Source organism: Schistocerca nitens, chromosome 5 (assembly GCF_023898315.1).
Source record: "Schistocerca nitens isolate TAMUIC-IGC-003100 chromosome 5, iqSchNite1.1, whole genome shotgun sequence".
Classification (NCBI taxonomy): domain Eukaryota; kingdom Metazoa; phylum Arthropoda; class Insecta; order Orthoptera; family Acrididae; genus Schistocerca; species Schistocerca nitens.
In genome coordinates, this window is record NC_064618.1 from 735,449,927 (window position 1) to 735,897,813 (window position 447,887).

Consider the following 447,887-nt stretch of genomic DNA (forward strand, 5'->3'; position numbering starts at 1 on the left):
GTAAGTACACTCTTCATGCAGTGACCTCATTGTTGAGGCCTAGCACCCTACATTGTTGGAGACACAGTAAGAGGCAACAATTTGCTCTTGGTGCCACAGACCCCAAGATGGTGCAGCTCCACATTAGACTTAGTTGTCTGACACGTGTGTTTATCCTTTAGCGAGACAACCTATCTATATGCAGGGCAGGTGATGTAACAGTAACTCTATTTTGTACTTTATTTGCTGACTGTAGGGCAACACTGGAGTTACGTTAGACTTACCTTCCAGTTTAGATTATTGGATCTGGGCTATCCCCTAAATGATCAGGGCATAGATTTTAACTACCATCAGAGCGGCTGGCTTTTTTGTTATGTGTGTGTATGTGGCATAGATTTTAACACGTAAATTGACAGAAATGCAGTTACTGTGGAGGATTCTATCAGAAAATCTTCTAATTTTTTTTATATAAAAAGCTACTGGTGTGCTGAATATATATTTTCATACCTTGTTGTTGTTGTTCATTACAATTCTTGGAAGTCTACTTTGTGGAAATTTGAATTTTTTTAAACAATGTGTAATTTAAAACGCCTGGATAACTAAAAAACAGCAAAATTTATAGTATATTTTTATTTTGTGTGTTACAAAAATATTGTGAGAAATTGTCTGCGAATTCAGCTTTGAGTTTACTACTCACTGTTGCACTCCCTGAGTCTTTGAAGGGAGAAACTTCACCACATTTTGATTTAAAAAAGAAACATGTACAAACTATTTATGTATTCGTATGAGGCTCTTAATCGTATTTTAATCACTTTAGACCTGCATGAATTTCATTCAGACCTTACTAGTACACTCCAAACAAATCGGAACACCACACTGTTGACACGGATTGCGCTGTTTTGCTCTTCAGATGCGAAAGGCAAACAGCAAATGTTTTTCATTTTTCAAAACTGTTCATTTTGTGTTTGAGGCTCATCTTGTATGTGAAACATTCTTCTGGTAATGTCACTCAACCCTCATGGCAAGTGTATGATAGAAAGCCTACAGTTCATATGAGACTCAACTAGGCCTCTTGCTAGTGTCTACAGGACGATCAATCTCATCATTACTTCTGCCTTTGGATAAGCTTGATGTACGACATAAGAATTCACATCACAAGCAGCATCCTCTAATATGAAGAAAATTACCATAGCCCATATTCTTGTCCATCAACTTGATGAATAAGTTGCACACTCGTTTGAGACAGTTCACACCAACTTTTGTTTTGTATAAAACATGATGATCTCGGGATGTCCTGAATCATGATCGTTGTTTATTGAATGATGCATGGAAGAGTCTAGTATTGCAGCAGTGGACTTTTTGGGCACAAAGGAAGTTTTATGCCTTGAACAGAACCATAAACAGCTGTCTCCGTACCTCAAGCTTTATTAGGTAGACATTGCTGTGAAATCTCCTTTTTATTTATTTTCAGTGTACTGATGCATGTGAGATCTTTTTTTGAAAGTTCATTGACTAATTCTACTGATGAGTACCAGATATCACCTTTAGTATGTCTCCAATGTTTTCAGTAGGTTTCACCAATTGAAAAACAGCCGGTGTGGGAACACTGACCTTTCTCATGGTTTGAAAGGGTGAGACTGTCACTGCATTTTCAGGAATAAATGTGCACATTATACAAGTAATTTATATGAACATCAGTCAAGCACTGAACTTTGAAACCTTGTTTTGCTATAGTCTGTTTGGCTTATTCATTCTGAAAGTACATCTTCTACTGAACGGTACAAGCATTTCGTCGACACACACTGTTGCGCCTACAAAGTTGAGAAGTTGACTGCTTTTGATGAAATGCAGAAAGATTTGTGAATTTGCTGTTGATTTGTCTACTTTCTTTCTTTCCTCCTGATCATCTGGGTTGTCAAATAATAATGCAGATAACAAAAACATAAAGCTTTCTTTACTAACAGTGCATCTAAAAATATTTCTGCTTGTTCCATTCATTGCAAACAAGCTGTAAATCGATTCATTCCCTGACTTGAAAATGGTTGAATACACCAATTAGTGCCTCCAGTTCAATGACATCAACACCTTGTAAAGATCATAAGCAGTCATTAGCACACTGTGCTCTAAGCTTAGATATTTTCAGATTTTCCTGAATTATTTCATTTAGACTATCTTGGGTAAAGAACAGATTCCATACCTCCAGAACTGCATGATTTTCTGAGTTGTTGTTGTTGTTTTTTTCCCCCTCCAGCATCTGTCACAGTCCAGGAAGCTGCAAGACAATGTTGTGTTTTCAGCTAGTGACTACAGTTTTCTCCATCAAAAACGTCTGTTCCTACCAAAGAAGTAAGCTGTTTCATTGTCACCAGCTGTCGTCACATTTTCATCACTTACCTTTCCTGCTCCAAATTAGTGTCACAATCACTAAATATCTCAAAGTGAGGGTCATTATTGCTATTATCAAAGTCTGCATCTGAAAATTTTCTGATGTGCTCTTGAACATCCACATCTGTCTCGCATAAAACACCTTAAAAAGAAGGTCCAGCTATCTCTGCCATGGAGAAATGGTAATATTGAATAAAAAGACAACATGCAAACACTGGAAATGCTGGAAAAGCTTCTAGTGCTATTGCCAGGCTGCTTTTCATTTTTGCTGCCTCCAGCTGTTTTTAAATTATTTTTCTGTCTCACTTGTAATTGGTGACAGTGCATCTGGGATGGAAGAATAAAGAAATAATAAGGTTGAATACAGGCGTAGCTCCTTTACCTACACAATACTGATATTCCACAATTTATATAATTGAGGTCAAGTTCCCAAACAGTATCAGCAGCTGAAATGAAGATAAACCTGTACCTCTTGCTCAGTTTAACTGAAATAAAACTTTTGCACACTGTTGACCATTAAAAATGAAATGCTGTGAAGGCTGCATGCAACAAATGAAAGATTTACTCTACATGCTTGGACATGCAAATGACTTAACATTTCAGCACAACCACAGAGAGGAGATTCGACTAACACCATCTACTTTCTGTGTATAAGGTAAGATTATGCAATAAATTTGAGCTGTTTCAGGTTGGCTTGGGCTGCCTCGTGGTTTGTTATACTTCACCTCAAGCACCAAACTTAAATAAGTTTCCACATGAACACTATTTTATACACAATGAATGTTGCGTACTGAATATTTAGTCGTTAAGTATTATTAATCGGGGTCCAGCTAGTCTGTGCCATGAATCCGTGTGCCTTCTTCCTCCAACTTGGCACAGACTTCACTTCATTACTGGCTGCAGATAAAGCTGCTGAAAATTAACTTCTCATTATCATTTGCCCCACCATATAAATAATAAATGAGATTCACCATAGAGCGGAGGTGCTGAGTCGCAGATAGGCACAACAAAAAGACACAATTATAGCTTCTGGCCATTAAGGCCTTCATCAACAATAGACACCCTCGTGCGCAAACTGTTTCAGTTGTCTGAGACTGCAGGGGTGTGGGTGTGGGTGGGTGCGTGCCTACCTGCGACTCAACATCTCTGCTATATGGTGAGTAGCAACTCTCCTCATAATATTTTTAAATTCCGTCCTGGATTTTCCATTGTTTGAGAAATTAGATTCAATTCATCTTCTCATATTGTCTTCAAAATTACAACTTAACACCTGATTTATGAAGACAACTTTCAAATCGTCTACTGCCTCTCTGTACTATGTACGTTACAGATCTAACATTCAACTTGATAATTAACAATTACAAAACATTTATTGTCTTTGACATTTTGCGTTCTTCGTTTTATGGAGCGCTTTCTTCTACACCTCCCGCTCAATGGAACGCCTATCTCCACCTCAGCAGGTAGGGTTGTTTGACTGCTACACACTTCCACACTGTCACTGGATTTGTTAGCTCTGATGTCAGCATATATGATTTTAAACACCTCCCAGCAGTGGGGTGCCTAAACCTTATTGACTGTCCTCAGTCATGAACATCTTTTCTCAGACAAATGTATTTAAGAAATCTGATGTATCCCTACAGGCTTATTTTTAATAAAAGTATAATTAAAAATAATGTAAGTATATTTCATCAAAATATTGGGAGTTTAAAGAATAAATTAGATGAGCTTCTGGTTTGTTTAGAAGATTTAGAAGCTGAGAATGAAATAGATACACTATGCCTGTCTGAGCATCACATTGTTACTGATATGGATAAGGTAAATGTAAGTGGATATAAGCTCTCTGCACATGTAATGAGAGAAAATATGGAGAAAGGAGGAATTGCCATATATGTCAAAAGTTATCGTTGTGCAAAAAGTATAGAAACAAAAACGTTTTGTGTAGAGAAACATATAGAAGCATGTGCCTGTGAGCTTAAATTAAATAAAGGCACATTTATAATTGTAACTGTATATAGGTCCCCATCAGGAAATTTTCATCTATTTCTGAAAAATTTGGACTCCTTGTTGTGCTATCTGTCAGACAGGGGGAAGCATATCATTATTTGTGGGGACTTCAATGTAGATTCTCTGAAAGAGGGTAATAGAAAAAATGACCTTGAAGTATTACTCGGTTCTTTCAATTTGACACCCGTTATTGATTTTCCTACTTGGGTGGTAAAGGATAGCAGCTCACTGATAGATAACTTCTTTATAGACCAAGATAAGTTTAACCAGATAAATGCTCAGCCTGTTGAGAATGGTCTTTCTGATCATGGTGCACAGCTAGTTACAATATATGACATAGCTCCATTCAGCAATACTAAACAGTCCTCCAAAGTAGTACGTTCAGTCAACGATTTAACAATTGCAAATTTCAGGGAAAGCCTACAGCAGTTAGACTGGGATGAGGTGTACTGTGAACCTGATGCCAATTTAAAATATAATTTATTTCATGACATTTTTGTAAATGCATTTGAAAACTGCATCCCCAAGAAAATAGTTAAATATACTCGTAAGAAACCTTGTAACAAACCATGGCTTACTAAGGGTATAAAAATATCTTGTAACCGGAAAAGGGAAATGTATCTGACAGCAAGAAAGAGTAGTGACCCAGAAACTATCAAAAATTATAAAAAAACTACTGTGTTATATTAAGAAAAGTTATTAAAAAATCCAGGAGTATGTGTATCATGTCTGAAATCAGCAACTCTGATAATAAAATTAAAACAATCTGGAATATTATTAAAAGAGAAACAGGTCAACCAAGAGCAGAGGAAGACAGTATTACCATCAAATTGAATGAAAACTTTACGAACAAAAAGTCAGAAGTTGAAAATATTTTTAATAATCATTTTCTAAATGATGTGGATATAGTAGGATCCAGGTGTTCATTAGAAGATGCTAGGCTGTTAATGGAAGAGGCCATACCTATGCAATTTGATACAATTGAAATCTCACCCACTTCTCCCTCTGAAATTAGGAAAATAATAAACTTGCTTAAAAGCAAAAACTCACATGGAATTGGTGGCATTTCCAGCAAAATACTAAAAGCTTGTTCTCAACAGATAAGTAAGATTCTCAGCCACCTGTGTAATAGCTCTCTGGAACAGGGCATTTTCCCTGATAGACTGAAATATGCTATTGTTATACCTTTGCATAAAAAGGGGGATAGATCTGATGTCAACAATTACCGTCCAATCTCCCTTCTAACAGCTTTATCCAAAATTTTTGAGAAAGTAATGTATTCAAGAGTAGCTTCACATATCTGTAAAAATGAAGTACTAACAAAATGTCAGTTTGGTTTCCAGAAAGGTTTTTCAACAGAAAATGCCATATATGCTTTCACCAGTCAAATTTTGAATGATCTGAATAACCGAACACCACCCATTGGGATTTTTTGTGATCTCTCAAAGGCTTTTGATTGTGTAAATCATGAAATTCTGCTAGATGAGATTGTGGCATGAGTGGGACAGTGCACGAATGGTTTAATTCGTACCTAACTGGAAGAGTGCAGAAAGCAGAAATAAGTAGTTCTCGTAACATGCAAAGATCAGCACATTCCTCAAACTGGGGAACTATCAAGAATGGGGTTCCACAAGGGTCAGTCTTGGGTCCTTTGTTGTTCTTATTATATATTAATGACTTGCCATTCTATATTCATGAAGAGGCAAAGTTAGTTCTCTTTGCTGATGACACAAGTATAGTAATCACACCTGACAAACAAGAATTAACTGATGAAATTGTCAATACTGTCTTTCAGAAAATTACTAAGTGGTTCCTTGTAAACGGACTCTCACTGAATTTTGATAAGACACTGTACATACAGTTCCGTACAGTGAATGGTATGACGCCATTAATAAATATAGACCTTAATCAGAAGCATATAGCTAAGGTAGAATATTGCAAATTTTTAGGTGTGTCCATTGATGAGAGATTAAATTGGAAGAAACACATTGATGATCTGCTGAAACGTTTGAGTTCAGCTACTTATGCAATAAGGGTCATTGCAAATTTTGGTGATAAACATCTTAGTAAATTAGCTTACTACGCCTATTTTCACTCATTGCTTTCATATGGCATCATATTTTGGGGTAATTCATCACTGAGGAATAAAGTATTTATTGCACAAAAGCGTGTAATCAGAATAATAGCTGGAGTCCATCCAAGATCATCCTGCAGACATTTATTTAAGGATCTAGGGATATTCACAGTAGCTTCTCAGTATATATACTCTCTTATGAAATTTGTTATTAACAACCAAACCCAATTCAAAAGTAACAGCAGTGTGCATAACTACAATACTAGGAGAAAGGATGATCTTCACTATTCAAGATTAAATCTAACTTTGGCACAGAAAGGGGTGAATTATACTGGCACTAAAGTCTTTGGTCACTTACCAAATAGTATCAAAAGTCTGACAGATAACCAACAAGTATTTAAGAAGAAATTAAAAGAATTTCTGAATGACAACTCCTTCTACTCCATAGAGGAATTTTTAGATATAAATTAAGAAAAAAAAATTAAAAAAAATAAAGAAAAACAAAAAAAACACAATAAAATAAAGTTGTTATATTAACTTAAGTATGTTGTTAAATTAACGTAATTATGTCATGTATTGGAAAATTCGACTCGTTCCACATCATTACGAAATATCGTATTCATGATCCATGGAACTAGTATTAATCTAATCTAATCTAATCTAATCTCATTTGGAAATCAAATTTGAATGTTGGTTGGTTGTTTGAAGGTAGTGTTATGACTTGTGCAAAAATGAGAAATGTCTACCAGCGTGCATCAGAATTTGACAGTGGTGGGATCAAGGGCTTTTGAGACTGTTGTGGATTGCAACATTGCTGCGAACATTGTCTGAGATCCTACCACTGTCATGTGAATACGAAATGGATGGGTTCAGAAGACCATAATCAATGCCATGCAGGATCTCATTGGCCATACGTCAGCAACACTGGAGAGAACAGACATACTGTTAGCTCGGCCATGTGGGATCGTATAATCCTGTCAGAGATCTTGAGTCAGGATGTGGGCTTGTTTCCAGCAAGGCAAGTATCCACACAGACAGTGAGACAGCATCTGGAGTACCAAGGACTGTGAGCAAGTTGGTGATGCAGTGGCTTCCTCTGACACTGCATCAGAGGGTGGCAGTGGTATGTCCAGTGATGACAGTGGACACAGAAATGGCACACCACCTTCCTTCCAGATGAGTCTTGATTCTGTGTACAGCATCATTATCCACATGTGGAGATTCATGATAGCCATACAGCCCAAACACCTGGCATAGTGGTATGGAGTGCCATTGGCTGTGCAACACAGTTACCAGTGGTTTGCATAACCAGTAATTTTTATGTCAGACATTGCTTTTCTGATGTCAGATCTTCAAGGTCTCTGATGTTATCTTTCGTCAAGTTGTCACAAGACATCAGTCACCAACCCTACAATTGACAATTGAATTAAACTGACAGATGACTTTGATCTGGTTAAGGGGAATACATGCACCTAAGAGCTGTCAATGTGTGTGGTCACCATTCTGGGATAACTATGGTAATGTAAATGATTGCAAGAAATATTTATGTCTAAAGTGAGAATTTATTATGAATGCAGTACAATATTTTAATGGGTATCTTGTCACAACTGTCTTGTCATTTCCTTACACCAGTTGTACAACTGTATACCATTACTGTCATTGTTTTTACTTAAATGTGGTTGTGCGTACCAGACTGGATGTGGAGAATTCAATATTTGTTATGCAATGTAGTTTCTTTGTTGCTGCAGGCTCTTCCAGTTGCGTGGTTGCGGCTAGGAACTAAAAAGTTTTGTGGATTAAGAGTATACAACCTGGAAATGTTCACCAACTAAGACAGTCAGTTACAAAATCCTTACTTGTATAATGCACTTTCTCTATCCAAATTTCAGTCTTGTGTGTGATTTTTTTCCCTCTGACTCTTGTCACCACTCTAACCATTCTTTGCTTATTACATCTAAAACCTGTTATAACCGAATAATTATTACTGATATTATTTCATCATCGTCATCATCATCATCATCATCATGTTCCCCACTTCACACAAAATTACATAGTGTATTCATTTTATGCAGACAAGCAAATAAATTTGTTATTTCTGCAAGTGTAAAAAAATTAAAAAATGTATTCACTTGTTTTACAGATTATCTGATATCCAGATTTGCAGACTGGAATGCCTTGTTAGCAATGTGATTAGTGAAAATGGGCATTGTATCACTTTTACACAAAAGAAACAATACTGCATATGTTGCTAGGTAACTATTTATTGTGGCATAATGGAGTGTAAATGTTTTTTATGATAAGTTTTATCAACATGCATCAACTCATTAGTAGTAGATGAGCAATTTGCTATAGATGTTTTATGGAGCTGTAGCAGAAGGCAAGGACGACAAAGCTCCTGTCCAGCCTTACAGAAAACAACATGTGTGTTTGAATATTGAAAGAAACAAATGCAGATGTTGAAGGCAACCACTAATTACTGAACATATCTGGTAAATGCATCAATTTACTGTGTCAGTTTTCTTTCTTTTGTATGATAACTTACATCTACACATATTTTTTAAACTGCTTATCCAGTACCACTAAATTAATCTATTTTGATGAAATTTGTCACAGTGTAAGACACAATGAAAGGCTAAAACTCTGTTGAGTGCTAATACACTATGAGAAACAGTTCCAATGTAATGTTAGCAGTCGTGTTTATGTGGTTTCCAGATACTGCACATATACTTCCAGCTATAGATAACATATTCTGTGACAATTTTTGTGAACTAATGTAAATTCTGTGCAAGCAAAAATAGGTATAGGGCCATCTTACTGCTGAGTACAACTTCAAAAGCAGCAAGTTCTCAAAAATAGTTGTTTTTGTACTATTTGTATTATTCACATTAATAGCTTTTTTTAAAGCACAGTCATTCATCGCACACTTTATGCCTCCAAATGAATGAGCAGGTGCCAAAACCTCATTTCTTACACAGTGTAATGTATCCAGAATGAATTTTTATGCAACTTCCTAGCAGATTAAAACTGTATGCGAAACTGGGGCTCAAACATGGGATATTTGTGTATGATTCTACTGCTGTCTAACCACCTTGCTCTGGATGGTAGTCAAATTAAAATAAATCAAAATAAAGGTCATGAATGTTTGTTTTGAGAATTGCAGATGAAATAAAATTTTTGAAGTTGGATGGGAATAACTGATATTGCCAAAAAAAAATTGTTGGCAAGAACTTAACTCCTTTTTATTTCTCTGCTGTGGACGATTCTTGTAAATTTCTTAAGTGATGACAAACCAGAGAACACAATGATTCTCTAATAATGTGAAAAGTAAAAGAAAATTTCAGGTGTGCACAAATTTTTTTCACATTACCTCACACAGTTCAGCTCAATATCTCACATTGTACTGGCTCTTTTGCACAATTTCTCACAAGTCTTATATACTCTTGCAAACAATTCAAATATTGTTGCATATAGTAATTTCATTAATTACGATCACAGAAGTTCTTCAAGATGACAGGAAATGTTATACTTTGGAGGTTGCAATTGAAATACAGGAAATAGGGTACAAAGTCAAGTACATTATTGTCATTTTTGTGGAAAAATAAGTGAGGTGATTCAAATAAACAATGTTGATTACATTCGTGTTAACTGTACTGAAACTACAGTATCCCAAGTACTCCTACCAAGTTTTTTGTTTCAAATATGAGTACATTAATTTTTAGTGAAGACAGAATTTCAATATATAATCCAGTAGCCTAAGTAAACACTTTGTTTACATTGTATGTTACTTTAGTATTGTGAAATACATCTACTTGTACATCTATACACTGCAAACCACCGTGAAGTCATGGCAAAGGGTATGTCCTATTGTACCTGTTATTAGGGTTTCTTTCCATTCCATTCAGGTATGGAGCTCGAGAAGAATGATTGATTGAAAGCTTCTGCGTGTGCCATAATTATTCTAATCTTATCCTCATGGCACCTAAGTGAGCAATACATAGGGGATTATAATATACTCCTAGAGTCTTCATTTAAAACCGGTTCCTGAAACTTTGTTAGCAGACTTTCTCAGGATAGTTTATGTCTATCTTCAGGAGTCTGCCAGTTCAGTTTCTTTCCCCCTGTGGGTTCTTGGGTAAGAATAGGCCCGCGGTATTCCTGCCTGTCGTAAGAGGTGACTAAAAGGAGTCTCAAATGTTTCAGTCCTTATGTGATTGTCCCCTCTTGGGTTTGACCACCGTATTTCAATATTATTCTGAAGAGCGAGCCAATTGGGGAAGGGCGACTTACTTGGCGCATTGTGTCCATCGTGCATTGAGACCTTTAACCAGCTTATTCATCATTGCATTGCAGCCCCGCTCGCTCTCCATCTCTTGGGCGAGGCTACATTCCTGGGTGCGATTTCCGTCATTCACTCTGCAGTGTCGCTTTCTGCGCTGACGACAACCATGGACCACCTGCCACCTAATATCTAGCACGGTAGCAAGTCCGTTGTGGTGGGCCCGCCATGTACCCTGTTGGTCGTAGCCCCCTGACAACACAGGGATCGCTCTACTGATGCCTGCGCCATTACCTCCCCACACATGCCAAGGAGTAGATGCTATCTCCCTGGGGCATCAAGACCCCCGGCAATGGCCATCCTGCCAGGTGGCCCTTGCTGTGGCTGGGTGGCGCCTGTGGGGAGGGCCCTTGGTCGGAGTAGGTGGCATTGGGGTGGATGACATGCAATGAAGTGTGGCACATCTTCTCTTGCTGGTGGCCAACCATCAGCAGTCTCTAAGTGTTCAAGGGCTCACTTTAATGCAAACATGTATGACCCCAAATCATTCCCCTCCCTGGCCACACCATGGGAGGAACGAAAGGTTATGAATGACAGCGAGACATATTCACCCGGTATCTAGTCTTTACGAGAGCTGATGAGGAATCCTTTGTGTCCATGAAGCCTCAGTTCTTCGTAGAGCATTTAGAGGACAAGTTTGGGGAAGTGGAGGGCTTGTCAAAAATGCAGTCCGGGTCAGTCTTGATGAAAACAGCATCCTCTGCCCATTCATGGGGATTACTCGCTTGTAAGAAGTGGGGGGGGGGGGGGGGGGGGGAGGGGGGGATGTTTCTGTTACTATCACAGCCCATAAAAGCTTAAATGTGGTCCAGGGCATTATCTTCCACAGGGACATTCTTTTACAATCCAATGACGAGCTGTGCGCCACTTAGAGCGACGAGGCGTCCATTTTGTCCGGCGTGTCCACCAGGGTCCGAGGGATAATCAGGTTGCCACCAGTGCCTTCATCTTGGCCTTTGAGGGTGATGTCAAGCCATATATCCCTCCCCCGATGCAGTGCTTCAACTGTTGGAAGTTTGGCCATATGTCTTCCCGCTGTGCTTCCAGCCTCATATGTCACGATTGTGATTGTCCATACCATCCCGATACTCCATGTGCCCCGCCTCCCAACTGTGTCAACTGCGGAGAGCACCATCCCCCTTGCTCGCCAGACTGTAAGACTCTACAGAAGGAACGGAAAATAATGGAATACAAAACCCTGGACTGACTGACCTACACTGAGGCTAAGCCGAAATTTGAACGGCTTCATCCCATGCGCATGATGTCATCTTATGCCGCCACTGTCACTCCCCTTACAGCTCCATCCATTGCACCACATCCAGTCAGCTCTCAGAGCCGAAGGACCACACCTGCCCCCTTTATGGTGGGGGGCACTTCCCTCCCTGTTGCTCCCGCACCTCCTACCTTGGGAGCACCCCCCCAACCATCTGGGACACCAGTCCCAACTTCTAAGCTGGAGAAGCGCAAGTCTTCTTCGGCTTCTCTCGCTCTCGCTAGGAAGGGATCCCTTGAGTTACTCCCTTCCCAGGTTCCTACCAGTGGCAAACCAGACACCCTACAGGGGCTGAAGAAGCCCCAGGTAGCTGGTTGTAGGGCTTCGCGGTCCTCTTCAGTCCCGGAGACTGAATAAAATAAACCCTCCCAGCAAGGGCAACCAAAGGAACAGCGTGAGAAATCAAAATTCAAGATCCCTAAGACCAAGGAAATTGTGGTGGCATCCACTCCACCACTACCTACAAGCTTTGCATCTGAGGATGCGGTGGAGATTCTGACGTCCACTGAGGACCTAGATCTCGCCGGTCCCTCAGACATGATGGATGTCACTCCCGTCGGTACTCAACTGGTGGCAGAAGGTGACCCAGCGGCGTAATCTGCCTCCTCAGTCCCTTCACGCCTTTCTCGGCCATAGACAATGTCATCCTCCAGTGGAACTGCATCGGTTTTTTCCACCATCTTGCTGAGCTCCGACAACTTTCCAGCCTTCAACCTTTCCTCTGCATCGGTCTTCAGGAAACTTGGTTTCCGGTGATGCGAACCCCCACTCTCCGTGGCTATCGGGGTTATTATAAGAACCGGGCAGCCTATGAAAAGGTATCTGGTGGCGTCTGCATCTACGTCCTTCACTCTCTTTACAGCGAGTCTGTCCCTCTACAAACACCTTTAGAGGCTGTTGCTGTTCGGGTGTGGACGTCTCAGGCTGTTACTGTCTGCAGTCTCTATCTTCCACCGGATGGTTATGTCCCGCAGCATGTCCTGGCTGCGCTGTTAGCCCAATTGCCGCCACCTTTTCTGTTACTGGGTGACTTCAATGCCCATAACCCTCTGTGAGGTGGATCAGTGGCAACAAGCCAAGGCAGCATCATTGAGCAAGTATTGGCACAGCTTGACCTTTCTCTTTTTAAATACTGGTGCCTTCACACATTTCAGTGTGGCGCATGGCACGTGCTCAGCCATCGACCTTTCAATCTGCAGCCCCAGGCTATTACCATCTGTCCAACAGAGTGTGCATGACGACTTGTGCGGCAGTGACCACTTTCTGATCTTTCTGTCACTGCCACAGCGTCACTCTTCTGGGCGCCCCTGCAGATGGGCTATGAATAAGGCTGACTGGGACTTATTCACCTCCATTGCCACTATTGAGCCTCTTGGTCACCACCGGCACCATTACTGCCGCAGAATCTGCCATTCCCTGTTCTTCTGTGTCCTCTCGGCGGAGGACTGTGCCTTGGTGGCCACCGGAGAACGCTGAGGCAATTAAAGATCGCAGGCGGGCACTCCAGCGTCACAAGTGGCATCCCTCATTGGCTCACTTCATCACCTTTAAACGGCTCCATGGACGAGCACGTCGTCTCATTTGACAACACAAGCAGGAGTGCTGGGAAAGGTATGTCTCCACCATTGGTCTCCGTATCTCTCCATCGCTGGTTTGGGCCAAGATTAGGCATCTCTATGGCTATCGGACCCCCATCAGCGTACCTACACTTCCACTGAATGGAGCAGTCTGTACTGACTCCGACACAATTGCAAACTGCTTAGCAGAGCATTTTGCTCAGAGTTCCGCTTCTGCGAATTACCCACTGGCCTTACATTTCACTGAATTGTACAATGCTCCATTCATTGAGTGTGAATTCTGAAGTGCCCTAGCCACTTGCCCTGATACAGCTCCCGGGCCAGATCGCATCCACTGTCAGATGCTCAAATACCTCTCGGTGGACTGCCAGCGACACTTCCTAGACCTTTTCAACCGTATCTGGGTTGAGGGTGAGTTTCCGTCACAATGGCAGGAAAGCATCGTAATCCCCGTGTCGAATCCTGGCAAGAACCCCCTGGAGGTGGACAGCTACCGCCCCATTATCCTCACCAACGTTCTTTGCAAGTTGCTCGAACGCATGGTGAGTCGGAAGTTGAGTTGGCTACTTGAGTCTCGGGGCCTTCTGGCTCCATCTCAGGGTGGGTTCCATAAGGGCCGCTCTGCTGCCGATAATCTGGTGTGCCTGGAGTCTGCCATCCGTATGGCCTTTGTCCACCGTCAGCATATGATCGCCATCTTTTTTGACATGTGGAAGGCATATGATACGACATAGCGACATCACATCCTCTCTACACTTCATGGTTGGGGTCTTCGGGGTCTGCTCCCGACTTTCATACAAAATTTTCTGTCGCTTTATTCCTTCCACATGCAAGTTGCGGCCTCCCATAGTTCCTCCCGAGTTCAGGAGAATGGGGTACTGCAACGATCTGTCTTAAGTGTCTGCCTCTTCGTAATTGCAATTAATGGGCTTGCTGCAGCAGTGGGAACGTCTCTCTCAGCTTCCTTGTAAGCTGACGACTTCTGCCTATTCTTTAGCTCCACTGGCATTGCAGCTGCTGAACGGTGGCTGCAGGGCGCTATCCGTAAGTCACAGTCTTGGGCTGTAGCGCATGGCTTCTAGTTTTCGGCTGCCAGGACCTGCGTTATGCATTTCTGCCGGCGACGCACTGTTCACCTGGAGCCACGGCTTTATCTTGACGGCTAACCTCTTGTTGTGGTGGAGACGCACCAGTTTTTGAGATTGGTTTTTGATACCCAGTTGACTTGGCTCCCTCATATTCGGCAGTTTAAACAGACGTGCTGGTGGCATCTTAACGTCTTCGTTACTTGAGTCACACCAGCTGGGGTGCCAATCGGTCTACCCTTCTACAGCTGTACCAGGCGTTAATTCATTCCCATCTAGATTATGGGAGCCTAGCTTACGGTTCAGCATCGCCTTCCGCATTGCAGTTGCTGGACCCCATCCTTCACAGCGGGATCCGACTCGCCACTGGAGCTTTCCAGACAAGCCCTATCAACAGCATACTTGTGGAGGCAGGTGTCCCTCCATTGCAGTTCCAGCGCCAATGATTACTGGCCGCTTATGCTGCACACATTTGTAGCTTGCCCGGGCATCCCAGTAATCGTCTCCTGTTCCCTCAGTCAGTCATCCATCTTCCGGAATGGTGGCCCCGGTCAGGGTGTACAATCCTGGTTCACATCAGAGCTCTTCTCTCTGGGCTTGAGGTTTTCCCTCATCCACATCTTTTCCAGGCTCCTCCGCGTATACCCCCATGGTGTGTGCCCCGCCCGTGCCTTCGGCTCGATTTGGCACAGGGCCCGAAGGACTCAGTCCCTCCTGAGGCCCTCCGCCACCGCTTTCTTTCAATCCTCGCCGTGTTTCAAGGCTCTGACGTTGTCTATACTGACGGTTTGATGGTTGCTGGTCATATCGGTTATGCTCTTGCTCTAGGGGATCATTATGAACGACATTCATTGCCGGCTGGTGGCAGTGTTTCCACAGCCGAGCTGTTTGCAATCTCTCGCGCCCTAGAGTATATCCGCTCCTGATCAGGTGAGTCCTTCATTATCTGTAGTGACTCCCTGAGTGGTTTATGAGCTATCAACCAGTGTTTCCTGATAGATATCCAGGAGTCCCTCCATACTCTCGCCCGTTGCAGCCGCTCTGTGGTCTTTGTGTGGACCCCGGGTCATGTCGGCATCCCGGGAAATGAACATGTTGATGCGCTGGCCAAACAGGCTGTCGATGCACCAGCCTTGGAGACTGGCCTTTCGGAGAGTGGCCTCAGATCAGTTTTGCAGCAGAAGGTACTTCGCACCTGGGGTGAAGAATGGCGCACCCTTCCTTCACCCAACAAACTTTAGGCCATCAAGGAGGCTACTGGTGCTTGGTGCTCCTCCTTGCGGGTCTCTCACAAGGACCCTGTTGTCCTCAGCCGGCTGCACATTGGCCACACCTGGATAACACACAGCTATTTATTGTGCCATGAGAACCCACCTTTATGTCCCTGCGGGTCAGCTTTGATGGTGGTCCACATCTTGTTGGACTGCTTGCTTTTAACTCCACTCAGGCAGATGTTTGCGCTGCCTGATACACTTCCTTCACTTTTATCAGATGATGTTGCGATGGCAGATTTTAGTTTTGAGTTTTATTCGTGCAGGGGTTTTTTATCGCTTGATCTAAGTGTTTGTCCTTTTTTTGTGTTGAGTCTGGCCTTTGGCCTACGATTTTAGACTGGGGTTTTTGGTGCATTTATTGGTGGTTGGCTTTTCCTTTTTTGTTTCTATGGTCGGCCAACCACTGTCACACTCGGTGTGATTTTAATTCCTTTTTCCTGGTCTCTGTATGTGTCTTCTTGTCCTGTGTCATCTTTTGTCACCTCCATTGTTTGTTCTTATTCTTTGTGGGTGTTTCAAGTTCATGAAAAAAGGGACCGATGGCCCTAGTAGTCTGGTCCCTTCAATCCCACAAACCAATCAACAGTTCAGTTTCATAAGCAACTCTGTGTCACTTCCCCAGAGATCATACAAACATGTGATCATTCATGCTGCCCTTCTCTGTATACGTTCAGTCCCTGTTAGTCTTATTTTGTATGTGTCCCACACACTTGAGAAATAGCCTAGAATGGGCCACAAAAGTGATTTCTATATAATCTCCTTTGCAGACTGATTGCACTTCCCCAGTATTCTAACAGTAAACTGAAGTCTACCACCTGCTTTACCTATGACTGAGCCTATGTCATCATTCCGTTTCATATCCCTACAAAGTGTTACATCCAGGTATTTTTACAAGTAGGCCAATTCCAACAATAACTCATTGATACGATGATGATGATGATGATGATTATGATGATGATGATGATGAGTCTCATACTTCTTTACAGAGCGTAGGGGAGCGACGTGGGAGACCCGCGGCGCCGTACTAGGCAAGATCCTAGTGGAGGTGGTTTGCCATTGCCTTCCTCCGACCGTAATGGGGATGAATGATGATGATGAAGAAGACACAACACCCAGTCATCTCAAGGCAGGAAAAATCGCTGACCCCACGGGCAATTGATATTGTAGTCAGAGGATACTACGTTTTTTTTTTTTTTTTTTTTTTTTTTTGTGAAGTGTGCACTTTTATGTTTTTGAACATTCAAAGCAAGTTTCCAATCTTAGCACCACTTGAAATCTTATCAAGATCTGACTGAAAATTTATACAGCTTCTTTCAGACAGTACTTCATTATAGATAAGTCCATAATCAGAAAAAAGCCTGATATTACTGTTAATATTGTCTGCTACTGCTAGGTCATTAATATACAACATGAATGGCAAGGGTCCCAGCACACTTCCATGGGGTACACCCAAAGTTACTTCTGTATCTGAAGATGACTCTTCCATCCAAGATAACGTGCTGCATCCTTCTTATCAAAAAGTCTGTAATCCAGTCTCAATTTTCACTTGATGACTGTACTTTTGACAATAAGCGTGAGTGTGCTACAGAGTCAAATGCTTGTAGGAAATCAAGAATCAATGCATCTGCCTGCATGACTTGATCCAAAGCTTTCCAAATGTCATGTGAGAAAAGTGTGAGTTGGGTTTCGTATGATTGATGTTTTTGGAGTCCGTGCTGGTTGGCATAGAGGTCATTCTGTTTCAGATACCTCACTGTTTGAGCTCAGAATGTGTTCTAAGATTCAGCAACCAATCGATATCAAGGATATTGGATGGTAGTTTTGTGGATCATTTCTACTACTCTTGTTGTAGACGGGTGTGACCTGTACTTTATGCCAAGGACTTGGCACAATTTTTTGTTTGAGGGATCTTCAATAGATCCTAGTTTGAAGAGGGGCTAATTCAGCCACAAATTCAGTATAAAATCTTATAGGGATTCCATTAGGCACTGGAGCTTTGTTGAATTTTATTGATTTCAGCTGTTTCTCAACACACTGACACTAATACTTATTATGCTCATCTTTTCAATGATGCAAGGATTAAATTGGGATGGTTCTCCTGGCCTTTCCTGTGAAAAGAACATTTGAAAATAGACTTAAGTATTTCAGCTTTTGCTTTGCTGGTCTCAGTTTCAGTTCCTGTCTCGTTTGCTAGGGACAGGACACTAACTTTGGTGCTAATCACATACAACCAGAATTTCCATGGGTTTTGTAAAAGGTCATTTGACAATATTTTGCTACAGGAGTCGAAGGCTTCATGCATGGCTCTCTCTACAACCAAATATGTTTCATTCATCACCTACGTATCTAGCACTATGATTTGTTTTACACCTATTGTTTAGGAGATTCTTTACAGTGACTGTATACCATTGTACCATGGAGAGTCGCACTTATTATGAACTGTTCTAGTGAGTACATATCTATCCAGTGCATGGTCAGTTGTTGTTCTACACATGAGCCATAGTTCCTTTACATGCACCTGCTGAAAGTTTCAAATTCATCATTCACATATGACTCTACTGACTTTCATCTAGTTTACTGAACATGTGTATCTTTTTGCTTGTTTTAGTTGTCCTTTGTGCTTTGGTAACCATTGCTGCCACACCCACATCATGGCCACTGATACAAGTTTTGATGTGCAGATCCTCAAAGAGGGCAGATCTGTTTGTTGCCATTACATCCAATATATTTCCATTGTGATTGGGGTTCCCTACTATCTGTTCCAGGTAGTTTTCAGAGAAGGCATTTAGTAATGTTTCACAAGATATCTTATCATGGCTGCCACTAAAAATACTGTAATTTTCCCAGTTGATTGTTGGATGATTAAAGTCACCACCAATGATTGCAGTACAACTGGGGAACTTACGTACATGTAAACTGAGGCTTTCTCTAAGGTTTTGGTTACATCAGGAGATGAATCTGGTGAATTATAGAAGCATCCAGTTATTATTTTATACCTAACCTTGATACTGAGTCTTGCCCAAACAATCTCATATGTAGCTTCAATTTCTGTTGTAATGTATATGAATATCTTGTCTACTGTGACAAATACACCACCTCAATTTCTTATTTCTCTATCCTTTCAATATACGTGTAAATTTTCCCCAAAAATCTCACTTCTATAAATTTCAGGTTTCAACCAGCTTTCTGTACCTGATATTATATGAGCTTTACTTCCTTTCAGGAATGCTTCAAACTCTGGCACTTTGTTCCGAATGCTTTCATAATTAACCATTAGGATTTTAATACTCCCACTCGTGGGAGGCATTTCTTTTGATCTGACACTGATACTTCTGGGTTTTGTACAGCATCGTTATCTGGATTAGCTGTAGAGTTGCATAATATAAAAAACCCTAGTTTGCACCCCACACGCAGTCAGCCATGTAAATAGTAGCCTCTGATGTGTAGTGCACACCTGACCCATATAGGGGGACATTGCAGTTCTCAACCCTATGGTACAAGTGCAGAAAGTCGCAGCCTAGCTTGTCACAGGTCCTTTGAAGTCTCTGGTTCATTCCTTCCACTCGACTCAAAACCAAAGGGGCACAATCAGCTGTGGGGACAATGCTGCAAATTGTGAGCTTCATTGAAACTCCATGTTTAAGGCTGGTCTCCTCAAACTTCTCTGCCTGTCGCTAGAACAACCCAAGAATGACCTCAGAGTCAAGATGACAGGCGTCATTTGTTCCAACGTGCACCACAGTTTGCAATTGGTTGCACTCTGTTCTCCCAGTGGCTGCCAGAACAGCCTCTTCAACATGTTCAATGAGGCTCCCAGGCATACACACTGAGTGCACCTGGTGTCCATTCCTGTCCCTTGCTGCTGTTTCCCTAAAGTGTACCATCATTCACCATATGTTTGAACTGATGATGATTAATAGACCCCTACTCTTTTGCATTTGCCTCCTCAGACAAAACAGATTTCCCCCAAACAGATGAGTGCTACTAGCTTAGTTTCAGTTTCAGTGGACGACAGCAACTCAAACTTGTTGGTTAGGGGGATTGGTACAACACCCTGAGGCCTCCGTTGCCCCATCCACCCTGTACAGGTCTCATAACTCTACCATTGAAACGCCACTAGCACTCAAGTGGATGAGTAATGACAGGTCCCATATTTTATGTAGAGGTGACATGTTCCACAGGAGCAGATAGTATTTGAGATACCTTTGGTACTGGTGTCACAGGTACATGACTCTCAGGAACTCTTTCACCATGACAACTCGCAGCAGCTGCGATTGACAGTATTCAGGGTCATTTCCAGCTGCTTACAAATATCAGTCAACTCATTCCGTGTTCAAGAATATTATTCACATGGGGCTGCATTTTAGCTGGCGCAGTATATTACAGGACTGTGAACAAATAATTTTAAATGAAGCCCGCTGATTAGCTTTTAATCTGTTGAGCTAAAAAGTTGCTAATTCCCTATAAGCATTGGAACAAATACACTGCTGGAAATGGAAAAAAGAACACATTGACACCGGTGTGTCAGACCCACCATACTTGCTCCGGACACTGCGAGAGGGCTGTACAAGCAATGATCACACGCACGGCACAGCGGACACACCAGGAACCGCGGTGTTGGCCGTCGAATGGCGCTAGCTGCGCAGCATTTGTGCACCGCCGCCGTCAGTGTCAGCCAGTTTGCCGTGGCATACGGAGCTCCATCGCAGTCTTTAACACTGGTAGCATGCCACGACAGCGTGGACGTGAACCGTATGTGCAGTTGACGGACTTTGAGCGAGGGCGTATAGTGGGCATGCGGGAGGCCGGGTGGGCGTACCGCCGAATTGCTCAACACGTGGGGCGTGAGGTCTCCACAGTACATCGATGTTGTCGCCAGTGGTCGGCGGAAGGTGCACGTGCCCGTCGACCTGGGACCGGACCGCAGCGACGCACGGATGCACGCCAAGACCGTAGGATCCTACGCAGTGCCGTAGGGGACCGCACCGCCACTTCCCAGCAAATTAGGGACACTGTTGCTCCTGGGGTATCGGCGAGGACCATTCGCAACCGTCTCCATGAAGCTGGGCTACGGTCCCGCACACCGTTAGGCCGTCTTCCGCTCATGCCCCAACATCATGCAGCCCGCCTCCAGTGGTGTCATGACAGGCGTGAATGGAGGGACGAATGGAGACGTGTCGTCTTCAGCGATGAGAGTCGCTTCTGCCTTGGTGCCAATGATGGTCGTATGCGTGTTTGGCGCCGTTCAGGTCAGCGCCACAATCAGGACTGCATACGACCGAGGCACACAAGGCCAACATGGTGTGGGGAGTGATCTCCTACACTGGCCGTACACCACTGGTGATCGTCGAGGGGACACTGAATAGTGCACGGTACATCCAAACCGTCATCGAACCCATCGTTCTACCATTCCTAGACCGGCAAGGGAACTTGCTGTTCCAACAGGACAATGCACGTCCGCATGTATCCCGTGCCACCCAACGTGCTCTAGAAGGTGTAAGTCAACTACCCTGGCCAGCAAGATCTCCGGATCTGTCCCCCATTGAGCATGTTTGGGACTGGATGAAGCGTCGTCTCACGCGGTCTGCACGTCCAGCACGAACGCTGGTCCAACTGAGGTGCCAGGTGGAAATGGCATGGCAAGCCGTTCCACAGGACTACATCCAGCATCTCTACGATCGTCTCCATGGGAGAATAGCAGCCTGCATTGCTGCGAAAGGTGGATATACACTGTACTAGTGCCGACATTGTGCATGCTCTGTTGCCTGTGTCTATGTGCCTGTGGTTCTGTCAGTGTGATCATGTGATGTATCTGACCCCAGGAATGTGTCAATAAAGTTTCCCCTTCCTGGGACAATGAATTCACGGTGTTCTTATTTCAATTTCCAGGAGTGTACCAAAATGACATTTCTATTAAGGCAACAAAAAAAATCTGTGGTATAAATTACTAGTTTCCTCACTGGACTCACATTCGGGAGGATGAAGGTTCAAACCCCATGTCTGGCCATCCTGATTTAGATTTTCCATGATTTTTCTAAATCATTTCAGGCAAATGCCAGGATGGTTCCTTCGAAAGGGCATGGCCGACTTACTTCCCCAGCCTTCCCTAATCTGATGGAAGTGATGAGCTTGCTGTTTGGTCCCCTCCCCCAAATCAGCCAACCAACCAACTAGTTTCCCAAAAGTTTTTGGAGTTAATTATAGATGATAGAAAACTTGAAACAGAGTTAATTTACAATAAATGTAGATAATATCTAGGGCTACTCTTCTTGAATAGTAAACTAGATGTAACACATCATGTTAGAATATCTGCTACAGTAAATAAATCACAAACGCCAATTTACTATAAATTAGATTATGCACAGAACAATGACAGCTTAAAATTCTCAAAACTGTAAATTTATTTGCATTGATATACAATGAAATTCCTGGGTGATGTGTTCTTTGGCAGTAACTGTAACCACATATGTTGATTTGCTACAAAATAAGTTACTTATCCAAAACACTCGTACTGGTACTTACGAAAATATAGGTTTGTAAGGATCCAAAAATTCTCAGTAATAGCTTATTTTTCACATAATTGTACAATGAAATTAGAGAACGGTTGTTTTGAATGAGGATATCCCTACTGTTCTCAAAAAGTTTAAAAGAGCTCAAATAATTTTAAGCCTACAACTGACAATAACAGTACAAGTTTATCGTGGCACTCACGAATATTCAAAATTTCACAATGTATCACAGTAATTACAAAACAATTAGATGCCATTATGTTAAAAATAGTATAGCAAATTGACAATATGATAAATATAGTTTTACATGTTTCTCACATTATAAAATATAGTTTATTTGGTGAGTCTTTTGTCATCCAATTGTTTATAAATGAAAAGTCCTAACTGCACCTAAAGAAATAGATTATACAGGGTGTTACAAAAAGGTACCGCCAAACTTTCAGGAAACATTCCTCACACACAAAGAAAGAAAATATGTTATGTGGACGTGTCAGGAAACACTTACTTTCCATGTTAGAGCTCATTTTATTACTTCTCTTCAAATCACATTAATCATGGAATGGAGACACACCACAACAGAACGTACCAGCGTGACTTCAAACACTTTGTTACAGGAAATGTTCAAAATGTCCTCCGTTGGCGAGGATACATGCATCCACCCTCCGTCGCATGGAATCCCTGATGCGCTGATGCAGCCCTGGAGAATGGCGTATTGTATCACAGCCATCCACAATACGAGCATGAAGAGTCTCTGCATTTGGTACCGGGGTTGCATAGACAAGAGCTTTCAAATGCCCCCATAAATGAAAGTCAAGAGGGTTGAGGTCAGGAGAGCGTGGAAGCCATGGAATTGGTCCGCCTCTACCAATCCATCGGTCACCGAATCTGTTGTTGGGAAGCATACAAACACTTCGACTGAAATGTGCAGGAGCTCCATCGTGCATGAACCACATGTTGTGCCGTACTTATAAAGGCACATGTTCTAGCAGCACAGGTAGAGTATCCGTATGAAATCATGATAACGTGCTCCATTGAGCATAGGTGGAAGAACATGGGGCCCAATCAAGACATCACCAACAATGCCTGCCCAAACGTTCACAGAAAATCTGTGTTGATGACGTGATTGCACAATTGCTTGCGGATTCTCATCAGCCCACACATGTTGATTGTGAAAACTTACAATTTGATCACATTGGAATGAAGCCTCATCCGTAAAGAGAACATTTCCACTGAAATGAGGATTGACATATTGTTGGATGAACCATTCACAGAAGTGTACCTGTGGAGGCCAATCAGCTACTGATAGTGCCTGCACATGCTGTACATGGTACGGAAACAACTGGTTCTCCCATAGCACTCTCCATACAGTGACATGGTCAACGTTACCTTGTACAGCAGCAACTTCTCTGACACTGACATTAGGGTTATCGTCAACTGCACGAAGAATTGCCTCATCCATTGCAGGTGTCCTCGTCTTTCTAGGTCTTCCCCAGTCGCGAGTCATAGGCTGGAATCTTACGTGCTCCCTAAGACGCCGATCAATTGCTTCGAATGTCTTCCTGTCGGGACACCGTTCTGGAAATCTGTCTCGATACAAATGTACCGTGCCACGGCCTATTGCCCCGTGCTAATCCATACATCAAATGGGCATCTGCCAACTCCGCATTTGTAAACATTGCACTGACTGCAAAACCATGTTCGTGATGAACACTAACTTGTTGGTGCTACGTACTGATGTGCTTGATGCTAGTAGTGTAGAGCAATGAATCGCATGTCAACACAAGCACCGAAGTCAACATTACCTTCCTTCAATTGGGCCAACTGGCGGTGAATCGAGGAAGTACAGTACATACTGACGAAACTAAAATGAGCTCTAACATGGAAATTAAGCGTTTCCGGACACATGTCCACATAACATCTTTTCTTTATTTGTGTGTGAGGAATGTTTCCTGAAAGTTCGGCCATACCTTTTTGTAACACCCTGTATATGTTCTTGCCAATGGAGGGATGCACTATTAGCCAATACTTTGCCATAAAGTTGTTGAAAATCACATTGCAGAGCTCAAAAGGTTAAATTACATGTATGGGTCCTACTTACAGACTTGTCAAATAATTAAGCAATCCAAATTAATGTCAAAATCTTATTAAAAAAGGGTGTTACATTCCAGCCCCCCTTCCCCCTCCTGCCCCACCCCCCACACCCCCCACCCCCACCAAAACGTCTTGTACAACCACAGGTTGGACAAAGTTTTGCAGGTAATCCACAAAACATTAACAAAGTATAACAACTTATACATTCATACATATGACAGTAATTACAATACAAACAATACATCCTCTAGAAGTGATTGGTTGTGCAAAACAGTAATACTATGTATAGAATAAAACTTTTTCAACTTTCCCTCACATAATACAGAATCAGCATTTTACTTTAACATAACTCATTTTCAGCTGTTTCGGAATGAGACAGAAAAATCTAATATATCTGCTAACTTTTGTTTTAAGGCAGGCAATCACAACTCTTATCTCAGTCTCTCATTTCAAACATAACATATAGTGATAGTACCATAGATCTCCCTGTACAGGTTTCCATAATCAATTATCAGTATATCGTTTCTCTCTGTTTACTCTCAGACAATAAATACAATTATCTTCCCATTTGCTATAATCGCATACAATAAGCTATCAATATCGTCCCCTCATAGATCATTTGCATCCAAATACATCTTTCCTTTCCAAACTGAACATATCAGCATATGTTCTCCTCCTTCCTATTACAAGACATTTCAAGTAAAATATCAGTTTTCTCTTTCCAATATGTAGCAAAGCATAAGTAGTGCACATTCCTTGTAGAATTATATCAGTCGTACAGTATGTGTAAGTAAACATGTATCAAATAAAGTTCCCCTCAGTTTATACACCCACTTAAGAAGTCAAATATTAATTTTATATACAAAGTAAGTAACGTAAATGAGTGGTGCTCATACTGGTTGTGCTAGTGTAATTTTTAAACATAAATTATAACTCTGAAATCAACAAATCACATCTTTAAGAACTCCTGTGTATTCAGACAGTACTGTTCACGTATACTTCATGTGCCTGGCAATGAGAAATCATATCATAAAGCCCAACAACAAACTAATACCTCTTTTGGGAATGTTCTCTTCTACTAAATGTGGTGATGCTGACTGCATTCAAATATGTACATTCAGATTGTTAACACCTTGGACCCACACTGATACAGACTCAGATTCATTTATTTTATGATGATTCCTGGTCCTGAGAACCGAAGGCATAGAAGACATGTAATAGGATTTGCCCATATCTCTATTGTAGACTTCTGCGATCTGAAATGTCCGATAAGCAATGATGTCACAGCTGTTGTACGATTCCAGTCCTGGCACTTTATCGACTTTAGGTCCATGCACGAGAGCTACGTTAATCCATCCATTACCGTGCTGATTGGTGTCATTGTTGCAAAGGGTGAAGTTCAAAACTCCACCACAGAAAACTGATGGACCATGCAAGACGACTTGAGCGCCTACGTAGTTCTCGGTCTTAATAGCAATATTGTCTATTGCTTTGTACACCATAGGGCAGGTACGACTTCTTCTATTATAACAAAAGCTAGACTGTGAAATTAAAACCAAAAATAAACTATCCTTCTCACCATTCCTCCAAACACATTTCAGAAAGCATAGCAAGTGAAGAATAAACAGAGTCTACATTTCCTGCCTCAGTGTTTGTGCATTGACAAAGTGCAATATCAAGTACAGAGAGTGAAATGAGATGAGTGGCCAACTTTGTATAGGCGAATGTGTCAATACTACCGTGTTCTACATCTGGCTGTGTATCATACTGTTTTTCTCCTAACATAAAAATTTTGTGCCACAGTATAATCAATACCTCATCTCCTCAATACTATATACAAACAATAATACAGTTTACAAAAGCAAATATGTACATACATGTTTCTGGTAGTAAGTATATCTGTTATCAAAGTTACTAAAGTGCTGAATATGTAATCATAAGAATAATGCCAAAATATCTGTATCAGTTTATGTCTCCCTTTCTCTTGTGATGAAAAGAGCAATGAACATAATATAACTACAATGTAGACACATAAAAAAAAATTTTGCATCACCTTGATTCCGAGAGTTCCAGAAACTGTTCAGAAAATTGGAATAGACATCAACATAAACATCATTTCTGCCCGTTTTATTGCTCATGAAAACCACACGTTGCTTGTTGTACCACGATAGAGTGAGATCTTCAGAGGTGGTGGTCCAGTTTGCTGTACACGCCGGTACCTCTAATACCCAGTAGCACATCCTCTTGCATTGATGCATGCCTGTATTCATTGTGGCATACTATCCACAAGCTCATCAAGGCATTGTTGGTCAAGATTGTCCCACTCCTCAACGGCGATTCGGCATAGATCCCTCAGAGTGGTTGGTGGGTCACGTCGCTTATAAACAGCCCTTTTCAATCTATCGCAGGCATGTTCCATAGGGTTCATGTCTGGAGAACATGCTGGCCACTCTAGTTGAGCGATGTAGTTATCCTGAAGGAAATCATTCACAAGATGTGCGTGATGGAGGCGCGAACTGTCGTCCATGAAGACAAATGCCTCACCAATATGCTGCCGATATGGTTGCACCATCGTTCTGAGGATGGCATACACGTATCGTGCAGCCCTTACCGCCAGTGGTGTACGTCAGCCCACATAATTCCAGGGAACCACCACATCACTGCCCTTGCTGGATAGTGTGTCTAAGGTATTAAGCCTGACCGAGTTGCCTCCAAGCATGTCTCCAATGACTGTCAGGTTGAAGGCATATGCGACACTCATAAGTGAAGAGAATGTGATGCCAATCCTGAGCAGTCCATTCGGCGTGTTGTTGGATCCATCTGTACCGCACTGCATGGTGCCATGGTTGCAGAGGTTGACCTCGCCATGGACATCGGAAATGAAGTTGCGCATCATGCAGCCTATTGCACACAGTTTGAGTCGTAACACGATGTCCTGTGGCTGCATGAAAAGCATTATTCAACATGGTGGGGTTGCTGTCAGGATTCCTTCGAGCCATAATCCGTAGGTAGTTGTCGTCCACTGCAGTAGTAGCCCTTGGGTGGCCTGAGCAAGGCATGACATCGACAGTTCCTGTCTCTCTGTATCTCCTCTGTGTCCAAACAACATCACTTTGGTTCACTCCAAGACTCCTGGATACTTCCCTTGTTGAGAGCCCCCCCTTGTCACAAAATGACAATGCAGACATGATCAAACAGCGGTATTGACCATCTAGGCATGGTTGAACCACAGACAACACGAGCCGTGTACCTCTTTCCTGGTGGAATGACTGGAACTGATCAGCTATCGGACTCCCTCCGTCTAATAGGTGCTTCTCATGCATGGTTGTTTACATCCTTGGGCGGGTTTAGTGACCTCTCTGAACAGTCAAAGGGACTGTGATGGTGATACAATATCCGCAGTCAACATCTATCTTCAGGAGTTCTGGGTACCGGGGTGATGCAAAACTTTTTTTGATGTGTGTATTATCTGTGTTTACTGCATATATTGCAGCTCGCAAAACGGAAGCATGACATTCACTGTGGTTGAATAGAAATCAGGATTAGACTAGGCCAAGTGTTGACATGAGCTGTATTGTATCATTATCATTATCCATTAGGAAGTCAAGTGCTAAGTGATTCCTTCATCTGGTACATTCTGATTTCTCTTCCATATAGCAGCACATATCTCAAAGTGCAGCAGAGTAATTCACAAATCTATTACCATCGTCTCTCCTGTATGTTAATACCATGAACCACAACTCATAATTTCAAGAACAAAATGTCAAGTACTTTCATTACACATCATCATTCTTCATCTGTATATGTATTTATCCGTCGAGTGCCTTGTATGACAATACAAAAAATGAATGCAATAGTTATCTGAACACACACACATAGCAGCATCTCCTCCATCATGTGACAAAAGTGCTATAGTTAACTCTAATAAACAATATCCATAATCATCCGTGTATCCTCTTGCAAATAACAGTAATCTCAAGGGGTTTATCTACAGTAGAATCCACTTCATGTGCATTGAACTTCAAGTAGCTTCAACTGTAAATAATTAATCATCTGAGTATGATTATGTGGTTCAAAATATTTGAAAATACATGGCTTAGGCAATGCAAATGCAGTAAGACTATTTGTGATTGTTGATCCAGTACTATGTAACATTGGGGTAAGAAGTGTTGAAGTCTCAAATAGATGCACCGAGTAGTTTGCAAAGTACATAAACTTTCAATAGACAAAATAGGTGTGTGTGTGTGTGTGTGTGTGTGTGTGTGTGTGTGTGTGTGTATGTGTGAGAGAGAGAGAGAGAATAGTCTAGAAAAATATGTGACATCAGAAATGTGTTACTGTAGAAGCATATGCCACATGGCTGGGGACCTGTGTTTACCACATATGTGTGATGCACAAATGAGTGTTTATCCCCCCAAGGGAATGCAAAATGTAGTACATCATGAAATTTCGAGTAAACAAAATAGTGTATCTCAGTTCAGTTTGTTTTCTAGTATAATTTCAGAGGTGTTACATTCCCAGGCCTGCAGAGTTTCCTAGATTTTGGATAGATAAGTCTGTATATATTTGATATGGATTTTCTAAATTTTCAAATGGCCCAATGTATATGTCAACAAACTTCTTATTCTCACAGTGTATAAAGTTTGACTTGGCACAGCTATTAGTTAACACAAGGTCTTCAATCTCGAATTGTGTTGGTCTCACTGTGTTGCCATGTGCCTGTTTTCTTTTACTATACTATTGTTCTGTGGTCTTCTTAATTATGTCTTCTCTCTCAGCTGCAGAAATACTCTTACATTATGGAAATTCAACTAATTCATTGATAAGGTAGGCAGTTTCTTATTGTATAAAATTTCATATGGAGAAAACGTGTTGTGGTGTGTTGTGAACTGTTTAGTACATCTTCAAAGTAACCAATATGTCAATCCAGTTTGTCTGATTTTTGCTACAGTATGTTCTGCATAGATGGCCTATCTGTCAACTTGATTACAAGATCGTGGATAAACAAAAATAAGTGTGTGTTTTATGTTGTAATCATCAGTAAAATCTGTCCAGGCTTTTGATGTAAGTTGACTCCATGTGAAAATAGTCTTGTGTCATTTTGGTTTTAATTTTTCTAAAAGGTGTACAACTTTGCTTCTGCCGTTTGCCGATAGGTGGCGACAACGGTAAGTAGTGGTCGAAGGAAACAGATCGCAGACATCAGGCATTTAGCTTGGACCTCAGTCAATATAACCTCATTCAAACATTAGTCAAACATTAGCAGGTCTCTGTGGATAATAGCTTCCTGGCTTTGGCATAGGAAATTTTGCAATGGCTTGGATTTTCTCATGATAAGGCAAAACTTCTACTCCATTATTCTGTGGCCAAGAAAGTTAAGTTGTTTAACAGCAAACTTGCATTTCTCTGACTTCAAAGTCACACCTCCCTATCTCAATTTCTCCCCAATTTTCATTAAATTACTCATATGATTTTTCAGGTCTCTGTGGATAATAGAATGTGATCTACATAAATAGTTAATCTGGCTAAAAGTTCCTTCTCCAAATCGAAGTCCAACACTCTAGTAAATGCAGCTACAGAAATGTTCAATCCAGATGGAACCACACAATACTGAAAACATTTGCTATTATATAAAACTGCAGTATATTTTGTATAAAAATATTCTAATTCAGTTTTATGTAAACCAGAAGTTAAATCAAGACTAGTCATGTATTTTACATTCTCAAATTTATTCAGTAGCCCATCTGTGTTTTCCAGGTGATCAATCTCTTGCTCCAAGTAATTGTTCAAATGTCTATAGAGTCCAGAACTAGCATAATCCCACCACATCATTTAGAAACTACCACCAATGGGTTATTACATTGGCTACAACTTCTTTCCACTGTCTTCCCCTTTTGCATTTTCAGTAACTTTTTTTCATCTGATTTTCTCTTACGTATGGGTACACCATAAGGCTTAATGAAAAGTAGGTTATGAATTTCAGCTTTAGTCTACACTGATAATTCTTCACTCTGCCTGGTCTCTTGTCAAAAATATCATTATATTCCCATAAAAAGTTTCTAGTTCTCATTTTTCCTCCTCAGCTTCCCCTATCTCTTTTGCTACACATGCATTGTAGGAATCATTATTTATTTCTCCATCTTCCTCATAGTATCCTCTTTCATCAATTTCCCCATGATATTATTGCTATTACTGTTATTTATTGTCACCATGTCTGTATTCCCAGAAATTCTCCTCTTAGGATCAGTAATTGATAATTTAATCTAATTCCAGTTAACACCAGCTTTAGGCTTGGTAGTCCAGTTCACTCCCAGTAATAAACTGTCATTCAAATCCTCAATCACCAAGCATTCCTGCACAAAAGAAACATGCTTTATTTCAAAAAACGATAGAACTTATCTGGTAATCACTTTACTACTTTTTCCATGGCACTTTTTTATCCAGTTAATTCAGCAAAATTTTCCTCATCTTTTATTTTATCTCTGAGCTTTTTCGACGTTCCACAAATAACACTTCCAGTGTCAACCAGGCAATTACCCATCAAATTACCAGTTTAGAATACAAATACATGGACTCTCTTGTACACCACAGCTATCAATGTTTTCATCTTCATATAACAAATCCTCTTCTATCTCTCTGAAAGACATATCATTCTCTTTCTCTACAGCTTCTGCGCTTTCGACAGGCTGTAAGTTCTCCAGAACTACAATGTAATCTACTGGCTCTTCATTAGGCTCAAAATTCATCCCACATTTTGGATGTGTGACCTGACAAATATCCTTCAAAACATCATGTATTTCAGCACCATTCCCAACAAGCAAAAATAATCTTCAAAATCTCATCACAAATCAGCTCACTTTGTTTACTGACATGAGAACAAGTGTCCACTCTTTCACTGATATTAACTAGTATAAGCAGACTGTCATGTACTTCCCTGTTCTTCACTAAATCATCTTCAAGACCATTAAGTGCACTCTAATCATCATCTTTCGTTGATATTTCCTCATTAAAATCAACATAAATCATCCTATCTGATTCTTCACAAAGCATAACTTCATCATCACTTTCAACATCAGAAATATCATCAACAGCATCATTACCTAAATCATCATCAATAACATCACTGCTCACAGCACAATCATCATCCATATCATCATCATCATCATCATCATCATCATCATATCTACTATCTATCCTCTCTTCTCCCCCCTCAAGTAAATGATGCTCTATCTCAGCACATTCAACCCCAGCACAAACAGGTTCACCACTCTCCTTTATATCTTCATCACTCATTAACCTCACAAGACCAAACTCATCACAATTATCATCACTAGTATCTTTAATCAAAACTCAGCTATAGCTACAAGATTCATCAGATAAGTTTGTCAAGACATCATCATCAAGATCAACTTCAGCCCACTGCTTCCTGCTTTCTTCCTCTTTCATTTCCCTTAATGTATCTGTCAAGAATTCCCTGCTATAATGTAGTGATTCGAGAATTTCTGTGTAAAATCTAGAACCACTCAGCCTTCTACCGTCTTGAACACGCGATATTCTAGACAAGAGTGGGGGATGGTGAAATCCTACCTACTGTGCATCACATGTTTGTGTGTGCAGGTTTAAAATCAGTTATGGGAAGAAAGTAGATGCAGCGGTCGAACGGCACCGACAAGTACCTGTCGGACAATCCATACATGTGTTAGTGAGAGTGTAAGGAAGAACCATGGAATCTATATGCAGCTCTGTGCTTATTGTGTCATTGACTATTGTTACAGGGTGTTTAAAAAATGACCGGTATATTTGAAACGGCAATAAAAACTAAACGAGCAGCGATAGAAATACACCGTTTGTTGCAATATGCTTGGGACAACAGTACATTTTCAGGCGGACAAACTTTCGAAATTACAGTAGTTACAATTTTCAACAACAGATGGCGCTGCAAGTGATGTGAGAGATATAGAAGACAACGCAGTCTGTGGGTGCGCCATTCTGTACGTCGTCTTTCTGCTGTAAGCGTGTGCTGTTCACAACGTGCAAGTGTGCTGTAGACAACATGGTTTATTCCTTAGAACAGAGGATTTTTCTGGTGTTGGAATTCCACCGCCTAGAACACAGTGTTGTTGCAACAAGACGAAGTTTTCAACGGAGGTTTAATGTAACCAAAGGACCGAAAAGCGATACAATAAAGGATCTGTTTGAAAAATTTCAACGGACTGGGAACGTGACGCATAAACGTGCTGGAAAGGTAGGGCGACCGCATACACCAACCACAGAGGGCAACGCGCAGCTAGTGCAGCAGGTGATCCAACAGCGGCCTCGGGTTTCCGTTCACCGTGTTGCAGCTGCGGTCCAAATGATGCCAACGTCCACGTATCGTCTCATGCGCCAGAGTTTACACCTCTATCCATACAAAATTCAAACGCGGCAACCCCTCAGCGCCACTACCATTGCTGCACGAGAGACATTCGCTAACGATATAGTGCACAGGATTGATGACGGCGATATGCATGTGGGCAGCATTTGGTTTACTGATGAAGCTTATTTTTACCTGGACGGTTTCGTCAATAAACAGAACTGGCGCATATGGGGAACCGAAAAGCCCCATGTTGCAGTCCCATCGTCCCTGCATCCTCAAAAAGTACTGGTCTGGGCCGCCATTTCTTCCAAAGGAATCATTGGCCCATTTTTCAGATCCGAAACGATTACTGCATCACACTATCTGGACATTCTTCGTGAATTTGTGGCGGTACAAACTGCCTTAGACGACACTGCGAACACCTCGTGGTTTATGCAAGATGGTGCCCGGCCACATCGCACGGCCGACGTCTTTAATTTCCTGAATGAATATTTCGATGATTGTGTGATTGCTTTGGGCTATCCGAAACATACAGGAGGCGGCGTGGATTGGCCTCCCTATTCGCCAGACATGAACCCCTGTGACTTCTTTCTGTGGGGACACTTGAAAGACCAGGTGTACCGCCAGAATCCAGAAACAATTGAACAGCTGAAGCAGTACATCTCATCTGCATGTGAAGCCATTCCACCAGACACGTCAAAGGTTTCGGGTAACTTCATTCAGAGACTACGCCATATTATTGCTACGCATGGTGGATATGTGGAAAATATCGTACTATAGAGTTTCCCAGACCGCAGCGCCATCTGTTGTTGAAAATTGTAACTACTGTAATTTCGAAAGTTTGTCTGCCTGAAAATGTACTGTTGTCCCAAGCATATTGCAACAAATGGTGTATTTCTATCGCTGCTCGTTTAGTTTTTATTGCCGTTTCAAATATACCGGTCATTTTTGAAACACCCTGTATGTGAAACAGGAACAGTTGAAAAAGTACTCTTGTAGACTCTTGACTCAGCCTTGTGAGAGGGTATCTTTTTCTGAAAGTCATGGTGTCCAAACAGACTTTCTTTTGAATGTAAATCAATTTGTTTCTAACATACGACTGTACGAGAGACTAACTGAAGTTACATATTATGTTGAAAGTGAGAATTTGTATTGTGCTTGAAAGTCAAATACATCGTTGACTGATGAAACATAAAGTTTGTATGGCTACTTATTTCACTAGTAGAAAGAGGCTTGAAAGTTCCTGTACCTAGCATTATTTGACAGAGGAGAAATCAAGAGAGTTTCCAGCAGCTGGCTATCCAGTAGAGAAGAGTGGCTGCAAACCCCAAGTAAGTCATCTCATAAAGAAGTGGAATGTGGTTTGGGAAAATAAATCAGTATAACACAGACCCACACTTACACTTTAAGTCATCAAAATGTTAGAGTACTCTGTCCTGTTTACCTGGAGTGAACTACTGTAATCTTTGCTGTAGAGCCCCCTCTGAATATTACACCTTCCTCTCCTAAAATTATTATTCTTAGTTTGGTACCTATTTCTTTGCCTGGAAATGATTGGTTCCCTATGAGGCATGATCTAGTTTTCCAATCCACTCCTTGTGTTTTCAAAATTCCTGTTATCAAACCTTCTAGCATAACCTTCTCACTGCACTTCTTTGCGATGTCCCCTTTCATCATCCCTGCATCTATCATTCCAATTATTACTTCTCTTGTCATAAAATCTGTGTCTGTCATTCCAGTGGTTGTCCATCCTTTTACTACTATCGTGATAATTGTGCCTGTTATCTCTTCTTCTGTCTCTCTCTCCATGATGACCATTGGGTCACACCCAATCTGGTAAAATCCATATTCCCTTTGCCTATACCTCCGTATCTCGCCTCTTTCCCAAGCCATATCTAGTTTATCATCAAATTTTGAAAATTGTTCAGTAGAGCCATCTGGTCTATATACTAACCCCCACTTTACCTTACATAGAAAAAGCCTCTTGAAGAATTTGTTTTTATTATCTCATCTAATGGTTTATGTAAGAGTACATGAGTTTTAAGTTGCTGTTCACAAACATCTTTCATGTGAATGCTACCTTCTCTGAAACATGGTCCATTCAAGAATTCTGATTTAATCCTAGCTTGTTTGGTTTCAGACCAAAATTTGATCATTAAACATTTTTTGAGTTCTGTGAAAGTCATATCTGTACATATATTCTGATTAGTCCACAGTGGTGCCTCTTCATCTAAATATTTCTTTATGAATTTAATTTTCAAGTTGTGTGACTTACTGTTATTAAAATGATCTCTACACTGGCAAATAAAGTCTACAGGATGGAGTTTGTCTTCCCTGGAAAAGTTGTACATGTTTACACTACTGTTGTTACTACAAAAATTTGTGATTGTAACATTTTCATCCATTTTATCTTTCTCCTAACATTGAAATATTACTAATAAATGAACTAACATCACCTTTTATATCTGACAATTCTTTACCATATAATCTATTTGGTTCACTCAATTTCAAATTAATAGTGTCAGTTTCAGTTTTAGTCATAGAATAAAAGGTTTTTAGGCTCCTGTCATTTCTGTCTCATTGATCAGTTTGTTTTCTACTACCTTCTCAGTTTTATATTGTACAGAACTAATATGAGTTTTGAACTCACTGTGCTATGTGTTCACATGTGTTTTAAAATCATTTAAATCCATTTTCATCCTCCCAGTTTTCTCTACCTGAACTTTGACATCATCTTAATCTTTTCTGATTCATTTTAGTGCTTGACTTTGCCTGTCTAAGTTTTTGTTGAAACGATCTAACTTTTGTCATATTCCTCACTCCGTTTTCAAGTTTTTTTCTCAATCCAGCTGTCTACCTTCTGACTTTGTTCATCTAAATTCTCCCCAATCAGTTTCACAAGCATATTAAAGAGGTTTCTGCTATTGCCTAAAGCATATTAATAAAGTTGCTACTATTGCCAACTATTTCCTCATGACTGAAACCTTGAATCAGTGTACAGATACTGTCTGAATCTTTGATTACTGTTTTCCTTTCTGACTGTATATCGCTAACATTATCTTTAACAGTCTCCTCATTATCTTGTATCAAATTTATCACCTCCTCCACATCTTGATTGTCGGCCGTACTGTTGCCACACATCATGAAAATAAAAATAAAAAAAATAAATACAAAACCCTTGCTAAACAAAATGCCCAACTGAACTGATGACGTTGAAGGAAAGATGAAATAATAGTAGATGATACACCTCAGTTTTTGTGCTGTTTGAACTGATTGTAACCAATGGAACTCAGTTCCACAGCTCAGTTTCCTCCTCCTCAATTTTTTTGGTTCCAGAATGTTTCAGCACCCAGTCAAAAATTTTTCTTTGCAAATAATATTGTCTTTCAGTCTTGATGTTAGAATAATACACCTGAAACTCACAAGTCGGCTTTAGTACTTTGGCCCAAATAAAAACACTATCCAATCTCATTCCACCATATTATAGTGTAACCACCTTGGTGGAGATAATAATTATCAAATTAAAGTAAATCAAAGAAAAAGTCTGTATGAATGTTAATCTTGTAAATCACAGATAAAATAAAAATCTTGAAGTTGGGCAGACTGTTCAAAAATATTGTTACTGAGAACTTAACTCCTTTTTGTTGTTCTGCTGCAGTTCATTCTTCCTGTGAATTTCTTAAGGGATGATGGGCCATAGAACATAATGATCCTCTAATAAAGTGAAAAGTCAAAGAAAATTTCAGGTGTACATAAATATATCTCATGTTATGTCATATAGTCAGGTTAAAATCTCACACTGCAGTGGCTCACTCACACAATTTCTCATGGATTTTATATACTCTTGCATACAATTTGAACATTGTTGCATACATTAATTCTGTTAAATTACAGTCACAGAAGTTGTTCAAAATTATAAAAAATGGTATCATTCATAAGTTACAGTTGAAATATATGAAACAGGATACAAAGTCAAATACATATTTGTCATTTTCAATTAGTGAAAAGATTCAAATAATCAATGCCAGTTAAATTTTTGTTAACTGCACTGAAACTACAGTATATGAAGTATTTCTACCATGTTTCCTGTTTCAAATATGGATCCATTATTTTTTGTGTTGATGGAATTATAGTATATAATCCAGTAGCCTAAATAAACACTTTGTAAACATTGTTAATTAGTTTCATACTGTGAATTAACAGTAGTTACGACATAATTAGATGCTGTTATGTTAGAAAGTAGTATATCAACTTGATAGTATGACAAACAGATCTGTTACAGGTTTCTAACTTTATAAAATACTTATATTTGGTGCTTCTTTTGTTATACAATTGTTTGTAAATGAGCAGTCAAAATTGCAATTAAAGGAATAGACACTACATGTTCCTACATACTATTAGCCAATACTTTGCCATGAAGTTGTTGAAAACCAGACTGTAGGGCTCAAAAGGTTAAATTACATTTATGGGTCACATCTAATGACTTAACAGTTGTTCAAGTGATCCAAATTAGCTTTGAAATCTTATAAAAATGGGCTGTTACATTTTACTATCTTACAAGTTCACAAAAATTCTCCAGTGAAACTTGCGGACTAGAACTCGGAGACATGACTTAGCCACAGCCTGTATAAAGTACAACTATTTAAAGGTGTTACCTGAACGTGGGCTGACTTGAGACGTCATCAGTATATTCCTTCACTTAAATTGTGCATGCTTCATGCAGTATTCACAATAGACTATGAAATACAGACTTGATATGAGACTTACAATAAGGAACAGCATGAATAAGATAAGCTCTGATTTAGAAAAACAGAACTGAACCCTTTGTGTTTTTCAATTTTTATGTTACGGTAAACAATTTTCTTAATTTTTGAGAAAGATATACGACACTGTGACTGTGCCACCTGTTAGAGTAAGTAACATTAGGGTGTTGATTGCATCAAATACCAAATTCAGTGCCAGTCTTTGGTGGCATCTACAATTCAGTTAATATAAACAGAGAAAAACAAATATAGTGTATGTTTTTGCATTGATTGCTACTCATACTCACTATCACTTTGAATGTCAGGCAAACAGTCTTTGCACCAGAAGACCTTTAAATTGCACAAAGTTTAAAAAGAATTTAGAAAGCATTACATATTTTTTATTTATTTATTTGTTAATTACTTTTTAGACAAATTGCTTGGTCTAGGCTCAAGGACAACACTGAGGCAAAATGTTTTACTCAGTTAAAGAACACATGATTTAGGACCGCAAATGCATGTTCAAGTAGCATCAGTTCTGTTGAACATTAGCCTCAGACCCACAGACAAACAGAAATTTCACTACAGGAGATGGCTGCGAAAATCTGTTTCTGGGTTAGTTGTGTAGGATATTGTCTGTCTATAAAGACACTGGCAATGTTATCAGCATATTTAGTGACCTGTGTGAAGTTATTCTAGGAGCGCTCTCAACATACAACCTTGAGCAACTGGTTAGAAAACCAACTCGAGATGGGAACATATTAGATATCTTGGTGACAAACAGATCTGACCTTTTTGAGGAAGTTAATTTAGAAGAAGGTATTAGTGACATAATGTCGTCATGGCTTCTATGTCAGTGGAAGTTGCAAAAAAACGAAAGAAACAGCATGGAGTTTTCTTGTTTGGGAAAACAAATAAAAGTGTCATTAATGAATATCTTCATAGTCAGCTCCAAGCACTAACTGCGGGACACAAAGATATTGAGCATCTTTGGTTGGAATTTAAAGGTAATGTCCACCACGTGCTAGAGAAGTATGTGCCTAGCAAAAATATACATGAGGGAAAGGATCCACCTTGGTACAACAAACATATTAGGATGTTACTGAGAAAGCAGAGAGTTTTGCACAGTCATTTTAAATGTAGTCACAGCCCTGATGACAAACATAAATTATACGAAATGAAAGCAGCTGTCGAAAGGTTAATGAGAGATTCTTTTAACGAATTGAAAGCAATATTTTATCTGCAGATTCTAAAAATAACCCCAAAAAATTTTGGTCGTACATAATATCTATGAATGCTACAAATAATTCAATACCTTCTCTTGCTGACAGTAAGGGTAATGTAACTGATGATGATAAACAAAAGGCCGTAATTCTAATCCTAGCTTTCAAAAACTCGTTTATGGTAGAGGACTGCAGCACCATTCCTCCCTTTCAATTATCGAACAAACACAAGGATGGCTGACATAGTGTTTAGTGTATCTGGGATTGTAAAACAGTTAAAATCCTTAGATGCCAGGGAGGCATCTGGCCCAGACAGTATCCCCATAAGATTATATGTTGGCTATGCTACAAATGTAGCACCATTCTTATACATCATCTATCAGAGATCATTGGAGCAGCGGAAAGTTCCACGGGACTGGAAGCAGACCCAGGTCATATCTATAAAAAGGGTAGAAAATCGGATACACACAATTACCGGCCAATTTCACTGACATCTATCTATTGTAGAACCATGGAAAATATTTTGTGTTCAGACATAATGACCTTTCTAGACTCTGAGAAGCTCATCTGCAGAAACCAACATGGTTTTAGGAAACAGCGGTCATGCGAGACACAGCTGGCCCTCTTTGTGCATGATATACAACAGGCTCTAGACATCGGCTCCATGGTTGATCCCGTATTTCTCGACTTTCGAAAGGTGTTTGACTCGGTTCTGCACTGTCACTTGCTCCAAAAAGTGTGTGCCTATGGTCTATCTGATGACATACGCAGTTGGATAGAAAGTTTTCTAACAGACAGGGAGTAGTATGTCGTCCTGAATGGGGTAACTTCAACAGAAACAAGCATAACTTCAGGTGTGCTGCAGGGCAGCATAATAGGTCCACTGCTTTTTACAATTTAGATAAATGATCTGGTTAATGGTACTGACAGTGGCATTAGACTATTTGCCAATGATGCTGTAGTCTACCGGACAGTAGTATCACACGAAAGTTGTGAACAAATCAATGAGGTTTTGCAGAAAATAAATGTGTGGTGTAATGACTGGCAGTTATCTCCCAATATTAGTAAGTGTAACCTACTGCATATAACAAGGCAAAAATCCCCTTTAACGTACGAGTACAAAATAAATGCCCAGTCTTTGGAAGCGGTAACATCCTTCAAGTATCTGGGTGTGACTATTCGAAATGATCTTAAATGGAATGATCAGATTACACAAGTAATGGGCAAGGCGAACTCTAGGTTTTGATTTATTGATAGAATTCTGAAACAATGCAGTCCTTCAACAAAGGTAATTGCTTACAATACGTTAGTTTGTCCAGTCTTAGAGTATTGTTCATCTGTATGGGACCCTTACCAGTTGGGTCTGATTCAAGGGATTTAGGAGGTCCAAGGAAGAGCGGCAAGATTCATGACTGGTACATTTAGCCATCATGAGAGTGTTACAAATCTCATAGAAAGTTTCAAGTGGGACACACTTGAAGATAGATGACGCGCTAAACGGAAGGGGCTGCTCACTAAATTCCGAACTCCAATCTTTGCCGAGGATGTATAGCGTATATTATTACCACCAACTTTCAAATCACGTAATGATCACCATTCAAAGATATGGGAAATTAGAGCTCGTACTGAGGCCTTCATACAGTCGTTTTTCCCTCGCGTGATCTGTGAGTGGAAAAAAGGGGGGGAATATGACTTTGGCATGAATTGTGCCCTCCGTCACACACCGCTTGGTGGCTAGTGGAGTATATATGTAGATGTAGTGACTTCTTGTTTCCCGCTGCACATCACTGACAGCTGTCAAATAAATAAGATAAAGAAGCTGTCAAAAGGGAGGTAACCTTTCAGGCCACCCACTTCTGTAACACGGGGAGGCATCTCAGCCCCAGACTGAATCCAATTGTGGATTAATGACAGTCAGTGTGCCAGCCAACCTGGATTTGGTTTTTACACAGTTTTCCACATCTTCTTAGATAATTATTGGGCTGGTTCCCATGTCCCGCCTCAGATACATGATGCACAAATACTTTGTAACATGCTGTCACATTTGGTCATGTGAATGCACTAGATGCAGACACAAGATACCGTCCAGGGTCAAAGCTGACAGCAGGTTTAAAAATCCTTTAGGAGTAGTGACCCCATCATAATAATAGTCTATATACAGGTATGGGTGGTTCTCCACAAAATAGGAGAAATATGATAGTAGTTCCTTTCTGGCAGATGGCTGGATGTAGGACTCCAGACAGGAAATAGTTCAACTGTGATCTACCATTCCTTCCATGCAGCCGCCTCCTCGACACTTCCCAATAATTCCTCACTTTCAACCTTCATTCATCTTCCTCCCTAAAATTCCTTTCCAATGAATCAAATATTACATCCATAGAATGAGAATCTAGTCATAATATTAACATCAATATCGGCATTATCATTCTTCCTGTACATAAGGGTTCCACCACAATGATCATGAATCACAGTTATTATGTGGCTAAGGGTGTCCACCAACTTTTCAGTATCACTACTTACAAACTGCACCACTGCAATTCCATTGCAGAAATCAACTATGACTCCAGAAGATCCTCAAAAAATTGAACTCCTTTCCAAAATCTGTCAACTGACTTCACATCCCTCTTCACACTGGTAACTCCTTTTACACCCATGTTTTGCCCACAACACAAGCTCCACAAATGCAACTACACTGGTCTCTCCAATTTTTTGTCCCATTATAACTGGCTACAACACGTCTGCAGAAAAATCCTTTGCCTTTGCTGACTTGCACCTCCAATGAATAGTGTGCAAAATCTGATCCTTAAACCAAGGCAATAATCAACTTCTTCACCACATCTCCATTGTTTCTGTCTTTGAGAACATCAATATCTGCCCCAACTTCTCTTGATTTAAACCTTCTCGGCTCAGCAAATCACAATTATAGATGCTTATTCCACATCTCAGCAGGCTCCATAAAAACCTTTGTTCATATTAAACATACCAACCACAAAGAGTGTGACAACTTCTCAATCTAACAACTTGTGTCTAAAAGGCTACGAGGTGCTGCCCTGAGAGCCCTGGGATGCTGGAGTGTCTATATAGAACCTTGAAAGCAGTGATCAGGTGTCATGAAGATACCTGGAGCAATGCATTGCCTGTGGTCCTACTTGGATTAAAAACAGACATTGACCTGGTTTCAAGTCAGCTAATCTATGGTCAACAAATAGTTTGCCAGCAGATCTTATTGAGAGCCAGAAGATTACAACACCTCCAGCACACATAATGCAAGAGTTTTCACAAATTCTACAGCAGACAATGCAAAAACTCATCCCAGTAGCACCAGTTCATTGTGGTGTCAAGCTAACATTTTGCCACAAGGATCTTCAAAGTTGCTCACATGTTTGGTTATGATTGGGCATGGTCAAACTGCAACTGTCTCCTCCTCCAATGTCAGGTACTGCAGTGAGGCCTACATTCCTTCATTATTTTACACGATGGTAAAACTATCACACTCTCAGTTGAGAGAGTGAAGCACATAAGGAGCCTCCAGATTCACCTCCAGCAGCTTCTTCAGGACAGACCCCTTCAGTGGATTATGCAGCTTCAACAAATCATGACACTAATGATCCCTTCACAACAGTAACTCCTGTGGGCTGCAGCTCATCAGCATTTGAAGACCCAGACCCAAACCCATCAGGCATTATCACTCGGGCAGGTCAGATAGGCAAACATACCGATCAATACATACTGTGTATGCCTCCCTTGTGATGTGGACACATATCTGAAGAATACAACCAGAGGAGCCTTCACAAATGCAGCCTTCCCCACTTACAGTTTCATCATCCTCTACAACTGCCTTCCAAGGTGGTCTTTCATGTAATATATCAGAAATCCACGAAGATGAGTCCTCTCAAGCAGGAGGGAATATACACCCAAAATTCCCCTCAGTTCTCGGCGCCCCTGGTTTTTGTCAGTAGCTTTGTTGATTAAAGGAAACCAGCTCTTGCCCATAACTTGCAAAGGACCGCCCAATAGCTGTCAACCACTCTTCAAAGAAGGAATAGTTCAGCTGCACTCTGCCACTAGAAGCACTGCACAGCTGGCTGCCTGCCATTCCACACTCAGAAGAGGAGCTTGCTGTGGCAAAAGACCACAGAAATTAATATATCAAGAAGTCAACACACAAGCATGAATGCATTGCAAAAACATTAAAAATATTTTATTCTTAGACAGTTAATTTCTCTATGTATGTTATTGCTTGTGAAGGAAATTATAAAATTTTCTAGTTAGTTACAGTTATCCACATCTTTCAATTTGGAATGAAGTTGAGAAGAACTATTCTGACATTTGTCATCTTTCCATTATTATTCCACTTAACAAATACCCCACCTTGCACCCTGACACCCATGCATGCCGCATCTGCTGTGGGAAGTGACAACATTACCAGAGGCTTTGCAGATGCACAGTATCTTACTGACATAGTTCAGAAACAGATTTCATGTGCCATCTGTTGCTGAAGAAGTGAGCACAGCCTGTATGGAGAGGTAAATTCTCATTTATTTCAGACAGTGAAAGCGTGTTGTTATATATTCACTGTGTGTGTGGATGCATGTGGTTTCTTATCCTGCTACATTTACAAAAGGCCTCCCAACACTGTGTCATTCTATTGACTGCTGTGCGGCTAGAGCCTCCCATTGTGTAGACCGTTCACCTGGTGCAAGTCTTTAGAGTTGGTGCCATGTAGGCGACTTGCATATCAAATTCTGTTGACTAATACATCCATACAGTCCACAGATTTCATCGTGGAGAAGAACTAATCAGAATATACAGTAACAAAATGAATCAGCTGTTAGAAACTAATTCATTGCCTTGTATTACGAATAAATTATCTCTAAACTGCTATATTATATACTATTTTTGCTCTTAAAGGCTAAATTCGAGGTATTAAAAGTAGCAGGAAGCCTGCTATGCCTGTTATACTAAGCAGCTGCTGTTTATATAATACCACATCCTTAATATTTACATAACTACAGGGATATGTGTAAAAACAGTAATATACGTACAATGAGAACTGAAGCCTCTTTACAAGAATCTCAAGAGACGAACAGCCAGTGGTTGTTCCATCCTTGAAAAGTGAATGTTATGTGTTGAAGGCTGCACTCAGGCAGCATTCTTGGTTCATGATGTTAAAGAATAATGATCTTTTGCCAACTGTCTTGAGGAGGGCAGTAAATGTTTTAACAGAAGGAGCCTAGAGAACAGTTTTAGTTTGGTGGCTGTGAAGTAGATGTCAAACAGGTCTGAGTAGTAGAATTTCTTTTAGTGTACAAACATCCCGGGAAAATTGAAAGCCATGCATAAAATTAGTCAGTCATAACTATGAGCTCAGCTGATACAGCTATTTTGGAAAGATACTGATGTTCTATTTTTATATACTGCCTGTTGGATACGTTGCTTGTATCCAATAAATTTGGAACTTTTCTCTATAAATGAAATTATTTTCAGTGTACTAATCACCCTGCTACCAATAGTTGTTGGCTGAGCAGATGCTAGAGAAGCCAAAGGTTGAGTTCCTGGTGACATGATCCAGCAAGATGATCTTTGTTGTCAAATATAGTTAGAAATTGTCAACATTATGAGAAATCAGCCAAACCAGATGGAAATCTATCACAGCCAAGAAAGGAGCTGTAGATCAAAGGACATCAGATTGACAGTTAACTTGATTATAGTGATCATTGGCTTACCCTCTGGGCATCTTGGCATGTGGAGAATGGAACAGCTATATCCCTGTCATGCTACATAGGTAGGATCATATAAAGTATCATTTCAAGCACAGGATGAAAGATTGGCTGTAACAATGAATACCAAATAAAATTTCGTACCCATTATGCCTTTCACATAAGCACTTAATTCTTCTGTATCTATTAACATGTCTCAGGGTCTACTTCATTTTATTTCAGCTTATATTATTTTTCTGGTGTGGCTCGTGTTGATTTGACTGAAAGCTAAATTTCACAGGTTCCATAATGGATGGGTATTGAATATTATGCTGCTGTTTTCAAAAACATTCCCATGGTGTGAGACAGTATGTTAGATGAACTGGAATGTTCTGAATTTTCAGGGCAGGAGGAATGAGAACTTTCTGCCTTTGCAGTGACCAATTCCAGAACAACAGTGGATGCAGATCATAAAAGGAGCTGCACTTAGAGACTTCGGCAGATGTCTTGTTTATATGCAACAAGAGCCCACCTCCTATCATGAATTACTAGTTCAATATTGGTCTCTTCAACACAAGAAAGTTAATTTTTAATGAAAAGAGTAAATGAATAATGTGAGTGATGTTTTGTAGTTAAAATGCATAGTTGTAAATACAAAAATTAGTAAAAAATTGAAGAGTCATAACTTTCCATAACTGTACATTGTAGCATTCACTTGACCACAGTCAACTTATAAAGATAATTGCACATGAAAATACACTGAGTTTGAAGACTGACTGAGGATCAATAGCAAAGCATAAAGTAAAGTTTGTCTGGCAAGGGAAAGGAAAATAACCAGATGGCAAAGAAAGTACCTGGTAGTAGTAAAAAGGAGATGCATCATCCATGGAAAACCTCAAAAGGTAAGTCCACAAGTTTGTAGTTGGTAAGCAATGCTGTCTAAAAATCATATCAACAACATAGGAAAGATAGATTGCTACTTACTGTAAAGATGACACATTAAGTAGCAATCCATCTTTTTCTGCATCGTTTATAACTTACTTTTATTCATATGATTTTAGGTTACTTCAGTATTAAGCATTAATAGAGAGTGATTAATTGTGTCAGAAGGATTTAAATGAGATTGTTACCAAGAAACTGTAGGTGGGGAGAGAAAGTAATATCATCATCAATTTTTCTATTCCAGGCAGCTGGTTGTGTTACTGCATGAGCTTTATCCATCCACAGTTGTTGTTCACAGTATTTGCTACCAGCTGGCATCATTTGTTCTGAGGTACTTGAAGATTTGGTTATCTCAGGCATCATGAAGTCTTTCTCTTGGTCTTGCCCCAGGAGAACTGGTTTGCTTTCAGTAACTCCAGCAAGCTTCTTTCCCATCCTGGATGCTGTCAGACATCTTCATGCCCTATTTTATTGGTATTCTTTTTTGTGGATATGAAAGGGTAAACCTCACTTCTGCTATCTTGAGACGACTCTCGGTTAGTCCAGCATTTCTTTGCATATATCAGTGTTGATGCAAGGTACGTTATTTACAAGCTGAGTCCTGGAGCTTATAGAGATCTTTTGTAGCAATGGAGAGCTTTTGTTAACAGATCTCTTAGCACATGGTATTTTCCAAAACAATAACATGAGCTATTGACTAGAAGCTTTCCATGATTTCTCTCTTTTTCTCCAGTTATGAGATAGAGTGCTGGAGATTTTCTACTGAGCACTAAAGCTGCTGTCTTGATTTAGTTGACTGAGTTTGGTTGTTATGAACTGTTCATGCCTTGCCCGAGATATAGTTTATCTTTCACTTCCAGTTGTGCCTCACCCATCCTTGGCAACAACTAAAGCATGATGTATTTTCGTGCTTTTTTAAACTATTTTTAAAATTTCATCAATTTTAAAAGTATATGATATGAGGAATTGATGAGTGATGATGATACAGTGATATGATACAATGAGAAAGAGGGACTCCTTCTTAGAGCCCAATGTTCATTTATAATCAATCTGATCTTCTGTTCTGGACTTGAACACAGCTCTTTCAGTCATTAAATAATCGTTGTCTCAGTAAAATGCTTTCAGACACTTGTTTTGCTCCTCTAACATTCTCAGATGCAATTACATGCAAGCTAGTTTAAGGCCCAAGCAGCCTCTCGGTTCTCTAAACTGAGATGCACACAAGAGGTGCTGACGTGAAAAATCTGTAAACAAGTGTATCATTATTAGTAACAAAAACTGCCACAGGTAAAAGTATAAGATAACAAAAACAAAAATGGTCAGTTACAACCTGATGCAGACATCAGTATCAAATACTCCCCTTGTTAGTCTAAATTTATTTGAAATACACACTATTTGGTAATGTTCCTATTGGGAATGCAGGAGGATGGCACAGGTTATCCTTCAATCAGAAAGATTCCCAACTACTAGTAATAAAATGCTATTTATTAAATATGAGGAAATACCCAATTTAAATGATGTTTCATCTTGTGAAAATTAGACATTTTAAATTATTACAAGTCTTCTAATATATTAAAGTCCTGTCACTGTGCCTCTGAGTGATACCTATGGAGAGCACAGTGTGAGCCTACGATGCCTATAGAGCCTAAGTCTGAGAGACAGTGTATGAACAATGCAGCTTGTAGACTTGGCAATAACTGGAGACTGTACACAACTTGGTGCACTCAAGAGAACAGTCCACTCGGGTCAGTGCTACGGTATTTACTGACACATCGAAGAATTACTATTCACAAATGTGATGCCCACGGGTTGACAGCTGCAGCCCCTGGTGGACCTTGGTATAGTTCATACTGCCAACCCATTTAGATGTGCTACGAGTGTTTCGAGAGCGGCTTATTGATTGTGGTGCGGTACTCTCTCGAGTTGTGAGCACCGTCACCACATCCCTCCCTCTCTGGATCAGTGCATCGTTGTTGGAGAACTATGTGGAGAGTACCGCTTAAAACCGGTGGCAGGCGTCCACTACAATTAGCCATCTCATATTCCAGAATGGTCCACAAAGGTCAATATGAATATGTTCTCACAGAACAGTAGGGTGAGGCCGACTGACATACCGTTGCTGAGGTGCTGCAGAGTTCTCAAAACACACATGACAGTGTGCAGTGATGCATTCAGTCTGCTTATTGAGTCCAAACCAAGTACAATGTCGATGAGGGAGCTGTTTGGTCTTGACCGGACCCCAGTGTCCTACGTAGAGCCGATGTAAAATAGAAGCTTGACACTCGTGAGAATCTAGGACTTGAGTATGTCCATTTGGTGAGTGAACCGGAATAACACCTTGCTGTATTGACAATTCATGACTTTGCAGAAAGTAATGGCAAATGACAGGATCTGTGATCTTCAGTCTGTTAGTCAGCTATCCGTGTTGAATGTGTGGAGCCGATGAGATCGACGCCGGTATCGAATTGAGTATCGTCTTTGAACTAAGCTAAACATTATATTTGTGCAGTTCCACCAACCAGTTCTCTGTAAGCCTTACTTGTGTAAAGAGGTGAATAAATGAACTCCTGATTATAAGGTGTTGTTTGGTGTAACTGACCCGAGCATCCACCTCACTGGTGACGCTGAGTTGTAACGTCTTCCATTTTCGCTGTTTAACTGTGTCCGCAGCCTCCGCGTCAGTTATTTTTGTGTGTATTACATCAAAATAACATTCAAACAATGGCTTCAGCCCAACGCCTAACGCCGGATTTTGTGATAAATGTGCATTGTGTTGTGGGCAATGTATACCCGCCAGGACTGCAACACGATGCCTCTCACTCGATGATTATGCTGATTTCGCTGGACGTTTTTGAGCCTGCAACAATAAGTGAGGTTAGGAGTGTGCATGACTCCGGCTATCAGATGCCTTTGTTCCTACCACATGTGCCCTCCCTCATCGATGGTGCAGTTACCTCTTACGGATCTCCGTGCAGTGCGGGACCAATGCCGATTTCTGCAAATGATTTTTTGGATAACCTACCACCGCTAGGACAACGATTTGCCGCGCCGCAATCCGTGCAGTACCACGCAGATTCCTGCCACGTGGCAGGAACTGCTTTGTTCACAGGTCAACCTCCTCAGCATCCAACCATGCCCGCACCTGCCTCGGTTCAGCATCAGCACATGCCTTCCTGCTTCAATACCTGAGCCTGCAATAGGAACAATAGCTTGTTATCTGTGCCTGACCTCCATCTCTGTCCTACTGCTATGCCTCAGTGTTTTGTGCCACGACATTCACCTTATCTGCACACCGTTTTGAGTGGAGTGACTATGAACAGCGAACATTCACACATTCCGTCCAACATTCGACATCATTTTCCTCACTGTGCTTCTGGACAGACCGCACCTCCGCAGCCTCCCTGCAACACAGGTGGGTCCAGTTCTGATCGTACATCAAGTTTTCCACGGACTGGCACACATTTTGAAACTTAGAACTTTTTCTCACCTGTCGCCCCTGCGCATTTCCAGTCAAGCTTCCGCTACCATTCTCAGCACATCTCGGTGCCTCATCCGCGTCGGTCTTCCACGACACGTCAATCCAAACACACCCGCAACATGCCAAACTTCCGCAACCGCAATCGACACGTTACGGTGTCTCACCCACGTCGCGACGGATCACGCTCAACCACAACACGTCACCTTCACACTGCCACCCGACCAGCCATTGTTGCCACATACCCCGGAGACACACTCCCCTGGAATACTGCAGGAACAGCAGCTCATTTCAGGCAGTGCCTCGACGAATTCAACTCAACCTGTTCTTCCGAACATTCTACAACGCTTACCAATGCTGCCGCCGTTCAATCCCGACAGGGCAACAACCTGGTTCAAAATTGTGGACGAAGTGTTCGACCATTTCAAACTCGACTAATCAACCAGATTTCTGTGCCTTATCACCCACCTGCACCACCAGGAGGACTTGATTGCTGACCTGGTCAATGCCCCGGACTCAGCTACCCGGTACACTCTAGCCAAAGAGACAGTTCTATGTCGGCTTGCGCGCTCAACTGAGACAGCAATATGACAAGTTCACCACGTCGAGCAACTAGGCAATGACAAACCTTCCCAACTCTGGAGACGGCTACGGGCCCTGGTCAGTGCCGATCTACTCTCTGATACAGCTCTCCTCGCCATCTGGTCAGATAAACTACCTTCTCACATCCACTTTGCTCTGGCTCAGAGGTCTCCCAAACCTGTCGAGCAACGAATGACAATTGCTGACAAACTACATGATGCATCACTACTCTGTTTCGAAAGCCACTGCCTACCTGGCAAGTCTCAGGTTCAGGCTCTTCGTCCCGCAGCCGGACGCGGCCAGGGCTGCACTGTACTGACTGTTCCGCTTGCTCCGGGATGCAGTAAACAAGCAGCTGGGACATCACCGGCTCCGCCCACGGTCATGCCCCCTCCTGCAACCGAACCTGCTGCGGCCACCAAACCTCAGCCACCAACTCTGGCAACGAACTTTCTGCAGGAAATGCTACCGCACTACCCATACTGTTACTTCCACACACAGTTTGGTGAGGCGGAACGGAACTGCAGACCACCCTGCTGCTTCCCAAACGCCAATCGCAGGTAGTTCCGGGTGCTGCCTCCTGCACACAACATGACAGGCACCTCCCAGTGTCCAGGAACAATCGGATAATTACGGACGACTTTATATTAAAGACATTTCGTTGGGATAATTTTTCCTAGTGGACACAGGCGACAATGTTTCGCTGCTGCCTACGGCCTTAGTGTCATCGAACATCTGCTCTCATCTTACTTCACTGCAAGCCGTGAATTCAACTAAACTACAATGCTCGAGTTCAACCTCCCATGTTGTCTCACTCTCCACCAACTACAAACTCGAGTGGACTTTTTTAGTGTGCAATATTGAGGAACCTATACTAGGCATTGACTTCTTGCAACGCCACAAACTTTCACCGGACCTAGTGCAAAACAGTGTGTTTCATCACCCATCCAAAACTCACTTCCCATGTGCTTCGTCGAGCAAACCCCTCCGTGACATGTCGGTCCGGGCTCATCTCATCTGTACATGCTCATCTCTGTCGACGACGTTACAAGAAACAACGCACAAGTGCCTTGTCAAACTTGAAAATGTCGCTCGCCTATACAAGGAAAACTTCGAGCTCTCCCTCTGGCTCCACGAAACTCAGCTCCAGCTCTCCGACGCAGCAAAGGAATTACAGACATTGCAGCAAGGACAAAGCAAGGTCAGTAAGTGCGCCGAATCTGCTTGTTGTGCCAGCAATCGAGCCTGCTTGTGCTTACCTTCCGCTACCCCTCGCAACTGTGCTATCAAGTCTACCATAACGTGCACTGACAGTTCCACAGGACCACACCCCCCTAACACAGCAGCATTTGACACTCGGCCGGACACGAGTGCGCATGCGCGACGAGCGTCACGTGTTCCCGAACTGACAGCTCCTACTCCTCCCCTCGCCGAGTGGCCGGAAGGTGGCGGACACTAGTTGGCCACCCCTCCCAAACAAACGAATGAACTCGCCCAGTGCTTTGGACCAAAACTGGTCACTGCACATCGGCCACTGTATCCTCCTCGCACTCTGTTATGCGTTCCAAATGTAAATATTTTTAGCACTGTAATTGTGTAAATGTGGACACTAATCACGAGATATGGATGTATGGTAAATGTATAAAAGTGAACACCAGTGATAACAGGGAAGAAATAATTTCAGTGTTGTTAAAATCTAAATATGACAACTTTTTACACAAAAAATAATGAAGCAAATGTGAAATCCAAGATGAGATGCATATTTGGCACCACCTTAAAAAGGTGAGAAAAATTCTCGTTTCTCTGCAAGTAAATCATGTGAATGGACAAGCTGGTGACGATAGAAAAGTGTATAACACGTCGCTTTCTTCAAAAAGGCAAAAAATAAATAGTTATTTGCGTAGAGGATGTGAAAAACGAGTGATGAAAGGTATTTTGTGTGTCAAGTACAACCACAGTCTAACATAACAGTCGTGAGACTCACTGCTGTAAAAGTTGTTACCGTTTGATAGCTGGAGCGTTGCTAGCGCGAGAAAGGAGAACTTCAGTTGTGTTGTAAGCATAATGTTTGTTTTGCATCCCTTTCCTATGCGATTTACTACATATTTGATTGATTTATTTATTTATGTATTTTTCTTGCCTCCTAGAATTTGTGTAGTATCAGAAGACACAGAAGTTTCAAAAAATTATTCTACAATAAGTGCAAGTCGGGATAAAAGTCATGAATCCACTGGCAAGGTACAACACATTTGTGAAGAAACACTTGTGATGTTGCATAGAACTGCATCTTACCACTTTTATATAAACAGAATATAAATACATAGGTTCACACATAAAAAGCACAGACATGTACCTCCACATGCAAAAGGGACTGACACCCCATTTGACGTTCCTGTGTTTTAGTCACTGTCGCCTATTGCCACAAGAACAACCTTCATCTTTATATTACTCTAATTGGGACAAGCAACTGCCAGATAGTGGGAGAAATATACATGAATGTAAACCCCAAGTCCTCAAAGCCAATAACACTGTCGTATGTTAAATTTGCCATTAGAGACCTTTCATCCAATGACATATGCACTAGTTTACTGGTATCGGAGAAATGCTGTACCTTCTGCTTTAAAAGGTGGAAATATTGTCAGTTATCCCACATTTTATTTCTGTGCCTTCCACATACCTATGTGATGTGAAGGTCACGGTTAAAGCAGGCTCAGACATGGTAATTGGATGTCTCTATAGGGCCCTGGCTCAGCAGCTGTTGTGGCTGAGCACCTGAAGGATAATTTGGAAAATATTTCGAGTAGATTTCCCCACCATGTTATACTTCTGGGTGGAGATTTTAATTTGCTGGATATAGACTGGGAGACTCAAACGTTCATAACGGGTGGCAGGGACAAAGAATCCAGTGAATTTTTTTAAGTGCTTTATCTGAAAACTACCTTGAGCAGTTAAACAGAGAACCGACTCGTGGCGATAACATATTAGACCTTCTGGTGACAAACATACCCAAACTATTTGAAACAGTTAACGCAGAACAGGGAATCAGCGATCATAAAGCGCTTACTGCATCGATGATTTCAGCCGTAAATAGAAATATTAAAAAAGGTAGGAAGATTTTTCTGTTTAGCAAAAGTGACAAAAAGCAGACTACAGAGTACCTGACGGCTCAACACAAAAGTTTTGTCTCAAGCACAGATAGTGTTGAGGATCAGTGGACAAATTTAAAAACCATCGTACAATATGCGTTAGATGAGTATGTGCCAAGCAAGATCGTAAGAGATGCAAAAGAGCCACTGTGGTACAACAACCAAGTAAGAAAACTGCTGCGGAAGCAAAGGGAACTTCACAGCAAACATAAACATAGCCAAAGCCTTGCAGACAAACAAAAATTACGCGAAGCGAAATGTAGTGTTAGGAGGGCTATGCGAGAGGCGTTCAATGAATTCGAAAGTAAAGTTCTACGTACTGACTTGGCAGAAAATCCTAAGAAATTTTGGTCTTGTGTCAAAGCGGTAGGTGGATCAAAACAAAATGTCCAGACACTCTGTGACCAAAATGGTACTGAAACAGAGGATGACAGACTAAAGGCCGAAATACTAAATGTCTTTTTCCAAAGCTGTTTCACAGAGGAAGACTGCACTGTAGTTCCTTCTCTAGATTGTCGCACAGATGACAAAATGGTAGATATCGAAATAGACGACAGAGGGATAGGGAAACAATTGAAATCGCTCAAAAGAGGAAGGCCGCTGGACCTGATAGGATACCAGTTCGACTTTACTCAGAGTACGCGGAGGAACTAGACCCCCTTCTTGCAGCGGTGTACCGTAGGTCTCTAGAAGAACGTAGCGTTCCAGAGGATTGGAAAAGGGCACAGGTCATCCCCGTTTTCAAGAAGGGGCGTCGAACAGATGTGCAGAACTATAGACCTATATCTCTAACGTCGATCAGTTGCAGAGTTTTGGAGCACATATTGTGTTCGAGTATAATGACTTTTCTGGAGACTAGAAATCTACTCTGTAGGAATAAGCATGGGTTTCGAAAAAGACGGTCGTGCGAAACCCAGCTCGCGCTATTCGTCCACAAGACTCAGAGGGCCATAGACATGGGTTCACAGGTAGATGCCGTGTTTCTTGACTTCCGCAAGGTATTCGATACAGTTCCACACAGTCATTTAATGAACAAAGTAAGAGCATATGGACTATCAGACTAATTGTGTGATTGGATTGAAGAGTTCCTAGATAACAGAACGCAGCATGTCATTCTCAATGGAGAGAAGGCTTCCGAAGTAAGAGTGATTTCAGGTGTGCCGCAGGGGAGTGTCATAGGACCGTTGCTATTCACAATATACTTAAATGACCTTGTGGATGACATCAGAACTCCACTGAGGCTTTTTGCAGATGATGCTGTGGTGTATCAAGAGGTTGTAACAATGGAAAATTGTACTGAAATGCAGGAGGATCTGCAGCGAATTGACGCATGGTGCAGGGAATGACAATTGAATCTCAATGTAGACAAGTGTAATGTGCTGCAAATACATAGAAAGATAGTTCCCTTATCATTTAGCTACAAAATAGCAGGTCAGCAACTGGAAGCAGTTAATTCCATAAATTATCTGGGAGTACGCATTAGGAGTGATTTAAAATGGAATGATCATATAAAGTTGATCGTTGGTAAAGCAGATGCCAGACTGAGATTCATTGGAAGAATCCTAAGGAAATGCAATTCGAAAACAAAGGAAGTAGCTTACAGTACACTTGTTCGCCCACTGCTTGAATACTGCTCAGCAGTGTGGGATCCATACCAGATAGGGTTGATAGAAGAGATAGAGAAGATCCAATGGAGAGCAACACGCTTCGTTACAGGATCATTTAGTAATCGCGAAAGCGTTACAGAGATGGTAGATAAACTCCAGTGGAAGACACTGCAAAAGAGACGCTCAGTAGCTCGGTACGGGCTTTTGTTAAAGTTTCGAGAACATACCTTTACCAAAGAGTCAAGCAGTATATTGCTCCCTACTACATATATCTCGCGAAGAGACCATGAGGATAAAATCAGAGAGATTAGAGCCCACACGGAAGCATACCGACAATCCTTCTTTCCACGAACAATACGAGACTGGAATAGAAGGGAGAACCGATAGAGGTACTCGGGTACCCTCCGCCACGCACCGTCAGGTGGCTTGCGGAGTATGGATGTAGATGTAGATGTACGCACTGATGGAAACATAAAACATTCTGACAAAATCTGTATGCCTGAGTGCTGTAATATAATAAATTTAGAGCAAGCAGCATGTTTTTGTCTTTCCACGATGCAGATGGCATGTTAATCTAGCTTAACAGCGAGACAAGGGCACCTTTTATTAAATATTGGGATCCTATAGTCTTCCAAATTAATTTTTCCTTCTTCACTTGATCCTTCTGATACAGTTTCTGTTGCTGTCTGCACTTAAAATGAGAGGCACTTTCCTTGTCCCATAACAGTTTTGCACGAAGTCTAGCGATCTGCAAATTCTGATACTCCACATAGTTTTTCCAGATATGAATAACTGCACTTAATTATACCACTTCGTCGTCAAAGTAGCTCTGTGTTGACGATTCAGATAATCTGGCACTGATATACGAAGAGTTGAACTGGCTGCTTCTGTGCCGTAGGAGTGTTTTACAGCTTTTTGACAGATTGTCGAACCTCTGTGGCAGTCTTCTCTTCATCGTCAGTTGAGGTGGCTTATTTGGAATGTCAGCCATGTTAGTTAACTGCATGCCAAACGACTTTATTATTGTTTGATGTAAAGTGGACAAAGCTTAACATTATTATAAAGGGAAACAGGGTCTTTTTCCATAAGACATTCTCGTCTGCTATTCATATTCATTTTTGTACTCCTAAAACGAAACCTTAGTCACCAGTACACATGTAGTTTGCAAGCGAATCCTGACGATACAGTTTAGTAACATGATAGTATATATCTCTCAGGGTCCTTAGGAAACCTAAAAGAAGACGGATGTGGTATCATCTTGTTGCTGGTGCAATTTACTGCACTAAGCTATGTTCCCATTTGTAGAAACTATCGTAAAAAGCAAAACAAACATCTACAAGTCGATTTCGCTTTCGTGATCGCGCCTAACTCAACAGTTTAACCGGTTTAACTTATTGGCCACTTGGCGCGCTGCTGGCGCAGTAGGCAACAAAATCGAGGCGAAGTGTTATAGTACTACAGGTTACACGAAAAGTGCAGCAAGAAAGTAAACCTAAAGCTCATCACTTATGGTATTCCTTGGACATGCCACGTTTGTTTACTAGTCGAAACGACCGATCCTGTAAGTACAGTGGACTCAAAAATGAAACTGTAAAGTTACTACAAAAGGATATTGAGGCATTACAAACCGTAATATAGACTATAAAGAAAGAAAATGATAAATTAATACGAGGGAAACAGTCCTGTGTGTTAGAAATCCACCAAGCAGAATTAAGTGAAACAGTTTCCCGGGTCTGTGAAAACCCTCATCCAAATACGAAATGAAACTTTAAAAATACAGATGTGCAAATTGTGACAGAAAACATATAGAACTTATCCACTGGAATATTGGTAAACAAATATAAATAGAAAACAGTGAGCAACAAATACGACAAACATGAAAGTATCACAGTGTGGTGATATCGTGCAATTAAGTAGTGTTGTATCACGCATGCCGTGTGCATGTGTTTGGAAACCGCACCAGCAAACATTTTGCATGCCTGCCACCAGAGGCACTGTGTTTTATGTATATGTATTTTGTTTTTGTATCTTCCATGCTAGCAGTTTAGTTCATGCATAGCTACAAGATAATGCTGATGTGTTTGTTCCGTAACAGTTGAGCGACAAATTGGTGACCCTGACGTGATGTACCTGCATTGTACCATTGGATAACCAAGCGTTTACGGAAGAGAAATACAAAATTACTGACGCGAACCTGTCATGACTCGCTGTAAGATTAGATTAGATTAGATTAGATTTACTTTCATTCCAATTGATCCGTAGTGAGGAGGTCCTCCAGGATGTGGAACATGTCAGGAAAAAAATACATGACAAATATTTAAAACTAAAACAAATAAGCTAATGTACCATTCCACAGGTCCCAAGTGGAATGATCGTCATTTTTTAATGAACACTAAGAGTCATTTTACAAATACTAATGCACTGAATTTAAAATAAAAAAGTTTTTTATTTATTTATAAGGTAATAAACATGTAATACAACTACTGTAATACTTATTTACAATGAACACATTACTGCACTGAAATGGTGCAGAAGTTAGATTATACTTACACACACACACACACACACACACACACACACACACACAAATTTTCAATGAACACATTACTGCACTGAAATTGTGCAGAAGTTATGTTGTACTTATATACAAATCAGTTGGTTTTACTAAGAAATTCATCAATGGAGTAGAAGGAGTTGGTCACCAATAAATCCTTTAGGCTTCTCTTAAACTGAATTTCATTGGTTGTTAAGCTTTTTATGGCTGCTGGCAAGTTATTGAAAATGTGTGTTCCTGAATAATGCACACCTTTTTGTACTAGACTAAGTGACTTTAAATCCTTGTGAAGATTATTCTTATTCCTAGTATTGATTCCATGAATTGATCTGTTGGTTTGAAAAAGTGATATATTTTTAATGACAAATTTCATTAAGGAATAAATACATTGGGAAGCAGTAGTTAGTATCCCTAGTTCCCTAAACAGGCTTCTGCAGGATGTTCTTGAGTTCACACCACATATAATTCTTACTGCACGTTTTTGTGCCCGGAAAACTTTAGCTTGGCTTGATGAATTACCCCAAAAAATAATCCCATATGACATTATGGAATGAAAGTAAGCATAGTATGCCAGCTTTTTTCATTTTTATATCCCCTATGTCTGACAAAATTCGCATTGCAAACAGAGATTTGTTAAGACGCTTCAGCAGTTCTGTGGTGTGCTCCTCCCAGTTGAATTTATTATCAAGCTGTAATCCCAAGAATTTAACACTGTCCACTTCTTCTATCTTCTTGTCATCGTATGTTAGACATATACTCTTGGGACACCCCTTGCAAGTTCTGAACTGCATGTAGTGTGTTTTTTCAAAGTTTAGTGACAAAGAATTGGCTAGGAACCAGTGATTAATGTCCACAAATATTTTATTGGCTGATCTTTCTAAGACTACACTTGATTTGCTATTTATTGCAATGTTTGTATCATCAGCAAACAAAACAAACTTGGCATCTGGTAATGTTACTGATGAAAGGTCATTGATATACACAAGAAAAAGTAAGGGCCCCAAAATGGAACCTTGTGGGACCCCACATGTAATTAGTTCCCAGTTGGATGATGCCTGATAGCTTGATACATATCTCTTTCCTAATAACACCCTTTGTTTCCTGCCAGAGATATAAGATTTGAACCATTTTGCAGCGTTTCCTGTTACACTATAATATTCTAGTTTACTTAAAAGGATATTGTGATTTACACAGTCAAATGCCTTTGACAGATCATAAAATATACCAGTTGCCTGCAATTTTTTGTCTAATGAATTAAGCACATTTTCACTGTAAGTGTAGATAGCCTTCTCAATATCAGAACCTTCTAGGAATCCAAACTGTGACTTTGACAGTATGTTATTTGAGATAAGATGGTTATAAAGACGACTGTACATTACTTTTTCGAAAATTTTTGAGAATGCTGGCAACAGTGAAATTGGACGGAAATTTGATGCTATTTCTTTATCTCCCTTCTTAAACAATGGCTTAACTTCAGCATATTTCAGCCATTCAGGAAATATTCCACTAATAAACGACTGGTTACACAGATAGCTTAATATGTTACTTAGCTCAGAATCACATTCTTTAATTAACTTTGTTGATATTTCATCATACCCACTAGATGTTTTTGATTTTAAAGATTTTATGATGGATATTATTTCTGTTGGGGTAGTGAGGGTCAAATTCATATTGAGGAAGTTACTTGAAATGTCTGGTCTAAGGTAATCCATAGCAGCATCTACCGAACCTGATAACCCCATCTTTTCAGTAACAGTTATAGAATGTTTGTTAAAAAGTTCTGCAACACTATACACATCTGTCACCAATGTATCATTTACTCTTAATGCTATTTGTTCCTCTTCATGTCTGGTTCTACCGGTCTCCTCCTTCACTATATCCCACATTGTCTTTATTTTGTTATCTGATATGACTATCTTTTCCTTGTAATATATTTGCTTTGACATCCGTATTACAGTCTTTAATATTTTACAGTATTTCTTATAATGTGCTATAGCATCAACATTGGAAATGTTTCAGATTGACAGATACAGTTTTCTTTTTGTTTTACAAGATACCCCTATTCCTCGAGTAATCCATTTCCTCGAGTAATCCATGGCTTCTTTGTAGACTTTGCTCTAACCTTGGTAAGTTTTGGGGGAAAGCAGTGTTCGAATGAGGTAAGCACTTTATTATCAAAAATGTTATATTTTTCATTCATGCCATGAGCACTGTAAACATCAGTCCAGTGAATGTCTCTGAGGAGTGTCCTAAAATAATCAATTTTTGGCTTACTGATTACCCTCTTGAGCTCAGATTAAACAGATTTTATATCCTGTTCAGTATTAACATTTAACAGAAGGAACTGCATGTCATGGTCTGAGAGGCCTTTGACTGTTGGTTTTGTAATATAATTTTGTTCATTGGACTTTTCTATAAAGATATTATCAATGGCTGTTTGTGAGCAAGTGGCTATCCTAGTGGGGAACTTTACTGTGGGAATTAAGTTGAATGATAGCGTTACTAACTCAAATAAGTTCTTATTGGGAGAGTCTTTAAGGAAATCTACATTGAAATCACCAGCAACCACTATTTCTTTGTTTTTGGTTGTTAAATGGGCCAGTACAGCTTCAAGGTGGTTTACAAACAGATTTAAGTTACCTGCAGGTGCTCGATATACACTTAATATTATGAAGGATTTTTTGTGAAAATCTAATTCTGTTGCACATGCTTCCATATGCTGTTCTAGGCAAAATTTATGAATGTCTATGTTCTTAAATTTATGACAGTTCCTGATGAATGTGGCAACTCCTCCTTTCTCCATTTCTGATCTACAAAAGTGAGATGCTAACCTAAACCCTGTAACACATAAAAGTTCTATACCAGTGGTCACATGATGTTCAGAGAGGCAGATTATGTCAGCTGGGTTTGAAGCCTCTAATTCATCTATGCAGATAGTTAATTCGTTAATTTTATTTCTCAGTCCTCGAATAATTTGATGCAATGAAGATAGCTACCACCCTTCTGGTCACACAATCCAACATTGTGGTTTATGCAGGTGGAGGCCAGTTTTTTTCTATTCTGGAGTTTTAGCAGACACTACCAAGTCTGTGCTAGTGGTAAGCCAATTATATCACCAGTATTGCACAGAAGTGCAAGATATGATCACCTCACTACCAGAGCCGGGTATACAGAAAGACTGTGATCATGATGACCTGTTTCATTCATGGTCGCTCTGATGTCATGGGTCCATTGCCATCATCCGATGGTCAACATTACAAACTTACAATGATAGATCATTACACCAACTGGGTGGTAGCCGCACCAGTGGACAATGTTACAGCAGAAACTCTGGCGTCTGGTTTCGTGTCATATTGAGTGTCATGCTTAGGCTGCCCATTACACACAACTGACAGAGGATGGGAGTTTGGATCATACCTGTTCAGATAACTCACAAAGCCCTGTGGCACAACTCACCACAAAACGATGCACTATCTCCCAGCCAGTAATGGGATGATTGAGCAATGGCATCGCTCACTTAAGGCAGAACTAGTATCCCACATCACTGAGTGGACCAAGGCCCTTACCATGGTACTACTCAGCCTCAGAAACACTTTCAAATAAGATTTAGACACTTCATTGGTGGAATTGGTGTACGGTGAGACATTGAGGTTCCAGGAGAATTTGTGGAAACATACGCTCAGTCACAACCAAGGCATGATCATCCAGATTTCCTACACCAACTGCGAGAACATGTTTCCCGGATCTGCCCACATCGGCCTCACAGACATGGTACAGCTACCACCTTTGTGCATCAAGACTTGAAAACCTGTGCACACGTAATGTTACAAAAGGAAGGCATCAAACAGTTATTGCAGTGGCTGTACTCAGGACCCTACCGTTTAGTCACAAGAGGAGACAAGAAAATTAACATTTCAATTAGTGAAACGGTGACCACTGTTTCTGTAGACAGGTTATTCCGGCGTACGTCTTCCAAGAAGCAGCAAAGCCAGAGCTACCACGCCTACGTTCTCACCCAACAGCCACGGTATCACCACTTTCACAGCAGCCACTGCAGATTACTATAGCAGCAGACCTACAAATACATATCTGAAGATCTGGCCGTTGTGTCCACTTTCCAGCCAGGTATTCAGAATAATGCTCTGCTTCTACCATGGGTACTGATGTGGCGACATTTTGCAGTTACATAGTGTTTTATCACGCATATTGTCTGCAGTTGACTGGAAACCGCACCACCAAACATTTTGCACACCAGCCACCAGAGGCACTACAAATACGCTGTCAGACATTTCACATGCCAGCCACCTGAGGTGCTGTGTTTTATATATGTGTCTTTTGTTTTTGTTTCTTCCATGTTAGCAGTTTAGTTCGTGCATAGTTACAAGATAACGCTGACCTTTTTGTTCGCTACATGTTAAATTATTTTAACTGTGAGCTCAGAACGAGTGAACAGGCTGTGTATTCTTTGCCATCACCTGTTGCTTTGATCAATAAAGATAACGTTAATAGTGTTCGAAGGAATTTTTGTGTAGTGTGGTTCCACCGATGAAGTGCACACATGCTCTAACAGTCGAACGATAGTGTGCCCAGCTTGTGCTGACAAATTGGTGACCCAGACATGATATATCTGCATTATACCACTGGATTAACGAGAGTTTACAGAAGAGAAATACAAACTGACTGACGTGAACCCTGCTGTGTCATGACGGGCTGTAAGACTACCACCTTGCTGGTCACACAATCCAACACTGTCGTTTATGCAGGTGGAGGCCAGTTTTTTTTTTTTATTCTGGAATTTTAGCAGACGCTACCAAGTTTGTGCTGGTAATAAGCCAATTAGATCACCAGTACACCATGGAAGTGCAAGATTTGATTACCTCGCTACCAGAGGCTAACTCCTATTACTGGCTTAAAGCAGAATTGATCTGGATAGTGTCAGCATTGCAGGAAGAACAAATCTGTCAAGTTCTCACAGAGGAAAATATTAGAGACAGAAAAGTTTTGCAGTACTTGCGGCACCTAAGAAGCAAGGCAGACATGGGAACCATTCTGGACAGCTTATTGTGCACAATATGGAGCAATATTTTGCCACCATCTGTCAAATAGTTATAGCATCACAGTCTTACACACCATTGGATGTCGTAACGGAAATGCTGTTAAAATCCAGGACACAATAGCACCAGCTCCTGTCAGTGCAATTACTGTGCAGTGCACTTTCGTGACACCAACTGTTTCTCGCTTAGATTACGACGTCTTGGCGGTCAAGGTAGATCTATTGACACAGCAGATCGGGGAATTGTTATCTCCAAATGACCTGAACAACGACAGAAGCCAGAATCAACGCCTCCGACACTTATACAGCAGGTCATTAACGATCTCTGCCGCAACTGAACATGAGCAGCAAGGTATCTGCTGTTATCACTGGATGTTCGGGGAGCAAGTGCACAGATGCACAACCCCCGGGACTTTGATGCTGATCGGGAAGCCGGCTGGAAATATTTAATAGACACTGGGTCTAATTTGTCTTTTTACCTACGGACTGTTCTGCACAGGAAGTGAACTCCTACATTATTCTCTTTGACTGCTAAAAACAACTCGGTCATAACAAAGTATCGCACCCTGTGCTTGCAACTAGACCTGGGTGTACGACGAGCCTTCGCGTGGGATTTTTACCATTGCAAATGTCGCTGAACTTGTCACTGGAGTGGATTTCCTTACCCATTATAATCTACTGCCGGACATGAAGTATTCAAGCCTAGCTGACTACAACACAGGCTTAACAGCATCCGGATTTTGGGGAATGCAGCCCTTCATATTGACAAAGTAATACAGGTGGCAGACAGCGAGTATGCAGAGCTGCTAAACGGATTTCTGGCTCTGACACAATCCCCTGCAGCTCCTAAAGAGGTAAGGCATGACACTGTCCACTACATAGAGACAACTGACAGTCTTTCCATGTCTTGCAGACCATGACGTTTGTCTCCAGATCGCCTTAAAATTGCGAAAGCAGAGATCGATAATATTACTCATGAAGGTGTAATGTGATCTTCCGACAGCCCCTGGTCCTCACCACTACATTTGGTCCCAAAAAAGGATGGTGCATGGCGGCCTTGTGGTGACTACAGAGCCGTGAATGCCATAACAATACCAGACAGGTGTCCAGTGCCATTGTTATGTGACTATAATTACGCATTGAGTGGTGCAGCTATTTTTAGCGTCCAGGACTGTGCAATCGCGAACACACAGATCCCTGTAGCCAAACGAGACATTCCTGAGACAGCGATCATCACTCCCTGTGGCCTGTGTGAGTAAATTCATGACTTTTGGACCGAGAAACGCTGCACAAACATGGCAATGCTTCATTGATTCTGTGCTACAGGGCCTAACTTTTGCTTTCGCTTACCTGGACGATATTTTAGTCTTCTCGTCATTGGCAGAGCAACAGCAGCAGCATTTAAGAAAAGTGTGTAAATGGTTGAAACACTACGGCGTCGTTCTGAACACTGCCAAATGTCTCTTTGGCCAGCCCCAGGTGGATTTCCTAGAGCACTGGATAACGCAGCAGGATTGCTACCACTGTCAGAGAAGTTGGAAGCCATCTTACGGATTTCACGCCCAAATACAGCCAAGGAATTACGTTGATTCCATAGTATGTTACATTTTTATTGCCATCACTTGCCGCACTCTGCCGAGTTACAAGAGCTGTTAACTGCAGCGCCCATCTGTCCAAAGAACGAGAATAACTCCCCTATAACATGGACAGATAGCATGCTTATGGCATTTGAAGAGGCCAAGAAGAACATTGCAGATGCTGCACTACTAGTGCACCTTGAGCTACTACAACTTTGGCACTAGTGGTCAACAACAGCCAAAATGCGATCAATGCAATGTTATAGCGATGACAAGTGTTTTTCTTGCGCAAACTATTGACCTCACAAAAGCCGTGGAGCGCCTATGACAAAGAAGGTTTGGCTGTTTATGAGTTTGTCGAATACTTCAGAGGTCACCTGAAAGCAGAGATTTTGTTACTTACACCGATCAGAAATCGATAACATTCGGCTTTCGCCAAAACAATATGAACTGCTCACCTAGGCAACACAATCAGCTAATTTTCATCCCACAATTCAGCATGATCGTCCAGCACATCTCTGGCATTGAAAATGTGATAGCCGATTGTTTGCCTCAGCTCGGAAGCATTACTAGCACAATTTATTACGCCAAACGTGCTGCTACTCAAGAGTCAGATCAAGAACTACAAGGACTGTTATCAGCAGAAACATTGGTGTTGGATCTGCAACTTACCGAATTTCCAGGGAGCAATGTCAAGCTGACATGGCCACATCGAAACCACGGCCGTTGGTACAAATTGCCTTCAGAAGGGACATCTGCAATATGCTACACAACTTATGCCACCCAGGTATTCGATCGACAAACTGCCTTGTGACGAATTGTTACGTGTGGCCGTGTATACAGAAAGACTGCCTTGAATGGGAGAGGTGTTGTCTTAAATGCCAATGCAGCAAGATACACCACCACATGCAAGTACTGGTATGGAACTTTCTGATCATAATGGCCTCTATCAGTCATGGTCACACTAACATTTTGGGCCCATTACCGTCGTCCGACGGTCAACATTACATACTTACAAAGATAGACCATTACACCCACTGTCCAGAAGCCACACCAGTGGACAACGTTACAGCAGAAATTCTGGCTTTCACTTTCGTGTTGTATTGGGTGTCATGCTTTGGCTGTTCATTACACACCACGACAGACAGAGGATGGCAATTTGAATCCCACCTGTTCAGACAACTCACGAAGTTCTGCAGCACAACTCACCACAAAATGACGAGCTATCACCCAGACCGTAAAGGGATGATCGAGCGATGACGTCACTCACTTAAGGCAGACTAGTGTGCCACGACACTGAGTGGACCAAGGCCCTTCCCATGGTACAACTCAGCCTCAGACACACTTTCAAACTAGATCTAGATGCTTCTTTGGTGGAACTGGTGTATGTCGAGATGTTGAGGCTTCCAGTAGAATTCATGAAAACATATGCTCTGTCACAGCCAAAGCATAATCAACCAGATTTCCTACACCAAGTGCGAAAACACATTGCCTGAATCTGCCCACACCAGCCTCACAGACATGGTACAGCTACTACCTTCATGCATCAAGACTAAAAAACCTGCCCATACGTCATGTTATGCATGGGAGGCATCAAACCGTCATTGTAGCTGCCACACTCAGGACCATACTGTGTAGTTGCAAGGAGAGACAAGACAATTGACATTTCTATTAATAGAAGGCGACCACTGTTTCTATAGACAAGAAGCAGCAATGCCAGAGCTTCCAAGGCTACGGCCTCACCCAACAGCTGCCACATCATCAACTTCACAGCTGCCAACACAGATTACTATATTAGCCGACCTACAAACACGTACCTTAAGATCTGGTACCTCAAGATCTGGTAACATTGTGGACTTATGTAGTGTTGTATTTGCATGTTTGGAAACCATGCCACCAAAAACTTTGCACATCAGCCACCAGAGGCACAAAAATCACGCCATCAAGCCGCCAGAGGCACTGTGTTTTATATATGTGTGTTCTGTTTTTGTATCTTCCATGCTAGCAGTTAAGTTCATGAATAGTTATGAGATAACGCTGATGTTTGTGTTCTCTACATGTTATTTTCAGCTTGGCATGAGAGAACAAGCCATGTATTCTTTGCTGTCTCCTGTGGCTGTGATCAATAAAGATATGTTAATATTGTTTGAAGAGTTTTTGTGTAGTGTGGTTTCGTTAATGAAGTGCACACATGTTCTATCATCGACAGTCTGCCCAGCTTATGCTGACAGCAGCAAAGCTGATGAAAATAGTAAATTTCTTGCTATCGGTGATTCCATACTAAAAAACATTACAGTTCAAGGATGGAAAAGCAATATTCAACACGAAATCCAATCGCAACACTGTATGTCGTGAGACTAATAAATCACATTTCATCAACACCCAATTTAGTGCCTTAGTGGACAAAATCGGGGAACTAGAAAAAACCAACCAAATGACAAAACAAGACAGTCATTCTGGATATACAGCAAAAAGACCACTTAAGAGTCAGCCTGGGAAAAATTTTATAGCGATCTGAAAGTCATGGTCAAAAAAGTGAATAATCCCCAAATGAATTTGTAAAACCCTAGTAGTGTGCAATGTCTATTACTAAACCTAAAGTATGCCTCAGCTATGTGGTTGAAGGAGTATCCAAACTTACTGGTGGTATTAAATGTGATGAGGTAGTTATCATTCTTGCAAGAACAAATGACTCTCATAATGAAAACAACTTTTTCGCTGATTTAGGGAAAGTGATCCCAAAGCCTGGTCATATATTGGTATGTACCACATATTACTGTTAAGACATACCAGAAGTCAACCAAACTGCACATTAGTTTAATAGATATGCAATGAACATATCATCAAAATTTACTAATGTGAGGGTAACTGGTGTCAATCTATTCTTGCAAAGAAGTGACTATACTAATCATGGGCTATATCTAAACAAAATAGGCTAGTTCAGATTGTGTAAGAACATTACAGGAAGAATAGCAAGCGTATGGAAACAAGATGAAGTAAAGTCAGAAAAGTCTCCCTTTGTGCTGCAGAAGCCACTCCAGACGATGCCATCAAAGACAGAAGGGAATACATTGTACAGCCTTCTTCAACAGCTGTGATCGACAGTGATGTAAATGCATCACAAACACCGTCTGCAGAATCAGTGCTATGTGATGCATCATCCAAAGAGTGTCAAGAGTTTGAAAGTTAAAAATCATTCAACAGCCAAAATCACATATGTCTTTTTTTTTGTTTAAGACAACCTGTTTCAACAGACTATGCTGTCATCTTCACGTCTTAAAATGTTTTGTTGTAAAACATATTCATTTTATGCTGATCTCATGCACATGTCAAGTGGATACGAACTGTGAGCAATATCTATATAGGTATAGTCTGTTTCACAGGGTGTATTATGTTTCTAACTATTTCAGCAATGACAAACCTTTTATAATGCAGTATTTTTATCCACTTGACATGTACATCATGTACATTAATACTTATTCCATAGATTGTGAATACAACATTTTGTAATGATATGGAACATGTCAGTTTAACATAAGTTTTCATTACACTTTTTTTTATTTACAGTTACTACTTCGTATCTGAAAATTCATCTATTGAGTAGGAGATGTTCATCAGGAATTCTTTTAATTTGTTTTTAAATTTTAGTTGCTATCTGTCTGACGTTTAATGCTGTTTTGCAAATGACCATTGTTGCAGCATAATTCACCCCTTTCTGTGCCAAAGTCAGATTTAACCCAGAATAGTGAACATCATCCTGTCTTCCAGTTTTGTAGCTATGTTGTTATTAATAACAAACTTCATAAGTGTGAAGGTACTGTGAATATCCTGAGTTTCTTAAATAAATATCTGCAAGGTGATCTTTGGTGGGCTCCAGCTATTATCCTGATTACACACTTTTGTACAGTGAATACTTTTTCTCTTAATGATGAATTATCCCAAAATATGATGCTGTATGAAAGCAGTGAATGAAAATAGGCATAGCAGGGTAATTTACTGAAATGTTTATCAGCAAATTTTGCAATAACACTAGTAGTATAAGTAGCTGAACCTAACCGTTTCAGCAGATCATTGATGTCTTTCTTCCAATTCAAATTCTCATCAGTGCACACAGACAGAAATTTTGAATATTCTACCTTAGCAGCAAACTTTTGTTCAAAGTCTATATTTATCAATGGCATTATGACAGTTACTATACATATACTGTATTTTCTCAAAATTTAGAGAGCATCCATTTGCAGAGAAATACTTAATTTTCTGAAAGACATTATTTACAATTTCCTCAGCTAATTCTTGTTTGTTGTTTGTCATTACTATAATTGTGTCATCAGCAAAAAGAACTAGCTTTGCATCATGAGTATAATGTGGCAAGTCATTAATATATATTAAGAATAATAAGGTACCCTAAACTGAACCCTGTGGGTCAATATTCTTGATACCTCCCCAGTTAGAGGAGTCTGCTGATTTTTGCAAACTATCTCTACTGTTAATTTCAATCTTTTGCACTCTTCCAGTTAAATACAAATTAAACCATTTGTGCACTTTCCCACTCATACCACAATACTTCAGTTTCTCTAGAAGAATTTCGTGATTCATATAGTAAAATGCGTTTGAGAGGTGAAAAAATATCCCAATAGGTAATGTTTGGTTATTCAGAGCATTTCATAGTTGATCAGTGAAAGCATATATAGCGTTGAAAAGCCTTTCAGAAAACCAAATGGTCATTTTGTTGGTATTTCATTTTTACAAATTCGTGAAGCTAGTCTTGAATACATTACTTTTTCAAGAATTTTGGATGCAGCTGTCATAATTGATGTTGGGTCGTAGTAGTTAGCATGAGACTTATCACCTTTTTTATGAAATGGGTTAAAATGGTTTACCTGAAGATGACAGCATAGTCTGTTGAAACTAGTTGTCTTAAATTTAAAAAAAATAAATATTTTTTGTGATCTTGGCTGTCAACTGGTATTTAACTATTAAACAGTTCACCTGCCTCTCAAAATGAGAAAATTCAATTTTAGAATGAATTTCTGCTGCTTCATGCACAAGTAAAAAATTGCACTACAAGTATCAATGAGAGCAAGATGAGTTATAAAGAGAAGCAGTGATTTTTTGGCTGGCACCATCACAACCACAGCAACATCATCACATGGACAAACCTCCAGCTGCAACATAGGCCATGATATAAACAACCCTGCTGGAATGAAACTGTGAAATATGGCGCGTATGGTAGAACAGGACCAATGTCAGGACAGTGAAGGTAGCTTGAACAGTCTTACTATTTTTCACCAAAATATCAGAGGTAAAAAAATTAATTAGATTTTTTTATCTGTGACTCTAGGTCATATGCATCTTTTAAGTCATGCACATGTTTTATGTCTTACTGAGCACTGTATGACACTTGGTATTCAGGGGCTGCAGCTTGATGGGTATGACTTAGCTACTCACTATTGCAGATCAAATACAGAGTAAGTTGGTGCTGTAATTTACATATATAATACAGTTATTTATAAACCACTAGATTTAAACAAATATTGTACGAATCAACATTTTGAAGTCTGTACTATTGAAATTACGGCAAAGGGCATACTGGTTACAATGCTTACAATTTACAGTGCCCCTGCTGGGAAGTTTAACATCTTTTTGAATAAATCAGAGTCTCTTTTGGATAAACTTTTTTCCAAAACCAGAAATTTAATAACTACGGGAGACTGTAATATTAACTTCTTAACTGATAACAACTGTAAGACCTAACTCAAGCGTTCAATGAATTCTTACAACTTGGTTGCTATGGTTAACTCTCCCAAGAGAGTTACAGAAAATTGCAAAAGTCTTATAGTCAATATGTTTACTGACAAGAATAGAATAAACAGTGCAAGTATAAGCCAAGTCATAAGTGGACTTTCTGATTGTGATGGCCAATTCCTTGAGGTCAACATCAATGTGTGTAACAAAGTTTCTCATGCCCATCAGTCCTTTAGATATACAAACACTGAAACTCTTTCAGCCTTTCTTCACCATCAGGATAGCTCATGTAAATGGCAAATTTAATATTTTCGTAAATGAATTAATCTCTGTATTTGAAATGACTTTTCCAAAAAGAATTGTGAGGAAGAACATTAATATTTCTTTCAGGGAACCATGGATTAATGAAAGAGTTAAAATTTCTTGCAGGACTAAGAATTACCTGTCTCATTCTGCGTACTGTAAAGTTTTAAAAAGGGTGATAAATAAATCCAGAAACTTACATATTAAATCTCAAACTGACAGCTCTAGGAACAAAATAAAATCAATCTGGAATATCATAAAGAGAGAGTGTGTCAAGAACATTAAGAATACAGAGATAAGATATAATGACAAGGTGATGCATAATCCTGTAACAATTTCTGACACATTTAACAGCCATTTCTTAACTACAGTGGAACTATGGCCTGTAAGGGCTCGTTAAATACAGCCGTTAGTTTATTACAATACCACACCTTATATGACCCAATTTGCGTCGCTTCAGTTACTATTAGTGAAGTTAGAAATATAATTCAGGCCTTAAAAGATAAAAACACACAGGTGCTGACAACATTTCATCCAAAATTATAAAGCACTGTAGTTGTTATGTATGTTAGGTCCTGAGTCACATTTTCAATGAATCTTTGCACCAAGGTGCTGTCCGAAAGAGATTCAAGTTTGCTATAGTAAAACCACTTTTTAAGAAGGGTGGCAAAACTAATGTATCCAACACACTTCCTATCTCTGCTACATAGCATCTCGAAAATATTAATGAAACTTATATATAAAAAAATTTTAGACCACCTCAACTCTCACATGTTCGACAAAAATCAACTTGTCTTCAAAAAACAGAGCAACAGGGCAGGCTAGTTTCTCTTTAACCCTGTCGTGGTTTTCCATTTTTTAGAATTTATTAAGGTGCCTCAACTGTTACAGAGTCTTATTTGAGTCAGAATTACAAATATGCCTTTGAATAATTTTTAACTTGAACCATTTACTCAACAACAAAAAAAAGTGGGACGCATACGTCCCATTGATCATTTCTGCAACAATTTTCCTCACAATGCAGTTACTACAAATTAGTGTAAAATTTATTAACAAGGATTATTTGCACCAGTATTTAACATTAATGTATTGGAAATTAAATGTAACTCATTTTTGCCAATATGCGAACATGTGGTATACTTTATTTTTTCCAACAAAAAATACATTTTGCTACTTAGTGAATATTACTTACATTGCGTGAAATTTTGGAAAGCAAGGTGAAATACAAAGTGGCACATTACAGGATAAACAAACATATTTTGTTTGTTTATCAGTGTCTTTTGTGCTGCAAAACCTACACCACCTCCTGGTCTTTTGCTCCTTGGGAATATGAGACCCGACATTCAGAAGCCTTACTTCCTGTGGCACTGCAGTGACACCTCTTTTGCTAGAACAGAAAGCAGGTGATGGGGCGTTCTTTATTCTTGATGAAAATCCATTTATTAACTGCCTTGCTAGTCTCATTTGAAATGACAGCTGGTTTGCGTTTCGTCTTGACAGTGAAGGTTCTCTATTATTTTTTATAGCGAGCAAGTGTGATAACATTCGATACTGCATTTACATTTAGATATGGGTCTGAGCTCCAGCAACTGGCTGCTTCAGGTAATTGATGAATACCCATTGCTATGATCATACCCAGAAAAGCTTTTAGTTCCTGAACTGTGAGTTCCCTCCACTGTGCACTATTATTATGTTTGGCATACAAATTTGTTTGAAAGCAGATCTGTTGCAACATCGAATCGTCAAATAATTTTTCAAAATACACAAGTTCATTGTCTGCCAAAGCAAAGTTTACTGTTGCTTTTGGGTCAAACAATGAGGGTAAATTTAGTTCTTTGAAGTATGTTACATCATCATCCTAGTGAGAATCTGTAAATTCACCAGTTTCATCATCTTGCTCAAAATTCACTCCACTTTCACTCGCAACACTGATGTTTTCATCTATCAACGAATCTAGTTGCTCATCGTTGTTGACAATCTGTTCCATATAGGTAATTGTTTGTCCATGTTTCTAATGGTGTGCTTGGAGTAGACAAATGATCATGAGATGAAAAAACCTCCTCTAGATCATTATCATCAGCTTCAATGTCCGATTAATCTGGATTATCTGGCAGTGAAAAAAAAATCCAGGATCTCGCTGTCTCGCAGCTTCTGCATAAAGTAACAATAATATGTCTTAGTTCCAAACCACATACCGCACTTTTACTAGCACAAAATGTTACAGAAAAAAGCCGTTTCTCTGAAACATAAGTCCTACAAGATCCTAACATAAAGGAACTATAGGGTCACACAATGGTTACTGGGACACATGTGTCCCACTAATTGTAACTACGCTAAAATAATATTTTAGAAGTAAATTACGTTTTAGAAAGTGTAGTTGTCATTTGTAAATATCTAAGAAATTGAAAATAACAAAAATTCTTACTTCGGACATGTTTAGTAGTCAGAGTACGCCGAAAACTGTCTCGAGACACAAGAAATTGAAGTTTTGGCGCAAAAACTCATGCGACAACGCACTGCAACAGTCATAGCCTTATATAGACTGAGAATTTCAGTGCCTCGATTTTTTTCAGAGTTCAGAAGAGCTGCCAACAGATGGCAGGACTGAGCAGAAATATGTAACTCGCTTCCCAGTGTTTCAAATAAGACCCAAAATTAGTGTGACATATGTGTCCCAGCAACCACGAAAGGGTTAACAAATGAAATTCTTGGGTCAACAAATAACAAAAGTCACCTAATGGAGTTTTCTGAGACTTGTCAAAGTCTGTGACAGTACATAACAAAATTCTCTCATGGAAGGCTGAATTTTATTGTTTGAATGGTAGCACCAAGAGGTGGATTGAATCATATCCACACAATAGAAAGCAGAAGGTGACACTTGATGGTACTGATCGCTGTCTGTTTCATCTGACTGGGGCACATTAAAATGTGGAGTGCCACAAGGATCTATTTTGGGACCTTTAGTTTTTCTTGCCTTCATCAACAATGTTCCCCTTTATACAAACAGTGAGATCAAATTGACTCTTGTTGCCAATGACACTACTGTTTTGCTTGAAATCCAAACAACCAATGAACTAGAAAATAAATGTAATACTGAATGTGTAGACCTCTTATGTTGGTTTAAACCCAACATATTAACTCTAAATATTGAAAAAACTCAATACAGGCAATTTCATACATCTCAACAAGAACATGAAGTAATGCACTTCAACTGTGATAACCAAAATATATTACTTGGTGAATCTGTGATGTTCCTAAGTGATGGCAAGTTAAATTGTTCTGGGCACATACTACATACTGTAACTGGCAAAACATATACTATCACAGGGAGAGCCACTTGTGAAATGACATGTCATATACCTGCTGTTATATTAACACTGTATGGCTTTTTTACAACATGACTATCATCAAGTTGCCACTTAGGAAGCATGGACATAGGAAGAGGGTGTGCACTGGCAACATACAACACCCTGTGGCACAGTTGTGACCCCAGTGGCTGTTTCACATGTGCCATATTGATTCTTCCCTAGATACCAGTTTCTCCACAGGTGGGGACTGGCGCTATATGTCCTTGGTTCTAGCTATCATCTGACCTTAATTTACGTTAATTTCTTCTGTCATTGCATTTATTCATAGTAACTACTCCTTTTTCACTCCCTTTCATACTACATCTTTCATTTTCTGACATGTCTATTTTTTACTGTCCCCTTCCCACCTCTATCACATACAGTGCACTTAGCTTTTCACTCTTATCAACTCATGCTATTGTTTTAGCAGTAATTTCTGTCCTGCTTAATACCCTGTCTTCAACTTTAAGATCTCTGGTTTTCAAATCTTGTCTGGTGCTGTCCCCAACAATCAGTCTTTCCTTCTCATCACATCCAGTACACATCCATTGACCCAGATTCTGGGCAACTTTTCCAAACTCTACCCTATTTCCTAAACCTTACCAGTCCTTTTCCTTTACCCTCCTTCCTTCCTCTTGAACCCTTCTGTCAGAAGGAGGAGCCACTTCAAAATAGTGCTAACTGTAATACCTTTCAGATGCGTGTTGTCCTGTTGCCACTTGGTGAGTCGATTTTTTATCTATGTAGTTATAACATGATGTAAGACTGACATAACATGGTTACTACCATTACTCCTAATACACTGTAGATGACAACAACAGTGAAGTCAATTATACATTATTTCAATCAAACTTATTTGAATTTAAAATTAATATTAAGAAGCTTTTACAAAACTTGTTATGGAATTTAGCTTTACATATCATTTTACAGTTACTGGAATAGATATCAAATCAATATATAACAGTTCTCATATCAGAATTGCCTTAAATATACATCCATAACAATATCTTTATTATTTTTGTTAACTGCTTTAAGCTTAGCATAAATCCTGTGTCTTTACAGTTGTCTGTGTTATATTACTATAGTTCAATTCTTTTATCTTGGCGGCTCGTGCATGCCCGCCCAACGCGAGAGATTGCTGCGTTGCCAGTTGCACACGACGCACGTGTCACGAGAAGCAGCACCATAGTACAGCATAGTTCGCAAGCTTACATTTAGGGGGAGTGCGCAGTTCATTAAGTAAAGCCACCACGGCCGCATTAACCCTTTCGCTGCTACAAAGACGTGCTCCCTGCATTCCGCACTGTGCGCGATTTTATTACTGCACTGCGCGCCTGTGCAGACACATGGTATTCCGACTGCTTTGACACTCTTATCATTCGATTCCACAAAAACTATTTGGCCCAAATATTTGATTTTTATACCTGTTCTTGACTGATACCTTCTCCCCATAAATGACATAATTTTGTTTCGATGTTCAACGCAGTTATTATGCAGCATTAAATATAGTTAACCATTGCACGAAATTTTGAAGAGTTTGCAGAAGTAAAAGTCCATAGAGTATACTTCCCATACGGTCGATTTTAGTTGCCACAATGTTGAGAATGAAATGTGGTAAAGATACCTAAATTTCATATAAAATTTACTGTATAGCAATATCTCATTTGATTTAAGTACCACATAGGTTTCGTATGTAATATTGAGAAATATTCCATCTTTCGCGACTGTAACAAACGTTTTATTTACACCTGGCACGTTTGGCTTTATTTTAAAGCACTTCAATCAATCAAAAGGAAGTAGACAAAATACATTAAACAAAACTGTGGACTTACAAAAACATTAGGACTTGAATATACCGTCTATCAGTGAAGTGCTCTGAGCTATGTCAAATATAATTTTTGTGTGTGGCACACACAAACAGCATTTATTTGCTAAAACACTGATCAGCCGACACAAACGTTGAATATTGTGTTACCGCAGCACAAAACTACGAAAGGTGACTTGGCAATGGAGGAGACAAAATACTGTCCACTGAAGATGCTTCAAAAGAGAGAAACGCGTCTGGTATAAATAAGTCGCTTATTACAGATGCAGAAGAGGAATATATTTCAATAACATTGGTAAAACTGCGACTGTGGAACAAAAACAAGAAAGAGAACATGAGTACCATTGTCTATGTGCCATACCTTTCATTGATTGAAGTGCTTTAAAACAAAGCCAAAAGCGCCCAGTGTAAATAAAACTTTTATTACAGTCGCGAAAGACGGAATATTTCTCAATATTACATACGATACCTATGTGGTACATAAATTAAATGAGATATTGTTATACAGTAAATTTTATATGAAATTTAGGCATCTTGTTCACATTTCATTCTCAACATAGTGGCAACTAAAATTGACCACACGGAAATTATATACTATGGACTTTTACCTCTGCAAACTCTTCAAAATTTCGTGCACTGGCTTACTACATTTAATGCTGCACAAAAGCTGCGTTGAACATCGAAACATAATTTAGTCATTTATGGGGGGAAGGTATCAGTCAATAAGATGTGTAAAAATCAAATTTTTGGGCCAAATAGTTTTTGTGAAATCGAATGATAAGTGTGTCAAAGCAGTGGGAACACCATGTGTCTGCCTTCGACCATAGATATTTATGGTCGAAGGTGTCTGCACAGGCGAGCAGTGCAGTGATAACAAAATCGCGCACAGCGCGGAAAGCGGGGAGCACGTGTCTGCAGCAGCGAAAGGATTAATGAAGAGACAAAGCACTAGAAATTTCAAAAAAACTGCATTCAAACGAATAAAATTCGTGAAGTATGACACTTCGATATTGTTTTTAAATAAAGAAAAAATAATGCACTGCACAGGGTTTCAACTCATAACCTTTCGCTTAGTAGCACAACACCTTAACCGTTACACTAATGCAGCTCGTCCAGCGACAAAATATTGACAAACACTATTGGTATGACTATGAATTACACATGCTTCGTCGAAGTACAATAGGAAATAAACAATTACCGCTGTTCTTTATTGCGAAAAAGCGGTTCGTGAGATTGATACACACACCTTTCCTGGCTATCGCCTGAATTAGGAGTCTTATTGCTTGTTTGGTTTAATTAATTAATAGAATATGAAGCAATTGGTATAAAGAATGCTTTTTCCAAACTTTCTATAAAAGAAAGTCTTTTATCAAGACATTGCTTTTGTTCTATTACTTTATTTATGACTGAACGTTTCTAAAACTGGAGACACTCGTCGGTGGTCTGCACTGCAGTCGAGATCTGGCAACGTCGTTCTCTGTTCATTGGCTGACTGTGTTTTGTGACGTCAGATGCGCAGAACGAAACTAAACTCGGCCGCCAACGTAAATGACGCGCACTTCACCATTTTTCAATTACTGATTTCCACAGGTGATAAGTTGGGCTTTTGTGTACATTATTTTTGATATATGTGTTGTTTTTCATGCAATATTTTTATAAATTAATTATGACTCATGTTAACTGATCACAGGTCATTTTAAGTAGACTCATTCTTATCAACACAGCAATCCAACAACGCCACAACAATTGAAGTTCTTGCATTATGTAACTTCACATAAACTTCAATTGGTGGCATCATGTTTTTTTTATACATTCAGAATTGCAGTGTTTGGTAAATGATCTCCTGTTTTGCTACATTTCATACTGCCCTCACTCCCCCCCTCCTGCCCCCACCACCACAAAATATCATGCATTAGAATTAGAGGTGAGACTTTGTCATGGAATGCATGCACGAGAAAGGAAAGGTTCTATACAAAATGCTTGCAGTGTCTGTATCTGTTTGTGAAACAAAATATTGACAAATTCTAAAATTCTATGCTGTGACTCATATTACATTGGTAAGCACATAAAAGTGGGCTTTTTCTGGGCTCATACCTTGGGTTCTATTGGTGATAGAAAAATTGGGTCAAGTGTTTTTTGTTGCCCTTGGGCTAGGGACCATTCGTATGCTCTCTTAAAGCAAAGAGTTAATTTTCGAATATTATACACTTCCTCCAGCTTAGGCAAATGTACCAAATCAGTTGGTTCTTTTTGCAGTGGATGTGGGACATGGTGTGCCTTTAAGTGGCTTATAGAGGCACCATTATTTCATGGGCACTTTCTAATAAAATGGGAAAGGCATTTTTCATCAATATTTTTTCTGTCATTAGCTTATACCTAAATAAATAATCACAGCAAGTTGATCAAATTTTAACAGTATACTCTCTAGGAATTTATCTAGATGTGACATCTTCCCATTTTCAAAATTTTTTTATCGATTTCCGTGTGGAGAAACACCCCAAAAACAAGGTTTTTGGGTGACCAAAGTTGAGATAAGGATTCCAAGACGATTATGCACAGCAAATTAGTGTAATTTTTGTTATGTATTCCTAAGATCCCAATCTTGAACAGCCTTGAAAATTATTTGATATTTTTATACATTTCTGAGACACCGAGGTTCAAAATTACCCTACTCGAACATGTAAAATACACACATAAAATCTGGTGTGAGTTGAAAACATAGTGTATAAAGTGATGTAGAATGGATAAATGTGCTTTAACGTGTCGCCTTTATCATCAGAAGGGTTCTGGGAACCCCATGTTGTAATACTGAAGCACATGCAAAATTTTTGTGCACATAAAATTCGGTCTGAGGTACAAAAATAGTTCTGCACTATTTCAATTTCACATAAGTAAACTATCAAAATTTCACTAACCCACAAAGTTCTTTTAAAATGAGTGACATGTCCTGCTGTGGCAGGGGAAAAAGGGAACCAATAGATAAATGCTGCTATTGGAACACAAGAAAGGTAAATAACTCCTGTTTACAAGGCTCTGATAGAAAAGTGGGGTACCAGCTGCCTCATCCTACCTTTTAAAAATTTTCCAAATAACATTGGTGTATAAACATATTTGCACTTTTTTGTGCTAAGAGAGAGGAAAACAGTGACAATAGCAAAGAGATGGAAAAGTAATAAATACTGGATGACAGTAGGCAGTGGTTGCGGTATACAAAGAGCAAAGGAAACAACAGCAGTGTGAGAGAAGGAGAGGGACACAGTGACAGTGAAAACAGTTGACAGTGAAAGGACAGTGCTAAGAAAAGAGTAAAGGAGACAGTGCCACTGGGAGAGGAATGAAGATAAGCAGAAAATGGAAGTGGACAAGAGCTAGTGATAATGGGAGACAGTGATAATGACAATGACAGTGAGAAAGAGAGGTTTGGTTACAGTGAGAAGAGAGAGCAGCAGCTGGAAGTGGAAGGAATGAACAGTAGAGTAGCAGTAAAATGAAGCAAAAGGGTGAGAGTGACAGTGAGAGGAGACAGTAGACAGTGGTTGTGGTATAGAAAGAGCAAAGGAGACAATAGCAGTGTGAGCAATATCGGTTAGAGAGACATGAGGAGATAATCACAATGAGTTGGACTGAACGAGTGAGTGACAATGGTCTAGTGGGAAAGGATGGATATGAGCGACTTACAGTGAAGGACTAGTGGGTGTGAGTGAGTTACAGTTAGGGGGAGCTTGTGGGAGTAAGAGGTGAGTTCCATGTTAAAAAGTGCATGAACTGTTCACATGCCAACATTTTTGTGAAAATTTTTAAAGGTGCTGAGGAAGGAAAAATGAGGAGCCTGGTACCCACTTTTCAGTCAGAGTCTTTTAAAAAGTAGCACATTCACCTTTTAGTGCTATGATGGGAGCATTTTTCTGCTAGTAGAAATTTTATAACAAAGAGCAGCTTTAAAATATGTACATATCACTACACAGATTATTAACATATATTCCTTTTTATAAACGTCTTCTCAGTTCAGAGATGGCTGATCAGAGGCCGCAAGGGAGGCTCTGCCTCCTCTCTCTTCTGTAATGGAGTAGTAGTAATAGTAGTAGCAGTAGTAGGAGGAGGAGGAAGAGGAAGAGGAGGAGGAGGAGGAGGAGGAGAAGCAATAATTATTTTTACACTAAACCGTTATGCACTTATGTCATAAACCACCAGCACTCGAGAGCATGTCAAAGCCAGATAGCCTAACCATAACCTAAAATAGAAGGAAATGTGAAGCATGCTCCATCCAGTGGGGAGGCCAGACACATGCTAGGAAACCTGTAAACTGCTCGGTTGCCATGGTGACCTTTATATCACTGCTAGAAACAGATGAGAGGTGGCACAGGCTGTCTTAGCTGTGCTGCCATCTCTCTAGGTTTCTCTCATGTTAGTTGTCCCATGTGTTGTGAATATGGATGGATGAAGCCCAACCTTGTACGAGTACTGATGTAACCCTTTTGAGTGAGGATATCATTACTTCCTTGCAGGAGCTTTTGTTTTCAAAGAGATGTGAAACTGAACACCATGATATTTTGAAGAAGGACTCCAGCACCAGCATAGCACCTTCTTCAAAAAGATAAGTTCGGGACATGAGCATTACAGAGTTCATGGTATGAGCAGAACAAGTGGTACGTACAAGTAGTACATAAGTACTAGCCCTATGAAAGGAAATTTATTCTGCTTGTTATGTTGGTTCACCCCCCCCCTCCCCCCCCCAAGAACCATGGACCTTGCCGTTGGTGGGGAGGCTTGCGTGCCTCAGCGATACAGATAGCAGTACCGTAGGTGCAACCACAATGGAGGGGTATCTGTTGAGAGGCCAGACAAACGTGTGGTTCCTGAAGAGGGGCAGCAGCCTTTTCAGTAGTTGCAGGGGCAACAGTCTGGATGATTGACTGATCTGGCCTTGTAACACTAACCAAAACAGCCTTGCTGTGCTGGTACTGCGAACGGCTGAAAGCAAGGGGAAACTACGGCCGTAATTTTTCCCGAGGGCATGCAGCTTTACTGTATGATTAAATGATGATGGCGTCCTCTTGGGTAAAATATTCCGGAGGTAAAATAGTCGCCCATTCGGATCTACGGGCAGGGACTACTCAAGAGGATGTCGTGATCAGGAGAAAGAAAACTGGCATTCTATGGTCGGAGCGTCAAATGTCAGATCCCTTAATCGGGCAGGTAGGTTAGAAAATTTAAAAAGGGAAATGGGTAGGTTAAAGTTAGATATAGTGGGAATTAGTGAAGTTCGGTTGCAGCAGGAACAAGACTTCTGGTCAGGTGAATAAAGGGTTATAAATACAAAATCAAATAGTGGTAATGCAGGACTAGGTTTAATAATGAATAAAAAAAATAGGAGTGCGAGTAAGCCACTACAAACAGCATAGTGAAGGCAGTATTGTGGCCAAGATAGACATGAAGCCCATGCCTACTACAGTAGTACATGTTTGTATGCCAACCAGCTCTGCAGATGATGTGAGAAGAAATGTATGATGAAATAAAAGAAATTATCCAGATAGTGAAGGGAGACAAAAATTTAATAGTCATGGGTGATTGGAATTCGGTAGTAGGAAAAAGGAAAGAAGAAAAAGTAGTAGGTGAATATGGAATGGGACTAAGAAATGAAAGAGGAAGCCGCCTGATAGAATTTTGCACAGAGCACAACTTAATCATAGCTAACATTTGGTTCAAGAATCATAAAAGAAGGTTGTATACATGGAAGAAGCCTGGAGATACTGACAGGTTTCAGATAGATTACGTAATGGTAAGACAGAGATTTAGGAACCAGGTTTTAAATTGTAAGACATTTCCAGGGGCATATGTGGACTCTGATCACAATCTATTGGTTATGAACTGTAGATTAAAACTGAAGAAACTGCAAAAAGTTGGGAATTTAAGGAGATGGGACCTGGATAAACTGAAAGAACCAGAGGTTGTACAGAGTTTCAGGGAGAGCATAAGGGAACAATTGACAGGAATGGGGGAAAGAAGTACAGTAGAAGAAGAATGGGTAGGTTTGAGAGATGACGTAGTGAAAGCAGGAGAGGGCCTAGTAGATAAAAAGACAAGGGCTAGTAGAAATCCTTGGGTAACAGAAGAAATATTGAATTTAATTGATGAAAGGAGAAAATATAAAAATGCAGTAAATGAAGCAGGCAAAAAGGAATACAAACGTCTCAGAAATGAGATCGACAGGAAGTGCAAAATGGCTAAGCAGGGATGGCTAGAGGACAAATATAAGGATGTAGAGGGTTATCTCACTAGGGGTAAGATAGATACTGCCTGCAGAAAAATTAAAGAGACCTTTGGAGAACAGAGAACCACTTGTATGAATATCAAGAGCTCAGATGGAAACCCAGTTCTAAGCAAAGAAGGGAAAGCAGAAAGGTGGAGGGAGTATATAGAGGGCCTATTCAAGAGCAATGTACTTGAGGACAATATTATGGAAATGGAAGAGGATGTAGATGAAGATGACATGGAAGATACAATACTACGTGAAGAGTTTGACAGAGCACTGAAAGATCTGAGTCGAAACAAGGCCCCGGGAGTAGACAACATTCCATTAGAACTACTGACGGCCTTGGGAGAGCCAGTCCTGACAAAACTCTACCATCTGGTGAGCAAGATGTATGAGACAGGCGAAATACCCTCAGACTTCAAGAAGAATATAATAATTCCAATCCCAAAGAAAGCAGGTGCTGACAGATGTGAAAATTACTGAACAATCAGTTTAATAATTCACGGATGCAAAATACTAACTCGTATTCTCTACAGACGAATGGAAAAACTGGTAGAAGCTGACCTTGGGGAAGATCAGTTTGGATTCCGTAGAAATGTTGGAACACTTGAGGCAATACTGACCCTACGACTTATCTTAGAAGCTAGATTAAGGAAAGGCAAACCTACGTTTCTAGCATTTGTAGACTTGGAGAAAGCTTTTGACAAGGTTGACTGGAATACTCTCTTTCAATTTCTGAAGGTGGCAGGGGTAAAATGCAGGGAGCGAAAGGCTATTTACAATTTGTACAGAAACCAGATGGCAGTTATAAGAGTCGAGGGGCACGAAAGGGAAGCAGTGGTTGGGAAGGGAGTGAGACAGGGTTGTAGCCTATCCCCAACATTATTCAATCTGTATATTGAGCAAGCAGTGAAGGAAACAAAAGAAAAATTCAGAGTAGATATTAAAATCCATGGAGAAAAAATAAAAACTTTGAGGTTCGCCGATGACATTGTAATTCTGTCAGAGACAGCAAAGGACTTGGAAGAGCAGTTGAACGGAATGGACAGTGTCATGAAAGGAGGGTATAAGATGAACATCAACAAAAGCAAAACAAGGATAATGGAATGTAGTCGAATTAAGTCGGGTGATGCTGAGGGAATTAGATTAGGAAATGAGACACTTAAAGTAGTAAAGGAGTTTTGCTATTTGGGGAGCAAAATAACTGATGATGGTTGAAGTAGAGAGGATATAAAATGTAGATGGCAATGGCAAGGAAAGTGTTTCTGAAGAAGAGAAATTTGTTAACATCGAGTATTGATTTAAGTGTCAGGAAGTCGTTTCTGAAAGTATTTGTATGGAGTGTAGCCATGTATGGAAGTGGAACATGGATGATAACTAGTTTGGACAAGAAGAGAATAGAAGCTTTCGAAATGTGGTGCTACAGAAGAATGCTGAAGATTATATGGATAGATCATATAACTAATGAGGAGGTATTGAATAGGATTGGGGAGAAGAGATGTTTGTGGCACAACTTGACTAGAAGAAGGGATCGGTTGGTAGGACATGTTCTGAGGCATCAAGGGATCACCAATTTAGTACTGGAGGGCAGCGTTGAGGGTAAAAATCGTAGAGGGAGACCAAGAGACGAATACACTAAACAGATGCAGAAGGATGTAGGTTGCAGTAGGTACTGGGAGATGAAGAAGCTTGCACAGGATAGAGTAGCATGGAGAGCTGCATCAAACCTGTCTCAGGACTGAAGACCGCAACAACAACAACATGTTGGTTCTTCAGAACAAGAAAAACTGCATGGTCTGCTGAGGGTTTCAATGATCCATAGAACCTGTCTAGAGTTTTAGCATGGTATGCTGCTTTTAAAAATCATCTAAGTAATTTTATTTCATTTTAGGAAGTATCCAAATCAGTGTTTCATATTTCAGAGCTACTTAAAGAATATCACAAACTGATGAAAATCAGACAAAATAATGAAGTGAATGCTAACAGAGAGATCACGAAAATACTAATCTGGTGTCACAAGACTTTTGTGTCAGCAGGAGATAGCTCTCAGAAGTCATGAGACAGAAGATGCTCTGATTTTTCTGAGCCATTTTTTAATTTCTGCTAAACAGAAATGAAGATTCAAAAGTACACCAGAAGAAAATGGACTATTCCTGGGGATTTAAAAAAAGTGTGCAGAACAAACTGATTCAATGTATAAATGAGGAGATTTGTGAATATATGAGGGTGTTCAGAAAAATAATGCTTCTGATTTGTTTAATGTAAAAAACTCTTAAAATTTTTAAAATAAAACAAACATTATTAAGATTCTACATATTTATTCTTCATGTTTATATATTTACTTCTCAACATTGATGCCCTGGTGATGAATACATTTCTCCCAATGAGAGACCAATTTCTTGATACCGTATCTGTAGAATGTCTGACTTTGTTGATGGAGTCAGTATCTCACTTTTGCCTGCACCGCTTGCTCATTTTCAAAGTGAAATACTCATATGTTTTCTTTAATTGAATGGGGCCAATGACATGGAAGATGATCAATGACAGTGTGCCCAAGGCATAAGGTTGTTTGCAAATATTTCAGTACTCATGTCTGGTCTAGTATTGTAACATTGAAGAGAGGGTGTTCCATATGTGGATGAACTGTTCAAATTTAAAACTCGATATCAGCAGACTTTTTCTCACATACAGCATAGTTACGTTAAATGGCCTGCAAGCTAAGGTCTATGGTATTGTCACCAAGCTCTTTTTATTCATTCTTTTGCACATAGTTTGAATTTGGTTCTGCAGCAGAGCTGTTCTTGTATAAAACCAGTACGGATATTTTGCTCCACCCTTCAAGGTATTCCTGCTTTCTTCTACCAGTCTTCCAATGCACAGCAATTCTGGACAGTGTTCTTGGTAAATTCATTCCTTCAAACAGTGAAATGAGATGGAATTTAATGCCAGAATAATATCTTCCATTCACAAAAACTATCTAGGACTAATTGATGCTTTAAATGAAATAACTGAAGAGTCCAGATTCTATTTCAAGAACTACAAGAGAAGCCCTTGAGTTCAAAAATAGCCTCTGGGACTTTGACGTTGTTTTTCTTCTTTCTGTTTTTCAAAGCATATTTTTACAGACTGACCTGCTTTTCAATGTTCTTCAGAAAATACCATTGATGCAGAGTTTCACAACAATGCTGCCTTGGAATGCATAGCTCACATGAAAAACTTAAGAGATGAAGTTAAATTGATAAACTTTTTAAATTCCATGAAATGCTTGACTAATTTGCAAACTGAAGATCCCACAAATATAGCTGCAATGGTAGATGGATACACTGGCAATCCCTTGATGTCAGGAAACAAACAGGTGTACTTTGAAGTATTGGACAATATTGTAAAATAACTGGAAACAAGATTTTCACAGTGTGATAAACTGCTCTTTCTTAAATTAGGCAATACTACTCAGTTCAAGAAATATGCTCAGCATTTCCCTGTAGACCACATGGATTCATTATTACTAATGTATGGTGCATCCTTCAGTCACTCACATTTGCTTGTAGAGCTCCAATTTGAATGCTGTTTCCTACATAGTCTATTAATTTGCCTCTTACTGCTTTCGGAGGTGTTGCTTGATGTAATATATACTGGTATAAGTGCTTTATATTTTCTTCTTCTGTAAAACTCTTCCATGATTAAGTAGTAAACTGAGCTCCATTATCAGTAGGTTGGTTGGTTGGTTGGGGAAGGAGACCAGACTTCGCGGTCACCGGTCTCATCGGAGTAGGGAAAGATGGGGAAGGAAGTCGGCCGTGCCCTTTCAGAGGAACCATCCCGGCATTTGCCTGGAGTGATTTAGGGAAATCACGGAAAACCTAAATCAGGATGGCCGGACGCGGGATTGAACCGTCGTCCTCCCGAATGCGAGTCCAGTGTCTAACCACTGCGCCACCTCGCTCGGTATTATCAGTAGGAATAGCTTTCAAGATTCCTACTATTCCAAAGTAATCCTTGTTAACTTTTTGTATTATGATTTTCCCTGTCCGAAAAACTCCACTCCTACCAGTTCTATCTGCTTTTTCAGAATGTAATGTGAGTGGATGGATATAAAATCTACTCACCAAGCAGTGGCGGGAGAATACACATACAAAAGGTATTACAGTCTGCAAGCTTCCAGAGTCAGTGGCTCCTTCTTCTGGCAGAATGGTCGGAGGGGAAGGAAGAAGGGTAAATAAATATAAGTGTTGTGTGACTAGAGCCTCCGGTCGGATAGACCGTTCGCCGGGTGCAAGTCTTTCCTTTTGACGCCACTGCAAGAGACTTGCGCATTGATGAGGATGAAATGATGATGATTAAGATAACACGACACCCAGTCCCTGAGCAGAGAAAATCTCCGACCCAGCAAGGAATCGAACTGGGCCCATGAAGGAAAAGGACTGGTGAGGTTTAGGAAAAGAGGTAAAGTTCACAAAAATCTTCCAGAATCCCAGGTCAGGGGAGACTTACTGGATGGAATCAGAAGAAATCATATTCTGCATATATCCTCTATTTGTTTGGTTACTACCATCGCCATGTTGACAAGTACCTAAATTATTTCTGACTCTTCTGGTTAAGTCATAAAAATATAAATTTTCTTGAATTTTTTGGATACACTTCAAACTTCTACAGTGTGCATAACTTCCATGTACGTACTTTATAAGGATAGCTGTATACTGTTCTGGGCATCACAACTTCCACTTATCACTGTCTGGACTGTTTCATCTAAATACCACACATATGTAAACTTTATAATATTGTTCCACCTTTTCACTACCTCTCCTTCCCAAATAACTATTTACAAGCTTCCAGTTTTTATTGTGATTTTGGTTTCTTCTTATCTTGTTACAAATCCTCCTGGTTTCTCTTTCATTTTTAATTTCTTTCATATACATAATACTGAAATCCCTTTATATTATTGATCTCCCCACATTCACCCTCACTGGTAGTCTAAACAATGCATTTGTAATTACATTTTCCTTTCCTTTTACGTATTTTATTGAGTAATCAATTGTTCCAAGAAAACTGCCCCCCTTGTAATTTTATTGCGGCATACTTAACATTCCTGAAAATTACTCAAAGTCTCACAATCCAGAATATACTGTAGCTTTCTGTCCCCATAAATAATTTCTAAACTTGGTAAATGCCCAACATGCTACCAATAACTCTTTTTCAGTCACAGTGTAATTCTTCACAGGCTTTTGTAACTTTCTGCTTGCAAATACTATAGAATGATGTTCTATTCTGTAATTCACTACTTTCTCTTTGAATAAGTGTGCTCCAACTCCATTATAAGTACTGTCTGTCATAAGGCAAAATGGTAGTGTGAGATCTTATAGCTGTCTCTCCATTTCATCAAAAGTTTGCTGACATTTCTTACTGCATTCCTATAACACATTTTACCTTAAAAATTTCAAAGCCTGAGCCCTTACACATTTTCTATAATAACAAGCTAACCTGAAGAATGATTTTAACTCCTTTTTTTTGACTTAGGGGCAGAAAATTTTGCTGTAAGGCAAAATTATTTCCTCTGTACTTCTGTGACCAAGAAATTTCAGCTGCTTCACAGCAAATTTACACTTTTCCAACTTTAATGACATACCTCCTCCCATTAATTTTCTCCCCACTTCTCTCAATAATTCTAAATGCTCTTCCAACTTTTTCCTGTAACTAAAATGTTATCTACATATATCACCAATCTAGAATCAATTCCTTTCCCAGAACAAAATCTAAGCCTCATATAAATTGTGCAATAGAAATTTTTCATCTAAATACTAAAACACAATACTGATAAGACCTACCATCTCATAGAAAAACAGTGTATTTTCTGAAATTGGTTTCAAGTGGTGTCTGATGAAAACCTGAGATAAGACCAAGTGTAGTCATGTAAGTTACATCTTTAAATTTATGCAATAGTTCATCTATTTTTTAGGATGGTCAGTTTCTCTGTCTCGTATTTTATTTAAATGCCTTAAATCCAATACAAGTCTTATCCCTCCATTTCCTTTACATAAACAATGAGTTGGTTATTGTGTTCATAGTAACTCCTTTCTTTAAGTCCCCAACTTTCTATGTTGTGTAAATCTCTTTCTACAGCCCCTCGTCTAGAGATGGATAGCCTAAGGAATGAAAAATGGTTCATGTGGCCCTAACTTGAGTTTCCACTGGTAATTCTTTACTCTTCCATCTTCCTCAGTAAAACATCACTGGACTTCTGAAAAAATTTCCTTCAATCCTCATCTGACTCTCATTAACTTTCTCTGCACCTTCTACTTTGATTTCAGCCACATTATGATTACATTCTAAATATTCCTTCTCATGTATACTACCTTCCTCTTCTTCAATGTAGTGTCTGTCATCTACACAATTTTCCCCTGCCTCCAATTTGATTACTGCTATTTTTACCATTTACAATGAAAAGTTTTGTTTGAGAAGAAATTACACTTCTTGGTTCTGTCAAGTATAATTCCTTATCTGTCCAACAAAATCCTACTTTAGCTTCCACAACCCAGTTCATGACCTAACTAATTTCCTTACTCAAACCAGGTGCCATAAAGCAACCCCAGATAAATGGAAATTCATTAATTCTAAATGACAGTAATATTTGTTTCTTCACTATTTTACTGTGTCTTCCTGTGGCACCTCTAATCTTAATCCATATAATAGACAACTCAACAAAATCTGGACTGTGTTGCACTCTATCCCTCAATTTTTCAGACACACCACAAACTGGACTACTGTATCTATCAGACAGTAACCATTCCACATATCAGTTTCAGTATTAATGTCTGGACTTTGCTGTCCACTTTATGTCACTATTTCTCTATTTTATTTCATATAAATGATCCTTCTCAGTTTCTTTGAACCTCATATCTTATACTTCTTCTTTCTGGGTGCATTTCTCTGTACTTGGTTGCATCGTACTCAGAGACATATTAGTTTTTTCTAGGTTCTCTAAATTATACCTTGTCTCTTCCCAACATTCTGGATGCAGGCTTCCACATACTTTTCGCAATGTATCTTTTATTCTACTATCACTAGTTTCACTATCGTAATGATCCCAAACTACCTTTAAAATTTCATCATTACATTTTTTCATATTCCTACTGCTTTATGGATATCAACTAGTAAAACCTCACTCTTGTGACCTGCCTGCCACAGTTCAGGCCTCCCCAAGTATGTTCACTGCCATCACCATAACTGCGAGGGTCACTCCAAAATAAATGCACACTATTTTTGTAAAAATACAGTTTTCATTCTGCATGTGTGAAAGTTTTACAGTGTGTAGATATATCCTTTCTGCTTGTTTTCAAACTTAGTTCAATCTGTTCCTGTGAGTGGAGCAGTCACAGCATGTCTTCAAGATGGCTGCTACACTTGACGTTTGTCAGAAGCAACGTGCTGTAATAGAATTCCTGTGCTGTGAAAATGATACAGTGGGAAACATCCACAAGTGGTTGAAAAAGGTGTATGGAGATGCTGCTGTTGATCGCAGTACAGTTAGTCAGTGGGCAAGCAGGTTACGTGATGAAAGCGGGCACGGCAATATTGAGGATTGTCCTCTCAGCGGCAGGCCTCATACTGCACACACTCCAGACAATGTGCAGAGAGTTAACGTATTGGTGACTGCTGACAGACGCATCACAGTGAAAAAATTGTCACGCAATGTTGGGATTGGGGAAGGAAGTGTTTGCAGAATACTGAAAGTGTTGGCATTAAAAAAGGTTTGTGCCAGGTGGGTTCCCAGGATGTTGACAGTGGCTCACAAAGAAACAAGAAAAATGGTTTGCAGCGAACTTTTGGAACAGTACGAGAATGATGGAGATGAATTTCTTGGAAGAATTGTGACAGGTGTTGAAACATGGCTCCATCATTTTTCACCAGAGACGAAGAGGCAATCAGTGGAATGGCATCATGCAAATTCACCCAAGACAAAAAAAAAAAAAAAAACATTCAAAACCACACCTTCTGCTGGAAAAGTTATGGTTACGGTGTTTTTTGATCCCAAAGGACTCTTGCTTGTGGACATTATGCCAAGTGGAACCACCATAAATTCTTATGCATATGTGATGACACTGAAGAAACTTCCAGCTCGACTGAGTCGTGTTCAACCACATTGGCAAAAGCAGGATGTTTTGCTGTTGCACAACAATGCATGGCCACATGTCAGTCAATAAACCACGGAAGCGATCATAAAACTCAGATGGACAACACTGAAACACCCGCCTTACACTCCTGACCTGGCTCCTTGTGACTATCGTCTCTTTGGGAAACTGAAAGACTCTCTTTGTGGAACAAGGTTTGAAGATGATGACTCCCTTGTGCACGCTGCCAAACAGTGGCTCCAACAGGTTGGTCCAGAATTTTACCGTGCGGGTATACAGGCGCTGGTTCCAAGATGGCGTAAGGCAGTTGAGAGGGATGGAAATTATGTGGAGAAATGAAAATATTGTTCCCAGTATCTACACACCGTAAAACTTTCAAACATGTAGAATAAAAGATGGATTTAAAAAAAAATAGTGTGCATTTCTTTTGGAGTGACGCTCGTACCTACCACTACACTTTATTGTTAACTTGCGCATAAATAATGCCATCTAACTCTCTATATAAGTAAGTCTCACTTCATATTTTCTCCTCAGCATCTTTCACAATATCTTCACTATTCTTATTACTATTGACAGTTACATCTTCCTTACTAATATCATTATAATCACCTAAAATACATTTTTCACTCTCCTTACTACTATTCTCTAATGTAATTTCTTCCCTCTTAGGTACATGATTGTCAGGTTCATTTGATTCAACATTGGAAACAGTTAATTATCCTTTTGCATCTGCTACATTCTCAGTCATTAGCTTATGTAAATAAAATTCATCATCCTCTCCCATCTAAACTTCATTACTTGACACATTGTAAGGATTTGGTAATGATTCTGCATCTGGTTTTACTTCTACACTATGAGTAACCTTTTTCTCATTTTCCTCACAAACATTTATATTTATTGCCTCCCAAAATTTCCTTGCAAAATATAATGTTTTTATTCCATACTGATCCATATTTTTATTCTGTTGCCAGTACTGTTCAAAGTTTCTCCTTCTCTTATAATTTTGTTTGTGATAGTTTCTTCTAAACTGACAGACTCCAAATAAGATGATCTTTAATTTGCCAGATTTATTATTTACTATAGTTAAATGGTCTTTTATTTCCTTCCTATGGTCTGTTTCTATCCTCATGAATCCTAATCACACTTCTATTTCAATCCTTCCACTGTGGATCTCTTCTCTCACTCTCCCCTGGTAATTATTTCTGTAATTTCCTCTCTCTCTCTCTTCTTTCATAAATACCTGTGTTATTGCAGTTTTGATTCAACTCTTCATGCTGATTCCCACCATTTAAATTCTAATTTAAAGTATATCTTTCATTTCTCTCTAATGCCCTTTCCAGTTTATGTACATGTTTTAAAAATTGTTCAATAGAATCATCTGCCCCACACACTAAACTTCATTGCACTTTCTCTGGTACTCTTTTCTTTAATGCATCTATTTGTATAAGTTCATCAAATGGTTTATCTAAGTGGATTAATCATCTCAGTTGCTTCTCACAGAAATCTTTCATATGACAGTTCCCTTCTCTATAAAGTGGTCCATTTAAAAATCTACTTTTGATCCTAGTTTGTTGAGATTCTGACCAAAATTTATTCAGAATGCTTTTTTTTTTGAAAATCACCATATTCACGTTTGTATTAACTTAAGACTGTAGTCATACCGCTAATAAGATTATCACAACACTGTTGTAGAAATCAAATGGGTGGAGTTTATTATCTCCTGGAAAACTTTTATTTAGTACTTTGGCCCTAATCCGACTACAGTTCCTATTTAAACTGCAAAGCATATGAGCTTTCAGCTGGACTCTGTCATTTAAGACTGGTTCATTATTAATAACCTCTTCCTGATTTTCCATGTATTATTACTATCAAATATACTTCATATTCATATTAAAAAAAAAAAAAAAAAAAAAAAAAAAAAAAAAAAAAAAAAAAACAGAGAGAGAGAGATCTTTCTTACAGTGCAGAAGGAGGCAAAATTCAAATTACTTATCTTTTTCACTGTTTTCTGTGATGATGATCCATATAACATATAATTAATTTTCATTCATTTAGTTTATGACATTCCTTATCCATCCATTTGTTTCATTTATGGTCAATAATGTTGTCAGCGCCATTCATGTACATAAATATGAATTTTGCTTAAAATTTTGTTTTTGTGATGCCTAGAAACCTGAAACTTAAAAACTATCCTTATGTTTTCGACATATCTTAGCTCCGACCACCATGCTGAAATGTAACCAACATTAATTGCTATATTGAAATCATATTGGTGATAATTTGTGACCTTGAATGAGGTGTGTAACTCAATTTTGTTGCACTTCCTCCACCTGAAATAATATCTGGCCCAATTTCTGTATGTCAGGTGATTTTTGCTGAGTTAATCAAATAATTAAGGTAGCTGAAACTGTCAAAATACTTTTAAAACACTTTTATTGCATCACACAGGTTGTATGCTAATACATGATGTAGGACTGATGTACCATGGGTAATGCCATTGTTCCTTATACAGACACCAACAACTGCAAAGTTACATTGTCCATTGTTTCAATCAAACTTAAATGAATTTAAAATTAAGATTTTGATGCTTTTACAAAACTAGTTATGGAATTTGGCTTTAAAAATATTTGTAATGTTTCTGAAACAGTTGTCATGTCCAAATATTACAGTTCTCATATCAAAATTACGTGAAATATACACCCAAACAATGTAGTACTAATTTTTGTTAACTACTTCACAAATACAATGTGATTTTACTTCCCCAACATAAATCCTGTGTCTTTACAGTTGGCTGCATACTTCCAGAAGTGATAAATTGGGCTTTTGTTTACATTATTTTTGAAATATTTTTAGTCTGTAGTGCAATATCTTTATAAATTAATTGTAATTCCTTTAAACTGATCACAGTTTATCTTAAACTGGCTTATTGTCATCAATATAGTAATCCAACAAAATTAAATTCAAGCTCTTACATTTATGTAATTTCATGTAAACTTCACTTGATAGTATCACATTCTTTGATATATTTGGAATTGTGGTTTTTCACTAAATTTTGTCCTCTTCTGCTACATTACTCATAGTATACAGACTTGAGAACCCCAAGAAAAAAGCCCTATTTCTTGAGTTCTGGCTGAACCGCATGCTGCAGCATTAAAAGTCAGTGTCCCAGTTAGGATAAGTGATGGTATTAGATGGGTTCCCTGGCTGACCATCAAAATCTGAGAGTCTATAGGAACCGCCTGTCTCGTTGACCCACACACGCGGCATGTTATTCTTGGCATATTTCAGGTCCTTGTAAGATGAAGTCTGTGTAAGACAGATTGTGGGGACAAAAGTATGCATTCCACAGTGTTTAGATAATTTTGGAACAAGAAATGCAGTAATACCACATGGAACTATACTCTCCAGCATACAGTAAATATTTAATAATAATTGGAGACAGAAGTCTTTGCCCATAAGGAAAGCATACACAACCACACCACCGCTCAAAAATTGTTTGTGAGAGAAATTATTGCATGTAAACGAGTCTGAACAGAGTGTGTTCTATCCAGTACTGGAAGAATCTGCATGGTTGTTGAGGAGAGTTGTGGAAGAAAGTATTCAGCAGCAGCTTAATTCAGGAATTATACATCCCTCTGTCTGTCCGTGGGCATCATCCATTGTGGCTATTCCCAAGAAATCTATAAGTGGTGATAACACTTACAGCCAAAGTGTGGATATGAAGGCACCACTCCTGATAAGTACACGCTGCTTCATATTGGTGACTGGGGAATTACAGATTCTTCATCACTTAAGATATGACATAAGGATACCATCAGATTCTGATTGCTTTCCAAGATAGACCAAAAACAGCTTTTTTAGTGTGCCCCAGATTCTGATTTCTTAAGAATGCTCCCACCGCATTTCAGCGATTTGCAGACTTGTTGCTACAAAGGATGAAGCTCACGACATACTTCATCTGTTTAGATGACATCACTGTATTCTCCAGAACAACTGAGGAATATGCTGAGCAATTACAAAATGTATTATTACATTTACAAGGCGCCCATTTGAGCCTGATATTGGATAAATGCTCTTTTCAGAGCTCCTGGTTCAGTATCTGGGACATATCATTAGCTATGTTGGAGTAAAGCCAGATCCATGACTAACAAAATCAGATAACTTTCCTGTACCCACTAAGGTAAAAGAGTTGCAAAGTTTTCTAGGACTGGAGAATAATTACCGCCATTTTGTAAAAGACTATGCCACAGTAACTAAGCCCTAACAAAATTTTTGAAGAAAGGAGAAGCCCATGAATGGACTGCAGAGTGAAAAACTGCAATGTAAGAGGTTACAGAAGTGTTAAAAAGTTGCCCTCACTGACATATCCTGATATCAAGAAATCTTTTGGGCCATCCTGTGGTGCCTCCAATTCTGCTGTGTGTTGCATTCTGAGCCAGGAACACAATGCCAAAGAAAAACTGACTGATTGTGTCTCTAGCCAACTCAATAAGGCTGAAGTTAATTATAGCACAACAGAGAAGGAATGTTAGACTTGGTGTTTGGAGTCAATTAGTTACTATAAATGCTATTTGTATTGTCGGAGATTTACAGTAATAACTCATGAAGCTGCCCTTTCGTGGCTCCTAAATCTGAAAAATCCCAGCAATTGGTTAACATGCTGGGTGTTGAAATTGAGTCTAACTATAATGTACACATACACTGGCAAACTTTATCAAAATGCAGAGCTGAAATAAGTGCAAAGAGAGGATGCCAGTTATCAGCAGAATGCCACACAAGATGTCATATCTGAAGATGGTATATTGTATCATACGATTCCTCCTGGGAATCGGTTAGTAATACCAAATGCTCTTCAGCCCATATCCTTGGTCATGTCAAAATAGCATGCTTGCCTGCCACAGAGGCGGATGAGTTACCAGTGCTCCAATTGCTATTTGTTACAGGTGGCAAAATCAACAATGTGAAATAGAGAGTTATATACATGCTTGTCTCCTGTGCACACAAAGAGTACAACATACATAGGCACGGATTCAGTTGCAGACCTTCCCATAAGCATTTATAACATTTGAGGTTGTGGTTCTGGATACTACAGAACCTTTTATCCGGACACAACAGAAGAATAAATACATTCTTTCCATAATTGATCACTTTTCTTGGTACCTGATGTTAGTGCTGCTGTGGAGACTGTGAGAAAAGCCTTTATGAATCACTTAGCATTAGCATTCAGAAGTCCTGATGACATTCTGATGGACCAAGGAACGAATTTCATGCCCACTCTATTTGTGCAAGTGTACAAAGTATTAAAAATTAAGAAGTGGAGGACCACCCCCTTCCATTCCAAAGCTAGTGGCCATGTTGAATGCATCCATAAAACCACTGCCCGAATGCTATCCTCCTATGTGAATAAGACACATAATGATTGTGGTCCTTACTTGTCATATGAACTGTTTGCATGTAACAGCAGAGTTCACAAATCAACAGCACACACTCCCCATAAAGTAGTGTACAGCAACCCTATGGGCTCCCCCTTTAAACTACATAAATTACTTTTGTGTATTGATCTAAGGGAAGCAGAAAATGGTACTACCTGGACATGTTGCGACACCTGTGAGAAAATGCAAGAAGTAAGCAGCCTGAAATGTGGCAAGACAATTCATGGCTTCTGCATCACAATAATGCACCCACACACTCATCCCTGTCGGTGTGTGACTACTGCACAAAAATCAAAATCACTGTGCTGCCTCATTCTCCGTACTCTCCAGGTTGACCCTTACGGAATTTTCTTTATTTCCAAAGTTGAAAACCCCATTTAAAGGATGAAGATTTGCAATAATAGACGAGATAAAAGAAAATTTGCTGATGGCACTTCATGCGATCCAGCAAGAGGCATACCAAGACTGCTTCCAGAAGTGGAAACTGTGGTGGTGGTAAGTTCCTGTGGGACCAGATTGCTGATGTGATCAGTCCCTACGCTTACACACAACTTAATCAAACTTAAACTAACTTATACTAAGGATAACACACACATCCATGCCCGAGGGAGGACTCGAACCTCCAACGGGGGGAGCCGTGCAAACTGTGGCATGGAACCTCAGATGGAGTGGAGTATCAATTGTGGAGGAGAGTATTTCGAAAGAGATGATGCACAATAAGTAAAAGATAATTGTAGAAAAAATTTTGTGGACAAAGTTCTGGAACTTTTTGAACAGACCTTGTATGAGCAGAAAAAAATATTCACTGCTTACTGTTGCTCATTACTGGCATAGCAGCCATCATGGAGTGAGGCAGGGCCTAGGTCCTCTTCAACTCCCCTCTGCAGACCTGTCATCCTGACTGCCACTTGGGGATGCCTTGTGCATGCAGATGCTACCTATCAAGCTTACTCTTGATTTTCCCTCCACAGTTCCTTACATAATCAAGTTCATGTAGCAAATGCTAGAAGCACATCACCATGGTGCAAAAGGGAATGAAAGTGTAAGATGTAGTAACAAATGTCTGCAGGGACTGTTTACTTACTTACGAGCAGAAAGAGTTACCTGCCCAGCACAAGAAATGATGCTGCACCTGATGGTGAGAATGGAGAAATATCTGCATTGGAACTGGCTTTTAGAAATTGTTGGCAGAAAGTCCTTGAAACATCTATTAATCCTGAGTTCATAAATGAAATTCATGTACATGGTACTTTACACATTCACACTGCATGATATTAGTTTTTTATACAGTTCAAGACTAACTTTTCTTTCTGCATGTAAATCTGGCATTAATTCAATACTTGGAGCAAGAGTCCCAGAAAATAAAAGTTCATAAACAATCCCTGTTCTTAAGACAAAATAGAAGTGCATTCCAATGAAAGACAATAATTAACAAGGTTTAGTCTTTACTTTAACACAGCTTGCATTTCAGAATCATCTTCAGTGTGTTTTGAGAGCTTTATCTCTTCCATATCACTTGCAAAAGATAAGGCTAATTATTAGCTGATTCATAGATTGTATGCTGCTTTCTTGGGTACAACTGCAACTATAAGTCTTCACTTACTGGGTTATAAACAAGGGATTTATCTTCAAACATATCCTATAATGACTAGCTTATCAGGGAACTTGTACAACTTCATTATGGCACCAGGTTCTTGCCACAAAATCTTTTAATATATGGCTCAAGGTTGGCCAGTTTATGAATTTATCTTAATATAATGCCAGTAGGTCTGTTGTTCCAGTTCATTTCCTTAACAAAAAGCCAGGTATTACTCAATATTCAAGTAGACCACTAATTTGTAATAAGTGATACACTATAACGAAAAGAGTTAGAATTAACACTGTTGAACGTTCTCACAAACTTATTAAAATGACTGTCAAGATTTTGACAAATGTTTCTATTCATTAGACTGTTTTTTGCAGTAGGGTTATGTCAACAGCTGTTAATGCCCCTACATTGTGATAATATGGCAAAGAAGGCATATCTAGCACGCTAGCCACTATACCCCGCTAGATTGAGCATGCCCTGTTCATATGCGGAGAGAAAGTTCTGATAAAGCCATGGCAGAGTCACTCAGTGGTGCAAACTATCTTTGCAGCATACTCGGCTAGGGTGCACACTAAAGGCGGATGATCAATTGCAGTTACTTTTGTTTGCAAAGAGATAGATCTACAATAATTATTTTCCATTTACTTGAGTGGGGTGAAAGGAGACCTTTTTGACTCTTTTCACTTTGATACATTTTGGGTTACAGGTGGTCTGGTGGACTGGCAAGTCTCTTAGTCACACTTCTCATAAACAGCAGCCCCACTGTCACTCCAAATGCTTTGTTTGGGAAATCAATGGCCAGGATGCATTTTCCCTAAGATTGATTATGTTCAACCTATACTTGGTAAAACTTCACGTTCTCACAGATTCTTTACTCTTATTTTATTAAGCTATTACACCCACTGTACTACACCTACACATATGCCTGCTTACACTGTCCATGTGCTTCTGTAACTGCTTTAGTGAGTTTTCCTCAGTACACACACACACCACACCCACACAACTATCTACAGCAGATGTATTGAAGTGGCAAGACATTCATGTTTTGTAGAGGAGCAAGGAAACATGCATTCCTGCTGCGGCCAACTCGCCAGTATCCACACATACACACATTTCAGCAGGTGACAGTATGTCAAAGCTATCATCAACCTGTTGGCGCCGAGCATTTGTAGGGGTTCCAGTTCCCTTTGGGAAAGATTTCTTATCGTGCTAAATTTATCCCCCAGGCCATACGCATATGCCATCCTCTTAACCAGCTTCACCAAAAGGGCATGAAATTCATGTAGGCTTTGGACTGTGAGTGAGGTTTTCGGTTCCTCAAGTAGTGTTTGTGCTTCGCTCTCTGTTTGGCTTCGTTTATGCTGGGAAACCGTTAACTGATCACTGACCCCAATATGGCATAGGTGCGGTACAGTCACTTAAGAATCTAGATCTGCTGAGCATCCCGTAACTCATGCATTGAAGATGCTTTCAACAGCACAATGTAACAATGAAACAAAGTTCCTATTCATCATTGATCAGTGTTTTCATTATTTGGCACTCCTTATAAGCTACTAGGTAGGACTGCCCACTGACTGCAGAGGTTAGCTCTCTTCATTAGTTACTATTCCTGTGACAATTATCTCTGGTCCACTGCCCAGTACACTAATGCAGATGAACTGTTGCCTTTGACAGTGAGTCCTTATTCGGAGATTGACTGACAGTAGACTATTGTTTCCATGTTGGATAGTACCTTACAGCAGACTTTGATGGATTAGGATTATTCTTTGATGGTGTGGAAAGTCATGGCTGCCACAGCTGCTAACCTGTTTTTCCTGAAAATCGTTTCAGCAGGTCAGACAGGACAGCTGCAGCACCCTCCTTCAGGAGCAGATTTGGCATGACATTTGTTTTTCTTAGTATGTGACTGCCTCAACATTGTCCAGGGGTTCTAATGCTTACCATGGTGGAGTAAAGGTATTGAGTGGTCGTCACTCTGATGGTGTCCTCACATACTCCAGCTGCTGCATGCATCAAACTAGGGTATGTCTCATATGAAGGCTCTGGCATGGGGCTGTGTCTTTTGGCTGGCAATCAGTCACGATATTGAATATCTAGCGTGGGCTTGGGTGGCCTGTGCAAAGAAGTAACGGATACTGCGAGTCCCAGAACTCCATTGGGACAGAGCACACATCAATTTTGTGGCCCTTTCTTGGGAATCGTGTGGTTGATGGTAGTCAGCATTATCAAATTTCCCGTATGCTGCCAAACTGTCTTCCACGATTTACAGGTGGAGCACTTCACAAGAGCATTCGAGACACTAATCAAGAATTCTAGTCTACCTCGTCTCATAACAGGGCAGTGTCTAGTTTTCTACCTAGGTACTGGGTGACGCTAACAGATGCAGATCGGTGGAAAGTTTGCATGTCACCAGAAATCTGGTCTCTCGGATTTGTTGCAATCCAAGTTGCATGCCCCATATCATGTCGCCCACTGAATTTTCCTCGTGGAGCTCCAATTTAGGAAAATTTTTTCAACTGGCAGCAGGGGTGGCTGTCGGGTGTAGTGTTGAGCCACAGAAGTTGGCATTTGTTTGTGTTGTGTGTCAGTCAGGAGCAGCTGATCTATCATGCAAATCAGTTGCGTCTGCAACCTGTTGGAACCATGATGGCTGCTGTTCCTGAGCTACCCTGACATTGAGGGTGATCAAGGCATTTTCCTGATGGGAGACCCAAATTGTGGCAACATGCACGCCACTGCCGCCCCCACTGCACCCTTCTTTTGCCTGTGGAATATGGTGTTGATAACGATTGGTCCTTTGATTCCTGCTGTGGAGCCCATGGACTTGGAACTGGCCCCCTCCTCTCCCCATTTGCCTGTGGATAAGTCCTTGCCCTGCCAATGCAGGCTGGCCAGCTATGATGCCAGCCTCTACAATCTTCCACCATTCTGATGGAGTCAGCTGTGATGGTGTTGCCTTCTTTGGCAGCAGACTCACTGCCAGAGAATCTTGCATCTTCTCCAGTTTTGTGATGGAGGGCTTGGAAGAAACCTGGCCATTTTTGGCCCTATGTGGTCTTTTCATTGGCGGGGTGGGGGGAGGGGGGTAGCCATTTAGTATTCCCTCCAGTGGGCATTGATATGAATGTGCATGAGCTGGTGTGGATCTCACAGCAGAGTGTTATCGTAAGCAGTCTTGTGTGAAGCATTCTGTGGGCAGAACCACTGACCCTGGTGTGTACTTCACAGCAGCGATATGGTTCAAATGGCTCTGAACACTATGCGGCTTAACTTCTGAGGTCATCAGTCACCTAGAACTTAGAGCTAATTAAACCTAACTAACCTAAGGACATCACACACATCCATGCACGAGGCTGGATTCAAACAGCAGCGATAGGTTGGACTTATCAGTTCTTATGCTGACATTGGCCAACTCTGACCTGGCCTTTGCATTGCACTGTATTCTTGATTATGTGTGCTAACTGTTCAGTCATTCACTCTGGTTGTGTTTTGTGCCTTCACCTGTGTTTGTCTGTGTGCAATGTGCAGTGTATCTGCTCCCCTGTAGATTGACCTGCACATCATGTTTGTTTGCCTATTCTAGGGTCCAACTCTTTGTCTCCCATAGTCAAGACACTGCCAGCCAGGGTAGTTACATTTGTGCGAACAAGACGTTTTTGAAGCATTATCACGCCACTGCAGATACAAAATATATATTGGCATTATTGGAATTTTTTGTACTGAAGATACATACAGGCCAACTATTCTGTCTCTTGTAATTTTATAGTTTTTTCAGGTGAATTTCGCTTTTGGTATAATTATCCTCATTAAAACTATCTCTAGCTGCTTTACAAAGCTTAAGATAATTTCTGCCAGTAGCCTGTCAACTATCAGTACTACAGCTTGTGTACTTCTTCAGCTCCTACTGTTGCACAGCATTCAAAGAGCTGTTCAACACAGTACATTCTCTCAAATTCTACAGCTGATGGTTGTGTGATATTGGAAAGTTGTTTTATTGGTCACTTCTGCTACTGTTCTTGTAGGTGAGTATAGCACATGCTTTCTTCCAACCACTGACTCAATTTTTTGTTTGGTGGATCTATGGTATATTACTGTGAAGAGACTATATAAATTATGTACAGAGTCTGACAGGGATTCCATCAGGTCCTGGAGCCTTGGCTAATTTTAGTAATTTTAACAAGTTCTTATTACCACTAACAGTAGTATCTGTACCGCTTATCTTTGCAGAAGTGTAAGATTTAAACTGGAGAAATTCTATTGGATCTTCTTTTGTAATCTTTTTGCTTTTGCTTTGCTATCCTCAGTTTCAGTTCCTCTGTCCTCCATGAGTGGCCGGGCACTGACTTGTCTCACTGACAGTTTTGAAAAAATGACCAGAATATCTTTGGGGTTTGCGAGAGGTCTTTCATTGAGATTATACTAAGACAGTTACTGAAGGCTTTCAAACATTGCTATGTGGAGAGTCAAATGTGTCTCATTTAACAAATAACTTTTCTTTACATCAGTTGTGCAGTAGTTATTGTTTCCTTAAAAGTTTCTTTACAGAGGCTGTATACCGTGGAGGATCCTTCCCATTATGAATTTTCTTGTGAACTGCATCCCTGTCGAGTGCTTGACCAGCTACTCTTCTGAACCTGAGCCACAGTTCGTCTTTGAGATATTGCAGCAGTTAACATCTTTCAACTTCACATTACTGAGACATGAAAATGTACTGGACAAAAACTGTTACCGCTCCTAGTTTAATGCACATAGGTTTGCAATGATCCATTTATTATTTGTATGTGATGCCCCATAACAGACATATCCATGTTACCAAGTGTTTTCTGGCCACGCAATAATTAATTTCCTCTAAAGGAAGAACATCTCGTGTTTGTGAAACGTTGGTACCTTATATTTGAGACAACTGCATTCCATTAGCGTGGAACATCATAGAGAAAGTGTTAAAGTAAAGCAGTAATACAAGCAGGCCAACCAAATTTAATGGCAGTTATTTCGCCTATACTTATAAAAACCCCGGTAATGAAATATGGGGCAGTACGCAAATAATTGGATAAACTAAGTGTAAATACGTCGCTAGGCCTAGAGATACAAATTCCCGAGCATTAATTTACAATCCTAGTTTTCCATAAACGGAAAAAAAATGCGTGGGAAAATAGGTTTTTTCGTTTGTAAAATTGCTTAACAACAGTATTTATCGCACAAATTGCTGTTCATTCTGCGTAATCGGTACGCAAATTACTTGTTGCATACTGCAATCGGTCTGTTACCTTTACAATTGACTGCTTCACTACTGTTAAGATTCGAAAACTTGTGCGATACTACGCCATCAAGTCATTTTTCTTCCTCACTGATGAGTGACGATATGTATTACGGTGCGAACCCGAAAGTATGAAATATTCACCACACTTAAATACAATGCAGGAAGCTACTGAATAGTCTTTTTAGGCGCTTCAATTCAGTGCTATTAGTTATTCTTAACACGAAGGTCAGGCCAGGTTTCATTAAAGCTTTGGTGTCATGGATTTAAATTATAGAGTATCAAGAGGGGGCAAGCGTTGTTATTCCGTCTCATTGGAAACTCTACGAAGTATGACTGACTGCAAGTGTTAGTTCGCACTTCGCAGGTAACAAACTTGGCTGTAAAAACGTCTCTTTTTTTCCCTCTTTCTTCTCTCACGTACTGCTTGCAAGACTTTCTTTGGTAATTCATAAAGAACAAATGGCGCGACAAATACATTGATCTGTGCTGCAATCGTAGAGTATGCCCTTTAGTATGACAAATATTGACAGAACGTACATTTACAGGGCTGTGGCGCAAATATTCTTAAAAGAAATTAGTAGCTTCAGTATGATAGAATCTGCATCGAAGTGTCGCTAAGCCAATCACGTGCCTTCTATCAAAACTTTTTGTTTCAAGATGGCGGGTGAGTGCTGTGTACTCGAATGGAATGATTTCTAACTTTTGTGGTTTACAATGAGGCATTTACCCACTCTGTGCGTTTCAGATGTCTCGTCGTATTTGCAAGATGAAGATGAAGAAAATCCAGATGAAGGTATGATTGATTATTTAAGTTCCCTTTCCTTTTAAATGTAAAGTGTAACAAATTGATGTAAAGAAAGACAGCGCTGTTCTGTAAATGTTGGTGTGTTGTGTGTCATTGTCTAGCCGTGTGTCAGCTAGGTTATGGAAGTTTCAGTGTTTCCAATTTCATAACATGTCATCTGCTACGTAAGAAGTACTATGTAGTATTACACGTGCGGTGTTTGTGTCTTTCAGTTGTAGCAGGGATAATTGGGAGTTTGCTTGCGAATTTTGTTGTACTAAGGCTCGCTGCATAATTGTACATTGAATGATCGCCGTTAAGACGACATTGTATTGGAAATAAGTGTTTGCTTACATGACGATTACTAAATCATTTGCTTTATGTCGTTGTAAATACTTGTTACCTTTAGCAATAATATTCCGTGACAAAACTGACCAGGATCCAGAAAACAAAGTTTTAAATGTGATGAAGATCCGTAAAATTTAGTGTATCCAGCTATGCAGGCTAGAAAAAATACTTTTGACATGGACCATTGCGGCTAGTTTGCGCGCGTAGTTAACATTATCAGAAAAAAAATAGTTATATAAAGCAATGTGATTGAGCTATTAGAAGTGAACAATTCATGATATTGGATAACAGAATTTTGGTTTTTTAGTTCAGTGCTGTAAAAGTACATTTATTCCTTCCACTTTCTTAAGACGCGAAAATTGATGAAGGGCATATTTTAGTTTACAACATTGTGTACAGAGCGGCTGTAAGTCATAAACATTGATGTTAAATGCGATGCCATGTTCACATTTCCTTTTTGGCTATTAACTGCGACAGTATACGTTCACGGGTTGTACTACAAGATGCAGCAAATCATACTTCATACAATGGTTAACAATGGGCCGGAGGTATTTTAAGAATAGTAGAAATGTAAATCACATTCGTACTTAGTGCCATTACTGTGTCTTTGACACATACTTGACGTGTTGGATCAGCGATTTCAAATCAAAATATTTCGTTACTATCCTGTATAATCTATGGTTTTCCCAGTTAGTGTAGAAATTCCTGTTCTTAATGTGGCTTATGATATTTTCAAAATTTCCAAATTATCGAGAGAGAGAATTGAAATTAAAAGTTATCAATAATTGTGTTTTTCTATATTTGATACAAATTTAGAATGTTATTTCTATGTTTTATAGTGATTTACTAGCTTTGATAAAACATTAAAGACCACAGTTTCATTTGTTGTTATTTGGAAGTGTCATCCCTAAATAAAAACGAGGTCAGAATGCACTGTGTGTGTGTCTTGTTTTTGCTTTCTTCAGTAACCTACAAAACTTTGATTGTATCATGCCTATCATCACTTTTAGTTGGGCCTACAGAAGTTAACTATTACATGCTCAAAACCATTACATGTATATAGATTTGTCATTTGGAGACACAAATTAATTTTGTAATATCATTGCTACTTTAAGTAAACAATTTTTTGTCCTGTACTTCGCCATGCCATTTGTTGTTTGTTACATTTACACAAAATAAGAGTAACATTTTGGTTAAAGTACATGTGATATTAAAGAAACTATTTGGAGTTTAAAGAATTAACCTGGTCTGAGCTGTCAGTAGGCTGTATTATTTTCAGATTGTTTTGTTATGCTTTAAAAACATTAATTGCAAAGTTACTGATAATGTGATACAGTTGAAACCAATTTTATGTACACTTTTAATAATATAGGAAAAGTTTTATGCCAGAATTTTTTCAGTTTTCACCACATGCTAAATATATTAGAGCATACTCAGGGGACATTGCGAAATTTGTAGTTCTAGATCAAAGATTCTGCAACCACTGCTTTGGAGAAATGAAAGTGTAGCTCTGTTTCTTTTGGTCTTGGGGGCACTTATTCACAGGTCACTAGGTCATGTATCGAGAGTCAGTTAAGGTATCATTGACATTATGTACAACGTCGGTCGTGCTTCATGTTGCAAGAGTTGGTGCTGTGTTGTGCTGCAAAATGAGATTCAATGATCCCTAATGATTAAAGAGTTTGAGACAATGAATTGAAGCGAGCAGTGTTCTGTGTACTAACCTGGAATAAATGTGTGTCAATATCCAAGATAGTTCATGAAGAGTAAAGCAACCAAAATTTTGTCACAGCTGCTACCGCTTTTCACATGGTGTACAGATCTTCAGAGGCTCACTACACAGCAAATATAATTTGTTTTAGAGGTCATGGTGGTATTTACCGAGCAAGGTGGCGCAGTGGTTAGACATTGGACTCGCATTCGGGAGGACGACGGTTCAATCCCGCGTCCGGCCATCCTGATTTAGGTTTTCCGTGATTTCCCTAAATCGCTCCAGGCAAATGCCGGGATGGTTCCTTTGAAAGGGCACGGCCGACATCCTTCCCTAATCCGATGAGACCGATGACCTCGCTGTCTGGTCTCCTTCCCCAAACATCCCAACCCCCCATGGTGGCATTTCATTTGACCAGATATGTTAGTATCCTGTGTTCAATTATATTTCTAGCATGATTTGACACCAGTCCACAATCTGCGTTATGATATTTACTACTCTCCCACATGAGATCTTGTGGTAACAGAATGATTGTAGTGTAACTCGGGGTCTAGTTGAGTTGACAGTTGGTGGACACAGTAATTATGAATGTGAAATACAGGTTGCCATAATTAACTAATCAGTAGTGTAGAATGATGTTGTATGTTCACATCATATTTAAAACACTTTTTCTATAAAATCGAAGATAAATTCAGAAAGGTGTATTAGGTAAGGGAGATGATTTCAATAATTTTTCTTATAAACATATTTAATTTTTGCAAATCGAATAATAGGGAGTCGTGGTAAAACAATGGATAGAGCAATAGACTCCACCCCCTTGATATTCATAGGAATGGGAATTTTTGCATGATATATACCCTCCAGGATGACCTCAGTTTCACTAGCCTGCTGTCCAAAATGAGTACTGAGGATCTTTCTCTGAGAGTAAAGAGTGGCCGGATTGAGGGATTGGCCATACCACCTGTTCCTTGTGGATAGGTGGGCTGCACTTTAGTCAGTCATGCTGATAGGTAATAGGCTTGTGCCACAGACTTTCTTTAATTAGAATTTTTAATTACTACTGTGTGAGACAACTTTTAAATTTTTCTCACAGTTTCTAGTAATAAACTAAAAGTTAAATTTTGTATTTCAGGCTAAGCTTATTTTTACTGAAATGTACTCTACCATGTGACACTTTTCAATATGGTTTCTTTCAGCACTATTCTATTTTCCCTTGCTCTTATTTGCAAAGAAATGACCAATAGTGGTGAAAGTTTCCTAATCTCTGCCATCAACCATGTGGTGGCTTGCAGTGCATTTACGTACTGTTTGCAATACAATTAAAGGATCACTTTTTTGAAAGCCCCATAATAGTCTTCTGTTGTGATTCAATGGCTTAAAGTTGCCTACAATCTTCCTCTGTATGGTACAAAAGTATGGTGTCATGTAAAGTTGCCATTGGGCTCAGCGATACTTCAAACAGCAAAGTGTTGGCACATGCTGTGCAAGGAAGCCCAGAGCTCAGAAGCTTATGTGACATGTAAGGGGGGGGGGATCATTGATGGAACATTGGCACCAAATTTCACCACAATTCTGACCGCCATTGATGTCACACAATGGGAAGGTCATCATATCCCGTCTTACACACACATCATGCCTGTTTGTGGTGCCTCTGCAGTGGAGATCATAATCACAATGATGCCAAGCATTGAAATCATGTTCTGTTGCAAATGTTACTTAAGCATTTTCAGCCCTACTGTTTCACACCTTACTGTGGGGTGATCATAGGTAACTGCAGCATTGACACACGTGTGAATAAAATGACAAAGGGTCCCTCTAAGATCCCCCAGTTTGACGACACCCTCCATAGCACCAACCCACTACATAGAATTTTAAAAATGTATGTGTACAGAGACAACCTGTGAAATGGTCCTAGATGCTAACAGGCAGGCATCTAGAGTAAGAGGGGTGTAAACAGATTGCCTGTCTGCAGTTCTCTATTATTATTATTATTATTATTATTATTATTATTATTTGTTGTTGTTGTTGTTGTTGTTACTACTATTACTCTACTTTACAGGTTCTGTGTACAGGTATATTTTTAAAATTCCCAATAATGGTGGATGGGTACCACTGATGGTTCCGAAATGAGGAAGGGGGGGGGGTCTTAAAGGACTTCCTTCGCCCATTTATTCATGCGTCAGTGTCGTGAACCCTCCACCTCTGTAATAACACCACAGGAAGGCACGAAACAAAAGAGCTGAAAGTGCTTAAGCATTCTTTGCTGCCTTGGATCACATTCGGATTTTGTTGAATGATTTTGAACTATTTCTAATGTTTCCACTGTACACAAGAGCAAAAATTTCTATTGTCCTGCACTCTGAAGTAGTGTGATCACATTCAGTGGGGATGCAGTTCCACAATGTTCTTAAGAGTTGGGTTGAAATGTTCGGGGGGTATCATTGGTATCATAGGTTGTTAAGATCATCATCCTGTTGCTCATTGCACTGTGAACTGCCATTTTCAACCACAAAATGTGTGGGAGTCAACATCCCAAGAAAAAGGGTGGTTTTTTATGCCATTGTGCCATCCCCTTAGTCCTTACCATGTTGATTTTTGCAGCAGTGTGCCTGAAATGTCTTCCTTGCCACACAAAAAACAGCAAGATTGCAAACACTGAACATAGAGATTCTGAACTCCATTCCAGACTCATTAAAAGAAGGTGTGAAATGTGGGTAAGAGGTGGTATGATTTACCCACCTTACATATCATGGATTTCTGAGCTCTGGCCTTCTTTTCACAATTAAACACTTTGCTGTTTGAAGCATTGCCAAGCCTAAGGCTTAAATTGCATTGCCAAGCCTAAGGCTTAAAATGCAGGGGCCATGCTTTTGCACCATTACAGGAGGAGGTTGTAGGTACTTTTGAGTCAAACTTCAGACTTTGGGTGTTGCAGTGGGAAACAGTTACAGGGTTTTAAAAAAGTGATTTTTCGTGTTGTGCAGTGCAGTCTGTGAATGAACAGTAAAATACAGCTGTTTTCTGTAGAAATGAATTAAGCATATATTTTACTGATGTAGTAGGGTTAACACATCTGTAGGGTTAACATATCTGTGAATACAAAACTTGCAAAATTACTGATAAAAATGTCAATGATTAAATTAGAATTTGTCACAATGACTTATTTAGTTATTTGATCCTCTCCTTTTTCCCCTTGCAAATTCCACAGGTTCAAAACATTTGCTATTCTTAATCCACCACCATTATTAAGTCCATATTTTTAACAATCACTGTAAGAAGATTCATCCAATACAACGTTTTTCAGCCTTGTGTTTTATAATATTTATTTTTCCTGATTTATTTATTTAAACTCACCCTTCCCTTCTCATTTTTTTTTAAATGTCCCCTCCAATTTAACTTTTATTGTGGGGAAGGTATATGTCCTTAAACTGTACTTTATTATTATTATTATTATTATTATTATTATTTACATGTTATGGCCTTCATTGGACCAACTTAATACAAAGAATTTTTGTTTCCTGTCAGCCCAATACTTCTTCATTCTCTCAGATCTAACCCACTCTTCATCGGAAATCACCCTTCCTATTGTCTGTTTGTTGATTCTCATTTGCAATCTGGTTTGTTTGTCTGTGAGTTTCCTGATTTTGTCAGTTTTGTTTCTTAGGTCTTCCAGTGTAATCTGTAGCTCATCCATATCTTCCTTGATTTCTGTAATCCACTTAATGTCGCACTTACTATTCCAAAATTTTTCTATTATCCTCCTGATGATCCTGTTCTCTGTCCCGATTAGATGTCCGTAAAATGAAATACGTTTCTTCCTTGGTTCTATTTCCTTGTAGACTGTTTCATTTGTAGCTAGTCTCCTGTGTCCCACCTTTCTGGTACGATTTGTTGATGCACATTCTGATGGTATGTTATTTCTGGTTGAGTGGCTGTTTTGTAGTGTTTTAATTTTGTTTCTATTGACAGGCTCTTTTTATTGTATGTGTTTTTGGTGATATATTGTGCTCTAGTCAATTTGTTTATTCTCTTATGCAATGTTGGCTTTTTGTTGAAGTTATAGGTTATGATTTCTCCTGGATATTTAAATTTATCTACAGTTTTGATTTCTTGGTTTCCTATGGCAATTTTGTTTGAGTGGTGGGTCAGTTAACATGATGAATGTTTTTTCAAAGGATATGCCAATTTTCTATGCTGTTTCCTGTAGTGAGATAACTTGTTGTTTGGTTTCCTGAATACTACTGTTGGACAAGAGAGCAAGGTCGTCAGCAAATCCTAGACAATTTAAATTTACGTTGTCTTTGGGTCTTCCAAATATATGTTCTTTGGGTTAGTCGTGTACCATTTCCTCATTATGTATTCTAAAGCACAGTTGAACAGCAGGGATGCCAAGGAATATCCTTGTATTAACACCTGTTTATGATAGGCTCAGAGTCCCCCCCCTGAAATTGACTTTTGATACAGTGTTAGTTAAGGTGAGTTCTATAAATTTGATTAATTTTGTATGAAGCCCGAAATTTCTTAAGATTTTTAATGTTTAATGTCTATGGATAGTGATATGCTTTTTTAAAGTCCAGAAAAGTTATTACTGGAGGTTTATTTCATTGTAATATGCTATGGCTAATTTTAAGTGATTTGTTTTGCACAGCTTCTCCAAGGTCTGAAGCCTCCTTGGTCTCACTTAATTTCTCCTCTAGTTGCTCTTTGATCCTCTTGTATAGGATTCTGGAGAAAATCTTGTATGTACAGTCAGAGAGAGAGATACCTCTAATTATCTGGGTTGCTTTTATTTCCTTTTTTGTGGAGTGGGTGGATTATGGCTGTGGTCCAATGTTAGGGAAACTTTTTCTGTTATCCAGATTTTTGTTAGGGCTATGTGTAAGGATTTCGAAGTATATTGCTGGCAAATTTCCACATTTCTGCAAAAATTTGGTCTTCTCCACATGCCTTACAATTTTTCATCTCTCTGAGTACTGTTTCCACCTCTTGGGTTGTTGGAGGATTTATGAGATCATGTGGAGTCCTGATGGGTGTGTCTGTATTAATTGCTAAAAGTTCCTTGGGTTCGTGACAATTCAAAAGTTTGCTAAATGCTTTTGCCATGATTTCGGCATTTTCCTTGTCATTATGTGCCATTTTCCATCTTCCCTTTTCAGCATTAATATGGCAGGGCAAATATTTGTAATTGTCTTCCAAACATTTTGTAAAAGTCTCTGGAATTGGTTTTGTGGTAATTTTCTTCTGTTGATTTGATTACATCTTTCTGTGATTGTCTCTTGGTTTGCCTGATAATTAGTGTGAACTGTTTACTGATATTTTTGAGGTTGGTTTCATTTTCTTCTGTTTTCTGTGTTTGAAATTTTAACCATGCATCATGGCTTTCTTCATGAATTATGTCACATTCTGGGTTCCACCAGCCATGTCTTTCATATGTGTTTAATGGGGCTAAATTTTCTGTTTGTTGCCTGAGAATTTGAACCAGTTCTTCTAAATTGTCAGTCTTTTGTTTTGTATGACTTCTCTACATTTATCATTTCTAATTAATTGGTGGGGATCAAAGTCCCTCTTTCGTTTATTGCACTGTAGTTTCTTTTTTAGTGGTATGAACTTAATTTTGATTTTGACAATGTAATGATCTGAACTCTTAATATTTTAACATTGTAGAGTTCTCTGTGTAAGAATTTGTACATAAATACATGGTCCAGCTGCTATTCTCCTTTTCTACAATCAGGATGTTTCCAAGTTTTAAGTTTGTTTGGCCTACTTTTGAAGTAAGTGGACTTTGAGATCAGTTTGTGTTCCCTACAGAGTTCAACAAGTCTTTGACCATTCGTATTTGTTTATGTGGAGCCCATTTTCCAATGATATCCTGGTATTTCTGTTGTCTTCAGAGTTGGGCATTGAAGTCCACTAACAGGATCTTAACATTGTTAATATTTACTTGGTTTATTGCTTGGTCAAAGAGATCCCAAAACTTTCCCACTTCTTTCCTAGTCTGTTAGAAAATTCTTCTCATTAGTAGGGACATGGGCATTAATGATGTATAAATTTTGTTGGATGCTTTTAAACTCAAAAGTTGCAACTTGAAAATCAATAATTGAATCTACTATTTTCACATTGACTATAAACGCAGTTCAAAAAAGGGTGTTATATACTTTATTAAAATCATTGTTTTTTTCTGTTGTACTTCTAAGATTGCAACTCAAAGTAACTGAATTTTTGATAGTTTAGGCCAAGGTTAGTGGCCTGCTTAAGTGTTCTGTACAGCGATGTTGCAAGTGTTAGACATGAGCTATGATAGAGACAAAAGGGTGTGTGTTAACTGCTGTTTCTACACATCCAGTAAGAGTCCAGTAGACAGATGATGTGTTGAAGCAAGACACTAAGAATAGCATCAAATTTTCCTGTTGGTTTACAGTACTTGAGAAATAACAACACATTCAGAAGAAAATGGCAAATATATTGACAACCAGGTTTATTAATTTCATTTAACCTGTGGTATTAGATTCAAACCTAACTACAGCCTTATAAGTCATGATGTATTTGGAAAGTAATGGACATTAGTGATTCAATTTTCACAAGTGAAACTCACATTTGAACCTAAACTGGACCGTGCCCTAAGTTACAGATCAGTATGTCACCCCCCAATTGTGTGTTAGGTTTCATATTTGCTACAAACAAAATCTGGAATCAACAGTGAACAACAGAATTGTTTAAATGTCAGCACTAGTAATACGTTCTTTTCTTGTCTCTTATTGGCAAGTATCATCCCATTGGCTACGTGAAACTTATGCATTGTCAGTCTGAGCAGCAGAGAAACACTGCCATGACTGCTGCTGGCTCTGTTCTAGCCATTATCTGAATGTTCATTGCTTGCACTTGGTTCACATTCAGTTTTGCTGTCACTTTAGCATTCAAAGAACCAACTGCAACGTCAAGGTTGTATATGCAGCCTTCAGTGAAACCATTTGAGTAAATAGCTTGACGATAATGGATTCATATTTTCAACTTGTAGATATCACCACAACGATTAATTAAATTCGTCAGCTGCAGTGAAAAATTGACTTCGGTACTTAGTGGTGTTAATTTGTTTGTTGGTGTCTGATTACAGTCACTTGTCTTAATATCCATTGCATTACTTTGAGAATGAGAACCTGGTCCAAATAGGCCGTATTATTTTGTTTTATCTAGGTTATTGGCCAATTTTCAAGCACTTCTCTTAAACTTCAATTTTCATTTTACGTTGTAGTATATCGCTAGTACATGTGGACAGGAAACATCTTACTATTGTACAGTGATTGTGTGAATGTGTAATGACACATTACTGCCCACATGTACCAATGATATATTGCAGTGTAGGATGAAGCTGGAAGCTTAAGATATGTGCTTGAAAATGACCAAAGGTTGAAATTGGCCTATCACATAGATAATAAAAAGTAATGCAGTGTTTGTGGACCACATTCTCATAACACATTGAGGCTGTGGACTCCTAGAAATAAAGTTTTAAAATGCACTGCATTACTATTTCTTAGTCAAACAAAGCAGAATTACTGTCACTTGACTTAATATCCATTGCATTATTGTTTCTTAATCTGACAAATATAGCAACTTATCATAGATCTGCAGCAGTTCCAAGAGCTGTGCCATCTCTTACTACTATAATGGCATTTGCAAAAACTTTCTCACTTTTTTTTTTTTTCTTCTCCAAAGTTCACACTACGGTACCTGAGTCTAAAAGAGAATAACTTACTTGCCCCTATTGTTCAATGTAGTAATATATTATTACCAAAATAAATTGTTTAGGTGGGCTGGGGATGTATTTCAACCATGCTGAAACCTCCAACGAAGAGTTTGTTGAAATCTGTTCATCGGCAGACATTAAGGATAAAGCAGTGTTACTACTTTTAGAAATTGTTGAAAGTGAGTTGTGGCATATTTAGATACAGTATCTCTAAATTAGTGAATAGTCAAAATTTTCAAAAGTTGTGACATAATTGTGAATGTAAAACAGTGATCCAGGTACTGTCAAATGTTTTTTATTCCAGTCTTTGATCACAGTACAAAGTCCTTCGATTATGACTGGTTTCAGTCAGTAATGACTATCTGTAGATGTACAATATAAAAAATATACATCTAGTGGGCAGTCTATCTTTCAAAACAATACAGTATTTCCTATCACAATATACTGTGATACAAACTGGGAATGTACAGATAAAATACGGTAAAATGTACCAGTTCTACACCATGTCCTAATGTGAAAAGCCGTCAAGGCATCATCAAAACATTAACACACACTCAGCAAAGCATTGTCACGTAGAGCTAAAATATGGTGTAAAATAGGCCACATCGCCCAGTCATTTTGTAACTGGCGTTTCTTTACAAAACATACTGAAGTGCAGTAGCTATCAGAAATATGTATGTCTGTACACTTCATAGATATTGCTAGTGTGGGCTTAGATGTATTCTTCATTTACATAAGACCCATAATATGATGAAAATACAGTAGGTAAAATACATACAGCAGACTTTTAAATTTTGATAATTGCTATAGAAACAAATTGTAATAAAATAAGACGAATGCAGTAACATTATTTAAAGGAAATGTGTAAAGGTAATAGGTTTTGACACTTTCTCGGTGAATTTACGGTCAAAAATAAAATATACGTAGTACACTGCCTATAGCAACCTATAAATTACCTATGAAAGATAAAACGACAAAATAACTGTATGGAACAAAAGACAGATCAATGATCAGCGTCTTCTGTTGGCTCGGCCACCAGGATGTTACGTAGGCGTGTAGCAGTCATAAGAATTTAACCACTAGAGGGCTTTTTGTACATCGTGATACATCTCCCACAGAAAAAGTTTATACAACGTATTACCAGTCAATAAATAAGATTATATAGTCTAGCCATAAAATCCATGAATAGATAGGGTATAATCAGTTGCAGGACTAGAGGGATGAGTGTATGTAAGGAAGGCAAATGCATACTGTTCTTGACATAAATAAGCATCAAGGCTAGATATAAGTGTGGCATTAAGTAGTTATTGTAATATGTTATCAGATAAAGCAGAGTAGGTCTTAGGCACAAAATCACTCAATCCATTGAGTACCCCTGTGGGCTCATGCTTTCTGCAAAGGGTTGTGCTTTTGTTTTGTTAGAGGAGTTGGAGATTTATAAAGCCAAAAAGCATGAGCCCACTAGAGTACTCGTGGACAGAGCGATTTTGTGCCTAACGCGTACTTTGCTCTATTTGATAACATGTTACTCAATGCCTCACTTATTTATATCTAGCCTTGTTGCTTATTTATGTCAAGAACAGTATGCATTTGCCTTACTTCAATACATTTGTCCCTCTAATCCTGTAACTGATAATATCCTGTCTATTCATGGATTTTATGGTCAGACTATATAACCTTATTTATTGACCGTTAATATGTTGTATAAACTTTTTCTGTGGGAGACCTACCACAATGTACGAAAAGCCCTCTAGCAGTTAAGTTCTTACGACTGCTATGTGCCTACACGACATCTTGGTGGCAGAGCCAACAGAATGCGCTGATCATTGATTTGTCTTTCGTTCCATTCAGTTATTTAGTCATATAGACATTTTATCTTTCATAGGTAATTTAGCGGAGAGATATCTGTTGAGAGGCCAGACAAGCGTGTGGTTCCTGAAGAGGGGCAGCAGCCTTTTCAGTAGTTGCAGGGCAACAGTGTGGATGATTGGCTAATATGGCCTTGGAACATTAGCCAAAATGGCCTAGCTGTGCTGGTACTGCGATCGGCTGAAAGCAAGGGGGAAACTACAGCCGCAGTTTTTCCCGAGGGCATGCAGCTTTACTGTATGGTTAAATGATGATGGCTTCCTCTTGGGTAAAATAGTCCCCCATTCGGATCTCTGGTCGGGGATACTCAGGAGGACATCGTTATCAGTACAAGGACAGCTGGCGTTCTACAGATTGGAGCATGGAAAGCCCGATCCCTTAATTGGGCAGGTAGGTTAGAAAATCTAAAAAGGGAAATGGATAAGTTAAAGTTCGATATAGTGGGAATTAGTGAAGTTCGGTGACAGGAGGAACAAGTCTTCTGGTTAGGTGGAAATCTGGTTTATAAGTACAAAATCAAATAGGGCCAGTGTAGGAGTAGGTTTAATAATGAATAAAAAATAGCAGTGCAGGTAAGCTACTATGGACAGCATAGTGAACACATTATTGTAGCCAAGATAGACACAAAGCCCACACCTACCACAATAGTAAAAGTTTATATGCCAACTACCTCTGCAGAATACGAAGAGATTGAAGAAATGTGTGTTGAGATAAAAGAAATCATTCAGATAGTGAAGAGAGATGAAAATTTAAGTCGTGGGGGACTGGAATTCGATAGAGGAAAAGGAAGAGAAGGAAAAGTAGTAGGTGAATATGGAATAGGGGTAAGGAATGAAAGAGGAAACCGCCTGGTAGAATTTTGTACAGAGCATAACTTAATCATAGCTAACACCTGGTTTAAGAATCATGAAAGACGGTTGTAGATGTGGAAGAGGCCTTGAGACACTGGAAGGTTTCAGATAGATTATATAATGGTAAGGCAGAGATGTAGGAACCAGGTTTTAAATTGTAAGACATTTCCAGGGCAGATAAGGACTCATGACCACAATTTATTGGTTATGAACTGCAGATTAAAACTGAAGAAACTGAAAAAAGGTAGAAATTTAAAGAGATGGGACCTGGATAAATTGAAAGAACCAGAGTTTCAGAGAGAGCATTAGGTAACAGTTAACAATGGGGCAAAGAAATACAGTAAGAGAAGAATGGGTTGAGAGATGAAATAATGAAGGCAGCAGAGGATCAAGCAGGTAAAAAGATGAGGGCTAGTAGAAATCCTTCTGTATCAGAAGAGATATGGAATTTCATTGACGAAAGGAGAAAATAAAAAAAATGTGTTAAATGAAGCAGGCAAAAAGGAATACAAACGTCTCAAAATGAGATCGACAGGAAGTGCAAAATGGCTAAGCAGGGATGGCTAGAGGACAAATGTAAGGATGTAGAGGCTTATCGCGCTAGGGGTAAGATAGATACTGCCTACAGGAAAATTAAAGAGACCTTTGGAGAAAAGAGAACCACTTGTATGAATATCAAGAGCTCAGATGGATACCCAGTTCTGAGCAAAGAAGGGAAAGCAGAAAGGTGGAAGGAGTATATAGAGGGTCTATACAGCGGCAATATACTTGAGGACAATATTATAAAAATATAAGAGAATGTAGATGAAGATGAAATAGGAGCTATGATACTGCATGAAGAGTTTGACAGAGCACTGAAAGATCTAAGTCGAAACAAGGCCCCAAGAGTAGACAACATCCCATTAGAACTAATGATAGCCTTGGGAGAGCCAGGCCTAACGAAACTCTACCATCTAGTGAGCAAGATGTATGAGACAGGCGAAATTCCCTCAGACTTCAAGAGGTATATAATTATTCCAATCCCAAAGAAAGCAGGTGTCGAGAGGTGTGAAAGTTATCAAACTATCAATTTAATAAGTCACGGCTGCAAAATACTGACACGAATTTTGTACGGATGAATGGAAAAACTGTTAGAAGCCGACCTCTGGGGAGTTCAGTTTGGATTCCGTCGAAATGTTAGAACATGCGTGGCAATACTGACCCGACGACTTACATTAGAAGATAGGTTAAGGAAAGGCAAACCTGTGTTTCTAGCATTTGTAGACGTAGAGAAAGCTTTTGACAATGTTCACTGGAATACTTGCTTTCATATTCTGAAGGTGGCAGGGATAAAATACAGGGAGCAAAAGGCTATTTACAATTTGTACAGAAACCGGATAGCAGTTATAAGTCGAGGGGTATGAAAGGGAAGCAGTGGTTTGGGAAGGGGGTGAGGCAGGGTTGTAGTACATCCCCCGATGTTATTCAATGTGTATATTGAGCAAGCAATAAAGGAAACACAAGAAAAATTCAGAGTAGGAATTAAAATCCATGGAGAAGAAATAAAAACTTTGAGGTTTGCCGATGACATTGCAATTGTCAGACAGCAGTGAAGGACCTGGAAGAGCAGTTGAACGGAATGGACATTGTCTTGAAAGGAGGATATGAGATGAACATCAACAAAAGCAAAACGAAGATAATTGAGTGTAGTCAAATTAAATCGGGTGAGGCTGAGACAATTAGATTAGGAAATGAGAGACTTAAAGTAGTAAAGGAGTTTTGCTATTTGGGGAGCAAAATAACTGATGATGGTCGAAGTAGAGAGGATATAAAATGTAGATTGGCAATGGCAAGGAAATTGTTTGTGAAGAATAGAAATTTGTTAGTATCGAGTTTAGATTTGTGTCAGGAAGCCCTTTCTGAAAGTGTGTGGAGTGTAGCCATGTAGGGAAGTGAAACATGGACGATGAATAACTTAGACAAGAAGAAAATAGAAGCTTTTGAAATGTGGTGCTAGAAAAGAATGGTGAAAATTAGATGGGTAGATCACGTAACTAATGAGGAGGTACTGAATAGAATTGCGGAGAGGAGGAATTTGTGGCACAACTTGATTAGAAGGGATTGGTTTATAAGACATGTCCTGAGGTATCAGGGGATGACCAGTTTAATATTGGAGGGCAGCATGGAGGGTAAAAATCATAGAGGATGACAAAGAGATGAATACACTAACCAAATTCAGAAGGAAGTAGGTTTTAGTAGTTACTTGCAGATGAAGCTGCTTGCACAGGTTAGAGTAGTATGGAGAGCTGCATCAAACCTGTCTCTCGACTGAAGACCGCAACAACAGGTAGTTTATAGGTTGCTATAAGCAGTGTATTATGTATATTTCACTTTTTACTCTAAATTCAGCAAAAAAGCGTCAAAACCTATTACCTTTATACATATACTTTAAATAATTTTATGTTATTGTATTAATCTTTTATTTTATTACAATTGGTTTGTATAGTATTATCAAAATTTAATAGTCTGATACATGTATTTTACCTACTGTATTTTCATCATATTACATGTCTTACGTAAATGGAAAAATACGTCTAAGCCCACACTAGCGACTTCTATGAAGCATATAAGCACACACATTTCTGGTAGCTACTGTTCTTTGGTACGTTTTGTACAGTAAGGCCAGTTGCAAAATGACTGTGTGGATGATGTTGGCCTATTTTACACCATATTTTAGTTCTGTGTGACAATGCTTTGCGGAGGGTGTTTTTACGTTTTAACGATGCCATTATGTCATTATCACATTAGGACATGGTGCAGAGCAGGTACGTTTTACCTTTTTATGTATTCCCAATTTGTATCAGAGTATATTGTGATAGGAAATATTGTTGTTTTGAAAAATGTACTGCCCACCAGCTGTATATTTTTTTATATTGTAGATCTGTAGGTGGTCATTACAGACTGAAACCGATCGTCATTGAAGGACTTCATATTGTGATCAAAGACTGGAATAAAAAACATTTGAGTCTAAATTTTGTTTCCCTAAGATAATGCAATTGCGAATGTTCACTTTGCACACAACAAAATAGTATTTAATGTATGGAAATCTTCTTACAGATAATGAGGAATCCATTGCAAGGTGTGTTATTTTGGAAAGGGTGGGAGGACACTGCGTACTGCTTTAACAGTTCCTGTTGCTGTTAATGAGTATGCTACCCAGTAGAAACTTTTCTCACTGGAGCTTAGATTCATAATTGCTTTGAAATTAGCCTTTGTGTACTCTTCTATGTCTAGATATAAAGTTTCTGAAATAATTTCTCTTCTTTTGCCACTGCTATTGTAAGACATACAATGTGTGAATGATGTTGGCTAGTCTTTAGTTTCAAACTAAATAACCCTGTTTGTGACTTGACTTGAAAGGGGACCGTCTCTGCGTGCATGCATATACACGCAGTGTAGAAAAGTAGCTACCTACTCCACCTTTTTATCAATTACTAAAAACTTGGTATAATTGTCACTTTCTGGCAGGCCCTCCTGGAAATTGATTTGTTTAATACTGTGAACTTTTCTTATTGATGCCGCTGAAATGTCACTCCATCTGGGAATGATTCTCCTACTTTTAGATTATTTTGTTAATAGGGGTTTTGTTTCTAACATGACTGGAAGCTTTTGGCGTGGTATTAATAAGCTGTAGCTTGGTGAATTTGTCCATACCAGTGACTTAAATATAGTTTGAGTTTGTAGTTTGTTACCTTGGTTATATTTTGCATGATTGGTAGGAAGGTTGTTAAGGGAGCTGATTGTAATTAGCTGTAAAGGAGTAGCAAAGTAATTGTGAAAAGCTTATGGTTAGTATGTGTTATGGCACAACAAAGTAATTGTATTAATCAGTATACTTCATAATGCGTTAACGGCCAAATTTCTTTGTCTTCAATCTACATTTATTTCTGGGATTCCTGATGGACATAGACTGGGAAAAGGAAATTGATATAACCTTGCAATAAGTGCTACATTTTAGTAAATCCCCAAGGGGGGATCATGGCATATGCCACATTCTTTTTGCAATTTCTTTTATTTCTTGTGGCAGGTGACAAAGAATTCAGTATGGAGACCCACATTGCACACAGAACACTCCTTCCTTGCATTTTACTTTCAAAATCCACATTTTCTTTCTTTCATCAATGTTGTGCATTCAGTCACATGTCTGGCTCGAAGTCCAGAGTTACAGTGGAACATGTCTGATATCACTGGTTTCCCATGATTGAATTTAGGAAATGTTTTGCTTATCAGTGCTCAAGCTGTCAGAAGAGAAAAATTTAAATTTCACGGAATTCTTATTCAGCACGTCAGTTACTGGAAGACTTTTGAACAGGGTATCACATTGTCAGCTGTATTTCTGTTGAGATGTGTGTTGTCATTCGAGACTTCCGTATGTCATGTGGCTCATACATTGTCGTACGCACCTTGTCAGTCCTCATTCTCATTTCAAGATAACCATTCCTGTGGGAGAACATATTATCCAGTGAAGAGCAGAATACCTAAGAACTTTCATATCCATTCATTGGATCAAAGCTGTGATTCTTGTTCTGTGTGGTATATTGGATACTTTCACTGACTCAGCAATTTATCGTAGATCTCTGGAAGAACGTAAAGTACCTAGCGACTGGAAGAAAGCGCAGGTCGTTCCCATTTTCAAGAAGGGTCATAAATCAGATGCGAATAATTATAGGCCTATTTCGCTTACGTCAATCTGTTGTAGAATAATGGAACATGTTTTATGTTCTTGTATTATGACGTTCTTAGATAATACAAATCTCCTTCATCATAACCAACATGGATTCCGCAAACAGAGATCATGTGAAACTCGGCTCGCCCTATTTGTCCAAGAAATTCACAGTGCCGTAGACACTGGCGAGCAGATTGATGCTGTATTCCTGGACTTCAGGAAGGCATTTGATACGGTTCCGCACTTATGTTTAGTGAAAAAAATACGAGCTTACGGAATATTGGACCAGGTTTGTGATTGGATTCAGGATTTCCTAAAAGAAAGAACAGAACATGTCATTCTTAAAGGTTCAAAATCTGCAGATGTAGAGGTAATTTCGGGAGTACCGCAAGGAAGCGTGATAGGACCTTTATTGTTTACAATATACATAAATGACTTAGTTGACAACATCGGTAGCTCCGTGAGGCTATTTGCAGATGACACGGTTGTCTACAAGAAAGTAGCAACATCAGAAGACTCGTACGTACTCCAGGAAGACCTGCAGAGGATTAATGAATGGTGCGACAGCTGGCAGCTTTCCCTAAACGTAGATAAATGTAATATAATGCGCATACATAGGGGCAGAAATCCGTTCCAGTACGATTATGCCATAGGTGGTAAATCATTGGAAGCGGTAACGACCGTAAAATACTTAGGAGTTACTATCCGGAGCGATCTGAAGTGGAATGATCACATAAAACAAATAGTGGGAAAAGCAGGCGCCAGGTTGAGATTCATAGGAAGAATTCTAAGAAAATGTGACTCATCGACGAAAGAAGTAGCTTACAAAACGCTTGTTCGTCCGATTCTTGAGTATTGCTCATCAGTATGGGACCCTTACCAGGTTGGATTAATAGAAGAGATAGACATGATCCAGCGAAAAGCAGCGCGATTCGTCATGGGGAAATTTAGTCAGCGCGAGAGCGTTACGGAGATGCTGAACAAGCTCCAGTGGCGGACACTTCAAGAAAGGCGTTACGCAATACGGAGAGGTTTATTATCGAAATTACGAGAGAGCACATTCCGGGAAGAGATGGGCAACATATTACTACCGCCCACATATATCTCGCGTAATGATCACAACGAAAAGATCCGAGAAATTAGAGCAAATACGGAGACTTACAAGCAGTCGTTCTTCCCACGCACAATTCGTGAATGGAACAGGGAAGGGGGGATCAGATAGTGGTACAATAAGTACCCTCCGCCACACACCGTAAGGTGGCTCGCGGAGTATAGATGTAGATGTAGATTTCAGTACTTGTTCATCAAAAATTCTTCAAAGCAATCAACTGCAGACTTTCCTTTTCCTGCCTCTACCAAATGGTGTTACTGCTGTTTAGTTTCTGCTAGATCAGGTAGGTTGTACTGCGAGTTGCATCTTAAGTTGTGCAACACCGTGGTTATAGTGGGTGGGGCAGGTAACAGTATTGACAGAGATCCTGGGTACAGTATAGAGTGTGACCTGGCGAAGATTGCATCAGCATCGAAGCATGCTAGTGTTGAGTTTGTATCTGTTCTTGGGCGCCATGACCGACCTCATTTGAACTCTTCTGTCAAGAGAGTTAATTTGGAGCTGGAACGGCTGCTCATGTCGGGTGCGGGGGGTCACACATTGGTGTGGTTCATGTTGATTCTCTCAGTAGGTGGGATTATACTAGGCATGGCCTTCACCTCAACAGGAAGGGGAAGGGTAAATTGGCTGGGGAAATAGCAGGAAAGTTAAAGGGGGGAGGCACTGTCATGAGTGGTAAAATACCAGTGGTTATAGGATTCAGAAAAGACCCTTTTTTAGGGTAGGGAGGACAGAAAGAAAGCAAATTTTAAGAGAGGTTAGAACTGAGACAAACCTTCAGTTTGAGAAAGAAATCAAAAAACATAATTCCAGCTTATTACATCAGCATAAACAGCCATTGGTTAAGAATTTTCAACTGTCAGCAGATATTTTAACTCCACCCAGTTTTAACTCAGTCAGTGAGAAATGTCAGCTATCTTTATTGCATCAAAATATTCGAGGACTTGAGAAATAAAATTAATGAGTTACCTATCTGCATAGATGAATTAGAGGCTTCAAACCCAGCTGACATAATCTGCCTCTCTGAACATCATGTGACCACTGGTATAGAACTTTTAAGTGTTACAGGGTTTAGGTTAGCATCTCACTTTTGTAGATCAGAAATGGAGAAAGGAGGAGTTGCCACATTCATCAGGAACTGTCATAAATTTAAGAACATAGACATTCATAAATTTTGCCTAGAACAGCATATGGAAGCATGTGCAACAGAATTAGATTTTCACAAAAAATCCTTCATAATATTAAGTGTATATCGAGCACCTGCAGGTAACTTTAATCTGTTTGTCAACCACCTTGAAGCTGTACTGGCCCATTTAACAACCAAAAACAAAGAAATAGTGGTTGCTGGTGATTTCAATGTAGATTTCCTTAAAGACTCTCCCAATAAGAACTTATTTGAGTTAGTAACACTGTAAAGTTCCCCACTAGGATAGCCACTTGCTCACAAACAGCCATTGATAATATCTTTATAGAAAAGTCCAATGAACAAAATTATATTACAAAACCAATAGTCAATGGCCTCTCAGACCATGACATGCAGTTCCTTCTGTTAAATGTTAATACTGAACAGGATATAAAATCTGTTAAATCTGAGCTCAAGAGGGTAATCAGTAAGCCAAAAATTGATTATTTTAGGACACTCCTCAGAGACATTCACTGGAATGATGTTTACAGTGCTCATGGCATGAATGAAAAATATAACATTTTTGCTAATAAAGTGCTTACCTCATTCGAACACTGCTTTCCCCCAAAACTTACCAAGGTTAGAGCAAAGTCTACAAAGAAGCCATGGATTACTCGAGGAAATGGATTACTCGAGGAATAGGGGTATCTTGTAAAACAAAAAGAAAACTGTATCTGTCAATCTGAAACATTTCCAATGTTGATGCTATAGCACATAAGAAATACTGCAAAATATTAAAGACTGTAATACGGATGTCAAAGCAAATATATTACAAGGAAAATATAGTCATATCAGATAACAAAATAAAGACAATGTGGGATATAGTGAAGGAGGAGACCGGTAGAACCAGACATGAAGAGGAACAAATAGCATTAAGAGTAAATGATACATTGGTGACAGATGTGTATAGTGTTGCAGAACTTTTTAACAAACATTTTATAACTGTTACTGAAAAGATGGGGTTGTCAGGTTCGGTAGATGCTGCTATGGATTACCTTAGACCAGACATTTCAAGTAACTTCCATAACATGAATTTGACCCTCACTACCCCAACAGAAATAATGTCCATCATAAAATCTTTAAAATCAAAAACATCTAGTGGGTATGATGAAATATCAACAAAGTTAATTAAAGAATGTGATTCTGAGCTAAGTAACATATTAAGCTATCTGTGTAACCAGTCGTTTATTAGTGGAATATTTCCTGAATGGCTGAAATATGCTGAAGTTAAGCCACTGTTTAAGAAGGGAGATAAAGAAATAGCATCAAATTTCCGTCCAATTTCACTGTTGCCAGCATTCTCAAAAATTTTCGAAAAAGTAATGTACAGTCGTCTTTATAACCATCTTATCTCAAATAACATACTGTCAAAGTCACAGTTTGGATTCCTAGAAGGTTCTGATATTGAGAAGGCTATCTACCCTTACAGTGAAAATGTGCTTAATTCATTGGATAAAAAACTGCAGGCAACTGGTATATTTTGTGATCTGTCAAAGGCATTTGACTGTGTAAATTAGAATATTATAGTGTAACAGGAAATGCTGCAAAATGGTTCAAACCTTATGTCTATGGCAGGAAACAAAGGGTGTTATTAGGAAAGAGACATGTATCAAGCTATCAGGCATCATCCAACTGGGAACTAATTACATGTGGGGTCCCACAAGGTTCCACTTTGGGGCCCTTACTTTTTCTTGTGTATATCAGTGACCTTTCATCAGTAACATTACCAGATGCCAAGTTTGTTTTGTTTGCCGATGATACAAACATTGCAGTAAATAGCAAATCAAGTGGAGTCTTGGAAAGATCAGCCAATAAAATATTTGTGGACATTAATCACTGGTTCCTAGCCAATTCTTTGTCACTAAACTTTGAAAAAACACACTACATGCAGTTCAGAACTTGCAAGGGGTGTCCCAAGAGTATATGTCTAACATACGATGACAAGAAGATAGAAGAAGTGGACAGTGTTAAATTCTTGGGATTACAGCTTGATAATAAATTCAACTGGGAGGAGCACACCACAGAACTGCTGAAGCGTCTTAACAAATCTCTGTTTGCAATGCGAATTTTGTCACATAGGGGATATAAAAATGAAAAAGCTGGCATACTATGCTTACTTTCATTCCATAATGTCATATGGGATTATTTTTTTGGGGTAATTCATCAAGCCAAGCTAAAGTTTTCCGGGCACAAAAACGTGCAGTGAGAGTTATATGTGGTGTGAACTCAAGAACATCCTGCAGAAGCCTGTTTAGGGAACTAGGGATACTAACTACTGCTTCCCAATACATTTATTCCTTAATGAAATTTGTCATTAAAAATATATCACTTTTTCAAACCAACAGCTCAATTCATGGAATCAATACTAGAAATAAGAATAATCTTCACAAGGATTCAACGTCACTTAGTCTTGTACAAAAAGGTGTGCATTATTCAGGAACACACATTTTCAATAACTTGCCAGCAGCCATAAAAAGCTTAACAACCAATGAAATTCAGTTTAAGAGAAGCCTAAAGGATTTATTGGTGGCCAACTCCTTCTACTCCATTGATGAATTTCTTAGTAAAACCAACTGATTTGTATATAAGTACAACATAACTTCTGCACAATTTCAGTGCAGTAATGTGTTCATTGAAAATTTCTCTCTCTCTCTCTCTCTCTCTCTCTCTCTCTCTCTGTGTGTGTGTGTGTGTGTGTGTGTGTGTGTGTGTGTGTGTGTGTGTTAGTATAATCTAACTTCTGCACCATTTCATTGCAATAATGTGTTCATTGGAAATAAGTATTACAGTAGTTGTATTACCTTATAAATAAATAAACTTTTTTATTTTAAATTCAGTGCATTAGTATTTGTAAAATGACTCTTAGTGTTCATTAAAAAATGACGATCTTTCCACTTGGGACGTGTGGAATGGTACATTAGCTTATTTGTTTCAGTTGTAAATATTTGTCATGTAGTGTTGTTTTTCTGACATGTTCCACATCCTGGAGGACCACCTCACTACGGATCAATTGGAATGAAAGTAAATCTAATTAAAAAAAAATTAGTAGTGCAGAGAGCTCGACAGTGTCAGTGTCTCATTCACGTCACCCTCATCAGAAGCAGCCTTGAAATTGGGTAATTGACAGGATCTTAAATTTCCCTTATAAAGTTCTTTATAGTGACTCCTTGTGTCTAGGGAGAAAAGAAAAGCAATATTTGAAATGGAACATGCTGTGAGCCACAAATGGAAAGCCCTCATGGGAAAATAAAATAAACCTTGAGAAATAAACAGATGGTGAAAAGCTTCAAAAACCATTATAGAGCATGCCAGTACAAAGGTGCTGGAAGTTATTTGCGTAATAACTCTTGGAACTCTGAAAAACTTGGCTTCTTCACACAGTTATTTACAGTTCACTCATTCAACAACTAACAATCAGTGCACAAGTTTGACAAAGTTCTAGACAATAATTGAAAATAGTAATAATTGCTGTCAACATAATTAAAAGTATAAAAGTTTTGTTACAAATACAATCCCCAAACAGGGATCATGACAGATTACATCAAAAGAAATAGCAATATTTGTGACTATTCAGACATTACATTATGAAGTTTTGATACCCGTAATTGTTTCCTGTTCAAGGCACACATTTCATATCTAGAACTGAATCCGGAATAAGGGTGTATTTCTCTTTTCAGTACTGTGGAATATGGTCTTGCAAAAAGGTTTCAACAAATGGAACACCCAAAAAGCTTTCTTGGCTAATAATATTAGAAGACATATAATGACATGCCTATGGTGTGATTGTATAGGGAAATAAAATTTTACCTGCGGTTATTAAGATACATTACTGCTTAGTATACTCATTGTCAACTTGTAACAAAAGTGTACTGAATTCAGTGGATGTCGTTGAAAAAGGTTTTTGTTTCTCAACTTTTGTATGTAATGGAATAGCAAAAACATAAATGTAGTCCCTAATGTTAATCTCTAAGCTTGTTTGTAAGTAGGGAAAACAGACATTCTGAATATTTGTGGAAATTTCAACATAACAAAAGCAGTAATTGTTGGAGGCCTAAAATCATACTTGAAACTGAAAGTTAAATCTATTTATGCGGGGCTCTCAGATGTCCTGCATGTGAGTAGTTGAGGTTGGTACTCACACTGGAAGTACAATGAGTTGTCAATGAAATGAAAATTCACTCAATGTTGAAAATTCACTCAATGTTTTAACTCAACAAATAATTACTTATGGACTGCATTTCAGAGTTATTTGGGAAGGTTACAGTAATGATATAATTGAAGAGGACACAAGTGCTCAATTTTTTAATGTAACATTAAAGTAATTATGTAAAATGCAATGTAGGTTGAAACTATAAATCCTGCAAGCAATTTGAATTAGGTGGAAGTATCTTATTAAAGCTATATCTTAGTCCATAGGCCATTTAGTTCAGTAGTATCGGACATGTCTGAAACAATACAGACACATTGGACGCATGTAAAACTTAAACAAAATAGGATAGGATAAGGGGGGAGATGTAGGTTTCCAACATAAAGTGTATATTACTGTCAAGTGTGCGTGTGCCTTCGTGCGCATGCATGAGACAAGGGGAGGCAAACTTAAGTTAGCCTGAAGAAATTGTTTATTGAGGTATGTATTTAAATATGTTTTCAATGACACACAAAATTTCATGTCTAGGTCAGAGCATTGCAACAATGTTCTGAATAACAAAAGTTTCAGTTACAATAAATTTCTAAGATTGTTTAGTTTCTCCACAGTTAAAATTTAAGTTTTCCAGTTGAAACAGGAAATATTTATGTATTTATCCAGTTTTAATGTACATATTTTTTCACTTGCATGTCATTGCACATATTAAAAATAATTGTCCAACCTAACAAAACATAAGCCCATTTCCGGGATTCCAATAATTGACCCTTTCATGTGTGTGGACCCACTATTTGCACATGATTAGTGTTCCCGTTTTTCATTTGATACGGCAATTTTCCGTGATTTGTAATCCATTTAGCTGCCTGTTTAATGATAGTGCTTACTAACTACCGAGATCATATTGATATGTTAATATAAGTGAAAACTAAAAAATAAATTAATTAATGGAATGAGTTTCAGGAAAATTGTGTTAAGTTCCAATAATATACTAAGAATAGGGGGCTGTAGGAAGCTGTCGGAACAAATTCAAGGTATAATGGTACATGAATTTAATTTATTTGCCTGATTAAGTAGTGGTATTGATTAAAACACTTAAATTAAGTATTGAAAAAATTTCATTCTGAATTAAGAATTGATAGTATCAGGTAGTGGCACTAGGAATCCCTAAAGTCTACTGATATTTTGATGACTGAAATGTTTGTGACCTTCATATGAAGATATATCAAGACAAACAGTGAATGTAATCATGTTATGGTGACAGGCTTTTGTACTTTTGAAGTGAAGTGTAGCAAAATTCAGGTCTTTCCACCATTGCAGCACTTAAGAGCTCAGCAACATGTGTACACCAGAAATCCATGAGGAAGCAAATACGGAGTTGTGTTTTTAATGGAAAGAGCTTCTGCTGTGCTAAGTTTTTGGAGTGCACATGGTTGAACAAAAGGGTAAAGGCTTGTAACATGGGTATTTATATACTTTTTCTTATGTATAGACATAGTATATCTGCAGTTAGGGGTATTTGTGTGTGAAGTTTGTAGATCTGTGTAGTAATGTTTAAAAGTTCTTTGCTTTTCCATAAGTGCCATATTTCTGCTTGTTAACTGTTTGTGGTTTAGGTCTGTATTTTAGCATACTGTTCTAAAAACTACATGGAGCATTTTTTTAATATCTACTACTTTACCTGTTGTCATGAATCCGGTAAATGTTTGTGTGAAAAGATGTGTGAATAATAAAGAGCTGGTTACAGTGTGGGTAACTGATCTGCAATTTGTTATTCTTGATCTGGGTTGATGTCGGATAGTTTAATGCCTGATACTGCTTGCTGTATTTTAAAACTTTGTATCGACATTCTTATTTATGAATAATTTAGCTCAGTATTGGGTAGCAGCAAGTATAACTTTTTAAAATATTTTTTTAAAATTTTATACAAAATTATTTTGTGGCTAGTAGAACATACACTGGGCATTAACTTTTGCAGTGCAGTAGGATAATGTAATCTTTTTACATAACAAGGAAACAATGTTAAAACTTATTTTATTCATAAAAACTGATACACTACAATATTCTCCATTCATAATTGTCACTAATGGTACTGGGGGGAAAATCTGAATGAAGCCCATCACATCATATGAGGTGAGGCTTTAAAATAACAGGACTGATGCTATCACAGAGTAGGTACACATGTACCGAAGACCGAATGACTAAGAGCTGTGAAGCATGAAATCTTCTAAGTTGAATGTGGCGTCTTTGGTGGCTGTAGACAAATCAGTATAGCCATGGCCTTCGTTTGTGTAAGAGCTTTTACCCTTTTTTTCCCATTTTCCCAGAAAAATGGTAAATGTGATGATAGAGCAATGAGTTGTTGTGAAATTTCATGTGAAACTTGGAAAACTGTTACTGAAACATATCTTTTACTGTAGGACATGTATAGTGAAGACTGTTTATCACAGTCAAGTTTTTGAGTGGTTCAAGCATATCAGAGGTGGCTGAGAAGACAAAGGATCACTTCCAGTGGGGATTCTGTCAGGTGTCAAAAACCGATAAAAATATCAAAGTAGGTAACCTGATTCAATCTGACTGTTGGTAGAGTATTAAATCAGTTGCTGAAACTTTAGGAATTGACAAATAATGCACAAAGCAAATTTTGCATAACTAATTTAAATGAGAAAAGTGTGTGCAAAACTGGTGCCAAAAATTGTCGCATTTGAACCAAAAAAGCTACTGAAAATGAAGCGCCAGTCCTTGCTTTGGAAGCTCGAATAGCCAAATCAAGATTCAGAGTGGTGATCGTTAATTTTTCTATATATGTGGAATGGTTTATATCTTCACTGGGTTCTTGCTCAACTTGGTGAGAAAAGAAGAAAAAGACCCGAATTGCGGAAGAACAAGACATGGGTTTGCTTTAAAAGGAAAAAGATTACAGTTAGTTGAAGCAGTGAAAGAAAAGGTGCCATGTTGCATCAAGGAGCTCACAGAGAAAGACATCCAGCACTTTTTCCATCAATGGAAAATTTGCTGGGATGTGTAGGAATAGAGGGGGGGGGGGGAGTACATCAGGAGTGACAATAGGTAGATATGTATGTTTTTGAAATAAAATGTTTTGCAGCCCTGGTCCTGTTATTTTATAGCCACACCTTGCATCAGCAAAATTCTGTATTTTGCACATTACTTGCCTGTGATATTACAAAAACGGGGGCCGGTAAAGTCAACATAACATTTTATGCAACATAATTTTGTGCATTTTACTCAACTTTTACATCTCCTTTGAGTGAGAATTATGCCCACCATTCTCTGCAGATATAGTTCGGTACACCTCTCCTGGATTTTGGTATGGGCCCTCAGGTTTATCCATTTTTGGCGACGCTAGTGGAGATAATACAATATTTTGTCAGATTTCCAACACCTTTCTGTACAGCATCCACATATTGACTAGGCTACTGTCAAGGCAGAATGTAACAAGAGGCCAGTACCATTTCTTGCTGCAGATCGTGGTTCTATACAGACACTGAAATTTGTCAAAAAGATAAACACCTTCCATCCGTTTGTTGTAGAGGTGTGCTATGGTTGGTTGAGGCATGGTTACATGCTTTTGTTCTGTTTTACTTTTTTTTGGCTAAAGTCACTTGCCTGTTGCCATGCCAGGATGAAGTGATAATCTTGGAGAACATAAGAATAAACAAGATTCCTTTTTTAAATCTTTCAGTGGTGCTTTCTCAATCCAGTCTGTCTGGGTAGTGCCAGTGCAGTGTAATTCATGCTTATTGATTCCAAGAGTGGCAGAGAGTTGAAATGGTTGTCAGCAAAGAGAACAGAATGAGGAGGAAGAAAACCTACACAGAATTTGTCTAGAATTGAAGTTCCCAGTGCTTTTCCTTCTTCACCAGTGCATGGACTGAACTTAAACAACATAGCCCTTAGATGTTGCAATGCACCATAACTTGTATCTATAATTAACAGGTTTCGTCTTGTGAACTGTTTCATTCTATTATGTCCTTAGTAGGGCCCCATGGCTTCATCTAAATAGTACGAACATCCTGGTGGCTGAACAAGTCACATAAATGTGTTAAGGTGTTTCAAATGAGAATTAATTTTCCAAGTTTTTTTACTTGGATATGTAGTTGTTACCACTGAAATGCAGGAAATGAGGGACTAGTTCAAACCTGTTTCTACTGAGTGAATTACTTGGCTACTACATTCTTCTAAAAGGGACTGGATCGTAACCAGAAAGAATGACAATTCAGAAATATTTGTGTAACTTACCATCTGAAAGTTGAAATTCTAAATACCCTTTGTTAGCAGATATTTCCTGTCTGTTTACAAGTGTTCTTCATGAATTCTTCATTGCAAAATTCTTATGAGACTGCTTCATTTCATCCACAAGAAAAAGCCCCAATATATTATATGTGAAATCTACTGGACTGGCAATGTTCATGGTATTCAGTTCCTTTGACTTTCACTTTTGTTATATTGTTCCAGATTTCTTTGATTGTTCTGGTGTGTTACCTCCCTTATTGATGTCTTGTCACAGGCTGCACAACAAAATTGTTTCCATCTGAAATTGCCTGTACTTCCATTTGCTGCAAAATAATTCTTTACCAATGCCAGTGAAAGTAGTGTCTTTAATCACATGGTGGAAGAAGCACTAATAGCTGCTCATCTGCTTCACTGTGTCATATCTTCACCACTGAGATTCTGAAGTATTTTTAGAATCTTTCCTGCATCATGGGAATCATCTGGATTATAATAGCATTTATTTGACCTTCTGATAAAATATACAACATAAGAATCTAGCGAAAAGAACTCTGCAAGAAATTGTATCTGTTACTTTACCCTAAAAGTAGAAAAAGGAATGTTAAATGAATTAGGTATAAAAGAAGTGATAGTTTCCCATTGTTTGATAAATCAAACAATAATATTTTATATCACATAAGCCTAGATAAAGATTTTTTCAACCAGAAAAAAAACATAGTACTCTATTGTTATTCTGGGCAAATACTAAACCCATATATTAGGTTGCATATTATTTTGGCATGTCAGAGTAACACTAAGAGGAAGTGGCGTACTGCATTATAATGTTATTTTTGTCGCCAAAAACAACCATTGACGATATTATGAAAAGGGTAGATTGCTACTGACCCTATAGCGGAGATGTTCAGTCGCAGATAGGTGCAGCAAGAAGACTGTCAGACAAGAAAGCTTACACACACACACACACACACACACACACACACACACACACACACACAAAGAAGCTGTATCTGGTTGCCAAAGCCAGTCTGTGAGCAGCTGCACACGATGGAAGCAGCACACTGAGTAGTGGGGGTGAGGAGGAGGCTGGAGTGGGGAGGGGAGGAATAGCAGGGTAGGGGTTGGGAATGGTAAAGTGCTGCTCGTGGGAGCACACAAGGACAAGGTTGGGCAGCTAGGTGCAGTCAGAGGTTAGTAGCTGGAGGGCAAGGGGAGGGAGGGAGTGAAAAAGGAGAGAAGGAAAAACACAGTGGGTGCATTAGTTCGAATAGTCCTGTGTAATGCTGGAGTGGAAACAGGGAAGGGGATAGGTGGGTGAAGGACAACGACAAACATTAGATATATTGCAGGGAGTGTTCACTTCTGCACATTTCAGAAAAGCTAGTGTTGGTAGGAAGGATCTGAATGGCACAAGCTATAAAGCAGTCATTGAAATGAGGATTGTTGGGCAGCGTGCTCAGCAATGGGTTGGCCAGCTGTTTCTTGGCCAGTTTGTCGGTGGCCATTCATGCGGACAGATATCCTGTTGGTTGTCATGTCCGTGTACAATGCAGCACTGTGGTTGCAGCCTAGCTTGGAGATAGCATGGCTGCTTTTCACAGGTAGCCATGCCTTTGAGTGGAAACCTCCCAGGGCCTCAGCATTAGTTAGTTGATAAGGACGTTGTGACACCGGGTTCCTGAGCTTGGGACTTGTAAATGCCACCAGCCCTCTGTAACTGTAAACTCTTATCATGCTTAAGCAACCACCGTGTGGTGTGTTATGTGCTGTTGAATAGGTGATGACTGTTGAGGTAAAACAGTCTCTAGTGGAGGCAACCTCTGGGGCACCTGCTGTCCCCCAGTTGCTCAGGTATGCCAGGCTCCTCCTGGATTGGCATTTCTTTGTCTGGTGTACCGTGGGATCCCTATGGAATGGTTTCGTCATACTACTGCTCCTGACGGGATGGGTGTACCATCGGGTGGTACCTACACTCATCAAAGAGAGCTCCTCCCAGGTAGTAGTCTTAGAATCATAGTAAGAGGTCACTAAGTGTGCCATAACACTTTCATTGTAATCAATAGAAAAAGTGAGAAGGTCTCCCCTTTCTATATACACAAGGCACTGGAGGGTATTGCTGGGTCCATAAAAAGTGTCAAATGGCTTTGAAATGGAACATCTGTAGTTGAAACTGGTAATTAAAACCAAATATTTAAGCTTCTGGTATGTAATGCCTTAGATGACTACCCAATCAAGGCTGCATAACACTTGTAACTTCTGTAAAGGTATGGTTACCTGCGGAGTTAAGTGAAGATTGAAAAAAATTGAACAGCACGGAAGTGCTGAACTATATGAGGAGAGTCAGTGGCATGTTGGAAAAATCTGCCAAATTTATTCAAACATTTAGCACTCCATAGTTACATGAACACATCCTTGCAGACTATATCCACCTTAAAGTTTGTCCATTTGTTCCTCACCCATTGTGATGCTTCAGATGTCAGAGATTTGGCCATACCACTATGACATGTAATGAGAGAACTACATGTGGAAATTGTGGAGGCTCAGCTCACTAAACGGGCAATTCTTGTACACTTCCTCCCAAAATGTATAAACTGCTTGGGGGATCACCCAGTATGGAGCAAAAAGTTTTAGGTTTACAATGAGGAAAGGAAAATTCAGGAGTTGAAAGTCAACAGACACATACCCTATGATGAAGCTAAAAAAAGCTTTCAAAGCTGTGCATCCTCCAGGTTTGGCTACTTCTTTTGGATTGTCCTTAAAGACGCCAGTCACCAAGTGTGATGCCTCAACACACTCAGACCACAGATTCAAGAATGAGCACATGCACTGGCCAGTGTAACTGAGGGGGGGAAATACACTTGAAACAGAAATCATTCGGAAGCTGTTGGTGATGGGCTTACAACCTAAGCCATATATCTGCTGCCCACCATGAAAAGCCTACTAAGCTGTCCCCAAACCGAAGCAACCAACTCCTCCTATTACTGAGGAAAAAATCCTCAAAAAATAGTTCAAAGTCAAAGAAAGTGACAGTTAAACCTTCAGATCAACGAGCTCTCTCTCTCTCTCTCTCTCTCTCTCTGTCTCTCTCTCTCTCTCTCTCTCTCTCTCTCTCTCTCTCTGATTAGGACTTAACTTTTGAGAATATGGATTTCCACTTGGAGGAACCGGAGAACTGGGCACTTGGCTAATGTTCCTCCTGACATCCCGAGTTAATCACCAACTCCGAGAGAGAAAGACAAGACCAACCTTCACTAATAAATGGCTCCCACAGAGACTTCTTGGTTGCAGTGAAATTTAAATGGCTACCGATCACCTTTGGAAGAATTGCAGCTACTGGTTCAGGAGAAACTGTTCCTCATCTGCTTACAAGAAACTTATTTTAAAGTCACTGACACACCTGCACAGGAGGGACGATATGACTGGAGATAGGGCTAAAGGTGGAATGGCTGTTTTCATTGGTGACAGTTTCCACTCTTCTCCTGTCCCTCTTACCACCATGGCCATACAAGCAGCTGCTGTGAAAGTTCAGGATCCTCCAGTCTTAACAACCATCTCAGGCGATGGCCTGTACCTTGGTGAAATGATAACTGTTGTGTGGCAATCACAGCCAGACAAACAGCTCTGCAGAACTTCAAACATCATCAAACTGCTGAAAACCTTCACACCTTCAAATCTGTGAGTGCACATGTGAGGCGAGTGATAAAGGAATGGAAGAGAGAATCCTGGAAGAAATTAGACTTCCATTAATCGGTCCAATTCCACTGCACAAGTTTCAGAATCAAAAAGGCAGATTTCAGGCAAAGGCAGTAAAAGTCCCCTTACAGCCTTGTTGTGAAATTTGGGTCATGGTGGATGCACCTAAAGACATGGCTCAGGTTTTAGCAGAACAATTCTTTTAGTCATTGCATCATCCAGAGATGCTCTTGTGTTTCTGGTGAACTGTAGGACTGCAGAGATGAGGAAGCTCAATTTTTCTCCCGTAATGACATAGTCTAAAACCTTCCATTCCCATGTGGGTACTGGAATCAGCTCTATCCTCAGCCAGGTGCACTGCTCCAGGACCTGATGAGATTCATCTGTGCTCTGAAGAGAAAGGACAACTCCTCTCTTGTTTCAGTCATATCTGTTTTGAAGGACAGTACCCCATGACTTACAAGGAGGAAATACTAATTCCATTGTGCAAACCAGGCAAGGACTGTAGTGCCCTTAAGTTACTGTAGTGTAGCCCTTACCAGTTGTATGGGTAAGGCTGTTGAATGCATGTTCAACTACCGCTTTGTGTGCTGCTCGAATCCCGAGATCACCAGAGCCACTCCCAGTGTGGTTTCAGGGGCTTCTGTCCCACCCTTGACAACTTAATTCTACGGGAGGTGGCAATGCAAGAGGCTTTCTTATACCAAAACCATTTTTTTTTACCTAACCTAAAAAAAGCATACAATAATATTTTGAGGTACAATAGCCTTTGCCAACTTCATGATAGGAACTACTTGGTCATATGCTGCTGCTTATCCAATCCTTCCTCGAGAACCAGTGCTTTCAATATTGCGTTGGTGAAGCCTTGTTTGACTGTTATGTTAGAGATATTGGGGTCCCCCCGGGGCAATGTACTCAACATCACATAGTTTGCCATAGCTATCCGTGGCATTAAATCTGCGATCAGAAGCCCTCTCAAATGCTCTTTTTGTGTGGATGACTTCACAATCTTCTACTCTACCTCCGATCTTACAACGATCATGAGGCAGCTACAGATGACCATAAAGAGGCTGGAAACCTGGGCCAAGACAACTGGTTTTCGGTTCTCACCAGAGATGAGTACTTGACAGTTTTAACCATGCTTGTCGAAGTTTTAGCCAACCAGTGCTGACAATGAGGACAGTACTTTACGTTTACATTTCTTATTTGGCTTTCCACACCTGAAAGATCTATGAACAAAGGGCTTCCATTGAAATGAAATGTCTTGACGGAAAAGCATGGAGAGGTGACATGTCCTGCAGTTTTATAGGGCATTTGTTTGATGACGTTTAGATTATGGGAATGTTGTCTATGAATGAGTCCGTACTTCCTACCTCAAGATGTTGGACGCTGTCCACCATGAGGGCATTCGAATATCACCGGGAGCCTTTCAGACCAGCCCAGTTCAGAGTCTTGTGTGCAGAGCTGGTGAACCACCACTGTGGATTTGGCAACCTATCCTTTTGGCTCGATAGGACTGAAAATCTGGCATCACCCCAGTCATTGGCATTTAGTGAAGTGGTCCAACCTAAATTTGAACAGCTGTTGAGGAATTGGCTCCATGTGACCAAGCCATTTGGGATACATACTACTGACTTGTCGCAAGGATCTGGATCCATCAGACCTCCGAATACACAGCCAGGGGTGGAACGTGATGTTGCCTTGGTGTCTTCAGAGGCCCAGAGTGACTTTAAGCTTGACACGGTACAAGAAAACTTTTACTCGAGATTACATTTTGACATCTTTTTTCTTCCATTTAGGTGTGTACTAGTTTTATCATTGTTTATACAGATGGATCCCAGCAAAATCAGCAAGAGTATGTACTCGGTCATTTCACTGTTTATGTTGATAGGGTTTTCAAAGTGCATTTTCCAGAATAATTTAAAAATTATGATGTGGGTGTCTTCCAGAATAATTCACAAATTACGAGGGCAGTTCAATAAGTAATGCAACACACTTTTTTTCTGAAACAGGGGTTGTTTTATTCAGCATTGAAATACACCAGGTTATTCCCCAATCTTTTAGCTACACAACACTATTTTTCAACGTAATCTCCATTCAATGCTACGGCCTTACGCCACCTTGAAATGAGGGCCTGTATGCCTGCACGGTACCATTCCACTGGTCGATGTCGGAGCCAATGTCGTACTGCATCAATAACTTCTTCATCATCCGCATAGTGCCTCCCACGGATTGCGTCCTTCATTGGGCCAAACATGAAAATCCGACGGTGCGAGATCGGGGCTGTAGGTTGCATGAGGAAGAACAGTCCACTGAAGTTTTGTGAGCTCCTCTCGGGTGCGAAGACTTGTGTGAGGTCTTGCGTTGTCATGAAGAAGGAGAAGTTCGTTCAGATTTTTGTGCCTACGAACACGCTGAAGTCGTTTCTTCAATTTCTGAAGAGTAGCACAATACATTTCAGAGTTGATCGTTTGACCATGGGGAAGGACATCGAACAGAATAACCCCTTCAGCGTCCCAGAAGACTGTGACCATGACTTTACCGGCTGAGGGTATGGCTTTAAACTTTTTCTTGGTAGGGGAGTGGGTGTGGCGCCACTCCATTGATTGCCGTTTTGTTTCAGGTTCGAAGTGATGAACCCATGTTTCATCGCCTGTAACAATCTTTGACAAGAAATTGTCACCCTCAGCCACATGACGAGCAAGCAATTCCACACAGATGATTCTCCTTTGCTCTTTATGGTGTTCGGTTAGACAACGAGGGACCCAGCGGGAACAAACCTTAGAATATCCCAACTGGTGAACAATTGTGACAGCACTACCAACAGAGATGTCAAGTTGAGCACTGAGTTGTTTGATGGTGATCCGTCGATCATCTCGAACGAGTGTGTTCGCACGCTCCGCCATTGCAGGAGTCACAGCTGTGCACGGCCGGCCCGCACGCGGGAGATCAGACAGTCTTGCTTGACCTTGCGGGGATGATGACACACGCTTTGCCCAACGACTCACCATGCTTTTGTCCACTGCCAGATCACCGTAGACATTCTGCAAGCGCCTATGAATATCTGAGATGCCCTGGTTTTCCGCCAAAAGAAACTCGATCACTGCCCATTGTTTGCAACGCACATCCGTTACAGACGCCATTTTAACAGCTCCGTACAGCGCTGCCACCTGTCGGAAGTCAATGAAACTATACGAGACGAAGCGGGAATGTTTGAAAATGTTGTTGTTGTTGTGGTCTTCAGTCCTGAGACTGGTTTGATGCAGCTCTCCATGCTACTCTATCCTGTGCAAGCTTCTTCATCTCCCAGTACCTACTGCAACCTACATCCTTCTGAATCTGCTTAGTGTATTCATCTCTTGGTCTCCCTCTACGATTTTTACCCTCCACGCTGCCCTCCAATGCTAAATTTGTGATCCCTTGATGCCTCAAAACATGTCCTACCAACCGATCCCTTCTTCTAGTCAAGTTGTGCCACAAACTTCTCTTCTCCCCAATCCTATTCAATACCTCCTCATTAGTTACGTGATCTACCCACCTTATCTTCAGCATTCTTCTGTAGCACCACATTTCGAAAGCTTCTATTCTCTTCTTGTCCAAACTAGTTATCGTCCATGTCTCACTTCCATACATGGCTACACTCCATACAAACACTTTCAGAAACGACTTCCTGACACCTAAATCTATACTCGATGTTAATAAATTTCTCTTCTTGAGAAACGCTTTCCTTGCCATTGCCAGTCTACATTTTATATCCTCTCTACTTCAACCATCATCGGTTATTTTACTCCCCAAATAGCAAAACTCCTTTACTACTTTAAGTGTCTCATTTCCTAATCTAATTCCCTCAGCATCACCCGACTTAATTCGACCACATTCCATTATCCTTGTTTTGCTTTTGTTGATGTTCATCTTATATCCTCCTTTCAAGACACTGTCCATTCCGTTCAACTGCTCTTCCAAGTCCTTTGCTGTCTCTGACAGAATTACAATGTCATCGGCGAACCTCAATGTTTTTACTTCTTCTCCATGAATTTTAATACCTACTCCGAATTTTTCTTTTGTTTCCTTTACTGCTTGCTCAATATACAGATTGAATAACATCGGGGAGAGGCTACAACCCTGTTTCACTCCTTTCCCAACCACTGCTTCCCTTTCATGCCCCTCGACTCTTATAACTGCTATCTGGTTTCTGTACAAATTGTAAATAGCCTTTCGCTCCCTGTATTTTACCCCTGCCACCTTCAGAATTTGAAAGAGAGTATTCCAGTCAACATTGTCAAAAGCTTTCTCTATGTCTACAAATGCTAGAAACGTAGGTTTGCCTTTTCTTAATCTTTCTTCCAAGATAAGTCGTAAGGTCAGTATTGCCTCACGTGTTCCAACATTTCTACGGAATCCAAACTGATCTTCCCCTAGGTCGGCTTCTACCAGTTTTTCCATTCGTCTGTAAAGAATTCGCGTTAGTATTTTGCAGCTGTGACTTATTAAACTGATAGTTCGGTAATTTTCACATCTGTCAACACCTGCTTTCTTTGGGATTGGAATTATTATATTCTTCTTGAAGTCTGAGGGTATTTCGCCTGTCTCATACATCGTGCTCACCAGATGGTAGAGTTTTGTCATGACTGGCTCTCCCAAGGCCACCAGTAGTTCTAATGGAATGTTGTCTACTCCCGGGGCCTTGTTTCGACTCAGGTCTTTCAGTGCTCTGTCAAACTCTTCACGCAGTATCTTATCTCCCATTTCGTCTTCATCTACATCCTCTTCCATTTCCATAATATTGTCCTGAAGTACATCGCCCTTGTATAAACCCTCTATATACTCCTTCCACCTTTCTGCCTTCCCTTCTTTGTTTAGAACTGGGTTGCCATCTGAGCTCTTGATATTCATACAAGTGGTTCTCTTCTCTCCAAAGGTCTCTTTAATTTTCCTGTAGGCAGTATCTATCTTATCCCTAGTGAGACAAGCCTCTATATCCTTACATTTGTCCTCTAGCCATCCCTGCTTAGCCATTTTGCACTTCCTGTCGATTTCATTTTTGAGACGTTTGTATTCCTTTTTGCCTGCTTCATTTACTGCATTTTTATATTTTCTCCTTTCATCAATTAAATTCAATATTTCTTCTGTTACCCAAGGATTTCTATTAGCCCTCGTCTTTTTACCTACTTGATCGTCTGCTGCCTTCACCACTTCATCCCTCAGAGCTACCCATTCTTCTTCTACTGTATTCCTTTCCCCCATTCCTGTCAATTGTTCCCTTATGCTCTCCCTGAAACTCTGTACAACCTCTGGTTCTTTCAGTTTATCCAGGTCCCATCTCCTTAAATTCCCACCTTTTTGCAGTTTCTTCAGTTTCAATCTGCAGTTCATAACCAATAGATTGTGGTCAGAATCCACATCTGCCCCTGGAAATGTCTTACAATTTAAAACCTGGTTCCTAAATCTCTGTCTTACCATTATATAATCTATCTGAAACCTGTCAGTATCTCCAGGCTTCTTCCATGTATACAGCCTCCTTTCATGATTCTTGAACCAAGTTTTAGCTATGATTAAGCTATGCTCTGTGCAAAATTCTATCAGGCGGCTTCCTCTTTCATTCCTTCCCCCCAATCCATATTCACCTACTATGTTTCCTTCTCTCCCTTTTCCTACTGATGAATTCCAGTCACCCATGACTATTAAATTTTCGTCTCCCTTCACTACCTGAATAATTTCTTTTATCTCGTCATACATTTCATCTATTTCTTCATCATCTGCAGAGCTAGTTGGCATATAAACTTGTACTACTGTAGTAGGCATGGGCTTTGTGTCTATCTTGACCACAATAATGCGTTCACTATGCTGTTTGTAGTAGCTAACCCGCACTCCTATTTTTTTATTCATTATTAAACCTACTCCTGCATTACCCCTATTTGATTTTGTATTTATAACCCTGTAATCACCTGACCAAAAGTCTTGTTCCTCCTGCCACCGAACTTCACTAATTCCCACTATATCTAACTTTAACCTATCCATTTCCCTTTTCAAATTTTCTAACCTACCTGCCCGATTAAGTGATCTGACATTCCACGCTCCGATCCTTAGAACGCCAGTTTTCTTTCTCCTGATAACGACGTCCTCTTGAGTAGTCCCCGCCCGGAGATCCGAATGGGGGACTATTTTACCTCCGGAATATTTTACCCAAGAGGACGCCATCATCATTTAACCATACAGTAGAGCTGCATGTCCTCGGGAAAAATTACGGCTGTAGTTTCCCCTTGCTTTCAGCCGTTCGCAGTACCAGCACAGCAAGGCCGTTTTGGTTAATGTTACAAGGCCAGATCAGTCAATCATCCAGACTGTTGCCCCTGCAACTACTGAAAAGGCTGCTGCCCCTCTTCAGGAACCACATGTTTGTCTGGCCTCTCAACAGATACCCCTCCGTTGTGGTTGCACCTACGGTATGGCCATCTGTATCGCTGAGGCACGCAAGCCTCCCCACCAACGGCAAGGTCCATGGTTCATGGGAGGGTTTGAAAATATTCCACAAGAAATTTCCGGTTTTTTCAACCAAAATTGGCCGAGAAAAAAAATGTGTTGCATTACTTATTGAACTGCCCTCGTATGATGCGGAGTTATGTGGCATCAAGATGGCACTGGAGAGGATTCACAATCATCATTGTACAAGTTTCTTGTCTGTTCAGACTTGCTTAGTGCACTACAAGCGCTTCACCAAATGTATCCGGTAGACCAGTTAAGATCATCCATGACTTCTTACAGTGGTTACAACACTGTGGCAAGGAGGTGATCTTTTACTGAGCATCTGGCCACATCAGGATACAGGGAAACTACATGGCTGAGGAAGCAAGTCTGGATAGTGCTGTCCATCAGTCTCTCATCCTGTTGCACACCATCATCTTATTTTCTAACTGACGCATCATGTGTCAGTGGGAGAGTGGTTGGTGACAGAAAAGCAACTGCAGTTGCTCAAATCACAGAGTCGTGGTGATCTCATGTTAGCCTCACCACTGGAAGTAAGTTCAGGTTACCAGGCTGCACATTGGACGTAGCCCTTTAACACGATTTCCTCCTGTGGCGGGAGGATCCATCACTTTGTGAGGTTTGTGGTGTGCCCCTTTCAGTTCAGAACATTTTGGCTGTGTATGTTTTTTATATCAGGGCAGGCCTCAGTCTTGATGGAGATCTGCCCACCATCACTGGTACTGATTCCCGTGTTAAAAGTGATGGAATTTTGTGAACCGAAGTCCTCATCCCTAAATTGGTGTGGAAGGGAGGCATACTTTAATACAGTTATAAACTCTCTGCATATGGGGACATTGCATCTGTAGTGACAAGCAGTCCCCCTTGAAATATACCAAAGGTCTCACTGAGGCCCTCCAAACCTTGTACAGAAACAGATATCCCATGTCTTGATCTGTGCAATCACCCCCACCTTCCAAAATCCCGCCGTCCGGCCACAGAGGAGCATTTGCCTTATGATTACATTGTCTAGATTGATACAGACGTCCCAGAAATGTACAGTCCTGTTGCATTCTTGTTGGTTTACCTATTAGCCACAACGTGTAGGTATGGTCGCAGGCTAGATCTGATGCCCCTGCAAGGCAGATCTTTAATTTTGTGTTTCACTCTATTAATTAAATGTTCAAATGACACTACATGTAATCCAGTTGGCAGTCCACTTTTTGTTGTAAAGTAGGTGTATGCATGGTCTAAGCTCAAAGTGACCATTCTAGACATGTTGACAGACTGACAAGCTTCATTGTTCCTTTCATGTTTGAAGATACAGCTCACTCTAGTGAACTGTCAGAGAAACGAAGTTTACTTTTACCTCCAGTACATAGCTGGCCAACATAGCACACTATACATTTTGAGCGGTTCATATAGGGAGGTGGTTAAAAGAAAACAAAAGTAACAGCAAGACATAGTACAGTGGGATGATTTAACTTTGTTATTACCAAATGGTGATAATTACCCCTTGTCAAATTGGTATGCAATGCAGTGGCAGACAACAAATAGTAATCAAACTAGTGAATAGTTGAAAGTGTGATGTGTGAGACATGTTAACATCTGTAGTTTTCCGTATTGTCCAGATATTAACGAAAGAAGAAAGTATTTTCACATGAAAAACATTTTGTAGAAGTGGTGCTACTGCTGTTGTTAATGAATGCAGATGACACTCTAGATAAAAAAAAAGTCTAGACCAGGGGTGGGCACAAATCAGCTCAGTGAGCAGCGCTCCAGCTCAGGCAGGAAAAAGACCAGTGTTTGTGCTGTGGTGGAAGTTAACCTTGTAACTGCTTGCACAGCTTGCCGTAACAAGTGGAGAAGGGATGTGAATCAAATCGAATGTAAACTTGTGACATTGTTATGGTGTCTAATCTCTTGTTCTCTTCAGTTTATTAGATTATGGTGCTAAATAGATATGTTAAATTATATTCCTGATAACTAAATACTCCTGTGACTGTTACCTGTAGTCATTAGAATACAGCAGACCAACATAAAAGTTTATTTGAATACAGCATAACCATTCAACGACAAACTAACTCTAGGCTAAGCACAAAAATAAATAAATAAATGAATAAATAAAAGGATTGGAACTTAAATAGTGGCAACTATTTACTCACAACCGATCAACCGATACAAAAGAGTTACATGTTTGCATCTGTTACTGTCCTTCAAAGTAGTCACCAGTGTTGTGTAGAACCCGTTGCCAGCGATATGGAAGGCGTAGTATACCATTAGCAGAGCCTGTTCTGTTGATGGTGCAAATGGAGCGGTCTACTGTCTGTCGAATCTCTGGAACAGTTCTGAAGCGAATGCCGCGAAGTGAAGTGGTTCCTTCATCATCTGAATCAAATAAGTCACGAGGACTTAAGTAAGGGGAGTATGGTGGGTGGTACAGAACTTCCCAGTCCCGTCGACCAAACAGAGCAGCCACAGCTTGCGCTGTATGCGCCCACGCATTGTTGTGCAAAATGATTGATGGGTTGCGCAGAAAGTGTCTCTGCTTCTTTCGCAAAGCAGGTCGCAGGTGATGCTCCAAAAATGAACAGCAATACTGTGCATTGGCGGTCTGCCATGGAGAAACGTAATGAATTCGGATAACACCATCACAATTGCACACGAGAATCACCATAACTTTAGACAGCTCCATTTGCACCATCAAGAGAACAGGCTGTGCTAACGGTATACTACGCCTTCCACATTGCTGGCAATGGGTTCTACACAATGCTGGTGACAGTAACAGGTTCAAACATGTAACACTTTTGTATCGGTTGTGAATAAATAGTTGCCACTTGTTTAATTCACCATAAACAAAACATAGCCTTATGTGTTCTTATATATCTGAAATGTCATTCAGCTGATGATGTGGAGGTGTGGATCTCTTTTTGTTGAAGACGATGAGTTATATTTGGTGTGATCGGTATCGGACCTTTAGTTCACAGAAATACAGTGAGGTGTGTGTCAGTTAGTGGCTCTTCGTAGAGATTCATTTATCTTCATTAGAGAGAACAGTTTCTCATGCAGATATGTTGAGCCGAACAGTGATAGCAGTTTGGCAGCCATTTTGTGCATATTTGGGAAACCAGTTTGCGAAAAATGTTCATAAAAATGTGATAGCCTTGTTCATGATTCATATTTTACCTTAAATTCACTATCACGTCAAATTCTGAGCAGCTCGCATTGTAGAGCAGATGTTCCATGATCAATTATTATAGTAGTTGAAAAGGGCACAACAAAGACTTTCAGATCCATTGATAAATCATCCAGATCTCCAAATTGGATGGAAAATTCCTTCACAAGACTGAAAATGTCTGTAATTGATGTTGCGTTAATCTAATTTCCGAATTGATAATTTGGGAAAATGGACTAAATCACCTTTCAACGTCTGACACTGCCGAAGTTCCAACATTTGCTTGAAAACAGTAATACTGTCTACAAAATGAGTAAAAAAATATGTAGCTTCCTTGCAACTTAAGATTAAATTTATTCATGTGGGATGTGATGTCAGTGAGAAATTCTAACTCATTAATCCATTTAGGATCAGTGAATTCATTTCCATGAATAAAACTATTTCATCGAACAGATCAAAAAAGCAATTCAACATATTACCTCTACTGAGTCAATGAACTTAACAAAAGTACTCAATACCACCAAATTCACACTCAGTATCCTTCAGTAGAGCTTTAAATTTTCTATGGTTCAGTCCATGATGCTTAATAAAATTAACTGTTCTCAGTACTACGGTCATTATGTTTGCCATTGTGACTTTTTTGTGCACAAGTTTTGTCGATGAATCACAGTGCACAGGTATGAACCTCACTTCGTGTTGCAGTAGTTTGTTTCTCAGACGACCTATACAGCTTGCTCTACATCAGATTATGCAGTTTGCTCCATCAGTAGCAACTGTAACAACCTTTCCCACAGTAGACCACACCTGCTAAGAACATCTTCCACGCACTACAGTATGTCATCACCTGTTGTGGTGTCTTTGAAAGAACATAAATGAAGGATTTTCTCCCTTACTACTAAGTTTGTATAAACACCCCTAACAAATATTGCCAGCTGGGCTGTGTCTGACAAATCGGTACTCTCATCTAATGCAGTACACAACACAGACATTAGAAATGACGTCCATTAAGTGTGCCACAATATCACCTGACAAACATGTGATACGACGAGTTACAGTGGGCTGTGACAGACTCAAACTTGTGAAAGAATATGATAACTGTGGACACAGTTTGTCTCCTAACACTTCTAAACTCTGCTTCACAAATTCACCATCACAAAATGTTTGCGAAGAATGGGCTATCGGCACAGCCATTCAGTATCTAGCAAGAACAGCTGCTTCGGAAGAAGAGGCATCACATTCCTGTGTAAGAAATTAATGAATTTGTCATTTCAAATGAAAATTTGGTTTATTAGGGACCATAATTATGTTAATTGTATGTAGGCACAACATCATAATATATATCTCTACTTTAGTTCCTTCCTCACGTAGATTATTAAGAAGAAAGTCTTATTTCACTGGCTACACTTCTATAATAGTTGAAGTGATGTGTTCTGTAGTGACATTCCAAATTTTACTTTGTCTAATATCTTACCACATAACAAACATTGTGCTCCACCTTTGCTTTTGGGGAACAAGTAACAACACTCCCAACTGGAGCTGAACTACGCAATGCACTGTACCATATCTATATACTACGCCAGGTACATCGCTGTGGCTATGTTTGTGCCTTGAGTGTGCACATCGCCATCTAGGCTTTATAGTAGAGACTATTAGATAGAAATCAGCTGATCTCGGCTCAGCCTGTGCTCATGCAGGTTTCAGGTAAGTATGTGAACAGTGTGCTGATATCTTTTTCAAGGAACCAGACCAACGAAAAAAACTATGGTTGTTTTATGTATGGCAATATGAGATGTTTTTGATATTAGGCTAATGACTGGCCGCCTCGTTCCTCAGATCTAAGTCCATGTGACTTTCTTTCTGTCTGTCTGTCTGTCTGTGTGTGTGTGTGTGTGTGTGTGTGTGTGTGTGTGTGTGTGTGTGTGTGGGGTGGGGGGCTTAAAAGGTATATGTGAACAATCCCCTTACACTAAAACAAAGAAGACTGTACTTGACTTGTGATTTCAAGAGTGCTGGCAGCTGAAATTCGACAATTGTGTTGAGAAGGTGCAAGGCTGGTCTTGTCACAAACGGAAATCATTTTGAGCACCTGCTGAAAATAATGGAAAGCTTAATTTAGTTGTTGCAACTCTGGGAAAATATGTGGAGCTGTTGTATGCTTGCATCATAGCAACTACCACTGGTATACAATGTTATCTTCCTTTGGTTCTGTGAGTTATTGTTAGATATTTGTATAAAACATACTGAATTCAAAGTTCATAAACATCTTTTGGAGTAAGTCCTACATCATCCTTCAACAAAATGAGTAGGTCTTGTATGTATGAGAAAGGGGGAAAGCAAAAAGGTACTTTTTAAAATTATCATCATTGTTGGATAACAAATTGCTGAAATAGAATAAGATGGCATTTTGTTTTTCTTCTGCAGGCCATCTTGTTCTTTCTGCTTCTCCCTATTCGTAGGTCAAAATGAATGTCATATATGTTGTTCTGGGCACCTGTTCTGCCACCAAATTATCTTGAGGTTACAAAGTAAATATCCCATATCTAAAAGGGTTCACTCTCCCTATAAATGTGCATTTAGCATTTTTCTGCAGTGAGAGGAGTGATGTCAGTTTAATGCCTAAAGGTACAGAACTATTAGTGGTCTTCTCTGAGGTGTTTACATTAAAACAAAAATTTGCACAAGTTAATTTTAGGAACGTACAGGAGTGTTTCTGCGTTTGTCATGACATAGCAGAGCGAAAGCTTAGATTTTTGGGTGTATTGCTTTGAGTGCCAAGCCTGCATTATTACATTCTCTTTAATGTGTGTCATGCCCCTAATGTTACATTGTCTTCAAAGTTGGAAAGAATGCCATACCTGTAAATTGCAGTCACAAAATCTTAGTGTTACTAGCATGGGTCTGCTCACTAGGATGTTGTACCTGTAATTGTCCAGGATTCTTTCCATCATTGAATATGACGTAATACTAAGAGCATGGCACTCAGTGTTGAAAACCACAACAGCTGCTGTCTTGTTGCATTATTATTGAAGACAACGCATGACGAAAAACAAAAATATAAGAAAGAAATACTGGGCAAAGAAGCAGGTACAGAGGTATACATATTTAAATTGTAAACACACTATTGAATGAACTAAAATCAGATGTTTTTACTTAGGTTAAAAACTTTGAGTGTGTTGTAAGGGCTCTTACAGTTAAGAGATGGCAGGGTGTTTAGTATGATGGTGAAGCCTCGTTGGCACTCTGTACACTAGCAACACATACATTTATTAGGTTAAGTATTACAGTTGAATCATCTTGTCGACAGCAGCACACAGACCAGAATGCTTAGACATGCATGTTCAGCAATCTCTCGAGGCTGTTGTCTTACATTGTGGTTGTTCACGAAAGTATTTGTAGTGTTGCAAATCATCTACATTTGTCAAAGGATTCAAATCTAAGGCCAATTTAGTGAGATAACTATCTCTATGTATTACTGTCAATTAGTTACTATGCCAGTCCAAGGTGATAAACAGGTTTAAAAATGGAAAGAAAAATGAAAGGTTTTATTAGTGGAAAAATATTTCAGTTAAAATATAAAACTGGTGAGAGAATTTTTTTTTTTTTTTTACAAACATTCTTTAAGTAGATATTGTTCTGTGTTAACATTTGTCTGCAGTTTATGTTTTTCTGTGTTTCGGGGAAGATGTACTCGGGGAGGAAACATTGTAGGTCAGTTCGTTTTCTCCTGGCATGTAATCTAAATAGATTTCCTTTTTGATGATGTCTGTGTTATTGTCTATTTGCATTGAATCAAAGATGATGTCCTCTGTGCTAATGCATAAAAGCCACTTGAAATCACTGCACGTAGCTGAGCATGAGCACTTCATAGATGCTGTCCTGCAGGAACAAGTTTCTTTGCATCCCTTCTTACATGTGCAGGATATATTGTTAAGCAGTTCCTGAGCACTGGTGGTTCGGTGATTGCGTGATTGCAGTGGAGCTCACTGTTTTTTCGTGGTCTTCCAAACACATTTCAGTGGATCTATCTGATTGTTTCTGCAGACCTGAACCTGCAAATGCTGATAAAATGCTGGCGAGCAGTGGGGAAGGCAGGACACAAGATGTATTTGGGAAGAAGTAATGTGTTGTAACTCTTCCCAGATAGTGTTCTCTTGAAATTTCAGTAGCAAAGGTCTCCTGGATGAGCAATGCCTCTCTTGCCAGTAGAGTTAGTTGAATATCCCTGTTATTTTCTTGCATTGACTAAATGACCCTGCGACTAAATGCACTACTCTTTGTTCGATCCTCTCTTTCTTCTATAAGTTCCACCTTGTAAGGATCCCAGATAGATAAACAACACTTAAGAATTGGTTGAACAAGTACCTTTTATACCACTTCCTTCATGGATGAGTCACATTGCTTTAAGATTATTCCAGTGAATCTGTCTGGCAACTGCTTTTCCTGCTATTTGCTTTATGTGATCATCCTAGCTAAGGTCTCTCTGGATAATTACTTGTAGATATTTTATGATACTGTTTCCAACAATTTGTCATCAATAGTGCAGTTGTGGAATAGTGAGTTTCTTTTCCTATATAAGAGCAATATGTTATAGTCAGCCTGCACCTTTCATCAATCCTATGCAAGTCATTCTACAAATTGATACTGTGATATGGCATTGCTACTTTCTTACACACAACCGCATTATCCATGAACAGCCTTAAAGAGCTTCCGACACTTTCTACTACATCATTTACATACATCCTAAGCAGTAACAGTCCTATACACTTCCTTGTGATACTCCGGAAATTACATTTACATCTGTTGATTTTGTTCAGTTAAGAGTGATCGGTTGAGTTCTGTCTGCTAGTAAGCCATGAATCAAGTTGCACATCTGGTCAGATACATGGTAAGCTCATTATTTTTTTCTCATTCTCATAAAACGTCTTGAGTATAAAATACTCTGAAGTGCCAAAGAAACTGGTATGGGCATGCGTACTCAAATACAGAGATATGTAAACAGGCAGAATACAGCACTGCAGTCAACAACGCCTATATAAGCACCAAGTGTCCGGCGCAGTTGTTAAATTGGTTACTGCTGCTACAATGGCAGGTGATAGAGATGTAAGAGAGTTTGAACATGGTGTTACAGTTGGCACAAGAGCGATGGGACACAGCATCTTTGAGGCAGTGATGAAGTAGGGAGTTTACCCGTGCGCCATTTCACGACTGTACCGTGAATATCAAGAATCCGGTATCACATCAGATCTCTGATATTGCTGCAGCTGGAAATAGGTATGCAAGAACAGAACCAATGATGACTGAAAAGAATCGTTCAGTATGACAGAAATGCAACCCTTCTGCAAATTGCTGCAGATTTCATTTCTAGGTCATCAAAAAGTCAGCGTGCAAACCATTCAATGAAACATCGATCAGTGTGAGCTTTTGGAGCCGAAAGACCACTCGTGTACCCTTGATGACTGCGTGACACAAAGCTTTATGCCTCGCATGGGCCCGTCAACACAGACATTGGGCTGTTGAGTGGAAACATGTTGCCTGGTCAGACAAATCTCGTTTCGAATTGTATCAAGTGGATGGACGTGTATGGGTATGAAGATAACCTCTTGAATCCATGGACCGTGCATGTCAGCAGGGGACTGTTAGGTGACATCCTGTCTGATCACCTGCATCCATGCATGTCCATTGTGCATTCTGATGGACTTGGGGAATTCCAGCAGGACAGTGCAACACCCCACATGTCAAGAATTGCTAGAGTGGCTCCAGGAACACTGTTCTGAGTTTAAACACTTCCGCTGGCCATCAAACTCCCCAGATGTAAACATTATTGAGCATATCTTGGATAGCGAGCAACATGCTGTTCAAGAGAGATCCCCCCCACCTCGTGCTCCTAAGGCTTTAACGACAGCCGTACAGGATTCATGGTGTCAATTCCCTCCAGTACTACTTTGGACATTGGTGTAGTCCATGCCATGTCTTGTTGCAGCACTTCAGCATGCTTGCGGGGGCCCTACACGATATTAGGCTAGTGTGTGTGTTTCTTTCTCTCTTCACTGTGTATTCCATAATTCAGCAGACTATTGATGTAAACAGTTTAGTCCTATAATCAAGTGCATCTATCCTAAGACCCTTCTTGAAAGTGGGAGTTACCTGCACTTCTTCCTATTTGCTAGGTACCTTTCACTATTCTAATGATATACGATAAACTGCCACTAGAAGGGGAGCAAGTTCTTTTGCACAATTTTTGTGCAATCTTAACAGGCATCTTATCTGATCCTGATGCCTTAAAGTTGCTAAGCGATTGTAGTTGCTTTCCTATTTCACGATCAGTTATCGCTGACGGCCATTTTGGCGTTCATACGACTTGAGGTGAGGGACTGTGTTACCATCCTCCATGGTGAAAGCATTTCGGAAGACTGAATTCAGTATTTCAGCATGCTCTCTGTTTTTGCTGCCAGTATGCTCACTGAGTGAATGAATAAAGGATTTTGAACTGCTTAGTGATTTTTACATAAGATGAAAACTACTTAGGGCTTTTACTCACATTGGTTGACAGTTTTACTTCCCCCTCTCATTGCTCTCCTTACTCATTTTCACATCATTCAGCTTTTGTTAGTCAACTAGATTATGACTTCTCTTGAATCTGTGATGTAGCTATCCCTGTTTATGTGGTAGTTTTCTAACAAGGCTGTTAAACCACAGTGGGTCTACCCCTGGTCTTGCGCAGATCATACTTGTCAAAGGTATATTGAACAATGTTTTTGAATTTTTCCTGTTTGTACTGTACCTCAGCACTGAAGATTTGATACTGACTCTGCACTTTGTATCCTGTCACTCTTGCTAAACAGAAATATCTTCTCAAATTCTTAGCATTCCTTGTAAAACCTATAGGGATGGTTGCTGCCAGCTATATGATCACTGATGCCTTCCTCTGTGTTAACTTATTCCATAAGTTCATGTTTGTTTGTTGATTGGGCTAAGATGTTACCTTCACGAATTGGTTTTCTGATTATCTGCTCGAAGTAATTTTTGGGCAAAAAATTGAGAATATCATCACACAAATACTTGTATGTGGCACCAATTTTGATAGCATGACTCTGTCTTTCCTTGGCGAGTTGGATTTTGGCAGTCTGTTAATCCCTGGTCCCAAGAGGTGGTTACGCTGATCTAAAAGATCCCCATTTGCCTACCACACATACTCAGCTACCCTTGTACCACTTCGTGCATGTACTGCATGCCTGACCTATTAAGGGGACCCTGCAACTCTCCACCCACTAGTGGACGTCGAGAAATTTGCATCCAATACCATCGCAGTCACCTTCAGCCTCTGATTTAGACCTAGTACTCTGCTGTAAACCTGCTTATCCTGCACACCTTATGCAGTGCCAATAGTCTTCACCAAACTGGTCATTCACCGAAATGAACTGAGGATGGCCACAGAACCCAAGCATCAGTCATCATTTGTGCTGTCATGTGCCACTACTTGCAGCCAGTTGCACAGTGTGCTAAATAGCCACGGGCAGGACCTCTTCCACATCACGGAAGAGACTTCCCAGCAAACACACCATATGCACGCTGGCATTCTTTACCATGCTGCATGCTCTTTCCCAGAGAGACTCAATTACCTGCCAAATGTTGAAGCTCCCAATGACTAGCAAACCTGCCCTCTGTTCTTGTCTGGGATGGGCAGGAAAATAGGCTGCTGGCTGAACAGGGGAGGCAGCCTGCGCTACCTCAAAGTATTATTGAACTTGGTATACCTACATCTATGTGACTGCTCTGCAAATTGCATTTAAGTGCCTGGCAGCAGATTCATCGAACCACCTTCGCAGTAATTCTGTTATTCCACTCTTAAAAAGTGCATGGTAAAAAACACATCTTTCCATGCCAGCTCTGTTTTCCCTTATTTTATTATTATGATAGTTTCTACGTATGTAGATTGGCATCAACAAAATAGTTTCACATTCAGAAGAGAAAATTGGTGATTGAAATTTTGTGAGAATATCCCGCCACAATGAGAAATGCTTTTGCTTTAATGATATCCGCCCCAAACCCTGCATCATTTCTGTGACAATCTCTCTCCTGTCTTGATAATACTAAAAATGCTGCCCTTCTTTGAAGTTTCTCGATGTACTCTGTTAATCCTGTATTGGTAATTATCCCACACCATGCACCAGTATAACAAGAGGATGGATGCTGCATTTTTACATTAATGATATGGGTCTGTAATTTAGTGGATAAATTGTATTGCCCTTCTTGTATATGGGTGTGACTAATGTAACTCTTCAGTCTTTGGGTATGGATCTTGTGTCAAGCAAGCAGTTATATATGATTGTCAGGTATGGGACTATTGCATTAGCATACTCTGAAAATGACCTAATTGGTACAAAGTGTGGACGGGAAGACACTCTTATTAAGTGATTTAAGTTGTCTCAGTACTTTGAGGATATCTACTTCTAAGTTACTCATGATGGCAGCTGTTCTTGATTACAAGTCTGGAATATTTACTTTTCTCGATTGATGAAGGAATTTTTGAAGGCTATGTTTTAGTAACTCTGCTTTAGCAGCACTGTCATCGATAGCACCTCGTACTTGTTGCTAAGACATACGGTGCAAGCCATGCAGCCCGTACCCACTTTCACCTTCCGGCCATGACATGCTATCCCACCCTTGTCTGCCATTTACTCTCAAGCTTAGATGAACTGGGCAGATGTTGTGTATCAAAAGTTGCAGTGGTAACCTGCAGTGGAGTCAAATGGCAGCAGGAGTGTATGAGGTCTTGTGACCATGTCCTGATGTTGCTACTGCCCAGAGCAGTAGCCAGAAGCTTGTTTACTATGGCCAACGCAGCCTCAAAAGAAGAAGAAGAAGAAGAAGAAGAAGAAGAAGAAGAAAATTCGGTAGTATCTCAGAAGAGCATACGAAACAGTGAGGAGACTGCAGACAGACCCTCGCAAAAGAGAGAAGTACCGTGGTGCAGCTGAGGTGGAATGTAGGCAAATTATAAAAAAAAAGAGAACAAACAAAACACTAAAATATGCTGTGTCGAGCTATGACTACATCCTAAGATTGAAAGATCAGCTAGCTCTGAAAGCAGAACTAATTTATCTAGTGACAATGGTGCTATCAACAGTCATATTTTACTACATGCTTACATGAATGCTACGGAAGGAAATAATTATGCTAACTCAGTGCTTTAGATCTACACTATATGCTGCATACTAACAAAAGATTTAAACGGAGTCATGTGACATGGCTCTTCAGACAGTGGATTGCCTCACAGATTTACACAAAAAAATTAAGTTAGTGAACACTAGTCTACGAAGTATAATACACCACTATAATTCACTTCCTCGTGGAGATATGTGAGGAACAGAAATAAAACTAAATTACTTTGTACCAGACAACTGATGCAGCTGCAGGAGTTGTTTCTGTTCCATGACAGTAGCACCCTTCTCTATGTGAGAAGCCCCCATGAAAATGAGTTTTTATAAACAAATAAACTTGACGAAACATTTGTAAGGACATGTGGAAGAGAAATAATGAATAAACCATTGAAAGAAACACCTTTTAATTTCCGCATTTGTTAATCGCATACAATGTTTACATTCCAGGTTACGAACGTTGCTCAAAGTGATGACCATCTGCATACCATCTATACAGGTATCATATCACAATTGTGTGCTGCACTTTCTGAACAGTGTGCCATGGAATGTTCAGCTGTCATGACACAGCTCGTGCACCACTTGAAGATTGCACGTTGCATCTGGCATTGTCAACCATGGCAACAGTAACGTCTTCTACAATATGTGACCCAGGAGCGTTTCAAACATCTGAACCGTGTTCTTCAACCTGGTGGAAAAAAGAGGACCTCTCTTTATCCTTTAATGCATAGATACTCACAAATAGCAGCAGGACTACTGCTGTTCTTTTGATAAAACAGCTTTGATTGAAGCTCTGGTCACCTTGTCCAGACCCAGCTTGACTGTCTGCAGCTGTAATTCACATTGATGCTTGTGTTCCAGCTCTGTCGCCATACTACTACCAGCACCTAATGTCATGTTGTGACAGTAATGCTACTAACAATGCAAATCCTGCAGCACAGTGTCAGAACATCATGCCCATGAAGTTGTGTACCCATACAGTAAATAGTATACTGTCTACACTGGCTCAAGTAGAGAAAGTTTAATTGTAACCACCCTGTGTATTTGGCTAGCTGTAGTGTGAAAGTAAGGTATTGTATCCTTCGTGCTTGATATGTGCAACTCGCAGTCCTTAATTCTCTCAGCTCAGTGAATTGTTTTGGTATTGAACCTGTACAAAAATTTGAATCTGTGGACAGATGTGGATGATTTGCATTCAAAAGTAATTTGACCTCACAGAAAAGTCTCAGCACCACGAATACTTCCATGTTTTTGTTTTTACCTTTGCAAAGGAGTGAGTGAATTATAAAATTTAGGAGCTCTGAAAAAGCAGAATTCGATGCTCTATAACTTCCGTGAAAGACACTTTAGATTTGAAGTAGCCGTTTCTGCGTTACACATTGGAACATCGGTGTAACTCACTTTCTACTGAGTTGGTAGAAATTACCATTCTTTGACAACCTATTGTGACTAAACAGTTGAACCAAATTTAACTTTCAAGTATATGTTCTTTCATTTTGATATTTTCGGAATTTTCTGGAGGGTGTTAAAAGTGAACAACTCAAAGTCCCTCAAAACTTTGGTACAAAGGCCATTCAATGTAAACTGACATTTTGCTGGATCCTAAGGTGATAGTGTCAGAATTTAGTTGTATTTGGTACATGGATACCTACATGTCTAAACAGTAAAACTGCCAAATGGCACTGTCCGAACTCTTAACCATTTTTGATAAATTCCAGTTTGAAGACTGAAGGGTGTGTAACCAATCATGATTCTGGCACCAGTTTCCCCTGTGTTGTTGTGTCCCCCCCCCCCCCCCCCCCCCAGGATACATTTGTATTTCTGTGACAAAAGTTGAAAAACACTCTTTTCCACAGTGTGATTCAAATTTGTGATTTTTCTTAAAAATCATTTTTGCACAGGGAAACAGTACAGACGTCAGCTTGTGTACTAAAACTCTTTAGTCCCAGTATGACATATAGATAATAATGAAAAAAAAATCAAATTTGACAAACTTCAAAGTCTTGTTGGGGGGGGGGGGGGGGCGGCTAGACAGTTGAATCTGAACATTTTTGCTGAAATGTTTACATATCTGGTGGCAGCCTTAGATGTAAAGAAGAAATCCTAACTCACTTTATACATTGGCAAACAATAAAATAAAAATTCCACCTACACATACCACCCACATCACAACTACAGGGAATTGGTTAATAAAAACCATGTTTACTCATTGAAAAATTGTCCTAAAATACTTGTGGTTGACCTGTAAGTCAGAAGTGTGAAAAGGTGTGATTTGAAAATAGTTATCAATCTTTTTCTTAACGTGTGTTTTGTATTTCGCTGTATCTGTCTTTTCATTGTAAAGTATTAAGACAGTTTGGTTGCACAAATGTGGTGATGTATCCTTATTCTTTTACTGTAAGCTAAATTAAAAATACAACTTAGTGAAACAAAAGACTGAAATAGTAATGAGGTACATTAATAAATTTTTGCTTATGTTGTGGTGTATATATAAATACAAAAATTCTGCGAAGAACAGTTTCATAAACAAATTTGGATATTAAGAAGGGAATTATATCCTTAAATCTTCCACTTTGCTTGTAACTTTGTTTCCCTTGAAATCGTGATTCAAAAATGAAATGAGTTTCCTTAAAGCTGAGATTTGTTCCTAGCACTTATTGTCAATTTTTTACACCAGTGCACAGTGACATTGTAATGATGGGATATACACATTACATATAATATTACCTTACATATAGTATTGGAGAAGGGGGATCCAAACAGCATCTTTCATGCTGGGCCATGAAAGGAATTGTGATTAAGCAGGACACAAGTAGTTAATCTCTATCTTTAAATTCATGCAATGCCTAGAAAATGTCATAGTATAACAGTTTCCGTCGTATTTGAAAGCCATGTACTGCCTGACTTGCAGCTGTTCCAACAAAGTATTTTCAAGAGCTTCCATGGGGACAGTGCTTCCCTTGCATCTGTTGAGTCTCTTCATTAGAAAGATGTTAACGGTAGTGACTACACATATATAGTGTGATCATTTTCATGTGTTACAAGATACCTTTGTACAGTTTGATCTGCTATGGAGAAACAAAGAACATTATATAGGTTGACCATTACAGAGAGGACAACAGCAACTAGTCGCTTTTTACAATCCTATTTATATATTTAAATAGAACCTTTACCAGTTTTGAACTGAAAGGTTCATCTTCACACAGCTTGTTCACATTAAGGTACATTTTACATTAGCTTTCACTCTTTGGTTTCCCAAATGAGGAAATTTCCTTGGGGGTGGCAGTGCCATTGAAAAATCTGTGCCATTAGGTCCAGTGCTGACAGCGTGTGATCATGCACCAATGAAGACTGATGATGCACTTTTTTTAAAAAAACATGTTTACACATAATCTAAATCACCCCTCACACATGAAGAAGTTTCACCAGAAAGAACATGTTAAAACATTGTACTTTGTGGTGTATTTTGTGTGCAGCTCTTCCAGATTAACTGAACTGAGTCTTTTCTGCATACGAATCGTCTTGTTGTTTACCATGGCGGAAATTCACAGGAGAGCTTCTGTAAAGTTTGGAAGGTAGGAGATGATGTACTGGCAGAAGTATAGCTGTGAGGACGGGGCACGAGTTGTGCTTGAGTAGCTCAGATGGTAGAGCACTTGCCCACGAAAGGCAATGGTCCCGAGTTCGAGTCTCGGTCCGGCACACAGTTTTAGTCTGCCAGGAACTTTCAGTTTTTCCTTGCTTGCATGAAGTCTTGTCATTTTTGTATAACACTGCTATGTCTTGTTTCACTATTTCAGGAAACACCTTTTGACCATGCTTTCTGGAGAAACAGTTACACCACTACTGTCTGTAACTTTTCTTGCTACTTGTTCCCAGAACCGTTCGCGGTCCTCTGGTTTGGAGCCGAGTGGAAGGCTTAAACCAGAGGCTCGGACGATTCTGCGATTTGGGGTGCAAATTTCTCGACCTCCGCTATTGGGTGGAGGAAATGTAGGGTCCCCCCTGAATAGGTAAGGCGTGCACTACATGCCGGAAGCGGCTACAAGGGTAGCGGAGTACGTGTGGAGTGCACATGGGGGTTTTTTAGGTTAGAGAATACCCTCCCTAGGCCCGACAAGACGCCTCCTGAGACGCAGCAAGGTAGGAGTAGGCAAAATGCAACAGGGAATAAAAATATTAATGTGCTAATAGTAAACTGCAGGAGCATCTATAGAAAGGTCCCAGAACTGCTCTCATTAATAAACGGTCACAACGCCCATATAGTACTAGGGACAGAAAGTTGGCTGAAACCAGACGTAAACAGTGAAGGGGGAGGCGTGTTTATAGTGATATAGTGATAAGAAGTGCAATAGTATCGAAGGAAATTGACGGAGATCCGAAATGTGAAATGATTTGGGTGAAGGTAACGGTTAAAGCAGGCTCAGACATGTTAATTGGATGTCTCCATAGGCCCCCTGGCTCAGCAGCTGTTGTGGCTGAGCACATGAAGGATAATTTGGAAAATATTTAGAGTAGATTTCCCCACCATGTTATGGTTCTGGGCGTAGCATTCCAAAGGATTGGAAAAAGGCACAGGTCATCCCCGTTTTCAAGAAGGGACGTCGAACAGATGTGCAGAACTATAGACCTATATCTCTAACGTCGATCAGTTGTAGAATTTTGGAAGACGTATTATGTTCGAGTATAATGACTTTTATGGAGAGTAGAAATCTACTCTGTAGGAATCAGCATGGGTTTCGAAAAAGACTGTCGTGTGAAACCCAGCTCGCGCTATTCGTCCACGAGACTCAGAGGGCCATAGACATGGGTTCACAGGTAGATGCCGTGTTTCTTGATTTCCGCAAGGCGTTAGGTACAGTTCCCCACAGTCGTTTATTGAACAAAGTAAGAGCATATGGACTATCAGACCAATTGTGTGATTGGATTGAAGAGTTCCTAGATAGCAGAACGCAGCATGTCATTCTTAATGGAGAGAAGTCTTCCGAAGTAAGAGTGATTTCAGGTGTGCCGCAGGGGAGTGTCATAGGACCGTTGCTATTCACAATATACATAAATGACCTGGTGGATGACATCGGAAGTTCACTGAGGCTTTTTGCAGATGATTCCGTGGTGTATCGAGAGGTTGTAACAATGGAAAATTGTACTGAAATGCAGGAGGATTTGCAGCGAATTGACGCATGGTGCAGGGAATGGCAATTGAATCTCAATGTAGACAAGTGTAATGTGCTGCGAATACATAGAAAGATAGATCCCTTATCATTTAGCTACAAAATAGCAGGTCAGCAACTGGAAGCAGTTAATTCCATAAATTATCTGGGAGTATGCATTAGGAGTGATTTAAAATGGAATGATCATATAAAGTTGATCGTCAGTAAAGCAGATGCCAGACTGAGATTCATTGGAAGAATCCTAAGGAAATGCAATCCGAAAACAAAGGAAGTAGGTTACAGTACACTTGTTCGCCCACTGCTTGAATACTGCTCAGCAGTGTGGGATCCGTACCAGATAGGGTTGATAGAAGAGATAGAGAAGATCCAACGGAGAGCAGCGCGCTTCGTTACGGAGATGATAGATAAACTCCAGTGGAAGACTCTGCAGGAGAGACTCTCAGTAGCTCGGTACGGGCTTTTGTTACAGTTTCGACAACATACCTTCACCGAAGAGTCCAGCAGTATATTGCTCCCTCCTACGTATATCTCGCGAAGAGACCATGAGGATAAAGTCAGAGAGATTAGAGCCCACACAGAAGCATACTGACAATCCTTCTTTCCACGAACAATACGAGACTGGAATAGAAGAGAGAACCGATAGAGGTACTCAGGGTACCCTCCGCCACACACCGTCAGGTGGCTTGTGGAGTATGGATGTAGATGTAGATGTGCTCTGTAACACAGACAGCAAGTGCTATGCTGACAATGCTCCATGAAGATGGAGCAAGTGATAAAACTTGAACTTGTCCACTGTGAGGGGAATTCTACATTTCTGAGTGAGGAGCTCTGTTACATCATGAAAATGGTTGAGTGTTCACATGGGCACGTACAAGAATACGCGACATTAATATGTTCTTCGTTTCATCTCAGGTGATAACATCGTAAGAAGCTTTCTTGGGACACAGGTAGGGTAAGAGGACAGTTACAGGAACACTCTCTCACCATTCATTTTAAGTCATGGCTATTAATATCTTTCTAATGAAGAGACTGTCAACAGATGCAAATAAGAGCACTGTTACTATAGATGCCCATGAAAATGTTTCATGGGAACAGGTACAAGTGAAGCAGTCTATGGCTTTCAAATATGGTGAAAACTGGTACATAAACATATTTCCCAGGTATCACACAAATTTAAAGATGTTAATTGCATGTCTCCTGCTGAATCACAATCCCATTCATGGCCCAGCTGTTTGGAACCCCATCTCCAATAATACCTAAGGTGGATATCCCATCATTACAAAGTCACTGTGTACAGTTGAATAAAGTTGAGAATAAATGCTATGAACAAATTGTATCTTACCTTTAAGCCAACTCATTTTGTTTCTGTATCAAGACGTCAAGGAAAAAAGTTACATTCAAGATAGAGTTTGAAAAATTTCGTTCTTCATATTTAGATTTGTTTATGAAACTGTTCTTTACAGAATTTTTTTTAATGTCTACTTTTGTTTCATTAAAGTTCTTGATTGTACTACTAATACAAATAATTTGCTTCAGTTACTGTAAAATTAGTATATAATCACAACTATTTTTAGAATTTTATGCAATTTACAAAACTTTTGTTGCAAAACAGGTACTACAAAATAGTAAAGGTCCTAAAGCAAGGTTTAAGGAATGAAAACAATATTTGCACGTTGTGGTAATGCGGCAAATGCCAATAGATTATTCACTGCTGTAAAAAAACTATTAATTTGCATAAAATAGTGGATTGTCCAATGTGAAAGCAATCATTATACTGACATAAAGAAGGCATTTGTTACTGCATTGAGTGTCTGAAAGAGAATGAACAATTATAATGCAAAGAATTTCAGAAGAATTGCTTTTTGTGGTGCATTCTTACAGGAACACATTTTTATATGTATTAAAGATTTTGATATAATTGTTACATGATCATTTAATTTACAGTAGTTCCGTTAACTTAATTTTTGCCAGGAATCTCCTCTGCAGGCTAAAACTGACTGGATAGAACTTGAACCTGGATTTTAGCTGGCTCTTAGTTTTAGTGTCAGAATTTTTTTCTGTTGTTGCTTATCCTGGGGCGGAGTAACTACTCGTTATACTAAACAAAATGTCTGGCATTGTTGTTACTATTTCTGCAACAAGTGGCAGTATTGGTAAATCTGTCATCAATGAATACGTATTACAACGAAGTCATAATCTGCAACAGTCGCAGGAAATTTACAGATTCCACATGTTCTGCTCCTGTCGCACAATTTTTGCCAACATTATTGTGTGTGATAAGTGTTCCTGTGTGTATTTTATTAGTTACCACCAAATAACAATAATACTGGTTAGTGACTGTGTGATTAAGTGAAAAAATGCCTCATTTGGTAACAAGGCATTTTCACCATTAAACATAACTTGTACATAAGTACTTGAAGTTAAATGTTTGTAAAAGTAGCAGAAAAATTACAGATTCACTGTGGTAGTAGGGACGAGGAACTGTTTTTGTGTTTAGCTCTAAAAGATGTAATGGGGTCAGAAATGTTGCCCTGAGGTAATGATGATTTTTGTCAGTCAGTCTGAAGTGGAAACAATTTCCATTGTGTTTCACCTAAGTATCCATATGTCTCTGACATTGTGAAAGTATCAAAATTGTGGTGGTGGTGGTGGTGGTGGTGGTGGTGGTGGTGGTGGTATTATGTGTAGGTCACACGACAGGTATCAGTACACTTACTCAACTGATTGGATACAAATGTGGTTTTGTCCTGTGAAAAGTATACACCAAGGTAAAATATGAAAGGGAACCCTCAGCCACCCTACTAGAATCACTCTTGTACTCTCAGACCAACAGACATAAGCCTCAAAGCAGCTTGTGATTAAAATATACAGATTGTAACAATACAACATCTAAAATAATATAATGAGGAACTATGCCTGATTCATACGTAGGAAAATAAAAGATGAAGTAATTACCGTGGAAACAAATTAAAATCTTCTGCCTAAGTAACTGCTGAATTGGTCGGACATGACACAGAAACTTAAAACATAAACCACATTAGATTCATTGTCTTTTAAAACAGATGACTGGTAATATGGCACACCCCTTATAGCATGGTATAAAACACTTGCAGTTGAAATGTGGTTGTGCGGATAACTGTAAATCACAAGCATTGCATACGCATGGATCCATGTACTGCAGGAGACACCATTTTTATCCTTAAAGTGTGTTTAAAATAAGTTGCAACTTTAGACAGTTCAGTAGGGAGTGGGTGGAGGGATGGGCAGTTGCCAGCTTATGCTGAGCACACCAGCAGGCACCGATAATGCCACACCTGCTTTAGGTCACGACCATTAGCAAGCCGCCAGGCAAACATTCTTTGGCAGTAAAGAAACAATAATACTGAACAGAGCAGTTAAATTGATGACTCTTCTGTACGTACTCACAATTATGGTGTAAGTGGAGCAACCCCAAGTGGAAAACTGTCACTGTCCTCTTCCTTGAAATTTGTTCTGGCGCAGACTGTTCCTCCTGCAGTCCTTCATAATTTCAAGTCTCCTCAACTTTTGTTTTTTTAAGTTGATAAATAAAGACTAGTCCTGTGGTGTAAATTTTGCCATGTTGTTGTTGTCGTTCTCGTCTTCAGTCCAGAGACTAGTTTTATGCAGCTCTCCATGCTGCTCTATCCTATGCAAGCTTCATCATCTCCCAGTACCTACTGCAACCTACTTTAACCTACATACTTCTGAATCTCTTTAGTGTATTCATCTCTTGGTCTCCCTCTACGATTTTTACCCTCCACACTGCCCTCCGATACTAAATTGGTGATCCCTTGATGCCTCAGAATATGCCCTACCAGCTGATCCCTTATTCTAGTCAAGTTGCGTCACAAATTTATCTTCTCTCCAATTCTATTCAATAGCTCCTCATTAGTTATGTGATCTACCCATCTAATCTTCAGCATTCTTTTGTAGCACCACATTTCGAAAGCTTCTATTCTCTTCTTGTCCAAACTGTTTATCGTCCATGTTTCACTTCCATGCATGGCTACACTCCATACAAATACTTTCAGAAACGACTTCCTCACACTTAAATCTATACTCAATGTTAACAAATTTCTCTTCTTCAGAAACGCTTTCCTTGCCATTGCCAGTCTAATGGAATGTTGTCTACTCCCGGGGCCTTGTTTCGACTTGGGTCTTTCAGTGCTCTGTCAAACTCTTCGCACAGTATCGTATCTACCATTTCATCTTCATCTACATCCTCTTCCATTTCCATAATATTGCCCTCAAGAACATTGCCCCTGTATAGACCCCCTATATACTCCTTCCACCTTTCTGCTTTCCGTTCTTTGCTTAGAACTGGGTTTCCATCTGAGCTCTTAATATTCATGCAAGTGGTTCTCTTTTCTCCAAGGTCTCTTTAATTTTCCTGTAGGTAGTATCTATCTTACCCCTAGTGAGATAAGCCTCTACATCCTTACATTTGTCCTCTAGCCATCCCTGCTTAGCCATTTTGCACTTCCTGTCGATCTCATTTTTGAGACGTTTGTATTCCTTTTTGCCTGCTTCATTTACTGCATTTTTGTATTTTCTCCTTTCATCAATTAAATTAAATATCTCTTCTGTTACCCAAGGATCTCTATTAACCCTTGTCTTTTTACCTACTTGATCCTCTGCTATCTTCACTATTTCATCTCTCAAAGCTACCCATTCTTCTTTTACTGTATTTCTTTCCCCCATTCTTGTCAATTGTTCCCTAATGCTCTCCCTGAAGCTCTCTCCAATCTCTGGTTCTTTCAGTTTATCCAAGTCCCATCTCCTCAAATTCTCACCTTTTTGCAGTTTCTTCAGTTTTAATCTGCAGTTCATAACCAATAGATTGTGGTCAGAGTCCACACCTGTCCCTGGAAATGTCTTACAATTTAAAACCTGTTTCCTACATCTCTGTCTTACCATTATATAATCTGACACATTCCAGTATCTCCACACTTCTTCCATGTGTACAACTTTCTTTCGTGATTCTTGAACCAAGTGTTAGCTATGATTAAGTTATGCTCTGTGCAAAATTCTACCAGGCAGCTTCCTCTTTCATTCCTTACTCCCATTCCATATTCATCTACTATGTTTCCTTCTCTTTCTTTTCCTACTGTTGAGTTCCAGTCGCTCATGACTATTAAATTTTCATCTCCCTTCACTATCTGAATAATTTCTTTTATCTCATCATACATTTCATCAATCTCTTCACCTGTGGAGCTAGTTGGCATATAAACTTGTACTACTGTGGTAGGCATGGGCTTCATATCTATCTTGGCCACAATAATGTGTTCACTATGCTGTTTGTTGTAGCTTACCCGCATTCCTATTTTCCTATTAATTATTAAACCTACTCCTGCATTACCCCTATTTGATTTTGTATTTATAACTCTGTATTCACCTGACCAGAAGTCTTGTTCCTCCTGCCACTGAACTTCACTAATTCCCACTATATCTAACTTTAACCTATCTATTTCCCTTTTGCCATGTGGATCCATACATTCTCATTTGAAGAGTGTGATTTCGACAATGCACTACAAATGCCATTGAGTCCACCGTATTCGTGCCAGGTTCAGCTTTATCCAGCAGAACATTCTTTGCACCCAAAGCAACATTTTCACTTTCCTCCACTGCATTGTCAGAGCTTTTGTATTACAACTGAGTGGTATGGAGCATTGTCCATTACTATTGTCAAATTTGGGGGAATATTTTGCAGCAGAACATCAGAAACTGACTTGATGAAAAGTTTGGCATTCATTTCCTCATGATAGTCTAATTGTGTCCTGAAATGGAACAGCAGTAAATGGTTTGGAATTAAGCCACAAGCAGAGCCAGTGTGGAGGACAGTTATCGTGCTCTCTGGTCTTTCAGTTCTTCTGTCGTTCATTGTGCTGTGCGATTCGTCCACCCATTTATCAATGTGTGATATGCATTAATCCATACCTTATACAGCCACACAGTGTCTGAAATGCTCCTCACTGTACGCAGATATCAGCCTCTCCACACCACTTTGTCATCTCTCTTGATGATAAATATCAGACAAACTTTGTGTGCTGGAAACCAAGCTTGTGAAGACAGTTTTGAAGTGATGACCTACTATCAGTGAACAGACCTGCTACCAGTGAACAACTCAGCGCTGTCTTCAGCGTTCTCTTGACCGTCTTTACTCCTGGAGTGTCGCCAATGGCTTCCGTTTTTCTGCCGAGAAGACGGTCTGTATTAACTTCTGGCGCTACAAAGAGTTTCTCCCACCATCCTTAAGACTCGGTCCCGTTGCTCTCCCATTCGTGGAGACAACAAAATTTTTAGGTCTTACATTTGACAGGAAACTTAGTTGGTCTCCACATGTGTCATATTTGGCTGCCCGTTGTACCCGTTCTCTAAATGTCCTCCGTGTTCTCAGTGGTATGTCGTGGGGAGCGGATCGAACCGTCCTACTTCGCCTATATCGGTCGATCGTCCGCTCCAAGCTGGATTATGGGAGCTTCGTATACTCCTCTGCACGGCCATCCATCTTACGCCGCCTTAACTCCATACAACATCGGGGTTTACGACTTGCGATCGGAGCGTTTTATACTAGTCCCGTCGAGAGTCTTCATGCTGACGCTGGTAAGTTGCCACTCACCTACCGGCGCGATATACTGCTTTGTCGGTATGCCTGTCGGCTACTGGCAATGCCCGACCACCCGTCTTATCGTTCCTTTTTTGATGACTCTCTCGACAGTCAATACGGGTTGTATGTCTCTGCCCTGCTACCCCCTGGAGTTCGCTTTCGTCGCCTCCTTCAACACCTTAATTTTTCACTCCCTGCAACCTTTCGAGTGGGCGAGAGCCACACGCCACCTTGGCTCCAGGCTCAGGTTCGCGTCCACCTTGACCTCTGCTCGCTCCCGAAGGAGGTTACCCCCCGGTTCGGTCTACCACTCCCGTTTTGTCGAACTTCGTTCGAAGTTCATTAATATGACCTTCATTTATACAGATGGCTCTAAGACCAATGACGGGGTCGGGTGTTCTTTTATTGTCGGGGCACAAAGTTTCAAATACCGGCTCCATGGCCATTGTTCGGTCTTCACAGCTGAGCTCTTTGCCCTCTACCAGGCTGTTCTTTACATCTGCCGCCACAGACATTCTGGATATATCATCTGCTCCGATTCCCTGAGCGCTATCCAGAGCCTCAGTGATCCGTACCCGGTTCACCCTTTCGTGCACCGGATCCAACGCTCTCTTCAGCAGCTGGTGGACGTCGGTTCTCCGGTTAGCTTTATGTGGGTTCCTGGCCATGTCGGTATCCCCGGGAACGAAACTGCAGATGCCGCGGCCAAGGCTGCGGTCCTCCAGCCTCGGACAGCTTCTTGTTGTGTCCCTTCGTCAGATTGTAGCAGGGTAATTTGTCGGCGCATTGTCTCGCTGTGGCATGCCGATTGGGCTGCACTTCCAGACAACAAGCTTCGGGCCTTAAAACCTCTTCCCGTGGCTTGGACGTCCTCCTCACGCCCTTCTCGGCGGGAGGAGGTAGTTTTGGCCCGGTTACGAATTGGACACTGCCGGTTCAGCCATCGCCATCTGCTGACGGCTGCGCCGGCGCCGTTCTGCCCATGTGGGCAATTGCTGACGGTCCGCCACATTTTAACGTCCTGTCCGGATTTTAACACCCTGCGTCTTGATCTTGGCCTGCCCTGTACTGTAGAAGCCATTTTAGCGGATGACCCACGAGCAGCTGCTCGCGCTCTTCATTTTATCAATTTGACAACCCTCTCAAAGGACATTTGATTATGCTGTTTTCTTTTTTAATCCTATGCCTGTCAGTCTGTCTCTTATCGTGTTTTCCGTTTCGTTGCTGTTTTAAACTTGTGACTCGCGGTGCATTCCTAACGTAGTCTGGGCGCTAATGACCGTTGAAGTTGTGCGCCCTAAAACCACAAAAAGAAAAAAAAAAGTGAACAACTCCACTTCTTTGAGGCTGAAAAGAAGTTTGTTTAAAGTAGGATACTTCTTCCGCAGATAATAAGCGTACACGTCTGGACATTGCATTCTTCTGGAATGCATCCCTATGGCTTACACACCTGACATAACCACTTTTTTTGCCTGTAGTTTCTAGTAAAAATGGCCTGGTGTTCACTTCATCACTCGCTTATTCTTTTCTTGCCTTCTCCTTCAGAGTTCTCAGAACTGTAGGTCAGTGAATGTTGAGTGCAGCAGTTGTTCTGTCCATCACTCTTGTAACATCTAAAATCGGATTGCCACAATTGCAATAGAGTTCAAAATGATTGTACAGGGAGCACACACATGCGCTGCCTTACTCACGGATCAGAATTCCCCTTCCAATGCTAGATATCTTCACAGCTGGTGAACGTGTTTTTTGCACAACAACTTTTATTCAGAGTCTCATGTTGAGACATGCTGCACTGTTTTTCTTAACACAGTGCCAACACAAAATCAGTCTTTCACAGCCCATGACCACTGCAGAGCATTAAATGAAGAAAAAAAAAAAAGTACTTCAAAAGAGAGCTGATGAACACAGATGCATCTAGTGCACTACACCACATGGTACAGTTATCCACAGCATGGCAATGGGCATTTTACTTACTTAACCACAGGTGGCATGGTAGAGAAAGGTTGTTTGCCATTGGTGCTACCTGGGCAGTGGCATCACATCTCATTTGCTTAGGTAGACATAGTCACAACTAATTTTGAACACACCATACGTTATTGGTAATCCTCCTTTTTCTGTGGCGAGAGAGGAACTGCCTTCCACAGTTTACATTTAGTCTGCTGCATATGCATATTTGGCATCTTAGTAGATGTGCAGTACAAAGGATGAAACTTGTTCCCAGGAAATCTTTTCAGCCTCCATATATTTTTATTTTTTTGTATGTTAGTCTCATGATGTACCTTTAGTAATACTTGCATGGACTGAAAATTCATTAAAGTAGTGACGATGTCAGCAAATAGCGCACCACCACCATCTCTCACTGGCTTCATGCACTCTGTTAATAAGTGTTGAATTTATTAGTTATTTAAGAGGTCTTAGTCACTTCTTAACACAATAAAATGTCAGAAAATCTGTTGAGCAAGTGACTTGTTGGATTCTTAGTGGACTTGATTCTATTTTTCTGATCTGTTGTTAATGAATAGGATAATTCGAGAAAGTAACCTATTGTGACATTCACCTAATCTATTTCTTTGTTGATAGCCCTCAGTGTTGACGTGCTGCATTGTTATTCTGGCTGAAAAAGGGGGGGGGGGTTGAAGTTCAATAATGACTACTGTAAATTATGTAGCTGACAGTTGCACAGTTGTTCCACAGTTCTTCACTTTCACTGTTCATAACCCCCCCCCCCCCCCACCTCCCCCTCCAATATTGCACAGTTAGATGGCCAGTTCACTATTGGTAAATGTTAAGCCTCATTAATAGGTTGCAGGCAGACATTAGCATACTGATACTATAGTTTGCTGTTGAACATCTATGAGCAGTAAATACCCAACAGTTTACAGTTCTTGCAGAATAATAAGGTACGTGTGACACTATTTCTCAAATTGAACAAAAGCTGTCATTGTTTTAACCCACGGCCTCTTTGTGCTAAACTAATTCCAATGTTAGTTGATGCATTGTTGTTACTTGAAACACTATGTGATATCCCTCTGAAAATCGGCCGTGGACTGACTGGCTCGGGACCAAAAATCGGGCCTTTATATATCCTTACAATAATAGGCGCTGAAACTATACATTGTTTGATGTTTAAGTTACAGAAATTACAATTAAAACTAACTCATTCAATTAACTGAATACATGGGAAAATTCCTTCTTTTAACAGTTTCTTCCACCACAAAGGTATGGCCAAATTATTTGTTTAAATTATGAAATTAAGAGATATATCCTAGTTACACAAACAGTGCTTTTGACAAATCTGGTAATTATTTTGTAAGTAAATAATAGCTGCCTTTGCTAACATGTTTTTGAATGGAGCCAAATTAATACTTTAAGAATCCTAGTAATACTTCTTCCAGATGTTTACAATCATTTATATTTGATTATAAGTCAACAATAAAATTTAACTCACAAAAAAACTACTGATTTTACCCTACAACAAAAGATATTAACTAGGAATAGTCCAAATAAATTAGGAAATTACATACACAATACTAAGCACAGAATTAGACCTGGTGCTATATTCTTTAAGGCTGAGGGCCAACCTTTGTCTTTTACGGGAATGCTTATTATACTCATGTATCTTAATGGTAATTAGGCAAAAATGAAAATAAAATGAATTTAAGGAGGCATATGACAAAATGAGAGGAAGTAGAGATATCTCAGCTTGCGTAGATACACTATTATTACCATTGGATCCCAAAAAGTGTGTTCATCTTGAAGACTTCATGTTTATGCACTAGTTATATCAAAAGAAAAATTTGCTTCAGAAGACGAGGTTACAGGGACAGGATGGTTGACCAGTACTTACCTTCACTAGGCATCTATACTTTTACTGCCAATAAATACACAAAGGCAGTATTGTGTATTGGTGGAACTGCAATTTAGACCCCTGAAGGTAAGTACTGGCCAGTCATTCTGTCTGTTTAATTTTGGATGTATTGATTAGTCACTTTTGTGTGTGAGATTTTTCAGTGTGTGACAGAAATAAGTATAAGGGCTAAATGGTAAGTTCAGGGTATTGCAGTTCAGAGAGTTATAACATTAATGGTACACCTTTTTTACACTAATATTTCTGTACAGTGATTTAAGACTTTCCTTTGTAAATTGTTGCACCCCCTTTCCCCTTTACCTTTGAAAGAAAATATCCCCACAGATTTGTTGCACTGTAGAAAATTTACTTGATTGGAATTGTTTAGCTCAGTGTGTTTCCTCCATCCCCTTTTTGTTAATGTTAGCTCATACACTGAAATCTGCAGCAGTCCTATATATAATTTGTGAATTTTTCTCTGGCTTTCTTGAAAGTCTTGGGACAGATGCTGTTGCCCGTCTCTGTCTTTCAGGTCTGAAATGTAGGTATGATTAGTGTGATCCAATACTCCATAAGGGACCTTACCAGCTAACATCTCTTAGTCATTCTCATTCCTGGGAGGATGACATGTTTTACTGATGATACAAACATATTAATCAAGGATCCAAAACCCAATATTACTAAACATTGCTCAGTTGGTAGCTGAACAGCATATAACTGGTTCACAAATAACAGCTCGTCTTAATCTCATAAAGACTCATGTTCCATAATTTCAAATGAACAGAAACTGACCTGTGACTACCATATGAAACAGTTCATACAGTTCCTTAGGATCCTGTTGGACAGCAATTTGGATAACTTAAAATGGATGAAATAAACAGACTAATCAAACTCAGTTCAATGTGTATTTTTACAAGCATCTCTCACTTTGCTCTAAATAACTGTACATTGTGCAGAAGCCTTTTTAAGCATTTTGGAGTTCTTAAACAATCCTCCATTTACTGATTGATGGTTTTTGTTCCTGACAATAAAAATAAATTTAAATTGATTTCCGATCTACACATTCTGAATACTAGGCACACACAATTTTCCTGTACCCCACACCTCCTTGCGGTAGGATTCCTGATAAATGATGTTTCATAACTTTAACAACTCAGGCCTCTTTTTGCCAACTTCTTCCCCACTGTCAGGTTGCTCTGAAATATAGTTTTTGGCAGATATTTTATCATTGGCAAAGTAACAATTGGGTTATTCCATGTCAGTTCAACCAGGGGCTCCAGCTCATAGTCACAGATTTGACTGAAATTCAGTACACTAATTCTACCATGTGTGGAACACTTGTGTACAAAGTATTAGTTTCCCCTGCCAATTAGTTCCACAATTATAACTTGTGAAAGAAGGTGGTGTGACCCAGAAATTGCAACACGCATCTGGCAATCTATCTTCAGACCCAACTTCAGGTCTTAATAACTTTGGAACTATTCCACACAGTCCAGTGAAATTGTTACAATCCAGTAACATCCATTTAGAGAACACAATCCATGAATCAAAACACCAAAACATATTTCTGAGGGAAAATAAAAAATTCCAAAATGTGATTAAAAATGAAATACATTAAAAGGGACATATTGTAGGTGCCCTCTATGCCAAATACAATTAACTCAAAAAGGTTATAAATTTTTTTATGGTAAGCTTAATGTGTCCTAAACACACACACAACTCATCATGCCCATATCAGTCACAAAAACTGAGTTACATGCACACGGAAGTACAAAAATTTGAAAAATTACATGAAAAACATGGATATTTGAAGTGTGGTAGCACAAAAGGGACAAGTGGTATCCAAGTCAAATTTCACACACTACATAAGTAGACCATAATGATATATATCTCAAAATTTCAGAATGTTATTGCAAGACATTTGTGTACAATGGAAGTTGACAGATGTATTTGGTGATGTGGCCATTGTTCCACAACACAATTTTGTAAAAACATATCATAAACTGTTCTGCCTCTTCTTATCCTCTCCCACAACTGTTCAATCACTAAGCAACAACATATAGACAGATTAACACAACCTATCATTAATGTTTATTGCACCTTAACTGTTAAAAACCAGTCGATTGTGCTTCGAGCAGAAGTTCTCCCACACTTTAGCTACTGTACTCTTTACATTGAGTGGCAAATTGTACTGTCTTCCTGACACTGTGGTAGGAACTGGAACTGTCCTAAGAATATGTTCAAAAGGAATCAAACACCTGTCTGCCAAATGCGGCCAATGAAATGATCTTGCTGGTCCTGCTGGTGCCATGAAATTCACAAATAATCACCCTCTGTTTCACAGCACTCTGCAACACATCCTAAGTACCATTTGTCATCATAAACAGCAATAACATAGCAACCTGGTTGTATGTTGCTGCTTTTGCTTCTGAATCCTGAGTCAGACACACTGTGAAGACCATGTTGTGCATGAACCTATAGTTATAACCGGACAGTCTACTCATCTGCACATTGTCAGTCCACTGGAGAGAAGTGATGATGGCTCCTTGTGCCTGCAACAGTTTTAACGTGTTCTAGTCTGCTTTTTAACAACACTGTGACTGATTTCACCTCATCTTTTGGAACATAGAATGATTGTATGCCAGAGATATTTTTCTGTACCCAGATAAATAATTGAAGAGGTGTTAGAATGTGACCTTTTGTAGGGTGCTGCAGACTAGCTCGTGATGCCATGCGCTTAATGGTAGCACCAATACCATCACATACCTTTTGACCATGACTTGTAGCACAAAAAATTCCATTCTGCGTGAATCTGAAAATCATGGTAATGCGTGCATAAATTTTTGAGATTTTTAGTTTTTGTACTGACTAAGTGCCCCATCACTGAAGTATTTCGCAAAATGTATGTGAGGCAGCTTGTTTTTCACGTATGCCGTGACAGTGTGAATGTGGGCATGAACTGCAATGGCATCATGAATTAAACAGTCACTAAAAACGCACAGGTTCATAACACACATCACCTGATTCACATCTGTAGTAAATAGCAAATGGCTGGAGAGTTGGTTGACTGTTGTCCCAATGATATCCTTGGATGGCATCTTGAACTATAAAAGCATAATTTTCAGAAAATTCGAGTAATACTATAATTTCATCTTGTTTCAAATTATCCTTACAAAACTGGAGATAAGCCGATTGTGCTGTTGCTGTGAAGCTGTGTGTGGTGAGTTTGTCCGTTTTTTGACGACACATTTCAAGACTTGTGTGATCCATGTGTTTCCATTGTTTATAAGAAAAAAGTTTGTCATCCATAAGGAGTTCACCATACAGTTTGTTATTCATGTGTTCTGCAAGATTTGCCTTACCGGGACAATTTCCACACCTGTGTATCATGCACTGGTAGGAACTGATGTCACACACTATCAGCTTCATTGCACCTTTCTAATCCAGACCAGAATCCTTTATAGCAGCAAACATCAGCTTAGCATTTTGATGGGTCTCACATACACAAACATTGTGTGTGCCCTTTGCACTTAAGGCACAACCCATTTTGTCTGAAGATGGAAAAAAGATGATAAACCTACTTTGGTATTGGGATAATTTTCCTTGAATTCTACATATAGTTCTGATATGTTGCATAGCAACGGTCCTTTTTTTTTTTTTCATCTGTACATGTACATTTCCCATTTTCACTGTTACATAGTGTCTCTCTCTCTCTCTCTCTCTCTCTCTCTCTCTCTCTCTCTCTTTTTCAGGCGTTATTCGGCTGCAGTCATTATTTTCATAAAACTCCGACACTAGCACCTTTATTTCTGAACTCAATTGCTTACCCTGAGCCTGCTGAATTTGTGGAAGCACTCCTTGGGTTGTTTTTATTTTCTTAGCTTAGCTTAGCTTACCGTATATGTAGAAACATTGAATTCCTGTGCAGTGTAGTCAATAGACCAGTTGGAAGGTGCAAGGGTAAGAACAGCTACTTTTTTCTGGCGTGTGGATATGACGCGTTTTTCTTTCAAATCATTCACAATTTTGTCAAAGTCAGAGCATTTCTGGCATGATTTCTGTTCCTTTGGAGCAGATAGTTCTTCCTCTTCCACCATTAGTGTGTCGGCTATTTTGTGTTTTAATTCCATTTGAGCTTCTTGTAGCTTTTTGTACCATAGCTGGGCCTGTCTCTTTTCCCAACTTAGTGTGTCTTCATGGGAGACAAACCAAGAGCAGTCACTGAAGTATTGAATTGCTCAATCGCTGTGGTTGTAGGTGGCTGATACTCTTCGTCACTGTCATGATCAACAAATCATCTATGGTTTCAATGCTGGCAGCAGGTGAGCAACTGTGCATTCCAGATTCACCTCATAGCTGTACTGTGCAGAATTGACTGCTCATGTTGCAGGCAGGTAGTGGAGATATTGTAGTGCAGGAAGTGTTTACAAGACATGAAATTGGGCTCCTAAAGAGTCTGCCGTTGTCACCTCACCTGCAATTGATAATGTGGTGTCACCGCTAGACACCACACTTGCAAGGTGGTAACTTAAATCGGCCGCGGTCCTGTAGTACATGTCGGACCCGCGTGTCGCCACTGTGTAATCGCAATCCTAGCGCCACCACATGGCAGGTCACAAGACACGGACATGACCTCGCCCCAGTTGTACGGACGACATAGCTTGCGACCAGACCTACCAAGTCTTCCTCTCATTTGCCGAGAGACTGATAGAATAGCCTTCAGCTTATTCCATAGCTACTACCTAGCAAGGCGCCATTTGTATCAGTGCTTATAGCTTACTACTATTCAAGAGATGTATTCCAACAAGAGAATAAAGTTAAGTATATTATTCCAGCTACGTACTTTTCTTCTTATTCATTAATAAGTCTCATGTTCCAGTACTTCACGCCCGTCTGCGTTAGTTTAGCGTGCACTTTCAGCCACTTCGATCTACAAGGTGTTGGCCCAGCTGCCGACACATCAGATAAAGTAACCTACTCTTTGAAAATAGGAATTAATATGTTCCTGTGCAGCACTCTGTGTGTACCCTTTACCTCCAGCTAGCCTGAATGTTTCCAAATTGTCGGAATGATTCGAGTAATATTCAGTGGACGTGAGTGACGAGTGTGGGTTCTATTGAGATATTGTTTGGTTTTGGTCCAAATCCAGCTAATTTCTGTGAGTTGTTGTGTTTAAGTTGTCATGGGCCAGGATGACTCTGCAAATGCTCATGTTGCGTCAGCAGGGCAAATGAAGGTGCTACCTCCAGTTAGTCTGAGTGTGCATTACACAGTAACAAGAAGCCTCAGTATGTATAAGTAGTTGAAGGCAACTTGCTGAGAGGAATGTTAACAGGAAGCTCCAGTTTGTTAACAGGAAGCTCCAGTTGCCTTGAGTGGCATAAATTGATTGTTCAACGTTTTAGTTTTAAGTAACGACGGTTGTTTCGAACACTATAGTGGTGTAGGATGTCAGGTTTGTAGAAGGTAGTATACTTGTGCTTTACTTCAATCCAAGGACAGACACCCTAAATAGTGTTGGGATGTCCTGTACTTAAGTATGGACACCTAAGCACAGTTCAGCTTGGTGATTTTTACTGACATAGTTCATATCAACAATGAAAGTTCTGCTGTTGAAAGAAAGTACTATGTCTGGCTAGCAACTAAGCCTGGAACAAAGCACTTTCTTTTTAATTTAGTGTTTGTCATTGAACCTCAGTGTGTAAATAACTTTCTAATGTTGAAGAATTCATATTGCCATCATAAGCTACTGGTAATTTATTTACACAGCCAGGTTATCGCCTGATCGTCATACACCAAATGAAATAGTACGTAAGTATCATGATAGCCTTAAACTACCACGAATCAGTTAACTAATCTAAATACCACCCCCGCCACACACACCTAATAAAATATCAGGTAATCACAGAGTATTCAGAGCATCATGTTAGGCGAAATATAGAATCATTATAGTCGGAATTGTACATCGAAAGTGAAAGTAGACCATAACACATTGACCTAACTCATTACGAAAATCACATATAATAAAACGTAAATGGTTCACGTTTGGACAGAGTTAGCTGTTACCGTATTGCAATATAAATTGCATCATGAGTCTCAAAAAACTGCAGCAGCAGCTTTGACAACTATTCCACCTGGTACGATAGATACAAGACGAGTAAAAAGCCACAGAGTTTGAGGTAGAACTCAAATTCCGAAGAAGGCAGATAATAGAAACAATTCTAACTCACCATGGTTACCAAATTCTGGCACAAATTATTTCCATCAGAATCGATCAGTTTGTGTTCCACAGATATCAACTGACCTACGGCTTTTCGTACAAGATACCTTAACGAAAGGCATACCTACGTTTATTGCATTTTTAGATTTAGAGGAAGCTTTTGACATTGTTGACTGGAATATAATCGTTAAAATTGTGAAGATGGCGGGGATAACATACAGAGATAGGAAGATTGAATTAGAGGATGCTGAAAGCGAAGGAGTAATTGACAAGGGAGTGACACACATGTATAGTCTTGTTGCTAATGTTATTCAATCTGTACAGTGAACAGTCAGTGAAGGAAACCGTGTAGAAGTTTGACAAGGGGATTAAAACTTCAGGAATAAAAAATAAAAACTTTGTATCAGAAAAAATTTTGTGGTTTGGCTATGAAATTTTAATTCTGTCAGACTTGATCAATTGAAAGGAATGGATGGGCCTGCTGTTTTGAAAGGGAGTTAAGAGACGAACGAAGAAGAAAGAAAAAGAAAATAAGGGTAGTGGAAAGTAGTCGAATTAAATCAGACGGTGCTAAGGAGAGGAAGGGGGGAGGGAGAGAGAACGAGAAACTAAAAGCATGTAGTGGAAGAACTCTGCTGTTTGGGCGCCATTATAGACAGTGGTGGAATAAGAAAGGAAAAGATGTAAATGGAAACAGGAAGGAAAAAAAGAAACTTTCGCAGAAGGAGAAACATCTCAGCGCGCGTTATACGTTATGCAGGAAACTATTCAGATGGTCTTGAGTGTAGCCTCGTGTGGAAGTGAACTGAACGATGCGTAGTTCACCCAAGAAGAAAATAGCTTTTGAAATTTGGCGATAAAAAAGCATGCTGAAAAGTAGATGGTAGGATGGATAACTAAGTAGTAGTAGTAGTAGTAGTAGTAGTACAGAATCGAATCGGAGAGAACTGATCTTACGTCACAACTTCACTGAGGGAAAAATCGTGAGTCATGAAGGAATCGTTAATTTGTTAATGGAGGGAAATGAGTGGGATAAAAATTGTAAATGGAGACGATGACGTGACTACAATAAGCAGATTGAAATGCATATTGGCTCCAGTAGCTGCGCTGCACAGCGATTCAGTCTTGCGCAGGATCGTCTAGCGCGGAGGGCTGCATAAAACTAGCCGTCGAACTGAAGATCAAATAACACAAGAAGAAAGCTGAGAAAAGTAAAAACATTTGGCTGCAGAAAATCATCTCTGCTACCAGACTTCCGAAAACGTGACTAATTTAAAGCCCAGTATTTCTGAAGAGCGAGAGAAAAACAAATTTTGAGTGTGTTTGGACCGGAATTTCAGGTGCATGGTGGAGTGAACTCTTTCTGTATCTAAGATACCACGTTGTAAGAAATAGTAAATCTGTACGTCGACCTGCAAGGAAGTTTGAGAAAGATAGTTTGCAGTGCACGGTGCTATTTACTGATGTTACTGGTCTTCCGACCTGTTACCAATTAACCCAGCCAGGTGGCCTCCAGTAAACACGGAAACCTAACCATGGTGACGTTTGTTTTCGCTAACAACCCCTCCACCCGGGCAATATAGGTCTGCGATAGATAGTGTTTTCTCGCATTAACTGACAGAATAAAAATATAAATACCAGTCGGTTAATGAATCCTGTGCCTTCGGATTTCCAGTCTGACCTTCACTCGCACTGACACACACAGTCATAACAAAAGGACTAAGTATACATTCACTGTTGGTTATTGGGAATATTCGTAATATAAAATGCCATTCCACAAAACGCGCGCTGTATGTCAGTGCGATAGCACGATTGGAATCTATCGCAGCTCGTAGGCAGAGTTAGTGTACGTGGTGGGGCTGGGAGAGGGGGAGTGGTAAGTTACAGGTATGGGTGCAGAGCTACGTTCCTGCTTACTCTTGTTAGCAGCAGGTAGTTCCGCTGGGCAGCCGCGACGCGCGGCTCGCCTGAGCGATCTAGGCTCCTTGCAGTTTTTGCCGCCTTTAGGGTCCTTCCAAAAATTCCTCCTCCTTCCAGGAACAGGTTTTCGTCGGTCCTTCAAGAACGGCCTCGAAATTTGCTCTATACAAATAGCGTTGGTTGTTCGTAGCTTATTGCGAACCATTGACTTCACGTTGAAATGCAGCTAGCTGCAGTCAGTAGCCGGCAATATACAGAAAATTTAATAATTGTTTGTCCTGCAAGTCGGGAGGACTACCAGCTACGAATAAAAGTAGCAGTTCACGATGGAGAGATAAACGTAATATGGATTAGTGAGTTTTTGACTGACTACACTGTCAGTGCCCCAGACGACTCCGTATCCAGTCTAGAAAGATACGACCACTTTATGATACTCAAAATTGTGCTTGAGAAACATTTATCACTTTCGTTAAGAGAGATGTTACATGGAGCCAAATCGAGGGGACGTTGTGGGTGCAAATTGTATCGAATCAGAAATCTTAATAAGGTGCTTCTTTACCTACCTTTTTACCAGATAAGTTTTCATGGTTCTACGGTCGTTGCTTCCCCTAGATTCTTTCAGACCTTACTAACGTGCAGGGCTGTGATCCCTCAGTGCAATTAGTGTGTCTACAATGCGGAAAATTAACTAGTCTTAATTCCCTAGCCAACACCCGTAGCTGTTACACATATTTTTGGACGGGATTTGCCGGGAACGATTATGACTGTCATGTAGACTTTGTCTGGCTAAGTCAGGTTGTGCTGGACTAGGGCTAAACTGGAACAGATCAGAGATTTTCGCAACTACTATTTGAGAAAAACTACCATTACCATGTTATTCGTCGCCCTCATGCACTGTGTGGTGTGCAGTATGGATGCACGCGCTTAGAATATCGCTTCCTTTGAGATGTATTGGTATCTTTAAACAAATTGCCGATTTTCAGTACAAGGGATAATTCTTACAGTGGTTTTCCACGTTCATTAGGCTTTAAGAATGGGAAAATCCCATGACAAGATATACATACTGTGTGTTTGAGACCGCCTATTTTCGACGTCAATGTGCAACAACCACTCAAAGACGGCAGGCGGGAGCACCAACAGTGGAGCGTGCATAAAGCAGTGCAGTCGTTGTAATGCGGAAACTGAGAGATTTATCTGCCGTCAAAAAGCACATGATCATTGGCTTTTGGGGCAAGGGTGGAAGCATTTCCGAAAGGACTAAGCTTGTAAACTGTTCGCGTGCTGCTACCATCTGGTTAAAGTATACCCTGCATGGCAAAACGGCGCTGTACAAACAGGCACCGAGGCAACTCCGGTGCACCGCGCGCAATAGATGACTGGGATGAACGACGCTGCGGAGATGTGTATGGGCGAATAGCTCCTCAACGACCGCTCCGCAGCCGATTCCTGGCTCATGCACTCTTGCTGACTGCTGCTATTCATCGTTAACGAAGGCTGGATGGAATTCACACACCACTACAGCGACTGAACGTCCATAGAGTGGCGACATGTGGCCTCCTCAGATGAATCACGTTTTATGTCCCATCGAACAAATGTCCGTTGGCGTGTACGGCGTGAAACGTCTGAAGCAAACAAGGACGGAGCGCTATGGTATGGGGAATGTTTTCGTGGCACTCTCTGTGTGATATTGTCATTCTGGAAGGCACAGTGAATCAACACGAGTAGGAATCTATCCTCGGGGATCATGTCCACCGCTACATGTAGTTTACCCCGGCACGATGGCATCTACTAGCAGAACACAGCAACGTGTCACACAGCTCGCAGTACACCTGCGTGGTTCGTAGAGCACCAGAATGAGCGTGCTGTACTCTCCTGGCTACCAAACTCTCCGGATTAAACCCGACCGAGAATCTGTGGGACCACCTCGATCGGGCTGTTCACGCCGTGGATCCTCAAGCACTGAAATACAGCGCAGGAGTCTGCACGACTCCGCATCTCCATCGGTACCACCTCGTGGACTCTTGTTGCACGTCTCGCAGCGTTCCGCGCGGCAAAAAGTGGTTGTTCAGGTTTTCGACAAGTGGCGAAATTAATGTGACTAAGACATGGAGTAACTGCAGTAAACAGTAACGAACTGTTACTTTCCATGACAGTCGCAGCAAAAGTAAAAATGTACGGAAACAGTCATTGTTTTTAGATACCTGCAAGCAACACAGAATGCAGCACTGTTGGTACTAACAGTGATAAACACATACTGTTCCAAATCCAGCACGAGATAAGGAAGTTTCACATACTAATCATACGGCAAATTACTTTCTCTTTGTGTACTATCGTTTGTCAAAATCGTGTTTCCATATCTCAGTATATTTCATTGTTTTTTTTTTTTCCGCCGGCGCTCGAGTTTGGGATGCAGCACTGTACATGCAACCCATATCCTCGAGATTGGTGATAGGAACGTCCTTAGAGTTTTAAATAATTCAATGTGTTCGCTACATTTCATACGCAACAACGCGTGTTCCAGATGTAAATTGATAGTGGTCCCTATTTTTCAACGCAAACTCTCCGAAATGCTTGCAGTAGTTTACATAATCGCGAAATATCACGGTAACTCCGAGCAAGAATGAAAAGATAGGCAGTTCGGTATTAACCTGACGAATTGAGTTACGAGGTAGGCGAGAACTTTTTTTTTTCTCGAGTAGTTCCTTTACAGTCGTTCGTTTCTTTACAGTCGTTTGAGAAAGATTATACATCGGGCGGCTTGCGCGCCTTGCCGCTTACGCAGTCAAGAGAGCCTTCCATGTAAGAGGTACTATATAGTCAGATCCAAGAACGATGGCGGATCGCTCATGTCGAGGCACGGACGAGGATTGCGTTGTTGACAGTTCCAAGTGACAATTGCAATGCACGTTTGCGCGTGCTTTCCGCTTGAAGAAAGTGTATATCCTGCAAATTACGTCTGTCTTGCTTATGCGGCATGTATCACTTACCATCAACACAGCGATGACAACTTGCAACAAATGGAATCGAAATTCACTAAACAACTCGCTACACACGTTTAATGCTCGCATTAGCTACGGCATTCAGAGCAGAGCGCTGAGAACACTACTGAACGCTCATTGGCTGTCGGAGAATGCTTGACGTAGGGTTGCAGAGCAAGCCTAAACTCGATGGCCGTCGTTCGTGACTCACAACTATACTAAGCAAACGGGAAATCGTACTCCGTGTGAAACGGATGCAACAGGCTGACAGGTCTTCTGAAATACAGTAATCGTGAAGGCTCCAACGCTAATAAAGAAAATGTGCGCCGCTACCGTGTTCACAGGAGAGAACATAGAGCAGTCGTGGGCATTTACTTCACTTCGTGGGTAAGCGACGATCTATTCCAGGCACTGATGGTGAGAACTGGTACACGTTTCTTGGGACAAAGTAGCCTGAAGAGATATCTGGAGTTAACATTCCTTAGTAGTGAATGTCTTTCTTGGGCGCCACTCACTCACGAGTTGTTTGTGCCGCAACGATGACGATGGCTTGTAAAAGATCTAAGAGGAGAAAGAGTACGTAGGATATTTACGAAACACGAACGTTACGTGTTTTTGTATCTGAGCGTTGTGACTAGTGAACCATTTTTCATAGACGGGGTAACAATGAATAGTTAGATAAGCAAACCATTGTTCTTTACAGAACGTGATAGCTTGTCTCATTAGATAATTCATCGGTGGTCAGCATTATTTCATTCAGGCACGTTCATATAACCGTTGATTGATCCTGTGACGTTTAAGAAACGCAGTAGTTTAGCTTTGTAACAAAATAACCGATCCATATGCATTAGTGGAAAGTATCGAATACGTTAAAAGCCTATAAAGATCATAGGGCGCTGTCACTGCGTACCTGTCATTTACACAAAGATTGTTTGCTTCGTTCTTAGAAATTGTTTCGTGGCCATTACTACGATCATTCAGAGATGTTTTAACTTCATTCACGTTGGATCGTATACAGGGTGGTCAGAAACAGCCTGAGAAACTGGTAAGGAGGTTGTCCTGAGAAACAATTTTTGAGAAAAAATTCTGTACGTTGACATTCGGCGTTATTTAGCATTGAAGTTAGCCAATTAGGTCATCGTGAGAGCAAATTCAAGCAGCCTGTCAGAGGTGTTGTTGCCAAAAGTGTTTTTAGTTCGGTTTCCGTAATCGAACAAACGTAGCGTTTACTCAAGGAGCTTAAATGTATCACTTCTGAAAAAGACATATTTTAACTGGTAATGAGCATTTTAACAAGTAGTGACTCACGGACCCGCAGGTAAGTGCTTGAATTTGCGTGCGCAACGAACTGATTGGCTAACTTCAATGCTAAATAACTCGGAAACGGCGCAAAGTATCGATTTTTTTTCTTTTTTAAAAAGTGATATTTCTCGGCACAAACTTCCCCGAAACATCCTCACGAACTTCTCAAACTGTTTCGTTTAAATTCTAATGTGTGACGAAATGCAACCGCCAGTATGCAGTACTCATTATTCTAAGACTTTACGGAGGATAAGGGCACCAGCACGTCATACGCCACATGCAGTACACTATTCTGTTGAAAGGTAACTATAATTGTTTGCCAACTATAGATTTTCAAGTTAGTGCTCTTTGAAAAAGTGGGACAATCTATTTTAGGAGTCCAAAGAAAGTTAATATTTTATTCGGAGCGTTCAAAAATGAGCGCTCGAGCGACACCTTTATTTTTTTTATGCGCACATTGTTCTCCCGTCCATATACCAATTCCACGCTACAAAAGGAACGGATCGGCAAGCGACAACCGCGTCACCTTTCCAGGTATGTGTATTCTTACTGTCCAGCATTTATGCTCTGGCTGAAAGACTGTACTACTTAACGCGACCAATGTTAATTATGCGTTCTGCACTCTGTCATTGTGTTTTTGTGTCCAGTTTCACTGGCCTTTGTTGCACGAGGAGCAGGGTTTTGGTGAAATATTTAGTCGTACATTGTAATGTTTTCAAGTAACGGGCATGAGAATGGAACGTACGCAAACTGATAGAATGTACATGAAAGTTATGTCATTCAGTGGATTAACGTTAGAAAGAATTAATGGGAAGCAGCTAGCCACGTTAATGAATGAGTACATCTAATTTATAGTTAAGAGTGTAAATAAATGCATTTTATCTCCTAAATTGACTAGTAGCATTTGTTCTCTTTGTTATTGATTAGACGAATCGTGAAGATACATTGCAGGTAAATACCAGCGAACATTATTTTTTCAGGAGCACATGATAGGCCGTAAAATATTCCAGATGGTATATCATGATTAGAAGCTAAACAAGATATTTATTTTCTTTGATTTTATTTAAAATTTATTTCTATTTCCAATGAAAGTGGATCTAACTTTCCTTAATCAAAAGATAAAAGTTGCGATTGACTTCAACTGATGGGTGAACGAAGTTCCTTTAAATAGAAAATTCTTGTAGAAACTTAACAAAATTGACACGAAAAGCCATTCACTTTCATGCGTAAGCTCGATACTGTTGTTTCATTTGCAAGCTCGTGACACGAACGTCGTACGGGAATGGTACTCTATGGGCGTTGAAGCAGTTACACTTGGTTCTGAAATACATCCCTCGGAAATTTGGTACTAAAATTATAAATACTGGTTCTGTTACAAATGCAGAAGGTTCACACTAACAGTTGCAGTAAACTTTAAGACTTCAGAAGTCATATTTGCCTTGCGCGCGCGTTGCCTCTGCGATCACATAGAACATCACATTTATATCAAGTACTTTCACAAACTTAGTGAAAGAATCTATGTACACTGTGCCAACAACAAAACAAATATGATGAAACAGCGCTGTGACAAAAAACCGATCATTTTTGTGACAGTAGCATGTATAGAGGCAAAACACACAAACATTCACTCGTCAGATTCTAGTCTTTCCAGTCCTTTGAAACATCCTTGGGCGGTGTCAGATGGTTTCACAGGCTTCAGGGACACGTTGATGATACATCTCTGCTGCATACGCAAACTGTCTGAGAGAGAGAGAGAGAGAGAGAGAGAGAGAGAGAGAGAGAGAGAGGGGGGGGGGGGGGGATCAATTTACGTATCAGACAGTTGCGGTAGATGTCATCCAATGCGTAACCAGCTATTCGTCAGTGGACTGGAGGACCCATCGTGTCTCACTGGGGCTAATCCCGTAGAAAGTTCGGAAGAGAATTTTGAGCCAAAACGTTAGGCAACACCAGGAAACAGCTGAGAGAATACATGAACCCTGTCAGCGTGTCACCCAGTCCCAAGCTACAAAATGTTAAACTGCTGCTATGTTTAAACTGTACCATGGGAATCTTCGTTTTGCCATAAATGTTGGCTATAACTACATGCTATACCATTTTTTAAATGTTCCCTCGTCTGCAAACAAGACTGGAGATACAAAAAAAGTGATTCTTAGTTTAAGCAACGAATCATCCACAAACCTCATGGATCGGAAGGCCAAATCCTCGGCTCACGTTGCGTTGTAACTGTGCATACTACTACACAGGTTATGAGGTGACCAGAATAACCTGAAATGTACTGTCTCCATAGGAAGACATTCCCGCCTAGAATACAGGGTGTACATAAAGTCCGGAAATACTTTCAATTATTTATTGCACAAGAACTAAACATTGTACAGATGTCATACATATTACATTTTGAAGAGAGACTCCGAAAGTTTTTTTACGAACATTGGATATGCGAACAATCCTCACAGTTGTTGCAACTGCGAACAAAACTCAAAACGCTTGTCTTTGTCGTCGTCATTGAGCTTCTGCACCAGCTCCAATTTGAATGGTTTCATAGACAGCTTCTGTCGCAGGAGTTTCCACACTGTCATTGGAGCCATTTCGAATTCACGGGATGCGCGACGCACCGATTTCTTTGGACTCCTTGTGAATGTCTCTTGTACGCGCTCCACATTCACTTCACTTCACTTCACTTCACTCACACTGGGACGGCGGATTACCTTTGCCGGGCTCATGCAATCCGTCGTAACGAATTTGTGCATGTGGTAAATGGACTTCCTTGTTGGTGGCTTCTTACCGTACTTGGTTCTAAACATCCGTCGAACAGGTGTAACACACATGTTTTTGTCGAACTCAGCAAACAGAAAGCTGGCTCCGCACCTGAACTCGCCATGTTTGCGACTAGCGCTGACTATCGGTAAGTTATCAAACTACACTGTGACGGGAACATGAAAAAATCCAGGGTTTCTCTTCAAAATGACATTATGTATGACATCTGTACAATATTTGGTTCTTGTGCGATAAATAATTGAAAGTTTCCCGGACTTTATGTACACCCTGTAGAATGAGCGCTCGAGCAGCATAACTTCTATCGATAATTACTACATTACCTGACAAAATGAATTCTGACTGTTGCTTGCAAACTTTAAGTTGTTGGATCTTACCTCAGAGCGCATTGAACGTTAATAAGGACTCTAAAAATATGACATGCTTACTTCATATTTTTCTATACTCGTAACGCCAAATTCCTTCGTCAGTAAATTTGCAGATCAGGCTTTCTTCAATAACGCGATGGGCGTAATGTTTCTTTTTGGAATTCCATTTTAGAGTATCTCAACACATTGGAAAGAGTTTTCCTGTCGTAATTCCGATTCCACCTGGCGTTTGGACTGCTACAGAGTATTTTTTAGTTTCAGTTCTAGTATTTCATAGCTCGTTGTGCGTGCTGCGTATGGTGGCGGTGGAACGGGAGAAATAATTTTCTTGTTAGAAATAATTTTGTAAATGTCGTATGTTTAAAAAGCGTCCAGGATCTAGCACCCCAACCACTAATAGTGCGTCCAACACTTTATGTTGCAAGTGATGTTCGCAGCTAAGGTACAGAAAGCTGCTTTGTGTGCCATCTTAATACGACTGAGCTCCGCGTGCAGGCAGTGCGTTGGCCCTTTTTCTCGTGCTCCCACCCCGCGCGCCGCGTCCTCGAGTGTTATCTGGCAGTTAGAGCTGGTGCCGGAAACGATAACACAGCCGGGGCGGGAGCCACCTCTGCGCTCGCCGCTGTTCTGTTGCCGCAGCAGCGGGAAAACTTAATTACTCAAAAATATAATAGCTTTGTTAAAAGGAGGCTTTGCTTTGAAAGTATGCAACGGCATACGAGCGCTCTTTCTCCTTTTTGACCAGCGGGTGTGCGCAACCAACCTGACACGAGTGACGATTTTATCGTGATTCTTCAGTAATAGCTAATCCAACTTGGAGAATGCACTGAAGTAAAGATCCATCCGTTGACGCGCGCTTATAGTGAGTGGGTGCGTATTGCCTGGTTACAAATCCAAAGTTACGGAATTCGAAAAAAGCCCATGGAAGCGGTTTTAGCGCTTAACAAGAAATTCACTTTGGTAGTATCTTAGTGCCAGTCTGTACCGTACTGTGGATTTTATGTCTGCAGACTGTAGGTAACTTTGTAGGTAATTGGATGAGCAGCTGGTCCATTTTCAGAAGGAAGGAAATAGAATATGGGTAATGACTGTTTCCTTGTATTACCTGTGTCTCAGGTTACACGTTATATAAGATTTTTTTTTTTATTTCGGTTTCAATTTTTCCTGATTATGTTAACGTTTGGAGTGTCGACTATCTTAACCCCTGCTTGTATCGTAACCTGTATGTTACAAACTTTTCGTTTCAGGCTAATACTAAAGGTTTTAAAAAACCATATATAATCTCACAAAACAGCATGGACACTGATTAGGTCTCAAGGAAAAACCTTAAAATTTGTGGAAATAGAGATTCTCCAAGAATATCCATTTACCGTCAAAATCTACGATGGTCACTGTTTGTACCTGCAGTCTACCTGTAGTGTTCTAGTCTGTTAATGGCTGCGGTGCATTTAAATCATGTTATCAGAAGGTGGCACAAGACTCATCCAGAGCACGATTCACTTGGTAAAACATCTTGTTAGTCTCAAAGATTTCTTTCCCCATTTGATATACAGACTGTGCAGTTACCCTGCAATCCAACGACTATATTATTGTTTCCCAGTTACTAAATAACTCGTTGTTTCACTTTGGCCGGGTGTAAATGTTAACTGCGTTCACAAGCCTTGGAAGTTTTCCTTGTACATGCGTATGCTTCTGCAGAGAGGGACGGGTGGTCGCGTTTTCTCTAAATACAACCCTTTAGTGAAGCAGTGCCTGTAGGTCCTGCAAAAGATTCAGGGGTGGCCAGCTTATGATGATCGCGCGGTGAACCGGTTCCATTCACGTATGGGGCGCGGAAAAATAACTGCTTAAATGCACCTGCGCGTCGTAATTGCTGTATTCGTGTCTTCACCGTCTCTCCTTCATACCATGTGAAAGTTCAGATTAGAATTAACTAATGTTTTCTGTACAGCAGTCGCATGCTTCTGGGTGTAAACATTGAGTTGTATGCGCTATCTAATAGGCGTTGATAACGGAACTTTCCCTCCTCTCATTGGAAATGTAACAGCGAAAGTAAGACTACGTTGCCACTGTGGTAACACTTTTTGAGAGTGCATAGCTAGAAGTTTGAGTGTGTGTATTTGCGTGTGTCTGCTGTTAAAACTACTGCCACCAACGTTGATAACGGAAGTAAACGGTTTTTTTCTAGTTCTAGGCCTATTTATTATTAAAAAGTTGTATCTTTACGTAGGGACACGTTTAGAGTAACGTTTGAAATTTTATTGGATTATGCATGTACACAACGACAGCTTTGGATGATGATGGTCCGTAGGCAAGAGAGGTAACTACAAGAAAACTGAAAAAACAAGGTGGCACATCGACAAGGAGAGTGATAATTCAGATTGTCATGGCACGGTCCCATAGTTGACGTGCCGTTGAATCGAGAACAATCGAAAGTTGATAGTTGTCGCTCAGATTATGTTTAACCACAGTTATTTGATAACAAGTTGTAAACGATTGCTTTTTCATAGCATAAAGGGTATCCATCCTTTCGGTACTTGAAACTAAAACGAACGCCATTTAGGTCTTTGAAAGGCGTGACAATGAGAGATTTCGATGATGTGCGTGGCAATGACAGATTTCGATGATATGGAGTCCCTGATTCATAGTTACCAGGTTTTAAATCATTTTCGAGGAAATTTCTCAGAAAACAACACTTGAGAGATTGTATCCTAATGGTTTAATTGTAAATTTGTCATAGTGCGAACGATTTTTGTGAACAGAATATCAAATTTCTACTTGGGTGGTAGCGCCGTGTCCTGGTATGATTTAGGTAAGGTTAGTTTTTTCGAGTACTTGTAACAACTGCCCCGACGTGTTAAGCAGCATATTTTCTCAGTTATCATAAAGAAATGTAATTAGGTCACCTTCATGTACAGTTACGTGTTAGCACATTTTGCGTATCCTATTTACCAGTATTTATTATTGTGCAACAGTACGCATTTTTAATGGCGCTGAGAGGAATAATTTATCGTGATCACAGTTTTTGACTCACCGAAGCAACTCTGTCGTTCAGACGATGAGATAGTACGGTATACAAGGGGTGAGCTGCGTCCTGATTTAATGACTCGCACACTGTACAGTACAAGTTTTACTATTTGCTTATAGTACTATATAAATGGTTTGATTGCTTGTAAACAAACAGTTTTGTATTGGAAATCCTAAATGTCTGGATGAGGAGGCACTAGCGCGCGCAAGCCGATAAGCACGTCCCCCAACTTTGTTGAACGGTCTAGTTCGGGTCTCTCAGACATAACGCATGATGCACATAAGTTTTCTCCAACTACTCGCACAGTTCACCCATAGAAAGCCAATCAGGCCTCGCCAGCCGCTTAAGATGAAAGGAGTCGTAACGCCCCACTATGATCACGTTGAGCCTACTTGTTCCTATATATGTTTCGGGAGGGAGAATCGGCCCTTTTTACAAAATTAGAAATAGCGCACTCTCGATTGTAGTGGTACCAGAAGCGGTTTATGATAATAATAAATAAATCATTCGCGTACAAACCTAGTCACTCATTTCAGAGAATATTCGAAAACGCTTAATTATTATTGGTTGCCGTACTTCCTTAATTCTACAGAAAACTTTGATTAGTATGAGTTATAAAACATCTTTACCGGCTTGCAGATCACACACACGTATCCCGTAACGTGAACCTTTCGTACTTCCTTTGGTAAATTCTTTCAATCTTAGTTTTCAAAGACACGGTAGAAATTGTGCAGATACGTGATACAATGAATTTCTTAGGAAAACGCTCATCCGACATATTTACGCATATCTAAAGCACACGCGCTCACTTAACCCCCCTTTTTTTTCTTTTCTGGTAACGCCATCCGCGCTTGTCTTTGGTACGTGTTTTATCCGTTGCTTTAGCAATAATAGCTTGCCCTCCGTAGTTTAGGATATTATTTGTGAAGCTTTCGCCGAATAATACGTTCGGCGGTGCTTGGCTGCGAAGCTTCCAGATTTGCGCGCCAGCAGCCAACAAAATGGCGGCTGCGGCGTGCGGCCGTTCAGAGCGGCCATTGCCATCTCTGTAGCGAAACCCCACTGTGTTGCATCTAGTCGAATGGCCAACAGTCGAAAGTACATGAAGATGACTGCAGGGGAATCTTGGTACACTTGTTACTCATTCAGAATTTATACCGAATTGTGACTGTGGAATACAGATTTTATAATGACCGTAACCAGTCGCTTCTGTGAACCTAATGTGGTCGGCTCTTAGCAAACGGCAGTACTTCGCGACGTCACTGGGGAACAGTTATCCGACCTACATAACGAACTGCAGGATGCGATACTGCTGTTGCAAACACTGCTTTATTGCAAACATTATTCAATAAAATTAACCATTTGCTTGACAGTTTTGAATTCTGGTCTTTGAACTGTGGAGAGCCTCATGTCGGCTCTACAACGCTAGCCTCCACAAAAGCGTAGAACGATAGATGACTAAAGCTGTACGTATTGTCAGCTTCGCTGCAAGATCTTTTATGTGCGGATAATATTTTAGCTTAAAAGAGAACTCCAAAGTAAAGATCAGCGCAGCAAAATTAAATTATTGGAAACACACTATCTCGTAACTGTAAATTTACAGGTAGGTGCCTTTTTTGCAGAGTCCCTCAAAACATTCCGAAAGATAACGAATTTGTCTTTAAAGTGTGTTGCTTAGTATTTTATGTTAACATGTCACTGTTGAAAAATACTGATACGAATTATTTACAGAAATGGAAAAGCTGGTAGAAGCTGACCTCGGGAAAGATGTTTGGATTACGCAGGAATTTTGGAACGCGTGAGGCAATACCGACCCTACGACTAATCTTGCAACAAAAAATGGAAAACATAGCTTTCGTAGACTTAGAGAAAGAATTTGGCAATATTAAGAGGAAAGCACTGATTGAAATTCTGATGGTAGCAGAGCAAAAACACAGGGCACGAAAGGTTTCGTCCAACTTGTACAGAAATCAGGCTGCATTCGAAGGGCGTGAAACGAGAACAGTAGTCGAAAAGGGAGTGAGGCAGAGTTCCAGCGTATGCCCGATATTATTAAATCTGTACGTTGAGTAAGCAGTAAAGGAAACCAAAGACAAATTGCCGATTACATTGTAATTCCATTAGACACAACAAAGGACTTGCAAGAACATTACCATGCAGTGGACAGTGTGTTAAAATGATACAAAGACGAACGTTAACAAAAGCAAAACATAGGTAGTGGAATAGTGTCGAATGAAATCAGACTATACTCATGGAATTAGCTTAGGAAACAAGACCCCAACAGTTGTATCGAGTTTTGCTATCTGGGCAGTAATATTATTGTGGTGGTTGAAAAAAATGGCTCTGAGCACTATGGGACTCAACTGCTGTGGTCATCAGTCCCCTAGAACTTAGAACTACTTAAACCTAACTAACCTAAGGACATCACACACATCCATGCCCGAGGCAGGATTCGAACCTGCGACCGTAGCAGTCGCACGGTTCCGGACTGCGCGCCTGGAACCGCGAGACCAACGCGGCCGGCGTGGTGGTTGAAATAGAGAGGATACAAAATGTAGACCGGCAATGGCAAGAAAAGCGGTTCTGAAGAACAGAAATTCGTTAACATCAAATATGAACTTAGGTGGAGATGTATTTCCCGAAGGTATTTGTCTGAATCGTGGACGTTATACACTTCAGAAGAAAATACAAGAATTTGAAATGTGGTGCTACAGAAGAATACTCAAGATTGACGGGTAGATCACGTAATTAGTGGGGAGACATTGAATAGAATTCGGCAGAAAAGAAATTTATTGCTTAACTTGACTGAAAGAAGGGATTAGTTGATGGAACACATTGAGAACTCTAAGGATCACCAATTCAGTACTGGAAGCTAGTGAGGGGTTGGGGGGGGGGGAGGCGGGGCAACGGTGTGGTAAAACTTGTGGAGGGGAGGGAGGGGGAGGCGGTGGCGGCAGCAGTAGCAGTAGTTTCCCTTCGCTCTGTTTGCGAGTGGAGGGAATGACTAATAGTGGTACGAAGTACCCTGCGCCCTGCACCTCACGGTTCCTTGCGGAGTAATATATATATAATGTGTGTAGACAGCGTGAAAGTGTCGCTGGCGTTCGCAACAAATTGAGGTGAGAGACATAAAATATCTAAGCAACGATTTGTCAAAAAGAAGCAGATATGCTACTTACTCCAACTCACAAATCGCCCTATGACGAGAATGGTAAAATTAAGGAAATTTTCTCTTCGTCAGTAGTCCTCTGCAAATTTTTCCGCGTTTCAACAGTGAAGGGAATAAAATGACTGATTTAAAATGTACCTCCACCACATACAAGGGCGATGTACTTGAGGACAATTTTATGGAAATGGAAGAGGATGTAGATGAAGATGAAATGGGAGATATGATACTGCGTGAAGAGTTTGACAGAGCACTGAAAGACCTGAGTCGAAACAAGGCCCCCGGAGTAGACAACATTCCATTGGAACTACTGACGGCCTTGGGAGAGCCAGTCCTGACAAAACTCTACCATCTGGTGAGGAAGATGTATGAAACAGGCGAAATACCCTCAGACTTCAAGAAGAATATAATAATTCCAATCCCAAAGAAAGCAGGTGTTGACAGATGTGAAAATTACCGAACTATCAGTTTAATAAGTCACAGCTGCAAAATACTAACACGAATTCTTTACAGACGAATGGAAAAACTAGTAGAAGCCAACCTCGGGGAAGATCAGTTTGGATTCCGTAGAAACACTGGAACACGTGAGGCAATACTGACCTTACGACTTATCTTAGAAGAAAGATTAAGAAAAGGCAAACCTACGTTTCTAGCATTTGTAGACTTAGAGAAAGCTTTTGACAACGTTAACTGGAATACTCTCTTTCAAATTCTAAAGGTAGCAGGGGTAAAATACAGGGAGCGAAAGGCTATTTACAATTCGTACAGAAACCAGATGGCAGTTATAAGAGTCGAGGGACATGAAAGGGAAGCAGTGGTTGGGAAGGGAGTAAGACAGGGTTGTAGCCTCTCCCCGATGTTGTTCAATCTGTATATTGAGCAAGCAGTAAAGGAAACAAAAGAAAAATTCGGAGTAGGTATTAAAATTCATGGAGAAGAAATAAAAACTTTGAGGTTCGCCGATGACATTGTAATTCTGTCAGAGACAGCAAAGGACTTGGAAGAGCAGTTGAACGGAATGGACAGTGTCTTGAAAGGAGGATATAAGATGAACATCAACAAAAGCAAAACAAGAATAATGGAATGTAGTCTAAGTCGGGTGATGCTGAGGGAATTAGATTAGGAAATAAGACACTTAAAGTAGTAAAGGAGTTGTGCTATTTGGGGAGCAAAATAACTGATGATGGTCGAAGTAGAGAGGATATAAAATGTAGACTGGCAATGGCAAGGAAAGCGTTTCTGAAGAAGAGAAATTTGTTAACATCGAGTATAGATTTGTCAGGAAGTCATTTCTGAAAGTATTTGTATGGAGTGTAGCCATGTATGGAAGTGAAACATGGACGGTAAATAGTTTGGACAAGAAGAGAATAGAAGCTTTCGAAATGTGGTGCTACAGAAGAACGCTGAAGATTAGATGGGTAGAGCACATAACTAATGAGGAAGTATTGAATAGGATTGGGGAGAAGATAAGTTTGTGGCACAACTTGACCAGAAGAAGGGATCGGTTGGTAGGACATGTTCTGAGGCATCAAGGGATCACCAATTTAGTATTGGAGGGCAGCGTGGAGGATAAAAATCGTAGAGGGAGACCAAGAGATGAATACACTAAGCAGATTGAGAAGGATGTAGGTTGCAGTAGGTACTGGGAGATGAAAAAGCTTGCACAGGATAGAGTAGCATGGAGAGCTGCATCAAACCAGTCTCAGGACTGAAGACCACAGCAACAACAACTCCACCACATACCGTACACACAGTACAATTCATTTGTAGAAATCGTAAAGAAACTACAAATTTAAAGTAAGAAATTGAAATTAATGTACTGTGGATGGTACCTACTGGTACAATTCCTGGAGACGCTGTCAGAGATGCATTAACATACTTCTACTGCTTTCGGAATGGCACTTTAGCGTACTTTTTAAGAGCCATAACTAAAAGGAAATTATGTGGGTACCGTGCACCACACAGTTGCTAGGGAGTTATGAAAGTATGCAGTACATAAAATAGTTTATGCTGACGGATGCATGTGATGCATCCTCGTGAATAAGTTGAGAATAAGTGTCTCTTAGCTCATCTCCTTTACCACATTCGCTGTTCCATGACTTAATGTTCTCTGTGAAGACGGATTTGGCGCACCTACCCACGGGCTCATCCCTTCTTCCTCCCGTCTTCACCGTAACGAATTGGTTTCCTCCTGTCGATGTGCAGTAACTAGTTCGACGGTGCGGACGTTATCAACTATGACAAGGAAGAATGTGTGCCGAATAGTAATGAAACTAATCAGGATTCATTCGTCGCCGAACGGTCTAAGGCGCTGCAGTCATGGACTGTGCGGCTGGTCCCGGCGGAGGTTCGAGTCCTCCCTCGGGAATGGGTGTGTATGTTTGTCCTTAGGATAATTTAGGTAAAGTAGTGTGTAAGCTTAGGGACTGACGACCTTAGCAGTTAAGTCCCATAAGATTTCACACACATTTGCACATTTGATTCACTCGTAAGTTAGCGGCTATGTTAGAACGCTATTTGCAACTTCTGTGACGCTTAGTTGACGCTTAGTTGAATGTTGAGGTACTGTTTGCCCTAAATTTTTGTAATGTCGGTCGTCTGGTAAGTCCACCTACAGCAAGAAGAGGGACATTTGACACTATGAGGAAGATACTTACGTTTCAGGTTACGTGCCATTCGTAAATTACTTCAAAAACTGTCTTCGACAAAGTAGTTTTCCCCTAGCTTGTGAAATGAGTGACGTGTTGAAGATAAATTGTCACATTCTTTTATGGTTTCAGACAAGTTCAGAAATTTGTGATAAAAATTTTCTTGATATGACACGGATGTGAATTATCGCATGGTCTCTTCACGAAGGCTGCAGAAAATTATTTTCACAAGCATGTCGGCCACGAAAGCAACGTCTGCTCACCGTTAATTTGAAGTGACACTCGTTTCTTCGCACGCTAGGGCTGCTATGTATGTAGTGGCTGGCGCTACGCTCTATCACTATGGAGGACATTTCAACGTTACGAAAAACTACTTAGACCTCCGGCAGTCATTTGCTTGTTGAACGTTTCCCAACTTTGATTTGAACTGCTTCCAGTCTTCCTATTGCATCCCGTCACAATGCATAGAAATACTGTTTGCTAGATATGTCGGGTATTTTCGTTAGTTGAAACAGTACAAACGCATTCTTGTAACTATTTTGAACTGTTTACCTGCAGTCTTCAGTACAAAAATGGTTCAAATGGCTCTGAGCACTATGGGACTTAATATCTGAGGTCATCAGTCCCCTATAACTAGAACTACTTAAACTTAACACATCCATGCGCGAGGCAGGATTCGAACCTGCGACCGTAGCGGTCGGGCGGTGCCAGACTGAAGCGCCTAGAACCGCTCGGCCACACCGGCCGGCAGTCCTCAGTACGGCAACGTATAGGAGTGCTGTGAATTTGCAGTAGCGTTTCTGTTAAACGTTAACCTTAGGCATTGTAGAGCATCGGTAAATCGTTTCTTATGTATTCAACCAACTTAGGTTTCCGAATTTTTGCAACTCGACACACTTAATGCTTTCCGTAATTTATGTATTTTAGTTAGGTGTGAAAATACCGTAAGGACACAAGATTTAAAAATAGGATGTGTAACATGTGCCTCAAAGAACTTGGTTTGTCAACAAGCTAGAGTTTCACGTCTATTTATGATATTTGGAAGACTAAAGATTCAATTAGTTTCTTGCAGGGTCGTTCACGTCATGCAATGAATAGTCGCCGTTCTCCCAAACAGAAACTCATCACTGTAGTGCACTTTCACAGAACAGAAAGTTCAGCGGTTCCCTATTCGTAATTTAAATGAATCTTCGAATGTCGTAGACGTTGCAAATCTTTACTTTACTCTGCCTCCCATATATAAATCGAATACGGTATATGGTAACATCGAACTCGGAACCGGATTTGAGCGTTTCACATTAATCATCGCAACAAATACTTCAAAGAAAGTATCAAATACTTCAAAAACAATTCAAATTTCACCAACATCTCCGTGGGTCTTAACAAACAAAATTCCCCATTCCATTCGTTCTCTCGAAGTTTCCAGTTTATTACCGCGGGACTGCCTTAGTAAAGGAAAGGGGAGGAGCCCGTGAGAAATTAAAACACTGGAGATGACCGTGAGTTGTGCTCGAATGATCTAAGTAGTAGCACACTGCTTACGAATGACGAGCTTCCGGATTTGAATCCCACTCTGGAACAGTTTTAACTTGTCTCATGTAATCACTACTGTGTCACATAGGGTACTTCCGTTAGACCATAATTATATTGTTTCTTCCGGCTCCATTCATGGATAGTTTGGAAAAGAGGAGTGCTGTGAAACAGCTATGCGAAATTTTGTGGGTCTTAATTTATCATCGTGAATTTTTCAGAATCTATGAGAAAATGATGAAGGGTATTCGCATCACGCCCCCCCCCCCGCCCCCTTACACACACACACACACACACACACACACACACACACACACACACACACACTCTCTCTCTCTCTCTCTCTCTCTCTCTCTCTCTCTCTCTCTCTCTCTCTTTCCGCCGTTATTTGTCATTTTCTAAGCAGGTTAGAGAGAGAGAGAGAGACTCTGACTAAATGACTATTTTTCATAAATTATACGGCAATACTATCTCGCCAGAAACAGGTCTGTGACCAAACATGTTGCCCTTCTGTATGTAGAAGCGGTGTTAATAAAGTATAACACGGAACTTTACACTAGATCGATATTCTACAGTCGAGAAGGCCCTAGAAGACCCTGACAGTTCACAACGCCGTTGCTAGGTCAGACGCCATATTTGTTTACAGAATATGACAGTGTACATGTGTTGTTACGACAGTGAAAGGAACATGTTGCTACTGGAGACAGTGCCACAAGTTCGTCGAAAAAATCGTAACACAACACACACAAATATCATACTTACAAACGTAAATCCACTTGATGATGGAGGTTTAAGCCTTTGAAACGCGTCGTGGAAATAAACAGTGGCTGGTAACAGTAAACTTTTTGTTTCATTTAATGTCAATAACAGTCCCGGTAAAGCCTAACCCAAAAATGGTTAGCATTTAAAACTGAAACTTTTTCAAAACTGCTTTTAAGTTATTGGTTGAGGTAGGCGTGCAAAGCTGCCGCCCCCAGCCCACAGCAACTGTCGTGGACCACCTTAAACCCGACACAACTACTGCTTGTGGCGTAAACGTATTTTGCACATTATATTACAGTTTCGTATTGTAGAAGCAATAAACCAAAAATATTCCGTTCTTTTTAGGTTTTTAGGAGATCACTTCTAATGCCCCACCGTACCGTTATGTGGAGGCGGCTACCGTTCATCGTTTCAAATTGCATTGGCGCACGTGGATGTAGGAATCGCATAATGCTTAAAGTGGTCAGTCACGGCTGTAGCTATTCATTTGATACGCAACCTGCTTAGAGTGTACATTAGACGCTTGCTTTGATCACATTGCAGTTATCTTGAGATTCACGACACAATAGTATTATGCTCTCTACGGCCTTCACGTATTGTAGGGGAAAATGATGAAGTGCAGATTAGTTACTTATGGAGTTGCGGCAATAACTGAAATTGTTCGCTGGCACTGTTTCACGGAGATATAACAAAGATAGGTCGTGATCACACTTCATAATATTGAAAATAATCTACGCGGTGAGATGCGGATGATAATTGTTCATATTCCGTGTTTTGGAGTTATCTATTTCCATGAGATATAAACTAAATTGTTGATACGGCAAGGACGCACACAGGGTTTTAAAGGCACAAGAAAAAGTAGGTCTGCGAGAAGTTCTTAACCCGAACGTCTTCTGAACATTGCCGTTAAATGTCAAACCTCTTAGTTTAAATTAACAAAAATCTGGGTAGCATTGTTGTTTATTTGATTTGCCGTCACAAAACAATGATGGAAAAGGATCTGTAGCAACTTCTTTTTGACTAATGTAGAAGCATGATATGATGTTAACGAACGGGTTGCTGGAGGTAAGATACCTGAACAAGGAATTTTGTCTGGGTACACTATGTAATGTCCCAGCAAACACAGCATGCGGTACTAAGGACAGCTCTTGGAAATGCGGCGACTGGTATGCAGGAGAAAGTCCACGTGGGTCTGCTTCATCGTCCCTGGCTGCCGATGGAATGAAATACCCCGCTTCAGCTAAATATAGCGTTTGCTGGACGAAACCCAGGTCCTGCGCCGTTCACGTATATGCTATGCTGGTGTCCTGTCAATCAGCGATGTAATGTCAACGAGTCATACCTCGTAATTACCTCGCTGGGGTATATCAACTGAAATAGTAGTAGAGTAACGTCTATTTATTTCATAGTTTTCTGACAGAATGGAATTCCTCTCGTAGAAGTAAATCTTCTACTATGGAGATTCGTTCAGCGGGAGAAAGCAAAAGTTACGTGTAAGAGAGAGAAAAAACTGAGACATTCTCAATAAATGATCAGTAGCTGTTCTGTCATCTATTTATTTAGCAGTAAGCTTCGTATTTTGCGTTTTTGGCTTCCGTGTTTTGTTGAAAACGTAAGGTTTGGAAGAACTGGAGAGGGATCAGTAATATGAATGATCAGAATGACATTTTCACACTACAGAGCGTGTGCTACGAATGTTTCAGATTGGATTGGCTTTGTCCTTAGTTGTGCAGTCTCGAATACCAAATTGCATTCTTTCGTATTTGTGACTTTGTCCCATGATCAAAGTCTTCGTGTTTTTTCTTCCAGGTACACGAATTTGATATGTTGCGTACCCATTGTACATAATCTTTTTCGATAATCATTCAGGATATAGAGCATTGCCCGAACTACCATCCCTGAGATAGGCAACTAATTTACCACGTAGAATTCGTATAGGTACCGCCTCTTTGCGCTTCCTCTGTCTATCCCGTGTAGACCGCTTAGTAACATTTCATGACAAAAGTAAGCTACTGGAAGTAGTCAGTTCTTATGCGGTGGTAAAACCGGAAAGGCGTTGACGATAATTACTGTCTTTGCTAATACGCAAATGGAATACTGTCTAGTGTAAGGAAATGGGAGGGGTTATATGGGGAAGCGAAGATGACACATCCTTTGTTGATCTTACAAACACCAAGGGATGTGGTTAATATAGGGGTAATGAAGGTAAGTCACAGCAGACTAGACAGACAAACGGGTTTTGGGGATGTTTTCAGCTGGATGGGTGCTATGCCGCCGAAGATGACTTGAATTCCAGATGTAGAGAAAGGGAAATCCGTAGAAGGAAACTGCAGGTTCCATTTCCCATAGGTCTTACAGTTGAACCAGGTGCAGTCGTATTTAGGGCCTAACTACCAAGACGAACATGAAAATTCTTGTGAGATGTGAGAGTTTTTGCATGAACTATCAAGCTTGACTCATTTGATAATTAGTGACAGCAAGTAGTCATTATGCCGCACTCAAATCTTTCTAGAGATCTGGGGTATTCGGGAGGAACGGAGCTGAAATCCCAGCCTTCCAGAGAGATTTTCAGTCGATTTCATGAATCACTTCTTCAGTCCGAATGCTAGGATGGCTCTGTCAAGATCAGAGGCGAACAACTTCGACAGATTTATCTTACTGATAGTGCTCGGTATCTTAAGACCATGTCGACAAAGAAACGGTCAACTCTAACCTCCGTACAGAATTCAGTATTTATGGAAATTTTTCTTAAGTAGTGATGACCAACATAAAGAAGACGGAAAAATATTGGGCCAAGTGGTGGTGGCAGCGGCGGGTGGTAGAGTGAGCATGGGTTGTATTGGAAGTATTGTACACTGGGCAAAACAGTTTTGGTAAAGATTATTCGTCAGTTCCTACCTGATGAATAAAATTACTGCAGGCATTCGGTATCAACCAAATTTCCAGTGGCGGATGTTCACTGGACGAGTGTGTGTCGGGCGGCAGTTGGCTACTGAGAAGAGGCTTCTTCTGATGAGTCAGTTATTTTACTTTTCTCATAAGAAAGATGCATCTTCTGTTTCCGTCGTTGCCTTGAAATTGAATCTGCTTGTTAACACGCCACGGAAGACAGCGTTCTTAGGCTTCTGGTGTGATAGAGTAACGTGTAATTGGTTTGCAGCATCGCGGTTAGATGCAAGATCATGTTACACTTCTCTGGAGTGGCGATGACATGTTTAGAGGCAACTAATGTCTCGAGCCTGTCTTATACGGAAATAGCAATCCGTCCCTGGCTTCGCACGGGTTGCGTTAAGTATCTGGGCCGGACGACTAGTTGGGGTAGCGGTTACTTCCGTTTACGGGACGCTGCGTAGTAAATGCGAGAAACTGGCATATTTGGAGTGACATCTCGTGGCAATTGTGGTAGCACATTATGATTTAATTAAAATCTGTTCACTACCAATGTAAATTTTTTATGCGAAAGAGTGGTGTGTGCGTGTGCGTGTGCGGCACTAGACGTACACCTGGGGTGATGGTGTGGGATGCGATGTTGTACGACAGCAGGAGTACACTCATGGTTATTTCTCCTCACATACTGACTGCAGATTTGTACGTCAGTCTGACGATTGGACATATTGTGCTGGCATTCATGAACACATTCCAGGGGATGTAATCCAACAGGATAACGCTCACCCACAGCACCACATACCGCAGTTGTAATCCAACATGCTCCACAGTGTGTTAATATGCAGCCTTGGTCTGCCCAATCACCACATGTCTCCAATCGAGAAAATATGGGACATCATAGGACAACTCAAACGTCCTCCAAAAATAGCTTTAACCATCCGTATGTTGACCGACCAAGTGTAAGAGGCATGGAATGTCACCCACAAACTGACATCCGGCACTTGTACAATACAGTGCATGCCTGCTTGCAGTCAACATTCTGGCGACTACATCGGTTATTAATGTACCAGCCGTTCACATTTGCAATGGCTTATCTCGCGCTTTCATTAACCTGTGATCTTGCATTGTTAGTCACTTAAATACGTTACCTAGACAAATGTATTCCCGGCATTTCATTACTCTATATTAATTATGTTTTGGTGTTGCTATTTTTCCGTCAGTGTCTACGAGAAAAGTAGAGAAGTTCGAACAACGGTGAATAGACTTCCATCAGTAGTGATCACTAGTAGCAACTAGGTATCAGTCCGAATGAATGCGTGGCACTCTTCATCGAACGATGCCTAAAGCTACTTGTACCCCTGATCTCCCCCTGTGAAAGAGGCGGAAGAAGGGCAGAGACAGCACTGAATACGCCGTGTGGCCGCCTTCTGACTACCATTGCCTTTGGTTCCAAAGAGGCCAACCATGTAATTACTTTCCTTTTCGATTTTCTTATGTTTCAGTTATATCGTATAATATCCGAAGACGTTTTTCTACTGAGGCACGGTGGTTTAATATATTATGTGATTCGCTATTGGAAGAAGCGGAATCGAAATTCCCATCGCGCAGTCCAGGTTTAGATGTTCCGCGGTTCTAAATCAGGTTTAGATGTTCCGCGGTTCTAAATCGTTTAGGACGGGTGTTGGGATGGTGCACTCAAAAGTACACGGCCGATATTCTGTCGCATCATTGAACTGGCCGACCTTACCTGCAGGAAGACTGCAACGTATCAAATCCAGTGTTCGTTCGTCCAGTTCCGTATAACGCTGGTGCAGGGTATTCCCAACGTCCATCTCTGTTTTTAAATCTGGTGAGAGTGAACTTTGTAAATAAAATTGTTCAATGACTGCACGAAACATAACTTATTTCAGCGAAACTTGCCTCTCAGCTCTCTTAAAAGATAGCTAACAAAAATAAAATTTGTCGATACTTTGGAGCAATTTGCTCGACGTTTTAATCAATTCCCGAGCATTGGGGGGGGGGGGGAGGGAGAGAGAGAGAGAGAGAGAGAGAGAGAGAGAGAGAGAGAGAGACGGGGGGGGGGATTCATAATATTTATCATCCTAATGCCAGTACTAAACAAGCGAAGTGTTGCATGTGACCACGCCAGTCGATATAAAGCTACATCACTTCATATGTTAAGTTTGTACACTGTCTAGCTAAGTAGGTATGTGTCTGTTCATTACAATAGGTACTGACGTAGTACTGCAATAATGAGTCCGCGGTAGTTGATTTACAGCTTGGCAGTTGGAAATACGCTAGAGCCTCATCATTTGTATCAATACTATTGATTCTTCCTTGCCGGTAACCATGTAAGAACACACTGAACGCATCCCTCATTGCTTACACAATCACGTATTTGTTATCCCCCAAACTCACGATACAGGTTTGCCAATAACCCCGACGAATAAGCTATTTTCCTTCTTTTCTAAGTCGGCAGTAGATGGCTGGCAGGGAAATGCATGTTTGACTTATCTTTCAGATGTTCTGGAAACGGCTACGGAGAGCCAGTGCGATACACAGGTACAAGCTGTCATCACTTTTCTTTCATGTAAGAATTCTTGGACGTTTGAGAGACGTTTCACGAGAGAGGGGATGCAGATTTTTTTGTAAATCCCATTAGCGATCACTGTTAATTCCTTCAGGCGCCGTAGAACATTAACACCAAGTAGTAGTTTCCTCGGAGCCCTGTGAAAACTTGCCATCGGCCTCATACAGTGGCCTGCGTAATATCTTGACAATTACTTGGGTAACAGATGCATAGCACTCATGCAGACTGTTATTTGAGCACGATGACTCACGTTAATACCTATTACCTGCTCAGTAGTTTGAAGTGCGCACTATTTTTGGTACACCTTGTTTAATAATTTATAGCAACGCTGTTTTGAACATTTTGCATTCTGTTGGCCTGGTTTCTCGTCGAGTAAAGCACGCGATTCACGTAAACTACGTCCATTCTTTCATTCAGCTTACTACACGAACATTGTTCGTCGTTAAGTCTTGCGGCTCATATACGAGGTTTGACGATGACTACTGCGGGTGTATCATTTAAAGCGAATGCTGTGTGGTTTCGTACCAAATTGATGACTTCCTCCTGGAATTCCCGTTTCCTCCTGGAATTCCCAAATGTTCGTGGAAAGGGCACGATGTGAAATGAACTTACTGCTTAACATTTATTGCACAGCTTCAGGTTAAAACATTACAGCTACTTAATGGCTGACGTAAATGGTACAAGCACCAGTTTAACTAATTCGCTAGCGCGTGAAATAATATCTATATTTGCAAATGGAATTTTAGATGCTTGTACCTCTAATTTGGTAGAACTAAGAGTCCAACACAAAATTAAAGGTTTTCGAAGGATCTTAGTTGACACATCTTAGTTGCTCTACGGGCCGTGTAATTGTTTGGTATGCAATATCTCTTGCAGAGAAACTGCAGTTTCACAGTGTCCCAGTGAATCGCAGTGTGTCATGTACTTTCCATTGGTCTTTTCGTTTAGTATCTCGACGTATTGTTACGCCCAAATAAATGTATGACGTGACTCACTCTAGTTGTGACTCATTATCCTGTAGTTAAAGGGTGCCGCGTTTTTACGTTTTGTGAATCGCACAACTTTGCGTTTCCCTGCATTAAGAGCTAGTTAACTGCCGACATTTTGTGGACATTGATAGTTGCGGCTACGAAAAGTCTGAGATGGTATCTGCTCGTGTCTTTAAAGTCATATGTCTCTCATGAACAGAAACTGTTCTGTTATACTACACGATGGACACCGGACATTGCTTCAGCTTCTAAAGATTACAGTCCATCCAGCATAACGTGATGCGCCCTGCCGGTCAGGAAATTTAAAACCCAGTCGCATACCTGATAAGCTATCGCAAAGGACGTAATTTCTGTAAGGGGTGTCAATATATACTGAATCAAAAGGCTTTTCGAAAGTCAAGAACCATCGAATCAACTTGCTATCCTCTAGCAACAGCACTGAGGATATCTTGTAATAATGAGGGGAGTTGTGTTTTGCATGATCGATATTTCCTTTCTTGTACGTGGAGGTGACTTGTCATTCCGAATCATGGTGAACGTTTCCCTGTTCAGGGAACCTGCGGCAAATGAAGGTCGGAGCTAACTCACTTTGAAATTCTGCATCAGAACGTGACAGGGTTCTATTGGGACCCGGAGCACTACAGAGTTACGGTGATTTAAAGTGCTTTTCATCACAACTAGTACTAATTATAACATTGTTAACTAATCTTAAGAGCGCTACGTTTATTAATAAATTGCAACACAGCCCTTGATTTTTTTTTCTTCTTTCCTTATTGAAGAAACACTCGAAGATAGAATCCGACACTTTGGCTTTTGTTTTGCTATTTTCTATTTCTATTATTTCTATTCCTGCATTCCTGAAACTGATCCTTCGATATGCTGTGCCGTTCCTGATAGTCGAGCGCGGTATCCTCCTTTCTGCGATGTCTTTTCTAAGGAGGATTCCTGCAGTCTTCAAATATTCTGGTATATAACAGGCGCGAAAGTGGAACGGGAGATTTTTAAACCGCCACCAGACGTACAAATACATTCCAAGCAATGTAAAAGAAATACAACATGAATTTACAATGCTTTAATTTTAAAATGCCGTTCACTTGAAAAATACGTCACGTAAGTAGCCGCCATTTTCTTTCACACACATTTCAACTGTTTTACGGAGGGTAGACATCACATCTTGCAGGATTGGCAATGGGATTCGATTAAGTTCCCCCAAAAGTGATCTTTCAGTTCCTGTTTCGTATGTGTTGGTTCACAATGGAAGGTCTGAAATTTCAAATGACCTCAGTGGAAGAAATCACACGCTTGAAAGATCAGGGGGAATTGGGGGCCAAGAAATGTCATCCCGTTCTTTGGGATGGAATGACCAGGAATCATGTTCTGTAGCGCGTTAATAAAATGCAGTGAGGAATTATGTTCTTTATCGCGTTAATGGAATGCCGCGAGGTACAGCATGTTGCCACGTCTTGTTGGAAGAACGTTTTTGCGGTTATAAGATGATCAGCAAGCTGTCGCACTAGGAAATGGTTCAGCATGTGAACGTAATTTTCTGTATTCACAGTAACAATACTGCCACCATCGTCTTCCAAAAACATGGCCCTGCGGTTCCTAACGATGACACGCTGCACAGCACTTCCACTTTGTGGCTGTGAAATGAAGTTTAATGAAGCATTTCATGATTTTCACATAACCAGTATCTAAAGTTTTACTTGTTAACAAGGCCTGGCAAATAAACATTGTCCTCATCACACGCGTTCAGATTGTCGCACAGGCCTGGGTTGTAGCTCATGAGTTCAAACAATTCCCGACAACGGCGTAGCCTCTTTGGGAGGTCGTAGGCATTCAATTCTTGAACTATCAGAATTTTGTATGGGTGATATTGCAATTTCTTGTGCAATATTTTCCGTACACTGCGATCCGACTTGTACAGTTGCTGCAGCGCATTCTTGCAAGCAGAAAACCTGGGACTTCGGCTGAAGGCTTCTTACACTCTTGGAACATTCTCTGGTATGCATATACATTTTGCATTTCCATCCCTCTTTCACACCGTATCACCCGTTTCCTCAAAGTTCTGCACCCACGCTTCTGTAACATTTGCCGAAACGATTGGGCATGACGTGCGAGTTGTAATGAGCACGAAATACACACTGCACGTCCACGTAACTGTCGTTTCTTGTAAAACGCCTCCGCGCCAACGCCTCATTGTTCACCAGTCCAACACGCCATCTCGACTGAACATGGATATCACGACCAGTGGCAAAAATTTGTTGTGGAGGCGGCACCACTCCCATCTCCTGGTTCCTAACGTAGTGTATTGTATCCGAGGTTGCCAAACCTCCATTTCCACAGCCGCATCTGTGAGAAGTTTTTGAAAGTTAGGACTGGGTTGTTTGAACTTCACCTGAATTTCCTCTACGTGCTCGGATTTAATAGATGAGAAATAGCAATAAGTTCACAGCTACGTTCAGTGCTTCTACATTACTGGTTGCTTGGTTTTGTGAAGAAACGACTACTGAAACAAATGCAGGTAGTATCAGTAGGCTTACTAAACTCTTTCCACAATGGCGAGTAATGCGGAATTATTAAAACAAAATGGCTGCGTATTACATACTGCATTTCCGTGTTACTGTTACGTCGGCTTCGAGCGCATGAAGCAAACGCTTTGAGATCTCGGTATGGAAATGGCGACTGCGAGGCCATACAGCCTATGCAGCTTCAGAGCACCAAATAGGCGGCGTGCGAAGCCGAGCAGTGCAGCGCCAGCCGCCATCTTTGGTATGGCGCCGGCGGCCGCGTCGCGTCGCGAATTCTGGCGGCAGCGGCAAATGGCGAATGGCTGGGCGCTCCCCAGGTCGGGATGCGTTTATCTCAGACGTTTGCTTTTGTCGGTTTACTTTCACAACCGCAGTTTAAACGGAAATTTTCAACAAAATCAATGATGACCATTGCTATTCTTCCAGAATAGAGCGGAAAACATTAGCTCTAGTTTAACAACATTATCGCAAGGTATCATTCGTCCTATTAAAATTCTAATAATAGTCTCCTCCAAACCCCTTAGACATTGTCCAAATACTGTTTCGCCCGTGTAGTTAATTTCTCGGGTGGGCATTGTTTAACGTGATCTGGAAAGTCTTGTAACTGCGCTTCGTAGTCAGAGCCATTTGTTAATCACTCCTCTGCAGTTAACACATTGCATGGAGGTACTTTGTAGTAAAATAGTCTGGCTGTTGATGGGACGTTGAGAAAGTTCACTGAGTGAGTTCTCAGCATATCTGGACATTGCAGATGTTAAATTCTTGCAATCGGGAGTGTCAAGTTCGTATATTTACTGAAGATGATGTTTTAGCTTCCATAAAACAGATGCAACGCAAATTCTTGTCAGCTCCCATACATTTTGGACGAGTTAATCTTAGTAAACGTGGACGCAAACTGTACGCTGGATTTACTTTAACACGCTTGCTGACTTGTTGTCATAGTTGTAGTTCCTCGACTGTGCACTCTGCGATTATTTATTTATTTGAAGGTGCTGATTATTGATTTAATACTCAAAATTTTACAGGATGATTTGTTGATTCGTAGTAGTGTATTCTCAAATGCCTTGTGCCCTTATGTTACTGTTATCGGTTGATAGTTCTCACTTTCGTAGTGTGGAGTTGGAATCCTGCATTACTAATACTTACAATATAGAAGTAATGAGTTACTAATGTAAATGCGTTGGTAACATACTTCCACTCCTTGCGAAGCGCAAGTTTCATATCTTCCTGTGAAAGGTAATGCAGATATTCAAAGTTCGTCAAGATAAAATAGAAATACGCCAAAATATTTTTGTCTGTGACTGCTGGAGATTTGTTGGAATTTGAGTGAAAACTACCTCAGTGGGGAAAGTCGTCTATTTTTTAACTGTCGTAGGTAATTTCAGATACGCACTAAAACATGAAAAGCACGAACTAATAATGTAGTTAGCGTGTGACTTCTACACTTTCGCCATATAAATAACCAATAAGAAAGGACATTTTGGTCTTCGAAATGAACTTGGGTAACGTAATGAAACTGTTGTAGCGTACACGTCAATTTTTGACACTCCTAATGCTTTTGTTCAGTGGGTCTCCCACGTTGTAGCCATAGAAATGTTTAGATTCTCCGGAACCCGGCAAAATTGCTATGCTTGGTCTCATTAGAGAGCCAAAATTTACTGCTGTGTGTGGGGTGTTGAAATATTAACATGCCATTCAACAACATGGCAGTTGATTTGCAAGATTTCACTTATGTCCTTGCAGGTAGATGAATAGGTTTCATTTGGCAGAGCTTTCGCAGTTCACAAAACGAAACCCGATGCTAGATCTCTCGATGCAACCGAAGTTGGACCATTGCCCACTACGTGAAATAAAACAGCAGTCCATCAAAAAAGGTTGCATTCATTTCTTTTTACAACTGTTTACATCTTTCACAGTATAAAATTTAATATAAAAACAATTTCAGTGATCATTTTATTTTGTCCTGTTAGCCTTCTTTCACTGTCGTATTCGAAGAGCGAATGAACGTTCAGATACTAAAAGGGCAATTCAGACAGTGTTGGAAACTACAGAAGTACGTGACTTCTCACTTTGGTGTACGTATAGCTCTTGCTTTCCTTCAGCTCATGTCAGTGTTCATAGGACTTTTATCTTCTGAGAAGTCAGTTTGTTCTGCAAAAACCAAAATCGTGGTTGGGACAGACAGACAGAGAGAGAGCTGTATTCTTTCGTCTGGAATTTTCGGGAGAATTAAAGCGTAGTTTACATTTCCTTGCTTGGTCCCTGGTACATATCGACGTCTAAATGGTATCAGTCGCTACAAAAGGTAGTATCGGTCAGTTTATTACACCGTAACTTAGTGGTACAAAATATAGGCTACTAAACCATCGATACCACCGTGCATGTGGCAACCAATCCACTATTGCTAATAAATAATGAATATTATGGGCAAACACGGTAAAATAATAGAATTGGAATGAGTGTGACATAAGCAAAATTAGATTTTGGTGGAATTTGGTGCACGTGGTAATGCTACCTTATGTCTTCACCATTTTTGGCTGATTCCGCTTCCATGTTTAAAAGATTTTGAGAGCGAATAGAATCTATTTTTCACGAATCCAATGACTTGTTGGACTCCAAATAGGCAATCCATTAGTGACGTCAGAAGTCAGCACCTGTGACCTCACAGGGCAGCTACTGCTGAATATTTTGTGTCCCACGGCTGATACGCGAACAGTGCATTGATCCACAACTACTTCGTTCTCTCTCACATCGCACATCTTGAAACCTTTGTAGTGGATAAACGAGAGGAGACAAGAAAGAGTCTAATAATCAGGTCTTCACAAAACGTAATGGCGGACTCGTTATTCTTCACTGAAAGGCTGCTTTTCTCTCAGACCGTCGTATTTTTACTTTGTTCTTGACCCTGTTAAGGTTTTCTGCAGTATCCCTAACCCTCCAAAACAAGTCAGGCTGCTTTTTGTGGCCTTTAGCGGCCGTCTGTGTGTTCAGTGTTATCGGTAATGCCCGGCTTGACGAGCCCAGCTGGACAAGAACGTGCAACAAGGAAAAACAATAACAATTTGATACTAACATAGCTAGAATAATGCCACGAAAGAAACGCTATCGGCTGAGCCTTTTGTGCCAGCTGACGATGCAGTCGTTATTGACGACTGTTTGTCAGACTGCGTAGCAGCAAAGCGTTTTTGATCCAGATGTTAAGATTATTAAAAGCCATTGTTTCAAATGAGGTTAGTTTCATTTGCGCATTCATCTTTCAGGTGTTCGACACAGATGAAAGTTGACAGTGAATACTATAATAGACTTTGTCGTTTGTGTGAGATTTGGCAAGCGCAAAGCAAATGTTGCTTGGCGCATGGTGGTGGGCAATGAACGAATCGGCGGTGATAAATAGCTGATATGTGGTATGTACAGTTTCACTGTAAAGTACGACATGTAGAGACGACGGTGACGATGCTTTCTTTACAGAATTCTTGTCTAATGACTTTGCTGTCAGGCATGATTAGCGACGAGTGTGAGCTTGATGGATGGGCAGTGTTGATAAAAAATAAACGGAACTGCTACAGGACATTGAACTGAACAGGACGCGTTGCAATACCGATACACATGTATTCATGACTTATTTTGACATTCGAAATCAATGGTATGGGTGTGAGATTGAACAATTGAAACGATACACCAGTTTATGGAGACACGCTGGAAAGCACGAAACTAGTCTGTCGTATGATGTATCGCGTGGCTACTGTCGTGGTGCAGACGCTTCAAATGAAGGTAATGTCCCAGGGCACGAAGATTGGCGCTAGAATTGCCAGGGACAGTCTGCGACGGATACGGTTACCACGTCGTTACTTTACGGCATTCCATGTTCGCAGCACTGTGATCAGTCCTTTCGCGTCGGAGGAACCACCTACCTGTACAGGCCCCACCGTTCACCAAATTAGACTTCGCGAGTTATTCCATGTTGGCGTTTCAACGAAACGACGAAGCGGAAGGAGTTGTTACCATGTATTGTCATCGTGGCTGGCACATTCCTTCGACAAGGGTACCGTATGAAAAACTGGCTGTATCTTAGAGCGGAGAAATGGACTGCTTGGCCACTCTACCTCCAAACAGACCCACGTTCTCAAATATGAACAGCAGTTACTGGTCCGCTTGTTAAACTTACAATCAATACGACTTGAGTTACTCCAGTCCGTGGACTTCCAGCTCTGCGTAAAGCCCCTTTTACACGATAGACTTTCCTGTCTCAGTTGACTACTTGACTCATTTGTCTACTGCAGCGCCACTACGTTTTATTCCTGTACTGTGTCTCGTCTGTTTCGAGTGGTCATTTTTGTTTACACGTCAGCACGAAAATTGCATGTGTTGTGAAAACTCTGCTGTCCACAGCAGAAGTCATAGTGGAAGTTATTGTCAAAGGTCGGGTGGTAAATTCCTGACTCTTGAAAACTAAAAGAATAGCAAAACCATCATTCAAACATTTCAGAACATACCTATATACATTTATTTGCTCGAGACAATATATGTTTGTACTTTGCAAACACATCGAACGATATCCTAAATGCAGTAAATAGCGTCTTTTTACCTTATCCTTTATATCTCGTTTTCTTGCTAAGTACCAAATAACATTGATCGTTTCAGGTTAAAATAATTTTCATTAAAACACTTTATCCATGTATGTGCTCATTTCTGCATAGTGTAGGTTTACTCTCCGTAATACGTAAATATATTTCTGGTGTTAATATTTGTGTTGTTTGCAACAGACGAAAAATCTAAGGAGACAACGAAATTAAAAAATTTATTTCTATGCTAGGCGTGAGCTCGGCCAGCGTATATTAACTTTAGGTTATAGCAGACGACGTCAAAGTCCCTTGTTTCTGCACATGCCCAGTGTGCAGCATACTCGGAAATTTAGAACTCCCTACTCGGCACAATCTCAGAGATCATTGAGGTCATACACGCGCTCGCGCCCTGATTGGTTGCTGATTTACACGCATACAGGAAAGATGCACTCACTTGAGCAGTCGATTTTGACTAGCAGATAGCTCGTGTAAAACGGGCTTAACAGAGCACCGGCGCTCATTGCTGGTAATCTGTTAGCTGCTATGATGAATCCTATGATTACTGAGCTACAATCGCTTAATGTCTCCACTGCCCCTGTACAGGACAGGGACACATTAAATCGGGGTTGGCTTGGGGAGCTCTAAGAGGCAGCTGGTGACGAGCAGCCTCGGTGAACACCTCGGGTGTGAATACAGCCGAATTCAGAATATCGACATACCGTTACCCGAGAAATGATTTTAAGATCCGTTATTTTAAAGCAATATTCTCGCACGACCGGAAAACTGGTGAAACTTCTTCGCAGGTGGCTTGAATTTGAAATACTTGCTTTTACAGTAATGGAACATTTTTCAGAATTGTAAAGTTATTTCCGTCATTTAAATTTTTTCGTGCAGTGGCTCATTAAATCTAGTACAGGATGAAGAAAACAAATGGAAATAGTTTTGTATTTACGACGTAGACGAATCTGACAATTCAAATTTGATAGTTGTACTCTTTGTAACCACTAACATAAAAGATCAGTTTGAACTCTCTAACATTCAGTTAAGCCCTCAATCATAAACTAATCACTTGCAAAAAGACAATACAGTTAAGTAACAAATTAAGTTAAACATCAGTTCCTTTTACAAAGCCTAATGAATGAACAAATACATTTAGAGGTTTAATCCAGTACGTTTTCTCCAGGGATTTACGCAACTTCTTGTAGAAGCAGATAAAAATCCGGTTTGTTATTTTCGCCAGCCTTGTGTAAGCTAACCTAATACACAGTTTCAACGTTCATGAATTTCATGGCCACATTTTTGTAACAGTAAAGAAAATTTGCTTTATATTACGGTGACCGTAGTACGTCGTACATCATTCACCCATTTTACGAGTGTCATATCTAATCCTTTTCCTTACTTATTAGTAAAATTGCTTCTGTTTTGGCAGAGGCAGTTGTTTTCAGGCCGGCTCGAATATTAGGATAAATTGTATAGAAGGCGACTGTCGTTACTTTGCAGAATTTGTAGGTCTCAGCTCTGTAGCTAGTGAATTGTGTTCCCACAGTGACGGTGCAAAGCTAGAATCGGTCTCGCTGGTGGTTGTATTTGGGGTAAGTTTGCGCAGCGTGTTCGCCATTAGGCACGCGGGGTGGTGCGGAGCAGCAGGGCGAGGTGCGGAATGTGCTAACGGTCGCCCTCGCCCTCGCTCTCCCCGTCGCTAGGGGCGGCTGGCGGCTGCAAGGCCGCCGCCACGTTGCCATGTGCCGCCGGCGCCCTTCTGCACCACCAAGCTGACGGAAAACTACCTTGCCGCTTGCCACACCGAAGATACGGATTGGCAATGTGGGACACTGTTGCAGCTTGTTCAATAGATTTGATTAGTTGATACAGTGAAAATGCTACTATCGCTAAAACCATGAAACTACCGTGAAACGTGATACAGCGATGAAGAACCTAAATGGAAGTTAAGGGATAAAATTATCTGCCCAATTGTTTTAAGTGAATATATCAACGTATTTTTAATACATTGCATTGTAGCATTATATGCTGACGTAGGTCGGGTATCGTTATACGGAGTTCGGCATATCAAGAGATGACATTGGTGCGGTCCTGGCATGTAACATGAAGCGTTCGTGGAGTCCTCGGTTCAGGGCTGTCAGCGGAACGTGACTAAGACATTCCTGTCCAATTAAAACCATTTTGCCATTCTTTCTGGGGTTCATCCACTAGTTCGTAAACAGTGGAAGTCAAATTGCTGATCGTGTCCTTTCAGTATCGTTAAATGATGTCGCTGCACTTCGCACGGACACACTAACTTTTTAACCATTTGGACATAAACCTGTAAAGACATTACAGCTCTGTACCGCTATTTGATACTCAGTAGCAACCGCACAAGATTTAATTGCTCGCATAATCGTTAAAATTTATTATTTGGTCTGTTCACGTGGTGGGGAAATAAGTCTGCCTTCACGGAAAACTGATTTCCATGGACAAGCGTAATGACATGCGGACGACTACAAGAAATATTTGAAAACTAATGACCAGTTTTGTAGAATGAGTGTTCATTTTCCGTGTCTCGAATTGCCAGATTGAAATTTTACGGTCACTTTCCAGTGCGTATGATTTGCAAGATTACTGTATACTGTAGAAATAACCTACACATTTGTCAAGTAGTGAATGAATAGCGGAAAACGATATGCACTTGGAGTAACCTCTGTTGGACAGAAGATATGTTCACTCTGATTGTACTGAATTGCTGCTGTGAGCCTCCCCAGAGGGTTGGGTTATTGAGGCATCGTAAGACGAGTGCAGTAACTGACGTTGCCAGACGCGGTAGCGCATGACCCGCTGCGCCTTGTCTTACTGCGGTAGGCTACCAGTGTAGCACAGGTGTATGACTGGTACGGCAATAGGCACCTTTGATTTGAGTGAACATTAGTTTGCATATCGCTCCCAGTAATGCAGGATAGGTGGTCAGTGAAAAGCGCGCACATGCAGAAAATCTTTGAAATCTGTGTTCAGTATTCTCGGAAATTGCCTGTTCACTAAAAGTCCAGTCAACGAAAAACTGTCGGCTAGGGGAAAAATCAGTGTAGTTGAGGGGTGTAGGGAGAGGGGGCGGGATTTTCCTGAACAACATACTAAAAATCCTGGCCAGTGTGGTTGGGGTGCGTTTAAAGGTAACTTTTCATGTTTCTCTCTAACAACGCGGAAACAGCGGCTGCTAGCGAAAATGTTTCCCAGTACAAAATTACACTCTCTTAAATTTCCTGCAAAAAAGATACCTTTTTCTGTAGCACTAGTAGTATATGCGTTGCAGGAACTGAAAAAATCGCTGATTGTTAAAAACAATGTTTTAACGGTATATTATTAATGAACATCTTCAAATGGAGATGGTTAAAAACAAATATTTTGTGTGTGAACCACGTCTAAGTACAGTAGAGCCCTATTATGGGATAAATTGTGTTCCGGTGTGTAGCAGGGTGAAAAGAGGGGGGATGTGATGGAAGTTAGATCGCCAGATTCTGTTCGTGCAGCTCCCTCCTTCATATATCTGCAACTTAGAAGAGCGAGCAGGTGATTCCCCACTCTATCAACACTGCTACGTCACAGGAAGCCTCTACAGGGTGTCCCACAAAGTTATGCCGGCCGTCTACAGCGCAATGCACAGATATGCCGGGGAATGTTTATCAAAAAGTGCGTTGACATCAAATGAGTTACTAATCACACTAACTCAAGAAACACACATGGACAGAACCTACCAAAATCTCAGCACTCTGATCCGGGAAATTGGTTCTTCGTCTCCTGCACGGCAGCTGTAGCATTCTTCCGGGAAAGGCAAATTACCTCACCACGGGCGCTGCTCGCTTTTCATTTTGAAGATTATACCCCCCCCCCCCCCTTAGCATTTCCTGTCTAGTTTTCGTATGTGAGTAGACAAAAGAAATTCACCGAGCTCAAGTTTATATAGTGGAGCCAGTTTCAGATTACTGAGACAGTTGTTAAATGAGTTGTTATGTAAAAAAGTTCCACAGGTGGAGCTGTAGTCTGTCTACCACACCGAAGAGCCCCTTAAAAGTGTAACATCAACGCAGTATGTATTCGACAGTATCGATTTCTTTGTTTCTCCCACCACTGTCAGGAACACTACACACAACATGAGGGTTATCATATGCATCTCTACAGGCTCAGCTCTCCCAACATTTGAAGAGATACAGAGGCTCAGTTTCCATCCCTTAACAGAGGTAGATCAACTAGTATTAAAGAACTTAAGGTATTTCTTTATAAGTGAAGCAATGCATTACAGCATGTTACTGTTCCAGGTTTCAACATTATCAGTCCCATTCCACCAGACATGTTCACACGCATCTTGGAAGATTAGTATACACATCAAAAAATGTTTAGCGTCACCCCAGTTCTCAGAGCTCCTGAAGATAGTCGTTGACTGTGGATATTGTATCAGTCACAGTCCCTTTGACTCTTCAGAGGTGTCACGAAACCCGCCCAGACACGTAAACAGCCATGCATGAGCAGCGCTATTGACGGACGGGGTCCGACAGCCGATCAGTTCCAGTCTTTCCACCAGGAAGAAGGTACACGGCTCGTGTTATCTGTAGTTCAACCATGCCTAGACGGTCAATACCGCGATTCGATCGCGTTCACATTGTTACTTTGTGCTAGGAAGGGCTCTCAACAAGGGATGTGCCCAGGCGTCTCGGAATGAACCAAAGCGATGTTGTTCGGACATGGAGGAGATAACAGAGAGACAGGAACTGTCGATGACATGCCTCGCTCAGGCCGCCAAGGGCTACTACTGCAGTGGATGACCGCTACCTACGGATTATGGCTCGGAGAAACCCTGACAGCAATGCCGCCATGTTGAACAATGCTTTTCGTGCATCCACAGGACGTCGTGTTAAGACTCAAATCATGCACAATAGCCTGCATGATGCGCAACTTCACTCCTGACGTCCATGGCGAGATCCATCTTTGCAACCACTACACCCCAGGGGTCTCCAAACTACGGCCCGCAGGCCGAAACCGGCCCGCGTTAGCTGGCCGGACATCCCCGGTATCCGGCCCGCCAAATATTTGAGGTGGTACCTATACTGCCAACAATTGAGTTTCGAGGCCTATCGTGACCAATACACCGCGACATTGTTGGTGATCTATCTTTACAAAGCGGAAGGTCATGGTTAAACTTGTGGCTATCCACAATAGACAGACAGACCATTCTCCGTGTGATAGTGAAAAAAAAAGAAAGAACGCTTAACAGGCTAGTTTGGCAAAACATTTTAAGTAAAAATATTCTTTGCGTTTTATTCTACTCACGAGTCTGGTGGAAGTCTTTCAAATGGACGCCACTTCGGCGACTAGCATTAGTAATCAATCATTATGGAAGATGCTTCTTAAGCGAGGTTTCGCTTTCTTTTGATTACGTTGTAAAATATATATAGAATGGGCAGTGATAAACTTTTTTGTCGGTGAAATTAGCCAGAATAAAATACGCCAGAATTTCCGTCAGGTACGTCCGCCAATCAAAATTATGTAATTAAATAAAAATCGTAGTTCGTTTCAAGGCTAGCTATTCCCACAACCTTAGATTTTTGCGATTTCATCTTTCCTTTAGCCTTATATTACGGTGATCATGGAGTGCTAGGGTGCACTAGGTAGATCTTGGCCCTTATGACTTCGTGGAGGAGTCAATGTGGCCCGCGGACTAAAAATTTTGGAGACACCAGCACTACACCATGCAGCGCGGTACAGATGGGCCCAACAACATGCCGAATGGACCGTTCAGGATTAGCATCACGTTCTCTTCACAGATGAGTGTCGCATATGCTTTCAATCAGACACTCGTCGGAGACGTGTTTGGAGGAAACCCGGTCAGGCTGAACATCTTAGACACAGAGTTTTGGGGTGGCATTATGTGGGCCGACATGCACCGCTGCTGGTCATGGAAGGCGCCGTAACGGCTATACAATACGTGAAAGCCATCCTCCGACCGTTAGTGCAAGCATATCAGTAGCATATTGGCGAGGCAGCCGGCATCATGGACGACAATTCGCGCCCGCATCGTGCACATCTTGTGAATGACTTCCTTCAAGATAACAACATCGCTCGACTAGAGTGGACAGCATGTTCTCCAGACATGGACCCTATCGAACATGCCTGGGATGGATTGAAAAGGGCTGCTTATGGACGGCGTGACCCACCAACCACTCTGGGGGATCTACACCGAATCGCCATAGTGGGACAACCTTGACCAACGGTGCCTTGATGAACTTGTGGATAGTATGCCACGATGAATACAGGCATGCTTCAATGCAAGAGGACTTTCTACTGGGTATTAAGAGGTACCGGTGTGTACAGCAATCTGGACCACCACCTCTGAAGGTCTTGCTGTATGGTGGTACAACATGCAATGTGTGGTTTTCATTAGCAATAACAAGGGCGGAAATGATAAACATTGATCTCTCTTCCAGTTTGCTGTACAGGTTCCGGAACCGAGGTAATAACTTTTCTTTGATGTGTGTACTATGGGTGCACGGTCAGTGGCTCGACTAAGTGTAAGTGCAGCCTACTCTAAAAGTACCAGCAATTCCTGATTGGAAAAGATTTATACAATCTACCATTAACACAATTAATGGTGAGATAAGTGAAGTAACTTTCTGGTCATTCCTTAAATTCACTACCACGTGTCTGCATTAGTTACTGTCTTACAATAGCCTGTCAACGATAGACAGCAGTAAGGAGTACCAATCCAGTCCCTTTGCCACAAACACTACTCGGCTCACTGGAAACGTCTCACAGGTAAAATACATCTCACTCATTGTTTATAAAAACTCATTTTACATAATAACCCACTCAACTGCAAAAATTTCCCATTCAATAACCAGAAAATAACACTACTATGTAAACATGATCTGAGTGAAGTTATTTTGTATACTTGCATTAGAGAACCAGACAGGGATAGCTTGGGAGGTGTAGTGTGTAAACTGGAAATCAAGCAGTGCTTGTGTTGAGAAGTTGCCTTTCCCGGAAGAAGAATTTGCTGTACAGGATGACAAAGAATCAATTTCCCCTCTGCCAATGTAGAAGAGTGCGCAGAGATTGAAATAGATTTTGTGTGTATGCGTTTCGTGCGTTCGAGCTATTAGTCACTCAAAGTTGCATCCCATGTAGTGTCAAAGCACTAAGGGGAAAGTAAACATTCCCCGGGACTGTCAGCGCACTTCATCACCAGTGATTCGTAAGGCGTGCTGCGGGTTGTCAACATATCTTTGAGAGATACCCTGCAGATTCTTATTCTGGCATAATGAGTAGAGTGAGTGGGGAATCACCTGGCTCAGTCTTCAGTTTGCAGACCTATGAAGCAGGGAGCTGCATGAACAGAATCCGGGGATGTAACTGCTCTCGCGCTTTTACTTCTTGCAGCCCCCCACCCCCCTCCTTGTCACCCCGTCACTCCCCCGGAACACGATTTATCCCTTAATGCCGCTGCACTGCAATTAGACGTGGTACGCACATTTAATATTTGTTTTTAACCCAATTCATTAAAGATATTCATTAATATTATACCGATAAAACAATGTTTTTATTGATTAGCTACTTTTCCAGCCCCTGAAACGAGGAAACGTAGTCCTAGAATAAATGAATCGGATAGAATAAATGAATCGGACATTTTTTGTAGGAAATTTAATAGGTTTTTTCTTTTTTTAACTGGGAAACATTTTCGCGAAGAGCCGCAGTTTGCGGCATTCGAGAAAAACATAAGTTCAAAGGCACACCCCATCCCAGTGCTCACATTCCATCTGTCAGGATTTTTAGTGTGTTGTTCAGACAATCCCTCCTAGCACTGTGCAAAAATTAGCGACTGCACGATTTTTTCCCCATATTTTCCTTAATTTACTGGACTAAAAGTGCGGCCTACCTGCACCCCGAGAGTACTCATCAACAGGAAACTCTTCCTATGATTCGCGGCCAACCTGCACTACTAAAGTTTTCGTTCACCTCACAGGATGACCATTCCACCATTAATTCGACACCAACTTTCGCAGTGCTTCGATATGAAAGTGCAACAACCACTTGCGATAAGTCATTGGCCCACTATGAAGATTATTCGTATACCTTAATGAAAACCAAATCCATTTGTTGATTTTCAAAACGGAAATCATATTGCGGAGGAATGCTTAAAACCAAAGATGGCAAGATTGTTAGTTAAAACGAGCAACAACGTGGAGCTCTATATGTCGCTCGTTTCCATCTACATAAGACTGAATGGACGAAGGAGAGAGCACGAAAGAAAGAGACTACGATTTATAAAATGTTTCCCGAAGAGTTACGTGACCCGCGTATGATTTTGCAAGTGATGAGTCAGGAAACCAAGCAACGAATAGGACGTTATACAACCACCGGGACAAATCAGAGGAAAATAGTAGAAAAGGAAGCGAGTTTTAAATTTCGAATTTGTAATTCTATTTTTCTACGTTTTCGGTTCTGAAGATCCGGTCGTAAGTAGAGAAGAAGAAAAAAAGTATTGCAGTTCTAGTACCAGCAGCCCCAGTACTCCACATCAGAAGTTATTTAAACGAAGAAAATTGTAATTTCGAGGTGCGGTGTTCAGAACTCTGTAACTGATAATTTGCTATTTCCCTTCATTTATTTTCCAATTACATTATTTCTGTCTCACTGTTTTTTGGTTTAAATATGTTTGCAGAATCGTCTAAACACGCAGGGGCATCGTTTATGTTTTATTTCAATAAACAGGAATCAAATCGTAATGATGCACACCCCATACTTAGTTTATTTGATTTTAATGCTCCATTTTCAACTCTTCCTGTTTCTGCAAGATTAGCACTTAGACGCCCCCCCCCTTTTCCCTTTCCGTTTCATGCTAACTATACGTGCCAGTTTGTTCTTTTCGAAATAACCTTCCTTAAGTAGTAGTAGTAGTAGTAGTAGTAGTAGTAGTAGTAGTAGTAGTAGTAGTAGAAGTAGTAGCATGAAAACTTTCTGTACTGTGCTATGCTATTCTCGCCTGAGCGTTAATAAAGAACTGGAAACGCTCTGTCCATTTAGAATCATGCTGATTATGATTACTATAGTAGAACAAGAATTTGAGTTGGAGCTTTCAAGTATTTTACTACCCTGTTGACGTCTGCGAAAATTTTGAGACACTTCCACATTTATAGTTTCTATATTTACGACTATCGTTCTGGTAAAGTTTTTACCAGCATTGTTCTGTATATTGTCTCCGTATCGTAGGTGTAATTTTGGCGGTTTTCTATATGTATCTTCCTGATAAACAGCACGCACAAACAGTTACAGGATGATTTGAGTGTTGGATGTTTACATGTAGAGCACTCCGAAAGTGGCGGGAAAGTTGTGGGTAGGCCTGGCACGGCACATCGCAGCGTTGCGACGTTGGTGTCGGTAAAAGCGGCAGAAGCGGCAGGCGAAACCAACACAGTTGCAGGCGCCAGCTGCACGCGGACGGGGTTGGCTTCTGCGGGGGGTGCTGCCCCGGGGCAGCTGAAAGGAAGAGTCAGCAGATATGTTGAAAACATGTTGCGACCTAGCAGATGTAGTGCGCTTGTGAGCGATGTTGTTACATTCATTTTGTTTTTGAAATATCATAGTATCAGCTACAAGAGCGGAGTGGTTCGGAGCACCATATCTGTAGTGGAAGCACATTTTGTTGTAACCAATCATTTCCTTCTATATCTGGAAGCAGTATGATTAAAAACTTATGTTCCAATTGCGATACCCAGGTGCCATGTAGTTGATCATTCAGTCTTTCGCCCCTCTTGCAACCATACTTTAAAAGTGAAACTCCCTGGCATGTGAAACTGGCGAAAGTGAAGCAGTGAGGGTAGGTCGCGAGTCCTGCACGAATAGCTTAGTCGGCTGAACAATTGCCCACGAAGGAAGCAAGGGCCCTCTGTTAGTCCTGATCAGGCTCACCTTTAAACTTCCTGACAGATTGGAAGTCAGCACACACTTCACTCAGACTTTGACTGTCGGCTTGTATCAGAAAGGTTAATGATAAAGACAGAGTGAAACGGACGAACCTGCGTAGTAACATGTAGCACTGTTTCACCCTTATGACAGCAGCGACGCGTAGTGGTTCGGATTCCGGAACCGCGCGACTGCTACGGTCGCAGGATCGAATCCTGCCTCGGGCATGGATGTGTATGATGTCCTTAGGTTAGTTAGGTTTAAGTAGTTCTAAGTTCTAGGGGACTGATGACCGCAGATGTTAAGTCCCATAGTGCTCAGAGCCATTTTTTTGGTTCGGATTCCACAAGACATTGGAAGAGTTAGCGGTCAAGAGGATCCGTTATTGCTCAGTCGGAACAGAAAAAAGTTAAGCAGAAGAGGAATTCCTACTACCTGTAGAAACTTCGTGACATTCACAGAGGTCGTTCACGGCATACGGTCACCTAGGTCTAGTGTTATTAAACAGCATCATTTGAAAATGAAGTTGACATATTTTAAGGGTTAATTGAGTGTGACAGTACTAAGTTTTCGTGGTTCTCCGTTTCGTTGACGACCATAGTCTGATATAATCCGAAGGATTTTAAATTTTAACTAATTTTATTTTGTTCCTTTTTTAAAAAATTAGATATTTATACTGAGCGCATATATAGCACATCTGGCGTACATGTAACTAAGTTAATACACACTATGCATATCATTAAATTAGAATGTACTTCAGGCTCTATAAAAGCTTCAGTTATGTCATATAGACCACTTGACGTGTTCTAAATTATTTATGTTTTGGTTTGGTGGAACTTCGACTGTATTTTGCCTAAATGCGACATAGAAAACTTCATACCCGTGTGGAAGATTAAATTTTGCTCGATATTATACCCAGAACAAGTAACGTTAAAATATAATTTTGCAGAGAGATATGCAGGTTAAGGAAGACATGTTCATTACCCACAGTTGCAGTGGTAAACACATTTCCCGCCACAAATTGCAATAGATGGCTCTATGCTTTTAACTCAAAGCATCAACAGACAAAGCTGTATTCCTTAACTCTCTTAAACTAAACTCAGTGGTTGGCACTCGGACAGTGTGTTACGACTCGGTGGTGGTGGTGGTGGTGGTGGTGGTGGTGGTGGTGGTGGTGGTGGTGGTGGTGGTGGTGGTGGTGAAAAATGATAGCTACAACCAGTCAGATACTCAGTATATCGTATAAGAAAACGTTCATTTCTCAATTCATTAATAGTTTCTAACGGATATGATTATTGTTATTCGAATAGTTTCCTTATCTAGACTTCTTTACTTTCACCTTTAGTTATGTGGCATACGTCGTAAAATTCAGGGTTGTTATAAATGATTGTTGTTTTCAAATCTCCATATTTTCCAAATTATTACGTGTGAAATTTGATTGATGCACAAATAGAACTGTCAACTCAACAAGTTTGCATTTTGCACTTTACATATTTTCTACAAGTGCCCCTCCAGTCGAACGGCACATGTCCAAGCGGTAGTATAGTTCGTTCATACCTCCTGTGACATCATCCTCTCAGTGGTCATCATAACAATATGGAAGCATTCTCAAGAGCTGTTCCAGTGTTCCTGCCAGTGGAGTTACGTAAACACGGTCTTTTATGTACTCCCAGAGGAAAAAAAGTCACGAGGCGTTAGGTCCGGCGACGTGGTGGGAAGGGGCGGAGGGGAGGGGGCAAGGAACAGAGCCACATCAGCTTCATAACTACGCCCAATCCAGCGATGCGTTCGTCCCTTAGGTAGCGATGAACATCGATGCTCCAGTAGGGGGTGCCCCGTCTTGTTGTAGATGAAATTCTCGGAATGACGAGTCTGTTGTGGAAACAAGCACAACTGCAACACGTGAAAGTAAGATCAAACCGTTGCAGTCCGTTGCAGTCTTCTTACCGAAGGAAAACGGTTCATATAGCTTCGTATGTTACACTGCACATAAAACATTAACTTTCTACGAATCTCGCCACAGTTCCATAAGGTTCGTCGGAGCCCCACATTCTCACCTTGTGGCGATTAACCTTTCCAGATAAATGAAAGGATTCATGCTGCACTGTTACAATAGAAACATCTCGCTGATTTCAAGAGGCTCAAACTGTCTTCTTGCTTTACCGACACTTAGTCAAGACGCTAACTCCAGCCTGTCAGCAGAACGTAAACTTGGTGCGTTTACGGTTCTGTTCACGCCTGAGCCCTGAGTTTATAAATAAGGTATTTCCGCCTAATGGATACGTCAAATCGGAAATGAGATTTCTATCATTAATCTTAGTGTTGCAGGTCGCCACAGTGTAACAATAGGAGGCACTTATCACTTAGTAAAATAGTGCCAGTGGGTCAAGCAGCTCATGAAATCTGATTTGGAAGGAGAACTACACATCCGTTCGCAAGAGTCAGGTTACAGCTATGTGATGGCTGTGGTCACCATTCTGTGGTTCGTTTAAATACTGTCTGTCCAAAAGCCCGCATATTTAATCACGTGCTTTCTTGATTATGGAAGACTGTCGTTCCGTCAGGCAAAATACCCTCTCCGGTGTGTCTGATAGTTGTAATTTCCGCCATGGTGTTGAGTTTATGTCTTAGCTATCCCTTTCCATCCTATTGTAGTCTCTACTCGTTGGGAAAGGAGCAGCAGTTGTGGATTTGGACCAGGCGGGATGGGGACAACCATATGAAGCAAGAATGTTCGTTTGCGAATTCGTCGTGCCGTAACTATAGGCCTATGAGGTAGAATAAACTAGTTACATAACACTCTTCACACTTACGTCATTAGACACGCAAAACTACACTTTTGCTTGATCTGTATCACTGTCGGAGTTCACCTTAAGTAAGCTACCAGCCATGCCTTACTGTGCGATGTCGTGCAGCTGTTACCACACAGGACTCGAGAAAGGACTGCGGTTCAGATCGCCGTCCGACCATGCCGACTTCAGTTTGTAAATGTCGAGATGGTACCTTTGAAAAGGACACGGCCGATTTGCTTCCTCATCCGAGCGTGTTTTCCGTCGCTAATGAAGTCGCTATCGATGGAAAGCTAAACCGTAGTCATCCTTCCTGTCATATGTTGTCCCCTAGAAGCATTCTCTTCAATACGTGAATGTAGTCTTATTCGCATCTTACTCTGATACGGCCCACGTGTACTATTTATTGCCTGTGAAAGGCAGTAGATACGAGGGGCAGACGTCGTTCTAGAATGGCGGAACAGCCGCCGGTCTACCTGTTGAGCCGCGGCAGACGGAAGTGTCGTGCCGCGGAGGCTAGCGACTATTTTTGAGAGCAGCCGAACTCAGATGCGCGGCAGCTGCGGCCTGCCCTGCCGGAAGACCTCAATGGGCGCCTTGCCTTAGGTCAATGGTTGGCAGCCGGCTATTTCTACCAGCCTCAGCCTGCGACCGGTCGCAGCCTTGTTACAGGCAAATCTGTTTGACGGGTCCCGTGTGCCTCACAGAACAAGAATAACGCATCCACTTTTCGGTACACGATACGAAAGCCTACAGTTATTGTTTCCCTTTCTTAGACGAGCACTGAGATCGCATTTGCTGAAACGTGTACAGTTTAAATCGTAGACTCTGAAAATTCTGTGTCTAGCTAAAACTTGAGTAGACACTGGACTCGCATTCGGGAGGACGACGGTTCAATCAAGAGTACAGCCAGCCTGATTTAGGTTTTTCCGTGATTTCCCTAAATCGCTCCAGGCAAATGCCGGGATGGTTCCTTTCAAAGGGCACGGCAGACTTCTTTCCCCGTCCTTCCCTAATCCGATGAGACCGATGACCTCGCTGTCTGGTCTCCTTCCCCAAAACAACCCAACCCTAAAACTTGAGTGCATTTCACGCGCACAGCGCACTGCCAAATACGCCTAACGATTTCTTCCTGTCCACTCTTGCGTATACTCTGCGTAGAAATGTATTTCAACCAAAAACAGTTTTTGCGTTCCCTTAGACAGCTTCTTCGTGCTAGCATGGAGGTGTTACTAATTTAACTAATCCGAGGGTTAGTCAGAGTATTAAAAGAAATTGCAGGTACGCGTGTGCACTCCTAGCACATAATGAAATCTCCACGCCACAGTATCGTAGCATGCCGCTAAAGGAGCGAAAACAAAATAGGGCTGCCCATCTCGACTCCATCAAAGGGACTTCCGCGTCGGTTCGTCTAGCGGAGTGCTACTATACTGTGGCCGGGGGATTTCACTGTGTAGCAGAACCGCATTCAAACACAATAATTAAGTACGCAACTTCATAATTTTAGGATGGTTAGTTTTTAAAGGTTTTAGCCTCTCCCCGATGTTATTCAATCTGTATAATGAGCAAGCAGTAAAGGAAACACCAACAAAAAATTCGGAGTAGGTATTAAAATCCATGGAGAAAAAATTAAAACTTTGAGGTTCGCCGCCGGTCGGTGTGGCCGAGCGGTTCTAGGCGCTTCAGTCTGGAACCGCGCGACACTACGGTCGCAGGTTCGAATCCTGCCTCGTGCATGGATGTGTGTGATGTCCTTAGGTTTAAGTAGTTCTAAGTTCTAGGGGACTGATGACCTCAGAAGTTGAGTCCCATAGTGCTCAGAGCCATTTGAACCATTTTGAGGTTCGCCGATGACATTTTAATTCTGTCAGAGACAGCAAAGGACTTGGAAGAGCAGTCGAACGGAGTGGACAGTGTCTTGAAAGGAGGATATAAGATGAACATCAACAAAAGAGAAACGAGGATAATGGAATGTAGTCGAATTAAGTCGGGTGATGCTGAGGGAATTAGATTAGGAAATGAGACACTTAAAGTAGTAAAGGAGTTTTGCTATTTGGGGAGCAAAATAACTGATGGTGGTCGAAGTAGAGAGGATATAAAATGTAGACTGGCAATGGCAAGGAAATCGTTACTGAAGAAGAGAAATTTAACATCGAGTATAGATTCAAGTGTCAGGAAGTCATTTCTGAAAGTATTTGTATGGAGTGTAGCCATGTATGGAAGTGAAACATGGACGGTAAATAGTTTGGACAAGAAGAGAATAGAAGCTTTCGAAATGTGGTGCTACAGAAGAATGCTGAAGATTAGATGGGTAGATCACATAACTAATGAGGTATTGAATAGAATTGAGGAGAAGAGGAGTTTGTGGCACAACTTGACAAGAAGAAGGGACCGGTTAGTAGGACATGTTCTGAGGCATTTTAGTACTGGAGGGCAGCATGGAGGGTAAAAATCGTAGAGGGAGACCAATAGATGAAGACACTAAGCAAATTCAGAAGGATGTAGGCTGCAGTAGGTACTGGGAGATGAAGCTTGCACAGGATAGAGTAGCATGGAGAGCTCCATCAAACCAGTCTCAGGACTGAAAACAACAACAACAGCAGCAGCAGTTTTTAATCATCACCTTCAAAAAATAAACTTGCGAAGCGTTTATGTTGTGAACACTCTTGTCAAATCTAGACTTGGGAATTCTGTTCTGTTTGTAATAATCTTTATAGCCAGTTTAGAACATGTCTCGCTCAACTCTTTGGTTACCTTCTGTGAGAATATTTTATCCTAGGCTTACCCACTTGAAAGATTAGCTTGTATTGTTTATATTTATAGTCCTAATAATTATGTGCAGCCGTGTTTCGTAAAATATAGCATGCATCAGCTTGGAGCAGAATGCGATTCTTCGTTACTTCAGCGTTTCCTTCTAATTTTTTTAACTACTCGTAAGCATTTACCGATGGGCGTGAAGCATCACATTTGGCTTGTTACGAATTGAGACGTATTTGTGCTCCAGTTGACAATTTTGTGTGTGTTGAGTGATAGTTACTTGATAAAGAACTCTGAAGGATGTATGTAAAGCAGGTATTGTGCTGAAATACAGGCTGAATAAAGGCGTGCTGTCACCTTGACACATGGGACCGTTAGCAACATCGACCATTAAGACACCAGTATTCAGCAGCTCGGATAGAAGTTAATGTAAGGGACTTCCATACGAAGAATTCTCTCAGCCGGTAATCCCGCCGAAACTTTATGGTTTATTAGCTGTGTGTTCGGGATTACTTTGCTTAGTATCTCTGTACGTTTTTAATTACCGCTTCCGCACAGAGAGCATTGTAGAATAATCCGACAAATGGTGCAATGAGATTGTTTGTTCCGGATATATTTTAATTGCTTCGTAGTGATGACTGTCGGAAGTCAGTGTTCTCGCCCGTACGCTGTGTGACGTGGATACATTGTACGAACTCCACATGTTCCGTTGCTAGGCTTTAATTAAGCATTAACCGCTCAACCAACATCTATTGTCCACAGAGGCTGAAACTTTAAGTGGTTTTCTTTTTACTTATAATAGCAGAGACAAAAATTTTTAATTTTCGCAACTAGGCCTATATGCCTGTGGAAAGAAAATTAGTGAAACTCAACGTACAATGTAATACCATATTCTGTAAAATTTGGAAGGGGGGAGACGAGATACTGGCAGAAGTAAAGCTGTGAGGACTGCGCGTGAGTCGTGCTTCGGTAGCTCAGATGGTAGAGCACTTGCCCGCGAAAGGCAAAGGTCCCGAGTTCGAGTCTCGGTCGGGCACACAGTTTTAATCTGCCAGGAAGTTTCATATCAGCGCACACTCCGCTGCAGAGTGAAAATCTCATTCTGGTAATACCATATTGTATTAGGGGAAAATGGTTCTTGGAGTGGATGTGTCGGCTTTATATTTTAACTTTTTTATGTGGTGCGCCCCCGGTAGCTGAGTGGTCAGCGCGACAGAATGTCAATCCTAAGGGCCCGGGTTCGATTTCCGGCTGGGTCGGAGATTTTTCTCCGTTCAGGGACTGGGTGTTGTGTTGTCCTAATCATCATCATCATTTCATCCCCATCGACGCGCAAGTCGCCGAAGTGGCGTTAAATCGAAAGACTTGCACCTGACGAACGGTCTACCCGACGGGAGGCCCTAGTCACACGACATTTTTTTATGTTAATTTTTTGAAGCCATATTCTTTTTAATGAAAGTTGAATTCTCAAGTTGTAGGTTACATTGCTGATCTTGGAGATAATCTAAAGCCGTCAGCCATTCTTGGTTTCTTTGTTCTTCCAACGGTACTTTTACGTTGGTTTGAGTACGTAGACAGCTGCATCATGTCAGTCCCATTGCAGCAGGAAGAAATCCCTTGAAATTATTATTTTAATAATGCTAAAGTGTGCATATTTGACATCGTAATATCTTTCGTAGATACGCAGCCTGCAGGTAGTGAAAATCTCACGTTGTTGACACGTTGGGGATGCTTTCTGTGAAAGTATTTGTGGCACTAAAGATAGTTGATGTGTGTTCCGTAAATGTTTGACAAACGCAAATTATAACATATGGCAATATGGTTTGTGTCAGTGGAGTACATTTTACTGGCAGACTATTGTAGTTGTGTATGTTTAAGACTCCTGTTGTACTTGGCTGCCATGGGTCTGTGCGTGTTATAGTTCCGCATGGGGTTTGATTCATCCAGGGTAGTGCAGAATGTGCCTTCAATGTATTGAAGGATTTAGGTAATCACTTTTTGGGATCGAAATAAATTGGCTACGAAAGGCTAGACGGGGTCATTCACATACATGCAGTTACGTCTTTAGTCTTTCGTGTCCACCCCAGCTTTCACGCGTGACGTTAGACGCCACGTTAGTTGTAAACATATACCGCCACATGCAGTTACAAATGATTGTATTCTTGTTATTACACACGATAGAGCAGCACTTTATTTTGCAAAATGTCGTTTCGTTTTGGGAACATGACGGCAAGAACAGAGTTGGCGTAGTGGTTGAGGCATTGGACTCTGACGCGGGAGGAACGAGGTTCAAATTCATGTCCGATCACGCAGTGTTAGATTTACCCCTGTGTTCCTGAATCATTTGAGCTGAATGTTGGGATGATTCCTTTGAGGACGCCGATGCCCTTACCCAAACTTGCCTAACCCAAGCTTATGCTCTGTCTAATGACATCGTCGCAGGCGGTTCTTTCACCTCAAATCCTCCCCCCCCCCCTTTATTCCCGAAGTTACAAGCAGCGACCACTCGTAGAGTCTGAAGTTATGATCAACAATTTCCATCAGATAGTGCGTGTGGACGCTGCTGACAGTTGTAGTTTTGCCGTGGACTCGTGATGAATCGATACGGCGGCAGTTGTCGGCTGATTGGCGCGCGAGCTCGGTAGGCTGGCCACTCAGTGCGGATGTCAACGATTCCTGGCACACACCCCCCCCCCCCCCCCCCCCCCCCCCCCCCTCTCTGTTCACATCCCACACGAAGGCAGACATTCGGTAGGCACTCTTGTTAGCAGTACATATTGAAACAGAAATTAGGATTTTGCCCTTGTAAAGAGTATCATCCGCATATACTGATGAAGATAATTGTTGAAATCCAGTCTGTTAAAGCAGCAAATGCAGCACACAGGCACATAAAGCACTGTTGAGTATGTCCGAGTTGACTATATCTTGATCGTGTGAAGGCTGATAAATAAATTTATTACATGCTCGTTGTATGTTTGGTATTGTGGACAGCGTAGCGCTGATTTTGTCGCTTACCCATAAAAGTTGATATCGAAATGGACTGGAATGTAGATGGTCTAATGCGTGACAGTTATATACGGCGTATCAATGATACTTTCTTCGCCTTGTCCGCCGGTGCAAAGTTTCCAGAGTCGTCTTTTGCCTTTAATGGCGCCCAGAGAAAGAAGTGCCGTGCGTGGTTAAAAGTGCAACCGACAAATTCAGTTACACATCCACTCAAAGCACTTATTTCTCTGGGCGCCGGTAAAGGCAGAACTCGTCTCTGGAAGTTAAAGTGTGCTTTCGTAGCGTACATATTGTAAAACATGTAGAATACTTGTTTAGATGTAAGAGAGGACCTAATGATCCTATGTTGTTGTTGTTGTTTTTGTCTTCAGTCCTGAGAGTGGTTTAATACAGCTCTCCATGCTGCTCTATCCTCTGCAAGCTCCTTCATCTCCCAGTATCTAAAACAACATACATCCTTCTGAATCTGCTTAGTGTATTCATCTCTTGGTCTCCCTCTACGATTTTTACCCTCCACGCTGCCCTCCAATGCTAAATTTGTGATCCCTTGATGCCTCAGAACATGTCCTACCAACCGATCCCTTCTTCTAGTCAAGTTGTGCCACAAACTTCTCTTCTCCCCAATCCTATTCAATACTGCCTCATTAGTTATGTGATCTGCCCATCTAATCTTCAGCATTCTTCTGTAGCACCACATTTCGAAAGCTTCTATTCTCTTCTTGTCCAGACTATTTACTGTCCATGTTTCACTTCCATACATGGTTACACTCCATACAAATACTTCCAGAAACGACTTCCTGACACTTAAATCTATACTAACCTTGCTATATAAAATAACAAATTTATGCGAGCGTATCTCATGTGTTTCGGGTGAACTGTTACGACAAGGTTTACAGAACAGAGCTGTTATATCATAGAGTGTGCGGTGTCGTTCCCCGAAGGATGCGGTTTCCGGTTTTAGCGTCTTGTTTCGGAAATAAGTTGCAGCCAACGGCTCTCGATGAGTTGATTGCGTAGTCTTCACACACACACACACACACACACACACACACACACACACACACACACACACACACAGCCCCAGGCCGTAGGTTTAGATACTTCATTTTTGTACTGTAGTTCAGTTCATTTATAGCGTCTTCCAGTGAGTGTCACTATTTTGAAATTCATTGTTCGTGTGCCGTTAACACTGAATTAAGTTTGCTGCCCTATGTCCACCACCTCTCCTTGTAGATAGTTTTTGTAATACGCTCGCTGCAACAGAACAATTTTGTTACTGCTAATGTGTATTACGACTCAAACAAAACTATAAAATAAGGACGTAAATTAGAAAGAAGAATGTTTATTTCTGCAAGTCCGCAAATAGTTCAATGCTAGTGTGTGTACGTTTTTCGTGGGGGGGGGGGGGGGGGGGAGGAGAGGAATGGGCGTGATGTGAGTTCCGCGGTGGCCGGGAGAGCGCGTCCAGTGTCTTAAGGCGACCACGCGGCGGCCATGGTGGGCACGTGACCGCCAGTAGGCCGTGCTCCGGGCGTCTCCTCCTCCCTCGCCGTCACTCTGCACGCTTATTGGCCGACTTTTGGCGCGCTCGGCTACCATTTGCTGCGCGTGGCTTCTCCGGCAGAGCGGCGGCGCCGCGGGCCCCGCCCCGGCATGCTCTGCGTTTGTGCGGCGCGCTGCCTCCACGCCCGTGATTTATGGCCGTGTGGGGGCATTGGACGCGTCCCTCTCTTTCCAGGCCGGATGCACTTCTATGAAACCTAACAGCTTAGCTGCTACTGGCCAAGTAATAGAGATTGTGAGAAAAACTGAACGTACCATTCCGCAGAGTAGGAATATATCAGCGTTCTACGCACGTCCGTAATTGATAGTTTGTAGGATTCAGGAATTCACTCATCTTTCGCTGATACGCCGGAACGTGTTAGTATATTTAGATAAATGAAGTTAATCAACATTGATTTCACGCCTGTAGAAGGGGGTTATGAACCAGAGCACTACAAATATAATGTAACTGCCCGAAAGTTCTGCTCTATTTTCTTGTATAAATTTGCTTTTTCCTGCGCTTGACTTTTAGGGACGTGATTTGGACGTAAATTTATAACCTGCGGGCAAGCTATTGTGTAATTCGTTGAGGCCACACCACAGTATACCGCATACATGTTAAGTACTTCATACCAGGTATGCGTTTCTCGAGAATATTAATTCCATCCGTTTCAGGTGGCATACATCCATTCGAAGAGTTAGTTGCGTAACTATATGCACATTGCAGTTCATGTAATACATCTTCAGCCAACTTTCCTTCGTAATTATGTTGATACATAGCACCTTCGCACAGTAGTGTTGTACGCCAGTTGCTCGGTTGCTGTCCTGGTAATAACTTCTGAATTGATAAAATACACCTAACATCTGGCGATCTAACTTAGTTTTCGGTTATACTGACTTCAAGCTATACATTTAAAGGTTTAAGCTTCGTCACGCGTTGATTGTAGGATTATTTTGGCGGTGAATGCTATATTATACTTTAGACCGGGAGGAAAATGTAGAACTAAGACACGGTTTGGATTTCACGATGAAATATCAGATGGTGGAGCCGACTTTTAGATCGCTGGGCTGTTTACAGTCCTGGATAGTGAATGCTGGACTCCCTGACTAAAAGTACTTGTGTGCAGCCTGGCCGTTTTCGTGGCCGTCGTGGTTCCGTTAAAACCGCCGGGCGGCGACACGCGTAGCTTTCACCAACTTCTGGATAACAGTGGCTAGATTCCTCGCGGGTCCCGAAGTATTGACGTCAGCTTACGGTGCTCGCATGCTAGGCTAAAAGTGCAGTACAGATTAGTAATGGCCTAGACTCTTAAGCATGCGACGATCGTGGATGCTGGAGGTGGAAACCAATTCTTTCAGACTTAGGAAGTTGTACAAAAAGCTTTTAGACTTAATTTAGGAAGAAAGAAGAAAATCGTCAAAGCATGGACGATGTTGATGCCTTGTTGGCGTCCCGATTTTTGCAATTTATTGTGGTACAACATGTAGCGAGTGGTGATAATTGTAAAGGTAGATGGAACTTCCGCCTTAACTGCAACACGTCACCCCTACTATCCGTGGTTGATTATTTAACTTCATTGTAAGTACGGGCCGTTTCCTTAAGTGATGGTGAAACTAGGTGGCAGCGGATATTACCTACACCTAAGTAGGAATTTGTTGTTACCCGATAGGAAACATCGGAACTATAGTTGGAGCCACAAACGATAGCATAGGAGTTAAGGCTCGTTCTGCGCGTCTGCGTCATGCATTCGCCGACAGTAAATGAGCGTTCAGTTGTGTTCTGAGCGCTCCGCTGTGAATGTGGTAGCCAATGAGAGGATTAAACGTGATCGTAGCAAGTTACTTAGTGAATTTTTATTCCTCTCTTCTGTTGCAAAATAGTCATCGCTGATGGTAATGGTAAGTGGCAAATCCTACATAAGCAATCGAGAGACAACATTTGCAGGATACACGCTTTGTTTTTTCAAGTGCATGACTGTAGTCATGTATCCGAAACAAATACAAAATAGGAAACTGATTAATAACGTTTTTACGTTTTGTGTTTTTCATTTATTGCAATAAGTATTGAAGAATAACAAAAGTGTTTGGGATTTAAGTGCAAATTAAATTAGAACACGTCGTTGTGCTTCCAGACACAAACGAGGTGGGGTTGAGGCTTTAAATAAAATTTCACAGCCTGTTGAGGAAATTACGTTAATCGCTAAAGGTTCGGCAAGGTAACTCCATAGACCCACAGAAACACCGTTAACGCAAATATACTTGCATTCCAGTCCGAACCAACCTATTTGGAATCCATCAGCATTTTAATGTAGTTGATAGCTTAAGCTTAAGGAAAATAACTGGCATCATTACTCCTCCGGAAATTGTAATTAATCGACATGGAGAGGAGTGTGTGTGTGTGTGTGTGTGTGTGTGTGTGTGTGTGTGTGTGTGTGTTTTGGAAGTGGCAACAATGGAGGCGGCTGAGAAGGACGGTCAGAGGGCGCGGGGGCTGTGAGTGTGATTTTGGGCGGGAAAGCGGCCCTCCAGATCTTTCGGGGCGCTACCTGCCGGCATCCGAGCTGGCCCGCCACACAATTTCCGTGACAATGGCAGCGCGCGCCGACGGCCGAATTTTCGTGTCCTTGGCGGTTGCTAGGCCCACTGCGTTGCCAGTTCGCCCGGGAACATCTGCCGCGCCACGCCGCGTCGCATCGCGCCGTCTCCAAACTGGGCCGCGCTGAGATAAGCATAGGCCGCAGGCAGGTGCAGCGAACGTCGCCTTCATACTGTCCACCTTTGGGCAAGACTTCGGGTTTCTTTATGATTCGGGTGTAGTGAAACGTCGGCAGTAGCAGAGCTTACCAGAAACCAGCCGGCGCGGGCGTGTAGGCCTACTCTGTCGTAACCGTGAACGCGGCCGAGATTTCCTGCGTTGCTTTGGAGCCTCAGAAACGATCGTGTCGCACGTCATTATGACACTGCAACGTTCTCTAGCGACAGCAACTGGCCACATCTGGCACGCCAAGCACACAGATTTTACAGTGAAATAGCTGCGTTAACTTTATAAGCCACTCTCAAAGATCCGTCCTGGAGGTATGGAAAGAAGACTTTCATGGACTCAGTGAAGATCGAAAAGAGGGCTTTAAGAAAATTTATTCTCTCCTAGAAAAAGTACTAGATTATGGATGAAGTATTAACTAGCAGTCCTACGAGTTAAAATTGCTTGTCCAAAATACACATTATTTGTGTAAATGGACAAACACATTGCTTAAGGGAAAAGTCCAGAGATTTCTATTCCCGTCCTACACCTGGCGCATACTGGTACTGTAATACTTATTACAACCTACGTAGCGTTTCCCAGAATTAAGTTAGGAAATCAGACAAAAATGGTGCGTTTTGCTTACACAGCTTTAGTGTGCTGATCCGTTGAAACAGTATATTTCCATTGTCACCAGGGCTACAACATACAGTACTAAATAAGTTAATGGGAACAGTGCCGAGTGGCACTGTGGTTCTCAGTCCAGATCCTGCTATAATTTGGTAGATCGGTGAGTTGTAAAGTTTATAGGAAGGGAACACCACAAGTCACAAAATAGGACCGTGCGTACTAAATGAGTATGACGTTGATGGCGACTTATCTAAGATGTATTTCGTTATGGCGACCCCTCTCTCAGCCTGTGAAGTATAAAACGATCTTACAGCGATTTGGCCGCAGCAGGAAGACTTGATGCGTTGTTCATGCTCGTGATAATTCGATCTCGTTTGACGTTACAGATATCATTTCTCTTTATGTCCACGTCACACCTGGCTGTAGGAGATCAGTATTTAGTATCGGTTTTCTTTTAACTAAGTGTAAGAAATAACTCCTTTACCTTACCGTTCGTCTATACGTTATTTTCATCTCCTTCGGCGTAAATGTTGCATAGTTCATTTAAGCTTTCCTCCGGCACGTGAAAACGCGCGTGGACGAAAAGACGGTGACGTAGCAACGTAGAATTCCACGTTCCACCACAGTGCAGACTGTTAAGTGAGGAGTCTGACATCTCATGTTTTTTGCCTCGTGCAGAGGCACTTGGCCAGTGAAATTTGCCATTGGTTTTAGGTCACCAGCAGAAATTTACTGGCCGCCATATTGTATGAAATCACACGTCGTATGTGGTGGGTTTTCTTTATAATAGGATACGTGGTATGAATATAAGCTTTTTCGAATCATCACTAAATTGAGGATGTCTGCAAAACGCGTAGTTCTAAAAATGACAGGAACTCAATTATCGTTACATGGGCTTCGCGTTTTAGATGTTTTTAGTATTACAATTTGTCTGCTGTGAAAGCAGCCTATACTGTTTTAATACTGCGGCACGATGATAAGCTATCAAAAGAACGTTTTAATACAATTTGTCATGGTTAAAATACCAAATAACGACATTAGTAGATACCGTCTTTCGACAGTACATAATTTGTATATTATGCACGGAGACCCGTGTGCCATGCTAAAGCCGGCCGAAGTGGCCGTGCGGTTAAAGGCGCTGCAGTCTGGAACCGCAAGACCGCTACGGTCGCAGGTTCGAATCCTGCTTCGGGCATGGATGTTTGTGATGTCCTTAGGTTAGTTAGGTTTAACTAGTTCTAAGTTCTAGGGTACTAATGACCTCAGCAGTTGAGTCCCATAGTGCTCAGAGCCATTTGAACCATTTGCCATGCTAAAGCCGTAACGAGTTGATGGCGTCGAGAGCTGTCCACCTTCCTGTAATTTTTTCACATTTTGTGTTCTTAAAGATTATGAGCCATTTTTATTAATTTAATAGAACTATTATAAGTAATAGTCAGTCATTTGTTGTAAATGTCTTGTTTTTAAGGACTGCCTCATGTTTGGATCTTGCAGGCAAATATCGTTTTCAGTGATTTGAACAGCATCGAAAAAATCTTCCATTCAATTGGATTTACGGGACGAATCTCGGTCTTCACATCTATGTGATGAAGTAAGTTACTTCGCAGCGATGGTAGCCACTACAACATCGAGAATGATGTTATGCATGCGTAGACCGACGTTAGACACTACACTTTAACTGTATTCAACTTTAAATCAAAAATGGGATGAAGATTCAAATGTATTAGCGAATAGCTTTACTAGTATGTATCTCAGATCGTTGTACAGCATTACGTCGTGTTCCTCTACTAGCATTTCGCCATTACAGTCATAGACTAGTCCAGATTTTCTCCGCCCTACTTCGACAATCTCCAGAGTTAACGCAGCTATTTCACATGCGTCCATTTTCGTAAAGAAACTGTTATTTACGCGCCAGAAGCAGCCGGGAATTGCTGCTGGAGAGAGCTGAGGTCACAAATCACGATGAGGAGCACGTTCCGTGAGTTGAGTTGTAGCAGGCCGCTACAACGCGTACAGCAACCACGACGAAAATCACGTCTGGCGTGCACCGCGTCCCACGTGAGAACGGCTTTGACAGTCTGTCTACATATTTACTAATCGAATCACTATTGATAGACGTGGCATGGGACTTTTTAATTATACTATATATTAACGGCTCTTCCTATCCTTTTTGTTGTAATGCTGCCTTTGACGCCTGTGGGAGCGATGCCTAGGAAACCGAAAAATTCGGCCGGCCGCGGTGGTCTCGCGGTTCTAGGCGCGCAGTCCGGAACCGTGCGACTGCTACGGTCGCAGGTTCGAATCCTGCCTCGGGCATGGATGTGTGTGATGTCCTTAGGTTAGTTAGGTTTAAGTAGTTCTAAGTTCTAGGGGACTTATGACCACAGCAGTTGAGTCCCATAGTGCTCAGAGCCATTTGAACCGAAAAATTCGTAGTTTTCCTCCGTACTTTGATTCTTAATATCTCGCGGAAACAAGTTAGCGAATTGGAAGAGTCGCTCACTGGACTCGTATTCGGGAGGAGAACCGTTCAAATCCGCGTCCGGCCTTCCAGAGTTTTCCGTGATTACCTTAAATCGATCTAAGCAAATACTGGGATGGTTCCTTTGGAAGCGCTCGACCTATATATTTTTTTCTCTACCCATGAAATTATCCGAGCTTGTGCTCCGTCTCTGAAGGCCTCGATGGCGACCAGACGTTAAACCCTAATCTTTCTCCCTTTTAGCTGCTTATCATATGCTAGTTATCCGCACTCTTAAGCATGAAATCGATCCATCGATCCCCCAGATTTGAGCAGTATTCCAGTATAATCTTCTAAAATGCGTTATTCAGTCTGTTTCGTAGAATCTCGGCAACGTCTGTGTTTTACCATAAGACTGCGGTCGCAGTAAGGTTATACGTTTCGTAATATGCTCATTTTCACTCTTTCCTGCATAAAGTTGTGATTGCCAGTCTCCGAACCGAAGCGACATTTCGTGTATATGCGATTGGATAGTACTGTAGTGTAAATCGCATGAGGCTTTCACCTGTGGCGCATTATAATCATGATATTTGCTGATAAACACTTCTGAGAAAGCAACAATAGGTGTATTGGTGCATTCACAGCAAATGAGATTTGTATCAATCCAAATGTAAGTTGACTTTAGACTATTTAATATAAACAACGTACCTCTCATTTTCCTGGACTCCGTATCTTCACGGGGTCGGCATGTTCATCTGGATCTGGCAATTACATCGGTTGAGGGTGGCTAGACGCCATTCTTGCGTGCCGCACTCCCTACCCACTCCCTCCTGACCTGGATGGAGTTGGTGTATCCATCGGTGGGCGTTTAGTGTCATCCCATGTGCAAAGTGTGAGAACGTTTGAGAAATGTTTGCGAACCGTGTAACTGAGACAGGACCTGGGACACCGCCTACAACTACATCCACGCTTGGCGGCAGGGCGGCCCTCGTGTTGATCTGCTGAGCGGATTTGATTCGGGCCGAAGCGACTCCCCGAATCCCGGAAGTGGGTGCTAACGCTCTCGGCTATCCAGGCGGGCTCGTATAAACAAATTCTACTTTCAGTAACTATTTCGACATACAGCTTGCACATGAATGATTGTTGTAGATTGAATGCTATTTCGAAAGCACACATTTATCCCAAATGTTGATGCTCGGAACTAGCCTTAATGCATTTCACAAAATTAATAATAAATCCTTGCTACCGAGTCAAAACTCAAGACTGATTCTTCAGTTCGCTCTGCGGGTGACGAAAGGACGCTCCGTTTAATCTGACCAATCCTGTGGCTGTTGATAAATTCTGCATTGTTCGATATAGAACCTACGCTAAATTTCTTCTAAAGTACTGTTTGCATTTTACGGGGTGCTTAAGATATATTCAGGGGCAATCCCTCATTTTCTCCCGTCGTCATTGCACGTGAACCAGTGTTACAGTTGGGATGACGTGCGCCTCTGTCGTGCGACCGACTCTGCTGTCTCGGTCGTATTTCCACATAGGCCGCGAAGAGCCGCTGGGTTACACGTGCAGGTTTACGCGTAATACGTCGTGCGCGACGTTAGAGGGTGGTATAAAGGGCCACAGCTAGACGTGTTTTGTGTCCCTCGTAGCGATAAGTGACGGCTGTAGTTCGTGATCTGGGACGCGAAGCCACCGGCGTATGCGCCGTGCTTTAGGTGTGATACAGTTCTCCGGTCCGTATGCTTGTCAGCCATATTAATTTCACCGTAACAGCTTCTCCTGGCGTCATCCACGAATTGACTACTGCTCCTGCAATTCTCTTTCGTATATGACGAATGCAGTAATGGGCATCGCAGCTGTTTGCGAATCTTGTATGACGATTCATATAGGAAGCTGATAACTTTAGACTTAATATTGTGAAGACTTGTTTTACATACGCGACGTTAACATTCTAGACAAGATTATTATGGTAAGAGACACTTACTGTTTACGTTGTGTGTGGGAACGCATTTGGCTAAGTTAGACAGTCTGTTGAGCTCATGATTGTTGGTTGGGATTAACCAGGCCATTCGAGTTCCGAGCTATCCTCATTTTGTGTGCTATACCCCCATTCGCCTCGCACAGTCATCGTACGGGCACTGATGACCGCGATGTTGAGCGTCCTCCGCCGGCCGGTGTGGCCGAGCGGTTCTAGGCGCTTCAGTCTGGAACCGCGCGACCGCTGCGGTCGCAGGTTCGAATCCTGCCTTGGGCATGGATGTGTGTGATGTTCTTAGGTTAGTTAGGTTTAAGTAGTTCTAGTTATAGGGGACTGATGACCTCAGATGTTAAGTCCCATAGTGCTCAGAGCCATTTGAACCATTTGAGCGTCCTCCAGAGGCAGCAGCAGCAGCAGCAGCAGAGTTCCGAGTAAAGGTAATCTATTTCTACCGCATTTGAACCGTTGAAGCTTCGTCCTGTTTATTAGCAAGGCTAAGGAAGAATTAAAAATTGACGGGGTTCAAGAATGCTTGTACTGTGTGGTTTAGTTGTCCAAGCAAGAACTTGTTTCTCTTAGGTAAGTTCTGACTCATTTTGCTTTGTGTAATTTACACAAATACACGCCTAGCAGTCTTAGGCACACGTAGGAAAGACTCTTGTAAAAATAAAATAGTACAGAAGGGAAAGGCGTTGAATGTACTTTCGCTACACTAATTACACAACCCAAAATATTGGCGGACTGCTACTTGCGTGACTTTTTTTGTGGGCATTTACAATGTTTTAAGTCTTTACGGTTGAATACACTACATCGATATGTTAAAAGGATAATGCTGTGTGGTGCATCAAATGCGTTAGCTTCATGGGATTGGCTGTATAGCTTCCGCTGGCCTTTTTGTGGTGTTTATTCATTTATGAAACTGAAGACCTGGTCCCAAAACAGTTGTTTGTGCTTTCACAAAGGAAGTTAACAGGTTGCAGTCGACTAAGGTTTCATGTAACTATTAGTTTACCCTTCGCTGCAAAATTTCTTGAGTGGTGTATATGGATGCTTCTCCGGCCATAGAGGATGCGAGAAGAATTGTAATTGGAGGAGGAAGGATAAAGACTATAAAATACGCATCTGATCAATCAGTAATGGCGGAACTACAGATGATAAAGCGTATTGCTCAAATGGTTGAAATGGCTCTAAGCACTATGGGACATAGCATCTGAGGTCATCAGTCCCATAGACTTAGAACTACTTAAACCTAAGGACATCACACACATCCATGCCCGAGGCAGGATTCGAACCTGCGACCGTAGCAGCAGCGCGGTTCCGGACTGAAGCGCCTAGATCCGCTCGGCCACAGCGGCAGGCGATGCGTATTGCGAGGAAGGGTAAGGCGTATGGAATGTTGTTGATAGATATAAAGATAAGTGTTGAGGATAAGAACGAGGGAAACTCCAGTTAGCGGATTCCTAGACGGAAAAAAATGGAACAAGAAACATCCGTTCCGTACCTGGGAAGTCAAATGACGTGAGTGCAGAAAGTAACGCACCGCCGCATATTTTTTTTCCTCCTCAGCCGAAAACAGATAATACATACGTAGAATTTCGCATTCGTTGCATTGAAGTCTCCTGAGTGAGCGCGCCAGGTTTGTCATTTCCAACAGATAAGGTAGCTGCAGGACACTTTCAAAATGGCCTCTGTAGGTGATGTACCTTACAAGCAACGTGGCGTCATTGAATTTCTTACTGCAGAGAAAGAAACTGTGGGGAATATTCACAAACGCTTGTGCAAAGTCTATGTAGCTTCTGCTGTCGACAGAAGTACAGTTAGTCGCTGAGCACGGAGGGTGAGGTCATCAGAAGGCGGTTCGCCGGAGCTCCACGATTTGCAGCGGTCGCGGAGACCATCGACGGCTGTCACACCTGACATGTTGCAACGAGCTGATGTTTGGGCCATTAAAAGATGCCATTCGTTGAAGACATTTTGAGGACGAGGAGGAGGTGATTCACACAGTGAAGAACTGGCTCCGCCACCAGGACGAGGCATACACGCCGTTGTTTCGCGCTGGAGGAAGGCCATAGAACGGAATAGAGATTCTTTCGTGTGTGTAATTATCATTATGTTCAATAAAGAATTGCTGAAGAAAAATGCGGTGCGTTACTTTCTGGGCAACCCTCGTAGAATGGAATCTGTACAGAATAAATGAGGTGGAGGAGGATATTAATGGGAAAGAGTGTGTTTGAAAAGGTGAAGCACTTGGTATCAACTAGAAAAACTCCAGTAGAGCAAAGGAAAATATTTACTAAATGTCATGTATGGAGAGTTGTGTTGCACATCAGAGAAACGTGGACGTTTAAAAGGGAAGAAGAAATATATTTAGAAAGTTTTGAAATGTGCGTATGGAAAAGAATGCTTAAGGTGGACTGAAGGACTCAAGCCTGAAGAAGTAAGGATGAAAATATGGGAAGAAAGATGATTATTGGAACTGATAGAAAGAGGAAAAATCTTAGATGGGTCATATACTGAATAGGGATTGTTGGCAACAAAGAATTATAGAGGGAAAAGTGGAAAAAGAGAGGAAGAGGTGGGAAGAGAATTAGAATGACGTACGATGTTAAATGAAAAGTGGAAAAAGAGAGGAAGAGGTGGGAAGAGAATTAGAATGACGTACGATGTTAAATGACTGGTGTACAAACAGATGAAGTTTCTCACGACACGATGGAGACCCTTATACTGTTTGCTGGCTTCCTGTGAGTTCATCCTTTACTTGCAAATGAATAAACAAGTAACGGCACATATGCACAAAATTTGGACCTAATACGACCCGGAAAGGTTGAAAACGACAGTACTTAGGCCTACAGCTTGTCAGAAAGCGATTCTTTGTTTTCGCTAATTTGCTAGCGTATTGTCAAATATTTGAAAGTATCTAGAGTTAACGAACAATAATTATACTTTCCAAGTATGTATTTGGAATTTTATAAAACGGGGATGATAATTTCCCATACTTGCTAGCGCAAGTGCCAATATCTGCAATAATCAAATGATTCTATAAACAAATGTACTTCTATTGCTGATGAATGAAGCTATATGCAGATTTGGGACACATTCACTCCGAAGTTATGAAATAGTATATTTTGGTGTATAAAAAAGAGGGTAAAATTCCAGAATGAGATTTTCACTCTGCAGTGGAGTGTGCGCTGATATGAAACTTCCTGGCAGATTAAAACTGTGTGCCCGACCGAGACTGGAACTCGGGACCTTTGCCTTTCGCGGGCAAGTGCTCTAAAATTGGGCGAAGGATCCACAATTCAGGTTTTCTCCCTAATGGTATGCAAGGGAGAAGTAGATAGTAAATGTTGGATTAAAAAATTTGGACACAGGAAGGCTGTCCCTTAGTGTAGAAGACTTCTATGGTGCGTTACCCAAGAGTGTCTTCGATCACATTTCATGTTCAGAAAGTCACCGAAATAGTGTCCAGCTCGTGGTAATGAGAAAAGAGAGCGAGTAGTTCGCTGCTCAAAAATGTGGAAGGAATAAGTTTTAAATGAAGCATGTCCTTTTTCAACAACTATCATGGAAAGTAGTAATGCTGATATTCAGAGGTCGCTCTGCTTTTTTTCCGCAGAATCAATATGGGAACGTGTTAAAGGGCGAGACTTAAACTGGAATTAGATATGCCTCGTTACGTAAGCTCGGCGTGAGGAGGTTGCCGAAGCTTTGATACGTTGATGGAGTTGGACCTTTACATCTAGTACGTTGCACTACATTTTCCCTAAAAGTTTCATTTCAGAATATAAAAGATACTATAACTGTATTCCTGTTTTCGAAAGCCACAGACACTTGTTAAGTAGGTGCGTTGTGAGATTAAAAATAAGTAGACCCCTGTTTCATTGCGTGGATGTTACAAATAACTTACCTTAGGTGAAAGAGTTTCGTCATTAAATATCCAAGTATGAAATTTTCAATAATTAAGCTGTAAAGATAACGTAAAGTATTAGAATGAAGATGGCGAGTAAAGCGCAGAGGGATGAAACACAGAGGAGAGTGGAAGGTGGTACGGCGAAGCTGCGCGCGCTCGCCGGCACACAGGAAATAGAAGCGCTGCGCCCGCGGTGACCGCTGACCTTGGCGGGTGCGGCGCGGGCGTGGCCCAGCCTCCCAACCCCCCTTCTCTCCGGAGCTATTGATCGCCGCCGCTACTACGACTGCTACTACGCTCTCACTGGAGCCCACCACCATCTCGCCTGGCCTCGCTTTGCGCTACAGCCTCGCGCCTCCAGCTTCCCACGTCTTCATAGGTGCCGGTCATAAAATGCCACCGAATTTGTATGTGAAGCTACGTTTTGGTAGCCAGCACTGGTGGAGCTCTCCGCTAAATTTGGGGGAGGGGGAGAGAGAGGGAGAGAGAGAGACGGGGGGGGGGAGGAGGAATTTGCTAAGCATGGCAGTATCACGAAAGAGCCATCGCATGACTCTTCTCACTTATTTACGCAATAAATTGGTGATATGGGAATGTGCAAATTAAAGCGTATGTTGCGAATCCATTATTAGCAGATGTCTAAATCATTCCATAGACGTCACCACTTCCACTGAGCGGAAGGGGGGGGGGGGCAGCGATGTCTTGTTGTGTACACGACCAGTTTCGGAACACTCTGTTAGATCTGCTGTTAAAAAATCAATTATATGACGTCATCCTCATCCCAACGTTGTCATGAAACCAAAGATTCTGTGTCAAAAGAATAAAAGGAACATAAATTACTTAACAACCTTTTCCCTGTACTACGCGACAAGTCGCCCGGCTGGGGGTAACGGTTGTTAAGGAACTTCTACCACGGAACTTTTGGTTCAATGTCAACATTGAAGTGAGGATGATGGAACTTACAGTGTTCCGAAATTCTTCATGTACACAATAAGACATTAAATAACTGTCTTGAGACGTCTTCATTTTTCAAAATTGACTTGTAAAGTTGTGTCTGTGGCGGGAAAAGATTACCATGCCCGGAGTTCCCGTCATTGAAGTGTTGCGTTGTGCCATTCATTCGCATCGTATGGTTGGTACGAATCTTCATTAAGAAAGTCCGCCCCGATAGCTGAGTGGTCAGAGCGACGGATTGCCGTCCTACGGGCCCGGGTTCGATTCCCGGCTGGGTCGGCGATTTTCTCCGCTCAGGGACTGGGTGTTGCATTGTCTTCATGATCATTCCATCCCCATCTGGCGCGCTGGTCGCCCAATGTGGCGTCGAATGTAATAAGACCTGCACCAAGGCGGCCGGCCAATGTCGCCAAACGCTCATTTCCGTATTTTTTTTTTTTCATTAAGAAAGACTACTACAGTGTCTCAGGCCTTGTTTTTCGTTTCGCCTTCAACAAGCTTGTTATTAACTGATAGGGAATCCTTAGAAAGTTAAACATAAACGTCTCCAAACGGCTTTAATCTTATCTTCGTTGGGAGCATATAAAGGAACAGTATTTATTGTTGCTTCCCTAGTGTTAGGATGAAATCTTCTTGCCATTCATCGCCGAGCTGCGATGATGGGTTTTGTGTGTTAAAATACCAATATCGTTAAAGTTATTTCGCGTTACTGCGGAGTTTCTCGCTGATATTACCTGGAGCTGTACTGAAAACTAATACATCACCATTCAATTCGCACTAAGGTTGTATTGAGCACATCACGTGCGTTCGCGTGCGCGCTAGGACTGAATTCGGTCCTAGATGCCATCGGTTCTTCGTATCAGTTAATGTGAGTTAACTTTCTGTTTACAGTTGAAACCGTTGCCCTCTGAATCGTATGGACAGTTACATCCATAAAGAATTGGTTTCCTCCTGTGTTGAAAATCTGCATGTCATAATGGAAAGTTGGAAACTTCCTGGAAGATTAATACTGTGTGCTGGACCTGGACTCTAACCCAAGCCTCTAAGTTTCTCAGGAGAGCTTCTGTGAAAATTGGAAGGTAGGAGATCATGTACTGGCGGTGAGAACGGACCGTGAGTCGCACTTGGGTAGCTCAATTGGTAGAGCTCTTGCCCGCGAAAGGCAAAGGTCTCGGGTTAGAGTCCCGGTCCGGAACATAGTTGTAATCTGGTAGGAAGTTCCCTATTGAGGCACACATCTCTGTAGAGGAAAAAATTTCATCTGTTAGAGTTGGATGCTGCGTGACACGTGTCAGCTGGCGTCGGTGGTTTCGCCGCATCCGGTGGAGGACGCTCGGGCACTGGTGGCGGTAGCACGGAATGGAACAGATTGGCCTTGCGGAGTAGCGACGCGTAGGCTCGTCCGCTATTGATCACGCGACGCGTTTGCCGTGGCAGGTGATCGATTTGCAGGCAGCTCCTTGCCGTTGCCGCCGCCACCGTCATCTGCACAGCCTCCTCGCCGTCTTCTATTGATTCAGCCGGCGAGGCGGCCGTAGCCTGGCATCGGCCTACTCGTAATGTGCTGCCGCTCCGCTCTGCTCTACGCCGCTCCACGCCATGTGCTTCTCGGCAGTCGAGTCGCGCCGGCGTTGAAAACACTTCCACTGTCCGATCGATTTCAATTGGCCGCAACCTTGGTCCTCCCGTGGCACCCGCTCCCGGTCCGACTGTTTGTGCGGAAGTAAATTTGGACGCTAATGCGGCGTGACAGGTGTCTTTACATCCTCTCGATAGCTGAAAATGCAGCTGCATTTTCGCGAGTACGCCACTTCGTGACTATTACGTAAATCACTGAGTGGGTAGAAGCCTTATTCCAGTCACTCGTTGAGCAATATGGTGTGGCAGTGGAAGACAGCAAAAGGAAAACTGAATTTTTAACCAGCGTTTAAGAAATCTTGCACACAGAACTGTACAAACATACCGTCGTTTGACCATCGCTTAGAATCCTGTGGGGTGGAGATAGTCATCCCTGGCGTATAGAAGCAATGGAGACAGTTGAAAACAAGTCACCAGGTTCGAATGGAATCGCAGTTCGGTTGTACAAAGAGTACAGCTTTGACCCTTTACTTAGCTTGCATTTATCGCGTATCTCTCGCCCAGTGAGAAAGTCCCAAGCGACTGGAAAAAAAGCGCAGATGGCTTGTGTATGTAAGAAGGGTGAAAGAACGGACCCGCAAAATTACAGACCAGTATCCTAAACATCGATTTGCTGCAGAATTCCTGAACGTGTTCTCATGCATTCACCTCCGTAGGAACATTTCATCGTTCTTCTTAAGGACACGGAATCTACAGTGTCTTATTCATTGGCCCACGCCAGACAGCGACTTTCAATTAAAATGTGCTTCCCTGTAGTGAATTATACAATTTGTGTTTGAGTACAGCTTGCGACGCAGGAACGACGATGTATCGGAAGTTTGGGTCTGACCATGAGTCGTGCAGGCATATCCAAAGCGGTTAAGGCGAATGCTCGCGTAAAGCTGGAAATCCGGCTTCGAGTCCCCGTCCGAGCCAAATTTTCATTGTCTTTAGCTTATACAGCCGATGGTTGTTAGTATTCGCAACTGCGAATATATTTAATGTATATAATAAAATTCTATGAGACAGTTAACGATCTGTCCACAAATCAGCACGGTTTCAGAAAACATAACTCGTGTGAAACTCAGCTTGCCCTTTTGTCACATGATACCCAGAGAACTATGGATGTGGGGCGGTAGGAAGGTCCCATTGCTCCTAGATTTCCGAAAAGCGTTTGACACAGTATCCCACTGCAGACTTAACGAAGGTGCGAGCATACGGGTTAGTTTCCTAGATGTGTAAGTGGCTGGAAGACTTTTTAAGCAACAGAACTTAGTACGTTGACCTCGGCGGAGTGTGTTCATCAGAGACAAGGATATTATCAACATTGCCCCAGGGAAATACGATGTGACTCCTCTTACTCTCTATATACATAAATGATTTTGCGGGAAGTTCGAGCAGCAGTCTGCAACTGTTTGGTGGTGATGCTGTTGTGTACGGAAGGTAGCGTCGTTGGGTGACTGTAGGAGCATACAAGATGACTTGGACACAATTTCTAGTTGATATGGTGAATGCTAGCTAGCTCGAAATGTAGAAAAAGTAAGTTCATGTAGATGATAGGAAAAACAAAAACCGTAATGTTAGACTTTCAAAATGGCATCTCTAATGGAGGTGCTTTCCGAGCAAAGAGTTCTCATGGAGTTTCTTTTGGCGGAAAACCAGAGCATCTCACATAGTAACAGGCGCTCACAGAATGTCTATGGAGACCTGTCAGTGAAAAAAGTATGGTGAGTCGTTGAGCGAAGCATATGTCATCGTTGCAGCATTGTTGCGCGAACCTGTCCGATCTCCTGCGCGCTGGCCGGCCGCACACAGCTTCGACTCCTGCGACGTTGGAATGTGCGTACACTCTCATTCGAGGTGATCGCCGGATCGTAATCAGACACCTTTCTGCACAGCTGGACGCCTCTGCTGGTGCTGACACACTCGTCCACGAGTTGAGTTACTAAAAAGGCGTGTGCCCATTGGGTTCCTCGCCGCCCAGCAGAAGACCATAAATAGCATCGAAAGCTATCTGTGCGGAATAGCTTCCGCCCAGTGAAAGATGCACTTCGCGGGAAGCAGTACGTGGATATGGGGAGGTTATTGATGCAGGATGACTTAGGCTCCAACGTCGACCAGTACAGGAGCACCTTGAGGCCGTACAGGCCAACCTAGTAAGACAGCACAAGGCAGGCGCATTGAACAGCCATTATGTTGGAAAATGCCGTTTTGTAGGCAAAAGAGTGGGGAATAGTATGGTGTATTAGAATTCTGATTAAAACCAACGTTCTTTCAGAAAAAGTGTTGCATTGCTCATTGAACACCCTCGTATCTAGGCGTAACGCTGCAAAGCGATATGAAATGGCGAAAGCGAATGGTGGTTTCGGGTTATTGGAAGAGTTTTAGGGAAGCGTGGTTTATCTGTAAAGAAGACCGCATGTAGAACAATAGTGCGACCCATTCTTGAGTACTGCTCAAGTGTTCCGGATCCCCACCAGATCGGGTGAAAGAAACACATCGAAGCAAGCTGCTAGATTTGTAACTAGTAGATTCGATCAGCACGCACGGTTTGTGAAGATGCTTCGAGAACTCAAATGGGAATCCGTGCAGGATTGACTACATTCTTTTCGAGGAGCGCTATGGAGAAAATTTAGAGAACAGACATTTAAAGCTGGCTTTAGAGTCATCGTTTTTCCACCAACGTACTTTTGTGAAAGGGCCTCGAAGAGAAAGTAAGAGAAATTGTGGTTCGTACTGAGGCCTATAGATAGTCGTTTTTCCTTCGCTCTTTTTGCGAGTGGAACAGGAAGGGAAAAGATTGGTAATCGTACGGTCGCTTACGGAGTATGCATGTACACACAGATATAGAAATACGTACTTCCCTCTCTCATGGTTTTACAACAGAGCTGTTCATTTCCCTGTAGACGATACGTTGAACTCTGTCCCTATACGTTCTCGAAAGCACAGAGACAAAAATGTTCGTAGTGTGGCTACAATGTGTGTCATAATTAACAGCGAAAATTGACAGGCGTCAGATATAACAGAAGCAGAAACGTTCCAGTAACATGGGTCCATAAACAGGCATTTGCTGCGAGATACGGTTGCGGCAAATTATTATCCGCCATTACTTCAGTATGGAAATATTGTCCTAGGTGGTACAGATATATTGGAAACCTAAACTGACAGATTAAAACCCTACCTAATTTGGGTCACATTTCACCGATGGCTCATGGCAGGAAAATACATACGGGAGTAAATCAAATGTAAACAGGATTTTTGTTCCTGATCGTCTTCGGTTGGTAGGACTGTGCCCACGCTTCTAGCATGCTTCGGAGCGCGGAGTGTCAGCCACTCCGCACTCCCGTCCAGGTCGTCAGTGGCGCTCATGATGTCGGAGCAACAGGTGCACCCGTCCATTGTACAAAGCATGATAATAAAATTTCATGCTTGTGAAGGAGGTCATGCAACGAAAATTTTTTGGAGCAGTTCATGAAAAACACTGTCAAGGACTGGTACGCTTGCATGGCACAAAGACTTGAAGGAATGGCGAGAACGAGTGGAAAATCAGTATCGCCGCCCTCGACAAGCATTACGGATCAAAACATTCGCGCGTGGTTCGAGACGTCCTAGAAGCAGATTGACGGACGAGTGGATCTGAAATACAGAAAAAGTCTAAATAAGTCAAGAGAGCTGTCAGTCGATCATCACATATGACCTAAAGTTTGTACCCGATGGGGCCCTCGCATTTTGACTGTAGATCATAAATTGAGGCATTCCGAGGTCTATCATAGGCCCGCAGCAACGTCTGCGAAGGATGTGACAAATCTTTAGAGTCACATCACCTGCGACGAAGTGCCGGCACAAGCGAATATGGAATAGCATGCTAGAAGCGTGGGCACAGTCCTACCAACCGAAGACGATCAGGAACAAAAATCCTGTTTACATTTGATTTACTCCCGTATGTATTTTCCTGCCATAAGCCATCGGTGAAATGTGACCCAAATTAGGTAGGGTTTTAATCTGTCAGTTTAGGTTTCCAATATATCTGTACCACCTAGGGCAATATTTCCATACTGAAGTAATGGCGGATAATAATTTGCCGCAACCGTATCAATAGCAGAGAAAGGGGAAGGGCAGTACCTGTGAAAGATAAGACTCGATTGTCCGTTTGCAAGGATCGTTCTTTCAGCCGTTTTCTTCAAATGGCGAGGCATTTCGCTCTCTCTCTCTCTCTCTCTCTCTCTCTCTCTCTCTCTCTCTCTCTCTCTCTTTTTTGCAAGATCGACGCACAATCAGTGCTAACTACTGCAAGCTATTGAACCAGGTGAGGACTGCATATCGCCGCAAAAGACGAGGCCAATCAATTCGGGAGGCCATCCTCCTCTACGATAATGCCACGCCGCATAGATAGTGTTGGAAGTTCCATGCGGCTTTTCGCTGATGATGTTGTAGTATACAGAGAATTTGCAGCATTAGAAAATTGCAGCGAAATGCAGGAAGATCTGCAGCGGATAGGCACTTGGTGCAGGGAGTGGCAACTGACCCTTGACATAGACAAATGTAATGTATTGCGAATACAGAGAGAGAAGGATCCTTTATTGTATGATTATATGATAGCAGAACAAACACTGATAGCAGTTACTTCTGTAAAATATCTGCGCGTGTGCGTACGGAACGGTTTGAAGTGGAATGATCATATAAAATTGTTGGTAAGGCGGGTGCCAGGTTGAGATTCATTGGGAGAGTCATTAGAAAATTTAGCCCATCAACAAAGGAGGTGGCTTGCAAAACACTCGTTAGACCTATACTTGAGTATTGTTCATCAGTGTTGAATCCGTACCAGGTCGGGTTGACAGGAGATAGAGAAGATCCAAAGAAGAGCGGCGCGTTTCGTCACAGGGTTATTTGATAAGCGTGATAGCAAACTCAAGTGGCAGACTCTGCAAGAGAGGCGCTCTGCATCGCGGTGTAGCGTGCTCGCCAGGTTTCAAGAGGGTGCGTTTCTGGATGAGGTATCGAATATATTGCTTCCCCCTACTTATACCTCCCGAGGAGATCACGAATGTAAAATTAGAGAGATTCGAGCGCGCACGGAGGCTTTCCAGCAGTCGTTCTTCTCGCGAACCATACGCGACTGGAACAGTAAAGGGAGGTAATGACAGTGGCACGTAAAGTGCCCTCCGCCACGCACCATTGGGTGGCTTGCGGAGTATAAATGTAGATGTAGATACTGCAGCTCGAACAGTCTCAAAACTTGAAGAAATGCTCTGGACTAAACTTGATCGTCTTCCCTACAGTCTGGACTTATCGCCCTGCGATATTAATTTGTTTGGGCCGCTTAAAACAGCTCTGTGAGGACAACGACTCGAAGGTGACGATGGCATGCGCAGTTGGCTCCTGACCTAAACGACTTAATTCTACGATACTGAGATAAGAAACCTTCCATCTCACTAGGAAAAAACGGAAACCATGTCGAAAAATAAATCATATTTGGCTTTGTCAGTAACTATTTTGTAAATATAATCACATTTATATTCCATATAGCCTCGTATTTTGTTGCTTATGTAAGACATGTAATTTGCCATTGTGCTCTAAGTTGAGTAGGTAGATCGAGGCCAGTACATTCCTGTCAGAGGTTATCTCAAAAGCAAAGTTTGCAGTACTTCCGTTGCTAAAGTTGAAGAACTAGAGCAGAAAATTACACCATGTTTTCAAGATTTTATAGTTAATCCGGGGGCGTTCGAAAGAGTTAGTAACTCACTGCAGAGGCGAATGTGGAATTGCAGTGAAATGAAAGAACGACACATAGGACATTTCCTTTAAACACGTAAGTCTGAACAATAAATCGTAACAAGTAATGTACTGAAGCTGTATTGTATTCTGTGTTACAGTGGGCCATGGATGAAATTTGATTCTGATTAGACAGAGACTTAAACTTTCCAATTAACGGTTTAGGTAAATTTGTACCGATTAGAAAGTTGTAACTGAAGTCAGTTGCTGCTCGTAACGAAACATTCGTAGTTTTTTAAACCCGTGTTTACTAGAACGTTTTTGCTTCTACTATCGTGTACTTTGAGTATAAATTTTCGCCATTAATTATGATGTTCCCTGTAGAAATGCGATGTATCGAACCGAGCGGGGTGTCACTATGATTAAAACACTGGATTCCTAGTCGTGAGGAGCGATTTCAAATAGCCCGTCAGGTCTTCACGATTTAAATGTTCCGTAGTTTCCCTAAATTGTTTGTAGCGTCATTGCTGACAGTTGTTAGGCAGGCAGTATAGCACGTTAGGCAGGAACTGCCATATTGAGACGGAATCCATTGCCTGCTCAGCAATTTCCGTCCGCTTCTCAACAGGTACATGGAGGCGATTCTGCCAGTCAGAGTACACGGTTCCGACACGAAACTAACTCGCAGCGGACTGAACTCCAAAGTCGCCAAGAAGCAGACCTCTCTTTCTGAGTCTGACGGAAGTATTGACAACGATTTCCGATACGCGTGTGGTCGGAATGTGCACCACCGGCTTCATATTCATTTGATTTGGTGTCCAGTTGAATATTATGCCAAAAGTTCGGTAATCTGTGACGGCGTCGGGGAAAGTTACCTTGTGGAGAAATGGATCGTCGTCCGCCTCCCCCAAATGATCAAGCAAGTGTTACTCGTAGGAAGTTGCCCTTTGGACACATGAAAATTATTATTGTTGTTTGAAAAACTCGGTTGTTAACTTTTTGAGCAGTGGCGTGTCTCACTTCCTAAGAATTAATCTACATAAAAACCCTGCGGTCTGCTCTGTTCGAACTAGGCTAGTAAAATTACTTCTTTCAATTGGTCAAGTCTCTAAGCGCACATAATTTCGTCTCAGGAAATTCAAATTCAGTTGAGCTATCGACATTTTAACATCGTTTGAACAACGTGCGCGTAGAAAGTTCTCTGGTCTATATGACTCGCTTCTAAACACACTAGTGATGGTTGTACTGTAGCCGAGATGTAACTAGATCGGCAATAACATACATATTGATACTCGACTGATAGCTGTGTTCATCCCTAATAATAATAATAATAATAATAATAATAATAATAATAATAGGCCGGCCGAAGTGGCCTTGCGGTTCTAGGCGCTGCAGTCTCGAACCGCGAGACCGCTACGGTCGCAGGTTCGAATCCTGCCTCGGGCATGGATGTGTGTGATGTTCTTCGGTTAGTTGGGTTTAACTAGTTCTAAGTTCTAGGAGACTAATGACCTCAGAAGTTGAGTCCCATAGTGCTCAGAGCCATTTGAACCAATAATAATAATACCCCAGAAGACATGACAATGTAGCAAAAATAATACATCAACAACTTGCCATACAACATAAACTAATCAAACAACACATTCCCACATACAAGTATGCACCACAAAATGTACTGGAGAATGATGAATACAAATTATACTGGAACAGATCCATTATAACAGATAAAACACTACCACATAACAAACCTGAACTAATCGAAATAGCCATACCCAATACAACAAATATACAGAAGAAAACAGGAGAAAAAATTGAAAAATACATCCAACTGGCTGAGGAAGTCAAGGACATGTGGCATCAGGATAAAGTTGACATTATACCAATTATACTATCAACTACAGGAGTCATACCACACATATCCACCAGTACATCAACGCAATACAGCTACATCCAAAAAAACACACACACACACGTGTGTGTGTGTGTGTGTGTGTGTGTGTGTGTGTGTGTGTGTGTGTGTGTAACTACAGAAATCTGTAATTATTGATACATGTTCAATTACCTGAAAGTTCATAAATGCAATGTAACATATACCGTACAGTTAAAAGGAAGTCAAGGTTGATCAAGGTCTGCGTCACTTTCCATTTTTGACCAGACATAATGTCTGAGAGAAGAAACAATAATAATAATAATAATAATAATAATAATAACAACTTTACAGTCGCTGAACACAACGGTCCCTAATGGAATCCAACTGACAGTGTTTATTATTGTTGAAGCTAATGGCAAGTACGGGAAAAAAGCTATTGCTGCAGGACACAGGTGGTCGGTAACTGCAACTTCTATTAAAATATGTGTGATTTGCAGGTAAAGCTCTTCTTAAGGCGCATGTATGATATCCTATCCAAGAATGAGAGTTGGTTATAACCTTAAATGGCTTCATAGCGAAATGGTAAAGTTACTAAACTCGAAGCTACACAACACAAGTTGAAAAGAAACGAACCAAAACATAACATAGAGAGAAGTGTTTAGTGAAAATGAAAGTAATTTTCTAACAATGGAAGCCATCCACCTGAAATAGGTCACCAAGAGCGCGTAGATCGTTGTAGTTTTCTGAAAGTGGTAGGAAAGGAGTCCGGAATTACTGCCGAACAATTTGATTGTAATGAACGTGTTTTCTCCAAAAGTAAGATTGTACTCGCACTAAGTGTTAAAAGAAATGTGAATGAATGGCTGAAGGAGCTCAGGAAGGCATCACATACGCTCATGCGCCTGTAGCCGCAACTAGGCCGTCAGTGAATTCAGCTGGGGGCACAATACTATTGGGACAAATGCATTGCCACAGAGGTTCGAGAAGCGTGTTCAAGAATTTTTAATCGTTGTGACAGCTGAATATCTAATATTCTAATCGAAACCGTCTTTGAAATCACATAGCGGAGCTCAATACTAGTATTATTTTCAGGGAAAGGTGACCTAGTGAGTATTAGTGCCATCAGAATGGCGGGACTCCAAAGTTATACCATTCTGATTTGGTTTTCCCGTGCTTTCCGTAAATTCCGTATGACAAATGCAGGGATTGTCGTTTTTAATATAGTACGGCCAACTTAATTTCTCTAACCGAGCGTGTGCTTAATTTATAATGATCTCATCACAGACGAGACTTTAGTTCAAGCTTATGGTTGGGTAACCTGACGTTCGTTGGTTGCCATCGCCCAACTGGTAATTTTAGTATCCCGAATGATTGCCGATACTATTTGGCACACTACATGAGCATTCATCGTGTTCCATAAAGAGTTTTCAGTACACAATCAGCGTTACTCAGATGATTATGGTGACAAGTTTTAAAACTAGTTTTAATACATTGCTTTGTGGTAGCTTCTAGCTATGAGTTGTCAGTAGTACTTTTTGTAAAGCTCTTGCGTGCAGAATTTTTAATGAGTATCAGTAACTCCTGAGATCAATAATATTGGTTTCACCCTCTTTTCTCGTTTGTATGTTGGGGTCGCCTGGGTTACGGGAGAGTTGCGATTACGACTCCCACCAGTGATTCATACACACACATTCCGACAGGTGGTAGTCTCCATCGTGTATAGGAGTGTCTAGACAGACACAGGTGTTAGTCTCACAGAGCCGGTTTTGGACTTGACAGGCGGCACTCAGAGAACAGGCTGGACGGACTTCCTAGAGATTGTCCTGAAGGTCACCAAGCAATGAATCGCAAACCGGTCACGCTTAGTGGTACTTACACCACGGAAAGATACAATTTTGTCGCCACATTGCATCCTAGTGTTCCTTGGTCGATCAATAGGTGAATCCAAAGGTCTGGAGCTGGCTCCGCAGGCGTCATATAATTTTTTGTCACTTATCACTCCTTTTTACACATGGCAACAACTTAGTAATGTAAGAAATGCTAAATTGCAACGTAGTTCATTGTTGTTGTTGTGGTCTTCAGTCCAGAGACCGGTCTGATGCAGCTCTCCATGCTACTCTATCCTGTGCAAGCTTCTTCATCTCCCAGTACCTACTGCAACCTGCATCCTTTTGAATCCGTTTAGTGTATTCATCTCTTGGTCTCCCTCTACGATTTTTACCCTCCGCGCTGCCCTCCAATACTAAAATTGGTGATCCCTTGATGCCTCAGAATATGTCCTACCAACCGATTCCTTCTTCTAGTCAAGTTGTGCCACAAATTTCTCTTTTCCCCAATTCTGTTCAATGCCTCCTCATTAGTTATGTGATCTACCCATCTAATCTCCAGCATTCTTCCGTAGCACCACATTTCGAAAGCTTCCATTCTCTTCTTGTCTAAACTATTTATCGTCCACGTTTCACATCCATACATGGCTACACTCCATACAAATACTTTCAGAAACGACTTCCTGACATTTAAATCTATACTCGGTGTTAACAAATTTCCTTGCCATTGCCAGTCTACAATATCCTCTCTACTATTCGACGTTAAATTGTAGGTTATCGTATTATGCCTGGACAAAACGGTTCAGTGGTTGGAGGAAGCCAGTGCCATACCACTTCCTGTAGGACGGCACCAAATAAAACTCTGCGGTGTACAAACCAGTATTCGGGCTGTTTACAGTAGCGCATTCGAAACCTATAGTCGTGTCCTCTGCGTTACCAGAGAATGTTGAGCGTGACTACATTTCATAAGTTGTGCATTGGGTGCAGTATAAATACTTCAGATTATTCGAAGATTAATTGTATTTGGACCCGATTTATAAAAATTGTCCACTGCGTGTCGCCTACTTCCTACACGAACGTCGAATCTTTAGTAAACTCGACGCAATATGCATTTTTGAAGAGGAAAAAGAAAAGTACGAGTGGGACTTGCGCCCTGAGGATTCCACACGAACTTTATTATTGGGGGGGGGGGGGGGGGTCGTCGTCGTCATCCGACCTCCGTGTTGTTTCTGGCGACTCCTCACATCGCTGAGAGGTGAAGGCTACGTTAAAACGAATGCTGAAAAATCCGTGGTTAGACCGAGATTCGATCCCGTGACTCCTGTTTCTGGGCACGCGGCTTAATGCTGGATCACCAGGCGCGACATACGTATAGATGGTTTACCTACACGTTTTGACACGGGTTGTGGGAGGGAGGCGGGATTCTTTATTGATGTGAAATTATTAATAGAGTGTCACAAGAGAAAAGTTATTCACGTAATGCCATTAATTGGCAGTACCCTCGACAACATTATATTTAAACGATTTCCCTTTTTGCAGACGTTGCGCAGTATGATACCCGCCAGGACGACTGCTTGCCGCCAGTCATCAGACTGGAGAGGTATCTCTGCGACCCCAACTACAGCCGGTGAGTATACTTAGAAACCATAAAGATTTCAAATTCGGTTTATGTCGTGTCTGTGTCGCTGTCAAGTTCTTCTGTTTCGTCTTATTACCATTCGTGGCGTGGGGGTCGTGATTAGCCAATGCATTCGAGCGTTATCAAGTAACGGACCGCCTAAGGTGGATTGTCCCGTTTGTGGAGGTGTCTAGTCTCACAGGACTGGTTGACACAATGAGTAACACAGTGGGACTCGTATTCGGGAAGAGCGAGCTGTAGATCACATATATTTTAGGTGCTTGTCAAAATACTTTATCAAATACGTCTATTTCGTCTAAAATGAGCTGTTCGTTAGTATTCAAATTGGCTCCACTGGACCATGCTTCATGAAAATGTCAGTATCCGCGCCCTCTCATTCAACAGTTCATCACAACTGCGAACTGAGTCCCTTTTACCCTAGTAATCCTTTCCAACGGAAAGAGATTTAAATGGACCGCTCAGAAAGTAACAGACTTTCTGTCTTACCTCGCCGGTGGGCGGGGCTACAGCCGCCATCTTGGTGCCATAACGTTCATACTCTTAGTACGCATCTGATGGTCTGTGTCTCTGCTACTTTGCTTTCTGTGGCGTGTTAAAATGTGCGCTGCAGTAGATAATGCCGCCACATGTAAGGTGTGTTCTGTGGCAAGGTGTTTGTGGCCAAAAAACTGCAAACCAATTGAAATTTGTCAAACACTAAGTCAAACTGGGCGATACAAAACAAGCGTTGGGGAAAACTTAGCCCAAAAGTATTTATTTATTTTTTCCCCAACGCACGTCCACCCACGGCCAATCGAACCCGAGAGCTCCTACGGGATTTCGGATGGAAGGTTTTTGATACGCAATACAGTCCGGATTTGGCACCGAGCTAATACCATCTCTTCCCAGCAATGAAGACATGGCTCGCTACACAACGCTTTGATGCTGGCACCGGAATACATGTCGGTATAAACCAGTGGTCGCAATCTCAGGCGGCAGATTTGTACAGAGAAGGTATTCAAAAACTTGGGCCACGGTATGATATTCGCCTCAGTTTGAATGGCGATTATGTAGAAAAATAGCTTAAGAATGTATCTTTAAAATGAATATAATAAAATTTGGTTTTGTCACGTTACTTTATGAATGGCCCTTGTATACCGTACTGGACTGGGTACTCCTTTCACTGTGTAGCAGGGACAGTTTTGCCACAGTTTAGCTGGTACTAAATCGCATATAGAGAGATTAGTTTGAAGATAACTGTCTTCGCTGCTGGAGTCTGTTGAATAGCGTAAAACTAGGGATGGTTATTTGATTTCTTGTAGAGAGCGGTCTTTTCAAAGTGGCACGTGACAATACACAAATAGCCTGTCAGTGTGACCGAGCGGTTCTAGGCGCTTCAGTCTGGAGCTGCGCGACCGCTACGGTCGCAGGTTCGAATCCTGCCTCGGGCATGGATGTGTGTGATGTCCTTAAGTTAGTTAGATTTAAGTAAATCTAAGTTCTTAGGGGACTGATGACCTCAGATGTTAAGTCCCATAGTGCTCAGAGCCATTTTGAACTACGCACAAATACACAGACAGTTGATATCCTTATGTATGAGAACACTGCTACGTAAGTGTTTTTAATAGACTTTGGGCAAGCCTTTCCATAACATACATGTTACGGTGAATGAGGGCGGTACATTTTCCCACCATTCACCCTCTATGCTACTGTTAATGATCTGATAGCCGACGCATATAAGACGGGGTTAATGTACCAGTAACTGAAGTTCTTGTTTGATGTTAGGCATATTGCGTTATGTCTTGTTACCTTCCATTCCCCTCCTCCTCCCTTTCCTGTTCCATAAGCGATTTTTAACAAATATAATATCTTATGTAAATCAAGTGGCAATTTCATGTAGGGCGGTCGGTTGTTTAGGAATAATGTTAATACCACCTCGGCCTCAGATTTGGACTCCTAACAAAACAGCTGCGCAGCCTCCGACTTGGGGGTTCCTATGAGACTACCACTGTTCCATCCCTAGTCTGTAGACTGGAGGGGAGCAGGAGGGCAGCTGCGGTCGCATGGTCGCGTGCAGAGCAGCAGGCGGCAGCTGCGCACGTGCCCCGCCGCGCCGCACCTGTTGGCTAATCACTGTGCCTGCGCCTGCGGCTGCAGTCTACCACCAGAGTGCGCATACGAGGCGGCCGCTGTCGCTACCCGTGCATTAAAACATTCACTCCCACAAACATCTCACCTATCGAAAAAATCGTGTTTTACTGTGTCTCGATTCGTATGGAGAAAATAATTTCCAGAATTATATGGGACGCCTTAGCTCACACCCCTCTAAACAGAACGGTTGTAGGAGTGAGCCACAAAACTGCTGTTCAATATTACTGACATTCATCTGGTGTAGAGTCTTAGCTCATTATTTTAGAGCCCAGATTACGTTCTATCTCGAACGGAATAACGACAATTCCAACCAACATGGACTCCGTAAACATCGGTCATGGAAAACTTGACTAGTATTTTTCTCACCTGACACACTAGAAGTCATGGATCAGGGTAGATCTATTATTTCTTCAATTCCGAATAACATTTTACTCAGTTTCATCCCTGCGTCTGTTCTATCTAGTTACGAGAGAGGATCGGAAAGTAAATGAAAATAATTTTTTCCTCCCTCGTTATTGCAGACGGAATGTTGAAATTTCACGACGTTATAGTTTGAAGTTTGCGCTGTAGAGGGTGGTTTGTCATGTGCAGCTCTAGCGAGGGAAATCTGAGTACGAAATAAATATAGCGCGCATGTTACTGTCGTCAAGTTGTGAAGAGTAGCGATGTGTAGTGTAGATATTTGTGGGCAAAAGGGCATAGACAGAGTGAAATTGATAGGGACATGCGCGGCATATATGGCGACGACTGTATGGACCGTAGCAGTGTCTCCAGGTGGTGTGCGTTCTTCCAGGAGGATTGTGTGAGCCGTAGTGACTCTCCACGCTCCGTCCGGTAACCTACAACTCCACAGAATTTCGGAGCCATTTAGGCAGCACTTTTGAACGAGCAGCGTGTGCAACTCCGAACCTTTCAGCAGCAGTTAAAACATTTCCTATGGTGCGGTGTATTGGACACGACACGTTGAAATTTCGTGAAGTTAGTGCTCGCTGGGTGCCTTAGAACCTGACATACAACCACAAGGGCCAGCGAATGATAAGTTTGGATCACTTAACGCGTTACGCCGGAGGAGGAGGAGGAGGAGGAGGAGGTAACTTTGTGAAAGGAACAGTCACTGGTGACGTGCCTTGGGCGTAACACTACACGTCCGAAACCAAGCAGGCTAGTATGTAATGGAAATATACTGGTTTCCCAGTACGAGAAAAGTTCACAGTGACTAAGTCTGCTAGGAAAGTGCTTGTGACAGTGTTGTGGGGTATGCATGGTGTTTTATTAGTGGACTTTGCTGAACGCGGGACAGTTGTGAATACTGCAGCCTACGTCGAAACTTTGGTTAAGTTGCGTCGTGCTCATCGTGACAATTGCCATAACATCGCTGACGGTGTCAAACCTCACAGCGATCCTCGCCCCAATGTTGCTGCTCCTGTTCGTAAGAAAATTGCCAAATTTCGGTGGGAGGAGTCCAGCATCGACCATACAATGCGGACTGTGTACCGTCCAACTTTCTTATATGTTTGGTTCCATGAATCCCTGGCCGGCCAACGCTTTGTGATAGAAGCAGAAGTGAAATCAGCACCCGCAAATTGCTCTACTCTAACCAAACGGACTTCTACGAACAGGGCATATTGAAACTGGTACCACAAGGAGAGAAATGTGTTGAACTTTGGTGACCTCGTTGAAAAGTAGGTAAAACATGCGTTAATTTGTGATTTTTTGTTTTGTTACTTGTGAAATTCTGTGGGAATAAAATTATTGTGCGTTACTTTCCGATTCTCTGTCAGATCGATGGTTTATTGGTGTGAGGACTCAGCTTGTTCGCTTGGATGGAGAGTCATGTGGAGATGTAGAACTACCTTAAAGCGTGCCCCAGAAAAGTGCCTTGGGTATATTGGCCTGTCACAGATACCTAGCAGATGTTGAAGCTAAAGGGGTTGAACAAAAATAGAAACACCAAAATCGCAACACATTACTATGGCTAATACGCGAATCCTACACCATTGTTCCTGCAAAATAGTGCCAAATTTAGGTGACGATGATAAAGGTTGATAGCGATCATAAGCCCTGCTCTCCAAAGTAGACCAGAACAGTTCAGTAATATTGAAATCTTGTGACTGGTGGGCCCTGTCGTCGTGGAAAACAGCACTACCGCTGGGAAAGAAAATTGTAACAAGGGATGGACTCAAGTAATCCTTGACGGTAATCCGACTTTACAGAGTTACAGTGGGGCCCATGGAATACCAAGATACGGTTGCATAAATTATCACCGAACCCCCGCCATATTTCACTCTTAGAACGTAAACGCGGCAAGCAATTGGAAATTGTGGGACAAGACTCATCCGACCAGATGAATTTCTTCCATTGCTGTATAGTCCACGGTTTATGGCTTTGACACCATGTTCTTTTGTTAAGGGTGTTCGCATCACTGAGGAATGGTTTTTCCCCCCCTCATAAGGTTCGCGAATGCGACATTCAGTTCTACAGTGACTTTTGCAGCTGTCGACCCGTTATTTTTCGCCATAGTTCTCATCAGTGAACGTCTGTCAGGCTTAATCACTCAGCATACACTTTCGGCCACCTTGTGACTTGGCGGGCGATGTTTTCCCGCTTTCCCTGTATGTGGTGTAAGCCTTAGAGATGATGCCGCTTGAAGCACCAAACACTACGGCTCCTTTGGTTACGAAAGCACCTACCATACAAGCACCAACAATTTTCCTACGTTCGAATTCACTTAGCTCCGACATAATGCGCTCACACGACACAGAACACTGTTCTGACCACGACTGACATTCGCAACGTATTGAGGACATTGCACAGGTGCCGTTCTTGGTCAAGTAAAACTGTACAACCTGCAGGTTTGGATAGCATTTGCATTCATCTTAAAACACATATTTCTCTGTGTTTCCGGTCGTCCAACCGCTGTATCTGTAATGGAGTACTGTCTGAAAAAAGCTGCACGAATATTACGTCAGTTCTTGAAAGGATTTCAGAGTGATGCAGAGATTGGCAGTTTCTTCAGAAATGTAAAAATTTATACAAACAGAAAAATCTACAAGGTGTAAAACTTTGCTTCCGCCGTTTGCCGATAGGTGGCGACAACGGTAAGTAGCGGTCGAAAGAAACAGATCGCATACGTCAGGCAGTTAGCTTGGACCTCGGTCAACATAACCTCATTCAAACATTAGTCTATTTTTGTCTGCATCACAAAATTGTTCTTGATTGAAAATGTCGGTTTACGAGCCCAATTCTCGTCGTTTGCGAGAGGTGTTACTGTTTTGTTTCAGTGTGAAGAAAACAGCGGCCGAGTCTGATCGAATGCTCCCAAGTACGTATGGCAAGGACGCTATTAGTGAAAGAACTTGTCGTGAGTGGTTTCAAAGTTTCAAGAACGGTGATTTTAACTTCGTACACCGGCATAGTGGTGGAAGATAGAATGGTTTCGAAGATGCAGAATTGGAGACATTGCTGAGTGAAGTCTCGCGTTAAACTCAAGAAGAATTGGCACGTTTAGTGGGAGTGACGCAGCAAGCCGTTTCAAAACGTCTTAAGGTTATGGGCATGATTCAGAAAGAAGTAACTTGGGTCCAGTGTGAGCTGAAACCAAGAGACGTTGAGCGTCGTTTGTGTGTTTGTGAACAGTTGCTTCAGAGGCAAAAGCGGAAGGGATTTCTGCATCGCATTGTGACCGGGGTCGAAAAATGTGTTCATTACGATAACCGTAAACGCAAAAAATCAGGGGGATGTCCCGGCCATGCTTCCACGTCGACGGCCAAACCGAATATTCAAGGCTCCCAGATGATGCTCTGCATTTGGTGGGACCAGCTCGGCGTCGTGTACTAAGCGGTGTTAAAACCAAGTGAAACGACCACAGGTGTTCGTTATCGAACGCAATTAATGCGTTTGAACAGAGCATTAAAAGACAAACGGCCACAATACAGCGAAAGCCACCATAAATTGATTTTGCAGCACAACACTCGACCCCACGTTGCAAAAGAGGTCAAAACGTACGTTGAAACGTTAAAATGGGAAGTCCTTCCCCACCCGCCGTATTCTCCAGACATTGCTCCCTCTATCACCTGTTTAGATCAATGGCGCATGGCCTGGCTGACAAACGCTTCCGATCTCATGAAGTCACAAATTTGATCGATTCGTTTATCGATTCAAAAGATGAACAATTTTTTCGACGCGGGATTCTTACATTGCCCGAAAGATGGGAGAAAGTAGTGGCCAGCGATGGAAAATACTTTGAATGATACATGTGTACAATAAAAATGGCCGCAGTTGGAATCGGTGAATTCAAGCCAGCATGTAAAAAGTTGCAGGTGTATTATATGGAACGATCACATAGACTCAGTCATATGCATGTCAGCGGCTTGTGGGCATGTGGTTGGTGTTGCTACCTCTCGATCGCGAGCTGCGGTTCCGTTCTCGGCACGGTGAGGAATTATAACTGTTTTTGTATTAGCCTCATTTTTCATCTCGTTTTCATTACACGCGCAAGTCGCAGAGTTGACGTCGAATAAAAAGATTTGCACGTGGCGGCCGAGCAACCTCAGAAGCGATCTGCAGTCCAATACCGCCATGCGATCGCTTCATTTCAGTTGTAGTTAAGACAGATGGCATGCTTCGGTGCTTGGTAGGATTTTAGTAAAATGCAGTCTGTCTCCAAAGCAGATTGCCTACAAAACCCTCGTGCGCCCAATTTTAGAATATTGATACAGTGTTTAGGATCCGTACCGAATGGGACTAACAGGGGATTTTGCCCACTTACAAAGAAAGGCGGAGCGATTGGTCGCAGGTTTGTTTGACCCATGGAAAAGAGTCGACCCCTGTGGCCGAGCGGTTCTAGGCACTTCAGTCCGGAACCGCGCTGCTGCTTCGGTCGCAGGTTCGAATCCTGCCTCGGGCATGGATGTGTGTGATGTTTAAGTAGTTCTAAGTCTAGGGGACTGATGACCTCAGATGTTAAGTCGCATAGTGTTGAGATCCATCTGAACTATGGGAAAGCGTCATAGAAACGTTGGAGAACATGAACTAGCAGCCGCTTGAAGACAAATGCAAACTACCCCGTGTAAGACTACTTCTAATGTTTCAAGAATCACCTCTTAAGGGGAGTCGTGCCGCTCAAACTAACAAAATTTTCCTTTTTACTCGCATGCAGATTATGAAAATATGGACATTTATGCTTAATTTTGTTTATTTTATTGAAATATTCGAATATATACTATTTTATTTTTAAATATTTCTGATAATTTCGTTTTGCATCATTTCACTTCTTGGCATTTTTCTCCGGATCTGTTTAGTCTAGAATGCAATGGTTTCTTTTGTTTTGTAGAAGAATGTCCATTTCATAAGTTGGCTACACCAACGGTACTTCGCAGTACTCTCTCTAAACTGTAAATAAGTGAAACGATTGTCAACAACAGTTATCCACTAGCCATATTTTTGTTCTCTTTCCAGTAATTGTTTTCACGGTGACTGAACCAAAACGAATGTTAAAAGAATGCGAAACATAGGAAACAAGTACTACAGAACAAATATAGTGGCAATAAAAAGAGAAGGCAACGCAGAAAGCTTGCTCAACCTCGCCGGTCTCCGTATGAAATCTATCAAATATAACTATGTAATAAGTAGTGTCAAGAGGTACGCTGTGGAGTCAATGACTACAGCAGCGGAACATGCTGTAGCAGAAAATGGTAGTTCTGCCATAGCACTGTCATTCTATGGATGCTGGCAAAAAGACGTGTGCATCTATTATCAGCATCGACAGAGAAAAAGTGTTAGATGTAGATGTGCTGACCAAGTACTCTCAGGTTGTAGGCAGGCAGTTAAGACCACAGAAAAGTAAACCACGCGTGAACTGAATTATAAAAGAAATAGTGATGGAACTTGTGGAGGAATAGAGGTTGCTTCTGCAGTAAATTGTTCAAATGGTCGCAGCATGACTCTGTTGCTCGCTACACAAGTTTCTTCGAGATGGAGAGACACGATCGTATAAGGCAGTGGGGGAGACTAGACCATATGGCGACCTGTCGATTAGAAAACTAGAGTGTGGTGATGTTCAGAAGAGGATGGGTACCAGACTTCATAGACTAAAATAGCAATTGGGAAGTATCAAGTTACTCATCGACTGACTGATACACAGATTGATTATACAATATGAAGTATGGCTATTGGAAGTTCCAGGGGTAATTTCAATGATATGAAAAGAGCTCTTTGGGCAATTTATTTCCACAAGCTGATTACAGATGCTGAGCCAAACCCACATCCCACCCCAGTGGTGTAAAATGCTGGAGGCAAACGTGGAAGATAAATTGCATTTCTCACACAAAATATGCTGTTGTGCTTGCAGTGAAACCTGTGTTTATGGATCTTGCCCATCCAGAGCTATTGAAGAAAAATCCGAAAGGCAAAACGCAAAATGCCAAAGATCTTTAAACAATGCTGTATGGTTAAAGATACCAAAAATATTTTTGTTGGAAGCTCAGTCTTCGAACTTGGAGTTTTTGACTCCGTTATTACCTTTAATGATGACTATTCCGGGAGACAACAGGTTTTAGAGCATCTTAAAATTCATAAAAGGTTATAACACCACTAAAAGTTTGATGTATTTGGACCAATTGCGAATCACGAAGGCTGATGTTGTAGCAAACAGTATGTTAAAAGAAACCAGATCCAAGAAAATGAGGGTAGCATTGAGGACGATGAAGGAGATGAGTAGCAGCCAGAAGATTCTAATATACGAGGGTCGGTCAAAAAGTAATGCCTCCCATTTTTTTTCTACTTAAAGAAATTAAGTTAAGTGAAAAATTTGAATTTGGCGCCATTCCTCAAACCTTCTTCTGCAATCCACTGCAGTAGTAACTTTCTGTGTCAACAGGTGGCAGCACAGCAGAAGTTTGTAAGATGGCCGACATCGATGTTCGTTTGAGACAGCGTTGTGTGATTGAATTCTTGAATGCAGAAGGTGAAACGCCCATACGCATTCATGAAAGACTGAAGAAGGTGTATGGTGTTGTGACAGTGGATGTCAGCACTGTTAGACGATGGGTTCGTCGTTGTAAGGAAGCTGAAGGGCAAACACCGTTGACTGACGAAAAGCGGAGCGGCAGGCCGGTGAGTGCAGTGACTCCACACAACATTCAGCAAGTTGATGACATCATTCGTGGTGACCGTCGGGTGACTGCAGATGAAGTGTGTCGCATTATTTCTCTTAGTAAAGGCAGTGTGATCACGATTATTAAACAATTGGGGTACTCAAAAGTTTGTGCACGGTGGGTTCCAAGAATGTTAACCGATCAGAATAAAGAGGCAAGGAAAACAATAGCCTCCCAACACTTGCAGCGCTTCCGTTTGGAGGGAGATGAGTTTCTGAAAAAAATTGTGACCGGGGACGAAACATGGGTGCATTTTTTTGAACCCGAATCAAAGAGGCAGTCAATGGAGTGGCGTCACACAAGCTCGCCGAGGAAGAAAAAATTCAAAACTGTGCGATCGGCAGGGAAAGTTATGGCAATAGTTTTCTGGGATACAGAGGGTGTGATTCTGGTTGATTTTTTGGAGCAGGGATGCACAATAAATTCTGTTCAATACGTCACAACCCTCAAAAAACTTAAAGCACGTCTTCAGCGAGTTCGCCCAACAAAATCAATGGCAGATGTTCTTCTTTTGCATGACAATGCAAGACCACACACCAGTCGTCACACCTCTGACGAGATTGTCAAAATTGGATGGGAAGTTTTGCCTCATCCCCCATACAGCCCTGACCTGGCACCATCAGACTTCCATCTGTTCGGGCCACTAAAAGAAGCTCATCGTGGGATTCATTTTGAAGATGAGGAGGCCGTCAAAACATCCGTGCGTCAATGGCTTAGGAAGCAGAGCTGTGATTTTTACCGTGCTGGGATACATGCCCTTGTTCAAAGATGGACCAAAACTGTAGAGATGGGCGGAGATTACATTGAAAAATGACAAAATAATCCTCAATGTTGTGGTTTTCAACCTATGTAATTGCATTTAAATTTCCTGACAATTAAACGTAGAAAAAAAAATAGGAGGCATTACTTTTTGACTGACCCTCGTACTTTGTGTGTATCAGTTGGCTGATTATTAAAATTTTCCCTTTAAAACGCAATTTTCTCAAGACATTTTTCAGTATAAATGTCCATTTTTTTCTCAATAACTTCTAAATCTATACGTATGAACTACTTTCCACATAACATAGATAGTACAGTTATTTCATAGGTCTGCTCTAGTAGCATTTACTATGATAGTTAAAATTCAAGAAATTAAAATTGTGAAAAGATACATAAAAATATGTTTAGGGAAAATCATAACTTTTCTATTATTTTAAAGCGGAAAGCAATACATTATCAAAAATGATAAAATATGCGGTAAAAATGTCATATTTATATAAAAATGTCACATTTATATTCTCAGCAGTTCCTGTGGATGGGGCATTTATAAAGCCAATTTAACATTGCCAAGATAGGGCGGTACGACTCCCCTTAAGTGAGAAGTCGGAGTATTTTAAAACTCCCTACATATCACTTTCGTAGGGATTGTAAAGACAAGATACAGATTACATCACGCACACAGGAGCTTAGACTATCATTCTTTAGGCTCTCCATCCACAAGTGGAACGTGAAGAAGCCCAAATAACTGGTACAGTGGGAGGTACTGTCCGCTATGCACTTCACAATGGTTTGTACGAAGTATAGAAGAAGATCCAAAGTGTCCTCCCTGGGTGACGATAGGGGGTGGGGCAAGGGCGAAGAAGAGATACATTTGACGCAGCTTGTAAGAGTAGTGTCTCCACTTCCATAACTTCGACGTCGGTTGCAAACTAGTGTCACCGTGATTGCTGTAAGATCCCATTTTGTAGGTCAAAGTCTGGGACATGTAGCGGATGTTTCAACGACTTAAATTTCAGAAAGTGCAGTGTATCTCTTCGTAGCCGTAATAGGGCGTACCTTACCACCTTACCATAGCACAGTCTGTTTAGAACCCACCGTGCTGATCGTGTAGACTGTAGAGGCTGGAAGCGCTTACCGCAAGTTAGTATAGTGAGCACTACTCGTAGCTCCAGCCTCTCCCTGGTTCACGGATAGAGCGAGAAAAGCGCCTGCTTCTCGTACATTATGGCTTACATGATTCATAGGCATTGTCTGCTGCGTACCTTGTGATTAAAGGCAGAAAGAAATTATCCGGATGCGATGAAAATCGGTATATGGGATGAACATGTACCCAAAAAAAGACTATTTCAGAATAATCGGATGATTTATTCAAAAGATAGAGCTTCACAAATTGAGCACATCAGCATTGGTTCAACTCTGGCCCTTATGCGAGCACGAAGACAAGCAGTAGAAACTCTAGCCGTGTGCGGGCGGGCATTATGCTGCTGAAAAGTAAGCCCAGTGCGGCTTGCTATGAACGGCAAACAAACCGGGGCTTGGAATATTGTTGACGTACCGCTGTGCTGCAAGGGAGCCGTGGATGACAAAAGGGGTCATGCTGCGAAAAGAAATGGCACCTCATACATCCTGGTTGTCGGGCCGTGTGGCTGGCGACACTGCGAGATTAGTATCCCAAAGCTGTCCAGGACCCCTCTCCGGCCAGTCTTCGATGCTCGTCGGGGCTGCTCATTGAAGACAGTTCTACTCCAGTCAATGAGATTCCAGCCCGAAGACGTCTCTGGTACAGCTACACTCCTTTCATCGTAAGAATAAACCTCATGTAAATATTACACTATGTATTCTTTCGCGTTTGCGCAAACCTCATTGGATTTCGTTTCAAGTGGAGCGGAAGCCAAGCTGTCTAGAGTATAGTCATGTATAATAATGAGGATACGTTTTATCGTTTGCGTTATGTGTACGACGACTCAGCGATGATACGGGGCAACAGTCTGGAATCGCGCGACCGCTACGGTCGCAGGTTCGAATCCTGCCTCGGGCATGGATGTGTGTGTCGTCCTTCGGTTAGTTAGGTTTAAGTACTAAGTTCTAGGGGACTGATGACTTCAGATGTTAAGTCCCATAGTGCTCAGAGCCATTTGAACCATTTTTGAGACGAGCAGAGAACAATGCATCTTTGAATGTGAGAACAGTGTAGCTTTGAATGTCATCTAATCTTTAAACAGAAGGATATTGTACGTGGCAAAACTCGGGCGATACGGTACTTACGTGACCTGACAGATAACATAACATGCCGTCGATGTTAGGTAACATAGTATTGTTATTAAAAAAAGAGTGGTGAAAATTTCTGACTTTAACAATGGTAATTTTTTTGCATGAGCTATGCGTGGCGTAAAAGCAGCAATGCTGGTTTCCCATCTAGTTTAACTATTGAAGTCACTGAAGGTATTACAGTCAGTCTTCTGATAATCTCTACTCTCCTCCCATATAGGAATCCGAGGAATAAATTTAAGCACTGCTACGTTGATAACGAGGCGATCAGCGACAGATTCCCAAGCCACTAAAAAGTCCACATTTCCTCCTCTTTTATGACGTGCCGTTCTGCATTTCGCCATCGTTCGGCAGTGACGTGTGGCAAAGCTTCGTGCATTAGTTATAGTTCGTTTGGCAGCTTAAATATCTTATTTCTCGCTACAAATCCTGTAACTTGGCTTTAGATAAGTTCTTTTGGGTTCCGGTAGAGCAGTGGTAAAATTGCAGTATTTGTACAGTGCGCTCGATGCCTTGAAAATTGTTTTCCATGTTTGTACCACGCTTTATCACTGGCTCGTGAGTGATCATACCTGTCCTGGAAAACAGTGGGCACATTTAAATAAAGATATGATTTTTCATTTTTCTCCAAAAAAATTGGATTGTGTAATATTTTCTTAACTTCAGCTACTTGTAACAATCTTTTATCAAATATTGATACTATTTGCAATGAAAAACTAATATGTAATTAGAAACAGGAAGACTTGAATTTTCTTGAAAAATGAGGGTTAAGTATGAGTTTATTAATATATATTTGATTTTCATTTTGAGTGGTCTAGGTATTCAAAGCGAAAAAGAATTATATAACATACCGCGATTCGAACCGTCTCCCCTAAGCGTCCATGATTAACATTCTATAACGCTACCGATTACGCCAGGCATTAATTTGAATATGATCTACTTATTACACAGTATTTCTAAAAAAACGTCAGAGCTGATTTTTCTCCGTCGATCTGTGAAGGACATTAAGAACGAGTTGTTTCTCACCATTAACGGTGTGTCGCGCGCATGTTTCAATACGAAGCAGGAAGCAGTGTCATCCATTTTCACAGTCCATATTAACAGTGAGACAGTCCATAGGAGAAGTAGCGGTTATGGAAACCGTGACTGTACACGATTTTTGAAATAAAAAGAGAGTAATTAAAAAAGAAAAAGTTGATGGTTGTTAATACATCAGAATGTTTTAAAGTTCCATTTACAATGACATAGTAAAAAGAAATCTTATACATGTTGGATCTACTTCCAAAGTCGGAACAGCAGCAGTGTGCGAGAATTACGGCTGCTTGACCACTCATCGTGCTTGTGTTTGTTTGCATCAGGTTTATTCTTATGATGAACGAAGTATAGGAGTGATCGTCTGGCACGCCATGTCTTCCCATAGCAGGACCGTTGCGTTGTCACCGGCGGTACTCTTGCAGCACAGCGGTACGTCGACGATATTCCAAGTCCCGTTTTGTTACTCTTCGTGGCAAGCCGCCCTGGGCTTTCATTTCAGCAGCGTAATGCCTGCCCGCACACGGCTAGACTTTCCACTTCTTGTCTTTGTGCTTGCCAAACCATACCTTAACCAAAAAGGCTGCCAGATATCTCCCCAATTGAGAAAGTTCGCAGCATTATGGGCAAGGCCCATCAACCAATTCGGGATTTTGACGGTGTAACGTGCCAGTTGGGCAGACTTCGGCACGATATCCCTCAGAAGGACATCCAACAACTGTCAGTCAATGCCAAGCCGAATAACTGCTTGAAAAAGGGCCAGAGGTGTTCCATCTGACATTGTAATCGTTTGTTCGTATGCTCATGTACATCACACCTACGAATATCCGTTCTGGCTCGTCGTCCGTTCACACTCTCCCATACCGATTTTTTTTTTCTCTCTTGTGGATTTACTTTTATTATCTCTGATCTCAAGAAACTGACAATCCTCGTTCTTCTACTGTGCAAATCGACAGTGGTGCGGCCATTATGTACGTGTTAACTGCGCAGGCGCATTTTAATTGTAGATCACTGATGCCGCATTTGTAGGGCGTTGTTCGGGATCTATTGTTCGTTCTGTAACACAGTGTTCCTAATGGTGCTTATATCTCCGTGGCAGTTCTAAAATTCCTATTCCTCAAAGACTTACCCGGATACGTTCTGGTAAAGGTCTCAAAATGAAGGAAACTTACTCGAGAGTCGACCGAAAAGAATTTCACAAGGAATCTCTTTTATGTGCCAAACTGCCTCAATAGTCATCCAACAAATATATTATGCGACTATGTTCATAGTTGTTCCGTATGTCACCCCACAGTACAGATACCGCTACGTGTTAAATCGTTGTGATCTAATCACATCATCTAAGTACGTACATTACACTCAATTTTGTAGTCGGTATCTCCTTTAACAGGCTTTGTTCATAATCTGTAAGTCTTGTCGAGTAAACATTTTTTTTTTCCTGAAGGGAACTTTATTGTTATCTTGTTTCATTTGGTAAGAGACGCAGTGATACTTCTTTAAATCCGTAATGAGGAGTACCAGAAACGAGTTCTACACAGAAAGGGAAATAGTTTCTAGCGTGGCATAGCTCCTTCCAGTGCTGCATGAGAAGATAAATTGGAGATGAGGCGGTACCTCATTAAAAAGTTTACTCAAGTCGACGGGATTCGTGTGGAAACCCATAATGAACAAATAGATCTCTTGCTAGAACGTGTTGCCATTATTTGGTGATCACGATTTCTTTCGCACACGTTGAGCGATAGGGAAAGCTCAACAGAACATTTTTTATCGTGAATAGTCGTGGAGTGAAAATGATCTAATAAGCGGCAAATGATATCAGAGACCACAAGATGTATTGCGTGTTATGGGATGGGGATTGCCTTAAAAAGAATGCTACTGACAAGTGTTCGCTTGAAAAACTGACTGCCGGCCGTGGTGGCCAAGCGGTTAAAGGCGCTTCAGCCTGGAGCCGCGCGACCGCTACGGTCGCAGGTTCGAATTCTGCCTCGGGCATGGATGCGTGTGATGTCCTTAGGTTAGTTAGGTTTAAGTAGTTCTAAGTTCTAGGGGACTGATGACCTTAGAAGTCAAGTCCCATAGTGCTCAGAGCCATTTGAGCCAAAAACGGACTCCTGAGGCAAGTGGAACTGAAGGTCTGGGCGAAGTCGATCCAAGGCGATTGTTGTTGTTGTAGTCTTCAGTCCTGAGACCGGTTTGATGCAGCTCTCCATGCTACTCTATCCTGTGCAAGTTTCTTCATCTCCCAGTACGTACTGCAGCCTACATCCTTCTGAATCTGCTTAGTGTATTCATCTCTTGGTCTCCATATACGATTTTTACCCTCCACGCTGCCCTAAACGATCCCTTCTTCTAGTCAAGTTGTGCCACAAACTTCTCCCCAATCCTATTCAACACCTCATTAGTTATGTGATCTACCCATCTAATCTCCAGCATTCTTCTATAGCACCACATTTCGAAAGTTTATATTCTCTTCTTGTCCAAACTATTTATCGTCCATGTTTCACTTCCATACATGGCTACACTCCATACAAATACTTTCAGAAACGACTTTCTGACACTTAAATCTATACTCGATGTTAACAAATTTCTCTTCTTCAGAAACGCTTTCCTTGCCATTGCCAGTCTACATTTTATATCCTCTCTACTTCGACCATCATCAGTTATTGTGCTCCCCAAATAGCAAAACTCCTTTACTACTTTAAGTGTCTTATTTCCTAATCTAATTCCCTCAGCATCACCCGACTTAATTCGACTACATTCCATTATCCTCGTTTTGCTTTTGTTGATGTTCATTTTATATCCTCCTTTCAAGACACCGTCCATTCCGATCAACTGCTCTTCCAAGTCCTTTGCTGTCTCTGACAGAATTACAATGTCATCGGCGAACCTCAAAGTTTTTATTCCGTCTCCATGGATTTTAATACCTACTCCGAATTTTTCTTTTGTTTCCTTCACTGCTTGCTCAATGTACAGGTTGTATAACATCGGGGAGATGCTAAAAACCTGTCTCACTCCCTTCCCAACCACTGCTATCCTTTCATGCCCCTCTACTCTTATAACTGCCATTTGGTTTCTATACAAATTGTAAATAGCCCTTCGCTCCCTATATTTTACCCCTGCCACCTTCAGAATTTGAAAGAGAGTATTCCAGTCAACATTGTCAAAAGCTTTCTCTAAGTCTACAAATGCTAGAAACGTACGTTTGCCGTTCCTTAATCTAGCTTTTAAGATACGTCGTAGGGTCAGTATTGCCTCACGTGTTCCAATATTTCTACGGAATCCAAACTGATCTTCCCCGAGGTCGGCTTCTACTAGTTTTTCCATTCGTCTGTAAAGAATTCGCGTTAGTATTTTGCATCCGTGACTTATTAAACTGATAGTTCGGTAATCTTCACATCTGTCAACACCTGCTTTCTTTGGGATTGGAATTATTATATTCTTCTTGAAGTCTGAGGGTATTTCGCCTGTCTCATACATCTTGCTCACCAGATGGTAGAGTTTTATCAGGACTGGCTCTCCCAAGGCCGTCAGTAGTTCTAATGGAATGTTGTCTACTCCCGGGGCCTTGTTTCGACTCAGGTCTTTCAGTGCTCTTTCAAATTCTTCACGCAGTATCATATCTCCCATTTCATCTTCATCTACATCCTCTTCCATTTCCATAATATTGTCCTCAAGTACATCGCCCTCTATATACTCCCTCCACCTTTCTGCTTTCCCTTCTTTGCTTAGAACTGGGTTTCCATCTGAGCTCTTAATATTCATACAAGTGGTTCTCTTTTCTCCAGAGGTCTCTTTAATTTTCCTGTAAGCATTATCTATCTTGCCCCTAGTGAGATAAGCCTCTACATCCTTACATTTATCCTCTATCCAACCCTGCTTAGCCGTTTTGCACTTCCTGTCGATCTCATTTTTGAGACGTTTGTATTCCTTTTTGCCTGCTTCATTTACTGCATTTTTATATTTTCTCCTTTAATCAATTAAATTCAATATTTCTTCTGTTACCCAAGGATTTCTACGAGCCCTCGTCTTTTTACCTACGTGATCCTCTGCTGCCTTTACTACTTCATCCCTCAAAGCTACCCATTCTTCTTCTACTGTATTTCTTTCCCCCATTCCTGCCATTTGTTCCCTTACGCTCTCCCTGAAACTCTGTACAACCTCTGGTTTAGTCAGTTTATCCAGATCCCATCTCCTCAAATTCTCACCTTTTTGCAGTTTCTTCGGTTTTAATCTACAGTTCATAACCAATAGATTGTGGTCAGAGTCCACATCTGCCCCTGGAAATGTCTTAAAATTTAAAACCCGGTTCCTAAATCTGTCTTATCATTATATAATCTATCTGAAATCTGTCAGTATCTCCAGGCTTCTTCCATGTATACAACCTTCTTTTATGATTTTTGAACCAAGTGTTCGCTATGATTAAGTTGTGCTCTGTGCAAAATTCTACCAGACGGCTTCGTCTTTCATTTCTTACCCCCAATCCATATTCACCTACTACGTTTCCTTCTCTCCCTTTTCCTACTACCGAATTCCAGTCACCCATGACTATTAAAGTTTCGTCACCCTTCACTATCTGATTTTCTTTTATTTCGTCATACATTTCTTCAATTTCTTCGTCATCTGCAGAGCTAGTTGGCATATAAACTTGTACTACTGTGGTAGGCGTGGGCTTCATGACTATCTTGGCCATAATAATGCGTTCACTATGCTGTTTGTAGTAGCTTACCCGCATTCTTATTTTTTTTATTCGTTATTAAATCTACTCCTGCATTACCCCTATTTGACTTTGTATTTATAACCCTGTATTCACCTGACCAAAAGTCTTGTTCCTCCTGCCACCGAACTTCACTAATTCCCACTATATCTAACTTTAACTTATCCATTTCCCTTTTTAAATTTTCTAAACTACCTGCCCGATTAAGGGATCTGACATTCCACACTCCGATCCGTAGAACGCCAGTTTTCTTTCTCCTGATAACGACGTCCTTTTGAGTAGTCCCCGCCCGGAGATCTGAATGGGGAACTATTTTACCTCCGGAATATTTTACCCAAGAGGACGCCATCATCATTAACCATACAGTAAAGCTGCATGCCCTCGGTAAAAATTATGGCTGTAGTTTCCCCTTGCTTTCAACCGTTCGCAGTACCAGCACAGCAAGGCTGTTTTGGTTAGTGTTACAAGGCCAGATCAGTCAATCATCAAGACGGTTGCCCCTGCAACTACTGAAAAGGCTGCTGTGCCCCTCTTCAGGAACCACACGTTTGTCTGGCCTCTCAACAGATACCCCTCCGTTGTGGTTGCACCTATGGTATGGCTATCTGTATCGCTGAGGCACGCAAGCCTCCCCACCAACAGCAAGGTCCAAGGAGATTATCATGGCCAAATGAACTCTGAGAATTTCTAGAAGTGGTTTTTGGAGATGGTACTCACTAGTCTTCCGCCCAATTCAGTCATTGCCATGGGTAGTGCGTCGAACCACTGTAGTTAGGGGCACAAAACACAATCAGTATATTACCCAAGGGTACCGATGATAGAATGTGTGAGAATGAGAGTAGAATGCAGTGACTGCATGGCAAAGGCTGAACTGTGAGTTCTAGTGCAGGCAGATAAACCAAATGGACCCCCAGGGGACTCTCCACTCTTTTGCGGGTTCGTGCTGCTTGCTTATCACGGGGCGTCAGCCTTTGCAGCATCTTTTCCCTTCCATGTTGCATGTCTGCCTGCTTGCTATTCTTTTTCCCCTCCCCTGGGTTTGTTATTGGGGATGATCTGCATTGTCTGTGGCTGATATAATAAAGTTTCACCCCTTTCTTTGTTCCCCTTTTCCTGCCCTTGTTCCCCTTTTCCTGCCCTTGTTCCCCTTTTCCTGCCCTTGTTCCCCTTTTCCTGCCCTTGTTCCCCTTTTCCTGCCCTTGTTCCCCTTTTCCTGCCCTTGTTCCCCTTTTCCTGCCCTTGTTCCCCTTTTCCTGCCCTTGTTCCCCTTTTCCTGCCCTTGTTCCCCTTTTCCTGCCCTTGTTCCCCTTTTCCTGCCCTTGTTCCCCTTTTCCTGCCCTTGTTCCCCTTTTCCTGCCCTTGTTCCCCTTTTCCTGCCCTTGTTCCCCTTTTCCTGCCCTTGTTCCCCTTTTCCTGCCCTTGTTCCCCTTTTCCTGCCCTTGTTCCCCTTTTCCTGCCCTTGTTCCCCTTTTCCTGCCCTTGTTCCCCTTTTCCTGCCCTTGTTCCCCTTTTCCTGCCCTTGTTCCCCTTTTCCTGCCCTTGTTCCCCTTTTCCTGCCCTTGTTCCCCTTTTCCTGCCCTTGTTCCCCTTTTCCTGCCCTTGTTCCCCTTTTCCTGCCCTTGTTCCCCTTTTCCTGCCCTTGTTCCCCTTTTCCTGCCCTTGTTCCCCTTTTCCTGCCCTTGTTCCCCTTTTCCTGCCCTTGTTCCCCTTTTCCTGCCCTTGTTCCCCTTTTCCTGCCCTTGTTCCCCTTTTCCTGCCCTTGTTCCCCTTTTCCTGCCCTTGTTCCCCTTTTCCTGCCCTTGTTCCCCTTTTCCTGCCCTTGTTCCCCTTTTCCTGCCCTTGTTCCCCTTTTCCTGCCCTTGTTCCCCTTTTCCTGCCCTTGTTCCCCTTTTCCTGCCCTTGTTCCCCTTTTCCTGCCCTTGTTCCCCTTTTCCTGCCCTTGTTCCCCTTTTCCTGCCCTTGTTCCCCTTTTCCTGCCCTTGTTCCCCTTTTCCTGCCCTTGTTCCCCTTTTCCTGCCCTTGTTCCCCTTTTCCTGCCCTTGTTCCCCTTTTCCTGCCCTTGTTCCCCTTTTCCTGCCCTTGTTACCCTTTTCCTGCCCTTGTTACCCTTTTCCTGCCCTTGTTACCCCTTTCCTGCCCTTGTTCCCCCTTTCCTGCCCTTGTTCCCCCTTTCCTGCCCTTGTTCCCCCTTTCCTGCCCTTGTTCCCCCTTTCCTGCCCTTGTTCCCCTTTTCCTGCCCTTGTTCCCCTTTTCCTGCCCTTGTTCCCCTTTTCCTGCCCTTGTTCCCCTTTTCCTGCCCTTGTTCCCCTTTTCCTGCGCTTGTTCCCCTTTTCCTGCGCTTGTTCCCCTTTTCCTGCGCTTGTTCCCCTTTTCCTGCGCTTGTTCCCCTTTTCCTGCGCTTGTTCCCCTTTTCCTGCGCTTGTTCCCCTTTTCCTGCCCTTGTTCCCCTTTTCCTGCCCTTGTTCCCCTTTTCCTGCCCTTGTTCCCCTTTTCCTGCCCTTGTACCCTTTTCCTGCCCTTGTTCCCCTTTTCCTGCCCTTGTTCCCCTTTTCCTGCCCTTGTTCCCCTTTTCCTGCCCTTGTTCCCCTTTTCCTGCCCTTGTTCCCCTTTTCCTGCGCTTGTTCCCCTTTTCCTGCCCTTGTTCCCCTTTTCCTGCCCTTGTTCCCCTTTTCCTGCCCTTGTTCCCCTTTTCCTGCCCTTGTTCCCCTTTTCCTGCCCTTGTTCCCCTTTTCCTGCCCTTGTTCCCCTTTTCCTGCCCTTGTTCCCCTTTTCCTGCCCTTGTTTCCCTTTTCCTGCCCTTGTTTCCCTTTTCCTGCCCTTGTTCCCCTTTTCCTGGAGGTGTGACGTGAGGTGTGAACAATCACCTAAGGCGGGTGCATACCTCTTGTGAAGAGGGCGCCCAGTTGGGACGAACGCGCCATCGGAGACACTGGCAATCATGGGATGTTTCATCGCAATGAGCCAGCCATCTTCACAATGAACGTCTACGAAACGTAAACGTAATGGGGCTAACGATTAAAATACCCTTCCCACTGCATCACAGTTCCTCATGGTCTCACGTACTGAAGACGGTCAGTCCATCAGTCCATTGCAATGGTAAAACCTTTTCTTATTCAGGAAGGTGTTGATCCAACTGCTGACCCTGTGAAATCCTGCTCTCGTTTACGGAATGGCACTTTACTTTTGGAGACCACTTCTGATTCTCAAGCAGAACTGCTGCCGCCTCGCTTTTCCACTTCTACCCTGTTTGTGAGGCCCATAGAACTTTTCTTCCCGTGGTGTGACACTAGGCTTCTCGGCGGTCTAACGGAGGCCGAAATCCAATCTTACTCCTCTGATACGGGTGTCAATGCCGTCCATCGGGTGATGAAAAAGATAGATTTCTCCATGGTGTCCACCCACACTATTTTTCTCACCTTTGATAGAGTTGTGCTTCCGTCAAAGATCAAAGCAGTCTATGAAATTCAGTGTGGCCGTACATTCCAAACCCGATGCGCTTCTAGCAGTGTCATCATTTCAGCCACGCTAGAACGTCTTGTCGACACCCAACCAAATGTGTATCCTGTGGTAGGGATGCGCTCAAGGGCGATTGCCCGCCTCCTCCTCCCCAATGTATTAGCTGCAGTGGCGGCCATGCCGCCTCCTATCGAAATTGTCACGTGTATCTTGATGAGCGGGGTGTCTAAGAGATCCGAGTAAAGGAAAAAGTGCCTTACCCAGTCGCTCGCAAGTTATTGGCTAGTCGCAAATCCTGCGTTCTCCCCTCTGGCACCTATAGTTTTGTTCTTGTTACTCCCGCTCCATGAAGGACTTAGCCACTCTGACATGCGACCACAAATTCAGCTCTGAGGTTTTGAGATCGGAAAGTGTCAAGGTAGCATCCAGCTGTGCAACAAGCCATCAAACTCTCGCCTCAAGGGGCGAAGCAACCAGCTACGCAACCAGTAGGTCGGAAAGGACAGAAGGAGCTTGAAGTCCACCAAAGGCAAACGGTCGTCTCCTTCGCCAACTCGAAGATCCTCTTCGACGGTGCTGCACGTGTTACCTTAGCCCGGCCGGCCTCCGTGTCGCCGGTGCGCACCACCAACCGTTTTTCAGCGTTGGACTCCACAGACCGACAGCACAAGCAAGCCGATGCTTCTGTGGACCCCATGGAGTAGGATCCTTCTGCTTCTATGCCCTGTAGCAGCTAGTCTTCTCAGGCTTTCGCTCGGCATCTGCCGAGGTGACACCCCTACATCTCTTTCTCATCATGACTCTCCTCCAGTGGAACGTTCGCCCTTCAGGAAACGAAATTGCGCCCTCACGACCGCTTTGAGCTTTCACATATCTTACCAGGTCATTTTGACCTTTCCCCTGAGGTCGGCATTCCATTTCATGGGGGCGTCATGCTGCTCATACGGGATGACATTCATGGTGAACCCATCTCCGAGTACCAATCTTCAAACTCTTTCAGTTCGCCTTTTTCTTCCCCGTCTGACTTTTTCCCTCTGTACCATTTATGTCCCTCAGTAATTCGGGGCAGCAAGCAACCCCCCCCCCCCCCCATTTCTGCCACTCGGTGACTTTAATGCACATCATCCGCTTTGGGGTTCTGCCAGAACCAGTCAGAGAGGTGCCCTATCGGCTGATCATCTTAATCAACTCAACTTCTTCTGCCTTAACACTGGAGCACCCACATTCCTTTCCGACTCCTCGCACACCTATTCCCATTTGGACCTATCCTTCTGCACTGCCCAGCTTGCCCATCTTCTTGAGTGGTCCGTTCTTTCGGACCCCATACTCGAGCGACCATTTCCATCCGTTTGCTGTCTCCTACCCCACCTGTGTGCACACCCAAATGGCAGCTTACTAAGGCTGACTGGCGGCTTTACTCCTCCCTCGCGATCTTCGAAGAACAAGATTTCCCCAGTTGTGATGACCACGTGGAATAGCTCACGAATGTTGCCTTTACTGCTGCAGAACGTTCCATTCCTCGCATTTCCTCTTGACCGCGCGCAGTGTCCCAGTCCCTTGGTTGACTGAGGCATGCCGCGACGCAATTCGCGCTCGGAGACGTGCTCTCCGCGTTTTTAACAGTCAATCTGCGATGGCGAACTCTCTTCATTATAAACAAATGCGTGCAAAGTGTCGTCGCGCTCTTCAGGATAGCAAAAAAGCTTTCTGGATTTCATTCGCTAGTTCTTTTAACAGTTTTACCCCATTCTGTCGTGTGAGCCAACTTCCGATGACTCCATAGGATCCATTCGCCAATTTCCGGCCTGACAGTAGCAGCCGCTGTTTTCGTGGACCCTATTGCTATCTCGAACACCTTGATCCGCCATTTTGCGAAAGTTTCGAGCTCTTCCCACTTTCACCCTGCCTAGGGTTGCCACAATTTGTTGCTAGCAAACCGGGACGTTTCTCCAAAATTCACAAATTACGGCTGTTTTTAGTTAATCACAAACCGGGACATGGGACACTTTTCTTAACTTCACTTTACTCTTATCAATTTTATTTCCTTCCAAGGCAGTACTTACTTATTGTAGAGACGGTTTCATTTGGCAGCGAAACTAATCTAAGCAATTTCATTTGAATGTCATTCTGAGGTGTAAAAATTAGTGGAAATATTTTTTCAGCCTTGTGATTACCCTCATCTGTAGCTGTTGATGCTACTAATTGGTTCTGTTTTGTGACTGAAATAAAAAGCAATTTTTTGTGCTGGGAGAGCACATGTTTGATTTATGCTTTTCGCTGCCTAAATGATCTGTAATATCTGCGCTTCCTACATGTGAAATAGAAACGTATGGCTTACATATTCCACATTCCACGTCATAGTCATGTCTTCCTCGTTTAATGAAAGATCGTTCTTCTGTATATTTGTCACACACGCGCACGCGCGCGAGAGAGAGAGAGAGAGAGAGAGAGAGAGAGAGAGAGAGAACCGGGTAGCTGCAACGTCTTTACTGAACTGAATCCCAAGACAAGAGTTAATAATAGAAAGACGCGTTGCGCGCAATAAAGGCCCTTGATAGACGCTGGCAGGTGCAACAGTGAGACAAAAATCATTATTTTGCTTAACAGTGACAGTTAAAATACAAATCCACGCCAGCATTTTGGAAGAAATAAACAGTATGAGAGTATTTCTTTGGCACCACAGAAATTGCTTCCCGAAAGCAATTTTCGGGACGTTCACTTTTTTAATCCGAAGACGGGAATGTCTCGGAAAACCGGGACGTCTGGCAACCCTAACCCTGCCTTCCTCAATCGGAAACGAGCGAAGGCCGCCCGGGGATACACTTCCACTTCCCTTCTCAGAATAGCAGCTCCTTTCTTTTGCGGGCAAGCACTTTTTGCTTAACACGTACAACCGCATCTGGGCAGAGGGCACATTTCCAGGATTTTGACGTGAAGTCGCCATCAAACTCGTACCTAAGGCCGCTAACGATAAAAACCTCCCTTCTACCTACCGCCCCATCTCTCTCAGCAGCCTCGTTTGCAAGGTGACGGAACGTATGATTCATGCCCGGCTGTTATGGTGGCTCGAGTCTCGCAATTTACTAACGAATGCACAGTGTGGATTTCGAGCGCGGTGTTACACAGTTGACCATCTCGTTACTTTGTCCACCCTTGTCATGAATGGTTTTCTGTGAAAATCCCTGACTGTGGCGGTGTTTTTCGATTTGGAGAAGGCCTAAGACACCTACTGGAGAACTGGTATCCTGCATACTGTTAACACGTGGGGCTTCGAAGGCCGCGTGGCCTGTTTCCTTCAGGAATTTTTTAAAAACAGAGTTGTCAAGGTGCGTGTGGGTTCTGCCTTGTCGGACACCTTTATCTAGGAAAATGGTGTGCCTCAAGATTCCGTCCTGAGCTTCGTCCTCTTTGCTATCGCCATTAACCCTATAATGACCTGTCTCCCGCCAGGCATCTCCGGCTCCCCTTTTGTTGACAATTTTGCAGTCTATTGCAGTTCTCCATGGACCTGTCTCACTGAGCAGCTTCTTCATTGATGTCTTGATCGTCTTCACTTCTGGAAAATCGACAGTGACTTTCGTTTTTCCACTGACAAAACCGTTTGTGTGCATTTCTGGCACCGCAAATGGTTCCTCCCACCATATTTAGATCTTGGGCCTGTTGCGCTTCCGTTCGTTGAAACTACGAAATTTCTGGGACTCATGCTCGATAAGAAACTTAGTCCTCCCATGTCTTATCTGGCAGCCCCTTGTCCGTTCGAAACTCGATTATGGGTGCTTTGTTTATGCGTGTGCATCCCTCTTACGCAGTCTCAACACTATCCGCCATCGTGGCATCCGTTTGGCCACTGGCGCCTTTTACACTAGCCCAGTTGAGAGTCTGTATGCTGAAGCTGCTGAACTACCACTGTTCTACTGCCGTGACTTTCTCGTTAGCAGGTATGCATGCCGTTTGTCTGCCATGCGTGGCCACCCATCGTATGCCTCCTTCGATGATTCCTTTGATTGCCAGTACGTGGCGCGTCTCTCTTCTCTGTTCCCTCCTGGAGTTCGCTTTCGGCATTTGCTACGACGGCTTAACTTCACACTACCTGCAACTTTCCCGCTGAGTGTGAACCCTTCACCACCTTGGCTTCGTGAAGCGGCCCATGTTAACCTTGGCCTTCATCCGCTTACTAAGGAAACTACACCAGTCTCGCTCTATCGCCTTCAGTTTCACGACCTTCGCATGGAACATCGCGATAGTACCTTTGACTGCTGACGGCTCTCGGACTTACCGTGGGGTCGGGTGTGCCTTCATCTTGGCGCCCGTGTCTTTCGATATCGGCTTCCGGCACAATGCTCAGTATTTACTGCCGTGCTTTTCGCCCTGTATCAGGCCACGGAGTACATCCGGCAACACAGACTTTTCAGTTGTGTCCTCTGTTCAGAGTCACTCAGCGCCCTTCAAAGTATGTGCGCTGTACACCGCCCGTCCCTTTGTGCAACGTGTCCAGGAAAACTTTCACTTGCTCGCTCTTGGTCGAGCCACTTTGATGTTTATGTGGGGGTCTGGCCATGTCGTTCTGCCAGGAAACGAGGCTGATGCCAAGGCTGCAGTCTTCATATCTCAGCCCGCTAGTTCCTTTATTCTCTCCGATGATCTCTGTGTTGCCGTCTGTCAGGAGATGGCGTTCCTTTGGCGTCGCCAATGGTCCTTCCTTCAAAGGAATAAGCTCCGGCTTATGAAGTCTCTACCAACGGCTTAGACGGCGGGAGGGCCGAGAGGAGGTCATTTTAACTAGGCTGCGTATTGGGCACTGCCATTTTAGCCACCGTCATTTGATAAGTAGCACTACGCCACCACTTTGTACATATTGCGCCCAAGTCTTAACTGTCCGCCACTTCCTGACTGAATGCCCATTTTTTAACCGTTGACGTTCCCGCTTGGGTTTATAGTCTTGAGTTACCGGCCGTTTTAGCAAATGACGCGCGGGATGTCGACCGCGTTTTACTTTTATCTGCCAAAACAATATGGCGACGGTCTTTTAATTTTTAGTTTTGGACCTCCGTGTCGGTATGGTGTCTTTTTTTTTTTTTAGCCCTTTCTCCATGTCCCTGTTTTTAGCTGTTTTCTGTTATGTCAGTTGGGACTGGCGTTTAGTAGTTTAACTCCTCTGTCTTCGTGTTCTGTAGTTTTGATTTGAGCGCTATGACCCAGTTGTTTTTTACGCCTAAAGAAAAAAAAACAAATGGAAAGAAGTTTGTAGTAGACAAACTGGCCGAAAGCGTAGGCCACATTGCCGTTTGCGTACCGCCATACTATTGCGATCTGAACGCAGTTGAACGTGAATAAGCGAAAATCAAACGTTACTTAAAGTAGCACATTTCTCTGGCGCAATAGCTGTAGCAAATCTCAAGGAACTCGCAGGCTGCGCCTTTAGTTCTGTCACTCCAAATTACTGGGAAGGATAGTGCAGAAAAATGAGAGGTGAAGCATGACGACAGGAGGCGCTATGGTGTCATGGAAATTGCAGTCGACAACCTTATACTAAGTGGTCTTGGCTGAAGCGACGACTCATCTAATAAGACATGGCGGAACATGAGAGCTCATCTCGCACGGGCTCAGCTGAAACTGAATTACCATGACCGATACGGCCGCGTGTGGCCATGAAAGTGACTATGTATATGTTCTAAATATTGTAAACATGTAATTACATCGGTCTTCTGTCAGACTTTCTTTACTGTAATAGGCCTATATCATTTCTGATAACTGAGACTCACACACACATTTTGTGCCAATAGATCTCTTCACTCAACGTGATAATACGTTTTCTTGTCAATTGTAAAACACGCTTGGGGGTTCACTATCACTACGCATCAGATCTGTTTTCGCTGAAGCGCACCTGCTGATTACCTAACCCATTCTTGGACAGTCCCAGGTTGTGATCGGGCACAAAAACCCTGAATCTTGTGTTCCGTCATTCCACAACACGTCCCCACAACTCCCACTCCCACCCACTGCCTTTTCAGTTGATGCTTCCACTTCATAAATGTCTGAAAGGTGCATGATACGCTTTAATCCGTGTCTTTCTCGATTGAGAATGACTTCGCCGGCGTAACTGGACTCTACGTTGAAAAGAGGTGGAGCTCATTATGTGGTTAGGAATCTGTTAGCCGAGGAAGATCAAATTTGATGTGCCGTCTATTCTCTTGGAGAAACATGAACGTAGTCGGAATTTTATTGCGGGAAGTGGACGCTCGTGAGCTGCCGGCGTTAACTTCTGCTTTGAGACTGCCTCGCTTGTCGCAAAAGACTCAGTTCTGCCCTTAATGGCGATAAAATATTTTGTTATTCGTTCAGTCGATTCTTGCTAATTCGAACCTCGATAAGTAGAAGGACCCTTATATGTTTCGGTATACGCTCTAAATCGTAAGAGTTGTCATGGGGGACACTCCATAAATCGAAGTTGGCGCTTTATCAGGCTGATCAGGAACTGTCTGCAAAGCTTTTAAGAATGTTGCAGGCGAGGTTGTGCATAAATTCAATACATTGCACCTTTTCAGAGTTAATTAGCTGTGAAGTTAGCCAATTAGGCAGTTACGCTCGCAATTTCAAGCGGTCCGCCAGAGACGGTGCTAGCAAAAGTTTCTTCCTTTGCTTTCCTATAACCGAACAACACAGCGGCACTTCAGACATGTGAAGGTAGTAAGGATCGAACCCGAGCCAAAGGCTGAGCAGTCTCGTGCGCTGTCATCTACGCTGAGAGAACAACTGACACTAATTGTAACTGGCGGGCCGATTGAATTACCCTGTTCCATTCGTGGATGGCGCGTGGGAAGAATGATTGTCGTTAAGCTCAAATTTTTCTTCTCGTGGTTATTTCGCGAGATGAGTGTGGGAGGAAGTACATGTTGTGAGACTATCCCGGAAATTACTCTCCCCTAATTTCAATAGGGAACCTCTGCCTGATGCACACAATGCCTCTCTTAGCGTCTGGCCCAGGAGTTTGTGGAGCATGCGCCTTGTAGCCACTACTTTAGTGGATGAATTAAATATCCATAACATACTTCCTATGAATCTGTCTGGCATCAGCTTTTCCTCCTGTATGTCATTCCACTTAAGGTCACTCTTAACAGATACTCCTAGATAAGGTAAAAGCGGGACAGATGACGCGGGAGGACAGACACCGCACTTCCAAGAAATTCGTCAGCAGACATTGTTGTGCGCGCGACGCTCATTGTTGTTGTAACCACTGGTGAGATCTGTTTACTCCCAAGTTTTTTTTATTTCAGGAGCGGAAAACACAGGAGAAATTTAAGAAAATAGAATTTCGGGACCGAGATAAGTCAAGTAAATTTGTCACGATTCCTTCTTGATAGTATGTACTAGTAGATACGCGCCTAGTAGCGTCTAACTTGTATTTAGATTGTGCAGTAGAAACATGGTAGGTTATGTCGGTCGAGTAATGGCGTATTCCGATTACATATTTGGTGAAAATGGGGGTGCGACATCTGTCCCTACGAAAACGGGCAGATGACGCGCACCATTAGTGTGGGACAGATGCCGCAATGCTAACAGGAGTCCATACGTTTTCGTTTTACAGAAAAATGCCGAGAAAACGCATTAGGACAACAGACAGGGGAAACTAGTCGAAGAGCAACGTTATGCTAAAAGGAAAGCAGCTCGAATGAAAAAAACACCAGAACGAACATTAAGGAGAAGACTTGCTATGAACAATTTCAAGAAAGCAGGGTGTGGACTATCATCATACTTGTGTGAAGATGTAGAAAGGAAATTAGTTGCCCATATAAAGAAATTGCAATCATGTGCCTTTGCTCCCAAACCGTCAGACGTCAGGCAAATAGCTTCCAATTTAGCTGATCAGATGGGACTGAAAAACAAATTCAACAAGGAAAAGAAACATGCAGGGAAAGATTGGTTTCTCTCATTTTTAGAACTCAGTGAGGGCTTAAGCATCAGAAAAGCGCAAGGGCTTTCCGTAGCCAGAGCGATTGGAATGAACAGAGACGAAGTCAATTCTTACTTTGATCTGTTAACACAAACGTTGACCGAAAATGGGCTTTTGTATAAACCAGGTAGTATCTACAACGTAGACGAAACTGGTCTACAGTTAAACAATGAGCATGGGAAGGTTGTTGCGGCAAAAGGAAGCAGAGATGTCCATGTCATTAATTCTGCTGAAATAGGAGAGAGAATAACAGTTATTGCGTGCTGTAATGGCGAGGGAAATGTCTTACCACCTTACTGCATTTACAAAGAAGTGAATAAAAAACAAGATGCTGAAGACAACATGCCTCCAGGATGAGTTGTTGTTATGAGGAGAGAATCCGCTTATGTCAACAGCGATATTTTCATGGATTGGTTCAAAAACCATTTCCTTCCTAGAAAGGCGCCTGGCCCTGCTCTGCTTCTGTTACATGGTCATGCCTCTCATGTGAATTGTCACCCTTTTGGATATAGCTGTTGAAAATGAAGTGTCGATAATTTTGTTTGCCTAGCCACACGACACTTATAGCCACTAGACCGATCGTTTTTCAAGCCGCTGAAATCCTACTTCAAAGAGGCTTGTCATTCATGGATTGTAGGTAATGCGAGCAAAGACAGAAGAATTAAAAGGCAGCAATTTGGAGAGTTTTTCTTCAAAGCATGGACTCATGCTGCCACTGTCCAGATTGGTGTGTCCGAATTTAGAGCTACTGGAATTATTCCACTTGACAGAGCAGTAATTCCAAACCATGCCCTTGTTTCAGACATTAATAATACTAAACTACCAACTACTGCACATTTCTCTAATGATCTGACTCCAGATGAGCCATCAACATCAAGGTCTGAAACAAATGTGTTAAGAGAACACCCTCCTACCTGCAAACCTTGCACAAATTCGGCTACTCATCGACCAACTGATCAGGGCAGCTGCTGTGTAAATGACAACTCAGTGACACCTCATGGAGAGACCCCATCAAAATTGCTGGAAAAGATTTCACCTGTTTCTATACTGCCTCAGAGAAATCAATCCAAAAAATAGCAATCAGAAACAAATATAACATCCGACGAGTTTCTAGCAACGAAAAGAAAGAAAATCACAGAAAGAAACAAGAAAGGAAATGCTCTTGCCCACAAAAATGTAGGAGCTAAAAGAAATCATATCCCCAAAACCAGAGGGGGAAAAAACCGCCAAAGAGGCGTCTGTTTGAAGACTCATTTAAGAAGAAGAAGAAGAAGAAGATGATGATGATGATGATGATGATGATGATGATGATGATATCCCCACACGGTAGTTCCTCCCATGAATTAAATTTCTAAGAAAACGAATGTATAGCGTGTGAACTTTATCAAGAAACAACGTCTACCTCTGACAGGATTCAATGTGTAGGATGTTCTAGGTGGCTTCATGAATCATGCACACTCTGAGAACATGGGTCGTTTGTGTAGACGATTTAAAAATAAACTTGAAAAACATAAAATCAAAGTGAATAACATTTTTAATGTATTTTGCATTGGCCATCTGTCCCTCCCTTCTGCGGCATCTTGCCCGCCACTTATTAATCGATTGAAATTTACAAGCCTTTGTACATCATAAGAATGTTCCTTTGTTATAAAGTTTTTTGTAATGCGTGATCTTTAAAGCCTACTGCGGGCTCTCGCTCCGTCTCGCTGTTGTCCGTCGGTCTTCGGAAAAGAGCGAACGAACTAAGTAGCGAGGTTATCCGTGATCTAGTTCGCGTAATTCGCCTGTAGAAGTGCTCTTCCGAACTAGTTCGTTCGCGAACTACACAAGACTACTCTGTAGGTCTTTTTACAAATAATTACTGCCTTCTGGCGTTGCTACATTCATCTGCGAACAGCTTTAGTGAGCTTCTGACGCATTCCACTACATCAGTTATATACATGGGAAACAGTAACGGGCCTCTCACATTTCATAGGGTACTCCCCGAAATTATCTTTTCATCTTTCGATTTTGTCCCATTAAGAGCGACGTGTTGTGTTCTACCCGCAAGAAAGTCTCCAGTTGCACATTTCCCGTTTCTCTTGCCCTGTCCAAACTTTCCCATTACCCCCTCCGTCTTTCCCCTCGCCAACCACCGCATTCCAGTTTCCCATCACTATGATTATTCTCCTCTCTCCACCAGTGATGCAGTTTTTCTGTAGCAATCTTTCTTCAGTGTCATCGTTACTGCGTTGGCTGGTTGTCATGTAGACTTAAGACATTTATTAGAACATGTCTATTGTGAACTTTCAGTCTCAGCATCATCAATCTGCCGTTTGTTTATCCCACCTTCATTATCACGCTCAGTACCTTCTTCCCTACCATGATACTCACTCCTTTTCTTCAATTTTTTCGTCGCCTTCCGATTTGTTACTTTCTAACACGCCGCAACATGAAGCAAGATGTTCGAAATTATGGAGAAAAATAGGAGTAAGCTGTAGAGAAAGACGGGTAGTACAAGAGCCAAGAGGGTAGCATAAGAATGTAAGGGCAAGAATGAAGAGCTCTGATTAAAAAGGGGGCAGACAGGGCTTTAGTCTTTAGTTCATACTGTCCAATCTACATATTGGAGATGCAGTGAAAGAATTAAAAGTTCAAGAGCGGGATTAAAATACAGGGTGAAAGGATATCAGAGATAAGATTTGCTGATGACATTAGCACCTCAGTGAAAGTGAACAATAACTACAGGACTTCATGAGTGGAATGTACAGTCTAATGAGTACAGAATATGGATTGAGGGTAAACCGAAGAAAGACGGAAGTAATGAGAAGTAGCAGAAATGAGACCATCGAAAAACTTACAATCAGAATTGTTGAGGTGAAGTTTAGGAATTCTCCTATGTTGGGAGCAAAATAACACGTGGCTGACAAAGCAAGAAAGATTTTAGAAAACCAGACTACCACAGACGGAGGGCATTACTGGGCAAGATACGCGTGCTAGCATCAAACATCGGCCTTTGTCTGACAATGTACGTTTGGGGTACAGCATTGTATCCTAGTGAATCATGGACTGTGGGAAAAACCGGAAAAGATGAGAATCGAGACGTTTGAGGGGTGGTGCTATAGAAGAATGTTGAAAATTAGGTGGACTGGTAAGATACATATGAGGTTCTCTGTAGAAACAGCGAAGGAACATATGTAAAACACAATGTGGAGGACAGCATGATCGTACATGTGTTAAGAGACTGGAAAATAACCTCCCTGGTACTAGAGGAAGCTGTAGGTTAAATTTGTTGGGAAAAAAAGAGAGATTGGAATACTTCCAAGAAACTATTGAGGACGTGGGTGCAAATGCTACTTTGAGATGCAGACAGTGGCACAAGGCAGGAATTATTGGTGGGCACCTTGAAACAGAACACGACCGTATTATTATTATTATTATTATTATTATTAGCCATAAGTCATGTTGCAGCCAGCGATGTTCTGGCTCGTATTAAAGTTTTGACGGAGACAATGACGAATTAAAAAAAAAAAAGAGCCGATTGCAACTCCTACGTATTTTCGGAAATTCCCTTCGTTTGAAATATTACAATAAATGAAATTGGTAGGAAATAAACTTTATTTTGGAGCACTAGTTGTTCCTTGGTCTCATTAGAAAACAAACTACAGAAATATTTCGCAAGGGTTTTTGATTCGTTAAATAGAAATGTCAAGTATTCACACTTTTTTCTTGAGCATGTAGAACTTCGAATTATCGAGAGTCCACTGTATTATGGTGCCTTGCGTATGTTTGCTATTAGCATGCGGTGTTAGTGGCGAATGTGTTCGTATCTGTGTAGTGGCGCACGTTTCTGCTTTACTGATGAGCGTGATAGAACTGTTAAAAGATCTCAAAGTAAATTTATACGTGGTCAGTCTTTGTTGGGCTTGTCGCCCTCCTACCCCCTTCCCCGTCGCCATGATACATCCGTATGTGGAATGTTTTATTGTCACCGCACATCTCAAAATGGCTCTGAGCACTATGGGACTTAACATGAGGTCATCAGTCCCCTAGAACTTAGAACTACTTTAAACCTAACTAACCTAAGGACATCACACACATCCATGCCCGAGGCAGGATTCGAACCTGCGACCTAGCGGTCGCGCGGTTCCAGACTGAAACGCCTAGAACCGCTCGGCCACACCGGCCGGCCCGCACATCTCCATTAGTAAAATGTTTATAGTTTTAATCAGTAATACATTAACATAGACTTTCGTGAGCAATGATGTTATCAACTGAGCATCCAACAATGACTTAAGACAGCTTTCAGAACTTAAATTTTGCCAATAGCTCGCTTATACTTCTTGAACTTCATTGTAAAAGTAATGAAAAGATAGCTCGAAAGTTGGTCGTGATACGTGCCCAAAAAGTTATGTCTGTACAATTGTGTGTGGTGTCTTCTTTTGGTCATGAGTGAATGAACAGACATCACATATGGAATTACACAGATACGCCTAGACGTTGTTTATATACGCTCAGGCAGGCAATACGTCCATTTTAATATGGATACACACCGCCTTTCGTCCCCTTGCAGGAATACAGTGAAGCTGCGAGCAAAGGGAAAAATGAAAGGGGTCACATCATCGGTGGTGAGTAGCACGTGGGAATTTGTGTCGGATGGGAATCGTGTCCGCATGGCCGATGCGGTCAAGGCGACCATTCGCTAGAAATAGTGAATCCGGGTTAGAGTCCCAGTTTGCTCACAGATTTTAAAATGCGACTACTTAATTATTTCAGCGCACAAAGCAGCTAAGCTACATAAATTTCACTAGCTTTGTCGGTAAGAGCATTGTCGATGAGAGACATTGGTAGAGTCTGTGCCAGTACACCCCGCATCGTAATTATAAAGTCTAAAAAATAGATTTTTAGACAGTTTGGGTATCTGTCGCGAGAACAACATTTAAAAAAAGGACCTTTCTTGCGTAACATGGGTGTATATATCCAATATCACTCCATATTTATCTGGAAGTGCAGCACTTTCCTAGTAAGCAATGTGTGGTTTCTGGTCACCACCACCACCACCTCGCTCAAGCATATTAGAGGTTGGACATCGCCTAACGCCGGCACGTGTGTGTGTGTGTGTGTGTGTGTGTGTGTGTGTGTGTGTCCAGCACTTCATTGCCGCGACTGACAGCAGAAGTTTGTGGGGCAACAGCTCTGGCAGTCTGGATACCCTGTGATCGATACCCGTTGCACGGCACCCGTCACTCAGGTGTCACGTTCTCTGTAATTACCCGCGACCTCTCCCCTTCTTGCCAGCTGTCGGAGGTGCCAGGATTTGTCCCTGCAACAATGCATCGTTAAGCAGGTGCCTGCGCCGGTGGACAGCAGCATTTGTGCAATATCTTTCCCATGGTTAGCAAGAATTGTGCAAAATTGCGTCTGTTAGTTTTGCAGTGCTACGTATTGGTTGCATTGTGAGCATTAGTCTTCCAAATAAATAGTGGCCTTTTCGTCAATGACGTGCTATTTGAAGGTTTGAAAGTTTATCGGAAACAAGTAGTCTTTGCAGCAACAACTTGAGCAGAAACTAGTAATTGGTTGACAGTATAGGAATTTGCTCTATTGAGACTATTCGCAAATTAACAACACCGTTATTGTACTAACGTATCTGTGGTGGTGGTGGTGGTGGTGGTGGTGGAGGGAGCCGAAGAATATCAAGATTCCGTCTCATAAAGATATTCTTGGAATTTTGTTAGTAGTTTTACGCCATATAACAAGCATCCGTCAAAGGTTTTAGTAAAGATTTTTCCACTTTTGTGTTCGAATATCGGGTGAAGCAAAGAATTGTTTTACCATTAGATCCCACACACGAATATAACCCTTGCGATTGATTCGTCAGTGATTTCTTTTATAGACAACGTATAGTTGTGCAATGTGTTACTGAATGGGAGCCTATTACACACTTTAAATTTGTGTTATAAGGGACTTTAGCCATCTCGGTTCACACCACACCCCACATTGTTACTGCCAGGAATATTTTGTTCATAGGCTACTACTGGTTTTGCTATCTCTCCACAGAACACTTCAGCATAGCTAACTGCGTCATTAACACTGTCTGATGTCGCAGATATTAATAGCTCAGTCATTACTGTGTGGTAGCTACAGTAATGACCCTATCGTATTACCGGGCAAGACACGTCAAATTGCGAAGGCGTTAAGAGGACGAAAAGACTAGTAATTTTGTTTGTGCGCTTCATATTTTTATTGGGACATAGTGTGTAACTCAACAATCGTTTTAGAGGACTCCGCGCACGCACACACACGTCGTCAAATGTGATAGTATTTGCATGAGAACTTGAAACGTAGAAAGTCCGCTGTGAATAGATTGATGCTGAAGAAGTGTTGTAGGGGTAGCCGTCATCTGGTTCCGATTGTTTCGACCAGTGGGAATGCTGAAAGGGGTCGGTTCACGGCCGTTAAAGATTGTGGATGGCCATTTCTGCCCTTCTTGAACGTGAACGTGGTGTGTGATATGTTATGCAGCGGTGGCATTGTCACACTAATAGTCTAGTTTCATAACAGCCACGCGGTGGATACGTAAGGTACCGTAGGTGCAACCACAACGGAGGAGTGTCTGAGAAAAGGCCAGGTAAACATGTCGTTCCTGAAGAGGACAACAGCCTTTTCATTATCCGCAGGGGCAACATTATCTTGCTGGGCTGCTACTGCGATCGGCTGACAGCAAGGGGAAACTACAACCGTTATTTTTGTCGAAAGCATGCAGCGCTTCTGTTTGGCGTGGCATTCTCTTGTCAAAATATTCCGGTGGTAAACGAGTCTCCCGTTCGGATCTCTGAGCGGAGACTACTCAAGAGGAGAAACAAAACCCACATTCTACGGGTCGGAGTGTGGAATGTTGGATCCATAAACGAATGGGCATCTTAGTGTTCAAAAACAGAAATGGATAGGCTGGAATCGGATGTAATCGGAAGTGGTGAATATTTTTCTGCTCAGTACAAGGTTACTACAAACCGAGCGAGGTGGCGCAGTGGTTAGCACACTGGACTCGCATTCGGGAGGACTACGGATCAATCCCGCGTCCGGCCATCCTGATTTAGGTTTTCCGTGATTTCCCTAAATCGCTCCAGGCAAATGCCGGGATGGTTCCTTTGAAAGGGGACGGTCGATTTCCTTCCTCGTCCTTCCCCAATCCGATGAGACCGATGACCTCGCTGTTACGTCTCCTCTCCCAAACAACCCAACCCAACAAGGTTACAAATAAAAAATAAAATAGCGGTAATGCAGGAATATATCTAATAATGAAAATAGGGATGCTGTTAATCGTCGCCAACACTTAGTTCAACACTCACGAGCCGGCGGAAATGGCCTTGCGGTTCTAGGCGCTGCAGTCTGGAACTGCGAGACCGCTACGGTCGCAGGTTCGGATCCTGCCTCGGGCATGGATGTGTGTGATGTCCTTAGATTAGTTAGGTTTAACTAGTTCTAAGTTCTAGGGGACTAATGACCTCAGAAGTTGAGTCCCATAGTGCTCAGAGCCAACACTCACGAGATCGTGTAAGAAACTTTCGACGCTGAAAGATTTCAGATTTAGTATATAATGGGAAGACATTTCGGAATTAGATTTTAACGTGTAAGACATTTCCAGAAGCATAATTTATTGTTTATGAAGTGAAGATTAAAAATGGAAAAATATCGCAAGAAAGTGGAAAATTGAAATGGGTCCTGGATAAGAAAGAACTATGGGGAAATAAATACACTAGAAGAGGTTCAAATGGTTCTATGCACTATGGGACTTAACTTCTGTGGTCATCAGTCCCCTGGAACTTAGAACTAGTTAGGTTTAACTAACCTAAGGACATCACACATATCCATGCCCGAGCCAGGATTCCAACCTGCGACCGTAGCGGTCACGCGGTTCCAGACTGAAGCGCCTAGAACCGCACAGCCACACCGGCCTGCACACTAGAAGAGGAATGGATACCTTTGAGAGATAAATAGGAGGAGATAGAGGAGTAAATAGGTAGAAATACAAGGTATTATAAAAATCCCCGGGTATCACAGGGGATATCACATTTAATTGATGGATGGAGGAAATACAAAATTTAGCAAATGAAGCAGGTGAATGGGATTACAGATGTCTAAAAGAATTTGAGAAAGTCGTAAATGGCTAAGCATGAATGGATATGGAAGCATGCATAACTAGGGAAAAGATAATTTCGTGGATAGGTAAATTAGACATCTTCGAAAGAAGAGAAGCAGTTGACTGAATATAAAGAACTCAGATTGAAAACCAGTAAGTAGTAAGCACAAGAGAGTAAGGTGGAACGAATATACAGGATATCTCACCTAAGAGTCTTCAGGCGCCTTTTCTCTGTTGATATTTACAATTTTGGTTTTGCAACTCGTAGCATGAGTCAGCCCAAGTAAATACTGCGCATCACGTTTTTCATGCGACACCCAGCGTCTATGGAAAACGTCGGTTTGTTTCCTTTTACAAGAGAAATAATTTTAAGGAAATTTTACATGTCCATTGGACAGAGCAGTCTCGTATTAGTCTAGTGCTGTATTCGCTTTACCGATGCGTCGTATGAAATACGTAACCAGCAGAATTTGTTTGGACTGGCACGAGCTGAGCTACACATCCCAAAAAACGGAATTGCAAATATCTCCCGAAACACCAGAGAAATTAGCCTGATGACCCATAGGAGAGGAGTTATGCAAGGGAAATGAACTCGTAGGCAATATAATAGAAAAGGAAGAATTAATAAATGAAAATGAGATGAGCGATTAGTAGTGCGAGAATAATTTGGCAGACGAGTGAAAGACCTAAGACGAATTATGGCGCTTAGAGTAGACGACATCCCTTTAGAATTATTGATGTCCTCCGTAGAGCTAGCACACTTAGTGTGCAAGATACTAGAGTCACTCCAAAAGAAATGCACACTATTTTTGTAAAAATACTGTTTTCATTCTGTACGTAAGAAAGTTTTAGTGTGTAGATACATCCTTCCCGCTTGCTTTCAAACATAGTTCAACATGTTCCCGTGAGTGGCGCCGTCACAGCATGTTTTCAAGATGGATGCTACACTTGACGTTCGTCAGAAGCAACGTGCTGTCATAGAATTCCTGTGCTGTGAAAGCGAGACAGTGGGAAACATCCACAAGAGGTTGAAAAAGGTGTATGGAGATGCTGCTGTCGATCGCAGTACAGTTAGTCGGTGGGCAAGCAGGTTACGTGATGAAAGCGGACACGGAAATATTGAGGATTGTCCGGCCTCATACTGCACACACTCCAGACAATGTGCAGAGTGTTAACGAATAGGTTACTGCTGACAGACGCATCACAGTGAACGAATTGTCACGCTAGGTTGGGGTAGGGGAAGGAAGTGTTTGCAGAATACTGAAAAGTGTTGGCGTTAAAAAAGGTTTGTGCCAGGTGGACTCCCAGGATGTTGGCAGTGGCTCACAAAGAAACAAGAAAAACGGTATGCAGCGAACTTTTGGAACAGTACGAGAATGGTGGAGATGAATTTCTTGGAAGAATTGTGACAGGTGATGAAACATGGCTCCATCATTTTCCACCAGTGACGAAGAGGCAATCAATGTAGTGGCATCATGCAAATTCACCCAAGTAAAAAAAATTCAAAACCACACCTTCTGCTGGAAAAGTTACGGCTACGGTGTTTTTCTATTCCGAAGGGCTCTAGCTTATGGACATCATGCCAAGTGGAACCACCATAAACTCTTATGCATATGTGATGACACTGAAGAAACTTCCAGCTCGACTGAGTCGTGTTCGACCACATCGGCAAAAGCAGGGTGTTTTGCTGTTGCACGACAATGCATGGCCACATGTCAGTCAAAAAACCACGGAAGCGATCATAAAACTCAGATGGACGACACTGAAACACCCGCCTTACACTCCTGACCTGGCTCCTTGTGACTATCATCTCTTTGGGAAACTGAAAGACTCTCTTTGTGGAACAAGGTTTGAAGATGATGACTCCCTTGTGCACGCTGCCAAACAGTGGCTCCAACAGGTTGGTCTAGAATTTTACCGTGCGGGTAAACAGGCGCTGGTTCCAAGATGGCGTAAGGCAGTTGAGAGGGATGGAAATTATGTGGAGAATTAAAAATATTGTTCCTAAAGGATGTATCTACACACTGTAAAACTTTCAAACATGTAGAATAAAAGATGGATTTAAAAAATAATAGTGTGCATTTCTTTTGGAGTGACCCTCGTACACGAGACAAACGAAATATCATCAGACTTTCGAGACTACTGTAATAACTGACGAGTGTGAATACTACCGAACCATCAGTTTAATAAGTCATCGTTGTAAAGTACTGGCACGAGTTTTTTATAAACAGGAAAAAAAATGGTATAAGTCAACCTCGATCAAGTTGCTTTCCGAAGAAACGTACAAACACACGAGGAAATACTGACCCTACGATTTAACATAGAAGATAGGTTAAAGATAGACAAACCTACATTAACACAAACACTTAGAGAAAGCATCAGACAATATTAACTACAACATACTCTTCGAAATTATGGAAGTAGTAGGGGGTAAAATATTGGGAGCGAAGTTGGACATAAAAAAGACTGCAGTTAAAAAGTCGAACGGCACGATAGCAGTGGTTGAGAACGGAGTGAGACCCGGTTATAGCCTATCTCTGATACTGTTGAATTTATGCGTTATGGAAGTTGTGAAAGAAACGGACCAGAAATTTGGATAGTGAACTGAAGATCAGGGAAAAGAAATAAAAACTTTTTAAGATTTGCTAGTGACATTGTAGTTCTATCACACACAAACAATTTGGAAAAGCAGGTGGACAGATTGGATAGTGTCTTGAAAATGATTTAAAAGATCAGTATCAACAAAAAAGTAAAACATTGGTTTTTATTCGTGTAAGTAGCGTTGCTTATAGAATGAAGCAGGAAGAGAGGAACAGACCAAATATATGAAATTAATACGTACAAAGGAAATAGAGGTACAATATGCGGCAATTAGTCATATAATAGTAGGAAACTCGACGGCATTATCCCTGATCTACAGTAGGTCCTCCAACGTTCAGGAAACTGGGCACGGAGGACAGTTGTACAGGTGCGTGGTGGTTTATTCGGCTCCACATTCGCATAAAGTTGATGGGAGCACTGTGATACTCAAACTTCGGGATGAAGGCAGCTTCATTGTATCCGATCCATACGCACTAGTGTCTAGCTGAATGGATGTCAGCAGGCAAAATGTAGTTACTAGTAAAAGGAGTAAGCTGTTGTTCCTCGTTTCCAAATGATTCTCTGTGCAGTGGTCCCTGTTATTCTGTATATCGCTGCGTGCATCTGTTTCTATTTTTTAGAAGTTTCAAAAAGACGTTTCATAAAATATTTGACGATGTTGTGTATCCTGTTATGAGATGCCTTACAAAAATGGGAGCGTCGCCCTAGACCTTAAACGAAAGCCACGTCAAAGAACTTGGGCAGTGCAACACGGGCCGAAATGGCTGAGTGTTAGTTCTGTTCCAAGCTGTGAAGAGTACGAGAGAACATATTGCCTTTCAGTATTGCAGATTTTACTAAGTATAGTTGGTTTTTACTTTTGAAGTGTCCATCTACTTATCGTGACAATTGTAAACAACGTGAAAAACTAGAGCCCACAACCATTCCGTCAGATCTTCGAAAAGTAATGCAGTAGCTTTTTTATTGGCTGATGTTCCTTTCACAACGAAACATATGCGACAGTTCGCATAATTAATTACGGAAGTAGTGGAGTATCGCTATCTTCCGCCACAGTGGAGAGCAGTATGATAATTAAGTAGCGCCGGACAGTCTTTGCATTGTATAACAGTAAAGAGAAGACAATTTAACCTCGTATCTGCTGGGATTTAGAGGATCATATCTCTATTTTCCTGCTTTTGTTGTAAGAACGTACAAAGAAGCTTAAAACCTGTGGGAGACTCCTTCAGAATGGTTACGTCAGCATTGTTGAGCGAAACCGTTGGTCGCGTTTTCTATCTTGGAGAGCGGGCCACACAGCTCCGAATGATTCAGTCAGGTGCCGCGTTTGCTGCGGAGCCGTCCGGAAATGCCTTAAAGTGGCCATCACGGCGCGCGTGGGCTAGCGGGCGACCGCCCCCACAGCTCAATGTGCCGCCGCCTGCCCGCCAGCTTTTCGCTTTATTTATTTGTTTCTTTCCTCCTGCGTGAAGTGGTGGAACTGGATTTCCTAGCCAGGTTCCTTAGACAAAATCTAGAGAGAACGGGACTTTCCACGGTACTGCTTTACACCTCGGACTAATACATGAACCAGTACCTTACACTGTTGTAATATAGGGATTTAATGTATCGTATTACGAGTGTTCATTTTACTTTTGATAGCGGAGTTGAATTGCAGTTAGTTTTGATGAACAGTTTTTACAGAAAAGAGAATCCATCTCACTACTTCGGGCCATCTTTTCTCGAATTTCATAGTAAATGTTGTTTAGCTGTATGCGCTAATACAGTGAATAGCAGGGAACCTTTTCAGAGATGTAAAAGAGTACAACTGCTGTAACGTAGAAATATGAGCCTTTTGTCAGGTATCATTTTAGGTTTCGAAATTTTAATTTTTCACCGCTGGATTTCTGCATGTAACAAATTATCAGGCTTGCAATTTGTGAATATACATTCTGTGTTTGTCCACGCGTGGCTTTAAATTTTAGCATAATTGATAATATTTTTCAGTTTACGCGGATTGATGGCGAACACTTCACGGAGAACGTATACCTCAAAGTCATACACGAATGCATAGAGTAAGAAAATATTTTACTGATTGAAGTTTTCTCTCTGAAGCGAAATGTATGCAGTTTTGAAATTTCCCCACGTTTTAAAAAGTACAGGAGGACTGGCACTTACTCCTGGTACACTGCTTCAGCAGACAGTGCTCATACTGACGGGACATCATCAAACCACACTGTGTCATTTGCTCTACTTTCCAAGCTCTACGAAGCATCTTTCACTGTTCACCAGCACCTCGTAGTCGTCTATAAGCTGTGGATAAACCATTGTTCGCCATATCCTTTTTTCCCCCACAGATGCTATTTAAGGGAGTTTCCAGAGCTTCTCTGGACTTGAAAACTGAGAGAAGACTTAGAATACTGAACCTACCGGGCGGGCAGCGAAGCGTGGCTGGCTGGTTCCGTTGCTGGAGGCATTTCCTGTGGAAGACAAGGATCCAAGTTAGGGTCCTGCTCCTGCAAACTGCTTTAAACACTGTCGCCACTCAGTGGTGCATGTGTCGTTATAGCTGAAGCATTGTGAATCAGAAGTATTGTGCAGTTTAAAACTACCCTTGAACAAGTCGAACCTTCGTCGAAGCGGTCGCTCTATATATTCTCGCATCTAGTCCGTACTTCAAAGTTTTTTTTCTCGTCCGTCAGGAAATACTAATGTAGATCTGCGTCTAGTGATATTCATATTAGATAGCGAAGCCTCGTAATATTGTTCTTACCAATTAAAGCGTTTGATTTATAGAATAATGAGATGGGTTCGTTGCAGGGCACGTTTTGCGGATTAAATAAATGTCACCGGAACCAAGGTGCCATTGACTAAATTTAGCGTTCCGTGAACATATGTTGATTGCATCCAATTGTTTCTCCAGGCTATGGTTGGCAAACGTCATGACTGTATTGCTCGATATAAGAAAAAAAGTATAATTCAGAAGTCTTCCCGGCCCAACAAAGTAATGTAACTTTTCACATTGTTATTGGTGGTAACTTTAAGAGTACTCACTATGGCGATTTCGTCTTTGAACTTTCCCGATGTTAAATATGTGTACTTTCCACATGCACTTGCCTTGAACCACACGAGCTTACAATTTTAGTATTTTACGTTACATCTTAACGGAGAATTTGTTGGGTACTTCTCTTACGCGACTCTATATTTTAGAAACTTGCGACCTTAGTCACAGAATATTCCAAATTACACAGTCTGAGGAAAGCAAAACTTCTCAGTTTAGAATAAATAGTTCAGGCAAGTGGTTGTTTACAGGGAGATTGTTACCCCCAGGTTTATTAAAAAAAATAGGCGACTTATATCGAAAATATATTGCGTCGAAGTCACCTCTTTTATGTGTTTGGCCTCTGTTCGTGTGTACTAAATTTAGAACTGGTCCACATTAAAAAGTTACATGGACTCTATCTTGTGACGGCTGACATCTGATTCCTCGCTATCCAGGGCGCACAGTAGCTAGTGTCTGCTGTGTCCCTCGCAGGCCAAATGCCGCTTAACGAGTGGACGTAATCGGCACGTGCGCCACACCGGATGCTCGTAATAATCCGCCGGGTACTGCTTCAGGTGTCGGCCGGACTGTGACGAGTGCATGCGTCGCCGGCATTCCCGGCGTGACTCAGTATGTTGCTTACTGCGTGCTTACTTTGGATCTCATTGATTTTTCGTTAGTCATTCGGCTAGTCATAAGAAAGACTGCTGAACAGCAGTATGCGCATTGGATTATACAGTGATATCTCCACACACTGCCTAAGCGTTAGCATAGCTAGCGACAGTGTATAAGCACCTAGGGCGCCTGCAGGAGGTTGTCATAAAGTTCTAATTATCAACGAGGAAAAATAAAATTATGTAATGAATTTCTTGTTATCAGATACATATTCACATTCTTGCTTGTAGCACGCCGGTAGAGATGTCAAAATAAAACGGTGCAGACCATTGATAAATTGCAGAAGCGAAAATGTTGAAGCTGTGTCAAGCCATCCAGATGACTTACTTGGTAACCTTTGACTACCACTCGTGTTTCTATCCTCTACGAGCGCTTCAACAAGTCACTGGCTCAGCTCCGAGTTGCATTGGCTCACAGAAATCTTTGCTCCATCTTCATCTGTCTTGCAAAATACATTTAATATACCTTACCTTTCTTCCTCGATTACAGTTTTTAATTTTGGTACTTTTGCACACGGCGTACATCCTTGTGTGCGACTGATGTACCAGACCACGCAGGCCTATTAGTATTTCCACAGCATACGCTTCACCACGTTACACGAAGAAACCTCGTCTTAAGCCTCATTAACGATGTAATTCTTCAGGCCATGTTGAACAACCGGGTTTCTGCCGATTAGTCTTTCTTGCACGATATTTCAACTGCATAACTAGCGGCCTTTGTCTTTTTCAGGCGCTGTCTGATACTAATTCCAGTGTGGAATGAGTCCGGTATTTCCGCCTCTTGCGCTAGCCTGTCCGTGCCGCATCAGGCGCTCTTTGCGTGATAACGCACCGACCAGTGCTTTCTTCCAGCCGCGGCAGTTCCAAACACTGTGCACGTACTTTGTGGTTATTATCCGTTGTCAGTCTTGCTGTATGTACACTACTGGCCACTGAAATTGCTACACCACGAAGATGACGTGATACAGACTCGAAATTTAACCGACAGGAAGAAGATGCTGTGATATGCAAATGATTAGCTATTCAGAGCATTCACACAAGGTTGGCGCCGGTGGCGACACCTGCAACGTGCTGACACGAGGAAAGTTTCCAACCGATTTCTCATACACAAACAACAGTTGACCGGCGTTGCCTGGTGAAACGTTGTTGTGATGCCTCGTGTAAGGAGGTGAAATGCGTACCATCAAGTTTCCGACTTTTGATAAAGGTCGGATTGTACCCGATCGCGATTGCGGTTTATCGTATCGCGACATGGCTGCTCGCGTTGGTCGAGATCCAATAACTGTTAGCAGAATATGGAATCGGTGGGCTCAGGAGGGTAATACGGAACGCCGTGCTGGATCGTAATGGCCTCGTATCACTAGCAGTCGAGATGACAGGCATCTTATCCGCATGGCAGTAACGGGTAGTGCAGCCACGTCTCGATCTCTGAATCAACAGATGGGGACGTTTGCAAGACAACCACCATCTGCACGAACAGTTCGACGACGTTTGCAGCAGCATGGACTATCAGCTCGAAAACCATGGCTGCAGTTACCCTTGACGCTGCATCAGACAGGAGCGCCTGCGATGGTGTACTCAACGACGAACCTGGGTGCACGAATGGCAGAACGTCAATTTTTTTGGGATGAATCCAGGTTCTGTTACAGCATCATGATGGTCGCATCCGTGTTTGGCGACATCGCGGTGACCGCACATTGGAAGCATGTATTCGTCATCGCCATACTGGCGTATCACCCGGCGTGATGGTATGGGGTGCCATTGGTTACACGTCTCGGTCACCTCTTGTTCGCATTGACGGCACTTTGAACAGTGGACGTTACATTTCAGATGTGTTACGACCCGTGGCTCTACCCTTCATTCGATCCTTGCGAAACCCTACATTTCAGCAGGATAATGCACGACCGCATGTTGCAGGTCCTGTACGGGCCTTTCTGGATACAGAAAATGTTCGACTGCTGCCCTGGCCAGCACATTCTCCAGATCTCTCACCAATTGAAAACGTCTGGTCAATGGTGGCCAAGCAACTGGCTCGTCACCATACGTCAGTCACTACTCTTGATTTACTGTGGCATCGTGTTCAAGCTGCATGGGCAGCTGTACCTATACACGCCATCCGAGCTCTGTTTGACTCAATGCCCAGGCGTATCAAGGCCGTTATTACGGCCAGAGGTGGTTGTTGTGGGTACTGATTTCTCAGGATCTGTGCTTCAAATTGCGTGAAAATGTAATCACATGTCAGTTCTAGTATAATATATTTGTCCAATGAATACCCGTTTATCATCTGCATTTCATCTTGGTGTAGTAATTTTAATGGCCAGTAGTGTAGTTCTCAATGACGTCAAAGTCGTGGTAGACTTATCATCCTATTGTCGTCATTTAAGCCCTCAAATAACTCCGGGAAGATGACAGCATTGTGGTTTTAGCAGCAAATAAGGGGTATGATACCGTCGTCCTACAGAAGGCAGATTATGAATGTAAAGTGTGACAACTTCTGAATGACCTGCATAAGGTGCACAAGGAAGGGGTTCCTCTATATCCAGTAGTCAGCAACATTGGCACAGCCACCTACCTTAACTGCCCAACACCTTAATATGATGCTGTCGTCTACCTTACTGCCCAGCACCTTAAGAAAATGCATTTGTGGAGAAGAGTGCCCATCACATTCATAACTCAGAGCTTTTCCTACAACTCCTCAGGAACGTACTCTGACACCTTGGTCAGCGTCGACGTGGTCTCTCTGTTCACCCGTGTACCACTAAATGATTCACTTGAGTTGATTGGAAGAAAGTTCGACGCCGCTCCCCTGGACTTATTCAAGCATATATCGACTTCGACGTACCTCCTGTATTGGGGTCAAGTCTACGGGCAAACGGAAGAGGTGACAATGGGCAGCACTCTCTCACCGGTCGCGGCCAGTCTTTGTGGAGAGATTTGAAGAGGAAGCACTTACATCGGCCCCAGGTAAACCGAAATTCCTTCGTAGGTACACGGACGACAAGTTTGTTATATAGCACCTTCTCGAGTGTTATTGGTCTATCTAAACTCAGGACATCCTAACAATAAATTACCATGAAAATGCAGAAGAAGGGACTACTCTCATTCCGAGATATAGTAGTCAAAGGAAAACAGATGGTACTTACAGTGACAGTGTGGCTACACGATATTAGTGAGGTGTATTAGTTTCTTTTGATCGTCAGTGTACATTCCAGTTACTTAACTGCTTATTAATTTCAACGGAGTGATATACAGTACGAGGGCTTGCTGAAAAGTAATGTCCCCGAATTCTTTAAATGAAAAATTATTAAGCTTTATAAATAAAAACTTTATCAACGTTACACGAGGTTTTTTTCTGGTTGTCAACATTGTGTGTCCTCTGCCGCTGGAGGACTCCGAATTGTCGCGTGTAACATAGTGATAGGAGGCGACTCCTGTTTGTCGGTGCGTGGGAAACAGCGGGCAGTAACAGTTTAGAATTCGACAAATTCGCCAACATAAGGAATATCTTCTCGTTCTGCATGATAATATGAAACCACACGAGCGCTGCGACAACAACCCGACACCTTGGACCCTCCATACTGTCCGGACTTGGCCCCATCAGAGTTTCATTTGTTTCCAAAACTGAAAGAACACATTCGAGGACTTCACTTCGACAGTGAAGCGGAGCAAGCAGAGTGAGGATGTTGCTCCGCCAACAATATCATAGCCCGCATCTCGTGGTCGTGCGGTAGCGTTCTCGCTTCCCACGCCCGGGTTCCCGGGTTCGATTCCCGGCGGGGTCAGGGATTTTCTCTGCCTCGTGATGGCTGGGTGTTGTGTGATGTCCTTAGGTTAGTTAGGTTTAAGTAGTTCTAAGTTCTAGGGGACTTATGACCACAGCAGTTGAGTCCCATAGTGCTCAGAGCCATTTTTTTGAACAATATCATAAACTCTGCTGTGACGCTATCGACAAACTGGTCTCCCATTGGAAGAAATGTTCGTCAGGATGATACTGTTAAGAAATAAATATGTAGACACGAAACATAAAGTTGCAGAATGTTAATAAGTTTGTTTTGTTTTATGTTTTTTCGTAAAAATCGGGAGGTATTGCTTTTCAGCGCCCTCTCTTCGTTTTGTATAGTACAGTATTCTTCTGAGAAGTTAGTTCACTCGTACCATCAAACAAATGTGAGATTATCTTCGACCGGCTGTAAGGGATTTTGTACACACCGGGCTTCCTCAAACCCAAAACATCCTTAACTGAGCCAAGAAGCGCTCTTATCTTGGCTGGCGGACGAAAAATACTTTTGGTATGATATATTTTTAGGTTGGTTGGTTTTCGGGAAGGAGACCAGACAGCGAAGTCATCGGTCTCATCGGATTAGGGAAGGACGGGGAAGGAAGTCGGCCGTGCCCTTCGAAAGAAACCATCCCGGCATTTGCCTGGAGCGATTTAGGGAAATCACGGAAAACCTAAATCAGGATGGCCGGACGCGGGATTGAACCGTCGTCCTCCCGAATGCGAGATATATTTTTAGAATTCTTCCTATTTTCGAGGAAATGCACCCAGCAAAGGGTAGGTTCAGGCGAAGGTCCAAACTGGAAATCTCGACGGATCTGTTTATCTGTATAGCCATTCTGCTTGAACACAACCTTGAGATGGTCCACTTCTTGTGTCAAGCTTTCTCCGTCTGGCGAGTAGAGCTTATGCCATTTCAGACGGAGAGTGCTTGACACAAGAAGTGGATCATTTCAAGGTTGTGTTCAAGCAGAATGGCTATACAGATAAACCGATCCGTCGTGCTTTCCAGTTTGGACCTTCACCTGAACCACCAGAAGATACCTGCAAATCGGTGGCTTTTCTACCTTTTGCTGGGTGCCAGCCAAGATTAGAGCGCGTCTTGGCTCAGTTAAGGATGACTTTGGTTTGAGGAAGCCCGGTGTGTACAAGATGCCTTGCCACTGTGGGAAGGCTTCTATTGGACAGACAATCTGAACCATTCAGGACTGATGTGTTGAGCACCCCTACACGGTTGTTTCAGCCTGAGGAATCTGCAGTGGCGGAGTACTTTCTCTCACCGAGGGACATGGAATGTTGTACGACGAGACACAAATCGTTGCCCCTGCATCTCGCTGTTGGGACTGTGTTTTAAAAGAATCCATAGAGATTCGATTATCTGATAATCTTATGAATAGAGACAAGGGTTACCTTTTAAGTAAGACTTGGAAACCCGTGTTATCAGACATTAAAAAACAACTGTCTGTGTTTCGATCGTCGGAATAATGTTTAATTTTTGATAGCGATATCTCGATTTCGCCTGTTTCCACCACAGCGGCGCTGTATGTTTACTTGCATTAGAGGGTAGTTACGGCACCTTCTCGCGCACGCGTTGTAGGCCTTCTGCGGGCTATATAGGGGGCGCCGCTTGCGCTGAGAAGTCAGCTCCGACGAGATCGTGTACCAGCACTCTCACCTGAAGATGGTGGCCAGTTGGACCGCTGAAATATTGTCAAGATGACGTTATGATCCAGCACCTTCTCGCGCACGCGTTGTTTCGTATATTTACTCTCTCCACATCCACAAATTCCTCCTCATTTCTACACCAGTTTTGTGCTGTTGGTGGTCCGCCACCAGCAGTCTCTAAGCGGGCAAAGTCTAACATCAATGCTAAGAAATATGACCCAAATCGTTCCCCTCTCTGGTCACACCATGGGAGGAACGCCAGTCTAAGGATGGCAGTGAAGCTTGATCGCCCAGGTACCTCGTATGTACGAGGGTTGATGAGGAATCTTCCATGTCCATGAAGCCTCAGTTTTTTGTGGAGCATTTGGAGGACAAGTTTAGGTAGCTGGAGGGCTTGTCCAAAATGCGCTCTGGGTCAATCTTGATAAAAACAGCATGCTTGCGCAGTCACGGACACTATTCGCCTGTGACAAGCTGGGGGATGTTTCTGTTTCCATCACGCCCAATAAGAGCTTAAATATGATCCAGGGTATCATATTTCGGAGGCCGGCCGAAGTGGCCGTGCGGTTAAAGGCGCTGCAGCCTGCAGCCTGGAACCGCGAGACCGCTACGGTCGCAGGTTCGAATCCTGCCTGGGGCATGGATGTTTGTGATGTTATTAGGTTAGTTAGGTTTACCTAGTTCTAAGTTCTAGGGGACTAATGACCTCAGCAGTTGAGTCCCATAGTGCTCAGAACCATTTGACCATTTTTTTCATATTTCGGAGGAACCTTTTTTTGCAGTTTGACGATGAGCTGCGCGCCAATTTAGAGCGGCAAGTTGTCAATTTCTTTCGGCGCGTCCACCAGGGTCCGAGGGATAATCAGGTTGCCACTGGTGCCTTCATCTTGGCCTTGGAGGGTGACACATTGCTCGAGAAGGTCAAGGTGACGGTCTACCGCTGTGAAGTCAAGCCGTCCCCCAATGTGGTGCTTTAAATGCTGGAAATCGGCCATATGTCTTCCTGCTGTACTTCCAGCGTCACAGGTAGAGATGTGGACCTCCATCACATCCCAGTTCTCCATGTATCCCGCCTCCCATCTGTGTCAACTGCGGGGAGCATCATTCCCCTTGCTCGCGAGACTGCAGGATTTTACAGAACGAGAGGAAAATCGTGGAACGTAAGACCCTGGTTCGAACGACCGACCTACACTGAGGCTAAGAGAAAACTTGAGCGCGTACGTCCTGTGGCTATGACCTCATCTTACGCCGTCACTACGAGAACAGTTGGCGCCCCCATCAGTTCCTCGCATTCCTGTCGCCTCATAAGCAGAAGACGTTATCTTCCCCCCTTGATGATGGAGGGCACTTCTCTCCATGTTGCTACCGCACCACCTACTTAGGGAGCAAACACAACCCCCCCCCCAACCATCGGGGATATCAGTCCCCACTTCTGAGCCGGAGAGCCGGCCGCGGGGGTCTCGCGGTTCTAGGTGCTCATTCCGGAGCCGCGCGACTGCTACGGTCGCAGGTTCGAATCCTGCCTCGGGCATGGCTGTGTGTGATGTCCTTAGGCTAGTTAGGTTTAAGTAGTTCCAAGTTCTAGGGGACTGATGACCACAGAAGTCCCATAGTGCTCAGAGCCATTTTTTTTTTCTGAGCCGGAGAAGCATAAGTTTTCTTCGGCTCCTCTCGCTATGAAGGTGCTCCTTGGGTCACTCCCTTACCAGGTTTCTGCTAGTGGGAAAGAAGACACCAGCCAGTGGCTGAAGAGCTCTAAAGCAGCTGGTTGTAGTGCTTCACGCTCATCCTCGGTCCCGGAGACTGAATCAGTGAAGTGCTCCCAGCCAGGGAAACCCAAGGAGCAGCGAGAGAAATCCAATAAGAAGGTCCCAAAGACAAAGGGTATTGTGGTGGCACCACACCACTGCTACCTACAAGCTCTGCGTCTGCGGATGAGGTGGAGATTTTAGCGTCTGCTGACGATCTCTCGCCGGACCCTCAGACACAATGAATATAGACTGCTCAGGCAAAAAGTCGATGGCAGCAGGTGACCTTGAGGTGTGAACTGCCTCGTTGAATGTTCCATGCCTTCCCAGTATGACGACGACGTCATCCTCCAGTGGAATCACGGCTGTTTTTTCCACCGTCTGGCTGAGCTACGGCGCCTATTGAGCTTTACACCTACTTTCTGCGTTACCCCTCCAGGAAACCTGGTTCCCGGCAGTGTGGACCCCTGCCCTCCGCGGCTATAAGGGATACTACAGGAACCGTAGCGACTATAATAGTGTCGGGTGGAATTTGCGTTTATGTCCTAAACTCAGCCTGTGGTGAAACTGTGCCTCTTCAAACCCCTCTTGAAGCTGCGGCTGTCAGAATGACGACACAGGAAATAACTGTTTGCAATGTATATCTTCCTCCATATAGTGTAGCATCCCTGAATGTATTAACTGCACTGGTTGGTAAACTCCCTAAACCTTTCCTACTTTTGGGAGATTTTCACGCCCATAACCCCTTATGGGGTGACACCGTGCTTAAAGAGGCAGAGATGTCGAAACTTGACTGTCTCATTTCGACCTCTGCCTCTTAAACACTGGGGCTCCCACACATTTCAGTGTCGCTCATGGTAGACACTGGACTCGCATTCGGGAGGACGACGGTTCAATCCCGCGTCCGGCCATCCTGATTTAGGTTTTCCGTGATTTCCCTAACTCGCTCCAGGCAAATGCCGGGATGGTTCCTTTCAAAGGGCACGGCCGACTTCCTTCCCCGTCCTTCCCTATTCCGATGAGACCGATGACCTCGCTGTCTGGTCTCCTTCCCCCAAACAACCCAACCCAACCTCGCTCATGGTTGTTACTCGGCCATTGATTTATTAATTTGCAACCCACGACTTCTCCCATCTATCCACTGGAGGGCACATGATGACCTGTGTGGTAGTGACCACTTCCCCATCTTCCTGTCACTGCCCCGGCGTCAGGCCCACAGACACCTGCCCAGGTGGGCTTTTTAAACAAGGTGGATTGGGAAGCTTTCATCTCTGCTGTCACCGTTGAATCTCCCCCTCGATGTGATGTTTGAGCAGGTGACTACAGCAATCGTTTTCTGTGGCAGAAAACACGATCCCTCGTTCTTTAGGGTGCCCCGGCGAAAGGCAGTCCCTTGGTGGTCGCCGGAAGTAGCTGAAACAATTAAGGAGCGTCGGCGAGCTCTACAGCGGCATAAGCGGCACCCTCCCAAGGAGCGCCTCATAGTCTTGAAACGCCTCCGTGCTCACGTTCGCTAACTTAACAAACGACAGAAGCAGGACTGTTGAGAGAGATGCGTGTCGACCATTGGGCGCTATACGTCACCTTCCCAAGTCTGGGCAAAGATCTTAGGTGTTTTCAGGGAACCAGACACAAACAGTTGTTCCCGGCGTTAACGTAAATGGCGTGTTATCTACCGATGCAAACGCGATTGCCGAGCACTTTGCTGAGCACTGTGCTCGAGCCTCTGCGTCGGAGAATTACCCTCGGCCTTTCGCACTCTCAAACGGCGGCTGGAAGGGAAATTCCTCCCCTTCACGACACGCCACAATGAATCCTATAACGCCCGCATTTACAGAGTGGGAGCTCCTCAGTGCCCTTGCACATTGCCCGGCACAGCTCCAGGGCCATATCGGATCCGCAGTCAGATGATTAAACATCTCTCATCTGACTACAAGCGATATCTCCTCGACATCTTCAACCGGATGTGGTGCGATGGCATTTTTCCATCGCAATGGCGGGAGAGCACCATAATTCCAGTGTTAAAACCCGGTAAAAACCCGCTTGATGTGGATAGCTATCGACCAATCAGCCGCACCAACGTTCTTTGTAAGCTGCTGGAATGTGTGGTGTGTCGGCGGTTGGATTGGGTCCTGGAGTCAGGTGGCCTACTGGCTCCATGTCAATGCGGCTTCTGTCCCTCGAATCTGCCATCCGTCCGAACAGCCTTTTCCAGATGCCAACACCTGTTTGCCGTCTTTTTTTATTTACGAAAAGCTTATGACACCACCTGGCGACATATCCTTGCCACATTATACGAGTGGGGTCTCCGAGGCCCGCTCCCGATTTTTATGCAAAATTTCCTGCTGCTTCGTACTTTCCATGTCCAAGTTGATGCCTCCCATAGTTCCCCCGATATCCAGGAGAATGGGGTCCCACAGGGCTCTGTATTGAGTGTCTCCCTATATTTAGTGGCCATTAATGGTCTAGCAGCAGCTGTAGGGCCGCCCGTCTCACCTCTGTATGCAGAGGACTTCAGCATTTCGCACTGCTTCACCAGTACTGATGTTGCGTAGCAGCACCTACAGGGAGCCATCCACAAGGCGCAGTCATGGGCTGTAGCCCACCGTTTCCAGTTTTCAGTCGCAAAGTCGTGCGTTATGCACTTCTGTCGGCGTCGTACCGTTCATCGAGAACCAGAAATTTACCTCAATGACGATCCACTCACTGTAGTGGAGACATATCGATTCTTCGGACTGGTTTTAGACGCCCGATTGACTTGGCTTCCTCACCTTCGTCAACTTAAGCGTAAGTGCTGGCAGCATCTCAATGCCCTCCGCTGCTCGAGCATCACCAACTAGATCGCTCTACGCTGCTGCAGCTCTACAGAGCCTTGTTTAATCGCGCCGTGATTATGGGAGTCTGGTTTATGTTCGGCGGCGCCCTCAGCGTTGCATTTACTCGACCCAGTCCACCACTGTGGCGTTCGCATAGCGACAGGAGCGTTTAGGACGAATCCAGTGACCAGCGTCCTTTTGGAGGCCGAAGTCCCTCCATTGCAGGTTAGGCGTTCACAACCGCTGGCCAGTTATGTTGCATACATTCATAGTTCTCCTGCGCATCCGAATCACCGTCTCCTGTCCCCACCCACGGCGGTTCATCTCCTACATCGGCGGCCCAGGTCAGGGCTTCCAGTTGCAGTTCGTGTCTGATCCCTTCTTTCCGAACTGGAGTCGTTGCCTTTAACCACCTTTACTTGAGGTCCATTCACGTACACCTCCATGGTATACATCTAGGCCGCGGCTTCGCCTGGACCTTGCACATGGCCCTGAGGACTCAGTTAACCCCGCGGCTATCCGCTGCCACTTCCTCTCGATTCTTGACATGTAACGAGGCCACGAACTGGTTTACAACGACGGCTCGATGGCTGATGCTCACGTCGGCTTCCCGTATGTCCATTGAGGACATATTGAATAGCCTTCCTTGCCCGATGGCTGCAGTGTTTCCACTGCCGAGCTGGTGGCTGTATCTTGTGCTCTTGAGCACATCCGTTCATGCCCTGGGGAGTAGCTTCTTCTGTGTACTTACTCCTTGAGCAGCCTACAAGCTATGGACCAGTACTACCCACGTCATCCTTTGGTAGCGACCATCCAGGAGTCCATCTATGCCCTGGAACGGTCCATTCGTTCAGTGGTGCTTGTCTGGTCTCCAGGTCATGTCGGAATTGCAGGCAACGAACTTGCCGACAGGCTACGCGGAAACCGCTTATGGAGATCGGCTTCTCTGCAACTGACCAGCGTTCAATGCTACTCCGCAAGGTTTCGTAGGTTTTGGAGCCGAAATGGCGTAAACTCAGCAGGTACAACAAACTGCGTGCCATAAAGGAGACTACGAATGTGTGGCAGTCCATGTGGGCATCTCGCAGCAACTCTGTGGCTCTCTGCCGACTGCGCATTGGCCACGCTTGGGTGACACACGGCTACCTTTTGTGCTGTGATGACCCATCTCAGTGTCGGGCGCCCGGCTGACACTGACTCCTTATAGAGAGATTGTTTGGAAGACGAGTGACTAAACCAATCATGTGTCTTTAATTAAAAACTCCAAATTTCTCGATAAAAATTCTTATGCAGCAACTGAAACAACCAGTTGCAAGGAATGGCACAAGCAACGTACTAAATTCAGGTGTGTTACCCCCTGTTTCAGTTTCGTAAATACTCCGTTATTTACTACTGAGCTGTCCTGTGGCTGCCCTGCGGCGGACTCTTCAGTTACCGGACTCGTTGCCATTAATTTCAGCTGACAACGCTTCATCGGCTAATTTAGTTTTACCTTTTATACATGACAGTGGGTTTTATCATTCTACATAAGTTTTAGCGCATGTTCTTTGTCCTTTTGAGTTGTCCACTCTAATGCTTTTAGGGTGGATGGTTTAGTGTGTCGCAGAGTGGCTGGCTTTTCCTTTTTATTCTCGTGACCGGCCAGCCACGGTCATCTGCTCTCTCGTTTTTACCCCTTCTACCTGTTTCTTGCATCTCTCTGTGGTTTTCTTTCCCGTTTTGTCCATGGTAGTGTAGGTTGTCCTTTCGCTCTTGTGTTTCTTCCTTTCTCCTTTTTCTGTGCTGTACGTCTCCTTTATTTTCTTCTTTACCTTGTGTAATTATTTTACGGGGAACAAGGGACCGATGACCTCGCAGTTTGGTCCCTTTCCCTCCCTCTCTTAAACCAACCAACCAACCAGCCAGCCAGTTTTCTGCAAAGAGCTGTCGCACGTAATAGATGGTGGTGGTGCGCTTGTCGTCACGAATAAGACGCATCAACAGTTACGTTTCTAGTTTTGAAGGAAGTTTGAACGAATCATGAAAACTTCTTTTTTCTTTCGTCTTCTGTATACTTAAACACGAACAACCGATTATCGCCATTTGGCCATCCTATCGTAACCCTGTGAGGACTATGATCCATATCAGTACTCTGCAAAGCACTGTGAAATGCGTGGCAGAGGGTACATCCCTGTGTTCTAGTTTCTAGGGTTCTTTCCCGTATGGAAGCGCTGGAAGAATGACCGTTTAGATGTCTCAGCGTGTGCTGTAACTAATCTAATCTTCTCACAATCCATACTGGAGCGATATATAGGGGGTTGCAGCATATTCTTATACTAGTCATTTAAATCCGATTCCTGAAACTTTGTATATAGGCTTTCTCGGGATAGTTCCCGTCTGTCTTAAAGTGTGTGCCACTTCACTTCTTTTACACCAGTGGCACTGTGCCGCAGGTTGAACAAACCTTCTCTGATAGTTCTGGATTTCTTACAGTTGTTATTTGGATTCGATGGGGAGTTGCCCAGTCTAAAAAATCGTTGTGTATGTCCCCACACCTACCTAGTTGGCTGCGTGTGATGTATATTGCACTCCTGACTCATTTAGGAGGATCCTGCAGTTCTTAACATTATGGCTCAAGTCAACGAAGTCACAACCCAGCTTGTCTCAGAGCCTTGCAGTCTTTGGTTCAAGCCTTCAGCTCGATCTGTTCTACGTATTTGCCTTAGGTTGTATTTCGAGGATGAACCAGCAAAATGCCATCATTTGTATCACAGAATATTGAAAATCTATTCCTTTAATACTTCTACGTATGATGTTGTATAACTTATATAGTACGCAGAAACTCAAATCCTTTGGCTTTCATTTAGTTTTGTATTAACGTTAAAAGAAAGATTTATTTAACAGCAGCCAAAGACAAACTTAAATTGTAAAGAACAGTGACGATTGTGATACAGTAGGAAACCATTGTTTACATTAGTTTTACTCTTCGGCCCATGGTGTCATGAGAATACAGTGAGAACTATGGAAAATAACTCAGCCGCCGGTATTCCTTAAATTAATTGATTTACGATTTCTTTTACCAGTACTTAAAGTTTCTACAGCCTACACTAATAGCTTTAAGCTTTCGTAATTTTTTTTCTTCCTTCACAAATAGTGCCGAGACTGTTGTTACGTTTGAAGTAATTAATAAGTGTTTAGTTTTAATTATATAACAATTTGGTTATAAAAAAATTGTGGAAACTTACGTCATTAATACGGGCTGTATACAAGGGCGAGGAATTGATTCCAGAATGAATCTTTCACTCTGCAGCGATAAGAAACTGAGGTAATTCGGATGCGCCTTATATCAGAACGTTAGCACGATCATTTGCAATTGTAGTAACAGCCTGTCGCGTTAGACAGAAAATTCTGAAGGACTGCTGACTTGCAGGTCAAACGTAAGCACTGAGTTGTGTCCACGAGGTACGCAACTTCCGCTAGCGTACGTTTTCCCGCCAGTTGCACGGATACTGGTTGGTGACGTCACTTCCTCGTTTCTGCCGCGCGCGCTTCGTAGAGTGAGATGGTGGATCATGAAATGTTCGTATGCGGTTAGGAGCCTTTTGGCTCTGATGTTGGTGGGGGAAGTGAGTTGGTGAGGGGAGGGGGCCTCGAGTTCCCGACAGAGGGCGCCAGTGGTTGGGACGATCGATGTGCGCGCAGGCAGCGCCCCGCCCCGCCCAGTTTGCGGCCGTCCTCGCACGTGCATACAGTACTTGGCGGTCATCGGCCGACGGCAGTGGAGACGGCGTCGTCTCGACGGAAAATATACTCCGCCGGTGGCGCCGATCCGGCCGCTATTCCTGGCGTCGGTGGCGGGCAGGTGGTTCGCGTCTCGGGACTCCGCTACTGGCGGCCATTTGCATTCCTGGCGGGTCGGGTTCGAGGACGGCGCGCCTCCAAGCGGCCGGCGAGTGAAGCTGCGGCCGTGCGCGCGGGCATCCACCGCGTGTGACGCAGTTAGTTCAGTCGCGTAAGCGGTGGGGTGTTGCGACGTACTTCGTCTCGGTGTCCGTCGCGTGATTTCACCGCAGCGAGCTGAACGCGGATGTATACTGCGTGTCGTCACTCCACGCAAGATCGTCCGTCGCGCTCGAAACGGGTGAGTGACTTCCGCAGCGTGGCTGTCGTGTTTAGCGGGAGGACTGGTGCGGTTCGGTGACCAGCAGTGGAAGCAGTAATGGCGGCGGCTGCGGCACCGCTGGCCACGAGGGCGCCCGAGATGCGAACCGCCAGTGACTCTGTATCGTACCGAACGTCGAACGGAGTACGTCGGCGACAATCGACCGCCAGCAGCCGACACAGTAAGGGATGCTGGTTTATCCGGCAGTCAATTTCTTTTCGTATACTATTTGTGTATAATACTGGTTCTGTTTCCCTTGTCACGTGTTCTACAAAATAGTTTGTAAGTGGAAGGAAAGACACGTGGAGTGTGGGCACCGGATCCGGCGCCACGGTGCTCATTCAATATGGCGAAGTGCGTGCGTATCGTTGCGTCTGAGGCCGGGCGTCGCGTTGCGGGTAGCATCAGCGGGCGCGGTTAGGCGCTCTTTCTGGTGTGCCGCCGTGGGGCAGGTCGCGGAGCTTTTCACACGCTTTTAGTGTTGCACTGTGCGCCGTGGACCCTCATGCTGTACCGTGCTGTGTTCAAATTGTATTTGTTATTGGCAGTGGTTTTAGACTTTCTCCCCACGGCCCAGTTGATACCCACTTTTGTTTTGACCGTTATCATTGTAATTGCATATGCGTGTAAAATATTCAGTTTACTACCGCGACATCAAAGACGAAAGAGAACTGACCATTCCGGCAGCGAGGAGCTCGTAACGGCGTCACTGGCCTGTCATGAGTATGAAACGTGTTTACTACTCATGCGTCGCTGACCCACGAGGCACCGGGGCATGTGCAGCGCCCCCAGCGACGATGCGCATCATGGTTACGTCCAAAGGGAGGTGGCGCGACCCCGAACTTAGTTTGTGATTGAGTTTTGGACACGAATGTAGAAATATGTCGTTACTGTGACGCCTTATTGGAGTTTAATAGCGACAGCTTCCTCTCCCCGCTCGTCCGGCCAAGTACTTGATTTTAATGATTCATGTATATCAACATAGTACACACATAGATACTTAGTAATTTCGTCTGATGTCATTAACGCTATTCTTCAGCCAGCAGTGTTAATTTACAATGAAAAGTGTAAAATATGGAACGAAGTCTTGCTCCACTGCCTGCCATCAATCAATATAAGGGATAATATACCACACCCTGACCAACATTTAGAATCTGGTCTGTGAAAGAGTTTGCGACATTCTTTGACTAGACTGTGAATTCTCTGCAAAGTCCCTTCTTCGCAATGCCTTCTACTTTTTCTGTCGACTGTTACACCGACAACACACGCGTTAGACATTCGAAGACTGTCCACGTGTGAGATGGGTTGTCACTACATATTATTTAGTTCAGAATGCCCCCTGTTCGGCTACTTTCGTGATGTTAGGTAGATAGTGATTTTGTGGGGTCGAAGACATGCTGAACGGACGTGTTTTAATATGTGCACTAAGCTGCTCCGGGCTACCGAACCTTTCCTGAGGTAAATTTTTTGCCTTTTGAAAAAAGGGACGTAACCCACCGTAAATGTTTATCTGTAGAATCCCTTTGTTTCGACATACTTCTACGCATACCTTCGATTTTACTAGGTAATAAACGAATCCCCAGTTCGAACAAAATGCCGATACCTGTTTTATTTATTTAAATTTACATTTTTATTTGCAAACAGAACAGTATTAATCTATTTACTAGATTTGTCATCGCCATATGAGAATTTTTTATTTTTTTAGATGCTAACGGAATGGGTATTAACGATCATTTAAACGAAATGTAGATAAACCTTTGAATGTTACCTCTTGTCTGAAGACAGGTTTAATGCTGCTCGCCACGCTACTCCATCCTATCGCATCTTTCCTGTGTAACTGTAGCTGACTGCACCCATTCCGACCATGTGACTTGGTATTCCTGTGAAATATTCCCTCACGCCCACGCCACCCCTCTATCTCCATTGCGAAATTAGTGTTCGTTGATGCCACATTCGTCTTCAAACCTGCACCTCCTTATAGTCATACACTACGAAGGTTGTTTCAGGCCGATTAATTGTAGATCCTTTCATTATTCATTCCACCCATATAATAAACCTGTTTTCTGTAACGCACTTCAAAAGCTTGTGTTCTGTGCTATTCGTGTTTCACTTCTATTAAAAGGCTGTTGCCAAGGCATTTACTTCTATTAAAAGGCTACTGCCAAGATATTGTTGTTGGGAAGCGCCTTCTTAGGTGTGATAATTTTTCTTGTTTTTAAGTAGACTAAAAACAGACAGTTCAGTTTATTCGACATAGATTTAGTTTTGTGTTTTGTGCGTGCATTTCCTCCCGTGAATGCGGCAGATTTATTTAGTCAAATACTTAACGCTTTAGTGATAGTTGTCCGTATACACGTTTAACTAGAAACGTAGGTAGGTAGGGGTGTGTTTGTGCGGAAGTGTTGTATCAAGTCACAGTCCATAATCATATAGTCACTCAATACCTTATAAGGTTTTTGAGACGGAAGTGAGGCTCATTCGTGACACCGAAACTGAGTTGGTTAATGTCATGCTGCATTATAGGTAACTAGCATTCTTCAGCGAAATTGATTTGTAAGACCGAAAGCCATCACTTGATATCGTTCAGTCTGTTGATGCAGTCGTCCTACCACATAATTGCAAAAGAAGTGAAGGATGTATTGCATGACTATTGCTTGTCGCAGTTTGATATAATATGTAGAGCAGACCTCCGTTACTCCACAACGAGGAGCTAAGTATGTTGGTGGAACGAAACAGTGTAATTCCAACGTATCCGAGCTTTCATATTTCCTTCGACAGGTCATACATTCGTTATATTTTTCGCAGAAAGTGTAAAAAAGGATTTTCGATGAATTGTCGGTGCATTTGAATCTTCCTTATCTCTAGTCTTCGACCGAATTAATTTTAGGGAACTCTAAGAGTTACTAATGTAAGGCGTTTTGCTTCACCAGGTACGTAAATATTTGTGGCCCGTACTCTGGGACCGCCCGCGAACGCCCACTGAATGAGTTCGGCTAGATTGCTATTCCCCCACCCCAAACCCTGTCAACACGAAGTATCTTCCCCTCGCAGTCCCCCTCCAATCCCTACCCCTCTGCTCCTTATCACCACCTGGTTGGACGTAAGAATACGGCGCTGTTTTTGTCATAGATCCTGTACACGACAGCGAACCAAGCACCTGGTTTAAATTTATTTCACGCAGTCACACTAAGCCAAACAAACGATTGGTATCTTTAATGTACAAATTTGTTGGATATTAGGGGCCAGAAGCAGAACAGCTGTATAACTGCTAAATTGCCAGTCTGTATTCACAGGTAAAAATACAATTTTCTTTGGTTACACAAACGACTGACAAACAGGATACTACTAGTGATTTCGCGGGCGCCTTAGAGGAACAGTGCAATGTATACTGAAATCTTAGCACCGAAGTTTGAAGGTGTACAATAGAAACTGTTAAAAGCTATTAAAGCGTTCTTCTTCGCCGTTTCAGTAAGTCTTTTTGTCACTGGAGGAAGCGGCAAAGAAGCTGATTTTTAAAATAGAAGGCACTTCTTGAGGGGCAAGTCACATTATCTACCAAATAAAGGGCAGACAAAGTATTTCCAACATTTGGATCTCCTAATGACTGGTTGGCCAAAAATTTTCACTTAAGGATCCGTGATTTGCTGTGTTTATAGAACTCGCTGGGTGCAGAGTTCGATGGTTGTACGACAGTAAAATCATAAATTTAAATTTTCAAGATAGTTGATACCGAAGTTCCTAATGTAGTAATTTACCGATAGCAGTTCCAATATGTTGCAGCTCTTTGATGCTCTTGCATACTATGTTTCGTAGTGACAGCGCAAAGAAATTACCAAGTTATACATTACATCAGAAAGTGTACTGGCAATGGTGCCTCCAGAGATCTGCTGTAGATAGGATTGCCCCTCAGGAGGCACTCTCGAATTTCTAGTGTGAAATGAAAACATGTGTCCACCGTTAGGCCTAATAAGTGTGTTTTCTGTAGAACTCTAAAGGTGAAAGCATAGTTATCTATAACCATTTGTATTTCAAGAAACAACTAGTAAAAGTTGGCTTTCTGCAATTGTTTGGGATATGGGTGTTTGTAACACTGCTGGTCCAATATATGTAAATGATCATCTTTGCTACTGTTATTTTGGCTTGAAGAGTTTTGTTTACACCCTACTGAAAGTTTCGTTTCCAAAGACCTACAGATTTTTCATGTTGGTAGTGGATACTAAACCTTATAACTGTTAGATTTGCATGGCTACTAAGATTCCATTATTTGGGACCAGATACTTTTTTGCCAATTGAAAAAAAAACTATGGATAAACCAGTTTTCAAAATACCCATCATCAAAGTGTCCACTTGCTGTTTGTTCTTTTCAGGCCTAAAATCAGTGAGTCCCACAACTACTTTGGATGATACACTGTGAAAAGAGAATGCAGTTGTCCCGATACTGACGCTGTGAACACTAAAATACTTGCTTTGGTATGGTATGACATAGAACTCTTTCTGGATACTTGCATCCTCCAAGAAATCTTTCTTCATCCTTTATCAGTAAAGTTGGTGTTGTTGCAGTTTAATTTGAGAGGTGGAGGTACTACTACTAGCAAGTGACTGAAGTATGCTTTAATCCTTTTCCCTTCACTACTTGTAGGGAACGTCCTTCCATGTGTATATTTCACATTAGATTGCTTTTTACCACCCTTTGCCACAGTTTGTCGAGACAGTTTTAACTGTTCTTAACAGGTGGCAGGAAATCGTGAGCAGGGAGGTGAAATATTGTTGGGAGTGACAGTTTGCTGTGACTACACTTTTGTTTACATTGAAATAATTTTCATATGTTGTGACAATCCTTCCTTCTCAAGTACATCATACATTTTTCTAGAATAATTATTTTCAGGTAAGGCAAACTGAAAAATCTTATGTTGCTTCAAAGCAACAGAGTGGTAATTCCATAATTTAGTGCCTTACTCTACAAATCTATTGATACTGGTGTTTCAAATTTTGGTTTTCAGTTGTAAAATTGCAATCTAGGTTTGTTAAACAGTGTCCAGCTTTCTGACTAATGCTGACCTAAAATGTATAATCCATTTAGGCTACCTGATAATCAATGCATTCATGTCCCATGTGGTGGTATACCAGATATTGGGGATGGAGATGGGACTGTACAAATAGGTGAAAGTCCTCAAGCTGTTTCCGAAACAGCTGCCATGATTTTCACTCATATGGTGGAAAAGGTTGGGGGGGGGGTGTAGTTTCAGAAGTTACATAGGAGCAAGAAACAGAACATGAAGGCCCAAAGGTAAGGATCATTAACAAAAGTAATTATGTTCAAAAAGTTCATTTGTAATTACATAACATAGATGTCTATTTGCTTAAATTTCAGGTTTATTTGTTAAGAAGTGATAGTTGTAGATCCTCAGCCAGAATCAGATGTAAGCCACTGTAACACAAATTGAGCACCCTCTACACAGCAGCTGCAGCAAGTGAAACATACATGTAAGTGTATGAGTATAATTTTTTGCTAAAATTGTGATCCCAGACACAGAGTGGAAAGGATCACATCCACCACCAATAGAGAACATGATACCTTTGCAATGTTATAAAGCATATCTAAAGGGTGTATTTGAACTCGTACCTGAGCAATGAAACATTTATGCTTAAGAGAGAGATTGTTTCTTTGTAGCAATCAACAGTGAATTCGAGTATTTTGTTGGTACTTTAGTGCACTAGGTCATACTGAAAATGCATTCCATTTTGTGATGACTAGAAATTGGTTCTTCCAGCTACTGCAGTATTTTCATATTATCAGTAATGAAGAATTGGATGAAGCTAATAGACAAACTCTAAAATTTGTCCACTTTTCTCTGCATTGTAGTTGCAGACAGTCAACTCAAAAGAATAACACGTTTTTGGTGAACAAATATTACAGCCAAGGATAGAAGCAGTTTGAAACAGCATGTAAGAAATGGGCCTCACAAAATGGGCTACAAATCTTTTATGAAGGCTGATGCTTCAGACTTGATCTCTAATTAATGAAATTTGTTGGCAAAAATATGCCCAGCAATGGTGTTAGATTTGTCTGGGATATTGCTTTGGCATTGACAGAAACTTAGCCAGAGAAACAGCATTCCAAGTGCTCGCAGATAGTTGGTTTTTAGGCAATGAATTTTGTGGCACAGTTTGGACAGACAGGATGAGAAAATGTCCTTCGAAGTGGAGCTGTAGAGCACAGCATGGCTGTTGTGACTATAGATTGAGCATTTGTTGCCATGGCAACATGTAGATGTTTCTCTGCATCTTCAAAGAAATCCATTGATGTACCAAGAGCTATGTTGTGGAAATGCCCAAAAGACATGTGGAGCTTGGTTCTTGCTGATATGTTGGAACACGTGAGGCAATACTAACCTTACGACTTATCTTAGAAGAAAGCTTAAGAAAAGGCAAACCTACGTTTCTAGCATTTGTAGACTTAGAGAAAGCTTTTGACAACGTTAACTGGAATACTCTCTTCCAAATTCTGAAGGTGGCAGGGGTAAAATACAGGGAGCGAAAGGCTATTTACAATTTGTACAGAAACCAGATGACAGTTATAAGAGTCGAGGGGCATGAAAGGGAAGCAGTGGTTGGGAAAGGAGTGAGACAGGGTTGTACCCTCTCCCCGATGTTGTTCAATCTGTATATTGAGCAAGCAGTAAAGGAAACAAAAGAAAAATTCGGAGTAGGTATTAAAATTCATGGAGAAGAAGTAAAAACTTTGAGGTTCGCCGATGACATTGTAATTCTGTCAGAGACAGCAAAGGATTTGGAAGAGCAGTTGAACGGAAAAGACAGTGTCTTGAAAGGAGGATATAAGAACATCAACAATATCAAAACGAGGATAATGGAATGTAGTCAAATTAAATCGGGTAATGCTGAGGGGATTAGATTAGGTAATGACGCTTAAAGTAGTAAAGGAGTTTTGCTATTTAGGGAGTAAAATAACTGATGATGGTCGAAGTAGAGGATATAAAATGTAGACTGGCAATGACAAGGAAATCGTTTCTGAAGAAGAGAAATTTGTTAACATCGAGTATAGATTTAAGTATCAGGAAGTCGTTTCTGAAAGTATTTGTATGGAGTGTAGCCATGTATGGAAGTGAAACATGGACGATAACCAGTTTGGACAAGAAGAGAATAGAAGCTTTCGAAATGTGGTGCTACAGAAGAATGCTGAAGATAAGGTGGGTAGATCACGTAACTAATGATGAGGTATTGAATAGGATTGGGGAGAAGAGAACTTGTGGCACAACTTGACTACAAGAAGGGTTCAGTTCGTAGGACATGTTTTGAGGCATCAAGGGATCACAAATTTAGTATTGGAGGGCAGCGTGGAGGGTAAAAATCGTAGGGGGAGACCAAGAGATGAATACACTAAGCAGATTCAGAAGGATGTAGGTTGCAGTAGGTACTGGGAGATGAAGAAGCTTGCACAGGATAGAGTAGCATGGAGAGCTGCAGCAAACCAGTCTTAGGACTGAAGACGACAACAACAACAAACATCACTTAACGATGACCAATTTCCTCAATTTCTTGATTTCACTCACAACGTTCACTACTGATGGCTGCCAAACAAATGCAAAACAATGTGGCGTCTTCAAACTTGAAACATACTATTTATAGACCGTATACTTTTTAATCCAGAGATATTTTTCAACGACTGCCATCTCCCGATTATACCGGGTACTTATGGGACCACCCTCGTAAACTGATCTACTCCATCACTAGCTCTTGCGTAATATTTTGACAAGAGAAGATTCTCTATCAAAAGAACAATGTCATCGCCGGATAAGTTATTCTTGAATTGTGAAACCTGCTTCTCATCGAATCAGTTTCCACGATGAGCTATAGATAGTGTGTAAAGCAGCCATTTGCGCTCTCTCTCTCTCTCTCTCTCTCTCTCTCTCTCTCACTCACACACACACACACACACACACACACACACACACACACACACACACACACACACACACCAACTATACAGATCCAAAAATGTTGAACTGGTGTGAAAGCGGCAACAAAAGGGCATAAGTCCACTTTGGCAAAGTTGTTCCATTTTTAGCAACCTTCTTGGTGCAACCTTGCCAAGTTCTTTTATTATACGAAATATAGCACACAGCTTTAATTATAAAACAATATTGAAACCTAATTATGTACTACATTGAATGATAGTAGTTTTCACTTACACACTTTTGAAGATTACTAGAAAATGCATGTTCCACAATCTGAAAGACAAAGCACCCACAGAATAGGAAATAACGAATAAACCTAAAATGGGCTCCAGATTTGTCATTCTTTGTGTGCCCTGTGCATTGGTGCCGATAATGGATGATTCAGGAAATTCACAGGGCACACAGAAATGGTGGCAAAGTTGCCCTAGTTTACGGTGGTTCCTGAGCAACTAGGTTGCACTTCTAGGCCTTCCTCAAATAATTTGACTACTTAGAGCACATATTATCTTGAGTTTATAACTGCACAAGTTTTGTCCAGAGATTTATACAACTGTGTGCAAAACGCAAGCATAATTGATGTAAGCCATCATACTACTGTTATTTAAGCATTATTGAGGATATTTAGCCCAGCTGCCAATCGTGTGGTTGCCACAAGTTTCAGGACCACATTCTCATTTTAAAGTGCTAAAATCAAGGAAACCAGATAAAACAATAATCCTTAAACCAACATGCATATAAGGATTAGACATTCTGCGTTATAACGTACCTTGAAAAATTGTTTGATGCTATTAGGACTCGTCACAACTTAATAAGAAGCTGCACACGCTGTCAACTCAGACCATGAAGCATCGCAAGCTCGTGCATTCACCGTTCCCGAGGTACAGTTGCAAACTAAAGCCGTTGCGATCACCTACTAACAATGATATTTACTTAACGCCCAGTGCTCAGCACCAACGGTACTACTGTCATAAAATCTTTGAGAAATATGTCTAGTCCTTGCGAATTCTAACTTACAGGTAGTTTTAAGTCAGAATGGGCTACGACCAGACAGGGATCTCTAAGATTTTAATACACAGTAGTACCGTTGGTGCTGAGCGTTAGACGTTAAGTAAATATCGTTGGTTAGTGATCGCAGCTGCTTTGTTTGCAACTATACCTCGGGAATGGTGGATGCACCGGCTTGTGATGTTTCATGGTTTGAGTTGACAATGCACGTGTGCAGCTTGTTTTAAAGTTGCGACGAGGCCTAATGGCATTAAGATTTTAAGGTAGTTTGTAACTTAAAAGTGTTTGTAATCCTTATGAGGATAATTTTATTAGGTTTCCTTAGTTTTAGCACTTGAAAATGGGATGTCACGAAACACGTTGTGGCAATAATCATACAATTGACAGCTGGGCTGAATATCCTCAATATTACAAGTATAAGGAAATTATTAAAGAAGGTATGAACAAATCTTGTCACACTTCATGCGGTGATTAAATGTATAAGAATGTACAGGCTAGAACGGTTCACAAGTGGGTACAGGGATGGGTGAATGAGGGGAGTAGTTTTCGTGTACTAGTCTGTGGAACTTGGGGTAGGAGAAAGCTAGAACCTCTTCCATAATTATGAAGTAATTATTATTTTGGTACGTCAGTACTGTGTGTAAAGTTTTTCTGTGTTCCTCGACGTGTTGACGAAATATTCCATATAAATTCTGTATTAACTGATGTAAAACGCATTTATCTCTAAAAGTCATGAACAAAGATTAATTTATTTATTTTTGCTGAATTACGTAAGTATGAATGTAATTGATATACTTATCAAAGAAGCAAGAAGTGCTTCCCGGCTGGGTTGGAGATTTTCTCCGCTCAGGGACTGGATACTTGTCTTCATTATTTCATCCTCATCGATACACAAGTCTCCAAAGTGGCGTCACCTCAAGACTTGCACCAGGCGATCCGGTCTACCCGCCGGGAGGCCCTCCCCACGCGACATCCATCTCTGACCGCGAAATGTGCAATGCATGGAGGTAAAACGAAAGTAAAGGCTAAAATAAAAAACGGTTAGTCTGTTTAATGATATTGTCGCTATTTGGTAGACTATTATTACATGATTATAGTTACCACTATAATCAACCTCTCCACAATGCACTGCGGGAGTCTACTAAACACTTACGCAGGCGTTGCTGTTATTAAGTATAAGATGCGTTCTAATATGATCTATCCACCTCCCACTACGTCGGCAGGCGTCTCTTATTTCTAGGAATTAAACAACGCGCTTCCTTTGGCGATCTGCCCACGTTATCGTGACTACATGCCCCTCTATCTCGTTGAATTTTTCATTACAAACGCAAGTCACTCTTTTCATTATAGTCCATTTTTAGAGCCATTGCTTTTCTATCTCCTAGTAATTTCCGGTATGAAAACAACGAAATTTTAAGCATATCTAACCAACTTCTGACGTTTCCTGTTATAGTGGTAAACCTAGTACAAAGACACGTTAGATATGTTTGAATAATTTTATCGAAGTGTTCAAAATGTGTGAATTCCTAAGGGACCAAACTGCTGAGGTCATCAGTCCCTAGACTTACGCACTACTTAAACTAACTTACGCTAAGCGTTTGTGGTCTTTCAGTCTAAAGTTGTTTGGAATCAAACTTCGTTGGGCATATTATCCTGTATTCCAGGGATGACAATCTCTGTAAGATTGGGAACTACTGCACAAACTACCTTTGTGGCAGTCACCAGGGAGAGCTGAGCTGGGTCGGGTAGGCTGGCGAGGCGCGATCAGTCTTCTCGGACCGCGAAGTCCGTAATGAATGGGAGGGCGACGGCTGAGCGTGCGCGTTTCCCGCCACGGGCGTCACGGCGCGTCGCGGCAGCAGCGGCGGCGACGCTGCGCAGCCGCTGAGGCGCTCTGGCAACGCCGCGCCAGCAGCAGCGCACGGCGCTGCCTCTGCCTGGAATGCACGCGCCACAGGCCGGCGCGCCGCGGCCCGTTACACTGCGTGTAGTAGCTTACTAGCCGGAAGCGGCCATGTTGTTTTTGTGCCGCCGGCCGCCGGGCGGCCACATTCCGACACGGTACAGTCGCGGCCCGTCGGCCGCGGTACACTCGCATCCAGTCCCGCAGCCCCTCCGCGACCTTGCTTAACGTCGAATGCGTGGGTGACAGCGTGCAGTGTGCTAGGGCGTACACCTACACCCGCAGTCCGTGTCAGTTCGCCTTCTGTCGCCCGCACCTAGCCATTTCCGGTGGCTGTCCGGTGAAACGTTACAGCTACTCGGTACTGCGTTTGGTTGATATTGCCAGCAGCGCTGTCGCGTTACTCAGTAACTGGTGATGTGGCTGCCAGTGCCCCCAACTTTTGAAAAAATAACAAACCTGCGCGAAGCGTATGCGCACAGGAACTAACACATTTTGGTAGCTCTCAGTAGGTCAGTCACACTTGGAACGCTGCAGTGACCACACTGCGGAAGGTAAGAAGTCCGTATTGTCATTTTTCTGGCGCGTGGTGTCAGTTTTGACAACGTCAAAATATCAATCCTCACCGATTACGTAGTTATACCGAACGTTCCTTTTGTTTCAGAAATAAACATCCCTGCTTCGAGGATGTTATTAGAGGTGGCACAGGATTATAGGAATTGATAAATGGGCAGCTCCTGGGTGTAGAGTAAATTCAGTGATTTCAGCAGTGAAGATGGGAGAATCGTGGCTACTGACATTGAAATGGACTACATCCGAACAAAGCTTATCTGACAATGAAGAGGATACTCAACGGACACCTGACTCCGGGAGATCACCTTCGACCGGGGCTATTGGCAACTCTCCAACCGTCATGGCTACATAAAAGAGCTACAGTGGGAAGAAGAGATTCAAATGACCCTCTGAAGCACTACCTAAGAATGTTCGCACCACAGCTGATAGCACGACGACACACATTCCAGGGATCACAGGGCCTACAAGGCAGCTCGGACAGCATTGTACACCGAAGAACTGTTACTTATAACAAACTAAAAGCCTTTCCTCTCTTCAGAGGGAAACTTGTTGATAAAAACAGGATTGACTGTAGAGATGCTACCGTTGAGAAGGTGAAGGCTTTATATGCACTTTGAAGTTTCCTGCTGTTCAAATCTAATAATTAAGACCTAGATGCTCCATTCTCCACTGATTGAACAGGAACGGACATCTCTCGGAGTGTAATGTAACTGAAGTGCATGTCTGAGCCAGTGTGCCTTCGATTTGACCACGCCGTACAGAAGAAAGAAGACTGACCCAAGAGCTCCAGTTTCCTGGTTAATCGAATGTTTCATAAACTGCCAGAATAGTCATACAATCGTTCAGTATGCTAGCATTAATTAGGGGTTGGTGGGTTTCAGACACAACTGCAGGTTTGAAATGTACACACCCAACAAACCCTGTAAGTATAGGTTGAAAATTATGGTCCTGAATGACACTTAATACGTATTTCATCAGTGGATATACTTACTCGGAGAAAAATAGCGATAGAATCACCCTATCTGGAGATGAAACTTGCAAAACCAACGCAGGCTGTTAGGCGGCTTTCAGAACCCATTTTTGGTACCAACCGGAATGTGATAGCTGGTAATTTTTCTTCGAAGTGGTGAAATAGTTGCGGAAGACTGGCTTCAACTATTTGGGACACTTCGCGAAAACATGAGGCAGATACAGCTTGGTTTCCGAGCGCGAGGCGGAAAACAAATGCCCAACATGTACGGCTTTACTGTAGTATGGTTTGTGCCAAATGGAAATAAAGCTGTCTTACTTGTATCATTCATGTACCATAGCAAAAATAAGTGCAGTTACTAACAAGCAAGAAATTGTTGTTAAATCACTGAGGAAGGCGTTGAAACCACTGACGAAAAATGTATCGCGTAGGCTACTAGCCGTCGGGCCAATCTGCCACCATTTACTATCTTTGTTGCCATGGTCAAAATCAGCTTGGACAATGAATTTGCCCATTTCACAGCTTTCCCACCCAATCCACTGCAGAGTGAAATTTTGTTTACGTCGCTTGCCAAGGGACTTGTGGACCCAGCTGTACGCTCGAGACTGAAGAGTACCCACAAACAACTTTAGCTGAGGTTGACAATAAGCTAGATCTTGGAAGAACCTGTACTGTTGTACAACGCCAGAATGATTCAGACAAGTAAGCGGGATGTGGAATATGCTCAAGGTGAAGTGACCGCAAAACAAAAGCCCTTTGTGCTCACTGTAAGGTGCCCATCTGTCTTCTGTACAGTTCGTATTTGCGAAAATTGCTGTAAGTGATATGCTGTGGAAATTTGATTTGTGTAACTATAGTCATGTATGTGATCAAAACTTTGTTAGCCTGATACCGATTCTCCCTCGGAGCACATTAGTGAATTAGTGATTTTTAATGTTCAACTTGCTTCCCAGTTTCATAAGCAAGTATACCTCCTGTTTTTTGTATTAGTGAATAAACCCGTTATATACCAGTAAAAGTTTTATTCTAGTACCTTTGTACTGTTTTCTGCGTGCGGGTATGCGCAGTAGCCATGTCACAACGCTTAAGACAGTGTACCCTGCCAATCACGTACACCCAACTCGCGGTGTGTCGTTTTCCCCCGTCTCGGCAGTGCACATAGTTTCTCTTCCAGCGTTTCCCATTAAAGTTTCTTTGGCACCTCCGTGCAGCTTTTTGAATTTTTTCTGTCTTCTGGTATTACTTCATGCGGTAAGGTCCCACAATGAAGAACAGTGTTAGACGTCTTTCGTGCAATAAATTTGAGCCCATCTGTTTTCTCCATGGCTAGATTCGTGGCAGTGCCATCCACTCTCTTTGGGTTGAACTAGATCGCCGTTCGTGTAGCCAAATCATCTGATCCTAAATGTTTCTACTCGTATTACAGTTAAGGTTAGTCGGATGCCAATATTTGCAACTGTATTTCGTGACGTATCTGACGACCACTACTGTCCACAACTGCTTAGTCTGCGAAGGCTTTTTTGGAGCTTCAGACGTCGTCCGTCAGATTGTTTACGCATCGGAATTAGCAGTGGCCCTATCATACTACAGTGTGGTTGCTAATGACGGTGCCTACTCATTAAGACGGAGTACTGAATTCTGTATTCCAAGCCACAAATAATGCCCTCTTATCCCTGTGTGAAAAATACTTGACATCAGGTAATTGCTCCATTTGAAAATTTGCTACATTTTATCCAATATCGCTTCCTGAAGTTTCTGAAAGGCATCTTACATTGGCTGACATACCATGTTAATAGGTAGCAAAAAGGTCCTGATACCACGTTCTCTGAGTAGTTTTTGTGAAACACAAGATTCATAGTAAGCATTGCATTTGGGATTGGAGGCGCGTAGACTATTATTTACCCTATACAACCTTAAAATTGCCGAGCACACGAATCATTTTTCTGGTAAAGGTCGCAGCAATGAATCGGCCCTCCGAAGCACATGTGTACCAAGGCAGTCATGATTTCCCTTCTGTTTTGCGATGCGATGTCACAGCACTGCATCCCGTATAGCTACGGAATGTGTTGTCCCCACATCCAGGACATACTGAACAAGATTCACAGCGATGAAGTTAAGATAAACTCTATGGATACAACGTTGTCCCTGTTCTAAGAAATAAACGCTACGATCTAAACGTGAAGAGAACCACCAGAACGGAAATAAAATGAGTAACCTCATTCTAAAACCTTGGCACATTGTCACAGAATAATACCTCATCTGTCACAAATAATCTTACTTCCCTTCCTGATCTGGAAACGGCTACGAGGCTCAGCGTAGTAGTATTTACTAGATGTTGAAACAGTCGTCGAACAAGTTCACAAAACGGGGGAAGGTAGGGGGTAGAGCAAGCTGTGCCCAAAAATTTGAACCATCAGTCCGCAGAGTTTCGTTCTGCAGTCGTAACGTTGGTGAGTTCTCAGAACTTTCGCTCTAAATCACAACTTTTCCACCAGAGCACATTAGACGCTTGTCTTGGCTCGCCTTCGTGCTGCCGACTGTTTGCAGTTAACATTGTCGCAAACCACGCCACCCAAAGGCATGAACCATTCCGAAGACGGGTGAGACTGAAAGTTTGGGTCCTTAGGAGGACCACCTATTGAAACCCAAGAGAAAAAGACGTCAGCAGTTGAACTACAGTTTGATTTCTTTGGATGCGCAGCGGAGTTAGCGCCCTTCACTGGCTCGTGTTTATAGGGCTCCCACGTTGCGAATCGTCAAACATAACTCGAAAATGACTCAGGTCAGTTGTGTTTAAAAAGAGTGACATTGCGGACCAAAGATTAAGAGTACTAGCACCATAGAGAATCCATTAAATCACTAGACAGACTATGATGAGCTCCGACATTGATTCATGGAGCGAACGGAGTTTTTCAAATATTCAACTGTTTTAAGATAAAAATCTGCTTGGGTGGAAAAACAGCACAGTCGCAACTTCCATTGTCTTTCTACATTAGCTCGGTGATAAAGTGCCAGATTATGTATGCAGACGTATCGGATTCGGTCTCCTATCAGTCAAAGAATATTTATCACTTTTTTCACGTCTGACAATGTTAATGTGAAAAATGCCTAGTTGAATCATGGCTTGTAATCCACATTGGTAGGTAGGGTATCAGTCAGTTCAAAGATCTGGGAAAGGCAACACCATATCTAATGAGACTGTCTAGTAAAGCACTGCAGTGTTGAAAACAATCTTCGGAATGTTGACTGCTTACTACTTACCTAGTTGGTAATACCCCAAAGTGATGCGAAACGGAAATAGATCAAGAAATCGGTAGTATGCATAGAGACCGCAAGGAAACCATTTTTTATATATTCCATACACTAATGGAATAGGGGACGTAATTAACATAGATGTGGTGTACAAATGTAGATAGCAAGTGTAGTAAATTACTAAATAGGTGTGTGCTACTGTTGATACGCTCGTTAAGATGTGCTTTAGCACTGATAAGTGCTACACAGTTAAGTTAGTCTGATGAACGCTCCGGTGGTCGTAAAATCGGTTTAATTATTCCAGAATCTGGCATTTTGTTCTATAATAGAAGCTAATAGTGGATCAGTTCCCACTGCAAGTGTTTGTATTTAATAGTTCAGAGATGCCGGTACTGATGAAACAGCTAGCTGCAACGTGTGGAACAAATTATGTTTCAGAATAATTAGTAGGAACTGCTTGTCCTTGACGGCAGCTGTGTAGTAAAAGGAACTTCAGCCGTGTAGTAAAAGAACTTAACCGAAACACCCATATCATTTATCATACATTAATATCCTGATTGAAAGCTTTGCGAACAAAGTTCCACAACCTTCAGGCTTTCATTTGTATCTGATGTTAGCGACAGAAGCCATGTTTTATACTAGTTCAGCTGTATCAGAATTAGCCCACAGGTTTGAGACGATTGGTACTCGATACGACTGCCGTGCTAACTTCGCGGTAACGGGCTGGGCTGCAGTTCCTAACTAGTGACGTCTTATCGATACGTAGAAAGTGCACGAAATTCCTGTGGGCGACGTCTTTCATTAGCCAATTAAGTTTCTGTTATAGCATCACCGTACTGTACCACATGCGCGATAGCTGAGATGTGTGCTAAGTCATTCGACACAAACTTTTTGTTCAGAATATTCTTCGATAAAAACCACCGAACTGCGAACGTTCTGTATGAAGTAAGGCCCTTTGAAATCGCGGAAAGATCGGCCATGACCACGAATCAGGAGTCCCGCAGTTACAAATAAGTAATACTTTTTATTCGTATTGCTGGGTGTGAGAATATTTGAACTTAAACATAACTACGACGTAACGCATGTTAGACAGTTTTTTATTGATGCTTGCGATATATTTTAGATTTCGTGGAGTTGGAGGGTGAGTTTGAACGTTGTCTGCAGAATTAGTCATTATCTGCTTTATATTAGTGATACAAGGTGCAAAGCTCTGAGCACGCTTCAGTAGGAGAGGTTTTCTTTGCTAAGATTTGGTTTAATTTGTAGAACAATTCTCTGTAGGCTCTTAAGATTTATACCCTAATGGTGAATTCATCTTTTGTAAATATCCGAAGTAACCAGAATGGGAGACTGGTCGGAGTGGAAATGTTTTAACAACATACTTCAGGAAGGTTGTATACTGTAGTGGAAAGGGCCTTACGTGCAACGTGATAGAAATGGTGCTACTTTAAAGATACGATTCTTAAATTGCTGTACTCCATTTTAATTAAAATAAGACTAAAAAATATACCCGTAGTTTAACACCTTATTAGGTCGTTCTGTCTGTCTGTTACAAATTGTGCAATTATCTTAGAACCTATTTCACGAATGACAATGCAGTACTATTTTTGCTTGTTGGTCTGCTCGGTGGGGCAGTGCGAATGAGGCTGGTAACACAGGGCGTCTATGCTGCGCTACATGACAAGCATGTCGTGCAGGTAGTATCGGAAAGTGTTTCAGGTGATCTTCATGCGGATGATCACGCTGAGCAGAGAGAGGGAGGGGTGGGGGCGCTTGTCTCGTATCTCATCAACATGTTGAAAATCCAATGAGAAAACACGCACACAGACACACAACGTTTTTGTTTAAATAATTACATTCAGTTTAATGGTTTGCAACAAAGTCTTAAAGCCCACAGTGTATTCTGGTTCATTTGGTCTGGTTGTGCTAAGTTCATCAGTAAAAATGTCCTACCTCATTCTGCAATGTGTTTCTCAGCAGATGACAGTATTGTTGCAAGGCAGGTTTAACACAGCATTAGTGTATCCTGTGCAAGCCTCTCCATCTCAAAGTAACGCAATGTACATGCATGGGAGTCTGCTGACTGTTAGTGCCTAAGTCTTACTGTAAAAAATTTTATTCTTAAACTTTTGCATTATAAAATTGACCATTCCTCGAAACCCCATGATGAGCCCCAAGATTACTCTTGTAGTTAAGAAGTGCCATAAATTTTCCCCCAGTGCGATTCAGTACCTCTTCTTTTGTTGTTAGATCTACCCATATAATATTTGGCATTCTTCTGTAGCACCACATTTCAAAAGCTGATGTTCTCCTCTTGTTTGAACTTCTTACTATCCAGGTTTCATTACCGTACAAGGCTAAACTCTACACACACATCAAAAATTACTTCTTAACATTTATATTTATGTTAACTATTAACAAATTCCTGTTTTCCAGAATCGTTTTGTTGCTGCCAGCCTGCATTTTATATCCTACCTGCTCCGGAGTCATTTGCTGCCCAGGCACGAAAAATCATGTACTGCGTTTAGTATCTCGTGTCTTAATTGCCTCAGCATCGGCTGGGTATAATTAACTGGAATTCAGTTTCCCTTGTATTTTGTTCTCTTTCTGAGACACTATAAATCCCGTCAACTATTCTGCCAAGTAATTTGTGACAGAATTAAGATGTCATCGACGTAACACAGTGTTTGTATTTCAACTTTAATTCTCTCCAAAAAATATGTGGTTTCCTTCACTACATGCTCTGTGTACAGATTGAATAGTTGGGGATAAGCTACACCCCTACCTCCTAAATTCCTGCTTCCTTTCATGCCCCTACATCTTGAAACTGCAGTTTTCTGTACAAGTTGTTAATAAAATTTCACTTCCTGTATTTTATCCCTGCTACATAACTTCGAGGAATATTCCAGCTGATGTTGTCAAAACCTTTTTTTTTTTTTTCATCAGTCTACTGACTGGTTTGATGCGGCCCGCCACGAATTCCTTTCCTGTGCTAACCTCTTCACCTCAGAGTAGCACTTGCAACCTAATTCCTCAATTATTTGCTTGACGTATTCCAATCTCTGTCTTCCTCTACAGTTTTTGCCCTCTACAGCTCCCTCTAGTACCATGGAAGTCATTCCCTCATGTCTTAGCAGATGTCCTATCATCCTGTCCCTTCTCCTTATCAGTGTTTTCCACGTATTCCTTTCCTCTCCGATTCTGCGTAGAACCTCCTCATTCCTTACCTTATCAGTCCACCTAATTTTCAATATTCGTCTATAGCACCACATCTCAAATGCTTGGATTCTCTTCTGTTCCGGTTTTCCCACAGTCCGTTTCACTACCATACAATGCTGTACTCCAGACTTACATCCTCAGAAATTTCTTCCTCAAATTAAGGCCGGTATTTGTATTAGTAGACTTCTCTTGGCCAGAAATGCCTTTTTTGCCATAGCGAGTCTGCTTTTGATGTCCTCCTTGCTCCGTCAGTAATTGGTTATTTTACTGCCTAGGTAGCAGAATTCCTTAACTTCATTGACTTCGTGACCATCAATCCTGATAAGTTTCTCGCTGTTCTCATTTCTACTACTTCTCATGGCCTTCGTCTTTCTCCGATTCACTCTCAAACCATACTGTGTACTCAGTAGTGTTCATTCCGTTCAGCAGATCATTTAATTCTTCTTCACTTTCACTCAGGATGGCAATGTCATCAGCGAATCGTATCATTGATATCCTTTCACCTTGTATTTTAATTCCACTCCTGAACCTTTCTTTTATTTCCATCATTGCTTCCTCGATGTACAGATTGAAGAGTAGGGGCGAAAGGCTACAGCCTTGTCTTACCCCTTCTTAATACGAGCACTTCGTTCTTGATCGTCCACTCTTATTCCCTCTTGGTTGTTGTTCATATTGTATATGACCCGTCTCTCCCTATAGCTTACCCCTACTTTTTTCAGAATCTCGAACAGCTTGCGCCATTGTATATTGTCAAACGCTTTTTCCAGGTCGACAAATCCTATGAACGTGTCTTGATTTTTCTTTAGCCTTGCTTCCATTATTAGCCGTAACGTCAGAATTGCTTCTCTCGTCTCTTTACTTTTCCTAAAGCCAAACTGATCGTCACCTAGTGCATTCTCATTTTTCTTTTCCATTCTTCTGTATATTATTCTTGTAAGCAGCTTCGATGCATGAGCTGTTAAGCTGATTGTGCGATAATTCTCGCACTTGTCAGCTCTTGCCGTCTTCGGAATTGTGTGGATGATGCTTTTCCGAAAGTCAGATGGTATGTCGCCAGACTCATATATTCTACACACAAACGTGAATAGTCGTTTTGTTGCCACTTCCCCCAATGATTTTAGAAATTCTGATGGAATGTTATCTATACCTTCTGCCTTATTTGACCGTAAGTCCTCCAAAGCTCTTTTAAATTCCGTTTCTAATACTGGATCCCCTATCTCTTCTAAATCGACTCCTGTTTCTTCTTCTATCACATCAGACAAATCTTCACCCTCATAGAGGCTTTCATTGTATTCTTTCCACCTACCTGCTCCCTCCTCTGCATTTAACAGTGGAATTTCCGTTGCACTCTTAATGTTACCACCGTTGCTTTTAATGTCACCAAAGGTTGTTTTGACTTTCCTGTATGCTGAGTCTGTCCTTCCGACAATCATATCTTTTTCGATGTCTTCACATTTTTCCTGCAGCCATTTCGTCTTAGCTTCCCTGCACTTCCTATTTATTTCATTCCTCAGCGACTTGTATTTCTGTATTCCAGATTTTCCCGGAACGTGTTTGTACTTCCTCCTTTCATCAATCAACTGAAGTATTTCTTCTGTTACCCATGGTTTCTTCGCAGCTACCTTCTTTGTACCTATGTTTTCCTTCCCAACTTCTGTGATGGCCCTTTTTAGAGATGTCCATTCCTCTTCAACTGTACTGCCTACTGCGCTATTCCTTACTGCTGTATCTATAGCGTTAGAGAACTGCAAACGTATCTCGTCATTCCTTAGTACTTCCGTATCCCACTTCTTTGCGTATTGATTCTTCCTGACTGTCTTGAACTTCAGCCTACTCTTAATCACTACTATATTGTGATCTGAGTCTATATCTGCTCCTGGGTACGCCTTACAATCCAGTATCTGATTTCGGAATCTCTGTCTGACCATGATGTAATCTAATTGAAATCTTCCCGTATCTCCCTGCCTTTGCCAAGTATACCTCCTCCTCTTGTGATTCTTGAACAGGGTATTCGCTATTGCTAGCTGAAACTTGTTACAGGACTCAATTAGTCTTTCTCCTCTTTCATTCCTTGTCCCAAGTCCATATTCTCCTGTAACCTTTTCTTCTACTCCTTCCCCTACAACTGCATTCCAGTCGCCCATGACTATTAGAGTTTCGTCCCCCTTTACACACTGCATTACCCTTCCAATATCCTCATACACTTTCTCTATCTGTTCATCTTCAGCTTGCGACGTCGGCATGTATACCTGAACTATCGTTGTCGGTGTTGGTCTGCTGTCGATTCTGATTAGAACAACCCGGTCACTGAACTGTTCACAGTAAGACACCCTCTGCTCTACCTTCCTATTCATAACGAATCCTACACCTGTTCTGCCATTTTCTGCTGCCGTTGATATTACCCGATACTCATCTGACCAGAAATCCTTGTCTTCCTTCCACTTCACTTCACTGACCCCTACTATATCTAGATTGAGCCTTTGAGCCTTTGCATTTCCCTTTTCAGATTTTCTAGTTTCGCTACCACGTTCAAGCTTCTGACGTTCCACGCCCCGACTCGTAGAAGGTTATCCTTTCGTTGATTATTCAATCTTTTTCTCGTGGTAACCTCCCCCTTGGCAGTCCCCTCCCGGAGATCCGAATGGGGGACTATTCCGGAATCTCTTGCCAATGGAGAGATCATCATGACACTTCAATTACAGGCTACATGTCCTGTGGATACACGTTACGTGTCTTTAATGCAGTGGTTTCCATTGCCTTCTGCATCCACATGTCGTTGATCATTGCTGATTCTTCCGCCTTTAGGGGCAATTTCCCACCCCTAGGACAAGATTGCCCTGAACCTCTATCCGCTCCTCCGCCCTCTTTGACAAGGCCGTCGGCAGAATGAGGCTGACTTTTAATGCTGGAAGTCTTCGGCCGCCAATGCTGATTATTTATCAGAATTTAGGCAGTGGCGGGGATCGAACCCGGGACCGAAGACGTTTTGATTATGAATCAAAGACACTACCCCTAGACCACGGGGACTGATATCTTAATCCACAAATATTACAGTTTTGCATTTCTATAGCCAACTAACGGTAAGTTGTATAGTTAGCGTTGCTTCACAGCTCCTACATTTCTTTGAAATCTAAACTGATCTTCCCCTCTGTTGGTTTGTCAGTTTTCCCATCTTTCAATAAATGTCAGTATTTCGCAACCAATATTGAACTGATAGTTCGGGTAACATTCATGTCTGTTAGCATCTGTCTTCTATGGGACTGGAATTATAGCATTCATTGTGAAGTTTGGCTCTTCAAATAATCTCCATAATTCTTATGGAATGTCTCTGTGGAGTATATGTAACCTGAAATATTTTTATTAGTTGGATAACGTCGTTGTCTTCTGTAATACGCAGCTACACCTAATATTCCCTTAAGGATTATAACCCATGTGGGGTCACTGCTGCTAGTGCTTTGGGAAAATAGTGATATGTGACTCTGATAAGATGTGGGATATTCGTGACCCCTACAGAAAATCTTTCGTCGTGGTTCGTCATGTTAGTGACTGTCGGTACTTTCTCCAAGATTTTAGTTACCTAATGTTTTCTTCGCGGAGTACTTTTTGTTTGGTTGATTATGCCACCGACGAATCTTCATTTCGTTAAGTCGTAAAATTCATTAACTTATAAGCCACGATTGTTCCGTTCTTCGGTATCAACCTGATGTAAATGTCTTCTATTTTCCATCTAATATCCTAGGTCAGTGGTGGGAATGCTTTAGCTCGGGGAGGGGGGGGGGGGGCGGCACTTCGGGGAGTTACGGGTTAGCGGAGAAGGCCGCACCTTTAAAAATGACTTCATGCATGTTTTATCTTTGCATTTCAGAAAAGGTGTAAAGTATTAAACGTTTTGTCTTGGCCGGCCGCACAAAAACGATTAGCGGAGCGCACGCGGCCCGCGGGATGCTATTTGCCCACACCTGCCCTAGATGCATGGATATTTAGCACCGGTGGGTCGACACAAGGACGTATGATTAGCCTTCATCTTTGATCTTTGAAAACTGCATTGAAAATTTTTTGGATACTATGGAGTGTTACATATAGAGAGAATAAAAGGTAAATAAAACGAAAGAAATTTCTCTTTACGCACACACGCAGGAGAGAGGGGGAGAGAGAGAGAGAGAGAGAGAGAGAGAGAGAGAGAGCGAGCAAGCATTGGCCATCGATTGGGTGACCTAGCGTCGGCATTGCTTTGCCCCCTTGCGCAGTGAGTTTTCCGGTTCTGTTGGACCGCATTCCAGCCAGCTTCGTTTCCCATGGGCAGCTTCGCCGTGGTTTGAGTTCAGCTGCTGGCAAGTCACCAACAGCCTTCTGCGCAGAGGGCGAGAGCTGTCGGGGCTAAGTGAAGCGGGGATATGTTTATCTCGTTTGCTGCTGCCGCCGCCGCCGCCGCTGTCGTCGCCGATGGCATTGACCTACGTGAAGGTCACGTGTTTACTGACGAGGCATTTCAACGCCCGCCGTGGGAGTCGCCGACGTAGTCACTGCCGGGCGTTACCGCTCGTCTGGAATGCGTGGCGTTCATCGGTTTGGTGCCTTGCTTGTCGGGAGCAATGACTATATAAAATATAGTAGCTTATCACTCAGTGCACAGGTTTGGCGAAGCATTCTTTTGTGTCCGAGGCTTCATATCCGCAGTATGTTTAAGTTACGTGTTTCGCAACCGCCAATCACATAAGCTCATTCTGTTTGCAATAACTATTGCGTTTACAGGCTGTCAAAACCGTGGATTACGTCATCTGAATATCGCTAGTGTGATTTTTAAAATTTTAACAGCTCAAATTTTTCGTGCATCGTATGTCTTACACTTTTTTCATTAAGTGTACTTTATCAGCATTTCGAAACTCAATCGTTCTGAGCCCCCCCCCCCCCCCCCCACACACACACACAGTCCAAATAAGTCTTCCATTGCAGAAGTGGAATGAATGCTTGGTGTTACACAGGTGAATTTACACGTCAGAAAGCTACTTGAGAAATTGACCTGGAAACTCACAACCTATCGGCTGTTAACCTACTAGCTACTACCAACGACGTTAGAACAATTTCAGCATTAGTTGCGTAGTACTGCTTAAATATTCTAGAAATTGACGTGAAGACTAGTCACATGGTGGTTTCAGTTAGATAATTTTTGCTTCCTATACAAGAAACCTCACTGCTATTGATAATTAAAATTCCACCTCGATGATCGCGGCTTCATAATAAATACACGGAGTCCTAATAAAGCATAAACGTCAGGGGAGGAACAAACGAGTTGTAATTTTGGCTTGATAATTCTGATAGTAAGAAAGTCTACAATTTTGTGGTATTGTTACGAAACTGGTGAACTTTATATTAGATGTCAGTGGACGAACGTCTAATCACGGTTACCTATTACGCTTGAGATATGGTAACTCCACAAGGGGAGTAATAGTTTTAAAGCCTCGTTGTTTGATTTACAACAGTCAACAGCGTTGACGCAACAACGTTCGCTGCTTTGGGCAAGAAAATCAGAATGTTAAGTCATACGACGATCACTTCTGTTATTAAATTTACTTCATAGTCGCAAGCATTGCTCCAGTATATTTGTTACCGCACAAAAATAGGTTGTGTGGTTTTTCTCGAGATACGTGTTCGCTTGCTCGACTGGCAAATCTCTTAGTTAAATAATTGGCTACATTGTACAAAATAGTGACATGTAAATATACAGAACGTTCGAAAACAATATCAGAAGTCTGATTTAGAATGAGTAAACTTATGGTCAACAGAAGTGACGCATTTTGTAAAGCATTTTCAACTGTACGATAAAGTTTGAATATTCGTGCATAGACGCTTTCTCGTGGACCCGATCGATAGTAAAGTACGCACTCTCCGGCATCCTACCCAGGGAATAATGTAATATTCGTGAAGCTTCATTTTAGCGACGGCCTGGTAGTGCCTATGCTAGTAAAATTAGGTAAGCATCTAACTTAATCATTTTCGCTTAGAACCAGCTAACATCGTAAGTCTTCCGTAAGTCTGCAGACTTCCGTGGCCGTTGTCACTTAAGTTAAAATATTCTTAGGTATTTTACCTGAGCCAAATACGTTACACAAATAGTCAAAGTTGAAACTTCGGCGGGTTGTTAAATGTTTGACTGGTTTAGCGTTTGGTTCTGAATTAAAGACATTAATTTTAGTTGTTTGGGATCGACGGCCGGTGTTGCCGCACCTGTTTCCTCTATAGGATCGGTGATAGCAAAAAGGCATTTCCTTCACTCTCTTGGCATCTGGCAACATATTCAACTATCAGCTAAAGAGTAATTAGTAATATTAGAAAAATAGAAGCGGGGTTCCGCTGCATCTAACAGACAATGCGAGCAGCAATTTTGCGATACTTGAGATGTATGATTACACACTCTTAGAGAAAGTTCAGTTCTCAGACTAGAACAATCAAGACCCAGATTGTTGATTATCATTAGGTGAGGTTCTTTAACGAACACACTACACCGATGAAAAACTCTCGACACTAAAAATCCATCCCGCGGAGGCGTTGTTGTACGTCGTGAAGGCCAAGGTGGTGCCGAAAAGCTCCCCGTCTTCCTTGGGCGTGTCTCTTACCGCCTGCCTCCTGGTATTGATCGCAGGAACTGCAGGGAAGTACATCTCACTTGCTGGACCACTATGGTCTCGGTTTCTGTCCAGTGTCAACCACCCCTGAACAGGCAGTGTTTTATATTTGGTATCGTCCATGGAGCGGATGATCTGCGGCCGATGTACAGTTGTGGCTATCGGTACACCCTGACTTCTTGAATATGCATGATGTGTCCACACAAGTAGTAATTGAGCGCTTTTTGTACTAGTTAAATATCTGTAGTGCTGCAAAGTGATAGGGCCTTGTTCTCTAAAACTTGGTCGCGCTATTAACTCCGCCGGCATTTCTGGGAATTTGGTTCAGTGTCGCAGATAGAGCTAAATGCATGTACGAAGATACATGTATTGTTCCATGGCCTTACTTGACCATGAAATTCAGAATCACACCAGTGAAATGTCATTAAATTTCAGCCTTAGTATTTAATAACACACACACACACACAGGTGGAAATCAGTAAGATTAGTATAAGATTCTGAAACTATTTTAATTCAACAAAACTGAATCAGTTTGAAAGCGGGAAACCAAACAGGACTTGACACGGAGTAGCTTCGGTGACAAGTTTAATGTGATAGTCTACTTAATTGAACCAGGAAAAGACTGTAGGGTAGCGTTCTGGAATAGTGATGATAAAATTTTTGGTCGATTACCCATTTGGAAAACGTTTGAGCAGCATAATCTTACCTCTCACGTTTGATTTGAAAGCAGTAGTTAAACTGCTCCACATGTTCATAAATATCTGGTTTCCTGAGGATAGTGTGAAAAACAACGGGTCTTGGGACGCGAATAGTAAGTCTAGTTGTATCTGAATCTACATGTGTTTCAGTTACATTAATTGCTCAAACAGATCCCACTCGAAACTGTGGTCAACATGTTTGCTAGTATACTAACACCGGCGTTGATTGTGGGGGGGGGGTGGGGAGGTTCAGTGTTTTCTACTGCACGAGTAATTTGCAGTACTTCGAATAGTGGCTCTGATATCGTTGTCTAGCTTGTGCATTGTTTGTGAGATATAAGATAGGCAGCTGCGCCAGAACTGCATGCTAGCGACCTTCAGTGTCTACCTCGGTAGTTCTTGTTCGGTTTCTGTTTTGTCACCTCCACGGATAGTTTAAAATCCCGTTTCCCAAAGCAATAAGACGATCAGCATGCGAAGTTCAGAAGAACGCGAAATCCCGAAGATTGGCTAAAATTTACAGACGCGCGAAATTTGGCACGGACTTCAATGCGAGATGCCTTAATAGGTTCCACAACGATACAGTCTCGAAATTTGGTAGAAAATCCGAAGAAATTCAGGTCGTATGTAAAGTACACAAGCGGCAAGACGCAGTCAATACCTTCGCTGCGCAGTGCCGATGGTACTGTAAAGCGGAGTTATTGAACGCAGTTTTCCGAAATTCCTTCACCAGGGAAGACGAATGGAATATTCCAGAATTTGAAACACGAACAGCTGCTAGCATGAGTTTCTTAGAAGTAGATACCTTAGGGGTTGCGAAGCAACTCAAATCGCTTGATACGGGCAAGTCTTCAGGTCCAGATTGTATACCGATTAGGTTCCTTTCAGATGACGCTGATACAATTGCTCCCTACTTAGCAGTCATATACAACCGCTCGCTCATCGATAGATCCGTACCTACAGTTTGGAAAATTGCGCATGTCGCACCAATGTTTAAGAAGGGTAGTATGAGTAATCCATCTAACTACAGACCTATATCATTGACGTCGGTTTGCATTAGGGTTTTGGAGCATATACTGTATTCAAACATTATGAATCACCTCGAAGGGAACGATCTATTGATACGTAATCAGCATGGTTTCAGAAAACATCGTTCTTGTGCAACGCAGATAGCTCTTTATTCGCACGAAGTAATGGCCGCTATCGACAGGGGATCTCAAGTTGATTTCGTATTTCTAGATTTCCGGAAAGCTTTTGACACAGTTCCTCACAAGCGACTTCTAATCAAGCTGCGGGCCTATGGGGTATCGTCTCAGTTGTGCGACTGGATTCGTGATTTCCTGTCAGGAAGGTCGCAGTTCGTAGTAATAGACGGCAAATCATCGAGTAAAACTGAAGTGATATCAGGTGTTCCCCAGGGAAGCGTCCTGGGACCTCTGCTGTTCCTGATCTATATAAATGACGTGGGTGACAATCTGAGCAGTTCTCTTAGGTTGTTCGCAGATGATGCTGTAATTTACCGTCTAGTAAGATCATCCGAAGACCAGTATCAGTTGCAAAGCGATTTAGAAAAGATTGCTGTATGGTGTGGCAGGTGGCAGTTGACGCTAAATAACGAAAAGTGTGAGGTGATCCACATGAGCTCCAAAAGAAATCAATTGAAATTAGATTACTCGGTAAGTAGTACAGTTCTCAAGGCTGTCAATTCAACCAAGTACCTGGGTGTTAAAATTACGAACAACTTCAGTTGGAAAGACCACATAGGTAATATTGTGGGGAAGGCGAGCCAAGGTTGCGTTTCATTGGCAGGACGCTTAGAAGATGTAACAAGTCCACTAAAGAGACGGCTTACACTACAGTATTTTGTCCTCTGTTAAAATATTGCTTCGCGGTGTGGGATCCTTACCAGGTGGGATTGACGGAGGACATCGAAAGGGTGCAGTAAAGGGCAGCTCGTTTTGTATTATCACGTAATAGGGAAGAGAGTGTGGCAGATATGATACGCGAGTTGGGATGGAAGTCATTAAAGCAAAGACGTTTTTCGTCGCGGAGAGACCTATTTACGAAATTTCAGTCACCAACTTTCTCTTCCGAATGCGAAAATATTTTGTTGAGCCCAACCTACATAGGTAGGAATGGTCATGAAAATAAAATAAGAGAAATCTGAGCTCGAACAGAAAGGTTTAGGTGTTCGTTTTTCCCGCGCGCTGTTCGGGAGTGTAATGGTAGAGATAGTATGATTGTGGTTCGATGAACCCTCTGCCAAGCACTTAAATGTGAATTGCAGAGTAATCGTGTAGATGCAGTCTCGTTGTTTCGTAGTTAAGTCAAAATGCATGTCTAGTAAATCCGCTTAGCTGTTGTGGCATTTTAGTGTAGGTACTATGTACGAGTTCCATAAACGTGAAAAAGGCTTATTATCAAGGTAGCAGATGCGGTCGTAATAGTGTGTGCCTTGCAGTATTTAGGTATGTTCCAAAAGAGCAGATCCGACTTTCCGCGAGCTCCGCTTGTGCTGGCTATGTTGCTGCCGGCAATGGAGGCATCCAGTTGCCTGCAAAGGAGAGCGCGTCGATGGCTGTTTCCGTTCTGGGAACACCACAGGCTTGCGACAAAAAGACCGCCGTCGCTACCACACTGAGTAGCGACTGAGTCCGCTAATCTGCCGCACGGCACCACAAGACGAGGCTAAGCTTCCTGTCCGCAGGATTCGTATGTCGTTAGTCTCGACATTATCCCGTTCATAATGCTCTGGGAATAACTTTTTAGTTGTGCTTGCGACAGTAAAATTGCCGAGGCATTGCCGTTACCAAAGTTAGTCGTCCGTTACAGTACAGCTGTTACGGAGGACGGCTTATCACACTGTTTAAATGACAGATAAGTCACTTTCCAGGTGATAGGAACAGCGAAATAGAAGTAATGCTGGCTGTCTCCAAAACTTACAGTAATACGAGGACGTGTTGAAAAGTAATGCTTCCGAATTTATGTGAAAACTCTGAAACCATTTAAATAAAACAAACGTTATTAACATGCTACATCTTTGTTCTTCATGTATACATAGCCTATTTGCAGCCCTCTATCGCTAGTAGATGGTAGCGTAGCGGTGTGTAACGTAACAATGTCGGTGCGTGAGACACGTTGCTGTAATAGTTTCGAATTCGAAAAGTTCGTCCACACATGCAGCACCCTCTCCTTCAGCATGACAGTGCCAGACCACACACGAGCGCTGAGACATCTGCAGGAATCCGACGCCTTCGGTTCACTGTCGCCTTCTGTAATAGCCTCTCATTGGGAGAACTATTCGTCAAGATGACTGCGTTGCGAAATAAATATGTAGACAGGAAGAATAAAGATGTAAAATGTCAGATTCTTTTTTAAAAATAACCCTTGAGGTTCACATAAATACGGAGGCACTATTTTCAGCACACCTATGTACTAGAAGAAATACTTACACTATCCATCGCTCAGCGTTGGTGTGACACAGATAAGAGCGACTTGATCAGCATTTACCCAGTGACGTGATGTGAAGAATTTAGTATATACTAAATTTAGCTTTAGTCACTGACCGTAATCATCGCATGAGAACTCCTACTTGCCAAAGTTTCTCAATATGTACAGACTATAATTCAAACGAGAAAAAATTCAAGTTGCTGAACACTATGATAAGTAAAACATGTGTATCGTCATTATGTGGCCGTATCTTTTCCCTCCAGTTCCACTTGAACCAGGTTTAGTTACTTTCTCCGTCGAATACGGACCCAAACGGAAGTATTCGGCCATAACAAGTAGCTTTTTCTGAAAGACCTTTAACAAAATGTGAAACTGTTGTCCTCCATGAAATAAAAACTAGTACAACTGATAAAGCGTGCCCCAGATTTTTAGCACTAGTGCATAAAGTCTACTTTACATGGACATAGCACGTTGCGAAACTCGTCTCCCAATTAGCGGTGCGATACTACTGAGCTACCGTAAATGGCTCTCCACACATCGTTGTACACTTCAGTCAGGACACTGGGGCACGGTACTGAAACACCATTTTGGCCTCTGAAATAGTTTTGGCAGTTGCGTTGGTAGTGGCGCAGTTTAGGCTTTACTGCTTGAAATCGGTGCAAAAGAAAAAATAAACGTGTATTATTTCTTGAGTGGGTAGAGCTGTCTCAGCTCGAGTGCTCAGTGACAAAAGTTTTGTAAATTACTTTGAAGCTGCTTCAGCCACATACGAATGGCGCCAGAAAAATTCATGGGACTTGAGATTTCTAGATGCTACAAGAAAAGAAGAGACACTGTGTGAAACACGTCGCAATTTAGTGTAAAAGTGTTTTCAGGAAGTGGACATTTCTTCTGTTCGCTGTCTGTATAGTATCTAGAATGCTGTTAAGTCGGCAATTGCCAGATTTGTTAAGTATATTTATTCCACGTAGTTAGGAAGCTTCTCCAACTACCTGATATCAAGCTTTTCACTTAGTGTATGTTAAATTTTCTTTTTCCATCATTAGCTTCACGTTGTCTTCGCTGGATAGCGTTTGCGTTTGCGCAGCTGTTCTTTTCAAGGTAATTTATTCAGGATGGCTCGTATTGAGCTAATAGCGTCTACAGAAAAGTCTTCAATAATCTTAGAGGTCTTGCTTATTACAGAATGTATTTCTGTCGGTGACTCTTCAGACCGACAGTCCTTCGATATTCATTTTACGAAGAATTGTCTCGAGACAGCACTGCTTCGCACTCATTTTTAATGATTATCCTTAACTTCCAACAAACACTAATTCCGAGAAAAAGTATTTCGTTTCCTCATTACATCACATGAAACCTCACATAACGTATGATGTGCATATCTGATAATCCCGTGTCGTGAAAGTGCCCTGAACTGAAGTTTCGCCAATGACTTGCAACTGCGGACTTCGCATATGCAATGGCTAGCATACTATTTTCGAATGTTGGTTTCGTAACTTAGTGCCCCGTGTAAACTAGGTTAAGTAACAGAACAACCACCCCACACCGACCGTTAGGGGAACGCGAGACGAAGCTTGTGCTCCTTGAAATCAAGTGGGTCGGTCATTTGAATAGTCCAAGCAAGGAGTTTGGGCGGGATGGGTGCACACGCAGATTGACGGCGAGCTGGAACGCTTCCAGACACTGCGGCAGACGGCGTGAGCGCACAACCTGCTGCTGCGTCCGTTATGAGTGTCAGGGGATGGAAACGACTTCCCGATTACTGATTTTTGGTGGAACTTCAGGCATGAGCTTCGTTCAGAACTTGCATCTGTGCTTACAGGCAAAAGCTTGAGCCTTCAACTCCGTGTTAACCTCTGATTGTTACAGAGATTGTGTGTTCTGCTGCTTGAACATAACAGTTGGTGAGTCATTGTCAGTATTTTAAGTTTCTCAATTTCCGTACTTTCCACAGGACCATCCGTCTTCCCTCTCTGCATATACTGTTATGGTTTTTGGCCACACGTAGAATTTCTATATCCATTTCATCCATTCGGGTTCCAGTGTTTGTTTCTCCACATCCGTAATTTCTTAGTTCCACTGTGATCCCGTCGTTTTTGATAACGCCTATTGTTTGTCACATTTCAAATGTCGTTTCTTCAAAAAAATTCTAGAAAAGTTAAGTTTATTCGCTTTGCATGCTGCTATGTAAAGTTACTAAAGTGGTCGGCTATTATGTTCTGTTTCGTCAAAAATTTTCTACCGTCGTCCTTGACGCAGTCTACCAGTAATACTCGTCACAGCTTCTATGTCTAAGCTCCCTAATTCCTCCAGTGTGAGTGTTTTAAATGTTGTCTGACATCTCTTGGCATCATTGTTTTGATAGTTGCAAACACAAACTATTTCATGTTCTAAATTCACTAAAATATCGTACGTAGTTAACATTGGCCCCTCCCGGTGGAGAGGGTTTAGAACACTGGGTAACCACTTAGCTAGCTGCCTAGTTTTATTTTCGGGTACAATTGCAACGGTTAGTTGCATGGATTTTTAGATCCTTTATACATTAACAAAAATAGCAATTCCATGAAATTGACGCACAGTGCTAACAATTAAAGTAAGCCTTTAAAAGTTAGTGTGATCGAATCTGTTCACGAGACGTATGTGCTTACGAATTGAGAAACGGGCGTTGCAACATTGAATGGTTTAATCACGATCCAGAAACCACTGCTGTAAGAAGACAGCCTTAGGGACGATGAAATTGTCTCAAAATATAGTACAAATCATAGGCATCCGCAAGAAGGGGTACGTGCCCTCTCCTGGAATCTGGGTGCAGCCAATTTATTCACCACGGGATTTCTGGAATATCTACTAGTCATTGTCTGCGGTTCCACTAAACTTCAGATTTAACATGGCCGCCCTTGACAACAAAAATTGCAGCTTGAGCAGTCTTGCGTATTTTGAGTTTCTCTGAATTGAAGTCTTTCAAGGAAATTATGCCAGACCAATGGTTCGGACGCGGTTTCGGCTCTCAACTGCAGACAAGATGGATACGATCCTACGGTGCTGAAGTGGTCTTAAGTCCCTTTCACTTCCTCGTTCAGTCCGTGCAAAGTTGCCAAAAGGAACCGGTCTTACACCATGGAGAAAGAACTATGTCGTAGATTCCCAACACCATAAATTTGGCAGTAATATGTGCTAGTTATTTGTCCCCCAAGTCCCAGCATGGATTGTTGAAATAAGACAGTCTCGGTTGCAAAATTTTTATTTGCAGGAAATGACGCGATTCATTTTGGGGGGGGGGGGGGGGGGCGTGGTATCATCAATTTGGCCTAGGGGTGATAAATTACAATATGCAGATTAAAATGAGGGAATGCAAGTAATATAAGAACACAAGAGGCAAAGATTCTGCAACCGAGAGTGTCTTATTTCAAGAAATCCGTTAATGTTAATAGATGTGTAATTTTATAAGAAATGCGTTACAGATGCCATCAGAGGTTAATAACTTTTTTCTTAGTGGCGTTTTTGACGTCCAACACCAGCCGGATTTTGTCAGTCATTCTTTTAGATTTTCAATTTTCGGTTTCAACCTAACATTATGAGAATACAGAAATACTATCGGAAATATTTTCTAGTTTCATTTAATAACTCGTTGGATACCCTGAACATAACCATATGAGTACGTAATTCCAGATCGTTGAATAAAACAGGTGCAATGCATATTCATGTTGATACATAAAAAGATGTACTTTGCATGTATTATTGAAATAAGCTTACGTTTAGGTGCCAACGTAATCTACTTTAAAAAGTATTGCAAAGATACTTATCAAACTTACTCTATGCCATATATTTTGTGTAGTTATTACCAAATTTAGTTCATGGTATACGACATGTTACAGATCCATCGACTCAGTTACGTAAACACCGGCAAGTTTTGAATCCTGTCCGTCCAGTAAAAATTTCAGCGGATTCCCATGGTAGAAATCCTACCATGCATTTCATAATCTACAACGTCGAACAGGTCCGCAGTAAGCTCAAATACACTGAAGCGCCAAAGCAAATGGTATAGGCATGCGTATTCAGATACTGAGATATGTAAACAGGCAGAATATGGCGCAGCGGTTGGCAACGCCTATATGACAGCAAGTGACTGGCGCAGATGTTAGATCGGTTACCGCTTCTACAATGGCAGGTTATCAAGATTTGAGTTCGAACGTGGTGTATCGTCCGCGCTTGAGCGATGGGACACAGCATCTCCGAGGTAGCGATGAAGTGGGGATTTTCCCGTGCGATCATTTCACGAGTGTACCGTGAGTATCAAGAATCGGATAAAACATCAAATCGCAGACATCCCTGCGGCCGAAAAAAAGACCCTGCAAGAATGGGACCAACAGCGACCGAAGAGAACCGTTCAACGTGACAAGTGCAATCCTTCCGTAAATTGTGGAAAGTTTCAATGCTGGGCCATCAACAAGTGTCAGCGTGCGAACCGTTCACTGCAGCATCATTGATATGGGCTTTCGGAACCGAAAGCCCGCTTGTGTACCCTTGATGACTGAAAGAGACAGTTTTGCGCCTCACCTGGATCCGTCAGCACAGACATTGGACTGTAGGTCACTGGAAATCTGTTGCCTGATCTGACTAGTGTCGTTTTAGTTGAATCGAGCGGATGGACGCTTACAGGTATGGAGACAACCTCATGAGTCCGTGGAACGTGCATGTCAGCAGGGGACTGTTCAAGCTGGTGGAGGCTCTGTAATGGTGTGGGGCGTTTCCACTTGGAGTGATATGGGACCCCTCATACGTCTAGATACGACTGACAGGTGACAGGTACGAGTCTGATCAGCTGCATCCATTCATGTCCATTGTGCACTCACAGACTTGAAATTCCAGCTGGACAATGCGACACGCCGTATGTCCAGAAGCCACCAGACCCCCCCCCCCCCCCCAGCCATGAACATTATGTACTGTTCAGAAGAGATCTCCACCTCCTCGTACTCTTACGGATTTATGGACAGCCCTGCAGGATTCATGGTGTCACTACCCTCCAGCACAACTTCAGACGGTAGTAGAGTCCACGCCAGGCCGTGTCGCGGCACTACTTCGAGCTCGCGGAGGCCCTACATGATATTAGGCAGGTGTATCAGTTTCTTTCGCTCTTCAGTGTAAAATATCCTCTATAGCCAATGAAGTGGTATAATTTCGACGTTTATTCTCTTGTAGTATTGCTTACCCGGTTCTAATGGTTCTAATAAAGACCATTCATTTGACGAGGTCATTTATTCCATCGTTCAAATCTGAGTAATTTCCTGTGCGGAACTATGTTCCAGAGTCAACAGTGCCAAACTATGCTTTTGGATTAAAGTTTCTAAAACCGTTCATTAACATTACAACATTACAGCAATTGATCATTAGCTAGTTCTAGAAGACTATTGGGGCTGTGAAGATAAATTGTTTTACCGACCTATAGATCATTTACTGTGACAACTAGCTCAGATGACCAATCCTGGAAGTATCTCTCTGGCACTCGCCTAAGTGGTCTTTGAGTGGATATTGGATCTCCGCTTTCCCCGCTAGTATGTCTGCCACCCCCTCGTTACTATCTCCCTCAGTTGGTTTGATTTTAAGGACTCCGAAATATTGCTGAAGCTGGCAGTGGGAATGACCACTGAGGAATGTGGGGCAACACATATACGAGGGTAAAATCAAATGGCTCTGAGCACTACGGGACTTGACTTCTGAGGTCATCAGTACCCTAGAACTTGTAACTACTAAAACCTAACTAACCTACGGACATCACACACATTCATGCCCGAGGCAGGATTCGAACCTGCGACCGTACCGAGGGTAAGTCGGTTATTATCTGCAATTTATATTCTTGTTTATTTTGGTAGAACTGTCGTTTTACGTTGACGATGCGTGCTTTGTTGTTATATCTTTGCAATTTTCAAGCTGCTAGGTTAGTTTCGTTATCGCAGCCGTGCTGTTACTCACGGCTGCTCCGCTGTCTATTTGCACCAAAGCAGAGCAACGTTCAGTGATCAGTTTTTTGTGATCGTAGGGCGTATCAGGGGCCGAAAGTCATCGAAGACTTCCGGTACAGTGTGGGAACAGTGTCTTGCCACGACGGAGTGTCTACGAATGGATTGAAAAATTCCGAAGGGGTCGCACAAGTGTTACGCACGATGGAGCCGGACGACCGGTAACTGCCACACATGAAGAAACCGTTGAGCATTCGCGTGAAATGATTTTCTTAGACGATTAACTATTGACGAAGTGGCACATCGTCTGCAAATTAGTCACGGCTCTGCTTGCGAAATCACCCACAGCAGACTTGAGTTTCACATAGTTTGTGCAAGATGGGTCCCAAAACAACTCAGAGTTGCATAAACAAACGCGATTGGACATCTGCAAAAAACATTTGGATCGCTATGGTAACGGAGGGGACAACGTCTTAGACAGGATCATTACTGGTGACTAAACATGGATCCATCATTACGAGCCGTAAAGTAAACGGCACAGTATGGATTGGAAACGTCCAAATTCGCCGTGCAAGAAAAAGTTGAGACCCAACCGTCCGCAGTTTCAACTGATGCTTACGGTTTTTTGGGACGCACAAGGTCCAGTACTGGAACATTATGGGGAAAGGGGCACAACAATAAACAGAGTACGTTAGTGATATGCGTACTGCCAGGCTAAAGCCTGCAATTTGAAGCAAATGCCGAGGATTGCTGTCAAACGGTGTTGGGTTGTTGCACTACAATGCTCGTCCGCATGCTGCTGCCCACACTGCTGAAACGCTCAAATTTGAAGTACTGGATCATCCTCCATGTAGTCCCGATCTTGCCCCCTTCTATCACTTGTTTGGTCCACTCACAGGCATTAAGGGGCCGTCGATTTGCGTTTGACGAAGCAGTGAAAGAAGCGGTACATTCTTGGCTCGCAGCTCAACCGAGAACCTTCTTTTATGAGGGCATGAAGAGGCATGTACAACGATGGACAAAGTGCGTTGAAACGCAAGGCGACTGTCGAAAAATGTTTTTGTAAGTTTCCTATTTGATTACAATAAAATTCTATACTACTTTGCGGATAATAATTGACTTACCCTCGTATACAACCAACAATCTTTTGTGTAGATTCGAATTGTTTTTGGAACTCAAGTTTTCCTCAGTCCCGTACGAAGAAACGTCGTAGAATGTTTGCACCGACTTTCATTGAAAGCTGACCGCCATATCTCTTTGTGTAGATAGCGGATCGTTACGAAACAAAACAGCGTAGGATCCGGCGCAACGGTTTCCCAAGTAGGCCGTATTTCGGCAGCCCATCGGCGCCTCAGAGGGCGACAACACACAGATAAGGCGTCACGGCTTGCCTGTCGCCATTCATGCTCGCGCTCTGCAGATAACTGCTCCTCAGCGCTGCGTAGATGTTCTTGGAAACTGACGTAGGCAAACGCGTGTACCAGCGTTAAGCTGCAAGCCAGTTATTTGTAAAAATAACTTCTCTGCTTGCTCATAGTTCTGTAGCAAATAGGTAAAGGGAATGTTTAATATTTCCGTGATTCATTTACCACGCTACAGCAACGTGTGACTCAAAATCCAGTTACTGCTTCAATAGAACATAGTCAGATGAAGTTAAAATCCTCTAATTAAAATGTTTAGCCGTAATTAGTTTGAAACTTCTGATGGTAACGTAGAGGAAACGCACAATGTGATATTGAGTGATCGTTGAATGTGTGAGAAAGCTGACGCCATAGCCATATCAGACGAAAGAGAACAAAAAATTCTAAGTGAAGAATTAGAATTACTAAGAGGTTTGTGACGCATGTATCCCATATGTACGTAGAGTGACTATGAAACGGTAGAAGCGAAACAATAAAAGCATTGGATGGATGCTAGTGGCATACATCAGAGGCGAAATACGTTGTATTTGCTGGAAACGTATTTACTAAGTTCGTCTCTGACCTTGTAACGATAACATCAGCTGTAAAGCTACTGAACTACAGAAAAGTGGCAAGAGGCATGGATTGCAAAAAAACTAACTCCCATAAACACAATGCTCCTGCCCAAAAAGGATAAGCGTTGTAGAAAGGTACGTATCAGTGGGTTGTAAACATACTAACGTGTCACTATTGTACGATGTTGCTCGCTGATGGTCTTCAATGACGACCTTTCTCCAAATTGAAGAAAAAAACTTAGTGAAATGAGTATTCACTAGGTGTAGTATTTTTATGCAAGGTCGATTCTATACCGAGATTCCCATTGCACACTCTATAAAACTGATGACTTCGCTTTTAGTTTCACCAAAAGTTATTTCGACTTTCCATATTCTGTATCACCCCTTCAGACAACAAATTCTTTTCGAAATCTTCACATTTTCTTGCAGCATTTCACCTTGCGTCTCCACAATTTCAATTTATTTCATTCCTGAGGAATTTGCGCTATATTCCTGTCTTAACCTGACATTTTTGTGCTTCCCTCTTCTGTTGATGAAAAGAAGTATTGCTTCTGTTAGCCAACGTTTCTTCACAGTTGTCTTCCCTGTACCTGTGATCGGCTTTGAAACCTTTGTGGTTGCTCTTTTAGAGATGCCTATTCTGGTATTACTTACAGCAGTATCCATATCCTTGAACTTCAGACGCGTGCCATTTCTCAGTATAGTATTTGCTATTCCCTTGTCATTTATTGCAGACCTCAGTGCCTGTCTCCGCTGTCATTCTTACTGCCAAACCCATTTTCTTCAGTGTTTCTTACATTCCTTTCCCCTACAACCGCGGTACAGTCTCCTATGATAATTAGATTTTCATTTCTCTTCATATACTAAATTAAACTTTCAGTGTTATCGTATTCTCTCTCTCTCTCTCTCTCTCTCTCTCTCTCTCTCTCTCTCTCACCTGCGACGTCGGCATGTAGGCCTATACCTGAACAGCTGTTGTTTACGTTGGTTTACGGCAGATACTGATAACTATCCTATCAATGAACTGTTCAAAGTAGCTCACCCTACTTACCAGTTGATAATGTATCCTACTCCCCTCTTCATAACAAATCCTACTCCCGTTGTACATGTTCTGCTGCTGCTATTGCCATATATACATCTGACAAGAATTCCTTATTCTCTTTCGATTTCACTTCATTGATCCCCACTGTATACAGATTGCGCCTATACATTCCATTTTTCGGATTTCCTAACTATTATACTACGTTCAAACTTCAGACTTTGCAAGCATGGACTGGTAGAATGTTATCCCGTCGTTAGTTATTTCACCATTCTTATCACCTCCCCCTTATCAATCTGCTTCTGGAGATCCAAGTTGGATTGGGGGGGGGGGGGGGGGCAATCCGGAATCTTTCTACAGTTGAGAGATAAACAGGACACTTCATTAGAGCATTTTTATTAGTATTCCGGTCAATACTGTCAAAATCATTCCTCTAAATCTGAAAGTGCTACGCATGATTATGTATTCTAAGGCTAGCCGTAGCGTCAGTATTGCTTGGGGGGTGTTCCTACATTTCCTCAGAAACCAAACAGATCTTCCCCAACGTTGACTTCTGCTAGTTTTTAGTGATTAGTTTCCAAATAATTGTCGGTATTTTGTAAACATTTTTATTAAACGATAATTCAGTAATATTCGCGCCTGTCAGCACCTACCTTCCTTGAAAACGGTATTACTTTGTTGTTCAATTCTAGGGGTATTTAGCCTGCCTCCAATCCTGCACACCAGGTGGAATATTTCAGTCGTGGCTGTTTCCCTAAAGTATCTCAAATGTTCTGAGATTGCCGTCTGCTCCAGGGACCATATTTCGACTCAGGTCCGTCCGTGCTCACACATTTTCTTCACATGGTATCATATCTCCCATTTCATCTTTTACTTCGTCTTGCCGTTCTCTCTGAAACGTTCAACCACCTCTGGTTTCTTCAATTTATTTAAATTATGGTCTGTGCAAAACCCTACTTGGAGGGTCCTCTTTGATTCCTTTCGCTCAGTCCATATTCATCTATTTTTTCTTGTCTTTCTTTTCCTATTATCGAATTCCAGTCCCCAGTCATAGATTTTTTCTCCTCTTAACTACAACAATTTTTACCTTATTATGCATTTTTTTGCATCTCTCTTAGACGTACTCCAGCATTACCCCTGTTAAATTTTCTATTTATAGCCCTGTATTCACTTGCCCCCATGGCCAGTTTCTTCTGCTACCGCCCTTATTTCTCACGATCTCCAACCTACCCACCTAATTATGGGATCCGACATTTCACTCTTCAATACGTAGAATGCTAGGTTTCTTTCTCCTGATGCCAATATCGTAAAGAGTGGACCCCGCCCGATCTGAATAGGGGACGCTTTTACTACTGAAGTATTTTGCCCAGTAGATGCCATCCAAGTACTTTACCTAATAGATTCCATCATCGTCAGAAAATGACTGTAGTCATCCCTTGCTTTCAGCTGTTCGCAGTATCCGCACAACAAGGCTGTATCTTGGCTAATGTGGCAATACCAGATCAGTCCATCTTCAGACTGTTGCCCGCAAAAATGAAAATGGTGCTGCCACACTTCAGGATCTGCAGGTTAGTTTTGCCTCTCGATCTATACCCAACCTTTGTGATTACGCCTCCGGTACGGCTATCTGTATTCTTTAGGTACACAAGCCACACCACCGCTCCTCGCCAAGGTCCATCGTCAAAAGCAGTACGTAATTCATCATGCTTCTTTAGTCGGGAGTGGACATTATTCTTATGACTGTCATCTCACATAATTTGAAACTGAATTGACGGGAAAAAAGCAACGCCAAAAAATACTGTTAAGTAATGAAATTTCGAGAAACCATTTGCCCAGGTAACTTATTTACGTTGCAAGAACTCAGCTTAATGTAACCGCGAGATAAAACATTGCAAATGTGAAATGCTGGTGTCACCGGTGTACCCACCAGAATATTTAATGGAACCTTGCGAACGGGCATTTATTGTATTGTACATGTGACTGATGCTAGTTCGTGGGATGGAGTTGCATGCCTGTTGCACTCCGTCGGTCAATACAGGGACTGTTAATGCTGTTAGTGGATGACGCTCGAGTTGTCCGATAAAATCCCGTATGTGCTCCATCGGAAACAGACCTGGTGGTCTAGCAGGTCAAGCAATACGTCAACACTGTAGAGAATTATGGGTTACAACAACGGTATGTGGACTAGCGTTATCATGTTCTGCAACACTCCATGGAATTCTCTTCATGAATGACAGATCAACACATCGAATCACCAGAATGACGAACAAATTTGCAATCAGAGTGCATGGGATAATCACTAGGGTGCTCCTGCTGTCATGCGATATCGCACACGAGAATTTAACTCCAGGTGTAGGTTCAGTGTGTCTAACATAGTCAAACCCTCAACTGGCCTCTTAAAGCCGTCGGCACACAGTACGAGGCAGGTAACGTTGACATGCAGGAGGACGGGATATCCCACGTCACGAGACAGCGCCGTCGACACACGCCACGACCTGGTTGACTTGATTTTGCGCTCTTTGCATTTTCCAGCGGCGGTTGTCGGATTTATTTGGCTCGCAAACCATACAGTGTACTCACAAAACAGGACGCGTCTAGAATTCCTACCTCAGCTCTATGAAAAAGAACATCTCCTTTCCTGACCATATGCTTGCCAGGTTATTCTGTCTGTGGTATACATAAATAAAAACTTCGTATCCCTGAACGTGCAATAATGCAAAAACGAAAGATACGTGTCCACTCAGGAAAGACATAAATCAAACTCACTCCTGGCAGAGAGCATTTATATTTACATAACATGAAATATTAAGTCTAGTAATTTCATACGAAGCTCTCCCAACCTTTCACAAACCTCGAAAGTGGGGAAAAATGGTGACAGTGGGGTGCGAACCAATTCCCGACGTAAGCACGGTCTCACATCACGGTGCTTCAACCAACTACGCCATGCTGACCTACGTAATTAAATGACTGCGTTTTGTGTGCTTTATCTCTAAAATGTGATTCACATTTAATTTCATAACAAATCCTAATAACGATAAGTTTTCATAAATCATAAATGGATCGTTACCTTAAAACGGATTGCTCTCACAAGGCGAAAAAACTAAATACGTAAATTTATCACCACCATGACCTTTCCCGTCATTGTATTACAGTAAACTGTACTAATAACGATTCGTTCTCCACACATTCAACGCGCCCGTGTTTAGAAATAGCATATATTCATGGCATGTAACTTGTAATACCAAACTCATCGAATATGGGCTTCTGCTGTACACGACAAATACAGCCTCAGCAGGGCGTCTGACTCCTTGAAGTAACCGGTATGTAACAGTTAGCTGTCACCGTGATGCCAGCTGCTACTCATATTGCTGCTGCTGCTGCTGCTGCTGCTGCTGCTGGAGCAGTAAGATGCGCCAGAGCCCCAAGCCGAACATGATGGCCGTCTGTCTTGGTAGTGCCACGTGGTCGCCTGGAGCTCGATCTCCTTGGGACCTTACATCCTCGTGACCACCGCTGCCAGCCAGTTACAGTGGCTACATTCGTGCAAAATCTTATTGCAAGGAACATAACAGCTTTTCGTAGCCCTATTACACGACCTCATGCAAACTGTGAGGTGTTAAATATCGTCATCGTCTTAAAGGTATTCTTCTCTTTCATAAACTCACCACGCCCCATCTTAAAGGTAACGAGCGTTCACGACCGTTACAGCGCGTATTTAAAGCAAAACTAATCCGCATCCTCAGTGGCGCAAGGCAGGCGGGAAATATGAATACACAATGTTTCACGTGCAGAAATAGGCCTGTAAACTTTCATTTATGTCTTAAAACTCCTTGATGTTGCGATTTTGTTTCCAGCAGTGTATTTTCGCAGTTAGCATTACCATGGTCAGGACTTTACTTTAGGAAAGTAGACGTGAATAATTGTATAATAATATAGCAGTTCGGGAGACATAAGCACTTCTTCCTGCAGTTTTGTATGTGACTCAGACCAAAGTATCATTTTTAATTGTAACGTTGAAACAGTCGCTTAACAAGCGGAAATTTCCGTGAGAATTAGGTTAAACGTCGAGGGATACGATTGATCACTTGCTTCAAAAAGATTGAAGTGCTAAGTAAGTCATTCTAATGGTCCCTGTGGATCAGCGACTCTGGTAAAGTGCATTCTTTTTTTTAACCGAGAGATGGAAAAATGTTACTGTCACGGCGCTCTTTCATTTTCAGAGTATGTGTTCTAACATGTAACTGCAGAATAGTCCATGTACACATCTCTGTATCTGTAAACTACTTTAGAGTTAGCTGGAGGAATTAGCTTGACCTAGTAGGGAAACTAGAGCCAGACCTACGTGCAGATTTTCCCACTGCTGAAGGCAAGGAGTGAATGTGGTTCACTGTTTAAAAGCGTTCTGATACGAACAGAGCCAGAAATTCAGTATATTTCTCTGCTCAACCAAAAAGCTATTAGATTAAAAAAAAAAAAAAACACAACTAAGCTCTACGAAACAATTATCCGAGTGGGCTGGAAATCGGTAGACACGATACACATTTATAGACAAAGGATCACAGTTTCAGAAGAATTGGATGATTTATTAAAGAGAGAGCTTCACAAATCGAGCAAGTCACTAACGCGTTGGTCCACCTGTGGCTCTTAAGCAAGCAGTTATTCGGCTTGGCGTTCATCGACAGTTATTGGACGTCCTGAGGGCGCGTTAAATCACAAAAATCTCAAGCTGGTTGGAGAATCTTGCCTATATTGCTATAAACACTCCCGATTTTATGGAGATGCTGCTACCTTGCTGGCCAAGAACCTCTGCAATGTAAACCCAGGATGAAAGGCAACAGAATGGCGCTGAAAATACCGTCGACGTTCCGCTGTATGTAATGGTGCCGCGGATAACAGGGGGGTCCTGACATGGACAGAAATGTCACCCCAGACACAGACTCCAGGTTGTCTGACGGTATGGCGGGCGACAGTCATGTTGGTATCCCACTGATGTCCGGTCCGGGTTGTCTCCAGATAAGTCTTCCGTGGTCATTGGGACTCAGTTCGAAGCGGGATTAATTGCTAAAGACAATTCTACTCCAGTCAGTAAGATTTCAGGCCGGAGGCGCTTCCTTAGACTCTCCTAACAGTGGGATGCTAAACTGACTGTCGCCTACCATAGTTAGACAACCAGGAGTGATGATCAGGGGTCATACACGCCACCCTCGCAGGTCGACGACAGGCTGCGCCTCACTTCGTTTCACTTCGTTGCTCTTCATGGCAAGCTATCCTTGGTTTACATTTCAGTAAGATGTCAGTCCGCACACGGCTAGAGTTTCTACTGCTTGTCTTAGTTTTTGTTGAACCATACTGTGGCCAACAAGGTTGCCCGATCTCGCTCCATTTGAGAACGTATGAAGCATTATGTGCAGGACCCTCGAACCAGCTCGTGATTTTGACAATCTAATGCGTCAATTGGACAGTTTGGCACGGTATCCCTCGGGACATCAAACTACTATCAGTCAATGCCAAGCCGAATAACTGCTTGCGTAAGGGCCAGAGGTGGATCAACACGTTATTGACTTGGTCAGTTTGTGAAGCTTTCTCGTGAATAAATAATTTTTCTGAAATTGTAACAATTCGTTTGTCTGTGCATGTTAATCACATTCTGGTAATTCCCTGGTGGTGCGTCTATTGTTTAGAGTGTATAGATAGTATTGATTCTAAACCATCGAAGGTAGCATTAACTCCGCCAATGCCTCGCACATTATGGCGTGCTACATGCCACTGACGGCCGCAACTTCAGTAAGACAAGTAAGCGTGACTTTTTTTTTTGTAGCTGACTGCAGAACGCTTAAACTATCTCCAGCTGGATAAGGTACGGAATTTTAGGAAGTAGCTTGTACATAAAAGAACTATATTGGTGGAAGCTGAAATAAAAAATAGGGCGATAGTGTCACGAATGAAACTGACGGTGAGACAGCAGTCATTAGCTAATTTATCCGTGCATCTTTTCTACAGTAAAAGGGATAAGCAAGAATGAGTTTTGAAAAATGGCACAAGCTGCTGTTGTGGAAAACTTGAAGAGGTGTAGGATGTTGCAAAACTTCGGTCGCGTCGGGCTGTTGGTTAACTTGGGTGGAAGATCTCTGGCTACAGGCATCGTCGTTCCCCGCTTTGTCTCGGCTCAAGGCCGCGACAGAAGACGCCGTGGCACGCCACGCGGCTGGCGGCGTGCTTCCCAGAGGTCGCGGCTCTCGACTGCTAATATCTCTTTTGACTAAACGGTTAGAAGGTTCATGGCATGATTTTCACTTATCTACATCACCAATATTACTAACCAGACATTACATTTGAAAATGCGTACGAACTAGAAAAAGCGAAAGAAAGCGACCGCAGAACGAGCTGTAAATATTACTGTTTTAGCTGTAGGCCAGTGGGAATACCTTAGATCTCCTTATCTAATGAACCATGCCAAGATCGTAATTAGGATTACATACTGCTTTCGTCGTTTCATTGAGACATGTTACATACGGCAATCTACCACCGAGCGTGTTGCCAGTTGGTTGATACCTTAAATATCTCAAATTGAGAAGCAATTGATTGTTTTCAAACCTCAGTAACGAGTACCGCGTTGAGAGAAAAGAAACAAATAATTTTAGTATCATTCAATCTTTCTCTTTCCTGCTAAATTTCTGAAGGATTTTAAAGTAAACATTTTTCATCTGTTCGGTGGATAAATATGACACTGACATCTTTAGTTCCAGTGTTCACATTTAAAGGTAGTCGTAGCAGTTTTCCTGTTAATTCTTCTCTAATCTTCATCGATAAAACATTAATGTAAAAGTATGAAATTCTCTTGTTCGAACTTATCATTATAAGGCAGGTTCCCCGTAACTGGTTGCAGCACTTACAACAAATAAATAAAAGCAAGTGTACAGTAGACCATATTCCTAAAACACTGTAGTGTTGTTCAAACCACCTTTCGTCGTTAACATAAGCTTTACAGTGGGTAGCGACTGATCATGAAATAGGCAGTGCAGTAGTTAAACAGATGTTAGGAAAAAGGTGGAACAAATGCTCGAATGCTTGCCTAATTCCACTGCATACTGCGAGCAACAATTCACGTCAACAATTCACGTCAAGCATTTGCCATCGTGTTATGGTTTAATACACAAACACATTCAGTATAAAAGAGATGGAATACCATAGTGAAGCACCATCGCGACGACAGTGAAGCAAATAACATACCTGTCGGCCATATTTCGTGTTACCAAAGCAAGTGGTCGTGATATGGGGTAGTGGTAGATGAGTTAACATGCTTCCGAAGCGAGTGTGGTAGAAGAAGTCACGTGCCATGTCCTATCGTTGTACAACTTAGTCAACCATTCAGATGAGTTCCTGGTATTATCAATATATTTTACTTAGGTTTTTGCAGTTGTGTTCATTCTCTACGCTGTGCAATAATAAAACGCATGCACCGTGGTATCAGTAGAACGTCAAGGTGACGCCTTCTAGAAGGCGTGTTGGTCGTCATTCAGAATTGTTCGTGAGTAGAATCATTCCACATTGTCAGCTGTATGTTAAACCTTGGACGAGAGCCACAGTGAAAACAAAGTAACAAGAAATACCCTTTTCTGAAAACTGTCTCTCTAACTTAAGTGTGTTTCTGTGAAATTACATAAAGAAATCGTCGACATTCCTAATCCTAACCCCTCCCAATTCTTTAGAGTATCCTTGGAAGACTACCCCCTTAGTTAAATCGAAAACGTTGTTCGGCATGGTTTCTTAGCGCGGGCGAAGTATATCAGACTACATACGATATGCAAAGTTAGGATTTGTGTGTTGGCGAGTCCAGTGTTGCAATATGTTCATGGATCGTACCAGACGTTTATGCCCACATACTCAGGCGTACTAAGCGGCGGGTACTGCCATACCTTTGTGACGCTGCAGTGTCGTCCCGCAGCAAAGAAAGCATTCACGATTCCTTCCAACACTTCGATAACATTGAAAGAGCGTCTTCAAAAAAGACAAGAACATACCTAAATCTGTGCTTTACAAACTATGTAGTGCATGGTATTAAGCACTTCCCTGTTATACCATAGTTTCTTCCCATTCAGTTCCCGTAGTGGGCATGAAAAGAGGCTCCTCCAATGGCTCTAAACGCGGTAAAAAAGTTCAGCCTTCGTTTACCGGTACCTACCGAAACGATACGTATAGTTCTTAGTATTTTCCTAGATTCCTCACTTAATACAGATTCTTGAAATTTTGTAACTACCCGTTCAGATTTTTCAGCATTTGTCACACTTCAGCAGTATACGGGATAGGTCACAAGAGTGATAAGAGCAAATTCATTTGTATACTAATTGCACTTTCCCATTATTGTACCAATGAACTGACGTCTGCCACTTGAAGCCTGTATTATGGTGCTTGATATTTCCGCAAGATGTTACATCTGAGGTATTTGTAGAAGTTGACTGATTGCAATCGAGACTAGGTGATATTACCCATAGGATTATATTTTGTACAGAGAACAACTTTACAGTTCTGAACATTCAAAGAAAGTTGCCTGTCTCTGCAACACTACGAAGTCCTATAAAGATAAAACTATATTTTTGTGCAGCCTTTTCAGATAATACGTCATAAATACCATCTGAAAAAGTGCGAGGTTACTATTAATATCAGTTCATTAGTATATAAAAGATGAACAGCCAACTGTCAAAGATGGAATCGTGCTACATTCCGAACAATAAATCCGCAGTTGGTAAAATTGTACGTTTGTTAACAATTCTTGGTGTGTGTACGGAGTTATCATAACTCCATAAAAGCTGCATCTAACTGATAGTTATGAATCAAGACATTAAGGATCTCGTAAAAGCGCGATTAGGGTTTCGCATGTTTGCAAGTTTCTGTAACCCCCACTGGTCATTGTGGAGAGTCATTCTGTTCGAAGCACTTCATTACGTTTTAAGTTCACTCGCACTTTTTCTCTGGATAACGGCTACAAAGCTGAAAGCGCGATAATATGGAATAAGTGGATATTTCACGAAATACTTTTCAACTGGCTGTAGTTCAATAACTCCTGTTCTAAGGCTTTAAAACAGGTTGTGTTCATGGTACTGAACAGTTAACTTGTGGATGACTTGTGCGTCACTTCGTCACTGTATCAACTTGAGCATGAAATATTTACATCCTAAATTTTGCCAGCCACACACTGTTCAAAGGAAATCACATACTGTCTTTTATGTTCGCCGTAGTAATTGAAAAGCACTGGTGAGATAGTTGCTTAATTTCACTAACGAAACTGCTACCTAAAATTCGGATTCGTCGCATTAATGAATGACGCTTACAAGGAAAATATACAACGCTTTGTGCTGTCGTTGAACCATTTTCAAATGGTAAGTAACAGTCGCAAGATCTTTCTTTTTGATCCCTTATGGATGGCAGACCAAAATTTCATATGTGAAACGTTGAAAGTCCCACGTTGCTGAAATTCACAACATTCGTCTGGGATAGACTATATTGTCACATGTATTGTGTGACGTTGCGACTTGGGATCTGAGCATAACCTACTGTTAATCCACTTTCGAAATAATTACATAATTCTAGCAAAGTGCCGTGCGAACTGTGTAAAGTTATGCCTAGATTTGTAATGGAAAAATTAGGAACTTTTTTTTTTTTTTTTTGCGGTATGCTAGAATGTAGGGAAGAAGCTGTTCCGGCGCCAACAGATTGATCGGCGAAGTAACCGTTCACGGTGATAAACAATTCCCGCTTTTGGCCGTGCTCCGAATAGAACACAGGCCCGGTTGAATTTCCGTTCACAATTTATTTTAATGAGAACTTTATTTTACAATTAAGTGCAATTTAATGCCGTTGATGTGAAGTAGTCATTATTACTGCTGCAGGTTTAGAGAATAAGCAGGTATTCCTACATAAGTGAAATTCTTCAGACGTGGTAATATGCAGAAGGAGGGTGAAATTTCGCCGGACGTCAACTAGAACTTGAGGTGAAGTGGCGAAGGCGGCGAGGACGCGCTTGCAGCTCTAATTGCTCGCCAACTGTGAAGTGCCATCATCCCGCGCAGCACCTGCACTCGACCTCTGCAGAGCTCTCCTGCGCAGCTTCTGCCCGCTGTTGCAAATGATGCAGCGCCTACAGAACAGGGCGAGACGTTACGCCACCATTTTAGCAGAGTACTGCACGTAGGATTAGAATTCATAGCAGCGAATCATGATTCTTTAACTGTAGACTGGTTATAAGTAGCAAAACGTGGCCTCGGTGTGTAAAACATGGCGTTTTCTATCTTGCCTCGTCGCTAGTGCTTTTCTTGCTCGGAGCTGTGGCGTAACCTAGGCATATACCTGCTGTGTGAGTGTGAAGATGATTCGTCGTCCTGGCCACGTGGCGTGCGTGGTGCTTAGCTGGAGGCGGCAGGGCGGTCGCGCCGTGATCGATTTCCCTCTGCGGGCTACTGCCGCCCCTGTTGCCACGGCCATTACTTGGAGGCGTGGCTCCATCTCCCACTCGGCCAATGATGGCAGCCTTCTGTTTCGGGGCGCCAATCGCGCTCCGCCGTAGGGCGTCAGTCTCCGCCCGGCTTCGAACCGTGGACCTTAGTTGTGATGACTGGGTACGCAACTGTCGGCGGATAGATTTCTCGGACGGATGGTTTTGTTGAGCGTTCTCATTGTGTCATATGAAGTACAGATTGGCCAAAATAAAACTGACTCGAAGGGTTTCCTCCACATTGTGACAATGAAATCTCAACGTCAGAGAACCTGCAGGATGTAAAGGGTGACACAAATTTCAGCATATTATGTAAAGACCATTTCTCCTATACAGTTTCTACGGTAACTTGTCTCGTGTCAGGCTTAAAAACATTTTACGGATTTAAGTAGTCCATCCTCTAAAGAGTTTTCAGTGCTAAAATTAGTCATTTCTGTATTTTGGTATCCGTGCAAAGTATTGTTATGTGTCATTACGAGAACGAAGATTGTACAGCCAAAAAATATTTCCGGGTGAAGATAAAACAATTTTTACAGGCTTGAAAAATTCGAAAAATATTTTAGTGGGAGAGCAAAAAAATTTTTGAATAAAAGAAAGGAAATAAATTGAATAAAATGCCTTAGAAAGAAGGGACCTAAATTCTTAGAGGGACTTGTGGAAAGAGGAGGTGGTAGGATAAAATTAAAAATCAGGACGATCTTAGACGGCAGCGCAAACCGCGTCAATAAAAGGAGCGGTGGTTCATTAGAAATGGAGATGTCAGTGTCCTAACATATCAGAAAACGTTATATTTAACATGCTAATCCAGCCGATATCTTGGAAGTTTACTTTGAAAAAAGTCTCTTACCAATAAAAGAAAAAACAGATGGAACTGTGCTGTGTTAGGTTCACGTACTCTCATTCCATGCGGAAGATGTTCGTTTTAGCAAGGGCATTTCATTCCGCACCTGCTCTTGCCGCAACATTTCAAAACTGTGTGTGGTGTTTGATCCTTGCAAAAATAAAAGAAGGAAAAAATGTGAAATATTAAGAGAAGCTGGTAAACACTGTATCATTGCAAGAACATAATTAACGAAAATCGGAAGTGGTGCATTTTAAAAACGATCGTACAGTCGTATGAAAGTTCACTGGTAATAATTAATTAATGGCTCATTATTCAGCTGAGCGTTCCTTGAGTGTTACTCCAGAAAACTCGGGAGGCGATCACAGGCTTTGGGTTTTCTGCCCTTGCCTTCGCCAAAGCAATACTGCTATGCTTATCACATGAAATCAGACTTCGGCTTTAGCGAGTTTCGGCATCTCCCCTTCTCTCTTTCGCCCCATGTGTTGAAGTAGTCTTTAAGTCGTTAAACAATTCTGTAACTGACGAGGCAATGTGTGTTGCAGGGACATGGTGGGCCGCGCAGTGCTGGAGACACTTCGCACCGTGGCGGACTGTCCAGCAGACGTGGCCGCTGTCATCCAGATCATTAGTACAGTGGCAAGCGATCCAGGTAATTGCCGTGCTATTATTATATATCGGCCACTGTATGTTGTCGTCCTTTTCCTAACTACATCTCATAAAAAACCTGAAATCAAGTACCAGATCCATATCCGCACATCCGAAAGTTGAAGGATATTAAGGTTCTGCTGACACTAAACATCGGCTTCCTGCCCCTCCTGACAGTGACGAGCTTACGTGTTGGCATTTGAAAATGCAGAAAAGAAGTCTTACATCCTCATACAGTTTCTCTCATTCTTTCCATGCTACCAAGTAGGCACCCTGTTCGCAGTGTCTCTTCGAACACCGTTACACGCTTGCACAAGATATTCTCTAATACCAGAGCTCCGATTCAGTATACCTAAATGTCGAAATTTTTCTATGTCCTTTAACAAATTGCTCCCCCTTCCACGGATTCTGCGAGGTGTCTGTTCTTCCGGGCAGTTACGCATTCTTATACACTCCTGTTCGTTGCAAGTTAATGAATATTCATACTGTGAATGCGGTGCCTGTCTCTGATAACATAATGGTTTCTGAACGCTTAAAGACCGTATATTTTGCACATACAAGATGCATTCCATAAGTAATACGACCAAATTCATAAAAAATCATTTATTGAATATTTTCTTACAAATAATCAAATTTTGAAAATGGCACCCTCTTGCGTCGATACACTTCTGGAGGTGGTGTTTCCATGCCTGGAAGGCATACTAGAATGCCTTTTCCGGAGTGTCCTTTAAAGCTGTTATAACATGCGTCTGGATGCTTTCAAACGTGTCCCAATGTTTTCCTTTCGCGACTCCTTTTAACCGAAGAAACGAAAAAGGTCAGCGGAAGCCAGGTCAGGACTTGAGGGAGGCTGGGGAACTAACCAGGAAGTCTTTGACAATGAAGGCGCTGTGACTCGGCGCGTTGTCGTGGTGAACTTCTGTCGCTTCGACAACGCGAGACCCTCCTTTTCACTGAGCACTGCCAAGTAGAAGTTCACTATAGTCCCGGTAAGTACGAAATCGTGGAGGACAGTGCCTCTGACGTCACAGAAGGCAATGAGCATGGTTTTGATCCTGGACTTGCTCATGCGTGCCTTTTTGGGACGGGGCGACGATGGGGTGTGCCACTTTGAAATCTGCCTTTGTCTCAGGGTCGTACTAAAATATCCACTACTCATCACCAGTGATAACTGAGTTTAAAAAATGATCACTTTCACCAGTTTCCAACATTTCTCGGTACCGAAGCACTCGCGTGTGCTTGTGTTCATCGATCAACACTTTTGGGACGAGCTTGGCACACACCTTTCTCATGTTCATATCTTCGGTCACAATGCGGAAAACGGTTGTTTTTGCCATGTTTAGAGTTTGTGCTATCAATTGAAGGCTCAGCCGTCTGTCAGTTCAAACAATCGCGCACACGCGTCTCATTTTCGTGCAGTTGATGGCCGTCCACTGCGAAGTTCGTCGGTGATCTCCTCTTGGCTCTCCATGAACGACTTGTGCCATCTGAAAACTTGTGATTTGGAAAAGCAATCAGTCCCAAAGGCATGCTGAAGTAATGGAAACATTTCGGTGGCGGACTTCCCAAGTTTAACGCAAAATTTGATAGCGTACCATTGCTGTACAGAATGATCCATTGTGACGTGTTACATAACCTCAACGGGGTTGACGGAAACGCACGTCCTGACTGTGCGGCAGCTCGCAGCCGAATGAGACAAAGAGCGTTTTGAAGCTAACACCCCCCTCCACAACGCGCTGTGGTGTACCGTTGCGCAAAAAAAAAAAAAATTGGTCGCGTTACTTATGGAACGCACTCTATAACTAGAAAACTCATTATGTATTTCTAAGAAATAATTGTTGGTAGGTTGTATTATTTCCGGACTTAATTTCTCACGAAAATATTAGTAGTTCAGCTATGCTCTGAGAGGTTTCTTTACGTCATTCAGGAATCAAAAGTGAATACTTAATTAATTAGTAAAAGAACAGTGGCTTGTTGTCAGAAGGAAAACCGGCGAATGAAATGGTATCTGGGGACCGAAGCGGCAAAACGGCGAGCGGCACATGCACATGCAACACTTGCATTGTCTCCAGTAGTGGTTTTTCTTTTGCGGATCTAAAACGGGTGATAGCTCTAAAATTGCAGCATCTCTAACTTGATGCGTTTGCCTGCCTTATGTGTTATGAATTCGGAATGGAACGTCATTAACACAATTTCCTTAGTTTTATGTACGTAAATTACCTGAAAGGGTTGTATGTTCAGAATCTGTTAAATTCTGAGTATTGGCAAGTGTACATAGGGGCATCTGCACGCGCGGAATGTTTGTTAAAACACTATGTAAATCACGTCAACATGGTCTTTGCTTTTCATGTTCAAGCATTCTATTACCATCGTACTTCATTTAGGTCCACCCAGTGGTCAGGCAGTAAACTCCTATTAAATAGACCGAAACACAGAACCCTGTTTGGAGACGTCGATATTTCCTGGTAGTCAACCACTTTTCAGGATGTCTCCTTGAGTAAGGTAACGTTAATTGCGTATAGTTTTTCCGTACGACGAAACAAAAGTAAAAAAAAGTTTATCTCAATCCAAACAATGACCGATGGCTTCCTTAGTGTTTATCTATTCATTACTATTATTTAATTAAACCTCGTCGCAGTTCTCGGCAACATTGACTTGCACGTACTGAATATATTTGGCGAGTTGACGTCATTTTTAATGAAGCGCTAGATTTCTGAGGTCAATATGTATTGCCCATCATGGAGGGCAGGGCTTAAGCAGACGCGCTGCACGAGTATGGAGACCGTGCTCTGCCTCAGTAGTGGCAGGTTTTTGGCGCGGTGCTCACCCTCTGTGGATCATACAATAGAAACAACCCCCTCTGTCGCAGCGCGAGCTTGTATTTCCGGCTGCAACCCTCCCGTAGCCGAGGGTAGCGGATAGCGACCGCTTTCCAGGTGCTGCCCGCCGCCAGCTGCAGCTTGGGGTTGTAGCAGACAGCCTACTTCTGCCGCCGTATTTCAGCGGGGAACGGATAAAACATCTCGCAGTAGCAGACGGAGGCGCCTCGGTCTTCTTGTGCCGTTTAAGCACTACTTCTTCCCTTTATGCCGCAGTTGTATGAGTTTTGACTCGATGAAACAAATGTTCATGTGCTTCAGAGTTTAGTGATATAAGAAAATAAATAAATCTGCGTCACTGGAAATTGGTGTTAGCCCTTATCTGGGTATTCACTCTCCAGTGCAACACATTTTCCCGAACGTTGGATGATTTGACTGAGATCTTGGGTGTAGAAACCTGCATTTTAACTGTCGAGGAAACGTTCCTCCACAAAAATTGCATCGTTCTGTCACGCAGTGGTTTCTTCCTCCATACTAGGAGGAAGTAATCACGGAGAGCCAGGTCGGGAAAATTAGCTCATGCAAAATTAGATAGCTTAAAGAATATTTGTGATTGCTGTGCAGAGTGAACTGGGGATGTTAAGCAGAACAGCCTCCTCGAAAGCCTTCTCGCTCAGTGCTTTTGACAGTATACTGTAACATCATCGAACAGTTAGGTAGTATGCTCCTGTTAGAAGGATAATCTTATAGCACCACACCTTAAGTCGCCAAGAAAACGCCCAGTATCACCTTGGCTGAAGATGGTTGGACCTGTGGACTCTGCCTTGCAGTATTTCTGATACACCCAGAAATCGTCTACCATTATTATGTGCCAAAGAACTTGGAGGGCATCCACTTGGATCAACGAATGCTCGCACTCATTCCAGAAAACCGCCGAACCATCATTTTAAAAATTTTGTGCAAGATGTCGGAATCTGACCCATTACGGATTTTAGTTTTCCCATTATTGCCTCCCATTGCACGCGGATCTCAAAGCACACCTAGCCTCAGCTTCTCTTGACATTGTCTGTTCTTGACACATGGTCTGCACATCATTTTTAGAATTGATCAAAGTGGAAGCATAGGTGCCATCTATGCAGTATCGTTAAGATCCAGAAAATAAAATACCGCACAGTACTTCACGAAATCAGCTGAGCAATTTGTCTTGACTCCTCTAGTGGCGACATGTGGCACAGTTGTGCCCAATATTTCAATGTGTACCAGAACTGCAGACATAAACCTGCAAACCAATACCAAATTACATAACTTTCTTCGAAAGAATTTAAAATTTAGGTTTAAGAGGGAAGGCAAAATTTTATTTTGTGGCTTGATGAACATGCCTGCACCAGGAAGTAGATTCAGTGATCACAACACCACACTCCTCAGTCCTCTTGAAGTTCAGTGCAAGGAAGGCCTGAAAGTTGAGGAAGCTGTAGATAATTAACAATGAAATGGAAGTAAGACACCGTGTAGTGAAGACAGATCTGAGTCTCTTGTGATGCAACCTGGATGATGAGGGCCCGTCCATCACTTCGTGGTGTATAATGTCCTTTGTGGATACATGCAAAGTCTTACACTTCCAACTAATGAGCAAATATTACTATTCAGTGTGATCTAAGAAAGAACAGTGCAGGTAGTGAAGAAAGGTGCCAACAGGAACACAAGTGTGCAGCAAGAATTACTAGGGTCAAGTGGTGGGATGGAAGCGGCTGGTATGAAAGTAATATTCCAAAGATATTCCAGTGTTTTTAACGCTTTTTTACGGAGCAAAACTTATGGCTCCCAAACTAAAATTGAAAAACTGGAATGTGTGGGGCATGTTCAAAAGCAAATGGGTTGTAGACTTCTCAGATCGAAGAAAGAAATTAAAGGCAAGAAATTAGTAGATGGAAAGCCACTTGGAGCTGTTAATAGACACGACAGAAAAGGAAATTCACACTTTACAAATAGATTATGGAAAAGCTATCAAGGATAACTTCCATAGCATGGAAACAATGCAGTGTGCCGTGTAGGTAATATTCTTTCACAGATTATTCTCAACTTTCCCTTTGTGACATATCCTGGTGAAAATACCTTCAGAAGCCATACACCCACAAATATTGTTTCCCATTTGCTGTTTCAGATGTTATAAAACCAACTGAAGGTAACTAGTCAATCATGGACTGCCGAAAAAATGTGTACATGGGAAAACACAATACAAATGACACCTACAATCGCCTTCTATTGCTGTGTTGTCCAAAAACAGTATTTCTGTTAATTGATATGACCATAGCTGCATTTGATGCCTGTCTAGTTTCAGTGGAAATGTAGTTACGATTAGGTGCCTGAGGAGACTAGGCTTCCCTCTCTGTGCAATGACACTGAAGATACTCGGGAGCATTGATGAAGCGTGACTGGACGAAACTAAGCAACAGAAGAAAACATGCAGAAGTTGGCTTGGCAAAGGAGGCAGGTGAAGAATTAATCCAGGGAGCAATATTGTTAAAAATTGAAATAAACAGGAGCGACTTATTTTTAGTTATCCGTACAGTTACTAGTATGTCTTTGTAATTTCTTGCGCGTTTGAGTGCTTATTAGGGACAACGTTTTATTTTAAAATTGTAACGTACAGGACAGCCATTGTTATCGACGCTTGTTTCGACCCTTGTATCGTACAGGCTTTTGTTTTGTTTATTGTAGCTCAGTGTCGGTTACAGTCAGTGACAGCAACTACTGCTAATAAGGCGAGTACACCGTTCGTTTGTTACGTATTTTTGCGAGCTTCAAACAGGAGCGACTTCATTAATGGATAGGGAGTGTGATTGCTGTGTGCGGATGCGAGCTGAGTTGGTGACCCTTCGCTCTCATCTCCAGGTGGTGTTGGTTTCAGTCACGAAGGTTGAGGCTGCTGCCAAGGGGCATCACTGTGGGCGGGGTCGGACGCAGGGATGCGAGGGACGTAGAGCGCGTCTTACGTGTCCCCCTATCGGCCCACTGCTGCTGCCTTCCCAGGTACTGCCTTCACTGATATTGACCCCTCACCAGTGGTCGAGTGGGAGATCATTCCAAAGTGTGGTAGGCAGCGAAAGACTTTCCAAGCGGCCGATCGTAGGGCCTCCCCGGTTCATTTGACGAACTAGTTTCGGGCGTTATCAGTGGCTGATGTCTCAGAACCGGATGCAGTCGTCCACCGTGTTCCAGAGGAAGCTTCTCGCCCGCAAGGGCTGGGCATTCACAGAGGGTGGGTATGCTGGTAGATGGGAGCTCCAACGTTAGGCGCGTAATGGAGCCCCTTAGGAACATGGCTGCTGTGACTGTGTAGGCTGCAAATTGCTTGACTTGTGCAACGGATGGTGGGTTTCCGGGTTCCGCTTAAGTCAGGAGTCCACTGCACATAGGAAGCGGCTACACGGTTAGCCGGGGCTGTGTGGAAGCGACTGGGCGGTTTTTTAGGTTAGAGGGTCTCAGGGAACCACAGAAAGGGCGTCCGTCTAAAAGGGGACAGGTAAAACACAGTAAGGTAGTTCTAGTAACAATTAGTATTGTAGTTGTAAATTGTCGTAGCTATGTTGGGAAAGAACCCGAGCTCCAAGCCCTAATAGAAAGCACTGAATCTCAAATAGTTATAAGTAAAGAACCCTGGCTGGAGCCGGAAATAAGTTCAGCCGAAATTTTTTCAAACGATCTAACAGTTCAGAAAGGATTGATTAAATACAGTTGTTGGTGGAGTATTTATTGCTGTCTGTAGTAATTTACCTCTTAGTGAAATTGAAGTAGATAGTTCCTGCGAAATCGTGTGGGTAGAGGATATACTTAACAATCGGACTAAACTATTAATGAGATCATTTTACTGATCCTCCGACTGAGGAGATACACTTGCTGAATAGTTCAAAGAAAACTTGTCTCACTTCAAATAGGTACCCCACTCAAACAATTATAGTCGGTGGTGACTTCAGTCTACCCTCGATATGCTGGAAAAATTGTATGTTTAAAGCCAGCGGCAGGCATAAAACGTCATCCGAAATTGTACTTAATGCTTTCTCAGAAAATTATTTTAAACAATTAGTTCATGAGCCCACAAGAAGCGTAAATGGTTGCGAAAGCATACTTGACCTCTTAGCAACAAATAATCCTGGACGAATAAGGGAGTATCATGGCGGATACAGGCGACCACAAAATACTTAATGCTAGGCTGAATACCGTAACACACATAGCAATAAAAAAGAAACTCAAAGTACATCTATTGAAAAAGCTGATAAAAATGCTCTTAACGCCTTTTTAAGAGACAGTCAAGCGTAGAAAAGATGGGGAACGATTTCAAAGAGATAGTATCGACGGCAGTTGAGAGATACATACCACATAAATTAATAAGTGATGGTGCTGATCCCCCATGGTACACAAAACGGGTCACATCGGAGTTGAAGTTGCATGCGAAAAAGCATGCCAAATTTAAAAGGATGCAAAATCCCGAAGATTGGCAAATATAGCGCGTGCTTCAATGCGAGGTACCTTTCTTAAATTTCCACAACGAAACTGTCTCGGAATCTGGCAGAAAATCCAGAGATTCTGGTCATACATAAAGCACACCAGTGGCAAGACGCAATCAATACCTTCACTGCGCGATAACAATGGTAAAGTCACTGATGACAGTGCCACTAATGCAGAGTTGTTAAACACGGTTTTCCGAAATTCCTTCATCAAAGACGACGAAGTAAATATTGCTGAATTTCAATCAAGAACAACTGCCAAGGTGAGACACACAGTAGATATCCTCGGTGTAGCAAAGCAGCTTAAATCACTTAATAAATGCAAGGCCTCCGGTCCAAATTGTATATCGATCATGTTCCTTTCAGAGTGTGCTGATACAATAGCTCCAAATGTAGCAATTAAATACAACCGCTCGCTCATTGAAAGATGCGTACCTAAAAACTGGAAAATTGCTCAAGTCACACCAATACCCAAGAAAGGTATCCGCTAAATTGCTGGCTCATATCACTAACGTCGATATGCAGTATTTTTTTGGAACTCATACTGTGTTCAGACATTATGAATTATGATACCTCGAAGAATACGATTTATTGACACACAGTCAGTACTTATGCAGAAAATATCGTTCTTGTGAAACGCATCTAGCTCTTTACACTCCTGAAGTAATCAGTGCTATCGACAAGAGATTTCAAATTGATTCCATATTTTTAGATTTCCAGAAGGTTTTAGACACTGTTCCTAGTAAGCGTCTTCTAACCAAACTGCGTGACTATAGAAAATCGCCGCAGTTGTGCGACTGGAATCATGATTTCTTGTCAGAAAGGTCACAGTTCGTAGTAATAGACGGAAAGTCATCGAGTAAAACAAAGTAATATCCGGCTTCCCCCAAGAAAGTGTTATAGGCCCTGTATTGTTCATGATCTATATTAACGATATAGGAATCTGAGCAGCCCTCTTAGATAGTTTGCAGATGATGCTATGATTTACCGTCTTGTAAAGTTATGACCAAAACGAAATGCAAATGACACCTGCATAATGCGAAAAGTGGCATTTGACCCGAATACAAGAAAGTGGAAGTTATCACATGAGTATTAAAAGAAATCCGCTACGCGATATGTCACACGAATCTGAATGTTGTAAATGCATCTAAATTGAATTACAAATAATATAAATTGGAACGATCACATAGATAATGCTATGGGTAGAAGAGCAAAGACTGCGATTCAGTGGCAGAACACTTACAAGGTGCAACAGAGCTACTAGACTGTTTACACCACGCGTGTCCGCCCTATCCTAAAGTGTTGCTGTGCGGTGTGGGATCTGCATCAGGTAGGTTTGACGGACGACTTCGAAAAAGTTCAAAGATGGGCAGCTCGTTCTTTATTATTGCAAAATCCGGGGGAGAGTGCCACAGACATGATACGTGAATTGGAGTGTCAATCATTAAAACAGACTTTTTCGTTGCGACGGGATCTTCTCATGAAAGTTAAATCACCATTTTTCTCCTCAGATTGCGAAAAGATTCTAATGGAACCCACCTACATAGGGAGAATTTATCAGCACGATAAAATAAGAGAAATCGGGGCTCGCACAGAAAAATGTAAGTGCTAGTTTTTCCCGCGCGCCGTTTGATAGTGGAACAGTAAAGAGACATCATGAAGGTGGTTCATTGATCCCTCTGCTAGGCACTTCATTCTGAATAGCAGAGTAATCGTGTAGATGTAGATGAAATGCGAATTGCCATAGACTTTTTTGAGCTATAATGTACCTTTCCTCAGGAACTACGAAAGCTAACAACCTGAAACTTGGCATAAGAATTACTTACTGAATAATCCTTTATTGCACTTTTCCTATCTTTTCTCTGAAAAGTTGTTTTGAAATTTAAGAAAAATATAGTAGTACCGGGTAACACAAAACTGAAAAATTAATTTCGAAGCAAGTATGACCTTAAACAAAACAGTTCCACACGTTTTGTTGGCCTCTTATGCGGATGTAAACTGTGAAATTCAAATTTTATTGCTCGATTAGTTGACGAGAAAAGGTACGTTGTAAAAACAATGGTAATTAAAAATTCAAATCCTTATAAAATGTATGTCGTTGCGCATTTTGAAGCATTACTTTATACATAAGTCTCAAGTTTCATTATATTAGCTGTAACATTTTAGTGATACATGTATTTAAGTATAAGAATGCATTTTGCCCTACGTCGGCCCATAACACTTCCTGTGGTCAGTGTAACAACTCCTGACACAGTTCTGATAGAATATTATTGAAAGGCTGGAGATGGTACACGTTGTGCTTGCATTAATACTTTACTGAAGTTGCCTTCCAACATTGATACTACCGTTGAGCAAATGATCGTAAGAACAATTCTGCAACCTACAGCCATTCACACTGACCATTTGGCATAGTCTCCTAAGGATCTACCGTCCGCAGCTCATGGTTTAGTGGCCAGCGTTGCTGTCTCTAGATCACAGGCTCCCAGGTTTGTTTCCCATCCGGGTCGTTGATTTTTCTCTACCCAGGGACTGGTTGTTAGTGTTGTTCTCATCATTTAATCATTATTCGGGAAATGTGGTGTGAATGGACCACGAAAAGATTGACAATTCGTCGGGCACTGAAAACCGCACAGTTGATCACCCCAAAAACCAAATATTTATGGATCTTCATGCCTGTTGCTCAATTAAAATTGTCACACCATCACCATTCACTTTGTGGTGATAAAGCCTTTAACAGTGTTTCACATATTCAGTTATATTGAAACACCCATGCAATATTTGCAGGTCTGCAGCATTAGTTACACGATCATATGAGTAGATGGAGGCATATGTCATAAGTGAAATGGCAGAATATCAGTGTGTTCATTGATGTTTTTAATAATAAAGGCGTTTCTCTAAAAACCTTCACTTAGGCTACATTTCGTGTTTTCCTATTAGTCTATGCGTCACTAGCCATTTGATACAAGGTGAAAGCAGTTGTAAGAACCATTTCATAATGTTCCTTGATCAGCATTCATTGTATTTTACTCTGATAAAGTTCCTTCTAAATATGTTTACTGTAGCCAGTAATAGTTCAATGAAAAACTATGGTAGAGCGCTTTCTGGGCTAACCTTATATTAAAAATGTCATTTGCCTACTTTGGCGACCCTTAGTTTCACATTACTGTTGGAACTGGCCAGAGCTGCTGAGGAAGCAGAGGCTGTTGCACTAAGGGATCAAAAGAGAATGCGCAGATGACAAGCAAAGGTTAGTAGAGATTCGTTCGTCTGTAAAAAGATCTATGCATGAAGTATAAAACTACTATCACTGTCGTACCTTAGCAAAAGATCTGGCAGAGAACCCGAGAAAACTCTGGTTATATGTAAAATCACTAAGTAGAACTAAGGCTTCCACTCAGCCGATTATTGACCAGTCTGGTGTGGCAGTTCAAGATTGAACGAAAGTAGAAGTTGTAAATTTCACGTTCAAGAAATCATTCACACAGGAGAATCGTACACACATGCCATCATTTGGCCGTTGGACAGCCTCCCATATGGACAACAAAATAATAAGCATAACTGAAACAGCTGAAAGATTTAAAAGCAAATAAATCACCGGGTCCGGATGGATTCCCATTTCGATTTTAAAAAAAAAAGCATTGGCCCCTTGCATTTCTCTTGCCGAGCAGAATCCTAGGAAAAAAGCACAGGGGAGTCCAGTATATAAACAGGGGTAAGAAAACGGAACCGCTATATTACAGAGCAATATACCTAACATTGGTTTGCTGCAGAATCCATGAAAACATTCTCAGTTCGAAAGAAGACGATGACAGTCATGCGGATTTTCTCGCAATTAGCCGATCATTATCTTCAGTCAGCGTCTACTAAACGTAAACGGAATGAGGCTAACGATTCAGGCATTCCCAGCTGCGGTTCCTCGTGATTTCCTGTACTGAAGACGGTCAGTTCTTTGCTACGGTAAATCGCTTATTATTCAGAAAGGTGTTTATGCTGTGAAATCCTGCTCTCGTTTACTCAGTGGTACTTGGTTTTTGGAGACTACTTGTGATTGTCAAGAACAACTTCTTGCAGCTTTGCTGCTCCACGTCTGTCCTGTTCTTGTGCACTCCATTCCTTTAAGGTTCATCCAAGACCAATCCGAGAGGTGCCCTCTTGGCAGACCTTCTCTATAAACTCAACCTCATCTGCCCTAACACTGGAGCACCCACATTCCATTCAGACTCCCCGCATACCTATTCTTCGCGTGGTGGTACTTACACAAGGCTGTTCGATAGTCTCCTTTCGCACTTCCCAGCTTGCCCATCGTCTCGAGTAGTCCGTTCTCTCTTACACATACTCGAGCGACCATATCCCATGTGCCATCTGCTCACTGACTACTACCCCACCTATGTGCACACCCAATTGGTGGCTTCCTAAGGCCGACTGAGGGCTTTACTTCTCTCTGGCGACCTTCGAGGAACTTCATTTCCCCAGTTGTGACAGCTTACGAACGTTACTCTTACAGCCAAGAAAGCCCATTCAACGCACTTCCTTTCCACCACGCCGTGTCCCGGTCTCTTGGTGGACTGAGGCGAGCCGCGACGCAATTGGCGCGCTGAGTCGCGCTCTCTGCATTTTAAACAAGCACTCGATGATGGCAAACTGCATTCGTTATAAACAGTTGCGTGGGCAGTGTAGTCGCATTCTTCGGAATAGTAAAAAAGCTAGCTGGATTTAATTTACTAGTTCTCGTAGTAGTTCCACTCAGTCTTCGTCGTGCAGGCCAACCTCCGACTGCTCCTGGGACCAGGGTCCATTCCCCAATTTCCTGCCTGACAGTAGCCGATGTCATAGTTAGGCCTATTGCTATCTCAAACACCCTGGGCTGCTGTTTTGCAGAAATTTCGAGTTCAACCCACCATCACTCTGCCTTCCTCCATCTGGGATACCAGTGGAGGCGGCTCGGGCGATACCCTTTTCTCAGAATCGTGAATGCTACAATGCCGTCTTTACCAGGAGTGAGCTAAATCATGCTCTCCCTTCTTCCCTATGGTCCGTCCCAGGGCTGGATGTTGTTCACATTCAGATATTGCAGAACCCTTCTTTTGCAGGCAAGCACTTTCTCCTTCAAACGTACAATCGCGTGTGGACATAGGGCACCTTTCCCAGACGCTGGCATGAAGCCATTGTGATACCCATACATGAGCCCAGTAAGGACAAACACGTTCCTTCTAGCTACCGCCCCCATTTCTCTCATCAGTTGTGTCTGCAAGGTGATGGAATATATGGTTCATGTCCGGCTGGTATAGTGGCTCGAGTCTTGCAATTAACTAACCACTGCACAATGTGGCTTCCAAGCACGCTGTTCTATAGTTGACAGTCTCGTCACTTCAGCCCATGTCATGAATCGTTGTCTGCGGAAAGGCGAGACTGTGGCCGTATTTTTTGATTTGGATAAAAGCCTGACACCTCCTGGAGGACTGGTATCCTCCATACTCTCTACACGTGGGGCTTCAGAGGCCGCATACCGTTTCCTTCAGGAATTTTTAAAAGACAAAATTTTCAAAGTGTCTGCGGTTCCTGCCTTGTGAAACGCTTTTATCCAGGAAAACGGTGTGCCTCAGGGTCCTGTCCTGAACCATTTACCCTATTATGGCCTGTCTCCAACCAGGCATTGGCGCTCCCTTTTCGTTGAAGTGTTTTCCATCTATTGCAGTTCTCCGCTGATTTGTCTCCTTCAGCGGCGTCGTGGAGCGTCGACAGTGGCTTTTGCTTTTCCACTGACAAAAGCGTTTGTGCGGATTTCCGGCGATGCGATTGGTTTCTTTCACCGCTTTTACATCTTAGGCCTGTTGCTCTTCCGTTCGTTGAAACTACGAAATTCCAGGGCTCATGCTCGATAGGAAACTTCCATGGTCCTCCAAAGTGTCTTACCTGTCCGTCAACTGTAGACGTTCCCTCAGTCCTACGTGTCCTCAGCGGTATTTCCTGAGCAGTTGAGCGGACCACCCTCATCCGTTTGTACCAGTCCCTTGCCCGTTCGAAACTAGACTATGGGTGTTTCGTTTATGCCTCTGCACGTTCGTCCATCGTATGCCATCTCCATACAACCCACCATTGTGGGATCCGTTTGGCCACTGGCACCTTTTACTCTAGCCCGGTTGAGGGTCTGTATGCAGAAGCTCCCGGACTACCTCTGTCATACCCATCTGATTTTTCTCCTCAGCAGATATGCATGCCGATTATCTTTCATGCCGGGCCATCCATCCTATACCTCTGTCTTTGATGACTCCTTTGATAGCCAGTACGGGGCGCAACCATCTTCTGTTACCTTCTGGAGCTCGCTTTCGGCTATTGCTCCGGCAGCTTCACTTCACACAGCCTGCCATGGCTCTCGGACTGACCGTGGTGTCGGGTGCGCCTTCGTCATTGGCACCGACGATTTTCGGTATCGGCTTCCGGAACACTGCTCAGTATTTACAGCGGAGCTCCCCGCCCCGTATCAGGCCACGCAGTGCATCTGGCTAAACAGGCTTTTAAATTGTCATCTGCTCTGACACTCTGGGCTCTTCAGAGCCTGTGTGTGCGATACATCGTCCATCCCTTAGCGCAACGGATCCAGAAAAGCTTTCACTTGCTCACACTTAATGGAAGCACTGTGATGTTCATGTGGGCTCGGGGTCACGTCAGTCTGACAGGAACCGAGGCCGCTGACACTGCTGCCCAGGCTGCAGTCTTCGTACCTCGGCCCGCTAGTGCTTCCATCCCCTCCGATCTGTCTGTCTGCCGTATGTCAGTAGGTGGTACTACTTTGGCATCACCACTGGTCTTACCTTCATGCGAACAGGCGTCGGGGAATTAAACCTATCCCAATGGCTTGGCCGACCATCTCTCGACCCTCCCTCCGCGTGTTGGGCTCTGTCTTTTTAGCCATCGCTATTTAAGTGGTGATCCCCCACAACTTTGTGCTGATTGCTCTCAACCTTTGGCGGTTGGCAGTTTCCTGACGGAATGGCCTGCTTTTTAACAGAAGTATTTCAAAACTGTCATACTTCACAAATATGAATTGGATTCACGGTGGCTCTTCGCACCCACTCCCAAATTAGTTCAACTTCACCATTTGAGTGTGTAGTAACAACGTGGTTGACTTAAGATTCATATTTAGTAAAATGTGTACGCAGATGCTGCTACCCATACAAGTAATCTGCCCAATAAATGTCAGCACCATGTGTATTGAATTGAGTTCGAGGAACAGGGGGAGGAGAGAGAGAGAGAGAGAGAGAGAGAGAGAGAGAGAGAGAGAGAGAGACTTACCAGACCTTAAATTTTACCTTTGACGTGAAAACAAAATGCAGTAGCCTTTACAAAATTGAGGCTCTACGAAATCAGTCTACTAAATAGTACCGTGTCGCTCCCTCGTGTACTTTGCAGCGAGGACACTACAATGGAAGGTCGTGCCACTATAACGGTCGGAATCTCAGTGAAGTTTTACGTGGTCAATGCGGTTGTATATAATGAATACGTATTGGTAGATAATTGTACAGATATCCAGAAAGATCAGCAAACAAACGACGCTTGGACATGTGCAGTTACCAGGTAGTGTGGAAGAGGAAATAGAGAAGAGCCAAAAAAAGAGCTGTATATTTCGTCACGGATTCGCTTATTAAGTGCGGAAGCGTTACAGAAATGAACATTTAACTCAAATGACAGGTCTACAAGAAAAGCATTATTAATCGCAGCGTACTAAATGTTATGTCAAAAGTTACAGTGTATGTTCCTGATGCTTCCTCCTCCTGCATGTTCCTGATGCTTCCTCCTCCTGCATGTTCCTGATGCTTCCTCCTCCTGCATGTTCCTGATGCTTCCTCCTCCTGCATGTTCCTGATGCTTCCTCCTCCTGCATGTTCCTGATGCTTCCTCCTCCTGCATGTTCCTGATGCTTCCTCCTCCTGCATGTTCCTGATGCTTCCTCCTCCTGCATGTTCCTGATGCTTCCTCCTCCTGCATGTTCCTGATGCTTCCTCCTCCTGCATGTTCCTGATGCTTCCTCCTCCTGCATGTTCCTGATGCTTCCTCCTCCTGCATGTTCCTGATGCTTCCTCCTCCTGCATGTTCCTGATGCTTCCTCCTCCTGCATGTTCCTGATGCTTCCTCCTCCTGCATGTTCCTGATGCTTCCTCCTCCTGCATGTTCCTGATGCTTCCTCCTCCTGCATGTTCCTGATGCTTCCTCCTCCTGCATGTTCCTGATGCTTCCTCCTCCTGCATGTTCATGCATCGAAAAGACATGTCAGCGTGTTCAACGGTGTACTTCCAAGTGTACAGTAGAGTTGTTCTCTCCGTTGTTTACAACATTTTTACTACCGATTCAGTAGTCTTCACGTGCTGTGAGTTGTGCAGTTACGTGCCTTCACAGCCCGTACTCCAACCAGAATCGATCTACGTGGAGGCTTTAGGTTAGTCGTTCTTGCCACGAACTATTCCCGAGTGGAACAGGAAAGGAGAATTATCCTCCGCCACACATCGTAAGGAGGCTTGCAGAGTAAAGATGTTGATGGAGATAGTGCACAGCCGTAAATTTATCCGCGTTAGCAGTAAGAGGCTATTCGGAAAGTAAGGTCGGGTCGCTCACGAAATGGAAAAGACTATAAAAGTCCGATGATGACGCTTTGCACTCACGTGCTGTACAGTGTATGTAGTATACCGGTCGATCGCGTCATCTCTCTCTCTTCAATTCTGAGCGCAAGGTGAGCACGTAGAGAAGTCTAGAAAATAGTGCCTCCCGCCAAATATGAGGACCTGGTGAGAGATTTCACCAGATGTCACGCAGCCCACGTACCTGTCATACGGTTCCTTCATGACAATAGGGTATTTGACTGTTCTGTGGAAATTCTTAAATGGTTGTCATTTTATGCTTCTAACATGCTTTCTTTCCATTTGAATTTCAGTATTTTTTACAAAAAGAAACGAAATTCAGATAATATGAACACCCTCTATAACTCTCCATTCGATTCATGTAATGCCTGTGACGGCACTGACTAGTTCGCTGCTCCTACTGTCATATTGCTAATCTACACTGGTCTTGTTTTTGAATTTACGTTTCGGAAAATGGGTTACAAATTTTATGTAGTACCATACTGTACAATGCATCTACAAAAATTCACGAAAAGTTGTTTTTGAGTGTTCCAGATAGTGGGAAGAAGCGTAAAATGTGGTTGCGCTGTACCGGCAAATTGGTACCTCGACGACGCAAAAGTTCACGAGCTTAGTGCGTTGCACGAGTAAAGGTTGTCTGCGATAGATCTCCCACTGCTGCAAAAGGATAGCGTCATTCAGCGAAATTAAACTCCTAGTGAAAATTGTCGTTTTTGCTAACCACACCCCAATTATTCGGTAACTCATTTGATTGATAGATAAACCGTCGAATTCTATAGGACGATGCCCATAGATTCCTGGTACGAATCTAACCCGAAAGAACATTTTAACTTGTTTGTAAAACGATTCGACAGTCGTCTCATATGAAGACCAAACCACAATTACAATTTCCCTACACCGATCAGAAACAGAATGTTATTGTTTTCCTTACGGTTTACATGCGCTTACATTTGCAGTCGCTAACTTTCGCAGTTTCACTATCTTACATGTAGATGAAGTAAGCCTGCTTCAGACATTAACGTTAATTTACACTCAGACATCACAGCACTTCTAATTGCACGTTGCACACGCTTTCCTTCTCTCCGTATAATTTCGTTGTACTGTGGACGTATGGCTGTATCTTAATAATTAACAAAACTTCCAAAAAAGTGAATTGTTAGTTCGCAAAGTAAATGCATTTATCCTGTTTTGTCCGTTTCTCAGACTGACAATTGTGAAGCTGTATATGTGGCTCTGAGCACTATGCGACTTAACTTCTGAGGTCATCAGTCGCCTAGAACTTAGAACTAATTAAACCTAACTAACCTAAGGACGTCACACACATCCATGTCCGAGGCAGGACTCGAACCTGCGCCCGTAGCGGTCGCTCGGTTCCAGACTGCAGCACCTAGAACCGCACGGCCACTCCGGCCCGGCGAAGCTGTATATGATACATCCCACAGTCGAAACAATTGCTACAATCAGTTCTTGCTAACGCTACTTTCGTTTTTAATGTGAAACTTTCAAAAATGTATGACATTTCCAGGATTTGAATGTGACCTCTTGCACTACAGTCTTATGCTCTATCCATGGTGCCCCCACAGATGGACTCTGTCTGCTAATTGTATCTACACAGGAAATCAGTACTAAGTTTTACCAAGAAAAATTTTTTTGTGCTTAGGATCGTAGCTCATGACTTATAGTCAACAATCTGGTTGCAATATACGGAACACATTTGCAGAAGTTCCAAAATTCCTTAAGTTTTGTGCAAGTTTAATAATGTTGCAGAGAAACGAATGTCCTTCGTTGCACATATCGCTGCTCTAAATGGGTGAAGTATGTACGATCAACTTCGCAAGGCTTCCACTATCAATGTTCTCAGAATTCTTTTCTATTGCCACTTAAAAGTTGTAATTGTGTTTTCCATCACTAAATAGCTAAACTGTTTGCATTAAAAGTACGTTAAAACCTCGTAACTCCGGCTGAGTAACAAAAATATAGCTTAGTCTTACTCCTAGCTTGTGACGTCACCAGAACATCAGCCAGTAACAGTTTTGATATTAAATGATTTTGTGAGAATATAGACTGTAAGTGCTATTGAAATGTTATAATCAATCAGAATAACAAGCTGAACCATATTTTAAACATGGAAAATAGCCTATTGTCGGGAGCACTCTGCAGAGGCAATGAAGACACTCCTGCGGCATTTTCGACGGGAAGTTTGTGATCACCCGCAATACAGCCCCAATTGGCTTTCGCTGTTTGCTCTCTCTTCACATGAACTGCTGATAATGAAGAAAACGTTTTGGCACAGACAACGAGCTGCAGATCAGCGTAGAGAATTGGCGGCAAGCACAAGCGGCCTCTTGCTAATGACGAAAGAATGACTGGAAGGTGTTGCTAACTGTTGCACAAATACGAGGGCTATCCACAAAGTACATTACGTTTTGGAATTAAAAATAAAGTATGGGAATTTTTTTTAGTATATACAGATTAAAGCCACACATAAATACTACTTTTCTACATAGTTGCCATTTAAATTAAGGCACTTATCGTAGCGTTGGACGAGCTTGGAAATTCCTTCGTCGTAAAATTCGGCCGCCTGCGCCTTAAACCACGTAATGACTGTCTTTTGGGACAGAAAAGGTGTGATTTTTGTGGATTTCCTGGGAAGAGGCACTACAATAAGCTCTCAAAGGTTTTGCCAAGCTCTGCACAACCTCAGAAGAGCAATACCAAACAAGCGCAGGGGAAAGTTGGGCTCAAATATCTTGCTGATTCACGACAACGCCCGGGCCCACACGGCAAATGCCACTCGTGAAGTTCTCGAATCTTTTAAGTGGGAGTTGTTTCCTCATCCGCCGTACAGTCCCGACCTGGCACCGAGCGACTTCCACTTATTCCCAGCAATGAAGAAGTGGTTGGCTATGCAGCGTTTTGATGACGACGCACAGCTTCAAGAAGAGGTAACCACGTGGTTGAAGGCGCAGGCGGCCGAATTTTACGACGAAGGAATTTCCAAGCTCGTCCAACGCTACGATAAGTGCCTTAATTTAAATGGCAACTATGTAGAAAAGTAGTATTTAAGTGTGGCTTTCATCTGTATAAAATAAAAAAATTTCCAATACTTTATTTTTAATTCCAAAACGTAATGTACTTTGTGGATAGCCCTCGTAAAACATTTTTGATTTTAACTGATTTCCGTTTCGCGACGATCGAAACTGGCTTTCTGAATAGCCCTAGTAAATACATCTTCCTATTCTGAAATGTCGCCTGCGTGCTGAACCTGTAAGGATCCACGCCCGAGATGTGCATTGCTAGCTGGCTGCTTCCATAAACTTTTGTGGCGAAAATCGGGCGCCAGGCAATTCCTGCACTCTTCGATGACGAGAACCCGGTGTCCGTTGATAGGTTTCATTCAGCGTACTATTGCTCATCTCTTCCGCGCACCAGACCCTGGGGGGCTTGCTGTCGTTGTGGTGACTGACGCCTGGAGGCCAAATTGATCGCATGGAGACGGTTGCTTCCTGTCTGGACACGGCGCAGCGCGCACCCCTGCGTTCTATTCGGGGTAACAAGGGATGGTTTCTAGCTAACAGCCTCCGGCTGGTGTTGTTGACCCCTGGTGACCAATTAACACAGACGTTGAATGTTTCGTGTCCCACGATAGTGTTTGCATGTTCGAAGAACATCACCGTCGCGTACGCCAGTTCAGCGGGCAACTTTTTCCGTGTTCACAAGACGTCTTGCCGTAAAGCGACAGTGTGTGTGTGTGTGTGTGTGTGTGTGTGTGTGTGTGTGTGTGTGTGTGTGAGAGAGAGAGAGAGATCTGTACTTAAAATGAGCTTCCAGATCACGTTGACAGATTGAAAGCTGTACACATGCAGCATTGCACCGAGAATACAACTTTACCTCATGCGCCATTGCCCTTGTGGCTGTGCTTAGCTTTTTCTGTGGTCGAAATGGTATTGAGAAAGTTTCCGACAAAAATAATGTACGAACTACGCAAATTACGATGCCAGATTTCTACGAAGGAATGCTTGCGACTTATTTTGGAACCTGTGGAAATGTCATACTATTCTAGGTCGTATTTAGCGTATGGCTGATACGTTGCTTAATGAATGTGTTCTGATTGCCCGCGAATTTCGTTCAGATAGCTCGACCAGCAACAACTCATTCCGTTGCGGTTACGCCGGGGCAGGAAGGTGGGCGGGGCAGTGCAACAGGATGCTCCGGAGACGAAGTAGTGCTTTCTTCGCCGGCCGGAAGTGTTTACCGAGGACGAGATTGGGCCAGCGGGCGCGGACATGTGCGCGCCACGTGGCAGCCAAGGAAGCGGAAGCTATACTTAGCGGCGCCGGAAGCCCGCACCGCACCACCTGCCGCGGCGCACACCCAGTCCCTCCCACTGTGTGATCTAGTCAAAAGACGATTCTAATGTTCCACTAGACTACAAGCTTTGTGCAATGTTGGGGATGAAACTTAACTTACCTCTGATTCCGAATATTTGGAACTTCCGACTGAAATTGCACCTACGATGCTGCTCCCTGCACAGATAGTTTTCAATATGTTCAACCGAAGATCAAGAGTCAAAATTTGAACTCTAAAAATCAAAACGTCAAATGCCGGCCGGAGTGGCCGTGCGATTCTAGGCGCTACAGTCTGGAGCCGAGCGACCGCTACGGTCGCAGGTTCGAATCCTGCCTCGGGCATGGATGTGTGTGATGTCCTTAGGTTAGTTAGGTTTAATTTGTTCTAAGTTCTAGGCGACTGATGACCTCAGAAGTTAAGTCTCATAATGCTCAGAGCCATTTGTACCAGAACGTCAAATAGAAACTACGTCGTCAGCCTTATACCCTTATACCTTAGGCGATCGACGAATCTTGTTTCCGCCTCCTATTACCTCGGCCCACTGCGAAGAAATGTCTCTGTTTACAAATCGCTTCAGGCATGTCCTCTGTTGAGAAGTAGAATTTTTTAACTCTCTTCTGTAACTGCGAGGAGTGTTCCGCATCTCGAATCATTCCAGGTGAGGGCTAGAGGTCCGAATAGTCTTCAGTCACTTTCTGAAAAGCACTCTCTAACGTGGTGTGGTGTTAGTTACTCCTTTTGAGGCAGTGTGCATTTATTAAACGTGCCTGATGCTGGAAAGCCAAAATGAAGCCCAACGTAAATGCGATTGGAATTGTTTCGGTGAATTCAACTAAATTACTGCGAAGTATACGAACTGCTAGAAAAATTTTCAAGCAAACTAGGTTCCGAAGAAACGAACTCCGTTATATCACTATTTCAAACGCTGCAGTCAATACTTTCGTCCATTTCGTGTGCTTGCCTGAGAAGGAAATGGAGCCCTGTTTGGTCACAGCTGTTTTTGCCACTCCCACTAAACTGTTAAATATTATACAATGCATGAAGGAAGGAATGAAAGATTGAACTGCAATAGAGGCGGCGCGCAGACTGTTTCAATGTAGGATATCTATTGGGCAGTTGGTACACTAGAGGTAGTGGTCTCTTTTAATACAGATTATGCGTAGCTGCAATATGGTTCGGAGTCAAGTTAAACTGTAAGTCCTTGGATACATAGATTCAAAAGCATACCATCTTCAATATAACTTTGTGTAGTAAAGCACTGCGGTGATCAAACTCACCTTCGGTTCCCCTGTTCGTTCGTGTGCAACATTGTGTATAGTGCTGTATTGATAATCTTCTGAAGACTTAAATAAGTGGTGTAACTATGATAGATCGGTGACCGTTGTTACGGCTGCTGGCTCTTCTTTACCTGTTAATGCCAGCATGTCATGTTAGACGTCAGCCCTTTTCTCGTTAGAAGTGTGACTGCAGTGAAACGATAGACCCATGCTAAAAACGTTTGACACTCTCGTTAGGATACAATATACATTATGGACACCTATTGTTGTGGCTACAAATAACTTCAATAAGATGCTCGTTTTGCAGATATGCTCTACGATAAAAGTAATGTGAAATCAAAGGAACAGAAAGGAAGATAGTATATCGTACTGAAACACGCCAGCGTACAGCTAATCACAATAACTTTTGAAATGAGTTTAATTTCGTATTTTTAGGATAAAAGATTAAGTTATCGCCGAAACTACATTGTTGTGCAATACCTAAGGACAAAAACAACTTTCGCGCAATGTCACTGGCAAGTAACATAGCTCCATGAAATTTGGACCATACATGGAAAGAACTGCCACAGTGTAGTACAGAAGGTAACTGAAAGGAATACGCAATGAGACGAGCAGAAATGACACTGATTCGAAGACGGTAATCATACTTCCGCGATTTGTGATGGTTCCTTTTTTATGTAAACATCTATTGTTAGATGAAAAGAGTATGGAGCCAAATGTTAACGTGCGCAGTAAAGGAAAGGTTACAGTTTCTTAACGGCTGTCGTTTTATACTCCTGCGTTGAGGTCTTTGGAAATCTAGCTCTGTATTAAATCTCCAGTTGAAAAATTTCGTCAGACCTTTAATTTTCCTTTCCACTCCAATAGCAGAAATGAGCGTTTCCGTTAAACAAATTCGTTTGGTATGTTGATATGGCCGTCGAAGTTATTAAAGTTCTTATGGAGTGGGGAAATGCCAGTCTGTGGGTAATCACAAACACAACCCCTGGATGAGTCTCACTCTTTGCTATGATTTTGAAGTCACACTTAGAGATTGAGTGGAAAGCAGTTGTTAGGGAAGTTGAAGAGTAATTTGAGTGAATAACTAGGAAGGGAAGTAATGTCCAAATAAAGTAATTGCAAAAAGTTACTCCGCGTAAACTCGAGTAATAAACTTTTTGCGTGGTTGCGTTGGTGTTAGCAAGCGGGAAGTGGTTCGAAGCTGTGGATAAATATGAATATTCGTGCGCTTGGCGTAATCTGCCCCTAAGGCGGAATGCAGTGTCTGGCACATGCGTTTGGGATGTGAGCGTGTCCGACGCAGGCCGCCAGACGAGACGCGTCACTGCCGAGAGGGCGGCGGCCGCTGTCTGGGCTATTAATACCGCCGCGGGGAAATGCCCTCGCCGCCGTCTATGGGCCAGGTGCACTCAGACCTGCGAGGAGTGGCGTTTTGTGCTAAACAAGGAAACACTATAGCAGTAAAGCATGACGTGCTAGCAGAGGCCAAAGAGTGGTAACAAAGACAGAGAACACGCCCTTCAGCAAATTTAACTAAGTCCACAGATCTCTCTCTCTCTCTCTCTGTGTGTGTGTGTGTGTGTGTGTGTGTGTGTGTGTGTGTGTGTGTGTGTGTGTGTGTACACACGTACACAATGAGAGAAAAAAAATAGTTCTGCAAAAGGCGACGAAGAAAAGAGATTTCGTCCTATGTGAAGACTGTCACACGCATTGCGGATGCAAGTCTACTTACTTGACCTTTTTGTAGGTTCTTGTGTTGTGTTGCTGATGCACTGTAAGCGAGAAACACCAGAGAACACAGCCACTTGAATAATCTACTGAAACAGTTTGCTGCTTCTGGAAACGCACGTAATCGGTAACAGTGATCGTCTTCCAGTAATTGTCTTCTATGGGTTGTCTTAAGCACGATGCGCACGTGCAAACTGAGTGTTAACTTGTCGCACGTCCTACTCTAACCTCTGAAAATTGTGTGCGTCATTATGTTGAGCCTTCCTGAAGTTAAATCTTTGGGTACCTAAACAAAAGTGGGCTTCGCACATTGGGTAATGGTTCTGATTTTAAAGTCTTCACTGTGTGGGAGGGCCTTACTGGTGGAGGTAGTACGTCAGTAACGTTTCATTTTCTGGATCACATTCTAGAGTTGAGAGACCGAAGAAGATACCATCCCCAGATTTACTCTTTCATTAGCCTGCGGGCAGCCGTCCACCGACATTCAATTCCCAGAGAACAGCGCTGCACTACTTTGTACCAAAGTGTCTTACCTCCGTTATTACGGTAATACAAGGAGCGCTCAAAAAGTTTCCGTGTGAGGGCGTTGCTGCAGCGTGTATGCAGTGTAGCGAGACTCTCAAGCAAGTATATAAGCATTAACATCTACGCAGGGGACTAGTATGGCATTTGTCTTTCCAAAGTGCGTACTGTAAATGCTGAAACCTGAATTCTGGCGACGTTATTAACAAATGCGTCAAAACATTATTTTGGCTGCCGAAGGACAAACACCGGTTGAGAGCTATGAGAAAGTGAATGTGTGTGGGGCAGCATGTCTGTCAAAACCATCATTGTGGAATGGTGCTCAAAGTTCCGCACTGGTCGCGATTGACACAGGACGCCGGTCGATATGGGAGGTCAGCTTCGTAACACACTTCACGCTAACTCAAGTGGGAGACACTTGTTACTCGAGCACCTGTCCTATAATCCCGACATCTCCCCATGCAATTAGCACGCATTCAGCCCTTAAAAAGCTTTGGAAGACCCTTGGTTTCTATCTGACGAGGACCACTCACGCAGTGAAACACGTTATTTTACCAAACGGGTATTCTTAACAAGATGCGTCGGTGGGATTATTGCCTCAATGCCCAAGGAGATTTTGCCTGTTTGTCATAGCGATTCTGGACTGAACGGCCTTCGAACGGAAACTTTTTGATCACCCTCTTGACACGATCCAGTCACGTCGTGACCACCGCCTGTGTACTGTATCGACGTGCAGTAATCACTCAGACGGCAGATGACAGCACTAGCGTGGAGGGCATATAAAGCTTGTCGTGGCTGCGGTAAACAGTGCAGTCCTTGCCGCAATGCATAGACGGAGTGATTATCTGACCAAAAGGACATGACGGGATTTTGGGCCAAGGGTGAAAGCATTTCCGAAATGACTAAGTTTATAAACCGTTCGCGTGCCGCTCTGGTTACAGTATACCGTGCATGGCAAAACGGCGCTATCAAAAATAGGCTCAGTCACGTGTGGTACACCACGGGCCGTGGACTACAGGGGTGAAAGACTGCTGTCGAGATCTGTGTGGGCAAATAAGCGTGCGACTGATGATCAACTGACAGCCTTGATTAACCAAGGGGCTACCAACAGTGTTTGCTTAACGACCGTTCAGCGAACTTTGCTGCGTATGGCCCTCGGAAGCAGGCACTTGGTTCACGCACCCATGCTGACTGCTATTCATCGGCGACGAAGACTGGAATTCACACATCAGTACCGCAAACGGGACGCCCACTGTGTGGCCTTTTCAGAAGAATGTTTTTCTCTCCATCAGACAGATGGCTGTTGGCGTGTACAGAGTGAAACGTCTGAAAACAAACAAGTAGGCAGCGTTATGATATGGGAATATTTTTGCGGCATTCCTGGGTGAGCCCATCATTCTGAAAGGCACATCCAGTAATGACTATCCTTTCAGGATAATGTTCACCCGTACACATTTTTTCTGGGCATGATGGCTTCTACCAGCAGGGTAATGAAACATGCCACACAGCTCGCATTTTACTTCTGTAGTTCGAAAAGCACCAGGATGAGTTAGCGTGCTCACCTGGCCACCAAACTTCCCGAATTCAAACCCAATCGAGAATCTGTGATCTCGATTGGATTGTTCGCCCCATGGATTCTCAACCGAGAAGCTTAGCGTAGGTGGCTGCGCCCTTGGAGTGGGCATGGCTATGTATATCTGTCGGCACCTTCTAGAACTTCATGGACTATCTACCTCACATCTGGAAGCGGTTTGTCTGCAAGAGGTGGTTATGCAGACTTTTGACAGGTGGCAAGATAAATATGGCTGGACAATGTACATTTAACGTAAGAACGTAACAGCATTTCTGTTACTTTAAATTCAGCGACGTTTTGTACACTTTTCCATATCTTTCGAACAGTTCCTTCCTCATAGAAAACAAAAACTAGTTTCAACCCTACTAAACACAAAGCCAGCTATGTACATAATTAATTAGGGTTTTGTCAGTTTTATCCACATATATTCAAAAGGCAGTAATAGCTTTTAAACAAAGCTCTGCCTTTCTGTTTTTACGTGCAAATGTATCGAAAACTACTGATAAAAACCGAAGGCAACTTCTTCCACCTTAACAGCATTTCCGCGCTTACTGAGCTGAACAGATCCGAGCTCGTAATGAAGAAATTACGCCCCATGAGCTGAGTTGTAGCCGAGTGTTCCTACCTTTTACGTTAGCACGTGTAATGTGATTTTGTCGTATCCTTTACCGGCTATTTTATCATGTTGTTTGCAGTTGTTGAATGAAGACGATTGTCCTTTGTGAAATCATTTTCGAAAGTTTTGTATTCACATTCAGATACTAATTTGCCAGACTATTTGTGTACGAAGACCAAAATTGTGTACTCCAGATATCCCCATTGTGGCGAGCTTTAACAATGGAAGGCGGATGTTCTAATAAGGCACAAGAGATGATAATGGAACAGAACGTCTTAAACACTTGTGCCACTTTATTAAAATAGTAGGTTAATAAATACAGTTATGTCGGACGTATCTTCAAATTTTCGGGGGAAAAAAATGATACTGATAGATTACTTCCAGTGCTTTAAAAACGTTTACTCCAGTCATCTGGAAATGATGCCATACAGCGTTATTATTTTAAATTGACAATTGCTAAGTGATTAGTCGCTAAATGGTTAGTTTCCTCGTGGGTTAAATAGGCAAGTTGCTGGGCTCCTCACAGTGTTTGGCATGCAATGTGTACTACGTATTATACGGATAAACAAGCTTAGAAGATAGCAGTGACAGTAAGTGCAAAATAGTTTCTCCTGTCGTCGACAGTTCGTGGTGAAATGCAGTCGAGAGTGTACTGGTTCTTTATGCCGACCTTAATGAGATACGCAATGTATTGGATGAGATTAGGAATGAACATTAACGTCGTGAGTAGTCAGAGGCCCTGACTACACGAGCACGGCTCTCTCTTGCAGCATGCAGATCGGGACGCGTGACGTCTCTTCCGCTGCACACGCACCCGCGGCGTTTTTGACGTGTCTGCACGCGGCCCCGCGGCCGGGCCGCGTAGTTGTACGCACGCCGTAGTACTACACTGGCCGCCGCTTATTGATCGCCCGGCTCAATGGGCGCCGGCCGCTGCCACGCCTCATTCACAGCGCCGCGCGCGTCTCGGCCGCGCCAACAGCCGCGCCACATCGATTCAAGGCCCCCCACGCTAGTCGTTTGAAGAGCAGAAAATGGCAAACTTTTGTACCTGCATGGACGCAAAAGAGAGAAAGAGTTTCTTGGTTTCCAAGTCTGAAAGAGGTATTCCCCAGGACATGGGGTGTTATCAACAATAAGCTGAAAAATTAGGCCCAGTGAGTCTGCAAATGAAAAGAAATTCCGACTTACATGGAAAATAACAGGGAGTATTAGAATTAAATGTTTCTATCCGATATCAAATTGGACATATGACTGTGGAGTAATTCATAGACAACAACAATTTGATAAGACAGAATACTGCAAACATGTAGTGGTGATGGTGTTAAACTGTCCCAGTGTCCACTGAGAAAACACACATCATCAATATTGTTCATTAACAGGCTTGTGGAGTAACACTGAACACTTCCTCAGACAACTGGATCCAACTACTACTTCTGACAGCCCATGCTGTAAAGAAAATTTCTAAACCTTTTAGCTTAAATTCCACATTTTAAAATGTACTTCTGTGTGAGGGGAGAGACTGTATGAATGCTCTACCAGTGTGCACACTTAAAAATCAAAAACTTAATGCACTTTAAAATAAATCTTCCCATCTAATGGACTGAGAATAGTTTGTGCAGTGAATGGTCCCACATGACTGGTAAAAACACAAGCCACCCTTATGTGGAGTGAGGTAAAGAGTTCATTTACAAAATGCATTAAACAGACTGTTGTCTAATAACGTGCTCTTGAGAGCTCTCTCTCAAATGTGTGATTTGATTAATTTAAAAGTTTATTCAGCAGAAAATGTTAAACATAAAGGGAAGTAGAGTTAGAGTAGGATATGTTACACAGGCCCAGCATCACTGTGACTGTCAACTATCGATGCTGTGGTCTATAGAAAACAAGATTCTAAGGAAGTCAGAAACACTCGGATAAAATTTCCACACCGCACAGGGTAGCTGTGCAGTCTGAGCCACCTTATCAGGGTTCACGTAGCACCCCCACCCTCCTGTCGGAGTTTCGAGCGCTCCCTCGGACACGGGTGTGCGTGTGTTGTCCTTAGTGTAAGTTAGATTAAGTTTGGTCCCGTAGGAACTTACCACAAATAAAATTTATGCTTGGTGTAATAAATGGGGGCATTATTTAAGTGGATAAATGCAAGACAATGCCCATAACAAAGAGAATCTGACAGAATCCAATTAAAAGATCAGTGCTGAAGATGACCTGGGACAACAGTATAAAATCAGTAGCACGAAAAGCAGATGGAAGAACATAGATTTCTTTGGAGAAACCTGGAGAAGTGGAGTGCATATATTAAGGAAGTTGCACAGAAGACGCTAGTATGGCCAGTTCTAGAGTACTGCTCCAGCTTTTTGAATCCTTATCAAGGAGGCATTATAGCAGACACACCTAAAATGCTACATGTGGCTAGGATTGTATGTATGTAAAGAGGTGGTGGTGATAGTATGGGGTATTTTTCATGGTTATGTTGTGATCCCATTATTATGTTTATGAAAATGGTAAATCGGGAGGATATGAAAACATTTTACAGCAAAGTTGTGGGATAGAAAAGACCTACTGGTATACTCCTCAAGTAAGTATAATAGAGATGTTTGAGGAATTTTGAAAAGGACATTGGGAAAAAATGGACATTGTCACACTCCTTTTGGGTAGATTTAAAGAAACAGTCTTAGAGGAAGGCTATGTGACAATTCTGTTCCAGCCACTGCACGTCACTCTGGGACATAGCAGTAATATATGTGAGCTTGTAAAGGCATATTGAGTGATTTCCCCCCACACTTACTACGCATATTGAAAAAAGCAGCAATTCCCGAATATTAGTCCGAAGCATTATTTGCCAGACAGGATAACGGCTGGTGGAGTGCAGATGAATGTACTGGGAAAGGACAGTGTCCAAATAGTTTTATGGCTATTAAGTCAGTTAATGTGACACTACTACTTCAATTAATTAATTGTTCTCCCCAACACTTCAATAAATGATTTCCAGTGTAAAGGAAATTCTACAATGTTGCAATAGGGCATTTCTTAAACTATCATACATAAAGCAACATAACTTAACAAGGGTGGAATCTGAGTGAAATGAGAAAATGTGGCTTCCTAGGCATGGGCTTTCTTGCGGGACACATTTTGTTGCCAATAATCAGTGATTATTATTTACAGTTATTGTGAATACTGATGAAACAATTGCTGTGGTGCACTAATTGGTTCTTCTGTTGCGCAATGAATATATTTAAAGTAAATTCTTAATTGGAGCTTGACTTATTTTCCTGACTGAACTGCTGTACCTTGCTGTGTTGCTTATGTTAAAAGGTTACACATGAAACAGAAGATAGGAAAATGAAGAAAATGTCGCCCAGCTTTCATGTAATGCATTCTTCCGTACCTGTGTACTTGCCTGTGATCAAAATTAGTAATGGCTACCAAATTTTGTTTCAGTTATACCTTTGTTCTAGGATAGCATCCTCAGATATTCAGAATTTTGAATGCACCTGTGCCACATACTGTCTTCTGTGTTGAAACATCTTGCCACAGTTTATTTTAATTTGTTTCAGAGGTGACAGTACGTGCCGAGATAGTGCAGACTCTACCACCCATTGCAATGCTGTGCCACAATGACCGGGAACAGCTTCATCACTTAGTACCAGACATAATCTTGCCGCTTGTTTTGAAGCTTCTAACTGATACGGACAACCAGGTAAGTTTGAATTTTCTACCACATTCACAAGCAGTAAATTGCTACAATTTTTGCTACAGGTTTTCCGCAATGTGTGTGTGTGTGTGTGTGTGTGTGTGTGTGTGTGTGTGTGTGTGTGTGTGTGTAGGTCTCCTCCCATCAACCACATCTTTTTATTCTTCACTGACAAAAGGCACGTCACATACATGATTGCTATGATACTAGGTGCAAACCAAAGCATGTAATAAAACTTGACTGTTTGAAGTGTTCGTGGTGATACTGTAAGCAGGTAAAAAAATTAGCTAAATTTTGATGATGATGGTTGGTATGCACATGTTTTTGATCACTAACAGTGATAGCCAGTGTAGACTTTACAGTATAACTGTTTCTCATTTATGTTTCTGTGGTTTAATTACACGGATTGTAATGCAGGTCCATCTTTTTACGCTGTTCCAACCACTCAATACTTGGTCTACCAAGATTTTGTTCACGGATTTCAAATTGTGTATTCACACATAAATAATGAAATAATAAATGTAGTGAAGTAATCAGACTTATTCCTTTTTTAAATGTACTCAGAGGCAAAGTATTATTTGAAAGATCTGTTATGCATTTGAAAGAAATGTGGTGGTGAGGGAAAGGGAGATCACACACATTCAGATGTTACTTGACACGAGTAAATTCCTGTAGTATATTCATGTGGACAAAAAAAAAATACAGTACAAAATATTAATACCTGACTGGAAACTTTCAGGTCTGGAAGACAGCGCAGAGGACGTTGTTGCTGCTGATGGAGGAAGGATTAGTGGAACCTAGCACCATTGAGGAACAAGTGTGTCCTGTCATTCTGATGCTCACTGAAGATAACAGTCCGACAGAATTCCACGTAGAAACAGTTTCAGTAAGTTGGTCTTTCTAGTTAGTTATGTGAAGCTATGGCATTAAAAATATTTTTAATGTCTTTAAATATTAAAAGCTTCAACTAGGAAAAGTGTTTAGTATGCCTTTAAGAATACAAAATAAAATCTATATAATACTGGATTTTGAAATACTCCTTTGTGTAAGTATATAATTTCTAATTGCTAATATAGTTCTGTATGTCTGTCTGAGGTATGTTCCTTGTGGTTGTGTGTGACTTGGAATAAAGGGAGTTAAAATGTTGTATAGTATTGTGGGCAGATTCGAGTAATGTGTTACCCTTAATTGCTCACTTTAAATGTGCTTCTTAGTTAATGATAAACCAGCAGTTGTGTGTTAAAGCAGAGAAAATTGGCATAGAGGTGAAGATTGGTGGGGCCTGTTTTGAAATAACGTGGCATTTCTGTTACTCTTCATGCATTAAATTGTTTTCACCTCCTAAAGTGACTGTTCCATGTGAAAAGAGACATGGTAGCTAATGCCCTATATTGGGAAATCATTTGAATGACAAGAAGCTACTCAGGCAAGTTGCTCTTGCAAAGTTCACATTGTAGTGGTAGTCAGCACAGCAAAGAGTTCATTGGGTGTAGTGTGAAGTGGAAGTAACTCTGACTGCAGCTCATGTGACAGTGTGTAATAGGTGGGTGAATAGGTAAAACATAAGGCCTGTACTGTTAACTGTGTAACTCTGGTTCTAAATGGAATAGTAATATTAATCATTAGTCAAGTCAAGTGGTCTAGGGTCACCATTTGACCATCTCCAATTTATTCAAATTTGAGGTACAGATTTGCTAAATGAAGATGAAATGTATTTCCAGATTTCTAGCTCATAAGTTTTAATACTTTGTGGGTAGGAGCCTCTTAAGTGAATGGTGTGAAAATATTTCTCAAACATTTCAAAATTTGCTGTTCAAAGTGCTGTAATGCAGTGGATAATTGTGGTAAAGCTGTTAAACAATTTGCTATTAGCTCATTACCTTTGCAGCTGGCATTAAAATTTATTGGTAAATTTTTTCACGACTTACTTTCTGTAAAAACTTCACTTTTTCTTTATGTAGGTGGCTTAGAAACCTCTCATTTTCTGATCTTACTGCTTGGTAATTTTTCTAAAACCTGTAAGTTTTATAACTTTTGAGTCCATTGTTTTTGAAACAGTGGTGTGAAGTTGCCCAAAAACAAATTTGCTGTCAGTGGGTAATTTTGTGGCCCTTGTATATCAGGATGATACTTAATCAACACTTCAACTAAGTAGCATTTGAATAGCGTCTTTTCCTCTACAGAATATCACATTACCATCAGTGGTTTTTTTTTTTTTTTTTTAGTAGGAGATCCACAATTACCCAGTATTGTTTGTTACTCAAATAACAATTGATTGGTTTCAGATAAACACGGATATAAATGCAGGGCAATTGAGCTGCCCCTGCCACTGCCGTTCTATGCAATCCGCAATGTTGTAGGTGGCCTTCGTGAATTATGCACAAGATTTTCAAATTTTTCACAGCTGCCTGCAAATTATTAGTACTACACGAAATGAGCATGATATTTTTGTAGGAAATTTAATGTAGTTGAATTTTGTACGAGGAGAAGTTTTCGCTGGAGGCTGATTTGAGTTATTAAAGAAAAGTGTGCGAAGTGACCTTCAATTGCACCCCCACTTAGCTTCCATTGGGTCAGGATTTCTAGATGTTATGGCATTCCAACGTACCACTGTAAATGCACTTGCAACTACACAAATCATTTTTCACATTTTAGTGAAGTTTAGTGAATCTTAACAGTATTAAGTAAACAACTGCATCATATTTGTCAGGACTACTGACTGCAAAACCACTGTGGTTGTAAGGATTAAGTTACAATCAGATTGTCGACATAATTAGTTTAACATAATGTTCACGGGGTGTTTTTCATTAATTACACTCACAAATGCATTTATATTAATAATGTTAACAAAGTAGCTGACCCTGCTGGGGCATAATAGCCTAATCAGTACAGGCAGAAATAGGTCGAACATTGAAAATTGTTTGTGTAGTCGGAAATTGTTTGTGTAGTCGGAAATTTTTATGTAGTGGTAGGAGCGAGTTCCATGAACAACATACTAGAAATCCTGACAGGAGAGGGATCATTGAGGGGTGGAGGTGAACTTAAAGGTCACTTTTGTACATTTTTCTTGAATAACTACAAAACCATGGCCTTCAGTGAAAATATATCCACTTCAGAATTTAATTACATTAAATTTCTTACAAAAAGGCCCTGCTCATTTTTTTCTGAAGGACGATTCGTAGTGACTGAGAGAATATGAAAATCGTATGCTCCGTTTTGAAGACCAGCTATAACATTGCAGGTTTGCGTAAAATGACAGTGGTAGAGGTGGATGAATCACCCTGTACAAGAGAGATCGGAAAAATAAGTCCTCTTGCGTTAAATTGCTGCTGATGCTCTACTTTTTGTCATTTTACTTTATTATTTATTTGTTCGTTTATCCCAGAAACAAGATTTTTGGAATACAGTTCGGTGAACATCAGCTGCAGAATCCACCAAATATCTTGGAAATGTTGGCTTGTTGGTAGTCATGTTGACCTCTTTTGTTTTTGAGGAGTAAGGTGATGCAACAGCTTTAAACCACAAGCATATTTAAACAATATATGGAACAGTGTCTCAAGTGCATAATTGTATTCATATCTGGTTATTTGATTTTCCTGTGTGACATGTTCCACATCATACCAAAAAAAAATTATGAATAATGGTGAAGCATTAGGCTTATTCTGTGTTAGCAGTTTCACCTCTTTGAGCTTCATCTCATTTAATTCAGTAAACACGATTTAAAAGGTCATTTCAAAAACAATTGATTAGGCTCAAAGCTGAAAAAGTAGGCAAGTGGCATCTGCAAATGGCTTACACTCTAGTGAGCTGCAGCAGCCAGCAGGTTCTGGTAAAACATCGTGCATGAAATTTCCAGATTGTACTCATCCTGAGAAATTTCAGATTCTTGCATTGATGCCAAAGAGATGGTCCTTTAACAAATCACAGGAGAATTTTGTATGTGAGTGAATAATTAAAACAAAGATAGTCAGAAAGGTGTGCTAGCAGTGCAAAGGAAAAAGGAGGGCAACAATCTTTGTGATCAAGTAGAGACTATACATGAGGGTGTCAAGTTTCAGAATTGATGGAAGTAAAGTAAAAAGTATGAAACCAATGTTAATTCTTTGTTGAAGCAAGCAAGAGCAAAGAATCGGATTCTCTAAATTCTGTGAATGCAGACAAAAATGTTGCCAAACAGATGCTTCAGAGTAATATCAAGGACTATATATTTTAATGACACCATTCAGTCAAAAAATTTGCATTCTGCTTCGTTGTGAGAGTTCTCCTGGATGAAACTTTCTCAACACTAACCCAGCCGATCAGACTCAACCAAGCGTGATCTCCCTCCCCCCCCCCCTGCCCACCCTCCATGCCAGTCACTTCCTCCTAACACTGCAGAATTTCTTAACCTCAAATTGTGCCTCACCATCATTCTGCAAATCCTTTACTTTGCAAGCTAACTTTAAATCTGCAAGAAGAACCGCAATCCACCACCTAAAAGTGGATCCCAGCTGTACAATACTACCTGCTAACAAAGGCTCCACCAGCTGTCAGATTCTTCTAACAACAAAGCCCGCCATAGTGAAGATTTCAGAAATCCAGCAGAATCTCCACTCTCGCCCCCCTCAAAGACTTCGGATCATACAAGAACACCCCCCTCTCTCCCCCCTCTCTCCCCCCTCTCTCCCCCCTCTCTCCCCCCTCTCTCCCCCCTCTCTCCCCCCTCTCTCCCCCCTCTCTCCCCCCTCTCTCCCCCCTCTCTCCCCCCTCTCTCCCCCCCCCTCTCTCCCCCCTCTCTCCCCCCCCCTCTCCCCCCCTCTCCTCCCCCCTCTCTCCCCCCTCTCTCCCCCCTCTCTCCCCCCTCTCTCCCCCCTCTCTCCCCCCTCTCTCCCCCCTCTCTCCCCCCTCTCTCCCCCCTCTCTCCCCCCCTCTCTCCCCCCCTCTCTCCCCCCTCTCTCCCCCCTCTCTCCCCCCCTCTCTCCCCCCCTCTCTCCCCCCCTCTCTCCCCCCCTCTCTCCCCCCCTCTCTCCCCCCCTCTCTCCCCCCCTCTCTCCCCCCCTCTCTCCCCCCCTCTCTCCCCCCCTCTCTCCCCCCTCTCTCCCCCCCTCTCTCCCCGCCTCTCTCCCCCCTCTCTCCCCCTCGTGTGTGTGTGACCTGCAACCTACCCTTCTATAGAAAAGACTAACAATTTCCTCCACAGACCCTGTTCCTTTACCACATGATGTCCTGCTCATCACTATTCCTGTCGCCTACCTTTACACGAACATCCCTAATGCCCAAGGCCTTACTGAACACCACCTATCCCAGTGCCCAATGGATTCCAAAACTCCTTCCTGGTCACCATGACCAATTCAATCTACAACCACAATTACTTCACATTTGAAGGAATCACGTACAAATAAATTTATGGTATGGCAATGGGCACCCACATGGCACTATCCTATGTAAAACTGTTCATGGACAATATAGTGGAATCATTCCTAACCACCCAGAATCCGAAATCCTCACCTGGTTCCTATTCATTGACATCATCCTAATCTGGATCAAGGGTGAGGGCACCATGTCCACATTCCTCCAGCACCTCCTCCCTCATTTGCTTCAGCTGGACCTCAACGTAGCAAGATAGCTTCTTTAATGTTGGCCACTATGCCAACTTAGACAACTGCACCCATTCCATACGACGTCCTCACGCCCTTCTCGGTGGGAGGAGATAGTTTTGGCCCGGTTGCGAATTGGCCACTGCCAGTTCAGCCATCGCCATCTGCTGACGGCTGCGCCGGCGCCGTTCTGCCCATGTGGGCAATTGCTGACGGTCCGCCACAATTTAACGTCGTGTCCGGATTTTAACACCCTGCGTCTCGATCTTGGCCTGCCATGTACTGTAGAAGCCATTTTAGCGGATGACCCACGAGCAGCTGCTCGCGTTCTTCATTTTATCAATTTGACAACCCTCTCAAAGCATATTTGATTATGCTGTTTTCTTTTTTAATCCTATGCCTGTCAGTATGTCTTTCATCGTGTTTTCCGTTTCGTTGCTGTTTTAAACTTGTGACTCGCGGTGCTTTCCTAACGTAGTCTGGGCGCTAATGACCGTTGACGTTGTGCGCTCTAAAACCACAAAAAAAAAAAAAAATTCCATACCAAGAAGTCCCTTCCTTACTGTCTAGCCACCCATGACTGTTAAATCTACAGTGATTAGCAGCTGCTATCCATTTATACGAATGATCTCACTGAAGCCTTCACAAACTGAAATTACCCCAAACCTTGTCCAGAAACAGATCTCCCATGCTTTCTGTCTTCAGTCACCCAATACCTACAGAAGTTCTACCATCTGGCCACAAAGCAACTTATCCCTCTTGACTTGGTACTATCTAGGACTGGAGCAACTGAATCACATTCTCTGCCATAGTTTAAAATGCCTTGCGTCTTGCTGTAAAACGAGGAATGCCCTACCCACTACAGCTTCCACCTCTCCCTCAGTGGTATTCTACCACTCACAAAACTTCCATAATATTCTTCTTCAAGCCCTACTCCACCCATGCTCCCAATCCCTTGCCTCATGGCTCTTATCCCTGTAATAGATCTAGATGCAAGACCTTCCCCGCACAGCCTATCTCCCACTAGTACATACTCCAGTCAACGCCTCACCTGTCCCATCAAAGATGGGGCTATCTGTGAAAGCTATCATATGATCTATAAACTAATCTGCAACCACTGTATTACATTGTGCGCGACCATAAACAGTGAACACGATGTCTGTCAGCGCGAATGGCCACCAATAAACTGTGACTAAGAGACAGTGGAACCACCCATCACAATATTATTCCATTCAGTGACTGGTTCACAGCTTGTGCCATGTGGATCCTTCCTACAAACACAAGCTTTCCTGAATTATGCAGGTGTAAGATGGCCGCCGAGTTAGTGACGCCAGAAACCATTTCCAGAAAGTTAAGTGATTTAGACAGGAAAATAATTTAGTTTAACGCCGACAACAAATTAAATACGTGCATTAGTGTATCGTTCAGTCTTGCCATTAAAGGTTTGACTTTTCTTTGCGTATTTTTTCAGAAAACACGAAAAGATTGTAACTTCGCGAAGTCGCGCTTAGGCTTAAATTTTGTAAACGGGTTTGTTTATTGTTTCACGGTAATTTAACTAGTTTCTCGGTAACAAATAAGTAAACTACCGTAAATAGCGTGTAACTTCATTGTTTTAATACAGATTTCAGAAAAACAGCGTAACTTTATCAGAAACTTGCCTATATACATTTGTTTATAGGCCTAATTCTCGTAACGTTTTTGGAGAATCAAAGTTACAGTACCTCGTTTAATTGTCCTTTTTTCATTCAATCGAGTGAAATATATAATAAATAGCGTATACCTTCATTGTTTTAATACAGATCTCAGAAAAACAGCGGAATTTTAAATCAGAAACTTGCTTATATATATTTGTGAATAGGCTTAATTCTTGTAACGTCTTTTTTGATTTTCGGTAATTTAATTGATTTATTCTAGCTAAAGTATTATTTTTGCCATGAGTGAGAAGTGCCTGACTTGCCGTAGAATTGTTAGTTCCGGGGTTTGGTGTGATGGATGTAGTAGTTTTTTTCACTGGGGGGATTGCAGTGGGGTGGGTGTTGGGAAAGTGGATCAGGCTCATCAGTGGTTATGTAGGATTTGCAGCAGAGATAGGAGGATAGTGGAACAGGAGGGGAAAATTGCTGCCCTTCAGGCTGAGCTAGATCATTCTAGGGAAGATCTGGACAGGTTAAGGAGGGAGAAGGGCAAAGAGAGGTGGGAAGTGGCAACAGATAGTATAAGGAACAGGCCTAGAACTAAGTCTGACAGTTTTGTGGTGAATGTCAAAAATCAGTTTGACCTGTTGCTTCAGTTAGAAACTGATGAGCCTCAAGCAGAGGTAGGTGTAGACACGACACAACAAACTTTCAATAGGAAATTGAAATAGAATGTAGGAAAGTCATCGAAAAGGAAGAAAGTTTTGTTGTTAGGCAGTTCTCATGCCAGAGGTGTAGGCCAACTTCTGCAGCAGGAATTAGGACCAGAATACCAGGTCACAAATTTTTTCAAACCAAGTGCTAGTCTGGATCAGGTGACAGAGGATTTAGGTTTACTCTGTAAAGGATTTACCAGGGAAGACACCGTGGTTATTGTGGGAGGGCCAGGGAACAGCATCGACAGAGATCCTGGGTACAGTATAGAGTGTGACCTGGTAAAGATTGCGTCGGCATCGAGACACACCAATGTTGAATTTGTATCTGTCCTGAGACGCCATGACCGGCCTCATTTGAACTCTTCTGTTGGGAGAGTTAATTTGGAGTTGGAACGGCTGCTTGGGCCGGGTGCGGGGGCTCATATTGGTGTGGTTCCTGTTGATTATCTCAGTAGGTGGGACTATACCAGGCATGGCCTACATCTCAACAGGAAAGGGAAGGGGAAACTGGCTGGGGTAATAGCAGGAAATTTAAGGGGGGAAGGCACTGCCATGAATGGTAAAATACCAGTGGTTACAGGTGTTGGAGCAGCACCTTTTTTAGGATAGGTAAGACAGAAAGATGTCAAGTTCTACGAGAGGTCAGGATTGAAACAAATCTTCAGTTTAGGAAAGAAATTAAACAGCACAATTCTAGCACATTGGTGAAAATTTATAATTGATAGCTGTGATTGGTGATCCAATCACCAGAAATTTTATCTCCACCAAGTTGTATCTCAGTCCTAGGTAATTGCATTGATGAATTAGTCACCCAACCCAGTTTACATAATCTGCCTCTCTGAACACCGTGTGACCACTGGAATAGGAACTAGGCCTAAGCACAATGAGAAACTCAGTCAGGAGAGTACTGCAAATGTTAGAATAAGGAAAGGTTCTCATAAAAGTATAATTAAAAATATTGTAAGTATATTTCATCAAAATATTGGGAGTTTAATGAATAAAGTAGATGAGCTTCTGGTTTGTTTAGAAGATTTAGAAGCTGAGAACGAAATTACCGTCCAATCTCCCTTCTAACAGCTTTATCCAAAATTTTTGAGAAAGTAATGTATTCAAGAGTAGCTTCACATATCTGTAAAAATGAAGTACTAACAAAATGTCAGTTTGGTTTCCAGAAAGGTTTTTCAACAGAAAATGCCATATATGCTTTCACCAGTCAAATTTTGAATGATATGAATAACCGAACACCACCCATTGGGATTTTTTGTGATCTCTCAAAGGCTTTTGATTGTGTAAATCATGAAATTCTGCTAGATGAGATTGTGGCATGAGTGGGACAGTGCACAAATGGTTTAATTCGTACCTAACTGGAAGAGTGCAGAAAGTTGAAATAAGTAGTTCTCGTAACATGCAAACATCAGCACATTCCTCAAACTGGGGAACTATCAAGAATGGGGTTCCACAAGGGTCAGTCTTGGGTCCTTTGTTGTTCTTATTATATATTAATGACTTGCCATTCTATATTCATGAAGAGGCAAAGTTAGTTCTCTTTGCTGATGATACAAGTATAGTAATCACACCTGACAAACAAGAATTAACTGATGAAATTGTCAATACTGTCTTTCAGAAAATTACTAAGTGGTTCCTTGTAAATGGACTCTCACTGAATTTTGATAAGACACAGTACATACAGTTCCGTACAGTGAATGGTATGACGCCATTAATAAATATAGACCTTAATCAGAAGCATATAGCTAAGGTAGAATATTGCAAATTTTTAGGTGTGTCCATTGATGAGAGATTAAATTGGAAGAAACACATTGATGATCTGCTGAAACGTTTGAGTTCAGCTACTTATGCAATAAGGGTCATTGCAAATTTTGGTGATAAACATCTTAGTAAATTAGCTTACTACGCCTATTTTCACTCATTGCTTTCATATGGCATCATATTTTGGGGTAATTCATCACTGAGGAATAAAGTATTTATTGCACAAAAGCGTGTAATCAGAATAATAGCTGGAGTCCACCCAAGATCATCCTGCAGACATTTATTTAAGGATCTAGGGATATTAACAGTAGCTTCTCAGTATATATACTCTCTTATGAAATTTGTTATTAACAACCAAACCCAATTCAAAAGTAATAGCAGTGTGCATAACTACAATACTAGGAGAAAGGATGATCTTCACTATTCAAGATTAAATCTAACTTTGGCACAGAAAGGGGTGAATTATACTGGCACTAAAGTCTTTGGTCACTTACCAAATAGTATCAAAAGTCTGACAGATAACCAACAGGTATTTAAGAAGAAATTAAAAGAATTTCTGAATGACAACTCCTTCTACTCCATAGAAGAATTTTTAGATATAAATTAAGAAAAAAAACAAAAAAAATATAAAAAAAATATAAAAAAATTAAAAAATAAAAATAAAGAAAAAAGAACACAATAAAATAAAGTTGTTATATTAACTTAAGTACGTTGTTAAATTAACCTAATTATGTCATGTATTGGAAAATTCGACTCGTTCCACATCATTACGAAATATCGTATTCATGATCCATGGAACTAGTATTAATCTAATCTAATCTAAGGTGTTTTGCTATCCCTCCCTTTTTTTTTCCCACCCCATCCGTACCGTCGTCGTCGTCGTCGTCTCCACCACCCATAATGCTTCTCCCATTGTGTGCAGTTGCTCGCAGTCCTGCATTGGTGACTAGAGGTAGGTGTGTGTGTGTGTGTGTGTGTGTGTGTGTGTGTGTGTGTGTGTGTGTGTGTGTGCGCTCGCTTTCACACTTTGGAAGTCCTTTTGGCTGGACTAATCTCCCCACACATGGTGAGCAGCAGTCCATCCTTTTTGTGATAATAACATGATACATTTGCTACTTTAAAAAATATTACACTCTCCAAAACTGGTTTGCGTGAGAAACTTTCCTGGATAATTGTAGTCTTTTAAAGAATAAAAGCAAAGTTCAACAGCTTTGCCACAATTATTCACTACATTACAGCACTTGAAACTAAAATTTTTAAATGTTGGACCAACATTTGCGTTCTATTCGCTTAAGAGATTCCTGCTCGCAAAGTATAAAAATTTGGAAGCTAAAAATTTGTAAATCTATTTCAGTCATTTGGTAAATATGCATATCCAATTTCAACAAAATCCGGCCTAAACAACTGGACACAGAATCACACAAAAAGAAATTTTGATCAAAACTTCCAAATTATCAGTAGGGGTAAATCTGTCAAACTGTATTGTACACTCTGAAAGGATATCAACTCAAAAGATGTGTGCCTATCTCCCAGGCAACCACAAAAAAATTCTACCCTACTGGTAAGGATTAGTGTTTTTATAGAAGTTACCCTTGTAATGAAAATTTGCTTGCTACATCATAGAATACAACCTGAGCCTTTCCCTTCCAATGATACAAAGGTTTGCCGGAAAGACACTTGGTTATACTTGGGTAGGCATGTGCATGAAAGTCGCCAAAAATTAAGACTTACTGCGTGTCTCGGGTTCTAAACAATTTCAGGGCATAGACACCTGCCCAATGCATCAAAGAGTGTAGTGTCAATTCTGAGGTAACATGTTAGTGCAATTATTCATGTCAATGCTGATTTGTTAGTTCAGAGGAAGTTCATACCTTTCAGAGCATAGAACCCTCTCAAAAATCACTGTAGATCTTGTTTTTTTACATACTATTACCGCTTATGGAAGGATCAGCATGTAAATATTGATAACTCCACAACATTGTCTCTGTTGATAGTGTAGAGATTATTAGTTCAGTAGAAATAATAAAGTTTACTGAGAGTGGGCCAACAAAATTTGCTGTGGCAATTACTGTATAAACATGCTAAATGTTGAATCCTTCTTTAGGGTTAATGACCTGCCAGCATTGTCAGTATTTTACTAAACATTTGAATGCATTCTGTCAGTTGTTATGGGGGTCTACAGTTGTGCAGTAACGTTTGAATATTAGCAACTTTGTCAAATCAGCATCTAAAGCAGGGGTGTCCAACCTTTCACCTGACCAGGGCTACACTGGAAGAAGAATAGTATTTTTTTGGGCCGCACGTAACACATTTAACATGATCAGCAGAATGGGGAATAGCATCCTGTGGTGAGAGTTTGTTGAAAATGTTCCATTTATGATAACTTCAAGTAAACAGAATTTTATGGAACACTTCTTTCCTGATCGTGTGATAGGTGCCCAGTTCTTGGGCCACATGTGACCCGCAGATTTAGTCACCCCTGATCAAGAGCATGACTTGGGTGGTAATTTGTAACAGTCTGTTTGTAATAGTAAACATATTGTTTGGGTTTTGTAAACTTTGCATTAAGGGCTGAATATTTGCTTAAGATGTGGAAGCTATTAGGCCCAAGTCTCCCTCAGTAGAGCCAAGGAGACTAATTTGTTTTGCCAATATTTACGTACTTTCTATGTATAGAAACAAACTGAATTTAAAGTAGAACTCTGCTGCGGAAGCTAAATTGTTATATGTACATTGTTGGATTCTGATAACTATTCTACACCAAAATATAAATAAATGGGATTGAATGCAATGTTTTGAAGTTGTTGATTAAGTAATGCAAGAATGTGGTAAATTGTTTGACAGAGAAACGGAGGGTGTGTCCTTGTGAAAGACATGGGTAGTGAGATGTTGCCTGCAGTTTCCTTGCATCTCACTACCTTGTCTTTCATGAGGCTCCAGCCTACACACCTACATAGGAATTACATCAAATGGCTTCTGGACCTCTACTGAAGAAAGCAACTGATGAAGCTGTGGGTCCGATTGTCGCATCAAAGCTGGTTTGTCATAGAGATGTCCGAGAGGCGCTATCACAGCCAGCTTTGATGAGCACAAACTGGCCTTTACTCACCAAGTGGACAGGCGCTTCAAGCTGACTGCATATTTGCCAAGGCCGGCCCGTCAACCTGGCTGTGCCATGTCCCGTCTGTGCATATCACAGCCACTTTGATGAGCTCGGACTTGGCCCAAGATCACCACCAGTTGGAAGGCACATAATCAGGCAGAAAGAGGTGATGCAGTTGCATATATACCTGCTTGTGGCATTGACTATGGTACAGACAGTATGTATTGCACACAACATTGGAAAAAGTATTGTCATAGAATACTTGCGTAATATTAAGATTAGAATTTCACTAGCTTTGATATTTATTGACTGTATTGAATTCTGAAATTTTGTGGAGTACTGTACCAGTAAAATTACACCAGTTGATGTGAAATATGATGAAAGGCCATTTGTTAGTACTAGCAAACATGGTACATTTGATTCCTGCACTAACCTTTAAGCATTATTTGCTTTGTAAACTGTGCATGTAATTTGAAAAACATGAAACATCCCTGTGGCCCACCAGTCAAATTGGTTGTGATGTGTTGTAATTTAGATCATATCACAGCCATTTTTGACGAGTTGGGCCATTGGTTATTTCTGCAGTTCAGAATTGCCATTGCTGCAGTTTGCAGTAACCAGTTGCTCTGCTCACAAAGCTGTTGTGATGTGTCGTTGTTCATCATATCACAGCCAGCTTTGATGAGCGGTGCGGCAGGTGTCACTTCTCTTCGAAGCCGCCTTCTGCAGATTGGAAACAGCTGCACTGTGTTCGTCAAAGTGGCTGTGATGTGTGTGTTGTTGTCATATCACAGCCAGCTTTGATGAGCATATTGTGGTGTAAGCAACACTTTGCTGGGATTACCTTTTACAGATATTTATGAATTTTTAAGTAGCAGGAAAACTTAACATGGCGATTTGTGTTTTAGTAGAAAGTAATTGTAAAACTTGTTTTGAATATTTACTTTTGGCTCTTGTCTGTTTCATTGTGGATGAGAAAAGATAATGGATTCTTGCTCTTACTTTGCAGCTGATGGTAAAAATCGCTCCTTTGGTTGGGCGAGATGTAACTGAACGTCTCTTGCTGCCTCGCTTCATTGCACTGTGTTCAAACAGTGTTTTTCAACTGCGAAAGGCTTGTGCTTCTAACTTCAGTGACTTCTGTACTGTTGTGGGCACAGAATGTGTAGAAAATATCATGGTATGTATAACAGTTGTAAGGAAGAGCTACAATACTTTAAATTTACATGTCACCTCCCCATTCATGTTTGCTGTTTTAACATGCTTTCATTTGTAAAACATCTGTAGTTTGACATGTAAAGGAAATGGAATATAGTATACAGCTAGTTTAATTTGCACTTCCTTTTATTTGCAGTTGCCACAGTTTGTGAAACTGTGTGCAGACAGTGTATGGGGTGTTCGGAAAGCCTGTGCAGAAGTATTCATGTCGGTGACATGCCTGTGCACACTACCAATACGCAAGACTGTGCTTGCTGCGTCATTTGCTCGCCTCCTGACTGATGAGAGCCGGTGGGTTTGCTCACTTGCTTTTCAACAGCTTGGACCATTCATATCTACGTTTGCTGATCCCTCTGTGACTGGGTTAGCATGTAGTGGTCAGGGTGAGATCATAATAATAAATACAGAAGGACAAGATAATCGGTAAGTATATTAAAAAATGTGTCTCCTGACAAAGTAGTATTTTTAAAATAGTTTGTTGAGCTGTGAATTGATTTTGTGTGTAATGCTAGTACATAGGTGAGAAACTTAAGATTTCAGATAACTGCTGTTCTGGGCAGTGTAGTCAGTGTAGGAAAAATCCTTTTTATTGTTGGTTATACTACAGATAGTTTCTAATAGATGGTTTACAATTCTAGGTTGTTTGCTGATAAAGTGAATGAGCAGGAACATTCTAATGCAGGATGGTGGTCAGGCAGTGTTTCAAGAACAGCAGGTGTGTTAGACTACTCTCAGGTCTATGCACCACTTGATCCTCCTCCACAGCCACCTTCTGAACCAACTAAAATTTTGCACCAAAGTAGCACTGATCAATCTTCTGCAGAGAATTATTTCAATAGTTCTGTCTCTCACACCTTTACACAAGATGATCCTCCTCCATCATCACCACCACCACCCCCTCCACCCCCACCACCTTCTTTGCGCCTCCATAGTAAGGTAATGCCAGACTCACCAAGAAAACCACCACCCAAACCACCAGGTGATCCGCCACCTGAGCCTCCATCTGTTGTAGCTTCAAGTATTAACAAGGAGTTAGATGTAGCAAATGACAGCCCATCTACTGATATGGACCCACAGTTGTCTGACCAGTCTACAGAGATTGATCTTGTTACTGAAAACACTTATTCAGTCACGTTAAACGAGTCGGGTGCTAAAATGTCAGTTGTCAAAAATCAAAATCATACTGAAGACACCATTGGTCGTGGCAAATATCACATCCATCTTGAAAGTGGTCTTGCTCCATACAACACATTTCAATACTGGAGAATGCCTATACCCGAGCTGGAACTGGACATCAGCCTAAATGAGCAACTGAAGCCGGCTGCAGTGACTGTCAAAGCTCGTGTTCAAGATGATCAACGTACTTTTGCATCAGAGCTTTCTGTGGACATGGATATTGATGTGAGTATTTTAGTAACATTGGCTCTTGTAGCTGATGTGTAAATTACACTTAAATTTACCTGTTCCTTTTTCTGTGAGAGGAATGCTAATTACAGCCAGTCTCCAACTCTGCCATTGCGGTGTCCCCATTTTTAGTTTAGAAGAAATCATAATGGTTTGCTTTTCTGGCATGAGTTTCTGATTTAACATGTCCACTACATATGCTCTATTGATGTGCCTGTGTTTCTGCTGCACTCATATTGCAAAATTGTTAAAATCATACAGTCATTGATGTAAAGAATTTAAGTAGGAAATTTTTCTGCACCAGTGCAAAACTAAACATTAAAGGACATCATTGGTGGGTAATAGTGGCATGTTAAAAACAGTAGTTTACACATTCCTTGCTGTATGGAATTCAATGCTAGTTTTTAATTCTTAAGTTCTCTCTGAGTTACAGGTAAGTGGTGGTATGCCCTTGCCTTCCTCAGAATCCCATATGGACAACACAGTAATAAACATCCATTGCGTAGAGGAACAACTGGAGCTGTTAAAAACAAATAAGTCACCAGGTTCAGATTGAATCCCGGTTTGGTTCTTCAGTGTACTCTATGGCATTGGCTCCTTACTTAGCTTTCATTTATTGTGAATATCTAGCCCAGCGCAAAGTCCTAGGCGACTCAAAAAAGTGCAGTGACTCCTGTGTATAAGAACAGCAAAAGAACGGGCCCATAAAATTACAGACCAATATCCCTTACTTTGGTTTGCTGCAGAATCCTTGAAAAACATTCTCAGTTGAAATATATTAAATTGTCTTGAGACAGAGAAGCTTATGTCCACAAATCAGCATGGTTTTAGAAAGCTTTGCTTATGCGAAACTCGACTTGTTCTTTTCTCATCTGATACTGTGGACTGTAGATGAAGGGCAACAGGCAAATTCCATATTTGTAGATTGCCGGAAAGCATTTGGCAGAGTGCTCCATTGCAAGTTGTTAAAGAAAGTAACAGTATATGGGATAAGTTCACAGATATGATGTGAATGGCTTGAAGACTTCCTAAGTTATAGGACCCAGTATGTTTTCCTCAGTGGCGACTGTTCATTAGAGGCAAGGGTATCGTCAGGAGTGTGCCAGGAAAGTGAGATACGACTGCTGTTTTTCTCTATATACATAAATGATTTGGCGCACAGTGTGGGCAGCAATCTACGGTTGTTTGCTGGTGATGCTATGATGTATGCAAAGGTGTTGAAGTTCAGTGACTGCAGGAGGATACAAATGACCTAGACAAAATTTCTAGTTGGTGTGATGAATTGCAGCTAGCTCTACATGTAGAGAAGTGTAAGTTAATATGGACTTCAGTTCTGTTAGTGTGTTTGGATCCGTACCAAGCCAGATTAACAGAAGACATCGAAGCAGTTCAGAGGTGGGCTGTTAGATTTGTGACTGGTAGGTTCAAACAATACATAAGGGTTATTGAGATGCTTCGGGATCTCAAACGGGAATCTCTGGAGGAAAGGCAACATTCTTTTCAAAGAACACTATTGGGAAAATTTAGAGAACCAGCATGTGCAAGACGATTCTGTTGCATTTAACATACATTGCGCAGTAGTTCTTCCTTCATTCTATTTGCAAGTGGAACAGGAAAGGAAATCGGTAGTGCAAGAGGGTACCCCACCACATGTCATAAGGTGGATAGCAGAGTATCTGTGTAGATGTAGACCTTTGCACTCATTTTTCCAACCAGATGTATCAGGACTCTCAATTAAATGTAGACTGTGAACCACTGTCCAACTAAGTGCCAGAAAAAAATTGTGGCAGACTTAAATTGAACCACGAACATTGCTTGTAATAGTGTAATTCTCAACAAACAACACTTTCGAGATATTGTAAAGAAATTCTTTTTGTTATCTTTATTCTTTCCATTTCCTTAGTAACATTTGCTGGACTTGTTTCTAACTAATTTACATTTGGTAAAACTGCACTGACACTAGATGCGTAACATGCTTTGTGAATGTAAGACGGTAGTAATCAAATTTCATAAGCTTGGGAAAAAAGTCATGTATAATTTTTTGTTGATTTGCAAATGCTTATCTGCATTTCTGGTATACTTTTAAGTCCCCATCCCACAGTACTCTAACACAACACTAGGTGAACCAAAAACGTGCAGCTCATTGATAAAGTTGAGATGGGTTGCACCGTTTTATTCGGACTCTTCTAGCACTATGCTTTGGTACAGTGATGTGAGGGTATCAGTGTGTACCAGGACTGCTATGTGATTAGTGGATTTTGCCCTTTGAAGCACCTTATGAAATCTAAATTTTATGTTGTCACTGTTACACTGCATGACAAAAAAGTGAAGCACCCAGAATGCTAGTAGGAAACACTACTAAACTTCACTGTTTGAGAGAGCAGGTGATGTTATTTCAATGATTAAATACTTCGAACTCTCATCCATACGACATTGCATCCACTCTGGTCTGGATACAAGCACTGATTTGGTTGGGAAGCGTGTCGTAAAGCCATTGTAGCCTCTTTTGAGACATAACCTAACCTAACCTAAAAACTGGCCCATAACTGTTGTAACTAGGCCTTGATACAGCAAAACCCCGAATTAATAAACCAGCTTATGATGAATACATCCTGTAGTCTCAGTGACTCTACCGGAAGACTAATTTCTCCCAATTTTAAGTCTGCTTTTAAGGAATAAACGTGAAATACTCTGCAAATTGAAATCCAATTTTCAGATAATTCTTGACATGTTATACTGAGGTTCCAATTTCTTTCCATTTCACTAAGGCCACTTTGCCCTGTGTTGTGCGATGGCCTGTGGTTATACAGTGTGTAAACAATTTGATGACCTTTACAGTGCCCAATCGATATAAGCTTATGAACCCAGAAGTATTTTCAGTGCTAATGAAACTGATCTTTTCTAATTAACATCTTGCAAAATAGTAAGGAGAAAAATGAGAGAGGTAAAAAAATTAAGAATTGATAATACTATTGTGTGTAAATATAAAAACCTGTGCCCTGTACGCATCAAAAAAACATAATTTCTAAGAAATGTAAACATTGTGTGTCGTCCTCTGACCTTTGCTAGTCTGCTGCCGCCTCTGACCTGGGCATAATGCAATCTGTTAAAGCCAAATGTAGAGTAGCAGTTGCACAGAAGTAAACTTCGTTAGAGATAGTGACGACTCAGCATTCCACAGGTTATGCATGCATTTGTTCCTACCTGGAATTCTGTTATCACAGTGGACTGAGTTAAATTGTTTCACAAAAGCTGGCTGCAGTACACCAGTTGCTGTTAAAGATGACATTGTTCTAGAAGTAATATGGAGTAGGATCATGATATTTCTGAAAATGTGACATTCCAGGGCTTAATTAACGCACACATTTGTTACTAACCACAAAAATTGACTGTATGCTCTGTTAGCTTTCTAGATAATAGGCTGGAACATGAAGGACAAATTAATAAAATTCCAGGCATTTGTTATGATGCCTTTATCGCAGACTGATAAACGTGAAATGTGTGAAATACTTGCGAAAGTACGCTTCTGCTGGTGAAACAGCAGCCCGTTGCACTAAGTTTCACTGTTGACATGTAGGGAACTGATACCATTAGAAATAGATCTTCCTCTTCCAGTGTAGATACAGATTTCTAAATTATATCAACCAGCTGGAGTGATAACTTCTTTCCCTACATTATGCTGGAAAAAATTACATTTTGTAGTGCAGGATATTAAGTAGCACTTAAATCACCTAAACATGCTTGAATTTCCCTTCTGGGTTACTCATTCTGCGTATGTTAGAATACCCATTTAAGGAACCCTCTGTTTAAGGAAAAAGTATTGGGTGCCCAGAGATTTGTAAAAAAAAGGGGTTTTCCGGATACAGGCTTTGGGAAGGAATTGTTTACCAAGCTGATCCCACAGGGCAGCTACAGATATCTTGTTGGCCAGAGCAGTGGCTCAGTATCATGTAGACAGGTACCAGAGACATGTGCCATGTGCAGACAAGAATTTTCCTTTGGAAAAATGGCACGTAGTCTCATCACAGGTAACACATGAGGATGCAGAATGTCCAGGACATACTTTCTCCTGTCAGTTGCCTCAGTCACTACTATCTGTGTTCTTAAGTGATAAGTGATGGCTCCCCACACCATGATGCCAGGAGTAACACTGTTGTGCCTCTAAAAAAACAGTGGAAGAATGGCGCTTCCATTGCTGATGACAATACAACACCATTTATCAGCAATCCATGCTTCCTGGTCATGGCACCACTCAAAACTCTCATTTGTGTGGTGGTGGTAATGGCAGTTTACACATAATATGGTATTCATCTAGTCCTGCTGCATGTCTGCGACCAATGGTGTGGAATGACACAAAACGTTGCAGGAAGTCCATTATTTGTTCTCAGATGGCAGGTGGAGTTAAAAGGGCTTATGACGGGCTAGGTACACAATTAAGTGATCATTTGTGGTCAGATATGGTTCACTGGTACGTTAACAACTAGCATACCTGCCCTCACTTTCCCATGCACTCAAACATCAGGGCATTCTCTCATCTAGATGCCTCACGGATCTGTATATTGCTCAATCCAACCATCCAGCTTAATGTGCTGATAACACTGTCCCACACAAGGACACTTGCTCAATGTCTGACAGTTTATGCCTGTTAAATACCCCAGCAGGCCTGGTAACAACACTAAACGTGACTGATACTAATGCACTCTGGTGTCCATTCTACCTCTCACTTCAAATTGTATCTCAAAATCACTTGTACATCTGCTGATATTGTGTACATTTTTGAAATTACATTGGCTTCCAACTGTGCCTCCTGTATGCTTAACTATTTTTGTCAGGCAGTGTATTTAGTTGTTGGCATTTCACATGAATTGCTATATGCTTTGATCTTTAATTTTTAGGTCAAAGTCTTCAGTATCTTGCCTTTAAAAAGAATTAGGAAAAATAAGATTCTTCTTCCTAATTTAGATAAATATCAGTCATTTCCCTTTTTCAAAAAGTTGATGAAATTAATGTACTTGTTCCAGATGGAGCTGGACCAATTAGCAACAAGGCTAGAGGCATCTGCAAAAGTTGAAGACAGCAGTGAGATAGATCCAGTCAGTAAACAGGACACAGGAGGTGGTGCAATTGTGCAGGCTCAGATAGGCACTGCTGCTGTGGCTGTAGTCACTGATGAACATCACAATTCTACTGTTCTGGCATCTTCAGCACAGAAGGCTGTCCTTAAAGTTCACCCAGAGTCCACAAGTGGTAGTGAGTATTTAAATAACTGGAGACACACAGTAGATGTGCTAGATGTGCTGACTTAGAAAATGCCAGATTCTTAATTTTCCTTATTTTGTCAATGAAACTCATTGCAGTGTACATCATACCTGCAGGAAACATAACCAGCTAATTAGTGACACTTCACATTTGTTTGTTACAGTTCACGCCTATGCTTGTATTAATCCAGTTGTGCCAGCTCCAAGTCTTCTGTCGGGAACAGCAACTTCTGCCCCACCTCCTCCCCCTCCACCTCCTCCGCCACCACCACCACCACCTCCTCCCCCGCCGCCGCCGCCACCACCACCACCACCACCACCATCACCACCACCTGTACTTGAGGAAATATCGCAGGACCTAGTTCCACAAATGTTGATCGACCATTTTGTGTCGATGACACACCCAGATCTGGCAAAGAGTGTTGATGGTGAAATACCCCATCATTGTGCTTTCAGCATTCCAGCTGTTGCTCTGACACTTGGACGAAGACACTGGGGACTCATTAGAAATACATATGAAACGTTAGCATCACACACGCAGGTAAGTCATGTCTGAGAACGCTTGTAAATAAATTTTCATTTTGTGTGAAAGTGTGTGTGGACACTGGTCCAGATGGAGTTACTTTCCCATTTGCTTTCACCTTTCTGTAGCATTGAGAAGAGAAGAACACAAACTTGTATTTAAATAAAAATGTTCCTGAAAGGGACATCAAATGTGGACAGTTAAAATTTGTATTCTTATTAACGAATATAGTACTTAAAAAATAAGGAATATACCATTTAATAAAAGATCAGTTAGTTTTAAAATGCCGCAAGACCCTTTCTTTAACAATCCCATTTAGTGTGACAAGATGAAAGTTGAAGGGTAGATACATCATTGTGTAGACACAGTAAAAGTGTGCTGTGTACAATGGCCCTGCAAGGATTATAACAGGGTGTGTATTGGGAATTATTTTCATTTTTGTTTAAGAAATATGCTTAATGTTTAATTACGTATCAAATATTTTCATTGTAAATGTTAGCCACAGTTTATTATTTGTGTAAATGTTTATTACTTTCATGCTCAGATACATACATCAATAAATCGTCAGTGCACGAATTTTGTTTTTAAGATAGTGATAAAATGTTTCATTTAGTTTTAAAATAACATAGGTCAGTTTTAAACTTACCTATTTAATATGGAATTAAAGTTCATACATTTCCATGATTTCCACAAGTGTTAATCCTCAGAGGCAAAACTGTTAACAAATACTTCCTAGTTCATTCAGTTCTAGGTTTTCTCACAAGTTCACAGTATATGACTTGCAGGGTTTCAGAAATAACCCAAACAAAGAATATACTAGTTTATAAGTAAAGAGCGTATTATGAAAAATTGATTTGAAATCTGGGTTAAAAGGATGTTAAGGGTTAATATGTTGTTAAATTTTACTGTAAAAATTCTCTATCCTTGTTCCAGTGGAAGGTAAGGCGTACTGCAGCAGCAAGTATTCATGAACTAGCGAAGATCTTGGGTGAACACATAACAACTAGAGACCTGGTTCCTATCTTTAGTGGTTTTATCAAAGATGTGGATGAAGTGCGTATTGGCATTCTGCGCCATTTTGCAGACTTCATTCGAGTGAGTGTTAATAAATTTCTTGAATAAAAGTTGTTAAAACCCAACAAACTTTGTAGTTTTGTGTACCACTGAAATGAGGTATTATGAATCTACTCTGCCTTCCATTGCATAGTAAATATTATTTTCACAAATAGCTGTTTGTGGTTTTGTGTGTGTCTGTCTGTCTGCCTGTATGTGAGCTGCCACGTGGTGAGTAGATTATTTCATCTATCCAATTAAGTTATATATCTAAAAACAAAGATGATGTGACTAAACAAACGAAAGTGCTGGCAGGTCGATAGACACACAAAGAAATACAAACATACACACCAAATTCAAGCTTTCACAACCAACGGTTGCTGCATCAGGAAAGAGGGAAGGAGAGGGAAAGACGAAAGGATGTGGGTTTTAAGGGAGAGCGTAAGGAGTCGTTACAATCCTGGGAGCGGAAAGACTTACTTTAGGGGGGGAAAAAAGGACAGGTATACGCTCGCGCGCGCACACACACACACACACACACACACACACACACACACACACACACACACACACGTGCGCGCGCGCCACACACAAGCAGACATTTGTAAAGACAAGCTTGAATTTTGTGTGTAGGTTTGTGTGTGTCTATCGACCTGCCAGCGCTTTCGTTTGGTAAGTCAAATAATCTTTGTTTTTTAGATATATTTTTCCCACGTGGAATGTTTCCCTCTATTATATTCACACAATTAAGTTATATTACGCAGCTAGCTTAAAGGCTCAAGTTTTACAACTATATGTGAAATAAGGGAAAGTAACCACTTAAACTACACAGAATTCGTGTGTGGCGCACTGAAAAACACAATAGAAAACAATTTTCAAGCTGTTGCGCATTCATGCACACAGCTACGTTCGAGGGGTACCCAAAGAAAACCAGTATTATTTTTAAAAGCTGTATGTTTTAAAGTTGTTTCCATAACAATCTACTCTCCATTAAAACTAATACATTTATCCCACCGGTGCTTCCGCTATCTGAAACATTTTTTGTGGTCATCTTTAGAAATGGCTGACAGCTTGTCCCTCATTTTTTCTAAACTTCTTCAATGTTGTCGAATCGGCATCCTTTTGTGCTCCTTTTCATGCATGGCAATGGAAAAGTTGCATGGAGAAAGATCAAGTGAGTAAGGTGTGTGGGGACAATGGAACCATGCCATTTTTGGCCAAAAACTAACAGACTACTGTGTGTGCAGCTACATTTTCATGGAAAAACTAGTTTCCTGTCTGCCGCAAATCGGGTCTTTTTGATCAATATTGTTTCGCAATCTTCTTAAAACTCCCAAATAGGTTTGATTGATAGTTCATTCAGAGTTTGTCTCAGTGTCAGACTATGTCCTTATCATCAAAGAAGCAAATCAGCATGGTTTTGGTGTTGAATTTGACCTTTTTTTTTTTTTTTTTTTTTTTGGGTGATGAGGACATTTACCAATGTCTTGACTGTTGCTCTATTTCTGCATTGTAATCATAGCACCATGTCTCACCAGTAACCACCTTTGACAGAAAATCTGGATCACTTTCAAGCTTTTGTTTCGGAGCACGGCATGTTCGAACTCGACGTTCCTTTTCATTATCAGGCAGAACACAAGGGAAAAACTTGGCAGCAACCCTTTAATTCCAAAATCTTTTGTTAAAATTTGCTGAACCAAGATCAAAGATAACCCACTAACCTCCAACACTTGATAAATTGTCTTTCGATGGTCAGTGAGTACAAGCTCTTGAATTATGTTCAAAATTTTCGTTGATTCAGGCAGTTGATGAAGGTCCAGAATGAGGTTTGTCATCAATCGCCATGTCACCATTTTTAAATTGAGCAAACAAACTCGTATACTTGAGTTTCTCCCATTGTGTCATCTTGGTAAGCTGTTTCCAAAATTAAAACAGTTTCAGCAGCACTCAGGACCATCATCCTAGAAGCCACCTGTAAACTTAAGTTCCATGCCACACACCACCTGAAAAAACTATCCACAGTGTTAGTGCAACACCTAAGAAGTGGGGTCCCTCTTCCTGTCCCTCACAAACACAACCACAACAGCTCCTTCAACGAACCCCTCATAGCCAACAAACCTAACCTAGCCTAGCCACCCTACTCAACTCCCAATCCCAGCACATACCCCACACAGACCATATCTCAACTATAACCACAGTCAAATGCCACATATCACCAGTCCCAATTCAGTTCCCAACCTCTCATCCAGATCCCTCTCTCCTCCAGAGATGCCAGAGTTAGGAGAGTGACACATTTGCTTTAAGATTTGCGTGAAACTTGAGAAAACCTTCTTGGAGACAAACCAAATGCTGCAGGAAGCCTACAGTGATGAGTGCTTAAGCCGTACTTGGTGTTACGGATGTTTCACACGGTTTAAAAATGGCTGGACAGAAATAAAGGATGACCCTTGCTCAGGACACCCTCAGATGTCTACAGACGCCAGGAATGTCAACAAAATTGTGCCTCCCAATCAAAGATTGTTTGTCAGAGAGATTACAGAAGAATGTAACATTTCAGTTGGATCATGTCATGAAATCCTATCACAGCATCTTGGGATGGCTCATAAGTCAAGACCAGAAAGACCTTCGCCTCAGAATTTGTTAGAGCTTTTGGACTGCGTGAATGAGAACATGATGTTCTTTATGCGAATCATAACTGGTGATGAGATGTGAGGCAACGGCCCAATCTTCACAATAGGTTGGGAAAGGTTCTCAAAGACGATACATGCACATCAGGTCAGGTCAAATGTCAAAGCCTTGAACAGTTAGTTCATTATGAATTTGTGCCACAGGGACAACCTGTTCATTGATGATACTATTGGGATGTGTTAAGAAACCTGTGACAAAATGCGAGAAGGAAATGGCCTGAAATGTGGTGAGACAATACATGGCTGTTGTATCACAGTAACGCACTTGCACATGCACCCCTGTTGATGCGTGACTATTGCACAAAAAACGAAATCACTGTGCTGCCTCATCCTTCGTAATTTCCAGATAAGTTTCGTCACAGTCATTTGTCTGCCATGACTAGATAAAATTTCCTATAACAAAACTTTTATTTGCACTGTGTTGTTACCATAGCAAACCAATTAAACCTACAAATAACTTAAGAGTTCACAATAAATTGTGTTTAATTTTTCAATCGCTATTTTTTTAAAAATGAGCTATTATTTTATACAGGATGAATAAGGAGAAATTTTTTTGTCATAAGCTACCATGCTCTTGGTAAAATATTTTAATAGGGAAAGATGCAATGTTAACACACAGGCTGTTTTTAAATTTTTGTACATGATATACATCCCAACTACACCAGTTTTTCATATTTCAGCATACTTCCATATAGTTCTAGGGCATGGTATACTTTTCTTATCTAGGTTTTTCAAGAGGGATATGTATAACATCCATATGCAATAATAAATTGTTAATAGCGTTCTTATTATGCCTCTGTACATTTCAAAGTCACAACTTGATAATCAGCCTTCTAAGTGAAACATTTTTTATATGTAAACATTTCTGTAATTTCTGACCCAGCATTACAAATTTCACGTTTGTCATAGTGGCTAACATGAAATAAGAATTCATTTCACACTGGCATCATTCGTAGTGTGTGCCAGGTTACTACTTCGAAATTGTGCTCGATTTGTATTTCAGATGTATGTTCTACATGAAACTTGAATGTTTAATGTATAGAACTGCTTTGTTTGTTTAAAATATATTTCTTAAGAAAAATGCGTAGTTTCACATTTCTCTCTCTCTGTCTGTCTGTGTCTGTCTGTCTGTCTGTGTCTGTCTGTCTGTCTCTGTCTGTGTCTGTCTGTCTCTGTCTGTGTCTGTCTGTCTCTGTCTGTGTCTGTCTGTCTCTGTCTGTGTCTGTCTGTCTCTGTCTGTGTCTGTCTGTCTCTGTCTGTGTCTGTCTGTCTCTGTCTGTGTCTGTCTGTCTCTGTCTGTGTGTGTGTGTGTGTGTGTGTGTGTGTGTGTGTGTGAGATATTACTATATACCAGTAAAATGTTTGCATCATCCACAGTTGCTAAGTCCTGGTGACCGTGAGATGTACCTGCCTCGCTTGGAAGAGTTCCACTCGACGGACAACACATTGGATTGGCGTTTCCGACATGAACTGGCTCATCAGATGCTGTTGGCAGTGGAATTGTTTCCACCATTTGCAGTATGTCGTCATATGGGTCCTCTGACACTGAGCTTGCTTGTGGATAGAGTGGCCCACGTAAGACGGCAGGCTATAGAGCTTGTGAGTGTGCAGATTCATATATATATTTATATCTCGTGTGGAAAGTCGAGGTTGGAATACAATTATGAAAAGGGTAGATTGCTACTCACCGAAAAGATGCCACATTTAGTTGCATGAGGTGTGTGTGTGTGTGTGTGTGTGTGTGTGTGTGTGTGTGTGTGTTCATTCGTTCCATTTTCCTTTCTTTTCTGAAGAAGGTTTTGGCTGAAAGCTCAGTGTGTAATAGCCTTTTCGTTATGATTGTCCGCTACTCAACATCATTTTTAAGTGAGTAGTAGTCAATCCTTTCTGTAATTAATGCCTCAAGTATGTTCGTTCTAAACTATTTGTACAGCTGTGCACTAATTGGTAGTATTTGTCTCCACATCCAAAGTGTTTGAATATTGATTAGTATGAAGTAATTATTCAACCGTTCAAATTCTTGGAATTCTAGCAATTGAAGTGAAGCTATTTGAATTTGTGAAGAGATTCTGTTACTTAGGATTCAAGGGCATTGACGTAGGATGTGTAGATGTATTTTAAGAAAAACTGGGAACAGATGATCGGTAGTTCATAGCTTCAAAGAGTACTTTTTGTGATGTTGATTGGTATTTAATATGTGCTAGAAACACTTAAGAATATTTGTAACATTTGCATCATGTTCTGCCATCTTATGTAAATTCCAGTATAACAAAATAAGAATATGGTGAACAGTATTTAAAAACAAATACTGTCTGTGTGATTGTTGTAGTGCTGAAGTAGAGTGGAGTGAGCAGTTTCCCAATCTTTCTTCTTAAGGAAAGGATTAATAATTATGGACTATTTAGTTGTATCATTTCACAGTAACCTCTGACAAAGTGATGGTATTGATATATCATTAGAATGTTGTAAGATTAAAGATTTCATGTTATACTGGTTACGTGCCGAACAAACAATTGGAAAATAGTGCAGCAAGGTAATAGTAATTTGATTCTCAATAAGTTATGTATCTCCATAAACTGAACTGGCTGCCTGGTACCTGGACATATGCCAGTAAATCATCGTCCGCATCTCGTGGTCTAGTGGCTAGCATTGCCACCTCTGGATCATGGGTTCCTGGGTTTGATTCCCGGCCTGGTTGGGAATTTTCTCTGCCCAGGGACTGGGTGTTTCTGTTGTCCTCATCATTCCATCATCATTCATGAAAGTGACTAAATTGGACTGTGTACCAATTGGGAATGTGTCTGGGTGCTGATGACCCTGCAGTGGAGTGCCCCACAAACCAATCATTTGTCAGCAACATCATCATCATCAGTAAACCAAAGAAAGTTTGTGTTTCTGTACACTTGGTAACACAGGGTGTATACGACGCAGGACAACCAGGAGAAAACCGGGAAAAACCCAGGATTTTTTTAGGATTCCGGGAAGTTTTCATTGTTTCGGGTTGGTTTCATTGTTTCGGGTTGGTTTCATTGTTTCGGGTTGGTTTCATTGTTTCGGGTTGGTTTCATTGTTTCGGGTTGGTTTCATTGTTTCGGGTTGGTTTCATTGTTTCGGGTTGGTTTCATTGTTTCGGGTTGGTTTCATTGTTTCGGGTTGGTTTCATTGTTTCGGGTTGGTTTCATTGTTTCGGGTTGGTTTCATTGTTTCGGGTTTCATTGTTTCGGGTTTCATTGTGTTTTTACAATTTTGACTGGTAAGAATGAATACTCTAAGGAACGAGAGAGGAAAAAAGAAAATAAAACTTTAAATAAGTTTCAACGGAAATGCGCCATATAAAACAAAACACAATGCTCATACAAGTGCCTGCCAACTGCAAAATGTGTCAAGGCTTTAGGAAGACTATGCAATGCTTCATAACAACAAATTGCCTCCGATGAGCGTGATGTCACAACTGTTTACATTAGATTCGTTTGAGCAGTTGAGCCGTGTACGATTTAATACCATCTCGTGTTTCTGGCTACAGAAGTGTGGCTGTATAAGAAGAAGCACCAAGCAGCCAGATGCTACCCAGGAAAATTTTGCTAGTGCACCCAAGCTGCTAGATTCTCGCATGCGCAACAGTCACGGATCTAGGGGGGATGGGGAGGTATCTGCCCCGGCCAGCAATTTCGAGGGGGTGTCCCAAATTTATTCTTGAGGAAAGAAACCTTGTTTCAGAAAGTGCCTAGCATCCAGCATAAGGTGGTCTATTGATTATTCATATGATTTTGAAACGCATCCCTGTTCCATTGTGAATACATTCTTAATTGATTTCTGAATGAATCGTAAGTTGATTTTTGAACGCATGCATGATGTGTCTGCCAGGGGAATGCCTGTCAGATCTAGAAATAAACTTTCCTGCAGACAAAAAGGGATGGTGCTATACTAGCTGAGTGAGATAAAGCCAAATAGGTGTATGCCAATCGCTGTTTGTGATTTATGTGATTGTGACTGGGTTTGCGAATGATCAGCGTTGTTATATATACTGGCGAAATCCATAGATTCAAACTACCAGGGTGGAAGTAAGCGACTAACAGGAATAACAGTTAAGAAAGATTACTTTGATACACCGAGAAGATAATACATAAATGAAATTTTGATAGAAAATTTTTGGCCAGACCGTTAAACTAGTAAAAGTGCTAGTTGTACAGTCCCTGGCTAGCAGCTGCCAAGTTCTGTTTCGGGAGTAGCATGGAAAACGCATTGTACAAACACACAATAATGCCTGACTGGAGGACAAATGTGGGATAATTAAACCGGTGATTGTAGCAGATTAGTGAAGTTAACAGGAGAATAAGTCTTGATACTGGCAGGAATAGTTGCACAATTGGTGATAAGATTGTTAGAATGAGGAAGGAGAAGAAACTGGGATGTCACACAAATTGTGGAAGAATATGATTATTCCAAATTCATGTAAAAATTTTGTACTACTTCTTTTCGATCTCGTGCTTGAGAAGCTGGAGCGTATGAATGAAATGTGAAATCATTTCCTAACGTAAAGCTTTCTGCTTGTAGTAGGCCTAGGCATTTGATAATGGTACTTCATGTATTATATTCGGTCGTATTACAAAAATGACCATTTGTGCCAAACCAGTCTCACTTAGTTTGTTAAAATTGCTGCAGTATTAGACAGGCCTATTTCGTTTTATCTAGCACAGTGACAAAATAAACGTAATCAGATCGGGAAACTGCACCAGTCTTAAGTACTATCTGTATTAACAACTTCTTAAGTATTAGATGATGACCTTTTGTTTTTTTCATGTAGCAAAACGTTAGACGGGCGTTTAATGAAGTAATAGATTCTTTTGCAGAAAGGAAAGCATGCCTTGTAAAGAGGTAGCCAGATTAGAGAGAGAAAAAATGCTAGGACATAAGGGTTGAGGAAATGTGTACTGTCATGCTTGTCTTTTGCCTTTACTGGTTTTATGTATCCTAAATTTAACTTTGTCACACAAAACAGCAAGTTGTTAGCTAATAGGCAATAAAGAATGCAAGTTTTCTGAAGAGTTCTTGTTCTCCTGGGTACAAATAATCCCATCCAGTATTGAGGTTTTTTTTTTTTTTTTTAAAAAAAAAGAGGTGCAGGATGTCGAACCTTCTGACTGGGAGCAGGAGACACACCACAGGGCATTTTAATTTCCACTGCCCTGAATATAGTTTGATGGCATCCATTACACGTTTGAATTCCACAGAGCGAAACACAGTGACGTGCGAAGGAAGAATGTTGTTTGAAGAGGCGTGGCACTGCACTTTGGCACACTTTGAGACCAAATAACATATCTTACATGTCCTCTAACACATATATAGCACACACCTTTCTGAAGAGAGTGATTCATAAAACATATTTTTGAAAAGTTTATTTTTAAAATTTTTTGCATATTAACTGACAATGGAGGAAGGGAGGGGAGAGGGTCGGTGACGCACCAGTTCGGAATTATCGTAGATCCAGGGTTGATGCACAGAGCAGTCTGAGTTGTAATGGGGAGGTGGGTAGTCTCCATGTGACCTGTGTTCATGTTTAGTGGTTTTGCTGTTTCCTCTTCGTTTATTGCTCTCATGTCAAATGAAAAGAAAACAGCAGATTTCTGCGGCCGGGCACTATCAAATGAATTGTAATATATTCACATAATTACGAAAGGCTAAAATGTATTAGTGTCAGATTTTATTTTATTTCCACCCTTCTGACAGTCAAGCATTTTCCACCTTGCAAAACAATGAAGGTATTTTTTTTGGGTTTGCCAAAGAAATTTGGCTTTTTATTAATCTTTTCCACTGACTCAGTCAATTTCTTTGAAACGAAGAGTTTAATTCCACGCTGTTGGCCCGTGTAAACAGTATGTGCAGTTCAAGTGCATTTTTTTTATCTTCTAGCATGTATGGCATTGTGCTATAATAAAGAACGAAACATGAGATAATACTGTTTTGGTACTCTACGAAAATTTACATACGAATGTGCACTTTAAGCTGAATTATGCATTTTAGTATTGTTCACAAAATTCCAATGCTCTTGAAGTATCCTCTGATGTCTTGTTTCTTTCATGATATTATGTAAGGTCTTTTAATGTTTTAAAAGTACGAACATATGGGCCTCCTGTATCATCATAGCTGCTACAGGGCAATGACTCCTGTTATCTGGCCCGCTCTGTCAACAGCTGAAATGAACCTATTTCTAATGGGTTGTGGGAAAATGTTGCAAATTGTGGTTTGAAAAGCGTTACTTTCAAAGTAAATTTCCTTCTACACAAGATGAACTATGTGCGAGAATGAGTGATGTGTTTCTTAAATTGCAGACTGTTAGACTCTCATTTAAAAATAAACTCTTTTGAGGACGACCAATTAGAAGAATTTTGAGCCCAGAAGATTAGTCATTTATGTCGTTACTAAAAATTTTACTGGCACATTTATCCGATGTATCTTAGTGTGACACATGCAGAAGAGATCAACATTATATGTGGAAGCTTAGATTCTCTTGCAGCTTATTAATCTTGGAGACCAATATTATATGTGAAAGCTTTGCATTTCTTGTAGCAACACTATGTATATTAATTTAAACCATTAACTTCACTTACTTGTGTGTTTGCGTTACTTAAGTGATCTTGCTATTGGCTGACTACATCACATGCTTTATGCTGTCATCGGCTGGCAAAATCATGTGACACGAGTTATGACTGGCTTACAAAAGCGCATCGCAATCTCGATGTCAATGCTTCTGGAAGTAACATGCAGTGTTTGGTCGAATTTGAATTTATACCTTCGTAATATGAAAATATGCAGCGTATAATGTTGCTGCACATCAAAGATCATTCCAGAATGTGTTTTTTTGTTCCCCCCCCCCCCATGAGTTCAGTTTTCTAAAGTGCTGGGAAATTCTATGCAGGTGGTGTATAAAGTAACCATTCAAAGGATTGATAAGTTTTACAGTATTGAGGAAAACTATACTGTCACTTAACATGGAAAAAGTGTCCTTTCACCCAGGAGGTGGTGTATTTTTTACCAGGAAATCCGGGGTTTTTTCCCCCTAGTCTCTTTCAAACACTCTCAATGTGCTGTTAATTCAGCAATGCAGCCAGAAGAGTGTTGAAAGAAAGTGAAGTTCTAGTTTCTTGCTTGTGCCTCAGTGAAAGTTTCCACTGTGACTCTCTCAACTTGGAATTTTTGAGACATCACTGTATATGCCAGTACATACAGGGTGTTTCAAAAAGGACTTTCTAAGTTTCAAAATCCGTATAAATTAATTCATAGCACCTACAGAGGTGATTGTAATGTCAGTATGTAGGGAAATACATAAAATTTTGTCTCGCGTAGTTCACTAGTGCCGAATCGCACTGTAAGAAGCGTTAGCGGCAGTTGCGTTCAAGAAGGCTGCCTTCACTGGACCTGAGTATGCTAGCTGTGTGTTTTGGTTTGCAGAATTGAAGTCTGCAACTACAGTTCAGCATAATTTCCGTACCAAGTACACTAAAGATCCTCATAGTAGGCCTGCAGTTTGAATGGCGTAAATGTTTCTACAAAACAGGGTGGTTGGTCGTCAAGCACATCTGGTGACATCGTTGAGCAAGAGAAAAAAATTTTGTCAACAGCCATACGAAATTGACCTAGCGTGCATCTTGCGGACTGCAAATCTCACATATGACTGTTTGGCATGTATTGAGAAACTGTTTGCTTTTGAAACTGTACAGATTGACAATCATACTAACAGTAAAAGACACTGATGAAATTGCTTGCAAGAACTTTTGTGAGGATATGTTAAATTCATTATGTGAGGATGAACATTTCGTGGTCAGCACCATCATCTCTGATCAGTCGGTTTTTCATGTAAGTGGCAAGGTTAACACACACAACTGTAAGATTTGGGGCAGTGAAAAGCCACATCAGACATTGCAGCATGTTCGTGATAGCCCTAAACTGAACGTTGTTCATGCATTGAACAAGAAAAAATTTTACGGCCCCTTTTTTCTTTGAGAGAACTACCAACAGGATAGTGTACCTGGATATGTTACAATTATTTTTGATACCATAGCCCGTTGATAATGACAAAGAATAAAAAGTTTATTTCATGAAAGATGATACACCACCCCACTTCCTGGCTGATGTTTGGGATTTTCTCAGTGGCCACTTTCTGGGTCAATGGACTGGCATGTTGCCCAAATCTGATGCTACTAGATTTTTCTTTAATGGGGATTTATCAAGGATATCGAGTTCGTATATCATGTGCTGGCTTCTCTAACTGAACTCTGAGCAAGAATTTGTGCTGCCACTGAGCAAGTTACACCTGCAATGGTATGGCGAGTTTATTTCCGATGGGATGGGTGAAGGATAATCAATGAAAGCCACGTACAACATCTTTAGTTTAAGGTAGAAAAACTTGCTTTCTTTCCCTGCAAAATAACACTAAACCCAGCTCTCTATCTTCTTTCAATAAATTTCTATTAATTTTCAGAGTTGTAAAGTCCTTTGTGAAACACTTGTATTTCCAACAAAAAGTCCAGCACGCATGTGGAACATTAAGAGAAGATTATTTGCTCTATTGCATGCCAAGTACGAGGGTTTTTCAATAAGTAATGTCCCACATTTTTAAAAATAAATTGATAAACATAGACAAATGTCCTCGTTGGTTCTGTTGGCCGGTGAAGTTCAGAACCATTCTGGCCAATGGTAGTGCCGTAGTACAGCGTCAAAATGGTGTCTACGTACAACTCACGTTTCAAGCAGCATGTTGTTACTGATTTCTTGGGTACAGAAAAAGAAACTGTGGTGAACAGCCATAATCTTTTGTGTGCAGTATATGGTGATGCTGCAATTGATAGTACAGTTGGGCAATGGGTAAAGAAAGTTACAGCCTCAGAAAATGGAGAAAGAGAGCTCCATGTACTCGGGACGTCCTGTCGCAGCCACTGCTCCACACATGCTGAATTGTGTGGATGCCATTATTAGTGCCAACTGGCGCATCAAAATCAACAGTTAGCTCTACATTTGTCGATCAGAATAGGAAGTGTGTCTGCAATGATAGATACTCAGGTCATCACAATGAGTTCCATGAATGCTCACAATGGACCACCAAAATATTCAAAGAAACGCCATTTCATCTGAATTGTTGGAGTGTTTTGAGACTGATGGAGAGGCCTTTCTGTTATGGATTGTCATGGGGAACGAAAGCTGGGCGCACCACTTCGCGCAAGAAACAAAAAGGCAATCCATGGAGTGCAGCATGGTCATTTACCACAAAAGAAAATTCAAGGTGACAGTCTTCAGGGATTGTGATAGCATCATTCTCATGAATGTGATCCTGAGAGGGTCAACCATCTATTCAGAGGCAAACCTGAAGACTCTGAATAGACTCAAAAACCATTTCCAGTGTGTTCATTCAGATAAGAATTCAGCAGCAATCTTACTACACACACACACACACACACACACACACACACACAATCTCTTAGGGCTGCTTGAAGATTCTCTATGGGGAACACGCATTGTTGAAGGCGACGAGTGTGTCGGTCATGCAATGAGAACATGGCTATGCCTACATGACAAGAGCTTTTACCAGCAGGGAATACACAAAGATGGCATGCAGCCATAAAACGTGATGGAGATTATGTAGAAAAATAGGAAGGGACAAGACATGTTGACGTATGTCACCAGGTTCTGTCTCTTAACAATAAATGTGTTCTGAGGAAAAAATGTGGGGCATTACTTACTCAACAACCCTCATATGTTACCTTCACATATTCATTTGTAACATGACTATTCCATATAAACAATATTGCAAAAAAAACATGAAATTGGCATTTTTACAAAAGTCGCTTTTTCATTTTCCTGTGTAATGATGTTGTAAATCAGTGGACAACAGGTATGGGGAATTTGAATGCCCTATACCAACAATGTAAAATTTTTGGTATTCGTCCTGTACTTCAGAAACCACTGTAGCAATGGACATAAGTTTTACAGGACATTACACATTATGTCGTTGGTGTAATAAACTAAAATATTTGCGTTTCAATCAATGGTTTGGGAAATACAATTTCACTATATGGTTAAAGTTTTTAATCTTCATATTTTATTTTCTCCAAAAATAATTTCAATTATACATACCACAATGGTTTTATTTCAGTTTAGTAGACTCAGAATGCGTGTATTGCATCTCCACTGAAATTTGAATACTCTGCTTTAATTGGTTCCTGAGATTCTGGGTAAAAATTCAACCAAAAAGTGTAAATTTTCAGCAATGGCTACTGAAGTTTGAATGAGTAAAACTTAATATGATGCTTTCCGTACTCAGAATCACTCTGCCCATACTGTGAGTCATCATCTTGATCATTTTCCAACTCTTTTTCCTCCCTTCTGAATTCCTTAGTGGCCATTTCTGCGGCATATTATGCTTTACAATGCAAACCTTGTCCACCCATTGAAGTTCAGTGTTGTAGTTTTCTCCGGGATTAATTCCAATACATTGTAGCACAGTCACTTTACCAATGTTGTTGTCATTAAAAGCAGTAACACCATCACATACCCGCATTTTTGGGTCTTCTTTCCAACAAATCAGTTTTTGTTTTCTGAATCCATAGGAGATTGTTCAAAGATTCATTCAATTCTGTCTCTGTCCATGTAGCCACTTACTGCGATTGCCAGGTAACTGGGCTTTGACTTCCACGGCGGCTGCTGGGATGGCAATACTAGACCATGAATCTGATCTGGGAGGGCAGCGTTCATGTATCGGTTTGTCATTTGTTGACAATTCATTAAAAAAGGTAGCCCATTCTGTCTGCCTCATTATGAACAAATCAGTGTTATTCAATGATAATACATTAGCATTGTTGTCATGCAACAAAAATTGTTTCCCAGCCTACTTTTACATTTTACCATCAGGAAGCCTGTTTCTCAAGCTTAAGTTTAGCCTCCTTGCTCTGGTGCCCGTTCTCTTCTGGATGTGATCCACACATCACAGTTTAGTCCACACATCACAGTTTAGTGGTATTCATACCACTGTAAGAGCTAGCTGCTGCTACATTTTAGTATGCCTCAAGTGGTCCTCATCACCTAAGAATTTAGTATGACAAGCAGCCATTTCAGGAGCTGCAGAGGACTTCATCAACCACTTTTCCTTCAGAGTTCCTAACACACATGTTCTGCTTTATTCCTTGTTTATAACAACTTAGAATCTGGAAGTTGTGGACCTTTCCAGTATCTACACAGATCACAGTAACAACAGAATTATTACATATTACAAGTACCGTATTTACTCGAATCTAAGCCGCACTCGAATCTAAGCCGCACCTGAAAAATGACTCGAAATAAAGGGGGAAAAAAAAAATCCCGAATCTAAGCCGCACCTGAAATTTGAGACTCGAAATTCAAGGGGAGAGAAAAGTTTTAGGCCGCACCTCCAAATCGAAACAAAGTTGGTCCATTGTAATATGAGACACAATTTAGGTCGAATGAAAGACGATACAGCTACAGTAGTTTGGTTTGAGTCGTAAGCTTAGCTGTTAAGCTTTACCAGGTAGCCATTGCTATGCGTCAGGCGCTCCGTCTGTATTTATACGGGTACCCTTCCTTTTTCACGTGCTTCGTCTGGTTTGAATCGATTACTTATTTTGCTTTGATCTGATAAGTGCCGTTTTCTTTGTTATAGGTGTTTACGTCACTCTAAGCTGAAAACGCATTACTGTACTGTGTAATGCATTGTTTGTCGCATTTTGATAGTGCGTGTTTACGGCCTGTCGCCGCTCGCGGCATGACTTGCTTTTGTGCGCGCTACCGCCTCTTAAAAAAAAAAGAGGAATAGTCTCATTAGCGAAACAATGGCAAGAGACTGCTATTTGTTGTTACTTACACTGTTGCTTTCTTTGATAATGATCAACAAGAACCAAATGCGTATGATAGAACATGCATATGGTAGAACATGTTCTGAACGAGAGTTTTGCGAAAATTTTCCTCCGTTTGAAAATATTTGCGGCCGCTTATTTAGTACATCAAATTCTGCACAGAAATTAGTCATCTTACATTTAAAATCTAGTCAGTTGCCGTGCTTCATTTCTGACTGTATCACTATTAGGCATAAGAATAATACGAATATAAACATGACACGATACGTATATTCTTCCGCGTTTGCTGTTGTCTCACTCTAGTTTCGTAGTTTATTATGCAGACAAGATTTAAATGAGATAGCAACAAACACGAAAGAATACATGGCAAAATGTTTATATTTGTATTATTCTTATGGTGAAGAGAATACTGCATGTGATTCACATTTCATCAGGTTCCTATTAGCAACCATCTCTTCTCACAGGTAGGAAAAAACTTGGAACGTAGAGTTGGCCATATTGACAAACATCCCTAACAGTCTTGCCAGTCGGATTTTCGTAGTACATTGAAATTCTGCTACATTCAAAGATGAACAATACGGAATTTGTATTTACTTCGTTTGATAATGTATGAAAATGCAGTGGTCGAAACTCGGGGCGGAGAAAAAAAAAAGCTCGTCTTCTACCTTTTTTTTTTTCATTTATTTACTGATGCAGAGGTTTTGGCGCCAGTATTTATCTTTGTGCCCACAAAGCATGCTTGTGTAGCGCTACATATATTTGACGGCAGAAGTTAGTTGTGGCGGCACCTATCAACATTTCTCATAACTTCCGCATGCTTTGCACTCGATTCTAAGCCGCAGGCGGTTTTTTGGATTACAAAAACCGGAAAAAAAAGTGCGGCTTAGATTCGAGTAAATACGGTATTTTATTATGACAGCTTAATTTTGTTTTCAACAGGGCTACTAACAGAAAAAAAAATATCTTTCTAATACTGCAATTCACAGCCTTCTGTGTGAAAAGTGACTCATGAAGTAAAACATTAAAGCTCTAAATACTTTGTACAGGTTTGGGGTGATACTTCAGAAAAGTCTTGCTCATAAGTTATTTTATTAAGATGATTGCAAATTTTATAACAGGATAAAAATCTGAAAATTTAATATTTGTTCCCATTCTAACTCTACACAAGTAAGATAGTGTGCAATATTTTTTTAATGTAATGTGTGCCAAAGTTCACACACCACATAAGTAGACCATAATGATATATCTCTCAAAATTTCAGCATGTTATTGCAAGACATTTGTGTACAATGGAAGTTGACAGATGTATTTGGTGATGTGGCCATTGTTCCACAACACAATTTTGTAAAAACATATCATAAACTGTTCTGCCTCTTCTTATCCTCTGCCACAACTGTTCAATCACTAAGCAACAACATATAGACAGATTAACACAACCTATCATTAATGTTTATTGCACTTTAACTGTTAAAAACCAGTCGATTGTGCTTCGAGCAGAAGTTCTCCCACGCTTTAGCTACTGTACTCTTTACATTGAGTGGCAAATTGTACTGTCTTCCTGACACTGTGGTAGGAACTGGAACTGTCCTAAGAATATGTTCAAAAGGAATCAAACACCTGTCTGCCAAATGCGGCCAATGAAATGATCTTGCTGGTCCTGCTGGTGCCATGAAATTCACAAATAATCACCCTCTGTTTCACAGCACTCTGCAACACATCCTAAGTACCATTTGTCATCATAAACAGCAATAACATAGCAACCTGGTTGTATGTTGCTGCTTTTGCTTCTGAATCCTGAGTCAGACACACTGTGAAGACACATGTTGTGCATGAACTTACAGTTATAACCGGACAGTCTGCTCATCTGCACATTGTCAGTCCACTGGAGAGAAGTGATGATGGCTCCTTGTGCCTGCAACAGTTTTAACGTGTTCTAGTCTGCTTTTTAACAACACTTCAACTGATTTCACCTCATCTTTTGGAACATAGAATGATTGTATGCCAGAGATATTTTTCTGTACCCAGATAAATAATTGAAGAGGTGTTAGAATGTGACCTTTTGTAGGGTGCTGCAGACTAGCTCGTGATGCCATGCGCTTAATGGTAGCACCAATACCATCACATACCTTTTGACCATGACTTGTAGCACAAAAAATTCCATTCTGCGTGAATCTGAAAATCATGGTATGCGTGCATAAATTTTTGAGGTTTTTTAGTTTTTGTACTAAGTGCCCCATCACTGAAGTATTTCGCAAAATGTATGTGAGGCAGCTTGTTTTTCACGTATGCCGTGACAGTGTGAATGTGGGCATGAACTGCAATGGCATCATGAATTAAACAGTCACTAAAAATGCACAGGTTCATGACACACATCACCTGATTCACCTCTGTAGTAAATAGCAAATGGCTGGAGAGTTGGTTGACTGTTGTCCCAATGATATCCTTGGATGGCATCTTGAACTATAAAAGCATAATTTTCAGAAAAGTCGAGTAATACTATAATTTCATCTTGTTTCAAATTATCCTTACAAAACTGGAGATAAGCCGATTGTGCTGTTGCTGTGAAGCTGTGTGTGGTGAGTTTGTCCGTTTTTTGACGACACATTTCAAGACTTGTGTGATCCATGTGTTTCCATTGTTTATAAGAAAAAAGTTCGTCATCCATAAGGCGTTCACCACACAGTTTGTTATTCATGCGTTCTGCAAGATTTGCCTTACCGGGACAATTTCCACACCTGTGTATCATGCACTGGTAGGAACTGATGTCACATACTAGCAGCTTCATTGCACCTTTCTAATCCAGACCAGAATCCTTTATAGCAGCAAACATCAGCTTAGCATTTTGATGGGTCTCACATACACAAACATTGTGTGTGCCCTTTGCACTTAAGGCACAACCCATTTTGTCTGAAGATGGAAAAAAGATGATAAACCTACTTTGGTATTGGGATAATTTTCCTTGAATTCTACATATAGTTCTGATATGTTGCATAGCAACGGTCCTTTTTTTTTTTTTTTTTTTTTTTTTTTTTTTTTTTTTTTTTTTTTTTTCATCTGTACATGTACATTTCCCATTTTCACTGTTACATAGTCTCTCTCTCTCTCTCTCTCTCTCTCTCTCTCTCTCTCTCTTTTTTCAGGCGTTATTCGGCTGCAGTCATTATTTTCATAAAACTCCGACACTAGCACCTTTATTTCTGAACTCAATTGCTTATCCTGAGCCTGCTGAATTTGTGGAAGCACTCCTTGGGTTGTTTTTATTTTCTTAGCTTAGCTTAGCTTACCGTATATGTAGAAACATTGAATTCCTGTGCAGTGTAGTCAATAGACCAGCTGGAAGGTGCAAGGGTAAGAACAGCTACTTTTTTCTGGCGTGTGGATATGACACATTTTTCTTTCAAATCATTCACAATTTTGTCAAAGAGCATTTCTGGCATGATTTCTGTTCCTTTGGAGCAGATAGTTCTTCCTCTTCCACCATTAGTGTGTGGGCTATTTTGTGTTTTAATTCCATTTGAGCTTCTTGTAGCTTTTTTGTACCATAGCTGGGCCTGTCTCTTTTCCCAACTTAGTGTGTCTTCATGGGAGACAAACCAAGAGCAATCACTGAAGTATTTAATTGCTCATGTGCTGTGGTTGTAGGTGGCTGATACTCTTCATCACTGTCATGTAAATTATCAGAATATTCTTCATTTTTAGCAGTGTAACACACGTGGAACATAACTTTTGTCCTGGTTTCATGCTAAGTCCCATGCACTGATTCATTTTCAATACTGATTTTCTATCAATTTCTCTGAGGCTTCACTTCACTGTCTTCTTATGAATCCGAAATGGATCGAAACAACTTCTTTGTAGGAAAGAATACTTATCCAGAAACTCTTTCATATGATGATAACAAACACTAAAGTTTCCTGGAACTGTACTTCTTGTGCCCACAGGGTGTACCCCGGATCTCCATAGCAACAAATCTTGGTCAGATTCAGCCAGATCATACAGTACAAATTGAATGTCACATTTTGTTCCATATGTTTTATGACATTCAGATGCTTGTGCTCTACCAATACTGCAAATTGTTTGAACAAAAGCATCACTAGTACACTCTTCTGCCTCCACACTGACACTTTCCACAACAGTACTGAAGAGTCTGAACTAGAATCTTTAAAACATGAGTAACTTGTAATTGTTGCTTGTTTCCTTTGTTGTTCCTGCCTAGCAATGACTCATTCTGCCCCTGAAAACTACCATTGTTTAACCTTGTTGCCTAATGGTTCCCAACAATTGCTGCAGCTTTGTCTGAAACAAGCTGTCTGCATCACTATTACTTGCTAAATCGTGTTGAAAGAAACGTAACCAAATACATCTGTCAACTTTTATTCTACACAAATGCCTTGCAATAACAATTTGAAATTTTGCCACATATTATATTATGGTCTACTTATGCAGTGTTTGAAATTTGGCTTTGACATCACTTGTCCCTTTTGTGCTACCACACTTACAAAATCCATGTTTTTCAGGTAATTTTTCAAATTTTAGTATTTTCGTGTGCATGTAACTCAGTTTTTGTGATTGATATGGGCATGATGAGTGTTGTGTGTGTTTAGGCCACATTAAGCTTATCACAAAAAAAATTATACCCTATTTGAGTGAATTATATTTGGCACAGAGGGCACCTACAATATTTACCTTTTAACGTATTACATTTTTTAATCACATTTTGGAATTTTTATTTTCCCTCTGAAATATGTTGTTGGTGTTTGATTCATAGTGTGTGTTCTCTAAGTGGATGTTACTGGGTTGTAAAAATTTCACTGGACTGTGTGGAATAGTTCCAAAGTTATTAAGACCTAAAGTTGGTCTGAAGATAGATTGCCAGATGCGGGTTGCAATTTCCGGGTCACGCCACCTTCTTTCACAAGCCATAATTCTGGAAGTAATTGGCAGGGGAACTTACAATTTTGTACATGAGTGTTCCACACTTGGTAGCATTGGTGTGCTAAATTTCAGCCAAATCTGAGACTATCAGCTGGAACATTTTCTCAAATTGGTTGAACTGACTTGGAATGACTATCTGTCCAATGGCATTATCCCCATACACAGTGCAAATGTTTCTGGCTGCTCCTGCTGCTGGCACCTCTATTGAACTCTAATGGAGGAATGTCGGAAATGTTGTTCAGATTTTCTGTTTGGCACTCCCATTTTCTAGTGTCCATAGCTGCATTCACGATCTCCAGTTGACAATGTGTAAACTAAAATAGCAACAGTGTACTAGAAATAAAAAGTGACAATTGATAAATAGAACCATAACAACCGGAAAACCAACATGCAAAACAAAATTCTTCAAACTTGTGCACCAGGCTGTGCAGAACATTCTTCAAGGAATGAACACTATAGAGGATGACAAAGAACAGCTCAGAAACTTGAGGACACGGACTTCACACATAAGCGAGGAACTTTGTCAAACAAGCGAAAGTGTTATAGTTAAGACTGTCACAAATATCAAGATTGGATAGGCACGATGAGAAATAGTAGTATGCAAATCGACATGGTGCCTGCTGTGTTTGCTGTTATCAGCCAGTTGCAGGCTACATGACACACAAACATCACTACTGTCACATGTGATAGATGGAAGAATCGCTAGTCTGTAGTGTAACAACTTCTTGTATAGTCAAGATGTTGGCTTTTCCAATGCTCAACCAAATTGTTACTTTCAGCCTTAGGTTGTCTTCGGACTATGCTGCAGATCTGTCACCATAAACTTCATTCTCACAATTGTGAAAATTATATGGAATAAATATTGAAATTAACATTCTCAGTGTTCTGTTGTGCTATCACGACATATTGCGTGCTGTGAAGGACAGATAAAAGCAGAGTGAGAAGTATATTGAAGCTGAAGAGCTGTATTTGGTCATATTCACCTACAGGTGATAGGCAAAATAATGTGAACACCTGTACTTATCTTGGGAATGGTTTATTATTAAGGTGTTGGACCCCAATTTGCTCATAATACAGCTGCAATTCTACTTGGAACACTGGCATATGATTATTATGGCATATGATGATTGTATAGTCTCCAGTGGAATGTTACGCCACTCTTCAATCGGAACCTCTTCTAACTCCCATTGTGACAAGGAGGGAGAAATTTGCTGCGGAGTCTGCACTCCAATACCGCCCACAAGTATTTAATAATGTTAAAGTCCGGGGACTGTGCTGGCCAGGGAAGACGCTGCTGTTCAGTTGTATGCTTATCATACCACGATTGTACTGTTCTGGTTGTGTGAATGAATGGGTGCACTGTTGCCCTGAAATAGAGCACCATTGTTGGGAAGAACATTTGAATCATGGGATGCACCTGTTGATGTAAAATGTTCTCCTAATTGTTAGTTGTTATACGACTTTGATGGAACCAGCAGAACAACATGATATGGCTGCCCACACCTCCACCTCCGTGCTCAACAATTGGAATCGAGCAATCAGGATTGTAGGCTTGTTTTGGCGTTCTCCAGATATAAACACAGCCCAATCTTGGAATAATGAAAACCTTGATTTGTCGGAACACATGACGTGTTTCCACTGATCAGCCATCCAGGATCTATGCTCCTGACACCATGTTTTACACTTTTTTGCATTGGTTGTTGTCACTAATGGTTTCGGAATAGCAGCATGTCCATGAATATTTGCTTTATGGAGTTCTTGGCGTACAGTGTTGGTGGATATGGGAATCTCAAAGAGGGCTATTGAGCTCTGCAGTCACTTTAGCTGCCATAGTTTGGTGGTGTTCTGACACAATTCATGTAACACAGGAGTGACATCAGGAGGTGGATTCTCAGATGGTCAGGAGATAATTGCTGAAGGCAGTCGTGGTGGTGGTTCTGGCTAAAAGCTAAACAAGCTGTGTTTGTTTTGAAACCCCAGTTTTTCAGTTTCATGATAGAAGATTGATTATATGATAGTTGGTGTTGATGAAAATCATGATTTGAATGCTGGAATTTTGGTATAAAATGCTGTTGACCTTCCATGTATCTAGGAGTAATGGTTATTGTGAGAGGAAAGTGTGTAAGGGACATTAAAAACCAGTTTGGGTAAGAGAAAAAGATTCAAGATAGGAATAAGGGCCACATTTGTTGTAAATTTTTAATCTGTTTATTGCAGATTCCAGATACTGCCATTAATGTACGAGCAATGCTGCCTTTCCTATCTGGATCTAATTGATATGGTCATGAAGCAAGATTATATTTATTTATTTATTTATTTATTTTAATGATAACAAACCAAAAGAAATTGGTTGTTTCCAAATTAAATCCATAAAGTAATAAAATCGTTAGTAAAACTGAAAATATTATGTACAAAGTAATAGTTGAAGGAATGAATGGTAGATGCAGGTATGGAGGTGGTGAATCCCAGAGGAATGTGTATCTTTGGAATGTGTTGGGAAAATCTTTCCATGCCAGCAGCATTGTCACAGGTCTGAAATGACTAGTACATTGTAGGCCTACCTCAAAAATATCAGGAAACAACACTAGAATCGAACACAAATGAAAACAAGATTTCCAGAATAAGATTTGTTGTTCTTCCTCATTAACATTATGTACAAGGAGTGTAAAGTTGTTACTGCTTCCAATAAGACAAGATACAGAAAGTGGCAAGTTACACTGTTATTTTCATGGCTTGTGTACCTAAATGTTCTAAGCATGAGTCACCTGTAATTTATTTTTGGTTAGAAAATACCTCACACACAGTTTGGGTTTACAGGTATCTGCCATTGTCCATCACATCTCCACAGACTCAAATCTTCTTAGACCCCTCATTCTGGAGCTTGAGCAGCAGCTTGCAAGGAGTGCATTGTGGTCCCACCGACAGACTTTTGCTATGCTGTGTTATCAACTTATTGACGATGATAGTATCGATGGTGCTATGTTCTGCCAAGACTGGTTACTGCCACTTGTAGCTCTTTCTGCTGACAGAGTGCCAAATGTGCGACTTGTTGTGGCTCGAACTATTTCCAGGATAGCTGAAAAACGTAAGTGTACAAGTAGTCTTCTCTTATGAGGTAAGATGTAGTTTAGTTTAACTCTTTTGCTGCTATGGACATGGATACGTGATTTGCTGCACCATTACCCAGGTGCTGGGGACGTGTATACATGCGTTGCTTGGGTTTCCCTGCATTGCTGTGGACATCAGTACGTGTCCTGAGCCACTGACATATCACTGCTGTGAATAAATTAACTTCCACATCTCGGTGAATAAAAAAATTTACGTACAACATATCTGCCTTATTGTGTGTTATCATTTGCAAAAAAAAACCTCGTTTTAGTATCTTGAATGACTATTGTTTTGACCACGTGATTCGTGATGCACTGTGGCATGAACGGGCGCAGCTTGTCATGTTGCGTGTGACTGTGCATCAAATATAAAACCCAATAACTCAAGAAAGAAATGAGATCATTTCTGCTCTCAGTTTTATATGAAATTTCGATACATCGTCTGCATTTCATTCACTCTAATGTATGAGCTAAAATCGATACATAAAGTTTACGTAATGCATTTTTACCTCTGCAAAATCTTTAAAATTTCGTGTAGCTCAAAATTCAGTTATTTGAGTGAAGATAGCAGACTGTAAGATATGCAAAAATCAAATTTTTTTCATTGAAATAGGTTTTGAAATATCGAGTGATAAATATTTCATATCGCCTGGAACATGTCTGTCAGCGTGGGCACCAGCTTTTAGTGAGCAGTATAGACATAACAAAAGCTGTTCTCAGAATGGAATGTAGAGAGCATATTTGTAGCAGCAAAAGGATTAATGTAACTTCCATACAAATGATAGTAATATGAATCATGATCTGTTAATGCACTTTTCAAACCTCATGATGTGTAGAGTACTTAATGCATAACTGCTTCTTCATCCTATTTGTGAAGACACTTTTAGTTACTTGTATCATGTCAGTTACTATGGTCATTGCTTTCACTAGTTTATTTCTTGATTTTCCTTTTACAGCAAATTTTTTAATGAAGAGAAGTGAACAGGTGGTGACAACTGCTCTACTTTCGTTACGAAGGGATAGTGATCGTGATGTTCGATCCTTCATTGCACAAAAGGAACTGTAGCCTTAAGGTTGGACTGTATGTTCTAAAATTACAACCTTGTTTCAAGGACATCAAAAGTGGTTTGGCGCAACGATCTCATTGTTTTTGATCATTTTTTATTTTACTTCAGTGATAAGCAGACTTTTATGGGCATTGTTAATAGCCATTTTTTAAACTAAAGCCAGAGGGGTAATCATTCTTGCCAGAAAATTTTTAAAACATTTGATGGGTCTGCATTTTTCATATGGTGTGCTTTCTATACATATTGGGCATAAATGTATTGCCACTTTTTTAAGAGACAGCAAAATTATGTACAATCTTTGTATATGGCATTTATTTTAATTGATATCAGTTTTGCTGGCAGATTTGCTCTCCCTCCCTTCTCCATTTGTAATCTATGTACTGTCTTGCTTCCAGTTCTGCAATTACTCTGTGGAACTTAGAAATGGTTTCTGCATTTTTAGGCACTTTCATTTAAGAGAGCTGAATGTAATGGATGAATGGCAGGTGTAATGGCTGTGAAAGGGCATGGTGCAAAAATGTTGCGAACTGTGTATTTTATGCAGTCAGATATTCTTAAATCATTGGCCATGCATTATAAATGAGTTCCATTTGCAGGTTTCATTATTTAGTAAAAGTATTATTTTATGGATTTTTGTGACTTTGCTCAGTAACATTAAGTCCGTCATTGAAGTTCACCATAAATTCTGAATCAATACCCTATTTTGATTAGGGAATTAGATTAGAATAATATTGTGAGGTTCAGATTGTAAAATATTGTAAAATTTAACTGTAAATTAAATGCATTCAAAGTTTTAAAAAAACAGAAGTTAAGCAGTTGTGGAATCTCTTGCCTTCTGAAAGTGTTTTATATTTAATTGTATCCTGACGGCTGTAAAACATGACTGTTGAGTGTAAAAATAATTTAAATAACTTATTTGCTGAACAAAATATTCCATTGTTATATACATATACAATAAATGTGTACATTATAAAGTTAAAAGGTCAATTAATTTGTATATTATGTGGAAAGTATTGTTGCATTTTTGCATTAAAAAAGACTGTTTTGTAAAATGAGTTTTCTTTTTCTTTGTTTTTGTGGTGGTCCCAGAATAATTCCCTGATTTAATATTGACATAAATTTCTGTATCGGAGTCAGTTTCTTGGACTCGGTGCAACTAAGGAAACATGACTTCAGAGTTAAGATTTTTTAGCTTTGATATATGTTACGAGAAAATAAGATTAAGAAGACTCACAAGAAATCATTAACATGTAAGAGCATTTGGTTAAATTAGAAATAAATGAATGTGCTTAAGTGCAGTATCCAAGCAGATATCTGAACCAGGTATACTGTAGTCAGAAAATTAGTTTTACAGACTGTCAGAGTATAGCCACCAGTGACAGTTAAATTTCTCTAAAATTCTGTATGTAATATGGCATCACACAAGTGTAACTAATTTTCTGACTCAGTTAAGTTTACGTGAGAATCTGAGCTAGAGACTATAATCACTAGGCACAGTGGCATCAATCTGGAGGCAGTGATTCACTAACTTGGCTTCCTAAGATGTTCATTCAACGACACCAACAAACTTGCTACTAACGCAGAACACAATTACTTCAGCATTCCAAGCAGAAAACTGGCCAGTAATCTGAGCTATGATATCCATCCAGGTGCAAAAGATCTCACCAGATGTGTGCAAGTCAAGTAGATTACCACTCCTTATTGATGTGTAGTAGATATGGGAGTGTTGTGATATAACTGATTAAGATGAAACGTGTGGTTCATGCATGATGGAGCTCCAGGCGGATGGACTTCGAAGGTTTTTATGTAAATCAACATTGCTATCGATTCTGAAGTATTGTTCTAGTGTTTGGTGTCATACGAAGAAGGTATTGGCAAGAAAGAAATGATTGCAGAACATAGACATGCACTCATATTCTGCAGTTAAACATGCTATAATATTTTAAGCCATGTGGTTTCCAAAATATTAGTCATAAGCACAGATTCTTTGTGGTACATGAACAATATACTTTCCAGAGGTGTATAGTGCCCAATGCTCACATCCGGTTACGACTCAGAAATTGTTATGTTCGCATCAGTCATATAAAATGATTGCCTGCAATGGAAAATTCATCTTGTAAGGAGACAAACAAATGCATAGCAGTGGTGTTAGACGTGTGAAATTACGCACCATGCTGCAGTAACTCTATAAACAGGACAATTGTCAAGCAAATGTACGGTCACAGGGTTTGCAGTACCTCTCAAACATCTGTCAATGACTTAGAACAAGAGTCTGAAACACTTTACATAAGTCACTTGTGCAAAGAGTTTGGAAATATTGTTTTAGTGTTTGTTGTCCATTCTAAGAAGAGAAATGATTGTGGAACACAAACATTTGAACGGCTACATGGTTCTGCACTTAAAAACACCCTATAATGCTTGAGCTGTGTGGTTTCTAATCTATTAGTTGTTTGGAATGCAGTGCTGTTGAAATTCCAATTTAAGGAATACAGGGTGATTCAAAAAGAATACCACAATTTTGAAAATCGAGAACTCTGCAAAGAAGAAAAGGTGATATATGCTCTTTTTGTTGTCAATTGAAGGAAGCCCTGAAGTTTCATTTAGTTGATCATTTGTTCGCTAGGAACTCTATTGGGCATGTAACCTTCATTTCTGTTGTCAGTGCAAAGATGGTGACTGCTCAACAAAAATCTTTTTGTGTTATCAAGTACGGCAGAAGTGAATCTGTGATAGCTGGTCAGCATGGATTTTCAATCAAGCATGTTGTTCAGTCTTGTGGTAGGTAGTGTATCATATGTTGGTATAAACAGTTTATAAAGAAAGTGTGTATGTGCAAAGGGAAAAGTTCCTAATGGCTGTGCATGAGGGAAGAAAATGTTGGCCACATTCAGGAAGCATTTGCTTGCAGTCCAGGAAAATCTACCCACTGAGGTACCAGAGGGCTGCAAATTCTGTATCTGACCTTTGAGTCCTAATGGAAAGGTTTGGAATGAAACCTTATCATTTACAGTAGGTTAAAGTTCTTTCAGAAGCTAAGGTGAAAAGAACAGTGTTCTGTGGATTTGTTGTTGAACAAATGGAGACAGATGACCGGTTCATTTCGAAGCTAATGTTAGCGATGAAGTAACGTTATGCACAACAGGAAAAGTCAGCTGGCACAATGTACATATATGGGACACTGAGAATCCACGGGAAACATTTCAGCACGAACGTCATTCACCTAAGGTGAATGTTTTCTGTGCCATTTCAGTCAATAAATTTTTTCGTACTTTTTTATAAGGTGCAACTGTAACTAGGAAAACCTATCTGGAAATGTTGCAGAATTGGCTGTTCCCTCAACTCGAAGAAGCGGCACATCAGTTCATATTCCAGCAGGATTGTGCACCATTCTGTTGGCATGTATCTGACTGTGCATATTCGAGCGAAAGGTACCCCACAGCAATGGATCTGCCGCAGGCAGCCCGTGACAGAGCACTTCATCACTGACCTCCAAGAAGTTTTGACCTCATCCCCTGTGATTTTTTTTCTATGGGGGTATTTTAAAAATGGTGTTTTGACCAACTCTTCCAGCTAACATTGAGGAACTAAAAGAAGGACTAACTGAAGTTATCCAAACTGTTACGTCAGAGATGCTACAGAGAGTGTGGAACGAGTTGGAGTATTGGGTTGATGTCGCTCAAGTGTCTATGGGGGCCGTACTGAACATTTATGAACTTGTTTTCCACTGAAAAAAAACTTCGTGAAGTTCTGTTCACTCTGATTAATACCTCAGGTTCCAACATGTGTCTTTGATTAAATACGGATTTTCAGTGCTGTAGTATTCTTCCTGAATTACCCTGTATATTTCCAGCGCATGGCATACATCCTTGCTGCAAGTTTCTCTCCACTCTACTGTGGTGACAAACTGTAAGGTGATAAAACAGCTACTTTGCACACCAAAGAAAAACATTGATTCTTTGAAAAACATTGATTCTTTGAAAAACAAAAACTAAATAGTTTCTAGAGGTGTATGACACCTGCTGTTTACGAAGTTCAAGCCTGGTTACGATTTGGAAATTGTGATATGTACACAACAGACCTATAAAATGATCGCTGGCAGCCGAAAATGCGTACAAAGAAACTGACATCTTACAAGGAAATAAATACCACAATCAGTAGTCATAGGAGATGTAGTAGTCTCATCACAGTTTACCATTGTCTGTGCTTACCTTCTTGCACACACACACACACACACACACACACACACACACACACACACACACACAGAAGTCATGGTCGGATGTTAGGTTGTATTGCTCATGTGTGGGATAATATGGCCATTTTGCCTTGACAACACCTCTAGAATGTCTCCTCTTTCCACTGTTAAGGTGGCCGTATGTAGCATCAGTTTACTCTCCTCCTCCAGAACATGCAATTTTATTTATTTCGCTCAGTACTCATTTCACGGCTTTTTTTATGTATTCTCTGTTTCCATAATTTTACTATGTTTTCGTGATTTTACACATTGAATCATATTTCCCTCAATTTTTATGTACTTCACATCAGTTTTTCATGATTAGACCATGTTTCTTTTAATTTTACCATATTTTTCGGCAGTTTCCCATACGTATGTGGTCATATTGCTGACATACCTACTTATTGTTTGATTTCATATGAGAATATTTGCACATCTTAACACCAACCTACTAAAAATCCTACGACTTCCTCTCTCCCCGATGATCCACATGCATGCATGCATGCATGCATGCTTTTTGGATAGGGTGATCGTGAAAAGTGTAGTAACAGTCGCTTCATACCAATATGGTACTCAATGAGTGGTGCAGATGATGGATGAATTGGAAACTCAAAGTCGGGGAAGCAATTCCATGTACTGCACAGTCCATCAGAGATCCTGTCTGCAGACTCGTGTATTGTTTAACTTGGGATTAGATTAGATTAGATTCAGTTTTCGTTCCATAGACCCAACAATACCTAATCTTGACTATTGTGATGAAGTGCTGTCAGAACCGAAATCTAACACATTTTTACTTAACCTGGCTTAACAGTCGCTGTTGATATTCATCTATGGACTAGGAGTTGTTGCCTATCGAAAAGTCTTTTGAACTCTTTAAACTGTGCTTTATCTGAAAACAAGTTTTTTAATGGTTGCTGGCAATTTATTGAAAGTTTGTGTTCCTGAATATTGGACCCCTTTTTGGACCAAGATAAGTGATTTTAGGTCTTTATGTACATTGTTCTTATTCGTAGTATTGATACTATGTATTCAGCTGTTGATTGGAAATATATATATATTACGTGCAATAAATTTCATTAAGGAATAAATATACTCGGAAGCAGTGGTTAGAATACAAAGTTCCTTGAACACATTTCTACATGATGATCTTGAATTTAACCAGAAGCTTTTGCACCTTAAAAACATTTGGTCGGTTTAATGAGTTAGCCCAGAATATGATCCCATATGACATAATAGAATGAAAGTGAGCAAAGTATGCAGATTTTTTTATATTTATAACTCCTACATCTGACACCATTCTCATTACAAATACAGACTCGTTTGGGTGCTTAAGCAGTTCTGTGGTATGCCCTTCCCATCTGAATTTATTGTTGAGTTGTAATCCCAGAAATTTAACACTGTCAACCACTTTGATCTGCATGTGTTCATATGTTACACACATACTAGGAGGAAACTTCTTACAGGATCTGAACTGCATATAGTGGGTCTTCTCAAAGTTTAATGACAGTGAATTAGTTTTAAACCATTTATTAATGTCAGTGAAAATTTGATTAGCAGCTATTTCTAAATCTCTACTTGACTGTACAATGTTTTGTATCATCTGCAAACAAAACAAACTTAGCATGTGGCAATGTAACAGACGAGAAATCATTAATGTACCCAAGAAAAAGCAATGGATCCAAGATCGAACCTTGAGGAAAACCACATGTAATTAACTCCCAATCAGATGAAGACTGCCTGCTTACTGCACAAGTATTTTGCAACGACACCCTTCGCTTCCTCTTGGATAGAAAAGACTCGAACCATTTCGCAGCATTGCTGGTGACACCATAATATTGTAATTTACTTAAGATCATGCTGTGGTTCTCAGTCAAAGGCTTTTGACAGGTCACAGAAAATGCCAGTAACATATAATTTATTTTCTAATGAATTAAGTACATTCTCACTGTAAGCGTAAACAGCTATCTGTTCCTCTTCCTTTTTGGCCCCACCTGTCTGACTTCACTATATCTCGTACAGTTTTTATTTTGTTGCCTGATGTAATTATCTTTTTCTCCAGAGCTGTTCCTAGATAGTAGCTAGAGTCTCCTTTTTGTCCCACATGATATCTTCATTCCTTGTGTAATCCACAGTTTACTTTTTGACTTCTGTGTCATTTGAGTTACCTTTAGGGGAAAACAATTTTCAGAAGAGGAGGTAACTTTATTAATGAATGATTTGTATTTTCCAATTGAGTCAAAAGTATCGTAAACATCTATCAAGTTCATGTCTTTGAGCAGTTTCCTGAATTTCTCACTTTTTGACTTATTTATTACCCTCCTGTACTCAGAGTTAATAGATTTTTTTAATGCTAACATGTTTCAACATTTAACACAAGATGCTACATGTCATGATCAGATAGCCCATTTATTATCGGTTTTGTGACTACTTTTTTCCCTAGATTTGTCTACAAAGATATTGTCAATAAGTCTCAGAGCATTTTCATATCCTAGTTGCAAAGTTCACAGTAGGAACGAAATTGAATGATAGTGTTATTGACTGCAATAGTTGTTCACTAACAGAGCTTTTCAATAAATGCATATTAAAATCACCAGCAACCACTTGCTGGAAACTAGAAGTCTGCAAACCGTGCTACATGTTCATTTTACTTCCACTCCCATCATGCAGAGGCCTTTAATAGGGATAGTGCAGAGTTGATTTCTGTTGCTGCTCAGATTCTTTTCCCATGTGTATATGCTCTGATTGCTTACCAGACATGCTTCATTATTTCTCTTTATGCCTTCTAACTCTGATATGTACCAAGAACCCAGTCAGGCCATCTACAAACTACAGTGTCCAGGTATTTATTTTTATTACCTCAGTAATAAGTTATTCATTAGTTTACAGTGTGTGGACTGAAGGTAAAATCTTTGGCGATAAGAGTTTCCCCTCTACATACACAGCGTGTACCCCAGCAGCGTCATTTCTAGATGACCAGTTAGCAAGTTATGCCTCCGAACCACAACCATCCACCCTTGACAGCTTGACATGCATACACATAGAGACTCTGCAAGCATATTACCAATCCTGAGGAGTTGATTTCAACCACTTGTATGTTATTTTCGACAGTGCTACAGCTCTGCAAATAGCGAAATACTCTGTGCAAAATGGTTGTGCAGTGGGTGCAAGCACATTTAAATTCATCTTGCTAAACAGCATAACATCTCCAATATATATATATAATGTGACTTACCGAACGAAAGCGCTGGCAGATCGACACACACACACACACACACACACACACACACACACACACACACACAATTCAAGCTTTCGCAACAAACTGTTGCCTCATCAGGAAAGAGGGAAGGAGAGGGAAAGACGAAAGGATGTGGGTTTTAAGGGAGAGGGTAAGGAGTCATTCCATCCCGGGAGCGGAAAGACTTACCTTAGGGGGAAAAAAGGACGGGTATACACTCGCGCGCGCGCGCGCGCGCGCGCGCGCGCGCGCGCGCGCGCGCACACACACACACACACACACACACACACACACACACACACACACACACACACACACACATATATATATACAGACACAAGCAGACATCTCACAAGCAGACATTTAAAGACAAAGAGTTTGGGCAGAGATGTCAGTCGAGGCAGAAGTGAAGAGGCAAAGATGATGTTGAATGACAGGTGAGGTATGAGTGGCGGCAACTTGAAATTAGCGGAGATTGAGGCCTGGTGGGTAACGGGAAGAGAGGATATATTGAAGAGCAAGTTACCATCTCCGGAGTTCGGATAGGTTGGTGTTGGTGGGAAGTATCCAGATAACCCGGACGGTGTAACACTGTGCCAAGATGTGCTGGCCGTGCACCAAGGCATGTTTAGCCACAGGGTGATCCTCATTACCAACAAACACTGTCTGCCTGTGTCCATTCATGCGAATGGACAGTTTGTTGCTGGTCATTCCCACATAGAGAGCTTCACAGTGTAGGCAGGGCAGTTGGTAAATCACATGGGTGCTTTCACAGGTGGCTCTGCCTTTGATCGTGTACACCTTCCGGGTTACAGGACTGGAGTAGGTGGTGGTGGGAGGGTGCATGGGACAGGTTTTACACTGGGGGCAGTTACAAGGGTAGGAGCCAGAGGGTAGGGAAGGTGGTTTGGGGATTTCATAGGGATGAACTAAGACGTTACGTAGGTTAGGTGGACAGCGGAAAGACACTCTTGGTGGAGTGGGGAGGATTCCATGAAGGGTGGATCTCATTTCAGGGCAGGATTTGAGGAAGTCGTATCCCTGCTGGAGAGCCACATTCAGTGTCTGATCCAGTACTGGAAAGTATCCTGTCACAAGTGGGGCACTTTTGTGTTTCTTCTGTGGGAGGTTCTGGGTTTGAGGAGATGAGGAAGTGCCTCTGGTTATTTGCTTCTGTACCAGGTCGGGAGGGTAGTTGCGGGATGCGAAACCTGTTTTCAGGTTGTTGGTGTAATGGTTCAGGGATTCTGGACTGGAGCAGATTCGTTTTCCACGAAGTCCTAGGCTGTAGGGAAGGGACCGTTTGATGTGGAATGGGTGGCAGCTGTCATAATGGAGGTACTGTTGCTTGTTGGTGGGTTTGATGTGGACGGACATGTGAAGCTGGCCATTGGACAGGTGGAGGTCAACGTCAAGGAAAGTGGCATGGGATTTGGAGTAGGACCAGGTGAATCTGATGGAACCAAAGGAGTTGAGGTTGGAGAGGAAATTCTGGAGTTCTTCTTCACTGTCAGTCCAGATCATGAAGATGTCCTCAATAAATCTGTACCAAACTTTGGGTTGGCAGGCCTGGGTAACCAAGAAGGCTTCCTCTAAGCGACCCATGAATAGGTTGGCGTACGAGGGGGCCATCCTGGTACCCATGGCTGTTCCCTTTAATTGTTGCTATGTCTGGCCTTCGAAAGTGAAGAAGTTGTGGGTCAGGATGAAGCTGGCTAAGGTAATGAGGAAAGATGTTTTCGGTAGGGTGGCAGGTGATCGGCGTGAAAGGAAGTGCTCCATCGCAACGAGGCCGTGGACGTGTGGAATATTTGTGTATAAGGAAGTGGCATCAATGGTTACAAGGATGGTTTCCGGGGGTAACAGACTGGGTAGGGATTCTAGGCATTTGAGAAAGTGGTTGGTGTCTTTGATGAAGGATGGGAGACTGCACGTAATGGGTTGAAGGTGTTGATCTACGTAGGCAGAGATACGTTCTGTGGGGGCTTGGTAGCCAGCTACAATGGGACGGCCGGGATGATTGGGTTTGTGAATTTTAGGAAGAAGGTAGGGGTGTGGGGTCAGGAGGTTGATGGAGTCAGGTGAAAGGTTTTGTAGGGGGCCTAAGGTTCTGAGGATTCCTTGAAGCTCCGCCTGGACATCAGGAATGGGATTACCTTGACAAACTTTGTAGGTAGTGTTGTCTGAAAGCTGACGCAGTCCCTCAGCCACATACTCCCGACGATCAAGTACCACGGTCGTGGAACCCTTGTCTGCCGGAAGAATGAC

At 41.6% G+C, this 447,887-nt stretch overlaps 1 protein-coding gene across 4 annotated transcripts; it reads left to right on the forward strand.

Moving 5' to 3' along the window:
- The first annotated feature begins 101,897 nt into the window (after positions 1-101,897).
- Positions 101,898-439,149, forward strand: LOC126260873 (serine/threonine-protein phosphatase 4 regulatory subunit 1-like). 4 transcript variants are annotated; one of them, XM_049958309.1, is made up of 15 exons: positions 101,898-102,086; positions 102,168-102,215; positions 253,777-253,864; positions 362,420-362,526; positions 392,103-392,245; positions 392,979-393,125; positions 406,048-406,218; positions 406,393-406,679; positions 406,895-407,657; positions 412,682-412,910; positions 413,083-413,459; positions 414,375-414,536; positions 418,559-418,780; positions 436,791-437,058; positions 438,037-439,149. In XM_049958309.1, the coding sequence occupies exons 1-15, from the start codon at positions 102,080-102,082 to the stop codon at positions 438,144-438,146; spliced, it is 3,129 nt and encodes a 1,042-aa protein (XP_049814266.1). In that variant the 5' UTR covers positions 101,898-102,079; the 3' UTR covers positions 438,147-439,149. The 4 variants fall into 4 exon arrangements, with proteins under 4 accessions (XP_049814266.1, XP_049814265.1, XP_049814267.1 ...); XM_049958308.1 differs by having other exon boundaries at positions 102,086-102,215; XM_049958310.1 differs by lacking the exons at positions 101,898-102,086; positions 102,168-102,215; positions 253,777-253,864 and adding exons at positions 311,723-312,085; positions 351,991-352,112.
- The last annotated feature ends 8,738 nt before the right edge of the window (positions 439,150-447,887 follow it).

Bases quoted from the DNA above. Each gene is read 5' to 3' on its own strand.
- LOC126260873 (XM_049958308.1), top strand. From the start codon at position 102,137: ATGAGGCATTTACCCACTCTGTGCGTTTCAGATGTCTCGTCGTATTTG. The intron at 406,680-406,894 runs GTAAGTATATTA...TTACAATTCTAG, and splicing joins ACAGAAGGACAAGATAATCG to GTTGTTTGCTGATAAAGTGA. The intron at 407,658-412,681 runs GTGAGTATTTTA...TACTTGTTCCAG, and splicing joins CTGTGGACATGGATATTGAT to ATGGAGCTGGACCAATTAGC.